The 576,716-nt window shown below is 46.3% G+C and overlaps 1 protein-coding gene and 1 long non-coding RNA gene across 3 annotated transcripts; both read right to left on the bottom strand.

Annotated features, from left to right (window-relative positions):
* Nucleotides 1-36,667: 36,667 nt before the first annotated feature.
* LOC147659276 (uncharacterized) lies at nt 36,668-60,590 on the bottom strand. 2 transcript variants are annotated; one of them, XR_015307286.1, is made up of 4 exons: nt 60,529-60,590; nt 55,664-55,835; nt 38,185-38,304; nt 36,668-36,724 (listed from the first exon to the last, which is right to left on the bottom strand). It is a non-coding gene; the product is annotated as an uncharacterized LOC147659276 (long non-coding RNA). The 2 variants fall into 2 exon arrangements; XR_015307287.1 differs by lacking the exon at nt 60,529-60,590 and adding an exon at nt 59,856-59,932.
* Nucleotides 60,591-193,286: 132,696 nt separating this feature from the next.
* On the bottom strand, nt 193,287-468,111 carry LOC147659275 (membrane-spanning 4-domains subfamily A member 4A-like). The gene is made up of 7 exons (XM_086951841.1): nt 467,952-468,111; nt 389,554-389,713; nt 387,842-387,961; nt 366,928-366,984; nt 313,400-313,516; nt 230,790-230,915; nt 193,287-193,707 (listed from the first exon to the last, which is right to left on the bottom strand). The coding sequence occupies exons 2-7, from the start codon at nt 389,698-389,700 to the stop codon at nt 193,528-193,530; spliced, it is 747 nt and encodes a 248-aa protein (XP_086807967.1). The 5' UTR covers nt 389,701-389,713; nt 467,952-468,111; the 3' UTR covers nt 193,287-193,527.
* Nucleotides 468,112-576,716: the final 108,605 nt, after the last annotated feature.

Here is a 576,716-nt window from a genome sequence, read left to right as displayed (position 1 = left end):
CAAGGACCAGGAGTCTCTGCATCAGCCCAGGTGCGCACGGCCGCGCCTCCTGGGAGACACGCCCCCCGCCCACAACCACCTACTTCAACGACCTTCGTGACGCACAACGGGACGCGTGCGGGACGCCGAGCAAAGGGCGGGCAGTCTGTGGCAGTCAGGGGCTGTCAGAGGCTGGGCTGGGCCACCCCCCTAACATCTACTGCCGCTGGTCTAAGACCCCGAAGTTAATCTGCAGGTCCCGAAGTCAGCATGTCAACACGCTCTGGCAAAGCTTTGAGGGGCGGTGGAGAAAGCGCCTAAGGGGGCACTACGATGATTGGAACTATGGACAAATTCATAACCAGAGTGGCCGCCGTCATTGCAAAGGAGATTGCAATGACGGAACGCCGCCTCTCACTAGACCTCCTCCCTTCCAAACGCTCTTCCCTGGGAGCTGCAGCACATGTTTTGTCCCCAACTTCCTCCATCCCCACCGCACCTCCAGCTGGGAACCTCTCCGGGGAGCCACATATTGTAGCGCTAGAGGCTGGAATAGACAGGATAGAAAGTCTGATATTTGTCTCTCTCCCCAATAGTCCTTGTAATGTGGTAGCAGAGTCCAGCCTCGCTCATCCCATAGTCTGCTCTCCCGGCATCATGTTCCAACCCGGCTCTAACGTTCCTATAACCGATCTGAAACGACAGTCCCAGACTCGACCTACATAGGAAAAGGAAAAGGGCGACCAGCATTCGGAAGGGTTGCTTCTCCACGCTCTATAAGCGACCTAGGACCCAGCCCAAAAGGGGTCCTACACACTCAGACCCCGGAGGGCTTGACTTACCTGGGAACTCCATCCCCCCACAGCCTGCAGCCGACACGCTGCAACCTCCCCCCCTTGGCCCCAGCAACACTTGTTCCAGCAAACGAGGGCTCCTCGCTCGAACCCCTCGAGAAAATGGTAAAGTCTTTGCTGGTACCACTCATTGACCAAGTTAAGAGTCTGGGGGATAGGCTTGAAAGATTTGAACAGGCGACCAGGGACAATTTTTTCTCCCTGAAAACCTTGTTTAAACTACAGCCAAAGCTTAGTGAGGACAAAACTGATAGGAAAGCTGGGAAAGGGGTTTCAGTGAGTCAACCATTGGGAGATCAGTCGACACTGCCAGCTAAGCCACTAGCTATCGGGAATGCTCCTACTTCAGCTTCCCAGGCTGGCGCGAGGCAGGCAAGGCCGAGTGTTTCCACTCATGCTGCCCAAGTGCATGCTACTCCCTCCCCAGCAGTGACAATTCCCGTGCTTAATCCTGCCCATAATAAGCAACAGAAGGGAGGGACTGGCCCAAACTCTCAATCCCCGGCTGCTCCACTCGCTACAGCCAGCGGAGTAGCCATAACCTCGAAGGGTAAACCCACATCTTCTCCGTCTAAAAATCTCCCCTCAGTGGCCACTTCGCAGCAACCGACACGCAAGCGCCCCCCGGTTAACCTCACCCCTGAGTGCCACCCGTATGTTGTTGTCCTTATTAAAGTTCCCCCCTTAGAAGATACTCAGCAGGAAACTCAGCAGGCGCTAAAGAACAAGGTCATCCACTGGCTGAAAACCAATAGACCCCTTCCATTGGGTGTGGATGGCCTGATTCTTGGCGTACGCAGGGTGGGCTGGATCGGACACGGGAAAAAATCTTTTAAGGGTGACTGTGTGGTGGTCAATTTCCAAGACACAAGAACTGCCCATGCAATATGCTGCCAAGGGCGATCTGTGGCCAGCGCGGGTGTTGATACAGTTGATCTATCATTATTCTACCCGCAGACGGCCCCGATTATCCCTTCCATCCATCCTGGTCCCCTTTCCCAAAACAACGTCCATGGCCAATTTTTCCCAGGAACTACTGTAGCACAGTCACATACAGTTCCACCATTACCGAACTGGGGCTTCTGGGGCTGCTGACTTCGTGACGCTCCCGAGGAGACCTTGGTGACTTGGAGTCCCGGTGTCGAGTGCCCCCTTCCTACCAAGATTCATAGTCCTCCAACCACGTGGGTAGATCAGGTCATTATTGAGTCTCCAGAGATACCAGGGGAGGTGAGGGTGCCACTTGACTCTCCAGATGGTTCTCCAGCTGCGGGTGTTGTGTACTTATCTGCTCCTGTCGAGACCTGTAGCATTGCGGCTGTGGCGGACCCGCTTATTAGGGTTTTCAGCTGGAATGTAGCAGGCCTCGAGAGAAAGCTGGCACTGCCCGACTGGAACTCGCTTGTGGAGCAATACTCCATATGCCTGTTCCAGGAAACCTGGAGCAAGGAGCCCCCTTCATGCTTCATGCTTCCTTCATGGCGAGTGCGGCCATTTTGTCCCTTTGTTCTGCTGGACACGTATCTGCTGCGACGGTCCTGCCTGGAGAAGTTTCGTCGATCGGGCCAGGGTTGAGGGGGCATATCACCTCGTCTGCTTTGATCGGCTGGTGGTGACCCGGACTATTCATTGTTTTGAACTGCTGATAGTTTTGCCATTGTGGCCCCTCGCCCTTTTGATCTCGTGACTATCCTGCACTTTTATGTTCCTTGGTGGTGAGAGGGTGGTCCTGTGGGAGCCCGGCGGTTCTACATGGGATTGCACTATTATCAGTTACTGGATTTGCCATGTGCCTGCTATCATGTCGTGTTTGGGGTGTTTGCTGATATTATGCCCTCTAGGGTGGGCCTCGGGAACACCAGGACTGTTTTTGCAAATGTTGGGCGCACTCACTGTGGTATGGTTTTTTCATCTTCCCTACTGTTATTCTTTAATTCAGCTCAGTCGCATTTGGAGTAGGTGGGTTTCAGTGTGGGACGCAGTGGATGGCTGGGGTCCGGGAGCTCGGAAATTAGGTGGGCTCCTCCCCCCCCGTTTATATTATAGGGAGTGGTAGATTAGCTCGTTCTTCTCTCCCTCCCTGTACTTGAGGGTGAATTTTTCCTTTTTCTTTTCCTTTTCTTTCTCTTTTTTCTCTCTTTCCGCTCTTTCTTGCTGTTCCTCCTCATTCTTATGTCTCTTCTTCTTTCTAAATTTCGGGTTTATAGGGCGACAGACACGCTGCTAGGGGGGGGTAGGCCATAGCCTCTGCATGTGTGTAGGGTGGGGGGTTATATTTCATTTTTATTAGTTTCTATGGGACCTGTTTTGTTCTCCTTTATGATTTTAACTTTTTCATCCATGTTTGGGAATGCCGGGTGTAGGGTGGTAGTGGTGCTGTAACTGGGTCATGGGTGTAACTCTGTGGCTTTGCTGATGTATATCCGTCCTCCCCGGCGGGGACTTGTTTGCTGATCTACGAAGGGCTTGATATAGTTGCTTCCGTCATGTCCCGCCTGCATGGACCTTGTTCTTTGCTTATTTTTTTTTTTTTGGTGCGGAACACAACGGCCTGATGTTACTTGTTGCATAACAAAAAACTTTAAAATTGAACCTTTATTCATCCTGCTACACGGAGCTGTGATATCCTACATTCCTTCTTTCTTTTGATGACTGGGATTCTGCTATGGTAATGTGTAGACGTAATGCAAGCTGATGTGCTCATTGATCGTTCGTGGCCGGCCGGATGGTTGTAGGCCCGTATATGTTACTCTTCTTTATGCACAATAAAGGTTTTCAAAAATTAAAAAAAAAAAAAAAAGAAGGATGAGGAGGCAGGTGTCGTTTTGGTCTAGCATTTGAAGTGCGTCATCAATTATGTGAGTCATAGCAGTTTCTGTGCTGTGTCCGGCTCGGAAGCCTGACTGGTGAGGGTTGAGGAGATCGAATTGCTCAATGTGTTTAGTCAATTGTAGTTGTGCGCATTTTTCCAGCAGTTTGGCGAGAGTGGGGATATTGGTGATGGGACGGTAATTATTGAGATCAGAGGGGTCGGCTGTTGGTTTCTTTAGTAGAGGTGTGACCTGACCAATTTTGAGGGAGTCAGGTATGCTTCCTTGTTGGAGAGAGCTGTTGATGATTTTAGTCCAGAGAGGGAGAAGCAAAGGGGTAAAGTCTTTTACTGCGCAGGCAGGGAGGGGGTCCGTGAGGTGATTGGATGGTTTCAGGGTGCTGAGTAATTTGCCAATTTCTTCTTCCGAGTATGTGCCAAAGGTTGACCATGTAGCATTGTTTTTTGGTTCAGTGGGTGCTAGGCATTGGGGTTTGGAGTAGAGGCTTGCGTCAGTGAGGAGATCGCTTTTTATTTTGTCAGTTTTTTGGGTAAAGAAAGCAGCGAAGTCTTCACAGGAGGGTGCCTCACGCCCAGTGTTGAGTGGTTGTGGTTGCTCCTTGGATTGTAACTTGATTAGCTCAAACAGTTTTCTCGGGCGGTTTTTTGCTTGGTCGAGTTGGAGGCTGAAGAAGTCCAATTTTGAGCGTTTTATTTTCCTGAAGTAGGCGTTTCTCTTTTTCTTCAGATCTTTTAGGTGCATTGCGGAGGGAGCTGATCTCCAGGTCCGTTCTGCCATTCGCATGTCTCTTCTATCCTCGTTGAGACTCCCGTCGTACCATGGTTTGGAGGTTCTAGTAGAGACTCTTTTTAGCTGCATAGGTGCAGCCTCATTAATTATAGAGGTCATAGTGTTGAGATAGTGGTCAGTCAGAGTTTGGACGTCCGTGGCGCCTGTAGGTGGGAGTAGGAGATTGCAACTGTTAGGGGGCAAAGAGTCTGGGTTGAGCTTTTTCGCGTCTCTTTTCCAGACTTTGGGCTTGGGGAGTTGAGCCGGGTTGACTTTGACTTTTTCATTGATAAAGAACGTGATAATATGATGATCTGACCAGTCACAGGGTTGGATGAATTCGAGTTGGATAGAGTCCTCTTTGGAGATGATCAGGTCTAGGGTAGAACCTTTCTCGTGTGTCGGGCTGTTGCAAATTTGGGTGAGGTTAAGGGCATCGAGGACATTTTTAAGACTATTTACCACTGCGTCGTTGCGGTCATTCCAGTGGAGGTTGAAGTCACCAAGGTATATTTGGGTGAGCTGCCGTCCGGAATTGGTTGAGATCATATCCATGATTTGTTGGGAAAAGGGGAGGTTGTCCCTGGGTGGGTGGTAGATGCTGTGAAGAGAGCATATCGGTTTGCCCTCACTAATAATGTCAAGGCAGATGTATTCCCAGGATGTTAGGGATGGTAGGGATGTGGAATTGACTTTCTGAAGAGAGAGGTTGTCCCTGTATATGCATGCGATTCCACCACCTATTTGGCCTGTTCTGTCGAGCCTGATAATGTGGTAGTTGGGAGGAACCAGAATGTCCATTATGGGTGTCGAAGATTCAGTTAGCCACGTTTCAGTCAGGATGATTAGGTCAAGGTCCCGCGATAGGAGGAGTTCAGCAATGGCTGCGGAATGTTTCGTGGCCGATCTGCAGTTGAGAAGAATGCATTTGAGACGGGGTGTGTAGAGGGTGTTAGCTGGTTCTATCGAGAGAGGGACTTTTCTAAGATTATTGGGGATGGAGAATCTGCTGTTTAGTGTGGGTGGTCTAAGGGGATTTGGGTGTATCGTGGGAATGTTGCGGTGTGGGGTGCTTGTGTCAATTTGGGGGGCTGGGTCATAGGAGCGGAGAAGGGTGAGTGTGTCGAGGTCAGAAGAAGAGTTGTGGGTGCGGTGTGAGTGGTTGTTGCGATTAGGAGCTGGGATTGAGGTCAGATTGGGGGATAGCTGAGTGCGAGAGTTGGTCGGAGGGGTGGGGGACAAGTTTGGCGGGGGTGTAGGTGTGTGAGGGTTTGCAGGGGCGATACGGGGGGCGAGGGCAGTTGCGCCTATGAGCAGGGATTGACGCCAGGTGTGGGGCGTGATGAGGGTGGGAGTCCGCCGGCGGAGTAGGGGACAGGTTGGGAGGGGGGGTGGAGGTGGGTGGGGGGTGTGTGGGGTGTGTGGAGAGTAGTTCTTTGATGGCGTGAATGTCTTCTTTGATCTGAGTGAGGGTGGCCGTGTTGTATTCCATCGTAGGGTAGGTGGTGGGAGTGGCAGTCAGGGGTGAATGGTTGACCAGGGAATTTGTGTGCAGGTGGGAGGGAGGGCTGGTGTTCGAGCAGGTCTGCGTTGTGTTGGTGTGCAGGATGGAGTTAGGGAGGCGAGAAGTTTTGGGCGGGAGGGGTGTGGATGAGGTAGGGAGGAAGTTGGCATTATGGTTGATGGCATTGGTGGTGGGCGGGTGGGTAAAGGTGTAGGCTGGGAGACTGGTAGCCGTGGTGGGTGTGTAGGGAGGGTAATGGGGGCTGAGAGTAGGAGGGGAAGTGAGATTGGAGATGGTCCTGTTGAGGGGAGGTGGAGTTAAATTAAGAGAGGGGGTATGTTCTGCGACGTTCGTTAGAGGGTAATGAGGACTGAGGATGGGGGGGGATAAAGGGGGGGAATTGTTGGAGTGCGTGTTATTCTGGTGCTGGGCTAAGTTAGGTGTGTTATGGGTGGGAGCTGTGCTGTCAGCGGCGAGCGGGGTGTTACTGCCCGCTGTAGTTGTGATAGGAGTGTTGAAGGTATGTGTGGAGGTCCGCAAGTTGGTAGAAGTGGCGGGGGAAAGAGCGGTGTATGAGGGGGAGCGATCTGTGTCTGTGATCGAGTGCTGAATTGGGATAGTGGGGTTGTGGGTAGGGGATGGGAGGTCAGGGGTGGTAGGTGTGTCCCTGCTTGAAGAGTATGTACCTGTGAAGTCAAGGTTGGTGGGACTGGGGGAGATATGAGTGTTTGCCCGTGAATTGGAGAGGTGTTCTTTGAAGGTGGGGAACATGTTGTCTAGCAGTTCCAGGTTCCTGTCTGTGGATTGTGATAGGACAATCCCGTTATTATAAATAGTGATGGTGGCACTGCCTGGAAAGGCTTGGGATGGTGTGATGGAGAGAGTTAGGCTGTGAGCGGATTTTCTGGTGGAGGAGACGGTGAGTAGGGTGAACGCTTTTCTCCATTGAGCTCTGCGTGTGGTGTGGAAGATGATATCGGTGTTCAGGGATCCATTGACCGGTGAGAAGTAGGTGTCAGCAAAGGGCGTTTCCGAGTGTGACCTAAGGAAGTTGTGTTTAAAGCGTTTGGCGGCTTTTTTGGTGAGTGATGGTGGGTAGTTGATTTTGTATGTTTGTTTGCCGATGGGGTCCATGTTGCGTTGAAGGATTAGGTGGGTATGGGAGGATGCACTAGTGTACTATAGTGGTACAAATGTGCAGAAAAACAAGTGTGCAGAAAAACAGGTGCATACAGTAGGATACACAGTAATAAGTTATAAATTACCAAAGTGATATTAGTAATCAACCAGCATATCCAGGATATAAGAGTGAGCAGTAGGGCAAATACATACGGTAAGTTATAAGGTACAAGGTGTAAGAGTAGGCATAATACTGATAATATATAAGGGTAGGGTCCAATGGGAGAGTGCACTAATGCACTATAGTGGTACAATTGTGCATAAAACAAATGCGTGCAGTAGGTTACACAGTAAGGTACAAGGTGTAAGAGTAGGCATAATACTGATAGTATATGGGGTAGGGTACAATGGGAGAGTGCACTAATGCACTATAGTGGTACAAATGTGCATAAAAGAAATGAGTACAGTAGGTTACACAGTAATAAGTTATAAATTACCAAGGTGCAACGTACAAGGTGTAGGTGTAGGTGCAATACTGATATAGTATAAGGGCAGGAAACAAAAATCTACGTAGATACGTGATACGTAGAAAAGTAGGAGTGGGTGTAGGTTGAGGAAGTGAGCAGGCAAGTGCAGAATACGGGTGAAAGTATAATACTGATAGAGTGTAGGAGCAGGATACAAGTGCAGACACCAATTTACATAAATCAAAAATCAAGAATCAACATTGACCTTCGTTAATAACCAAGTTATATGAGGTAGCAATCTGTGCATTACACATGTTTAAAAATAACATGTAGAGGTGACACTAGTGAGCAGCAAGAGATATATGAGGTAGCATTACAGGAGAGAAGAGTGAGAATGGATGGAGTTTGCAGAACTGTGCAGAATAATGCTGATTAAAGAAGAAATATATGATATATGAGGTAACAGTAGGTGCCTATCAGGATAGAGAAGTGGAGATAAGTGCAAGCTGCGAGAATGTACAGAATACTGCAAGGTACCAGTTTAAGTAAATTACAGGAACAGAATGCAGATGTAGACAATAAGGTACGTAAATCCCACATTCCATCAAAAGTGAGACTAGTTATCAACCAACATATATGAGGTAGCAGTCTGTGCATTACAAATGTTCAAAATACCGGTATAAGTATAATACTGCAAAATTAGGCATTAGTTATCAACCAACGTATATGAGGTAGCAATCTGTGCATTTACAAATGATCAAAGTACAGGTATAAGTAAAATACTGCAATAAAAGGCAGACATTTTTTCATATATGAGGTAGCAATCTGTGCGATACAAAAAGTTCAAAATACAAGTAGAAGTATAGTACTGCAATAACCGGCAACCATTCTTACCCGAGAAGGTGTAGATACAAAATAGAGCAAAGTATTCGGTAAAAAGTTCAAACAATGAAGCCCACCCCGGAGAGAGACTAGTCAGAGATGGCCGCCATATAGGTGGCCATCTCTGACTAGGTAGGGTATATATTGCATCATGTGCTTTATTCTTAACACCTCTGAATGCTTTAGGCATCATGTGTTTCTCTTTATTACTCCTCTGAATGTAGGCTATTGCATCATGGGTAATGTGTTCTTTTCCTAGACCTCTAAACGCTGAGTGATACTTAGGTGGTTGTCTTTTCTACTCCTCTGAATGTAGGTTTATTGCATCATGAGTAATGTATTCTTTCTTAGACCCCTAAATGCTGTGTGATACTTAGGTGGTTCTTCCTTTTTAGTACAGGTGGTCCTAGTAAGGTCCTGGTTCCTGTTACCAGTGGTTACTGGTTGTGATCTTTGAGATTCATTTTATGTTACATTTATTCTTCATTCTAGAAGTGATTTTATATTCTACATTTTATCTAGAAGTGCTATATCTGATTCTGACAGGCGCCCATGTGGCCCCGTCTTGTGTACATAATCCCTGTGAATATTGCCCGTGCCAGTTGGCACCATGTATATGTGTGATTTTATCTGATGTGTTTTTACAATACAAAAGTTATTTTTATAATAACCTTGTGTGGAGTCTCTTTTGTGGTGTGGCTAGTATGTTGTTGCTGTTGTGCGCTGGCGCAAATGCTTTACACATTGCCTCCAAGTTTAGCCTTACTGCTTGAGCCAAGCTACCAAGGGGGTGGGCAGGGGTTATCTTGGCGTGTGACTTCTTTGCCCTGACTAGAATGGTGGTTTCTGCCTGGCTTTGGCGTCAGCCTTAGCCTACCAGAAATAGCCAGTTCTAACAAGAAGGCACTGTTCATGGGTGGGTTCTCGATCATTTCTCTTTTGAAAAAAGGATATTTTAGTAGCATATCTTTACATCTGGCTATATTAAATTGCTTGGTGGTGTAATACATCAACAGCAATTTTTAATGGCAACATGGCACCCCGGGGAACGAGTGCCAAGGTAATACCCCCTCCAACCACTGATACCTAGAAAACAAATCTGAGTGTCTCATCCTTCATGAAAGCCCAATGCCACTGTTCCATTGAATACTGACTGTAAAAACGCTCCCACAAGTAAGATCTCAAAAAGGGAGCCCTATCCTTCCGAGATGGGAATAAACTCAAACACTGTTCTCTTCTTCCAGAGATGAGATGTAATGAATAAAATATTCCTTCCAGTCTGGACATTTTAGCAAAGGATCACCAGGCCATGGAACCAGGGGTAACATGGGGTAAGACTACTATTTTGGTCACACATAGACAAAGTAGTGCAGAGAGCAAGCAAAAAAATATTTAATGCACTAGTTCTCCTAAATGTATGCCCTCTAACAACTAGAGTACACTGAGATACCACATCAGCCTATGGAACATGCAAGTTAACTTGTGAATAGCTCTCTGTCTGCAACTTCACAACCAGGCGCCTACTTACCTCACAGTTGTCCTGCAATGCAATGGAATATATCTCTACCCTAGAAGAGTGTGTACTGAGGGGGGATGTCAAGGATGAGTCTGGCAGCAGGATTCTGGGTAGTCTGGAGTCTTTGTAGGAGCTGGTTTTAAGAAACTGGTTTATAGTGAATTGGCATAGTCCAGTTTATTGGTGATGAGGGCCTGGGTGACTTTGCGTCTGCTGTTTGTGGGGAGTAGGCCTGGGTGTAAAACGCCATTCACAGAGTTTGTGGAATTCAGCAACTCCGAGTTCCGAATGGAACGGGGAGTTACTGATAAACTCCACAATCCACAAAAGAGCAGAGATTTTTTTCCATTGGCGCACTTGTAATGTAGGTTTTCTGCAAGTGGGGTGCGTGATGACACTTCCCGGGAGGTCGCGAGCGCCCACAAGATTTTCTAGCTGCCCATGAGCCCCCGCAAGATTTTGCGGCCACTAATTTGGCTTCAGTCCGCGCCAATAACTTCCAGCACTTCTTTTGTGTTGTAGGCAAGAGCGATTGAGCGCAATTGACTGCGGCTGGAACCTGGAGAAGATTCTCTCCTTGAGAAGCAGCTAAACCGTTCATGTTGGTTTTTTGAGTGAGGAGCACTTTTTTCATTTTACTTTTTTTTCAACAAGGAAGAAGTGCCCTGGAGACTCCAACTTCCTGTTCCTTTCTAGCAGGCTCTCAGTTGGATTATGAGCTGGAAGAATCCCTCTATTTGTCTGCTGCATTTACACTATTGGATTTGAGGACTTTGTTTAAGTGATATCACAAGTAAGTTAAAAAAAACTGTTGTATAAGGGTGTTTGTTTGATAGAGGGCATGCACCAGCATTTATTTGTACTTTTATTTCATTTTCAAAATGTACTGTGGTGCCTGTAGTTTTGGTAGGGGCCTAGTTATTGTTTTTATATAATTTTTCTTATTATAAGGAAAAATGTTGAACAGTTCACTACATTTTCTCCATGTTTCCAATATTAACTTAATTCACTATCAGTATCAGTAATGGGCGTATAATGCAAATGCTACTTACCAGTATGCATCTGTTCTTGGCATGTAGGGCTGCTGACATTCATATCTGTGCATAGATCGCCGCCTAGTGTTGGGTCCGGATGATTGCACATTGTTGTCCTGGAAGAGTCTTCGAAGTATCACGAGATAGGTGGCTCCTCCCCTGGACTACAGTGCGCATGGGCATCGCCTCCATCCCCAGATTGTTTTTAGCCATTGGCAGAGATGGAGTGAAGTATGTGAGTGATGACCATGCTATGAGCATATATATATATGAAGACTGCAGCTGCTACAGGCGCCGGGGAGGAGGGTGGGCGACATGAATGTCAGCAGCCCTACATGCCAAGAACAGATGCATACTGGTAAGTAGCATTTGCAGTTCGAGGCATGTGGGCTGCTGAATTCATATCTGTGCATAGAATACATAGCAGTCCCTCCATTAGCGGCGGTCGCCCGTGCCAGCTGCAGCAGTCTGAAAAAGTGTCTTGAGAACAGCCTGACCAACAGCTGCCTGCTGTTTGGAGTGCACGTCTACACAGTAATGTTTAGTGAAAGTATGTGTGGTAGACCATGGGGCTGCTCTACAAATATCTTCTAAGGGAATGTTACCTAGGAAAGCCATAGAGGCCCCCAACTTCCTGGTGGAGTGGGCTCTTGGTGGGATAGTGAGAGTGCGTTTAGCTTTAGCGTAACAGATTTGAATGCATTTAACAATCCACCTAGCGATCCCAGCTTTGGAGATAGCGTTTCCCTTGTGGTGTGAGGCAAAAGCAACGAAAAGCTGCTTGGTTTTGCGAAAATCTTTTGTCCTGTCCACATAGTACATCAAGGCTCTTTTAACGTCAAGGGTATGGAGCATCCGCTCCGCCAGCGTCTCTGGGTTTTGGAAAAACACCGGCAACTCAATTGTCTGGTTCATATGGAATTGAGACACAACCTTGGGTAAGAATTTAGGGTTAGTGCGGAGCACAACCCTGTTAGCATGTACTTGGAAGAAAGGTTCTTGGATGGTGAGCGCCTGCAACTCGCTAACCCTCCGTAGCGATGTAATTGCTACTAAGAAAGCAACCTTCCAAGTCAGAAATTGAAGCTCACAAGAGTGCAGTGGCTCGAAGGGAGGACCCATCAGTCTTGTAAGAACCACATTGAGGTTCCATTCTGGAGCTGGTGGGGTCCTTGGCGGAATGACTCTCTTGAGTCCTTCCAGAAAAGCCTTGATAGCAGGGACCTTAAAAAGTGACAGGTGTTGCCTGTTCTGGAGGTATGCTGCCATAGCAGACAGGTGAATGCGGATGGAAGAGTATGCCAAATTGCATTGATAAAGGTGGAACAGGTAACAAATGATGTTTTGAATTGAAGCATCTAGCGGGTCAATATTGTGGCTAACACAGTAAATGACAAACCTCTTCCATTTAGCCGCATAACAAGCTCTAGTAGTGGGCTTCCTTGCCTCCCGAATGATGTTCATGCAATCGGGAGGAAGATTGAGGTAGCCAAACTCTAGGACTTCAGGAGCCAGATCGCCAGGTTGAGCTGTTGCGGATCTGGGTGCTGAATGTCGCCATGGCTCTGCGTCAGAAGGCTGGGAGTGAGATGAAGCCTTTGATGCGGTACCACGGAGAGTTCCAGAAACGTGGTGTACCACGGCTGGCGAGCCCACGTTGGAGCAACTAGGATGAGAGTCATCGAGTGCTGCCTGAGCTTGCGTGCCACCAGCGGTATCAGAGGTGCTGGGGGAAAAGCGTACGCAAATCTGCCTGACCAGTTCATCCACATCGCATTGCCCTGTGATTGCGGGTGTGGGAACCTGGCGGCGAAGCTTTGGCATTTTGCGTTCTCCTTTGTGGCGAACAGGCCTATCTCTGGATGACCCCACCTTTGGAAGTACGGTTGGAGTACTGATGGATGTATCTCCCACTCGTGCATTTGATGGCTGTGCCTGCTGAGCAGGTCCGCCATCTGGTTGTCCTTGCCCGGGAGATGCTCCGCCATGAGGAAGATGTTCCTCTGAATGGCCCACTTCCACATGCTCTGAGCCAGATGAGACAGCTGCGGAGAGTGTGTGCCTCCCTGCTTCTGAATGTAGTACATGGCTGTCATGTTGTCCGTCCGGATCAACACGACCTTGTTGCACAGATGTACTTTGAACGCCTTTAAGGCCATGAAGATTGCCATCAGTTCCAACACATTGATGTGCATCTTCCTTTGCTGTAGTGTCCATAGTCCCTGCACTGTGTAGTGGAGTACATGCGCTCCCCATCCCTGGAGAGAAGCGTCCGTCGTCAGGATAATCTGTGGCACAGGCTCTTGGAATGGTCGGCCCTTGCAAAGGTTTTGTGGATTCCACCAATGCAGAGAGTTGTATGCCCGACCGCTCACCAACACTAGGTCTGTCAGTTGCCCATGAGCCTGAGTCCACTGACGTGCCAGGCACTCCTGAAGCGGACGCATATGTAGTCTCGCGTGCGGGACAATGGAGATGCAGGAGGCCATCATGCCTATCAACTGCATGAACACCTTCGCTGGAAGCGAGTGTTGAGGTCTGAATCGTTGGATCAGCGTTTGGATACTGGCGATTCTCACTGAATGTGGCTGCGCAGTGGCTGCCAGAGTGTTTATTGTGGTGCCCAGATACTGTCGTACATGGGCGGGCTGGAGATGGGATTTCGGGTAGTTCAGAGAGAATCCCAGATCGTGCAGGAGATGAATGGTACGGGACACGTGGTCGGCGCACTGTTGTTCTGTTTTTGCCTGAATGAGCCAGTCGTCCAGGTAAGGGTAGACGTGGACGTTCTGGCGTCGCAGATGCGCCGCCACAGTCGCCAGGCACTTCGTAAAAACCCTTGGCGCTGTGGTGACCCCGAACGGCAGAACCCTGAACTGGTAGTGCTGGTCTTGGATCGTGAATCTGAGATACTTCCTGTGGGAAGGATGCAGGGGGATATGAAAGTATGCGTCTTTTAGATCCAACGTAGCCAGGAAGTCCCCCTGTTGAAGCAGAGGGAGTACCTGCTGCAACGTGAGCATATGGAAATGCTCCAAGAGAATGTACCAGTTGAGGGGCCTGAGATCCAGGATGGGCCGCAGGGAACCGTCCTTTTTGGGGATTAGAAAGTACAGAGAGTAAACCCCTGTACCCCTTTCCTGCAGTGGGACGAGCTCTATTGCCCCTTTTTGCAGCATGACCTGAACTTCCTGCTGCAACAAGAGCAAGTGCTCGCCGGACATAGGACGGCTTCTTGGAGGTATGTTCGGTGGAGTGGAGGTAAGTTCCAGACAGTAACCGTACTGGATAAGAGACTTGACCCACCTGTCCGTGGTGATGGATTTCCACGCGGGTAGGAACTGCTGGAGTCTCCCCCCGACCGGTGTTGTGTGGTCGGGGGCAGTGACAAGGCGTCACTGCTTGTTGGCGGCGGTGGACCTGGAGCTGTTGTTTCCACGTCCCCTGCCTTTGATGTTGTTGCCTCTGTAGCCACCTCTACCCTTGTTGGTGTATGAGGTTTGGGTATTGCCCTTGTAGTACTGGGTGGATTGCGATGCCTGACCCCTTGAGGTGCCTCTGGTATTGGAGCGGCGAAAGGAACCACCCCGAAACTGCTGAGACTGAAGGGCCCCCATAGACTTAGCAGTGTCTGTATCTTTTTTCATTTTCTCAAGCGTTCCATCAACCTCAGGGCCAAACAAATGGTCAGGATTAACCGTCTGGTTCAGGATGGTCGTTTGTATATCAGGTTTAAACCCTGAAATCCTAAGCCATGCATGTCTTCTGAGCAACACACTAGTGTTGATTGCCCTTGAGGCTGTATCAGCCACATCTAGCGCACATTTGATGGAAGCGTTTGTGATGAGCTTTCCCTCTTGAATTAACATTTCCCCTGCCTCCTTGTACTGGTCAGGCAAGTGCTGTAGCAGTGCTTCTAGGGTGTCATAATGAGCCCTATCGTAGCGTGCAAGTAGGGCCTGCGTGTTCGAGATGCGCCAAATGTTAGCTGCCTGTGCAGCAATCCGTTTCCCTGAGGCCTCAAATATTTTTGACTCTTTGTCTGGGGGAAGAGCGTCACCAGTCGTCTGTGAGTTCGCCCTCTTGCGAGCGTTGGACACAACCAAAGAGTCCAGTGGCAAGTGTCCCTTGATATATGTTGGATCCGAGGGCGCTGCCTTATATTTTTTATCAATGCGTGGATTGATGACACGTGCCCGAGTGGGCTCCTTGAAGGCCTCCTGCGCGTGCTTGAGCACTCCCTTGAGCATTGGCAAAGTTTTGATTGACTTTTCGGCCACAGAGAAAGTGTCAAATAAAAAGTCCACATCCACAGGATCGGAGTGCAGCTCGACATCGTGGTTAGCCGCAGCTCTCTCGATCAACGCGTTGAAGGCAGCAGAGTCCTCCGTTGGCGAAGTCTTCGCCGCAAAGAGTTGCGGTTCCTGACCCGACTGCGGGTTCTCAGGGTCGCCTCCGGCAGACCAAGGTTCATGTTCCTCCTCCGGATCCGAGTACGCCGGATAGTTGTACTCGACCTCTTCCTCGTCGCCATCCCCCGCGTTGGAGTGAGTTGGGGAACGCGGCAGGTCACTTGGAGACGCCGGCGCCAAAGGTGCTGAAGTACCCGCAGAGTCCTTCTTGTTTTTAAGAGGAATGCGAAAGTGTTCCAACACCGGCTCCGTGGTGATTTTCCTTTTGAGGAGGGACAGTTTCCCGGTATTGGCGTCAATGATGACTTCACGACGTTCTTCCTCCGCGAGTGGCTGGAGCCGAGGTTTAGACACCACCAGAGACGCTTTGGGCGTCGACACCTCCTTCGAGGGCACCCCAGCCACCTGCTTCGAAGCGAAGGCCTTCGGCGGCGACTTCGCGGCAGGGTGAAGCGGATAGGCGCTTGTGCCTTCGACAGCTTCAGCGCGGGCTTCGACACCCCAGCCTCAGGGTCGGGAAGCTCCGCGACCTTCCGAATCCGCTGCAGGGACTCTTCGACTTTCTTTGAAAGGGCTGGAGAGGGAGTGACCGCCTCTCGTGATCTCCCTGACTTGGGAGTGGTGTCGGCGAGAGGCACCGTCTTCGGAGTCGAAGCGTTACCGTCCTTGGCTCCGACGGCCGGAGCCGGGGAAGCCAGAGCTTTGGGATCGCCTTGACGCTTCTTCGAAGCCTTCTTCGGGTCATCGACCGCGACCATCTTCGGCGCCGACGCAGCCGCGTCGGACGACTTCGCCTTCGGCACCGACCCTGAGGCCTTTGGGTCGGCCATCTTGGCGGGACTGTCCATGTCGGCCATCTTGAATTTCTTAGATATTGACGCCTCCAGAGCCTTCTGTACCGCTTTCACTTTCGGTTTCGAAACCGGAGGTGTTGAACCCGAAGGCTTCACTTTCGTTTTTGGAAATGTGAGTGGCACCTCCAAAATGTCCGTGGCCGGGCCCGTAGGCGGGGCTGCTGGACTAATAACATGGTCTTGGGTAAGGCCCGAAGGCGATCCCTCGACCTGGGCCGCAGGAAGGGGGTCGACCCCTGAGTCCGTCCGGGGATGCTCCTCCTCCGAGCTATCCCCCACGGTGGCAATGGCCGTATCGTCGTCCCCTACCTCGTCGCCGGCTTCGTCAAACTCCTCGTCTCCTGCGTCGTAGGCCCCCCCCTCGGACGCAGGGCTAGAGCCCGAAACCTGTTGGACATTGTCGCTTCCAACGTCTTCTTCGAAGATGTCGTCCGGCGGGGGCGCAGACAGTTTGGCCTGGAGTCTCGCAGCCCGACGAATCTTGAGGGTCTTCTTGCACCGGAACTTCGAGCAGGCCATACACCTGGCCTCGTCGTGGTCCGGCGACAGACAAGTGTTGCACACTGGGTGCACGTCGAGGTGCGAGTATTTCGCGTTGCACACCGGGCACCATTGAAACGGAGTCCGTTCCATGTCTGGAGCGTCGTGTAGGCCCGTCCGCGCCGACAGCACGCGGAAGGGCAGCGAGAGTTCGGAGCTGAAGAAACAGTAAACCCGAACGAAAACGATACCGGCGCCAAGCCTAAAGACCTTTTGGTCTCGAGTTAAGAGAGTTAACAACTATCGGTTCCGACAGAGGGAACCGACACACATCCAAACCCAATGGCGGAAAAAAACAATCTGGGGATGGAGGCGATGCCCATGGGCACTGTAGTCCAGGGGAGGAGCCACCTATCTCGTGATACTTCGAAGACTCTTCCAGGACAACAATGTGCAATCATCCGGACCCAACACTAGGCGGCGATCTATGCACAGATATGAATTCAGCAGCCCACATGCCTCGAACACGCAACTGTTTCTGTGGTGTCTGTTGAATTGAAACATCATTTAGGCCATGGATGGCATTGGAATAAATTACAAATAAATAAACTCATCTCCTCGATCCAAGTCATCACTGGAGTAGGCACCCGCCCCCGCAGAGTCACTAGACTTCCAATGTATCTATCCTCCATACCCAGAGCCTAGCCTGACAATTCCTATGGGAGGGAAGGCCACTCACCACACATACACAGAGAGCCCACGCACTTTACACTGTACCACAGGAAAAAAGTGCGCAGAGGCCTAAAATCACTAACACCAGGTTACAGAAACAGGCTAGACAAAAGCAAAAAAGTTTCGGGGTGAACCTGCCAAAAGGGCCAAGTCCTACAACCCCCCCACCTGAGATACCTACACTGGCTCCCAGTTGACAAGAGGATCACCTTCAAGCTCCTCACCCACGCACACAAAGCACTCCACAACGCCGGACCGGCCTACCTGAACAGCAGACTCAGCTTCTACGCCTCCACCCACCAGCTCCGCTCCGCCGGCCTCGCACTCGCCGCTGTCCCCGCATCCAACGAACGACCTCCGGCGGCAGATCCTTCTCCCACCTCGCTGTTAAGAACTGGAACACCCTCCCTACCCACCTACAGCAGACCCAAGACCTACTCAACTTCAGAAGAGCCCTCAAGGCCTGGCTCTTCGAGCAGTAGCGGCACCCCCTCCCCTCAGCACCTTGAGACCTTCAAGGGTGAGTAGCGTGCTTTACAAGTACTTTGATTGATTGATTGATTGATGGGTCTACCGTCGTCTAGGAGAGGGTGTTAGCATACCCGTGGAGGGTATATCGCAAGTCCCGCCTAAAACTCATTCAATATTACATACTTAACTGGGCATACTTATCCCTAAAACAATTTGCACACATTTTTCCATGGGACCTTTGACACCTGCGCCAGATGTAATACCCCGGGGGCAGGCCCGAAACACATTCTGGGGGATTGCCCACAGCTGCTATTATACTGGACCACTATTCTGGATGGGTCCTCCCGCCGTCCTGCTTTTTCCAAATTGAATGCCTGGCTGCATCGTCATCAGCCAGGAAAGCCAGCTTCCCTCCCTCCTGTCCGCCAATCCCAACGCTGCAATGGCAGCGTTGTGATTGGCGTTTGGGTGATTGGGTTTGAGTGGCTTGCCCACTGTTGTACATACTGACTGTTTGGGCGGCCTCAAGCTGCCCAAACAGTCAATATGCACACCAGTGGGCAAACCACTCTACCCTGCCCTCGAGCAGTACCGCCCACCCCCAATTAGGCACTTCTGCTTTCTCGCCGCGCGAGAAGGCAGAAACATAAAATAATAGTTATTACCATTTATGTTTCTGCCTTCTCGCACTACGAGAAAGCAGTGCGGCAACACCCTCATGCCCCTATGGGGGAGCGACCACTGAAAACAACTATATCTTTTGATATAAAAACAATTGGCCTAGAGTTCAGTCCTTGAGTGTGTGGAAACTTTTGCTGACTGAGTGTGTACAACAAATGCTTTACACTGTCCTCTGATACTGCCTTACTGCTCGACCAAGCTACCACTTTGGAGAGTAAGGTCATATCTGATTTTGACCTCTGTTATACCTCTGGGGATTGTGGACTCTATACATACTGTACCTTACTTTGGTCCAGTATATATAGAGCCACTTTCTCACATGCTTTCCTGGCCTTCTTTCTTCTTCTGCATCTGTGGGGCTGCAGGTTGCAATTTGGATGTAGATCTCATCCTGGAAGAAATCTTGAGGGCCAATGAGCAACTGCCTAGAGGGAAGGTGCCGAGCAGAGAAGTTTTATTAGACTTTTATCCTCATTTTTACTCAACGATTACTGGAGGTATACTTGGAGGCTAGGGACTCTGAGGTGCTCCCTCTGCCTATGCGGGACGTCTGCATCTCTATGATGCTGAAGCCCAGTTCAGAGGCACCGCCCCAATCCGCCTAATGGCCGCTTATAATGAATAATACACATACCAAGATACTGCGCAAAACATTTGCCCTTTGACTGTCTCAGGTGATTATACAATTAATGCACGGCGACCACTGCTATTTCATACCCGGTCATAGTCCCACCATGAACGTACAGTGGCTAATGCATGTACTACATGAGGTGAAGGGTAGAGAGGAGAAATTGGCTGTTGTCTCCATTGACATTGTCAAAGCTTTTGACATGGCTGATTGGCACTTCCGTATGCAGGTGTTGGAGACAATGGGGTTAGGTGTGCACTTTCGTGCGTGGGTGCATCTCTTGTATAAGGGTCGCATGACTAGGCTACAAGTGAGTAAGTTATGCTCTGATCCATAGGAAGTAGGTAGGGGCACACACCAGGACTGTCCCTTGTCCCCCCCTCCTTTTTGCTATAGCACTGGAGCCGCTGGTTATTCAGATGCAACAGGTCATGTCTGTGTGGGGGATTAACCACCTGGTGACCTGTATGCTGACTGCATGCTTTTCTATGTCTCTGGCACACTTTTGTATCTCTTGGACCCTTGGCAATCACTTCCTATTCTGTTTACCCATCTAGATGTGTTTGGGGAGCTATTGGGTCTTACTATTAATCACTAGTGTTTCCTCTGGGGACCCTGGTCGCTCGTCTCCCGGCCACTTTGTCGATCCTGTCCCTCCGTTGGGAGACTGATACATTCCGGTACCTAAGAGTAATGGAGGTCCATACGCTGCAGATGCACTTTCAATATAATTTTGGGAGGTTTACAGAGGGCCTTCATTCATCCGTGCAGTTTTTGAACACTCTCCCTCTTTCCATCATGGGTCAGGTGGCTGTATCGAAGATGGTGTTTTTACCATGATGTCTCTACTCTAAGCGCACATTCGTTTGATACTCTAACTCACGTGGTGTTTCAGAGGCAGCATTCCCTCCAAACCTAGCTGATATAGGAATGAGGACTTTTTTTCTAGCTTCTGAAGGAGGAGGGGGGTTGGCGATTCCCATTCTGTAACAATATTATCTGGCCTCCCCGATCCAGCAAGCTGCACACTGGCTTGTGGAGGAGGGTAACTGAGCGAAATCTCTATTTAAGGACACGTCGAGGGGCTCCTTCCGATCTACTCCTGATGGCGGGGTCAGAATGTGAAACCGGTGCCATACCTCATTAGGCCCACTGCCTCCCTGCAGGAACAAACTGTCTGGGTAGTCCTGGGGAGCGCCCCTCATGCCTCGGAGTTCATTTTGGGGATTTGATGCCTTTGCAAGAGATGATGGGGTCTGTGGATGACTCTGCCTTGCGGGAGGATGGTTGCGAGACCCTAGCAAACTTCTTCCCCAATTAAGAATTTATCACGTTTGAGGGGGAACAGGATAGTTTCCATCTATGCTAATATTATGACCATCATCAGAGAAATATGGCCCACATTCCCTGCGGCACCTAGCACGTCACTCAGTTTTTTTAGGGCCTGGTCTCTCCTGTACTAAGCTATGACTGCTGTTCGGTTACGAGTTGCGTTTCCTGCCCTGGCGGTCTGGGATAGTGACCTAGAGATACAACTCAGGGATGACCAATGGGCAAGAATGTGTGCATTAGTGATGTCTGTATACAGCAATCCCAGATTTAGGCTTATACATTTTCATTTCTTACACTGCACATATGTCATGCCTGTGCTTCTAAATAAAATGGACACCAGTAAGCCGGTTAGTTGTGCGAGGTGTCGGGCCCCCATGGCCTCATTTTTAGGGTTCAGGCCTAGCGTACACTGCGCAGCAGTGTTACGCAGCCCAGAGTCCTTTTCTCTGCGTTTTGAAATCGGACCTAGGAATTCAACGCAGTTCGTGCGTGTTATTTCCTAGGTCCATTTTCATTGGCCTTAGCGTGCATGTCTCCAAGATGAAATAAGAAATATTGTTGAATAAAGAATGAAAATGCGTGTGTGCAAAGCCGGGCGAAACCTTTTAACCAGTAAGGAAAAGTTGGGAACTGATTCCCCCCCTGCCTCCACCCGCAGACAGAAGCAGAAACAGAACATCTGTAACGCGCTGTACACCTCAGTTTATTGTCATGACGAGCCAGGCAAGCATTGCCAAGGATGCATGGAATACATCCACAAAATATAAATTACTTTTTATTTAATAGACTGACATGCCACATTCCAGGTTGTTTCCTGGCCTGTGTACTGGTAAAAAGGGCTGTGAAAGGCAGCCACGCCCCTAAAGGGGTACTTGCCTCAGGGGCGGAGGCTGTCAGCATGGGAGAGTCCTCTGCTGGCGGCACGGGAGTAACATTAGAGCCCCCTCCATTCACAGGATGGTGAATGCAGGGTCCAGCGTTTCCCTCCTCGTCTGTATTTGAAAGCATTGCCCTCAGTTCATATTGCAAACATGCTAACATTTCTTTCTAAGGCTAATAAGCCATTAGACCCCCCCCCAAAAAAAAAACGCAGGGAAATCACAAGAAAGGATCCTGTAAGAGGACCACTGAGAATAAGGCCAGGGATGCCTCTGCAAAGTGCCCTTCAAAGGGGTACGTTAGTACAACGCCGTCAGCGGAACAGCTCCCCGTGGGAAGCGCCTCCTAAGGGCACAGTGCTCTCTCTAGCGCCTTTTCCTGAAATAGCTTGCTGCAGCACTATTGTTGAGAACAGCCAACTCTAGTGTCTGACAGGACGGTATCCCACAGACTCAGCTCATACAGAAGGCCTGGGTTCTGCCTACATGTTTCGTGGGCGTCTCAGCATTTCATCCTTCAGTTATAGATAAAGTGAGTATGCCTATTATTAATGCATTTTCAGTTTGTGCTGTGCGCTACTTAACGAGTTAATATAATTGTATCCATGCTGTATTTTGCACGTTGCTAAACATAGCGCTTTGAAACATCCTTCGAGAATGTTTGCCGCGCTGGATAGCCGGTGAGCGCCTCTATACAGTGTTGCAAGTTTGAACCGCGAGGAATGGGACTCGGAGCTCCTTCCTTACTGCAGTGAGTAAAGTGCGCCCACATTTCTGCCTGCGTTAACACGTGAGCATCTTCTTCGTCTCTGTGTAGCGCTACAAAGTCCATAGCAGGTTTGCGATTGGCGCTATAATGTAAGAAATAGCCACATAAATGAAGTTATTAAAAGTGACCTACCTTGGAAGTCCAGAGGACGCGGAGGGAATCTGGGAGTGGTAGGTATCTGTCAGGGTTGCTCTCTGCTGTGTGTCTGCTCCAGAGCCCACTCGTAGAGGGTCTGCGTGCGCCCCTCTCTGCTTCCCCCGTGCACACTGCCGGGATATCGGTCAGTGCAGGACGCAGTTCCTGCCCTCCGGTACCCCATGGCTCCAGGTGCGAGCGTCTGTCAGTCCTGCCCGGGTGCTCGCATCTATGTCTGATGTCCTCTGGTGTCTGCCCGATCGGAGCGCGCGCTGCCAGGACATGGCTCCACTCACTCTGTGTAGGGTGAGCAGTGTGTGTGTGTAGGGTGAGCAGTGTGTGAGTGTGCAGGGTGAACAGTGTGAGAGTGTCTAGGGTGAGCAGTGTGTGAGTGTGCAGGGTGAACATTGTGTGAGTGTGTAGGGTGAGCAGTGTGAGAGTGTGCAGGGTGAGCAGTGTGAGAGTGTGCAGGGTGAACAGTGTGAGTGTGCAGGGTGAGCAGTGTGAGAGTGTGCAGGGTGAGCAGTGTGAGAGTGTGCAGGGTGAACAGTGGGTGAGTGTAGGGTGAGCAGTGTATGTGTGTAGGGTGAGCAGTGTGAGAGTGTGCAGGGTGAACAGTGTGTGAGTGTGCAGGGTGAACAGTGTGTGAGTGTGCAGGGTGAACATTGTGTGAGTGTGCAGGGTGAACAGTGTGTGAGTGTGCAGGGTGAACAGTGTGTGAGTGTGCAGGGTGAACAGTGTGTGAGTGTGCAGGGTGAACAGTGTGTGAGTGTGCAGGGTGAACAGTGTGTGAGTGTGCAGGGTGAACAGTGTGAGTGTGCAGGGTGAACAGTGTTGAGTGCGCAGGGTGAACAGTGTTGAGTGCGCAGGGTGAACAGTGTGTGAGTGCGCAGGGTGAACAGTGTGTGAGTGTGCAGGGTGAACAGTGTGTGAGTGTGTGAGTGTGCAGGGTGAACAGTGTGTGAGTGTGCAGGGTGAACAGTGTGTGAGTGTGCAGGGTGAACAGTGTGTGAGTGTGCAGGGTGAACAGTGTTGAGTGCGCAGGGTGAGCAGTGTGTGTCTGTGTGTTTGCAGGGTGAGCAGTGTGTGAGTGTGTAGGGGCAGTGTGTGAGTGTGTAGGGGCAGTGTGTGAGTGTGCAGGGTACGAAAACCCGAACTAAGTCCACCACACACACACACACACACACACACATAAGACCACACACATAAGACCACACACACACCACACACACACACTCTCACCACCACACACTCACCACCACACACTCACCACCACACACTCACCACCACACACTCACAACCACCACACACACACAACCACCACACACACACAACCACCACACACACACACACAACCACCACACACAACCACCACACACACACACCACCACACACACACACAACCACCACACACACAACCACCACACACACAACCACACACACACACACAACCACACACACACACACCCACACACAACCACACACACACCACCAGCCGTCAGTGCACGCTTTCACCGGGCACAAAAACCACCAGCCGTCCATGCACGCTTTCACCAAACACACACACACACCACCAGCCATCGGTGCACACTTTCACCAGGCACACACACCACCAGCCGTCCCGACCCTATCTGTGACATGGTGGAAAATGGCTGTTTCCATTACTGTCGTTTTTCTCTTCAGTGAAAACAATAAGATATTTAATTAAATAATAATGCGCGAATTGGTCGGTCGACAGATGCCATAGGTGGACAGAAGCTGGGCTTTGTATGTCCTTTTCTATTCAAGATGCTTACCCAACCATCTCCAGGAAGTTGGGGAGTCAATTATATGAATATCGATAAGAAAATTGTATGTTATTCCCAGGGCAGTTTACTAGCATGGAGATCATATTATTCATCTGTCTATCCACCACTAAAAGGAGCTCCCTGGTCTGCAAATTATTGGGGGGTTTCCATGTGCCTCAAAAGCAAGTCCAGCCCACTAGCACCCCATTATTTAATAACATACTGTTGCTACTCAGCTAGGTTCAAGATATTTAAAAACATTGCATACACAAACAGAGATAACGTTGATAGGTAGTTAAGATTGACAGTGAATTGTGTTCTAATTCTTAGTTTGAAAGTCGTCTTTCAAGATAACCTTCTGTAGGGATTTGTGATGATCTAATTTGTGAGGAAGACTAGAATGAGAAAATTAACAGTATTTCTATGGCTAGAAAGCACAGTTGATATATGATGTGTTGTAGTTCTTCTGTGTTCATGGGCGAACTTGTGATTTATTGGAGTGCTTTGTCTCATAGGGAAGCTAATATTTTGGGGAGAAAGTGTTGAAATATCAAGTAATACCATTTCTTTGAAATTGGACACAATGGACCTGATTACCTAAGATACTGGAACAAGCAGGTGTGACTTAGTTTTGTAGTACTCCAGGCTTCACTTTAACTTTAGTGTTGTATACTCGAGCAGGCATTCCGATGGTGCTTGTGCTCATCTGCACTCTGTTTATTATTATTTGAGGAAGATACGAGCATGAACCGCGTTTCACGCTTGTGTCCACTTTGAGATAATACGGTCAGGGATGGTATTGTGGGGGTGCACAAGCGCATAATTTGGATAGATGTGGGGGTTATATGGTTATATATTTATGGTGGTGTCAAGCGGAAACTGGACTTACCCCGCTTAACATGTCATGCTGATTATAAATTGACTTTTACTATCACTGGTGCCGTCCTTCACTGAAGTTCTAAAGCTTTTCTACACTAGCTAAGACTACTTTTATTATTTTCTTGTCATGACCGTGGCAATTGGCATATGAAACAGCGGTGACTACTTTGTCTTCTGAGTTTGTTTTTGGGTTTCTTTTTTTTTTCAAGTGTTATTAAACAGTTGCTAGGATCTAGTAACATAATGGCAGCTATTTTGCCACCACTGCCCTTTTTGACAGCATTGGAGGGCCACCAATGGATTGGAAAACTTGGGATGGGGCATTTGTAGCTTATTTGGAGGTTTTAGAAGAGGAAGACTGTAAACCAGAAAGAAAATATCCCTATTAAAGCATTGTTTTGGGGGGATGTGGTTAAAAGAATTCAGGAATCTGCCTACATTGGAAAATCCTGGGAATATTGATGTGTAGCAATATGCATCCAAACAGTTATCTTTAAGCTATAGTAAGAGAAGAAATGGGGTTATGGAAAGATTCATATTTTATTCTAGAAAGCAGCAGCCTGAGGAGTCAATTGACAGTTATGTGTCCACACTCAGGTATTTGGCTGCAACTTGTGATTCTGAACATATTACATATGAACAAGTCTTAAGAGACCAAATACTCATGAGAACTAATAACAAGAAAATCCAGGAAAGATTGTGGGCCACTGCAGATATGTCATTATACACTGCCTTTTAAATAGCTAAAGCCATCTAAAGTTCTGAAAAGATTGTACATGAGATAAAACGGAGTCAGAAGAGTGAAGTACACATTGTTGCAAGAGAGGGAGATAAAGTCAAGAAAACTTTTAGTTAGACGAATGAGGTAACAAAAAAGCCTATGTGGCAGACTAAGCAGAACTGAGGGGAAAGACATTTTGATTCATGTTTAAGATGTGGTAGTGGTTTCCGTTTGGGAAATTTGAAAATGTGTCCGGCTTTAGAACAAAATTGTAATGCAACAAAAGGGTCATTTTGCAAACGTGTGCAGATCAGTTCACTGTAGAGTGAAACTTATACAAAGCCAGGATGAATAGTAGTAGGTTTTGGAATACAGTGATCAGGAGGTAAACACTGTTTTGAACATTACTGGCGAGAGGGGTGTAACAAAATTTCCCTTTTGCATTGTTAGCATTGATGGTGCAAGTACGAGTGTGTTGGTGGATTCTTTCACCTGGTATAGTAGAATTGCACATAATATTGTCAAGGTGAAATGGCCCAATAGAATCTTGTTGCCACATGATGTTCCTCAAGGAGGATATTTAGGTCATAAGATTAAAAAAATTGGTTATTTTTGGGAAAATATAGAATTTGCTTGAAGCCAAATGTTTGGGGAGTTTTATGTTGGAAATGATCACCAGTCCTGAGTGGCGTAGCCACATCAGAAAGATCTTGACATAAACCTGGACCCAAGGGTGGATCCTCATATCCACGCTTTAGGGATTTCTTCGGAAGTTACATGTAATGGCAAACCTAGTTATGAGATGGAATTCATACAGAAATTGAAATACAAGTTTCATGAGCTTTTTGCCAATGAAGTGGGAATGTATAAGGGGTTTACACTTCATATCAGGCCACAGGACAGTTGTATCTGGTCGCCATAGAGTAAGAAATGCTCCATTGTCATACAGAAGTAAACTGTTACAGGATAAGTGTAAGAAGAAAATTATTGAGCCTGTTGAACCTTCTCCATGGGTTACTCCGGTTGTTATTTTGGTCAAATCCAATGGGGAACTCCGCCTTTGAATTGAACTGCACAGTCTCAATAATGATACTTGGTTTGATGCTCATCCTCTTCCCAATCTACATGAGATGGTATCTACGGGCCCGATTCACAGAACTAACTTGAGACAAAATCTTAAACTTACTACTTTTGGTATTCACAGAAGTTAGGATTTTGTCTTCGTTTGTCTTAAGGCAAACTTAAGACAGACTTAAGTTAGGATGTTGTCTTAAATCTGTCTTAAGTTTGTCTTAAGACCAACTTAAGACAAATTCCTAACTTCTGTTAATACCAAAAGTAGTAAGTTTAGGATTTTGTCTTAAGTTAGATCTGTGAATCGACCCCTACGTTGGCTAAGGTACAGGTGTTTTCATGTCTTGATTTAGCCAGTGCATATCAAGCGGTGTTGTTGCATAAAGAATCCAAAAACTTGACTGCGTTCATCACTCCTGAGGGTTTGTTTTGGTTCTGCAGAATGCATTTTGGTTTAGCCAGCGCTGCTTCGGTAATCGAAAGGTTAATGAAAGAAACGATGGATGATCCTTCCGGAGCAGTGGCTTTCCAGGATGATATATAGAAATATTGGTATTTGGGAAAGATGTAGAAGAACATGACTGTAACTTAGAGAATGATTTGGCTGCATTAACATCCAAGGGATTGGCTTTACGCTCAGATAAATGTAGAAAAAAAGAGGTAGAATACTTAGGACATTGCATCAGTGGAACTGGTATTAAACCAAAAAAAAGTAATGTAGAAAACATTAGCAAGGATCCAGAACCTACATATAAGAAACAGTTGGTGGCTTTTCTGGGATTGACAGAGTTCTATGCACAATTTATCCAAAATTATGCTGCTGGTGTGTATCCTTTAAGATGTTTACTAAAAGAAATCCTAAACTTGAATGGACCAAGGTTATGTCTACTGTTTTTGACACCTTGAAAAACCTTATTGTGAATGCATCTTGCTTAAAATCTTTTCAATTGGAAAGCATTGCAGTATAATGGTTGATGCTAGCAATTGTGGCTTAGGTTGAGTGCTGATGCAGCAGGAACATGGACATGAATGAATTGTGGCATATGCGTCTAGAGCATTGCGTGAAGCAGAGAAAAATTATTCGGTGATTGAAAGAGAGATATTAGCTTGTGTGTGGGGCGCTGAACATTTTACGACTTATTGTGGGGGTACTAGGTTCACTTTTATAACTGATCACAAACCTCTTGTGCACAAATTAGCACCTGGTGGCGGTCATACCATGTCTGCTAGGTTAGCCAGATTAGCTTCAAAGTTACAAAATTTCAAGTACAAGATAGAATACGTGCCTAGTAAAAGGAATATGCTACTTACCAGTATGCATCTGTTCTTGGCATGAAGGGCTGCTGACAATCATATCCGTGCATAGATCGCCGTCTAGTGTTGGGTCCGGATGATTGCACATTGTTGTCCTGGAAGAGTCTTCGAAGTATCTCGAGATAGGTGGCTCCTCCCCTGGACTACAGTGCGCATGGGCATCCTCTCCATCCCCAGATTGTTTTTCGCCATTGTGGCAGAGATGGAGTGTAATACTGAAAGTGATGACCATGCCTGAAAATGCTTCTGAGAGCTGCAGCTGCGACGAGCACCGGGGAGGAGGGCGGGCGATATGAATGTCAGCAGCCCTTCATGCCAAGAACAGAGGCATACTGGTAAGTAGCATATTCCGTTCGAGGCATGAGGGCTGCTGAATTCATATCTGTGCATAGAATAAATAGCAGTTTCCTCCTTACTTGAGGGTGCCCGTGCCAGCTGCAGCAGTCTGAAAGAGAGTCCTGAGAACAGCCTGACCTACAGCAGCTTGCTGTTTGGAGTGTAAATCTACGCAGTAGTGTTTGGTGAATGTATGTATAGTGGTCCATGTGGCTGCTCTACATATGTCCTCTAGAGGAATATTACCCAGGAAAGCCATGGAGGCCCCCAATTTGCGTGTGGAATGCGCTCTAGGGGGAACTGTTAGTGTGCGTTTAGCTTTCTGATAACATATCTGGATACATTTAACAATCCACCTGGCTATACCTGATTTGGAGATAGGGTTGTCTTTATGTTGTGGAGAGAATGCAACGAATAGCTGTTTAGTCTTTCGAAAGTCTTTTGTCCTGTCGATGTAATACAGGAGAGCTCTTTTGACATCTAAGGTGTGCAGTGCTCTGTCTGCCACCGAATCTGGGTTAGGAAAGAAAACGGGCAGTTCTATATTTTGATTGATATGGAACTGCGAAACCACTTTTGGCATGAATTTAGGGTTGGTGCGAAGCACCACTCTATTCGCATGGATATGCAGGTAGGGTTCCTGAATTGAGAGGGCTTGCAGCTCACTGACCCTCTGCAGGGATGTAATAGCTATCAGGAAGGCCACCTTCCAGGTGAGGAACTGTATGTCACAGGAATGGAGTGGCTCAAAGGGTGGCCCCATGAGTCTGGTGAGAACGATATTTAAGTTCCAGACTGGTGAAGGGGGCGGTCTGGGAGGGATCACTCTTTTAAGGCCTTGCCTGTTTTGAAGGTAAGCGGCTATGGCCGCCAGATGGATCCTGATAGAACTGTACTCCAGGTTACATTGGTACAGATGCAACAAGTAACATATGATGTTAACAAACCGCTTCCATTTGGCCGCATAGCAGGCCCTGGTAGTTGGTCGCTTTGCCTCCTTGATGATGTCCATACACTCAGGAGGCAAGTTCAGGTATCCAAACTCAATGACCTCAGGAGCCAAATCGCAAGGTTGAGCTGTTGTGGATCTGGGTGCTGAATGTCGCCATGGCTCTGCGTGAGGAGGCTGGGAGTGAGGTGCAGCCGCTGGTGAGGCACCACTGAAAGTTCCAGGAACGTGGTGTACCAAGCTTGCCGTGCCCACATTGGAGCAACCAGGATGAGTGTCATGGAGTGCTGTCGCAGTTTGCGCGCCACCAGAGGTATGAGGGGGGCTGGCGGAAAAGCGCACGCAAATCTGCCTGACCAGTTCATCCATATCGCATTGCCCTGAGACTGCGGGTGTGGGAACCTGGCGGCGAAGTTTGGGCATTTTGCGTTCGCTTGTGGCGAACAGGTCGATGTCTGGATGACCCCATTGCTGGACGTACGGATGGAGAACCGACGGGTGGATCTCCCACTCGTGCATCTGATGACTGCGCCTGCTGAGCAGGTCCGCCATCTGGTTGTTGACACCTGGGAGATGCTCCGCCATGAGGAAGATGGTCCTCTGAATGGCCCACTTCCATATGCTCTGGGCTAGGTGAGACAGCTGCGGGGAGTGCGTGCCTCCCTGCTTCTGGATGTAATACATGGCGGTCATGTTGTCCGTCCGGACTAACACGACCTTGTTGCACAGGTGCAACTTGAATGCTCTCAGTGCCATGAAGATCGCCATGAGTTCCAACACATTGATATGCATCCTCTGCTGTTGTGCAGTCCATAGCCCCTGCACCGTGTAGTGGAGGACATGCGCCCCCCAACCCTGGAGAGATGCGTCCGTCGTTAGCACTATTTGTGGGACAGGCTCCTGGAACGGTCGTCCCCTGCAAAGGTTTTGTGGGTTCCACCAATGCAGAGAGTTGTAAGCACGACCGGTCACCAACACTAGGTCTGGTTCCACTGACGGGCTAAGCATTCTTGGAGGGGTCGCATGTGCAGCCTCGCGTGCAGGACTATGAATATGCAGGATGCCATCATGCCGATCAGTTGCATGAAAACCTGTGCTGGGAGGGATTGCTGAGGTCGGAACCTCTGGGTGAGCGCCTGCATGCTGTTGACCCTGGCTGCGGCCGGCTGCGCCGTGGCCGACTGGGTGTTTATTGACGCCCCCAGGTACCGCTGCACCTGGGCTGGCTGCAGGTGAGACTTTGCGTAGTTGAGAGAGAACCCCAGACTGTGAAGGAGGTGAATGGTCCGCGACATGTCGTGGCCGCACTGTACGGCAGACCTTACCTGGACGAGCCAGTCGTCCAGGTAGGGATACACGTGAATACCTTCCCTGCGCAAGTGCGCTGCCACAGTTGCCAAGCACTTGGTGAAAACCCTGGGAGTGGTAGTGACCCCAAATGGCAGGACTTTGAATTGGTAATGCTGACCGTTGACTGTGAACCTGAGATACTTTTTGTGACTCGGGTGAATAGGAATGTGGAAATACGCATCCTTGAGGTCCAGGGTGGCTAGGAAGTCGCCCTGACGGAGCAGCGGCAGGACTTGTTGTAAAGTTAGCATGTGAAAGTGCTCCGAGAAGATGTATCGGTTGAGGGGTCTGAGGTCTAGAATGGGCCTTAGGGACCCGTCCTTTTTTGGAATCAAGAAGTACAGGGAGTACACCCCTGCACCCCTTTCTTCGGCAGGCACCAGTTCTATGGCTCCTTTTTGCAGCATGGAGAGAACTTCTTGCTGCAATAAGTGCGAGTGCTCTGCGGACATAGGACGGTTTCTTGGGGGTATGTTGGGGGGGCTGGAGGTCAGTTCTAGACAATAGCCGTAACGGATAAGTTGTCTCACCCACCTGTCTGTTGTGATGTTTTCCCAGAGTGGCAGGAACTGCTGAAGTCTCCCCCCAACAGGTGTTAGATGGTCGGGGGGCAGTGACAAGAAGTCACTGTTTGTTGGGAGTGGACGACCTGGCGTTGTTATTGCCGCGGCCTCTCCCCTTGGCGCTGTTCCCACGGTATCCACCTCTGGGGTTTTTAGTGTATGCAGACTGCGTGTTGCCTTTGGCGTACTGGGAGTGCTGTAGAGCTTGCCCTCTTGTTGCTCCCCTGTTACCGGAGCGACGAAAGGAACCGCTCCGAAACTGCTGTGACTGGAGAGCCCCCATGGACTTTGCCGTCTCAGTGTCTTTCTTCATTTTTTCGAGTGTTGTGTCAACATCGGGTCCAAACAGGAAGTCCGGATTAACCGGCTGATTGAGAAGAGTAGTCTGGATCTCGGGTTTAAACCCAGAGATGCGTAGCCATGCGTGGCGTCGCAGCATCACGCTAGTATTAATTGCCCTTGCTGCAGTGTCCGCTGCGTCCAGTGCGCACTTGATGGACGCATTGGAGATCAGTTTACCCTCTTGTATAACCATTTCCGCAGCCTCTCTATACATATCAGGCATGTGCTGCATTAATTGTTCTAGGGTGTCGTAGTGCGCCCTGTCGTACCTAGCCAACAGGGCCTGTGTATTGGCTACTCTCCAAGTGTTAGCGGCCTGCGCCGTCACCCGCTTACCCGACGCCTCAACGATTTTAGACTCTTTGTCCGGAGGGGGGGGGCGTCTCCCGTTGATTGAGAGTTAGCCCTTTTGCGCGCGTTAACCACAAGGGAGTCCAAGGGGAGCTGTCATTTGATGTAGGTGGGGTCCACTGGAGCAGGCCTGTATTTCCTGTCGATCCGTGGATTGATGACCCTGGCTTTTGTTGGCTCCTTGAAAATGGCTGTGGCATGTTTGAGGACCCCCTTAAGCATGGGCAGAGTTTTGGTGGAGCGTTCAGATGTGGAGAAGGTGTCGAATAAGAAGTCTTCATCCACTGGCTCAGTATGCATTCCGACGTCATGATTGAGGGCTGCGCGCTCTATCAATGCATTGAGCGCTGCAGTGTCCTCAGTTGGAGATTGTTTGACATTGTAGGACTGAGAGTCCGGGGCGGTATGGGGGTCATCAGGGTCATCGCCTTGATCCACAGCCCCTGACCATTGATTGGAGACATCCTGATCAGTGTCAGTATTGTAAGTGAAGCCCATTTGGCTGTAGTCCGCAGTTAAGTCTTCCTCACTTAGTGTTGGAGAATGAACAGTATGGTGCGAGTAGTCCGGAACCCTCCAAAGGATGTTCAGGCGCCATCTTCCGCTTGTGGACGGTAAGCCTGCCCGACTCCGAGTCAATAAACAGTTTTGTCTGGTTGTCGTAAGAAGGCTCATGATAGACGACCTGTGCATGTGAGGATACCTTCGTCACCTTGGAAGCCTCTTGAGTCTTTGGACGTGCAGTGGGTGGAAGGCCAAACTTAAGTGGCGTCGATTCAGCCTGCTTCGAGCCGGAAGCGCCGGCTTCGTGTTTCTTCGACGCCCAAGTAGGCCGCTCGCTTGAGCGCGTCGAATCGACCTCCTTGCGCGGTGCGCCTCCGACTTTGGGCGTCGACGACAATTTCGGGGCGTCCTTGGCCATGGCTTTCGACCCTCTTCGCCAGCCCAGGCTTGAGTCCCGAGAGGGGTGGCTGGAGACCTTTCCCGAGAGGAAGTCCCTTGCCCTTCTCGCTATGTTTGGTAGTGGACGCAGGCACCGGCGCCGAGGCCTTCGAGGCGACGGTCTTGGTGGCAGAGCCCTGCTTCCGAGTCCCAGTGTTGGCGCCGACGGGTATCTTCGGCGTCGAAGGATCGACGACAACCTTTGAGGCGGGCGTCGACGTCGAACCGACCACCATCTTGAGCAGTTTCGGTTTCGATTTCTTCTCCGTCTGTTTCGGTTTCGATTTCACGGAATTGACCGATGGCTCTTTCGAAAGGGTCTTAGCCTGGCTATGACGCGGGGCTGTAGACCAAAAAGATGGATCTTGGCTAAGGCCTTTCGGCGATGCCTCGACCGGAGCCGGAGCGGGCTGAATGTTAATGATAGGCCCTGGAGGTGCGGGCGGACTCGGTTCACCACCGGAGTCGTCATCAACGGCCACAAGGGCCTGATCGTCGTCCCCTACCTCGACGACATCTTGGTCGTGGCCGAACTCCTCGTCTGGATCGTCCACTTCAAAATTGGAGTCTTGTTCCGACGCAGGTTCCGACATTTCTTCGGGAACGTCATCTTCTGCCTCATCCTCATCTTGGAAGAGTTCCTCGTCCCCGGCATCGAAGATGTTCGCAGGTGCTGGAGCCGACTGTTGGGCCGACTGCCTCGCCGCGCGTCGAAGTTTAATAGTCTTCTTTGATCGGAACCTCGAGCAGGCGAAACATTTTGACTCGTCGTGGTCGGGGGACAAACAGGTGTTGCACACTGGGTGCACATCTAAGTTCGAATATTTTGAATTACACACAGGACACCGCTTACACGGGGTCCGTTCCATCGTCGATGTAGTCTGGGCCTGAGTCGTCGAGAGAATCTTTTTTCGACGCCGATCGAAGAACCGAAAGGGCCAGGCACCGAACGATACAATACCGACGCTAAGAAGGCCTTTTGGCCTTAGGAACAGAAGAGTACAAGTTAAGTAACTGGAGTAAGAGATTAGACATCCGAACCCAATGGCGGAAAAAAACAATCTGGGGATGGAGGAGATGCCCATGCGCACTGTAGTCCAGGGGAGGAGCCACCTATCTCGTGATACTTCGAAGAATCTTCCAGGACAACAATGTGCTATCATCCGGACCCAACACTAGGCGGCGATCTATGCACAGATATGAATTCAGCAGCCCTCATGCCTCGAACACAATGTACATGCTGATTGCATGTCCAGATTACCTTTGCCTATTGAAGACTATGATAAGTAGGAGGTAGATGATTGTGAAGTGTTGTTCACTCCTGAGGATAATCATTTACTTTGTTCTGGTTTTCCAGTTGAGGAGGAGAACAAGTGACATGAAGAAATGGGAACAGATAGTGAACTTATCAAGGTGGAACAATTTATTTTGGAGGATTGGACTAGGGAGAGGAAAATCGCCTGTGGATCAATGAATTGTTTTCAAGGCACGTGTGCAACTGGCATTATAAAGTAATATAATTGTACGGGTTGACAAGTTTGTTCCTCCTTTTAGCCTAGGGAGAGCTATTGTTAATTGCTCATGAGGAGAAATTTGGTATTTCAGCTACGAGAAGTCATATTTAAGTTAATTTTTGGTGGCCGAGCATTGACTCTTTTGTGGAGCATCACGTGAGATTATGTGATGAATGTGCTAATAGTGACAAATCAGCCAAAGCCTTAATTTCTGACCGTCAACCTGTAGAGTTGCCCTTAGCACCTTGGCACAAGATAGAATTAGATATCATTGGTCCATTTGCTGTCTTACCTAGACAAGAGTCTTATGGTATTGTTCTGATAGATTACTTCTCTAAATGGCCAGAGATCAAGATGGTGAGGGATGTTACTTCTGAAGCAGTCATAGTGTTTTTGGATGAGATAATTTGTAGAGAGGGCATTCCCCAGGAACTTGTATCTGACAATGGGCCCCAGCTTGTCAGCAAACAGATGGAGAACAGATGGAGAAGTACCTCCAAAAGTTTGGTGTGGTTCACAAGAGAATTGCTGTTTTCCACCCAAATGAAAATGACCAAGTAGAAAGGCTCAATCATGTGCCTAAAGAAGCCACCCAATTGGCTGTAAAAGGCGGTTTGAACTGGAAGAATGCTTTGCCGTCTATGTTGTTGAAAAACAGAACCTTGTTTTTTTCTGTTACTGTTTTGTTGGTGAGGCCTTTTGAATTGTTAAGGGGACGTAAACCTAGCACTAATTTGATCCCATGGTGGTTAAGAGACAAGAAATCATTGTGTTGTGATCTTGCTGAAGTAGATTTCAAAGATATTTGTGAGAAAATGGAAGTGTATAAAAGGAAAATGAAAGAGGATCTCAAGTAAAATTGGGTGTGCCTGGGAAACAAGTTGTGTATGTGACTGAGATGTGTGGTTAATGAAAGGTATAATGATGGGTAAGGGATGGGCTGAATGGTTGGATCCTGTGCGTGTCATTCAGGTCTTTAGGAATTCTGTAGGTTTTGAGGTACTGTGTGGAATCTCAGCAGTGTCTTGCTATTTAGGAATTAAATCACATGATCTGATGATTGTGCTACAAATGTATTTCTTGTTGTAAAAGGAAACTATGGTTTTGGTAATTCACACTGTGATCTGGTTTTACATGGTCATTTGGTAGTGACTAGGGGCAGTTTCAGGGGTTCAAGGTCAAGATGTCCTCCTGTAAAATTTTAAGACTTTGTACTTATGTAAAAAACAAAAAAGGAAAAAAAATGTAAAGGGAGAAGATGGGTTGTATGCAAGAGTGCTGCATTCCTAAGTCATGCTCGTGCTCAGCCGTGCACCGCGTGTTAATATTTGAGGTAAACAAGAGTGTAAACCGCGTTTTACTCTCGTGCCCACTTTCAGATGTTGTGGGGGGGTTGGTATTCTGCGGGTTTTTGGGGGCATCTTTTGGATACAAGCGGGGCTATATATTTATGATGGTCAATGACAGTTGTCATTTGGAAATTGGACATAGCCTGCTAACATAAAGATTGATTTTTACTATTACCGGAGACGTCCTCCACTGAAGTTCCTAAGCTATGCTACATTCTGACTTACTCCTGGCTTACTCTTGGAATTCAGTCGAAAGCCAAGAGTACTATAATCAACTTTGTTTCACAAAAGGCAGATTGACAGATACCCTGGAATGTGCAGTGATGGTGTTGGAATATGACGAATGGCCTATGTGTCATTTTGGCAGATGTCCCGTCCCTCTGTAGTGCAGTGCATCCTATGGCGCTTTCAATATGGCAGTGGGATATCCACCAGTTTTGACAGAGTATCCTGTCTGCTGAATTCTAAATGTGGTCCACTATGTCATCTGTGGGAAAGGAGTTTTTTTAGAAAAAGAATATTGAAGTGTTGCTTAGGGATCGCGGTTGCATTCTATTGCAAAATGGAACTCAGCTGTTAAATAAAAGCCTTCTATGTGCATTTGTAACAGTGAATCGTAGTCCATGTACACAAAGTGCCTGAGGCAGGCATTCTCCAGCCACAGATATTACTCATCCATTACTGAGCAAAGGAGGGAATAAACTTTGTTGGCTGCAGTGCTGCATCCAGTCTCTATCTGAATCTGAACACCGTACCTAAGATACTTGCAAATGACTAGAGAAATCCTTCACGTCTCTGCAAAATGTCCATGTGGAATCAGGACACCCACATTTGTACTAAGGGCAAGGTCTAGTACATAATTTAACTCACCAGGCTCCGGGTGCCATTTCTTTCTGTGGCGACAGATAATGCTCCAGAGATGATATACTATAAAGAAGAGACAATAATTTTCATTTAATATCAATAATTGTGTGTCATTGATTACATTGCAACAAAGCATTTATAAGAAATAGGAACCAATACCAACTGCTCTACAACTAGTTTTTACTTATTTGTACTCTGGTTAGGAGTTGCAGCATAAGAGCCCAGAATAAGAGCCTCTCAGAATGATGAACCAGGTCTTCAAAAAAGTGACATGTTTGTATGCTCTGACTGAATTCACTGAGATCACTAATAATACAGTATTATTATAGTAAAGTAAAATATGTATTTCTTCACCCCCCCTTCTATACAATAACTAACATGAACATGTGGTATTTCAGCTCCATGACACCAATCATACATGTTATTTTATATGTTATGTTATATATTAAAAAGCAGTATAATAAATTCATAATTTATCTAGCAGAAAACTAACTCATTGACTGTAATAAAATACCTTTAAAAATTAAATCCTTAGATGTGATTATTTCTCTGATACCATAGGCTTGTTAGGTTGTCATGTGGAGAAATACCAGCCCAGAGAATGAGAGCTGAGCATATGGCTTTAGTTTCCCAGTCATAAGAAAGTGGAAATCCTTAAGTTTCATAGTTCCAGTGTTTTCAATACAGAGTCTGGAATTCCATATGCTTAGTCCTTCCATATGGGATTTGGCCACTACCCAGAATTATGTACTAGCATGCCCACATTCATGAATGAGGGTCATCCCCACTCAGGTTCCTGTCTCACCGTACGCAAGAACATACCCAGTGTACAGTGAATGTGAGAAACTTTGTTACTGGTTGACTGGGGTGCGAGCACTGGTGAAGCAGCAACCACAATCCTTGTCAGGGTGAGGCACAAGCAACCCACTAATGAACCTGAGCTCAACTTCCTGGCAGATTTGCACAGATCAGACAGGCTTAACTTAGAGGTAAAAGTATGTGTGCATTTCAAACAATAGAACAGTGAAAACACCACACAAAACATTCCGCACCTGGTTAGGAAAATAGAGCAAAATGTAATAAATAAAACAAGACCAAAACTTCAAACATCCAATCAGTAAACTGGAGTCATGAATTTTTAAAGAATAAAGTGTAAAATAGCACCTAAAAGGACAAAGCACCAAATACAGTTATCTGGTCGTGCTGGACCGGGTCAAAGTCCGGCCAGGTCTAACAGTGAATGTCATTCTGGTCCTAAGAAATCAGGTCCTAAGGAATCAGCTTTGAAACAAACAACACAATCCTTTTCTAAGTAAATTTTGTCTGGTACGCAAGGTGCCTATATTTATCCCTAGGTGAGTTGACCAGTTACCAGTGTTATCAATCCTCAGTTTGGGGTAGACACTATCCATGTGACTCCCTCCCTCACCCATGACGCAAGGTATTTCCCCACAGACAATGCTGTAAATAAAGTTATAAAACTGCCCAAAGTTAAGTGCCTTTCTTAAAAAAATCATACTTACAAAGATAGATGTCCAGAATGACACTCCGGTAAAAGTGAAGATTGAATATGTTGTTTGGGGAAGTGCGCAGAGAAAGGCTCCCAGAAAAATCTGCAGAATACCAATCACCATCTGAATTGCCTACAGCGAAGATCCATGAATTGTATAAGTTATAAGCACGAGAAGGAAAGTAAAAAAGGAAGCAACGATTCAATTCAGCATCTATAGCATTTCTACCAACTCAATGACCTAATTAGCCCAGCCACTACATACTCTAAACTCCAAAACTATTTGCAATTAATAACTATCTTGACTGTCAATGCTGGTGATATCACATACTTTATTGCTTTATCACACAAAGTACCTTGCTTTTAATATATCTCTTCTTCACAAACACTCTTTCATCTTCTCTTACTGGCAAACATTTGTAAATTATTAACTTCCCTGTATCACTTGATTGGTGCTGCTTTTAAATATTTTCACTGTTTAATGGCTAATGATTTCCTATTTCTTTTCTATCTATTCTGTTTATTATTTTACTTTTACCTGTGTTGGACTTGGCCCTTTTGGCAGGTTCACCCCTAAACTTTTTGCCTTTTCTGTGACCTGATATTGGTCGTTTTTGGCCTCTGCGCACTTTAGCACTGTGGCCCAGTGTAAAGGGCGTGCGCGCTCTGAGTGTGTGTGGTGAGATTGGCCTGCCCTCCCATATAGGAATACATGGGGGATATGTGTGTCCATGGTAATTCCGATATGAGAGGAGTGCAGGGGCGAGTTTAGCATGTATGAACTCATGAGGATAAATACTGTGCAATGGTGTGCGCAGATTTGTGGTGACTGGTGGAGAAATGCCACATTTAGAAGTTGGCATTTCTGTGTACTGTGTGTCTGCCTGCCAGATGTGAATTGCATGTATGGCTTGTGATTGACAGGAGCTGAGAGGTGTGGGTGGCTCCAGGTGCCAGGGGGAGTCAGCCCAGTTGTGAATAGAGAGATCTGCATGCAAATGGGAGGGAGGAGTTGCACTTGGGACCTGAATGGGACTGTGCCTTCCCTCCACAATGCCGGCTCCGCCCCCTGTGGTGCGTCTGATCCCTGAGCCTACACCTGACAAAGGAGAATGGAGCTGGGCAAAACAAAGTGCTCCAAAGCCCCTCTAAACCAGTCCTAACTGGTATTCCCAAGCCCTGTGCTGTGACACAAAGGGACTTTCTAATATAAATATAGGGGCTGTGACCCCAGGAAAATGTTCTCTGTTGTGCTATTCCTGACTTGAGGCAGGCCTGCTGCTGCTGCTGGGCTCCAGGAGGAACCGTCACTAGGGTCTGCCTCCCTGCTGGAGGGCTCTGTGAGCTGGCTTGCCTGGGCCCAGCCTTTGCCCCCTTTCTCCTGAAGGGCTTTCCCTGGACTGTTGGACTTTATCTCTGGGCACGCTTTCCCTATATTGGGGAGAGGGCTGGAGACCTTGCCCTAGCGCTTAGAGAGCACTTTTATTTTTCATTTGCAGCTCCGGGCTGCTGCCTGGGGATTACCCCGCATTATGCATCTGGAAATAACGGGTACCCACCCCGCTTGTGTGCTTATTTGATGGAGCAGGAGCCTACCCCACATTTCTGCCACCGATTTTTGCTTTATTACCGAGCGGGTGCCCACCCCGCATTGCTGCTTCTTTTGCGGGTGCCCACCCCGCTCTGGTGTGCATATACAAGCGGGAACCCACCACGCATTGCCACCTCCTGGAGGAGCTGCCCAGATCTGAAGAAAGCGAGTGCCCACCCCACTCTTTGCCTTTATTTTGAGGCTGGTGCCCACCCTGCACTGTGGCGCCGAAGAGGAGTCACCCCCGCAGCCCAGCCCGAGAAGAGGCCGCCGCCGGCCCGACCAGGAAGCCAGGCAGCCTTGCCTGACTCTGGGCGGGGCCACGAGAGAAAGTGACCCTGGCTGCCAATCGCAGCGCGACTGGAACAGAAGAGGCAGCGCCTGTGGCAGAGTGAGGCGAGGCAGGTCTCCCGTGAGCTGGAGGGAGCCTGCATGCTGCCCAGGAGAAGAGCGCGGAGACGGCGGCCCGTGTTTCGCCAGACCAGAGGAGTCTGCCAAGGGTACCGGTGCGTGGAGCTCCTACCAGGCCTGGTGATGCCCGTGCTTGGAGGGAGTCCTGAGGAGACCGGAGGGCAGCCGGAAGAGCCTCATGTGTTGTGGAGTAGGCTGGAGCCCAGAGGAGACAGAGCCTGCACAGCCCCAGAAAAGCCCGGTAAGTGACGCTCAAGTGTACGGTGGTTGGGGAGGGGTGTTGGGGCACATTGCCGGTGCCCAACCCCTGTGACCCTGCCTAGGGAGCAATGGGGGCCCGCGCTTATTTTCCAGCTAACAGTGGGCAGCTGCCACATTTTGCCTACTTTTACTCAGAGTTCCAAAGGGCGCTCCAAAACTGCCAGGGTTTGCGGATTCTTACAGGGGCACCGCAGTTGTCTGGGCACAGTTTTCACAGCTGCCCAGCACTTAGTGGGCAGCTGCCACGTTTAGGCCAGCACTTTGCGTACTTTTGCTTTGGCTGCCTTGGCAGCTTAGGCCCTGATATTGTTGAACATAGGGCGTTGAAGCCCCTGAAAGAGGCCAGTTGGCCTGGGGCCAGTTCCAGGTGTGGTGCCCCAGCTTGGGGCTCCCTGTGTCTATACTGGTGATACCGATGCCTAATGTGATTTATTGTTTATGTTTATGAGGTTGGCGCATCACGTGTTTTACGCCTAATGTGATGATTATTGCATAGTGTGATTTACGTTGCACGTTCTAGGTTTTAGTTCAGTATTCCACCAGTGCTACAATTACTGATTGTGTTCTACGTTTATGATAAATATTACTTGTACTATTCCTACTAAGTGATGATTCTGACAGTGGTCCATGTGGCCCTGTCAAGTGCAAATAATCCAAAGTAAATACTGCCTAGTGCCAGTTGGCCCAGTGCACATTGTGCGATTACTATTCGGATGTGTTTCTTATAATACAAAGGATATTTTTATATATAATCTTGTGTGGAGTTCCTGTTGTGGTGCGCTTAGTGTGCTGCTGCTGTGTGTGTGTGTTGCGCAAACGCTTTACACATTGCCTCCGGGATCAGCCTGACTGCTCGTGCCAAGCTACCAAGGGAGTGAGCAGGGGTTATTCTTGGCGTTTAACTCCCTTGCCCTGACTAGAGTGGTGGTCTCTGTCTGGCTATGGCGCAAGCCTTAGCCACGCAGAGATCCCATTTCTAACAATCTGCTTTCATCAATGTCGCATTCATCTTAAAATACATTAAAAATCATGAGAGTTTTGGTGCTTGCTTCCCCAAAATCCAAACGTCTTGGGATCTACTTGGCATTTTCCCCCCCATTTAATATTGGCAGATTTGGCCTACTGATATTTATTGAGGAATGTGGTTTAAATGACAAAATATATTATATATGCAAAGTAACACTCCCAGGCATATACTACAACAAATATATGAAATAGAGCAGGGTGACTATTCCATAACGGAACAGTATGGAATACATGCCCTTTATCTATTAGTAGGGTATCTCTGTGTCTCTCCATAAGGCTGTAACTCGCTAAATAAATATGCATTCACACCTGAATACTCTCTATTATTGAGCCAAAGCGAAAGCTCTATTATAATACACTAAACGAATAAATGTTTATCCACACCTCTTATTTTGAAGTTATTTAAACTATACTAAGCATAAATAATCAATGAAATAAAGAACTGTTCGACTACCCTCGAAAAATAAGCGACATATAAATAAGGCTTTCCCCTTAAGAACCCAGGTGTGATGCAAACCAATAATATTAGTCCTTATAAAAGACCGTCTGAACCACGAATCGGGGTTAATCTTTTTGCAACTGGACCTGCCGGCAGTGTGTCCGTGATCAATTTCACCCTCGTGAACGCCTTCCGGTAAAAAACCGCGTATGCTATGCAGTTTAAAATCTAATTAAATCGAGACTTTGTTAAACAACCCTGGGGACATTAATGGTTTAAAACCCTCTTCCCCCCCCCCCTTTTTGTATTAGGAGTAGCGTGCGCACGGCGATAAAAAAGAATATATATCACAAAGCCACCGCCGCATACTCAGATACTTGGCCACGACGAGAGGGGATACGGCATTGTTAAAATACAGCGTTCTCCTAGATTTAGGTAAGCGGTGATCACGTATGAGCCACATTTAAAAATTAATTTTAATCGCATGTTTAATTTAGTTGTTTACATCCGCCCCCTTCGAAACGGCAAATTTTCATGGGAGCAGGGTATTTTAAAATAGCAATGGTAAAATAGCTATGGTACTATACAATGATTGCTGACGCTTAATACAGACTTCTTATTGCCTAAAAATAAACTTGCACAAACGCGTAAATTTAATAAAAGGGTGCTCCCTCTTCCTGCCTGTCTTTATTAGGAGCAATGTGCGAACGGCGGTAGAATATCATAGTAATTACGACGATGATGCCGTACATATTTTAATCCAACCATACTGAAGGACTGGCACCACTAATAAACAGCGTTCCACGATATCTAGGTAAGCAGTAATTAAATATGAGCCACATTTAGTGTGTAAAAAACAGGTAACTTAAGTTAGAACATCTGTTTATTTTTCCTGCATTTTATATTACCAGGACTCTTCCCTACATATCAGTGTATACTCGTGGTGCCACACCGATAAAAAGACCCCAGTTGACGAACTGATTCTAATTGTTTAGGGGTAAGATAATAACAAGTCTCTCTCTTCTCTAAAATAAGTAGGAATATAGTTGCCCAAAACTTAAACACTTGTTTTCCACCAATAGGGAAGTGTCATCCCTCTGGACCTAAATAAATTCATGTTATAAACGCTCCACTGGAAACTATATACAGAGATACCAACAATCATGCAAGGTGAGCGTTTTTGTGTAATTTCTTTAGTGGAAGCACAAGGCTTAAAATAGGAATTTAGACCACTTACCCGCGTGTCACCGTGTGTTTCTTTTTTAGAAAGTTGTAAATAAAATACCAAGTCTGGAATTCGACGATACATCCCGGATACAGTCGTACTACAACTTCCATACATGAGAATAGTATTATCTCTGTACAGGAGTATAATTTTAGGTAAGAGAATAGGATGTATGAAAATAGGTATCTTTAAGTTAATCAAAGTAAGGGTTAGTCTAAAAATCTTCATTTTGTTTTTTCGTGAAAGATTGAAGCATTAAATAAGCCTTTCTAAACTGTTGATAGAAATACGAAACGAGCTCCCTGGAACAAGGGTATTGAACGATTTCCTTTCTTCTTTTCTTCTCTATATTTTTTCTATCCCTTTGTCCTTCTTGTACTCAATAGATTAGGAGGTTTTATTTTAGAACAAATGTTACAGGCAAACAAGTGCAATTGAAAGGAGGAAGTGTATTATGTAAGAGGAAATGTATCATGTAAGATGAAAAATAACTATCAATTAAATCATTGAATCGGATAATATGAGAGTAGTCCTTGCTGATATCAAAATATTTAAATATGTCACGAAGTGATATGTGTTAATTTTGCATCTTGATAAAGATTGTTTTCTGCAATTTGTCCCCCTGTTTGCACACACAAAATACAATATGGTTTGTTCTTGATAACTTCGTAGATGCATAGGTTACTGATAGTTGTGTATAAAAAGCGGTATATCAAAAATGTGAAAACAATTTCTTGCCAATAGAATGTTGTAACAAACATAAAACTAGTTCAGTAAAATTATTTTTTATATATTAGGCTAAAACAGTAAAACATTGTTATGATCTTTCTTACAGAAATTTGATGGTTAAAGTCCTGATGAAGGCATATTCTTTATGTCGAAACGCGTCGACCGGATGCCATCTAACCTCTCTTTTTTAAAATATTTCCTATGAATACATATGTATCACTAAATTGCTATTTTATCAATTTCGATCATTGCACTGACTTTTATTATTCCTTTTTTCAATCAAATTAAAAATGTATATTTTCTAAACCGGACTAGTTTGTTTGTTTAATCTATTGTGTATTTGTTGTAGTATATGCCTGGGAGTGTTACTTTGCATATATTGTTTACCCTGTCCCAGGATATTGATCCGTATCAGGGGGTCCTTGTTGCTAACAGAGTTAAATGACAAAACTCATAATTTCATTATGTGCAGTAACATGAGTGACGCATACCTCAGAACATAATACACCAGTCGTAAATAGGATCTTAATCAGTTGTCTATAGAGATGGTTAGACTGGCTGAGAAATGTGACTATCAGATTAACTTTTTAGTGCCAGAAATTTCAGTAGGCTTGAACTGCTATTAAGTGTTGGATTGTCTACTAAGAGCAGGATGGGTGACTGTTAGACCTGTCTGGCTTTTTGCGTAGTCCCTCCAAATTATTATTTATTTTGTCCCCTTTTTGCCCCTCATACCCTTAATAATTTTTGTCCACTGACTTTTTCTAGGTGTTGGCCAAGGGGATAGGTGTTCTTTTTTTTCCCCCTCATAGTTTTTCACCTCAGGCCCAGAGGCCTGTTCTGACAGGAAAAGTTGGAACTACAAAATGGTGGCTACCAACTGCCCTAACTGTCAAACCTAGAACTTGCCCATAGACTAGTATAGGGCGTTCCAGAACCTTCTGGTCCCCTCTGGACCACTGAGGGTCAGCCTATATAAGGCGGAATGCGGGGCAGCCATTTTGTCTACCTGAGAGAGTCAGCTGGAGGACAGGCTGTAGCTTAAGGTGGGGGTAGGATATTCAGAGGTTTGGACCTATTGATTCACCACCCTTCCTCCCTTGGGTTACTTGACTTGTCCCTGCTGTGTTGGATTGCGGGAGACCCTGGGCGCCTGACCAACCCTTAGTTTGAAGAGTAAGGGGTGTAAGGAGGAGAAGGAGACTGCAGCGCTGCGGAGTGCAGTCCTCTGCCCAGTGGAGAAAGACTCTGTAAAGACTTTGCTGTGTGTGGCTAAGAAGAAGAAGGGTTCCCCCCCTAGCCTTTCCAAAGAAACCTCCACCTTCTCTCTCACGATTACTTCCCCCCCCCCCCCCTCCTCTGGTAAAATTCCACCAGTTGGTTCAAACTGTTTGAGGACCTTAGCGGGGGAAATTCTGCTCCAGGACGTCGTTGGAGATAGTGCCACCAAGCAGCCCGTCTCCCAACTCCCTCTCCTTACCCTCACCCAAGTTGGGAGCCAGCGTGTATTGAAGGAGACTTTCGCGCCCCTGCCAGGTGCCCCCTCTGCCTTCGCCTCTGTTGTTCCTGGATTGGCAGCGAAGGCGCTAAAGGAAGCCGCCGTGTGAAGTGGATTAATTCCGCTTTTGCGCGGAAGAGTGGGAGAGTAGCGTTCCACCCTGGCGCCAGCGCATTGAGCGCGGAACCGAGGGGAGTGTCCAGAGCCCTGAGGAGAGGCGGCGTCTGCGGGAGAACTCCGCGCAGGACCGGAAGAGGAGTGCGTCCTTCAATCGATACTGCGGTGAGCTGAGGGAAAGCGTCTCAGAAGACGGTGAGGCGAGCGCCTCCAGGAAGTTAGGCGGGAGGAGGGACTGATCGGCGACGGGGCGGAGAACTCCCTATCGCCGGTTACACTGACTGTGTGGCAGGAAGTTAGGCGGGAGGAGCGACTGATCGGCGACGGGGGCGGAGAACCCCCTATTGCCGGTTACACAGATTGTGTGGCAGAGACCTCTGAGGAAGCGGAAGCCCTCCCACCAGGTTGAAGCCGGTTGTCTAACACAGTAAGGAGGAGGAGGGAAAGCACATAAGTAGATCGACATTCCGGTTGGGCCCTGGTGAGAGTGGTGTTTCACTTCCCAGGCTTGGAGTGGGGAAGACTTGTGTCCAAAGGTAAAACTGTCCTTACCTAGACAGACTGGTGAGGAATTAGGAGCCTGTCATCAGTCGATGTCTGGGGGAGGTTGTGGGCATATCACCTGTTTTACTTTGGGGAACAGCTGTGGTTGATATTTCACTTTTGAATATTACTGCAAGTGGAACTGGAGTTGCCATATAGCAAGTGGCCATATAGGAAGGTGGGGAGTTGGAGTTGAACGTCTGAAAACGTTCGCCTGTACCTACATAGGGGCCAACTCTAGAAAGTTATCCTTTGTGCTTAGCTTTACTAAGGAAGTTAAGTCCAACTAAATACAGTCTTTGCTAATTAAGAACTAGGAAATGTGATGTGGTGCGAGTAAGCCAAAAAGTGAAGTAACTTGACAACTGTAAGGAAATTCATAATTCTACTGTAAGATGTAATGCAATGAAATGTCTTAAATCAGCTAAATAGTTGACAACAAGAGCAGAGATATTATTTTTATAAACCAGCTCATATTTTTCTAACAATTTGGTGTAGTGTCCTTTTTAAGTGTTATTGCGTGGATTTACTGCTGGGTGGTTTGCAACCTTCACACTTGTGCCTCTGAAATGCATGTCTTACCCTAGGCCAGGCTACCCTAGGTGACCTGACATCCCAGGTTCTAACAGATTGGTGCCTAGCGGTGGGATTCTGACTTGTAAATGTAAATGTAAATGTGTTTCGATTTATATAGCGCACTTTAACCCAGGGGCCTCAAGGCGCTTGCTTAGGGAACCCGTCCTGGTATTCCCCTGTGAGATACCCCGGCCAGGTATCCACAAGGTGAAAGCCAGGCATCCCGCCGCGGGGGCCGTAGTGGAGATTAAGCAAGCTATTGCCCAGAGTCGCAGAGTGTGACCCCGTGAGTCGAGTAGGCACCAGAGCGAGAATTGTCGACTCCGTGGAATTTTTGAGCCCGAGACCCGCCGAGGCGGGGAATCGAACCCTGGTTCACAGCCGATCTCAGCTTCTGGGTCTGCCCCTCTAACCACTGAGCCACGCTTCTCCACTTGGTTGCAGCTACTCAATAGTAATTCAACGCAATACACTGACCTACACCAGGAGTTTTCTCCTTGCGGCCCTCCTAATTTGAATTTTGTTTTTTACAAATTTGTTTCTGGTGGTGGGTGGAGGTTAACCTCAGGTCACTTCTTGGTTTTCTCCTGTGTGTTGATTTTATTCCATAGTGAAAAATGGAATTAAATTTGGAAGAGCTAGAATCCTATACCGTGACCCAACTCAAGGAATGGTGTCAGCAACAGGGGGTATTCTTTAAAAAAGGTGCCAGGAAAGGCGAGTTGCTGACAAGCATAAGGGCATGGGTGGAGGCTCATTCCGGGGAGGAACCGGGCCCAGAAGGGAGTGACAGGGACACTGTCCTTGAGACTGCAATGTTGTACCAAGCTGGAGGGGGGAATCTACTGACAGGTCCCAGGACACCTTCGAGGGTGGGCAGCAGCGTCTCAGAGAGGGGTTTAACTGACGCCGAGCTAGAGGATAGGAGGGAGGAGAAGAGAATGAGGTTGGAATTAGCTAGAATGGATATGGAAAGGGAGGACAAGAGGTTAGCCCATGAGCGAACCATTAAAGAGATGGACCTACAAGCTTTAACCCTAAGGACTTCCAATTCAGATAATGGTGGCAGCGAAACTAAGGTGAATACCAGGGAATCCAGACCCTATCTACCCAAAGATGTCGTTGCCAGTTACACCACAGGCGATGACATTGCCAAATGGTTGGCCGCCTACGAAGTTTCTTTAAGGGCTCACGGGATCCTAGAAACTCACTGGGGGGGTGGGCTGTATAAATACATGCCACCTGCTGGCAGAGACACCTTGTTGGCTCTGGAGCAGGAGGAGCAAACTCACTACCCTACAATGAAGGTGGCACTGGTAAAGAAGTTTGGACTTACCCCTGAAAGATACAGACAGAAATTCAGGGGAAGTCACAAACTGAGTACCCAGAATTGGGTGGACTTCTTGGATTACGCCAAGAAAGCTTTGGAGGGTTGGGTCCAGGGCAGCGAGGTGAAGGATTATGAGGGGCTGTACAATCTCTTTTTGAAAGAACACCTCCTCGAGAAATGTTTTCCCGAGCTGCGCCAACACCTGGTGGACAGCAAGCTGACCAATCCCCGGAAGCTTGCAGAGGAGGCGGATACCTGGGCAAGTACCCGGGTGTCCTCAAAGGGGACTGGAGGGGATTCTCAAAAAGCTGGACAGGGCGCCCCCCAGAAGAAGGAGGGGGAGATAAAAAGAAGGAGTTCTCCAAAGGTCCCCAAAATAATTTCCAAGGAAAGGGAGCAGGTTTCACCCCTAAGGCAAACCCGCCCAGAAACCCTAATCCTGGCCAAAGCCAGCAGCCAAGGGTTCTCCACTGTTTTGAATGTGGTGGTGTTGGACATTATAGGGGAGATGTCAGATGCCCAAAGAGACCACCCCCTCCCACCGGAGGAAAGTCACCGGGAGTAGCTAGTGTAGCGCTCGGGGAGGAGTTGCCCTTAGATAAGGGGGGTGAATGGGCGGGTGTCACCTTAGTGTCCCTGGGAGAGCGGGAGATGGTTCCAAAGATCCAGGTGCCCCCAAATACTACAAAGTATGGGCAATGGGTCACCATCAATAGCCAGAGAGGGGAGGCTCTGAGAGATACAGGAGCCAGTATGACTATGGTGAGAAGTCAACTGGTGTCTCCAGAGCAGGTGGTTCCTAATGTACTCCACCCCGCCGCGATGGCTGACGGCAGAATGGGCCACTATCCAGTGGCTGAGGTTCCCTTTGAGTGGGAGGGGGTTGCAGGTTCACTTCGAGTTGCCGTAAGCCCTGCCGTGCCAGTCAATTGTCTGTTGGGGAATAACATGGAACACAACACTTGGAGAGAGGTGGAATACCGGACGCATTCTGCGATGCTGGGTACACCTGACTGGGCCTGTGCAAGCACACGGTCTGTGGCTGCCCGGAGAGGGAGTTCGCCTGGGTTGGAGCCTGGAACAATGGCCCAACCCGCTGCTAAAAAGGGACAGACCCGGAGACAGGGAGAGCCTGCTCCGGCTTCCACACCCCATGTGACAGATCGGCCACCTGCAGTGGTGGACCAGGAGTCCGTGGAGGGGGAAGTAGACTCTCTGGAGAATGTACCCATCCCTGCTGAGTGGCATGTGGAGGGAGGTCCTACCAGAGCAGAATTCTGTAAGGGGCAGAGGGAGTGCCCCACCCTTGAGGGACTGAGGCGACAGGCTGAAGCCCAAGCAGCAGGTGATGTTACGGGACACTACCATATTTACTGGGAGGATGGACTCCTCTACAGTGAACCCAAGGTACCCTTACCTGGTTCTTCAAGGGCCTTGGTAGTCCCGCAACAATACCGAGCCTTTCTTTTGGAATTGGCTCATGCTATACCTCTGGCAGGACACTTAGGCCAGGACAAGACCTTTGCAAGGCATGTCCTCCACTTTTACTGGCCTCAGATGAAAGTGGCGTCCAACACTTACTGTCGGACATGTGTAACCTGCCAGGCCAGTGGGAAAACAGGGGTGAAGCTAAAGGCTCCCCTGGAACCACTTCCCGTCATTAGCACACCCTTTGAGAGGGTGGGCATCGACATTGTAGGGCCTTTAGATCCACCAACAACAGCTGGTCACAGGTTTATCCTGGTTCTGGTGGATCATGCCACACGGTACCCAGAGGCAATTCCTCTGAGGACAGTCACTGCACCTGTAGTGGCGAGAGCCCAAATGGGGATTTTTACCCGAGTGGGATTTCCCAAGGAAGTTGTGTCCGACAGGGGGACCAACTTCATGTCAGCTTACATGCGGGCAATGTGGAAGGAGTGTGAAGTGACCTACCGGTTTACCACTCCTTATCACCCCCAGTCGAATGGACTGGTTGAGAGGTTTAATAAGACCTTGAAGGGCATGATCAGAAGTCTGCCCGAAAGCCTGCGGAGGAAATGGGACGTCCTCCTACCCTGTTTGCTCTTTTCCTACAGGGAAGTGCCACAGAAGGGAGTGGGCTTCAGCCCCTTTGAACTTCTGTATGGGCACCCTGTACGCGGTCCTCTCAGCCTGGTGAAGGATGGTTGGGAGAAGTCTCCCAGGAAACACCCCCAGGATGTGGTGAGCTATATGCTGGCCTTTAGGAGCCAAATGGCGAAGTTGTGGAAGCAAGCTTCTGACAACTTGGAGGCCAGCCAGGCAGTCATGAAGGAGTGGTATGACCACAATGCTCACCAGGTGGAATTGGAGCCTGGCCAGAAAGTGTGGGTGATGGAGCCTGGAGAGCTTAGTGCCCTCCAGGATCGCTGGACAGGCCCCTTTGAAGTGTTGAAGAAGAAGGGGAAGGCCACATACCTGGTGGACCTTAAGACCCCTTGACAGCCCCTACGGGTGCTGCATGCCAACCGTCTCAAACCCCACCATGAGAGGCCCGAAGTCATGTTGATGATGGTGACTGACGGGGAAGAGGAAGCGGAAAGCGAACCTCTCCCAGATCTATTTTCGTCTCAAGAGAAGGATGGGTCAGTGGAGGGAGTGATTCTCTCTCCCACTCTAACTCCTGAGCAACGGGAGGACTGCCGCCAGATCCTGGAGCAGTACTCTACGTTGTTCTCCCTTGTCCCGGGAAGGACTCACCTGTGTACCCATGACGTGGACACAGGGGACAGCCCACCAGTGAAGTCGAAGACCTACCGGCTGTCCGACAAGGTGAAGGCTAGCATCCATGGAGAGGTTGCCAAGATGCTAGAGCTGGGAGTTATTGAACCTTCCAACAGCCCTTGGTCCAGTCCGGTGGTGCTCGTGCCAAAAGCCGCACCACCAGGCACCACACCCGAACTGAGGTTCTGTGTGGATTACCGAGGACTGAACTCAGTGACAAAGACTGATGCTCATCCGATCCCTAGGGCGGATGAATTAATTGACCGGCTAGGAGCTGCCCAATATCTGAGTACCTTTGACCTCACTTCAGGGTACTGGCAGATCTCCTTGACAGATGGAGCAAGGGAAAGGTCAGCCTTCTCCACGCCTGAGGGACACTTCCAGTTCTGTGTGATGCCCTTTGGGCTCAAGAACGCCCCTGCCACATTTCAGCGGCTGGTGAACCAGGTCCTCTCTGGAATTGAGAGTTTCTCTGCTGCTTACTTGGATGACATTGCTGTCTTCAGTAGCAGTTGGGAGGACCATTTGCAGCATTTGCAAGCAGTTCTCCAGGCCCTGAAACAAGCTGGATTGACAATCAAGGCCAGCAAATGTCAGATTGGGCAGGGGTCGGTTGTGTACCTTGGACACTTGGTGGGTAGGGGGACTGTGCAGCCCCTGCAGGCGAAGATTGAGGCAATCATGGCCTGGGAACCCCCCCAAGACACAGACTAAGGTCCGAGCTTTCCTGGGCCTCACAGGCTACTACCATCGCTTTGTGAAGGGGTATGGCACTATTGTAGCGCCCCTCACAGAGCTCACCTCAAAGAAACAACCTCGACGGGTAGTTTGGACGGGAGCTTGTCAGCAAGCTTTTGAGAAATTGAAGCAGGCAATGTGTGCGGCACCGGTCCTGAAGGCCCCAGACTTCTCCAAGGAGTTCATTGTCCAAACAGATGCATCAGAACATGGCATTGGGGCAGTGTTATCGCAACTAAAGGAAGAGGGCCTGGATCAGCCTGTAGTCTTCTTATCCAGGAGACTGCTTCCCCGGGAACAGAAGTGGAGTGCAATTGAGAGGGAAGCTTTTGCGCTGGTGCGGGCTCTGAAGAAGCTGCGGCCATACCTCTTTGGCTCGCACTTCCTGGTTCAGACTGACCACCGACCCCTTCGTTGGCTGATGCAAATGAAGGGGGAAAATCCCAAGCTGTTGAGGTGGTCCATCTCCCTACAGGGAATGGACTTCCGGGTGGAACATCGGCCTGGAGTGGACCACGCCAATGCAGACGGTCTCTCCAGGTATTTCCGCCTTAGTGATGAGGACTATCAAGGGGTTGGGTAGTTCTCCCCACTTTCAGCTGGGGGGGACGCGTGTTAGACCTGTCTGGCTTTTTGCGTAGTCCCTCCAAATTATTATTTATTTTGTCCCCTTTTTGCCCCTCATACCCTTAATAATTTTTGTCCACTGACTTTTTCTAGGTGTTGGCCAAGGGGATAGGTGTTCTTTTTTTTCCCCCTCATAGTTTTTCACCTCAGGCCCAGAGGCCTGTTCTGACAGGAAAAGTTGGAACCCCAAAATGGTGGCTACCAACTGCCCTAACTGTCAAACCTAGAACTTGCCCATAGACTAGTATAGGGCGTTCCAGAACCTTCTGGTCCCTTCTGGACCACTGAGGGTCAGCCTATATAAGGCGGAATGCGGGGCAGCCATTTTGTCTACCTGAGAGAGTCAGCTGGAGGACAGGCTGTAGCTTAAGGTGGGGGTAGGATAGTCAGAGGTTTGGACCTATTGATTCACCACCCTTCCTCCCTTGGGTTACTTGACTTGTCCCTGCTGTGTTGGATTGCGGGAGACCCTGGGCGCCTGACCAACCCTTAGTTTGAAGAGTAAGGGGTGTAAGGAGGAGAAGGAGACTGCAGCGCTGCGGAGTGCAGTCCTCTGCCCAGTGGAGAAAGACTCTGTAAAGACTTTGCTGTGTGTGGCTAAGAAGAAGAAGGGTTCCCCCCCTAGCCTTTCCAAACAAACCTCCACCTTCCTCTCTCTCACGATTACTCCCCCCCCCCCCCTCCTCTGGTAAAATTCCACCAGTTGGTTCAAACTGTTTGAGGACCTTAGCGGGGAAAATTCTGCTCCAGGACGTCGTTGGAGATAGTGCCACCAAGCAGCCCGTCTCCCAACTCCCTCTCCTTACCCTCACCCAAGTTGGGAGCCAGCGTGTATTGAAGGAGACTTTCGCGCCCCTGCCAGGTGCCCCCTCTACCTTCGCCTCTGTTGTTCCTGGATTGGCAGCGAAGGCGCTAAAGGAAGCCGCCGTGTGAAGTGGATTAATTCCGCTCACCCTGGCGCCAGCGCATTGAGCGCGGAACAGAGGGGAGTGTCCAGAGCCCTGAGGAGAGGCGGCGTCTGCGGGAGAACTCCGCGCAGGACCGGAAGAGGAGTGCGTCCTTCATTCGATACTGCGGTGAGCTGAGGGAAAGCGTCTCAGAAGACGGTGAGGCGAGCGCCTCCAGGAAGTTAGGCGGGAGGAGGGACTGATCGGCGACGGGGGCGGAGAACGCCCTATCGCCGGTTACACTGACTGTGTGGCAGAAAGTTAGGCGGGAGGAGCGACTGATCGGCGACGGGGGCGGAGAACCCTCTATTGCCGGTTACACAGATTGTGTGGCAGAGACCTCTGAGGAAGCGGAAGCCCTCCCACCAGTTGAAGCCGGTTGTCTAACACAGTAAGGAGGAGGAGGGAAAGCACATAAGTAGATCGACATTCCGGTTGGGCCCTGGTGAGAGTGGTGTTTCACTTCCCAGGCTTGGAGTGGGGAAGACTTGTGTCCAAAGGTAAAACTGTCCTTACCTAGACAGACTGGTGAGGAATTAGGAGCCTGTCATCAGTCGATGTCTGGGGGAGGTTGTGGGCATATCACCTGTTTTACTTTGGGGAACAGCTGTGGTTGATATTTCACTTTTGAATATTACTGCAAGTGGAACTGGAGTTGCCATATAGCCCTGTTTACAGGTGGAAGGTGGGGAGTTGGAGTTGAAGGTCTGAAAACGTTCGCCTGTACCTACATAGGGGCCAACTCTAGAAAGTTATCCTTTGTGCTTAGCTTTACTAAGGAAGTTAAGTCCAACTAAATACAGTCTTTGCTAATTAAGAACTAGGAAATGTGATGTGGTGCGAGTAAGCCAAAAAGTGAAGTAACTTGACAACTGTAAGGAAATTCATAATTCTACTGTAAGATGTAATGCAATGAAATGTCTTAACTCAGCTAAATAATTGATAACAAGAGCAGAGATATTATTTTTATAAACCAGCTCATATTTTTCTAACAATTTGGTGTAGTGTCCTTTTTAAGTGTTATTGCGTGGATTTACTGCTGGGTGGTTTGCAACCTTCACACTTGTGCCTCTGAAATGCATGTCTTACCCTAGGCCAGGCTACCCTAGGTGACCCGACATCCCAGGTTCTAACAGTGACTAATTGTAGAAAATAGCCCTTTGCGTTCACTTCCTTAGGACACCACATACTAGCTTAGTACAACTGTTTGGGACCTCTACAATGGTTACCTTTGTATGCGCCAACCCTTGTTGCTCCACTTTTTGAGTGACTTTGGCCTTTTCATTTCTACACATCAACTATATCATTTCCTTTAAGGAAAGTTTCCATGTAAGAATAACAAGACCATCTAGACAATAGATCCATCACTTCACTCATCTGCGGACTTATATTTTCTACTGATGTTTTCTGATGATAGGGCCTTCCTACCCTCATTCTTTCAATGCTCACCTTCTATCAGCATCCATGCTTGTTCCTTTAAGCTAGCAGTTTAACCTCAATGCAATACACTCAGGAGCATATTTATGAGAGAAGTTGCGGAGCATGGCTTTAGCCTCCTTGGCTTAACGCCGCGCTCCAGCACATCTGAAACAGATGGCTGCACAGTATTCATAGGACTAAGCTGCAGCCTTGAGTTTACCCCTGCGGTGGCACTAATTTAGCTGCCTAGCGCCAACGCAGCCACCCTGGCACCGTAGTGCAAGGGTGTCAGCGCTGCAGGGCAATGACTGTTTATGTGCAGGAAGGTGTCCCTTCCTGCACATAAACAATCAATGGCGTTTTGCTTTTTCCATGTGTGCTGCACCACACAACACACATGGAAACAGCAAAAACTAGGAGAAATAAAGCATTCCTCCTCCTTTTGCCTGTTTAAGACCAGGTTTTCTCTGGTCTTAATGTTGGCGCTGCCTCCGATTAAAGCCACCCTTGTAAATAGTGGGCAGCGTCAAAATCAACACCCACCGCAACACCCATTGCCCTCCCTTTCATGCTAAGTGTAGCGTGAAAGGGTGCCTTGTGTACAAGGCAGCGTATAGCCAAGTTAACTGGCTTATCGCTGCCTGGTAAATAAGACGCGTCCCATATCGCCACCACAACGTCTGAAAAAGTGGGATTGTGGTGGCGTTCGGGGCTTGGAAATATGCCCCTCAGTTTCATCTTTTTACTTAACTTACATTCAAACCTCCTTTGCTCCATTGTACAGCAACCTATAGGCTTTACATTCACCACCTTGTTCCACCAACATCCTTCCCTGAGTTATGGCTAAACATTTTTCCAGAAAGGGAGGAGAACATACAGGATTGGGCCAGAAATTCCCAGGTCCAGATGTTTTACACAATCTGAGATACAAAACTTGTAATTCTTCGATGTAGGTGCAAGGATAGGACCAAGAATCTGAGATTCCAGCCATGCAGTATCCCCGTACCTAAATGAGGGGATTTGTAATGAGGGTCTTACCGTGTAAATCACATCAACATTTGTCCCTGGTTTCTATTAATAAAATTCCCTTCTATCCTTCTCTATCCCCTCCCTGATGAGTTACGGATTTGAATGATATTTTGTGTGAAATGCTCGATGTCTGTCTGGGCCTCAATCATACAGAGCAATTTTCATATATGTGTCATTAAATAATATTAGAACTGGACATGGTAGATGAAGACAATAATATTTCAATATCCTCAGTACTTACTCCAAGTGTCTTTGGCTCTCCTTCAATGAACCTCTTTAGAAAGTAAGGCCCCTGAGTAGGACTCACCCCCTGCTGAGCAGGCTGCTGAGCAGGGTTGAAGTTAGCATAGGGGATATATTGGGTCACCACATGCATGCCATTCCCAGGTGGCGCCGCCATCACGAATAAGTAGCTGTCAAAAAAAGGTTAAGATATGGTGAAATGTTAATATACAAAATACACATAAACATGCCATTTTCCCAATCACAAGAGGTTCATATATTTCCTTAACCCTTTTAGGATCATACTACAGACAATTTGGAAAGAAGATGAACCTATATTGCATTTTTTTTTGTGTGTGTTGGCTAGGACCCCAGTAAGTAGGTCCTGCAAGGTTTAAAGTACTATTACACCCCTTCAAAGCACTGTACAGGGCCCCTGGAGTCTCCAGTTATTGAACTATCAAGAAAGAAGCTGTCTTAGAGAAGGACTGGAGAGAACCCATGGATTCTGGTGTCCGAACTGAAGGATGGTAGTCTTCAGACTCATGGATCATGTGATTGTGAGTGGGCCATTAGTTGTCAGGCACTATACGGTCTCTAGTTTGTCGATTCAGATGCTACCAGGGTGCTGAACCATACCACCACCTTCTAACCAGCAGATTGTTTAACCTGTATGCCACACACAGATGTTACCTGGGTTGCCTTCTAGGAACCGTGGGGCTCTGGGGCACAATAAAACCATAACTAACATCTTTAAGTGTTTCTTTGATTCTTTCTTGCATCTATTACTCACTGAAGTTTTGAAACGAATCATTGACTCATACTGGTAAATAAAGAGCACATTAGGATCTCACTCAGAGGCATTGTCATTTCTCATTGTTTAAGAGACCTCAGCGTTCCTACTCACGTCTCCTGTGGCCAACAGCCCAGTGGCGTAACAAAACTTCAGGGGGCCCCCCTGCAAAGCACAAAGAGGGGGCCCCCCATCGTCCTGGCCCACCACCTACCAGTACCACCGTCCATCAATTAGTAAACACTAATCTGCATTTCACATGGGAGTCACGGAGGACCATGAGAATGGGGGCTTTTTTATGGAGTCTCTATGGCCGTACAAATGGGCTATGCCCCCCACCCGACAGAATGTGCATGGCATGTAAAATGTCACCCTCTTACAAACAGATGTTAAAAAAATTAAAATAAATCTTGCTCCTTAAACACATGGAGTGGCTTGTGTGTGAGTGCACGTTAAAATAAGTGCACAAAGGTTTGTTTACACAATCCTCTCGGCAGACGTGATCATAATGAGTGATTATGGGTGTCTGGGCGAGCAGGTTATATGGCGAACATACAGGATCCTCATCAGCTAATTCGGACGTAATCATCGCTTCTCATGTTTAAATTGCTCTATCTGCGCTCCTAATCCTAGCGCGAACGTTACAGAGTAACTGTGTTATCTTGGGATTGTTTCACTTAGGGTGCCCCACACGTGTTGTTTTACAAGGTTATCCAGCTTGCACGCTCCCATGGTGCATCTGTAGGACCGCTGAAGGGTTATGTTTGGTGGGGGGGGGGGACTCTACACAGTGTAGGTGCAGGTGCCCACACGCCGTATGAGGCACCTGATGCAACAGGTGCCAGCCCTCTTTCTCCATTGGTCTGTTCAACCACCATTCACATTTTGTTTCCACCCACCAGCATGAGTGCCCACTTCAATCAATCAATCATTTGTAGAGCGCACTACTCACCCATGAGGGTTTCAAGGCGCTGAGGGGGTGGGGGGAGCTGCTACTGTTTGAACAACCAGGTCTTGAAAAGTCTCCTGTAGGTCATCAGGTCCTTGGTCTGTCGCAGGTGGATGGGGGGGTTGTTCCATGTCTTAGCGGCGAGGTGGGAGAAGTATCGGCCACTGGTGGTTGTTCGGTGGATGCGTGGAATGGTGGCGAGGACGAGGTCAGAGGGAGAAGCTGGCGGTTCGGGGTGTAGACTGAGTCGTTTGTTGAGGTATGTTAGTACGGCGTCATAGAGTGCTTTGTGAGCGTGGGTGAGGAGCTTTAAGGTGATTCTCTGTTGATGGGGAGCCAGTGCAGGTCCATCAGGTGAGCAGTGATGTGGCTGTGGATGTCGATGATGAGGCATGCGGAGGCGTTCTGTATGCATTGAAATCTCTTCATGAGTTTGGCCATGGTTCCCACTTAGAGGGAGTTGCCTGCTGGTGACGAGGGCCTGGGTGACTGTCCTTCTGGTTCCGATGGCGATCCATCTGTAGATCTTGCAAAGCATGCGGAGGGTGTCGAAGAAGGAGGAGGAGAGGCACCGGTTCTCTTGTATTGTGAGTGTTTTTTTTTTCCTGATCAGGTGCACATGGACTTCTGCACCCAGAGTCAGGGCAGATGGGCCAATATGTTACTTTGCAAATGCATTTTGTTTCTATTCTTTGTCTTTTAGAATTTTTAGCCACCATTATGTGCTTCCATGTTGCAGTAATTTAAAGTCAATAGTACATTTTTCTTTGTGCCAACAAAAATCATATTATCCTGTGATAGGTATTAAAATTAGGAGGGTTTCTATATCTGTTTAATTCCACCTGCCTGCTATGAAGCAGCAGGAATGTTCTATTAAAAATATACATCATATTTAGGCAGCATGTCTCTTTATATTTCTGGCATAGAATTCTTATAAAAAAAACATATAAAACTAGCTATGATAACATGTCATGCCAGGGTTATTATCTTTGCCAATGCTTGTTTCAGCATAGCTATGAATGAACTACTGCCACCAATCTCCAACATGCTGTGGCACATGTCACTCTTTAAAATGAGCTCCTACCCCGTCTCTACTGTATAAATGCCAAAACATGCATAAAATGTTCATAAATGGACCACAACTGAATGAATACAAAATTATAGGTGAGTAACGCATTCAGTCCAGATTTTTGTTTTGCATTCTGTGACTTGCAGTCTTGTAATGAAGCAGCATTTTAATGTTTGGATATTTCAGTTCCAGTAGGAGACAAAAAGTATATACTAAAAACTGGGCTACATTTGTTCTCATATACCATAATATTGAGTGAACAGAAATTGTTTAACAAATTCTGAAACGGTACCCACCACGCATTAAAAAATGTGTGGCACACGTTTCCGTTTTAAAAAGGTACCAACCTGGAATGAATGACAGCGCTGGTAAATGATTTTAACATATGTCATGCCGTGATTTACACCCAGGTTATCTTCAATAGCTCGCAGCTAAGTCTAATTGGACAAGATTTACTTCAGAGGTGCTCTTGCACAAAGGCCTAAAAGGGGGAGGTGCGAGGTGTACACACCTCTGTGCAAAGAGCCTCGGGCAGCTCCAGACATACAGAGTCATGGGCTTGGGACTAGATGTGCGCTGAGAGCGAGCAAGTGTTGAATAGAGAGTGCACCTCGGGTACTATCAGCTAAGAGGTGCAGAAGGCAGGGCGAAAGGAAGGGGCTGGACATACTGGGGAAACAGGAGCATAGCTGTAAGTACTGCTTCAGTCAACTACGAACCATCGCACTCCTACACTCGTGGTGCAATTCAACTACTGGGGCCCTTGTGCATAGATGAAATTTGCACTAACTGATCACAGAAATAACACTTTTCCACTCCTCTCTCAGTGTAAATGTTAACTGAAGGGCCAGTACTAGGTTGCATAACCAGTACATCTGTTTGATCCGATTCCGTACATATCGACGCACAGGTTCAGGGGGTTCTTTGAAAACGTCAAATGCAACTGTGGGTGTCTCACAGAGAGAGCGCCACGACTCCCCTCACTACTCGGGGTCACAGCATCCCCATGCACACCTGTTCTCCTCCTTTCACCCTCTCCCGCTCCTAGAATAAAAGACATCAAAAGAAGGTCAGAGGTCAGGGGCCCCTCTGTACAAGAAATCACTGTCGAAGCTTAGCTGGCCGCCCGCCGCCCCTCCAAGGTCCACCCACCTACTCCACTGAGGCTCAGCACTACTACCGGACAAGTACTCGTTCGCCCACCCCCCTCCCCTCCATCTCTCACCGACATCCAGGCTCCAGTCCCGCCCTGCCCGACAGTGCTGCTACGATATTTCTTTAACGGTTCCACGGTACCATGACCTTCCATCTCCCTTCTGCAATCTGCGCCGCCCTCGGCCCTCTCTATACCTCCAATGCCTGCCCTGCCCCGGTCCTGAGTGCAATGCGGGCTTCATTACCACGGCGGCCGCACCCTTCTTCAAGTTCTGGCTTCTAAAGTCACGCGCACTTGTACAATCAATGCGCACGACAAAATTTGCACGGCGCATTAGTCACGAGGCGAGCCCCGCCCCGCCCCGCCCCGCCCCCATGCTAAAACCGCGGCACCGCGGCGCGCAGATGCATAGACAACTGCGCGCCGCCACGCCCACGAGCACAGCGCGGACAACGATTTGAAATTATTTATGTTTATGTTGTGAAGATTGACGAAGTCCTGCCTGCTCAGTGCGGGCGCGCCAACTATTTAATTAATTTGAAGGCACGTGCAGGCCGAGGTGGAGGCACGTCACCGTTGCACAACATGGGAGTTAGCCAGGGTAAAACCCTACCTTACCTGATGCCACCCAGACCAACAAACTTCCACAACCATACACACACACCATAAGTGCACGCACGTGCACTATTCATTCTCTAAGATCTAGCTTCATATACTAACTCATGTACACGCACACACGCATGCAGACGTGTTCCTCACCCGAGGGTTGGTTGGTGTTTACACCACTCTTCGTGCTGGCAAAGCTCGGGCTGTTTTTAAGATGCACACTGCACCTAGAAGGATGGCTGAGGCGGGGGCTAGTTCAAAGGCAGATGTTAGCTAAGCTAGCGGACGCTACATTTAGGCTCTGAGCTTACCTAATGCCGTGTAATATCTGGTATCCCCGTCGTAGTGTTGTGTATCCCCGCTCTTCTGCCTCTCTGGGGTTTTCGAAACTGAGCCCGGGCAGGTTCAGACAGAAGCAGCAGATCACCACTCGGGTTCAGATAGAGGACACACGATGCAACAGGATGCCAAACTTAACTCTGGCGATAAATCGTATGGAACGAGGGTAGAGACACAGAAAGTGCAATAATAACAAAGAATGATACTTGATTTAAAGGACAAGTAAGTTAACATACATTGTGAATCCAAGAAAATTTTTTGCTGGAGCGAATGATTCATAAGAGAATAAACACGAGGGGATTGAATAAAAGAGAATAGAAAAGAAGGCAGGGGTAAAATAAGAGGAAAACCAAAATCAAAACGTCAAATCAATAAAGGGTGAAGGTAAAAAAAGGCAATGAAGAAAAGCAAAGTATCAAAACGGGAAATAAAGGGGCATATTTGCAAAGGCAATATCGTCGCTTTAGCGGGACTTTTTCCAGCTAAAGCGGCGATATTTTTATCCCCCTATCAGCAAGCTATTGCTAACAGCAGTTAACGACCGCTTTTAGTCGATAGCAACTGGTTTGGGGCTCGCTTTGCATATCAGCAATATTTATCACTAATGACATGCAGAGTGGGCGTACCCAACCTGTTAGCGACTGAAAGCAGTCGCTAACACAGCTATCGCCTATTAGCAATACCCGTGACGCGATAAAAAAACGCGAGCTAACCGCGATTAGGGCCAGGATTTTACACCTGGTAAAAACCTGACTTAACCATATTAGTCAATGGGAGGTGGATTCTAAGGCTAAGTCCTTAGCGATAGGATTTGTATCGCTGGAAATCTCGTGTTAAACATGGGTTTCGCCGCTATCGCTGGATTTGATATCGTATTGGAGATAAACATTGGTAATACTGCGTTATTTCCGCGATAAAATCCAGCGATAGGAGGCGATAAAAAAATTCACGCTAAGCGAGGCTTGCGTTAGTTATCGCAAGTTGTTGCTAATAGGCCCCAAAGTGTTTTTATTTTGGTCTAATGAATATGTTACAAGGTGTTAATGACAAACATATAACTTGCACAGTAGGTTGAATAACACTGCATATTTGCTAAGACTCATACATCATAGTTGTCATTTTACCAGTCTGCCCTATATTTTTGTGCCCATGCAAATTACACTGGCATTTGCAATGCAATCTGTCTTGCTTTTGTGAAAATTAGATCTCTTGGCGTTTTAAATGACAATATTTTTTTACTCAGTTCAGTTCAGTTAGTCTTTATTTCGAATAAAAAGATTCATAAAAGACAACAGATAAAAAAGCATTTCCAGTAAACAACATTATACAATAAAACCCCCATTACATTAAATATGACATGAAACATTAAAATTAGTAAAACAATTTACAGATTCTTTACACGGATAAGCCACATCCAACCCAGAAATTTTGCTACACAAATCACAATTTTAGCAGTGCGTAGATCTCTTAATTTAAGAAGGGCTGCGTGGCTACCCCCACAATTTAAAGTTTTACAAATAGGTCTCAACCATTTTAGTCTGGGCTGTCGATAGGCAGGACATGCAAAAAATACATGGCCCAGGCTTTCTACTTGTTCAGGGCAAAAGGGGCATTTGTCGCTAGAATTTGTTGCCCACTTTGCTGTAAAGGACTTGATCGGTAAGGTTCCCACTCGGAACTGATGGTACAGCTTACGATCAAGCGTCTTACAGATCAAGTCCCAGTATGGTTCCAAAAAAGGGGTTAACTTGTGCATAAGAAACTGTCCTGTTAGGTTGTTAACAGCTGAGAGGGAGACCAAAGCGGATTTTTTTGCAGCCCAGAAGAGCTCTTTGAATTCCGCTTTTGATGGGAAGTTTGAGCATTCAGGATGTAGCCATAGCTCTGGGAGGCCCATCAGATACAGTATCTGCTTTACCTCCCTAAGCCATGGAATTTTCGGAGCACCCCACAATGCTCTGACCTCACCAAGTTCTTTGGCAAATAAGCTAAGTTCTTCGTCGTCCAAAGGCGACACCAAAGAGCAACAAGACGGTACTGGGCCATCTCACCCAACGATTTGCAACCTAGGTCTAAAAGCAGAGGAGTAATGGGGGAAGATTGGGGGAGACCCACTAACTTCCTGAGGAACTTATTCTGAGCATTGGTAAGGGCAGACAAACCTATATACCCCCAGATATCCGCACCATACAGTGTAGCCGCGTTCACTTTGGCATCGTATATTTTTAAAGCAGGTGTAATGCGCTTCGTCAGGGATTTTTTCTGTTCCTTTAGCAGGCACCCTGAGAGGCGAATGAACTTAAGGGTTAGCACTTCCAGCTGGGGTTTCCAAGTGAGTTGGTGGTCCAAGGTTACGCCCAAATAGGACATGACTTTAACTTGTTCTATTGGAACACCCTCTAAAGAAAATGAGCTGGTAATGGGCTTGTTTTTGTTAAAAATCATAAATTTGGTTTTGTCTGCATTAATTTGGAGGTCATTTTGTGAACAAAACTCAGACAATCTGTTTAAAGCAGCCTGCAGGCCGCTACGGGTCCTTGAGAGGAGCAGGGTGTCATCTGCAAAAATTAGCAAAGGATATTTTGAGCCCCCCAGGGTAGGTGCATCTGTGTGGGTTTCATTGAAAAAAGCAACCACCCGGTTAATAAACAGAAGAAACAAAGTAGGGGCCAGCACGCAACCCTGCCGGACACCACGTTCTACAGGGAAGCTGGCAGTCACCTGTCCCTGGTTGCCCCATCTTACGCGCGCAAAGTTGTCCTCATGAAGGCGTCTGACCAGGTCTAATAGGTCTGGGGGAAATTCCATACTTTTTAGGGCGTCCCAAAGTTTGGCCCTGGGAACCATATCGAATGCCGACCGAAGGTCGACAAAGGCAGCATAGATGACCCCCCCGCCCAAAAAGACCACCTTCCAGTATAACATGGTGAGCCGAAACACCTGGTCTAAGGTGCTGGTGCCTGATCTAAACCCTGCCTGCAGGGGGGAGAGTATGTTGTTATGCTCAATCCACCCCTGTATTCTAGCTAGGGCCATACGTGCTACCACTTTTTGGATGGTGTCGATCAGGCTAATGGGGCGGTAGTTTTTTGGTAAAGATCGATCCCCTTTTTTAAAGACCGGTATTATTTCAGCCCCTTTCCAAGACTGCGGTATTCTTTCCCCGGCTGCTATCGAGTTGGCTAAGATAGTAATATAAGGGACCCACAGATCTAGGTTTAATTTGAAAAGGTCGGCTGGTACGGCGTCAATACCTGGGGCTTTCCCGGACTGGATGGATCCTAAAGCATGTTTGGTGTAAGAGCAACTAAAGATAAGTCTATTCTCATGTGAGGCTGATTGGGTCCCTGGTGAGGGCACTTCAGCCGACTGGGGAACATTCTGAGTGGTAAATTGAGCAGAAAAAAATTCCACCCAATCTCCCGCTGAAACATGATTTTCAGGGGATAATGTGTCCGAACCCCTTCCCCGCCTGACTATCTCCCAAAATCTAATTTGGTTGGAAGACTCACATGCTTGAAGAAGGTCAAGCCAATATGAGTCATCCCAGTCCCTTTTTGCATCCCAGATAGTACGTTTATAAATCTGTCTCGCTGTTCTAATGGCCGGGGGATTTCTAGATTTGACCGCAGCTATGAGTGTGCCGTGGGCTTCTCTGCAGTTTTTATTGTACCAGCCTTTACGTTGCTTAACCTTCAATTTCCGGCATGGTCTGGTAAGGAGATCTTTAATTGCCACAAAGCATGCCTCGTGAAGGTCAACGTTGTTAGTCGTGGGCAGGTCACTAGGAGAAGGTGCCAACATCTTTTCTTTAGTGGTAAGGGCTAATTCTTCTATCTGACTGACAAGCTCAGGGTCAGCTATCACCTTGGACCATTTGACCCGTCTCCTGTTATCACACAAGACAAGGTCAGATGTGATACAGTCTGATTCCTCCTGAGGTGGCACTAACCCTGGGACCTTGAGTACAAGAGAGAGGGGGTTGTGATCGCTCTCCGGCCTGCTATCTATAGTCATGTCAGACATAGATGCCCAGGATTCGATGTTAATGAGTATGTAGTCAATGCGGCTTGCGCAAGACCCATTATCAAATGTTGGCTTCCCCTCCCTATCAGATAAGCTACGGCCGTTTGCGGCTCGAAGCCCCCATTCCAAGCACAGCCCAAGCCAATGGAAAGCAGCCTCCGTTCCCCTAACAGCCTTAGTGATTGTTAACGGGGGGATGTTCCATGTAGAGTCCTCATCTAAGCCAACATCTTCGGCAAGGTTCAGAATGGGCTCGAATGAGCAGTTCAAGTCCCCAGCCACTATGGTGAGTTGGTCACTTTTGTGCTCATTCAAGAGGGCTTCCAGATCATTGAGGATCGGTTGCTTCTTGCCACCCTGGCAACCTCTAGCATAAATATTAATGAGCAGTATTTCTTTGCTGTTCGCCTTGCTTAGGGATATGCAGAGCAGGTCGGGATTTGTCCCCGCTATTTCTTTAGTGTTAAAACCCAAGCTGTTTTTTATCCAGATGGAGAGTCCACCCGAGGCCCTGCCCTTCATGCCCTGAGTTGCCGGTTTGTAGAAATTAAGATAACCTTGTCTAAAAAGTGGGGCAACTGACCAGGTTTCTTGGAACAGGATGACGTCATGGGAGGAAATGTAATCAGCCCAGTCATCATTGTCCAAGCGACCCCTAAGACCCGCTATATTCCAAGATATTATTTTGAGTTGGCTATCTGGACTGTTAGGACAAGGGGAAGCATGTTGAGCCGGGGTTCCTGCAACGGCCTGGAAGGAATAGTGGTCGGTGGGAAAAAATGTTTGTTCGGATGAAGGCGACATTTGGCAGCCTGTGCTATCAACTGTTATAGTGTTCGTACTAGGGACTGTCCGCTCCCCTTCTGTGTTCTCCCCCCCGAGTCAGTCAACCTCCTCCAGGCAGCCAAACATATTAGACGTCGGAGCTCCCTGCCACCTACTACTCTGGCTTGGCCCCTCATACCTATAACCCCTATTTCTAGACCTTTGAATTGTTGACCAAGTCCCACCTGTCATGTGGAGATTTCTAGGGGGATAGAAAAAGGTAAGGGGTCTAACGACAACTGACTGGTCGTTTGCACAAGGAGCCCATGAACAGAGGTGCTGTGCAGTGTTAGGATCAGCAAACGTCACCACTATACAGTCACCCATGATGGATTTATGGCTCGGTCCAATCCACGGTACTCTTCGCACCATTAGTACCCGGCTTCTTTGATGGCTAGGGAGCTGTCTATTAGTATTTAGCCAGTGTATGACCTTGTTTTTAAGGGACCAAAGGTCCTCTTTTGTTAGTGGGTCGAGGGTCGGTACACCGGCTAAAACGATGACGTATGGACTGGCTTCCGGTGGTAAATCTATGTAGCCCCCACGGAAGTTGGGTTTACTAGGTTCATGGGGTGGCTGAGCATTAAGGGCTGGCTGATTAGTTTGCCGATCGGCTGGTGGCATAGGTTTTGAGCGTGCAGTGTGTGATTCAGCCCCTGCTCTTGGGGCACTGGGCTTAGGTTTGGATGGCGCTGGGGGCACGTTAGAGGGGCATACTCTTGGATTTGGGATGGTGGGGATGCTATTTCCTATTATTGTACGAGGTTTGGGAACAGGTTTGGGTCGCTCGATAGGAGTAGCTGGTGCTTCTACTTCTATGCGTTGTGAGGATAAACTCCCCCCCTGTGAAAGTCTAGCTTCCATCTGCTTGAGACTAAGGCTGGCCAGTGTAACTATTGTCTTATCCATCTCAAGCAGGTGGTTTTCTATTCTACAAAGTTTGAGTTCCAAGGGGGTGAGTAGTTTCTTAAGAGTGACCCAAACAGTTTGTACAAATTCCTCATCGCCCCTCTTGTCCCTCTCCACCCCACATAAACTTCCCTCCCTTGACCCCTCTACACACGAGCCAGGAGATGCTACCACCTGGGTAACAATCGAAGCTCCCTCCGGAGCGTAGGTGGTAGCACAAGCAGTGCTGTCAGTGTGGGTTTTGTCGTTCAGTTCACCATGTGCACAGGCAATCAATGGGCGTCGGCAATTAAAAAACTGGGCTCTCGCAATTTTTGCCTTCTTGCGAGCAAAGGCAGATCTGGCCAAGCTCTTTTTTTGCTGAAGCGCCTTTTTATTTGCAATGGTGTTAGCCCTTGTTGCAACCCTAGGTGTTTTGCTCTTCGCCTTTGAGCTTGTACTGTCTACAGGTTTAGATGGCGCTACCTCCTCCGCCGGGTTTGGTGGAGGTTCCCTAACTAGGTCACTTAGGGGTAGAGAGGGGCAGTGATGTATATCAGCTAAAGTAAGCAGGGGGCGAGGACCTGTTGTCCGCTCGGGGGTAAGAGCTAGAGCAAGGTTACCAAGTGACGATTTTTTCGAGGAGGCAATATTAAGAGACAATTTACGGGCAGCATCAAGTTCAAGAGAGACTCTGTGTTGCATTTTGTTAATTTCGTGGTCAATCGCCAAGTTGGTCTTAAATAAAAAGTCATCCAAAGTCCCACTAGGTCCACCAAGTCCCCTTGCAGTTTTACTTCGTGTGGCTCGTGTGCACATGATGGACAGTGGGGAGCTTGCCACAAGAAAGTGGAAACAGACTCACGTGCAATGACTTGCCGTAGAACCAAATAACGTGGCCCAGCCCAGACCTCTTCGGCCTCGAACGGCCTCAAACGGTCCCGCCCTTGTCCCGGGCTTCTCCCGGCGCGCTCCCGCACGCTCCCGCGTAGCGGGGACACTGGGAAACCAAATACACAAGCCTGCTTGTTCGTTGGCTGTTAGGCAGGGGGGCGTGGCCAGCGGGGAGAGCAGCCCAGGTGTAGCAAGTTGGGCGCGCAGGGGCTCCTGGTCGCTGGAGTCCCTGGCCAACAGCTCGCAGCCCCGCTGGTCTCTACACCTCACCCGCGCTCCTCCTATCAGGTACCAGCAGGTACAAGCAAACAGCCTCCTCGGTCAGGGGATCGAAGCGGGACCCGCGGAGCGGGTCCGGCGAGTCGTGATGAAGAGCTGCTCCGTGCAGCAGGGCACACCAATCCTCAGTCCGCCTCGATGGGTCCAAACAATGAAAGGCTACAGGTCAGCAAAGGGTCCCAGCCACTCTGGGGTAAGTGCCGCTTTTCAGTCCGTCGGCAGGGGGGCGTGGCCAGCGGGGAGAGCAGCCCAGGTGTAGCAAGTTGGGCGCGCAGGGGCTCCTGGTCGCTGGAGTCCCTGGCCAACAGCTCGCAGCCCCGCTGGTCTCTACACCTCACCCGCGCTCCTCCTATCAGGTACCAGCAGGTACAAGCAAACAGCCTCCTCGGTCAGGGGATCGAAGCGGGACCCGCGGAGCGGGTCCGGCGAGTCGTGATGAAGAGCTGCTCCGTGCAGCAGGGCACACCAATCCTCAGTCCGCCTCGATGGGTCCAAACAATGAAAGGCTACAGGTCAGCAAATTTTTTTACTCATTTATTTTGTTTGTTTGTAGTGGCGTGATAATTTAGAAAATGAGCGTTGTAAATGAAAATATTTATGTGTTGTGGAGTGGGTTTATTTTATGTGCAGTGTAATTATGTGGTTACCATCCAGCTAATACAATTATTTAAGTAGCAGAGGTGCAGTTAGGATGGTTGAATGATAGCTGTCTGTATGAATGCTTGAATGGATGGATAGGTGTATGAGTACATGCATGGATGTCTGGGTGATCAGATGAATGAAAAGATGGTGGGTGATGCATGGGTAGGCTAGTTCCTGATGTTTGGTGTGGAAACAGCAAGAAGGATGCATAGGATACATATTCATAAAAAGGAAATTGTAGTACTTTATCAAATGTTTGGTCAAGATTGGATAATATATAAGGTTACATGGTGATCCAGATCGCAACAAACGTGAAATCTTAAATGCTGTGTCCCATGAAACCTTATAGGAGACAGTTATCAACCATGATTGATGAAGGAAAAGTGTTAGGACTGGTCCCATATACAGCACTTGCATGTGGTGTTCTGCAAGTTGCAAGGACACATTGACAACATCCTGTTGATAAACGCAATTATGTCACTCTGTGGCATCGAGATTGCCAAATCTAGGTCTTTTTGTGAACTCTCTGGTGCATGTGATATACACAAAAGGCTTGCTACACGTTTCTGGAGACTAGCAACTTGTAACCATGTGAGGGCAAGGAAAGGATGGCATGACTGGCACAGCAGGGACAGCATTACCGTCTTTTTGTTCGAAGGACCACAACATTTCCGAGTGAGCCCTCCCAGCAGCAGCTTCCCAGTATCTCTCTGGTGCTTACTTGATTGCAAGACCAAACAAATTATATCAGGTTCTGACTGTTTGATGTACTGCTTTAGTTGATGGGCTAGGTGAAACTCCTTATGCTGTCACCAAATGACCACCCCCTTTTGTACCGCTTTGTTCGCCATAAGTTGGCAGGGTATTCTCAGACGTGAGTCCCTTGCTCACTTTGCCACTGGATTCAAGCAAGCCTGGCTGAAGACGGCTGTAATGCCAGAAACCGGTCCTTGGAAGCTTTTTTCCAGTCCAGGGAAGGCATGGCTTGGTAGTTCGGGCTGGACTGTTCCCATGAGGCACAGGGTCAGACTGATTTGCATATGGCCATGTCTGAACTGGGGTGGCAGAGTGGGCTAAAGAACGGTGATGGATTAAACCCAGACCTGTTGACTGGGTGTGAGTGTTTGATTGGTTCAGATGCTCCGTCCATCACCACCCCCTATTGTACCGCTTTGTTCGCCATAAGTTGGCAGGGTATTCTCAGACGTGAGTCCCTTGCTCACTTTGCCACTGGATTCAAGCAAGCCTGGCTGAAGGCGGCTGTAATGCCAGAAACCGGTCCTAGGAAGCTTATTTCCGGTCCAGGGAAGGCATGGCTAGGCAGTTCTGGTTGGACTGTTCCCATAAGGCACAGGGTCAGACTGATTTGCAAGGGCCATGTCTGAACTGGGGTGGCAGAGTGGGATAAAGAACTGTGATGGATTAAACCCAGATCTGTTGACTGGGTGTGATTGTTTTGATTGGTTCAGATGCTCCGTCCATCACCACCCCCTTTTGTACCGTCACCAAATGACCGGCCCATACATTCACTGAAGCATAGGGTTTCACAGGGTTTCTACCATTGGGTTTGTTGGTTGTATAATTGACGGTTTCTTAAATTGGGATATTACCGATACTATATTCTTATCAAGGCAAATATGGGGTATGGAATGAATGTCTTTTCCATAGTTGTATTTGTTTCCATGAGTTTAGTTCCTTTCCTTTTATGATTAGCATTAGATCGACTTTATTAAGCATTTGGCATGTATCCGTTTGCCATACTTCTATTACGAAATGTACCATTTTATAAAGAGTCATGCAAACGCATTGGGTGTCACCATCAACTTTTTTGAATAAACTATTGAGTCACGCACTTTTCTAGCAGTCTTATGTACCTATATTCATTTTCGCTTACACTCAGTGTTTGCGTGCCGTGCAATGGAATATAAGATGCACCGTTCTTTCTTCACCCTATTAGAGTACTATCCAAGACTCATTGCCCTTACCGTGAACTTCTCTTTTTACCATCATTAGGACCTTTCGAGTGATTTTTGTTCACATATATAAAAGATCGTGAGGTGAGTCACTTTCTTTGGAGTTATCTTTTCTACATTCAATAGTTTCCCCTTTCTTCTTTCTCTTGAGTGTTGGTTGAGCATTTTTAAATGCGAGGGGGAATAGTATGTGATTCATTTTGTCGTTGGACTCTCGGCCACTATGGGTTGCTTCTTGCCTCTTAGTTTACATTTTTCCATATTTTCACCTTCCAGTATGTCAGCCCCCATTGTGAACACTCATATTAAAATGTTCATGACCAGCACATATTAAATACGAATCTGGGGTTGTCTGCAAACACATTGGGTTTGCTTTTTACTTTTAGATTTTAACCATACGTCGCTTTTGGAAACTTCATCTCCATCAAGACGCTATTACACCAGTCACCTCTCATTATTGCTGGGTGGCCGACTATATATGAGGTGAGACACATTATACTCTACATTTTGGTTTTAATTAAAAAAAAAACGACAGCATTAGTATGATGGTGTCTAGTGACATAACATGTAATTAGGTATGGCATATGTGATTGTAGAAAGGGGCTTAATTTTAGCTTTAGGCTACTATGTATTACTAGTTTCTTCTTTTATAGGAATACCCTCCTCATCATCAGGCCCCCTTTCAGAATGATCTTACAGGAGGTCGCTCATTTCACTACGCTATATTTTTCACGTTGAATGACTTAATTTTTCAAGAGGTGAAATATATGTATATACTTGTTGGAATAATGGGCCCGATTCACAGAACTAACTTAAGACAAAATCCTAAACTTACTACTTTTGGTATTCACAGAAGTTAGGATTTTGTCTTAAAACAGACTTAAGACAGACTTAAGACAAACTTAAGTTAGGATTCTGTCTTAAGTCTGTCTTAAGACAAAATCCTAACTTCTGTGAATACCAAAAGTAGTAAGTTCAGGATTTTGTCTTAAGTTAGTTCTGTGAATCAGCACTACAATGTCTGGCCTTGCCACAATTCAATTGAGGGTGATCTGCTTTCCAAACATGGTAGTGTATTTGATGTCCATGTGTTGGGTATATGGGCACTGTTGATTATTTAGATTACCTCTTTTAACATTTCACAGGGAAACTCCCCTCTTTTTCTTTTAGATTTTGATCACTAGTTGACCTCGCGCACTGTGCCCGTCGGGACCCCGCTCGTTGTTCTGACTCACTATATTTCAACGCCCACTGGCCAATTATCCAAGAGGTGTGACACACCTTCATATCTGGCTTTTCTATAAGGTGGGCATGGTGTTTTGAATTGATGAGACTAGCACTCTGATATGGCATATTACACAACTTTGTTGTATCTAGTGCTAGGTTGCGCATGTTATGAACCTGAACATATTTCAAATATGTATTAGATATATCTCATATACCAGGTTTTGTTTTTGGTGTTCATGCACTTGTTTTCTGTCTACATGAAACTACGATGTATATGTTCTGTGAATATCGAGTGCTATGTCATTAAATTCTACAATTGTATGTTCTTTCTTCCCTTGTCTTTTTGAGCATCTATAGACAACATTTTTTAATCTGTGTTCTGTGAAAATCAGTTAAGGTGATATGTTCTCATTCTATGTTAATAAGATGTGAACTGTTGTTTTCATGTTGTGTTCATGTGTTTTTATATATATTTACATATATATACATGTGTAAAGGCGATGTTATATGATTTTTGTATTTCATTTTGGGCCATTCTTTGTTTAATATTATTGTTATATATTGTATGTCCTTGTAAATGTGGGTATTGTATATATTTCTTTTAATGTTTGGTTTTGTCTGTGATTATTGCAGCCCTGTCGAAGTTCCCTTTTGGCACAATTGGGAACAAAGCGCATTGGCTATGTTCCGGTTTTTAAGATTGACTGAATTAAAAGAAGAACGATTTTGGACTTACTGTTTGCGCGTCTACTTTCTACGAGTGCACCTTCCATCTTTTCGTGAAAATTGACCCCCAGCTTATGGAGGGAAGCCTGGCAGACAGGGTGCTCAACACCTCCATCAAAACCAGTTGGGACCGGTTTCCCCAGAGGACCTTGTAGAAGCTTCTGTTCCTTTTTGGTAGGTGGGGTGAGGAGTGTATATATAGAGGAGCTGAGACTCCATTTGGAGAGGTGGTTGTGCATGGACTTTGATTGAGAGGGGACACTCTGCCAGGAGGTACCGCCGCAAGGCCTGTGTGCTGGCCCCTGTGCCCTTCTGTACCACTCTGCTGTCCACAGGGCCAGTGAGAGCCCTTTACTGGAGTGAAGACTGCTGTGCCAGGAGTGCCATGGTATATGGGTTGACTGTTCCTAGGAACTGCTATCCTGTACCGATGGGAGCCCACTGATCGCTGATCTTGCCCACCACTGCCTTCCTGCTCTCCTGCCCTAGCGCCTCGTGAGCACCACAATTCATTCGCATGCACTCCAAGGAGGTGAGGAGTGTGGGCGCTACTTGCTTGTGTGGGACCCTGACTGCATGCCTGGGACCTAGCGCCTCGTGAGCGCTATAATCAGAGTGCTAGTGAAGAGGAGATGATGCCTGCAGCGCTGTGCTCTCTAAAGTAATACGAGGGAACACCTACGTGTGGGATTCCCCCCAGCCTGCATCTCCAACCAGCAGGAGCCCCCCTGTTGTTGGGCGCCTCCGTCGCCGTGTCCCCAGGAGAAGAATCCACATTCCCTGTGGGGCTCCCGTGTGCCCTGCGTTTGAGCCGCATGATAGTGCTGCATGGGGGAACTGGATGTCTAGAAATACAGTGGGAGCCCACACCACGTTATTACAGCACAGTTGCCAATTTGGAGATACAGTGGGTGCCTACCCCGTATTCCCAAAATATATAAAAACGGAGCAGGAGGCCACCCCACGAGTTTGATGCCAATGTTGGTGGGAGCCTACCCCACACTTTGAAGAGAATCACAGCCGCAGCCCGGGCCAAAGAAGAAGGGAGCTGCCGCACTGCCAGTGGCGACCCGGAAGACAAAACCTGGTTGTGGGCGGGGCCTTGGAAAGCCGCCCGGAGCCTTGCGGGATCCCCACCCAAGTCCCGGGTCCCAGGAGGGGGGCCGGGTGAAGTCCGACTGAAGTGAGGAATTGGGGTCGAGGCCGGAACCTACCCCGTCACGCCCCAAGTCAGGAGGAGCCTCGCCGGCCCCCATTATGCCAACTGAAGGATGCCCTGAGGCCCGCGGGAAGTGGCAGCGCGATGCATGCAGGGTTCCATGTGGTGAGAGAGCCCTGCAGCCACCGAAGGAGCGGGAGCAGTGCATGCTCCAATCCAGCTGGCCGCCGCATTCCATCAGGGCGAGAAGGCCTCAAGAGGTGCCCAGTGAGTGGGGCTCAATCATCCCGTGGTTGGAGGTGTGTCGGGGCACATTTCTGGTGCCCGCCCCCGGTGCCTAGGTTTTTGGAAACTGCACAGCAGCACCACTATTGCGGGCCGCTGCACTGTGTTGGGGATAATTTGGCTTAAGAGCCCCAGATCAAGGCCCCAGAAAGGCCGATGTCAGTCTACTGACTCAGCGTCACCGCAGTACCGGGCCGCTGCAATGATTGTGGACATCGTTCATTTGAAAGCCCCTTGCGCACTGGTGCCACCAGCTAAACGGTGACATCGGGGACAGTTATAATGTGCTCTGCTTGTTCCTAACGGTTCCCCTGCTGGTGGGGACATATTGTATTTGATGATGCCGAATGCCTATATGCCCAATGTGACGTATGCTGATAAAATGTGTAATGTGTTTCAAAGCCTAGGAGTTTCCAGGCCTACTGTTCTCATGTCCCAGAGATGCCGCATGCTCATGCGTTTCCCCCTAATGCAGGAGGTGATTTAGGCTCATGGTTTATGCCTCTATGCTCACATGTTTAGGTAGACTGTGATTTATGCTAATGAGATTATGCCCACAGGTTTCTATGCCTAATGCTATTGTGGTGATGCCTTATGTTCACAGGTTTATGCTACTCTGTTTCATGTTGATGTACCTTATGCCGACTGATTCTCATTCTACCCAGATGCCACTGCCAAATGTGTCTATGCCCACTGAGACTTAGGCTGAGTTGGTGCCTAACGTGTTTATCCTAATGCTTTTACACCTAATGAGGTTTTCATGTCTACTGTTATGCCTAAGTGGGTTGTGATGCCTAGACAATACTGATATGGTTATGCATAATGTGCTCTTGTTATCCTAAGAATGCGGTCATTCTACACCTGGGCTCATGCAGTTATGCTAATGTGATATGCTTAAAGGGATTCATGCCAATGTCTTGAGCGGAGTTCAGTTATTCACTAGCAGGTACGGACTGATTACGTTTACTATTGCTTATTGACTTTCATTTATCCTTTGCAACCTGTGCTTGTAATGATTTAGGCAGCGGTCCGATTGGCCCTGCCTTGTAAATAGTCCCCCTGTGAATTGTTACCCGGTGCCGGCTGGCACCGGGTAACAACCAGAATGAAAACTGTGTCTGCATTCTGATGTGTTTTTATAATACACAAGTTATTTTCGCCTAACCTGGTGTGGAGTCTCCTTTTGTGGTGTGCCGGTGTGTCGCCTGTGAGTGTGCTGCACAGATGCTTTACACAATCCTCTGGAGTTTAGCCTACCCGCTCCGCACCACTCTACCCCATTTCTAACAAGGCCTCTTAGCAGTGACACCATAATATGGAGGGCAGACTTTGTGCATTTATATTCACAGCGTCCAGGCGAGCTCCTTATTCTCACCGCTGACTGATGAATGGGAGAGACTTGGAGTGATAAAGATGCAGGGGTCGGAAGCACTACATACAAGCTTACATTTGCAGCACACATGCACAGTGATAAAGTGCGGCGTGCCGTGCTGCAGCAATTAGAAAAAGGAGGTCTCCCCAACAACAGGTGAAGAGTGCAAGCAGAAAGAAACTGTAGTTAGACGGTGCTCCTCTTTGAAAAACTGCAGAGATGTATTGCTGCGTCAACCACGTAGGAGGCAACAAAGAAGAGCAACACTGGACTGAACCAATGGTAAGCAGCAGGCAGAAGAAACCTCCTTTTCCAATACAAAAGGTCTTCCAGAAAGCACATGCCCATTGTCTAGGCTCGACCTAGAAAGCAATACATTTAATTATTTTTTCTATTGACATATACTCCTAAAACAAGACGCACACAAATAAATATTTTCCATAGTTGCAAGAAATTGCATTAATATTTGGGGTGGACGAATACCCATCCCAAGAAATAATCACAACTTGAGACAGAGTGAACACTCAAAGTCCCTAATTAACCTAAGCTCCACCCCCTGATAGCAATGGTGTAGAGCAGACAGGCTTAACTTAAGGCACTGTGCGGCATATTTATCCCCTGCCAGAACACTAATAAAGTCAAAACACTGAGCAATAAAAAACCCACACCAAATTAGAAAAAAAGAGGAAAATGTAATAAGTAAAATGACACCAAAACAAGAATAATCCATTAGAGGGTACTGAAGATATTATTTTTTATAAATGTTAAAGTGATAAAAGCACTGAAAACTATTATGCACCAATGATAGTCAATGGCCACAGTAGAGTTTTACCATAGGACTTTGTGAAATTGAAGTCAAAATCATTGAGTGGGTCAAGCCATCAGGCTGTATCCGATAATGTGATCCATGAGGCAGCTACCTTATCGCACAGGGCCGACTGATTTGCTGCTGTGAGTGAATCCTCTTTCTTCAAGCAAGCAAGGCCCTGCGTTGGATAAAATGGGTTTGTGCGTTCCGGTTCTCCAGAGAACATGAAATGCAAAAGGTTTGTAAGTCTCAACTTTTCAGAGGTTGTATGACAAGTGCAGTTACACACATCCCGGGTTTCCAGGACCTGAGGAACAGCACTTGGGAGCCAAGAATCACTCCAAGAAAGGCCATCAGCAGGTTCCAAGTTAGGTCCAGTTGTTACTGGTCAGCTGGGCACTTCAAGGAAAAGTCATCTTGCAGCTTTTTGTGGCCATGTAGGCACACAGGTCAGTGAGCTGACACTTGGAGTCTAATTTTTTTTGCCCTGGTTACAAGGGGAAGCTGGTCGAATCCTTCAAGGGTCCCCTCCAGTTACAGAGAGAAGGTCCATTTCTCTTTTCTTCTTACAAAGGTCCATACATTTGATATAAAGGGTGTCTGAAGGTGACATATTTAACACTAGCATAAAACTAGTGTGGTGCTCCTGATTGCTCCCAAAGTGGATGGGTAAAGTTCCTAGAGGTAACCCTGTACGCTTATGAAATTGTTCCTGTTTGCCCTTCTGTAAACAATCCCACAGTGCCTCCTCACTCTCAAAATCCAAGATGGGGGAAATATTTTTCTCTTTGTGCAGAGGCTGTGTGCCCACACAGATGTGTGACCAGGGAAATTAACACTCTCCTTCTCTGAGGTCACCCTACACCAGTTCTGGATGTATCTTTCCCGCCACTACTTTTGCGCCCAGCCTGATTAGGAGGACAAAAGACGGGGCCTATCCAGGTGTCACCAAATATTTGCCTGCTACAGGGGACACCCCATCAAAGGAAATTAAGTTCCTGGGCCAACCCTACTGGTCTTCCTGCTAGTAGAAAGTATAATCTCCGCCCTACTCCCAAGCAATTGCACCAGCCCTAGTTTTCATACCATTCATCATGGCTGATTCCCGGCTGTGCCACTGCTTATGAGTGAATGCAGCCTTAAGCAGGGAAAATGTAACTTTCTAAAATATACATTTCCCTAATATTCATTAAAAATGCGACATCACACCATTGATTTGGGATTTTAATACCTAATAAAAATATAGTTGTTGCATCATTTTTGTAGCTAAACCCTAACCAGAGATACCAACATTTTTTAAAACTATTGCTTCCCAGTGATTCTCTTTGGGATAGCAAGACCCTTCGAACAGTAAAAATAGCTTTTGGGTGCTAGTCATTATAAGGGCATGTTAACTTTATATTTCTACTGTCCAACTTTTATATAGCATGCACACTGCCTTGTGGGCTACAAGACCTACATAGCATTGACTTTTAGAAATGTAAAGGAAATGTTTCTACCTATGAATAAAAGTTATGTTGAAAGAATGCACAATAGGTTTTACAGTCTAGCAATCAGGATACACAGGGTAGACCTGTAACCATGTTTACCATGCTGCTGTAGTTGATGGCACTATAGGCACTGCAGTCCTCTAGTGGCGTTACATTATCAGACCCTGTGTTCACCTTATACACCATATAGTAGGGACATCCAAGCAAGTTAAGTGTTCCAATGATGAATAAACCAAATTAACCATATCTAAAAGAGCGCACAGCCACTCTACGAGCAGGGGTATATTGCACAGAGTTGTAAAGCCAGCAAAGCAGATTTGGAAAAAATATGGTCATTTCCCACAATGGTTATTAAAAGGAAGCATGATTGTTACAAATGAATATAGGGCATTTTACACAAATACCTTTTCATGTGCCAATACTTGGCTGTTTCAGATTAGTAAACAAAACCAAATGATATGTGTTTCTGGTGCAGCAACCCCAGTTTCAAGTCTCTCTACATTATGATAAATGTCAATCTTCACTTTTTAGTCTACGTCGAGCATTCTTGGACTTGTTTTTTCCCTTTTAAAATTGACAGTATGGCTGAAAAATTGCAGCATGCAAAGTGCTCTTGTAGTTTAAAAGAGAAGACAGGCTGGCTTGGGAATACTAAAAGTGCTGTGTGTCAATAGATAGTGCAATGGTCAACAACCCACAGAGAATCCAGACATTCAAACACCTGCAGCACAAGCAAGCATCACTTTAACACATAAGATTTACTGTCAGGGTTTATAGTTATAAGCATAGGTGTACTAGGTGGTTGCTTCAGGAGCCAAGTGAAGGTCATGTCAAATTCAAGGGAAACCATTGCAATTTGAAAAAAAAAAACTGAAAGTGAAAAAATATCCTTAGCCTCAATATGTTATTTGGTTTTAGGTGGTGGATACTCCTTTACTTGGACTGGTTAGTGACCAGCAGCCAATCTAAGGTGCTACTGGTTACAGCACATTCTCCCTTTGCTCTATAGCATTTTCTATTTCACATTTTAAAAACATTTGAAATGAGTAAGTAACAAGACATGTTTTTTTTCTAACAATGTGCACCAATCGTTGTGTTTTCCAATATCTTTTTGTAAGGGGTTCGCAAACACAATAGCTCTTGCATTGCTATATCTTAGTCCCTCTTTTCAAAGGTTTCCTTTTAGCCACTGACCAGTTTAAATGGTAATTATTGGGTAGATGCTTACAGTCTTGTTTTGCATTTTTTATATAATTTCACAAGCTTTCACATCTGGTTCCTTTGGAGTATGCCAAATAGAATGGCCCCTGCAGCCTATAATATACCCCCAATTTTTCTAGAGATTGAACTTGCCATGATACAATTTGACATGTCCTTATGTTGGCTCTATGAACACCTTACTTTTTCTACCAGAATCCTTGCTTGAGTTTTCCAACATATTTTCCTAAAGGGATATCACGTATTACAGCTCATGCATTTCTGTAAGATCTGGTATCCCGTGCTTTTCAAGGGTTATTTTTTAGCCACTAACCACCTCAAGTTGCCTTTTATTTGTTAGCAGACTGCAATATTTTTTCACATTTTTTATTTAATTCCACAAGTTTTCACCTCAGGTTCCTTCCTTTTAAGGGCTATAACATGTGGTGTCACCTATGTTTCTCATGTTAGAACTTACCAGGATTCAATTTGATATGGCATTCTTTGGGCTGGAGGAACACAGTATACTCTTGCAACATTGCACCCTTCACTGTGTTTTCTAGCACCTTTTAATGTGGGATATCACATATTACTGCTCCTGCATTGCTGTAATATCTGGTAACACCTACTTTTCAAGGGTTACCTTTTAGACACTGAACAATTCAAGTTACCTTTTATATGATAGTAGCTTACACTAATTATTAGCATTTTTCATTTCTTTCCACAAGCTTTCACATCTGGTTCCTTTCGGGACTACCAAATATAATGCCTCGTATGGCCTATAATATTTGCTATCCCCGACATTTCTCAGGTTAGAGCTTACCAAAATTCAATTGGACATGACATTCTGTTGGCTGGGTGGACACAGTATTTTCCTGCCAAATAGCATCCTTCCATGTGTTTTCCATAATATTTTGCTGTGGGGATACCACATATTACAGCTTCTGCATTGCTGTATTATTTGGTAATCCCTACTTTTCAAGGGTTACCATTTAGCCACTGACCAACTCAAGGTGCCTTTTATTTGATAGCATACAACAGTATTTTTTTCAATTTTTTATTTCATACCACACGCTTTCACATCAAGTTCCTTTGAGGGATACCAAATATAATGCCTCATAAGTGCTATATTACCAGGAGTCTGTCTGACATGGCCTTCTGTTGGCTGGCTGAACATAGTATATCCCTGCTAAATAGCACCATTCCCTGTGGAGGCATGACATATTACAGCTCCTGAGTTGCTGTGATTTCTAGTATACCCTACTTTTGAAGGTTTACCTTTTAGCCACAGACTAATTCAAGTTGCCTTCTATTTGATATCAGACTACAGTTTCTTTTCACATATTTCATTTCATTCCTCAAGCTTTCACAATGGGTTTCTTTGGGGTATGCCAAATATAATGCCTCAAGAGTTCTTTAATATTTGGTATCCCTTGTGTTTCTCGAGTTAGAACTCACCAGGATTCAATGTGACATAGTCTTATGTTGGATGGGTGAGCACAGTATGTCTATGCCAAAAGCACCCTTCCTTTGCATATACCCTACATTTCATGGGTTACCCTTGAGTTATTGACCAGTTGAAGTTGCCTTTTATTTGAGAGCAGACTCCAGTATCTTTTCACATTTTTAATATCATTCCACAAGATTTTACATCCATTCATTTGTGGATACCAAACATATTGGCCTATACCATCTATAATATTTGGTATCCCATATTTTTCCCGACTTAGAGCTTGCCAGTATTCCATTTGACATAATCTGATGTCTGATGGGTAAGCACAGTATTTTTATATCATATAGCACCCTTCCTTTTGCTTTCTAACATTATTTACTATAGGGATACAAATTATTATGTCTCACGCATTGCTGTAATATCTTGTATCCCCTACGTTTCATGAGTAACCCTTTAACCATTGACCAGTTGAAGTAGTCTTTTATTTGATAACAGACTCCAGTATCTTTTCACATTTTTTATATCATTCCATAAGATTTTACATCCGGTTTCTTTAGTGGATACCAAATAAAATGCCCTATATAGCCTGTCATATTTGGTGTTCCCTATGTTTCTCAGGTAAGAACTACCAGGATTCAATTTGACATAATGTAATGTTGATTGGGTTAGCACAGTATTCCGATGCCAAACAGCACCCTCCTTTTTGCTTTCCAACATCATTTACTATGGGGATACCAACTATTATGGGTCTTGCATTGCTGTTATATGTCGTGTCCCCTAGGTTCCATGGGTTACCCTTTAGACATTGACCAGTTGAAGTTACCTTTTATTTGATAGCAGACTACAGTATATTTTCCCTTTTTTTATATAATTCCCCAAGATATTACATCCGTGTTACTTGGATTGGAATTTACCAGGGGTTAATTTGACATGGTCTTAATTTGGATGGGTGAGCACTGTGTTTCTATGTCAAATAGCACCCTTCCTTTTGCTTTCTAGCATTGTTTACAAAGGGGATTCCAAATATTATGGCTCACATATTTCTGTAAGCCTTGTGTCCATTATGTTTCATGGGTTACGCTTTAGCCATTGACCAGTTGAAGTTGCCTTTTATGTGATAACAGACTACAATACCTTTCCCCTAGGAAATACCAAATATAATGGCTTTTGCGGCTACAATATTTGGTATCCCCAGTGTTTCTCAGGTTACAAGTTACCAGGATTCAATTTGACATGGCCTTAAGTTGGTTGGGAGAGCACAGTATTTCTATACTAAATAGCACACCTTTGGTGCTCGAACAATCAAGCTTCCACAATAAACGTTTCACAATTTATTCTTGTGTCATCATGTTCTCACCTGTTGGAAGACCTAAAGGCTATAAATCTGTCCCTGATAAATTCTAGCCCGACTCACATAGCGGGCCACCTGTTGGACCCCATAATATCCAACATCAGGGAACTCAGTTGTATTGCCACCTTGCCCACTGGCTGGTCTGACCACCATCTTATTAATTTCAGCATTACTTTTCCATCCTCCCCCAGCTTGCAACAAAATACTGACGCTTCCTACAGGAAAAATTGGAAGTTAGTAGACATTGAAGCATTAAACTCGGCACTACAACAAAACCCTCCAAGCCAAAACTCCAACATGGATTGCTTAGCAACTGAAGCGTATAACTGGCTTAGCAATGCAGCTAACAAATGTCTGCCTTCTACTTGCACCAAAGGGAGTAGACATCGCCCTCCGGCTCCATGGTTTAATGATAGCCTAAAGATTGAAAAATCCAAATGCAAAGCACTAGTACGCAAATGGCGTAAACATTACGACCCCAATGCTAAAAGAAGCTACCAAGAAGCCAGGAATCTTTATCACACTGCCTGTACAAAGGCAAGAGCTGCTTTTGTCTCAAAAACTATTGTTGAAGCAACCAACATGCCTAAAACTCTCTTTTCTAAAGTCAAGGAACTGGCTGGCGCACACACTACAGCTGCTGCACCCCCATTAAACACGCAACAATGCCAGGCATTAGCATGCTTTTTTACTGAGAAAATCGATAAAATCATCTCAGACATTAAGGCAAGAAATTCTGTTTCAGAACCTTCCCCTCTTTCTGACTCAATACCCACCTTTCTGGGTGAAAATTTACTGGAATCCTGGCCTGCTCTTTCAATAGATAAATTGAAAGGAATCCTTAAAACTGTTAAATCCGGCTCCCCCAGGGACCCCATCCCTATCAAAATCATTAAAAAATTGGATGACCACTCATTGGAGATCATTGCTAATCTCCTAAACTCATCCCTCAACCTCGCTACTGTCCCAGCCTTATGGAAGCATGCCATGGTGACACCCCTTCTGAAAAAGCCAACTGCAAACCCAGAAATACTGGCAAATTATAGACCTATATCTCTGTTCCCAGCTTTTTCTAAATGTCTAGAGAGACACGTACACTCTGCTTTAGCCACTTTTGCAGAAGAAAATTCTCTACTCCATTCTTCGCAATCTGGCTTCAGGGCTGGCTTCTCTACAGAAACCGCCCTGCTTGGTGTCACTGAACACATCAGAAAGCTTCTCGAACAAGGTCAGACGGTCGCACTCGTGTTATTGGACCTAAGTGCGGCATTCGACACCATCTCCCATGAAACTCTTATTAAAGAGCTGTATACAAATGGTGTACGAGGAAAGGCTTTGGATTGGATCAGATCTTTCCTGGCTAAACGAACTTTCCAGATCACATCTTCACGAGCCGTCTCAGACACCCTGCCTGCATCGCATGGAGTGCCCCAGGGGTCCATCCTAAGCCCTTTATTCTTCAATATGTATCTCAAACCCCTGGCCGACCTTGTTGAACAATCAGGTCTAACGCTTATGAACTACGCTGACGACTCCCAAATCATCTTCTCCCTATCTGAATCTTGTCCTCACTCCCCCTCGTTACTTAAGGAAGGACTATCAAAAATCTTGAACTGGATGACAATAAATTAGTTAGAACTAAACGGCGACAAGACTGAAATACTGATTTTGGGAAAAGATCAAGATCTCTGGAATCCCGTACATTGTCCTGATCAGATGGGCGCTTTCCCTACCCCGGTGACCCACGCCCGTAATCTGGGCTTTATACTGGACAACTCCCTATCCATGAACAAACAGGTCAGTAAAGTAACCAGCCTATGTCTCACCATAGTTAAATGGTTGAGGAAGATCCTCTGGATGCTGCCTGTGTCAAAGCAAAAGACCGTAGTCAATGCCCATATTACATCAAGGCTTGACTACGGCAACATTCTGTACTTGGGCGCAAACAAATCTGTGATCGGACGACTACAGGTAGTGCAAAATGCAGCGGTCAGGCTACTCTGCAATATTCCGAAGAACTCCGGAGTTTCGATCCATCGTCGGAATCTTCACTGGCTCAGGATCGAAAGCAGAATCCGCTTTAAAGCCCTGAATTATATGTTCAGAATTAAAGCAGGAACAGCACCAAAATATCTCCAAACTCTTGCCTACCTCTATACCCCCAAGAGAAACCTCCGGTCGGAGACGGCAGCCTGTTTCTGCATACCAAGGTTCAAACGAGCAAGAACAGGTGGCAGATCCTTTGCCTATCTGGGACCCTCCCTTTGGAACACGCTCCCCCCCTGTATCCGAAAGGAAGAAAATTATTTTAGGTTCAGAAAGCTTGTTAAGACCTGGCTGTTTGAACAATAAACACTCAACAGCCACCTCCCTCTTTCTGCCCTCAAACTAGCTGTGCCTAGGCGCCGGGAAACCCTTTTTGGGTAGCTGTTGCGCCCTATAAATTGATTAAATAAATAATATATAATAATATTAATTCATAACGTGCAATTTCTTATCCTCGTTTTTACATATTATGCATTTTTAAACTTGGCTCCAATGCATTTCGGGTGGTGTACCCTTCATCGGGGAGCATCTGCAAATAACAATGAAGATATAGCTGAGGGGCAAAAATTGATGTTTCAGTGTTCTAATCGTAGCATGCAGGTGGGGTCAAGGAGGAGGGTTGGGTAGGTGAGGTGGTTGGCCGGTGCTGGTTGTGGTGTGATCGGGCTTCAAGGTTGTAGTGTTAGACCTATTTTCCGAGGCTGGTTCTTATTGTGTCTAATCGAGTGGCAATGATGCATAAAAAAACGCGGGCTCGCTAATGGCGGTAAGTGACAAGTTGTATCTAGCCGTGTGGCAGTGATGCGTTGGAAAACGCGTGCTCGCGAATGAACAGTAAGTGGAAAAGTGTACTGGAAACGTGGTAAACACTCACGTGTACCCAGTGAGATTGAGCATCTGTAAACAAACATAAAATGGACGTTCAGAAAAACATCCGGGAATATTATACGTAGCGCGTGAAGCGCCTGAGTTAAATGGGCATTCAGGCTTCTAGGGTGTTACTTACTGGTAATTGTGGTTTTCTATTTTCTGAGAATTAGATCCTCCAGCGCTTTTCGAACGCTTCTCCTCTCGGTGGACCCGGAAGTGTGTGAGTGTCGACTATGGGCGGTGTGATAGAAATAAAGATAAGACTCAAGTGGCAGCCATGTTGAGTGAGTCAATTGTGTGACGACGTTAGTGGGTGGTAACCAAGGTGTGTTGGGAGTAAGTGATGCGTGTACTTCGAGGTATGAAGTTCAAAATAACCATTAAATTCATAGTGAACATGAAATTCAAAAAAAGTAACACAAAAAGTTGAACATAGTAAATATGGTGGCACATCAACTACAAGCATCATATACGTGTTGGACGGACACGCCACCTGTATGTAGCACCCAACATTGATAAAACACCAGCAGAAATTAAATACAAACCGGCTGTCGCCCACCGACCCATTTCTATAGTCATTTCTATACTAAATAGCACCCTTTGTTTTGCTTTCCAACATCGTTTACTATGTGGATACCAAATATGATGGCTCACGCATTGATGTAATATTTCCTACCCCCTAGGTTTCATGTGTTTGCCTTTAGCCATGGTCCAGTTGAAGTTGCCTTTTATTTAATAGCAGACCACAGTATGTTTTCACATTTTTTACATCATTCCACGAGATTTCAAATCCGGTTCCCTTAGGAATGCCAAGCATAATGGCCTATACTGCCTATAATAATTGGTATCGCCTATGCTTCTCGAGTTAGAACTTGCCAGGATTCCATTTTACATGATCTTAAGTTGGATGGGTGAGCACAGTTTTTCTATGCCAAATAGCACCCTTCCTTTTGCTTTCCAACATCGTTTACTATGGGGATTCCAAATATTATGGCTCACGCATTGCTGTAATATCACATATCCAGTACATTTTATGGGTTAACCTTTAGCTACTGACCAGTTGAAGTTGTCTTTTATTTGATAGCATGTCTATGGTATTTTTTCACATTTATTACATCATTTCTAAAGACTTTACATCCAGTTCCCCTATGGATACCAATCATAATCACCTATACTGCCTATAAGATTTGGTATTCCCTGTATTACTCGGGTTAGAACTTACCAGGATAACATTTGACATGGTCTGATTGTAAATGGGTGAGTACAGTATTTTTATATCATATAGCACCCTTCCTTCTACTTTCCAACATCAAATACTATGAGGATATAACATTTTATGGCTCACGTATTGCTGTAATATCTCGTATCCCCTTTGTTTTATGGGCTACCCTGTGGTCATTGACCAGCTGGAGTTGCCTTTTATTTGATAGCAGACTACAGTATCTTTTCACATTTTTTAATTTTCACACAAGATTTTACATCCGGTTCCTTTGGTATCTCCTGTGTTTCTCGGGTTAGAACTCACCAGGATTCAATTTGCTATGATCTTATATTGGATGCAGGAGCACAGTATTTCTATGCAAAATAGCACTCTTCCTTTTGCTTTCCAACATCGTTTACTATGGGGATACCAAATATTATGGCTCATGCATTGCTGTAATATCTTGTATTCCCTACTTTTCATGTGTAACCTTTTAGCCATTGACCAGTTGAAGTTGCCTTTTATTTGAAAACAATCTACTATACCTTCTCATATTTTTTACATCATTCCACAAGATTTTACATCTGGTTCGCTTCGGGATATCAAACATAACAGCCTATACCACCTATAATATTTGGTATTCCCTGTTTCTTGGTTGGGGACTTACCTTCACTCCTGAGGCACAGCCGGGAGCGTCCTTTGTAACAATTGTATGCTACATTTGTAAAACTTATTTGTATTCACTTGCGAGTCACAATTTAGTTCTGTGTTGATTTTAAAACACTCGCTTTGTTGCTTGACTGTCGTTGGCACACCGCGCTGTGGATTTTAGCACAGCCGCGGCCCCTCAACAAACTCCCCTCAGCTGCCGCCATCACCGGCGTGCAACCGGTCACGCCCCCAGCGAGGCCACGCCCCCCGAACTATAAATAGCGCTGACATTCGAGCGCTCAGACAGAAACCTTCACTCCTGAGGCACAGCCGGGAGCGTCCTTTGTAACAATTGTATGCTACTTTTTAAAACTTATTTGTATTCACTTGCGAGTCACAATTTAGTTCTGTGTTGATTTTAAAACACTCACTTTGTTGCTTGACGGTCGTTGGCACACCGCGCTGTGGATTTTAGCACAGCCGCGGCCCCTCGACAAACTCCCCTCAGCTGCCGCCATCACCGGCGTGCAACCGGTCACACCCCTAGCGAGGCCACGCCCCCCGAACTATAAATAGCGCTGACATTCGAGCGCTCAGATAGAAACCTTCACTCCTGAGGCACAGCCGGGAGCGTCCTTTGTAACAATTGTATGCTACTTTTTAAAACTTATTTGTATTCACTTGCGAGTCACAATTTAGTTCTGTGTTGATTTTAAAACACTCACTTTGTTGCTTGACGGTCGTTGGCACACCGCGCTGTGGATTTTAGCACAGCCGCGGCCCCTCGACAAACTCCCCTCAGCTGCCGCCATCACCGGCGTGCAACCGGTCACGCCCCCAGCGAGGCCACGCCCCCCGAACTATAAATAGCGCTGACATTCGAGCGCTCAGACAGAAACCTTCACTCCTGAGGCACAGCCGGGAGCGTCCTTTGTAACAATTGTATGCTACTTTTTAAAACTTATTTGTATTCACTTGCGAGTCACAATTTAGTTCTGTGTTGATTTTAAAACACTCACTTTGTTGCTTGACGGTCGTTGGCACACCGCGCTGTGGATTTTAGCACAGCCGCGGCCCCTCGACAAACTCCCCTCAGCTGCCGCCATCACCGGCGTGCAACCGGTCACGACCCCAGCGAGGCCACGCCCCCCGAACTATAAATAGCGCTGACATTCAAGCGCTCAGACAGAAACCTTCACTCCTGAGGCACAGCCGGGAGCGTCCTTTGTAACAATTGTATGCTACTTTTTAAAACTTATTTGTATTCACTTGCGAGTCACAATTTAGTTCTGTGTTGATTTTAAAACACTCACTTTGTTGCTTGACGGTCGTTGGCACACCGCGCTGTGGATTTTAGCACAGCCGCGGCCCCTCGACAAACTCCCCTCAGCTGCCGCCATCACCGGCGAACAGCCAGTCACGCCCCCAGCGAGGCCACGCCCCCCGAACTATAAATAGCGCTGACATTCGAGCGCTCAGACAGAAACCTTCACTCCTGAGGCACAGCCGGGAGCGTCCTTTGTAACAATTGTATGCTACTTTTTAAAACTTATTTGTATTCACTTGCGAGTCACAATTTAGTTCTGTGTTGATTTTAAAACACTCACTTTGTTGCTTGACGGTCGTTGGCACACCGCGCTGTGGATTTTAGCACAGCCGCGGCCCCTCGACAAACTCCCCTCAGCTGCCGCCATCACCGGCGTGCAACCGGTCACGCCCCCAGCGAGGCCACGCCCCCGAACTATAAATAGCGCTGACATTCGAGCGCTCAGACAGAAACCTTCACTCCTGAGGCACAGCCGGGAGCGTCCTTTGTAACAATTGTATGCTACATTTGTAAAACTTATTTGTATTCACTTGCGAGTCACAATTTAGTTCTGTGTTGATTTTAAAACACTCACTTTGTTGCTTGACGGTCGTTGGCACACCGCGCTGTGGATTTTAGCACAGCCGCGGCCCCTCGACAAACTCCCCTCAGCTGCCGCCATCACCGGCGTGCAACCGGTCACGCCCCCAGCGAGGCCACGCCCCCCGAACTATAAATAGCGCTGACATTCGAGCGCTCAGACAGAAACCTTCACTCCTGAGGCACAGCCGGGAGCGTCCTTTGTAACAATTGTATGCTACTTTTTAAAACTTATTTGTATTCACTTGCGAGTCACAATTTAGTTCTGTGTTGATTTTAAAACACTCACTTTGTTGCTTGACGGTCATTGGCACGCCACGCTGTGGATTTTAGCACAGCCGCGGCCCCTCGACAAACTCCCCTCAGCTGCCGCCATCACCGGCGTGCAACCGGTCACGCCCCCAGCGAGGCCACGCCCCCCAAACTATAAATAGCGCTGACATTCGAGCGCTCACACAGAAACCTTCACTCCTGAGGCACAGCCGGGAGCGTCCTTTGTAACAATTGTATGCTACTTTTTAAAACTTATTTGTATTCACTTGCGAGTCACAATATAGTTCTGTGTTGATTTTAAAACACTCACTTTGTTGCTTGACGGTCGTTGGCACACCGCGCTGTGGATTTTAGCACAGCCGCGGCCCCTCGACAAACTCCCCTCAGCTGCCGCCATCACCGGCGTGCAACCGGTCACGCCCCCAGCGAGGCCACGCCCCCCGAACTATAAATAGCGCTGACATTCGAGCGCTCAGACAGAAACCTTCACTCCTGAGGCACAGCCGGGAGCGTCCTTTGTAACAATTGTATGCTACTTTTTAAAACTTATTTGTATTCACTTGCGAGTCACAATTTAGTTCTGTGTTGATTTTAAAACACTCACTTTGTTGCTTGACGGTCGTTGGCACACTGCGCTGTGGATTTTAGCACAGCCGCGGCCTCTCGACCAACTCCCCTCAGCTGCCGCCATCACCGGCGTGCAACCGGTCACGCCCCCAGCGAGGCCACGCCCCCCGAACTATAAATAGCGCTGACATTCGAGCGCTCAGACAGAAACCTTCACTCCTGAGGCACAGCCGGGAGCGTCCTTTGTAACAATTGTATGCTACTTTTTAAAACTTATTTGTATTCACTTGCGAGTCACAATTTAGTTCTGTGTTGATTTTAAAACACTCACTTTGTTGCTTGACGGTCGTTGGCACACCGCGCTGTGGATTTTAGCACAGCCACGGCCCCTCGACAAACTCCCCTCAGCTGCCGCCATCACCGGCGTGCAACCGGTCATGCCCCCAGCGAGGCCACGCCCCCCGAACTATAAATAGCGCTGACATTCGAGCGCTCAGACAGAAACCTTCACTCCTGAGGCACAGCCGGGAGCGTCCTTTGTAACAATTGTATGCTACTTTTTAAAACTTATTTGTATTCACTTGCGAGTCACAATTTAGTTCTGTGTTGATTTTAAAACACTCACTTTGTTGCTTGACGGTCGTTGGCACACTGCGCTGTGGATTTTAGCACAGCCGCGGCCCCTCGACCAACTCCCCTCAGCTGCCGCCATCACCGGCGTGCAACCGGTCACGCCCCCAGCGAGGCCACGCCCCCCGAACTATAAATAGCGCTGACATTCGAGCGCTCAGACAGAAACCTTCACTCCTGAGACACAGCCGGGAGCGTCCTTTGTAACAATTGTATGCTACTTTTTAAAACTTATTTGTATTCACTTGCGAGTCACAATTTAGTTCTGTGTTGATTTTAAAACACTCACTTTGTTGCTTGACGGTCGTTGGCACACCGCGCTGTGGATTTTAGCACAGCCGCGGCCCCTCGACAAACTCCCCTCAGCTGCCGCCATCACCGGCGTGCAACCGGTCACGCCCCCAGCGAGGCCACAGCCCCCCTCCTGGCCTCTCCCACCTATAAATTATGTGTATGTGGAGGAAGCGCAGCGGACGAGCGCAGCGGGCGTGACGATTGCGCGCCAAAGGCGCGCATAAGGCAAGCTCGTCTGCTCTCGTCCGCGCCGAGTCCGGGCCTAGGGCCACCCCCTTTACACCCCTAACTGCGAAACCCAGGCAGTATAGCTCCGAAAAACTCCTAGAACTAAGACTCCTACAAAAGAACTGTAGCCAGCATCCTTATCACGTTGAATGTCTTCCATATACATGCAACCTCTGTAAATCTACCCTCAAGCCCCAGCCACCCTCAGACCAATGCCACGAGTACCGCATGTTCTTGCTAAACTGTAGGTCTCTGCCCAAGCATAGGAACGAATTTGCACTCCTGATGGAGGAACATAAGCCCGACATTGTCCTCCTAACGGAAACTTGGCTCACCTCAGACTCTGACCCAGCCTTGGTCACAGCCATTCCCCCCGGCTTTCAAATCTCCGGCCAAGACCGGCCTAAAGGCAGAGGAGGAGGACTAGCAATTGTCCACAAAGAGCAGTTTCTTTGCCGAATCATCTCAGAATGCATTCCGGATTGCGAAAGCCTAGCTTTTAGTCTGGAGCTTTCCCCGAACAACTGTTTCTCAGGCACCCTCATATACAGACCCCAAGGCCCCCCAAAACAATTCCACAACCAACTAGCACGGATTGTGGCAGACCAAGTCAGCACCACTGCCAACTTTACTTTGTTGGGTGACCTTAACTTTCACTTCGATTCCAAAGCAGATCATACGGCAGCTCTTCTTACAGATGACCTCGCCGCGCTACAATTACACCAATCGGTCAGCTCCCATACACACGCTCAAGGGCACCTGCTGGATCCTGTTTTCAGTAATTGTCCTAACCTGACAACTGGTCTACCTCTCCCTCTCCCCTGGACTGACCATCTATTGGTCCCTTTCTCTTGGTCTACCCCCAGACCCTCAGCCGTCAAACCCACTATAAGAATAGCCAGGCCATGGTCCCGCCTCCCTACCGAGACGTGGACCAAAAAACTGTCCAGCAACCTACCACCGCATAATGAGGACCCATGCCTCGCAAACCTCTCTTACGAGGAATGGATCACCCAGTCACTCGATCTCTCTTTACCTAAACGGAAAACCACCACAAAACGCTCTCACAAATCTGCTCCGTGGTACTCAGAATCCCTCAGAACAATGAAAAGCCAGTGTAGGCAAGCGGAAAGGAAATGGCGCCTGGACTCTATGCCAGAAAACAAAACCCAATACCAAAAGCTACTTAAAGAGTACAAAGAACAAATCGAGGCCAGCAAAACAGCATATTTCGCTAACGAAATTATCCTAGCCAAATCTAAACCTAGAGAAATCTTCAGTATTGTGAAAAGCCTCACCAAACTACCACCCAGTCTGGGTGAGACCAAGACCGCAGAACACTGTAATAACATGGCAGATTTCTTCCTGCAAAAAATCACTACCATTTATGAATCTTTTCCTGTTTTACCCAGCACCTCCTCTACCCCGAGCAACTCTGGCCTGAACCCCTCTCCCATACTGGACCACTTTGCCCATCTCAACCTCACGACTCTTGAGTCCTTGGCAAAAAAAAATCAAATCTGGGTCTCCTGAGGACCCAGCCCCGCCAGACATCATTATGTCAGCTTCTGCTATCACCCTGCCCGTCATAATGGACCTCCTTAATTCCTCCATTACTACTGGCATAGTTCCGCTAGAATGGAAACAAGCCATGGTCCGAGCCCTATTAAAGAAGCCCAATATAGACCCCTCGAACCTCAGTAACTACCGGCCAATCTCTCTCCTCCCCTGGCTCAGTAAAATCCTAGAGAGACATATCAACAGCCAGCTGATCAAATATCTAGAAAACCACCAGCTTCTTGATCCTACTCAAACGGGCTTCAGACCAAGACATGGCACCGAAACCGCGCTCCTCATGGTCACCGAGGAATCCAGAACCATCCTGGATCAGGGAGGATCAGTGGCAGTGATCCTCCTTGACTTAAGCGCGGCCTTCGACACGGTCAGCCATAACATACTGCTGGACCGCATGGCAAACATCGGCATAAAAGACAAAGCTTTGTCTTGGTTTGAATCCTTTTTACAGGACAGATCCTTTCGGGTATTTGACGGAACATCTTCCTCTACCAGCAGACCATTAAGATGTGGAGTACCACAGGGCTCCTCATTAAGCCCGGCGCACTTCAACATCTATATGAGGCCACTAGCCGAAGTTGTTCGTCAGTATGGAGTTAAAATCATTTCCTATGCTGACGACACTCAGCTGGTGGTCTCACTGGCGCAGGAAGCTAATCAGACTACGAAAGGAGGGCTCAAGAAATGCCTAGAGGAAGTCAAAGACTGGATGTCCTCCTCCTCACTAAAAATGAACGGGGACAAGACTGAGCTTATGCTCCTGGGCCCTGCCGACCCCAACTCCCTCAGCACTCTATGGCCACCCTGCTTGGGCGTCCACCCGGCCCCCAAGGACAGTATTAAGAGCCTTGGGGTATGGCTAGACAGATCTCTGTCTTTTGGCACCCAATCCACCAAACTTGCAGCCACCTGCTTCGGCCTCCTCAAAGTGCTAAGGAAGGTCCTCCATCTCCTACCGATGGAGGCAAAACAAGTAGCCATCCAGGGCCTTATCCAGTCACGACTGGATTATAACAACGCCCTTTACCTCGCTGCCCCAGAATATACGGTGCGGAGACTACAAACGGTGCAGAACTGCGCCGCGCGCACTCTACTTCAGATCCCTCGGCGTCAATCAGTCAAAAACGGATTGAAAAAATTGCATTGGCTACCCATTCCCCAAAGAATACAATTCAAAGCCTTATGCATTGCGCACCAGGCGTTCTGGAAAACGGGCTCCCTTATCACCCTCAACCTAGTGTCACACTACCAACCCACTAGGAATCTTCGATCCAACCAGACCTATACGGCCGCAATTCCCAGAATAAAAAAATCCAGAACTGGCGGTAGGACTTTCACCTACAACGCCTCCAAGCTATGGAACACCCTACCCCTTTACCTAAGAAACAACCCCAATCTCTCTTCATTTAGGAAACAGTTAAAAACTTTCCTCTTCAATGCCCCCCAATAATTCCCTGGTTACATCCTCTCGTTCTGTTGGTTTTTTAGCGCTTGGACACCCCTGGGCAGCAATCGCGCTCTATAAATCTACATACAATACAATACAATACAATACTAGAATTAAATTTGTCATGGTCAAATGTTGGATAGTGAGCGCAGTATTCTTATGCCAAACAGTACCTTTACTTTTGCTTTCCAACATCATTTACTATGGGGATACTACATATTATGGCACATGCATTGCTGTAATATCTTGTATACCCTACGTTCCATGTGTTACCTTTTAGCCATTGACCAATTGAAGTTGTCTTTTTTTAAAAGCAGACTACAGTATCGTTGCACAATTTGTATCTCATTCCACAAGATTTTACATCCAGTTCCCTTAGGGATACCAGACATAATGGCCTATACCGCCTATATTATTTGATATCCCCTATTTTTCTCGAGTTAAAACTGGCCAGGATTCAATTTAACATTGTGTTAGAAATGGGGGTTTCTAGTTGGCAATGGTTTGCACCTTTGTTCAAGTAGGGACCCTTGCTTTTAGTCAGGGTAAGGGAGTTACACCCTTGAACAACCCCTGCTTACCTCCTTGGTAGCTTGGCACCAGCAGGCAGGCTTATCTCAGAGGCAGTGTGTAAAGTATCTGTGCACACATATAGTACCACCGTGAAAACACTACAAATGGACACCTCACCAGTTTAGAAAACATAGGTAATCTTTATCTAAACCAAGCAAGACCAAAACGGCAAAAATCCAACTGGCAATAATCAAAATATGCACTTTGCAAGAATAAACTGAAAAATGCAGTTCCTTAAAGTCGATTGTTCCGTCCGGTACTACTATAGTGCTGAAAACAACCAAATCCGACAGTTTCGGTCGATCGTTTCAGTGCGAACTGGTGTCAGTGTCAGAAGGCTTGTAAACAGTACCTTTGGTTCATGCCAACATTGTCGGTGCGGGCCGGTCACGGCAACTGTCACGGTTGTGGTGTTAAGTGGAGATGTGCGGCATGTGGTTCCCTCAGGTCGCGCGGCAGGCAGTGGCTCGGTGACGGTCATCCAGCAGCGTCAGTGAGACCAGGGCAGTGGTACAAAGTGGGCGGTACTTGTTGTGGTGCTGACAGGTCTCTGTGCAGGCAGCGATGCTGGTCGATGGGAGCTGGTGTTGGTGGGTCGCAACTGCGGTGTGGGATGGGGCACTGTTTTGTGTAGCTTACGAGTGGTGACCCTAGACCACGGTGGCAATGTCAGCTGGCAACGGCATAGTCGGTGAGACAAGGGCGGCGAGGGAGTGCGGAGTGTGGTGCCCTCAAGCCACTGTGCAACCAGATGCTCAGTTGCGGCAGTGGCCTTCGTTGTCGGTGAGACTAAGGTTGCAGTGCGAGTGTGGCAGAGCCCTCTGAAGTGTCTTCAGGTCATGGACCCACCTGAGGTCTCAGTGACAGTGTCCGGTTGCGGATTCCCTCTGTGGCAACTGAGACACGTGGTCCAAGAAGCGGTACCTAGAGGAAGGCGAAGTCTTTGTTGTTCCTGAGACTTCTTAAATAGGGGGATAGCTCTTGTAGAACCTCAAACAAAGGAGTTGCAGAACATTCAGTCCAGTCCTTACTGTGCCCAAGACAGAAGCAGCTACTGCAGACCAACACTGCAAAGTACACAGAAAAGTGATAGTCTCTATTCACAGCTTCCCTTGCTCTTCTTCTTGGCAGGATACTTGATCCAAGCGAGTTCTAAAATCCTGGGTTCTGACCCCAATATTTAAACCACTTTTCTGTTTCTTCTCTTGTGGCAGAGAGTGTCTGTGCTCAGTCGAAAACAGTTCTGTTCTCTCTGGCCCAGCTTCCTGGCAGGAGGTGGAGACAGCATTGTCCAAGGCAGACAAGGCCTATTCATGCTCAAGGAAATCTCCTCCCACAACTCTAAATACAGCTCAGGTTTATTCAGCCGAGCCCTGATGTATCCAGGAAAGGCAGGACACACCTCAAACTCCCCCTCCAGTGGCTGTATGTAGAGCATGTACATCTCCAGCCCCTGTCCTTCCATAGCCAGACAGTCAGTCCACAGACCAGCAGAGGCACATAAGATGACTAAGCAAGAAAATACAAAATGCAAAAAATGTTTTTAGGAGGACCCTTACTCATCCGATTCAGGACAAGGGGAATGGAGATGCAATAAAGAATGTCCCAATTTGATACAACCATCAAATGCCTACCACATGAACAACCAATTGTGAACAATCATGCAGAAGGAAACCTCTAGAGCCTAGTATCTTTTGTGCCTCAAATATCCTAAAAATACTTAAAATAACGACTGTAAGCTAAAATAGTGAAAAAAGTTCATACACATTTATTGCATAAATACATTATGTTATTTGTTTAGTGGCTCAGATATGTATAAACCCGAAATATAACATTACATTACAATAATCACAATATCATAAAAACAAATGTAATAAATTTGGCTGAAAACAAGTGTCTACGCAGCGTTTCGGTTGACTTGAAGATAAAACACCTTCTTCAGGACAGTGTCTAAGTATTAATAAAACACATAATTACAAACCCATACATTAGCAAGACAGTCTATTATATTAAAAGTTTCTATAAACAAATTGTAGATTTGATTCTCTTTTCTTAATGAAAAAAAAACACATTAAGGTACTTAGGGTTGAGGCTCCCTGGTTTCATACAGATACAGTACTCATTCGAAGTTATCAATTTTAACCAAAAGACTAAACATTTGATACATTTGTGGCTCTTCACTTTTATCAGTTTATAGGATTGGCGAAAAGTCACTAAATAGCACATATTAGACGAAATCTTCTCTCCCTGTTCTCTTTCTCATATCCCACATATATACATGGATAAAGAGACTCCATCCTACCATTAGCATTAATTCAAAACATCATATGATCTCCTAATGCAGATTTCAGGGATCACCTTGGGGCAATTAACATAATCCAGCTCCTATGTAGAATAGTCACTTTTTATTGACCTAAACGTAAGAGTTGGAGTCAAACCTAAACTCTATAAAATGCATATAATCTTCTACCTTCGATTCATTGTATACATATAAATTACCTTTGGATATATATTGGAGATTCATCAAAAAAAGGGGGGATTATCCACTTTTTAGTTCGTGATTTGTGTCCTCAAACCTGCAGGGAGTATTAAGTATAGCTCAAAATTAGACCACTCTTATTTGCAGAGAAATTCTGTCACGTGAAATGGTCATTTATAGCTGCCTACTCACCTATGAAGCAGACGGCAAGACACCCAGAAGGTTCTGTCCATAGCAGTCTTAGTCTTGCTATTTTCCTGAGCCAACGATATACGGGGGATGTCCTCCCGATGTTCGTCATATCTCTAGTTGTAATCTATAAACAAAAAGTTGTTTGGTAATGTATCGCAAATTGTTCTCATACTCTTGTTACCCTACGTACCGTAAGGCGCTTAAGGTGAAAATGCCTTGGTTTGCATAGCACGGTGAGCGTATCTCATTAAGAGGACCGGGCGTATATCTGTTTTTAACAGCTCTCGACCCAGCTGGGTCGGGGATACGTGCATCCCATAACGTTGGAAATCCAACGTAAAGAGAAGAAATTATTATCCCTTATTCATGTTAAGGTACGCCCTACAAATGCGAGGCGGGCGTTTTCGAGATATCTGAAAAACTACTTACAGCCACAGTATGCAGCTAAATAATTCTACTGTCCCAACCGGACTAGCCTGTTATATTACCGATGTGTAAGTTGGGGGGCTCCGACAAGTATAAAGAACCAGCTTCCCCCCGGCTCACCTTTCTCACAAATGAACAGCCTTCCTGCTTCGATCGATTGCACGTATGGTGGCGTCTCACGTCACACCTTCAAAATGGAATCAGACAGCTGAGTGGTCCAAATTTTCTCCATATATATGAGACTCAATCACCCATTGGTCAAGACATTCCAATTGCTTATCACTTGCACAATCTGTTGTTATTATTATTAAACGTATCTCTCCTTAAGACTCGATCTGTTTTGATATTAACGTGATGGTCCTAGATTGACACATCAAGCACTATAAAAAGATTGCGTTTAATTCACTTATTTATATTAACTATTCACCTATGTATGTCCGATACTCCGAGGCGTGTCTTGGAGATGTTATTTACACGTTATAGGTTGCACATGATCAACTGTCGATAAATTAACAGGGGATGTTCTTTTAGATAAAACATCTATATATGTATATGTGCACTCGTTAGCCGGTATAGGGTCAAAATAACTATTACCAGAAGGGATGGTCATATGTACCGCCTATATACCTCCCTTAACATGATATCACCAGGTACATTTTAACAATACAGAGTGCTTACATCAATTCTATATTATCTATTATTTCTATATTCAGCATATTCAAACCTTATATGCAACTTGTAAATCAGTTAGAGAATTTATTCATGAATAGTAACAGAACATATGGACCTGGATGTAACAAGGAATAAACCTCTTTTATCAATGCAAACGGAACAGGTATATTATTCGTTCCCAATCTTCCTTGCTATTCATACCTGCTCGTACAGAATTAAAGCGGGACATATAATACTGCTCACGTTTCTTTCTTTTGTTATTTATATTTCCGCCTCTCATATTCAGTTCAACTATTTCTAGGCCACACCATCTAAAGTCTTCAATGGTATGTCCAGCTTTCTGCCAATGCTCAAAAAGTGGAGCACCTTGTTTGAGTCTTCTTAAAGCAGATCTGTGTTCATTCATCCTGATCCTTACTTCTCTACTTGTTTCACCAAAATATACTTGATTACATGGACATTGTATCATGTATATCAAGTTCTTTGTCCTACAGTTTATGAAGTTTTTGATATTAATTGTTGTATCTCTGTGAGAGATACAATTTCCTCTAATAATGTTGTTACAATTTATGCATCCTTGGCATGGAAAAGTGCCAGTTGGTAAAGGTGCATAATCAATGCTAGATTGTATGTTTTTTTTACTTCTTTATAGGTGTGTACTAAGCTGTTTCTAATAGTACGATTTCTTCTATACGAGAACAAAGGTTTAGGTAGTTTTTCATTATCTTTGTTCGTTATAAGGTGCCAATTCCTATTGATTATGTTCTTCACTTTATTGCTAATAGCAGTGTAATTGGTCACGAAAACCAAGGGCTGTTGTTCAGTAATGTCTGTCGTCCTCTCTTTTTTCTCAAACAGGGAGTCCCTATTATAATAAGCCCGCTTGTAGGCATGTCTAACTAAAGGTTTTGGGTAACCTCTCTCTAAGAATTTTTGTTTAAGATTATCTGCATGTCTCAAAATCTTTCAACGTTGTGCAATTTCTTTTTAGTATTTCTTTTTTTTTAGCCAAATTTATTAAATTTGTTTTTATGATATTGTGCTTATTGTAATGTAATGTTATATTTTGGATTTATACATATCTGAGACACTGAACAAATAACATAATGTATTTATGCAATAAATGTGTATGAACTTTTTTTCACTATTTTAGCTTAGTCGTTGTTATTTTAAGTATTTTTAGGATATTTGAGGCACAAAAGGTCCGAGGCTCTAGAGGTTTCCTTCTGCATGATTGTTCACAATTGGTTGTTCATGTGGTAGGCATTTGATGATTGTATCAAATTGGGACATTCTTTATTGCATAAGCAAGAAAATACCCACTTTCTAAAAGTGGTATTTTCCAATACACAATATTGAAAAAATCTTTACTAAAAGATGCATTTTTACATTCTAAGTTTAGGCATCCATCATTCTACCTTGTCCCATTGTGAAGTTATATTTATAAAATGTTATAAATAAACTCCCATACTAGCCTATGAAACAGATAGCCTTTCCATAGTGAAAAACAAAATACACTGTATTTCACTATAAGGACTAGTCACACACACAAGTACATATCCTACCTTTCACATGCACTGCACCCTGCACACAGGGGTACCTTGGACCTACCTTAGTGGAGACTCACAGGTAATAAAGGGGGAGGTTAGGGCTTGGCAAGTGGAGGCACTTGCTGAGTCGACTTGGCAGTAAAAACTGCACACAGACACTGCACTGGCAGACCTGAGAACCCTTTGAAAGGATGTTTGTATGGGTGGCACAATCAGTGCTGCAGGCCCACTAGCTGCATTTGACTTACAGGCCCTGGGCACTGTACTATGGATTTAGTAGTAAGTCAAACAAGCCAGTCATGAAAACCTCAATCAATAAACACAATTTACAAGGAGAGCATATGCACTTTACCACAGATCAGCAGTGGTAAAGAGCCCAGAGTCATAAACCCAGCAAAAACAGGTCAGAAACAGGAGGCCAAAAAGCAAAATGTCTGGGGATAAACCTGCTGAAAAAGCCAGGTCTAACACATGGACTAATGTTGGAATGGTGAGCGCCCAGTATTTCTATGCCAAATAGCACCCTTCCTTTTGCTTTCCAACAGCATTTACACTGGGGATACCAAATATTATGGCTCACGTATTGCTGTAATATCTCGTATACCTTATGTTTCATGTTACCCTTTAGCCATTGACCAGTTGAAGTTGCCTTTTATTTGATAGCAGAATACAATATCTTTTCACATTTTGTACATCATTCAACAAGATGTTACATCTGGTACCCTTAGGTGATACCAAATATAATAGCCTATACGTCCTATAATATTTGGTATCCCATGCGTTACTCGGGTTGGAACGTACCAGGGATTAAGTTGACATGGTCTTCTGTTGGATGGGTGAGCACAGTATTTCTATGCCAAATAGCACCCTTCCTTGTGCTTTCCAACATTGTTTACTATGGGGATACCAAATATTATGGCTCACACATTCCGGTAATATTGTGTAACCTCTGTGTTTCATGGGTTACCCTTTAGCCACTGACCATTTGACGTTTCCTTTTATTTTATAGCAGACTACAGTACCTTTTCCATTTTGTACATCATTCCAAAAGACTTTACATCCCGTTCCTGTAGGGGATGCCATATATAATGACCTCTAGTGCCTATAATATTTGGTATCCCCTGGGTTTCTCAAGTTAGAAGTTACCAGGATGCAGTTTCACATCATCTGATGTTGAATGGGTGAGCATAGTATTGTTCTGCCAACTGGCACACTTCCCTGAGTTTTCCAACACCTTTTACTTTGGGAATACCAGGTATCACGGGTAATGCGTTTCTGTAATATCTTGTATCCCCTACTTTCCAAGGGTTAGCTTTTAGCCATTAAGCAACTGGAGTTGCCTTTTATTTGATACCATATTGCTGACTATTTATGCAATTTTTATTTCATTCCACAATCTTTCACATTAGTTTCCTTTGGGAGATACCAGATATACTGGCCCATACAGGCTATAATATTCAATACTCTCTATGATTCTTGGGTTCGAATTTACCAGGATTCAATTTGACATGGTCTTATGTTGGTTGGGTGAGTACAGTATTGTTCTGATAACTGGCACCCTTTCTTGGGTTTTCCAGCACCGTTTACTATTGGGATACCACATATTACGGCTTATGCATTGCTGTATTATCTTGTATCCCCTACTTTCCAAGGGTTACCTTTGAGCCATTGACCAACTGGAGTTGCCTTTAATTTGATACCAGATTGCAGTCACTTTTCTTAATTTTGTTTTTCATCCCACAATCTTTCACACTTGGTTTCTTTTGAGGGATACCAAATATAATCACCCATATGGACAATATTATTTGGTATCCCCTATGTTTCTCTGGTTAGAACTTATCAGGATTCAATTTGATATGGTCTTATGTTGGCTGGGTGAGCACAGTATTTTTTTGCCAACTTGCACCCTTCTTTGAGTTTTCTAACTGCCTGTCGCTATGGGATACCACATATTATGCCTCATACATTGCTGTAATATTGCGTATCCCCTACTATTCAAAGGGTACCTTTTAGCATTGGCCAAGTGGAGTTGCCTTTAGAGTGATATAGATTGCAATCTCTTTTACATTTTGGATTTCATTCCACAAACTTTCACATCCGGTGCCTTTGGGGATACATGATGCGCCTTGCATAGCAGGAATTCCAAACCCAACTAAATGACATGAGGGCAGAGGTGACCTTTCCACATTGGAGGATGCAGAGGGCTGCTGAAGGCATAATAATGTCCACCTTTTGGTATTTCTGGAGTGGTGGAGGGCTTGAGTATGGATTTTATCCTTGAACAGTGGTTTATGACCAAAGTGCTGACAGCCACTGTACCCACATCCTTCTCTGTATGAAAAACACCTTGTCTACCTGGAAGGCCGCCACTACCAGGGGCCCAGCCAAGTCTTGCTATTGCGAAACTACATAATTATAAGTACAGAGAGTTGATTCTGCATTTGTTTTGGGTGAATGGTCCCTGGAACTTCGAGGGCAGCAGCATTACTGCTTACACAGATTTTACTGTGGAGATGCAGCATCTTGGCAATTCGCTTACGGTGATCAAGCAACGCCTCTTGGAGCTAGACCTAGAGTATGCTCTTCTCTATCCTGCTAAACTTAAGGTGATGGATGAAGAGTAAACCCATTCTTTCTTGACTTCTAGAGATGCATAAACCTGGTTTCATGCCAAGGGAATTGCGAAGGTGGCTGGAAACCTGGTAAATGACCGACGTTGCAACTGAATTGTACTTACCACCATACCCAAAGGGCACACCTACACTCCACATTCCCCCACGCTCTAACTTGCTGACGTGGAACGTGAAGGGCCACAAAGAGGTACACATAGCTTTTTTGCAATAGATGCATTTACCACAGGCAGAGTTACAAAACCTACGACTGGTGTATGGTACTACGACATTGGCGTGTGCAAGAGGGTCATGATATCGATTGCCCTAGGGGTCCCATTTGTGAAAGACATACATAGAGTTGACACTGAGGATAGGTACGTAATGGTGAAAGGACATATGGACGGTGCCCCCCTCATGCTGGTGGTTGTTTTTGCACCCAACACTAATCACTCTGCTTTTTATAGTTCTCCTCAACCCAGCTCTTTTCCGGGGCCCACACAGTCCCAGCATATCGGGCAGCAACTTTAATTGTGTTTTAGATGTTGCCCGGGACTGCTCCACCCCTCTACTGAATGCCGCTATGTGTACAGAGTGTCACAATATTTTCGGGCCTGGATGGTTAACAAGAACGTATTCGATATGTGGTGCTTGCAACATCCAGACACCAGTGACTTCTTGTTTTATTGCCTGGTCCACACCAAGCTTGACCTTTTTCTCTGCAATTTATCATTGGGCACGCAGATAACTATGATGGAGTCCTTGGCGCGTACCCTCTCAGATCACTGCCCACTGCTAGTAACGTTAAGGACTTTGAGGTTCCACACCAAGGCACTTTCGAACCCCCTTCAGGGAGGCCCTGTTAACAACTATTACCAAATATTCTGAACTTAGCACTGCCACCACCCCCTCCAAAACACTGGACTGGGATGCCAACAAGGTGGTCATCAGATGGCAATGTATTGCCACTATGTGGTTGGGGTCCGTAAGGCCCTTCGTAGGGAGCTTCCGGATGTGGAGCAGGAGTTGAGATTACCTGAGACTGAGGTGTCATGGTAGGCTGATGGGACGGAAAGACAAAAGCAGTTGAGAGAGAGTCACAGGTTTCTAGAGGCACGGTTAGGGAAACATGACTATAGGCACTGCCTTGCCCTTCTCCATGTGGAGGGAGATCACTTGGGCATGCTATTGGCATGGCTGGTTAAAGAGGACCAGCCACGCCCATCGATAGGAGCAATCATGTTCGAGGGTGGCACAGTGGTTAATATGCAAGTGACCATTTGCAGAGTACTATCACTATCTGTATGTAGATGTAGACAGTCCCCTGGTTGACAGGATTAAGGGGTTTCTTCATCGGCTACTGTTTATCCTGATTGTTTCCTTTCCAATGAGCGGAACTGGATGAGCCCCTTTAAATTGATATTATATGGGTGGCTATCACCCAAATTGCCTGAAATAAAACTCTGGGTACGCATGGACTCACAATAGAATATTATGCCACCTTTAGTGCACACCTTTCCGAGAATCTCTTGGAAGTTTTTTTAATAAGCAATTGTCAGCTCCCAGACTAGCTCCGTGAGGCACTGATAGAGGTTCTGTAAAATCCGTCCCGGGACCCCTGCCCAAATTCCACTCATATTGGCCGCTCTCCCTCTCAAAAAAAGACTATAAAATTTTAGGGAAGACCCCGGCCAATAGGCAGCTCCCTATTGCTAACGCCCTAGTGCACATAAAGCAATTAATTAATAAACATAGATGCTAAAATATTAGCTAAAATTATCGCAACATGTATACAGCCTCTGCTACGCAATCTGATTTTGCTGGACCAAGCCGGTTTTATACCGTCACGATCCACAACGCAAAATATACGGACCATATTTGCAAATTTCACCACTTAAATCCTGAGTTGCCGGCTGCTGCGGCCTTGTTGGACACAGTAAGGGTGTAGCGATCGCTACCATCGACACAGCCAAATGCAAAGGATTCCGTACTGACCGTCCCTTACGGAAATACTACAAGTCCCAGAAGGCCATCCGACGCTGGGGGTTGAATCAATGGGAGGACCTTATATAATCTCCACCTCTGGAACACAACGGGGCTTGTCAATCTTGTTCCGTAATTCTCTCGTAGCAGTATTAGGGTGTTCTCTCTCGGAGTTGATGTACCGTGAACTACGCTGATGAAAAGCCTGCGTGGTCAGAAATCTTGTTCAAAACGACGCCGACGAAGAGCCAGCGTGGTCATAAATCTGAGCAGCACGACGCCGACGAAGAGCCAGCTTGGTCAGTCTTAGTTGGAGCAATCAACGCCGACGAAGAGCCAGCGTGGTCAGGACTCCAGTAGAATTCTTGTTGCAAGCCGTATCCTGTCGTGCAAGTATACCTGAGGAGTGCGGGCTCGCCTCCTGTTCTTTCGTTTATTGCTATTGTTTAGTTTGATTCTAGTGCATCGGCCATTATTGTTTATATACTGGGGATTCCCGTTTTCTCTGTCCGGGTTTTACTGACACTACCTGCTACTTGGGCTACACCGTTCCACAAGGTGTATTGTGGTTCTTACAAAGCGTGGCTTTTAACGCTTAGTACAATTAGCCCTCCTTATCTACCTTTGTTACCTATAAATTGTTGTAGGTCGAGAAGTGAAGCTAACTTTTCCGTACTTCTGGCAATCTTTTCACTAGTACGCAGTGCGTATTCTTGGATTCCTCCTCGGATACATGGGGTTGAGAAACTGGTGAGTGTTGAATCAAAGGGGGGAAACCAAAGTTCATACAGTTACCATTGTGGCATTAATCTCTTGCTCTCTGTCCCCTCCTCTACCTGCAGTGTCCCAGTACCAGTAACCTTGTGGTGTAATGACCAGACGATACCAGAAGTACCATTCCCCCGATGCCAATCCACCTCCCGGCCCCTTTCAGTACATGCTCAAATAGTGGGTATATTCCATTGTTGGGGTTTGTGCGGTGCGGAGTTGGGAGGACTATCGTCTATCGTCTCTGCTGGCATCAGAGTGAGGTTAGTGGCGCTTGCGTATTCTTGCGCTGCTTTCAATCCCGACAAAGGGCTTTTGATTCAGTGGAATGGTCCTTCATGTTTACGGTGCTGCGTAAGATGGGGTTACCCGAACCGTTTCTATGCTAGATAGCGCTATTATACACAGAGCCCAGCTCTACTAATCTATACTAGGGCTTCCTAAGCCGAGGAACGTTGAGGTGGTGTCTTCAAATGTTAAGATCTTCAGACTCCAATGTATACCAGTTGCAACTTATGGCGCTGAAGTCTGGGGGCATACTAACAGTGCTAGCATCCAGGGTGAAGAAAACATTCTGTCGTAAAATCCTGGGTGCACCAATCTCATCATCCAAATATGCTAGTCACTGTGAACTTAGTCTTCCATACATTGAAGACTATATTATGGCCCGCCCCACCCTATTTTGGCTGAGAATTTGGAATAATTCAGCGGCTCAATTAACAAGAGAGATAATTACCAATTGTTTGAAATGTGACAGGGGGATGGACATACCATGGTTTTCTGCGGTTCACAAAAGTTTAGTTAGTGTGAACCTAGAATCTGTATTTTTAAACCCCTCAGACATTAGCTCAGTTAGTAGTAAATCCCTCCAAAGGACTCTCTATGCATCGTACAAAAGTGCTAGATTGGTTATAGAACGTAAAAAAACTTCTGTGGCCAACTATATGCATAATGAGAATGTCACTCCCGCGGTCTCTAGTTACTGGTTTAAACCAATTGGTCGCTGGGAAAGGGGCTTACTCTTCCGGCTAAGGACTGATACTATGAAGTTTATGTTATCATTCCCCGTGGGTTTTAACACTAACCTTGACCTTCTACCCTGTTCATGGAATAATCAACATAGACAATCAATGCTGCCCTTTTTATTTTTCTGTTCCTATTATTTAATTCTCACCCAAAGGTTCCTGATTCCTTATTTTAAAGCTTTACCTATGATTGATTATAAGGCAACCTACGGGATGGTCATTGCTCTAAATGCTGATGAATTAACCTTTCGGGTTAATTTGGGAAGCATTTTAAGCCTATATGCGAGGGGTATGTATTTTCAAACATGCTGGTGTGTTGCGTGACTTGAGGCGTACCTTGATGATAATTGAGCAGCAGTTAGCGTCAGTGGATCAGGAACAATGGGAGTGCCAGTGTCCGCTGCAGAAGTCCTGTCGGTTGACGCTTCTGACTGAATTTCGTGAGGCTGCGGAACGCAAAGCACATTTTTTAAGTAAATACGCCATTGCATGCCGGTATGGTGAAGGTGAGAGGTCTGGCTGCACCTTGGCGAGGCTTTTAAAGCCGACTGCTGGTCGCACATATACTGCTGCGCTTCAAGCATCGCAGGGACAATTACTGACAGGTACTCCGAATATCCAGGATGAGTTCCTGGAGTATTATCCTTAGCTGTATTCCTCCCGTATAGCACATGGTGTGGGAGATCATGCTTCCTACCTTGTGGAGGTTGCACTGGTTTGGCATGAAACAGCAATGCTGCAATTTTGGTGGAGCCGTTTACTAAGGAGGAAATCATCAGTGCCATTGATGCCATGAATGGCTTGACTGCTGGAAACTTTTACAAAACCTATAAATCCATACAAGCGTCTTACCTCCTTGAGGTCTATAAGGAGGCCCTTGAGAATCGTGATCTACCCCCCACTTTGGGGGAAGCAGTGATTATCTTGCTCCCCAAGCCCTGAAAAGACCCACTCCTTTGTGGTCGTATAGGCCACTGTTGTTTAAATTTGGAATATAAGATCTTATCAAAAATTATAACACTGCTACTTGCTTTGCTGCTTGACCGTATTATTTCTCCTGTCTAGTCAGGGTGTGTTCTGCGTCGGTCTATGGCATTGAATCTCCGAACACTTTTTGCCACAGAATTGACCTTGATGTTCCGGCAGTCGCTGTGCTTCTGGATACCGAAAAAGCTTTTGATTCATTGGAATGGCCTTTCATTTTGGCTGTCATGAGGAAAATGGGTATGCCCAAGGGCTTCATAAAACTTACAGCCCTGCTTTACACATCACCCACGCCACAGCTCTGATTGAATGGTACACTTTCCCCTCAATTCCAGCAGGCCAAAGGCACCAGACAGGGTTGCCCGCTCTCACCGTTGCTATTTATTATTGCGTTAGACCTATTAGTGAGGCACTTACAAGAGTGGCATTTACACAGGGAACTACAATTCAAAACTGGTCCTTTTTTAATTTCCCTCGATGCGGACAAAGTCGTACTATATGTTCGACACCCACAAGAAAATTTGGCTCCGCTGGCCATGAGATCATCCGGGTTGGTGGGTACTCGGGATTGGGGATTAAGTGGAGTAAATTGGAGATTTTCCCGTTGACACCCGTCACCACTGGGTGGGTGTGTGAATTCCCACTAAAGTGGTGTGCCCATTCCGCTAGGTACTTAGGGATCACCATTCACATTGAAGCTGAACAGGTTGTGCGGCTCAATTATGTCCCAGCCATGCTGACGTTAGAGCAGCAAATTTAGAGGTGGATAAAACTTCCATTATCGCTGGCTGGAAGGGTTTCAATCATTAGGATTGTTGTCCAGCCTAAATTCCTTTACTTGTTTCAAAACATACTGATCCCATTACCCAATAGTTTCTTTCGTACGCTTCCCTCACATCTTAGAGGATTGATATGGGGCGGGAAAGAGCAAGAGTAGGTTCGGATACTCTGACCCTGCCATATGAGAAGGGGGGTTTTGGGGTCCCAAACTTTCAGATGTATTACTTAGTAGCTCAGTGTAGCTTTGCACACTCATGGTATCACCCTGACGCACGCATCCCATACTCCAGACTTGAGGCTGACCTTGTGCACCCCACTCATCAAAACAATTTTGCTTAAATGGTTTACCAGAGACCCCTGAGACATGCAGACTGTGTCCACCACTTGCTGGGCATGGAAGAAATTGGCTTGAGTCACTGTCAGCCACACACTGTACTCTCCCGTGCTACCAATAGCTAATAATGCACGGTTGCCCTCACTGAAGAAAAGACAGTAAGGCACACAGTTACAAAATATACCTTAGTCACATGTGGGGATCTATTTCCGGGGGGCCATGTATTTCATAGGTCTGAGAATGGGAGATTCAGCGAAGCATCCTTTATGAATCATTTTATCCTTAGTAGACTTTGCAAAGCACTGCAAGTATGGGTTGCTGAATTCCCTCTGGAGCTGGTTGCTTTCTCCCCTTTAACAATGTTGATCACTGACGCTAAGGGGGACTGGCTGATTTCAAGACTATACAAAGCAGGCATGGCAGTAGCCCCCACAAGGGATGCCAGGATCCGGGAGTTGTGGGAGCGAGATCTGGGGCATCCCTTTGAGGACTCCAACTTGGCCTTCTGCTGCACTCAGACCAAAGAAGTTTCCATGAATAGTCGACACAAGCTAATTATTTTCAAGTTTTTATGGAGAGCGTATATGTCCCCTGCTAAGCTTCACTCAATAGATCCCACCAGACCGCACACCTGCCCCAAATGCGGAGCGCACTCTGCAGACTTCACTCACATGACATGGAACTGTGTCAAGATAGGGAGGAGTGGAGATAAATATATCTTATTGGATATATGATGTTACAACGCGGACTGTAACAACGCATACCGTTACAACGCAGATTTTACAACGCGGATACTGTAACAACGCATGTATTTACAACGCATTTTTTTACAACGCAGGTACCTTTACAACGCAGACCATTACAACGTAAGTATTGGTAAGTATATATTAATATTAATATTATAATCGTACATTAATTTTTAAAAATATCATTTAATGTAATTTTATTTTATTTAATTTCAGTTAATTAATTTAACTTAAAATTAATATTACTTTATTTTTACCCTGTACCCCTGTACCCCAGAAACTCAAAACTGACCCTCAACCCCAAAAATAAATTTAAGTAATTTTATTTAATTTAATTTAAATTAATTATTGTAATTTAAAATAAATGTTACTTAATTTTTACCCTGTACCCCTGTACCCCAAAAACTAAAAACTGACCCTCAACCCCAAAAATTATGTAATGTAATTTAATTTAATTTATTTTCTATTAAATAATTTAATATAAAATTAATTTTAATTTATTTTTACCCTGTACCCCAAAAACTGAAAACTGACCCTGAACCCTAAAAATACCCATTTACCCAAAAACTAAAAACTGACCCTGAACCCTAAAAATACCCCTTTACCCAAAAACTGAAAACTGACCCTGAACCCTAAAAATACCCCTTTACCCAAAAACTAAAAACTGACCCTGAACCCTAAAAATACCCCTTTACCCAAAAACTGAAAACTGACCCTAAACCCAAAAAATACCCCTTTACCCAAAAACTGAAAACTGACCCTGAATCCTAAAAATACCCCTTTACCCAAAAACAGAAAACTGACCCTGAACCCTAAAAATACCCCTTTACCCAAAAACTGAAAACTGACCCTAAACCCTAAAAATACCCCTTTACCCAAAAACTGAAAACTGACCCTGAACCCTAAAAATACCCCTTTACCCAAAAACTGAAAACTGACCCTGAACCCTAAAAATACCCCTTTACCCAAAAACTGAAAACTGACCCTGAACCCTAAAAATACCCCTTTACCCAAAAACTGAAAACTGACCCTGAACCCTAAAAATACCCCTTTACCCAAAAACTGAAAACTGACCCTAAACCCTAAAAATACCCCTTTACCCAAAAACTAAAAACTGACCCTGAACCCTAAAAATAACCCTTTACCCTAAAACCCAAAAGTGACCCTAAACCCTAAAAATACCCCTTTACCCCAAACATATAACATTTAAAATATAACTATATACTTACCAATACTTACGTTGTAATGGTATGCGTTGTAAAGGTACCTGCGTTGTAAAAAAATGCGTTGTAAAAACATGAGTTGTAACAGTATCTGCGTTGTAATAGATGCGTTGTAACAGTAGTGCGTTGTAAAAAATGCGTTGTAACAGGTGCATACCATCTTATTTTAACACACATGACTCAAATTGACCTCCATCCCACTCCAGAAGTAGCCCTTCTAGGTTACATTAGCAATATCCCGAAGCAAGTGCGCCGCTTTACCTCCATTGCACTGTTGATCGCTAAGTGCGAAATTGCCCTTAACTGGGGCAATGAGATTCTTCCCAATACCAAGGCATGGCTAAACTATCAGGTTACGCTCCGCAGGATCCAGTCGCAGCAGAAAAGGGTCCACCTTCTGATATCACCAACACCCCAATATAGATATATACAAGGAGTTCGAGTGATCAGGTGAGGGATAGGAGAGGGAAGGGACAGCAGGGGAATAGAACCTGCAACAATAAGAACACAGCTGTAAACAAAGTCAAATAACATCTACTCTCAGTAATGTCTCACTAGATTAGTTTTATACCTGGTAATAAAGATAGCAGTGTATACAATCCTTATGTAACCTCCAAGTGTTGTTTAGAGCAAGCATCAGACCTGAAACAAAGAACTAACAAACGTTAGTACAGGTAGGATCATGTACGCTTTCCACCAATTACACGTCATCACAAACCTCATACATACCCAGAGGTCTAAACACAAACGCAGAAAAAAAACACTTAGTTACGGAAGCAAGGTCTTCACTCTTTGCTATATAAACTCATCATGTAATCCAATGTCAGCATGCGATTAAATAGTGTCCCAAGGAATACAAGCAACGGTTCATCTAGCACATACACGGTAATATGCACTTTCTTCACATCCGTATTCCGCTATTTGAACAATGTAAATTACTCAGGTTACAGCAGGTCATAGAGTTCCCCCCTACATGGCAATATGCGGTTTCTCACCGCGGTATTCCGCTAATTGATGGGTAATGTTCCGTCTTCCCTTACAAAAGCGTTGTTTTAAATACGTACCTTTCTTGACAAACAATAACCAGGAAATCATAATACGCGGCACGTCACCACCGTATTCCGCTATGGCCAGAGCAATTCGTCTCCCAACTGAAACAACAACGAACAGCCTACTCCAGCTCTCTAACCACTCCAGGGCGTACTCACGCTTTCACCAAATCTATACTGTCTTCGGAGTCTCCATAGATCCTAAATTTGGGAGTCCAATGTCGGTGCATTCCTCCAACCTTCTCTCTCTCCACCGAGAAAGAGAAATCACATTCAAAACAAAATTACTCACATCCGCCTGTGCACTCTCCACGATTATATCCCCTCCCATCAGCGAGCACCATGGGAATTGTAGTCCTGGGGATAATGTGGCAGGCGCGGATACGCTTGATTCCTGACATAAACAGCCTGATTTATTGTAACACAAATTGTGACCTATTTGCAACTGTTCTTTCTGTGGCTTTTAGGCCCAAGGATATATGATGCCCCTTGAAGGCATATTTGCTAGAGCATGAAGGCCCTGCTTCGCCACAACGGACTGTGGGGTTAGATCCCACTGGGGTAGGTTGAATCCCCCCACCCCTTGGGGCCCTGACACAGAGCCAGTAAGTGTCCACTGTCAATAAGACAAGGGAAATATTTCTGTGGGTTACTATCTGAGCACACGGCGCTCAGAATGTGTATGTTCCAATTGCTCAGTATTAATTATACAGTGTATTTGATTGTGTATTTCTTCAGGTTATGTATTATGTATGGTATTGCTTTTACTATACTGCGACATTGGTAAGATGTTGTTATGTTGTGATTTCATGAAAATGATAAATAAAGTTTAAAAAAAAGTCTGGTAGAAGTGCTTTTTAATGCAATACATGCTGAACACCTGAAACTATATGCTGCATCTATGTAAGGCATAAAAGGCTGTTTCGGAGCATGCTTTGGGTATAGTTATACTTTTGTTTTCTGAGGCTAGACTACTTTTTTCTCAGTACACAGTGCAGACTTATTTTGTCTCGGTAGTGCTTCAGTGAATGTATGGGTCGGTCGTTTGGTGAAAGAATAAGGTGTTTCACCTAGCCCATCAACTAAAGCAGTACATCAAACATTCAGAGCCTGATATAATGTGTTTGGTCTTGCAATCGAGTAAACACTAGAGAGATTCTGGGAAGCTGCTGCTGAGAAGACTCACTCGGAAATGTTATTAGGCCCGATTCACAGAATGAACTTAAGCCTCAATCCTAAACTTACCACTATTTTGGTATTCACAGAATGCACTTACTACTTTTGGTATTCACAGAATGAATTTACTACTTTTGGTATTCACAGAAGTTAAGATTTTTTCTTAAGTCTGTCTTAAGTCTGTCTTAAGACTAACTTAAGACAAAATCCTAACTTCTGTGAATACCAAAAGTAGTAAGTTCATTCTGTGAATGCCAAAAGTAGTAAGTGCATTCTGTGAATACCAAAATAGTAGTAAGTTTAGGATTGAGTCTTAAGTTCATTCTGTGAATCGGGCCCGCAGTCCTCAGATCAAAAAGATGGTAATGCTACCCCTGCTGTGCCAGTCATGCCATCCCTTGCTTGCCCTCACACGGTTACAAGTTGCAAGGCTCCAGGAACGTGTAGCAAGCCTTTTGTGTGCATCACATGCACCAGAGAGTTTACAAAAAGACAGAGATTTGGCAGTCTCAATGCTACAGAGTGACATAATTGTCAATGTGTCCTTGCAACTTGCAGAGCACCACATGCAAGTGCTATATATTGGACAAGTCATAACACTTTTCCTTCATCAGTCATAGTTGGTAACTGTCTCCTGTGGGGTTTCATGGGACACATCATTTAAGATTTGAATTGGTTTAGCCTGTATCCATGGGTAATTCTGTGTTAGAAGTCTACAGATTAGGCAGGCATCCAAGCAGCTGACAAGGCAGCATAGTTTTGGGGAAAGGGCAGAAATCCACCATCAACTCCTGAATTGTAAATGGTATTTCACGTTTGTTGCGATCAGGACCACCATGTAACCTGATATATAATCCAATTTTGACCAAACGATCGATAAAGTACTAAAATGTCCTTTTTATGAATATTTATCCTATGCATCCTTTTTGCTGTTTCCATACCAAACATCTGTAACTATCCTACCCATGCATCACCTACCATCTTTTCATTCATCTGATCACCCAGACATCCAAGCATGTACTCATCCAACCATCCATTCAAGCATTCATACAGACAGCTATCATTCCAACAACCCATCCATCTTAACTGCACCTCTGCTTCTTAACACCTTTATTGCAGCGTAGTATCCGCCGCAGTGTGGACGTTTCCATGCGTGGGCGGGGCCACGTCAGCCAACGGACCTGCGCAGCACTACGGAGGTAGTCCTCGAGACGGCCGTTGGCCTATGTACACACGCACGCAACGGGTTAAATGATCACATTAGCTGGATGGTAACCACATAATTCCACTGCACACCACATAAACCCACTCCTTAACACATATTTTATTTACAACGCCAATAGCTCTAACTCTCATTTTCTAAATTATCACGCCAGTGAAAACAAAAAAAATTGGTACAAAAATATTGTCATTTACAACGCCAAGAGCTCTAGCTTTCACAAAAGCAAGATCGATGACATTGCAAATGCTTGTTTAATTAGCAGGGGAACAAAAATAAAGGGCAGACTGGTAAACTAACAACTAGGGTGTATGAGTCTTACCAAACATGCACTGTTATTCAGCCTACTGTTCAAGTTATATGTTTGTCATTAACCCTTTGTAACATATACATTATACCAAAATCAAAATACTTCTTTATTTCCCCGTTTTTATACTTTTCTTTTTTCATTGGCATTTTTTACCTTCACCCTTTAATCTTTTGTACTTTTGATTTTGGTTTTCCCCTTATTTCCCCCCTGCCTATGTTTTTACTCTCTTTCATTCTCTCCCCTTGTGTTTATTTCTTAGGACTCATTCGCTCCAGCAAATTTTTTTATTGCTTTCAGAATGTTTTTTTAACTTAATTGTCCTTTTAAATCAAGTTTCATTCTATGTAATTATTGCGGTTTCTGTGTCTCCACCTACGCGTGCAGAAAGGTCCAGCTGCAATAATAGAGACGTTCCAGCTATGACCAGCTGCAATGTTAGACAAGTACCAGGCGATTTATCACCAGAGCTGAGTTTGGCATCCTGTTGCATCACGTATCCCTTAACACAGCCCCAGCGGTGATCTGCTGCTTCTGTCTGTCTGAACCTCCCCGCGCTGAGTTTCGATTCCCAGAAGAGCCGTGAACGGGGGATGCACACTACGACGGGGATACCAGATATCATATGACAGAACAAGGCATCGGAAGCTGCTGAGTTAAACTGCGGTGTGACTCCTCCTGTTATGTTCCTGGAGGTCCGCCCACGGCGTGGGGCGCGCTGGTCATGTGACTCCTGATAATAAAAAGAGGTCTAGCACGTGCGCAGGCGTTCAGAGAGAGAGACGCGCAGACCGAGCAACAAAACTTATTCCCAGTGTCCGTCTGAGTTTATTCTAGGGCCACGTGTTAGGCCTAGTCAGAAGTAGATGCCCCGGAGTGTAGGTCCCAGAGTGATCTCCCTAGGGCATTCACTTCCCCATCACAGGACACAACAATTGGCGACGAGGGTGGTTGTCGACCCCTCGCTCCGGGTGTGTGTGCCCCTTCTGGGGTGAGGCGGCTGCGGGTGCTCCCATTTGCCCGCGGTGCTCGTGCCTTGCTGCCACGCACACCCAGCCACGGCTCGCCTGGAGAAACAACTCTCACCCCTGGCTCTTTGCAGGTGAGCGGCGCTGCCTAGCACTTTCCTGCTGCGCATCGGAGCTCGATTGGTCGCGCGAGGCCATCCCTCCACTGATCCTCCACGCCCGGTGCCGCACCGTGCTCGGTGGCACGTGCGTGAATCGCACCTCGGCACGCCTGGCGAGGCGATCCGGACGGCGCCCGGTCCTGCCCAGCTGCTCGAGGGGACGTGGTGCAGACTCATCCCAGGGCGCCACCCTGCCACCCGACTTTGGTGCACAAGCCGCACGCCCTCCACTGCAGTTGCCGGGGGAACATCAGCGGCCCTCATCTGCCCGGCCGGTGGGCATCGTCACGTCTGAGCGCACCCACTGCTCTCTCCGCTCTGGTCGGAGTGCCTCTTCGGATCTCCCCTCGGCGCCTGCTCCAGAGCATCCTGGGCGATGGCTACCATTCCGCCCATTGAACCGTTTGTGGTGGAGGGTGCACCCTCCACTCTCGCACCGAAGTGGAAGGAGTGGGTGGACAGGCTCCTAATATTCTTCGAGGCCACCAAGGTCCATAAGGAACAGAAGCGCGCCATGGTCCTCCATCTTGGTGGCAAGGACATCCACTCCATAGCTCGGACCCTTACGGAGGCAACCCCCAAGACCCATCATACCCTGATCAATGCCCTCAATGCGCACTTTGAACCAATGGCGAACCAGGATTACGAACGATTCATTTTTCGACATGCACGGCAACTGCCGGATGAGTCACTGGATGCATATCACTCCAGACTCAAGAAACTAGCACTGACGTGTGGATTCCAGGACGTTACAGAGGAGATCAGGGGCCAGATAATCCAAGGATGCGCCTCTGCAAAGTTGCGCGAGAGAATACTGGAAGAGTCGGGGAAGCCTCTACCAGACATCCTCACACTTGGCCGCACAAAGGAGCTGTCCAAGGCCAGGGCAGCCCACATGGAAGCAGCACTACAAGCCAACATGAAAGTGGAACCAGTTAATAAGATACAGGTCCGGACACCGCCCAAATGGCCCAAAAGAACGACAACCCCTCAGGGGGGTGCATCAGCACAATCATGCGGTTACTGTGGAGGCCCGAGACACCCGGCGCCAGAGTGTCCGGCACGGGGCAAGAGATGCTCAGGATGCGGAAAAATGAATCACTTCGAAAAAGTATGCCGGTCCAAGAAGTTCAGTAGGCCCCGCCAGACGGTGCACACGGTTGCTGAGCACGAAGGTGCTGAAGGGGAGCCCAGCAACAGTGACATGGACGACGACGAGGAGGAGCGATCCGTACACAAGGTGCACATGATCGGCACCGCCACCAGACGCACCAGGACGCTGCCCCAGTGCCCCATCCAGGTGGCTGATCAGGACATCATGGCGACAGTCGACACCGGCGCATCGATAAACCTCATGAGTGCGTCCCTCTACAGTGACATGTCTACCCCTCCAAGTCTCCGTTCCACCCCGATCACAGTATATGCCTACGGTCAAGATGTTCCACTCCGCATCCGTGGCAAGTTCAAAGTGGCAGTCCGACACGGGGATAAGATCACGCGAGCTAACATTTTTTGTCGGAAGAGGGTCAAGGCATGCTCCTGAGCTGCCGGACGGCAGAAGACCTGGGGGTGGTCACATTCGCATTTGGTGTGCATGAAGAGTCGGTGCAACAGCTGATTATGGACTTTCCAGACCTATTTGAAGGAATTGGGTGTTTCAAGGGCCGTGAAATACATCTGCACGTGGACCCCACCGTACAACCTGTGGCCCTGCGACACCGTCGCATTGCGTTCCATTTGCGACCACTAGTGGAGGAAGAACTGCAGAAGTTGGAAGCAGCTGGAATAATCGAGAAGGTATCAGGCCCCACCCCCTGGGTGTCGCCCATCGTGGTCACGAGGAAACCGAAACAGCCTGGAGCAGTCCGGATCTGCGTGGACATGCGCCTACCCAATGCTGCCATCAAGAGGGAGCGCCATATCACCCCCACGATAGATGACCTAATTGGGGAAATGGCTGGAGCCTGCTGGTTCTCCAAATTGGACATCCGGGCGGGGTACCACCAACTCGTGCTAGACAAAGAGTCCCGGAACATCACAACGTTCTCTACCCACGTTGGACTTCGCAGATACACCAGACTGAGCTTTGGGATCTCCAGTGCTGCCGAAGTTTTCCAGAATGTCATCCAGGAGATGATTGCTGGCATACCGGGAGTAATAAATGTCAGCGATGACATCATGGTGCATGCCCGCACAATCCCAGAGCACAATCAACGTTTGGCGCAAGTCTTTCGCAGACTCCGCAGTGCGGGGCTCACACTGCACAGAGACAAGTGCAAATTCTTGTGAACCAAACTGGGGTTCTTCGGATATGTGTTCTCAGCTGACGGCGTCAACCCAGATCCTGACAAGGTTGAAGACATCAAGGATGCGCCACCGCCCACAACAGTCACGGAAGTCAGGAGTTTTCTCGGCATGGTAAATTACTGTGGCCGCTTCATCAAGGACTTGGCCAACCTGACTCTCCCCCTGCGTGAACTCACTAAGGACTCCACCCCGTGGAGCTGGGGACCTGAACAGGAAAAGGCATTCCAGGACATCAAGAGCTCACTCTCCAGCAACACCACGCTGGCGTTCTTTGACTCGCGACACTCCACTCTCATTGCGGTGGATGCCGGACCGGCGGGGTTGGGGGCCGTCCTGATGCAGAGGGCACGAGACGAGGTAGACTGGTCCCCCGTCGCTTTTGCCAGCCGGTCCCTCACGGACACGGAGCAGCGATACTTGCAAATTGAGAAAGAGGCCATCGCGATCCATTGGGGATGTCGCCACTTCCATTTGTATGTATATGGCAAGCCCTTCACGTTGGTGACAGACCACAAGCCGCTGCTGGCTCTGTTCTCAGGAACCTCATCCAAGCCACCACCAAGAATAGAAAAATGGATCTTGCAACTGCAAGAATACAATTGCAATGTCGAGTACCAACCAGGGGCGAAGAATCCAGCGGATTACCTATCACGACATCCTAGGCCCGCAACTCCTGAAGAGATGGATGAGGCAGAAGAGACGGAAGCGTATGTGCAGTGGGTAGTGGCCAGGTCATGCCCGCGTCCCATATCTCTAGAAGATGTCGTGAGCGCCACGGCTCAGGATGCCTGTATACAGCGGGCCAAGGACCTTCTCCGAACTACCAACTGGCAGAAAGCTAAGGAGGGCTGGAAGGTGCTCACCCCTGAGGCTCAGAAGATCATGGACAGTTTGTATCATGTGAGGGCTGAACTGAATGAAGATGCGGCGGGATGCCTCCTGCGGGGGCATCGCCTAGTGATCCCAACGGCTCTCACGGGACGAGTGATCCAACTGGCCCACATAGGGCACCAGGGGATGGTCAAGACGAAGGCCCGACTGCGAACTAAAGTATGGTTCCCGCTCATGGACGACATGGTGGAGAGCGTGGTGAGATCGTGCGCTGCCTGCCAAGTTATGGGAGACAACCCCCGTGAGGCCCCCATCATTGTGGAGCCCCGTCCACAAGGACCCTGGGAGCGGGTCAGCATGGACTTCGGCAGTCTCCCGGATGGAAGACACACGCTGGTGATGATAGATGACCACTCAAAATACCCCGAAGTCGAGATCGTCACAAGTACCAGTGCAGACTGCGTCATTCCCAAAGTGGAAAAGATTGTTGCCACTCACGGAGCCATGAAGGAACTGAGAACAGACAATGGACCGCCATTTCAGGGTCAGGACTTTGCTGCCTACCTGTCATCTCTGGGGACACGTCATAGGCACATAACACCTCGGTGGCCTCAAGCCAATGGGGAAGCCGAGAGGTTCATGAGGACATCGAACAAGGTTATCCGTATTGCCCACGACAAAGGACAGTCAGTGGAAATGGCCATCTTTACGTTTCTTCGAAGCTATCGCCAGACCCCGCACTCCACAACTGGGGTGGCCCCAGCACACCTTCTCCTAGGAAGAGTGATAACAGACTCCATCCCTCATCACCCCCAGTGGGCACCTGAGGTGGTAAATGAACAAGTAGTGGCGAGGAAAAGAAACTCCACATTTGAAAAAATCAGCCAGAGACGACGGGCCGTGGCCCCGCATTTCAAAAGGGGCGATGTGGTGCTCATCCGAAATCGTGTCACCAGTGGCAAGTTTAGACTTAATTATGAGAAGCGACCATGGCGAGTCATCAGAGTGAAAGGCACACGCCTCATGGCCATTCGAGGACGAGACAGGGTGACTCGCAACGTGTCTCATTTCAAACTGTATCATCCCGCAGCCCCGGAGTCAGAGCGTCAGCAGGGCGGTGAACAAACCGAAACTGCAACCAGCGTGCCAACCGTCGAATCAACAACTCGTCACGAGGTCAGACAAAGTAACGAGCATCAGGTCTCCAGTGAAGAAGTGGGAGGTGACGCGGAGGCCCTCGAGGAGGCCCCAGATCCGGAGGGGGCAGACAGAGAGGCGCCAAGTCACGAGTTGGAGGTTGGAGCGGAACTGCTGACTCACAGGGGGTCGCAACGTCGGCTACGTGACAATCCCACCCCCTCTGGCTGGTTGAGAGACTACTTCACGTAAGACTGTTCCCATTTACATAGGCATATAGTTGAGCTGAGTGGCCAGTAACGTGGCGCTGCATTTAGAGGACGCTGAAGGTATCGGTCCTAATGTTTCCAAAGATGTAAAAAGAAAAAAAAAGTAACGTTTAAATGTGTTCATGATTAGGTTTTGGTTTTTCCTTATTTTAGGAGGAATGTTATGTTCCTGGAGGTCCGCCCACGGCGCCCCGGGCGTGCGGCGCGCTGGTCATGTGACTCCTGATAATAAAAAGAGGTCTAGCACGTGCGCAGGCGTTCAGAGAGAGAGACGCGCAGACCGAGCAACAAAACTTATTCCCAGTGTCCGTCTGAGTTTATTCTAGGGCCACGTGTTAGGCCTAGTCAGAAGTAGATGCCCCGGAGTGTAGGTCCCAGAGTGATCTCCCTAGGGCATTCACTTCCCCATCACAGGACACAACACCTCCCATCACCCTCCGCCTCAATAAGATAACTATATTTAAAGAGGTGCAAACAAAGTCACGTTGAGAAAATGGATCCCGTATGCAAGCGCATTCAGGGGTGAGATATAGGCCACGGACGGCAAGGAGAGCGTCCACCAGTTGGCAATACTGAAGGCCCAGTCACCGCTGCTAGTGCCATTAGAGCCGAACAATCACTGCATATCCAGCAGTAAAGCAGGCAGCATCATTTTATTGCTATGACGACTCTGTTGTGAAATACCTTTGCAAATGTGTCTGTGCCATCAGAATGTCACGTTATCCAAACAAAAACAAAATACATGTTCCATTTAGAAACCGACACAGAATTATTTTTAGGTTATATTTGAAACTCATAATAGAACAAGCATTTGCAATGCAATAGGTCTCGCAGCATTAAAGTTTGAGTTATTGGCATTGTATATGACAATGGGTTGCATTACATTTTTAGCAAAGTCTGTATTGGTGTTACTAAAGTTTCTCGCCCACAAGGCCTAGTACCTCCAAACGACAAGCAGCCATCTTTTTTTCCAAGCCACACTTGCAGCTTAATGCACTGCCTTCAGTTTCCCAAAACATAATTGGTGCGTTATTTTGTGTGAATGCTGTATGTCTAAATGATAGGAGTGTATGCGTGTGTGTGTGGACTGTGAGTTTTTGTGTAAGTGATCGGAGTGTGTGTGTGCTGTATGTATAAGTGAAAGGAGTGTGTTATATGTGTGATAGGAGAGTAAGTGTGTGTGTGTGTGTGTGTGTGTGAGTGTGTGGGGGTGTGTGGGGGTGTGTGAGGAGAACAAATTAAGAATTGGTAGTAAAGTAAATGTATTCTAAACAAGCAATGCTAAAGAGCAAGTGAGATTAGGTTCAAGAGAACTCCCACCGCACAATGCAGGTCTCTTTGCACAAAAATACACAAATCACTGCCATGATGTAGAGGAAACAGGTGATTATGCAGGCAGTGAAGTATGCGGGCTGGGGACTGCTGACATAGTGTGGAAGATCAGCTACCTAGGTAGGAGCGGTACAAAAGGGGGTGGTGACAAAAGGGGGTGGTAGGAGCAGCAGTCCTGGACCCAAACCCTCCCAGGGCCTCTCACAGAAGGTGCGCCTCTTTTGGAAGGGCAGATCGGACGACACAGCTTCGGTTCTGAGCTCACTGGACTAGGCTCTACACACTCGTGCTGACGTCACTCCAAGTTCCCTTAAAATGAAGGAGAGTCACAACATCTTTCTTAAAGGGGAGTGCATGCATGCATACATCCTCAAAACAAGTCAGATTTACTCTCTGCACTCTGTCGTAATTAATCATTCTTGCTCAACACGGTTCGAGTGGCCTCTTCTCACCATTGAAAAATAAACAGTTTAAGGTCCAGAATTCACTGGCAATAGGTTACATTGGCCTTAAGGGGCATTTTATACCGGAAGAATTGTAAAGAAAGCAATGCAAACTAGGCGAACAGTCCATCTGAAAACCCAATCTATCCAAGGCGGACTGACATCTTGTGTACTAGGCTGCCCTGCCCATAACACAGATGCCGGCCCGAGTTTCCTGCGGCTGTGGTAAGCCCCCCTCATCCCCTCAACAACTTTATGTAAACTTACTGTTCCAAGAGACCGCCCATGCCCTCTGACAGCTGCCGCGGGGAGCTGATAAGAGCCCTGACACCACCCCACCTCCCACCACTCCGCAAGTCGCACGAAACAGGCCCAAAAACACAGATGTTCGTAAGTCCGAGAACTACATACAGGAGAGGAGTATCACATGCTCCGGATTCATGCTAGGCAGCACCTGGGAGGCCACAAACAATAAACATTCCCGGATGAACTCCTTCGGCTCCTAAGGGCTTTGGGCCTCAGCGCCTGTCGAACCGAGACACACACTGCATTTGTAGGGAATGAAGGCGGCAGCAAGAGAACAGGCAGTGCGGACGGGAAAGGGGGCGAATAGCCCACTGTTTCCCCCCCCTCCTGCTCGGCCACCATCTTGCTCAGGCACCGCTGATACCATGCACAGCATGTGGCCAATAAGCGTGCGCAAATAAGTTGTGCAAATACGTAGCTTTATCTTCCGATTTAAAATTTGATTCTGCACAGAAAACACGTTGCTTGAGTGTGAAAGCTTACCGAAAAGCACATTCAGTAATGTCGGCTTGCCGGAGTCACAGACGGAAGCACTTCACGGTAAAGCAGCAGGAGTGCACGCCGTATGGTTGCCTCCGTTCTCAAGTTGCCCAGATGTTAGAAGGTAGCGAAAGCAACCAGCCGCCCGGCTGGCCAGCCAATTGCATCGCGGCCCGGCCGGAAGTCCCGCCTCTTTGAGCACCCGAGAAAGGAGAGGAAAAGTCTTCCCGCGGCCCGGGGCTCCCGTGAGCTGCGGAGAGCCCCGGAGCCGCCTGCGCAGAGGAGTAGCTTTTGTCCCGCGGCCCCGGAGAAGAGCTGCAGAGCCGAGGAGTCACACCAGGAGCAAAGAGAAGTACTGCGGAAAGAGCCCCGAGGAGCGGGAGCTCTCGTGTAGCCCCCGCCAGCAGAGCCCGGTGAGTGTTGTCAGGTGGGGGAGAGAACTGCGGCGGGGGAGGGGGGGAGGAGGTGTCTCTGTATGTATGCGGCGGCCGGGGGCGCTTCTGTGTATGCGGCGGGGGGTGGGGGAATGTCTCTGTATGTGTGCGTGCGTGTGTGTAGGTGCGCTCCTGCGTGTGTGCGGCTGGGGGGGTGGAGGGGTGCGCGCGTGTGTCTGTGTGTGTGGCCCTTCCTGCCTGCGTGTGCATGTGTGTGTCTGTGGCAGGGGACGTGCACGGCGCCGGGCTGGGCGTGCGCGCTCACGAGGTAGAATCTCAGGCAGGAGACGCTCGTGACAGTCTGCTGTCCACATTCCCCTGAAAGTGATTACATAAGTTGTCGACCTAGACAGCAAAGCTTCGCTTTGCTTTCGTCTAGGCTCGACCTAAAAAAGGGAAGTAAGCAAAGACTGGAAGCAGTACTTAAGGAGATTTTCTGGTATAATGGGAGAATGGGAGAAAAACGTTAATGGAGTGTACTCTCTGACAGGTGAAAACCATGGTGCTACTAAGCACTGCATTGATGAGACATATAGTGGCACCATACATACCACTGTGGTACGTGTCACTGGGAACCGTAAAATCTGGGGGCATATTACCAAGGGGGTCGATAGGCAATCATCGCTAAACAGCGATAATTCTATTGCCCTATTAGCAAGCTGTCGCTAACTGATGTTAGCGACAGCTTTTAGGCGATAGCGAGTGGTTTGGGGCCCGCTTTGCATGTCAGCGATGTTTATCGCTAATGACATGCAAAGTGGGTGTACCCAACCAGTTAGCGACTGAAAGCAGTCGCTAACGTCGCTATCGCCTATTAACAAGGCAGGCGTAGCGTTGGAAATATTCGCGCTAAGCGCCAATATCTCCAAATACTAACACCTGCCCAGACCAGTTCTTAGCCATGTTATCCAATGGGAGGTGGATAACATGGCTAAGAGCATTTCGTCGCTAATGCGTGAATATTGCTGTATTCTCATCGATATTCACGCATTTCGCCGCTATCGCTGGATATTTTAGCACAATGGATAAAAACGTTGCTAATAGCATTATTTCTCCACTAACATATCCAGCGATAGGCAGCGATAAAAAAATCTTTGCTAAGCCTATTTAGCGATAAATATTGCTACTTGTTGGTAATATGCCCCTTGGAAAGTTCTACTAATGGTAGATGCGTGATACATAATTACCAGGTGAAGGCAAGAAGGAGCGCCGCGCCAACACAGGCACCCTTTCGTCATGGATTTTTTTATGCAGGAAGGAAAACCTTCCTGCACATAAACAATCCTCTGTGGCGTTTTCCTCTTTCTATGTGTGCTGCAGAATGCAGAACACGAAGAAAGAAGAAACATGAGGATAAAGAACATATTTCTCCTCATTGAGCCTCCCTTGGGAATGCGTAGCATTTTCACACATTCCCAGGTATGAAACTCATGGTGAATCTGGGAATGCGCCCGATACATGGGTGGATGCGTGGGAACACCGATGATCCACCCATAGAGCGCCTCCCTGGGCAGAGTAACACAAGGCAGCGACTTGCACTGCCTTGCATTACCCGAGATTTACCAAGCACCGCAGGGCACCACACAATATGGTCTTGCGTGACTTGGTAATGTTGCGATGTCCTCGTATTGTGCGTGACACAAGGACAATACAACACTTTGATAAAACCGGACTGAGCACTGTGCACTGTATACATACTACCCTCTCGTGGCACTCCTCAGATAACCCTGCATTTGCACAAAAGCACTCACACTGGACTGTTCATTCTGCAATCATAATGTCCAGTCGCGGACTCACACTACACTCACATTGCACTACTTACACTACAGAGCACACAATGGATTCACACTACTGAGCACACCATACTCACGCTCTCATCACTCAATCCCTTCACTGTCACTATGAGCCTTCATTTGCAGCACAGCACTGGCCGTTGTATCCCTCCTCTACTTTAACGCAGTACGCTGGTCTCTAACTCACACCCTTTAAAGCGCACAACGGACACTGAGTCAGGCAGGTTCTTTCAATACAAAAACTGCCAATCTGATTCTTCTTTTATTATGAGATTGGAAGTTATTTTTAATCATGATTTAATAATCAATTAACAAGTTCATTTATGGAGAAATAAGAACTACTTAAAATGTTATTCAGGGAAAGCTACAGACTCAGATGGGGGTCCTACTAATATCTGCATAGCAAATCCTGATCTTTGGACCTCTTCATTAACTAATGTCTTTAGACTCATGTTTCAGTTCAGTTATCTTACCTATTTTTAAAAAGACAACAAAATGGACCCACAGAGTTACTGGCCCATATCTTTACTTGATTCCGCACACAAATTATTTGGGAAAGTTATTTTGGGAAAATTGGAAGAATGGCAGAAGATAATTTAATTTTATCAGATCTACAGTAGGGGTGTAGGAAGGGTGTCTGTTACCTTGAACTTTTAATCAGCAGATTCACAGGGGCCAAGAGTGGCTTCATTTTTTTGGACTTTATGGGCCTTAGCAGCACATTCAATTGTGTCAATCACACTAAACTGTGGCAGATTATGAGAATTTTAGGGGCAGATGAAGCGATCTTTTCCCTGCTCAGTTGCATTCATCAAAATGCTGCCTCCAGGGTCCGCTTCGGCCCAAATGGGAATGCACCAAACCGATTAAGGTAGAGACGGGAGTCAGACGAGGTTGTGTGGTGGCTCCTTTTACATTTACTCTCTGTATAAATGGTGTGGAGATGACATTACTAAAAGAAGGGTTAGACTTGCCAATATGAAGACATTCCGGTTTCTCTGCCCCTCCCCGCCCAGTCACTTGTGGCGTTCCCCAAGGTTCCTCTCTTTCCCCCCTACTTTTCAATCTTTATATCCATCCCCTCATCACCTCTCTTCTTGAGCTGGGGGTCTCTGTGTACAATTACGCAGATGACCTCCAGCTCGTTTTTGATCTTTCTTCTACCCCTGATTCTCTCCCCAAGTTTTGTTCCACCTTAGTTTTTATTTCTGACTGGATGAGCGCTAACCACTTGAAGCTCAATCCAGACAAGACGGAACTTGTCCTCACTGGGGGCCCCTCGAACCCTTGGTCTCCTGCACATTGGCCCCTTTCTTTTGGTCCCCCCCACTTTGCCCGCTTCCTCTGTTCGCACCCTTGGTATTAAAGTCAGTCATGACTTATCCATGCATAGTCAGATCAGTCCCGTCGTGTCTTCCTGTTTTCTGTCCCTCCGTTTAATCCGGAAAATTTCACGGTTCTTTTCCACTGATGCACTCAAAACCATAGTCATGGCCCTTGTCACCTCCCGCCTTGACTATGGGAACGGCCTGTACGTGGGCATACCTGCCTACGAATCCCGCCGTCTACAGGCCAATACAAAACCAAGCTGCCCGCCTTATCCTTTCCCTTCCTAAATCTTCTCATATCACTTTCGGCTCTCAAGTCCCTTCATTGGCTTCCTGTCCGTTTCAGATCTTTCTTCAAATTGGCCTGTTTAGCCTTTCGGGCGCATTCCCGCTCTGCTCCCCTGTTCATCACTTCTCTCATCTCCTCCCATGCCCCTAGCCGCACTCTTCGTTCCTCCTCTCTTTCTCTTCTCCATATCCCTCGCTTCCGTAAATCCAGAATGGGGGGTACCCGGTTTTCAGTCCTGGCCCCCCAGTTCTGGAACAGTTTTCCTCTCTCCATCCGTTCCATCCCCATCTACACTCATTTCCGCAAAGCCCTCAAAACCTTCCTTTTCTCTCAGACATTCCCTTCCTAGTCTCCCTTGGTCTCCTCTGTGAGTTCTGATCAGGTCCCCAGCGCCAGGAAGCCGCTTGGCCACAGTGCGCTCTATTAAATATTTTATTCATTCATTATTCATACTCTTCCACGCTCTCTCTTCTAATTACCCCCAAGTCTTCTCTGGGATTTCTTCTTCCAGGTCTGCCTCCCACTTAAGCCTGATAGGGGGAGTAAAATGTCTCGTTTTATGCGTTTGTATAAGCATGTTACCGCCTTGAATGTGCCTGCTGCCATAACTGCGTTTTGGCAGCCCAGTGACGTTTGTGGTTCGGTGAGGCCCCCTCCCCAGTGTTTCCGCATGGCGTCAGTAAGGGATGTATACAGAAGAAAGTCCCCCCCAGGCAAATCATAACAGGTTTGCAGGTCATCAAACAGTATCATGACCCCTTCCTCATATAGATTCCCTACGCAAGTCAACCCCTGGTCTGACTAGGTCTTCAGTCTCTGACAATTATCTCTATGGGGCAAGGCTGGGCACATAAGTTACAGGATTTCAGGTGCATAAGGGCGTTTAATTTTAGCCCCCTTCGGATACCTGTTCCAGCCGGGCCATGCGTAGTTCCGTGGTGAGGGTTGCAGTACTAGCAGGAAGCTGCAACACGATGGGGGATATTTGCTTTAGGGTCACAAAGTCTTCCCTCTGCCCTTATTCTCCTCGGATAGTGCTCGCCACCCATTGCGTGAGCCATTGAAATTGCGCCGCTAGGTAGTAGGCCTCGAAGTCAGGCACCGCAAGTCCCCTTTCTGCTCTGGATCTCATTAGGCCAGCTAGCACCACTCTGCGTCTGCCAATGCTCCATATAAACCCCGTAATCATCGAGCAGAGTTGGACGAAGTACCTCATTGGGATCCAGAATGGCAGGGTTCCAAAGTAGTATAGTAGCCTCGGAAGAGTGCTCATTTTGCGCAGGGCCATGTGGCCAGCCATGGATATCAGCAGGTCCCGTTTGTGGTATATGTGCGTCCCCAGGTATGAGAGGCACCTATCTTCCAAGGTCAACCCCTCTGTTATCTGTGGTCCAATTCTGCCCCCTTTTGCAGGGAATAGGCAAGACGTTGCCCAATTCACTTTTAACTCTGCGACTCTGCTGAGGTCCTGCAGTAAATGTTTTGCTCCCGCAAGCACCTCGCCCGAGTCGACCAGAAACAATAGCAGGTCGTCAGCGTATAACGCAATGTGATGAGTCTGCCTGTGATCATTAAGTCCCTGGTAATCCCACCCAGCCTGGGCCCTCGCCTCTAGGGGCTCCACTGCCGGGGCAAATAGCAGAGGAGGGAGAGGACAACCCTGCTGCTTCCCTCATCTCACCTGGCGGTGGAGTCAGAGTACAGGAGCGCCGTAAAACTCCCAAAATTGTCTCCCCAGCCTGAACGTCTGCATCACATGAAACAGGTAAGGCCATTCCAGGCTATTAAATGTCTTCTCTATGTCGATGGCGAAGATCGTCATTGTCTCTATACTGTTGGTTTCTGCTTCTAAGACCCGCAGGAATAGCCTGATGTTAAGCACTGTGTTTCTGGTGGGAATAAAACCGGACTGGTCCTTATGTATCAAGGTGGTCATGTGGGGGAGCAAACATGTAGTTAAAATCCTGCTGAGGATCTTGTAGTCCAAGTTGAGCATGGAGAGTGGGCGGTAGTCCTTCTTTACCATGACGGCTTCCCTGGCTTCAGCATTGGTATAATGATCGCTTCTCTAGTGGACACGGGTAGTTAGCCAGCCCGTTTAGCGTCATTATATAACTGCACCAATTTGGGGGCCAACAAATCAAGATATGCTAAGTAGAATTCGATTGGCAGGCTGTTAGACCTGGCACCATTGGCGTGGGTCTCCCGTCCATTTTATTTACTGTTACCTCATGTGTTTTTGCTGGTGTTAGATGCTTTGGGGATTGTGCCACTGCTGTCCAGTGCCACAGTGTAAGTGATCCCTATTGTAAATTAATGTATGAATTCTCGATTCCATGTCTGGCTGGATTGGGTTACCTGTCAGACCCTAGTACAGTGCACCAGGAGTGACCAGGGCTGGTAAACCAAATACTGCTGGTGGACTTGCAGCACTGGTTGTGCTACCCACAGAAGCAGCCTGTAAAAGTGTGTCTAAGGTCTGCCATTGCAGAGCCAGTGTGCAGTCTGGTACTGCCATGATGACTGAGCATGTGCACCCACTTGCCAGTCCCTAAACCTTCCCTTTTCTTCATATCAGACACCCCTATGGTAGGCCCAAGGGCAGGGTGCATTATAAGTATAAGGTAGGCCATGCCCTGGTGTGTGTGGCATGCCCTAATAGTGAATTACAACCATTTTCGTTTTTCACTATTGCAAGGCTACCTGTTCTCCAAAGGCCAGAATGGGCAGTTAGATTATTATTTATTTACTTAACAATTTATAAAGCGCGCAAATACCCATGGCTGTCTCGGTGCTATGGACTGGACTGAAAGGATAGAGAAAAGGCTTCTATTGCTCAAAGAGCCAGGTTTTCACTTGTTTCCTAAATGATAACAGTGTTGGGCAGGTCTTAATCTGTAGAGGGAGCAGGTTCCAAAGTTTAGCCATTGCCACCACAAATCTTCTGTCGCTCCAGTTAACTTTGTTTGTTCTGAGAACGACTAGAAGATTTGCGGCTGCCGAGCGTAGAGCTCTACTGGGTACATGTGCTAGCAGGGTTTTTTTCAGATACTCAGGCCCTGTGCCATGGACTGCTTTATAGGCAATGCATAACGCCTTAAATTTAGTTCTGCTTTTTATGGGCAGCCAGTGGAGTTGATGCCTGACACTAGAAATGGGCTTGAACTTTGGGGTACCCGACAGTATCCTAGCGGCTGCGTTCCGTATCCGTTGCAACTTATTTAGCACATTTTCTTGTGCGTTAGGCAACAAGCCGTTACAATAATCAACTTTTGATATAACTTAAGCACTAATGAGAGTTTTTCCAGCACTCATCGGTAGATAGGGTAGCAGCTTTTTTATCTTCCTTAGAACGTAGAAAGGTGAGGAGGCCACTGCATTGACATGCTGTTTAAAAGTGAGGCTCTCATCAAACATAACACCTAGGTTTCTGGCCTTCGTGACCGGAGTGGGGAGTAATCCCAATTCCTCTGGCCACCATGTTGGAGACCATCCCTGAGTTAAGTTCCCAAAGACCATGACCTCAGTCTTATCAGAATTTAATTTAAGGCAATTGTTTGCCATCCACGGGCTAATGGCCAGCATGCCATCATGAAAGCCTGCCCCCACTGCCTCACCGTCTTTATGCACCACTAACACAAGGTGTGTGTCATCGGCGTAGGACATGAGACCCATTCCAAAAGTCTTAATTACTCGTGTTAAGTCCGTCACATAAACATTAAACAGGGTCGGGCTCAGCGACGATCCCTGCGGAACACCATAGGGGAGAGCAAAGACTGAGGAATTATAATCGCCCATGCTGACTGACTGGGTCAGTTCGGAAAGAAAGGAGGACAGAAGAGCCTTAGCCTTTCGTCTGACACCTAGGGCTGAGACACGGTTGAGCAAGGTGACATGATCAACCGTGTCAAAATCCGCTGACAAATCCAGAAGTACCAGGACTGCGACACCTCCTCTATCTATCACCATTCTGATTTCATCAGATGCTTTAATAAAAGCAGTCTCTCCGTACCACGTCCTTTCCTAAACCCAAATTGAGTGTCATCTAACAATTTATTCTCTTCTATAAACTGCGTTAACTGGGTATTCATAATCTTCTCAAAGATCTTCGCTGGAAAGGGTAAGCGTGCGATTGGTCTGTAGTTTTTGGTTTCTCCTGGATCCAGATTGTTTTTCTTTAGCAACGGCTGAATAATGGCCTTTTTCCATATAGAAGGATAGGTGCCTGAGAAAAACATTGCGTTACAGATGCTCGTTAAATTAGTACCTATCAGATCCGGAATCGTTTTTAAAACTGACGGGGGAAATGGGTCAGATGGGGATCCTGATTTGACTGTTTTAATCAGGTCAGTGACCAATTCCAAAGACACTGGTTTAAATTCCATAAAACTGAAGGACTCTCTAATCATATTATTGTCATCTAGCTGGTTCACGTTCTCTCTAAAAGTAGTAAAATTTGAGTAGATTTGGCTCACTTTGTCTTGGAAAAAAGTGGCTAGTGAATCACAAAGTGACTGAGAGGCTACATTAGTGGTATTGACCACTGGCCCTGATAAAGTGGAGACTACTTGAAACAGTTCTTTAATAGAATCTTGTGCTGTTTCTATTGTTCTCGTGTAATAATTACTTTTTTATGTAATTAAGAGATGTTTATATTTTAACAAGGCTGCTTTATAGCGTATTTTCTCCAAGTCGTTGTATTCTTGACGCCAGTGTCTTTCCTGGTTCCTGCAATGTTGTTTCTCTAATCTAAGTGCCTCGGTGAACCATGGAGCTGCGGGAGTTCTCCTATTTCTGGAAACTGCCTTGTAGGAAACCAATTTGCTAAATACATTTTGAAGCCATTCTGTGTAATTAGTTGCGGCTAGTTCCGATCTAACATAGCCTCTGGTTAAGAGTCAACTAGATTTTGTCTAAAGAGGGTTTGATTGATGCTACTCCAAGCTCTGAATTGTTTCGAAGAAATGGAATTAGTCTGCCTAGAGACAGGCTGAAGTATCTTAATGTCAAATAGTACAGCACAGTGGTCTGACCATGTTAGAGGAAGAATCATTTTTATTGCAATGTGATCACTATTTGTGAACATGCCATCCAATGTGTGCCCGGCTACGTGAGTGGGCATTTCCACTTTCTGAGAGAAACCTAATGCCTCTAAATTAGAGATGAGAGCTGTTGAGTCTCTATCCAGGAGAGCTTCCAAGTGGAAGTTGAAATCCTCCAAAATTGCGAAATTGGATTCGGTAGCAACAGAGTCCAATAGATTACCTATTACTGAAGGGAAATTTCCCCTACGGCCTGGTGGGCGATATAATAGGATTCCTTTGAAAGACTGATGTTTAGAAAGTGATATATTAAAACTAAGTGCCTCACAGGCCTCAATAGTAATCACCTCTGTCCTGCCTAAAAACTCATCTCGAAGGATGATTGCCAGAACCCCTCCTTTCTTCAGAGTTCTATCACATCTATGCGTGGAATAACCCTCAGGCGTGGCAACACAGAAATCGGGGTCAGATGAAGAATCAGCCCATGTTTCCGTGATGAACAGTACGTCAAGATAATAATGATCCAGCATATCTGCGATCTCATATCTCATATTTATGTTTGGGAAGAGATCGTGCATTGATCAGAGCAGAATGAATCTTGTCCTTTTCCTTAATGGTTTTTGAATTTATAATATTATTTCTCTGATGAGCAGGATGTCTAGGCAATTTGTCATAGGCCTCTAACCTAAACCTACAGATTGGGCATGAATCTGTCTCTTTACTAAAGGAGATCTCCAAATTAAAATAAGGACAGACCTGCTTGTTGTTACTAACATTATTTTGGAAGGTCTTTAGCTGTTTACTCGAATATGATCTGATCTTCCCCTGTACCTCTGCTTGCTCTGAATGTCCTAGACCAAGGGTCGGACGGACGCAGAGGGGCTCGCCTTTGGCGCGCCCGCTGTGCGCGTCCGCTGCGCGACGGCTCCATATTGGTAGTAAATGGAGTAAGAGGTGGGAAGCCTGGCGAAGGAAAGGCCAAACACTAGAACGCCTACCTCTCTACTCTCTACTGCCGGAGAAATCTCTAGGAGATGCCTCCACTCCTCTCCTCCACTCAAACAGCTACAAGGAAGCTATAGTGGACCAGGAGAAAGAGCCGGAGCAAAGTGCAAGTAGGTGACAGAGTACAATTTTAAAGTCGTAAGTTAAAAAACAATTAAAGCAAATTCCGAGGAATAGCAGCAATATGGGTATGATTTTATAGCAGCAATGTATAAATTCAGGATTCCTTACACAGGATTAAAATAAATAGCGTGATTACATTTTATAATCCTAACTGACTCAGGGAACATGGTAGAAATTCGATACCTGAACTCAGAATGATAAAATACATCTTGTAGTTGATTTTAACAATCTGTGTTTGAAAATACCACTTTTAGAAAGTAGGTATTTTCTTGCCTAACTATCCAAGCCTGCCTCTGCTAGGCAGTGTATTCCTTGTTTGGAGTTTGAGTGACAGGGCTGGGGGATTCTATCTAGATGGGAGGGAGGAGTTGCACCTGGGACCTGAATAGGGCTGTGCCTTCCCTCCACAATGCTGGCTCCACCTTCTGTGGTGTGTCTGATGTCTCTGCCCTACACTGTGAAAGGAGAGAAGGAGTCTTGTCAACAGAGTGCTCCAGGGCTGTGCTTTCCCTCCACAATGTTGGCTCCACCTCCAGTGGGGCATCTGATGTTTCTGCCCTGCACTGTGAAAGGAAAGAAGGAGTCATGTAAACAGAGTGCCCCCGGACAGACCAGAACTGGTTTGGACTAGGCAAAGGCCTCTCTTCCTTCAGAGAACAAAGGATTTTGGGGTTTAACTATTGGACCCTGATCCCAAGAATTTAGATCACTTTTGTACAAACAGGAAGAACGCTTTGTGGAGGAGAGGAACCTGAAGAAACTGAGGAGAGACTATCCGTAAGCTGAAGCTGCTTGGGGGATTGGCCTGCAGTGGTTGCCTGACTGCCAAAGAAAGGAGAGAGGAACTTTGTGTGAACTTTCATCAACTTGTGTAAGGATCTCCAAGGGCTTGGAACAGAGCATGCCTCCTGCTAAAGTCTCAGGGACAACAGACTTCACCCACCAGCTCCTCAAGAGTTCTCCTGAAGTTGCGTTGGAGTTTTTGGGGACTTGCGTGTCGCAGGGAGTTGGAAGCACGACTCAAGATCGAGAAGCATTTTGCAGAACTGCCGCTTCACACCACGAAGCGCCACGCATCGCGGGAGGGGAGCATCGACATCGCAGCAGACGCAGCTGCATCACCAGGAAGTATGTCGCAGGAGTAGAGGATCGATGTCACAACAGACGCCGCCGCATCTCCGAGAAGTGTGTCGTAGGGCCTGTTGCGGCTCATTGCCGGAGAAGAGGATCGATGTCGCAGCAGATGCCGCCGCATCACCGGAAGAGTGTTGCATGGCCTGTCGCAGCTTGCATCATTGTGGAAGCAACTCGCATCGCCAGGAGATATGATCGACGTCGCAGCAGACGCTGCCGCATCACTGGGTAGCGTGTCACAGGGCCTGTCGCGGCTCGCATCGTGTCAAGCATCTTGCATCGACGGGTGAGAGGATCGACGTCGCAGCAGACGCCGTTGCATCACTGGGAAGCATGTCGCATTAAGGAGAAAGTGGCATCTTTATTTCTTTGCACCAAATCTTCAACGCATCACCGTTCTTGAGTGACAGGGACTACCGCATCACCTTTCCTGTAACACTTTTGTTGCCTTGCGTGTTTCAACTAAAGGTACATTGACTCAAAGTGTTGCATCTTAAGATCTAAAGAGAACTAAGCTAATTCTACCATTTTAAATACAGTATTGTCGATTTTTTTCGTTTGGGGTCTTGTGATAAGCCTATATAAAGAATACTCATTTTTGATATAAAACCTGTGTGGTGTTCATCTGTAGTGTTGTCACTTGATTTACTGTATGTGTTCACAAATGCTTCACACACTGCCTCTGAGATAAGCCTGTCTGCTCATGCCAAGCTACCAATGGGGTGAGCAGGGGTTATTTTAACCTCTTCGCCGCTAATGACAAGGGTAACTCGTCATGGAGTTTCCATTGATTTCAATGGAAATTACATGGAAGATCCAGAGGAGCCATAGCAGCCAAGTGGTTAAGAGTGTACCCCCTTACCCTGACTAGAGGCAAGGGTCCCTATTTGTCACAAGTACCTACCTGTGCCAACTATAGACCCCCAAATCTAACACAGGCCATCTGTGCCCCGTGTTTTATTCCGAGCCATGGCCTTAGCAGCCAACATCACTTTCCCAAGCTCAAAAGTAGCCGGTAGTTCGACTTCCAGTGTGAACTTGAGCAATTCCTCCTCCGTTGGATTCAACTTGTTCTGATAGAGGTCTGCGTAATAGGCTAAAAAGAGATCATTGATGTCCTGCTGCCTATACCTCAGTGCCCCATCCTGATCCCTGAATTCCAAAGTCACTGAGCCCCTGCTGGCAGGGTTTGCTAACCAAGCCAGAGGAGCCCCCCTATTATCTCTTTCCAAGTGAGCTCTAGCAATGTATTTTTTATAGTCAAAGCAACTGAGGCGTTCGACTTGCACCGCCACTGCCTCCCGAGCCTCTAAGAGCTTCCTCTCTTTGTCCGGCTGCTCGGGTCTGTCTTTTTCGAGCTTGCGCAGTCGTTGGTCATCCATCTCTATGTCTCAGAGCAGTACCTTCCGGACCCCTGTCATTTCTGATATTCAGCATCCTCTAATGATTGCTTTGCAGGCATCCCATTCTACTAAGGAGGGCGTTGCAGTGTTTTCATTATCTTGAAAGTGGATAGTGATGGCAGTCTCTTTCGCCTAGTGGAACCTGGGATCTTCTAATGCCTCAGGAAGCAAGCGCCAGGTGGGGATCTTGGGGCACGCGTGGGACCAATTCAAGTCTATTAGTTCAGGGTTATGGTCAGACACCATCCTTCTGAGGTATATGCTACTACGAACCCCCTTGTGGACATCCGGGGAGCACAATATGGCATCTCTTCTAATATGCAGCTCATGCAAAGCTGAAAAAAAGGAGCAAACGCGAGCAACAGGGTGTTGTATCCTCCAGGAATCTACCAATCCCCATTTCTGTTGCCAGTTATAGCACGCTTCTGCAAGTTTGTGTGCGGGCGCTTTAAGGAGTGGTGGATGTGAACGATCAAGTATGATATCTAGTGTGCAATTAAAGTCGCCTCCCAGTAACACTGACCCCGTAAGGACAGCCGCCAGCTTCCAGGACAGATGGGCAAAAAAGGCTGGTTGGTCCACGTTAGGCACATATATACTGCCCCATATTAGGTCTCTGCCATCCAGTCTCCCCACTACTACCTGACTTCTGGATCAATGATTTGTTTTGTGCACTGAAAGGGCACCCCTGCACGCACCCATAGGAGGACCCCAGTACCAAAGCATAGTAAGTGGTGTAATATGCCTGCCCCCACCATGTACACTGCAGTGCTGCTCCTTCTTTCGCTCAGAGGTGGGTCGCTTGGAGCAGTGCGATCTGTACTCCTCTGCGTACAAGATAGGAATGCATTTTATGCTATTGTTCCATTGAGTGCATCCCCCTCACATTCCAAGAAATACATTTTAATCCTAGTGGGGATCCCATTGTCATGAGAATGGTCAGTGCACATTAAAAAGACCCCCGTGACACACCTGACCCCCCTGAACATTACCCAAACTATCAAAAATCCCCAACTCTCCCACCCCAGGACAGGTACCGGACAACAAGTTCCCATCCAAACACTGCTTAAGCAGACAAACATCCAAAGATGGTAAGTGGGGCAACGAACCGACAGTCGTGGACCCACATTCCCCGTCCCACCGGAATTAACCATTTCTCCTCGAACCAGCTAGGGTGGCCTATATGACATCGTGAAATGTAATCAGATCAATGAGTTGATGCCTGAGCCCCGGTATACTCCCTGCTTCAGAAAGCATTTTGTGCAACTTTTTGCAGCCTGTGCATCACTTGAGATCATCCACAGTCTGAGGCATGACCTTGGGGCATTCTGTTTCCAAATTGTCAGAGTCACTGTTCACCGGTGACGTTTCTGATCTTCCTGTGTGCAGTCCACTCCCGCTCGATGTGGGGCTGGTATTTTGTTGACTATGGGTCGGCACAGCTTGCAGCGCTCTACTGCGTTCAAGGCAGAGTTCCCTAGGCGACGGGGCTTTAGAACCAGATCTTTGGCTACAAGGGCTCTGTTGTGGAGAGTTCGGAGTAGAGCCACGATGAGGCAATGGTCCCCACGAGTCAAGCCATTCCCAGGCCGCCCACTGCGTTACAAAGAAGTGGGGCCCGCTGGGTCTGCTACGCGAGCCATGCAGGAAACATCACTGCGTAAGGAATTTGTAGCTGACGTAGTTTCTTTCTTACAGTCAGAAAGACTGCTCCTACACGTTGTTCTTCTCTTGTAAAGTCCGGGTAGATCATGATGGCACTGTTGTCAATTTGCAATCCTTGTTTTTGGCGGGCCCTTTTCAAAATGTGATCCCGGTCTCGAAAATGCAGCAGTCACGCTACTATTAGTTGGGGCCCCCGGCTTTGGCGGTTTTGCTGGGACTCTGTGCACTCGTTCCAGCCCATAGGAGGGGGAAAGCCCTTCTGGGGCCACTGCAGGTCAGAGCCAGCCTTCCAAAAAGCTCACCATATTTGACCCCTGTGCGTTTTCCGGCACGCAATGATGCAAATGTTATTCCTGTGGGACCTGCCTTTACTGTCCTCGCCCCGTATTTCCAGCATTTTTATATTTGCTTCTAGGTCCATGAGCGAGCGTTGCATCCCTTGCACTTTGTCTGGGATGCCCCCATTTCTTTCTCATTAGCTGACACTCTTTCTTTAAGGTTACAATGGTTTAAGTCCGTACCAATTGCATCGATCTTTCATTCAAGCACTTCTCTGGAGGCCGTAATTTCCTGCATGTCGGCCAAGGTGGGCTTCCTGGGGGTTATGTCTTTCCCCGCCTTCAGGACTTCTTCTTCATCATCTGTATAGGCACCCAGGCCTTCTGCACTGAGGCCGCTGAACCCTTTCTTCTTCTGTGTCTGGCCCATCATTGTGGGGTTGCAGTTTATGTCACCCTGTTAGCAGCCGAGGTCTTCTTCAGACCTAAGGTCCGCTTAGTCGATGCGCAGTCAGGTTCTGGTAGTTGGCGGCTAGGCCTCAGTGAGCCAGTGGTAAGGCATGGCTAGCAAGTTCTACTGGAGTGTGCCTTTAGTTTTGGAAGTCTATGCCTGTTGTCAGTAGTGGGGTGCAGGAGAGCCTGCCAGAAGAGCATGGACCCCACCTTGAGCGTCACCAGCTCCACCAGGGTCCTCCGGCACTCATCACTTCTCTGGATCATGCGGAAGGTGCAGCGCTCCTCTCCACCAGACCGCACCGCTGCTGACGCTGTAAATCTAGAGGCCTCACGGCAGCAATCACTGCCCAGTAGACAGTGGGCTATACTAGTGCCTCCAGGCTCTTCCTGCATCAGCTCGTCCCTGTCGCTCTCTCCAGTCCCTTCCGGTCTGCATATGCAAAGGGCAGGTAAATCTTCACACACAGCCCAGAACCCGCTCAAACACACCCAACTTCCCACCTGTAGCTGCAGTGCTCCAGGCCTCTCGATGGGAGTTTCTTCGCTATGCGCCCACGGTCAGATGCTCCGGCGGTGGCTGTCCAGGGAGTTATGGGGTGCCTGCTTCTGTCAGGGTTCCCCCGCAGGGCTGCAATGTTAAATAGGTGCGCAGCAAGGAACACGGCTGCCGCCGATAGGAACCAGCGGTTGGCTGATGGGCTGCCCTAATAGGATTGGGGCCGCTCTTATTCGGGCGCTCGTCTTCTTACCCAGCCAGGTTTCAGCTGGCCTCAGGTATATCGTAGTCACAGTGGCCCGTTTGATCCCCCCACTACTCCCAATACGCCAGACTCTGGCTGGTGGTTAGGTGTTCTCAGTTGCTGCAGGTTGTCTGGCAGCCGCTGCTTTCTTTGTAGGGCGGTCGGGACATGGGTTACACCCTGCCTCTGCTCCCACCAGCCCAGATGTTCCCACTCGCCTGCTTGTTCTTCCTGGCGACCTCGGTTGCGACCTTCTCTCTCAGTGCTCTAGACCCTGTCAGCGAAGGAGGTACACTGTGCCACCTTTGGCCTCTGCCTCCTCGCTAGTGCGATCAGGGTGCTGGTGCCATGTTATCCCTGCATCCCTGTTACAATGTTAAATGTACATTGTAAAATAAGTTAATCCAATAATAGTAGGTATTCTTAAGTTAGTTTATTAGACATCGTTGGTAGTAAGGAAGGCCCCACCGGGAGCAGCATCCAGCTGCTCAACCCCACTCACTCAAACTGACCCACACATTCAAACTATGCATACACGAACATTCTAATTACATCACACACACAGGCTGAGCAGCAGAGAAGGAGAAGAACAGAATATAACACATCTCCCTCTTTTAAAACAAAAGAAAGCAAGAGAAAATAAATACAGTATGCCCTGACGATGACAAGGTCAGGATTTCAAATAAGCAGTCAACACAAATAAATGAATGACTACAAATAAAAATCATGAAATAGCAATATAGCATAAAATAGGAATTCTTGCAAAAACATGAAAAGAGGCATAATATCACCAAGCATAAAACCAATGCCAAAGAGAACACATAACATTTCAATCTGACAAATAGACCTCACATAACCACCATCCCCCATCACAAACCAAAACCCTAAATATCACAAATCATGCCAGTTGGCCAGACTGTTATGAAAAGTAATAAACAGGGAACCAAACAAAATAAAATTGCGCCCCAAAGAATAACAAAGATAGGACGCTGCAGTTCTAAGCTAAGCAACACACCGCACAACACAGTCTACAATAGAACAATTCCAGGGTAGAACAAACGGGATGGCGTATATGACTCCCAAAAACACACAGGTAATGACTTTTCAAATACAAACTAAGGCAAAACATACTTCAAAAGTGTACATGACACCCAGCACACGGGGTGAATGACTCCCCAGTGGCTCTCTCTATAACTGAACACCTCTAACTGAATAGAGCACTTACGTGGTTCAAGAATATAAATCTTGTATGAAACTGAGAACTGTACAGAACTGAGAACTGTACAGCCCCATATAATTCAAGCTGAAACAAATGGAGCGTCTCAAACAATGAGCACCTATGTGGCTCCGCAAAAGATACATACTAAAAATCCAAACTGGAGAAACTAATCTTCAGAAAATTCACACTAGAATTGAACACCACAAAACATTTGAGCACCTAAAGTGGTTCAGTACAATAAAAGATAAATGTAGTCCCTGCACGACTCTTCACAGTTAAAATGTGAACTCCTCTATAGGAATAGAGCACTAAGAAAAAGTGGTTCATCAAAAACATACATCATAAATAAATCTCATCACCTACCAAAAGTAGTTCCAAAACATATAACGGTATCACACGCTCCTACTAGTAATCACTAGAAATAAATTAAATTGAGCATCCCAACACAAATTGCGCACTTATATAGCTCAACCAATTAAAGCAAATACAACTAGAAATGAACAACTCAAATAAATTGAGCACATATGTGGTTCACTACAAGCACATATGTGGTTCACAAAAATAAAATTAAAATCTTGCATTTCCACACTCATCACAGGGTACACGACTTCCATGACCACCCAAAACGCACACCAAAATTAAACCTGGTACAGATTATATGACATCCATGACAAAAATTAGCAGCATATAACTATAAGCAACAAGTCTGAAAGCAACAGAATACATTAAAAATAATAAAAGTAGACACCATTGTCACGATTATGCTGTAAGACCTGAGCTTGGCAAAATAATAAATTAAAATAATTAATGTAGTCACCGTTGACTCCGCAAAATTCACACTTGGCAATACAACTAATTAAAATAATTTAAAAAGTCACCATCAATTACGCGCAGCTCCAGCTCTTCAAAATCGTTGTTAAGAAATTGACTCAAAGAAATCACTGTCAATTCCGTTCATTTTAACCAGTTGTAGCAGCGTTGTTATGAATTGAGACGTCAGAATAGCTTCCGCACAAGTAAGGAAAACGTAATCAAGCTGCGTGCGAGCATTCATTGGTTACGTTCACTGGTTCTCCTGAAATGACTGCGTGATGAATCTCCATCTTAGATCAGCACTCACTGTTGCCGGAATGTGGAACCTCTGAAAAATGCAATAGAGCAGAAAATTCTTTGAACTGACAGGCTGGTGCTCGATGAATCAACTGCAGTACGTCACAGGTACGTTTTTCAAAAGTACACGCCTTCAGGAAAGTTCGTTACATGTCATATTACATAGCTGTAGCTGGGTAAAACGTGGGTACAAACAATCAAAAACCCACTTCACAACTTCAAACTTGATGTGTGGCTCAGTCAAACAGTTGCATCGATGACAGTCGCATGCAACATACTTAAAGTGGTCACAGCTTAATAACTTCACAACAGAGCTCCGATTGCTGTAAATCCTCAGTATGACATTTGACAGCACTTAACTCCGGGGCTCGATGTTAACCCCCGATTACCGCAATTTACATTTACAACCTCTCCAACTTGTTTAAAGTTGCCGCCTCACAGAAACTGCTGAAAGGTTAGTACTCCAATTTAACATCGGGGCCCGATCTTTGCCCCCGACAACATCACTAGTCACTTTAAACTGGGACCCGATCACAACATAGCACAAAAGGCAATAATAGTTTCCACTGCTTAACGCTGACGCTCAGTCTTAACTTTAAAATTCCGACGGCCTCGATAATAAATCTGCTATTTTAAAACTCAATAGGCCACACAAAGTCCAACGCTTGAAACATACCTTTATGGATGTCTTCAGTAGGCTGTCAGATGTAACATGACACCAGTGGGGCATCAAAAGCGTTGCTTGTCTTCTTTTTAAAGCTTTTCTTCTCATCTTTGTAGTTCCATGTTTCAAATATAGTTCCTGCACACGTAGTTCTTTCTCCATCGTCGCCATTGTTACAATGTTAAATGTCCATTGTAAAATAAGTAAATCCAATAATAGTAGGTATTCTTAAGTTGGTTTATTAGACATAGTTGGTAGTAAGGAAGGCCCCACCGGGAGCAGCATCCAGCTGCTCAGCCCCACTCACTCAAACTGACCCACACATTTAAACCATGCATACACGAACATTCTAATGACATCACACACACAGGCTGAGCAGCAGAGAAGGAGAAGAACAGAATATAACAATGCCCCACCCCAGATTCCGCTACTCGCGTGCCTGTTCGTCCAGGCGCCTCCGGGACGCAGTCTCCTCCGAGCCTCTGCTGCGCACCCCAGGGCCTTCTGATTATACTCACTGCTCCGTGTTCACTGAAGTGGATGGGGATGCTCCGCCGCAGGCGGCCGGCTTCTCGCTGGGGTAGCCGGTCCAGGTCTCTCGCACCATTGGATACCATTTTGTGGCTGGGCCCACTGGAGTCAGAGCAGGACACTGCTGCCATTTAAGCTGCGGCTTTCCCCAGTTGGTCTCAACTCCGATGGGGCATGGTAGGGCTCCCTGCCGCTCAAGGTGATGTTGCTGTTGGGTACTGTGTGTCCTTCAGCAGTTTATTATAGAAGCTGCAGTGTCAGTTACCGGGCAGGCGCCATCTTGCTGACAGCCTCGTCTGACCTACAAATTTCGATCTCGCCTCAGATCGTGGCATTGTGGGCAGCTCAGGAGTCTCTTCTATGCGCAGGCATTACCAGGCGTTCCCCAGTTTACATTTCAGCTCCCCCAGCCATGTCCGGGGGTCCGGATATTTGTTTACGGGGAAGTGGCGGTTGGAGCTCCTCAGCTCGCGTCCGTTTCCATTGGCTGCTGGCCACGCCCCCTCACTTAAGGCTAAATATCATCATTTACTTGAGGGCTTTTGCTAACCCGGGTGGATGGTTTCAGGATGGAAGAGTTTGCCCCTGTGATGGAAACTCACTTAAGAGAAATACACACTTTATTTTTTTGGTAATTTTTTTTTAATTTCTTGGTTATGTTTCTTGAAACCTTTTTTACAGACTTTTAATGAATTGAAACCTGCATCTTTATATTTGCAGTCTCTGGATAGTCTACCAATTTGTTTAGCTATTGTAAGCTTTCTTTATTAGTTCTGTAAGATATAGAAAATACACAATATTAATTGATATTTAGGATAGGAATACATTTTTTATGTATAGATATTATAAAATCTGTCATGCACCTTGTTGTATGTTGGTAGAAATTCATGTCTCTAGTTGGCAGAGGTAGGTACCTTTGACCAAGTAGGGGCCATTGCTTCTAGTTAGGGAAAGAGGGCTTCACTCCTAAAATAACTTCTGCTCACCCCCTTGGTAGCTTGGCCCAAGCAGGCAGGCTTATCTCAGAGGCAGTGTGTAAAGCATTGTGAACACATTCAGTAATACTGTGAAAACACTACAAATGGACACCACATCAGTTAAAAAAAAGTAAGTAATCTTTATCTAGACTTAACACAAGACCAAACAACAAAAATCCACAATACAGTAATAAAAATAGGACTTTCAGATGGTAGAAATAGCTTAGTTCAATGTAGATGGTAAATGCAACACTTTACTCTCAAAGTACCTTGGATGCGTCACGCAAAACAAACAAAAGGGTCGCAGGGAAGGTGATGCGTCGGTTCCTTGTTTCGGGGAGGTGATGCGTCGGTTCCTTACTGCAGCGCAGAAGAGATGATGCGTCTTTGATGCGATGCGACAACGTGGGTGTGTTGCTTGCACGCCCGACAGCCTTGCGGCGAAATCGATGGTTCTTGAGCCACGACAGACGATGCAATGGTGAACAGCTGCGGCAGCGACACGCTTCACAGGTGATGCAACGGCAACTTCTGCGGCAGCGACACGTTTCTTCCTCGTTGCGTCGCGCTTCCAGCTCCTAGCGACCCGCAGTCTCCAGAGGGCCCAAAACAACAGCAGGCACCTCTCTGCAGGTAGAATTCCCAACAAGGATATTCAGGGGAAGCTGGTGGTGAAGTCTTTGTGTCCTTGAGTATGTAGAAAAAGGAAGGGAGGCCTCCTTTGCAATGTAATTGGGGACAAGGAGCATAAGATGAAGGAACAAGGAAAGTCCCAAGACCACTCAACTAATAGGAACCCTTGGTGTATTACCCATATACCTCAAAATGCCAGATTTAACTCAAGATATGTACCATGATGATCAGTTAAAAAACAAATGATAAACAAAACAAGAACCCTAAGCAGTGTGTTTGTTATAAAAATATACAATTTACTAGCAGCCCGTCCCGACGTTGTCCGGGTATGAATTGCTGCCGGCCAGTAGTATATTGTTTCGTAGGATTTCATTTTGAAAGCATTTCTTATCTGTGACAGGCCTGTGAAACGCTCCGATTCACAGTGCACTGCTGATGCACTTAAGAGTGCGCGTTCAGTAGTGTGTGAACTCGAGTTTCCCTACTTTATTTTCCTTGCAATATTATATAGCGCAAACTCGACAACATGGCAGGAGCACAATTTACATTACAGAAGAACACATTCATTTGTGGTAGGCACGGGGAGACAAAGCTATTTGCCTGGAATCACAGGATGTTGAGCTGATGCCGAGATTCGAACGTAGCTCCCCATCTCTAAAGTTCGCAATTCTAGAACTTGTGGTGGGAGGTGTGTCTAAAAGTGTATGTCGGTGCTGGGCATCAATGAGAGAGACCTGTGCATTTTTCCAATTGGTGGTGAAAAAATATGAGTATGTCGCTGGAGATGTGGGCTGCCGTGCCACCAATGTACTTACGGGGGAGGGTAAACACCGATTATTCCGCAAATTTCTTTCCGCATACCATCACTCTGCATACTTTCATTACGAGAGTACCATGACTCCGCAATGCCATTATAACGCATGGCATTACATTTTATATGCTTTTACCACGCATACATTTACAACGAAATTCGTTGTAAATGCCTGAATGGTAAAAACATGTTTTTTTTAATGTTCGGATAAGGTAAGTATAGGTATAGGGGTATATGTTTTGGGGTACTGAGGTATATGTTTTGGGGTGTTTGGGTATTTTAAGGGTTCAGATATAGTTTTGGGTTATGGGGTACAAGGGTAGTTTTAGCGTTTAGGGATAGGTATGGGTTTTGGGGTACAGGTGTATTTTTAGGGTTCAGGGCTAGGTTTGGGTTTTGGGGTATAGGGGTATTTTTAGGGTTCAGGGGTAGTTTTGGGTTTTGGGGTACAGGGGTATTTTTAGGGTTCAGGGCTAGGTTTGGGTTTTGGGGTCCAGGGGTATTTTAGGGTTCAGGGGGAGGTTTGGGTTTTGGGGTACAGGGCTATTTTTATGGTTCAGGGCTAGGTTTGGGTTTTGGGGTGAAGGGGTATTTTTAGGGTTCAGGGGTAGGTTTAGGTTTGGGGTAGAGGGGTATTTTAAGGGTTTAGGGCTAGGTTTGGGTTTAGGGGTACAGGGGTATTTTAGGGTTCAGGGGTAGGTTTGGTTTTTGGGGTACAGGGGTATTTTTAGGATTTAGGTATAGGTTTGGGTTTTGGGGTACAGGGTATATTTATAGGGTTAAGATGGGTTAGTGTTTAAGGGTACTGGGGTATTTTAAGGAGTAAGGGTGGGTCTTGATTATGGGGTGCAGGGGTATTTAAAAGGAGCAAGGTGAACACCCGGAGATGGAATGTACAGAAGCTGGGAAGAAAAAACAATAAAATATTTGACACAATGCGCGCCCCGCACCTGTCCTCACCCCCAGCACACGATATGAGACATGGCATGAAGGGCAGAATGTATAAACAACAGTTGATGGACAGAATGCAGAACAATGTCATACATTCACCCCAATACAGAGATCTGGGCCTAAATCCATCATTTTTTTTTGCACTCCACACCACCTCAGCCGTGATCCTGTGCCTCATGAGAACATTCCAGGCCAAACTGCCAAGCCATGTCTTTCCTGGGCCTGACGCAAGCATCCTAGGACCAATTCCTGGCTATCAGCCGTATTCAGCCAGGATAACTTGACTCCCGTGGTGTGGAGAGCATGGGACTCACGTCTGAGCATACCCATCTCACTCGGGGTGACAAATGCAAAAACAACAGTTGATAGACAGAATGCAGAACAATGTCATACATTCACCCCAGTACAGAGATCGGGGCCTAAATCCATCGTTTTTTTGCACTTCACACCACCCCAGTTCAGACATGGCCATATGCAAATCAGCCTTGACCTTGTGCCTCATGGGAACAGTCCAGCCCAAAGGGCGGAACGTACCACACGCCCCCAGCATTTGTCACGCCCCCCCCCCCAGCACAAGCCCACAGCACAACGCAGACACGCCCACAAGGGACTACTTTGCTGGCACGGTTCTTTTACATTTTAAATGTATATGGTGGGCGTCTGCATAGCCTATGTCCTTCTGCTGCAACTGCCTTTTCCAACGCTGTATTGGGTGTTGTGATTGGTGCTGTGGTTCCCGAGTTTACCTGGTCAAAAGGTGCAAGTTCTCTCTTTATAATAGTAGTATAGATTACAAATCAATTAAAACAATTTGTTATACAACGTAATATTAGTAGTACCCAAAAGCACATATAATATAAAAACCAATAAAAAAATCACAATTTGATTAAAACAATTAGTCAAGGAATCACAGTTGTTGTAGTTGTCGACACAGCGTTTCGGTGAGTAAGCGATACCACCTTCTTCAGGACAAACAATTCTATAAAAGAACATCACAATTAGATGCATCCCAATGTTCTTGAAAATTAGCATTTTTTCACTATTCCTATCTAGACATAATTTGTTGCAGTTTGTTGGGCCCATTTGTAATACACACTTAATTTTTTTTTTCTAATCATCACAGAGGGGTTCTAGTAGGTACATTTGTTAAGGCATTTGAAATACATGTGGCTATACACGCGGCTCTTACAACATGGTGACCTAAAGTCACCATCTAGGTAGCTTCTAAGGAGAAAATCGTAAAGCATACCTGTGTGTTACTCTTTCGAAATCCTCACTCATTCAATTTGGAGGAGTTTTTGGATCGAACTCAATCAGATATGTAGATTCTAGAAACTCTACATATCTGAGTTCGATCCAAAAACTCCTCCAAATTGAATGAGTGAGGATTTCGAAAGAGTAGCACACAGGTATGCTTTACGATTTTCTCCTTAGAAGCTACCTAGATGGTGACTTTAGGTCACCATGTTGTAAGAGCCGCGTGTATAGCCACATGTATTTCAAATGCCTTAACAAATGTACCTACTAGAACCCCTCTGTGATGATTAGAAAAAGATTTTTTAAGTGTGTATTACAAATGGGCCCAACAAACTGCAACAAATTATGTCTAGATAGGAATAGTGAAAAAATGCTAATTTTCAAGAACATTGGGATGCATCTAATTGTGATGTTCTTTTATAGAATTGTTTGTCCTGAAGTAGGTGGTATCGCTTACTCACCGAAACGCTGCGTCGACAACTACAACAACTGTGATTTCTTGACTAATTGTTTTAATCAAATTGTGATTTTTTTATTGGTTTTTATATTATATGTGCTTTTGGGTACTACTATTATTACGTTGTATAACAAATTGTTTTAATTGATTTGTAATAAATTGTATATTTTTATAACAAACACACTGCTTAGGGTTCTTGTTTTGTTTATCATTTGTTTTTTAACTGATCATCATGGTACATATCTTGAGTTAAATCTGGCATTTTGAGGTATATGGGTAATACACCAAGGGTTCTTATTAGTTGAGTTGTCTTGGGACTTTCCTTGTTCCTTCAATTTGTGTCATTGAGACTTCAGAACAGGAGGCAAGCTCAGCTTCAAGCCCTTGGAGGTCTTCCTCGAAATAGTTAAAGTACACACAAAGTTCCTTTTCTCCTTTCTTTGGCAATAAGTAACCACTGCAGGCCAACCCCAAGCAGCAAACAGCACAGGGGCAGTCTCTTCCTTCAGCTTCCTTGGTTTCTCTCCTTGGCAAAGGTTTGTCTTGATTCTCCGAAGTGATCTAAAGTCCTGGGGTCTGGGCCCCCAATATTTATACCACTAAATCCTTTGTTCTCTGAAGGCAGAGAGTGTCTGTACCCAGTCAAAACCATTTCTGTCCTCACTGGTGCCATTTCCTGGCAGGAGGTGAAGACAGCATTGTTGAAATTATTACCCGTCTACCTCCCCTATTCCTTCCCTCACTCCCCTAATCGTCTCTCCCCTTGCCTATTTTTTTTATTTCCCTTTTTTATGCCATGCTTTTGTACTCATGTAATTCCTGTAACTACGCTCCAGTAACTGATGTAACTTTGTAACCATGTTCTGAAACAATTTTTCTTCCTCATGTAAAGCGCTCTGACCTCCGGGTCTAGCCAGCGCTATATGAAACTCAATAAACAAAGCAGACCATGTCAGGATGTAGTCCAGTGCGCCTACCTAATAATTAGGCAGAGACTACATTTCCCAGGAACCTTTGTGGGTGGGCCGGATATAACGCGGCTACGGCAGAGAGACGTTGTACGTGATTCTGATTCTGTTCTAGCGAGAGCGGCTGGCTCTCAAACCGGAGGGTTCCCGTTGCTGAACCTTTGTTGGTGATCGGCGTCTGAATTCAAGGCGTGCAGTCATGGTCCAGGTACAATGTTCATCGGAAGTGCATAGAGTGGTTACTCTCGAGTGCTGCGGATGTTATGATTTGAGTTGATCCACTCTACGAGTGATCTCTGTTTGGATTTTGTTCCGTTGGGAGGTCTGGGTCGTTTTCGGTTCAAGTGGCGGAATGGAAAGGGGGGTCCTCCTCCGCATTGCCGTCACGAAGAAGTGACTAATGGGCTTACCTTCTAGTGGATTATAAATATCAAAGCGGGCGGCTGTGGTGGCTATTACGCCCCGCCGTGTTTGATTTTGTACTTTTGGGTTTGGATTCAATCTTGGTGGCAACTGCGGTGGATGACGTAATCCTTTACGCATATTCAATAACCACGACGGTGATTGTGAATACGTTCAGTATTCTTGTTTTCTTTTCACGAGACATTTTACCAGAGGGTTACATGATACTGTCAAGAATGGATTGACACCAATGGAATGTTTGTGCTGAAGTTCTTTCGAGTCCTTGGGTTATGTAAACATAGGGGCATCACATACAGTGCCCATGATACTCTTGAATGCTTTGACTACAATTGTGGTTCTTGTGTGGTTTAGGGGAGAAAAGCGCATTGAGAAAATACTGCTTCAGGCATACAGAGGCATTGAGACAGCACAGGTGAATTACTGTCCTTATAGCAAGAATTGAATGAGAGTAGGTTTTCATGTATGTGTACTTAATCTACGGTGTGTTCTTTTTTACAGCTTCTTCTCCCAGCGGTCCCTTTCCTTCCTTTTCCGGGTTTTTCCCTTTGGGGTTTTTTCCCTCACCGTATCACTTGAACACCCTGTTTATATTGATCGGGGTGTTTGGGAGGTCCGGAGGTGGAGCATTATTGCTACAAGTGGATCCTGCAGAGTAAAAACCTGACAGAATCACGTACCTAAGAATCACACTCTGCCTGGTCCGGTTGTGGAGGTAATGGGTACCATGGAGGATGTGTTGCATGCGTTAGTACTAGTGCAGCAGGAGTTAGCCTCGTCAAAGGCTGAGACTGCTGCTCTTAAAGACAAGGTGGAACAGCTGTCTAGGAACCCTTTTAACGCCTCCGCTACTGCATCTCCCATACAGGTCACAGTGCCTCTACCCATCCCGTTGGCCAATCCCGAACGATTTTCAGGTGATCCTCGTAAAGTCCAGGTCTTCCTGACACACATATTGTTGCACTTTTCGTGCAAGCCAGCCTCGTTCCCGACCAATCACTCTAGGGTGGCTTTCGCCATATCCTATTTGGTGGGGGACGCCGCCAATTGGGCTGTACCTTTAGTAAAAAACAATGATGCCATACTGTCAGACTGGTCTTCTTTCAGGACAGAATTCGAAAAGGTCTTCGATCGCAGGGCAACAACCTTTAGTGCGGACAAGGAACTCTTAGAGTTGAGGCTAGGGAAAGGTGAACTGATTACTTATTTGACCACGTTTAACCGATTGGTGGCTGAGGCTGAATGGCCTGAAGAGAAAAGAATGTCCCTTTTCTATCAGGGGTTGAAGGAGGATCTCAAGGATGTGGTGGCTCAAATTGATCCTCAGCCAACGACGTGTGTAGACATGATCAATCTAGCATTAAGACTAGACAGTCGTATGACAGATAGAGGGGGAAATAGGAGAAAATGGGAAAAAGGTACATTTGGTTTCGATCGTTCATCTCGTAAGGTTCCAGGAGGGCAGGAAAGTAGCCCCGAACCCATGGAGATCGGAGCACTCAGAGCTCCATTATCCAGAGAGGAGAGGGAAGTTAGAAGAACACAAGGTTTGTGTATGTACTGTGGGAAGAAGGGGCATTACGTCAGAGAATGCCCCTCAAAACCCAAAACATCCAGTACGGGAAATAGATACAAAAGAGTGACGGTGTCCTCCACGGTGCCGGATACCGGACCGCTGGAGACCCATATACAAGGGGTAGAAGGAGGACAGGAATGGAAACTTACTTCTCTATCCACTACAGGGATAGGAGAAACAGAGTCACATCTTGTAATAGGAATGACACTCGAATGTGAGCAGGAGTTCCATCAGGTCATGGTTATGGTAGACTCGGGGGCAACCGGCAATTCTATAGATGACGGTCTGGTGTCTCGCCTTGACCTACACCGTATTCCGAGAAAAAACCCTGAAGAAGTTCTAGCGGTAGACGGTCAGCCTTTGAAGTCAGGACACATCACAGAGAGGACTAGCGATGAAGGACTATCCGTTACTATGCAGGGGAAAACGCACTCCGAGGTTTTGTCCCTAAACATAATCGAAGCTCCTCAGTATTAGGTGATATTAGGCATGCCCTGGTTATGCCATCATAACCCTGTTGTGGACTGGAAATCCAAAACATTTCAGTTCTTGCCTGAAACATGTCAGGATCATATGGTGACATGTCCCTCTGCTCACGTGCTGTTCTCGCCACCCCTTATCTGGCTGCTACGGCAGTGGAAACGAATGTTCAACTCCTTGATGAATACGTTCTCTACAGAGATGTATTCTGTGAAATTAAAGATGAAACGTTACCTCCTCATAGCGAGTACGACTGCCGTATCGATTTGGTGGATGGTGCCACGATCCCTACGTGTAGGGTGTATGCTTTGTCTGTGTCAGAAACTACACATTTAAAAGAGTACATAGACCTTTACCTACGCCTGGGGTTCATCAGACCTTCCCGCTCTCCTGCTGCCTCTCCTTTATTTTTCATTGCTAAAGCCAACGGGGATCTCAGGGCTTGTGTGGACTATCGCATCTTGAATAAGAACACCATACGCAACCGGTACCCTCTCCCCCTCATTTCCGTTTTACTCGACCAGGTGAATGAAGCAAGAATATATACTCGTTTGGACTTACGGGGGGCTTATCACCTGGTCAGAGTGCGCGAGGGGGATGAATAGAAGACGGCGTTCAAGACGCGATATGGTCTCTATGAGTATTTTGTGATGCCCTTTGGGCTTTGTAATGCCCCGGCGGCTTTCCAATTTTTTATCAACGACGTGTTGAAGGACTATGTGGACCGCTTTGTGGTAGTATACATAGATGACATCCTGATATACTCGCAGGATGTAGCTGGTCAAACGGCACAAGTGTGCAAGGTTTTGGAGAAATTGCGGGAACATCGATTATACTTTAAATTGAGCAAGTGTGAGTTTGGTGTTCACAAGGTGGAGTTCCTGGGGGTGGTCCTCAGCCCGAAGGGATTGCAGATATCAGAAAGGAAGGTGCAGGTGGTACAGGACTGGCCAGCCCCAAACAACGTGCGGGAAGTGCAGAGCTTTTTGGGGTTCGCCAATTAATATCGTCGTTTCATCGCGCAATTCTCTCAAAAGGCGGTCCCCATTACTAGGTTGTTGAGAAAAGGGGTACCGTTTATATGGTCCAGAGAGGCAGATGAGCCATTCAACACACTAAAGAAGGCGTTCATCACGGCGCCAGTGTTGGCTCATCCCGTAGTGGAAAATCCTTTTGTGGTGGAAGCCGACGCTTCAGATGAAGCTATAGAGGCTGTGTTATCTCAAAGAAATCCACGCACAGGGCAGCTACATCCTGTAGTCTACCTCTCAGGAAAACTGAGCCCTGCTGAGGCAAACTATACAATAGCTGAGAAGGAACTCCTGGCACTAAAAAGAGCTTTTCAAGAGTGGAGGCAGTATCTATGGGGGGCTTGTCATGCAGTGACAGTATACACAGATCACCGTAACCTCCAGTATATGGATTCAGATAGACATTTAACGCAGAGACAGATGCGATGGATGCTCTTCTTCGCGGAGTACAATTTTGTGGTAACCTTCCGACCTGGTATCGACAACAGAAAGGCTGACTCCTTATCCAGACAGGTGATGCCAGCTGAGCTACGGAGGTGGTTCCTCAAGCCATTATTCCAGCAGCAAAGGTGTTGTGTGTGGTACGTGCTGAGAGATTCCTGGAAGAGGTGAAGGACTCTAGGTCATTGGTGGCTTGGAAGTAATGGGCTGCTTGTAAACCCGGACGGGTTGTACGACAAGTGCTGCCTTTCCAGGGAGAACGATTGTACTCGCCAATGATTGAGTTACAAAGAAAGGCTTTTGCATGGTGTCACGTAGCGCCTTTGGCGGGTCACCCAGGTATAACCAAGACAGTGAGTTTGCTCCGTAGGCATTTCTGGTGGGATTCCTTGGCAAAGGATGCTACTCAATGGGTGAAGGGGTGTGAGGAGTGTGCCAGAGCGAAGGGGGAGAACACGAAAACGAAAGGCCAATTGATGCCCATGCCCACATAAGTCTAGACTTCATAACAGGTCTACCCCTTGATCAGGGGTGTACGGCTATCCTGGTAGTAGTGGACAATCTTACTAAGATGGGTCACTTTATCCTGTGTAAAAACCTCCCCACTGCAAGCCAAACTGCCCAGTTAATGGCTTCCAATGTTATAAGGCTACACAGCATTCCTCAGGTAATCGTGTCTGATCGGGGACCTCAGTTTATTGCTAGTTTCTGGAGGATGTGGCTTTGGGTATTGAGTCAGCCCTTTCAACTAGTTTCCATCCGCAAACCGATGGTCAGACTGAAAGGGTAAATCAGACATTGAAAAAATATCTAAGATGCTGTTCCAAGGAAGCACATGAATCAGGGGTTGAGTTGTTATGGATGGCTGAACTGGCCTACAACAATGCATGGCATAGCTCTACGGGCATGTCACCTTTCAAAGCCAATTACGGGTACGATGCCAATACGTTGCCCGTCAATATCCTCATTGTTCTACGAAATCAGCCCACGGTGATGGAAAAGGTCCTTGAATTAAGGAAGGTGCATAAGGGATTGCAAAAGCATCTGTTGAGGGCTAAGGAAGTCTACAAACATTGGGAGGATAAACACAGAAATCCTTGTCCTCAATACAAGGTGGGGGACGAGGTATGGCTGTGCACTAAGTACATACGATTCAAGCGGAGGAGTGTTTTTCACCCGCGGTTTAATTGGTCTCTATCCAATTGTGAGACAGATCAACCCTGTTGCGTACAAACTCAAGTTGCCTGGTTCTTTAAGAATCTACCCTGTGTTCCACGTACATCTGCTGAAGCGGGCTCTCACGTCCAGAAGGAGTGCGCCAACGGGGGGGTTGAATATGAAGTGGAAACCATTTGTGACTCCAAAATGCGCAGGGGTGTGCTCTGGTATCTGGTTTCCTGGAGGGGTTATTCAGCGGAGGACGATTCTTGGGAGCCTTGGGATAACGTGCACGCTCAGAGGGCTGTCCGTTTGTTCCACCTGAGGTATCTTGCCAAACCAGGTCCTAGGAGGCGCTTGGGAGGAGGGCGTACTGTCAGGATGTAGTCCAGTGCGCCTACCTAGTAATTAGGCAGAGACTACATTTCCCAGGAACCTTTGTGGGTTGGCCGGTTATAACGCGGCTACGCCAGAGAGATGTTGTACGTGATTCAGATACTGTTCTAGCGAGAGCGGTTGGCTCTCAAACCAGAGGGTTCCGGTTGCTGAACCTTTGTTGGTGATCGCCGTCTGAATTCAAGGCATGCGGTCACGGTCCAGGTACAATGTTCATTGGCAGTGCTTAGACTGGTTACTCTCGAGTGCTGCGGATGTTATGATTGGAGTTGATCCACTCTACGAGTGATCTCTGTTTGGATTTTGTTCCGTTGGGAGATCTGGGTTCTTTTCGGTTCAAATGGCGGAATGGAAAGGGGGTCCTCCTCCGCATTGCCGTCATGAAGAAGTGACTAATGGGCTTACCTTCTAGTGGATTATAAATATCAAAGCGTGCGGCTGTGGTGGCCACTACGCCCCGCCGTGTTTGATTTTATACTTTTGGGTTTGGATTCAATCTTGGTGGCAACTGCGGTGGATGACGTAATCCTTTCCGCATATCCATTAACCACGACGGTGATTGTGATTACGGGCCCGATTCACAGAATGAACTTAAGACTCAATCCTAAACTTACCACTATTTTGGCATTCACAGAATGCACTTACTACTTTTGGCATTCACAGAATAAACTTACTACTTTTGATATTCACAGAAGTTAGGATTTTGTCTTAAGTTTGTCTTAAGACAGGCTTAAGACAGACTTAAGACAGACTTAAGACAAAATCCTAACTTCTGTGAATACCAAAAGTAGTAAGTTCATTCTGTGAATGCCAAAAGTAGCAAGTGCATTCTGTGAATACCAAAATAGTAGTAAGTTTTGGATTGAGTTTTAAGTTCATTCTGTGAATCGGGCCCTACGTTCAGTATTCTTGTTTTCTTTTCACAAGACATTTTACCAGAGGGTTACATGATACTGTCAAGAATAGATTGACACCAATGGAATGTTTGTGCTGAAGTTCTTTCGAGTCCTTGGGGTATGTAAAGATAGGGGCATCACATACAGTGCCCATGATACTCTTGAATGCTTTGACTACAATTGTGGTTCTTGTGTTGTTTAGGGGAGAAAGGCGCATTGAGAAAATACTGCTTCAGGCATACAGAGGAATTGAGACAGCACAGGTGAATTACTGTCCTTATAGCGAGAATTGAATGAGAATAGGTTTTCATGTATGTGTACTTAACCTACAGTGTGTTCTTTTTTACAGCTTCTTCTCCCAGTGGTCCCTTTCCTTCCTTTTCCAGGTTTTTCCCTTTGAGTTTTTTTTCCTCACCGTATCACTTGAACACCCTGTTTATATTGATCGGGGTGTTTGGGAGGTCTGGAGGTGGAGCATTATTGCTACAAGCGGATCCTACAGAGTACAAACCTAACAGACCAAGCCCAGGTAGCTGAAATGAAGTCTCCTCTCCCTACTCTCTATTCCATGAAGGCTGAGGCAAGTGAAAGGAAATCTCCTCCCCCTACTCTCTATTCAATGCAGGCCCTATTCAGCCCAGCCCTGACTCATCAGACTGCTGGAGCCAAGGCCCGTTCCAGCCCCCTGTCACTCACAAACCAGACATGGAATACACAAACCTAGCAGAGGCATACTGGATGGTTAGGCAAGAAAATACCTACTTTCTAAAAGTGGTATTTTCAAACACAGAATGTAAAAATCACCCACACTAAAAGATGTGTTTTAACATTTTGAGTTCAGGCTTACTAAACTTTATGTTCCGATCTTGTTCCTAGGGTCAGTTAGGATTATAAGATGTTATAATCAAACTGCCCATTCTGGCCTATGGGAATAGATAGCCTTGCAATAATGAAAAACAGAATTGGCTGTAATTCACTATCAGGACATGCCACACACATAAGGGCATTTCCTACCTTTCACATACAATGCACCCTGCCCACAGGAGTACCTGGGGCCTACCTTAGGAGTGACTAGCATGTAGAAAAGGGAAGGTTTGGGGACTGGAAAGTGTGTGCACTTGTCAAGTCGACATGGCAGTCTCAGACTGCAAACAGGCTCTGCAATGGCAGGCCTGAGTCACATTATACAAGCTGCTTCTGTGGGTGGGACAACCAGTGCTGCAAGCCCACCAGCAGCATTTGATTTATAGGCACTGGGCACACATGGTGCACTGTACTAGGGTCTGACAAGTAAATGAAATAGCCAATCATGGAGTCATTATTCCATTACAACAAAAGAGAGCATATGAACTTTAGCACTGATCAGCAGTGGTAAAGTGCCCAGAGTCATAAAACCACCAACAACAGGTCAGAAAAAATACAAGAGGAAGGCAAAGCATTTAGGGATGGCCCTGAAAAAAGGGCCAAGTCCAACATATGTTTTCATGTTTTTATGTTGAATCTTGTATGGTTTGTTATAAACTGAATAAAGATTAAAATGAATGAAAAGATGGAAACCAGCAGTGGTGACTGCCCTCAGGAGTTATTTAGACTTAGGTCAAGCTGGATCACCACCACAAATCAATGATGGTTCTGCCCCACCAAGATAGAGGGTTTCCTGCTACATTAAGATGTGGCGGGACTGCTGGGTTTTTGTATGCAAAGTCTTAGCTATTTCTGTGGGTGGAAACCATGGATCTGGTAGCCGTTCATTGCCGGACCACTTTTCATAATGACAGCTACCCACCCTAGTTACCCAGACATGCCAGTCCCAGCTAGGAATATTGCTCAGAAACAAAACAAAAATCTTTGCAGAGCAGAAGCGCCAAACATGGTACTCACTCAAAGTTCACAGCCTGTACTACAACCACTTCACTAATGGTTGCAGTAAAAGGCTTTAGTGATCCCTGCCAGGCAGGTCGGGATCTCTAAACAGTGTATTTGTCTTCAGCAGCTCAAGTGGACGCCATAGACTTCATTATTAACCGTGGGCCCGATTCACAGAATGAACTTAAGACTCAATCCTAAACTTACTACTATTTTGGTATTCACAGAATGCACTTACTACTTTTGGCATTCACAGAATGAACTTACTACTTTTGGTATTCACAGAAGTTAGGATTTTGTCTTAAGTCTGTCTCAAGTCTGTTAAGACAAAATCCTAAATTCTGTGAATACCAAAAGTAGTAAGTTCATTCTGTGAATGCCAAAAGTAGTAAGTGCATTCTGTGAATACCAAAATGGTATTAAGTTTAGGATTGAGTCTTAAGTTCATTCTGTGAATCGGACCCCTTGTGGGTGGATGGCCCTCCCCGCCAAGCTCTGAATGAGCCAGTTACTATGTCAGATTGACAATGCCAGGCTTAGATCACCTGTAATTGAGTCTTAATTAGGAATATCACCTGTACCGCCAGCTGAAATGTTGGACTTTTAATAACTTCATTATTCTATCCTTGTTCAGTTCTTTTGAGCGCATTCTATTATTTTTTATGTTTCCTTTTGTGAAGATTCTACCTCAGATGGAGAGGGGAATTGCTGAGGAGCAAATGGTGGTTGAGTTGTGCAATTGGCTTTCAATTGAATAAAGCCTGTGAAATCTCTCTGACATCAACTCTTTCATTATGACACTGTTGATAATTATAGTGACTGCACCAACACCTAATGTCGATGCCAATCCTGTGCTGCTACAGTAAGCTTGAGTAGTCAGCCTGGTAGGATTCAATCTGTTTTAAGGTACACCGGTAATTATTTTCAGTGCCAGACTTGTGGATGAACTCATTATGGATATTTTTGTCTCTTTTCTCTCTTGTTCTTCCCCTGCAATCAGGGAAGAGGATAGATAGCTTAAAAAGGAATGCTTAGCAAAAGCTCTGTAATTTAACTTGAGTGGTGGAGTGCTTCCCGTTGAAATAACTTTATTGAGTTGAAAATCCATAACTGTTCGTAATCGTATATATCCCTTGGAACTTAATGTGTTTTATTTCTCCTTAACTGTTGCATATTGTGTAGGCTTTATATGTGCTGCTGGTGGTGTGCCTCAACACCCTCCCTTTCTCAATGAGGCAGGGTGGTCCAATTTAAGGTTAAGCTACTTAAATCATAGTTCATTCCAATTCTTGAAGAAAAAAACCTCCTCTAAAAAACAAAACATGTTATTATATACATTATTACATAATTTTGGGAGGGGAGAGAAGGTATTGGAAAGTTTGCTTGAGCCACTCCAGGAGGAGGCTGGTGGAGAATACGGGGATGATTTTCAAACCACTTTCAAAAACGTCACAGAACATTGTGAGGCTAGAATAAATGTTGTTCCAAAAAGACCAGATTTTTTTTGAGGATGCAAGCCAAACCTTGGAAAGTCTTAAGTACCATTGCTGTTCTCAGAGGGCTATCCAACATGTGTACACTGACAACCCTTGTATTCAGGAAAGCATTTACAGCCTGATTCATGAAGCAAAATTGCGCTCGCAATAGCTGCGAAAATGCTATCGCGGGCGCAATTTCCCTAATCGGCATTCACCACGAAAATAGTGAAATCGCAAACACATAATAGCGAATTCGCAAATAGATTCGCAGAATCCCGGCAGGAGAGCATTAGCGATTCGGAAAATGCGACAAACCACGGATACTGCGAAAAAAATTCCGAAATCGCTATACAATCGCAATCGGTAATCATGAAAAATCGCAAATAGCTAAAAAAAACAAAATCGCTGTTTGCGAGGCACAAATTAAGGACAACTCAAAGCAGGTGTGTGGCGCCTCGGGGTTAACTTGTTCACTAGTAGGGTCCGTGGCGGTTGATACCGCACCGTCTAACAGACTTACAGACACAGGTACTTTGGGTAACGCTGGTTTTATTACTTTCAGTAAACGTTTGCGTCGTATTGCTTTCCGGTAATACGGTAACGTTGAGTCAATCTCGTTGGTGAGTCTTTGATAGCGTTTCTCTACAGCCGTTCGTCGGGTGTCCCGAGGGCTTCTGGGACTGGTGGTCCAGGCGTTCTCCTCCACGATGTCGGGTTACCACCGCCGGCCAGGAAAGAAATAAACAGCGTTTTAGTCTAACTGGTTTTGGACCAGCGCACAGGGTAGGGAGTGAGGACTCACACGTGCACGCTTCTCCGACTAGTGTGGGATAGTGAGGGGAGGGTAGTGCATAGGGTGAGTGACAGTTTTACTTTCGTGGTTTAACCCACTTAAAACCCGCCCAGCCTGAAAGCCGTGATCGTACCTCTGGTAGCCACACTTCCCTCGATGAAGTGTGGCTGGGCGAAGGGCCTTCCTGTTGGCCTCCTGGCTTGTCGTCTTCTTCTTTCCTCAGCTCCTCTCCTTGGTTGTTCTTGTCTGGCTTTGTATACTTTTGTTGCTCCGGGGTCTTTTCTCCTGGACTCCTTTCGTCTGCTTCTCGTCCTTGTCCGAAGGGTAGTCCTCGGTTACCGTCTTCTTCTCGTCCTTGTCCGAAGGGCAGTCCTCGGTTACCGTCTTCTTCTCGTCCTCGTCCGAAGGGCAGTCCTCGGTTACCGTCTTCTTCTCGTCCTCGTCCGAAGGGTAGTCCTCGGTTACCGTCTTCTTCTCGTCCTCGTCCGATGTGTAGTCCGGCATGCAATCCTCCTTCACCTCCGGGTGTAACACACACCTGTGAGTCGTCTCGGGCGGCTTTTACCGGACTTGAGTGGGCGTAACCAACATCGTGTTCAGTGTCCAACTCCGCCCAGTTAAAGTAACAGGACTCAGCATCGTCCTCTGGTTCCGAGTCGTACGGTTCTTCGCTGCGCCGCCATGTCCCAGAATGCTGTTCAAAGAGAGGTGAAACAGGTAAGTCTGAAGAGCCACAATCCCCGACCCCGTCACAAGGTGGTAACCATAAAAGCCATTGAATTTTTTTTTTTGAAAAACCGTTGGCCAATCAGTAACAGGTGCAGGCCTGACCAAACACACATAAGGAGAATCAGCAGCAGCATTAGGAGTCTCACAATGCCAGGAATGTACATGGTGGTCAGGCGGCGAAGGCTACAGCGAGCAGCACGGAGGAGACGCAGAATCCAGGACAGGATATTCCACCAGCGGGTCACCCTGCTGGGCCAAACCAGAGAGCAAATATATGCAAAGTACCGCCTGAATGGGGAAATGATAATCCAGCTAATACAGGACCTTGACCCCCTGATGCAGCACCCAACAAGGCAGACCAATGCCATGCCTACACATGTCCAGGTATTGTGTAGCCTGCACCTCCTGGCCTCCGGGAGCTTCCAGGGGATAGTAGCGGCTTCTGGGGGGATATCCCAGCCAACCATGTCCCGCTGCCTACGGAGTTTCCTTGACCCAATGCTGACCCAGCTACACCAACACATCAAATTCCCCACCAGCCAACAGGATTTGGATTTGACCAAGCTACAATTCTACAATATAGCCCATTTCCCACATGTGATAGGATGCATTGACTGTACCCACATCTACATCTGCCCACCAGCTGCAACGGAGTACATGTATCGCAATCGCAAGTCCTACCACTCCCTCAACATCCAGATGGTCTGCAATACTAAGACATACATCACGGACATAGTGGCACAGTACCCAGGGAGTACCCATGACTCATTCATATTCCGGCACAGCGGCCTCCACACACGACTGGCCAGGGGAGACTTTGGGGAAGGACACCTACTTGGTAAGTACACTTTGTCAACAATGTCACATTGCAATGAAGTAGCTGCGCAGCACAGGCACTCACCCTCTGCTCCTCTCATTCAGGTGACTGTGGCTACGCCCTCCGTGAATACCTCCTCACCCCATACCTCAACCCTGCTACACCACAGCAACGGCATTACAATGTTGCACACATACGGACAAGGAATTGCATTGAAAGGACTTTTGGGCTACTGAAGAGCAGATTCCGCATACTGCACAAGACAGGTGGGGCCATGTACTACAGTCCTGAAGTGTGCTACCGCATTGTGGCTGTCTGTGCAATACTACACAACATTGCTACCAAGCGCAGGATACCTGTAGACATCTCTGGCAGTGAGTTGGAAGGGGACGACCGGCCACCTGCACATGGGCGTCATGCACGCGGGGAGAACCCAGCTGAAGGCCACAGACACCGCAACCACATCACAATGAACAGTTTCTAGTGCACCCACTCCCCTCACCCAACAAATCACAATTGCATGCAAATGGAAATAATGGCATAACGCCAATGTATGTTGCAAGAATAAATATTATTGTTTGATTCACAATAATAGTGCAAGTTGCCATCCTTCCTTTGCAATCAGTATTGCCCCATACTGCTGCATCCAAAACACAGGGCAGGCTTATAGTGTCAGCCTGTGCCTGTATAAGTACATGTTAGTCAGGTGCGCCTCTGGCGCGAAGCACCCAAGCGCCTCTCCGGCTCCTCCTCTGCCACCGCACGTGACCCTGCAGTGGGCCTGGTGCTACGTCTCAACACCCCTACCTGTGAGGCAGAGTGGCTGCTCACACTTGAGGTGCCCTCGCTGGCATCGTCTCCCCCAACATTGCCAGGTAGAGCGGGATGAAGTGCCATAACGGCAGTGGTGAGGTGCTCTAATACTCTGGCCACATCCTCGCAGCATTGAATTAGCTGCTGCTGCTGCGCCAGGGACCGTCGCGATAGCTGCGACGTGGCATTCCCGATCACTTAGTTTGATCGAGTGTAAGCGGACAGCCGCGTCAGTAGCTGCCGGTGGCGGCCGCGGGCGGTATTGCGCTGGGATATCACAGCAGCTGTGTTGGCCTCCATGGCTGCCGTCAAGCGGTCCATCCTCTCCCCCACACCTGCCATGGCTGCCGTCATGCGGTCCATCCTCTCCCCCACACCTGCCACATTGCGGCCAATATTATACAGCTGCATCTGTATGGCCTCTTGCCGGAGTGCCTGCAGCTGGTGAATGCGTAGCATTCTACGCTCTATACTCATGCTCGGCAGGTGCACTTCCATCCCCCTCCTGGTGCTGGGTGCATTGTTCTGCAGGCGAGCCCTGCCACGCCTGCTCTGCTGGCTGGCCACAGTGAGTGGCCGCTGTGTCACCGCTGTCGCAGGACCAGATGTGGATGCTCCAGCTGCTGGTGGAGTTGAGCTAGGCGTAGATGGTGCGCCAGACGGTGGAGGCACAGATGTTGTGGGCCTGGCTGCAGGGGTAGATGGTGCGCCAGACGGTGGAGGCACAGATGTTGTGGGCCTGGCTGCAGGGGTAGATGGTGCGCCAGACGGTGGAGGCACAGATGTTTTGGGCCTGGCTGCAGAGGTAGATGGTGCGCCAGACGGTGGAGGCAAGGATGTTTTGGGCCTGGCTGCAGGGGAAGATGGTGCGCCAGACGGTGGAGGCAAGGATGTTTTGGGCCTGGCTGCAGAGGTAGATGGTGCGCCTGTAGGTGCAGGCTGTGTTCGTAACGGCACCTCCTCGTCATCCTGTGATTGCTCATCGATGAGCAGCCTCTCACTGTCGCTGCTGTCTGCGCCACCTGTGAGGGGAAGTGGACGTTCATTAGTTGCATGTATCTGTCACACGTGCAGTTGCTACATGCATGCTGGATGACATTCCCTGACTGGCTGTGGCATTGCGTACTTTGGAACCTGTCTGGCTGCATTGGGGTACTTGTACATTGTGCCCACACTACATGTCCCACAATGCTTTAGGGCATTACCTAATGTGCACTGATGGCATGACTTTGGAACATTATGGGAGGCTATAGGGTCATGGCCATTCATAGGGGACAGGGTCGCAGTCGCATGCCACTTACCTTGGCTCTCTTGGGTGGGGCGGGATGAGTCCAATCTGGTGACTCCAATGCACGCCTCGGGCTCCAACGTGTCCTAGACGCGGTCCTCCATGGTGGTGTTTGGAGGGACTGTAGGTCCTCCCCCTCCAGTGGCCAGGGACTCTCCCAGCCTCTCGGCAACCTTCTCCTTGGCACGACCTCGGAGGTCGTACCACCTCTTCTTTAGTTCATCAAGTGACCTGTCTGCCACGCCCATGGAGTTCACTGTGGCCGCTATCCCGACCCAGATCCTGCGCTTCTCCTGCTCGGGCACCCTCCTTGACTCCTTCCCAAACAGTTTGGACTGGTTCTCCACCACCCCTTCGATGAGGTGCTCCAACTCCTGTTCGGAGAACTTCAGTTTTCTCTTGCGCCCGGTGTTGCTGGGCCCAGGTACTGCCTCCTCAGCCATTGCTGCAGTGGAATAGGAAGTGGGATTCCAAGTTTGCAGGTGTCCTTGCAGGAGCTGACTCTGTTGCTGCCTCGAGGTCTGCCTCACTGTGGTGAATGGGGGTGGGAACTGGCTGCTTCCTGGTTGTGATGTCATCACTGTGCTCGAAATGCGACTTCCCGTTTTCCCGATCTCGCAATTTTGCGATCTCGCATTTTGCGATCTCGCAATTAGCGATATCGCTATTTGCGATATCGCAAATCCTACACGGATGTTGCCGAAAATAGCGATTATTCTGCGATTTTCGATAATCACAAACGCTTCTTGCGGACGCGTGCGAATCAAATTTTTTTCTCGCAAAAATTCATGAATACCGATCTGCGATTTCTAAATTGCGATTCGCAGTTAATCGCAATTTGAGAATCGCAGATTCCGGTTTTCATGAATCAGGCTGTTAGTGAACAATCAGGATTTAAAGGAGGCTATAGTAATACCTGAGGGAACTGAACATACAGCAGACTCTGTCAAAGAAAGAAGGTGCTCAGTGAACAGCCTCTCTTATTACTCAGCCATAGCATGACGCATGCTCCAGGGACATGCACACAGGAAGGATCCTCAGCTGCACCTAGAATGACTAATGCTGTTTTTAAGCTGAAATTATATCACTGGAGCAACAAAGGGCCTCTTGCATACAGATCTGATGGTGTTAAAAGAACCTCTTCATGTCGTTATACCACAATAATGGTGACCTGATTAGACACTCACTCTAAGAAAGGAGATAATCATCTTGAAAACAGGGGAGTAGTGTAAGAACCCCACTCTTTGAGGATGGGGAGGAACACCCTCCCCATCCTCATACGGCAGACCAAAGACCTACAAACCTTCAGGAGGCTACTCAAGACCTAGTTCAAGTTCAAGTTCAGGAATTTGTATAGCGCACTACTCACCCAGAGGGTCTCAAGGCGCTTGGGGAGGGGGTGCATTATTTATCGAGCCAGGTTTTAAGTTCCTTCCTGAGGGAAATGTGGTTCTGGGTAAGGCGGAGGTGAGTGGGGAGAGAATTCCAGGTCTTGGCCCCCAAGTAGGAGATCCCATGGTGGATCTGTGGATGCGCGGAACTGCGGCGAGGGCTTGATTGGAGGATCTTAGTTGGCGGGTCGGTGTGTAGAAGGACAGTCGTGTGTTGAGGCATTCGGGTCCTAGTTTGTAGAGGGCCTTGTGTGCGTGGGTGAGGAGACGGAACGTTATTCTCTTGTTGACGGGAAGCCAGTGGAGGTCTTTCAGGTGACCGGTAATGTGAGTCCAATATGAGTCTGGCTGATGCGTTTTGGATGCGTTACAGTTTTTTCTGTAAGTTGGATGTGGTTCCGGCGTAGAGGGTGTTTCATAGACCAGAGCGTGGGTGACAGTCTTTCTTGTTTCGGTGTGAGGTTCCGTGACGATTTGAACCCGTGTTTTTCAACATTGTCGGAAATACATAATTTTGGTATCAGCGAACCGCAAATGATCCATTTAACATATCCTGGTGTTTTCGCTATGCTACAAGCAAGAGCACTCCTGTTACAGACACATTTCTGATCTACCCATGGCATCCATCTTAGATCATGGCAGCCATTTTGTGTTTCTTGCCCTCACATAGACAATGGACACGCAATGACCTCTGATTACTTCATTACGATTAAGGACACGTAGGCTTAGCCGGCGATTCACCTCTCTAGTGACACGTGCACCTTAGAACAGAACATGCCGTGGCTGCATGACTCGACAAAGGCTACCTCCTCTGCCTGAGGCCAGTCCTGCTATACTGGTTCTCGTGTTCGTTGGCCTGATCATGATTAGGCGGCCGAAGCTGGTAGCCTTGCCCATTTACGACCCACAAACATCTCTTATCCTGCTTTTCTATCTTCTGCACCTGGCTCTGCTCCTTTTCTTCTGGGCCTTTATTAGGGGGAGGTAACGAAATTTACGATGAGGCGGTCCGGCTCTTGAATGAAATGTAGACATGGGATTGTGATGGAATAGTGGGAACCCCTCTTCGTAATGTTTGACATCAAATATTATCGACGATTCCTGTGTAACGCCAAATATTTATTGTTTAGGACACAAAGGTTTGGGAATGTACTAACATTGTGAAGAACTCGCCTGAAGGCTAATATTTCGTATATAAGGAGCAACCCTTCTTGTACAAATCGAACAGGCTCCTAGATACTGCCCGTGTGTAGTTTCTGTGACTTCTGTGTCCCTGCAGTAATAAACCTTTGGTCTTTGACGCCACCATCGAGAAGCCCGTGTTTCTGTTTATTTGTGCACCGAGACAGGTAGAACTCCGGGGTCTTCGGGTGTTATCCCTGACACCTCTGGACGGAACCAAAAAAGTCCAGAACTCCAATTGGCGCCCAATGTGGGGCGACGTCATTCGGTACCGGTCCAAAAGCCTGAAGAGTTCGAGAAGCTTCGTGTGAAGATTCCTGAGGGAGGCGCCCCACTTCATCGATCCCGGCATATCGCAAATGTGGCCCGACGTTCTCTTCCACGAGGGTTCCCGTTCAGGACGGCTGCAGTGGTCCGTTGCCTTGACCGTCGCCCTGTCTTGGACCCGAGCTGCAGTCCTTAGTATGGCGAGACGTGGCGGGTTTCTCCTTGGTGACGTCTTCAGTGCCTCAGTTAAGTATTTAGTGGTTGCTAGTTGGTTACTTCGTAAGGGTTGTTAAAATCCTTTTAGTTCTTGGTTTGGTTTTGTTTCGTAAGATTATCACTGGTTGTTCTGGTTACGATAATCTATTGGTTTAGTTTGGGTATCGATACATTGGTTCGCTTTTGGTAGGCCTAAATTCTTGGTTCGAGTGCACATTTTTGTTTGTGTTTGTTCGTTCTGTGTTCCGGATTACAAAATGGTAAGTCGGAAAAATTGTATGTTGTCGTGTTTTGGTTGCAAAAGTGATTCCCGGTTGGAGGACTCATGTCTGGTTCCTCCGATTGGAACTCCTCTATACGATCTTTATTGTAAACACGGTGTGAGTCCTATATCTTATAATGAGGTGTGGGTCCGATATACGGAAAAAGACGGTGTCCTTAGTTGGCCACTGCATGGTAGTTTTGAACCTGAAGTCCTTGACAATTTAGAAGTGAAATTGTTTAAGAAGAAAGCCCGGCCGGCAATGTTTGATTCTTTCCGTTACTGGCGAAAAGAATCTAAACAGCGAGAAATTAAAAGGTTGAAGAAAGAACAGAGAGAGCAAGAGTTGACTTTAGAACAGGCTGCTAAGCAGCTGCAAGTCAACGAGTCTGAGAAGGCAATAGAGGTAGCTACTAGAGAGCGTAATTTAGCGATAGACAAGTGCTATCCTGCCTTGCCATCGAGTACAAATAAGATAGTAGAGGACCCCGAAAACGATCCTCTGTTGTCTTACTTGTTACGGTCACCCCCACCGTATGCACAGGGTGCTACGGCTCCGCCTGTACCGAATGTTCAATTGCCGGTTGCTGGACAACCTTGTATTCCTGCTCCTGCCCCTCAGAATCAAGCTCCTGTACCTCCTGTGGTTAATGTGAATGTTCCTTCGGCACCTCCTCTTCCTGGGTTGCCGACTTCTTTGCCTATACCTGTATCGCTTACACCTACTGTTTCACAAGCTACCTTACCTGATACTCCTACTGTTCCTGTCCTACCTGTTCCAACTGCTACTGTGTTCTCTACATCTGCTAGTATTATGACTCCGCTTTCTGTTCGTCGAAGAATCACTGATTCTGTCTCTAACATTCTGTCTCCCTTCTATAAAACTTTAATTAAGACTCCTACTTCTGACTCTGTACAGAGACGTAGTCAGCTCCCAAGTACAGAAGAACGGGGAATCTTAGATTCCACGGCTCTCAGATGGATTTCGAAGAGTAGGAGATATAGTACTAGAGATGTATTAGATACATTTATGCCGTGGAATTAACCAACACAACGATATGTGTTCGACGAGATGTGCTCTCTTTTACGTGAGGAATTAGAAGAAGATGACTCTGACTCGAATTTAGAAGAATTAATTAATATTCAGAAAGAGTTTGCTGCTGGTACGATAGTAGGTCAAAATATAAAAGAAGCGATGGAACTAATTTTAAGTTATAGGAATGATCCATCACTCCGTTCACCAAGGGAGTTAGAGAAGAATAGTACGAAGCAGAATCGCCAATATCCAATGAGGGAGGTTCCTCCAATTTGGCGCGACGCTGTACAAGCTGATGCTGTCAATGGTATTGCTGCTGCTCCGGCGCAATTCCAAAGAGTGTGGATACACATTCCGTGGAAGCGAGCCGAAGTATTAGCAGTGAAACAGGCCTTGCCAGATCCACGTAAAAATTCTGCCGGATACTATAAGGAGTTAGCACAGACATTTGAGGCTTGTGTAATGAATCTAGCGGACATTGACATGTTATTTGGGAATGTAGTTCCGCAACCAATTTGGGCTAAAATTCGTAAAAAGAATCATCCCGTTGCTCTAGGTGGTGATTGGGCAGCTATCATTGCAGCAGATGGTCAGCAAATAGGTGGTTCCAAACCCGAACCTCTAATTGCTAATCTTCCAGGTAGGATTATCGACTTAATGAAGACTCTGATGCCAGCATTGCGCGTTAACTGGGACAAGTTGTCCGCATGCAGGCAGAAGAAGGACGAAAGTGTCTCCGACTTTTTCACGAGGTTCGAAGAGACTTTTGTAGATCACAGTGGTCAGGATATGAGCACAGAAGGAGGACAGAGATTGTTTGTCGATAAATTTGTACACAATCTGCTACCAGAGCTCTGCAATAAATTGAAAGATTCTGAGAGTGCGTGGGCTGTCTCTACAACTGCGCAAATACTTGCAACCGCACAGTATTACGAAAATAGGGATAAAGAGGAGAAAGAGAAATCAGATAAGAAAACCAAAGATTTAAAGACTAAAGTTCTTCTGCAACAGGCATATCCGCCTCGCATGAATCAGACCAATACACAGCAAGGGTCGTATCAAAGGACAGATTATAGTTCTCAGAGACCGCAATACCAGTGGAATCAATGTGCGTATTGTAAGAAAGAGGGTCATTATAAGAATGAGTGTCCAGTCTTAGCGCAGAATAACGCTGCAGAAGCTCAGAGAGGTCGTGGTGGTTTTGTGTAAAATTCTAGAGGTCGAGGACGAGGTGCTATGCCTCCACAAACGAACGATCGCCCTTCCAATCACTTTGATCAGCGGAATGGACAGTCTGCTCAACAGAATAGGTCGCAACAGTATCATGTTGAAGACTATTGTGAAAATGATGAGGGATTTCAACAAAATGAGTACTAGGACAGCCATGGACAGAGAGAGGGAGTAGTATCAGTTCCAGTGGATCAGAGTGGGCCTTATGTCGCAGTAGCAACATCAGGTGTAGTCGAACCGTTTCTGTTGGATACTGGTGCCGCAAAAAGTTCTATCATTCATGCGAAACTCCCTGGCGCACCTTTGTCCGGCTCAACAAATGTTTCTGTAGGTTTTTCAGGCGCCCCTGTTTACAACCCTGTATCTGGTCCTTTGTCTATTTCTGTTGGACCGTGTCAATTGAAGGCACCCCTGATTTTGACGACAGGTTGTAATGAAAATCTGCTTGGTTTAGACTTGTTAAAACGCCTATATGCGACATTGTACTGTTCTCCGGAAGGAGTACAGCTTACGTTGGGTAAACAAATCACCTCTCCAATGTACTTGTCAATGGATGCACTCCCGCCAGAGCTGCGTTCACTCCCTGATACTCTTTGGGCAACTGGTCCTAACGATGTAGGCCTTTTGGAAATACCACCATATGTAGTCACTTTGAAAGCAAATGTCAAATTTCCACGAATTCCTCAATACAGAATCTCTAGTGAAGGTGAACGTGCACTATTATTGATTGTGCAAGATTTGATTAAGAAAGGGGTGGTTGAAGAAACTAGAGGAAATGTCTGTAACAGTCCTGTATTACCAATTTTGAAACGTACCGATCCTTCAAAGCCTCCAGTGTATAGGTTTGTTATCGATCTCATGGAGGTTAATAAAATTGTGGTTCCGCAGTTTCCTGTGGTTCCAGACATTACTGCATTGTTAACGTTAATTCCTGCCACAGCTACATGGTTTTCAGTCATCGACTTGAAGAATGCCTTTTTCAGCATTCCGATAGCCGAGGAAAGCAGAGATATTTTCGGCTTCTCTCTAGGAGGTCGAAGCTTCAGGTTTAAACGCGCTCCACAAGGCTATTGTGAGAGCCCATCCATTTACAGTCAAGCATTAAAAAGTCAGTTAGATTCCTTTGTACTTCCTCCTGGTTCTGCTCTAGTGCAGTATGTAGATGACCTTCTGGTGGCTGCCGATGACAAGGAAACTTGCAAAGCAGCTACAATTTCGTTATTGCATCATTTGTCTAATTTGAATCACAAGGTGTCACCTTCGAAAATGCAATACTGCTGCCAAGAAGTGACCTACCTAGGTCATCTCTTGTCAAAGGAGGGAAGGAAGTTGACCCCAAAGAGAATAAAAGCAATTACGCAGATGAGTGTTCCTCGCACACAGAGAGAAGTACGTGCCTTTTTAGGTATTACCTCGTACTGTAGGCAGTGGATCCCAAATTTTTCTCTTTTGGCAAAACCACTGGTAGCTTTGACTGGGAAAAATGTTCCGAGTCCGGTGCCATGGTCTGCTGAATGTCAGGAGAGTTTTTCTGAGTTACGAAATGCACTATGTTCAGCTCCTGTATTGGGTACACCCGATTACAGCAAGCCATTCACGCTCTATGTTCATGAGAGAGAAGGTTGCGCGTTGAGTGTTCTGACACAGAGATTTGGTGATAAACAACGCCCTTGTGCGTATTTTTCATCAACATTAGATCCGGTAGCTAGAGCGTTGCCTAGTTGTTTGAGAGCTACAGCGGCAGCTGCGGCTTCCATTCGACAATCTGCTGGTTTGGTGAGGAATAACATGCTAGTGGTCATGGTTCCTCATGCGGTGGACACACTCATGAATCGAACCAAGACGCAACACCTTACCAGTGCTAGATTATCTGGCTACGAGTTGACATTGTTAGCAAGTCATATACAGATCAAAAGATGCAATGTATTGAATCCAGCAACATTGATGCCGGCTAATCAAGAGTCGAGTGATTCCGAACCCCATGATTGCTGTTTCAGAACCGAGGAGGAGACAAAAGGACAAATTGATTTAAAAGACACCCCGTTGTCAGATCCAGATGGCACGTTGTATGTTGATGGGTCATGCTTTAAATTGGAGAATGGTGATGTGACTGCTGCTTATGCAATAACGACTTTGAGTACGATTGTGGAGACTGCAAGAGTGAGTCAGAATTCTGCCCAAGCTGCAGAATTAATCGCTCTAACGAGAGCGTGTGTTTTAGCAGAGGGAAAGAGAGTGAATGTGTTCACAGATAGTCAGTACGCATTTGGCGTGGCCCATAGTTTTGGCCGTTTGTGGAAAGAAAGAGGTTTCATTACGTCCCATGGGACTAAGATTCAACATGGTCAGCTAGTTAACGACTTGTTGGAATCTCTAACCTTGCCGACTGAAGTTGCAATTGTGAAATGCAGTGCTCATAAAGCAATCACGGATGATGTTGGTCGTGGGAATGCTTTTGCTGACGAGACCGCTAAACAGACAGCTAGAAATATGATGAGTAGAATGTATGTTGCTACGTCTGCGAGATGGATTTCCGAGTCTGGAATGTGTGAGGACACAGTGGAAAGTGTGAAAGAAATTCAGAAAGAGGCGACTGAGGAGGAAAAGCGTGCATGGAAAGAGAGTACGGGTAAATTGGACTCAAGCGGATGTTGGATTGATTTGTCAGAACAACAGCGTTGGATGTTGCCTGATGCGTATGTGCTTGCAGTAGTGACAATGGCGCATGGAGTAGCGCATATTAGTTCTAAAGGAATCTGTAAGATGTTGGCTCCAGTCTGGAAGAACGATGGGATTAGTAAATGTGCAGAGAGAGTGGTGAAAAATGGTATGGTATGTTTGATGCATAATCCTGGCAAGGGAGTCCCCACGCCTGCTGGTCACTTCGCTCCTCCCTCTTGCCCCTTTGAAGTGATTCAGTTAGACTTCATTCACATGGATCGTTGCAACAACCTAAAATACGTCCTGGTGGTAGAGCGTGCATTCTCCAGATGGATCGAAGCATATCCACTGAAGGACAACACTGCCTTATCAACTGCCAAAATCCTTCTCAAGGAATACTTCCCTAGGTTTGGAATGCCACGGATTGTATGGTCAGATAACGGAAGTGAGTTTGTAGGGAAAGTTATGCAGAGTGTGTGTGCCGGTTTAGGGATCAAGCAAAAATTTCACAGTGCAAACCATCCCCAGTCTGCTGGTTTAGTTGAGGGTTACAATGGCACCCTCAAGCTGAAACTTGCTAAAATACAGGCATCCACGGGTTTGTCCTGGCCAGACGCAATACCCTTGGCTTTGTTATCCACGAGAGCGACTGTACATTCTAGAGTAGGGCTTAGTCCTTATGAAATAGTCTTTGGTCGTCCCGCTAATATTTGGGGAGTGCCAAGGCCAAAAGAATTCTGTTCTCTGGAATATCCAATGTTGATTGATTACCTTTACGACTTGACTGCTAAATTGAGTCTTATTCACCAACAGGTTTTCGATGCATTGCCAAAGCCACCGGAGAGTCCAGGTCATCAGCTGAAACCAGGGGACCACGTTGTGGTGCGCAACTTTGCGAGGACGAAGAATCTTCAACCCAGATTTGTCGGCCCCTATCAAGTGCTGCTGGCGACGAGAACTGCTATTCGTGTGGCCGGCCGCAAACACTGGATACATACGACGCACGTCAAACGTGTGCCCCTGCCGCTTCCTTATGACAACTGGGTGAAGAAAGGAATCGGTGCCACTGAAACTGAACGAGTCCCCAGGTTCATCCCTTTCAGCGATGCAGAACTGATCACTGATTCACCGAACTCTGATTCCCCTTCTGAAACTGCTCCTTTGAACTCCGAACATTTGTCCTCTGCATCAAAAGAACATTTGCCATCTGCGAACTTGAACATTGCAACCCCTGCTGAAAATACACTGTTTCCAGATCAAACAGCTCCTGCAAAACTGAGATACAATTTACGGTCTCGCAATATGGACAAATAAAGCAGGAAACTGCCTATTTTACACATTTGAAATTTTGACACTTTGCCTCCAGCCAGGAAGTTTGCTATTGTTTTATTGTTTTAAAATTGCCTTGCCGTCTGGGTAGCCGTAGGGTCGTGGCTGTGTGCCTAGTTGAATCTGCGGGGGTCAGACACAAGGTCGATCTTTCTGTTAGTTCTGGGAACTCCCAGGGCTGATAGAGGCATTTTCATCTACGTACACATCATCAGTGGTCGCGAGCGGATTGTAGAAGATGGAGCTTCCTGCGCTGCAACGAGAAAATGTGATTTATGTTCGCAGAAACAGACTTTACCAAATTCTTCATAGCAAATGTTTTCTGATGCAATGTGCTATTACATTTTTAATTGTTTTGATAACGTTGGTGGGTGGAATCGTCTTTGGTGTGAATTTAATTTTTATGCCAGCAACTACAGTACCTCCCCTTGATCCTGCTATTTCTACTGTTTCCTCTATGCACTCTTTTTACTCATTTCCTGAACATGAGCAAGCTCGACGCTCAGAATTTATCAATAACACTTTCGTACAGCTCTTGCACCAACACCAACTGGTAGTTAACACTACAGACTGTTGGGTGTGTGGCCTGATACCCCACACTATGGATAAAGGCATTCCCTACCTGGTTTTGCCTTTTAGCTATAATGGATCATTTCAGGCCCTTCAGACCATTTTTGCCTATGCCCTTGAAACCTATCCTCCGCGTCCACCACGTTCCACTAAATATAACTCTGCCAACAAAGCTTTAGTCCAGGGAATTATTGACATGATCAAGGACGTCAATAATACTCCATCTTACCCTAGAGACGAATTACGAGTATATTTGAGTTGGAACTCTACAGAGTATCGCCTTAGTTTGGGAGAAAGCAAGCGTAAAAGCTCCACTCCAATCTGGGTCGTGCCTCACCGAGGTCAGGTCTGTTTGCAAGGAAATGGGAGAAATCCGAGAGCTCAGCTAGGGAGGAGTGAGTGCGTTGAGACTTACGTGTTTCCGTCTAACTCTTCCCCTGCCTTCCTTACTGCTAGGGGTACCTACTTCATCTGTCAAGACAGAGTGTATACATGGTTGCCTGCTGACTTTTCAGGTTCATGTTATATTGCTCGACTGTTGCCTCCAACGTACACTGCCTCTTCGGACTATCACAAGACCAGAGTAGCAAGAGGTGTTTTCAGCAAAGAAGATACCGCTGGTCAGGAAGCTGGAGACTTCTTCAAAGGTTTCCTTCCGTTCTGGGGGCCTATGGCCAATAGTAGAAACATACGTCAGCTAACACGGGTAGTTGAATCTACTATTACCGAAACTGCTGGTGCCCTTAGCAACTTGACAGCTGAGCTTCAGGCGGATCGACTCATGACATTACAGAACCGTATGGTTCTAGACGTGATACTTGCAGATCGAGGTGGGGTATGCAGAATGATCCAATCGAGCTGCTGTGTTTTTATTCCCAATAACGCTCCAACTGTCTATGATGCGATCTCTAAGCTACACAAGATTTCCGACTCTATACACGTAGACAAGGGAAACTGGTCCTTCATGGAGTGGTTTTGGACTCTGATATCAGCGTGGGGATGGAAGGTTCTGATGGTCATTGGTGTCATTTTAGTATTCCTATTCTCATGCTGCCTGATTATCCAGTGTGGTCCCGCTTTGTGTAGTCTCTGTACTGCAACCTGTTTCAGAAAACCACCTGCGTTTGGAGAAAAGGCGCGAGAAAGGATGATGATACAACAGCATGTCACTGACCTGATGAGCATAGAGTTAGACTCTGACATAGACTGAGTAATTGCCTATGTAAGGGCAAAAGGAGGGTCTGAGGTTCTGTGACGATTTGAACCTGTGTTTTTCAACATTGTCGTAAATACATAATTTTGGTATCAGCGAACCGCAAATGATCCATTTAACATATCCTGGTGTTTTCGCTATGCTACAAGCAAGAGCACTCCTGTTACAGACACATTTCTGATCTACCCATGGCCTCCATCTTAGATCATGGCAGCCATTTTGTGTTTCTTGCCCTCACATAGACAATGGACACGCAATGACCTCTGATTACTTCATTACGATTAAGGACACGTAGGCTTAGCCGGCGATTCACCTCTCTAGTGACACGTGCACCTTAGAACAGAACATGCCGTGGCTGCATGACTCGACAAAGGCTACCTCCTCTGCCTGAGGCCAGTCCTGCTATACTGGTTCTCGTGTTCGTTGGCCTGATCATGATTAGGCGGCCGAAGCTGGTAGCCTTGCCCATTACGACCCACAAACATCTCTTATCCTGCTTTTCTATCTTCTGCACCTGGCTCTGCTCCTTTTCTTCTGGGCCTTTATTAGGAGGAGGTAACGAAATTTACGATGAGGCGGTCCAGCTCTTGAATGAAATGTTGACATGAGATTGTGATGGAATAGTGGGAACCCCTCTTCGTAATGTTTGACATCAAATATTATCGACGATTCCTGTGCAACGCCAAATATTTATTGTTTAGGACACAAAGGTTTGGGAATGTACTAACATTGTGAAGAACTCGCCTGAAGGCTAATATTTCGTATATAAGGAGCAACCCTTCTTGTACAAATCGAACAGGCTCCTAGATACTGCCCGTGTGTAGTTTCTGTGACTTCTGTGTCCCTGCAGTAATAAACCTTTGGTCTTTGATGCCACCATCGAGAAGCCCGTGTTTCTGTTTATTTGTGCACCGAGACAGGTAGAACTCCGGGGTCTTCGGGTGTTATCCCTGACACCTCTGGACGGAACCAAAAAAGTCCAGAACTACAGGTGGGGATCCAACGAAAGATTTTCTTGAGCATACGAAGTACGTTAAAGCAAGAGGACGAGACGGCGTTGACTTATCTGGTCATCGAGAGGGAGGAGTCTAGGATGAAGCCTAGGTTACGTGCGTGGTTTGTGGGTATGGGTGCCGTGCCCAGGGCCGATGGCCACCATGAGTCATCCCAGGCAGAGGGGGATGATCCTGGGATGAGGACTTCTGTTTTGTCTGAGTTAAGTTTTAGGCGGCTGTTTTTCATCCATTCGGCTACTTCTTTCATGCCTTCATGAAGATTGGTTTTGGCGTTGTTAGGGTCTTTGGTAAGGGAAAGGATCAGCTGGGTGTCGTCAGCGTAAGAGATGATGTTGAGGTTGTGTTGTCGCGCGATGGATGCGAGGGGGCTCATGTAGACGTTGAAAAGGGTGGGGCTGAGTGATGATCCCTGTGGTACTACGCAGAGGACTTCGGTGGCCTCTGATTTGAATGGGGGGAGTCGGACTCTCTGGGTTCTTCCGGCGAGGAACGAGATAATCCAGTCCAAGGCTTTTCCTTGTATGCCGATGTTGCTGAGGCGTTGTATGAGGGTGCTATGACAGACTGTGTCGAAGGCGGCGGAGAGGTCGAGGAGGATGAGGGCAGCTGTTTCTCTGTTGTCCAGTAGTGTTCGGATGTCGTCTGTCGCTGCAATAAGGGCGGTTTCGGTGCTGTGTTTGGCCCGCTAGCCGGACTGTGAGGGGTCGAGGGAGTTGTTGGATTCAAGGAAGGCGGCGAGCTGTCTGTTGACGGCTTTCTCAATGACTTTGGCAGGGAATGGGAGGAGGGAGATGGGGCGGTAGTTCTTAAGTTCGGAGGGGTCCGCTGTGGGTTTCTTCAAGAGGGCGTTGAGTTCGGCGTGTTTCAAGCTTTCTGGGAAGGTAGCGGAGTTGAAGGAGAAGGAGTGTGGAGAAGTGTGGCTCAACGGTTAGAGGCGGCAGACCCAGAGGCAGAGGTCGGCCCGGGACCAGGGTTCAATTCCCGACGCGGCCGGGTGCAGAATCAATGTCAGCGGGCCCGATAAATCTCGCCTCGGTGCCACTCTAACCATGGGGTCCCACGCTGCAACTCTGGGCAATAGCTTGCTTAATCTCCACTCCGGCCCCATCACCGCCGGGGATGCCTGGCTGCACCTTGGGGATGCCCAGTAAAGGGACCATCCCACAGGGAAAGCCAGGACGGGTTCCCCAGTGGTAAGCGCTGGGACGCTCCAGGGTAACCATGCGCTCTATAAATCCAACATTCATTCATTCATTCATTCAAGGAGCAGTTGATGACATCACGGAGGTGGGGTGCGATGATGGAGTCTGCTTTGTTGAAGATGTGGTGGGGACAGGGGTCGGTTGGTGAGCCTGAATGGATGGAGTTCATTAGGCGGATGGTGTCTTCAGTAGTGATTGGGTTCCAGGTGTTAAGGATGTTAGAGGGCGGTTTAGGTTCGGAGGAGGGTGGAGTGGACTGTTCTTTGGAAATGATCTCAAAGCTGTTATGTATGTCGGCGATTTTGTTGTAGAAGAAAGAGGATAACGAGTCGCAGAGTTCTTGGGAGGGAGTAATGCCATTTGAGGCTGTGGTGGGATTGGTAAATTCTTTGACGATGTTGAATAGTTCCTTGCTGTTTTAGGCGTTGTTGTCGAGTTGATCCTTGAATGCTGACTTCTTGGTAGATCGGATCAGTTGGTAGTGTTTGCGGGTGGCTGTCTTGAAGGTGGTCAGGTTGTCAGTGGTTGGGTTTTTTCTCCATTTTTTCTCGAGAGTACGGCATAGTTTCTTGGATTTCTTAAGGTCCTCGTTGAACCAGGGGGCCTTTTTGCTGCCCTGTTTGGTTTGGTGGTTTTTCAAGGGTGCTAGTTCGTCAGCGCTGTGAGTGATCCATTGTTTGAGTTTGGTAGCCGCTTGGTTTGGGTCCGATGAGAGGGCAGGAGGGTTTTGTTTGAGCGATGTGAGGAGTTGGTCGGTGGTGATTTTGTTCCAGTTTCTTCGTGGAATAGGTTGTGGGGGGTTGTGGGTCGAGGTAGTTTTGTAGCTGAAGTGAACACAGCTGTGGTCCGTCCAATGGAGAGCTGTGGTGTGATCGAAGGAGATGTGCTTGCTGGAGGTGAAGATTGGGTCAAGCGTATGTCCGGCTATATGGGTGGGGGTGTCAACAAGTTGTTTGAGACTAAGGTTGGCCAGGTTGTCCAGAAGGGTGGTGGTGTTGCTGTTGTTTTTCTTTTCCAGGTGGAAGTTGAGGTCTCCCAGTAGAATGTAGTTCTCGGAGGCGAGGGCATGTGGGCTGATGAAGTCAGTGATGTCTTCGCTGAATTGTTTCCGGGTTCCTGGTGGTCTGTAGATGAGGGTGCCTCTAAGTGTGGTCCTGGGGTCGGTGTGGATCTGGAAGTGAAGGTGTTCGGCAGTTGCAAGGTTATCGTCGAGGCTGGTTGTGATTCTGATGGTGTTCTTATGGACGATGGCGATGCCTCCTCCTGTTTGGTTGGTGCGGTCTTTTCGGATGATCTTGAAAGCGTCCGGGATTGCTATGGCGATGTCGGGCGTTGAAGAGGCGTTCATCCAGGTTTCTGTAAGGAAGGCGATGTCCGGTGAAGCAGTGTCGAGTAGGTCCCAAAGTTCAGTTGCGTGTCTGTGGATCGAGCGGGTGTTTAGCAGGATGCACTTCAGGTGGGTAGGGTCGGAGCTGTGTTTGGAGTCAGTGGGTTTGGTGGAGGTCTTGATGCAGGCGAACTTGCAGGAGTGAGCCATAGCAGCAACTCCCCCTCCCCCCCCAGCGCCTTGAGACTCTTGCGGGTGAGTAGCATGCTTTACAAATGTCTTGATTGATTGATTGTGTGGTCTGTTTCTGAAGAAGGGATACATTTGGCCCAGTGAATTTCACAAGGAAGGGCTGCAATTATCTTGGATGGAGGCACTGAAAGACGTTGGGTTTAAAACTTTCTGAATGTTCTTCCGGTCAAGATATTGTACTACCTATGATGTTTGTCTTGATTACCCTGATGCATTCGCTGAAACACTGAGGGCCATATGTATCATCAACCTGATTTGCGATTCTCAAATAGCGATTTTTAAGAAATCGCTATTTGAGAATCGCAAATAGGCATGTATGTACAAAATCGCATTTTTTTTGCGATTTCTTAAAATTCCTTAATTGCGATTAGCAAATTGCGAATCGCAATTAAGGAATAATTTCCCATTCATTACTATGGGCCAGGAGGCCCATAGGAATGAATATGAAGGTATTCTCAATTTGTGATTCACAATTTGAGAATCGCAAATTGAGAATAATTTCAAGGGTGCAGGGGTGTCCAAAGGACACCCTATTGCACCCCTGAAATATGCATGGGTGCACATGTGGCGCACATACATGCCTTAAGGGCATGTATGTGCGTCACATGGCACTTAAAAAATGCAAAACTTTGCATTTTTCAAGGAATTCGCAACGTACCACCAACTAGAAGTCGGTGGTAATTTGTGATTCCTTAGGGACAATTTGCAAAAATGTTTGGCTTTATACATTGCATTTAAGGAATCGCAAAATTTGCGATTCCTTAAATGCAATTGCACAATAAGGAATCGCAAATTTTGTGATTCCTTATTTTGCACCAGATTTTGCTTCATACATACCATTTCACAAATTCGCATTCGCAACGCTGAAATTCTGCGAATTTTGGCGTTTGCGAATGCGGATTTGCTTGATACATATGGCCCTGAGATATTTCAACGATTTTGAGCACTATGCTGAGTTGCAAAGTAGAGTTCTGCATAAACTCAATGAAACTCTTGAAGGCTAAGTAAAAAAATGTTGAGCATGGTTTTAGAACATAAATTTGAGAGCAGAGTAAGTCTGACTCCATTTGCCTTCAAAATGAAAGTTGGTGGGGAAGGTTTTCGTATATGTATGAATGTGAGAAATATGAACCTTTGCATTTGCGTTGAATTGCCACCCACTACCAACAAGAAGGAAATGTTAATTATGATTGGTAATATATGGAGTTTCAGTGTGATTGGATTATACTTCGCCTCCACACAGTAGGGTTACATCCAGAATTAAAACACCTTGTTTCCTTTATCACTCTTTTGGGAGCATTTAATGTTCTGCAGAATTTTCTGTGAGTTGGTGGTAAAGGCAGCTGTCTTCCAGTCCAATACGCAGAAGGCCTCCAAAACTGGCTATGCTACCAGCACAGCATCTTCATTTTTTGGGTTGATACGGCACAATTTTCTATACCTTTGAGCCCTGATGTAGTTGTCAAACAGATTGTGCCGCATGTCGTATGGCCCTTTAGATATCAGATGAACGTGAATTCTGAGAGCTAACTTCAGTTTTTCAAAGTCAAATTAAGGTGAAACCTATTTGGTTCCAAAAGAACAATAGAGCGGATGGTTTCCAAATCATGAAGGTTTAATAGCAGATTAGTCAAAGTTACAGTTTTAGTCATTTAGTTAATCATTTGTCATTTTAAGCATATGTTTTGTAAGTTATTCAATCCAACAGAATAACATTAAGACAATGGTAATATACATCGTTTAAAGAGTACAACATTCAAAGCAAAGAAAGTATCAGTTACATGAAGTAACTTCCCTTAATAAGGCATTTAAGGATGGCAAAGGGGAAATCCTAAGTAGAAGGTGTCAGTCTGAAGTGAACCAAATAAAGGTTCAGGTCCAACTAAAGGTTCAGGGCATTCAAGAGTTTAACTCAAGCACCAAAGAATATGCAATCTCGTCAGAGTTAAGCAAAAGTCTTACCCTATCGAAATCAGGACAGCGTCTCTTAAAACTATTCTAAGACACTGTTAAGTGAATAGCTTTTTTTCCCAGAACTTCTTTCCACCAACTCCTCTGAGCTGGGACTAATCTGGTTTCACCATCTTTTTAAAGCAAGTAAACTCCCCTCATATCTATCGTCGAAAGCTCAGAGCTGCACGACTTTGGATGTATCAGTGGTCAGGATTGCTTGTACAAGAGGCTCCTTGTTATCCACCTGCACGGTGTAAATGACAAATAACTGTCAATTCAAACTATCCACTCTAACATTGGTAATCTCCTCTATTAGCTTAGCCTGCTCCTGTAAAGAGAAGGAAATTGTGAAAGCACATTTCGAATTCAACATTATGTTAAATAGTAAAAGACTTTTGAACTGATATCCCTCGGGATGAGTGTTACGCTTTATAAGTAAATTTTATAAATGAATAAACTGTAGGCGCGTACTTGCAGTTAAGCCAACATTAAAAATGTGCATTTGGTTAACAATAAATACTATAAGCTAATGATTATACTTCGATTACACAAAGTGTGGCTTCTTTATACGCATTTATCTACACATTAATACATGGATTAACATATGATTATTAAAGATTACAATACTTTTTATTTTCCCTACTCTAGGGGTCATGATGAGCAACAATACGACACACTAACCTCTTCCGTGCTCCCGTCGACCGTTGGCCGTCGCAAGCACTACCTGGCTGGTGCTGCGAACGGCCAACGGCTGGTGTGGCCCCGCCCACTCCTTAGAACGCCCGCACTGTGCCGAAATAATGGCCGCGGTAAACGGGTTAATAGTAGGTTGAGAGAGGAAGGTCTTAAGTGGAAGAGAAACCTTGGAGGTTATATCTATTCACTGTTTTTATGTCTTGCTCTTTTATAATAATTTGTACTGTTGCTGGTATTTTTTAATGTGTACTTTTATGGATATTTTATATTCAAATAAAGTTATTGTTATTGTTATTGGAAGAGAAACAGAATGGTGTGGGGTCAGTAACTACTAGGCCATAAGTTATCTAAGGAGTTGCCAATGTGCTCAGTGCAGTGAGTTTCTCCACTAAGATCTCATCTTGGTCTACCTCTCTTATTGTCCCAATATTCAAGAAGGTCATTGGGGACATGCTCCAGATTGATAATCGTCCAATACCAGCCCTATTGTACGCCGACGCTGCGATCATCATGGGATGTACAATAGTAGCTCTGCAGCATCTTCTGAATGCTTTTGTTTCCTTTATGAAGGGGCTAGTTATGACGATTAATACTACCAAATCTTTCATAATGTCTTGCTGCTATAGGTCAGGCCCTTGGCCTGTTTTCAAGCTTCAGGTAATCCCTGTTATCATGTGACTAACTTCCACTTCAACTATCTGGGGGCAACCTTCAACGTCAATGGGTCCTGGTCCCCCAGATAGAGAATAGAAACAATCAGCTTGGAAGGAGTATTAATGGCGTGTTTTCCTTTGCTGCCAAATTGGGCTGAAGATCGCTCACTCAATTGTTGACCATTTATTGTGCTAAATGTGTTGGACTGACTACCTACGCCACAGGGGTGTAGGGCTCTCAGGGCCCAATTCACAGAACTAACTTAAGACAAAATCCTAAACTTACTACTTTTGGTATTCACAGAAGTTAGGATTTTGTCTTAAGACAGACTTAAGACAGACTTAAGTTAGGATTCTGTCTTAAGTCTGTTTTAAGACAAAATCCTAACTTCTGTGAATACCAAAAGTAGTAAGTTTAGGATTTTTTCTTAAGTTAGTTCTGTGAATCAGCCCCTCAGGCACTGCAGACCACTGAATATAAATGTACACGCCTCCTCTTGGGTTTACCACTGTCTACTTCCTCTTTCATCACACACAGGGAGTTAGGGCTTACACATGATGAAGATGTTTTAAGGACTCGTCCATTGTTATTGTGGTGCAGGATCTGGGTGAATGAGCCTCTCTCCCAAAACAGACTGCTAATTATGGACTGCCTGGATCTTTTATGGGCCCTGGATATTCCCTGGCTGAGGGGGGTCAGGGACTTGAAAGAGGCCCTGGGCAGGTGGGGCTTATTTGAAGAGGCCTTGCGATCCTTGCGCGAAAGGAGCACTTTGGGGAGTGTTTACGGGCCGTGGAGCCGACGGCGGAGGGGAGAGGAAAAGTGAAAGTAACTGCAGGAGGCTTGCAAGGGAGACAGGAGATGGCACAGCGCGTAACTGTACGTGGTGAATGCGCGTGTCCACAGATCCGATCCGGCCTGCAGGCAGCGCGTGCCCATCTCCTGTCTCCCTTGCAAGCCCTTGAAAGCATAGTCGACGACTATAGGTCTCACTGGCGACAGCGCTTCGCGCTGTTTCGCCAGGTGCGAAACCTAAAAATTGCACTGAGGCCATAGACTTTAATCCTGTTTCCCTTATTCATTGAATCATTTTTACTGTTGAGCTGCATTTTTATCTATGTATCTTTAACATTCTTATGACAGATGTTTTATTCTTGTAGCATTACATCAGGAACTGAAACCTTTGAGACTGTATTTTGTGTGTACTATGATATTATCCTGGGAAGTGCTGCCTCAAACTGCTACGTTTTTTTTTTACGATGTACTGTTTTTATATAGTTTTATGGTCTATCTAATATGACAGAATAAAGTTTATTTGACTTGACTTGACTTGATGAAACCCAAGCTTGACTTGGTTGAAACTGTTACAAAAGCTCCTTCTCCAGCAGGTCAGGACAAGCCCTTTCTTGACTTAGTCAAGTATTGCTTAAAATGTGTTAAAGGCTTTGCCAGCTTTATAACATTCTTGATATCCTTTCTAAAATAAGGGGTTAATTTCAAATGTTTAGATAGCTGACAGTAAACATTCACTCTTATCAAACTAGATATTTACAGGACCCTTTCACAACCTATGGCTTTTTTCCAAATTTACATGAACATTGTTATTTAAAATACAATATTTGACCCTGGCTTAGGAATGGGTATATCTTTAGGAATACCATATTGATCATAGATACAAGGAACAGAGGTTTAGGAGCAGTTGTGAGGGCTAAGAAACAATAACTGTGTTGGCTTCCACAGCACTTAAGGGAGCAGAAGGGAGGCGTTCCATGAGTGGCGTGTTGGTATTCTCACGCAATATCTATGGATTTTGGCACGTTACCAGAGTTACAATAAGTGGTAGACCTGGGAATGCGTCAAAAAGGAGAAATATCTTTATTTCTCCTGGGTTTTTCAGCTTTCTATGTGTGTTGCATTCTGTAGCACACATAGAAAGAGGAAAATGCCTCTGTTTTTGTGCAGGGAGTTGTCCCTTCCTGCACAAAAACAATCCTGTTTACAACACAGGTACTCTTGCTCCAAGGTGAAAGGGTACTTGCATTGGTGCTAAGCAGCACATTGTGCGCCTGCAATAGGAAAAGAAAGGAATGTGCCATATTATGATAAGTACGTGCTTTCCTGCCCTTTCCCAGTCACACAGAGCTGTACAGCAAGGACCTGAGATAGTGAAGAGAATACAAGATGCAAACGTTTGAGAAAGATGTTAGGCTAGGGGCTATTTTAGTGTTGCTGCTACTGACTTTTTAGGTCTCGCACCTGCCACGCAGCGAGAAGCGCTGTCGCATTGCGAGACCTATAGTCGTCAACTCTGCTTTCAAGGGCTTGCAAGGGCGACAGGAGATGAGCACGCGCAGGCTGCAACTCGGATCGGTGAACGCGCGCGTCACATGCTGTGCCCATCTCCTGTCTCCCTTGCAGGCCTCTGCACTTACTATCACTTTCCCTCCCACCTCCGATTCGAGAATGGCTCACCCACCCCACCGCCCATAGCACCCAGATCTGTCCCATCCAGAGGGGTCGCAGCTCTCCTTACCTGTGTAAGTCTCGCGTACGTCCGCGTCCTCCTGAGGATCCGGCTCCCTCTTGGTCCGCCAATAACTCTTTGCCTGCGTGCCCGTCTCTCACTCTAGCAGCCTCCAAGCGCAGGCAGCCGTGCCGCTGATGTCAGCCGCGAGCTCCGCGCGCGAGCTCATCTCGCACAGTGGGCCACTAGAGGGTGCGTGCCAGCAACAACAGCTGAAGGCAGAGCGAGCTCCCGCTGGTTTTTTAATCCAGACGACTGTGTTGACGTATGTTTATTTACAGTTCTTTACCACCTTGGAGTTGATTACTTATCTTGGACGCCCCTCGTCGCTCCCCCACACCCCTCGGTAGGAGCAGGGAGGAGTCAGAGAAGGTGTACAACCAGCATTGTTTGGCACTAACGAGGGGCAGGAGTGCCAGGATGGTTACACCGACCCCACGGCCGCGGCACACAGCTTTGCGTTCCCCCACCGCATAAATGAGACATCCCTGCTGCATAACTTGGCCGACCACTACCCTATTTCCAGTGGGCCTAATAAGGAACTACCATGAGGGTCTGAGCCGTATTGGGGCAGCAAGACATCAAGAAGGCGGGGGGACTCCTGCGAACACGGGGGCAAGGTTTAAAGTAGAAGCAATTCAAATGCAATAGAAACTCATTGTGCCGGTCCATACAGATGGTTTACAAAGGAAAACTCAAGGCAGGCATTAGAAAAGCATCCGACCCCGTCACATTCCAGCGCTTTCAAATCCAAAGCGTGCACTTCGGCGCTATAGCCTACAGCTGTTCCATCGTCGCCAAGTATGCTAGTGCATATCACGCTAATCATATATTCCGGCACTGCTTGCGACCTTTTTTCAGGGTTTGTGTCAAACCAGCAATGCAGTACGAAAAATGTACAAACGTTTTTGTTCCATGAACACAGTCCGATACTTAACAGTGTTTACCCCTCCTTTCAACATTACTACGCATTTCAGCACCAAACTTGAATTCATGTTTAGTTCTTTATAACAGCAATACTTTAATATTGTATGGGTGGGGGGTTCCATTCTGATCTATGCCGCGGAGGGGACACCAGGTATCCAGTTCTGGGCTTTTGTTTTTATCTCTGGCTACTTTTTAAAAGTATATATACCCTGTGAGTTGGCTCCTTCACCATAACCTTTAAATATAAACGTTTGTATTGGTTTAGTGGGCTTCGGCATTGGGGAAAAAGAGAGTCGCTTCCATAGTGTCAGACTAGATGTAACCGAGTGGCAGCTAAGCTCAAAGACGCATTTCGTAAGGGAAGGCTGAGCCCTTTTGATTTGCTAAGTCAAGCAAACTGAAGCGGGTGGTGTTTCTTTGTAACTGTCTTTGGGCGTGTGATTAAGTCGGCTTTCCTGACATGTTTTTGCGCAGTTAAGTGCCTTGAATGTTTTTCTCCGCGCTGTGGTGCTGGGGGCACAGGGCAGTGAGGACCTAGGCCACAGAGTGGGCCTAACTATTAGTGGTTAATAACCGACACAGACACTGACTGCTTGCTAGGGCCGAACACCACGAGCGGTCTCGCACCCGTATATTTATACCCAGGGGCTAACCCACCTCTGAGGTGCATGCGTGCGTGCGTGCGTGCGTGTAAGGACGAGCCAGGTGGCTCCTTTACTACATTCCTCCAAACTCACAGATCAATAGTCCAAGGCATTCAGTTCGCAGGCATTGTCTCTCAGTCTTTGGCTGGGAGTCGGGTTTGGCCTGAGATGGTACCTCTGGCTCCGTTGATTCTCCGTCACTCCATCACCTTGAGACTGCTCTGCTAGGCCCTGGGCCTCTCTCGGGCTGCCCTCCGTGATGTTATTCCTCCCGGGTTCAGGTCTCGGTGGGGACGTCCCCCTTCCCGCTGGCTTGTCGGCACATTGGTGTCCATCTGATCGTTACTCGCATGTTCCTCATCCTCAGATGTTTGGCTGGCTTCTTCGCGTTCTCGGGGACGGGTTGCGGATACCATGGTGCCTTGATCGTTTACGATCTCCCACACCTCGGGTTCCTAAGCGGTGTCATACTTCCAGTTGGGATGTCTGTTTTTGAGGACAACCTTGTCACCGACCACCAGGGACCTGGGTTGGGCTCTCCGAGCCCGACTGCCTTTTTCATTGTTTCGTCTTCTCCTATCTTGCGTAGCATTTTGGTCCAGTTCTGGCGAGCACCATGCCGGTACAGTCGGCACACAGTCCCTTGGCACTTTCTTAAACAGCAGATGTGCCGGGGCACACTGAGTGGTGGAGTGAGGTGTTTGCCGGTATGCGCTCAGGAACTGGGACATACATTCTTCTGCGTCTTCTCCCTTCTCAACTCCAATTTGGAGGGCACTGTTCAAGGTCCTCATGAACCTCTTGACCTCGCCGTTCGCTTGACGCCATTGCGGGGTGACTTTCCTGTGATGTATTCCTCTCGCAGTCAGATATGTTTGGAAGTCTTTTCCTTGAAAAGGTGGACCGTTTTCTGACTTAATTTCCTCGGGCAGGCCCATCATGGCGAAGATCTTTTCCATCGCTTTTCTCACGTGCACGAACGCGGTGGAGGGTACGACCACCACTACTGGAAATCGTGAGTAGGAGTCTATCACCACAAGCGTGTGGCGGCCGTCTGGGAAGGATACAAAGTCTACACTGAGTTTCGACCATGGCACTTGACAGAGGTCCTCAGTGATCACCGGATGAGGGACTGGGTCCTGACCCGCGATGGTACATGAGTGGCAGTTACTTATTTCTTCCTCTACTGCCGAGTCCATGCCGGGAAACCATACCTTGCTGCGCAGCCGTGCTTTTGTCTTTGACACCCCTTGGTGGCCTTGGTGAGCCAGGCGTACTACGTCTTTCTGGAAACTGTATGGGATCACAATTGCTGTGCCACGGAGGACTATCCCATGTGGCCCCACGCTGAGTTCACTCTGGGCCCTCCACATCTGTTGCCTTGACTGTTGTTCTGTGGCTGTGAGGGCACTGACCCCGTCTAGGAAGTGTTTCCAGTTGCGTTTTGTTAACGTTGGTAACTTATCTTCATCTGTGACCTTTCCAATGGTTTCCAGCGTGAGGGCCGCGGGGCACACCTCCTGCGACAGCATCTTCACGAACTCTTTGGCTTCTTCCATGTCCTCTATCCCTTGGTTGGTGGCAGATGAGCATGGGTGCCTCGAAAGGAAGTCCACCGGGTTGTCCTCCCCAGGGCGGTAGATGACCTCAAACCGGTAGGTCTGTAGCTGCACGGCCCACCTCTCGATGCGGGTAGGAGCGAGTCCGGCCGTCCCAGCAAACAGTGGCACCAAGGGCTTGTGATCCGTGACAACTTTGAACTCATGACTATATAAAAGTATCGGTGGAAGTGTTGGCACGCCCAATTGATCGCCAAGGCCTCATGTTTGATCTGTGCATACCTCATCTCGGTTGCAGTCAACACCCGACTGGCATATGCTGTGGGCACCCATTCATGCGCTTCCGTCTCCTGCATGAGGACAGCCCCAAGCCCAACCGGGCCTGCGTCCACAACCACCTCCGTGCATCGGTGTGGCCTGAAGTGAGCCATGACCTTCTCGTCGATCAGTGCGTCCTTGACAGCTGTGAATGCTTCATCTTCCCTCGCAGACCACGTCCACGGTTGTCCCGTCTTGGGTAGGGGTTCCGAGAGGGATGCCAAGCCGGGGATGAAACGGCCACAGTACATGGCCATCCCTAAAAAGCTTCTGACCTCCGTTGCCGACGTTGGTTTCGGCGCCGACCTGATTGCCTCTGCCTTTTCCAGGTCCACCTGGAGTCCATCCCTCGAGAATATGTACCCAAAGAATTCCACCGACTCTTTGTAAAAGGAGCACTTGGTCTGGTGTACGGTAAGGCCGTGGTCCGCCAGGCGTTGTAGGGTGTTGCTGAGGTGTACATGATGTTGTTCGAGCGTCTTAGAGAAGACTAGGATGTCGTCGCTCAGATTTATTACTCCTGACAATCCTGACAGAGTCTCTCTAATCGCGTTCTGAAAACCTCCGCAGCCGATGACACGACGAAGCTTAACCGCTTGTACCTTCGTAGGCCAACGTGCGTAGAGAACGTGGTTGTGTTGCGGCTATCCGGGTGTAGCTCGAGCTAGTGGTACCCGGCATTCAGATCCAGTTTTGAAAACCACTGAGCTCCGGTCAGGTCTGCTACGATGTCGTCCATCGTGGGCGTTAGGTGCCTCTCCCTTCTCACCGCTTTATTGGGTAGCCGCATGTCCACACATAAGCGTATGGCACCAAGCTGTTAGGGTTTCGGTGCGACCACAAGGGGCGAAACCCATGGTGTCGGGCCTGACACCTTTTCTATGACTCTTAATTCCTCGAGCTTCCTCAGCTCCTCCTCCACTTGTGCTCTCAGATGAAATGGCACTCGCCTGTGCCTCAACGCAGTTGGTCTCACTGTGTGGTCCACATGGAGTTTGAATGTCTTTTCTTTCAGGCGGCCGAGACCTTGAAATAGGGCGGGGAAGTCTTTCAGCATCGCGTCCGCGTGCAGCTCGTGTACTTGTCGTGCAAAGAATACCAGTTGGAGGTCTTCTGCTGTGTGGCAGCTGAGCAGCGTGCCCCGTCTTCCTACGGTCACATGGAATCTTGTCTTCACCTCCTGGTCATTGCAGGCGGCAACCACTTCTATCACTCCTCTCAGGGGAAGCGGGTCGTGGCTATTGTAGGTGTAGATTTTGGCCTTTGATGGCGATAGCGTCGGACATGGAGACAACTTTTCATACTGGATGCTGCCCATTACATTCACCGATGCCCCCGGGTCAATCAGAGCTTGTACCGGGGAGCCGGCTATGGTGATTTCACACATGGGGGGCGGTCTCCTCCTTGACCCTTCCCATCCGACGAATGAAACAAAAAAAATGTCGCCGTCCCCATCTTCTGGGTAAAATGCTGATTGTGCAGTGTCGCTGCAGGGTCCCGGATCTTCCAGCGACAACTGCCGCACAGCATGTGCGGGGCCCCTCATGCTCCCCGCACCTGGGGAGCATGAGGGGCTCCCCATGTGCGGGGAGCATGAGGGGCCCCTCATGCTCCCCGCACCTGGGCGTCGACCGCCGCTGCTACGGCATACTTTCGCGAAATGGTTTGGCTTCCCACAATTCGAGCATATCTTGCCTTTCGCGAAACATCTCCCTCCTGCTGGGTGGTCCATGCCACAATTTCCACACACTGCGCGTGGCGTTGTCGGGGTATTTTCTCTCTGGGCCGGTGGTCGTTGGCGGATCACGTCCACCTGTTCCTCCTTAATGACTGGGGCCTTTGCCGCCGTTCCTGGACGGTTTAGTGCAGCCTGCATCTCGTCGGCCCTGGCGTTGGAGAGCTCATGCGACCTTGCCAGATCGAGGATCTCATCTAAAGATATCCGAGCTTGCCTAATGATGAGGCGTCTGAGTTGCACTGACCTGCAGCCCTGGATGAGTTGCGCCCGTATCTCTAGTCTTTGGTCTGGCCGTTCACAGGCTGTCGCAAGTTTCCTCAGCCTAGCGTAGAAAGTGTCGATGGATTCCGATTCACCCTGGCGGGCTTGGCGTAGCTTAAACCATTCGTAGTCAGGATTTACTCTCGGGTCAAAATATCGATTTAACGCATCGACTGCCGCGTTGTAGTCATGGGCTTCCCCTCTGTCCGGCAGCGTTTCAAATAGCTCGTAGAGTTCGTCACCTCCATAGCACATCAGCAGTGAGCGTTTCACTCTCCCATCCGTCTCTCTGACTCCTGTAAAGTAGTGGCCGAGTCTTCCTATCCATAAGCGCCATCTTGCCGCCGCCGTGAACGGGTCCGAGAGTTCGCTGAACGGTGGGAGGGGCGCCGCGAGACCATGGCCGGGAGGGGCCGGTGTGGCGGCTGCCGCTGGGTCTGCCGCGTTTGCGCCGACTAGAGGCTGTACAGCACCCTGAGGTCCAGCTTGTTGTGGGGCCTGCTGTACAACTGGCACGGCTGCGGTGCCTGCGTTGCCCGCTGGTTGCAGGCTCATGCTGTGTGGGCACGTGGCAGAAGTCTGCTGCGTCGAGATGCGCCTTACTGTGGTGAGGGTAGGTGGGGCTTCTCTGCGGCGTATCCGCGCTGTGGTTGGCGCAGTGTGGCGCGGTTCCTGGGGCCTTCCAGCAACGTGCAGCGCCAGTCGTGAGGATGGCGTGTGTAGGCAGCCAGGGCTGGTGGTGCCAGTGATTGCCCACTGTGTGCGCCGCTGAGCACATGCTAGGCCAGTGTGGTGTGTCCTGCAGTGTAACAGGCTCTGGGCCTTGATGTGTATCGGGCTCTGAGGCTTCACTACGAGGTGGGGCACTAGGCAGTGAGCGCTGCTGGCACGTTGCCACCACTTTTCCTGGCGGGGCCTGAATAGAGTGTACCCCCGTGTGGGGGCCGGCAGCTGGTGGGCACTTGCTCCTCCACCTTTTCCCCAGTGTTCGAGCTGTAAATCGTGGGAGCCGATCTCTCCCCCCTCCCCCCCCTGATGCGCACAGGGCCCAGTTTGTGCCTGCCTGACACGGGGGAGGCGCGGAGGCGGTATTAGTCCCCCCGATGCACCCGGGTCACCCTCCGGTCACGGGCCCGCGCTGCGCAAGCAGCACGCTCGCTCAGGGGTGCAGCTGCGCGATGTTGCGCTCCCGGGGCTACGGGGCTGGTGGGGCCGCTTCCGCATGGGCCACGATCTTCGTCGACAGAGGCGCGAGGGCTCACCTTGGGGCCATGGCCTGGCGCACGTCTTCTGCCGGGTCACTCGGCTGTCACTCTGCTGCCCGCAGGACGAGTGAGCGACAGGGCAGCGGGGTACACACCCGCACTTGCCGGCCTCAGGCCAAGGGCTCAAGCGCGACAGGCGCGAGCCCTCCAGGCAGAAGGCGGATGAGGCGATGTGTTTGCGCAGAGGCGAGGCGTGGGATAGGACCCGCCTCATTGCCAGTGTGGTGCCGGGGGGCACAGGGGCAGTGAGGACCTAGGCCGCAGAGTGGGGCCTAACTATTAGTGGTTAATAACCGACACAGACACTGACTGCTTGCTAGGGCCGAAGACCACGAGCGGTCTTGCGCCCGTTTATTTATACCCAGGGGCTAACCCGCCCCTGAGGTGCATGCGTGCGTGCGTGCGTGTAAGGACGGGCGGCTCCGTTACTACATCTACTGTGAAAAAATTATTACTCGTTTTCGGGAGAATGATTGCTCCTCAAAAGCCTGGGGGATTGGGCATTGTTGCTGTGGCGTTCATCAAAATCCACCCATGCTTAGCGCCAGAACACTGATGAAAAAAACTATCGACTTGACTAATGCCCTTTCTAAGCAAAAATGACCCTCAGCCAATACCAAGCTGAATGTCTAACAGTCTGTTTAATCGGCAGCCGCCTCTGATCATCCCTTCATGCAGTATGCTAACTGTACTTGTCAAAGTATTGCAGCTCTGACACTGAGATTTCTTCGTCTCCCTAAGGGCCTTGGCCGCTTCCCTCCCTTGTGTTTTGGGCCAGCTGGTTTGAACATGCCAGTCTGAAATGGATTGATGAGAATGATGTGTCCGTGAACCTCACACATGCAGGCTAGAGTGGGCGACTTGGAGCTGGGGAACCAGGTTGAGTCTGGCAAGAGGCTCACTCATCCTGTGATCCTGGGCAAACCTCTTAATATTCCCGGGCCTAAAAATGAATGTGTCTGTCTGTAATGCAACTGGTGCGCATATAAAACGTTTTGATGCCTTCGGGTCAGGTTTGCGCTATTTAAAACTGCAAAGAAAAGAGGAGGAGGTAGTTTTGTGGATTTGATTTCAAACCCTCCTCGTTCCACAGCCCCACTGTCGTGGGTATTGTGATATGGAGAGACTGGTACGGAATCAGTCTGCCACGAAAGAGGAGACCGATAAGCAGAACGGCAGACGAGGCCAGAGAGTACTGACCCAAGCCTATGCCCTGCTTCTGCAGAATGATCGCAGAAGGCAGCTGAGAGGGTTCGGGCAGCAGCAGCACAGATCTGAGTAGATTCTGTTCAGCTACCTCAAGAGGAGCTGCCTCAAATATCAGAAGCAAATGCGCCAGTCCCTGACCTGAAAGAGACTGTTACCTCAAGAGGAAATGCAGCATATTTCGGGAGTTTGTCCTTAAGACTGCAGGCTGAAGAATCAATGCCCCATATCTCCCTTGAGCATACAAAAAAAGAAACTCCTACGACAAGACGAAAATGTCTCAGGAGAAAATGGTCCTCATGGGCGAGCCGAGCCATCTTCAGTCCGTGGCCAAGCTGACTTCAAGAAACCGAGGCAGGCATGCTGCCGTGTTGTCCTCACTTGCGAACCTTACATCCTCATGAGAGGCGGTAGTGCCGGGAAATACGTCATTGGAAGGAGAGCAGAGAACACTGCAATCTCTCAGCCAGCGAACTCTTTGATTGGGTGGCGCTGGCGCACCCCCGCTGTGAGCTCAGCACAAACGGCTAGCCGTGTCAGATGCATAATATAAGGACATTCACCGTTTGATACAAACCACGATACACTGAATTATCCCTTGGCGTTTGAATAACGTGTGCTATTCATTCCCGGACAGATCGCTTTTGGACTAGCCTGTTCCTGATGGGGCAAGGGCCCAGGCTCATCTGCATATGTCTGGTTCTGATCTCTGTGGCGTTTTTTGAAAAAAGCCATGGCCTACCATGCCTGCCAAGACTAGTTTAAAGTTGCCCTGTTCTTCTTTTCCAGGAACGCCTTCATAGTCACAAAGAGCCGTGGAGGCCATTACATATAATGGTAAAAGTGAAGTGACTTAGTTGAAAATCCAGAACCGATTGAAATTCACCCTCATGAAATGGGGCCGGTTAACTGTGCCCACTTCACATAGAACGTAACCTGTTAGCATGACTCTTCCTCGGGTATCCAATGAGATAGCTCAGTGAGTCAAATACTTCTTGATATTGCTCGTCATTCTCACCTCTCAGAAGTTTACAGCTCTCAGCAATAACCGGCCTACAGCCCCATGCAGGCTGATGACACCTGCAAAAGAGGGAAACCGCCCCTTTATATTAGCCACGAACACCAGGCTGTTCATGGTATTTAATGGCTTTAACTGGCGTCCTAAATAACCTACAACGGCTTCTAGGCCACGTGGCTTTTCACTTGCGCTTCAACTTTCGAGCCCACGCATCCTTCCGTTGTGATGGAACTGTGCACTAATTGGAATCAGATGTTTCCTCTGACCTTTCCTCTGACCCCCTTCAGCACCTTAAATGACCTGCAATCATCAGGAGGTGAAAGCGAATGGAGGCAGCCCTGTGGGCACTGAGGGGTCCTTTCTTGTCAGCCAGTGTACCGTGGCCCTACGAGGACACCCTTACGTCAACAGATAGCGATGTGCAATAAATCTCGCCCCTTACCCTCCCACCACACTGCTGGGTCCCACCAGAGAGAGTGCTTGCAAGAAAGGGAACCGGGGGCTTACAAGATCACCCGTAAAGACCGCACCAATCATACAGGTGGAGGCATCGCCATCATCCATAAGAACACCATCAAAATCACGACCAGCTCCGATGATAATCTTGCAACCCCCGAACATCTCCACTTTCAGATCCACACCGACCCTAGGACCACACCTAGAGGCACCCTCATATACAGGCCTCCTGGTACCCGCAGTCAATTCAGCGACGACATAACAGACTTCGTCAGCCCACATGCCCTCGCTTCCGAGAACTACATTCTTTTAGGAGACTTCAACTACCACCTTGAAAACAAACACGACATCAACACCACCACTCTTCTGGACAACCTGACCAATCTCGGACTCAATCAACTTGTTGACATCCCCACCCATGTAGCCGGACACACGCTCGACCCTATCTTCACTTCCAGCAAGCACATCTCCTTCGATCGCACCACAGCTCTCCACTGGACGGACCACAGCTGTGTTCACTTCAGCTACAAAACCACCCTGACCCACAAGCCCCCAAAACCTATTCCTCGGAGAAACTGGAACAAAATCACCTCCGAACAACTCCTCACATCACTCAACCAAAAGCCTCCCACCCTCTCATTGGACCCAAACCAAGCGGCCACCAATCTCAAGCAATGGATCACCCACAGTGCTAATGAATTGGCACCCCTGAAAAAACACCAGATCAAATCAGCCAGCAAAAAGGCTCCCTGGTTCAATGATGACCTTAAAAAATCCAAGAAGCTTTGCCGCACCCTGGAGAAAACATGGAGAAAAAACCCAACCACCGACAACATGTCCACCCTCAAGGCAGCCACCCGCAAACACCACCAACTGATTCGATCCGCCAAGAAATCAGCATTCAAGGATCGTCTCGACAACAACACTCACAACAGCAAGGAACTTTTCAACATCGTCAAAGAATTCACCAACCCCACCGCTGCATCCAACGACATCACTCCCTCCCAAGACCTCTACAATGCGTTATCCTCCTTCTTCTACAACAAAATTGCCGACATCCACAACAGCTTTGAGAATACTCCCAGCGTTCAACCCTCCCCACCCCTCTCAGATCCTACTCCGCCAACTAACAACCTTACCGCCTGGAACCCAATCACCACTGAAGACACCATCCGCCTAATGAACTCCATCCACTCTGACTCGCCAACCGACCCCTGTCCCCACCACATCTTCAACAAAGCAGACTCCATCATTGCACACCATCTCCGTGATGTCATCAACTGCTCGTTCAACTCTGTCACCTTTCCAGAAAGCTGGAAACATGCAGAATTCAGCGCCCTCCTGAAGAAACCCACTGCAGACCCCTCTGAACTTAAAAACTACCGACCCATATCCCCCTCCCATTCCCGGCCAAAGTCATTGAGAAAGCCGTCAACAAACAACTTGCCGCCTTCCTTGAATCCAACAAATCCCTCGATCCATCTCAATCCGGGTTTCAAGCCAAACACAGCACCAAAACCGCCCTCATTGCAGCGACTGACGACATCCGAACACTACTGGACAACGGTGAAACAGTGGCCCTCATTCTACTCGACCTCTCCGCCGCCTTCGACACAGTCTGCCACAGCACCCTTATACAACGCCTCAGCAACATCGGAATACAAGGAAAAGCCTTGGACTGGATCACCTCATTCCTCGCTGGGAGAACTCAAAGAGTCCGACTCCCCCCATTCAACTCTGAAGCCACTGAAGTCATCTGTGGCGTACCACAAGGATCTTCACTCAGTCCCACCCTCTTCAACGTTTATATGAGCCCTCTATCCTATTTGAAAAAAGAAAACAAAAATAAAAGGCATTGTCATTTGCAATGCCAATAGCTCAAACTTGCGTCAATGAGAGACCTATTGCATTATAAATGTTTGTTCATTATCCTTATCAATCAGACTGCATAGAGGAGTCCCTCAGAATTATTGTCTATGGCCAGGGAGTGTTTTGTAGGAGAGATCTTGCATTGGTGGCTATTTGGGGCTGCATTTTGGGGGGTAGCCATAGGGTGTTCTACCAATAATTTAATCATAAATTCGGCCGGTCTGAGCGGGGTGACACTTTCCTTTTAATACAAAGATGAGGTCTGGATATGTTGCTTTTGAAATGTATCATTTGATTGATATATAATTGTCCTTCTAAGGTGTCTTGGAAGTAGAATTGTGCTATGGGGAAGTTGGTGTGATGCTTGTTCTTAGGGAGGACATCTGAGAATGTTATAGATTGGATTTCATTCTGATATATATCAACTCTTATGCACACTAGGTTTATTTGTCTTTGTAGGTAACAAATTGCAACCCTGTATAGGATATCATTATTTGTAGCTTTGAGATTGTTTACAAGGACAAGGTTTGGAAAATAACTCTTTCTAGAGCATTTCCATCTAAAAGTATTTTCATATTCCTCCATGCTGCCTCTTGCAGCATACATATCTTCTTCCTTCCTCTTTATGTCTCTGCTCAGCTTTAAATAGCATCCCCAGGGCAGTTCATTAGTAGTTTGGTGGTGAAGGCATTTTAGGTGCTGTTGGTAGTCTTTGCACATGTAGCTCTTCATAGTATGGCAGACCTTCTGGTGTAGATAATGCTGTGTATGGCGATGTCATTCCTGCAGGCTGTCCCACGGTGTTCCCAAAAGGCGCTGGGTAGTTGTGCTGCACCACAAGTCCTGGCTGCCAAAACAAGACATTGTAATCAATGTATATTCATATTGTTAGTGCCATCATTAGCAGCATTACACAGTCATCAACTCGTTAGGGTCGTGGCCCCAACACCAAAATGCTTTGCATAGCCACCATGTACTGCAATGAATTCTCAAAAATTGATCTTGAATTCTTAAATCCATGTCCAGTTGTACAGTGTACAATTTAGGAATGTTGAAAGGACTCTGCATGGTTGTAATTTGGAATTCACAACCATATTCAAGGAATAATTCAGGAGTCTGCTGCTACTATTGCACATTTGCAGGAGTACTGTGGAATTATTTGGGAATTGCTGATATTTGTATTTATTTACACACTTTCAAAGGGTTTACATATGCAGATGTAGATTACAAATATCTTTAAGATTCAGCTTTAAGTATTCCTTCACCCCTGCCCAGTCTCTCACAAAATCCAACACAATTCCCACTTCCTCTGCTGGCAGAGAGGAGAAGAATGCTTGGAGGTAGTCAGTGGAACCAGGCAGAGAGGAGAGCTCGACCCAAACACCCTTAACTTGAATTTGCCATTGGGCGAATCATCAGTGGCGGAGCATAGGGAGGATTGAGTACTCACCCATTCTCTTGAAGACCTGGACAGCTTACAGTTTTGCTAGGCTGGTGGAGGCAGGAGAGTAACTCAGCTGAAAGTATTTTCCGCAAACATTTAGGTCTAGCACTAGCCGAGAGCTTTTGATTTTAGTGAAATTTAATATAACAAACACATAGACAAGATGCTGAACAGCGCTAAACATAGCACAACACACTAAAGCAACAACATCAAAATCTCAACCTACTGCTTCAGCAACACAACAAACAACAAAAAGAGCACAACACAAAAAACATAATACAAAATTCATCAAAATAATTCTTCAACACAGGAAATCAACATGTAAACACAATACAACATTCAAACAGAAGTCACCAACACCAAACAGCAACACAAGAACACAACACATCAACACAACGATATGGAGACCAACAAATAAATAAACAGAAACACCTAACAGTGCACAAAATCTAAACAACACACTAAAATTCCAACAAAATACAACAACACAACCAAACTGCTGTGTTAAGGTATTGTGTTACACTCCATTAATGTATTGCTCTTTTTGTTGAATCATGTTTTGTTGTTTTTTGTGCATTTTGAGTCGTGTTTTCACACCAGGAAATGCAAGCAATCATTGGCTGTCATGACTCACACTATTTAATTCTGAGCCTGCAAGGGCTTTCTAGGAGAGGCATCAGTGGTGTGGTATGCAACTTCAGAGAAATTTTAAAGCATAGGCAAAGAGGGTAATTGCCCATTGCCCTCAACTACTAAGGAGGACCTGTGAAGGTAAACTATGTCACTTATTTCTCCATGACAACCTCTTTCACTCTCTCCACCTTGGTTTACCTCTGACGCTGATCTCTCTCTACACAGTGCCATCTTAAGGATTTTGGGGCACTGGCAAGACAGGTTTCAACTGTTTTTGTGTGATCCTGTTTCTCAAGTTGGAACATATATTCAGCATCGTTTGTCATCATGCAAACTTAAAATAGTGGGAAATGTGCAATAAAATTCAGTCGTATTGCGCAGGACCCCCAAAATAATTAAGATGTTCAGATTTACAAACATATGATGGATCCTTAAAGTGATTGCACAAGTGGGAGGATGCTCTGTGGTGTTTGGACAAAATATTGAGTTTTAAATATTAGGAGAGAGATAAACCAGAAAAAAATGTATTGTGATACAAAAATATCATGATGCAAAAATATTGTTGGCAAGAATATCATTATATTAGGTAAGTAATATCGTTGTTATGAATTTCGTTTTATTAAATAGTGTTTTCAACAATGTAGTTGTAAAAAAATCGTTTTCAAATGATTTTGATATGTTTTAGTTCATATATTAATTTTATGTGTTGTATTGTTTGCATAATTGTTATTACGTTTTTAAAATATAGTTTGCAATTTTAAGGGATTTCGATTTTTCAATTCAATTGCAAATAGTATTTACAGCTTTGTAGAGGATTTTGTAGGGGATAGGGTGAGAAGTTAATTAAGTAATAATTAAATATTTATTAATTAATACTTGTTAAGTATGTTTGTGATTGATATTAATTATGTACATTATGCAATACTGATTTATATTAGTTTTATTTTAGGTGCAGGGTGCTAGGTTTGTAAGGATATTGGGTGGGACATTAATTAAGAAATACATTAATTATAAACAGTTATTCATTTATATGAATATATTAATATTGTATTCATTATATGCATTGTGTAATTTATTTATTTATTTATTTATATAGCGCCTGAATCGACCCCTGAAGGGGTATCTCTGCGCTTCGGACGGGAGCATGAGTGTAGTGCTACTACAGCTGAATCAGAGACAAAAAAGAATGGTCTTGAGCAACTTCCCAAATTTTAGGTGGTCAGGACATTGGGTGAAGTGCAGGGGGAGCTCGTTCCAGTAGCAGGGGCTAAGATGGGAAATGACCTTTCCCCTAGTCATGCCCTCCTAACTCGGGGAACCTCAAGGAGATGGTTGGTGCTCGAGCGGAGAGACCTGGAAGGAAGGTAGGGTGTAAATTTGCCCGAGAGATGGGTGGGACCAAGATTGAATGGCGCCTTATGGATGGTACAGCAACATTTTAATTTTACCCGTTGGCGTATTGGAAGCCAGTGAAGCTGCATGAGAAAAGGGCGGGAAGCAGTCCTAGGGGGTGCGTTAAGGACTAGTCACGCCTACGTATTCTGGACTACCTGCAGTCTGCTGAGCAAAGTCTCATTAGCAGAGATCAGCAGACCGTTGCAGTAGTCCAGACGGCTTAATATAAGTGCCTGAGTCAGAGTCTTCCGAGTTAAATGTTTATATATTTTAGTTATAGTTTAGGTACAGACTGCTGGAGTTGTAGGGATATAGGTTGGAAAGCTAATTAATAGTGAACAATTAATGTATTATTAATTATTTCATTGATTATTAATTATGTACATTACCTAACACTGATTTATTTTAGTTATATTATAGTTGCCAGTTGCTAGGTTTGTAGGTGTATAGGATGGGAACTAAATTAAGTAATATTTATTTAACTATTACTTTTTCATGTAAAGTTAATTATTTAATTGAGTAATCATTATGTATATTGTATAATAATTATATATTTTAGCGATAATTTAGATGTGGCCTGCTGGGTTTGTAGAGGTATAGGGTGATAAATGTAAAAAGTATAAATAATTCACACTGGATTGTTAATTATTTAATTGATTAATAATTATGTAAATTGTGTGTGATACATATTTATTTTAGTTCTATTTTAGGTGTGGGCTGCTAGGTTTGTAGAGGTATAGAGTGGAAAGATTGGAAGTAATAATACTATTACAATTATTTTTAAGTTTTTAATTGATAATAATTAACAAAATGTTTATTAATTAGGTAAATTGCTTACTTTGTTTTAATATATATATTTATATATTACCTACTGGCGATAGCCAGTAGGTATATATAGTTAGGATTTTTTCTCTATGGAACTTTTGAAAATTCTATGCCTAATAACTTTGGCGTTTGTGGACGGAATTGGCTGAAATTTTCAGGAAAATGGCACATTTTGTTTCTGAGCAGCTCCTGGAAATTTGGGGGGGGTTCGTCAAGGGGGGGCTGAGAAAAAAGGGGGGTCCCAAAACACGTTTTTCCCATGTTAATTTCCATAGGGCGGTTGGCCTCACTTTTAGCCCGAACGGCTGAATGGATTTCCACGAAACTTGGCAAAATTGTAGGGACTGTTAGCCCGATGTGCCTTTGCTAGGTCTCAATATATGTGCTTCAGTGGATTTTGAGAAATTAACGTTTAAAACAAGATATATATCTGTAACAGCGCTCCGGGCAGCGCTCCGGTTCGCGAACTTTTCGCGTATCGGAACTTTGCGAAGCGAAGCTGATTGGCTCTCCGGTGTCTGTCAACATTCTAAACAGTCCGGAGCGGCCGCCATCTTGTCTCTCGGTAGGATCGAGAGACAAGAGGAGGCCAAAACAAAGGGGGAAATGAAGGAAAGGGGGCAAGGTAGACCCCTTCTGACCCCCTAGGATTGATGAGGGGGATATTATAGAGCCACGCCGGGCCCCAAAAAAAAAAAAAAAAAATTCCGATTTTTTTCGCCGTAGAGACGCGTCTTGGTTCGCGAACCGGGCAGCTAACCGGGCAGCTAACCAGGAAGCTAACCGGCAGTGTAACCCAAAAAAAAAAAAAAAATCCGATTTTTTTCGCCGTAGAGACGCGTCTTGGTACGCGAACCGGGCAGCTAACCGGGCAGCTAACCGGGAAGCTAACCGGCAGTGTAACCCAAAAAAAAAAAAAAAAAAATCCGATTTTTTCGCCGTAGAGACGCGTCTTGGTACGCGAACCGGGCAGCTAACCGGGCAGCTAACCGGGAAGCTAACCGGCAGTGTAACGGGAGTCGGAGGAGTAGCTGATTGGCTGTCAATATTGTAAACAGTCCGGAGCGGCCGCCATCTTGTCTCTCGGTAGGATCGAGAGACAAGAGGAGGCCAAAACAAAGGGGGAAATGAAGGAAAGAGGGCAAGGTAGACCCCTTCTGACCCCCTAGGATTGATGAGGGGGATATTATAGAGCCACGCCGGGCCCAAAAAAAAAAAAAAAAAATTCCGATTTTTTCGCCGTAGAGACGCGTCTTGGTACGCGAACCAGGCAGCTAACCGGGCAGCTAACCGGGAAGCTAACCGGCAGTGTAACCCAAAAAAAAAAAAAAATCCGATTTTTTCGCCGTAGAGACGCGTCTTTGTACGCGAACCGGGCAGCTAACCGGGCAGCTAACCGGGAAGCTAACCGGCAGTGTAACGGGAGTCTGAGGAGTAGCTGATTGGCTGTCAATATTGTAAACAGTCCGGAGCGGCCGCCATCTTGTCTCTCGGTAGGATCGAGAGACAAGAGGAGGCCAAAACAAAGGGGGAAATGAAGGAAAGAGGGCAAGGTAGACTCCTTCAGACCCCCTAGGATTGATGAGGGGGATATTATAAAGCCACGCGGGGCCAAAAAAAAAACAAAAAAAAAAATCCGATTTTTTCGCCGTAGAGACGCGTCTTGGTACGCGAACTGGGCAGCTAACCGGGCAGCTAACCGGGAAGCTAACCGGCAGTGTAACGGGAGTCTGAGGAGAAGCTGATTGGCTGTTATCATTGTAAACAGTCTGGAGCGGCCGCCATCTTGTCTCTCTGTGGGATCGAGAGACAAGAGGTGGAAAAAAAAAAGGTGTAAATGAATGAAAGGGGTAAGGCAGACCCCTCCTGAACCCCTAGGATTGATGAGGGGGCTATTAAAGTTCCCTGGGGGGTGAAAAAAAAAAAATTGCGATTTTTCGCGGTAAAGGTGCTTCCTGGTACGTTAACCGGGCAGCTAACCGGCAGCGTAACGGGAGTCCGACATATTGTGTTTTTTGAACGTTTGTGATATGTGCACGAGTGGATTTTGTCTAATTAAGGTTAAAAATATATATATATATCTTTAAGCGTGTTCTGGCGCGCTTACGTTTTGGGTTTGGTTTGCGCTGCAGAGACGATACGTCACGGTTATGCGATGCATCATGAGGCGTCTCACGGGCTACGTGATACGTCACTTAATAAAGAATATATTTTACAGCTATAGATATTAGCTTTTAAAAAACCAATGAAATTCACAGAAAAAACCATAGGTTATAGACCATATATAGTTAGGAATTTGCATTTACAAAACCTTGAAAATTCACTGAAAAAACCATAGGTTATAGACTATATATAGTTAGGGATTAGCATTTAAAAAACCTTATTTTATTTGCACAAAACCATTGAAATTCCATATATAGTTAGTTGCACTAACTATATATCGCGGACCCGCAATCCACTGCTAATGATGTCACATATTACATCATTCATGACATGGTCAGTGACATCACTGATGACATCACTGATGACATCTCAAATGACATCACTGATGACATCACTGATGACAACACCCAGTGACTGTATGTTTCTGTAAAGTTAAAATATGTCTTACATATTGAAGAATGAGTGGATGTATAAGTGTCTGGATGAAGGATTTAGTAGGTGCATGACTGACTGTATGAGAGAATGATTAAATGTGTCTCACTGAGTGCATGGGTTAGTGATTAAAGTGTCTTAATTTGGCAATCATTATTTATGTTCTTCTGTAAACTGCTGCATGTTTAAATCAGTAGCTATATCAGTAACTATATGGGTTATTCAATGGTTGCCCAAGTATTTGTATGGGAGACTGAGTATGTGTGTGGGTGGCTGGGAGGTGTATAACTCTGTGCATAGATGTGTGAGCAGTTGATTCCCTAGGTGTATGGGTTCAAAAGTGCATGTAGAAACAGCTGTATGGACAGTTGACTGTGTGCATGAGTATATTGGTGAGTGAATGGATATCTCAGTTCTACATGTCAAAGTAAGTACATATGTAAAACACACTCCATGTGAGAGTTGACATATATAAATAACTGAACATAAGAGCCAGTGAATGTGAGAGTGGCTGTATGAATCATTGTGAACTTGTATCAAGGATTGTATAAGAGAGTAAATATGTGTTAGTATATGTTTGAATAAGTAAGGTGTGTATAACTGTATAGTTAAGGAAATGGAGATGTGATTGATTCTTTGCATGACTGACTAGGTGTGTGAGTAACTCCATGGATGTGTGACAGTCTGTGAATGCCTGTTTACACTGAGTGTATCTAAGGTTATATTAGAGTCTGAAGATGTATTATCACATAAATGATATCATCAGTGATGTAATCAGTAATGTCAAATGAGATGTCAGTGATGTCATCAGTGATGTCATTTGAGATGTCATCAGTGATGTCATCAGTGATGTCATTTGAGATGTCATCAGTGATGTCATCAGTGATGTCACTGACCATGTCATGAATGATGTAATATGTGGCATCATTAGCAGTGGATTGCGGGTCCGCGATATATAGTTAGTGCAACTAACTATATATGGAATTTCAATGGTTTTGTGCAAATAAAATAAGGTTTTTTAAATGCTAATCCCTAACTATATATGGTCTATAACCTATGGTTTTTTCAGTGAATATATATATATATATATTTTAAAAAAGTGAATTAATATTGTTTATTGTTAGATGTTTATATTTTTTCTAAATTAACAGGATTATTCAGATATGTAACGTGTTAGAGGTGAAGTACTTTCCCTACTGTTGCACAGACTGGAGTGTCAATAGTAAATGTAATCCCTTCGAAGTCCAACACTTTCCCAACTCTTGTATAGCTTGGAGTGAGAATAGTAACTCTACCCCCTCTGGCGTCCAATGCTGTCCGTACTGTGGCATAGACTGGAGTGGGAATAGTAAATTTAATCCCTCCAAAGACCAACAGTTTGCCTTCTCCTGCACAGACTGGAGTGGGAATTGTAAATCTTACTCCTCTAAAGTCCAAAGCTTTCCCTACTGTTAAACAGACTGGAATGGGAATAGTAAATGTAACCCTTCCCTACTGTTAAACAGACTGGAATGGGAATAGTAAATTTAACCCCTCCGAAGTCAACACTTTCCCTACTGTAGCACTGACTGGAGTGGGAATAGTAAATATTACCCCTCCAAAGTATAACGCTTACTTACTATTAGACAGACTGAAATGAGAACAGTAAATCTTCACCCCTCCGAAGTCTAAAGCCTACGGAAACACCCTCTACGCCGGTACCACCGCAAAACTCCAGAAAAAACTCCAACGCATCCAGAACGCTTCAGCCAGGCTCATATTAGACATCCCGCGTAAAGAACACATCTCTGGTCACCTGAAAAACCTCCACTGGCTCCCCGTCAATAAGAGGATTACTTTCCGGCTCCTAACCCACGCACACAAAGCACTCTACGAAATCGGACCCGAATGCCTCAACACACGACTGTCCTTCTACACCCCCTCCCGCCAATTACGATCCTCCAACCAAGCCCTTGCCACTGTACCGCGCATCATCAAAACAACCATGGGAGGTAGATCCTTCTCCTACCTGGCAGCTAAAACCTGGAACTCACTTCCCACTCACCTTCGCCTTACTCAGAACCACCTAGCATTCAGAAAGCAACTTAAAACGTGGATATTTGACAAGTAATTCCCCACCCTTCTTCAAGCGCCTTGAGACCCTCTGGGTATGTAACGCGCTATATAAATTTATTGACTTGACTTGACTCCCAAATTGTTGCACAGACTGGAATGGGAATAGTAAATCTCACCCCTCCAAAGTACAACACTTTACCTACTAGTACGTTGTTTGGAGTGGCAATAGTAAATCTAACCTCTCCGAAGTGCAACACTTTCCCTAGTGTTGTGCTGTTTGGCATGGAACTAGTAAATTAAACCCTTTCCAAGTCCAATACTTTCCCTACTCTTGCACTAATTGAATGGCAATAGTAAATCCTACCCCTCTGATGTCCAATGCCTTTCCTACCGTTGACAGAATATGGGAATAATAAATCTTATCCCTCCGAAGTCGAACCCTTTCCCTACTGTTGCTTGAACTGGAGTGAGAATAGTAAATTTAACCCCTCCAGAATCAAACTGTTTCCCTTCTATTGCGTAGAATGGAGTGGGAAGAGTGGGAAGAGTACATCTTATAAGGAGAATAGCGTGCGCACACCTTCCCTTTCTTTTTTGTTCATAATCAACTATTTTAGAATCGGTGTTTGCGTGCAGAACAGAGCTGTGTTTGTCCCAGCACAGTCATCTTCAAGTGGTTAGAGGAGGGTTCGCGGGTTGCGTTCCTGTCTGTTGCACTGCGTCAATGAGGAGACATTCCTCGCTAGAAGAGTCCACTAATCATATTTCATCCTATTAACCCTTTCGATGCTGATGACGAGCTCAGCTCGTCATGATGCACAGTTGAGCTGTGCTGATGACGAGCTGAGCTCGTCATGAGTGCAGCCTAAGTGCAGTTTCCAGCACAGGGGGGGAAAACACCTAGCAGCCAAGGTGTTAATCCATTTTTATCCATAAGCTTTACGTCGTTTTCATACTTCATGTATTTAAAAAGTAAATCACTCCAGAGGCAGCCAGGTGAAACTTGGATGTGTTTATTTTGCATATTCAAATGTCTTATGCTGCCGAAGCTTTTCCACAGACATGTGCTTTCTACATCCTGTTGAACAACCAGTATTAAAAACCCAATGCATTTCGAACTTTTTAGTTCTTCCTCAGGGGTACTGGAAAAAATAGATAAAGGACCATTTAAACAGATATTCGAAAAATGAAAATTACATAATAATAAACATGCTGTGAATTTCTCAATACTCCATTGTATCCTACTGTCCATACAACTAAGTTTATCAACAATCCTTTGATCCCCCACAATAGCACTATTCACCATGTGCACATAAATCACACGCTTTCTATTCCTTCCCCCTTTTTTGAAAAAAACCTGAACTGACCATCTAGACATACCAAAAACTCGATCCGAATGATTTACTCTCCCCACACCCCTAGCTGGTCCTCTGTTAAATGCCACTTTTTGAAGTTATGAATTTTACCTGGTTTCAGTAAAAGCCTGTGGCTTGTAGCGAGTTTGCTCTCTGATGAATCACGAGCGTATGCCAAAGCTCCCATCAGCCTGAATTTTCCCATCAACCTTATCCCAACTAGCCTCCAAGCCCATGTTTAACAAATAAATCCCTTAATTAGCAGAACAAACACCGATTCTAAAAAACTTCATAAGCAAGTTATTATTCAAAAGCAGGCACCTTGTTTTAGAGAACACAGAAACCGGGAATAATCACGTGCTGCTAATTAAGGGATTTATTTGTTAAACATGGGCTTGGAGGCTATGAAGGGATTATCAGCAGCAGTGGCGACTCATTCACCAGGGGGGCATTTTGAAAAAGGAAAGCAAACCCCCGAAACGCGTCAATGCCCATGGTGAAAATTGAAAATAAAGAATTGAACGGACCTCAAGTGCTGCCTCAAGTCTTCTTCTTGTGGGGCAGACTTTCGTGGAAAAATATGGCGTGGTTAGCTGTGCAATCTTTCGTGTGGCTGCGCGCTGGGCTGGCACCCCCCACAAGTGTTAAGGGGATCGCTACATGGAAGATCCTCTGACTGCCCCGCACGAAATCTGGAGTGGACATAGCTGCGGATGCGCAGTCCATACTTTATGGGACTACACCTTTACTTCAGCGGTGTTCTCTGTACCACGACGGATGGAAGTGCATGGGAGGGGGAGAGGACCGTGATTGACTTTTAAAATGCCCCGAAAACTAGCTACACTCCCTGCCTACCCACACAACCCATCGGCCACTTCCCAGACAAACGCACCGATGGATGGGGTCGCCGCCAGCATGGGAATGATGTTGCATGCTGGGAAATGTGGTTCACCTGCGAGCACAGAGGCGATTCCAGACCGTGTTTTGGAGGCAACCCACGCTACTTCAAGTGGTGGGAAGGACATACTTACTTTTTTATGAAGGGATTATCAGCAGCAGTGGCGACTCATTCACCAGGGGGGCATTTTGAAAAAGGAAAGCAAACCCCCGAAACGCGTCAATGCCCATGGTGAAAATTGAAAATAAAGAATTGAACGGACCTCAAGTGCTGCCTCAAGTCTTCTTCTTGTGGGGCAGACTTTCGTGGAAAAATATGGCGTGGTTAGCTGTGCAATCTTTCGTGTGGCTGCGCGCTGGGCTGGCACCCCCCACAAGTGTTAAGGGGATCGCTACATGGAAGATCCTCTGACTGCCCCGCACGAAATCTGGAGTGGACATAGCTGCGGATGCGCAGTCCATACTTTATGGGACTACACCTTTACTTCAGCGGTGTTCTCTGTACTACGACGGATGGAAGTGCATGGGAGGGGGAGAGGACCGTGATTGACTTTTAAAATGCCCCGAAAACTAGCTACACTCCCTGCCTTCCCACACAACCCATCGGCCACTTACCAGACAAACGCACCGATGGATGGGGTCGCCGCCAGCATGGGAATGATGTTGCATGCTGGGAAATGTGGTTCACCTGCGAGCACAGAGGCGATTCCAGACCGTGTTTTGGAGGCAACCCACGCTACTTCAAGTGGTGGGAAGGACATACTTACTTTTTTATGAAGGGATTATCAGCAGCAGTGGCGACTCATTCACCAGGGGGGCATTTTGAAAAAGGAAAGCAAACCCCCGAAACGCGTCAATGCCCATGGTGAAAATTGAAAATAAAGAATTGAACGGACCTCAAGTGCTGCCTCAAGTCTTCTTCTTGTGGGGCAGACTTTCGTGGAAAAATATGGCGTGGTTAGCTGTGCAATCTTTCGTGTGGCTGCGCGCTGGGCTGGCACCCCCCACAAGTGTTAAGGGGATCGCTACATGGAAGATCCTCTGACTGCCCCGCACGAAATCTGGAGTGGACATAGCTGCGGATGCGCAGTCCATACTTTATGGGACTACACCTTTACTTCAGCGGTGTTCTCTGTACCACGACGGATGGAAGTGCATGGGAGGGGGAGAGGACCGTGATTGACTTTTAAAATGCCCCGAAAACTAGCTACACTCCCTGCCTACCCACACAACCCATCGGCCACTTACCAGACAAACGCACCGATGGATGGGGTCGCCGCCAGCATGGGAATGATGTTGCATGCTGGGAAATGTGGTTCACCTGCGAGCACAGAGGCGATTCCAGACCGTGTTTTGGAGGCAACCCACGCTACTTCAAGTGGTGGGAAGGACATACTTACTTTTTTATGAAGGGATTATCAGCAGCAGTGGCGACTCATTCACCAGGGGGGCATTTTGAAAAAGGAAAGCAAACCCCCGAAACGCGTCAATGCCCATGGTGAAAATTGAAAATAAAGAATTGAACGGACCTCAACTGCTGCCTCAAGTCTTCTTCTTGTGGGGCAGACTTTCGTGGAAATATATATATATATATATATATATATATATATATATATATATATATATATATATATATATAGCAGTAAACTCCTCCCAAAGAAAGAAGTAGCGACCCATGTGGAGAATCCAAAGAAGCACTTTATTGAGGAAAAGTCTCTCAGCGAATGCATTTCGGCGTGTCGGCCTTCGTCAGCGCTCCTCTCCAAATGCTTCATGTGCTGTGGCGTAGGCAACCCTGCCTTGGTGGAGATTTAAACACCTTGCTCCGCCCCCTGATCTGATAGGGCTCTCCTGTGTAGTCCTGTGGATACGGACTACATGTCCCATAATGCCGCCATGTGGTGCATCCCGGGGAAGGAGAAGCTGCGTGGGGTGACACTGACGGAGTGGTCGTCAAAGCAGGCACAGCGTCAAAGTAAGTTGGGAGGTGAGGCAATTCAACAGTCCAGTGCCCCCTCGAATCCCCCGCATATACCGCTGCACCCTTTCGCCTGGAGCCTTTCACGGGGGTAGGCGCAGGAAACCCGGTCACCCAAAGTGGAAGTAAAATTACCTCCTCACCGCTGTGTCCCCCAGGCGTCGTGGTGGGTTCAGGACGAGATTGCTATCACAATCCAAATGTAAGAAATGCTCAGCCGAGCCTGCCAAGACGTCCTGACCTCTTGTGCTGCGTGGGTTCACTTGAATGCGACTTGGCTGTTCGCATGAGTATATGGCAGTAAACTCCTCCCAAAGAAAGAAGTAGCGACCCATGTGGAGAATCCAAAGAAGCACTTTATTGAGGAAAAGTCTCTCAGCGAATGCATTTCGGCGTGTCGGCCTTCGTCAGCGCTCCTCTCCAAATGCTTCATGTGCTGTGGCGTAGGCAACCCTGCCTTGGTGGAGATTTAAACACCTTGCTCCGCCCCCTGATCTGATAGGGCTCTCCTGTGTAGTCCTGTGGATACGGACTACATGTCCCATAATGCCGCCATGTGGTGCATCCCGGGGAAGGAGAAGCTGCGTGGGGTGACACTGACGGAGTGGTCGTCAAAGCAGGCACAGCGTCAAAGTAAGTTGGGAGGTGAGGCAATTCAACAGTCCAGTGCCCCCTCGAATCCCCCGCATATACCGCTGCACCCTTTCGCCTGGAGCCTTTCACGGGGGTAGGCGCAGGAAACCCGGTCACCCAAAGTGGAAGTAAAATTACCTCCTCACCGCTGTGTCCCCCAGGCGTCGTGGTGGGTTCAGGACGAGATTGCTATCACAATCCAAATGTAAGAAATGCTCAGCCGAGCCTGCCAAGACGTCCTGACCTCTTGTGCTGCGTGGGTTCACTTGAATGCGACTTGGCTGTTCGCATGAGTATATGGCAGTAAACTCCTCCCAAAGAAAGAAGTAGCGACCCATGTGGAGAATCCAAAGAAGCACTTTATTGAGGAAAAGTCTCTCAGCGAATGCATTTCGGCGTGTCGGCCTTCGTCAGCGCTCCTCTCCAAATGCTTCATGTGCTGTGGCGTAGGCAACCCTGCCTTGGTGGAGATTTAAACACCTTGCTCCGCCCCCTGATCTGATAGGGCTCTCCTGTGTAGTCCTGTGGATACGGACTACATGTCCCATAATGCCGCCATGTGGTTCATCCCGGGGAAGGAGAAGCTGCGTGGGGTGACACTGACGGAGTGGTCGTCAAAGCAGGCACAGCGTCAAAGTAAGTTGGGAGGTGAGGCAATTCAACAGTCCAGTGCCCCCTCGAATCCCCCGCATATACCGCTGCACCCTTTCGCCTGGAGCCTTTCACGGGGGTAGGCGCAGGAAACCCGGTCACCCAAAGTGGAAGTAAAATTACCTCCTCACCGCTGTGTCCCCCAGGCGTCGTGGTGGGTTCAGGACGAGATTGCTATCACAATCCAAATGTAAGAAATGCTCAGCCGAGCCTGCCAAGACGTCCTGACCTCTTGTGCTGCGTGGGTTCACTTGAATGCGACTTGGCTGTTCGCATGAGTATATGGCAGTAAACTCCTCCCAAAGAAAGAAGTAGCGACCCATGTGGAGAATCCAAAGAAGCACTTTATTGAGGAAAAGTCTCTCAGCGAATGCATTTCGGCGTGTCGGCCTTCGTCAGCGCTCCTCTCCAAATGCTTCATGTGCTGTGGCGTAGGCAACCCTGCCTTGGTGGAGATTTAAACACCTTGCTCCGCCCCCTGATCTGATAGGGCTCTCCTGTGTAGTCCTGTGGATACGGACTACATGTCCCATAATGCCGCCATGTGGTGCATCCCGGGGAAGGAGAAGCTGCGTGGGGTGACACTGACGGAGTGGTCGTCAAAGCAGGCACAGCGTCAAAGTAAGTTGGGAGGTGAGGCAATTCAACAGTCCAGTGCCCCCTCGAATCCCCCGCATATACCGCTGCACCCTTTCGCCTGGAGCCTTTCACGGGGGTAGGCGCAGGAAACCCGGTCACCCAAAGTGGAAGTAAAATTACCTCCTCACCGCTGTGTCCCCCAGGCGTCGTGGTGGGTTCAGGACGAGATTGCTATCACAATCCAAATGTAAGAAATGCTCAGCCGAGCCTGCCAAGACGTCCTGACCTCTTGTGCTGCGTGGGTTCACTTGAATGCGACTTGGCTGTTCGCATGAGTATATGGCAGTAAACTCCTCCCAAAGAAAGAAGTAGCGACCCATGTGGAGAATCCAAAGAAGCACTTTATTGAGGAAAAGTCTCTCAGCGAATGCATTTCGGCGTGTCGGCCTTCGTCAGCGCTCCTCTCCAAATGCTTCATGTGCTGTGGCGTAGGCAACCCTGCCTTGGTGGAGATTTAAACACCTTGCTCCGCCCCCTGATCTGATAGGGCTCTCCTGTGTAGTCCTGTGGATACGGACTACATGTCCCATAATGCCGCCATGTGGTGCATCCCGGGGAAGGAGAAGCTGCGTGGGGTGACACTGACGGAGTGGTCGTCAAAGCAGGCACAGCGTCAAAGTAAGTTGGGAGGTGAGGCAATTCAACAGTCCAGTGCCCCCTCGAATCCCCCGCATATACCGCTGCACCCTTTCGCCTGGAGCCTTTCACGGGGGTAGGCGCAGGAAACCCGGTCACCCAAAGTGGAAGTAAAATTACCTCCTCACCGCTGTGTCCCCCAGGCGTCGTGGTGGGTTCAGGACGAGATTGCTATCACAATCCAAATGTAAGAAATGCTCAGCCGAGCCTGCCAAGACGTCCTGACCTCTTGTGCTGCGTGGGTTCACTTGAATGCGACTTGGCTGTTCGCATGAGTATATGGCAGTAAACTCCTCCCAAAGAAAGAAGTAGCGACCCATGTGGAGAATCCAAAGAAGCACTTTATTGAGGAAAAGTCTCTCAGCGAATGCATTTCGGCGTGTCGGCCTTCGTCAGCGCTCCTCTCCAAATGCTTCATGTGCTGTGGCGTAGGCAACCCTGCCTTGGTGGAGATTTAAACACCTTGCTCCGCCCCCTGATCTGATAGGGCTCTCCTGTGTAGTCCTGTGGATACGGACTACATGTCCCATAATGCCGCCATGTGGTGCATCCCGGGGAAGGAGAAGCTGCGTGGGGTGACACTGACGGAGTGGTCGTCAAAGCAGGCACAGCGTCAAAGTAAGTTGGGAGGTGAGGCAATTCAACAGTCCAGTGCCCCCTCGAATCCCCCGCATATACCGCTGCACCCTTTCGCCTGGAGCCTTTCACGGGGGTAGGCGCAGGAAACCCGGTCACCCAAAGTGGAAGTAAAATTACCTCCTCACCGCTGTGTCCCCCAGGCGTCGTGGTGGGTTCAGGACGAGATTGCTATCACAATCCAAATGTAAGAAATGCTCAGCCGAGCCTGCCAAGACGTCCTGACCTCTTGTGCTGCGTGGGTTCACTTGAATGCGACTTGGCTGTTCGCATGAGTATATGGCAGTAAACTCCTCCCAAAGAAAGAAGTAGCGACCCATGTGGAGAATCCAAAGAAGCACTTTATTGAGGAAAAGTCTCTCAGCGAATGCATTTCGGCGTGTCGGCCTTCGTCAGCGCTCCTCTCCAAATGCTTCATGTGCTGTGGCGTAGGCAACCCTGTCTTGGTGGAGATTTAAACACCTTGCTCCGCCCCCTGATCTGATAGGGCTCTCCTGTGTAGTCCTGTGGATACGGACTACATGTCCCATAATGCCGCCATGTGGTGCATCCCGGGGAAGGAGAAGCTGCTTTAATTCTATATTTAAAAAATCGCATATTTTGTACTTTTTTAGGACGATATTAGTGAAAACAATATTTTTTTCTGATATTTTTGTACTTACCATTTAAAGTATAGGGATAGGATATTTTGGTAAACGATATTTTTGACACACTCTTTTTGCCAACGATATTGTTTGCTGCAATATTTTGTCAGTGATGCTGCTCTGTGAGGTATAGCTGTTGGGCGGCAACACACACAAAACTCTAAAGCTAAACAGTATCATTATACTGGTCAAACAATTTGGTCACAATTTGTGACCAGTATTTTTTAATCCAGAATTTGGCAAACCAACCTATGTACTAATAGGTTGGTGAGTAAAATTTCCTTCAAATTAGATCATAATCCGACCTACCTAATTACTATTCATTAGGTAGTTCGCAAATTATCACTCACTCCAATTGGATACAATCACAGGGATCGTGACCTACAAGGGTCAGTAGGCCATCGTGTCTGTGATTGTATTTAAATGAAGAAACTTTTTTTAAACATCCCAAATTCCTTAAGGTAAACGGAATAGCATTTTTCTTTCTAAGTTTTCTTGTTTAAAGTTTCACTGAGAGTTGGACCACTGCCTACTCTCCCAGAAACTTTTTCCACAATTCACAAAGGAAAAGTGGTATAAAGTGGACCCCGTTCCGTTTCAAATGAGTACCACCTCAACTTTAGGGTCAGTAACTTGTCATAGATTCTGAGTGTAATTTCTTCTCGCCAAACATAGATACATTAGGGTAACGATTTGGCGCCAAAAACACATCCTTCCAAAATATTTAATTAGCATCTAGTCGCAATTCAATTTTATGAATATGTAAATGTATAACAGCTCTTAAAATTATAATAATAGCTAGGAAACCATATTCAGAGCATTTCAGACATTACATTTTTTAATACAACTATCCTTAAATGATAAATGACTCGACTAACATAATATACTTTCCTCACATGGAATTTTCAGGGACTGGGCAACCCAACTACTTGCTGTAAGATAGATTCATATGTATGCAGACATAAGCTAGAAATGGTTATGCTCCAGGGCATGCATCTTTCTAACTACAAAAGCATTGAAAGGAACAATTAATATGTACTACTTACTCATCATCGCAAGAGGGATAACGATAAGGATAAAACCAGGGATCCCATATTTGATAAACAGAAAATATATAGACCCAGATGGTTAAGTTGCGCTGCTTCAAGGACATCTTCATGGTATGTCTATGCCCCAAATGCTATGAAACTACACTTCCAAAAATGCTTAGAGTGAGGCCTGTCGTATAATAAAAATCTTATGGATGTCAGGAGAGTACTGTGCTCATTAGAAAGGAGTTATTCATTCTCTTGCTCACTGCTCTCCAGGGTAAATGTATTCTTGTGTACCTTTTAGGCCACAATATAAATGCATATTGGGTGGTTTAAGCACAGGACATGCATTCCAAAATATGGTGCTTACAGACAGAGGGGAATATGTACAAGGAAATGGCGTGGTGGTACCCCTGTGTTTCCCATGTCCTGGCACTCAAAATAGCTGCCTGGCTCCAACACAGACACCCTAGTGCCATAGTATGAAGGTACCTGCATTGCAGGGATAATTGTTTATGTGCAGGAGGTTGTCTTTTTCTGCACATAAACTATTAATAATGGTGATTTGCTATGTCTATGCGTGCTGCATTTAAACAATCAATAATGGTGATGTGCTACTTCTAGGTGCAGAATGCACCACACATAGAAGCAGCTAATCGGCATTATTTAATTATTAGTTTTTGTGCATTAAGGTATATCTTCCTGCACAAAAACAATAACTAATGAGCTTTTGCTCTTTCTATATGTGCTTCAGAATGCAGCACACATAGAAAGAGCAAAAACAAGAAGAAATAAAAGTATTTCTCCTCGTGCCGATCTAACACCTGCTTTTACATGGCAGTAATTTTTGGCACTGCCACAGATTTACACATCCTTCTAAATTTGGGGCAGCGTCAAACAGCAATGGGTGTTACAGTGGAACGCCCACAACCACACCCATTGCATGCTCCTTTCACGCAGATACTTGCGAGAAAGGGTACAATAAGTTTACAAAGTGGCATGTCCGGGTTGTGGCTGGCATCCGACACGGGTTCTGTCTTCAGCCCCGCCTATTGACATAGCTGGTGCAGAGTTTGCCTGCATGCTGTTAAACACCAGATCAGCCCGCAGCCATGCGCAACACATCTTTGAGCTCCTCGAGACAGAGAAGCCACTCTGTCTAATGTTGACGGAGACTTGGTGGGGTGAAGCTTCTAATCCCGATGTGGCTATGGCCATTCCGTCGGACTTTGACATCTTCAGGAAGGACAGAGCAAAGGGCAGGGGTGGCGGGGTCGCATTGGTGGTAAAGAAGGGCACGCCCTGTACCATCTTGCCTACTGAGGACATCCGCGGCTCGGAATCGCTGGCTTTTTCTATCGTCCTAGCGCCGCATCAATCAGTAAAGGGACTGTTAGTCTACCGCCCCCCTGGTCCGCTTGGGACGTTTTTTGCTGACCTTGATTCGGTGCTGGTGGGTCTAGCCCTGAGAGCAGAACACTGCTTAGTGGCGGGGGACTTTAACATCCGGATGGATGATCCGTCGGACCCCGCTGCTATTAAGCTTTTGGAGGCTATGACTCCGCTCGGTCTCATCCCGCTCTTGCAGGGCCCGACCCACGACAAGGGGCATACTTTAGACCAGGTCTTCTCGACCTCTCCTTTGGTGGTGAAAGAGATTCTCCCGGTCTTGTGGTCGGATCACTGGCTTGCCAAATTTGTAATCAGCGGCAATGTCAGGGCGCCTAACCCTGTCTCACAGCAGCGGGGACGAGCCTTTAGAGCATTTAGCAGGGTGACCCCTGAGATGCTGGCTCAGGCTGCTGCGACTCACCCTTGCCCTCTGTCTGGCGAGCTAGAGAGAGACTTGGAGTCCCTGCAAGAATGGCTGACGGAGAGGCTGAATGACCTGGCCCCAGTCCTGCCCCCCCGCCCGACATCTAAGCGGGTCTCGGCCCCTTGGTTTACCCCTGCTCTGTGGGCTACGCGGCAGCAGTGCAAGGTAGCCGAAAGGGCCTGGCGGGCACATTATGACAGTAAGGACAGGTCTGCCTATAAGGCTGTGGTTAAAGCTTACCACCGAGACATCCGCCTCGAAAAGAAAGCTTATCTTGCGGGGAGAATCGAAGCAGCTTCGAACTCCAGTAAGGAGATCTTTACCATTGTTCGAGAATTCACCTCACCTCGGACTACCGCTTCGGAAGAGGGGCCCGCAGAATCCTGGGCGGCGGATCTTGCGTGTTTTTTTACAGGCAAGATCAAACTCATCCAGGACTCCTTTCTATCGAGTGGACCGGTCACATTGCCGATGCCCGAGGCGGGCACGCCTCCCCCAGTTATGCAGGGCGCCATATTGGCTGAGTTTCCATCTCTGCCAGCCTCCGCTTCCCTAGCGCTTATGGGCAATTTAAAATCTGGGTCTCCGCTCGACCCCTGCCCTGCTAAGCTCCTGGGTAAATTGGCGGAGGTGGTTAATCCGCTGGCGCACCCTCTTCTCAACCTCTCGTTGAGTCTGGGAGAGGTGCCGCCAGTGTGGAAGCAGGCAATGGTCATCCCGTTGCTTAAAAAGCCGGGACTTGACCCGAAAGCCCCAGCCAATTACAGGCCAATTTCGTTGCTGCCGGCTCTTGTAAAAATTCTGGAGAAGCACGTTCAGTCGGTGCTCTCCAATTTTCTGGAGTCCCATGAGATCTTACATGACTCCCAGTCGGGCTTCCGTTCAAATCGCAGCACCGAGACCGCGCTCCTTGAGGTTTCTGAAAACATTAAAGGGGTGTTGGATACCGGGGGCAAAGTCATGCTGGTGTTGTTGGACTTGTCGGCGGCTTTTGACACCGTCCCCCATGAGGGCCTGCTCGCAAGACTCTTTGAGATTGGTCTGCGGGGGACGGTGCTCAAATGGCTTTCTTCCTTTTTGGCCGGCCGCCGGCAAACGATCTGGACATCATCTGACACCGCTGTAATGCCGCCTTTGGGAGTCGGGGTCCCTCAGGGCTCTATATTGAGCCCGACCCTTTTTAACATCTTTATGACCCCTTTGGCGACGGTGGTGGAGTCATTTGGTGCCCGGATCGTGTCGTATGCCGACGACACCCAGCTCCTCTTCTCTTGCGAGAGAGGGGCTGACTTTGACGGGGAGAGTATCCAGAATTGCCTTGGGGCTGTGTTCGCATGGTTCCAACTGAACAGCCTCAAGTGCAATTCCGACAAATCGGAGGTACTCTTCTTCGGGTGCGATACGGAGCCTAGCTGGCAGGCCTGGTGGTCCACCGACATGTTCCCTCCGTCCGGCTCTTCTCCCATGGCTAAAAACTTGGGGGTTAAGATGGACAAGGGGCTGACGATGAAAGCCCAGATCTTGGGGGTAACCGGCACCTGCTTCGGCCTGCTAAAAATGCTGCGGAGGTTTCTGCCTCTCTTGTCCGAGGAGCACAGGAGGCTGACGGTGCAGGCTCTGATAGGCTCCAGGTTGGATTATGCCAACATTCTTTACCTGGGCCTGCCAGAGTATCTGCTGCAGAGGCTTCAAGTTGCACAGAACGCGGCGGCCAGGGCCATCTTTGGCCTAAGTAGACGCACCAGCGCCTCGGGGTTGTTGGTGACGTTACACTGGCTACCCATCCGCAAACGGATCGTCTTTAAGGCTCTGACCTTGGCCTACAAAGCGCTTCATGCTGTGGGAGCTAAACATCTCCAAAAGAGACGGACCTTTTACCACCCGACTCGCTCGTTGAGGTCAGAATCTCTACGTTTGGCGGCCGTTCCGCGTGTGAAGAGGGCTCGCCTCGGGGGCCGCTCTTTCAGCCTGTTGGCCCCACAGATGTGGAATTCATTACCGCTCCCTTTGCGGGGGGCGTCTACTCTCCTTGATTTTAGAAGAGGTCTCAAAACCTGGCTGTTTTCCCAATAGGTCTGCCAGTAGTTCCGCTTTTTTTTTTCTGTTTGCTTTCTAACCTCTTTTAGCTGTGTTGTGTTATTCTGAAATCTGTTCTCCTTACCTAAAGCGCCGGGACACTCTTTTTGAGTAACCGTTGCGCTATACAAAAGAATAAATAACATAACATAACATAACATAACATTAAGCCATGCAAAGTGGCTCAACACAGCTTTGAAAATATGGTGCAGGGTATTGCGCCACCGCAATGTCGCAAAAAGTGACGTTCTGGTGGCACAATACCTTTGTTTATATATGCCCAGACTGACTCAACAGTAGAGCATTTCAGGGTACACTAATGGGGAGGATTGATAATTGTTTTCTTTAAAATGCAGAGTCCACAGGGAAAGCAATACTTGAATAGAAGACACTTTGACTCCATTAATAGCAAAAGTAAAGATCTAAATTAGGAATTGACTTAATCGGAGAAGACTACTGCCATACTAGAAAAAAATAAAATGTAACATGGGGAGAGTGGAATAGACTTGCTATAAACACAAGTAAAGTATGTGGGAATAGTAGAACAACTTAGGGTATTTCACTCAAATAAGTTCATAGTTAGACTATCTAATAAGGGTGTCATCTTTTCCCATGTTGATACAGGCAGAAATTACCCACTCTCCAATTAAATAATTTTGGGCCAATGGTGTTCTTGCACTAAAAGATAAATGACACACTAGTATGTTACTAAAGACACCTATGCACATGTGATCTCAGACCCTAAATGGTTACACTGAGAGAACCTGTACTAAATAATCAGTGCACAGGCAGAGGAACTGGATGCCCCACTTACAGTACTGAAATAGAGAAATGCAATTGATCTCTGACCCTGTCTGGTAGTGATGTGAGAAGTGAGATGCTCCCAGAGGGTCATGGCAGGGAGAGGGATGCAGCGGTGCATTGAGCATAGCGGCACCGAAGGTTTATCCGGCGGAGTACATTGGAAACCTAGTCGAGTGTGACTTGCACTCTCCCGATGCTAACTGTCTGACTACCTACCAGCTCTACCTTTTTCCACTCTGACTCTCAGTGGCTACAGTCAACACTGAGGGAAGTCCACATTGTGGACTGCATGTTCCAGAATGCAAAGGCATGATGTAGTGTCCGGCCACACCCTTTTCCCTCCCAAACTGATTTTCAGGACCTCCTCTACCATTCATCACACGTTCCTGATGTTTCTTTTTGTAAAAACTGCACAAATAAAGAGCAGCCCGACTTTTGTCTCTTCCAGGAGACATGGTTATTAGAGCCACTATACAAACAACGGTTTAAAACCTTTTTTTAAAATGCAAATCCCTCAAAGCATGGGCGATCATCGGGAGGACTGGTTATATGGGCAAAAATCACCTCAGATACAAACATACATTTTTATAATATCGACTCTCATGACATACTCAGAAATAAAACGTTTATAAACTATCAAAAACCATTACATCTTTTTAATATTCAAATTAAGCTGAAGAAAGTAGATACTGAATCCGAGATTGTTAGGTCCCTGAACAGCATTTTAAAAACTATTGATCCTGGTGTTACAATTATCGAAGGAGGGAAGCTTCAATTGTACCTATGAACCTCTAAAAGGGCTGGATGAAATTACTGAGGGAGAGGATCTGACAAGAGGAATTACTCAATTGGAAGCAGGTAACTATGTACCATGCACAACTGCAACCATGCAATTAGCATATTCTAAAATAGAGCATGGGCTAAGGGCTTATAGGTATAGGTATAGGTAGGTATAAGGATGGAAATACAAGTATACCTCCTCTATAAACATTTAGAAGGGGAACAGTCCGCTCAAGAATGCATTATATTTGGCACAGTATTAGGACATGGAAAAGATCAACAGTTTTAAAATAGACAGGGAAAGAGAAGATAGTACTCACTATTCCTCGTGCCTAAAATGGACAGGAATTAAGAGAGGAGAAAAAATGGTTGGCTCATATTCCCTGATTAATCAACCAATGATAGAGAATAAACCAAAGATCACTAAAATGGCCCCATGCCATGAACAAAACAGATACTATGACTAACATGAGGGCACTTCTATGCAACATTAAGGGACTGACCTTAATCTTTCCTGGACAAACTTGCCACCTCGGACCTCGAGTGTTTTCCCCTCGCCGCCGCCGCACATGCCATCTGTGCGCGGCTGCCGAGTAGGGGAGAACCACATTTCCCAGCATTCTCGCCAGCTGGAAGCTGAACGGGGCCACGCCCACAACGCGACTGGTGGCGCTAAAAGCGTGAGTGCTTAGCGGTGGAGCGGGGCACTTCTATGTAATATTAAGGGACTGACCTTAATCTTTCCTGGACAAACTTGCCACCTGGGACCCCGACGGTTTTCCCCTTGCCGCCGCCGCACTTGCCATCTGTGCGCGGCCGCCGAGTAGGGGAGAACCACATTTCCCAGCATTCTCGCCAGCTGGAAGCTGAACGGGCCACGCCCACAACGCGACTGGTGGCGCTAAAAGCGCGAGTGCTTACCCGCGTCGCGGGAGCGCCGGGCTAAGCCGGGCAAAGGGCGGGCCGTCTGTGGCCGTCCGAGGACGAAGAGGTCGGGTTGGGTGTACCCCCCTAACATCCCTGCCTGCTGAACAAGTAGGGCACTGTTGACTTGATTCATTGTATTATTGTGTTCCAAGGGTGTAGCTATACACATCCGCAGTGGGTTATTCACATTAAGAGCTCATATAATCTAATTGATATAACACCCATATTTGCAAAATGTCTACGAGAGGTAGTAGAAGCAAGACTGCCGCGGGAGCAGCTTCAGTTCTAGGGCCAATAGATAGCTTTATTACAAGAACAAACGATGCTATCGATCTCAGTATCTCATTACTGCAACGAAGAGTATTGCGTGATTTGAACATTGCCAAACACTCTTCCCTAGGAAGCATTAAGCTAGCCACAACCCCAGGTAATTCTAGTAATACACACCCTGCTGCCACTCATGATACCCAAGATGACCTCCATATTCTAACAAATGAGGTCGATCTATCAGTGTCAGACTCCAGCACTAATTGTGACCTGAGTAGTGATCTAGAAAGATCTCCAGCTCTTAATGTGGGATTAACACCTGAGACTGTGGATGACACCCATGAGAAAGACGTCGCTAATACACGAGGGGGTGCAATTCCAAAACAAACTAAGCAACCGACTCCATCAGCGTCTCGCGTTTCTAAGAAGCGTAAACTTGCGAGAGGGCAAAAAAGTAAAGAGATAGCCAGCGAAATACATCAATCTTTGGGAGCTTCGGAGACAAACATGGGGGAGGAACACAGGGATAAGTATGAGACTATTATAGACAGCGATCACCTGATTGAACGAATTGGGGATCTTCTAAGCATCTATCTGTCACCAGTCGAAACCAGGCTTGCTCGACTAGAGAAACAAATTGAAGAATTAGTATCCCTAAACAGAAAAAAACCACCCACTGTTCCCCAAAATACTGCTGTAGCCCCCAATCCAAAAGCAAATACTAGTAAAACAACTATCCCTCAACCAAAAGTTATCCCCGGTTCAGTTCCCGATGGAGAAACAATAATCCACCTGTTGCGAATAAACCTGCACCAACTACTAGTTCCACTCCCACTACCAACACGAACACTCAATTTGCTAATAACCAGTCAGGGAAGACCCATACAGCACCTCAACATGGATCAGAAATACTTAGCCAACCTAACCATTTGGCTGCCACGACGCAGCAGCCTAAGATTCCGTACGAACATCCATACAGGTCAAGACAGATCCCTTCGCGCATTACTCTCCCCCCTGAATGTGGAGCTTACGTACTTGTACTAGTAAATGTACCGACACTTAAATAAGAGCAGAGTGAAACCACTTCCTCTTTAAAAAATAAGATCCTACACTGGTTGACCCTGAACTGCAATTTTCCAATGGAATGCGCTGGGGAAATTATTCATACTCAAAGAGTAGGCTGGATAGGCCCGCTACGGAAAAGGTTTGAGGGGGACTGCGTAACAATTAATTTTAGGAACCCTCAATGGGCCGAAAAGACACGAGCTAAGGCCCCTCCACCCTCTGCATGGGAATTCAACACAACCCTTCTTCCATTGGGTTAATTCTATAGGCATTTGTTAACTACAAATTCAAATATGCCACCCAATCTCACGAACGTATTTCAAGAAAGGCACTTTCCTTCTGAAACGCATACTCCTCTTTTCCATCAAAATCCCAAGTTTGTCTATCCAACAGGCTCGGTGCAATGGCATCAGAGCCAAACACACATACCTCCATCTATTCATCCCTATCTCTCTGTAACTCCATATCAAGAGAATAGGGATAATCGATGGAGACAAGCTGCTCTGGTACCAGCTAGCTCCTACAGTGTTCCTACCTATAACAGATTTAAGGTTTTTTCTGGGCTGGATTTTAATGACTGACTTGCCAGTCCTCAAACTAACTGGGAAACCCCACAATCTTTTAAAATAGGGGAGACTCCAACAATTACAACTTCTGATAATTTGGTAAATCAGCTTATAGCTACCCCTGGTAAATGTAACCATTCCACAATAAAACACCATGAGACAGATGATTTGATGACTGTACCACCGGCTCCAATTAATCCGGGAGCAGTAGATCATATAGTCGAAACAGCTATTGCTGTTGACCCTACTTCGACTACCCTACAAGTACACTTTACATTTTGGAATATTGCAGGTTTGTCTGCTAAAAAGACAAATCCCAGCTTCCTGAGTCAGATTAACATGAGCGGTATTATCTGCCTTCAGGAGACCTGGGCTAACAGGCCAACACATATAGCGGGTTTTAAGACATTCTGGTCACCTGCAAAGAAATCAATCTCTGGTAGAAATAGTGGTGGCCTAGTCACCTATATTATAAACACTTTACTTGTCGATGGCATACTTCCTTTAAGACTAGAAAAGAACTTTCAGATCATTGTCTTAAAGAGTACTAAACAAAAATTATATATAGTAGTAAACTTTTATAATAATCTGTGTCAGGCTGACTTGATCACTCTTCTCTCAGAGATTTCTGTAGTACTACAAGAACAACGTCTAAAATATATTAAAAAGTCATGTACAATAATTTGGGGGGGGAGATTTCAATCTCCACCTATGTAGGAATAATAATAATGATAAGTATGGTATCAGTGATGAGGATGATAATAATGTAGCACACTTCACACATTCTAATGAAGGCGAGAAAATTAGCGAGGTCATGACAGAATTAGAGCTAAGCTTCGCTAATGAAATAAAGATCCCATCAGTGCCTTTCCTGCCCACATTCAATGGCAGAGGTCTAACAAGTCTGATAGACTACATATTAATTTCAGTCTCTATGGGATCTACCATAGAATCATTTTAGGTTGCTAAAAATCCTTTGAGTGACCACTTTCCAAACACTATGGTCCTATCTGAAACAAAAATACACAAACCACATGATATCATGACTAACTTACACCAACGTGAGTTAGTACTTGGCTCTCTGAACGGTTACACATTGAAATGGGGTAGTATTGATAAGGAAGCAACAACTAGAAAAATAGTTAAATATAATCAAGCTGACATCATAAATTGTCTTGACCCTAAGTTACAACCTAAGGAAGTTTTGAGAAGTGGTAAGTGTGATCTCCACATAAAATTACATCAGTTTTCCAAGATTAATATCCATTCTTTCCAGATCGTGATATGGAGGACAGAGACATTTTTGTTTGCAGTGAAGTTTCTTTATTTTTATTCATAGAACAAGGACAGCCGACACGTGTTTCGCCCCCTCTTGGCGATTTGCGCCGGGGCTTTCTCAAGGCTAAGTAGGTTAAATCACGTAGACAGTTGTCGTTTCCAAATATTTACAGTGTCCCAAATACGGAAATGTAATTCTTCAAAGGTAAAACATTTTTTGTTAGGCTAATGCCCCTGATCCTAGAGTCCTTCCGACATGGTGGTTCTTGGGTTGAATCCTCGCGCTTCTCACAGGCACGGGACCAAAGACCAACTCGCTCTTGAAGTTATCACTTCCGGGTCGTTCTCTTTAACTACCGGGTTCCGTATTTGGGACACTGTAAATATTTGGAAACGACAACTGTCTACGTGATTTAACCTACTTAGCCTTGAGAAAGCCCCGGCGCAAATCGCCAAGAGGGGGCGAAACACGTGTCGGCTGTCCTTGTTCTATGAATAAAAATAAAGAAACTTCACTGCAAACAAAAATGTCTCTGTCCTCCATATCATGATCTGGAAAGAATGGATATTAATCTTGGAAAACTGATGTAATTTTATGTGGAGATCACACTTACCACTTCTCAAAACTGTCTCCTTATTTTGAAGCCCAAGAGGTCCAGAGCTTCGAGTGTGTCTCCACCCACCTATCAATACTACTTATTCAAGTGTTGTTCAAAGCCTTAAAATCCCTGGACCTTTGCTACCCCATCCACAAACTAAGGAAGTCATAATGAGTTTTCTGGCTGTTATAAAAAAATATTCAAAAAGAATTAACCAGGACGCACAAACAAAAGTCCCAAATGAAAAAAGGCTGGTTCAACTCAGCATGCACAAAGGCACACTCAAATTTAAAGGAAGCCCTAAACAGAGATCATAGGGACAGAGCTGAAGTTAGCAGATTCAGAAAGGAGTATGCGGTTGCCCTAAACAATAGGAAAAAAGAATTGAAAGCTGAACTGTGGGAACGCCTTAATCAAAGCTCAGAATTAAAAGATAGTGCTATGTTCTGGCAGGTAGTTCGCTCCCCTTTCCTAATAGATAAAGATGACTGTCCCTCTATTGATGTCGCCATAAGCGAACTGGAGTGGGTGAGACATTTTACAAAAGTTTTTAGTAAAGACGCCTCAGTAGATATGGATCAACCAGACCCCTTGATACAGGTCACTTATCCAATAAACCTCCAGTTTTCCCATGAAGAGGTCCAAAAAGCCTTAAAATTCTCAAAAACAGCCAAAGCTTCCGGTCCGGATGGCGTCCCTGTTGACATCTTCAAATACCATCCAGACCTTTGGTCTCCCTTGCTGACCAATGTCTTGAATGCCACTACTGAAGTGGGTTTACTAGATTCCTGGCGAACATCGACGTTGGTCCCCATATTTAAAAAAGGGGACCGAAATAGCCCGTCTTGCTATAGGCCTATCTCCCTCCTGGATTCGCTCGGGAAGATGGCAGGGCGGATACTTCTCGATCGACTCCAGTAGTGGGCCACTGACCATAGCATCATCTCAGATATACAATATGGTTTTCGTGAGGGGCTAGGAATAGTAGACCAGGCTTTAAATCTGTCCCTATTGACGGGTAAATACGTGGAGGCTAAGGGGTCCACGCTCCACATGATGTACGTTGACCTCTCTGCAGCGTTTGATTGCGTGGCACACTCAACGCTGTGGAGCATTATTCTGAAAATGGGGGTTGCTCCCCCAATTGTGGACTTCCTCCGAGAACTGTATACAGGCACTACAGGCAGGGGTGAAGGTGAGCTCACGGATACTTTCAGGGTGGAAAAGGGGGTCAGACAGGGATGTGTATGGCTCCCTTTTTATTCACCCTGTATACTAACGGCTTAGAGACCGCCATGCTTCAAGGCAATAAAGACCTTCGTCTAATTGCTCGTCGGCAGATACCAGCGCTTTTATATGCCGACGATGCTGTCATTTTAGCAAGAACACCGATTGAACTCCAGCTGGCATTAGATAGATACTGTGCCTTTATGGCAAGTTTAAATCTGAAATTAAATGCAAAGAAAACATATACTATGCATGCGGGGAAAAAAATGTAAAAAATCGAAGATTGTTTGTACAAGGTGAACCATTGGACAGGACTACAACCTACCCCTATCTAGGGATTGTTATAGATGAAAAATGTAAATGGAACCCAGCTATTAATGCAAGGAAACTTTCTTTCTTGCGAGAGACAGTTTCGTTAAAAATGTTTTCACAAAGACTGGGGCAGCGACCACCAAAAGAATTGTTAAAAATATATAATGCGAAATGTGTAAGCACGACCACATATGGGGCGGGGATATGGGGCTTTGCGAATGTGGACTCAATACAAAAAGTTGAGAATTCCTTTTTGAGATACCTGCTTGCGGTACCTAAAAGCTGTTCCACGTATGCCTATCACACAGAGCTGGGTATTGATTACATAGCAGATATTATAAAATTACAACCAGTAATGTTGTGGCGATGAACATGGGTCACCGAACAATGTCAACTAACTAGAGTGATCATTCAAGATATTTTGACACTTGATCGGTGTAGGAAAATCAAATGGCTATGTTATGTCAAAGTGCTACTAACAGATTTGGGCTATAGGAAGTTTTTTGACCATCCATCAACGATAAATGAAATCTCCAAGAAGGACCTAAAAAAGAGTGTCTTGTACACTTGCGCCAGCTACGATTACTATCTGAGATTCATAAACCATCTGTTCAACACTCTTTATTAGCGCAGACTGTGTTTTCCGTTGAACCCTATTTGATGTTTAGCTTAACGCAATATGAAAAAATGCTGGTTACCCGTTTTAGATTTGACATATTTCATCTACTGGTCGCATTCCCAATTGAAAATGTTTGGTCATCTACACTTTCCATGTGTCCGTGTGACTCGGTGTCCCCACAAACAACTATACATATAATGCTATTTTGTAAATTTTTTATTGAACCGCGCAAACGCTGGATACTGCCCATTTTGAAAATCTGGGGGCTCCGACAGTGTCGTCCTGCATACCTGGCACTTCAGTATCTTGAAAATGAAAATTATGCCAAAGCAATTGTATGTTTTCTTAAATTTTGTATCCGTCATCGTGCGAACCTTTGATTATGTACTATATATAAGCCCTGCTTAAACGAAAGATTGCTAGATAAATGGAAAACTGTACGTTATGGTATGACTGAAAAATATATAAACGGAGACGTCTTCTTTTAACCGCTTTTTAACAACTGTATTTTTAACTGGTTTTAATCCTTGTAAACTTTGTAATTTGCTTATTGTGAACTTTTATGGTGTTTTTTTAAACTACAGAATAAAGTTATTATTGAATTGAATTGACTAACATCTACAAAAAAAATTCTGAGGAACTTGAGGAATTGTACAAAAGCAGCTCTACACCAGCCTTGGTTACTACCATCCATTAAAATCTTATTTCAGAGCTAAGACCAAGAAGCGAGGAGAATAGACCCATTTAACCCATGGTATTCAGACAAATGCAAAGAAGAAAAAACATTTCTCCTTAATAGTTTTAAGAGGTGGAACACACTTTTGGTAAGAGAAGTAAGAGCCAGTTACAAAAAAGAATGACTGAATGCACAAAACCCATTTGAGGATACACATTAGTGCAATCTACTACAAGCAGCTAAATCGAAGGATTCCGTTTTATTGTGGAAAATAGTAGCCCATGAAAATAAGGATCTAGTCTCCCACATGTAGCACTATGTTGACCCAGGCACTTTACTAATCTTTATGCAGCCTCCGCCCACCTACAGCATGATGAACAAATATCTCTGGATATCAGAAATGACAGAAATGATGAACAGGTATTCTACTTTAGCTTGCCAGATACAGAGCGGGCTATTCGGGAAACAAAACTAGGAAAAGCGCCTGGGTTGACCAAGGAAGTATGGATCCCCTATGTGAATATAGTAAGCAATGCAGTTGCATCTGGGGCATGGGTCCCTCCAATGTGGAATAGGTCTGAAATAGTACCAATCCACAAAAAAGGAAATAAGTGTGAGCTTGGGAATTATAGGCCAATGAGCCTTATAGAACTGATGCAAAAAATGAATGCCCGCCAAATTCTGGATAGATTGAATGACTGGATCCGTGAATATAATATACTTTCACCCTTTCAAGGATTCAGGTCTCGTACCGGTACCACTGAACATGCTTTTAGACTCATGTACATGCTATTAAAATATACAAAGCTTAAGGGGAGGCATATTTACATAGCATTCATAGATCTACAGGCGGCATTCGATTACGTCCCAAGAGAACTACTGTGGACAACCCAGGGTGTCCCAGGAGAGATTCAAACCCAGATAATTAGGCTACACTAGCATAATTTTGCCAGGGTACGTTGAGGTCAACAAGGTAAACTTACAGAACATATCCCTATTAGGAGGGTAGTGAGACAGGGCTGTGTGATGGCACCAACCCTGTTCTCGCTCTACATTAATGTTGTCTGGGACAAATTAAAACAATGCGGCCATCGGTCCCCTAAGATCTGCGGTATCCCAGCCCCTACCTTTCATTTTACAGACACTATCATCTTGTTTTCCCAAACACCTAAAGGACTCCAACTTGACAGTTTCCATACCTACTGCACAAAGAAGGGATTCAAAAGCAATATAAGTTAGACAAAATATATGACTGTGAATAGGTCATTCAAGAAAAATGTGAGAATGAGGGGGGTGGAATTGGAGCATGTGAACAACTTTAAATATTTGGAAATAATAATAAATTTCAGATTATTATGGGAACCCCAGAACTTGGCCTACCCCTATACTGAAGTGAGCCACAATCATTACAAGCCAGCTCAAAGAAACATCTTAAATCAGTGTACTGGGAATATGTGGCAAATTCTCATTACCGCAATCCAAATTCAGGTCTATTAACAACTGGATTTCTTACTATGAAGCCAGTTTCCACTTTTGAAGATTTCCTAGATGAAATTCAACCTTATTTGGTGAAGATATTGTATATAAAATGTCACTATAGATATCTTCAAATTAGATCCTATACTTTCAAATGCCTATTCATGAGATTGAGAGCTGCACCTTATGCACTTTAGATCAGGTAGAAAACAATATGCATATTTTATTCTTTTGTACTGCCTATAATACATAAACGAGAAAATGGATACATCCATTATGTAAGAGCTTAGGCTACAGAAAATTTGAAGAAGCCCTGAGGGTACTTAAAAGTGATACAGCACCCCATATAATCTTCTCTCTCAGTAGGTATTTACTCGCAGTCAGTTTTTTGCGCAAGAAGATAGGGCTGAAATTATAACCTCTGCTATAGAGTGGTTTATAAGGCAGATTGTGGCCTAGGATGTGCATTTTATATAACTTCTGATGCAAGCTCGCTGCTCTGCCTACAAAACAATGTAGTGTATTTTTACTCGTTTATGCGCTACTTTAATGGCCTATGGCAAGAATAACGTATTTTTGTTCTACTGAACCAATTGAGAAGTCAACAGACTCTGACTCCTGCCAACTGCAGAGAGGAACTCATCAGAGATGCCCCCCTTTCCTTTCTTCTTTGGCATAGTGATGAAGCTGTTGAATATGATAATGCACAGGGAGGGAGCAGCAGAATGATAAGACTTGATGATTATCATCCCTCTTCACCCGATTTGGCGCCGACAGTGGCACAAAGTAACAGCAGAAGAGCTACAGAGGGTGTGGAAGAAACCCACCTTTTTAGCAACAGATAATGTGAAGCTCGCTTTATCTAAGTTTAACAACTCCCTCGTAGAGGCAATTAATGTGTTGGCCCCTCTGAAGTTACATAAGCAATACCCCACCTCCAAGCAAGAGGTGTGGTACACAGAGTCACTTAGAACAGAGAAACAGGGGTGCAGGAAATTAGAGAAAATCTGGAGGAAACACGTACTGAGGAAAGTAAGAAAGCACACTTAGATGCTCAGTCCAGCTATTATAAAAACATTAGACTGGCAAGGAAGAACTGTCTTGCCCAGCAGCCTGCTGAGGCTGGCAATTCTTCCAAAGAACTGTATAAAATCTTACATGCCTTTGTAAAACCGATCGCTTGTGAGAGTCCTGATGACTTTTCTCAGTCTCTCTGTGATGATATCTCTCTATTTTTTTAGAACAAAATAGAGATGATCTATGACAAAATCACGAAGGCCTCCAGTCAAAGGAATAATACCTCCATCCCCACTCAAATATCCATACATGATGGCAACTCACTAATGATGTTCCCGCAGTCAATGACTCTGATTTTGCCTCTCTGATCAGTTATATTAAAACGGGGTCCCCTGATGACTTTCTGCCCGCTAAAATGGTTGCCTCCTTGAGCATTCTGCTTGGACCTGAGATTCAATCTGTAATAAATCTCTCCCTCAAGGAGGGACAGGTGCCTCTGGAGTAGAAGAAAGCGGTGGTGAATCCCATTCGGAAGAACACAGCGCTGCCATGGACAGACCTCTCTAACCTCCGACCCATCTCCCTCCTGCCATACCTTAGCAAGATGACAGAGAAACATGTGAACACCCATTTGTTTAAATACATCAAGGCAGCGGAAGGTCTGGACTTTTCACAATCTGGGTTTAGACCTAATCACAGCACCGAATCCGCCCTCCTCTCCGTGACCGATAACATCAGGACGGAACTAGATGGAGGGGGCTCTATGATTCTGGTGCTGTTAGATTTATCCGCTGCCTTTGACACAGTGTCACATGAGATTCTTCTCGGCCATCAAAGGGAGGTGGGTATAGGAGGCGCTGCCTTGTCCTGGTTGGAGAGTTTTCTCTCAGGCTGGTCACAAGGTGTCAGATTGGGCTCCCTTCATTCCATCTCTAGGGAGCTCACCAAGGGAGTGCCACAAGGCTCATGTCTAAGCCCTACACTTTTTAATGTGTATGTGGCCCCCTTGGCTGACAATGTGAGAGTATATGGGTTCACCCCGGTGTCGTATGCCGACGACACCCAGCTTCTGTTCCCCTTTCAGTCCCTCACACCTGCAATAAAAAAATCTTTTGCTGATGGTATGAGGGCGGTATCTGATTGGATGGCCTTAAACTGCCTCCAATGGAACGTAGTCAAAACTGAGGTTATGTTGTTCGGGGAGGCCCCTCTCCTGTGGTCTCCAGAATGGTGGCCCCTGGACCTAGGACCAGTACCAAGTCCTAAGCAGATAGTAAAGAACCTTGGTGTGCGGTTAGATCAGGCATTATTGCTTAAAGAACATGTTAATCAGGTAACTGGATCCTGCTTCCGTGTTATCGGACTCTTAAGGCGTGTATTCCCATTCCTGCCCGACAGCCACAGAAAGACACTTGTCCAGACTCTTGTAGTCAGTAGGTTGGACTACTGTAATGGCCTTCTCATCTCGGCCAATGAGGAACAACTTAATAGACTACAAGTGACCCAGAACACCGCGGCAAGATTGGTCCTTAACGCTCTGCCCAGGTCCACCTCACGTCACCTGCTGGCTAAACTGCACTGGTTGCCTGTTCGGCAACGGGTTAAGTTTAAAGTTTGCTGTATAATACACAAATGCCTCTTTGGTTCAGGCCCTAAATACCTGGTTGAAAAAATCAACCTCTATACTCTGATCGTTCCCTGCGTTCGAGCAACCAATTGCTGCTCCAGGTCCCCAGGATTAAGAGGGCTAGGCAGGGAGGTTGAGCCCTGTCCTATAAGGGCCCAACACTCTGGAACTCACTCCCTCTCTCACTGAGACAAAATATCAATTTCCAGACCTTTAGGAAATCCCTAAAACATACTTAATCTCAATTTCCTAAGCACATCACAGTCTATAATCCTGATTGGGCATCCCTAAGCAGTAGCACAAGCGCGGGGATACCCCTTCAGGGGTCGAGTCCTGCGCTATATAAGAATATAAAATAAAATAAAAAATAAAAATGGTTATACATATTCAATATATTTGTATGCTTATTAGGCACCTATTTAAGTTACAGATGCACTCACATATATTAGGGATGGATTCAAATACTTAAATGTGGTGACCTGTCAGGCCTACAAGTCCACCAGAGTACACCTTGCCTGCTTCAAATTTGAACATCCAATAAATTACAATCTGATTGTTCTCCTGATGCTCCACTTCAGTGAGAGGTGACAATGTTCAGGTATTTGGGCATTAAACTATATCATGATGTATCCAGTTCCATAAAGGTAGATCGGGCTTTGCATCAAAACCATGTGCGTTTAAGCTGATCTGCCCACGTACCAGCCCAGTAATGCTCTCTTGATGCAAAGCAATACAATGGCATGCAAAGTGATGCTGAGAAATGGGAACGTTTCCAGAATTAAACACTTTTTGCACTGGAAAGTATATACGGTAAACAACTTTGTATCACTTCACTCTGATGCAGGAGTTTAGTTAATCTGGGTCATAGCTGTCAAGCAACAGAACGCTAACATGCGCCAATGTCAACCTCAGTAAAAACATATTGACCAATAAAAACAACTTGCATTTGTGAATCTGTGATACCAGCTGTAAATGATTTTGACTGAATAATCCAACAAAGAAATGTTGAATGAAACAATACTGTGACCCCCGATTACAAGGTTGTTGGGGATACCGCTCAGCCTGATCACAAGATATATGCTGTTAATAGATACACAATTACCAGGTTCAGTGACACCTGACCTGGCTTTTCCTAGTGAGTGTCAGCACCCAGTAAACCTGGTTAAGGCAAAGGTCTGCTGGACAAACAGCTTGAGGCAACAGCACTGCCCAACCCCAACTGCTAGTAAATGCGTGCAGACAGCAGCACTTAACACCTGTCATTTCCAAACCTCTCCGGCTCACAGTTTACCAGAAAGATTTTAAAGTACTCGTGTGTGAGCCATAGGACTATCTTTTCTTGCTCCACACTTGAAGCCCCAAGGACCAGATGTACGACCGTTTTTAGCAGTAGCAAACAGGAAATCTGACTGTTTTTACGATTTCTAAAAAGGTTTATAGCATGTAGCAAACCTATAGGCTTAGCAAATCGCTACTAGGGAGAGCCTTGAAAAGAGCATCCCTTCCTAATAGCCAGTCGCAGGGGGATGTAAGACTGTTTTGCAACTGGAAATTCGGTCGCAAAACAATTGCATATACCACCAATTTCAAATTAGTGATAAGCCAGTCGCAAACAGGAAGTGGTCCCCAGGGGACCCCTTCCACTTTGTGATTGGCAGTGAAAATGTTTTAAGAGTAAGCAGTGGTCTCACTTTTAAATGCATCCCAATTTCCTTTGATGAAAACAGGCTGCATTCCAACCCAAAAAAAAAACCTACTTTATTAAAAAAGCAGTCTCAGACATGGTGGTCTGCTGACCCCAGCAGGTCAACATACTTGTGAGTTCTGGCCATTCCCAATGAATGAATGAATGATGATACTTGTAAAGCGCACTGTTACCCCATCTCGGGGTGTCCTGGCGCTGAAGACCGCTGGGGAACCCGTCCTGGCTTTCCCTGTGAGAGGGTCCCTTCTGGGTATCTCCAAGGTGAAACCAGGCATCCCCGGCGTCTGTGGGGGCCATTGTAGAGATGAGGCAAGCTTAATGCCCAGAGTTGCCGAGTGTGTTCCCTGGTTAGAGTAGGCACCGAGGCGAGAATTATTGAGTCCGTTGACCCAGGTCCACGACCCTGCTGCGTCGGGAATTGAACCCTGGTCCCGGACCGTTCTCTGCTTCCGGGTCTGCCGCCTCTAACCAGTGAGCCACACCACTCCACAGGGATCCCAAAATGCGACTTGCCTCATAAATATTAATGAGGCAGTTCCTTTGCGACCCATTTGGGAATCACAAACGGTGTCACAGACACTGTTGGACATCAGTGTTTGAGACTCGCAATTTGCAAGTCGCAAAAAAGTGCTGATATCTAGTCGCAAATACTGAGAGCCATACATCTGGCCCTGAATTCCTTATATCAATAATATCAGAACTACAAAATTGTGCTATTTTAGAATGAGTGGCCGAGGAATCTTAGACCATAAACCTAATCTCTCTAATGCTGTCCAAAACCACAGGATTGTCTTCGACTACCAATCCTACAACCAAAACTGAAGGCCTGGCTCTTTCACTCTCTGCCCCACATATATCCTGCTCTCACTCAACAACGAAAAGACCGGACGTATAGTAATAATGATCTTTTTAACATTTAAAAGAAGTACCTTTGGAGTCAATAGAAAAGACATGCTTTTCTTTGGACATTTTTATATGGGAAACTGACAAAACATTTATGAATATTTAGAAAGTTGAGATTGTATCATCAGAGGATACTTGTTACCTGAATTTCTGCTGTGTTGCCAGAGCAACAGACTGACTTGCATCCAAAGACTGAGGTGGAAAATGCCAGGCAGATTTCCAGTGCTGTGAGAATGAGCATCACGGAAACAATGCCTTGTCGGATACCCTGAAATGTAATAGAAAAATAGACTTAAGCCAGAAAAAACACAAATGTACTCACATCACCTTTGGGTATCATACCCCATGTTAGTGGGATTTTTTTTTCAACACATGAAATGCATCTGGTATGTAATTATGAAGCCTTTGGGTTGTCTTTGCGTCACTCAGGTCCGCTCAAGGACAATGCAAAGGCTTCAGCAATATTTTCAAAGCCCCTCGAAGCCTGATTTGTGTAGCATTGCATAACTTTGTAAACAAATGTAACTCAAAGCATTGGCTTGCGCTCCGTTGAGTTACATTTCAGCTTGGGTGAAGGATGGGCATTCCCATGCAGCCACCCATGGATGTATTCTCAGATTTAGAAAGACCTGTAAACCCTGGGAATGCATCAAAATGCTACTCCTTCAGAAGTTAGGTGTAATGAGGAGAAATAGCCCTTGAGTTATTGTTTAGGCAGGAAGGTGATCCTTCTTGAACAAAAGCAATCCTGCCTGTAATGCAGGCACCCATGCAACATGGCACAAAGGTGCCTGCATTAGTCCTTTGTTGCACACAGTCCTCCAGCGCTAGGAGGCAACAAAAATGATCCATATCTTACTAGATGGCACAAACCCCTGATTAATTGATATATAGTACATTTTTATCTTACTGAATAACTGGGCAAATACATATAAATAGGGTATCACATATATAGTGAAATTTCCTGTCACACTGATGAGTTTATATACTTGTGGTCTTAAGTTACAATTTATGTAACGTGGTCACCGGAACAGATATTATACCTATACAAAGCTGTATCCTGCGCTAAAGCGGCATATGGAGCAGAAGTGTGGGGCTGCAAAATTAACCATATACAGCAGATACAAGCTGAGGAAAATAAATTCTTGAAAAGATTACTCAAGGTCCCTCAGAGCACACCCGCACACAAAACCCACTTGGAACTAGGAGAACCCGATATCGAGGACAAAATTAAGATTCAACCACTTATGGCCTGGATCAGGATATGGACAAACCCAGGGGCCTGCTTTAGCAGACAGATTATTACGGATTGTCTGAGCCGGGACAAATGGGAACAAATCACATGGCTAAAATACGTAAAGGATACCTTGGATTGTATTGGCTGTAAAGATCTGTTCACTGACCCAGAGCAGATGACCGCACAGAATAAAACACTACTTAAAAACTCATTCAATGCATGGTCAACAGCAAGGAGGGTGATCACTGAAAATAAAAAACCCTCGGTGGTGGCACATGGGTCAGTGGTATCTACAAACTTCAAAATAGAACCATACCTAGCGGTACTGTATAATGCGCAGGAAAGATTTTATATGACCAGGTTCCGCTTGAATTTACTACACCATCTATTGGCAGTTCCTGCAGGTTTTACATCTACTGTAGAGGCGAAGGGTTCCTGCGGCTGCGACTCTAGGTCTCCGCAGGACACCCTTCACTTTGTTTTATTATGCTCTCTCTACTCAGAGCCAAGAAAGAAGTTTTTAGTTAGGATTCTGAAAAACCAAAACCTGAAGCACGCTAAAGCAGCCCTTCTATTTCTGCAAAAAGCATCAGATCCACATACTCTGCTAAGCGTTATAAGCTTCATTAAAGTTGCTATGAGATTGAGGAACACCAGGGAAACAACCGTATACCCCACTTGAACGCAGTTTGAAACCCCCACTGACTGATGATGGCGTACTGTTTTTTATATATGAATCTTTTTTTTAACTAAAAATGTTCTTAAAATCTTTTTTAAATGTTTTTTAACTGTGCTTTTTAAAACTGTATGTATGTATTCTCTATGCACTTTAATGGTATCTTTGTAAGTACCGAATAAAGAATTTTGACTTGACTACTACCATGGAACTGAAGAGTCAAAAGAAGTTTACTAAAAGGGAATTACAGCACCTAAGTAGGGACTTTTCATATTTTACCTACAATTACACCAAACAGAACACCATCATCCCACATGTACTGCACAGCGCCTTGTTGCTTAACATATGGTACCAGCACATGACCACAGTTGCAGCCAGTTCATGTTATATCTGTTTATTATCCCCACATGTGGTAGGGGCAGACAAGCCTTATTTGTCCCAAGAAGTACCCCAGGAGAAAGCAAAATGCCTAATGCACCTCTACCAATGTAGAATAACCCCTTCAGTGCTGATGACAAAGCCAGCTCGTCATGGGCGTTACCTGCGCTACGTAACACGCGATTTTCGAATTTTCAGCGCGCAGCGGGAAAACCGCTAGCGCGCATGCGGTTAAGGGACAAGATCCAACCTAACAAGTTAGAACCACACAGGACACCAACCCAACAGCTCTATTTATCCTAACTGAACCCACTGATATTCAAATGGAGCTGGGCAGCATGCGTAGGAAGGGCCACATAGAGAAAGATATCACATGGCCCTGAGATTTCCCAGAGAAAAGATTTTTGGAGGTGGCAAAATCCCCAACTCAGTTCAGTTCAGTTCAGAAAAGCTTTATTCGATTTTTAAGAACAAAATCATAAAAGCATACATTATAAAGTGCCATAAACATTGCATGGATTATACAAATTTCAAGATTCACCAAGATAAAAACAATTATTGTTATGCTGGTCTAATTTTCTGCTCAGATACATTAAAGAAAAACATTGTATTTCAGTTAAAAACAATCTTAAAAGGAATTAATTCATCAGGGTTATTTCATTGAAGTCCGAAACCTAATGACAAGTTTTAAAAAGCTAGATACTGCATGAATTACAGAATCACTTTCTAGCTGTTGCAATCTGATAAATGCTAATTTACAAGTGCGAATACCCCACTCCTTTAAAATAGGTTTCAGGAAAGCCCTCCTTGGTGTCTGATGGAATTTACAAAAGAACACGCAATGAATGTTTGATTGAAGGGAGGTGTCGTCACATGGGCATATTAAATCTTCCATTGACCAATTATTACAGTGTGGGAAAGTAATCAGACGGAAAAAGGTGCCAAACCTAAAACGGGAAAGTAACATTCGAGCATAGCAACTTGGATTAGACTTAAGGTACAGTTGGAGCCCTTCACAGTGGTGATTTATGATATCTGATAACTGTGGACTTGGTTTTTCCAGGTCCCACCTCTTATTGCTTAGGTGGTCCAAGACCATCTTTCTTATTAATTTTCTAGACACCAATTCCATACTCAGTGGACTTGTATAAAATTCCAAGTGCCCGATCTCAACCATCATATTTTTCACGTAGGTCATCCATTTAATGTTACCTACCCCGTCAAGTTTAAGGCAATCGGTGATTAAGTCTCTGTTTACTGAAGGCTCAGGGGTAACCCAAACTTTGTGCAATAATGGTATGGGCGCAGTTTTTATGATATCAGAGATATAAGGCAAACCCAATTTAATGTGTGCAGCATAAGTAGGTGTTGATTTGGGTATGGCCAGTAGGTGACGAATGTACTGATTCTCACAATATGGAATCGATTTTACGTTTTCCGTCCCCCAGAGACCTGAGCCATATGCAGCTGTTGAAACGCATTTTGCATTGTAAATATGGATCAGCTCTCTCACTGGTCTACCCCCTAGTTTTGCCTCAAAATTGTTCAAAGAGCCTATGGTCCTAGAAAAGGCTAACTAACTAGCGGACACAGCTGGCAGCCAACTTCCTTTCCTGTCAAAATTTATGCCTAGGTAAGAGAATCTTTCTGTGGACTCGATTCTCCTACCATCAAGAAAGATGGGGCAAGGTGTCCTTTTAGACCCAGGGCCACATGACATGGTATATGTTTTTGAGGTGTTGACTTTTAGTCCTCTATCTCTCATATAATTAGCAAATTTCAGGACAGCCTTCTGTAGGCCAACCCTGGTACGAGACATGATAGCGGCGTCATCAGCGTATAAGAGTATTGGCACGGATGTTTCCATTATAGTCGGATAATCGTGCTGTGACTACCTGAGATGTTGACCGATGGAATTAATGTATAGGGTGAAGAGAAGGGGTGCTAATATGCACCACTGTCTCACACCCCTCTTCATAGGGAATTTTTCTGAGCACTCACCCTGTCTACCATAGCGTACCCTGGCGCCTACGTCCCTGTAGAGTTGTTTTATAAACTGGAGAATTCGGCTGTTCAAACCCAATCCCTAACTCAGTGCACAAACATGTCTGCTCCAGAATCCATCTGTGGACTGAGGGTGACTCTTAGTGTAACCGGGGTGGTCTTCTTAAACAACAAATAGTCCATGGACATGGAATTCCTCTGTAGGGCCATCAATCTTGGAAATAAAAAGGGGAATAGGTTGCATGGGTAAGTGTTGAAGGAAAGTATGACCATTCCGGGTCTGGAAATAGGGTACACCGGGGTGGGTGGTTACACTTGGTCAGAAGGGAAAGGACTATCCATTATTGCACAGGAACTAACACTGTATTCTTTGTTTCAGAGGAAAAGGAACGCTTCCAGTGGGCACGAATTTCTAACTGCTGAGTGATATTATACATTCCAGACATGCAATGTGGACCACCATGCTGATGGACTATTATTGTCAGTGCGGCGAGTACGCCTACACTCAGCTTGTTCCCGGATGGAGGTGGTTGTGTTTCCTGGTCACCATTAAGCATGGGCGGATTTTGCGAATCTGGCGTTCGCGAATTTGTGTATTTGCGAACTCGCAATCCGCAAAATCCGCGAATTCTCGCAAATTTGCGGATTTTTTATTTGTGTTCGCAAGGGTTTCTGCCAGTTTGCGAGGGTTTTGTACCAGTTCGCAATTGCGAACTTACTTGTCGGCTCGCAACGGTCGCGACTATGTTGTTTCTATGTCTGGTTCATCATCACAGGTTCCCAGCACCCTCTGTTTCACCACTGCCACCCTCTGTTTTGCCCATGCCACTCTCTGGTACATCAATGCCACCCTCTGGTTCATCATCACTGTAGATTATGAGGGGGAAAAGCAAGCACACCTGCCCTGCTTCAACTGACATGAATTAATTTGGGGTTGATTTATTAATGTGTCACTGTTTTAAAATTCCAGTCTGGCACCTGCTTCCTTATCTGTAATTTGCTTTCTTTTGCAGTGCAATTTTTTTCCCAGGACCTTTGTGGCCTACTTGTAGCTGTTCTATGAGTCTGCTGGGAGGGTTAGAGCAGGGTCATAGAATTATTATAACTAGCAACTGAACTCTGGAGGGGCCCCAGTCAGGAAGCACTACAGGGAATGGTTACTATTACTAATGATGAGTTTGAACTTTTGCACCTGCTGAGTGCTTTCAGTTTTGCAAAACTCGTTTTTCTGCAGAACAGCAACTGTAATGCCCCAAACAAACGTAGGCAACTGAACTCTGGAGGGGCCCCTCAGGAAGTACTACAGGGAATGGTTACTAATGATGAGTGAACTTTTGCACCTGCTGAGTGCTTTCAGGTTTGCAAAACTCGTTTTTCTGCAGAACAGCAACTGTAATGCCCCAAACAAACTTACTTGTGAAAGTTGATTTCTAATCCAAAAGTGCTCCAAAGAAAGTCAAAAGGCCTCAAATCCAAAAAAGTGCAGGCAAATGTCAACCTGAGGATTTATTCTGATAAAAATCATCATTTTCAGAAGGTCTATGCTGCTTGCTAGTGGATTTCTTGTGCAGAATTGCAAATTTTGTAATTTCGCGAGTGCGAGATTGTTGCTGCCCGCCGCACCTACATGTTCGCAATTGCGAACTCTCGCGATGCGTCGCCAAACTCCTGAGGGATCCCGCAGCAAGATCCAAAATGGTGCAGCACTCGCAAAATATCGAGAAAAACAACTCTGCAAACGCTGAATGACGGTAAGTGAACGCCACACGCCGCAAAATTGTATCACCAAGAAAAAAAAATCAGCTGCGTGCAAATTTGCGGATTTTCAGTAAATTCGCGAGCGTTCGCGGATTGCGAATTTACCGAAAATCCGCAAAATCCACGAGCGGAACGGATTTTCCGCCATGCTTAGTCACCATGAACCCCCCAACATGGTCATTCCTGGAGAAGAGTGTTGTGAATAAAAGATGGGTAGTCAGGTAGTTTCTTGAAGCTCCTTTATTCAAGTAAGATAAACAGGAGGAAACCCCACCAGGAGCAGGATGGTAGCTGCTCAGCCCTCTCTCTTCAACTGTCATTCCCTACACACACCAGACACACTAACATTCTACTCATTCTGTCATCCAGCATTCAACATTCCACGCAGATGTCACATTCATACTGGCTGAGCAGCTAACAAGGAGATAACCCAAGGTACAACATATCTCCTTTCCTTCAATGGGAATAAAACACAATAATATACTACATAGCAATTTAAAAATAGCAAAAGATAAAACTTGCAATATATTTTGAAAATAAGACCAGAATACCAAAGATAAGAGAAAGGAAGACTAAGTAAAAGATAGGCAGCAAGGAAAGAGTGCAAAAGAGAAAATGAGAAAATATAGCAAGACACATCCCCTTCCCTTGGGAACGTTATAAAAATACAGAGATGGTAAAATGCAATAATACCAACATGTGTATATAATAATCAAGTGCAGAGTAGGCATAGCACAAGTGAGTACAGATAGATAAAAAGGCAAACCTGATACTAAGCACAAAGATTACGTAGGGTGAAAACAGTGAAAAGAGTGTGCGCACACCCCGCACTGAAAACGTATAGAGACCAGCTCAACTACCCTACAGAAGAAAATAACATCTAGACTTAAAGTACCAGCAATTACAAGATCCACCCAATCAGGAGCTAATCTTGCTAAAACTGTACCACTTAATTCGTACCATGTAAGTAACAATAATTAATCACTTAAATCACATACTTGAATTGCTGTATAAAGCATTGAAAGTAATACAGACTTACTTGAACAGCTGTAAAAAATCACTAAAAGTAATACAGTCTTACTTGAATAACTGTATAAACCATTAAAACTAATACAGATTTACTTGAATTGCTGTAAAAATCATTAAAAGTAATACAGACTTACTAGGATTGCTGTATAAATCATTAAAAGTAAAACAGACTTACTAGGATGGCTGTATAAATCATTAAAACTAATACAGTCTTACTTAAATATCTGTATAAATAATTATAAATGTAGTACAGTAGACTTACTAAATAGCTGTATGAATTACTTTCAGTATAACAGACTTATATAAATTGCTGTATAAATTACTTTAAGTATAACAGACTTATATAAATTGCTGTATAAATTATTTACACATCACAGTCTTACTTACATAAATTGCTGCATGAATTACTTTACATATAACTGACTTATATAAATTGCTGTATAACACTATAAATGAATCAGCAGTTGTTTAAATTGTTGCAAGAATTAATACTAATATATTAAAACAGGCTTACTAGAAATTGCTGCTTATATCTCCATAAATAAATGAGTCAAATATATCAAAACAGACTTACTAGAAATTGCTCCTTATATCTCTATAAGTAAATGAGACAAACCTAAACTGCTATATAAATTATTTAGACAGCTAAATAAACTACCACAATATTGGTTAAATTAATGTATAAATACTTGCAATACAAATCATAGTGCACTCGAGTTCTCCTCAGAAGAGGGAATAACTGCCCTAATCAGCGCTTAATCCCCAAGTAACATGCACCACACTACAATAAACAATTTACATTGGCTGCTAAGCCTTTCACAAAATCGACCTGTATGTCAAAAGTTGGAGCCAAAGTACACCTCACTCTCTTGCGATGTAGTTGCATCAGTCTTGTAAGCAATCCAGATTACACACTGCGTCTGGCCATGTACATTACTCTTCCGACGACACTCCGGTTGTCCCACTGCGACCTCTCTTTCAAAAAGGCACGTCGCACCGGGTGGCTCAAGGCCAGTGCGTGCTCCCACTGCCTCACAAAACATCATAGTAGTGCTGGAGCTCTCAAGCGTACGATGTGGCACAATGAAAGATCGCGCGACAGAGGCTCAAGGTAAGAATGTGCCTTCAATTCAAATGTCGCATGTATAACTGTTGTAACTCCAACGTACTGTCTGTGCTGTCTAACCTGCAGCAAACTGAAGAGATTTCAATCTGCTCGTTTGTGATCTTGCCGTCAGTGGCTCCGCACGAACAGGGAAGCCCCACCAGATGGCGCTTGTTCCCTACACTGTCAGACACCACAATACACGGAGCTAGTTGGAAGTGAAGCTTCAGAAAAAACAGCACAAGTGTATCGGTTTCAAATAAGAGGCAAACGTGCACTGTAAATCTCCTTTCCACTTGGCTCATTTCTTTCAATCATAGTTGCTTGGTAGTTTAATTTACACACATACAGTTTCAAAACGATGTCACAATCCAGACCTGAGTGGTTTTTACTCACAGTTTCCATTTTTAAAACGACATCTGATTTCCTTTTCCTCGAGAACACACAGTTTAAAAACGATGTTCCAAGCCAATAAGCCATTTCTTTAACAGTCTTTCGCTCTCCACTAAATGTGATTTATTCATAAATCTTCCCAGTAGCTGTATTCATTCACAAGCTTCTAAACGCTCTTGCAGCTCCTTGTCAACCTGAGATCGGCAGGTCATATTTCATTTGTAAAATCAGAGGGTTGCTCTCAGTATCAGCTTGGAGCTTCACTCCTCATCACAGCACCAGTTCAAATACGAGCAGCAACAAAACATGGCACACTCCACTGCTCATAACACCATTTAAAGATGACTTCACCATGGACAAGTAAACTTAATCTGGCACTTATTTAAGAGTTTAGGGCGACCGATTTCGGGGTCACTGGTGGGGTTTTGTAGTGCCAGGTAGCTTAAACAAAGTTTAACATTAAAAGTCTTTTACCTTAATTCAGTTCATTTCCTTCTATTTTCATTGCTTATAGGTACTTTAGTTCACTTGAAATTAGTATCTTGCACGCTTCTTCAAACGTCGCCAAAATGTTGTGAATAAAAGATGGGTAGTCAGGTAGTTTCTTGAAGCTCCTTTATTCAAGTAAGATAAACAGGAGGAAACCCCACCAGGAGCAGGATGGTAGCTGCTCAGCCCTCTCTCTTCAACTGTCATTCCCCACACACACCAGACACACTAACATTCCAGACACACTAACATTCTACTCACTCTGTCATCCAGCATTCAACATTCCACGCAGACATCACATTCATACTGGCTGAGCAGCTAACAAGGAGATAACCCAAGGTACAACAAAGAGCTATAAGACTTGTATCAGCATCCGTTAAGGAAAAAGACAACTTGCTGCACCAGGCTCGTGAAAGGAGAGCGGCTGACTATTTTGGCTGAGCACAATTCAAAGACATGACAGAAGAATTTAGACTGTTCACAGAAGCATAGCTGGGGGCAGAGGAGTTGATATCCTTCTTCACCCTGCAAATGAAAGCTAACGCCCTCAGGTTACAAATAACACAATGAGAGATGCTCAAAATGATGAACAGCACTGAGTACAGCTTCAATTCTATCAAAGAAGAAATGGAAGCAATCCACCTCATAGTAATACAGCACTGTTATGTACTTGATTAATTGACTGCAATGGAGGGAGGAGTCTGTGCTAAGATTGGAGCAGCTTGCTGTTCGTTCATAACAGGGAATGCCTTGAACAATTAGACGTTGATGCCTGCCCTTCAAGCACTGCATAATCTACAAAGAAATATGCTAGAAGAGGGAGGTGCCCCTGAGCAGGAGTGGTAGTTCTCCTAGCTCCCACAATGAATATCCGGTATATGTAAATCACTTTTGCCAGTTATCATTATGTTGCTAATGGTATGTGGGGTTATACAATTGGGGATCACCTGCTATAAAAACACAGTCTTCAACCTGGGAAGAATGCAGGTAAATAGGAAAATAGTTGTTGTCAAACGTGAGCATAAAGAACAACAGGTACTAAATAAAGTAACTGTCAAAATACATGAGTTAGTTTGTGAGTTAGGTAATGTACTTGAAGAACCAACTAAAGGTGGAAATGTTAATATGGAAATTGATGCATTCATCAATGAAAATTAAATCTCGTCCTTATTAACAGAATGGCCTATTGTGAACTCTACATCAACCTCGACTCACAAATTTGTAGTCAAGCAGGCCCTGACACCAAGGCCATGGATTGCTGATAGATAGATCTCAGGTGGGAGGGAGCATAGTTGTCAGGCTAACTCTTGGGCAGGAAACTCCTGATCAATGCAACCGATAAGTACACAGACATTAAAAGGGTCAAGGGAGATTGCCCCAATAAAGCACATATGGCCAAAGTGGGTACGTGACCACCCCCACCCACTACGCCGGCCACACGCTTGAACCTGTCTTCTCCTCCAGCAAGGACATCTCCTTCAGCCACGCCACCGGACTACACTAGACGGACCACAGCTGTGTCCACTTCAGCTTCAGAAGGACCACGATCCACCACCACCAGCAACAGGTTGTACGCAGAAGCTGGAACAAGATCACAGCGGACCAGCTTGCCACTTCCCTGAGCATGAACCCTCCCACCAGCGCAACGAACCCAAGCCACGCGGCCACCAACCTCGCGAAGTGGATCAGCAACTGCGCAGACGACCTCGCCCCTCTGAAGACCCCGCCTAGCAGACCCGGCAGCAAGAAAGCCCCATGGTTCACGGACGAACTCAAGAGCTCCAAGAAGAACTGCCGAGCCCTCGAGAAAGCCTGGCGCAGAGACCCAACACCGAACAACATGACTGCCCTCAAACTCGCCACCCGAAAACACCACCAACTGATCCACGCCACCAAGAAAACTGCATTCAAGGAACGACTGGACAACAACGCCCACAACAGCAAGGAACTCTTCAACATCGTTAAAGAGCTCTCCAACCCCAACGCCGGAAACAACGACATCACCCCTTCACAAGACCTCTGCAACTCCCTCGCCTCCTACTTCCACAACAAGATCGCGGACATACACAACAGCTTCCGCACTCAACCACCGCCCCCCACAAACCCTCCGCGCCTGAACCCCGATCAGCACCAAAGACACCGTCCGCACGATGAACTCCATCCACTCCGGATCTCCGACCGACCTCTGCCCCCACCACGCCTTCAACGAGGCCGACGCTGTCATCGCACCCCACCTGCGGGACATCATCAACACCTCCTTCGACACCGCTACCTTCCCGGAGAGCTGGAAGCACGCCGAACTCAGCGCTCTTCTAAAGAAGCCATCAGCCGACCCCACCGACCTCAAGAACTACCGCCCCATCTCGCTGCTCCCGTTTTCTGCAAAAGTCATCGAGAAGACCGTCAACAAGCAGCTGGCCGCCTTCCTCGAGACAAACGGATCCCTCGACCTCTCGCAGTCTGGCTTCCGGGCCAACCACAGCACCGAGACCGCCCTGATCGCAGCCACCGACGACATCCGAGCCCTGCTCGACAACAGAGAAACAGCGGCCCTCATCCTCCTAGACCTCTCCGCGGCCTTCGACACTGTCTGCCACCGTACCCTAGTGCAGCGCCTCAGCAACGTCGTAATCCAGGAGAAGGCACTGGAATGGATCATCTCGTTCCTCACCGGAAGGACACAGAGAGTCCGCCTCCCCCCGTTCAGATCAGAAGCCACCGAAGTCATCTGCGGCGTTCCTCAAGGCTCCTCGCTCAGCCCAACCCTCTTCAACGCCTACATGAGCCCCCTCGCAGCCATCACACGCCAACACAACCTCAACATCATCTCCTACGCCGACGACACCCAGCTGATCCTCTCCCTCACCAATGACCCCGCCACCGCCAGAGCCAACCTACACGAAGGGATGACAGACGTAGCCAAGTGGATGATGAACAGCCGCCTGAAACTGAACTTGGACAAGATGGAAGTCCTCATCCTGGGAACTTCACCCTCCGCCTGGGACGACTCCTGGTGGCCCCCCGCCCTGGGCAGCGCACCCAAACCAACAGACCAGGTACGCAACCTGGGCTTCATCCTGGACTCCTCCCTCTCCATGACCAGACAAGTCAACGCCGTCTCCTCGTCGTGCTTCAACACCCTGCGCATGCTACGTAAGATCTTCCAGTGGATCCCCACAGAGACCAGGAAGACGGTCTCCCAGGCCCTCGTCACCAGCCGTCTGGACTACGGCAACTCCCTCTACGAGCGGATTCAGAACGCCTCAGCACGACTCATCCTGGACATCCCCCGTCGCAGCCACATCTCCGGACGCCTGAGAGATCTGCACTGGCTCCCGGTCAACAAGAGAATCACCTTCCGTCTCCTCACCCACGCACACAAAGCCCTTCACAACCAAGGCCCAGGATACCTCAACAGCCGCCTCAACTTCTATGCTCCCACACGCCAGCTTCGATCGACCGGCCACGCCCTCGCCGCCGTCCCCCGCATCAGAAGAGCCACCACAGGAGGAAGGTCCTTCTCCTACCTGGCCGCCAAGACTTGGAACTCCCTCCTGACCCATTTCCGCCTGACCCAGGACCACCTTGCCTTCAGGAAGCAGCTCAAGACCTGGCTGTTCGAGCAGTAGCGGACCCCCCCCTAGCGCCTTGAGACCCTCCGGGTGAGTAGTGCGCTATATAAATGCTTTGATTGATTGATTGATTATGTGTGCTCCTAAAACACCACAAAAAGTCAGATGCCACCTTAGATAGGAACACACAGCCAATCAGACCTAGTACACACAGTGATCCCCATGCTGGATTCTTAACATGTTATCCACTGGCCACATTGTGTCCACACGAGGTTGAAACCCACCTGTAGTAACCATTAGATAATTAATTTATGACTCTAAAGGCAGCCACCAACATTCCTCACCATATATGGTACATAAGAATGTTTTATAACCCATCATATTTTGTTTAAAAGAAGGTCACATACTGATGTATATTGAGACAGTCCTAAGACCTTGTGCCTGTAACTTTTCTCACAGCCGTAATGTTTAATTAAACAAACTGTTCCTGTTTTCCCAAACACCACTTTCTTGTTAAGTGATTTCAGACTCAAGTAACACCAGTACTAGATGTATTATGACATTCACCCACTAGTCCTCTATTGTGCTGGATTACTTGTATCTTCCAGCCTGCCACCTCATATAAGTTTCTGATCCCCTGCAGGTGAGAGCCTGCGCTCTCAGAGGTCAGGGACAGTGCCTGCTCCAGAGGAAGGTGATCACACCTCCTCCGCAAAATTTCTGGCGAAAGTTGCGGAGGTGATTAACCCGTTGGCTAATCCGCTCTTAAATCTTTCGCTGAGGCTTGGTGTGGTCCCGCAGGCCTGGAAGCAGGCAATGGTGATTCCATTGCTTAAAAAGCCTGGTTTGGATCCGAAGGCCCCGGTTAATTATAGGCCAATCTCCCTGCTGCCGGCCCTCACGAAGATTCTGGAAAAACACGTCCAGGGCGTGCTTTCCAACTTTCTTGAATCTAATGAGATCCTGCACGCCACCCAATCGGGCTTTCGTCCCCATCTTAGTACTGAGACTGCGCTCCTGGAGGTTTCGGAAACCATTAAAGGGGTTCTGGACTCTGGGGGCAAAGTCATGCTGGTGATGTTAGATCTGTCGGCGGCGTTCGACACCGTTCCCCATCATGGTCTTCTCGACAGACTTTTCGAGATAGGCATACGGGGGACGGTGTTCGACTGGTTTTCTTCTTTTCTTGCCGGCCGCCGGCAGTCGATCTGGGCCCCACCGGATTCCGCCGTGATGCCGCCTCTGGGAGTCGGTCCCTCAGGGCTCTATCTTGAGCCCGACCCTCTTTAACATCATTATGACCCCCTTGGCGGCACTGGTGGAGTCGCATGGTGCCCAGATCGTATCCTATGCGGATGACACCCAGCTCCTCTTCTCTTGTAAGAGAGGAGGCGACTTTGAAGGGGAGAGCATTCGGGATTGCCTTGGGGCTGTTTTCCACTGGTTCCATCTAAACATCCTTAAGTGCAACTCCGACAAGTCCGAAGTTCTGTTCTTTGGGTGCGACACAGAACCGGACTGGCAGACCTGGTGGCCATGGGATATGTTCCCTCCGTCCTGCTCCTCTCAGGTTGCTAAGAATCTGGGGGTGAAGATGGATAACAGGCTCACCTTGAAATCCCAGATCTTGGGGGTGTCGGGCGTTTGCTTTGGCATCCTCAGGATGCTGCGGAGGTTTCTTCCTCTGTTATCCGTGGAACACAGGACGCTTACTGTCCAGGCTCTGATTGGGTCCAGGTTGGATTATTCCAACGCTCTCTACCTGGGCCTTCCAGAGTACTTGTTGCAGCGGCTTCAAGTGGTACAGAATGCCGCTGCAAGGGCAATCTTTGGCCTCAGTAGGCGCTCCAGGACCTCTGGCTTGCTGGCAACTCTACACTGGCTTCCTATCCGCAAGAGGATTGCCTTCAAGGCGCTGACCTTGACCTACAAAGCTCTCCATAAGGAGGGAGCCAAGTACCTCCAAAAGAGACTGGTCTTTTACCACCCGACCAGGTCTCTGAGGTCGGAAGCCCTGCACCTTGCTGTTGTCCCCCGGGTCAAGAAAGCGCGCCTCGGGGGCCGCTCTTTTGGACTGCTGGCTTCTCAGCTGTGGAACTCTTTACCTCTGACCCTGCGGGGAGCCACCAGCCTACTGGCTTTTAGGAAAGGCCTTAAAACTTGGCTGTTTACTCAGTAGCCTGTCCTCCTTGAATATTTGCTCCACTCCTCCGTTAGTTTTTTCTGATGTTATGTTTTTTATGTTGCAGCATTGTCTCTTTCTCCGCTAAAGCGCCGGGACACTCTTTTTGAGTAGCCGCGCGCTATAGAAATAATTAAATAACATAACATAACATAACATAACATGTCTAGTGAATTAGAGTGTCAAAGCTCGAGGCTTAAAAGCCTCATTCACCTTTGACATGTGAGAGCAGCTCCCCCCAGACCTGGGGAATGCCAACCCCGGCCCTCGAGTCTATTTGACACCAGATCAGATGGGAAATTAGATAGTCAGAATGTATGTCACACTTACAGGCCAGGCACACACCTAAGGCAGTCCACCTGAAGAGGACATCTGAGAAAGGGTTTCGCCATCATTAATTTATTGAAATTAGGAACTCTGGGTTAGGATTATGCCCACTCTCCACAGGAACCGGTTATATAGGGGATGTAGTCACTTAGAAGTAAGTAGCACATTGGCCACTACCCTATACTCCACTTAATGCTCCTGAATTCAGTATTTTGGGGTCTCTCTGTCACCAGACTGACACATTTCTCAACCTGGGTACAGAAGAAGGACACAGAAGATCCGACACTACAAGAACCAAGGACCTGTTCTGAAATTGCTGCCAAACCCTACCTGGCTGCTGGTACCTTGACAATTGCTAAGACCTGACTCGCTCAAAAGCTCCTAAAGCCTGACTGTCCAGCAATTCAACATCCAAGCAGCATCTCCCTTTGGGTGGAGGAGCCCCTCCCCTGCAGCTGCTGGCACCAACAGCACTTGTCCAGTAGACCATGTTGCTGGCCATTGGGTCCACTGAGGGTGCTTCTGACCAGGAAGAGGTTAAAGTGGTTTTAGGAGGTCAGCCCCATCCCTTCAGAAAGTTGTGAGATGCTAGATCCTTCAGGAGCCCCACAGCACTGATACCCTTGGTACCGGAGAACTTGCAGCTACCAAGCATGTTGCATGTCCAGTCCAAACACCACCGATACCAACCAATGACCTGCTGACAAGGAACTTCAGGTCTGATGTGAGGCCCACCAAGAGTCTTGTTTTCTTCCCCTTTTAGGCTGAGTTTGAGAAGTGAGAGCCTCTAACTTGAGGCCCACCTACAAATCCGCCTCAGCACACAAGCCCCATAGACCGATTTCAGGTAAACCAACAGTGTCCCCTTCTCCAGAGACCCTCCAGAGCTGAGCCCACCATTGAGTTTTGCCAGACTTGTCCCTTAGTGCAGCCTTTCTTTTACAGGTACTTACCCATAGACTTATCTTTAATGCATAGCACTCAAGGCTACCAACGCGACCAGCACCTCTGCACCCAAACTCACCAGGGGAGGTAAATCCGAACTCCTGGTGGTTTTTTGGAACTTGGCCCCTAAGCACCTTAAGTCCCAAAAAGTACCCTAAAGGACTGCTTGCAAGTAACTGTATGCAGTGTATGTTTCTACTATAGGATAACATTACTGAGTTTGAGGCTCAGAATTCAAAAATCGTCATGAGTATTTTATTGTATTATTCCAAAAACCTATAACTCAAAAGGTACTTACCAGACTCTGAGGATTTTGATGCCTAAAGTTATATGTAAATCTTAATTGGTCTTGCATTTCTTGGGAGTGTGTCTCATTTATTGACTCTGTGTCACAACAAATGCTCAACACTCCCCTCTGATAAGCCTAAGCTCCTCGACCACTCTACCACAAAAAAGCACTTGGGATTATTAAATTAAGCGTTGTAAACCAAATATGGGTCGTCTGAACTATTTGCATGGTGTACCTCACATCGGTACGCTACATAAATAGACAGCTTACTACAGTTGGAAGACAGGACAGAGGCTGAAAGCCCCCTTTAATCCCTTGCCTGTCGTTGGCACAAACTTTAAGACGATGGGCATCGACATTGTTGGGCTTGCGGACAGCCTCTGGGAACAGGTTTATCCTGTTACTGGTGGACCATGCTAAATGATACCCACAGGTCATACCTCTGAGGACTGCAACTGCACCTGCAGTGGATAAGGACCTAAGTGGATTTTCACCTGAGTGGGTTTCCCCAAGGAAGTGGTGTCTAACAGAGGCACCTATGTCACATCTGCTTATAAGCAGTGAATGTGAAAGGAATGTGGAGTGACTTGCAGGTTCAATTCCCACTACCATTCACAATACAGTGGCTTGTTGAAAGGGTGAACAAGACCATGAAAGGCATGATCAAATGCCTCTCTGAGGCCTTGAGGCAAAAATGGGATGTCCTCTTGCCATGCCTTCCCTTTGCTTATAGAGCGGTGCCACAGAAAGAGTTTGGCTTTAGCCCCTTTGAGCTTCTGTATGGACACCCTATAAGGGAACCTCTCAGTTTGGTGAAGGAGGGATGGGTGCAAGCTCACATGAAAACTCCCCAGGATGAAGCAAGCTACATGCTAGCCTTCACAAGCCAAATGGTCAAGTTGTGTAAGAAAGCTTCTGACAACTTAGAGACCCGCCAGGAAGTAATAAAGCAGCGGAATGACCAAATGACTTCCCCTATGGTATTACAACTTGGGCAGAAAGTGTGGGTGATAGAACCTGTGGAGCCCAGCCCCCCCAACTCCACTGGACTGTGCCATATGAGATAGTTAAGAGGAAGGGGCAGTTCCTCTATGTGGTTGACCTCAAGACCCCAAGGCACCGCAAAGGAGAAGGATGGGTCAGTGGAAGATGTAAACATGTCACTTACTCTGACTTCTAAACAGCAGAGGGACTGCCACCAGATTTTGGGGCAGTACTCTTCTCTGTTTTCAAGCATTCCCTGGGACAACCCGTCCGTGTGCCCATGATGCGGACACAGGAAACAGCCTCACTGTCAAGAACACAATTTACAGGATGTCTGATAAGGTGAGGGCCAGCATCAAAGATGAGGGACCCAAATTACAAAGGTAAACTTTGACCAAATGTCTATGTTTACAACATTGGAAATTCATAAATCTTTATGTCTGCACTTGTGAAGGAGATCCGTCCCGAGTGCAGAGATAAAAATGGTACTCATAAATGCCTTTTGTGAATTCCCAAAGTTGCAAACTTTGACGTTTGGTCTAAGTTTAGATCAAACATCTAAATTTACCTTTGTGAATCGGCCCACAGGTTTCTAAGATGCTGTAATTAGACGCAATTGAACACTCCAGTAGACCCTGGACAAGCCCTGTTATGCTGGTAACAAAATCGGCCCCACTAGAAATCACAGCAGAACTCAGCTTCTGTGTGAATTACAGGGGGCTCTATTCAGTCATCAAAACTTGCTTATCCCATCCCCGGGCTGAAGAGCTGATTGATATGTTAGGGGCTGCCGAGTTCTTGAGTAACTTTGATCTTACATCAGGGTACTGGCGGATTGCTCTAAATGAAGGAGCCAAGGAGAGGTCAGCCTTCTCCACTCCAGAGGGCCACTATCAGTTAAGAGTGGTGACCTTTGGACTCAAGAATGGTCCTGCCACCTTCCAGAGGTTGGTCAATCACATTTTGGCTGGAAAGGCGGCCTTTTGTCCTGCTTACTTGGATGCCATTACGGTTTTCAATACCAGCTGGAAGGACCACCTTTTTCCCTTGTAGGAATAACTTCAGGCCCTGCAATAGGTCGGCCTGACTATCAAGGCCTGTAAGTTCCAGATAGGCAGTGGCCTGTGTTGTACTTAGGACACCTGGTGAGCAGGGAAAAGGTGCATCTCCACCAAATCAAAATAGAGACTATCAGGGTCTGGGAGCCCCCATGAGGAGAGAGCCTTCCTAGGCCTCACAGGGTATTACAAGAGGTTTATCAAGGGATATGACACAGTTGTTGCCCCCTTGACAGAGCTGACTTCAAAGAAGCAGCCCAGGAATGTGATTTGTACAGGGGCATGTTGAAAAGCATTTGACTCCCTAAAGGATGCCATGTGCACTGCCCCTGTGCTCAAGGCCCCTGACATTTCTATGTAATTTATGGTTCAGAAAGATACCTCACAATAATGAAGAGGGCCTAGACCAGCCTTTAGCCTTCATCCAGCAGAGGTTACTTCCTAGGGAACAGAGGTGGAGTGCTATTGAAAGGGGCGACTTTGGTGTGGTAGGGGCACTGAAGAAGTTGAGACCATACCAGTTTGGACTCACTTCCTGATTCAAACAGACCATAGGCTCCTCAGGTGGCTAAGGCAAATGAGGGGTGAGAATGCAAAACTGTTTAGGTCGTCCATCTCCCTAAAGAGTATGGACTTTATATGGTGGAAAACAGACCAGGGACAGACCACACCAATCCTGATGGTCTTTCCAGGTTCATTCTCCTTAGTGATGAGAACTCTCTTGAGGTTGGGCCTGCAGCACTAATTGTGCCACCCACACACGTAGCCCTTTAAACATGTCTCAGGCCTGCCACTGCAGGGACTGAATGGGCAGTTTAAATTGCCATGTCGATAAGGCAATAAAAATCCCTTTCCAAGTCTTAAACTCCACATTTTCTTACATATAAGCGACCCCTAAGGTAGGCTCTAGGTAGCCCATAGTGCAGGGTGCTGTTTAAGTAAAAAGTACGACATGTACTTCTAGGTTTTGCATGTCCTGATAGTGCACTTGGATTGATGTGCCCAGTGCCTATATAGGCGTCACTCCAGAGCACTGATCAGATTTTCTTTTCATGACTGTGGACACCAGGAACATGGAGCCATGAAGAAAACTGACCACTAGTGTGATAAGCTAGGGCTTCACCCTATAAATCTGTTCACAGAGCAGGGAGGATGGGTGGATCGGTAAGGAGCCTCTACCAGATAAGGCTAGGTATGTAACTTGTTCATCTGATAGAGACTTCTTAGCACAGATTTGTTTACCTTAGAATGGATACCCAAGCAATACTTCCCTGGAGGTGGGTCTGTGGAGCAAATTCACACTAGAAAGTCTTCTGGGACCGAATGGACAAAGTGCCCATCCAGAAGGACATGCCTGTCCAGACAGTAGTGCTTGGTGAACGTGTGACATTCATGCTTGGCAGATATCCTGGACCGTAACTCTGTATGCTAACACAATGGTTGCAGCCTTAGCTCTGGTGGAATGTGCATGCAAATCCTCAAGAGGTCGCCTCTTTGTTAGTGCGCAGCAGATTTAAATGCAGAAGATGATCGATTGTTCAGGAGCGAAGTGGCATGGGCGGAAAAGGTGTACGGGAGGCCTGAGCTCCACTCAAGATGAAAAGCTTCCCCGAGCGAGAGCCTCCTTTTGAACTCAAGGCACAGAAATGCTGACATTGGCATTCTCAGCGGTTGTGATCAAATGCAACTATGGCTCTCCTTACTCCTGAAAGAGACTTTGAACCACCTCCATACCATTCATGATCCACTAGGTATCTTCACTGAGTTTGTCTCCTGGGCGTTCAGAACGCCGACTAGGTGTTGAACCACCAGGGATATGCACTGACGTTCCAGCCAAGTCTAAGGATGCAGGGCATCTTGACAAAGGGTCCTTGCCCTGTTTGTTGCAGTACCACATGGCGGTGAAGTTGTCCAAGAACACCAGTCCTAGCTTTCCCTTGATGGAGAGTAGAAAGGCTTTCAAAGCCAGCAGGATCACTGGGCGCTCCAGTAGGTTGATGTGGAGTCTGTATTCTGCCAGAGGCCTCTTTGCTCCACCTCTTCCAGATGGCTGTCCCCATTCAAGTAGTGACACATCTGTCACCACTGTCAGATCTGATCCAATCGCAGTTCATTAACCACTACTGCAGATCCTTTGCAGGTTCCTCTTGGATCTGGACCATGTTGGAAAGATTTCCTTGATACTGTGCCCACTGCAATGTCAGGTCCCACTACAGAGCCCATATATGCCAGAAGGCATATGTCACAAGCAGATGAAGGACGTCATAAGGCCCAGCAGCCTCAGAGTCAGTCTCACTGAAACCAGGAATAGAAGCTGAAACATCAGTATCATAGCCTCAATATCCTGGACTCGCCGTTGTGAGGATAATCCTGAAACTGCACCGTGTCAGAACAACTCAGATGAAAGGGAGCATCTGAGAGACAGTGTTGGACTTGGCCCTTTTTGCAGGGTCATCCCTGAACTTTTTGCCTTACTCCTGGTGTTTTTTCTGACCTGGTGTTGGTGTTGGACTCTGGGCACTTTATCACTGCTGTCCAGTCCTAAAGTGAATATGCTCTCTATGGTAAACTTGGTAAGATTGGTCTACACCTGTTTGGTGTATTTAATGTACCTATCAGTCCCTTGTAAAGTGGTATCTCAGATACCCAGGGCCAGTAAATTAAATGCTACAGGTGGGCTTGCAGCACTGCTTGCGCCACCCACCAAGGTAGCCTTTCAAACCTGTCTCAGGTCTCTGCTTTTGCAGGGCCTGCACGCGCAGTTTACTGCCGCTATAACATGGCAAAAAAAAGTGGGTGCCACATCTGTGACTCCCCTATTACCCTATATCAGTCACCCCTAAGGTAGGCCCTAGCTAACCCTATGGGCAGGGTGCGCTGTAGGTAAAAGGTAGGATATGTGCCTTAACTGTGTGGCATGTCCTGGTAGTGACAAACAGCTATTTCGGGTTCTCACTTCTGTTAGGCTGCCCTCTCATAGGAATGTGTTAGAACTGGGGGTCTGTAGTTGGCTGAGGCAGTTGCCTTAGTCCAAATAGGGACCCTTGCTTCTAGTCAGGGAAAGGAGGGACACTGATTTGATAACCACTGCTCACCCCCTGGTAGCTTGGCACGCTCAGCCAGGCTTATCTTCAAGGTAATGTGTAAAGTATTTGCAATTACACTCCCAGTGGCACAGTGATAACACCACAAATGGACACCACACTGATGTATGAAAATAGCGATATCATTATCAAGAAGAAAAATACGGTAAGACCAAACGATAAAAATCCAATATATGCGTATTCGTAATATTTCACTTTGCCGGTTATTAGAACAACAAACACTTGTAGCCTCTTGCGGTATTAATGAGAAGTTCACGATGTTCATATGCAGTCCTAGTGCAATGCAATGCAGTTTGTATCGTCAGACTAATGTAGTTCGTAATGCAAGAATAATGCAATCCTGAATGCACATAATCAGGCAGTTCGTAATGCAAGAATAATGCAATCCTCAATGCAAGTAATAAGGCAGTTCGTAATGCAGGAATAATACCAGGGCAACGCGATTAGTACGGGCACCACTAGGGCCCCAAACACAGACAACGGTCCTTAACTTCCGAGGGCGGCCCAGTCCTGCCGGGCAGGTCGGGGCTGCTCGAGGACTCAGCGCATCTAATGCGATGCAGTGGGAGAGAGACAGGAGATATCATGTACTCCTCCTGCGTGCCTTCCCAGGCCACACACGCTTGCTGCTCCCGACCGGAGTCCAAGCCTTACCTGGGGGATGTGCTGCCTCGCTCTCTCACTCGCCCCACTCGTCGGACATCCTGCTGGGCGCTCCCGATGACGACGCAGCTCCGATGCAAGGCGGCGCTGTAACCGGAAAGGTCACGCCGCTGCCTTCTCCATTGCTTATGATCTTGGGCAGATTCCTCTTGCGAACAACGATCACGATTACCTCACAACTTCCTTAGCTGTACAAAATCCTTCAGCACATTGCAGCTCGGCCCGGCTGCGGTGATCTTGATCCGCAGCCTCCGTTACGATGACGGTTTGGGCCACAACAACTTCACAGCAGCATGGACGATGATTCACGCTGTGGGGGCACTTTATAACCAGCACCATGGATCCCACGCAGTCTCAGGCTACACATGCACAAAGCGGCGCTAAGACTCATTTGGGTATCGGGCCACACAGTCCCGGGGCAATGCTTACTACGGTCTCAGGCTGCAAAAATGACACACACACAGCGCCGCTGAGACACACTTGGAAACCTTGATGTTCCTGAGTTTCCACAACAGGGAGCCAGCTCTCCTCGGGCCCTTGGGGACAAGTTACTTCAGAACACAGCTCACAGCAAAGTCCTTTTTAAGCACGGGGACAGAGCACACATCAAAGTCCCTTAGCCTCTCCTTGGTTAAATCAGCAAACTGCAGGCCAGCCCCAAAACACACAGCAAGGGTCATTCCTTCTCTTCAGTCTCTTCAGCTGTTCTTCCTTGGCAGAGGTTCCTCTTGACCACAAAGTAGTTTCAATCCTTTTCAGTCTTGATCAATTCAACATTCAGGGGTTTCAACTCTCATAGTTATACCCCTAAATGTCTTTGAAGTGTTTGTGTTCAGGGGGGCACTGACCCCTGTCTAAACCAGTTCTGGGTGTCCTTCTTCCTTTGATTAGTGGGAGTCTGGTTCCTCAATCACTAAGCAGGCAGTGGAGCCATTCTTTTATGGCAGCAGCCTAGGCCTCTTCACCTCTAGGGGCTACTCCTCCTCCCTACACTCCAGATGTAGGTCAGCCTGTTGCTTTCTCCTACTCCTCCCCTGGATCAAGACATTTCCCAGACCCTATCATATTCAGTTACAGACAGTCAATCCACAACCAGGCAGAGACTAACAGAATTGTTAGAACAAGAAGCCCAGCCAATTCTAAAAGCGCAGTTTCTAACACACAAGGCAAAAACCACCTTCACAAAAAGATGTGTTATTAAATTGTGAGTTCAGGCACACTAAACTTGACCTCCACATCTTAACCCTATGGGAAGATAGACTGGAAGCATATTACACAGCCTTCCGCATTCTGTCCTATGGGCAAGATGGTCTTACAACAGTGAAAAACGAAATGGACAGTATTTCACTGGTAGGACATGGTATACACCTTAGTACATGTCCTACCTTTCACAGACACTGCACCCTGCCCAGGGGGTACCTTGGACCTACCATAGGGGTGTCTGATGTGCATAGAAAGGGAAGGGTAAGGACTGGCAAGCGGGTGCACTTGTCAGGAACACATGGCAGTTAGCAAACTGCGCACAGGCACTGCAGTGGCAGGCCTGAGTTCTTGTTTTAGAGATACTTGTGTGGGTGGCACAATTAGTGCTGCAGGCCCACTAGAAGCATTTGCATTACCAGCCCTGGCACACATAGTGCACTTTACTAGAGACTTTACTTGTAAGGCAAAGATACAAATTATGGACAACCAATTACCATAACCCTTTAAACAGGGAGAACTTGCACTTTGACACTGATCAGCAGTGGTAAACTGCCCAAAGCATCTAAGTCGGCAACATAATGTCGGAAAAAGGTCTAAGAGGAAAGCAAAAAGCTTAAGGAACTTTAGCCACAAAAGGCCATGTCCAACACAATGCATTGGGGATTCCCTGATATGTGTGTCAGCGGTAATTCCTGGTATGAGAGGAGTAGCGTGATCTAGTTTGGTATGTTTGGAATAGTGGTAATAAATGCTGCGTAATGGTGTATGCAGATTTATTATCACTATTTTAGAAATGCCAAATTTAGAAGTTGTCATTTCTGTGTGCTATGTTTCTTTGTGCCTGCCTGTTGTGTGTTACATGTCTGGCTCTGGAGTGACAGGGGATGAGGAGGTGCAGTGGCTCCAGAAGGGCTGGGTGAGTCAGTGCCAGGCTGAATAGGCCGATCTGCATTTGGTGTAGTGGGAGGACCCTGAATAGGTCTGTGCCTCCCTTGCACAATGCAGGCTCTGCCCCCCTGTGGTGGGTCTGGGGCCAGGACCTACATTGTCAATAGGGATTGTTGTGCACTTAAGTGTCCCCCACACCTGGTTTGAACTGGGTCCCAAGCCCTGTGCCAGGGCAGAACAAAGAGGACATGTAGTATAAGTATGGGGGCTGTGATCCCATGAAAGGTTGTAACTGCTTGGTGCTTATTTGAGACTGGCAGGCTGCCGGACTGCCAGGAGGAACCGCCACTGGCGGGGGGCTGACTTGCTGCCCTGCTTTGCAGCTGGAGGATCGTCTGTCTGCCCAGGAGTGCCGGCCTGCCTCTGCACTTCTGGAGACGAATTGCTGCCTGTTCCCTGCAGGTGTCAGCAGGTGTGAGCACTGCAGGATTCCTGTGTACCTGAGTCCCCGGTGTTGGCTCGTCCCGCAGAAGCAACCCAGGGTGAGCACTGTGCTTGATGCACCACCTGGGAGTGTGAGGTGCACCTTGTCCTGACTGTGTCCCTCAGTGCCGTGCCCACACACCAGGAGTGCATTGTGGGCACTTGGCGATTATATTCCTAAAGCCCGGAAAGGGGGCTCCAACTTGGCTCATAAACAAGTGTTTTGGCCAAACCGGAAGTCAGGCAAGTCTGCGCCTGTCTGTGGGCGGGGCTCCCGTGAGTAAAGAGAAGCCCAGTGTATTGCCAGGAGGCTGGCCGGAGGAAACAGAGCCGAGGCAGGAAGCCAGGCAAAGGACACCTGGTTGTGGGTGGAGCTCTTGTGGTATAAAGGAGAGCCCGCATATCGTCTCTGCCTGAGTGAGAGAAGACCTGCGTGGTGACTGAGGTGGCCGGAAGCAGAAGGAGAGCCTCACGGGCCCAAGGAGACTTTGATCTAGATTTCTCCCTGCCAACGAGGAGCCCCGGTGAGTGGGGCTGAGTGTGCACGCGGTTGGTGCCCGCCAGTAGCACTGGAGAACCCCGGTGAGTGGGGCTCAGCTCTCTTGTAATTTTCCCCCGGCGACTGCATCTAGCCTGCTGGGTCATTTGGCCAACACAAGAAGCCCGGGTGAGGGGGCTCCCAAAGCACACTAATTGGTGCCTGCGGGTGCCTCCTGATTTCTCCCTGCCAGCGAGAGAAGCCCCGGTGAGTGGGACTGAGGGGGCACACATTGGTGCCTGCTAGTTGCCCCAGGGGGAGCCCGATGAAGGGGGCTCCCATGGCACTGTTGGTGCTGGTAGTTATTTTCACAGCTGCACCGCCGGATTGCGGCAGCTGCAATGTGGAGGGGCATTTTGGTGTCATCAGGAGACACAGGTGAGCTGCACCCTCGCCCCCATTATTGGTACCGGCCTGGTGTGGCCCGTACCCTGCTGCATTGGCAGCCTGGTGGCAGACAAAAGCCACTTGCTCAGAGAGCCCTGACTTTTTGGAAAATGGGCATTTGGGACAGCCCAAGACGGGCCCCCTTGAAGAAGGCCTGTTGGCCTAGAGATCACCTTGTGTATTCTCGTGGGGTTCAAGGCTCTAAGGTGATGTGTTCACCTTACCAGTGTTACTGTGGTAAACTGCTGATTTAGGATATATGCCTAATGTGATTTATGCATAATGTGTTATGCTAAGTGCCTTTACCAGTAGTTACTGGTTGTTTCTTTACTTTCACTAATTGTTTGTTCTAATGGTGATGACAGTGGCCCGATTGGCTATGTAATGTATATAATCCCCTGTAAAGTAATACCTAGTGCCAGGTCGCACAGTGTATATATGGGATGATGCTCCGATGTGTTTTAAGGATAATACAAAGGCTATTTTTATATAACAGAACATAACATAAACATGTGCATTTGTAAAGAGCACACTTACCTATAGGTGTCTTGGTGCTAAATAACAGATGTTTATTGTATTGTATTGTATTGTTACTCAACTTAAAAACCTGTCTCTTCCCGAAAGCTTAATCTCCGCCTCCTATACACTATGGCCCGACCTTCTCTTCCACTCTGGTCACCCTCTACAGTCGGAACCGCCATGATACCCGTAGGGTGACAGTATGCGCTATATAAGTGCTAAATCATAATCATCATCAACTCAATGGTACTCATTTTATCAACCCCCGATGGATGAAAGACTGGGTGGACCTGCCGGATTTGAACCTGTGACCATAAGGTCAAACACAGGCCACTGCAGTGGATGCATTAGTCCACTGAGCCACCAGACCGGCATTATATAACCTTACGTGGAGTTTTTTTTGTGGTATGCCTAGTGTGTTGCTGCTGTGTATGTGTGTCGCAGAAACGCTTTTCACATTGCCTATGGGATAAGTCTGACTGCTTATGCCAAGATACCAAGGGGTGAGCAGGGGTTATCTTCAGCGTGTAACTCCCTTGCCCTGACTAGAGTGGTGGTTTCTGCCTGGATTAGGTGCATGCCCTAGCCAACCAGAAATCCCATTTCTAACAGAGAGTCAGGTGTGACTTTGAAACATTGATAGTGAACCCCAGCGAGTGGAAGCGATCCACCGTAGCCTGGAGATAGGAGACAACTGCCTGGTGTGAGCCCACCTTCAACAGTCAGTCATCGAGATAGTGAAAGACGGGTACCTGATCTCCACAAATGATCTGAAGTAACCACTGTCACCTTGGTGAACACCCAAGAAGCTCTACTTAGGTTATGTGATATTTACTTTTGAAGCACATGAATACCTGGAGGTGTCTTGGCACTATCACTGTTAGAGACATCGAGAGAATCCTTTACTGATTACCACATAGCCAGGTTGCTAGTGCTTTTCTGAAGAATAACAGGTTGGTCATGGATTTGATATGTAGAGGTAGAGTATTCCACACTTTAGCTGTGCAGATGACAAAGCTTCTTACTCCCCAGGAGGAGCATTTGAACTTCAGCACTATAACATTTTTAGCCCCAGCGTAGCTGCTTTTCAGATAGTTTGGGCCCATATTGTAAAGCTCTTTATGGGTGATACATAGGGCCTTAGAAATGACCTGTTGCTTGATTGGTAGCCAATGTAATTTTCGTATAGCTTGAGATGCAGATTGACATTTGGGGAGTCCTAAAAGCATGCATACTGCAGCATTTTGCAGTGCTTGGAGCTTATTCATGAACTGCTGTTGCACATTGAGGAACAGTCCAATGAATGAGTCTACTGTAGATAATACCGAAGCTGTCACTATAGTTTTTTGTGAATCAGGTGGTATTGTCATGGGCTTCATGCATGGCCCATTGTCATTTTCCCTATGTTAATCTAGTTTTGCACATTGTAGGCCATGTTTCTTTTGCACACGTTACTACAATAAACATGTTTGCTTTTGTGCCACATTGTATTTTCACACAGAACCTGTATATGTTTTCATGTTCTTTTCTTTTCCTGAGATTTAGTCTGAACACCATAGATAAACATCAAACAGCAATGCTCCTGGTTATTCTCTTGAGTTAGGCACTAGCACCTAGAAATAACACGTGAACGCAACTGCTGTTTGTGAGCAAACATGTCTTGTCATATAACTGAGGACAGGAGTATTAGCCAATGATCCTTGTCCGCCGGCTGTACTTACACCAGTCGCTGAACAGGTGGCATCTGTTTTAGCTAAGATTTGTAACACAATGTTTTCTTCAGGCATATACCCACTACCTGGAAGAAAACTATCTTAAAACCTTTATTAAAAAAATCAAACCTGGACCCGGCTGACACTAAAAACTACAGGCCCATAGCCATCCTGCCTTTTCCGGCCAAAATAGTTGAAAAAGTTATGAATAGTCATCTCTCCAAGTACATAGAAGACCATCATCTGTTAGATGATACTCAATTAGGTTTTCGCAGAGGCCATGGAACGAGACCACACTAATTAAGGCGTCGGAAGACATTAGAATTATTCTGGATCAGGGTGCAACAGCAGTTCTTATTTTGCTGGACCTCTCACCAGCTTTTGACACAGTCGATCCCACCATTCTGATCGACCGTGTCACCAGAATGGGTATTCAACATAGGGCAAGAGATCTGCTATTATCCTTTCTCACCAACTGCACTCAGTCAGTAAACTTAGGCACTTTCCATTCTGCCCAACTGGCCCTCCCTTGTGGTGTCCCGCAAGGTTCATCCCTAAGTCCAACTCTTTTTAATATCTACATGTCGGACTTAGCCAGAGTCATCAAGGCACACAGGATGGGCCTTACATCATATGCCGACGATACCCAATTGGTGCTTGCAATAAACAACAACAGAGAAAAGGTAGCAGCTAACTTCCAAAAGGGCATGCTGGCCATCAGTAGCTGGATGGCCAGCACTTGCCTCAAGCTGAACTCTGACAAAACGGAGGTTATGACCTTTGGCAAGTTATCTCCCATCTGGTCCAACTCTTGGTGGCCCTCCTCTCTGGGCCCCCCCTTCCCCCGGTTCCAGTCACCAAGGTTAGGAATCTGGGTGTCATATTTGATGACAGACTGACCTTTGCATCTCATGCCAACTCGGTGGTCTCGGCCTCATTTCATAAACTACATATGATTAAAAAGATTTTGCCTTTTCTCCCATCGAATGCAGGAAAAACTTTGGTCGGTACATTGGTCATGTCTTCCATAGATTATTGCACTGGGCTTTTTGCGAATGCACATATCAAGGTCATTTAAAAACGTCAAACAGTCCAGAACGCGGCAGCCAGAATGTTGTCTGGAACCCCCAAGTTCAAGTCCATCTCGCATGTCATCAAGAACTATCACTGGCTTTCTGTGAAAATTTGCATAAAGTTTAAGGCGTTATTTATTGCTTTTAAAGCCTCCCGTAAAACTGGATCCCAATTTTTAATAAATCAGCTAATTACCCATATTATGAACAGGGCACTTCGCTCCTCCATTGCATTTCAGCTAAAGGTACCGCGTTCGAAAACTGCCTCCTGGGGCGATAGGAGCTTTGTTGTCACTACTGCAAAGCTTTGGAATGCTCTCCCATTGGAGATCAGATCCTGTCAGTCCTTGCTAATCTTTAGAAAGATTATAAAAACGTGGCTGTTTAACCAATAACATACTTACCATGGTATCTGCTTGCTCTACGTAGCGCCGAGACACCCTCGGGTATTTGAGCGCTAAATAAACTCCCAGAATTCTCACCTTCCTAACAGGAGTCTTCTTATGCCAGGTACCTTTCACAGTTAAAAAGGAGTTGTTTGTAAAAACACCATCAAAAGTATGGCCCACAAGGTGTATTGAGCCGTCTTCCTCTTGAGTAAGGCCTTGGCTTGATATAGTGTCAACTAGTACCTTTGTGTTTTTGTCTGTGAGGGCTTCTAAATTATAATTAAAATCTCTTAAGACTGTATAATCAGTAGAGAACAGACAGGATTCCATTAGAGAAACAATAGCCTGTGTGAAAGTGTTCCGGGGACCAGGTAGATAGTACACTCATAATCCATTAAACGATTGGGTCTTAGACAATTAAATGTTAAAAGATAGTGCTTCACACTCTGTGGAGGATACTGGTAGAACATTTGCCAACATATTATTGCAATGGATAATAGCTGACCCTGCTCCTCTCTTTTGAGGCCTATCTAATCTATAAATGGAATAACCAGGGGGACTTGGCAAAACCAGGTCTAGGCCAGAAGTAGTATTGACCCAAGTCTCAGTCGCATAGACAATGTCCAGTCTGTGTTTATCTAGGAAATCTACAAATTCAATTTTGTGTTTCCCTGATAACCTGGCATATACAGGTAACTTTTCCTTCTCTGATGGTATTTTTAAGATGTATGTTGGTGCCAGCATTAATATCTGGCAATTTGCTACCCTGTGTCTCAAGATTCACACTCAAACAACTACATTCCTGGCATGTCACTTTAAAGACTTTGATTATTGAGCATGGATCTGATCTGGCATAATTGACATTCTTACCTGTATCATTATGAGCTAATAGCACTTTCTCATGTAGCAACATCTCTGGAGGTGATGCGGGTTAAAACCCGCCAGGGGGTGCGGCACAGGTCGTGTGCCTATTGCGCACTTCCACTGCACATCCGCGCTTGTAAATTAATTTATAGGTCGAACGATGGCCCGCCCCCTTTGACAGCTAGAGCAGGCAGAATGGAAAAACGGAACTCTGACAGACTCTGCTAGTCAACCATGCTAAGTCTGCTCTTAAAACAAAATAGCACAGCCCCCACGAAAGCAATGCAATTAGTGCACAGTAATTAGGGCATAGTAAAAATACAGAGGGGAATATTTCCAAGGAGTTAACACCAAAAGAACGTCACTTTTTCTGACGTTCTGGTGATGTTAAGTCCTTTGCTTATTTACAAGACCGCGTTAAGCCTAACGCCGCCTTGTAAATAATGCCCCTATTCATGCAGCACTTAGAGTGAAAGGGGCATGCAATGGGTGTTGCAGTGGGTGTTCCACCGCAACACCCATTGCTTTTTGATGCTGCCCCATATTTACAAGGTATGGGGCAGTGCCCAAAATATCACCAGGAAATACATGGCGCAAGGGTGCCTGTGCTGGCGCTAGGCAGCTTCTTTAGTGCTTGCACTAATGGAAAAGTAGGGGTGCACCACATTGTTATCTAATGGCGCATTCCTGGGTTTTCAAACTGACGGAGCATGGTGTTACCAATTTTGTCATAACACCGTACTGTGCCAGTTTCTGGTAAATATGCCACAAAGTGCAATAGACGGGCGTTAATATGAGCAGTTCAGCACGTAAATCCCCCAACATTAAAAGTGAGCACACAGGGGGGCGTGGCTAAGATGGCGACCTAGTCGATTGCAGTTCCTGTAGGCTCCCCGAGACAAACCCTCCCCAGGGGCTACATTTCGCTTTTTTCCCCCCACAGTAGAGCGAGGTGGGAAGGGGAAGTGTTGGTGAGCCACCTGGTGCCCCCGTGGTGAATATGCGGTGCAGCGGGTGGCTTTGACCGTGATTTTGCGCCCCGCCACCTAGAGCTCCACAATGGCAGATGGAAGATAACCTGCAGGAGGCCGAGAGGTGCGGTGGGTGCCCAGAAGATCGCGAATCCCCTGGCTGCACATTGCGGGTCCCTGTGTCCGCAGGGGCACGAAACAGAGCAAACTTTGCAGATCGGCGGCTCGTGACAGCCAGGTGCCCGTCGGAGGTGAGAGTTGTCGGCGGGCGGCCGCGGTGCTGCGTGAGTACCAGCGGTGCGAAAATCGAGCCTGGGGGTTCTGGGCCCAGCAGGAGGCGGAAGACCCTGGACCCACCCAGTGGCAGGTGGGAGGGTCTGGGGCCTCCCCCCGGGGCTCCCACGGTGCCCATAAGACCCGACTCAGGCATGACATCCTAACGCAAGCAGAGGGGAGGAAGACAGGAGCAGCGGCGTGGAGTGCCCAGACCATGAACAGAGCACTGGCGCGATTTTGAGTGAGCCTGCGGGCGGAATAGTGACTGCAGAACAACGGGGGCCTGTTAACCCCGACGTGCTGGTGAGGGCCTCGATTTTAAGGGAGTGCTAAGGGGGAAACCTGGGGGCCCACCAACCTTTACAGCCAAAGCAGAAGGTGCCGCTAGATGGCGGCGAGAGGGGGGTGCCATCACATCGGAGAGCCGTAAGGAAACAGCACCCACCGAAGCTAGGCAGTGATCTTCGTAGCAGGCCCAGAGGGGGGTACTCTCGCCGTCCAGGACACATGATCGGCAATGTGGACGAGCTCCACGACAGGTTAGGCGGCGAATGCGACACCCCCCCACCCACAAAGTGTATCACAAGCCGCACCTCTGCTGCCAGATAGGGGCCCTCCCCAGGGGCTGGAGACTGCAGCACGTGCACTTGGGGGGCCCCAACCTTGATGGCAAGAAGAGTACTGGACAGGTGGCCTCCCGGATCCATCACCAGCCCTAAGGGCGATCTTGTATGGGCAGTGGTGGCAGCGGGCGAATAACTCGAGGGAGGAACAGCGTGCTAGGGCCCTGTTGGCCCCACCGGCCCAGCGCTTGCACTGGGTAGGGACAGTTCATCACAGACCAGTCAACAGGCCTACACTGACAGCCACGGTGGTTGAGACACCCCAGGGAGCCTCACAGTAGAGGGTGCGGAAGTGCGCCTAGGTGTGGCAGAAGGAGGTGACTTGGGTGGTGTGACCGGGGGAGGCCAAACAAGAGAAGCACGGTCACTCCTGAAGACGTATGAGTCCCAGCTCACAGCACAGACATGGGGGAAGAGTTGCTGTTGCACGGAGCACCATCTGCGGGGTTTAAGTGGAATTATCATGGAGGGAGCTGTGCAGGAGCAATAGGAGCAGAGGCAGGCACAGCATCATGGCCGGCCAGCGGAAGAAAGGGGAACGTACGCTCACAGAGATGCTGGGCAAGGGCTAATCTAGGGGGGGCAAGGGTCCTTCCTCACTACCGAGACAACACACGGATCCCAGCGATGGTGAGGTGCCAATTACAAAATACTTTCTTGAAGCTCTATTCAACTCCTTACGTGAAGACTTCCAAACTCTCAAGCAGGTGATAGCGGTGGAGGTCCGGGAACTGCCCTGGGATGTTGACGGCCTGGGAGAGAGTGTAGTGGCCATCGAAGAAGTGGACCAAGCAAAAAGTGAAGAGGTGGAGCAGCTCCAGCAAGAACTCCTTAGATTGAAAGATCAGCAGGTCGATTTGCAAGCCCACGCGGAAGACTTGGAAAATAGATCTCGGCGAAACAACATATGAGTCCGAGGTTTTCCTATCAAGGAAGAAGGGACAGACGTCACCGGATATTTGCAGGGCCTGTTTCGAGCCATTCTGGGTGAATCGGCAGACTTTGACGTTCGGATCGACAGAGTGCACAGAGTGGGGTTGCAGCGTCGTGCACCAGCTCCCCCCGGATATATTGGCATTTCTTCCAGATTTTCCACTAAAAGAATGGATTCTTAGAGAAGCTCGGCGGAAACAACCCATACAATACCAGGGAAAACCAGTGGCCCTGTACCAAGACCTCTCTGACATTATGCTCCAGAAGCGGAAGACATTCAAAGTAGCCACAGACTTCTTACGAGACAAAGGAATCCCTTTCTCCTGGGGCCATCCATTTTTACTTATCTGTAAATGGAATGGCACCTTGCATCAAATACAATCTCTCCAAGACACCTGTACCGTGTTGGGGATTGAGCAGTCGAAGGGTCCCGCCACTCCGGGGCCATCCCAGCTACGATCCAGAAGAGGTTGGCAGACGGTCAATCACAGGCGTTCTCCGACCACGGTTCTGAAACCGGACCAGCAAATTATATCGACCAAGAGCGAGATGTTTGCGCTAGGGGGGACTTGATTGCACTTTAACATTGCAGGGCCCGGGGGTGGGTGGGGGGGCCCGCAAGGGTCGCCAAAATTGCTCGTTCCAACAGGTAACTTCTCCACAGGCCTATGCTACGGACTATTGGGCCTGGGACTATGTTCAAGTGTTGGCGGTTTGGTGTTGGGGTTAGGGAGGTGGGGAGGACCGGGGGCTGGGAGTTCAGGACTGGGTAGGGGGGGAGGGGGATGCTGGGGTCTGGGGTCTGTTGGGGAAGGGGGCTCGGGAGGGTGGAAGGGGGGCTAGAGAGGGGAGGGCTCTGGTGTGTCGCATTACAGCGGGGAATGGGCAGAGCAGTGGGGGTTTACGGCCTCTTTATACATCGGTGTGGTCAGACATGGTTCCAACCATGGGTAAGGATGTCCTGAAAATTCTCACACTGAACTTGAAAGGGCTGAACAACTCCATAAAATGGAGGGCCGTCATATCTTTCCTAGAAAACTCGTGCTTCGATTTGCCTGGTGCAAGAAAGACACCTGCTCGCCAGGGACTGGCACCGCATGCGCTCCAGGGCTTTCCCCCTGCAATACTACTCTTCCACCGTGGAGAAAAAGGCGGGGGTAGCTCTTTTTTTGCCAGAGACTTCAAGTGACAGGTGGGGGACAAGGATGCTGAAATCAAAGGTAAGCTCCTGGCGTACAATGTTCGGGTGGGTGACATGTCATTGGTTATTGGGTCGATATTGATCCCCAACACCAAGCAAGAACGTTTCCTAACAGGGTCCCTAGCAGATGTCCTAGCAGTTCAGTCGAGGTTTGCATTGGTGGGAGGAGATATTAACCTGGTGATGGACCAGGCCAGGGATAGGTTGGGCCATCGCTTTGGTGCCAAGGGGCAATCTCTGCCGAAGGCAAGCAGTGGTTGACTAGCAGAGGCTTTCTGGACCTTTGGCAGGACGGACATCCCAACTCCACAGGCTATTCTTTCTACTCTCACGTGCACCACACTTATGCTAGGTTGGATTACTTCCTAGGGACCACTGACTTAGCAACCTCAGTCACGGACACAGACATTATCCCGGTCGCACTGTAGTGTAGTTCCTAGTTTCCCACTAGGCCCTGCGCATTGGAATAACATAAACAGTAGTATCGACGTGGAACTGCTTATATTCCAGGCCTCTACTGACTATGCTAAACTTAATTGGGTTGTGTTACCAACTAGCTCAGAGGTCACTGGAAACTTTCTTCTCTGCATAGGAAGTGATCAGCTTCCTTGGCACAGACAAGAAGGGATTCAGTTTTCCAACAACCGTGCAACATGACAACTTTGCTCCTCAGATCAAGAGTCGATCTCTAGGGTCGTGTGAAACAATAGACATAGATTTCACTCAGTCAGTCTAGTGCAGTTTACTTTCACGGTATGTAGAGAATAGAGAGACGGGCGTGTATCAATAAAGGGTTAACATTTATTGAGCAGTCTTTCTTCTCGTACAAGAGAAATGTATTGCCACAATTGCAATAACTGTTATTATAAAAAGTACGTACAGTAAGATAAGTATTGCGAAATAGAACTGTAAAAGCATTGATATGGTTTCTTAGCCATACAATGGTTAAAAGTAATAAAACATATATACAGTCATATATACATTAGGCTAACATACTCAACTGGTGCTTCTAACTAAGCCTACCCCAGTGTGCCTGACCTAAGCCTAACACGTGAAAAGGGGAGTAAGTAAGTAGCTTAAGTTAAGTTGGTTTTGCCAAGGTTTGTTTCAAGAATTCTCGTCTAAGGGTTTAGTCAACACCATACCTCTGAATAGAATGATGGAGGATTGGTATCTCCTTCAGGGGTCTCTCTCGATATCCCAGTCACCTGCGAGGGTAAACCGGAAGCGCCGGGACTGGATTTCTCTGCACGAGAAAGGCAGCGGCTTCTCTCAGCGCGTCGAGGAAGGAGGGGTGACAGCGTCCGCGGGCAGCTGGGCTGGATGTCTTCGCAGAGGACGGCTGCACGGCTCCTCAAGCGTACTGCACCATAGGTCGCGCTGTAGCGGCGATAATGGTAATCAGTAGCTTCACCACCACAGGATAGCAGGCTGCAGCGACAGAGTGCTAGTTTTTACCAACACGGGGTCATGCAGGCAGCTGGCATCAGCAACAGGCAACGAACTCACAGCTCGTATTTCTCTCATTGCTTAAGGCAACGTTGGTAATATTTATACCTGACAGGTGCCGGGTTTGACGCAAGTTTGCTGGACATAAGACGTCAATTAAAGATGTCACTAGGAAGTGATAGTTATCAGTTGCTCATTAGAGTTCCATTACTAATCAAAACATAGCAAGCGGGGATTTCCAAGTTTGCTAAGTTTTTATCTTGTTGAAGAACTCGGAGTGTTATCTAGGAATATCAGATAGTGACTGCTGCTCTGTCATTGCACTAATTGGTCGCAAAGGAAGTAGCAGAGAGTCATGCTGGAATGTGGCTCTGTTCGTGTGAGGCCAGAGATGACTTTTCAGAAAATCGCACTTGAACGGTTATGCCAATATAGGGAATAAATGGATTTATAGCCGAATAGGGGCATAAGGTCACAGTATCGATCAGGAACCTAGATAAGCACGCAACACCCACTCCACGGGTAATGTCCATCAAAATTACTAAAACTAAGCAATTAGATGCATGTGTAACATTGCCCACCCCAAAATACATAAATGCATTCGAAATAGGCGTACTTGTAATACATGGAATTTAGGTACTGTACGTTTTTTTTTTTTAAAGCATAGTAATCATTCAAAAAATTATTGCATATGAAATCAATGAACAATTATGCAAAAGGAATTACACATGAAGTATCTCTGACAGAAGAAATGCGAGATAAATCATCACATAAAAATGCATTGTAATAACGTGTGCTAGAGGCTGGTGTTATGTTGTTATGTCTCTAGATGTGTTTAGAAATAGAAGTGTGAAGCTTCTGTTCTCTAAGAATAGTATTTACGTTAAGCAAAGAATTATTCGTGCCAAAAAGGGTCAATATTAAAAAAAATTGTCCAATTCAAAGAAAATAGATTTCCAAAGCTCTTGGCAGTTTTTGTTGATCAAAACTGAAGGCCGAATTCAGAGTTCATGGGAACGCTGTGTGTCGGAAAGCTTCTCAAAAAGTTATTGTTTCTCTGTGGGTGAGAACATCGTATCAGACAGGCTCGCAAAGAATTGGTCTACAAAATCAGGTGATAGTTCAACCAAATTAGATAGCGCTGTAACTTGGCAGGTGTGAGAATGATTGCTGTCATCGAAGGCAGGACCAGCAATGCTCACAGAACGTTGTACCTGGGTGATGTTGCTTTTGTCACTCGCTCCACTGTTACCACTTGGCTGTAGTACAGGAGTCTCCACAAATGCCGTCATCAGGATTGGTAGCCGCTGGGGACAACACAATGCGTGAGCCGTTATTGGACTGAGCAAAGTATCGACGTCCATTGGTACTGCTGATGGAAGTGAAAGACAGATGTCCAACACGCATTCATCTCCGCAAAGCATACACCGTAGCACAGGTAAAATGCAATTTTGCCATATCGGTCTGAATGAAAGGAACCAGGTCATGTTTAGATCTCTCAGCCTGGCCAATCCGAGGACGTTAGTTATCCTGTCCCTGTAGCGCATTGCTAGGATTGTCTCTTCCATTCCCATGGGAGCTATGTCTGAGCCGAGGTTTGCCATAACGTAGCAGGATGATCAAAAATAGAATCCCTGCGATGAGTCCCAAAAATAGTGGAATACCACCAAAGATGGAGTGCACAAAATTAGGAAAGATTCCCAAAATTGCCTGGAAGGGTGTTAGCAGTCCCGTAAAGACTGTCTTAAATATGCCTGGGATGCTTGTTGCACTAGACATGTTAAGGAGTTGACTGCACATTTCTACGAAATGCACGGGGCAATTTGTTGATAAAAGGTCATGGACCTCAGTAGCCGTCCTTGCGACTAGAAGATCATACGTCTCTTTAGATGACGTTATAGGCACTGTTGTCTGTAAAAGCACAGATTTCATTTTGCTTAATGTATCAATTCGTATAGAATAGAGATTCAGACGAGGCCAGAGGGGAGTCACTATGTCTGGAGGCCCGCTCGGAAACAATGCTTGCATACAGCATTTGACCGTGGATGTTACTTGTACTATTGGATTTTACATATCCTTTACCCAATTGTTCATATTGGCCAGCAGGTATGTATTCAAGGCACTTTTTAAATCGGAAAGTTGTTATCGGAATTGTGATAATCCCGTGTATTATCCATTCAATGACAGGACTCTCTGACATTGTCAATGGTAATCTCTCGAGTTTTTCGATGCTCAGGATTGTATAGTCTGCTCCTTTCTGTGCCAAACTGATCTGTATATCAGTAAGGTTAAAACTGGAAAATAATGACGTTGTGTTGATTAAACGCCAAGGCACATAGCCTGAACGAAGATTTTGCAGCGTCCAGCCTAATTCTATAATAGAGCGTAATTGAGACTGGCCATGTTGTAACATAAGCAAATCTCTGTCTATCACATCAAAGGCAGAGGATACAATATTGTCCAACGAATATATTCTGGAAGACAGAGTCATTAACCCATTGTCTACCACAGAAAGTGATTTCTCCAAATTAATACGATCAATTTCTCGTATTTTTTCAGCAGTTTCAATTTGCTTTACTTTCCAAGCCTCGTTGTAAGCAGCATAGATACTGGTCGCTATGAAACGCTTTTGACGCTGTTTGCGTGGTCCAAGAATGAAATCGCGCAAATCAGCACCATCTTTTAATAAAGACAAGTGTTGCTTAATTTCAGCCAGTGTGGATGTAGCTAGCCATTCTAGGCAGAGTTTCCCTACACTGTATGTTGTTATTATTCCTGGATGTTGTCTCTGGGAATATCTTGAGTCTAATCTGGTCATTTTTAACCCCTGTGTTTTATTCAGGAACCTATCTTGACAGCTATTTGTGTCTGTAGGCCAGATTAACCATTTCTTCCAATCAGGATGTGTTCTGTTGAAATGTAAAATTTTTGTCACGTCTAATTCAATATCTGTGGTTGTATTCTCAGCTATTGGCTTTGGTATAGACGGTGTTTTAAGGTCTTTGTTCTTAGCTAGGCCAAGACAAGATGTTTGGTGTATTGTGTCATTTAAAAACAACATTTGTTCTGGTATCATGCAGGTCCTAAATAGTGCTTCAATGCCTTGCACCTGCCAATCTTTTGTACCCCAAATTGTTTTCGTTTCAATATTATTTTTCCAATAATCAAAACCAAATGTCATCATTTTGTCATAAAATGCTTCTGAATATATCAATTTAGAATTTGTCAGCATTGTTTTCATTCCTGTTTTCTCTAACAGTTTATAATAAAACGTTTCGGCATCACTGGTGTTAAACCCTGAGAAGTATTTGAATTTCTCAAAAAATGCTTTAGAACTGCTTTTAGGTGGTGTAGAACAATGTTCCCATTGATTATACATAAAAACATTTCTAGGCTGTGCAGATTTATGCAAGTAATGATCCCCATAGTGGGTGTAACAGAACAACTGCTCATAACTAGATGAACCTTGTAAATAATCATGATCTGTGAATCTAGCTGACATTACTAAATCAGACATCATGTCATTAATACTGTTAAAGTCCCAATCATCAGAGAATGTACTAGGAGTCACAAAGTCATTTAAGGAAACCTTTAGTTGATGAGGATACTTCAGGATTTCGACCGGACCATAGATCTCATAGTCTGTTTTCTCCCATACTACCCCACCAGGTATTGGAATTGCTGTGACATTTACTGCTGACAGTTCTCTTTTCTTCACGTGGGATGATCTGTGTGGTTTCAGGACTAGGTTGATGTTCTGACTTGCTGTGTCCATTCAATTGTAATGAACTTTCCTAAAATTAAAACTAAAATTAGGCATAGTAGGAGTATGAATACCCCTGAGATAATCCAATGCTCAATCAACGGTGAATCCAGATATAATTCTTTGATTTGTTGAAGGAGTCCTGTTGTATTTTCTTTAGAATACTTTTTTGTTTCTGGCATCACTTCGGGGTCGTTTAAATCTTCAGAGAAGTTGTCGAAGTTGATGAAATAACCAGAGGCAGTTCTGTCAATTGATGGGATTGTTTTTTCAATCTGTCTCTCGGTAGCACTTTCTGATGCCACATCATTGTAGACTGGTGATGTTTCTTGACGAACTGTTTCAATCTGTGTTTCAAGAGGCACGAGTTCCATGGCATTATTGCATAGTCCTTCATTGTGCACTGCAGGCTGATCGAATGTGATTAGTCTTTCAGTTTGAACCTCTTGGATTGTTGCAAGTTTGGGTATTCTGTTGTTTCTTGGGAGTCCACTGGGCCTACTGTTGATTATAGGCCACATGCTTGTGGTTTTACCAGATCGATGGACACGATTCTGTTCTCCTTTTTACCAGCAAGGGGCGGTAGCACAACTGATCTTGTTCCGGTGACTGCCAAGACAGGTACTGCTTTTCTGTAAGAAGGCCCAAATTCCTTCTTAACCGCGATCTTTTCTCTGACTAGATCCCCAATCTTTGGAATCCAGACAGGCCTTGCTGGGGCTGTTGCGGGTGGTGCCTCGTCAGTGGTACTTGGCTGTTGCTTTAACTTTATGTTGCTTAATGATTTTCTTGTTTCATTCAGTTCCTGTAAAACAGCCAAACGATCCTTTACATCAAAGTGCTTTGTTTCTTCTTGTACCACTGACATTTGACTATCGAGGTCCTGAACGTTCATTCTAATTCCGAACAATAGTTCGTATGGGCTGAAACCTTTTAGAGAATTTCTTGGCATGTTGTTAAGACTAGTCTGGACACTTATTAAATGTTTGACCCACCCAGCGCCTGAACCTAATACCTTCGCTGTTATAGATTGCTTTATGTCCCGGTTTTTTCCTTTCTACCACACTTGTGCGACGGACAAGAATACCGCAACCCAATTCCCATGCTAGCCATTGCCTCCTTATAGGCTCGAGAGCTGAAAGCAGGACCCTGGTCAGAATGGAACGTGGTAATTGCGTATGTGCCGATAAAGACTCGCAAATCTTTTATAACCGTTCTAGGCGTCAGCCGAGTGCTGGAGGACTCATTTTTTAAAAAGTGCTTTTCGTCTTAACTATTTAATAGGACGCAGGTTGGGGTGCAGGCAGCGTTACGCTCTTTCTGACTGGTAGCCGGTAGCAAGGTTCACTACTGCGATCCCTATTACAGTTTTCACAGTTATTTGCATATATTTGGTGTTCTACACTCATTCCTGGCCACCAGTATACTGATTGTAATTCAGTCAGAGAAACCTTAATTGTTTGGTGTCTCAGACCCAAACCCATATGTGCATCTGCTATTAAAAATATTCTCCTGTTCGTGTTTGGAATTACTCTATCCCCCACTCCAGGGATTCGAGCAAAAGGAACGGAGTTTGCATCGATTATGTATGCATAATTGAGTGGATAGTTTACGGGTAGTGCTGCACAGTCGCCTTTTACGGTCGTTTTTACTGCCAGCATGGTTTCCCCGTCTATGTATTTATCTGTACGCTTTTTTGTGGCTACGGAAGCCGGTTTAGTTGCTTCCGCTTTGGCTGTATTAGCCAATGAATTCCCTGCAACGTGAACGCCATCACGTCGAAGACTCTGTGCGTGAATCACGTGAGTCTTTTGTAGTTCTTTGCTTAAAAGAGCTACCTCGTTCCAGAGCTTTTTATGCTTTATTGTGGCACCTGTGTCATCTTTGTAGTTGTTTTCGATCCAACTCTGCAGTTTATTGTTGTAAGAATTGACGCAAAAATGAGAATCGCACACGATCAGTGTGGGGAATTCGCGTTCTGCATTTTCGAGCGCCATCTTTAAACATCTGATTTCAGTTCTCTGAACCGAACAGTTTCTTACAGATTCAGTTTTTGTTACTTTCGGTCTGAATTTACCGCACAGCCAACGACCTTTAATGATCGCACATGCTGCATTGTAGGATTTACTCTCTACATTAAAATGCTGTACAAAGCTATCTGTATAGATTATACAGGCGTATTGTGGGAGAGGCAGGATTTCGATTGGCAGAGGATATTCTTCTTCATACTCTAAATCATTTAGTTCTTCGTAATGCGGGGCGAAATAGTATTTTACGTCTTCCGCTCCTAGAGAATCTATGCACTGTATCCATTTTGGATCCAGTGCCACTGTAGGCAGGTTTACTGGGCTGAATAGCGCCTCGAAGGCGGATTCCGCTGTGAGGATATTAATCCTTTTGCCGTGTGCTAGTTCTCTTTTATTTGCTAATGCGATTTGCACTGCGTTCACAGTTCTTTCTGTGTGACTGAATGTTTTTTCTGCTTGTGTGTACAAGTGAGATTTAATTGAAATTGGTACCTTTTCTACCTCATTAGAGGTTAGGTACGTGAATCCGCATCTTCCTGGGATGACTCGGATTACAAGATCGATCGTGTTGTCACGTGTATCTAATTTTGTTTTCGCTAACATGTCTGTTTGCAGTGATCTCAAAATTTCTGTGTGTTTTTGAGTCCAATTGATTTGTTTTAAATCAGGTTTTATTAGTTCGTAGAGAGGTTTAACCCTCTCTGCGTAATTTAGGATGTAAGTTCTTCCGAAATTCAGAAAACCTAGTAATGATTGTAAATTCTTCAGCGTTTTTGGAGCTTGGAGTACAGCGCACTTCTCTAAGAAGTTGTCCGCTAGGCTTTTCCCTTCACTTGATAATTCGTACCCTAAAAACAGTACTGTCAGATGGGCAATTCGGGACTTTTTAAAGTTGAATTTGTAACCCTCTGCTGCGAACCCAAGTATGATGGTGTTCACTCTTTTCAAGTGAGTATCCAAGTCGTCGTCTGTGAGATAAATATCATCTACGTAAGATAATGCCTCATCATCATAGATTTGTAGTAACTCTGTTACCCTAGCTGAGAATAGTCCTGGGCTGTTCTTGAACCCCTGTGGGAGTCGACAGAATTTTTTCTGCGACCCAAATGCGGAGAAAGCGGTCAAATATCTGCTTTCTGGTGCAATGTTTTGACAAAAGAAACCGTTAGATATGTCTAATGTCGTTTTGTATTTTTTCCTAACTATGTTATTCATTAGGGCTGCACTATGCAAGTTTTGTACTGCAAAAGTTTTGCAACATGTATTAAGATGTCTGTAGTCCAAAACTAGACGATATGAATTGTCTGGCTTGGAGACAGGAAACAAAGGATTGTTCATCTGAGAGGTGCATGTTTCAATCACCCCCTGGTATTCAAGTTGATCTAAGATCTCCCTGACTTGTTTTTTAGCTTCTTGCTTTATGGGATACTGCCGTTGGGCAGTTGGTTCACTTTTTAGCTGGATTTTGTGAGGCGTAGAATCCTCATCCCATCCTACATGATTTTTATATAATGCAGGTGCCTGGGCCACTGCCCATTTCCTTGCATATGTGTATCTTTTGTGAATCGGTATGTGATTCGAGAAGGCAGGCATAATTACTTCTTCGCCACGAGGGCACTCCCTGACAAACTCCGGGGGCTAATCTTTTTCAGCTAACAGAATATCATAGCCTTTTGAGAGCTTATCCCAAAATAGACCCTTAATTTTCCTAGTCTTATCACCCCCATACGCAATGTTATTTCATATATTTTATGGGGCTCGCTAAGTCTGGTGTCGGCAGTTTCAACCTGAATGTATTCATTCGTGTCCACTGTCTCCAGATGACTCATCAAGTTCTTGCGCGCTATACTGATTTCTGCTGCACTGTCCAACATTGTCAATGCCCACTCCCCGTTTTTCAACTGTGTCCTCAGTATTCTCGGCATGGTTGATTACTCTAATACTGGCTACCTTCTTTTTCTGAAATTGAGATTTCTTATTTTGAGCAGGTTCCTTGTCTTTGGACTTGGTGTGCTCTCCTGGGTCTGACCGTCCTCTTCTTTCCGAATTCTGTGGAAGAGATTGAGAGGGACGTGTATCAATACTTTGATATCTATCAGGTTTTTTTATATTATCCCTATTTCTAAGGTTATATCTTTTCTCAGAGTGCTCCCTCTGGGGAGACTGGTGTTCTCGAGTCGGAGTTCTTTCCCTCCGTCGAGGAGACCTTCCTCTGGACTGGAAAACTTTTTCCTTGGGAGTGGATTGTTTATTTCCATCCCAGTTCCTTTTAGGAGTGTTTAAATTATTTTTAATAAATAATTTTTCAGGATTTTCGAGCAGTTGGGGCTTAACTGGTTTTCCACCCAAGCTGTCTCTACCTAATTCTTCATAGCATTTTTCTATGATTTTTGCAAGCTCAACAGGATCTTTTATATCTGTTTCCCTCAACTTCTGGCGGATCGCCACAGATGCTGCTTCTCCCTTTACATTGGCTAATAATATAGCCGTGACCTGCTTGAAGTCTTTCAGTAATTTCATACCTAGATTTAAAGCGGGTTCTGGACCGAATTCATTTTGAATCTGTTTTAGCACTTCTGGTATTACCGCCATAGACGGAACACCGTGTGTTTTTGTGTAAATGGAAGCAAAGACTGTACCCCAAGTGTCACAGTCCTCCATGTGTGGTGCGATTCCCATAGGAAGGCAGATGGTCAAGATTCTGTGTTTCTCAATAGGGGTAGTATCAGGAAATACTGCCTCTATTTGAGTGATTTTCTGGGCTAACCAGAAAGGAATTTGTTCCCGTTTTACGGGTGTTTTACCAAGACATGACTGTATGTTCTGTGGTGTAATTTTATTTGTGTTCCCCTGATGAGGGGTCAGCTGTGGTGAATTAACAGCTGGCTGGACTGTTGCAGTCCGTATTACATATTGGACTAATTGCCTATGTATTTTTATTAATGTGTTTAGCTGTTCTAACAGCTCTTCTCTAGACATTCTTGCAATGTCAGGATGTGGTGTGTAGCTGGCTAGAACCGGCCACGTGGCTCCTGGTCTACCTAGTGGACCGAGCCTGGTTATGTGATCATTGTGTTTTAGGGCGCCATTAAACCAGAGCAGGTGCTCTTGAAATTTAAGTGGGATTTCAATCTCCTCGAAAGGAGCGTACTCTCCCGGAGGTTCCTCTATTTTGTAATAGTGAAACTCTTGTGTTATAGCGTTTACCGCTGGAAAGTTTATCCATGAATAGAATACCTCTGTCTGCCGATACTCGTGAGCCTCTATCACGAAAATTACTGTACCACCTTGAGGTGTCAGTCCGTGTTCTATAAGTTTTAACGTTATAGATCTTCTTAACTGGACCGGGATGATAATAGCATCCGGGTCAGCCTGTTCGGGACCTTGCTGAGTCGCATCTACTGCGGCCCCAGAGGTTCCGTTTTCCACTGACATTTTAAAAAATGCAGGTTTGCAGAGTAGGTCTCCAAGGAGACAAAGATTAGGTGCACAATATTTTGGAACACTGTATCCTTATTTATTTATTTATTATTACATTTCTTAAGCGCACAGCTACCCGTAGGTTTCCCGGCGCTGAGTGTAATCGCAGTATGCAAAAGTGTGGGAGGGTCCAGTCAACAGTTTTACAGATCGAAAAGCCAGGTCTTAATTCCCTTGCGGAAGGCAAGGAAGCACTTTTCGGAGCGCAGAGGTGGAGGTAGAGAGTTCCAAAGAGAGGGGGCCAGAAAGGAAAAGGAGCGCCCTCCCATTTTTGCTCTCTTGATGCGCGGAATCCGGAACTTGTTCTGGGTGGAGGACCTGAGCGTACGTGGTGGGAGATAGTGCTGAACCAGGGCAGATAAGTAGCGAGGAGCTTTTCCGGACATTATTTTATGCATAAAGCATAGTGCCTTAAATTTGACCCTACTCTCGATCCTCAGCCAATGTAATTTACGCATATGGGACGAGGCTGAGGATCTAGCGGGTAGATTACAAATAAGGCGAACAGCCATGTTTTGAACTACCTGGTACTTCTTCGTTACCTCCTTACAGGCACCCAAAAGAAGGATGTTGCCATAGTCCAGGCGAGAGATGACAAGAGCCTGGACTACAGTTCTCAGGGTGTCGAAAGGCAGCATCCACGAGATTTTCCTAAGCCACCTGATGATGGTGGTGCAGGTGGCGGAAACTTTCACGACGTGCTGCCTGAAGGACAATTGGTTGTCCAGGAGGATACCAAGATTGCGAGCAGAAGAGGTTGGGGTAGGGAGAGGGCCCATCTCTGGAGGCCAGTGTTGTGGGCCCCAGAGTGGAGTGTCATGGCCAAACAGGAGAAGTTCAGTTTTTTCCCCGTTTAATTTTAATTTGTGCTCCAACATCCATGCCGAGATCTGTGTAAGACCAGCTTGAAGAGAGGAGAAGGGGAGGTGCTTATTAGTAGAAAGGGAGTAGATGACCTGAGTGTCATCAGCGTAGGAGTAAATAGAGAGACCTGCCTGTTCCGCCAAAAAAGCAAGAGGTCTCACATATAAATTAAAAAACAGGGGGCTGAGAATAGAACCTTGGGGAACACCGTGATAGGAAGGAAAAATAGAGGAGTCAGAAGTAGAGGAGAAAACTTGAAACGTGCGATTAGACAGAAAATCAGAGATCCAGGCCAGGGCGGTGCCATCGATACCCACTTCTCTCAGGGTGGACAATAGGATGGAATGGGAGACGGTGTCAAATGCGGCACTCAGATCCAATAAAATGAGTGCCACGGTCTCCCCGTTGTCCACCCTTTGCCTGATGGATTCTGACACGCCAAGGAGAGTGGTTTCGGTCGAGAAACCAGCCCTGAACCCGGATTGGGAGCCATGGAGAAGGTTAGAGGTTTCTACATAGGAACTAAGCAAAGAGTTAACATGTTTCTCCAAGATTTTAGAGAAGCATGAAAGTAAAGAAATGGGCCGGAAGTTGGATGGATTGTTAGGATCTAAGTTTGCCTTTTTTAATAACGGAACCACCATAGCGTGTTTCCAGTCATTGGGAATGCTAGCTTCAATGAGGGAAGCATTCAAAACCTTGAGAATAGTCAGAAGTATGGCAGGATCCAAAGAGCTCAGGATTTGAGGAGGCAAAGGATCGAGGGGGGACCCAGATTGTATGTCCTGTAGATACTTTTTTAAAAGCAGAGGAGAAATGGGCTCCCAGGCGAGGAGTTGCGGAGGCAGGGAAGAGGAGCAAAGGGGGGTCTCAGCTGATGGAGAACCTAAGGTAGGAGCGGGGTGAGGGGATAGCGGAAGAGAGTTGAAGGTGTCGTAAATTTTCTCGATCTTTTCAACAAAGAATTTGGCTAGAGCATCACACTGGGAGGTGTCGAGACAGGGGGCTTTAGGGACGGAAGAAGCACCTGACAACTCTTTCACCATTTTGAACAAGGCTTTGGGTCTGTTCTGTGCCGTGAGAAGTGAGGTATTCGCAAAAGAGGCTCTGGCACAATCACACGAAGTGTGGTAAGTTTTGAGGGCGGCCTTATACTCTGCTTTGTGGCCCGCATCGTAGTGTGAGCGCCATAAGCGTTCAAGTTTTTTACATTTGGATTTTTCCAATCGGAGGGCATCCGTGAACCAAGGAGCAGGTGGATGGTGGATCTGAGATTTGTTTTTTTGCAGTGGAAGACAAACGTCTAGGGCACTGGTCAGCCATCGGTTGATCGAGGGTAATTCCCTGGTAGACAAACTATCAGGCAAAGGGGGCAGTGAATTAATGAGACACAGATTAAATTTAGCGATGTCCAGACGTTTCCAGTTTCTACTGGCTTTATGGGGAAGGGTAGGAGCAGGTGGGCAGGACGAAGTCACTTCAATGGAAAAATTTACGAGAAAGTGGTCAGACCAAGGGACCTGCAATGAAGATTGGTACGAGATAGTAGGTAAGTTAGAAATAATAGGGTCCAGAAGGTTGCCAGCTTTATGAGTGGGATCAAAGTTGTGAAGGTGGAGATCTAAAGCTCCAAGATCCTGTAAAAGACGGGTGGCAGTGACACATGAAGCAGCGTTAAAATGAATATTTAGATCGCCGATGACCAGAAAGTTATTTGATTGAGAGAGGAGAGGGGCAATGAGGTCAGGAAGGGAGGCAGCCCAGCTACTCGCCGATCCAGGCGGACGATAGATCAGCGTGCCGGTAAGAGAGAAATGGGGGGTGAGTAGTAACTTAAACAGACCAGCTTCGCAGTTAGGGAACTCGAGATCTTCCCATTGACAGGAGAATTCTCTCCGGAAAATGATAGCGATTCCCCCGCCATCTTTAAGAGGGCGGTTTCGCCCAACATAGGTGTAGTCTGTGGGGAGAGCCATGGCGATGTCAGGGCCAGAGCTCTCATTTAACCATGTTTCTGTTAGAAACATGGCGGCAGGGCTGACTGCCTGTAAGAGGTCAAAAATGTCTCTCTTGTGTTTGGCTAGGGAGCGGCAATTAATACTGATAAATTTCAGCGGGGGACAAAGGTTGGGTGGTTTGGGTGGAAGGGAGCTACACCGGGAGGGAGAGTTCCAAAAGTGAGAAGATTTGAGGTCTATCCGAGATGTAACAGAATCCAATGAGAGGTTGCAGGAAGGACAGGAAGTAGGGGCATTGTGGCAGTTGATATCAGTGTTCGAAGAACAGGGGGGGCCACGCAACCGCAGGAGAGCAGTACGGGTATAAGTGATCATGGTTGGGGCAGCGGGACAGGGCCCAGGGCACGTACTGGCGCGGACGGGCGCAGACGGGCTTGACTTGTGCGCGACTTCGGCGCGAAGTCGGCGCTCCCGCTGCGCTCGTCCGCTGCGCTTCCTCCATGTCCCCATTAAGTACTGAGGGTGAGGGACCACTAGACCGCTCACCTGCCAGGACTAGCGCAGGGCGGAAGTGGTGTCAGCCTCCAGGAAGTGCGCACCTCGGACTGGTCCTCCGCAACAAACGGCACAAGCCGGGGCGGAACGGGACCACGAGGGCACTGAAGAGCAAGTAATGCGTTGATCACAAGGACAGGTAGGAATAAGTAATTAAAAATGATATGTCCGGCGCGCTTTTAAAATCAGCCGCGGACCGATCGTGCAACGTTGAATAAACCAGAGCTTTACATAGGAATCTCTTCCTACTAAGGTCGGGCGGATTTTAACCTTTCACCCACTCCAGACGTCTATTGGAGTATTTACGGGAGAAAGGGGTGTGAAATATGCACGACTGAGTTACTCTACAAGTCTTGCGTTAGTTTATCGCCTTACCAAACGTTAGGGCGCCATGTAGTGTAGTTCCTAGTTTCCCACTAGGCCCTGCGCATTGGAATAACATAAACAGTAGTATCGACGTGGAACTGCTTATATTCCAGGCCTCTACTGACTATGCTAAACTTAATTGGGTTGTGTTACCAACTAGCTCAGAGGTCACTGGAAACTTTCTTCTCTGCATAGGAAGTGATCAGCTTCCTTGGCACAGACAAGAAGGGATTCAGTTTTCCAACAACCGTGCAACATGACAACTTTGCTCCTCAGATCAAGAGTCGATCTCTAGGGTCGTGTGAAACAATAGACATAGATTTCACTCAGTCAGTCTAGTGCAGTTTACTTTCACGGTATGTAGAGAATAGAGAGACGGGCGTGTATCAATAAAGGGTTAACATTTATTGAGCAGTCTTTCTTCTCGTACAAGAGAAATGTATTGCCACAATTGCAATAACTGTTATTATAAAAAGTACGTACAGTAAGATAAGTATTGCGAAATAGAACTGTAAAAGCATTGATATGGTTTCTTAGCCATACAATGGTTAAAAGTAATAAAACATATATACAGTCATATATACATTAGGCTAACATACTCAACTGGTGCTTCTAACTAAGCCTACCCCAGTGTGCCTGACCTAAGCCTAACACGTGAAAAGGGGAGTAAGTAAGTAGCTTAAGTTAAGTTGGTTTTGCCAAGGTTTGTTTCAAGAATTCTCGTCTAAGGGTTTAGTCAACACCATACCTCTGAATAGAATGATGGAGGATTGGTATCTCCTTCAGGGGTCTCTCTCGATATCCCAGTCACCCGCGAGGGTAAACCGGAAGCGCCGGGACTGGATTTCTCTGCACGAGAAAGGCAGCGGCTTCTCTCAGCGCGTCGAGGAAGGAGGGGTGACAGCGTCCGCGGGCAGCTGGGCTGGATGTCTTCGCAGAGGACGGCTGCACGGCTCCTCAAGCGTACTGCACCATAGGTCGCGCTGTAGCGGCGATAATGGTAATCAGTAGCTTCAGCACCACAGGATAGCAGGCTGCAGCGACAGAGTGCTAGTTTTTACCAACACGGGGTCATGCAGGCAGCTGGCATCAGCAACAGGCAACGAACTCACAGCTCGTATTTCTCTCATTGCTTAAGGCAACGTTGGTAATATTTATACCCGACAGGTGCTGGGTTTGACGCAAGTTTGCTGGACATAAGACGTCAATTAAAGATGTCACTAGGAAGTGATAGTTATCAGTTGCTCATTAGAGTTCCATTACTAATCAAAACATAGCAAGCGGGGATTTCCAAGTTTGCTAAGTTTTTATCTTGTTGAAGAACTCGGAGTGTTATCTAGGAATATCAGATAGTGACTGCTGCTCTGTCATTGCACTAATAGGTCGCAAAGGAAGTAGCAGAGAGTCATGCTGGAATGTGGCTCTGTTCGTGTGAGGCCAGAGATGACTTTTCAGAAAATCGCACTTGAACGGTTATGCCAATATAGGGAATAAATGGATTTATAGCCGAATAGGGGCATAAGGTCACAGTATCGATCAGGAACCTAGATAAGCACGCAACAGCACTCTCTGACCATGATGCAGTCACACTTCAGCTATCAGTCCCTCCCACGAAATCACATAGCGGCAGGTGGTGCCTCCATGAGACCCTGTTGCACTGCAAGGGGGGTCACACAGCAATGACATAAGAGCATTTCGGATTATTTACGCCTCAATGATAATGAAGAGGTTTCAGTGACATTGGTTTCGGGGCGCCTAAAGCGGTGGTACGCAATTGCGGCAGCGGAAGCTCAGGTACGCAAGGATAGAAGACAGGCTCTCTCAACGCAGGTGATGGAATTAGAATGGGTACACAGTCGGACTGGGGCCCCTAGAATCTGGAGACAGCCAAAGGCATCCAGGGCACAGATAGCGAGCCTCGATCTCGATCGCGCAGAATACGCAGCCTTAGGCTTCAGACATACGTACTATGTGGGAGGTGATAAGACGGGCCGCCGGTTGCCCAGTAAACTGAGGGCAAGGGTCCAACGATCTAAAACTGCCAATATACGGGGTCAGGGGGGGCAAAATCTTTATGAAGATGAGCAGATAGCAGACACGTTCCGGGCATTTTATACTACGCTCTACGCCGAGGACACGTGTTCGGATGCTGAGGGGGTGGATGCTTACCTCGGCGAGGTTGCGATTACTGCACTTAAAGAAGCTAGCGTGCTTTCCCTGGATACGGACGGAGGAAGTGGTATCTGTTTTAGCATGCCTAAAGCCTCCAAAAGCACCAGGGCCGGACAGCTTCTCTGCCGGCTTTTATAAAGCCTTCTGCCCATTATTGGCGCCAGTTCATACCAAACTGTTTAACTCCTTCCGGGGACCGGGGTCCATTCAATCTGATATGCTGGCTGCGGATATTATTGTCCTGCCCAAACCGGGCAAAGAAACTTCACAGTGTGCCGTGTATCGGCCCATCTCCTTGCTCAACCTGGATCTTAAAATCTTCACAGGAATTTTGGCGGCGAGGCTCGGACTATGCCTTCCGGGCATTATTGAGCCCGATCAATCGGGTTTCATTCCTAATCGGCAGTGTAGCGATAACACCAAGTGTCTACTTCATGTTATAGATAAAGCCCACTTTAACGGTTCGGACGCGGCTCTCTTATCTGTTGACGCCGAGAAAGGGTTCGACAGGATAGACTGGGGATACCTGGATATAACCCTGGTGCGATTTGGCATTGGGGAACGATTCCGCGCTTGGGTTGCCATCTGCTATGACAACCCTCAGGCGAAGATCTGGGTTAATGGCATTGGTTTGCAGCCCTTTGCTATCCAGCAGGGCACCAGGCAAGGGTGCCCGCTATCACCCCTATTATTTGAGCTCTACATAGAACCGTTTGCGCAAAAAATTCAGGACAACCCGGATTTCACTGGTATCACGTTTGGTGGTGAGCCACACACCATCAGCTTATATGCCGACGATATACTTGCGCCGGTGGACAACCCCTCATGTTCCATGCCTGCCTTTCTTACTGAAATGGAGACCTTTGGGAAAGTCTTGGGGCTCAAAATGAATATAGGGAAATCCCTGATTCTTCCGTTCTGCCTTAACGCCCAAGGTTTGGCAAGGGGCCAGCGACAGTTTGGGGGCCTCACCTCCCATACGTCATTGCCATACCTGGGGATCACCTTAACGTCCAGCACAGCACAAACGGTCGATCACAACTACGCGACGCTTCTTGCTCAAATCCAGGGGGATCTGAAGAGGTGGCGGCAACAGGCATTGTCCTGGCTGGGGTGAGTTGCAGTGATTAAAATTTCCCTGTTACCCAAGATCCTTTACGTATTTCAAACCATTCCAGTGACTATACCGATAGGGATGCCCCAGGAAATGCAGGACGCCATAAGAAAGTTCGTTTGGGCGGGAAAGCGCCCATGGCTTTGCAGGGACTTGGCTAGATGGGCTCCTGTGGAGGGAGGTTTGGGCATCCCTGCCCTATTATGGTACTTCCAGGCGACGCAGCTTCGCTATCTTTTTTACTGGAATCGCCCAGAGTCGGGAAAGAGGTGGCTTTTCCAAGACCGCGCAATGGCTTAAATGTCGCTCTCGAAAGCCCCTTCCTGAATTGTTTGGACAGACTGGCTTATCTCAAAAAGTCACCAATCAATCGCTCGCTTCTCAAGGTGTGGGACCTGGTAGCGTTCAACAGGGCCCTCACTACTTTTCCCTCACCTATTACTCCATTGTTTGACAACCCAGCATTTCCCCCAGGGGTGGATCTTCAGGCGTTTGGCCCATGGCGAGCCTCGGAATGCAGGTCGGCTGGCCACCTGTTTGACTTGGACGGCTTTATCCAGTTTGACACCTTGAAAGAGATGTAAACTCTGATAATGCTGCGCCGGTTCCAATACTTCCAGATCCGACATTGCCTAACGCAAAGGGCCATGACGCCCCAAGTGAGCCGCCATATCACAACATATGAGAAATGGCTCATCACGAAAAAAACAGACAGACAAGTGATCACTGACTTATATAAAATGTTAAGCCCGCCCCCTTCTCTCTCACTCTCTGCGGGCCAGAAACGTTGGTAATCGAAGCTAGGCAGGACTTTTACAGATAAAGAGTGGCAAGACATTTATCATAGAGCCCATCACGCCGCAAGGAACGTGGCAAGTAGGGATCTCTTACTATTGGCACCTGACGCGATCTAGGCTGCATCAAGGTAATCCGAAATGCAGCTCCACATGCTGGAGGAGTTGCGGCAAGGTGGGGACATTGACTCACTTATTGTGGGAGTGTGAGGGGGTGATGGATTATTGGAAGGAAGTACTTGACGACATAGACAAACATTTTGAGACAGAGATACCCCAGTTCCCAGCTTATACACTATTGGGCCTCCCGAATGCCTTGACGTTTCCACTTAAATCGACTAGGGGGCGACAGATGGGTTGACGGTAGGGGCGGAAGCACATCACATTCTCTCGTTATGGGGCACCACAAGGAGACCTACACACACGGTCTGGCTTCACAGGCTCTGGTATATACTAGGTATGGAGCGGATTCAGGCAACCCTAACCCAGACTTCAGACTCCTTTAACACTATATGGCAGCCATTCCTTGCATTGGAGGGTGGGGACAGATCTAACCCACTCAATTACCGGCTAATAGCATTGCAGGATGTTGAAGCTAAATATTTTTCGCCGCTACTTTTAAAAGACCTGGTTAATTGGTCAGGAGAAAGAGAAATGATCCCAATTAACCAAACTGGTTTTAGAGAAGGAATTGGAACAACTTCAAATATTTTATCCATCACAATGATTGCCAAAAAATGCCAGCGCACTAAACAGGACTTGAACTTGTGTTTTATAGATTTGCAAGCCGCCTTTGACAGTGTGGGCCGGAACCTACTTTGGGCAAAGCTGAGAGCATGGGCTATACCAGAGAGCATATTAAGGGGCCTGTTGTTATTCTATTCTGACACCTGGACGCAAGTAAAACTAGGAGACGGTTCCCGCTTATCAAGAAAAGTACTTACAACAACTGGTTTAAAACAGGGTTGTGTTCTGGCGCCACATTTATTCAACCTATTTATTTCAGATCTTTCAGGCAAATTAAACAACTGCAATGCTTACTCTCCGAAACTAGGCAACTTACAACTCACACATATGGCATATGCCGACAACATCATGCTTATGAGTTTAACAAAAGTTGGCCTGTCCAGATTGCTAACAGAACTTTTTGAATTCCTGTCTGCATACAAGCTTGCCCTTAACTTATCCAAAACCCAAACAATGTTAATTACCAACCGACGATCAGCACACCTTAATATCTGGTTGGAAGGAAAACAGTTGGATAGGGTATCAAACTATAAATATCTGGGATATTACATCGATGATAAGCTTGCCCTAAAAGACCAGAAAAATTATCTGACACAAAGAGCACAAGCCTTAATATTTGAACTTAGTACTCTGTCAAAAAAATTGGAAGGTCCATCGTTAAAACCACTCCTAACTGTGATTGCTAGCAAAGCACTTCCCACCTTAGCTTATGCAAGTGTAGCAATGCACGGTAAGGATTCAGTTATCTTAAACAACTTAATTACAAAAATCGACAAAAAAGGTCTTTCAACTTCCTAGTTCCGCTTCACTAGCGCAGATGCGTCTAGAATTCGGTCTAATGAATGAATCATTGGGAAGACTCTACACATGTATCAAGGTGTGGTACCGAATTAAGAAGAACACCATTGATAATAATCTTAATAAATTCCTATGGCAGGAGTTGGAAATGCAAAGAAAGTCAGAGGCAAATAAATTCCTGTCCTGTGCACTGGAGCTAACATGTTCTGCAAATCTTTGGGATAAAAATTTGCCAGTTACCTCATTTAAACAGGCATTAAATAAAGCTGCCAAATTTCATTCGCTGATCACTGACAAAGAAATCTTTTTACATCGATCCCATTCATGGACTCAACAGTTACAAAATACTTACCCCGGCGGCCTACTTAGATACAACTTACTCTGTTTTTATCAAAAAAAGGCTGATGGCTTTGAGATTCGACAAATATCCAACCTTGGCCGATGAGCCTACCTGGAAACATACTGAATCTGTTGTTTGTCGCCTCTGTGGCAATACAAAGGAAGATTTAATTCACATTGTATGCCACTGCATAAAGCTGGAACGGGAGCGAATGCTCTTCTTAAAGAACATCTTTCTGGTCAAGAGACTACGCACCTGCAGGACGGCAGTCATTGGTGGCTTGGACTCAACATCTCCCCAAATCAACTGCAAGATGATAAAGTTCTTGATGGCCTTTGATAAACGTTTGAAAGCAGTTTCGCACATTCAGACCTATTAAGACTTTTTCATTTGTTTTATTCTTTCTTCTTATTTCAATTTTTGCTCTTAGGAGAATTATTACAAGGACCTTATTATGAAGAAATGTATTTCTTTTTTATGTGATCTTATTTTTAGTTCTGATTGTGTATTGTAAAGGAAATTTGTTCTGGTTTTAATTAACTAAACAATAAAGTCACAGGTTTCCCTTCCTGCACAAAAACAATACTGCTTACAATTCAGTCAACCATGCACCATGGTGCAAGGGTGTCTGCGTTGGCGCTAGGCAGCGCATTGTGCACCAGCACTGGAAAATGACATGGATACACCATATATTGTTAAGTATGGCACAATCTTGTCCTTTCCCTATTACACAGCACAGGGCAGCGCAGAAAGGTGACTTGCTGCTCTGCATGATTATTTATTAAATATGCCCAATAATATTTTGCACTAGAAGTATATCCTTCCAGTACAAAGCCTACACTTGACATCACACTCACCCTTGCACTTTAGTGCACAAGGCAGCTAAGGTGCACTAGCTAAGGGAGAGAGCAATAGTGCCATATCATAGTAGATGTAGAGCTATTATGCTTTCCCCCTTTCACTCAATGCAGCACCAATGCAGGAAATGTGGTTACTGCACTGAGTTGATTACGAGATTGGTGAACGAGTTACTCCATTACAAACATAACTCATGGCACATCCATCTTATTAGAAATGTATTGTATCTGTTGTGGGAATGATTGTTTATGTGCGGGAAGGTGTCCCTTCCTACAAATAAACAATTTTAGATGGAGATTTGTATCTTCTACGTGCGATGCTTTGTGCATCACACATAGCTGAGCTCGTCATGAACAATGGGAATAAATCAGGGTCAGCACCAGGAGGGGAATACCATCAGCATTGATGGTGTTAAGACCAGGTTTTTTGGTCTTAATTCTGGTGTTACTCCATATTTACGCCTTCCTTGTAAATATAAGGCAGCATCAAAATCAATGGGTGTTGCGGCAGAACGCCCACCGCAACACCCATTGCCCTCCCCTTTCACGCCAAATATAGCATGAAAGGGTGCCTTATTTACAAGGCAGTGTTAAGCCACGTTAAGTGGCTTAGCACTGCCTTGTAGATAAGGCGAAGCCTATCTCACCACAGGAATGTCGAAAAAAATGACATTCCTGTGGCAATAGGGGCTTTTAAATATGTCACTTTTTCTCTGTAAAATAATCAGCGGAATTTGTGGATTGCCATGACCCGGGGCAAGGCAAGTATCCTTCTACTTTTCTTTTAAAATTTTGCGCATCTATTTAAAGTTTGCACCCCTAAGAAATGCACGTGCTGCACAATCTGGTACTACAGCCCTAAGGACTTAACCTGGCTTCACAAGGATTAAGGAGTGGACTCCCAGCAAGCTACAGGCTAACAGAGCCATCCTGCATCATCTACCCCAAGAAATGCCCATCCTGGAGTGTGTCCAGAGGCTTTTTAAGGATTTGGACAGGTGCGTGTGGGAAGTGTAGTCCCAACATTGAAAGGACCATTTCAGAAATTCTAGACCCCCTGGGTTGGTGGTGTGGACACTTTGAACCCTCAAGGAGACGTTCTGGAAAAAGGTGTAGATGTTTGGAGAAATTTGGAGCAACTTTTCTAAAAAGCGACATAAGCTGACCAGTTGCATTGTGGGAGTTGAAATTCGAGACCCCAAGAGGCAAACCAGAGCATCTGAACCCTTAGCTGGTTCTGTGAACTATTTTCTTCCATCAGTAACCACTTCTGGAAGTAAGTATAAAGAACTCTTGACTTTGTACCGGTCTAGCACTACCTTTTTAGGTCGAGCATTCAAGACCTCTTGTATATACTTTAGTATATACTTTAGTATGTATACTTCAGCATATACTTATATATGTATGTACTTTGTGGGCTCTGGAGATCAGCCCTAGGACTTGTCTGCTTCCGCTTAGGGACTTTTTTCTGTTAAACTGCCTCTATTTAACCGTCTTGATAGAAAATGACCAGCAGAGGGCAGTAAAAGACTAGAATTGCTATCTGCTGAGGAATTTTCTTTTTTATTAATTTTTCCGGCAACTGCCTCAATTTAACTTTCTTTATGGAAAACGTCCAGCAGAAGTTAGTAAAATGCCATAATCACTTTAGCATTCTCTAGATTCCAGTCCATAGAGATTGTCTTCCATGAGTACCCTTAAACAATATTATTTTTTTCAAATCTTGTATTTTCAGTATTATGACTACCGAAGGCCCTACTTTTATATTACAAACAGAGCTTTGGACTATACAATGTCCCGCTGAAAGGCACTATTTCTCTCTGTGTGTTCCCATGCAGTTTGGTGCTTACTTTCCCTCCATGTTAAAGAACAGTAGATGTTTCAGCACCCAGGCTAATGTGCTGCATAGCTAAATACATAATAGGTCCCAATTTAGCCTCTTGAGCGATATTTGCTTCTAAGTGCTAGTTTGACTTTTAATCTTTAAATAGTCTCCAATCATTGGTTCCCTACATTGAGTTTTTGTTGTTTTAGTGTCTATTTGTTCCTAAAAATATCATCTATTTTCATGAATTGGAGCTGGATATTTGTAGTGTGTTGTGTCTTACTTATTTAATGTAATGGTGTTTTTAAATGCTTTACACATCAGTCTCCTAAGTTGAGCCTTCCTGCTAGCAGCCAGCCACCAAGGACTGAACAAGTGAATAATTTATTGAGACTGCTGCTGACCCTTTTGTTTATGTTTGTGGCTTTATTACTCGTGGTAGGTCACTACTTACCACTACTAATAAACCACTTTCCAACACCTTCTACCTCACCCAGCCATGAGACCACTAACCCCTAAAAGGAACTACACTAAAACCTTCCTGGTTCTAGGTTGGATGCAGTTGAGTCAATAACCACCTTTATGGACTGAGCAGAACTAAGCCTACCCTTGCCCTGGGTCACACAACCCTTCAATCACTACGCTCTTGGACAAGGGTTCAGTGTTTCAGATTGATACCTCCACACTGGATAGGTCTAGAAACTATCCCCTGGGTCATGGGCTGGTCCCACTCTGGACATTACTCCACCCAGTACCCTCTCTCGTCCAGGTCCCTACATACAGAAGATGCAGACTCCTTTGACCTTTGCCCACAGCATGAACACTGGGGTCTGTAGCTCCCATCCCCGTTGCGGCATGACTGTCCTAAAGGAGAAGAGCCCACTCAAATCACTTGCTATCCCTCCCCCTCGTGGAGAAGCACCCTTGGCTGGCTGTCTGATGGGAGACCAGTCAAGCACAGGACTCACCACCACACTGACACTGTCTGGGAGGTCTGAGACCACCTTGTCAGATAACCCTGCAGCACATTCCGCCTAGGTAGATCAGAACAGAAACCACCCTGAGAACTTAGAAATCTATCTTTGTTCTCTGCTGCGAAAATAGGTCCTAGCTCCTCCCCTCCTCTAGGGATGAGCTTTTTCCCTTGGAGTGCCTTAGGAGAGCCCATGTGTGTTAGTCAGCGTCACCCAGGCCCATTTCCTTGGGCCTTCCTCGGTCTCCTAGCAGCGGGTTGGAAGTTGGAAGACCGTCTAGAGACCCTAAAAATCCCTTCATTGGAAGTTGAGAGGTGACCCTCTGCCTAAAGGTCCATTCTGTCACATTCCACCTTAGGACACCTGTCCTATGCTGGGTACACCCACAGTGTACCATTCAGAAGTCTGCCAGGCAAAGTCCTCCGCAGTCTGCTTCACTGCAGCACAGAGCGACAGCCAGAACAGAAATTGCTGCACCAACCCAATCTGAAACACAGGATCCCTTCACTTAAGATGGCCACCACATTGCTTCCTGGTTGTACCACTGCGGGTGGACACACTTTATGTGCCTTTCTGGTGGGACTCATCCCCCAACTACCACATTAGGAGGCCCCAAGGAGGCAGCCCAAGACTGGTACGCCTGAAGTGCACAAGGCAGGAGTTCGCTGAGGCAGAGCCTCTGCAGCCTGTCCCTCTTTGACAGCTGGTCAAAGAGGCACGACATCGCTGCTTAGCGCTTCGCGCTCATTTTGCTGAATAGCGATTTTTAAATTAACCTGTTTACTATTTGCTTTTCTTTTTTGGTTATTAGCCCTGGTTTTTAAAATTGCCCTCTCACCTGCACCATAATCGGAATCCACCGCTGCTTGAGCGGGTCCGGTTCCCGGGGTGGGCTCACTTTGTAGCCGCCATCTTGGAGTGGGGTAGTTGGTTGGGCGCCATCTTTAGCGAGCGCTCTAGTTCGCAGAAGCCACTCTGGGACACCTACTTAAGGCAAGTTGCTTCAGGGTTCGCCCTGACAAGGCACGACATCGCTGCTTAGCGCTTCGCGCTCATTTTGCTGAATAGCGATTTTTAAATTAACCTGTTTACTATTTGCTTTTCTTTTTTGGTTATTAGCCCTGGTTTTTAAAATTGCCCTCTCACCTGCACCATAATCGGAATCCACCGCTGCTTGAGCGGTCCGGTTCCCGGTATGGGCTCACTTTGTAGCCGCCATCTTGGAGTGGGGTAGTTGGTTGGGCGCCATCTTTAGCGAGCGCTCTAGTGCGCAGAAGCCACTGTGGGACGCCTACATAAGGCGAGTTGCTTCAGGGTTCGCCCTGACAAGGCACGACATCGCTGCTTAGCGCTTCGCGCTCATTTTGCTGAATAGCGATTTTTAAATTAACCTGTTTACTATTTGCTTTTCTTTTTTGGTTATTAGCCCTGGTTTTTAAAATTGCCCTCTCACCTGCACCATAATCGGAATCCACCGCTGCTTGAGCGGGTCCGGTTCCCGGGGTGGGCTCACTTTGTAGCCGCCATCTTGGAGTGGGGTAGTTGGTTGGGCGCCATCTTTAGCGAGCGCTCTAGTGCGTAGAAGCCACTGTGGGACACCTCCTTAAGGCAAGTTGCTTCAGGGTTCGCCCTGACAAGGCACGACATCGCTGCTTAGCGCTTCGCGCTAAGCTTGCTGAATAGCGATTTTTAAATTAACCTGTTTACTATTTGCTTTTCTTTTGTGGTTATTAGCCCTGGTTTTTAAAATTGCCCTCTCACCTGCACCATAATTGGAATCCAGCGCTGCTTGAGCGGTCCGGTTCCCGGTGTGGGCTCACTTTGTAGCCGCCATCTTGGAGTGGGGTAGTTGGTCGGGCGCCATCTTTAGCGAGCGCTCTAGTGCCCAGAAGCCACCTTGGGACGCCTACATAAGGCGAGTTGCTTCAGGGTTCGCCCTGACAAGGCACGACATCGCTGCTTAGCGCTTCGCGCTCATTTTGCTGAATAGCGATTTTTAAATTAACCTGTTTACTATTTGCTTTTCTTTTTTGGTTATTAGCCATGGTTTTTAAAATTGCCCTCTCACCTGCACCATAATCGGAATCCACCGCTGCTTGAGGGAGTCCGGTTCCCGGGGTGGGCTCACTTTGTAGCCGCCATCTTGGAGTGGGGTAGTTGGTTGGGCGCCATCTTTAGCGAGCGCTCTAGTGCGCAGAAGCCACTGTGGGACGCCTACTTAAGGCGAAGTGCTTCAGGGTTCACCCTGACAAGGCACGACATCGCTGCTTAGCGCTTCGCGCTCATTTTGCTGAATAGCGATTTTTAAATTAAACCTGTTTACTATTTGCTTTTCTTTTGTGGTTATTAGCCCTGGTTTTTAAAATTGCCCTCTCACCTGTACCATAATCGGAATCCACCGCTGCTTGAGCGGGTCCGGTTCCCGGGGTGGGCTCACTTTGTAGCCGCCATCTTGGAGTGGGGTAGTTGGTTGGGCGCCATCTTTAGTGAGCGCTCTAGTGTGCAGAAGCCACTGTGGGATGCCTACTTAATGCTCTCCACCTAGCGCAGCGGTATCGCGCAGCGGTAGCGCCTTTGCTTAGCCTGAGTCGTGCCAGAGTCCTGCCCGTCTGCGCCCTTCCGCGATCGGTCGCGTTGGGCAGGGCAGGATCTCGGCGGTGAAGACGATGCTTCGCTATACCAGGGATGCTCTACTGGCCATTGGACATCACTTCTCGAGATGTGATGCGCCTCAGGTAAGTCCGTTATGTGGCCCTCACCTGTGTACCTGTGGCAGGTGGTCGCTGGACTCCCCCGCCCTTATTGCATGTACCGGTGAGGATTCCGTCTCTGGTCCGAAATTTCCCCGATACAATCTTAGCATATGGAATTTGAATGTTAGGTCGCTGGTTAAACACTATCAAGTCATCTTTGACCTGATCGAAAAGGAGCCACCAGATGTTTTTTGTTTGACCGAGACCTGGCTACAGGATACGGACACGGCCATCCTTAACATGGCCTTTCCCTCTGAGTACTCGGTTTATACACTCAACCGGTCCTCTCGAGGTGGGGGAATTGCGCTTGCGGTTAAATCCTGTTACCCTTGTGACTGGAGAGGGCAAAAAATCGCAGGTTGCGAAAGTGCCTTGTTTAAAATCTCCATCACTCCCCACTTTGCTCTGTCGGGCATTTTGATCTATCGCCCTCCCGGCAGTGACGTGGCATTTAGGGAGGCCCTTCCAGACGCTATTAGCGCGCTGGCAGTAGGGTGTGCCAACTTCTCTATTCTTGGGGACCTAAACCTTCACTATGACAATCTGACCATCCCTGCTGTGAGCAGCTCCGTGGCTGATCTTGAGGCCTTCCAACTTGCGCAACTGGTCACTTCTCCCACCCATGTAGGTGGACATATCTTGGACCCCTTTTTTACGAACTTGGATGAGGCAAGCGTCTTTACTCCATCCCCCATGACTTGGACGGATCATTTTTTGGTATGGATCCAATGTCCATTGTATGAGCCCTCCTTTAAAGCTACAGTCCGAGCTGTTCCGAGACGGCGTTGGAATAAACTCAAACTTGAGGACTTCCACCGTCTTCTATCGTCGGATCCTTTGGGCCCTTCAGATACCGTAGAAATGGGCTATGAGGGGTTCTGTGAATGGGTCACCAGGGCTCTTGACTCCCTCATCCCGATAGCATTGTGCAAACGGGGACCTAGAGACTCCAGTCCTTGGTATGATGAATCTCTGCGGACGCTTAAATGCACGTGCAGACGCACAGAGCGAGAATGGCGGAAAACGTATGATAGTAATAAAAAAGTCCTGTACTTGGCTACTGTTAAACTCTATCATCGAGCCATCTGCAGAGCTCGCGCTGCATTTTATGCCCTTGAATTTCGCAACAGTACCAATCCATCCAAAACCATTTTTAAGGCTCTCAAAGATCTGGTGGCAAAAAAGGCTTCAGCGAATGAATACTGTTCCATCTCACATTGCGAAACCTTGGCGGCCTTTTTTCTTGAAAAGGTCCAATCCATCTACAGAGTCTTTCCTACGGTTCTGCCTTCTGTTGCAAGACCCTGTAACGTCCCAGTGCAGAATGTCCTATATTCTCTTCCTAGTCTAACACCTGAAAGTTTTAAGAAACTGGCTCAGCAGGTCAAGTCTGGGTCCCCAGCGGATCCATTAAGGCCGGCTTTGTTTAGAGACCTGGCATCCTACGACCTCTTGCCGGTCTGTTCTCTGATTAATACCTCGCTGACATCTGGTTCAGTTCCTGCGAAGTGGAAACAGGCAGTGGTCATGCCCATCCTAAAGAAGCCGTCACTGGATGCCAGTAAACCCGAGAACTATCGTCCGATCTCGCTCCTTCCTTGGCCGGCCAAGGTGATGGAGGCACATGTAAATTCTGCCCTCTCAGACCATCTCTCATGAGTCAACATCTTAGACATCACGCAGAATGGATTTCGAGCTGGGCACAGCACGGAGACTGCCCTCCTTTTTATGGTGGAACATCTGCGCTCCGTGCTGGATGCGGGTCAAACGGCGGCGCTTGTGTTATTAGATCTTAGCGCCGCCTTTGACACCGTCTCGCACAGGATCCTTCTGCAGCGCCTAGAGGAAGCAGGTGTTGTCGGCCCGGAGCTCCAGTGGTTCCATTCCTTTCTTGCTGACCGTTCTTTTTGCGTGGCCGTTCCGCCCCATCAGTCCAAACTCTATCCTCTGGATCTTGGGGTCCCACAGGGTTCCTCGCTGAGCCCCACATTATTCAATCTTTACGTGAGACCGCTGGCTGAGGTCGTCAAGCGTTGTGGTATGACCATGGTGTCATACGCTGACGATACTCAGCTACCGGTCATGCTCAGTGGGGACCCGGATGTGGACGCCCCCAGATTCCAGAATGGACTACGGGCGGTCGCCAGCTGGATGACTTCCAACTGTCTCCAGTTGAACGCAAAAAAGACGGAAATTATGATCTTTGGCAAGCAAACGGAACTCTGGGGCGATATGTGGTGGCCATCGGAACTGGGTCCTACGCCGGCACCGGTGTTGGAGATAAAAAATCTTGGGGTGAGGCTAGACCCTTCCCTCAGCTTTGTCTGCCACACAAAGCGCATTGCAGCCTGTTGTTTTGGGATTCTGCGCGGCCTAAAACCTGTGCTAAAACTTTTTGACGCAGCAACCAGGCAACTTGTAGTGCAAGCGACGGTGATCTCTCGGCTTGATTATGCCAGTTCCCTTTTGGTGGGGCTAAATCAGGCCGAAATCACCCGCCTTCAACGCGTACAGAATGCGGCCGCCAGAGCAGTCGTGAGTCTTCCCAGGTTCTGTTCTGTTGTCAACACCTTGCGTTCTCCCCATTGGCTGCCGATTAAGCAGAGGATCCAATTTAAAGCACTTTGTGTGTCTTACAAAATCCTCAAGGGCTCTCCTGCCCTGATTCTTCTGAATCTTCTGTCTCCTTACACTCCGGTCCGCTTTTAAGATCTTCTGACCTTGAACTTGCTGTAGTCCCCCGTTTTAAGCGCAGCCGTGCTGGCGGCCGCTCATTCCGTGTACGCGCTGCGGTCTTGTGGAACTCTCTTCCCCCAGAGATATGTGCCCTCGGTGATTTGCTCTCTTTTCGTAGGGCTGTTAAGACCTTTTTATTTTCTTAAATCTGCTCCTTTTGCATTCTTTCTTTAAGGTGTGTTGTGTTGGTACCTTGTCGGGCGCCAGGACGCTCCTTTGCTGGAGCATCTGCGCGCATAATAAATGACCATAATATAACATAACATAACAGCTCAGATCACAATCTGTAACAGATGGGACTTCTTGCTCCTTGTCCTTAGGTCTGACCCCACATGGCCTACTTGATTGGTCACTAAGCCAGACACAGCCTCAGCCACCACCTTAGGTTCAAAACAGCAACACTCTAAAATGACATCCTTTACTCTCCTTGGGCAGTCACCTACCCTATCCTGACACCTCAGAGTCCGTCCGCAACCCTTATCCTGGAATCTAGGGAGTCCACCACACACATAGATCCCTCAGGTCCAGTGGCTTAGCCCAGTTAGGGAACATTGGGTCTACCACTACACCTCCTATCTAGGGAACAACCCTTCTCTTGGGCTACGCACCACTATGGGTCAGCCCTGGGAAGCTCACCCTTTCCACCAGATTACCTATGGGGATTGTGTGAACTACAACTGTCTTGTAGCCCCCATCGTGGAAAGTATTTCTAATGGTTCACCCTACCCTTCTGGTATGAACCCCTAGGTGTGTCATTCCCTCTGAGAAAAAGCCCCACCCCTTCCAGTGACTTTGGTAGGTGCCAATGGCGAGAAAATCTCTGTGGAGACAATGAGTAGCTTTGGGCTCCCTCTCTGGAAAAGCCTCCAGACCTTGACAAGTGCAACACTATACCATAGTCCCCTAATCAAGGTCCATTATCCTAATTCATAGTTTTTGTTTTAGAAATTTAGGGGCATATTTACGAGACCCTTGCACTACCATAGCATCACTTTTTATGATGCTCCAGTGGTGCAAACCAGCAAGTCAAATTTATGAGGCCAGGCAAAGTCACTTTGTGTGCGTTTGAATGACCTCATAGATATAGAGTAAGGCAAAATTGATGTGTTGCCTTACTCAGCGCTAGGGAGGCGTTCCATTGGTGGTGTTGTGGGTGTTCCCACATAACACTCATGAATTTTGATGTTTCCCCAACTATATAGGATCATGTTAACCTGAGGATGTGCCAAAAACGTAAGCTTCTCTAGGGAAGGCACAACAAGGAGTAATACCTTTATTTCTCCTTGTTTTTTCCTCTCTGTGCTGCATCCTGCAGCAGACATTGAAAGAGGAAAATTACTCTATGTATTCTTTTTGTGCAGGAAGGTGCCCCTTTCTGCTCAAAACAATCCTGCAGAGAACACAGGCACCCTTTCACAATGGTGCCAGGGTGCTTGTGTTAGCTCTTGGCTACCAAATGACGCCAGCACAGGGGCAAAGGACATATTCACTAAAGACAGTGCATTCTTGCCGTTTCCTGGTGGTATAGGGCAGCGCAGCAAGATAGCTTGCTGTACTTCCCTGCGCCACCATTCCTATAAATATGCCCCTTAATTATATGTCTGTCTATTGCTCTGGTGACTTCCTGGGATATAGTCTGAGGGCTTTAGCTGTTGATGGAAAATTGCTGACTAGATATTTACCTCGTTGGTTGCCCTTCTGCAAGTGCATGTCTGTAATAGCACTCCTAGTCTTTCCCATCATGCCCTTCTGTAAATTGGGAATACCAAGCTGCGAGTTTGAGCTTCATTGAAGTAGCCGAGCCTTTGGGTTTTTGCATCAAAGACTCTTTAATTTGCATAGTTTGCTCATCTTTTTATTGCTGCATACAGTTGGGTAAACTTCCTAACATTCAATTGTACTCTGTATCTTACATACATTATGAATCTGCAAGCAGTTCATTGTCATCAGACACAGCCTAGACATGTTGTATAGCCAAGAATCAATTATATTCTATGCTGTAAGTTTTACAAATAAATAGTGTAGGAAAGTGCCCGTTTTTGCATGGTTACCCACCATTTTTTGCCTAACATCTGATACAACCTGACTTGATGTGCTCCAGGTCCTGCGAATCAGGTTTCCAGGCCCAATGGTCTTTCCCAAGACTGTAATTTTGTATCCACAACTGACAAATCCCTTGCCACAGGTTAGCCTCCTGTAAAAGGTACAGTGGGTACCAAGGGCACTGTGACCAGGGAAGGCCTGTAAGGGCTGCAGCACCTATTGTGCCACCCTTAGAGGCCCTGCACCTTAATCCACACAACCTGCCACTCCAAGCTGCGTGTTTAGATGCAGAAGAAAGAGAAGAGTAGATATGGCACACATCCCTGTGTGCCATGCCTCCAATCCACTGCCTGAGGCCTAGGTAAGTCACACCTCTAGCAGGGTGCACTAACCCTAAGGTGTGGGTACAGAGGCATGCGCCCCGTGCCACTACAATGTCTAAGTCCATTCTTAGACACTGTTAAGTGTAGTAAAGCCATAATGAGTATATGATCTGGGAGTTGGTCACTACAAACTCCACAGCTCCATAATGGTTTTCCTGAAAACTGGCAAGTTTGGAAGCAAACTTCTCAGCACATTAAACCCACACTGATGCCTGTGTGGGATTAGAGATGCCTCCTGGAAATCGACCAGCCCTGTTGTGGTTCCTGAATGGCTGCCTGTCATTTGCCACCACCAGACAAGTTTCTGGACCCCTGGGTAGACAGCCCCCGCTCTCTGGGTCCAGAAACAAAGCCCATCCTGGGCAGAGGTGTCATGTCTCCTCCCCGAAGATGGGCTGGGCCCACAAATGGGGAAGCTTCAAAGACCTTTGGATGCTGTCCCTGCCTTTTGCTGCCCCCAGCAAATGGCTCCAACCGGTTCTCGCCCCCACTTTTGGGCGGGAGATATCCAAGCTAGGAAGAGAGGACTGCCCACCTTTGCCAACCCCATCCCTCAGGTGGGGGAGGCAAGGTAAAGCACACATCTCAGTCCCCTCCATCTTGAAGATGAGGGCCCTCGTCCAGTCAGGAAGAGGCTTATACTCACCTCCCACTTGAGAGTAGCTTAATAGGGGGTGTACCCTCCCCAAGGAAGGGACCCATTATTCCCGACCTGCACACCTCTTTAAAACGCCTAAATACAGTATTTAGGGGTGACCCTGAACCTTGCCTCCTCATGTATGAGGAAGAAAAAAGAAGGACTGAAGAGCCGTGCTGATCAAGGAAGGAGAAGAGGATACCAACTGCCTTGGCCCCAGCTCTACTGGCTTGTCCCATTTACGACCTGCCTACATACAGCAAGAACCCCTTCAACGTCCAGCAGCAGCAACCCCCAGAGCCCGGAGGACCTGCCCTGCGAACTTCCCACAGACTTTGTCTCCTGTGAGACCGGATTTGCTCAACCAAAGACTCACCTCCAGAATGAAGATTCTGCAGCACTATGCATCCGACGCCCACGGCCCGAGTTCGAGTGACCTAACACCCCAAGGCGGTCTCCCCAGCGATCCTGAATTGAGATCTGGTGATCCCCGACCTCCCTCAAGCTTTAGGACGACGCCTACAGCCTCAACCTAAAGGGTCTCCCCGACCTTGACCGGAGCTGGTAAGAAAACTTGACGCCAGAAAACACCCCAGCACCCGAAGCCCCACAGCCTTGGATTAACAAACCAATGCACCCAGCCACCCCAGTGCCGCTGGTGGTACAACTTGAGCGCCCATCTAAATCATGGGAAACCTTGGTCAAAACCCCCAAAACTCACCCTCATAAATCGAGTACTTACCTTCAAAACCGATAACCATTTCTCTCCATAGGAACCAATGTTATAAGGTTTTGGGCCTAAAAATGAGTGTAACTGTTAATGTATTGAGAAAAGTGAACTCAATCACAAAGTTTAAAAAGTTGTACTTAACTTGTATTGCACAAACTTAGGGTGTGATATCTAGGCATACAACCCCAGTACTTAAAGTAATCAAAAGTAATCCAAAATTAATCGGAAAGTAGTCATTGTGTAATTCAAACTGCACTTCAAAGTAGTACAAACCTGTAACAAATGCAAATCCAACCACAACTGAATTTCCTTGAACAGTCTTACATTTGAGAAGTGTATGTTATCTGTGCCAAGTTCCGCTTGGTTCAAAATAAAACATAAGTATATTTTTGTTTCTACTTACCTAATTGGTCTGGATTTTGTCTCTAAGTGTGTGTATCAGTCCTTGATTGAGTGAAAACAATAAATGCTTAACACACCATATATGGAAAAGCCTAACTGCTCGCCCAAACTACCACAAAGACAGCTGTTAGTACTTGTCTAATGTAGTCTCTGTTATACATCTGGGGACTCTCCTGACTCTGCGCACTGAGGGCCCGATTCACAGAATGAACTTAAGACTCAATCCTAAACTAACTACTATTTTGGTATTCACAGAATGCACTTACTACTTTTGGTATTCACAGAAGTTAGGATTTTGTCTTAAGTTTCTTTTAAGACAAACTTAAGACAGACTTAAGACAAAATCCTAACTTCTGTGAATACCAAAAGTAGTAAGTGCATTCTGTGATAACCAAAATAGTAGTAAGTTTAGGATTGAGTCTTAAGTTCATTCTGTGAATCGGGCCCACTATACCTTACTCTGGTATAGCATATACAGAGCCAGCCTCCTACAAATAGGCAATAACATAACACCTGTACCTGAAAAAGATTTAGAGCAATATTAAATAGTTACAGGAGAGGTAATCAATGACAGATGGTGAGGATATTGTCATAAGATAAAATTACTTAATATTAAATTGGAAATAATGTGCATAGTCCATGGAAATTGTTGCCTGAACCCGGAACTTCTTTGGACAATCCTGGTTTAGAGAATTCCACATGTTTATAAAATGTATAGTTACCATTAAGTTTTCCTCATAAATCTGAAATATAAGGGTGCTGTATGGTCATCGCCCGGACAGTACCATTTCTTTGATATATAAAAAACTGGTCAACAACATCTCGGATCCTCTCCTGGCTCTTCGAGATCCGTCTCTATGACGAGGAAAGGCAGGAGGCAATCTCTTCTCCCAGAGTTGTGGCGATACTCGCTCGTCTCCGCCTCGTCCAGCTAAAACTCCTCCACCATATCTATGTAACCAGGCCCCAATTGGTACGAATAAGAAGGGTAGAAGAGGGTGCCTGCCGGCGGGGCTGTGGCCAGCTGGGAACCTTTTTTCATATACTTTGGGAATATCCCCAAATTTAACCCTACTAGCGTAATATCCATGACATCATCAATACTGTTCTGTCTGCGCAGCTCCAGGTGGAGGCCCGTAGTTGTCTTCTTAACATCTAGGAACCAACTGACTTGAACGTATGCTTGATGCAGTGGGTGACTTTGGGGCTAATGCTGGCCAAGAGGAATATATCCCAGTGATGGGGGACGTTGGTTTCACCCACAGCACAGGAATGGGGAGGGGATATGGATTGGGCAATGTTTAGAGAGAAGACTGTATAAGTGTCACGTGGATGTCCCAAAAAATGGTTGCGCGTGTGGGGCCTGTGGAACTCTTATCATGGAGATATTTGTCAACCCATGCTAACACCTGCAAGCGATGATCCCCCGTTGCCCTAGACCTTCCACGGTGTATGATTGTATCTTGTGATATTGCCTGCTGAACTACTGATGCCTACCGAACTGTTCCTTCTATGTTATCAGGCTATTGCTGACGTGTGTTTTTTCTTTCTTAATAAAACATGTTTTACAAAAAAAAAATCTGAAATATAGACCTATAAATACAGATATAACTCCTAAACATCTGTAATTCTTGTCTTTTTTATATGTATGTTGGCTAGTGCTTGACTTGGCATCCTTGGCGTGTTTATCCTCCTAACAGTTGGCCCTTCAGCCCTCCTCTTTGCGGATTTTGTTTATGCTGGCGTCAGTACTCTGCACACTTTACCCCTGCTAACCAGTGCTAAAGTACTTGTGCTCTCTCCTTAAAATATAGTAATATTGGCTGATACCCAATTGGTATATTTAATTTACTTCTAAGTCCCTAGTAAAGTGAGTCTACCTCTGCCAAGGGCCTGTAAAATAAATGCTGCTAGTGGACCTGACGTGCGGTTCACTGTGAGACGCCTCAGCATCGCGAGACGCTTCCACGTTGCTCCACGGAGATCGAGCACGCGGCACAAGAGTGAAGAGAGTCGACCTTCACCGTCAGACACGGCGCAACAAACATTTGAGCCCATGTGTATCAGTCCAGTCACTTGGTCAGGTGCATCCGTAACCACCAAACTTGTGCCACTAGGGAGCACATGCTGTATTGACTTCACGTAGAGTGAAGGTTTGGTCCTGATGAGAACCCCCAGAAACAGAGGGGTTTGAAACCTGTAGACCTGAGAATAAACCAAACCAATTTTTTGTTCATTAAGGGCTAGCTTTATCTAACAGAAGGATTAGTACAAACTTGATGAAGTTCATTTGAATGCTATAAATGTATTTAAATGTATATATTTGTATCTTGTAGGAAAAGGTTCCTTTGGACGTGTAATCTTCTGTTTGGTTTACATTATATATGATGTGTTATATGGTATGGCTATGAATGAAGTATGTTTGGGGAAGAATGGTGGATGTGATTGTGTTGTACTATGTGGTAATGTGTACAGTTAATTTGTGGGTTTTTGTGAAATGTATTATGTATATATAAAAAATTGACAAAGTGGTTTCTAAAAAATGAAATAAGTTGACAAAATAAAAAGCAATTCATGAGCTTGAGGATATAGTGATGAGCAGTTCTTATATCTTCTTGGATTACGTTTAATAAATAGTAGCAGTATTGGCAATTGTTTTTGGTTGTTGTGCTAGTGGACCTCCAGCACTGACTATGCCATCCACTGAAGTAGCACTTTAAACATCTCAGGTCTGCCATTGCAGCCTGTGTTTGCAGTGCTAAACTGCTGTTGTGACCTGGCAAAATATAAACCTTTTGCCCAGCCCATACCTTCCTTTTAATACCTGTAGGTCCCGGCCGGTTGCTAACTACCTTTAACCTGTCTGCTTTGCCAACGGTCCAGGGAGACCGCAACGATCCTTCTGCCTGCCCCCGTTGTTGTGGCACCCTCGATCTCTTATCCCGCACCGAGGGGAACTAAAAACACCCACAATCACTTCTGTGGTGCACGGCCACCCACGCAAGTAGGAAGCGGCAGGAGGCGCTTCAAAAGGCAGCTGCGGGCGGGACGCGCTCAGGCGTACCTTGGCCAAGCCCAGTCCAAGGGCAGGTCTGTCTGCGCCCGTAAGAGCCCAGAGGAGGCCGGGCTGGGCCACACTATTGACAATTGACCTGTAAGATTTTGCTTTATACATAATAATCTGTTTGAGTATAGTTAATAAGCTATAATTGTGTACTCTGGCAGGCCACGGTTTTGCAAACATGAGTAAACGGAAGTTGGGATGCTTTATTAGGCAGGGCAGAATCCGCTTTGATGCACGAAATTCAACTGACGGAACGTAGGCTTTCAGTTGACCCTGTGATTCCATTTGGCAGCTACAGTTCCACAGTACAGCCCTCCCAACATTCAATAGGAAGTACCACCGGCCCTGAAACACACAGTATTCAGCCTCTTACGACAAATACTGATCCAGTGCCAGCAATCCCAGCCACACTACAGGGACAGGAAAGCCCACTAAGTACATCCATGGTCACCACCAGGGAAAAGAAGCTCAATGGGGGCACAGGTGGTGAACTGCCAAAAAAAAAAGGAAAGGCAGCGGACCAGTAAAGCCTAATCTGCCAGCCCCTAGAACAGCCAACCGTAGGGTAGCTACCACTGGTAAAATAGGTGTTCTCCAACCTGCAGCAACCTCTATCAATAGCAGTGCAGACTGTCACCAGCTCAGCCCATCTAGTTCATATATCCCGCAGCTCAATTTAGATGAGTTATGCTCACTGATAGGAGTGAAAATTTCAGCTATGATCAACCCTTTACTTAGAAATTTTATCTCGGTCAATGATAGACTAAAGAAGATAGAACAGGGTATCTTCGGCACAAACCAAATAAACCCTATCCACTCTAATGTACAGGAGAATGGTGGGATAGATAATCAACAGGTGGGGGTACGAGACAACGCAAATGAGAATCCCGGTCAATGTTTGAAATAAGTCAGCTCCCATTGCGACAGCCACATGTTCTGAGCCCAACCTTTCTGTTAATTTACAATGGTATATCTACGGAAAAGAAGCCACAGCAAGGGGAGAGTGGAACTAGGAGAAGGCCCATAGAGATAACTGAAGCAAGTGACATGAATCATCACACTTCCTTGCACCTTCCACCTGAGGCCACTCCGTGCACAGTAGTACTTGCCTTTAAAGCGCCTCCTGGCGCTCGGCAAGATTGGTCGACGCTAAAAAATAAGGCTCTATGGGCCTGATTCACAGAATAAACTTAAGACTCAATCCTAAACTTACTACTATTTTGGTATTCACAGAATGCACTTACTACTTTTGGCATTCACAGAATGAACTTACTACTTTTGGTATTCACAGAAGTTAGGATTTTGTGTCAAGACAAACTTAAGACAGACTTAAGACAAAATCCTAACTTCTGTGAATACCAAAAGTAGTAAGAATAGGACTGTGAAGGCAGGCTCATGGTGCAACAGCTCCTGTAGAAATGCTTACAAAATGTTATTAAGGGCTATTAGATCCAAAGATTTGGGTAACGTTAGAAAGAACAGAGCAAACTATAAGAAAGCGCAGTTGCTAGTGAAGAAGGAATGGGGCGAAGACTGATGGCATGAATTGCTGTTGGCATGCAGAGGGCGGAATATGACACAATTTTGGCAGTTAGTCAAATGGGGTAGTGGTGAACTGAAGCAGATACTGAATAACCACACTTCCCCAGTACAGAGGGTTGCACATTATGCGGCGTAGGTTCAGTCCTCTAATTGTAATGAAGAGATCCCTCAATGGCCACTGCCTACTGAACCTCTGTGCTTCACTAGCTCAGAAGTTGAGTCTGTGTTAAAACTAATTCCGGGAGGCAGGGCCCCTGGTCCTAACTGCATACCCGCAGATTTGTTTATTAAGGAAAAAGAGTTCTGGGTACCTTATATAAAGTTACTGGCAAATGCCATAGCCAGTGGTGCCCCGATTCCTGATACCTGGTCAGGTGCTGAAATCCTACAGATATACAAGAAGGGTGATCGCTCACAACCAGGAAATTACAGGCCAATTAGCCTGATAGATTCTGTTCAGAAAACCGTAGCCTGATTAGTGCTTGGCAGAATCCAGGCCTGGATAGTTGAAAGAGACATCCTATCACCATTACAAGCGGGGTTTCGGCCACACACAAGTAACCTTGACCAGGTCTTTAGGTTTGTGCTAATATACTGGCATGTGGTTATCATAGGAGGGGGCACAATCTATGCGGCTTTCGTGGATCTAAAATCTGCATTTGACCTTGTCCCCGTGTGAAAATGTGGAGTGCTTTGGTGGAAATGGGTACACTTCTGGAATTGGTGGCCATTCTAGTAAAACTACACGACCCCATCCTCTTAGGACCACCCAAGCACAGTTATTGGCAAACAAAAACAATCCCAACTAAAGGCCCTGCAAAGCATTATGGGATGAGATTAGCAGTGGGCAGTGAATATTATAGTATCCAATATCAAAATAATTCTACAAAGTCAACTCAACCCTGATAAGACTGAGCTTGTCCTGACTGGAGGTAAACTTAATCCTTGGTCTTCGGCTTTTTGGCCTTCCTCGCTTGATTCCCCTCCTCTTCCTTCTTCTTCTGTCAAAACTTTGGGGATCACTCTTAATCAACACCTCACTCTTCACTCGCACGTCAGCACGGTGGTTTCTTCTTGTTTTTTTGCGTTGCGTACTATTCGCAAGATTTCACGTTTTTTTTCTTCCTCAGCCCTTAAACTTATCGTCATGCCGATCGTTCTCTCTCGCCTTGACTATGGTAACGCACTGTACAATGGCATTCCTAGTTATGCCCTCCGCCGGCTCCAGCTAGTGCAGAACCAAGCTGCCCGGTAGGTTCTTAGTTTACCTAGATCCCAGCACATCACTCCGTCCCTCTGCTCCCTACATTGGCTCCCTATAAAAGAAAGAGCCCTGTTCAAGCTCGGATGGCTGACTTTTCAGGCTCTTGCCGGGACAGCTCCAGCCTTCATCAAAGCTAACATTCACCATTACATTCCTAGTAGGCAACTACGCTCTTCTTCTCTTTCTCTCTTAGTGGTACCTCGATTTAAGAAAAGTAGGATAGGAGGCTGCAAGTTTTTTGTCCTTGCTCCGTCATTTTGGAACTCCTTACCCGTTCCCATCCGAACATCAGCATCTTATATGGAGTTTTGAGGGAGACTGAAAACCTTTCTGTACGCACAGGCCTTTTCATCTTAATCCAACTCTGTCCCTGCTCTTGAAGTTGAACTGACCCTGCAGCGCCATGAAACCGCTAGGTAAACGTGCGCTATACAATTATTTTTAAATTCAAATTCAAAGAGCTGCAGTTCACCTAGTCGTTACTAGATGTCCCTCATGAGTCAAATGCAAAGCATTGAAATTATTCTTACATCAAGCTGCAGTTCCACTAGTCGTTACAAGATGTCCCTCACAAGTCAAATGCCAAACCATTGAAACTCCTTCATCAAGCATTTGCATTTGACTCGTGAGGGACATCTAGTAACCACCAGTTGAACTGGAGCTCTTTGTAGAATTATTTTGATATTGGATACTATATAAAATTCACTCCCCACTGCTAATCTCATCCCATAATTCTTTGCAGGGCCTTTGGTTGGGAATGTTTGTTTTGCCAATAACTGTTCTTGGGGTGGTCCTAAGAGGATGGGACCACCACCAAATCGTTCAATAAGATGTGCTTTTTTGTTTTCAAGGCATCTGTTTGGTACTCCCCCTGGGTAGGGAGGATCCCAAAATCATCACCTCTCTCACTGTTTGCTAATTTTTCAGTTTCACTTTTGTGAAAGTACTATATGCACTTTAGCATATAAAGATAGATATCTGGCACTGTGCAGGATGGCATTTGCAATTCTTTCATAGTGCAGACAAGTACACAGTGTCATCAGCTACGCTACGTGTAGTGCTGCTACACAAACTACGCCCAGGCCTAATCCCATGGCTGACCAATATTAAAATCACGCTGTCCGACAGGGGGATGAGCATCCTGTGGAAGGACCAAGATGGTATGGTATTTCTCCTTAAGAAGATCTACAAGGCAGCTTACGGGGATATGGTTAAAATTAAGAAAATCTCATCCATTACAAGGCTGACATTGTCTAGGGAATTCCTAGAAGTAAAAGCTGAGGTGAAATTGGAAGCCTATTGGGACCTCATTTCTAGGCCACTTGATCCAAAACTTTACCATCAGTTCAGAGTAGGTTCTCTACCCGTAAGAGCATTTACAAGTAGATGGCTCTCATCAGTATGTGATACATGTATCTTTTGCCATGTCCATATTGAGACCAAAGCCCACATTTTATTGGTCTGTCCAGCTTTCCATCTTCCTATGACAAAATGGCTAAAACCTGTTTTTATGGTCTTGGGTATAAGGACCGCAAAGGAAGCTTTTAGGATTCTTAGGTCAGATACCACAAACCTTATTATAATTGGTATGGCAACATTTTGAGTTGGGCGTGGGCCATTCGAGCCAAGAAAATGGGGTGGAGTAACCTTTACTGCAAAGGGGGACCATATACTAATCTTTTGATTTTCTGCTGAAATAAGATCTTTGTATAAATGGTGGAATCTTGGTTCTAGCCTACGTGATATGATAGTTGTTGAATGTCATGTTACTAACTATTTTTAGTATTGACTACGTATAATCATGTGTTTTAATAATGGACATATATTTATTGACTATTTTATGAAGAACTATGATCATTGTTGGTTTTATTGTTTAATGTTTATTGTAAAAATGCTAAGAGATGAATATATTTTTATATATTTTTAATACTGAATTAACCTGTCTTTTATGATTGAGTAATCGAAATAAAGAATATTTTGAATTGAATTGAATTGACATGTAAGTCATGTAAGGACTGCAGAGCCCTGGAGAAAGCCTGGCGCAGAGACCCAACACCGGACAACATGACTGCCCTCAAGATCGCCACCCGAAAACACCACCAACTGATCCACACCACCAAGAAAACTGCATTCAAGGAACGACTGGACAACAACGCACACAACAGCAAGGAACTCTTCAACATCGTTAAAGAGCTCTCCAACCCCAATGCCAGAAACAACGACATCACCCCTTCGCAAGACCTCTGCAACTCCCTCGCCTCCTACTTCCACAACAAGATCGCAGACATACACAACAGCTTCAGCACTCAACCAACGCACGCCACGAGCGAACCACCGCCCCCCACCACCACCCTCCACGCCTGGACCCCGATCAGCACCGAAGACACCATCCGCACGATGAACTCCATCCACTCTGGATCTCCGACCGACCCTGGCCCCACCTCGTCTTCAACAAGGCAGACGCTGTCATCGCACCCCACCTGCGGGACATCATCAACACCTCCTTCAACACTGCTACCTTTCCGGAGAGCTGGAAGCATGCCGAACTCAGCGCCCTACTAAAGAAGCCATCAGCCGACCCCACCGACCTCAAGAACTACCGACCCATCTTGCTGCTCCCGTTTCCCGCAAAAGTCATCGAGAAGACCGTCAACAAGCAGCTGGCCGCCTTCCTCGAGATGAATGGATCCCTCGACCTCTCGCAGTCTGGCTTCAGGGCCAACTACAGCACCGAGACCGCCCTGATCGCAGCAACGGATGACATCCGAGCTCTGCTCGACAACGGAGAAACTGCGGCCCTCATCCTCCTAGACCTCTCCGCGGCCTTCGACATTGTCTGCCACCGTACCCTAGTACAGCGCCTCAGCAACGTCGGAATCCAGGAGACGGCACTGAAGTGGATCACCTCCTTCCTCGCCGGAAGGACACAGAGAGTCCGCCTTCCCCCGTTCAGGTCAGAAGCCACCGAAGTCATCTGCGACGTTCCTCAAGGCTCCTCGCTCAGCCCAACCCTCTTCAACGTCTACATGAGTCCCCTCGCAGCCATCACACGCCAGCACAACCTCAACATCATCTCCTACGCCGACGACACCCAGCTGATGCTCTCCCTCACCAACGACCCCGCCACCGCCAGAGCCAACCTACACGAAGGGATGAAAGAGGTAGCCAAATGGATGAAGAACAGCCACCTGAAACTGAACTCGGACAAGACGGAAGTCCTCATCCTGGGATCCTCACCCTCCGCCTGGGATGACTCCTGGTGGCCCCCTGCCCTAGGCAGCGCACCCAAACCAACAGACCACGCACGCAACCTGGGCTTCATCCTGGACTCCTCCCTCTCCATGACCAGACAAGTCAACGCCGTCTCCTCGTCGTGCTTCAACATCCTACGCATGCTACGCAAGATCTTCCGGTGGATCCCCACCGAGATCAGGAAGACGGTCACCCAGGCACTCGTCACCAGCCGACTGGACTACGGCAACTCCCTCTACGCCGGAACCACCACCAAACTCCAGAAGAGACTCCAGCGGATCCAGAACGCCTCTGCACGACTCATCCTGGACATCCCGCGTCGCAACCACATCTCCGAACACCTGAGAGACCTGCACTGGCTACCGGTCAACAAGAGAATAACCTTCCATCTCCTCACCCACGCACACAAAGCCCTGCACAACGAAGGCCCAGGATACCTCAACAGCCGCCTCAACTTCTACGCTCCCAAACGCCAGCTACGATCGACCGGCAATGCCCTCGCCGCCGTCCCCCGCATCCGATAAGCCACCACAGGGGGAAGGTCCTTCTCCTACCTCGCCGCCAAGACATGGAACTCCCTACCGACCCACCTCCGCCTGACCCAGGACCACCTGGCCTTCAGGAAGCAGCTCAAGACATGGCTGTTCGAGCAGTAGCGGACCCCCCCCTCCGATAGCGCCTTGAGACCCTCCGGGTGAGTAGTGCGCGATACAAATGCTTTGATTGATTGATTGACCTCTTGGGTAAATCCTGGACTGCCAAGAGGGCAAGTTAAGGTGTATTTAAACAATGGGATATGTATTGTTTAGTTTTTCATGTCTTGGTTTTAAAAAACTCTTACATTTGTATTTCCCTACTGCACGGTCTGCCTCTGCCATTGGATAACCTTGTAGTTACCTTATTGCATTTAATAGGTGATCATTTCCAAATGAGAACAGGTAACCAGTTCTTATTTGGTGTCTTTGGAATTGTAATGCAAACCTCTCTATCATGGTGAAGTCAGATTTTAAATTACAATTCTGAAATGCCACTTTTAGAAAGTTCCGCCAAAGCTTAAGGAGTTAGGTCCCGGGACGTGGGGGGGGCTGGACGCTTTGAAAATCATATAAATACAAATTGCTCCCCTCACACTTGTTTTCTGCTTAATAATTTAAAGCACATAGATCAGGACTACTTCTGAATATGTGGGTTTATTTTAGTTTCACCCTTTGCTTTTCAATTTCAAATACAAAAGTTCATTTTATAGCATGTTTGAAAAGGACACGCAACATGGAACACTAAATGACAAATATGCAAAACAAGGATTTCCAACACATTAAATCCAACACAACAAATTTAAACAAACATGAAACATATATGCACATTATTTTCATATGACGGCAATTTGACTCATCAATTTTGGAATGCCGATATCAAAAAGATACTTATTTCTGTATTCTGTAAAGTCATTGAAGGACAGAAAAATCTGAAAAGAGTCCAAGTCGCAATTAATCCTAATTCTTTCGTGGCCTTCTTAATGCCGACGCGTTTCGAACCCGTTAATTGAATAAACGGGATCTCGTCAGGGCCTTGTCACTTCAGTATCTTTATATTCTGTGCAAAAAAGAGAGAACAACACCTTAGTTCTGTTGTTCCCACCCATTTTAAAATCACTACACCTCTGCCTATGAAGAAATCTGTACCTGTAGCGTTGTGTGTAGCCGGGGTCATACAGGTTCAACAGCCTTCTTGTATTTGTTACTGTCTTTTGGAACCCTGTGGGGATATTTATGACTATTAGAAAGTTCGGGGTTGGTTAGTGATCACCCTGGTTGATGAACCTGTATGACCCCGGCTACACACAACGCTACAGGTACAGATTTCTTCATAGGCAGAGGTGTAGTGATTTTAAAATGGGTGGGAACAACAGAACTAAGGTGTTGTTCTCTCTTTTTTGCACAGAATATAAAGATACTGAAGTGACAAGGCCCTGACGAGATCCCGTTCATTCAATTAACGGGTTCGAAACGCGTCGGCATTAAGAAGGCCACGAAAGAATTAGGATTAATTGCGGCTTGGACTCATTTATTTGTATCCATTTGGCCCTCTTTTCAGATTTTTCTGTCCTTCAATGACTTTACAGAAAACAGAAATAAGTATCTTTTTGATATCGGCATTCCAAAATTGATGAGTCAAATTGCCGTCATATGAAAATAATGTGCATATATGTTTTATGTTTGTTTAAATTTGTTGTGTTGGATTTAATGTGTTGGAAATCCTTGTTTTGCATATTTGTCATTTAGTGTTCCATGTTGTGTGTCCTTTTCAAACATGCTATAAAATGAACTTTTGTATTTGAAATTGAAAAGCAAAGGGTGAAACTAAAATAAACCCACATATTCAGAAGTAGTCCTGATCTATGTGCTTTAAATTATTAAGCAGAAAACAAGTGTGAGGGGAGCAATTTGTATTTGTATGTCTTTTAGAAAGTTGGCATTTTCCTTATTTAGCCATTTAGTGCATTCAGCTTTTCTCTGGGTCACATGACTGAGTATCGTTAGCAGTTGGGCATTGGGTATTCCTCCTAGGTACCCACACACAATATGAAGCTTAGGTATGCCTGGATGGGCCATCAATGACAGGACGCAGGACCACATGACAGCTTGGAAGGAATTCTCCTCTAATTTGCAAAGTGGGGGTGAGGGTTTTATATGCTAGAGTTGTGACTCCAGGCTTTCTTCTAGAATCGATATGCTTTGAAAACAAACATAAATGATTTGGAAACACATATGAATGTTTTTCCAAACACATGCGATCATGCAGAGCTGGCTGTTGGCTAAGGATGAAAAAAGGCAGTGACCCTTACACAGAGTAAATATGCTGTGCCTAAGGTTATGTTTATGTACGTCAGGTACAGGGATTAGGATAGAATACTAAGAGCTGGTGTCAAAGAGACAGGAGTAAACTACTAGGGAAAAGGTCACCTGTTCAAAACCGTTAATGTCATGCGGATAGGACAATGTATGTAAAAAGGGGTATACATGACAGGACTAGCCTAAAGGACATGACACAGGAAGCCTGTGGACATCAAAGGAAAACCTCTAAAAGCTTCTCCCATGGGTTGTAGGCAATAGAGCATTGTCTTGTTCCTTTTTGCTATGTGTTTGCTAATGAAAATCGATTTAATTCTAAAAGCTTCTCCCACTTCAAAGGAAGGCCCAGGTATAAATAGGGAACCCCAGGTACCAACTCTTCAGTATACTTCTGGACCTGTAAATGCTGCTCTGAAGATACTGCTCCCCTTATGTGCTGACCTGCAGCCTACTGTCCTCTTGCCTGGGTCCGAAGGACTGGAACTGCATCTGTTGAAACCAAGGACCCTAGAGTGAATTGAAGGGCTAGTTGGCTGGACTCTTAACTAGAGCCTAAGAGACAGAAGGCTGTAACAAACCTGAACCCATCACCTGCCATCTATGTGTCTAAGTGGTGCCACTTGAGTCCTGAACACTTGGAAGTTGACATCAAGGTGATATACCAGCCCAGCTGAGTACCTAGCAGAACCGAAGCATGCCCTCTGCTGAGGAGTGCAATCCAGAGCAGGACTAACACATTGCCTCTGCTGTGAGGGTTCTCTTGACACAAGATCTCCACATCGATAGAAACTGCTGCCTGTTCAGAGCTTTCCTGACGCATGCCCTAACATCACAAATCCCATGTTGATGATGCAGGTCTCACATCGCACCCTCACAGCTCTTCAGAACTGGTGCATCGCTTCGGCTGCACGATGCATCTTCGATGCTGGGTTTCACATTGCAAAAACTTGTGCACAGAATCCTCGACAAAATGCAGGACCTCGTATCGATGCATCGCCTCGGCTGTTGCAACGCAAACTCGGTGCTGGACGTCGGAACACGCCGCAAGCATAATTTAAGGTACTCTTATTCAATAGTCTATCTTGGTCCTTGTAGCCAGCCCGTGCCCCAATTGCAGTCGGCCAGACCTTTTGACTTTGTACTGGTCCGACTTTTTGGCGCAATTGTCACTGAAAACTTTAAAGTGCATATCTCTGATTCTACTGATTGGATTTTTGTAGTTTTGGTTTTTTTTATTTATTAATTGCTTTTCTTGTGTTGTGTTTTCACTCTATTACTGTTTGCAGTGCTGCATAAATACTTAACATATTGCATCCAAGTTAAGCCTGACTGCTCTGTGGCAAGATACCAGAGGGTTGAGCACAGGTTAATTTTGAGCTTTCTTGTGCCTCATCCTGACAAGGATTGTGATTGCTGCTTGACTAGGGTTTCACCCCCCTCAACCAGCAACCCAATTTCTTACAGCTAGTATTTGAGTCGCCCTTACAGTTGTGTAATTTTGACCACCTATTAATTATGAATGCTCCAAATTAGGGGTTTCATTGTATATCTAACCCCATAAATCTTTAAAATATATCTGGCTCTTTTGTTTTTTAATTAAGGATCACAGCATTGTGGTTTTCTCGGGCACTTGTTCGAATAGCTACGATGTACCAATTTTGTGGAATACGGCTCTAAAGCCATTCAATTACTTCACCATCTTTTACCACTGTCTTATTCATGATCTACATAATTCTGTATCCCCATTCAGGATACATGCTTGGCAATACTGCTAGTGCAAACTATTCAATATTCAACATTATTTTGTACTTAATCATCATTGAGATATACAAGGATTATAAGAAAAGATGTTAATACTACCAAGATTAATGGAATTTATTTGTTAATCTCATCTGAAAGACCAAGCATACCATTTACCTTGTGTTTTACTGTTAACACACATTTTTTTTGATTTATAGCATTACTAACTAGAGATATGTTACCAGCTATTTGTGATGTTAAATTTGATTCATGTATCAATTTAGTGATCTATAATGTTGAAGCTTTGTATAATGTATCCTAAACCAAAAAACATTACTACAAGTGAAAGCCTGTCATGGGTGGAACACTTTTGTACTCATTTGAGTTGTTCAGAGATTCAACTAGCCCTCTAGCTCAGTGGACTTTGAAGCTCACAATGGAATCAACAGTGAAGTATCTAAATGAGAAGGAATTTCCAAGCGGGCAACCTTGTTTTTTTTATACTGATCAGCATTTCTGTCTGGGAGTTTTTTCTTTAAAAACAAGCAATCTTTGACACAATGTGGATAGAGCCTTCTCACTACATGTTCAAGCCACTGGTTTATTTCCTTAGCCCGGGACCACCTTGCATGGCCGTCCCGGGCACAGAACTCTTGTGATGGTCTTCCCACCCTTAATAGGTCCGGATGCCTGACCCTATGCCTTGGCAGCCCATGGGCAGACAGGCCAACAAGGTCAAGGATTTGCACCAGCAGCCTCAGCTGAACCTGTTGGTGCAAACTCTGCTCTTCCCTCATCCCCAAATGGGGTGAAAGAACTGCAAGATTGACAGGCAGTACATATGCCATTTTTCTGCTGATACTCCACATTCGCCCAGCTCGAAATTAACCAGCTTATCATTAATTTACTATGAAGAATTTGGAAGCAATGAATAATGCAACAAGATTATGTAAGAACAAACAAGCATAAGAAAGCCCAGTCACTTTAGTAATATTTGACTTCGATATGGTTTACTTACACACAATTGATATGAACTGCAAAAGGTTGAATCAATTCCTAGATTGATTGAAACAATAATTATTTCGATGCCAGCACAGATGATGCTGACAATGTTCATCCCCAAACTGCCTTTTACCTGTAAAGAAAGGGTGATGATTAGAATGTGAAGAATTGAGGTACCCCTAATAGAGAAGCTTGTTGCACAGAGAAACCTAACATTCAACTTGTGAAAGCCTTCACACACGCCTGCAGCTCTAGCTCACCATAGACTTTGAAACAGATGACTGCATTATATTTATTTCAATACTACCTTAAAATGTGGGCTTCGAGGTAGAATCTTAGATTGGGTTGCCTCCTTTCTGTCTGGTTGCACATTAGAATATCATGTCCAGAACTGTAGTTTAAGATAAATATCAGCTCTTAAGTATTGCTTACTAAAATATTTTTCAATTTGGTGGTTTTTATTAACATGATGCCGAGTAGAGAGCAACAGCTCACAGGGACAAATTGGCTCAGTGGTGTATGCAAGCAGAGGCTGCCCCACACGTTTATGAAAATCTGGTGGTACTGGAAAGAATTTTATGGACTGGGCATCAACAACAACGTCAACACCTTCATGCTATGATTCGTAGGTCGCATGATGATGGGCCCGATTCACAGAATGAACTTAAGACTCAATCCTAAACTTACTACTATTTTGGTATTCACAGAATGCACTTACGACTTTTGGCATTCACAGAATGAACTTACTACTGTTGGTATTCACAGAAGTTAGGATTTTGTCTTAAATCTGTCTTAAGTTTGTCTTAAGACAAACTTAAGACAAAACCCTAACTTCTGTGAATACCAAAATTAGTAAATTCATTCTGTGAATGCCAAAAGTAGTAAGTGCATTCTGTGAATACCAAAATAGTAGTAAGTTTAGGATTAAGTCTTAAGTTCATTCTGTGAATTGGGCCCATAGTGTCTGCATCACTGCACCCACAATGATACTGGTACAAATGCTGTTGCATTGCACTCATGCTCCGACTATGTCTCATGGGTGTTAAGATCCTGAGTGATATCATTTACTAGACACCTGACTTAGGCGATATGTCCTGCTTGCATCTTCTAACTGTCCTTTTATACTTGACCTTTCCAGTAATGTGCTCCCTGTTTGATACAAAATCAAATACATTCAGCAAAAAAAGAGAAATAGAGCATAATATGTTTGCCAGACAATATTCTCGCAAAGATATTCTAGTGACAGATCTTTATATCCAGCAATATTAATTTCCTTGGTGGTCTATTATGTCAACAACAGAGCTAAATGGTAATATAGCACCCCCGGGGCAGAATTGCATCCCCAGGGCAGCACGGCACCCGAAGGGGCAACATGGCACCCTGGGGCATGCAGTCCAAAGTAATACCCTGTGGTGCCATTTGGTTTACTTTGCTATCATGATAACATCTTGTTGATTTACAGCTTTTTCACAAAATAAACACATACACATGAACGAGCTGCTCTGAAAATGCGAAGAAAATAATGGCCCATTCTGCTGTATGAAGTATCTGCTGTCCAACATTTTGCTGCACATACCATTTTAAGTACACTCATTTTTTTGCACTCTTCTTTGAAGGTAGAGCTTAATTCGTATGGCGTCTTTTCAGCAAGGGAGCTGTACTTGCAGGTTCTATATTGTTGTAGTTGAAGATGTCACTTCTTATGATATTTTATTAATAGTGAAACTGGATGTAACTTGATGTAAGCACTGAAGACTGGATAATGTACTTTGAAATGTAATATATCACCAACACCACCACAGGAGTTTCCTCACCTGCTCTCTGTTAACAATCATTGAGACCCTTGGAATCCTGTGACCTCATAGAGATCTCTGGTTCCCATGATGTCATGACAGTTGATCATAGAGGAAAATTCCCACAAATTAGTACAATATAACATCACTCCTTTCTTCACAATAATAACAACTGAAAGAATGTTTTTCAAAAATGAATAACATATGTTTTTTATGTAAGGGGGTTAAAGTAAAAGAATATCACTCTGCTTTCCTCCAAACAGAATCACACGGTTAATGTGGCTTAAGTGGCAGGGGCAGCTGCTCCACTAGGGCGTAGGAGCATCGCCCCCTCGTTTCCTCACAGTGTGAAAAGCATAAACATAAAATGGAAATCACTACCATTTTATATTTCCGCTTCTTGCACTGCGAAAAAGCAGAAAGGTTTGCTTGTACTTACTGCTCTGTGAGTAGGGGAAGAGTGGGGTACCCACTGCTGAGGGCCCAATAACTGTTTGGTCGGTCCCCTGGGGCCACCCAAATCAGTCATGCCCACTCTGCCCTTTCTCCATGTGGGCTGTAATGCAGCTTACGTGGAGAAAATGATCTCCCCGTAAGCCCCTAGCTGGGCTGAGTGCCCATCAATTACAATGTTGCCATTGCAGCCTTGGGATTTGCTTAGGAGAGGGAGGCTGCCTGCTTCCTGTTCCTGCAGAAGGCGGGAGAGCAGGAGAATACTGAGAAAACGCGGGACCCAGCTGGGACAGGTACGATTTTTAACCCCCCTCGCAACCTTCCCCATGCTACCCCCCTAACCCCCATCCGCAATTAATGCCAGCCACGACTGTGAAGTGGAAATATGTTGTGGTGAAAAAATATATAAATAAATCCAATGAAATGTCTAAACGTCACCATATGGCACATTCCATCTTTTTAGCAATATAAAGTAACCATAAAAAATGTATGTATGACCAAAATCCTGAAAGACATTGCAGACACAAGACATTGGTTGGACTAATTCAAGTTATGTTAAGTGGATTTGTATAGCGCACTTATCACCCAAAGGGGTATCCAGGCACTAGAGTAGATGTGTAGTCTGATCAGGGCATCAAGTCGAACAGCAAAGTCTTCATTTTTTTGTGGAACTCGAGTAGAAATGGGGTGGTCCTGATGTGAAGAGGAAGGTTTTGGCTCTGATGTAGGAAGAAGAGCGTCCACCTATTTTGCTTCTGGTGATTTGTGGTATCTGTGCAAGGCAGAGTGTGTCCGAGTCAGTTGCCTAGCTGGATGGTGGAATTAAGGCAGTGGTTGAGGTATGCTGGTCCTCCAATGTGGCAGCCGCTCTGGATGGGTAGCCAATATAGCTATCAGAGGTGGGGCATGGTGTGTGCACTGCAGGGGATGTTGCTGACGAGGCTGAGAGTGGCATTCCGGGTAGTTTGGACTCTTTGTATGAGTTGGTTCGGGATACTGGTGTAAAGTGCGGTACCGTAGTACAGCCTACTGATGAGGAGGGGCTGGGTGACTGTATCTGGTGTTTGTAAGAAGCCATTAGAATAGCTAGTGGAGAATATGCAGAAGCAGGAAGGGGTTATTACGTTCACCTGTTTGGTCATCGTGAGTTTGTCATCTAAGATAATTCTGAGTTTTTTACATGCTCTATGGGGGTGGGGGTGGGTCCCGATTCGGTTGACTATCAGGAGAAATCCCACAGAGAGCTCTAGTTCCCAAAGATTAGGGCTACAGTTTTGTTTCTGTTGAGTTTTAGGCAGTTCTGTTTCATCCAGTTTTCCACGCTTGATATGCAGGTTGTGAAGCTGGTCCCGGTGGTGTGGTTGTTTTCTGTGAGGGAGAGGATGAGCAGAGATGAGTGTTGTCTGCATAGGATACAATGTTGATTCATTGGGATTTTATGACATGGGCAAGTAGGGCCATGTAGATGTTAAGAGGGCACAGCTCAGCAAGGACTCTTGAGGGACTCTGCAGATGAGGTTCTTGGGTAGAGAGGTGTATGGCAGGAGTCTGTCGGCAAGAAAGGAGGCAAGCCATCTCAGGGAGGTTCCTTTATTTTGTTGTGGAGTCTTGAGACGAGGGTGCTGTGAGAGACAGTGTTGAAGGCTGAGTATAGATCAAGCAGGATGTCTATGATGGTCCGGATGTGGTCAGTTGCTGCGATGAGAATGGTTTCTGTGCTGTGGTTGCTGCAGAAACCTAACTAAGTGGTGTCTAGGAGATGGTGCTGTTTTAGATGGTTGGGGAGTTGCATGTTGATTGATTTCTCCATGACGTTTGATGGGAAGGTTAGGAGCAAGATAGGTCTGTAGTTGCAGCGCTCTTCCGTGTCTGCAGAAGGTTTCTTCAGGACAGCTGTTATTTCTGTGTTTTTAAAGTTCCCCGGGAAGATTCCGCTGAGGGTGGAGACATTGATGGTGGTGGGGTTGGAGCTGATTAGGGTTCCTTATAGGTTGAAGATGCGGCGGGGGAAGACGTTGGTGGGGGGCACTAAGTAGAATGTTTTCATGATTTCTGTAGTGTCTTTTGGGTTGACGGAGCTCCAGTTTGTTAGTAGGTGGTCAAACCTAATGGTAGTGGGCAGCAGTTTGTTGAGGTCTTGGGTCATGAGTTGGGGGTAAAAGTTACTGTAGATTGTGAGAATTTTCTTGTGAAAGAAGTTAGTGAGGTTGTTGCAGAGGGCCTGTGGTGGGGTGATGGTTGGTGTCTGCTGATGGGCTGAAGATGTTGAGGTGCTCTTTGCATTTGTTGGGACTTGTTTCCATTTCCATTCTCTGTATATAATGAAGCCCTAATAATAAAGTCCTAAAACATTTTCTGCAGTCTTCACCACATGAATTAGCAGCCATCCTTGCTACTCTTTTCAAAGTTTTAACTTTCTCCTACTGCCATCCTGTTCACTTTTTGTGCTATTGCTTGACCACCTCATCCAATGCTTTCTGGGTCAGCCATCTGCGCATCACTCATAAAGATGTAACCACTACAGGAGTTCCTGTCATTCCCTTTTTCACAATTTCTGCACTTTTCTTTCTCCCTTTTTTTCTTGCTCTTCAAGGTAACTCTTTCTTATTCCACCATTGACCTTACTTTAAAACAAAATGGCAATTATGTACAATGTACACTTTCATGAGATTTGAAACTTTTTTAGCACATTGCCCCTTCTTCCCAACTTGATTTTGTTGTAGTCGCCTTCCGCAATTCTTTTTCCTTTCATGCCGTCATATGCATCACTTTGGGTTTCATAATCCTTCATTCAGTGCATGGTCAGTTTTGATTTTGGTTTTTCATTCTCGCAAACGGTAACACATCCATGAGCTAATTCACAGTCATGTTTTATGCCCACGCCATTTTGTCCACAGCCTCTCTCACTCCTTTCATGGCATTCACTGTAATTTGTAGGGTCCCTGCGACAAGTCAGTTGAGCCTATTACCTTGGAGAGTACATGTTTAACCCAATGACGTTTTAAAAGTGTGTGCATCAGCGTGGATGTAAGTTGAGTACCATTATTTGTGATAATTATTCTTGGGCATCTCTCTTTCATGAATACTTTCTTGAATATTTTGATAACATTCTTACGTGTAATGTTCCTCACAAATTCAACTGCTACCCATCTTGAGAATGCAGCAATCATTACTAAGGCAAAGTGATCAGACTTTAGCATAATTCAGGGAATCCATTTCCTAACCACCAACTTTCAAATGTTTTTCACTCTCTCTACACACCTCACATCTTTTTATCCACTCTTTTTACATAACTATTCACGCCTAGCATCCACACTTGTCGTTAAAGTGTTGTATGGTAAGTAAAAGCCTGATTCATCAAGCGAAATTGCGCTCGCAAAGGGCCATATTCTGGCCCTTTGCGAGTGCAATTATTGCATTTGGGATTCATCATCCCAAATGCAAAATTAGCTATTTAAGAACTCGCAAATTTGTGAGGAATAGCATTTAAGGAATCTCTATTAGAGATTCCTTAAATGCTATTCATGAAACATTTAGAAATTGCGAATTCGCAATTTTGGGCCGCTATTTACCGCGAGGTCAAACCTCGTGGTAAATAGCGAAAACTTAGAAAAATGCATTTAAATGCATTTTTCTAAGTTGCAATTTACACACACACACATGTCCTTTGGACATGTGTGTGTGTAACATCTGTGTGCATTTACATTTCAGGGGTGTTACAGGGTGTCCTTTGGACACCCCTGCACCCTTAAAATCGCAATCTCATTTGCGATTAGCTAATTGCTAATCGCAAATAAAGAATGACTCCCCATTCATTCCTATGGGCCCTAAAAGCCCATAGGAATGAATGGGGAGTTATTCCTTATTTGCGATTAGCAATTAGCTAATCGCAAATAAGGAACCTGTAGGAATCGCAAAAAAAATTGCGATTCCTACATGAATCCCGTTTTGCGAGTCTGGAATAGCGATTCCTTATTAATCGCTATTTCAGACTCGCAAAACTTCACAATGATGAATCAGGCTGTGCCCTACGTGTCCATCATGGTCAAATTTAATCAATTTTCTTATTTTTTCACTCCCTCTTGGTAGATATTTTTCACCTCTCAAAATTAAGGTATTCTTTCACCCATGCTTAATTCACATTGTAGTTTCACGTAGCTGCACAATGGGGCAAACACATCTGCTTCACTTTTACATCTTTTGAAAATACTTCTTGCTAAATTCTGAAAAATTGCATCCAACTTATTTAATTATTTATTAAGCTTGTAGAGCGCGGCAGATACCCAAAAAGGGGTGTCCCGGCGCTGGGCGGATAAGTGCAGGTAATAGCTTATTTATACCGATAGACAGAGCTACTGGTTAAATAGCCAGGTCTTAAGGGATCTGCGGAAGCGTGTGTAGATGGTTTCTTTGCGGATGTCAGGGGAGAGAGAGTTCCATAGCGATGGACCGAGGTAGGAAAAAGATCTCCCACCCATCCTGGAGAGTTTGACTCTGGGTACAGTTGTAGACCGTAGATGGCGAGTGGGAGTATAGGGACGGACAAGGGACTGTAAGTACTGTGCACCCGTGCCCATTTTGATGTTAAACATATAGCTCAGTCTTTTGAATTTGATACGACTCTCAACCCTGAGCCGATGTAGGTCAAGGAAGTAGCCGGAGATGGGAGTGGCTTTGGGAACTCTACACAGTAGTCTTGCGGCAGAGTTCTGTGCCAGCTGCAGTTGTCTGATCACTGCCTTGTTAGAGCCAAGATAGAGGACATTACCATAATCCAGCCGCGATGTTATAAGGGCATGGACCACTGATCTGTGGGTGTCGCCTGGCAGCATCCAGAATATTTAAGATGGTGAAACAGACAGCTGAGACCTTGACTGCCTGTTGGTGCATGGTTAGGGAATCATCAATAGTAACTCCCAGTTTGCGGACGTATCTGGTGGGCAGTGGGAGTGCGCCCATCTCTGCAGGCCACTGTGACAGGCCCCACAGGTCTTTCTTTTTACCAAGAATCAGGACTTCAGTCTTTTCGCGATTCAATTTAAGAAGGTGGCAGTTCATCCATTTAGCAATTTTCCCTAAGCCTGACTGAAGGAGAGATGTCGAGCCAGGGTCAGTGCTCAAATCGGAAAAGGTGATCTGGGAGTCATCGGCGTAAGTATATAGGGTCAGGCCGGCTTGTTCTGCAATGTATGCTAGAGGCCTAACCTATAAATTGAAAAGCAGAGGACTAAGAATAGATCCTTGGGGTACCCCATAAGGTGAAGAGTGAAAATTAGAATTGGCCGTGGCAGAAAAGATTTGAAAGGTGCGGTTGACTAGAAAAGAGGAGATCCAGTTCAATGCTGGGCCACAAATGACTAGCGAGCTTAGTGTGTTGATGTGTATGGCATGGGGGATCATGTCGAACGCCACGCTGAGGTCGAGCAGTATAAGCCCAGCTGTGTCTCCTCTTTCAAGTTGGTGTCGCAGGTTCTCGGTGACCCCCAGCAGTGTGGTGTCAGTGAAAAATCCGGTTCTAAAACCGGATTGAGAGGGGTGAAGGATTTTATTAGATTTGATGAATTGGGAGAGATGGGAATGAATGTGTCTTTCAAGAATTTTGGAGAGAACACTCAGGTCGGCTGTGGGCATTTTTTCAGGAGAGGGGTCACCATGGCGTGCTTACAATGTGCAGGAACTGTGGATTCGAACAGGGAGGAGTTTAGAGCTTTTAGAATAATGGACAGATGATGGTTGTCAAGCTGTTTTAATATTGAGATTGGAAGAGGGTCCAATATAGAACCGGATTTTACTTTCCCTTAAATAGATTTCAGGGAATCCAGGTTGAGAAGCGGCCAAGCATACAAGTATGAGCTAGTGTGGGGTGAATCAGTTTGGAAGGGACCAGGCGTGGTTAGAGATATGATGATTAAATGTGACTGCAGGGTCCTGTCGGAATGTGATTTCGCGACTTTCGTGTAGATTTTTTTCAATTTTGTGCGTGAAGAATTGTGCAAGCTCTTCGCACTGGCTTTTGTTGAGGGGTGGCGGTTTCGCAGTGGTCTCAGAGCCAACAAGCTCTTTGACCAGCCCAAAGAGAGTTCTAGAACAATTAGCAGCCTCAGAGATTGTTTTGGAGACAAAGCTGGCCCTAGCAGAGTTGCAGTGATTGTGGTAGAGCTTTTCAGCCTTCTTATAGACATCTTTGGAGTCAGGTGTATAGTCTTTCCTCCTTCTACATTCCAAGCGTTTACATTTAGATTTGTCAGCTTTTAAGAATTCGTTAAAGCAAGGAGCCGGACGGCGATGGATCATAAGTGTTTTATGAGTAAGGGAGTTTATAGCATCTGAAAACCAGTTATCTACATTTCCTGGCAGCACTTCAACGCTAGAATCAGATGAGGGTAGATTGGAGCATAGGATCTTATTTAAAGCGTTCACATCCAATTTTTTCCAATCTCTTTTGGGAATTTTAAGAGACGAGAGGGAAAGGGTAAGGGTGGTAGGGGGGGCAAGACTGAATTTAGATAAAAACTGTGCAGCTTTCTCTCACTCCTCATGTGTAATAACATTAGTTTCTTCTTCCAATGTGTACAAAATGGGGTTGCTGGTTGACTGGGGTGTGAGCCTTGGTCCAGCAGCAGCCACGATCCTTCTCAGGGTGAAGTCACAAGTAAACCCTAAATTAACATGTGCTAGGCACAGAGCAGTCGTGTTTAACTCAGAAGCAATGTGTAAAGTATTTGTGTAACACTTCAAACAGATCACAGTGAAAACACAGCACAAAAGCATCCCACAACAGATTTAGAAAAATAGAGAAAGGTTTAATAAATGAAACAATGCCTAAACAACAAACATCCAATTAGATGTTTTGTTAAATTAGTGCCAAGAAGCACAAAGCACAACTGTGGATAGCTGATCATACCAGACTAGGACAAAGTCACAAGTTCAGTCCGACTGCGATGGAGCACAGGTCAGCTACAGGGACCCAATTAGGCCCACTGAACAAAGTACCTTAAATCCTGGTTTGCTGAGGGTTGCAAGGAACAACGCCAAAGAGTCTTTGCTCGGCCAAAGCGATGATTCAGTTCCAAGATGCAGCGAGGCTGCGATGTGAGATCCCGCATCATCATCAAGGATCTCTTCGACTAGGGCTTGTGATGCAAAGTCTTGCGTCTGGAATGCACTGCACAATCGGGGCGATGTGTCGGATCCGAAGAGGTGTGAGGCTGCGAAGCCAAATAAGGTGTCTTCACTGAGACTGCCGCGTACGGGGATGAAAGGACTTGTGCTAAGGATGAGTCCCGCAGCAACGGTTCTGAAGGTGCTGCGGGGTGTTATGCAACACAGGTCTCTGCGTCGGCTCAGATACAAACAGCAGCGCGGATGCATCAGTTCTTGGGATAGGGCCGTGCAGCAGAGGTGATGCCTCAGTTATGCTGGCTCTACAGAGTCTGCCCAGCACCTTAGGCCCCCTTCCCAGGGTCCACAACTTGAGTGGCACAACTTGGCAGGGTAGACTCACAGATTCAGAGTCCAGGGGCAGGTGCAAGGTTGTTGGAAGCCTGTTGGGTCCCTGAGGCTTCAGATCAGGACAGCAAGCTAGAACCTTTGAGTCACTCTGGGGTCCTTCTCACCCAAGCTGGAAGGCAGCAGGCAGCAGGGCAGCATTTCATTCTCAGCATCAGTCCAGCAGATTGGCAGTCCTTTCAAAAACACAGCAGTCCTTCTTCCTGGCAGAGTATCCAAAGATCCGGAAGTGTACTGAAGGTTTGATGTCTGAGGTCCCTTTTGCGTCTTTGAAGTGGGGGAGAAGCTTCTAGAGGTTTTCCGTTGAAGTCCCCGGGCATACTGCCTTCCCTGTCCTGGCTCAAGACTAACTACAGGGGGTATGAAGTCTTTAGTGTGTAAGCAAGCCACAGCCTATTCAGGTGTGAGAGTGGCTGGACCTAGCTCCTCCCTCCCATCCTGCCAGTGATGGCACATCCAGGCACACCTAATCTCTGTGTGGCTGTGTAGGAGGAATACATAGTGCCCACCTGTCAACTACGCCCATTCATGTGACCCAGGAGCAGCCTAGAGGCACTAAATGGCTTGGGCAGGAAAATGCCAACTTTCAAAAAGTGTAATTTTCAGAATTATAACTTAAAGTACGACTTCAACATAAAATAGGATTTCTCATTACAATTTCAGACACCAGACATGAAGGGTCATCTGGTCCCACTTCATATAAGTTGAATAAGGTAACTTCAATATTATCCTATGGGAAAGGTAGGCCTTGCAGTAGTGAAAAAAGATTTTATAAATTTTTCACTCCCAGGAAATGCAAAACTTAAAAGTACATGCCCAACTTTTTAAATACACTTCATCCTGCCCTTTGGGCTGTCCAGCACCTCCCCAAGGTGTGTCTTATTTATATTCGAAAGGTAGGTTTGAGCCTTGAAAAGGGTTACTTTGCCAGGTCAAAATTAATATATCTTATTTTATTGTGAACATTTTATATAGCGCGAACAAGATCCCCGAGGGTATCGGAGTGCTTTACAGATTATGCATCACAAGGTAATAAGCATACAAAACAGAATAACCAGATCAACAAATTCAAAGTCAAAATTGTCTAGTATTCTCGTGAAGGCACAGCAAAACACATCCTGAACAATAGAGGGAGAAAAAAGTCACAGTCTAGAATTGTCCGACCGACTCATGAAAAAGGTGGCTGGGCAAGAGTCAACAGGTATGGACCCAGAATCAGAGGAAGGTGTCAGGGTAAGACAGAAATTTCTTTATCAGGAGCCCTTTGACTTCTTTTTTTAAAAAGACAGTAGACGGGTCCTCCTGACTTCAGGGGGAAGGGAGTTTCAGATCCTCAGAGCCATCCCTGAGAAGGCTCGGTTATAGGTCTTTTTGTTCTAGTTTTTTAATTTTTGAGGTTTAAGCAAAAGGAAGCTGGCGCTTCCGGAGGCTCTAGAACATCAACGCCTCCCTCTTCCAAGGTCCCATCCCTGACTGCCTTAAGTCCAGTCAAGTTATCCCCAAAACAAAAGTGGACGAAACTGACTTCAACAACTACTGACCTATTTCCAATATCACTACCCAGATCAAAACATTGATCTGTTCCACCTATTAGACCAATGTCAATCTGGCTTCCGTGCTGGGCACAGACCGAATCTGCTATGACACACATTGTAGATGATGCCCTAAAAAGCTGGACCGGAATCAAGCTGGTCTTTTTGTCTTCCTCGACCTACCATCGGCATTCAATACAGTGAAGTACGCACATCTCCTAGACCCTCTGGAACACTGTATGGGCCTTACAGGTCTAGTCCTTAAATGGTTCTCCTCCTACTTCCTTAACAGATCTCAAAGAGTCTGGCTTATCTCACCCCCAGCTCAGTTCGATCTCTCATGGGGTACCACAGGTATCATCGCTTTCGCCCACCCTCTTCAACTTATTCATGGAACCATTAACTGAATTTCGGAGTTCAACTAACATCCAATACCACATGTATGCGGATGATACCCAGCTATACCTAAATGTCTCCTCCCCAGATGACATCACCCCACTCAACACAACACTAATGGAAACTCAAAATTGGCTAACTACTAATCACCTCAAACTAAATACTCAAAAAACTGAACTCCTTCTAATCGCCCCACCCAACCAGGCATTGATCATCGATCATACTGAAGGCGGTTTTAAACCTGAATTGTTCACCTTTTCAGTAGGTTCTTTGTTTACAAAATATTTCTTTAACCTAATCTTTCTAAATAAACTTTTAAAATCTTTCTGGATCTCATAGGGATTAGGTTTGGATATGGGTGCAAATCCTAAGCCTAAATTTAAAACTTTCTCTTCCTCTCTATTTAATATTCTTTAAACAAATTTATTATTGGAGCCTTCTAATGAGTATTTAGCCCGGATCACTGAAAAAATATCGAGGGTCAAAATATCGACTCGCAAAAATATCGTGGACAAAATATCGACAGTCAAAATATCGAGTTTGTATCTACAAACAGGTAAGTTCAAAAATATTGAGTACAAAATATCGTTTACAATAATATAGTTATAAAAAATATCGACTGTTAAAAACAGTGTTTAATTAAATTAATATTAAAATTTAATTACTAAAATATACTTAAAAATACTTAAATTAAATTATAATAATTAAATAATAAATGAACTTAATAAAAATAATTTTTTACAATCATAATTGTAAAAACATATATATATATAATAACATACTATAATTAAATAGGATACTATTATATTAGCGTACAATACCAGAAGTGTAAAAAATACTATTCCCACTCCAAAGTGTAACGACGGTCACATTATCGACTTGCAAAAATATCGTTTAAAAACTGAAAACTGACCCTGAACCCTAAAAAATACCCCTTTACCCAAAAACCAAAAACTGACCCTGAACCCTAAAAATACCCCTTTACCCAAAAACTGAAAACTGACCCTGAACCCTAAAAATGCCCCTTAACCCAAAAACTGAAAACTGACCCTGAACCCTAAAAATACCCCTTTTACCCAAGAACTGAAAACTGACCCTGAACCCTAAAAATACCCCTTTACCCATGAACTGAAAACTGACCCTGAACCCTAAAAATACCCCTTTACCCTAAAACTGAAAACTGACCCTGAACCCTAAAAATGCCCCTTTACCCAAAAACTGAAAACTGACCCTGAACCCTAAAAATGCCCCTTTACCCTAAAACAGAAAACTGACCCTGAACCCTAAAAATGCTCCTTTACCCAAAATCTATCAATATTATTTAATTACCAATTAATTATTAATTAACAATACCAATAAAGTAAATATATTAACACATTAGCTGTAATTATTTTAATAATTAATATTATTTTTTCCCAATTAATTACTTAAAAATAACACAAAATTATATATATTAAAAATTTACTCTAATTAATGTAATTAACTAATTACAATTAATTAATTACCAATTAATTACTAATACAAAATATGTTCAAAATTATATTAATTAATTAACTAATTAATATTAATTAATTATCAATTAATTATTAATTAAAAATATTAACAAACATATATTAATTAATTAATTATTATTAAATTACTTCCCACCCTATTCCCCTATAAACCCACAACCCGCTACAGAATTACATTACGCAATTATTATAAAAACAAAATTCATTTAATAAAATATTTTATAACATTAATACACACTTTTCACACATATTATTACATAAAAATACACTATAAAATATTATATATTATTAAAAATTCGATATTTTTGCTATCTATATTTTATAGTCGATATTACTTCACTTACCTGAAAAACAATATTTTTGTAGTCGATATTATGTCCAGTCGATATTTTGTCCAGTCTATATTTAAAACTCGATATTATGTCCAGTCGATATTTTGGAGTCGATATTTTGTCTGTTCACCATTTAGCCCCAAGTCTTTTGACTTCTCGAATTCATATGGGACGCTCTCGGGCAGCCATGCGCTCTATAAATCTCCAAAATAAAAATAAAATATATCGGGGTTGGTATTGTGGAGCTGGTCGTTGGTAATTCCCTCGACCCCTTCCCCTCGTCCCTTGGTTTTGCCTCTGTTGCTGTCCTAAAAAAGGTCTCTGATCTCTATATTGTCCATTAGCGTCCTTCCTGGTCCTATTCTCTGTTTGATTTTCCTCCTCAGACTCAGTACTTGCACATGATGTATCAGAAAAACTGTCATTTTTTCTCTGCCCTCTCGGACAATATGGATACCAGTTTTTCTTTTGATATGTATCTTGAGCTGGAGTATCGTAGTAATCTTTTTGGGTATATGGGTATACTGTCTCAACACTATACCTATTAATATCTTTTCTTAGTTTGTTCATTTTTTTATTCATTAAATATTCCCTATATCCTTCAACGTCCTCTTTAATTTCACTTAGTTTACGTTTTACATCTTCTAAAGAATTACTACTCTTCAGCTCAGCTTCCAATTGATCTAATTCCCTTTTCTCTATTAAAATATATTCCTGGGCTGTTTCAATAATTAAAAGCATCCAGTCCCTGCTGCATCGATTTACTAACAGGGTCAAATATTCAATAAATTTTTCATTCTTCACGAAAAGGCCAGGTTCATTTTTCACCTGGAGTCCTATTGGGATAATACCTTTTTTACAATATTCAATCAGGAATTCTGCATGTAATTCTGGAAAGGGGCGACCACTCGGTCCCCCCGAACGTATGGATGAGTGCCTCGATCCCCCCGGGAAGCCATTTTTGGGCGGGAGGCGCGTCTCGGCTGGTATGCCCGAAGCGGCGTAGCCGGGGCGCGCCTTTTCCCGCCCTAGAGTGGGCTGGCCTAGACACCGACGCAGCCAGCCACGCCCCCGGGGCGGGCAGGGGCGGGTTTTCGCCCGCCCTGAAGACGGATAAAAGAAGGCGCAAGACCAGAAGACGTCCTCTTGTTCTTGTGCTCCGAAGCTGCACCTCCTCGCTACACGTGAGCTCGGGACGGAACGAAGAGCCAATTTTGAGCGTTTTGATCTTTTTCTTTGTCTTTTAGAGACTTCGTCGGAGAGATGCCCAAGAAAGGCCCAAAGAGAATGACGACCGAGCAGATGGTTCAGGCCCTTTTTAAGGATATGTCCGACATAAAGAAGCGGCTGGCGGAGCGAGATGGGGAGGAGGGATCGGGCCAACCACCGGCTGGAGGGAGACCTAAGAGATCGAAAAGGGTTCCAGCTGGGGGGGACGCCCCGGCTCCCTCTGCCCCGCTCGAGGCGCCGACCCCAGTGCCGATCGAGGGGAATCCAATCCCCGTTGTCGTCACCCCGACACCTAAGGAAGACATGCCCCCCGAGCTGGCAGCACAGCTAGCGGCATGGTTGGGGGATAGCAGTGATGGCGCCACAGCTGCTGAGGCACAGGCGCTGATCAAAAAACTTCGCGAGAAGAAGGAGGCAGCTAGAGTGGCCGCACCGTTGGCAGGGATAGACAAGCCGCAAGCGGCAGAAGCTGCGTCCGGTTCAGGTAAGCGGCCATTGCCGATTGCACGGGACGAGTCAGCACCCTCTCGTAGAGAGAGATTGGGACAGCATGTGCCTTTAGCCATAAAGGAAAAGATCTGGGCAGGGGAATACGTGAATATTTTTTCCTTGCTTGTTGATCATTACGATGTGGAGCATGTAAAAAGTCAGAAGGACCTAATGCATCCGAGTGTTTGGCGCGCAAAAATGGCCGCCTTTAAGGTAAATGAGAACATTGGGAACTGGGGCAATGCCTGGAGTATTTTTACGTCGATTTTGGGGGAACGTAGGCCTGAGTTGCTTCCTGAGTTTCCCGTTTACCAATCACGAATTATGGGTTACTCGACGGCGTATCAAGGTAACCATTGGTTTTGTTATGATAATCTGTTCAGGAAGGAAAAAGAACATAACAAGGGTTTGACCTGGGATTGTTACGATTCTTTAACGTGGGATAAAATGAAAGAATCAGGAATATTACGAATGCCATTGGTCGGGAGCAATGTTGTTGACTACTCCCGCCAAAATGTGGGGTCGCCCTTTCGACCAAGTACGAGCACCGACGACCAGTCGAGGCCCGCAGGTAATAACGGGAGAAAGGGTTTCTGTTATAACTTCAACAAAGGGAAATGTACCAGGCCTCCGGGGTCCTGTAAATTTAAACACGAATGTAGTACGTGTGGGTCATCCCATCCTGAGTCAGCGTGCAGAGCCAGAACGGGTGAGAATGGGGGCAAGGGAGGCGCCAAACAGGTCTAATTTAGTCCGAGGGGCGCCTCTACCGACCCCGATTGATACCTTGGCAATGATCCCCTGGCTCAGTGATTACCCGGATCGTGCGTCTGCCGGGGTGCTGCGGAACGGTTTTACACATGGTTTCCGCATCCCGGTAGGGGACTTTCAGGGTGTAGGGATTTGCAAGAATCAGCTTTCTGTTTTACAACATTCATCCGTGGTGCAGGAAAAAATTCAGAAAGAGGTTAGCCGGGGACGGGTCGCTGGCCCGTTTAGTGTACCCCCGGTACCGGATTTTGTTTGTTCTCCGTTAGGGGTGGTCCCCAAGAAGGACCCAGGTGAGTTTCGTCTGATCCATAATCTGTCTGCGCCACACGGCCTTTCGGTGAACGATGCAATTGATCCTGAAGTTTGTTCGGTGCGATACGCATCGTTTGATGAGGCAGTAGCCATCTTGAATCGCCTGGGGCCCGGGACGTTGATGGCGAAATCCGATATCGAGTCAGCGTTCCGGTTGCTCCCGGTACACCCAGACGACCAGCGTCTTTTGGGATTCGGGTTCCAGGGATCATTTTACATGGATAAGTGTATGCCAATGGGATGCTCTATATCATGTGCCTATTTTGAGCAATTCAGTACTTTCCTGCAATGGGTGTTTACTAAAAAGACGGGTTTTCGAAATGTGATGCACTACCTTGACGATTTTTTGTTCCTTGGCCCCGCCGGAAATCCCGAATGTGCCCAGGCCTTAAACGAATTCTGTGGGTTGATGGGTCATTTTTGTGTGCCGTTGGCACCGGGTAAAACTATGGGTCCCACGACTTGCCTCGAGTTTTTGGGGATCGAGTTGGACTCAAGGGAGGGGTGTTTCCGTTTACCGGCTAGCAAAGTGTTACAATTCGGGTCAGCCCTCCGAGTATGTTTGAACACACCCAAGGTTACACTGCATCAGTTGCAACAATTAGTGGGGAAGTTGAATTTTGCCTTAAGAGTAATCCCAATGGCTCGCCCTTTTTCCCGCTCCATTGCCCAAGCGATGATCGGCCTGAAGGAGGGTCATCATCGCACGAGGTTATCGGCTGAGGTCCGCCAGGACATGCGGATATGGTTAGCATTCCTGGCGGACTTCAATGGCCGAGTCGTCTGGAACAAGCCAGCCGTGTCCTCGGAAGAGCTTGGGCTATGGACGGATTCAGCAGGAAGCATAGGGTTTGGCGCCATCTTAGGCACGAGCTGGTCTGCTCAAAGATGGCCCCTATGGTGGCACGAGAAGGGGCTAACGAGTAATATCGCTTTCCTTGAATTATTTCCCATTCTCGTTGCCCTGAGAACCTGGCCAGAAGGTTTCAGGGATCATTCTGTAGTCTTTTGGTCCGACAATATGACCGTGGTAGAGTGCATCAACAGTCAGTCAGCCCATTGTAAATTGATTTTGAGGCTGCTCAAAGAAATTGTCTTACTATGTATGCAACTGAACGTGGTTTTCAGAGCAAAACATGTCCCAGGGGTGATGAATCAGGCTGCTGACGCACTGTCTCGTTTTCACATGCAGGCTTTCTCGGGTTTCCTTCCTTCAGCGGACCCGGAGCCGGCACCCTTCCCCGAAGCTCTCTGGTCTCTCGGTGCCCCGAACTTCGTCACCTCGTGGGAGAGAGTCTAGCACCCAGGACAAGGAAGGCATATGAAGGGGCGTTCCAGGCCTATTTAGCCTTTTTGGGGGCAGAGAGAGGGGGTCTTTGGGGTCAGGAAGAGTGGGTAGTACTCTTTCTTATGTCTTTACACAGGGCTGGGAAATCGGTGGCTACGGCCCAAAGGCATCGTGCCGCCATTTCCTTTGTTGCCAGGGCCCATGGCATCCTGGACCCAACAGCGTCTTTCACAGTACAGAAAGCGCTGCGTGGGTGGCAACGCCTAGAGGGTCGCAGAGTAGACGTGAGACGACCGATAGGTATAGACAGGTTGTCCCTGTTACTGGCCACACTCCCGAATACGTGCTCGTCCGCTTTTGAGACCTGTTTGTTCCGGACTGCATTTACGCTGGCGTTTCACGGGGCTATGAGAGTTAGTGAGCTGGTTGCAAGGAACAAACAGGATGTGACGGGGGGCTTGTGCAGGGAGCATGTTCAGATCAGGGGGGACGCGATGATTGTCTCCTTTCCCCGGTCTAAGACTGACCAAGATGGGAGAGGGGACTGTACGATCATTCGCAGGAACCCCGAGTCATCCATGTGTCCGGTACAGTGCTTAGAAGATTACCTAGCACAGAGAGTGGCATCATGGGGGGGGACGTTGTTGAGGCATGCAGACGCCACCCCGCTGACGAGGTTTCAGTTTCAACGGGTGCTTGCAATGGCCATTGCCGCAGCGGGCTTGGACCCGGGCGAATTTGGGACCCACTCCTTTCGTATAGGGGCTGCCACTGAAGCTACAGCCAGGGGTCTTAATGTAGAACAAGTGAAACGTGTGGGGCGTTGGTCCTCCAATTGTTATAAGAGGTACGTGCGATTGCACATGTTGTGAAGCTGTATTCATGTACTCACGCCTCTTGTCTTTTGTTTATTTTCAGTTGTGCAAGCTTACGCGGCAGGGCAAACTGAGCAGTCGACCCAACACCAGGCCAGCGGTCGCACGTCACCGGCTGTGAAGAAGGAGGTGTGGGTCGTGGGCCACTCATACGTGAGACGGGCCGCAGACGTATTCAAAGCAGGTGACATGATTCACATGGCTGGGGAATACGGGTACAGAGTGTCCTTCTACGGAAGGGGCGGTCTCTGTATTGACCAGTTTCAGGAATTTTTTGAGGGCCTGTTAGGGCGGATGAGGTCACCGCCGTCCATAGTCATAGTACATTTGGGGGGCAATGATTTGGTCACCACCGGTAGACGACTGCTCCTGGAGGCTATGCTTTCCACGGTAAGTTGGTTAGCGAGGAGAGTTCCGGGGTGCCTAATTGCGTGGTCTCATATGATTCCACGAAAAGTGTGGCGGGGGGCTATCTCGATCCCTGCTTTGAATCATTCGGTTAAAAAGTTGAATAACAAAGTAAGTAGGTTGTTCCGGTCCAAGACATTGCATTCAATCTCGCATAACTGTATTAATGATGATAGTATGTATATGGGGGATGGTGTGCATCTGTCGAGGGCGGGGAACGAGTTACTCATAGGGGACTTCCTAGCCTGGTTAAAATCTTTAAAGCATGACCTATAGGTAGGAGTTTTGTGGGGGGTCCGGATAGCCGGTCAACTATCCGGACCTGTGGCGGTAAGGTCATGATCGGTGAGCACTAATTGGTAGATCCCTATGAGTGGGCGTCACCCAACACGGATGGGAGCGCTCGGGAGAGGTGGCCATTGGCCCCTCAGTGGGGAGGCGGTCCCGTCTAAGGGCGGGTCGCCGGAAGTAAAGGAAAGGCGGTCAAGGCCCCTTCCTTTGTAGGAGGGGTTACAGCCCCCTCCTGGGGAATTTCCCGGGGCTAGTGTCATCTGCGACGGCAGATGCGGTAAGTTGTGTGGGGTGGGGAGAGGTCAACGATACCTTCTAGATACCACACACAAGTGTTCGAACGACCTTTAAATGGCGTCGAGTCTTAAGTGCCCCCGTCAAGTCAAGGGAAATTGTTAGTAGTTGCACTTGTGGTAAGCCCCTGTGCCATCGCCCCTCCTAAGTGGGAGGGGTAAGTCTGGTTAGGGATCTTGACACCGGTTATGACCTTGCCGTTGGCCCTTAAACGTTAGGATGTACAATTTCAGTGTTCTTAGATAATGTTTTGTAGGATGCTAGTTCGGCTAGGAGAACCTCTGTATTAGAGATTATGTTAAGGTTAGCCAAACATCGTAATGTGATAATGAAATTGTACATAACATGAAAACGTTTAATGTTTTAATTTTTTGTTTAATAAATACGGCCGGGATGGTCACTCCATCCCACATCCAAAAAACTTCAAGAACAGTTTCCGGTTTCCCTTCCTTTTGGGGATTGTGTTGAGAGGGGGTGGCGGGTATCTCAGCCATATGGAAAGGGGCGACCACTCGGTCCCCCCGAACGTATGGATGAGTGCCTCGATCCCCCCGGGAAGCCATTTTTGGGCGGGAGGCGCGTCTCGGCTGGTATGCCCGAAGCGGCGTAGCCGGGGCGCGCCTTTTCCCGCCCTAGAGTGGGCTGGCCTAGACACCGACGCAGCCAGCCACGCCCCCGGGGCGGGCAGGGGCGGGTTTTCGCCCGCCCTGAAGACGGATAAAAGAAGGCGCAAGACCAGAAGACGTCCTCTTGTTCTTGTGCTCCGAAGCTGCACCTCCTCGCTACACGTGAGCTCGGGACGGAACGAAGAGCCAATTTTGACCCACCCACCAGCCCCTGAGGACAGCAAAGTTGTTGTGCAATAAAGTGAATTGATAAGTTTGTTTTTCCGTTTCGTTTACAGGCTATAACAGTATCAGTTTGTGGTTAATAAAGATGGTGAATATCGTTTAGGTTGTTACGATTAAAATGATTTGATGAGATGTTGCATTTTTAGCATGTTCCTTCGGTCGTAGCGACCAATGTTTTCATAGGTTGAAGAACTGTCGTATTTATTTTTGGTAGGCGGTAAGGTCATGATCGGTGAGCACTAATTGGTAGATCCCTATGAGTGGGCGTCACCCAACACGGATGGGAGCGCTCGGGAGAGGTGGCCATTGGCCCCTCAGTGGGGAGGCGGTCCCGTCTAAGGGCGGGTCGCCGGAAGTAAAGGAAAGGCGGTCAAGGCCCCTTCCTTTGTAGGAGGGGTTACAGCCCCCTCCTGGGGAATTTCCCGGGGCTAGTGTCATCTGCGACGGCAGATGCGGTAAGTTGTGTGGGGTGGGGAGAGGTCAACGATACCTTCTAGATACCACACACAAGTGTTCGAACGACCTTTAAATGGCGTCGAGTCTTAAGTGCCCCCGTCAAGTCAAGGGAAATTGTTAGTAGTTGCACTTGTGGTAAGCCCCTGTGCCATCGCCCCTCCTAAGTGGGAGGGGTAAGTCTGGTTAGGGATCTTGACACCGGTTATGACCTTGCCGTTGGCCCTTAAACGTTAGGATGTACAATTTCAGTGTTCTTAGATAATGTTTTGTAGGATGCTAGTTCGGCTAGGAGAACCTCTGTATTAGAGATTATGTTAAGGTTAGCCAAACATCGTAATGTGATAATGAAATTGTACATAACATGAAAACGTTTAATGTTTTAATTTTTTGTTTAATAAATACGGCCGGGATGGTCACTCCATCCCACATCCAAAAAACTTCAAGAACAGTTTCCGGTTTCCCTTCCTTTTGGGGATTGTGTTGAGAGGGGGTGGCGGGTATCTCAGCCATATGTGCATATAACTTTCTTTTTTAAATTCCAAAAGGTATTCCACTTTTCTGAGTTACTGTCAGTAATGATGGATGCATTAATACTTTTTGAACTCCCACCGATAATTTGGGAAAATTGATCCTCGGTAAAACCAAATGTCTTTATTGTATCCATATTTAAGATTAGTCTAAAACTCTCTGGTTTACAAGCCGTACAGTAAAAGGATAAAAGAAAGAGAGTGACCCTGTGACCCATGGGGGAACTGGGTAAATCAACAGTTAAACAAAGGTTGTTCCCGGGGTGTAATCCTTATGATGCTTAAACTATCAAAGAGCTATCTACCTCTCATACACTATTGCTCAATGTTATTTGGGCAACTCATTCATGCTCAGAAGACCTTATTCCTACTCCTAGCCTAATTGAAAGTAGCACCAAACATTGTTTTTACAAGATTTAACCTGACAATGTTAATTGTGTTTACAATCTTCTTTATTAAAAAACAATGTACATTTTGTTCTTAATAAAAAAGACAACCTGGAGTTCATCTGTCTTACACAATACCACAATCAAAATTCAAATACAAACACAATTTCCAATATACACATTAAAAACACAATTTCTTTAAAAACACATTCTTGTATATATGTCCATATAAAACCCCCAAGGGATTTTTCATATGTCGCCACGTTTCGGTGATCCTGCTATTTATGCACCACCTTCCTCAGGAAAATTTTAAAAACCAATATTATTCTGTGAATAAAAACTAAAAATACATAATCAGTACTACATCACAAAGTGTGTTACATCCATATTTCACTGAAAAAAAGAAAGGGAGGTCTCCTCATAAATCCAATGTCGGGACGAGGAGTAAGGGGAAACAAGAAATCAAAACAGTCCCTATCATTAACTTGAAAAGGGGATAATACTTGAACTTTATATAGCTCAAGAGATCTAGCTGCCACTGTCCAATGTGCCCCAGTACTGCATGTAATTTTTAAAAATGTGTTTCAGTGATCACTATGCCTTAGTACAATGTATCCATGAGAAGTGTGTCTCTCTGCTCCACTATAAAATGTATTTGATAAAACTATACAAATGTAGAAAAGAGCAATGGGCAAAATGCAAAAAAGTGACGATATGGTTGTGCTCTAAAGAAAATGTTGTGTTAATACTGTGTTTCTTTATTGTATAGAACCCTGTCCTGATGAAGGTGTCATCATAAAAACCGAAACGCTGCGTCGACAACTTGTTTTTAATAGCTAACTGCTTTTTTAATTCTGATTTTGTGTGTTAATCATGTGTGCACCATTGAATCGTTGGTAGGGTGCTGACACCAACCCTTTTTTTAAATATTTTATATTGTGGCACTGTAATTGAAACTTGAAATTGTATATTTTATAATAAATTGTGTATAATTTTTACCCTTATTGTTTGCTTATTGTGTATATAATTTACTAGAGTGGATTTAAGTGTAAGGATCTCTTGAGCTATGGTGGCCTACTAGGGATAGTATTATCCCCTTTTTCAAGTTAATGATAGGGACTGTTTTGATTTCTTGTTTCCCCTTACTCCTCGTCCCGACATTGGATTTATGAGGAGACCTCCCTTTCTTTTTTTCAGTGTATTTACGGTTTGTCAACCGGGAAGGTAGTGTGCGTAACCTCTGGGTAATTATACCCACAAGCCATTATGGAAGGCATTAAAACACACAGCTATAATGAAGAGCAATTCAACAAGATTATAAATGGGACGGTCAAAAATATCTCTACCGTCAGAATTGATAACACCAACGAAGATGAATGGCGAAATTTATGGAACGCCAAAAAGAAAACTATAAGGACTGAGTTACACTCAGATTTCCTTATTGACTACTGCAAACGTGGGATAATTCCAAAAGGGCTTCAAGTAAATAATGAACCCGGTATATTTATCAACAACCAGAAATTCATAGAAAATTGGACCCTTGTTGCCAACAGGTGCAGCCGTATTTCACCAATTAATACTCCCTCATGCTTTATTAACATTGTCAAGGCCAAATACCTCTACTTCCTATTATAAATCCTATCTTTCAGTATTCTTTGGCCCATTCATACAACACAATTTTAACATGCCTCGGTGCTCAGTCAGCAAATCTCATATGTGATCATATTCCATTAGAAAATGTCAATCCCTATTTAACTGACATTCTCACATTCAAGTTACTGGACTCAGGTCATTAGACTCAGATAACTCTGTTAATCCTACACTCATACCTTAGGTGAAGCTTTATTCTTCCCTGAGTATTTTTTATCCTATTAGATGGAAATATTCGCTCCCATGCTCACATTCTCATACTTGGGTCTTATAACTCAAATGTCTGTATTATTATATCACTCATACCTTCAATTTAGCTGTTATGTCTCCCCTGTGTTCAATCTATGGAAGCACTGGTCTGCTTGTCCCCATACTTTGTATCTATAGGAAAAAAGAATATATTATACTTATAGTCCCTCATGGAGTTCTATTCTTTAATTATTTCTTTCAGGGGACAGAGTACACTAACCTTTCTATATTTTGATTAAGTCTAAGGGTTTTTCTGCCCCTCTTGATAAAAACTTCTAGCGTAGTTCCTTTGTATGCTCGATGTAACATATTTGCCTAATATTGACAAAGTACACACTATTAGATAACCCCTCTTCAACCTCTGGCATTTTAATTGCAATTAATAGGGAAAGAAAAAGGGTGGTACCGATCAAGACATATTTTCCTGCTCTCTTAATAATAGATGCGTAGTTTCTTGGTAACAGGAGAGTACATCGCCCTTCTTATTCTATCAGGATTAGTCAATTATCCCCGGGTGTTTCTCTAGGGATGAAACCAAAATGCATATAATGACTTAAAATTATGGCGTCCGAGTCAAAAAATACCTCTATTTGTCGTGTACCTGGCCCCCACTGCTAATCTAGCTAATTAACAGTATATCAGCAAATGTTACTTAATACATCATTTTAGGATTCCGATTGTAGCAAAAATAATTCTGAGTTCAGACTTTTAATTTTCCAAACTCACAAGTTTACATATTCATAAATTCTGGTCAGTCACTTTCATTATTCCGGTTTTTAATCCGTTCTCTTCACACATTTAGCAAATGCATTTGAAACGCCTGGCTTAATGTCTCTTAGTTCCAAAGTAATGCTATCTTCATGATCGATATTATTATTAATAGGCGCTCTCATTCTTACAACTACAACCCTGCCACTTGTTACCTTAAGGGTGGTCAGGGAATCCTGTTTGAAGTTGTTTCCCACAGCAGCGTTAGTACTCCGTATGCTGACTTCATATACGAACAAAGGCTTCTTCTTACATACACTCCTCTCCTTCTATCTTGCTCTAGGTAGCAAATCTAGGTAGCAAATCTATATTTCGAGAAACCTCACTTATTCTATGATGTATCTGCCATCGCTTTACCTCTTGTTTGTCTTGACACGTCTACATGAAGTTTTAGTGATAGTGCGAAAGGGATTATGTTCCTCAATGCCCGCATTTTCAGTATTCACCCATATCACGTGAGCCTATTACCAAATTACGTGTTTCCGGTCAGGCCGTTTCCAAACGTCGGCCGATTTTGTGCAACAAATCACCTGCCATCTTATCTGAGTATGAAAGCAATAGTGTTAAATATGAGCCCATCCTTAGTACCTACTCATTAATCCTTTCTTTATATTTTCACATATACTGAGCTACATAGGAACATTTTACGGGTGTATTTATTCAATCCGGTTGTTTTACATCAGATGATTATAAATAATTTAAAGCCTTCAAATTCGGGCCGATATTTTATATATACATCCGTTTTGTTTTTGCACTCTATGACCCTCATACACTTCTCGTGTCATTTCACAGTATTTTTACAGTTGTGCTTCAGGTGGGGTGTAACCTATAACTCTAATAAAGCGGTAGCCTTCTTAGAATGTTAGAATGTCCAACCGGGTTTGAGACTTTATATAAATATAATGGACCTCCACATGCTAATGATAGCTAAATTATGTCATTAACTTTTCATTTTATATGGCCTATACTTCATTGCTCTCACATTTTCGTCAGGTACACCTAGCGCCCTCTCAATAAACTTACCAATATTACTCTGGATAGTATGTTGGACTTTTTAAAGTTTTTACCTTTATGAAATGACGTACTATCTCAACATTTATTATTGGATATTTTCTATTATTCTCAATAAACTGGCTCACTTCATTTTGGCTAGTATTCTTCAATGCTAGCATGTATTACATGTGGAGACTCTCTTCTTTCTTACTATCAATGGAACTTGACCTCTATATTGCTGTCTGCATCAATCTGTATAGCCTTTCCCATTCTTCACGGCTATTCAAACCATATGTAAATGTTTTAAATTTACACATGAAGAACTGTTCCCTCATTTTTAGTTTTTTATTCAGGTTCCCTCCCCTTTTAGATATTCCAGTCCTTTCTAGTATGCACCATCTCAGATCCTCTATCTTATGATTATGCGAGCTCCAATGTTCTGTTAGTGGTGCATTTTTCTTATTAGTTCGTATAGCCGATCTGTGCTCATTAAGACGTACCCTAACCTCTCTTGCAGTCTCGCCCACGTATCCCTTTTCACGGGGACATGTTATTAAATAAATCACGTTTTTGGATCTACAATTATACATATCATGGATATTATGTTCCACTAGCTTACCCGTCGCGCGTTGCTGCGATCTCAGAAGAAAGGAAATTTAAGGAAACTTGTTATGATAACATTCAATTTACATTGTGTCATTTTTATTGAAACTTATTCATTTTAATATGGAAAACATTTTAAAGTGTTGTTTTAATTCTGTTTATTTATTTGAGTGCTTGTGGATACACGGTATTTTTTGTTTTTCCGTCTGGTGCGTACAGGAATAAATCAGAAGGTTTTCCGACACGTGAGCTGGCCACATACAGTTGTCCATGTGAGAAGCACGGACTCTCCAAATGGAGTCCACACACTTGCAGCGATTGTCCTTGTGCTTTGTTGATGGTCATTGCAAAAGCGAGTCGCACCATAAACTGTAAACGTTCAGTATTGGAAAGACTATGAGGGCCTTGGGGGGCCGGGGGGCCGGGGGGCCGATATTTAACACATTTTATTTTTTAATTTGTTGGGTTTTCTTTGCCGGAAAACTTTGCGGGAGTGTACTCAACAACTTCCCAATGTTTCATGGTGATCGGATGAATGGTGCAGTAATGCATAAAGGACAAACAAACATACTTTCGTTTTTATATATATATATAAGATGTCATTTAATGTGATTTTTTTGTCCCTTTATCACTGATTTACAGTTAGAACATGAACTGCAGGGAAAAGTGCCAATTACTCTACTGTTAGTGTCTAAGCTCATCTGTTGGACTAGATTTGGTTCTCTAATACAAAGAAAGGATTAATGAGTAGGTACTAAGGATGGTCTCATATTTAACACTATTGCTTTCATACTCAGATAGGATGCCAGGTGATTTGTTGCACAAAAGCGGCGAACGTTTGGAAACGGCCTGACCGGAAACACGTAATTCGGTAATAGGCTCACGTGATACGGGTGAACACTGAAAATGCCGGCATTATGGAACATAATCCCTTTCGCTGTATCACTGAAACTTTATGTAGCCTTGTCAAAACAAACAAGAGGTAAGGCGATGGCAGCTACATCATAGAATCGGGGAGGTTTCTCAAAATATAGATTTAGTACGTAGAGCAAGATTGGAGGAGAGGAGTGTATGTAAGATGAAACCTTTGTTCGTATATGAGGTCAGCATACGGAGTACTAACGTTGCTGGGTAAAACAACTTCAAACAGGATTCGATTAAAAGTAATATTGTGTCCCTGACCACCCTTAAGACAACGAGTGGCAGGGTTGTAGTTGTAAGAATGAGAGAACCTATTAATAATAATATCGATCATGAAGATAGCATTACTTTGGAACTAAGAGACATGAAGCCATGCGTTTCAAGCGCATTATGCGATATGTGTGGAGAGAACGGATTAAAAACCGGAATAATGAAAGTGACCGACCATAATTTATAAATATGTAAACCTGTGAGTTTGGAAAATTAAAAGTCTGAACTCAGAAGTATTTTTGCTACAATTGGAATCCTAAAACGATGTATTAAGTAACATTGGCTGATATACTGTTGATTAGCTAGAATAGCAGTGAGGGCCAGGTACACGACAAATAGAGGTATTTTGGACTCAGATGCATAGTATTAAGTCATTATTTGCATATTGGTTTCATCCCTAGAGAAACACCCAGGGATAATTGACTAATTCTGATAGAATAAGAAGGGTGATGAACACTCCTGTTACCAAGAAACTACGCATCTATTATCAAGAGAGCAGGACAATATGTGTTGATCGGTAAGCCCCTTTTTCTTTCCCTATTAATTGCAATGAAAATGCCAGAGGTTGAAGAGGGGTTATCTAATAGTGTGTCAGTTTGTCAATATTAGGCAAATATATTACATCGAGCATACAAAGGAACTACGCTAGACATTTTTATCAAGAGGGGAAGAAAAACCCTGTAGACTTAATCTGTCCCCTTAAAGAAATTATTAAAGAATAGAACTCCATGAGGAACTATAGGTATAATATATTCTTTCCCCCTATAGATACAAAGTAGGCAGACAAGCAGACCAGTGCTTCCCTAGATTGAACACAGGGGAGACATAACAGCTAAAATGAAGGTATGAGTAATACAATAATACAGACATTTGAGTTATAAGACTCGAGTGTGAGAATGTGAGCATGGGAACGATTATTTCCATCTAATAGGATAAAAAATACACAGGGAAGAATAAAACTTCACCTAAGGTATGAGTGTAGGATTAACAGAAGTATCTGAGTGTAATGACCTGAGTCCAGTAACTTGAATGTGAGAATGTCAGTTAAATAGGGATTGACATTTTCTAATGGAATATGATCACACATGAGATTTGCTGACTGAGCACAGAGGCATGTAAAAACGGTGTTGTATGAATGAGGACCAAAGAATACGGAAAGATAGGATTTGTAATAGGAAGTAGAGGTATTTGGCCTTGACATTGTCAATAAAGCGTGAGGGAGTATTAATTGGTGAAACATGAATGTAACACATATTATGATATATTAGTGATTATGTATTTTAAAATTTTATTCACAGAATATTATTGGTTTTTAATAATTGTCCTGAGGAAGGTGGTGCATAAATAGCAGGATCACCGAAACGCGTCGACATATGAAAAATCCCTTGGGGGTTTTATATCGGACATACATACACAAATGTGTTTTTAAAGAAATTGTGTTTTTAATGTGTATATTGGAAATGGTGTTTGTATTTGAATTTTCATTGTGGTATTGTGTAAGACAGATGAACTCCATGTTGACTGTTTTTTAAGAACAAAATGTAAATTGTTTTTTAATAAAGAAGATTGTAAACGCAATTAACATTGTCAGGTTAAATCTTGTAAAAACAATTGTTGGTGCTACTTTCAATTAGGCTGGGAGTAGGAAAAAGGTCCTCTGAGCGTGAATATCTTGCCCGACTACCATTGAGCAATTGTGTATGAGAGGTAGATAGCTCCTTGATAGTTTAAGCATCATAAGGATTACACCGGGGGAACAACCTTTGGTTGGCACAGCTAACAGCCCTTAACTGCACTCCACAAATCATTGACTCTGCAATGTCATTGGGCGTTACATATGCACAGAATCTCAACATGTAGAAACACATCAGTGTCTCCACAAAAGCAGCAAATCACCAAATGAGTATTTTAAGGAAATTAAAACCTTTCCTAGCCCCCCCAATGATTTCAAACTGTTCAAGCTTTAGTGATACCCGGATTGGATTATGGTAGTACAACCCTATCTGGATTGCCCAGATGCAAATTTGCTCCTCTAAAGGCTTTGTTCAACTTTGCCGATAGACTTATCACGGGCTAAAACGGATATAGAAATGTCACCTCGGATCTCACAACCCTCAACTGCTGCCTTAAGAAGCAAGAATCCAACTAAATATTGCCTGCATGAAACAGAAAGCCCTCCACCTCAATACCCTTAACAATCCCACCCAGAAACTCGGACAAAGCATCCAGAACCTACACCACCTTTTTTCTGAAATCTCAGAAATTCCACAAGAAGAAAACCTACAACTGATCCTTCTTTGGGATTGCCCCAAGATTCTGGAACTCATTAGCTCCTAAAATCAGATCAAATCCCTCGATCATACAATTCAAGAAAGAAGTCAAAGAATTCCTTATGGGCAAATTTCTTCCCTAGATCACGTCTCCTATCTCCCCAGTCACTCACACGATCAATTATTCCAGCTACCTAATGCGCTCTTCCATGCAGTACAGACTTCACCACCCTGCTTTTCATCTTTGCCTGGTAGTTTTACTGGCATGAACTATGACAATATGCTGTTATTAATAAAGACTATTTGATTAGTTTGTTAGTGAATTTGCATTGAATGTGATATTACTGTTTCTACTGCTCATGCTGTCATTCTGTAAAGCGCTCTAATACCCGCAAGGGTCATGTGTGCTCTATAAGAAACCATGACATAAATAAAGTATGTGATTCACTCTACTTTTCCATGTAGAGAAATGCTTTTAATGCTTTTTATACTTTAATGTAGCAGATTTTGCAAAAGCTGATGTGAAAATATCATACAGTTTCGCTAGATGGTGCTCGGTGACAATTAATCAGAAGAAGCATATTGTTGCTTCTGTGGGTCAAATAAGGTAAAAATGTATGCTGACGAACAGGTTCAACTTGGGCATAATAAACTGATTTAAACCCTGGGGGTATTAAAACCGGTTGGACTAAAAATGCTGCCAAACGAGGATTAGCTGGTCTTGAAGGATTTTCTGTTAGGCGAGCAGAAACATACCTCACAGGGCTGTGTGAGTCAATACATCTTCATTGATCAGTTAAACTGCCATGCTGCTAGTTTTCTGGATCAGGTGAATGCCGCCAAATTGGAGTAAGCACTGAAGCCTGGATAATGCTCCGGCTACTTACATGTAATCTTCATTACTCCGAGTCCAAGTCTTCCTCGCCACAGAATAAGTTTCCCATCCCTCCCAGCCCTTGTGGGCAGCTTCATGATTGGAGGGTTTGGGAAAAACAGGATACGTATTGGGTCAACTTCCTTTTTATACTAATTAGAGGAAGAGAAAGTCAGCCATATTAGGGGATGGGAAACTAGTACTGTAGTGAAGAAGACTTGGAATCGGAGTTCTTTTGCTTTGGAGTTTTCTGCCTTGGAGCCAAATACTAGTAGTGGGTAAATACTGGGGCGAGGAAGGCGAACCAGGAGGTAATACTGTATATTTGAAGGTTATTATATCACCAACAGTGTGACAGGAGTTCCTTCGCCTGCTCTCTGTCAACTGTCACCGATCCGCATGGAGATCTCTGGCTACATTGAGGACAGGACTACAATGTAGAACTATTACCAAACACCCCTCCAAACTAAAAAACGAGTTCTCGAATGTGTTTCTGTCAACTTTTCCTTTCTTCTGGTTGTAAATTTATATTGCAAAATGTTTGTTTAGCCTGCGTTGTTTTTTGTCCTCTCTGACCCACGCACTCATCAATGACTACACCACTCACGGAGGGTAGTTTTACAAGTTTTTAATCATCAGCGTGTGAATGCGAACTCAACATTCTAAACCTGCGTTCACTTCACACTTAAGTCACAGGTCTTTGTAGTCTGTCAGAGCCAAAAGGGTTATGTCATTTCTAACTCACTCTACACTACTTCTCCCCCTTTGTTAAATTACAAAAAAATATGTTTTCAAATATATACACAATTAAAGCTCTTCAATGAATCTTCATGGTGCTCTAATCACACGTTCTGATCAAGTCTTCGGAAACAGGGAAGAGGCAGTTGAAGTGTCCGCAATTTGCATTGGTGATGTAGAAGCAACAGCAGTAAATGGACTCTCAACTGTTCTTTTAGTCCCAGTCTCTGCATTGACATCAATGCTCGACGAGCGTTGGGCTACATGTTGGACATGCAAGAAATCTTGTGTAATAAGCTTCCCAGGATGCTGGTCAGTCACCATGTGTCCTTTGTTGGTCACGTCATAAAAGGGCTCAACATCGAAGGGAGCATCAGATTTCCTCTTCAAGGCTACAAGCACTCTTTCATTTTCTCCTTACAACCCACGTCATTGATATGGGTGTCTTACTCAGTACTCAATCTCTGATTGGTCCATTGAGGTAACTTGATCGTTATGACTCTCCCGAACATAAGGGTTGCAGGACTTTCACCTGTGGCCGAATGATAGCTCAAAAGATAAGCTTGAATAGTGAAAATCAAAATAGTCCTAAGATTGAGTTTCTCCAACACAGCATGTTGAACAGATTTCTTCAGAGTGCTCATGAAATGTTTGACGAGGCCATTGACCTGCGTCCAAAGAGTGGTGCTCTTCTGATGCTTCACATTAAGATGACTAAGAAAGTCTCTGAATTCCAGACTGTTGGTTGGCAGTTGTCGGATTTTTAAATCTGATAATCCATGTTGCAAAGATGCCATCTAATCTTCAATTACTTTTTCTTGAGTATTAAATGAAAGATTCTTTACTAATGGAAAAAAGAGCATTCATCAATAATCACCAATAAATGATGTCCATTGTCAAGAGGACTGAAATAGTCAACAGCAATACTTTCACGTGCACGCTTGGGCATCTCTGACATGTTTAAAGGGTGCTGAGTGGTTTTTGAGGAAAGGCAATTGCATAGATGCAGGCCTTCAACTCTCTTTTAACTCTCTTGTTGAGATGAGGAAACGAGACGCGATCTCAGAGAGCTCGTTTTGAGGTAACATTTCCACAATGACCTTCATGGAGTTCTGTTGCCAGGACAATGTCTGGGGTCCTGTTGATTTGGCAGAGGGAATAATTGATAAAAATGCCTAGAGATATACTCAAAACCTACTTTAATAACAAGTACCCCTGGTGTAGTTAAAACACAGACATTAGGTCATAACGTGAAAAAAAAATGAAACACTTGACCCCAACCTATTTATCTGTTACCAACATGTTTTGACCCCTATGCTAGCCTAATCAGGTATTGGGTCTTCTCTTCATTGTGAAACTACTTATAATTAGTGATATAAACACCTTGTGCGTGCAGGGTCAATACTAAAACCCTACCAGTCCCCTTGTGCTACTTGCACTACCTGAGGTATACAATACTACAGGCTCCATGGTGCATTGTGGGGGGGAGCCACCTTCCTAGTCACACATTCATCAGAAGGACGCACTTTCTATCCACCTACCGGTATGCAGATTTGAAGGGGGCACCTGTAGGTGGATAGGAAGCGTGGTCCTTCTGATGAATGTGTGACTACGAAGAACCCGTAGTATACTACTGGATTGAATTTGAGATTCAAAGCTGCTTTGACTTGATAGTATGCAATTTCATCAGTGCATGGCATTTTCTTTGTGACTTCTTTTACACCTTCACCAGCAAGATTCTTGAGATACTTGTTAATCTTTTTATTAGTTTCTTCTATTCCATCAATGAAATCTTCAAATATCTCTATCCAAGCAGTTCAGCTGTCACCAATATTTAGCTTTTTGGCAGTATCGAATGATTTTTATTGATTTATTTTGGATTTGTAATGAGCATGGCTGCCTCAGCAACGAGGCATCCCAGCGCAACCAGAAACCAAGAGACACGAGACCATGGAAAGCGGGGCAAAGAATTAGACGACCAATGTAGGGAAAAGCCAGGTCTTTAAGGCTTTGCGAAAGCCAAGATGATTCGCAGTGCTTCTCATAGACACAGGAAGCGAGTTCCAAAGCTTTGCCGCCAGGTAGCAGAAGGAGCGACCTCCGGCCCTCGCTTTCCAGACTCGCGGAACGCGGGCCAGCGCGAGCTCTGAAAACTCGGCTGTTTACACCCGAGCAGACTTAGCGTAGTCTCAGCTCTTCTCATACACACATCAGCGCCAAGACGCCTGAGCATTCGAGTGCTTAATAAGCTCTATATCATCATCATCATTCATGTCCCATGGGGAGAGGTGAGGGATGGGGTGACGAGGAAGGCGGGGGCATAGGACAGTGGGCTAGGAGGTGGGGTAGTGGGGGAAGGGGAAGGAGCATCACCAGAGGGGGTGGAGAGTGGCAAAATGGGGGTGTCTGGTGGGTGGTGGAGGGGGAAGGAAAGAAGAGAAAGAGGGAGTGGAAAAGGAAGAATTAGCTGTGGGGGATGGGAGGGTGGGGTAAGAAGGAGAAAAAAGGGGAATGGAGAACAGAGGGGCTAGTGAGGGCTGGGGTGTCTGTTTGGGGGGTTGGGACATCCCGTGGATGGCGTAATCAGGACAGTTGGGTCTATGACCATGAAGGGGGGAGGCTAGGGACCAACAACCCGGCTCACCGATGGGCTGAGCGTGACATATCATATGGGCAATGGAAAGGGGAGAAGCGTTGACACAAAGGGGGGAACGATGACATGACCCTCTTTAGGGAGCATCATGCAGAAAGGATGCCCACGTCTGCACAAACACCTCTGCTTGATCCTGCATGCTGCAGATAACGTGCTCATGTGACACTGTTTGGATCATCACCACAGTGCAGTTCTCCTGTGAAGGGGTGTGGATGACCTCCACCCGTGGAGGATGCAGAACTTGGCCATCAACAGAGTTTTGTGGAGAAGGCAGCGTTGCGGGTGAGAGAGGTCCAGGGTATCTCTAGTTTCGTGCAGGAGGATAATGTGGGGAGCAAGGGGCAGGCAAAGAGGCATGGACACTCCCAAAGTGTCTCCAACATATGACCAGAAGGGTTGAATTGAGGGCATCTCCTACATTTCGAGTGGGGTAGGAGGCCGGTACTCTGTAGCTTTGTTGGGGCCCAGTACCACTTGTGGAATGTCTTAAAGAGGCAGAATTTTAAGCAGGCTCCTCAGTCCAAGGCCTCCAGCATGTCAGCCCATTCCTCCTCCTCAATAGTGATTTGTAGACGGTCCTACCACTTGGTACGGAGGCTGTGCAAGAGGAGTTGAGAGAAGCGGTGGCTTGTGATTGTGCCGTAGAGCCCCAACATCACTCCCCTATGCCGGCCCCACATGGACAGATATTCCACTACTGGTGAAGGTTGCAGAAACCAAGGTCGGGGACCGAGACAGCAGCTCGGTCAGTGCTGCAACTGTAGGTACTGCCAGGCCTGTCATGGGTGCAGGCCAAATTCCTCCCTTAGACGGTCGAAGGGTTTCATGTAACCGTCCATATATACCTGTTCCAGAGTTTGTATGCCCCTTCCATTCACTTTAGCCATCGGAGGGTCTGGCTGTCGATGTGGATACTATCATTGCCCCACAGAGGTAGCTTGGTATGTAATCGGTGGTCCACACCACGTAGGCAGTCGGCACGAAGGCAAGCTTTAAGCATTGCCTGCAGTCCAGGGTGTGGGAGAAGCAATTAAGGGGGTGTGGTCTTTAAAGAGAGGCCGCCGCATGAAAGGAGCAGACGTTCCATGATGACCCACTGTGGGAGTTTGGGGTGCCCAGGAGTAAATAGGCAAGCTGGAAGAGATGGAGGGCCATAGCGAAATGTTCCACAGATGGGAGACCCAGGCCAGTGTAGGAGAGGTGTGCCATAGGTTTTGATACAGACAAGCGGGGTCGAGTGGAACCCCACAAAAGGCCCGAATCTGGAAATCAATGAAGCGTAAGGTGGCTGGGGGCACCACAAAAGGTAGCATTCCTAATGTGTAGGTAAAGCGAGGCAGTGTCACCATCCTTACCGCCTATACCCTGCCCCACATGGAAAATCCCTACCATTTGGCAAAGTCTGTCGACATCTGCACGATCAGCGGTGCCAGGTTGTACATGACCATCCTGGCTAGACCTCTTTTGACCAAGATCCCCAGGAAATTTGAGCTGTGAGGGTTTCCAGCAGATGGGATAACCATGAATTGCCCCCTTTGTGGTGCCTCACTATTGTCACAGTTCACCTTATATCCTGACAGGTATGCAAAGTCATTAATGACTTCCAGTAATGCTGGTAGGGAGAGGTGGAAATAAATAAGTGTGAGCAGGATGTCATTGGCATCTAGGTGTACTTTTGACAGTGGACAGTGGTTCCATGGCCTGAAGGGTGCCCCTCTGAATCTGAAAGGTATCCAAGAGGAAAATTCCGCAGTTGACATGGAACAGTCGTAAAGTAGACGCACCATGGAGATGAATTGATCTCCTACGTCAAACAGTTTCATAGTGGTGAAGAGGTACCCGCACTCAATGTGGTTGAATGCCTTTTGGGCATCTAGGGAAAGGGCCACCGCATCCTCTGGTAGGTCCTCAGCATTCCAGAGGGTGTGAGCCAGAGTGCGTAGATGATTCCTTGAGGAGCGGTCGGGACAAAGCCAACCTGTGTCTGATGGATGAGGGAGGGAATGGCCTTGCTTAGGTGTGCTGCCAATATGCTGGCAAGGATTTAATATCACCATTATAAAGGGATGTAGGGTGGTAACTGCCGCACAGCAACGGATCCCTCCCTGGTTTAGGTAGGACCATGATAACTAGCCTGTTCGAAAATGGTCCCAGAGAAGCTATCCGCTCTGCCTCCTGGAAAGCTGAAAGTAGGTTATCGACTACTTTCTCCACAGGCCACTTGTAGAATTTCGCGGGGAAGCCATCCTCCCCTGGGGCCTTGTGTTAGGGTAGCTTGGAGATGGCTGCTGCTTTTGCCTCCCTGCTGATAACCCCGCTAAAAGCTCCCTGCCCTTGCCAGTCAGGTGTAGGAAGTTGACTCCCTCAAGAAACGCGGTCACCCATTCCATGCTGGCCGGCGTTTCCAGGCGTACAGCATTTTGTAGAATTATGCAAACTCATTAACAATGGCCTGACGGCGAGTGAGGATCTCCCCATCCACTGACTGAATAGCAGGAATGGCCATTGCAGCCACCGGTTGTCGCAGCTGGGCCACAAGTTCAACATTCTTAACCTGCATTTACTTCACTATGTGCTAACACTTATGTCACAGGTCTACGGATTCCATCAGGAGCCAAAAGTGTTCCGTAATTTTTAAGTCACACAACACTACACTTTGGTTTTAGTGTCAATGTCAATGTCAAATGCTTTTACATAGCGCACTTATCACCAAAAGAGGTCTCAAGGCGAATTGCAAGAGAAAGGCATCAACCTACCATAGCAGAGGCACGTACACAATGGACCGACATCCATTCCTAGATGTCCGGACTCTAGGCTGGGACAGCAAGAACTTTGAACTAAAGCGGAGGGCTCTGGACAGAGTACACCAAATTCGTTTTTTTGCTAAATAAGAGGGGTCGATGCCATGAAGGAGTTTATGGGTTAAACTCAAGATTTTGAGATGGCATCTTTGGCGCACAGGTAGCCAATGCAGCTTTTAAAGGATGGGTTTGGAAGCAGACCTAGGAGGCAAACCCAACACTAATCTCGCAGCCGTATTCTGGATGGTTTGTAACTTGGTCATCAGTCTCTCATTTATGGAAGCAAACATCGCATTTCCATAATCAAGCCTGCTGATTATCAATCCCTGGACCAGAGGCTTTCTAGTTTTGGGTGGAAGCCATTTAAAGATTTTTCGCAATTGCCGAAGTATTCCGAAAAACGTTCCGGCTACTTGATTGACGTGAGCTTTCATAGAGAGAGCACCGTCGAGCATGATGCCTAAATATCGAACAGCTTCTTTAAGTTCTGGGCAAGGCCCTAGATCATGAGGCCACTAATCCTGAGACCAGATAGTCTTGGCCTTGCCGAATAGCAACATTTCGGTCTTACTGCAGTTGAGTTGAAGTCTGTTTTCACTCATCCAATTATTGATGTGAACCATGCATTGTTTAAACCTGGTGCAGGTTTCCAGGAGATTGGATCTGCAGGTGATAAGCACCTGAGTATCGTCTACGTAAGACACCATGGTGAAGCCGTAGGAGTTTATGATCTGGGCCAAAGGGGAAAGATAAAGATTAAATAATAAGGGACTGAGGATCGATCCCTGTGGAACCCCGACAGAAAGAGGGGTGTTAACAGATGCATGGGAATTCATCTTGACGTAGGAATGACGGTCCTTGAGATAATCCACAAACCAGGCCAGGGCATTGCCTCTGACACCAATATCCCACAGCCGATGTTTCAAAATGCTGTGGGAGATGGTATCAAAGGCAGCGGAAAGATCCAGTAGGACCAAAATAGCTGATTTGCCTCTGTCCAAGGAGAGTCGGATGTTATCCACTGTGAATGATGCATCTCAACATTAAAGATTTAACAACTGATTTCTTCATGCTGACCATTTGTATGAGTTTGTATCCTCCATTGTTATAGTTATCATAATCTGTATTGACTGTATTCTGTCTTAATCACTGATTTATTTTTTCTTTTTCATATGTAAATTTGTGTTTTTTAATTTTTACTTTGCATTCCCTGCTTTTATTCTGAATGTTTCTGCCTTTTGGGTTCTGGGAACTGGTAGTGCTTTCTAAAGTATAAAATCTACAAATATATACAAATTGGCTAAATATTTATTGTTTGGCAGTATCGGTCAATAAAAAAAAAACTTTCATTGAATAGCCAGAACAAACAGGGAAGTACCTCTCAGGAGGAAAGGAACTGGACTACGGCAACGCCCTCTACGCCGGTACCACCGCCAAGCTCCAGAAGAGACTCCAGCGGATCCAGAACGCCTCAGCCAGACTCATCCTCGACATCCCACGAACCAGCCACATCTCCCGAAATCTGAGAGACCTTCACTGGCTCCCCGTCAACAAAAGAATCACCTTCCGCCTCCTCACCCACGCACACAAAGCCCTACACGACCAAGGCCCGAGCTACCTCAACAGCCGAGTCAACTTCTACGCTCCCAAACGCCACCTCCGATCAGCCAACCACGCCCTCGCCGCCGTCCCCCGCATCCGAAGAGCGACTACAGGAGGAAGGTCCTTCTCCTACCTGGCCGCCAAGACCTGGAACTCCCTCCCTCCCGACCTGCGCCTGACCCAAGACCACCTCTCCTTCAGGAAGAAGCTGAAGACCTGGCTGTTCGAGCAGTAGCGGCCCCCCCCCCCCCCAGCGCCTTGAGACCCTACGGGTATGTAGCGCGCTTTATAAGTGTCCCTGATTGATTGATTGATTAAAATAAAATTAGAAGACAATGTTTATGCTAGTCTGAAGACAGAGTTAAAATGCAAATTAATAAAGGGGATGGGTGGTGTAGCAGCTAAGCTACTAGCTTTGGAAATGAAGACATGGGGAGATATTTATGAGCCTCTTGCACCACTGTTGGGTCACTCTGTGTGACGTACCAGCGTGGCAAACCACCAAATCCTATTTATGAGGCTACAAAAAGCCACTTTACGTGGCTTTGAATGGCCTCATAGATATGGAGTATGGCAAGGCAGTGCTAAACGCTATGTTGACTTACTCTGCGCTATGGAGGCATTCCATGGACATTGCTGTGGGTGTTCCCATTGAACAACTATGGATTTTGACGCTTCCCTGGGGATGCACCAAAACCTTACACCTCCAAAGGTGAGGCGTAACAAGGATAAATAACATTTATTTCTCCTTGTTTTTTCCTCTTTCTATGTGTGCTGCTGGCTACAGCACACATAGAGAAAGTACATCATGTCTATGGATTGTTTCTGTGCAGGAAGGTATCCCTTCATTCACTTAAACAATACTGCAGACAACACAGGCAACCTTGCACCATAGTGGAAGGGTGCCTATGTTCGCACTAGATTGCCGAAACAGCACCAGCGCAAGGTGGAAAGACAGGAATGCACCATATTGGATAAACACAGTGCATTCCTGCCCTTTCACTTTGATGTAGGGCAGTGCGGTAAGGTGACTTACCGCATAAAGGTCATGAATGTTCAAACCTCTCGGCCCCATTATGACTCCATGGTGAGGCATCCTTCTCGGCCAGGCTGCCGAGTATAAATCCACACAAAGTTTGCCCTGAAGCAAGGATGCAACTTCCCAGTTGGTTGCTTTTCAAAAGCCTTTATTTTCGAAAACCGGCATTTTCAGCTCCAAACATTTACAAATCCTGACGCGTTTCAGAGCCCCCAGGCTCTTTCATCAGAGGATGACACTGCCAAACTGAAATGCAAGGTAGGCGCCATTAACTGCATGCATTATATATACAGCCCACATGGGCTTCTCATGTGAGTCACAATTGCAGCATGCTGGTACCTGTAGTTTTCACTCCAAGCAAAATCTTCCCCATGTGGGTTCAGTTAAGTAGCAAAGTCCTTTCTTTTAAACAAATAAAATGCCATAGGGGGTTTCGGAATGAAATCCCCAGTTTTCTTTTTCCATAACACAGCTGCGCCTAAAGGTCATGAATGTTCAAACCTCTCGGGCCCCATTATGACTCCATGGTGAGGCATCCTTCTCGGCCAGGCTGCCGAGTATAAATCCACACAATGTTTGCCCTGAAGCAAGGATGCAACTTCCAAGTGACACTGCTGTTTGCTAGCAAACTGCTTTCCTATTTGAAATAGAGATAGATTTACCGTGTGCGTACCATGCTCGAACGTACGACGTACGGTGCAAAGTCTGTAAGTCGTCCCGTAAGCGTACCTAAGCAAGAAAAAAATCTATTAAAACGATATATTTTACAGATATCTATCAAGTTTATGTGTTTATGTGTTGGTTGGTTCTAATGAGACCATTTTATCTTTATTGGTACTTATAAGTAAGTACTTATAGATACTTTAAACTTGTTGAGGAGCAGTGTTTTATAGAGTGCTGAACTTTTGACCTCTGTTGACAGTTCACTTTTGCATGATCTGTTGGGGGTAGGGTGCAAAGTTATGTCAGTTGGAAAGGTTGAACCAATAGAAATGTGTGTTTGGTTTTGAAATATTATGTGAAGGAATTTGATTTGTTATTAACATGTATATATGTGTAAATTGAGAGGGAAAATGTGCCATTTCTTGGTTCTGTTGCAAGCACTGAAGCAGAGAGATTCTGTATAAGACTATCTGCTGTGTGAGTGGCTTTCTTCTCAATCTACTAATCAGTTTGAGAGGTGAGTTGATAATTTGTAAGGGCATGTATGTGGTGCATTTTATTTTTAGTAAGAGTAATGTGTTTATCCTTGTAAAGTTTATAGAACCATATTCTGAGTTTGGATAACTATTGTGATAAAATCATTTGGTAAGTTAATGTGTTTAGTGAGTCACCTTTGTGCAATAAAGTGCAGTACTAAAAAATGTAGAATATGTGCAGTCACTTTTTTAGTTGTAGAGTAGTTAATCGTGTTGTTTGTTTAGAATTAGGCTTGTGTTCTAAATCTACATTTTTGTAGTCAGTATGCATACAATGCTGCATACACTCTTGGGCAGATTTACAAGCCCCTTGGGCCTCTTTCTTGTTCTATTGTGTCACATTTTCGGATGTAATGTTGGCAAAAAATAATGCAACAAATTGGAAATGTATTTGCAAAATGAGTCAGGGTTGTCCCCTGAAATGTAGTAGTTATATACATGGAATGTGTTCAGTCACTTAAACGTTTTAGTGTAGTAAATTTGTTTTGGTAAAATGTATGGTTTTAAATGTTTTGTCTAGAATCACACTGAGCGTCTGTGTACATTAATGAATTATACTTGCCCCTTTTACAATTATCTCTCCTGTCTCTCCTCACAGTCTACCTCTCTCTGCTAATACTGTCCCCTCTCTTCTGATATGTCCTCTCTTTCCTTATTCTTCTTGACTTGTGTTTTTGTTGCTAAAAAAAATGGAGTGTTTTTTTCTTAGGGGAGAAGAGAAAAGGAGCGTTCATATTTTGTGGGTACACCCCTGAGACCACAGCAGCTATCTGGGAGTTCTCCGGAAAAGTTGATTGGAGCTATATATATATATATATATATATATATCTCTTACTCAAAGTGATCCTTCAGCCTCTGGGACGCGCTCAGCAGTGTGTGCTCTGCCTGGGGGTCGGATCCTGACCCAGGAAATTTCAAAGGACAAAAGAGGCGGCACAATCAGGATGTTAAGTTTAAGCCTTTATTTCAAGACTTTTCACCCCACCAACGCGTTTCAGCCTTACACGGCCTTGCTCACGGTCGGTTAGTCCCTCTACAGTGTTGCTATATATACTGGCCCATAAACAGCCAATTATGAGGCATTATGGGATATGTAGTTTTTTGTTACATTTCAGTGAAGAAAAATTAAAAAATTTGAAAAGAAAGACTTGGCATGCTTGTAATTTCAACATGTTATAAGTAACTAAATCAATGTTAAATAATACAGGGTCTAGTACCCTAGTCTTTTCATGATGTCGCCAGTTCTATTTATAGAGAATATAGGGTGTAGTACCCTAATTTCTACTGGGGCTTTCAGTCCAGGTGAATATGCAGGTCTTCCCCAAAGTTCATCCCTCTCGGGTGTTTGGTGCGGAGTCTGATGATCATCCGCGACTCCATTTGTCGTAGTCTGCGGACTACATCACCTCCTCTTTCCATTTTATCTAGAACTTTCGCTCCGAAAAAATGCATCTGTCTCCAGTCTCCGTTTTGGCAAACGCTCATATGTTTGGCAGTTGCATATTGCATGTTGGAGTTTTTCACTGCTCTTATATGTTCTAGAATTCTTTTTTTCAACATGCACGTCGTGCTCCCTACATATTTCATTCCGCATTTGCATTGTATGATGTAAACAACATTTTTGGAGCTGCAAGAGATTTGTTGATCTATTTTCATGGACTTGCCATCCGGTTCCTCTATCATTCTCATGTGTTTGCCAATTTTGCAGGCCTTACAAGAGTTGCAGGGTTGAAATCCATTCCGTTGTGTATTGAGCCAATTCTGTTTAGGTCTTTCTTGGAAGTGGCTTTTGACTAGTAAATTTTTCAATGCGGTGTTCTTTTTGTATGTTATTAGGGGAGCATTTCCAATGGTGGTTCCAATGTCCGGATCTTTTGTGAGCATGTGCCAGTATTTCTTCATTATACGAGCGATGTTTGAGCTTTCTTTACTGTAAGTCAATATTAATCTTGGAGGAGCATTGGTTTCAGTTTTTTTCGGTTGTTCCATCAGTGTCTGAGTTCGTGTTTTTTGATCAATTTTGCGTTTGCATCTTTTTAACACTCTTTCATCATAGCCTCTCGCTCTGAATCGGCATTTACTTTCTTCAATGACCTTCTCAGCTTCTTCAGGTAAAGAGCAATTTCTCTTCAGTCTGGTAAATTCACCATATGGTATGCTTCGTAAGAGGGGTGCAGGATGAAAGCTTGTACCATGCAGTACACTGTTAGTGGCTGTCTTTTTCCGGAAAAGGGTGGATTCCAATTTGCCATTGTGTACGTATATCTTGGTATCCAAGAAATCAATTTCCTTCACACTAGTGTTACATGTGAATTGCAAACCGACATTGTTCTCGTTTAATTTGTCGAAGTACATTTTGAATTGATCATCCGTCCCGTGCCAAATAATGAATAGGTCGTCAATGTAACGGACCCATAACATTATTCGTTCTAGATCTTCTTGGTTGTCTTCATTCCAGGCGATTGTCTTCTCCCACCACCCCATTGTGATGTTGGCATAGTTCGGTGACAGAGAAATGCCCATGGCAGTTCCACAGATTTGTTTATAGAGCTGTTTATTGAATAAAAAAACATTGTTTTTTAAGCAGAGATCAATCATTTGCAGCAACATGTTTGAATGGTCTAGATATGTGATGTTGCGTTGTTTCAAGTAATATTCGCAGGCCTGCATTCCGATTTCATGGCGGATCGACGTGTAGAGTGAAACTACATCAATTGTTACTAAGAGGTAGTCAGGGTTCCAGGTTACATCCATTAGGGTTCTCAAGAAATCTCCAGTGTCTTTTATATAAGATGGTAGGGTCTGGGCAATTGGAGCTAGAAATTTATCTGCGTAGTTTGAGATGTTTTCATACAGTGCCCCACATGATGAGACTATTGGCCTCCCTGGTGGTTGGTTTAGAGTTTTGTGGATCTTCGGGAGAAAATATATACACGGTGTTATTGGGTGGTCAATAGTGAGATATTTTCTCTCTTCATCATCTATTAGACCCTTTTTGTGCCAAGTCTCCAAGTGTTCGTGTAGTTCCTTTTTCATGTTGTTCAAAGGATTCACTGTTAACTTTTCATAGTTATTCAATTGGTTTAGTTGTCTCATAGCTTCTCCTGTGTAGTCAATTGTGTTGAGTAGGACAATGTTGCCCCCCTTGTCCGCTGGTTTTATAATGATTTTATCATTGTCCATTAGCGTTTTGATGGCCACACGTTCTTCTTTTGTTAGGTTTTCGCGTGTCTTGTTTCTGACTTTAACTAGATTGTCCAGTTCTTTTATTATTGCTTCTGAGAACATATCAATTTTGTTTCCTGGTGATAGGATGGGATAATATCTCGATTTTCTTTTTAAGCCAGTAACTGGTCTGGCATCTGTTGGAATGTTTAGTTCCTCGAGAAATTCCGTTTCTGTGATAGAAGCTCCTTCCAGGTCAAACAATGTCTCAAAGCTATTTCTCATATCAGGAATATCTGCGATGGTTTCAAAATGAATAGTATCAGTATGTTCATTGGCATTGATTTCTGGTACCGTCTGGTTGTTGGCATGTACCTTTGCAAGTTTCAACTTTCTGATGTACTTATAGAAATCTATGCGAGTCTCCGTGTAATCGAAATGAGCCTCCGGACAAAACGATAAGCCTTTGTTCAAGACACGCTGTTCTGTTTCTGATAATTGATGGTCTGAGAGGTTCACTATTAAGTTGGCTTCGGGTTGCGATTGCGCAGTGGGTACTGGCGTTTTTCTTCGTTTTGCCCGGCGGGTTTTTCTGGCACTGACGTGGGGGTTGTTTGATTTTGCTGCCCCCTGCCTCTTCCTCTGTTTCTTTGGTTGGGGTATGGTCGTCTCCCCCTGCCTCTTCCTCTTCCTCCGCCTCTCGTGATGTTCTTCTCTAAATTGAACAATTCGACCTCCTCTAAAACTGACCAATTTTTTGACTGGTAGGTGCCTCGTGTAGAGCCATCGTCACTTATGCTGGATTCACTTGCACTTGATGTCATTTTTTGCAAGGGATAATTCTTTTTGAGATTTTCATATTTTCGAGCAAAGGTTAGAATTCTACCTTGGATGTAATCCTGCTCATCCCGTTGAAATTTTCGTTCTTTGCGTTCTTCGATGTCACCTTCATAGGAATCGAGTCTGCTTTCCATTTCCTTTCTCAATTTGACTACTTCATCCTGATTCGTGTCATTGGATAATTTATCTTCCAGCTCTTTGATTTTTATTGTGATTTCATCTACTTCGATGCGCGCATGTTTTATCAGAATGCGCATCATATTTAATGAACATTGGGTGTTATTGTCCATCCATTCCTCTATTAATTCTTTTTTCACTTCTGTGTGGGTTGGCATTGTGAAAATTCTAAGCCCACGGGGAATGCGTTTCACCTCCAAATATTTCTCCAGGGCTATTGCTTCCCAACTTTTATTTATCTCTTTCTTATAAAGCTTTTCTAAAGCGTTTAGCTGTTGCTTCAGAGTGTTATTTGGTGCTGGGGATGTTATCGAGGTTGCTGCTGCATCAGCTGGCTTGCCTCCCGATTGGAACATCGTCGTTACTTTGGTGGCTCTTTTAGCTGCACGAGCCTCCATTGTTTGTTGTTCTATGTTGCACGCCTTTAAACCTCAAGGGTGAATCACTGCTGTTACGTGTTACAATGTATCAAGGCGTTATCCTGATCTGAAGCATTTCCGTGTGGCTGCCCGTTACAATCACGGTGACAGTGTCAATGTTGCGGAAATGCATACAGCCACTTCAGCCCCCTGCTCAGTTTTAACGGAGATGGCACTCCGCTTACCTTGCGCTGGACTCTTCAGGTCGGAGGTTGTCTTTCACAGCTTCTCCGCCGGTCCGGCAGGGTAATCACTCGCACGCTACCATTTGGTGCAGGAGGTTGGGCGCGTCGCTCGGCTTCGTCTTTCTCTTACTCAAAGTGATCCTTCAGCCTCTGGGACGCGCTCAGCAGTGTGTGCTCTGCCTGGGGGTCGGATCCTGACCCAGGAAATTTCAAAGGACAAAAGAGGCGGCACAATCAGGATGTTAAGTTTAAGCCTTTATTTCAAGACTTTTCACCCCACCAACGCGTTTCAGCCTTACACGGCCTTGCTCACGGTCGGTTAGTCCCTCTACAGTGTTGCTATATATACTGGCCCATAAACAGCCAATTATGAGGCATTATGGGATATGTAGTTTTTTGTTACATTTCAGTGAAGAAAAATTAAAAAATTTGAAAAGAAAGACTTGGCATGCTTGTAATTTCAACATGTTATAAGTAACTAAATCAATGTGTCTGTGTACATTAATGAATTATACTTGCCCCTTTTACAATTATCTCTCCTGTCTCTCCTCACAGTCTACCTCTCTCTGCTAATACTGTCCCCTCTCTTCTGATATGTCCTCTCTTTCCTTATTCTTCTTGACTTGTGTTTTTGTTGCTAAAAAAAATGGAGTGTTTTTTTCTTAGGGGAGAAGAGAAAAGGAGCGTTCATATTTTGTGGGTACACCCCTGAGACCACAGCAGCTATCTGGGAGTTCTCCGGAAAAGTTGATTGGAGCTATATATATATATATATATATATATATATATATATATATATATATATATATATATATATATATATATATATATATATATATATATATATATATACATATATATATATATTCACTGAAAAAACCATGGGTTTCAGACACGTTATAGTTAGGAATTAGCATTTAAAAAACCTTGCAAATTCACTGAAAAAACCACAGGTTGCACACATGTTATAGTTAGCTGGACATTTCACTCATACAAAACCATTGAAATTCCCCCGTTATAGTTAGTTCTGCTAACTATAACTCGCACGCCTGCAATGCACTGCTGATGACGTCACATATTCCATCACTCATGACATGGTCAGTGACATCACTCATGACATCACTGATGATATCTCAAATGACATCACTGATGACATCACTGATGGCATCATCCAGTGAATGTGTGTCTTTCTGAAAAAGAAATATTTTATATATATATATGTATATCTAAAGGTTGATGGAAGAATAAATGGGTAAATACGTGTCTAAGTGTTTTTTTGTAAAATTGATTGTATAACTGACTTATTAAGTATATCTTAGTAAATACATGTATTAACGAGTAATGTTTAACTATGTAAACATCTGTATCAGTGTCTCACTTTGTGTATAAGTGGCTGCATGGGTTAGTGAGTAGCTACATGAGTGTATTTATGGGTTATTAGTTGTTTTTTTGAGTATCAGAATGAGTGTCTGCTTGGTTTGGTGGGGGGTATTACTTAGCACACAGATTCATGAATGACTGACTCACTGTTTGTATGTGTTTGAAGACTGCATGTGTGCAGGACTGTATGGGTGGATGAGTGTGTGTATGGGTGTGTTAGTGAGTGAATGACTACCTCAATAGTGTCTTTATGAGTAAGTGCATATGTTTTAAACTAGTATATGTGAGTATTGATGTATATAAGTAAGGATATATGAGATTGACAGATTGGAAGAGTTCCTGTATAAATAAGTATGTGTTTCTATAACTGATTGTTTAAGAGAGTAAGTATGTGTACGTTTCTGTAGAAATAAGTGTAGTGGTGTGTGTAGAGCTGTATATGCAAGCAAATGGAAGTTTATTTGCATGTGTGAGTATATGTTTGAATAACTCTATGTATAAGTGTAGGTGTGTAACAGGATGTATAGGTGTATGCGTACATATGATGAGTGAGTGCATGTATGAGTGACTATATAGAACTATTGGTGAATGCGTGGATGTGTATGTAGATTTTGGAATTATTGAATAGGTTGTTCTAACTGGTATTGACATCTCCATTTTTTGGGAAAATTTTAGGTTCTATTTTTGGATGTGTGTATCAAAGGTTATATTAGGGTGAGAGGAGGTCTGCCACTCTTTCACAGAGAGGATGTCATCAGTGATGTCACTGACCATGTCATGAGTGATGTAATATGTGACATCATCAGCAGTGCATTGCGGGCGCGCAAGTTATAGTTAGCTGAACTAACTATAACGGGGGAATTTCAATGATTTTGTATGAGTGAAATGTCCAGCTAACTATAACATGTGTGAAACCTATGGTTTTTTCAGTGAATATATATATATATATATTCGCTGAAACGTGTCAGGACCAATCAAGTGTGTTTAAAAGCTGCAGTGTTTTTGACGAAATAAAAGTCAGCTTTCTGCATCAGACAGAGTTGGGCTCTATTGTTGTTTGTGAGGTATTGCTAAGTGGCAGGATTTCCATTCCTGTCTTAGGAGCCCGTCCTGCAGGTTCGGAGCCCCCGGTAAAATGGAACTAATGTGATAATTTAAATGAGGGGGATGAGCCGCTTACACACGCTGCCAGCCACAAAAGGAATTCCAAAGGCTTTGTGGCAGTTCGCACTAAGTTGGCAAGCCTTTAATTCAGGGTACTAGCAGGTTCAGTTTGTAGTTTCAATCAAACAGCCAGATCGCGATCCGCCTGACACGTTTCGAAAGTCTATCTTTCTTCTTCAGAGGCAATCGCTGTAATGAATGTGTGCTCCGGTCTACATTCTTTAATGCCAAAATCACTCCCCCAAATGGGCCGAGCCAAATGACCCTCGGCATTGTGGATAATGAAGTCACGGTAATTACAACCTTAGATGGTGCATTAATTTCTGTTTAACATTTCACGCCCATAGATGGGCCACCGCAAACAGCGCCTGCTTTCAATCCTAAGTGTGTGTTCCCATTTCACAGCTCGACATCTGCTCCGCCGCATGGCCCCCTCACTTCACGGGGTGGTGCATGCTCGACGGCTGGGTCGCCACCCAACATCAACGTTCCATTGCCAATCCCACCAGGTGAGCAGCACTCGAACATGCACTAAGGTAGCAAGCCTTTAATTCAGGGTACAAGCAGGTTCAGCAAACAACCAGAACACGATCCGCCTGACACGTTTCGAAACTCTATCTTTCTTCTTCAGAGACAATTGCTGTTATGAATGCATGCTCCGTTCTCCATTCTTTAATGCCAAAATCAAAGTGGCACAGGATATTATTCTTATAGGGTCAGGTCTTGCAACATGCTAGAGTTATAGCCATAATCAGGGAAATATGGCCTACGTTCCCTGCGGCCCCTAACACGTCACTCACTTTTCAGGCCTTGATGGAACGGGGCGGGTGTCAACACCTGGTCTCTCTCCTATATAAAACCAGGACAGCTGATTGGTTGCAAGTTCTGTTTCTTTTCCGGGCAGCCTTAGTGACATAGGAATACAACTTGGAGATGCCCAATAGGCAAGAATGTGTGCATTAGTAAAGTGTGTTTCGAGCAATGCCAGATTGAAGCATATATATTTTCATTTTTTACACTGCATATATGTCACGTTAGTGCTTCTACATAAAATGGACACCAGTAAGCTGGTTCTTTGTCCTAGATGTCAGGCCCCATGGCTCTTTTTCGCATTTAGCGTGGGCCTGCCCAGAGGTTGTGCATTTTGTTTGATATTACTGGCTCAGCTAAGGATAGTGGTGCGGATACCAGTTGCTACAGACCCTGCTGTTTGCCTGTTGGGTGACATCTGTCAGCAGAAGGGCCAGAAACTGGCCTTTAAATGTTTGCACTCGTTGCTGCTCCTGGTTAAGCAGTCAGTATCAATCACATGTCAGGTCCTAGTGAGGAGCAATGGGTGGCCGATGTGACTGAATGGGCAGTGGCTGAGGAAGTACATCTGAAGTAGTGCAAACATGATGATAAGGCTGGGGAAGACCTGGGAGTGTGGGAGGAACTCTTGGCCTGCTTCATGGGCCAGAAGGGGCTCTCTACTGCACTCCTCAATGGAAGATGGGGGGGTCTACTGCAATGGATGAGGACTGATTTTGTTTCTATGGAGTCTCTGGGACCATTCAGGCATTCTATGCTCTGTACAGGAAAGTGTGTGATTTGGGCATGATACTGCTATGGTTTTGGTTTATATATGCTGACCCTATCTGTGCCATGGTGGAAGATGGCTGTTGTTTCTATAACTGTTGTTTTTCTCTTCAGTGAAAACAATAGAAAATGCCATTCAAAAAATAAAACTATGTCGATTGGTAGGTCAACAGATGCCCTAGGTGGACAGAAGCTGGGCTGTGTCTATCCTTGTCTATTCAAGACGTCTACCCAACCATCTCCAGGAATTCGGAATGGCAATTATATGTTTCTATATGGAAATTATCTGTTTATCCTCAGGACAGTGTACCCGGATGGAGATCTTATGATCCATCTGTGTATCCACCACTAAAAGGAGCCCCCTGTTCTGAAGATTATTGGGGGGTTTCTATATGTCCCAAAAGACAGGTTGAGCCTACCATTATTGAATAGCATGCTGTTGCTCCTCAGCTAGGTACCTGATATATTAAAACATTGCATACATACACAGACATATTGTTAGGTTCAGAGAATAAGAATAGCAGAATGGGTTTAGAGTCTTGCTTAAAGGTCGTTACGGTTGGCAGTGTGTTGTGTTCTAATTCTGAGTTTGATAGCCGGCTTTTAAGATAACATCATGTTGGGGGTTGTGATGATCTAATTTATGAGGAAGACAAGCATGGGAAAATTAACAGTATTTCTATGGCTAGGAGGAACAGTTGAAATGTGGTGTGTTGTATCTTTTCTATCTTCATGAGCAGATGTGTGATTTATAGGAGTGCTTTGTCTCACAAGGAATCTATATTTGTGGGGAGAACATTTTGGACTATCAAGCCATACAGTTTCTTTGAATTTGGGCCCACTGGACCTGATTTCCCAAAGACTTTTTAATGAGTAGGTATGACTTACCTTTGTGTTACTCTAGGATTTCACATGAACCTCTGAATTACTCCTAGCTTACTCTTGAAATTCAGTAGAAAGCAAAGAGTAATGCAATCAGTTTTGTTTCCCAAAAGGCAGATTGACAGATAGACCCCGGGATATGCAGTGATGGAATCCGAATATTACAAATGGCCTTAGTTTCAATTTGGCAGACTGGATGCTCCATCACAATTGTGGCAGATATACCCCCTGTTAGACCTGGTACCATGGGTGTGAGTCTCCCTTCCTTTTTTCGTTGTTGTCTCCTCTTTTGTTAATATGTTTTGCTGGTTTAGATGCTTTGGGCACTGTGACACTGCTATGCAGTGCCATAGTGCAAGTGCTCCCTATTGCAAATTGATGTAATGTATTAGTGACTCCATAATTGGCTTACTTGATTTACTTGTCAGACCCTAGTACAGTGCACCATGTGTGACCAGGGCATGTAGATCAAATGCTGCTAGTGGGCTTGCAGCACTGATTGTGCCACCTACAGAAGCAGCTTGCAAAATGTGTCTCAGGCCCGTAATTGCAGAGCCTGTGCGTAGTCTAGTACTGCCATGTCGACTTGGTAAGTGCCCCCACTTACCAGTCCCTAAACCTTCCCTTTTCTACATGTTAGACACCCTTAAGGTAGGCCCGGGGGCAGTGTGCATTATATGTGAAAGGTAGGATATGCCCTGATGTGTGTGGCATGTCCTGATAATGAATTACAGCCAATTTTGTTTCTCACTATTGCAAGGCTACCTGTCCCCATAGGCCAAAATGGGCAGTTTGATTATAACATCTTATAATCCTAACTGACCCAGGGAACATGGTAGAAAAATGAATTTAGTATGCCTGAACTCAGAATGATAAAATACATCTTTTATTAAAGTTAGTTTTAACATTCTGTATTTGAAAATACCACTTTTAGAAAGTAGGTATTTTCTGACCTAAGCATCCAGCCAACCTCTGCTAGGTTGTGTATTGCATGTATGCTTTGCTGAGTGACAGGAGGGCTTGGGCTCCAGCAGTCTTATGTGTCAGGGATGGGCTGAATAGGACCTTGGCTGCACAGAGAGTGGGGGTGGGGGCGGAGAGTTCCTGTCATTCCTCTGAGGAGTCATAGAATAGAGAGTAGGAGGAGGAGATTTCCTTTCAGCTACCTGGGCCAGGTCTGCTTTCAACAATGCTGTCTCCAGCTCCTACCAGGAAGCTGCACAGAACTGGTTCTGGGTAGGTACAGGCACCCTCTGCCCTCAGAGGACAAATGATTTACTAATATAAATATTGGGCCCCAGACTCATAGCTTTTAGATCACTCCTGGACATCAAGACGGACCTCTTGCCAAGGAGAAGAACCAGAGAATCTGCAGGAGTTTGGACTGCCCCTGTGCCAATGTGTTGCTTTCTGGGGTTGGCCTGCAGTGGTTTTCTTTATTGCCAAGGAGAGTAGAAAGACTTTTATTGCAACTTTCATAATCTTGAAGAAGAATCTCCAAGGGCTTAAACTGTGCTTGCCTCCTGCTGAAGTCTCGGGGATACAAAACTTCAGCAGCAGCTCCCCCATGAATTTCCTTGCTGGGAATTCTGTCAGCAGAAGCCTGCGTGTTGTTGGGAGCTGGAAGCGCGACTCAACGAGAAGAAGCGTGTTGCATCCGCAGCTGTTGCCGTCGCATCATTGGAGAAGCGTGTCGCCACCGCAAGGGTCGCCGCTGCATCACCGGAGAATCGTGTCTCTGTCGCAGTTGTTTGGCGTCACATCCCCGGAGAGGTGTGTCGCCACCACAAGGGTCGCCGTTGCATCACGGAGAACCGTGTCGCATGGCCTGATGTGGCTTAGAAGTTACAGAGTATGCCGCACGGCCGCCGGGCGTGCACGCATCGCCTTCACGTCATCGCATCAAAGACGCCATCTTGTCCCATCGCACCGGATCATTGCATCGCATTGAGGGGCCAGCTTGTCACATCGCAACTGGGACGCACCACGAGATCGACGCATCACCTTCTCTTCGGTAAGGAACAGACGCATCACCTACTTTTGCAAGCACTGAGGAACAGACGCAAGGAAACAATGCATCGTTCTCCCTACAAACCTTTTGTATAATTTGCGTGAAGCATCCAAAGGTACTTTGTGAGAAACATGTCCCATTTACCATCATCTTTGAGCTACGGTATTTCTAGAATCTTAAAGTCATTTTCTTAATACTGTATTGTGGATTTTTGTCGTTTGGGTCTTGTGTTAAGTCTATATAAAGAATACTTATTTTTTATAAAACCTGTGTTTTGACCATCTGTAAAGTTTTCACTATTACTGTATGTGTTCACAAATGCTTTACACACTGCCTCTGAGAGGATGTATGACGTTACAACGCATACTTTTACAACGCATACCTTTACAATACTTTTTTTACAATGCATTTTTTACAACGCAACATCCATTACAACGCATTCCATTACAACGCATGCCATTACAACAAATTTTTAAAAACTATCTTTACAACGCATTCCATTACAACGCATACTACCTTTACAATGCATACCATTACAACGCATACCACTACATTGCATGTATGGTAAGTATTGGATAGTGTAGGGGTAAAAATTACTATTCTAACTCAAGGGTGTGCAACAGTAGGGTAAGTGTTGGATAGTGTAGGGGTAACAATTACTATTCTAACTCCAGGAGGTGCAACAGTAGGGTAAATGTTGGATAGTGTAATGGTATGCGTTGTAATGACATGCGGTGTAGTGGTATGCGTTGTAATGGTTGCATTGTAATGTCATGCGATGTAATGGATCTAGCGCTGTAAAAGTTTTGTTGTATTGGTAGTGTGTTGTAAAAGTTGCATTGTAAAGGTTGTTTCCCCTCTGAGATAAGCCTTCCTTCTTGTGCCAAGCTACCACAGGGTTGAGCAGGTGTAATTTGGGAATGTACCCCCCTTACCCTGACTGGAAGCAATGGTCCCTATTTGGACAAAGGTGCAAGCCATTGCCAACTAGAGACCCCCAGTTCTAACATTGGTGGAAGCGGTGGGATTCGAACCCACGCCTCCGAAGAGGCTAATAATTATTCTTTATACCCCCCCATATATATCAAGTGCAGTGTATCATGCAGCACTTGAAATATGGTGGACGATATATCCACCAGTTATGATGGAGTATAATATCAGCTAAACTCTAAATAGGGTCCAAAATGTCTTCAATGGGAAAGTAAATTTTTTCAAATGAAAATACTGAAGTGCTGCATAGAGATGGCGGTTACATTCTTTTGCGAATGCAAATGCAACAGCAAACCTTTGCCTCTAAGAGACTTGCAAATGGCTAGAGAATTCTTTCCCATGTTTGCAAAATGCCCATGTGGAACCAGGGAATTCCTCATCTTTGCTAAGGGCAAGTTCTAGTATGTATTTTAACTCACCAGGCTCCGGGTGCCATGTCTCTCTGCAGCAACAGACAATGCTCCAGAAATGATAAACTAGGAAGAAGAGAACAAAATTAGAATTATCCACAATCATGTGTCATCGAGTACATTGCAACAAAGCATATATAAGAAATGGAAACTAATGCCAACTTCTCTACAACTAGTTTCTACTTATTTGTTCTCTGGTGAGGAGTTGCAGCATAAGGGCCCAGAATAAGAGCCTCTTAGATTGATTAATTAGGTCTTCAGAAAATCTACAACATTTGTATGATCTTCATGAATCCAGTGTGATCAATAATAATATAATATTAAAGTAAAATATGAAAAAGAATTATTTAGTCACCCTCCCTCTATATAATGATTAACATAAACATCTGTTATTCAACTCCAGGACACCATCTAGGGTAAACATGCTCTATAAAAACGACATGTTATGTTATGTTATGCAATGCTATTGTATGTTATTATATCTTATCTTATCTTAAGTATTAAAAAGCAATTTCATAAATTCATAATTTATCTTGCAGCAAAGTGTTTTTTCAAAGTAGATCACACTAACTTTTTGACTGCAATAAAATACATAAAAATGTATATCCATGGCAGTGATTATTTTGCTGGCAGCATTACATTGTTAGTTTGTAATTTGTAGGATTGATAGTCCAGAGTATTGGAGCCAAGCATGTGGCTTTAGTTTACCAGTCATACATTACCAGAGATCCTTGTGTTTCATAGTTCCAGTGTTTTTAAACAAGTAGTCTGGAATGCCATATGGTTAGTCTTTCCATATTGGATGTGGGCCACTATGCAAAATGAAATTCAATACAGAATTATGTACCAGCATGTCCCCATTCATGAATGACGTTCATCCCCACTCGCATTGCTGCCACCTCATGTGCGCAACAACATACCCAGAGAGACGGTGCTACCATTGAGGTTGCCTTGCCTCCTTAGTAAATGTGAGAAATCAGGTTACTGGTTGACTAGGGTGTGAGTTCTGGTCAAGGAGCAACCACAAATCTTGTCAGGTAAGGCACAAGCAAACCCCAAATTAACTTGAGCTCTACTCTCTGGTAGCTCAGCACAGAGCAATCAGTCTTAACTTAGAGGCAATGTGTAAAGTATTTGTGCAACACTTCAAACAGTGGAATGGAGGAACCACCACACCAAAAGATCCCACACTAGTTTAGGAAAATAGAGCAAAATATAATACATAAAACAAGACCAAAATGTGCAAAATCCAATCAATAGAACAGAAGTTATGAATTTGTAAAGATCTAAGTGTAAAATAGAGCATGAGGGCACAAAGAGCCAAATGTGGTCATCTAGTCATGCTGGGCCAGGTCAAAGTCAAAGGTTTACCACGATAGAGCATGTGTCGGATACAGTCCCAGATTAGTGCCACTGAAGGTGTATCTTCTCAGGTTGTGTACCAAGAACCCCATTAGCTTTGGAGAGGGCTGTGAGGAGCAAGGAGAGCAATGCAGGAGGGTGATGGCGAGACTCAAAGAGAAGGATGGGTGTTGCGGATGGGTAGGCTCATGCTTTGAGTTGGCAATCCCCTGCGGGTGTTTGATGCTGCTGTGTGAAGACAGGCTGGCAGCGGCTCACACTTGTGTTTAGTGTAAGCAGCACAGTCTAGGTACGAACAAGCCTGTTTGTGGTTGTAAAAAACCTAAAAGTTTGATTTGAGCTCGCTGAGCCACACCCAGGGTCCAGGGCCTGAGGCGCACCACTTGGGGGGTCAGGGACTCGCTGCAGCTGTTTGAGGAGCTTTTATGTCCCTGAGGCTCAGATCAGGAGGCCAGCAGTCTAGCCCTAGGAGTTACTCTGAGGTCTTGGCTTCAAGATGAATTTGCAGGTCCAGTTCTTCTTCACCAGGCAAGAGGGCATCAGTCAGCAGGTTAGCACACCTGGGCAGCAGTTCCTTTTAGAGAAGCAGTCCAGCAAAGTGGCAGTCCTTGTAGCAGCACAGATGTGTACTGAAAGGTTCGTGTCAGAGGTCCTACTTTTATACTATGGTGCCCTGGTTCTGGTAGGTGGGATAAGCTTCGAAACAGTGGTTTTGAAGATCATGGACTTCCCTACCTCCCCTGTCCTGGCTCCACGTTGGCAGTAGTGACAATGTGGGTTTGTTATGCTCCTTGTGCAAAAGCATAGCACAGCCTATTCATGGGGTAATTGGTGCTGTGCTCAACCCTGTACCCATCCTGCCAGTAGATGGCCCACTTAGATTCTTTAGGTATGCTACGGAAGCTGACGGAAGCCCGATCCTCCACTTGTGATGAGGACAAACATGTGACGACAGAGAGCAGTGAGCGGTCAGCGGTTGTGAGCGGCTGTCATCTGCCAAGAGCCAATCCACACTGAGCCGGGTGACAGGTTTGGGGTGATGGAGCAGGGGAGAAGACAAAACCAGCGCCATGAAACTGATTCAGTGTACGTGCGCTTTATAAGTGTTTTTAAATTCAAATTCAAAACTTTTTGTGTACCCCTTGCAAAGTCGAAACCTCATAACAATAATATGTATTAACCATGTGAAGCATGATAATTAATCAACCAAAAGCATACACATAATAAAGTTACATGTGGGAAAAACTAACTTGCTAATTTGTAAAAACTAATGTACTAATAATTTGAAGAAGTCATACTAATATAGTACAATAATATTTTTTAATAAATAAAGGTGTGTATTTGTGCTTTTATGTGTATTTGTGTGGCAAAATAAATAAATTTGGTAAGTAAATGACACATATGTGTTGCTTTGGCTAGGTAACCTCTAACAGGGAAAAATTAGAATGGCGGGAGGTAAACAGAAGGGCTAAACTTCTAAATCTAACGTCTGTTGTCTTTGTTTTCATATTAGTTCCCATTGAGGCCCGTGCGGCCTAGTTAGAAAATGGCTGATTATGCGAAATTCCGAGAAGTATGGCTCTGCGCGTGCGTGACTGTGCCAGAGATGCTTGAACGGCCTGTGCTCGGGGTAGAGATGTCAAGGTCAGCCAAAGGATGCTTGAATTTGGACGCCTGGGAAACATGAGTGATTTAACTAACTGATGTATAAAAGATACAAGGACAGGATGACATATTTCAAAATGGACAATTTTGATCATGTGGGAATATAAAAATCCACCAGGCATGCATGTCAAAAAGCACCCCAAACCCTCGGTGCAACACTAATATAACCAATACATTTATTTTTTGGGTCAATGAATCCTAGTAGGAAATTCACCTTCTTGAAGGATCCTGCTGCAGCCATCCACGCACCATCAGATAAAATGTCAAACCTCCCAAAACCTATAATGCCACAAAAGCTTGGTACCTCACTGGATGAGGACGCAATTTTCAGGGTCGAGCGGAGTCCAACAGCAACTGAAAGGAACCCAAATCACACCACAGATCCAAACTTAACGGCAATTGACATCCACCAGGAGGATGCAAAAATGAACCACATTGGCAACAAAAGGATAGTCAACTACGCCCATCCACTCCAAGGACAGAAAAAGTGAAAGACAACTCTCAGGAAGTCATCCATAATGTGGAAAACTTAGGGGAATATTATCAAGCAGGGCGTTAAAGATTTTTGCAGTTGTAGCGGCAGAAATCTGTCGCTAAAGCGGCGAAAATGGGATTGATAATATGGCCTCGTGAATTCCAATAGAAACCCATGTTCTGGTGTGAACATGGGCTTCTATTAGAATTCTCCAGGGCAAGCCCATTATCGCCGCTTTAGCTGCAGTTTTCTGCACTAAAACAGGGATAATTTTAACTCCCTGCTTGATAATATGCCCCCAAATGATCCCTGGCTTGAATCGATCTCAATGACAAACAACGTGGATTTAATGCAGGCAATGGAAATCATCACTAAGAACCCAGTTAATACGCAAACCAATATTTTGTTGACAAACCAATCGGAAACCAGGCAACAAACAATAATAAAAATATCAAGTTCTCTTGAATGGACAAACAGTTATGACATAGATCCAACATACAAAAATAAAATAAACAACAAACAGCAAAGTAAACTGGTCCAAACACACTGCAATGATGGTATGTTGAACAGAACCTAGCTCACAAAGGAGATAAGCGACAGTTGAAGGAAAAGAATGACAAACCAGACATAAATGGAAGACCTTTTTATACCTGCATACTACTCTAATAAACACTTTGCAAACCTCAATCAGTGTTCTTAATATGCACACAGACAAACTCGACATCCAGATCAATTTGATGAACATCACTATAGCACATATCTCTGGCATAAACTCAAAACTCGACACACTGACTCGATTAATAACTTTAAAAAACAACACACCCACTTCTATGCCAGCAACTTACTGTGCATGTGGTCCAATAGTTGATAAACTAAGTGAAGAACCAACTATCTTAATGAACATATTGAAAGAGGGCAAACAGACCAACCAGACACCAGTGCCACATAGTACAGTGAAGAATGAGTCATTAAATGGGAAAAAAACAACAAAACCCTTAGATTCAGCAAAAACTCAAAATAACAACACCCCGGTGACTGGTACACTAATGCAAGCACTAGAAAATAATGATAAAGTATCCACTACAGAACCTTTATCGCCTCCGTCTAACATCCCAGTTGACACAAACTGAGTCTTAACTGAGCAATCAACAAATTGCCAAAACTATCAAACCAATACGTTAGTCCTCTTTCAAACAAAAAGACAGCGGAAATGTGCCAGGAAGGCCAGAAAGCACCAACAGTGCAATAAAAGGACAGATCAACAGGCGAACAGAATCTATCCGATGTTTGACCACAAGGCCAAAAAAAAAAAAATCCCATCACTCAAGATAACATAGAAGAAAAAATAAAATACGCCGTGTATCCCACGATGTTGGACTCACCAGACTCCTCATCCATAGAACCTATGGGAACAAATGGCCCAAACAAAACAATTGAGATGTGCTTGAGGGCTCTGGACAAAGACCACTCAAATGAAAACAACAAATGCAGAACTCCTCAGCACTCGTCACTAACCCTCTTGTCCTGGAACATAGCAGGTGCAAACTATGAACTGCAGGACAGCTCACCACTGGATCACTGGAAAAAACGATGAAATAGTAGCCGTTCAAGAAACATGGTTGATTACCCCAGTCCAGGTTGCAGGATACATTCTCCACCACGTGAAAGCAACAAGACCCCGACGATACAGTAAACCAAAGGGCGGCCTTGCAGTTTATATCTCTACTGCACTAAACATTACATCCACCCAATGCCCACCACAACAACAGACATGCAAATAATAAAAATGGACTTGGGACCGAACAAAGTGGCAAGCACTATCATATCCGAAACAAGCGAATGAAAAAGATCTATTTAATAAACTGATAACTGCTATAGCCGAAATAAGGTTTGAACATCCAGCATGGGAAATAATAGTAACAGGTAACTTCAGTTCAAATCTAATACACACACTGGAGGAAGATGACAACATAACAGCAGCAAATGCAGTATGGGCGGTACAAACTCCAGACCATCTAATGCTCAACCGATATGACCCAAGTGGACAGAAATTAGTGACAGACCTAGAACCTCTAGGGATGAGAGTACTAAATGGGAGATCTCAACAGGACACACCCCCAATCTGCGCATTTCACTCCTCCAATGCCAGCTCCATAATGGATTACACAATCCTCACCCTGGCGCTGCTTGCCCAAACAACGGAATTTTCAATCAAATACCCCACCGAAGGCGACCATTCGTGCCAATATCTCGAATTGACAACTTCCTTTCCAAGGCACACGATAGTACCACCTCAGGCAGGGTCAATAACAACTATTAACCTCAAACGCTTAAGATAGACAAGCAATTCACTCCCTAAAATAGCCTTGAGGGAAAAAGAACTGATAACAATTCATGACCCACAGGAGGGCTCGCTGGTAGAAGCTAGGGCTACCTTCCTAGCAAACCTATTAAAGGAAGCCCCTACAACAAAACTGCATAGAAGCGGGAAGGGCAGCCAATACAAACACATGGGTAGAACAGCCAGGAGCTTAATAAAAGATCTAAGAGGTACTTTTGGTCCAAGCTTCTATTCAACGCTAAACGATCAAATGCAAGAGCCTTCTGGGAGCTAGTAAATGGCCTCACGAGATCTCCAAAAGTAATAAATGTCACCTGCACAACTGAGTTGGCCTGTACACATCACTTAATCTCCACATTTTCCATAGCAATCGAGAAAAGAGCTGAAGTTCTGGAAACACCTAATTACTCCCATGTCAAGGACCAAGGTACAACAACACATTCAATGCCAACAAACCTAACTGCACATACATTATCCACAATATCAGTTGGCCTAACAAATCAGACCAATCTAGTACACACAACAGTTATGACACCCAAAGAATTAGGAAGTATTCCGAAGAGCACAATGGTAACATAGCAATCACCGACTCAATACTCAGAAGAACAATTATCCCAGGTCATAAGCATGGGCCGACCAGATGGGGCACCAGGCCCAAACGGTATACCTCAAGCAATCAAGAAACTGGATCCTATTTTGGGGCTGTCCCATTGTCCTGCCTGTTTCGTGAGGTGGGTAGTGCAAATCGTCTTCCGGAGAGTTGGAGAGGCTCAATAATTAACCCAGTGCACAAAGGAGGGGATTGATCAGACCTAGCCAATTATCGAATGATCGCCCTAATAGACTCAGAAGCAAAATACCACGCTTCACTGATTCTCACCTGGTCAATTATCAACCAGTCTGTATTCCGCAGGGGCGCTGACACTACCACAAATATTGTCGCTCTAGGCCTAATAGAGTCTACAGCAGTGAAAAAATCTGTATCTCTGTTTCATAGATTTTAAAGCAACATTTGACCGAGTTTACATAGGCCTTTTATGGCACAAACTGAAGCAGTGTGGTCTCCTAGAACCAATACGCCATAATGCAACTCTACACAGACACGTGGATGCAAGTTAATATAGCAGACAGAAAGAGGCTTGCCAGGAAAATTTGCACAAATGCGGGATTAAAAAAAGACTGCGTTTTAGCGCCAGACCTGTTCAACCTTTTTGTGGCTGATCTCCCGCCAAAGCTAGATGAGGTAAATTCACACCCGCCACGCCTGGGCACACTGCCTATCACACACCTATCTTATGCTGACGATATAATGCTACTAAGTCACACAAGAATAGGCATGTAAAGAGCAATCAACGAACTGGGGCATTCCGCTAAGGCAAACATGCTAGAAATAAATACAACAAAAACAAAGGATATGATTATACGTCACCATGCACAGAAACAACTACCATTCAAAATCAGTAATACAAAACTGGAAGTGGTCAGCCGCTACAAATACCTAGGTGTACACATGGATAATCGACTAACCTTTTTAAACACACAACGAGACCTAATGAAAAAAGGAAATTGACTTATATTTGCTTTCTTTTCAATTGCAAAGAGCTTAAAAAGTCCATCGTTTGCTTCACTACTAGCAGTTATTAACCACATGGCTGCTAGGCGTTTTCCCGTCCTGCGCTGGGAATTGCTGTTTTACTTTATTTCATGACGAGCTGGCCTTGTCATCCGAGCACGGCAGGTAAGCGCCATGACGAGCCCAGCTCGTCATTAGCCTCGAAGGGGTTAAAGTGAAACTTCTGCCAACTGTGGCCTAAGCTAGTGAAATCCAGCATGGTAAAGACGTGGTGATCCGGGATAGCCTTCAAACCCGGACATACAAAACAGTATTTTCCCTACCTCCCAACTCCTCACTGGCACAGGTCCAAATGGAATTTAGGATGCAGCAGCAGTACCTACATAGAAGATATTTAACAATAAAAACCTGGTACAAAATTTGGACCAACTAACAAAATCCAATCAGTAATGTGCTCTGGTGGGCACTAGACGATGACCCCTAGTCTGCTTACACCAAGTATATACAATCATCCTTGAAGCTCGCAAACACAACAGGTCTTTGGCAACTGAATTTAAGACTCTCTTCCTTTCAACATGTACTGAAGAAAGCAGCAATAAAGCACTCGCTAATGGAAGATAAAATCAGATTAAGCAAGCGAGCCTTTGCAAGGATGGTCCTGCAACCGTACACAAAACTGCAACCAGCAACATACTTGGGTCTGACTTACTCCCCCTATTTAAAAACAAAGCTTCTAGCAATACGTTTTGGATCATTACCATCTAACGCAGATTAACCAAGCTGGCAATAAAAGGGCCCAAAGTCATGTAGACTTTGTGGAGCACCAAATCATGACTTCATCCACCTACTATGCATCTATCCATTTTTAAATCCAAACTGTCACTTACTACTGAATAAACTATTCAACACAAGGGGCAATCGTACCTGTAGACCTGCAATATTAAAATGTCTAGACCTGAATGACCAACAGTTTAACTGTAATTTAGTAAAGTTTTTAATCCTGTACAAGAAATTACTAAAACACTGATGAAGGGGAAAAGCACAATAGCACCTTCGAGATTATGTCTCACAAAACCGACTACCTACCTCTTCCCTCCATTTTATTGTATTATTGCAGATCACAATTTTTAAAAAGTATACTTTAATTGTGGAAGTATTGCATTGATGCAAATCAAAACTTTTAACATGTATATTTTAATAGTATAATTCCCTCAGTTTTACTGGTATATTGTTATGGTTTTAACTAAATTAGCGGGGTGCCGCTTCGCAGCCAGGAACACTCGAAGGGGTATTGCTGCTGAACCTTGTCTGTGGGACTTTGGGGTGATCTCTGTTGGGGGCCCAGCTGTGGGAGATTGCCAGCTTGCTCCCTGTCCCCCCGACTGCCGTGAGGTCTCCCAGGACTATGAGTCCCATCAGCCCAGCGCCGGTAAACACCTGAGGCTCATTGGAACTGCCCCTTGATAACAACTCGCAGCCAGGAACACTCGAAGGGGTATTGCTGCTGAACCTTGTCTGTGGGATTTCGGGGTGATCTCTGTTGGGTGCCCAGCTGTAGGAGATTGCCAGCTTGCTCCCCGCCCCCCCCGCCTGCCGTGAGGTCTCCCAGGACTACGAGTCCCATCAGCCCAGCGCCGGTAAACACCTAAGGCTTAATAGGCTCCTCCCTCTGTCTGTATATAACAGCCTCTATTGCCCGCTATGTGGGACGCGTGCAGGCGCGCGCGCGCCGGGCAAAGCCCGGGCCAAGGGTGGGCCTGTCTGAGCCCGTCCGAGACTGTCCAAGGCTGGGCTGGGCTATTTCTCTTGGTTTTAACTTTGAAGTGTGATATAGGATAAGCTGAAACAATAGTGAGTAGTTGGCCTGCCTAATATATTTAAGCGTCTCCTTTGTGGGTAAGGTCTTTCTACAGCTTTGTAAATGTAAATGTACATGAATTTATATAGCGCAAATCACCACCGGTTTCTAAGCGCTTGCTTAGGGAACCCGTCCTGGTATTCCCCTGTGAGATAACCCCGGCAGGGTATCCGCAAGGTGAAAGCCAGGCATCCCGCCGCGAGGGGCCGTTGTGGAGATTAAGCAAGCTATTGCCCAGAGTCGCAGAGTGTGAACCCGTGAATCGAGTAGGCACCGGAGCGAGAATGATCTAGTCCATGGACATTTTAGGACTCAAGACCCCGCCGAGCCGGGAATTGAACCCTGGTACCGGGCTAACCTCTGCTTCCAGGTCTGCCTCCTCTAACCAGTGAGCCACACTTCTCCTGGATTTTGATTGATTATTTGTGTAACATATATTTTACATAGGCTTTGTGTTTGCGGTTCATGTGATTTTACAGTTTAATTAGTTTTTAGAAAATGTCTAAGTGCAAGGGAAATAAAACCCCTGTCGAGCATGCGGGTGCAACTATTGATACTTACCTAGTAAAAGCAGTGAGTGCTATCAATGTTAAGATTGATAGGGCCGAACGTCGACTTTCGCTGGGTTTAAGCAGCTTGTCGGCTACGCCTCTTGTGTCCTTGACTGTACCCCCTGCCGAGTGCGGTGATCCCTGCAGCCTAGGCTAAGGCTAGTGTTGAGGTAGCCACAACATTGATATTTGAAGAGCATACTGATGTCCTCAGTTTGTCTCCTAGTAGGGCAACCGCCCCTAGAGTAAAAAGGGGCTGTAGGAAGCCCCAACCTAAAGGGGGGACAACTAGTGTTAGTAAGGGATCTAAATCTATCCCTGCCCCCAATATAGATGAGCAATCAGCTAACATTAATTCTGGGGCCTTAAATGGTATACAGGTAGATCAGATTATTAATGTATTGGCTGCTAAAATTGACATTTACCTTAAGCCACTGTCTGATAAATTAGACTTACTGAATAGAGAAGTTACCAAGCTAAGAGGGGAGTTAACCCTCCAAAATAAGTTACTTAGGGCGTTAAAAGATACACCGGTAGAATGCCCTAAAAATACCAGTAATGCAACCGTAGAAATATTATCGACAGAGGTAACAGGTAATGATGGGCGGGAGAAGGCCGTCAGAGGGGGGATAGTAATCAAGTTATTTGTAGTAGGGAGAATATTCAGGATACAGAAACCCAGGCAGAGAGGATCTTTATGGAGGGAACACGTAGTAATACAAAAAACCTACCACCAGATTGTGCCCCGTATGTGGCAGTTTTGATGAATGTTAAGGCCCTAAATCGAACCAAAGTGGAAACTCATGAATCACTTAAGAATAAAACGGTGCACTGGCTTAATCACCATTGTGGGTTTCCAGTGAATCGTTCTGACCAGATCCTTACAACCAGAAGGGTCAATTGGATAGGACAATCCAAAAATAGTATACGGGGTGACTGTGTTATTATCAATTTTAAAACCCCCCACTATGCTAGCACCTCCTTGATTAGAGTAGCAACGTTACCATTTAATGTACAGGGTATTACGCTACGCCCACTTGGCTTTTTTTATAGCCCACTAATGCATGAAATCCGTGGTGGGACAACTCCGGACCATCATCTAAATAGAAGGGCTTTACCATCACAATCCCTGTTTGCGGTACCTGTGTCCAACCGATTCCAAGCACTCGATGTGAACGATTGACAGGTTATGGACCGCCCTATAACTGATATGGCGGCTAATCATAGGTATATTGTCACAGAAGGGGAATATATAGATGAACAGGGAGCCGTGACTGGGGATATCCCACGGCATGGTACATATCCAGGAGGTGAAAGCAACATTAATACAGGTGAGGGGGTCCCCCATGAAGGAAATACCATCCCACTGATAGAGTCGGAAGCTATAAGTAATACTAAAGGGATATCTATAGCACGTTGGAATATATCTGGGCTGGCTTCAAAAAGGGAAAAGTTGGGTTGGATGGACTTCCTTAGTTCTCATGATATTATTTGTCTTCACGAGACTTGGTGTACTGAACTGGTCAGTTATGATGGGTTTGTCTCATATAATCTACCAGCACAGGGTTCGGCGGCTGGTAGAGCAAAGGGGGGCCTCCTAATTCTTGTTTTAACAGGTCTGCCATTAGAAGTGAAAAGGTATTTGAATATCAGGGCATATCTGCAGATCCTCTGGCTTTATCAAAAACATGCCCGGGATGTCCTCTTAATTAATTTTTATAATAATATTTTTGATAATACACAGTCTAAAGTCATTAAGGATCTAGATATCGTGATTAAGAAGCTGAGTACAGAGGAAAATGTTATTTTTTATTTCATTTGGGTTGGAGATTTTAACATTTCTATATGTCCTATGTCCACATCAAGGGTCTGTGGGGTGCAGAGAGATACGGGAGAAGACGATTTCCACTTCCCCCACAATATATATGGCGAGTGATTAAATACAATTATGGTAGATCATGGCCTGGAATTGTTGCAACCTGCAAGAGACGGATGTGGTAATGTGATCCCTAATTTTGCTGGTAAAAATTCAAATTCAGCGATTGATCACATTCTGGTATCCTCTAATATCACCCCTTAATGTTTGACCCCCAGGATAGAGGAATCCTTACTTAGTGACCACAATTGTATTATTTTAACAACTGTAATCTGGGAACCCAGGTCTGTTAATATTACAAGAAATGTGGGTAACATTGAACCGCATAGACCTAATGGCACGAGGATAAAATGGAAAGGGGGGAATGCGGACAAAGTATTGTAACGGATTGTTCTGTGGAGATAAATGACAACTTGAATATTAATAGTGAACCTGCATTGATTTTAAGGAATTTTATTAAAATCAATTACTCTATAGATACCATTTTTACACGGTTTGGCAACGGGGAAATTATCCATAACAAGGGATGATTTGACCATGCCTGCACCACTTTGCTCTCAAAGCTAAAGCAGGCGTTAATGAATAGACCTAGGGACCCGACGCTTGTAGTTAAATTAAGAATAGATTATAAATTGGCCCTCAAGCGGAGGAAAAAAGAGCTGCAACAAGAGGCATGGGATAAACTCACACAGGCGGCAGAGACATCAAATTGCCAATTGTTTTGGGTGACAGTTAACTCCCCATTCTTAAAAGATGAATTGGTCCCAGAGTTATTGTCCCATGTAGGTAGTGAGGCCTGGGTAACGCATTTCTGTGGTATATTTAAAGCCAGTTGTGTTCCTAGTGCCAGTACTAGTCACTGGCCAATAGTACCGTTAAACTTTACTCTAGATGTAGTGGAACAGGGCATTAAAGCAAGTAAGGGAGATAAGGCACAGGGACCGGATGGGGTTCCCATTGATGTCTATAAAGCTGTCCCAGCCTTATGGAACCCCTTATTAACAATTGTTTTTAATGCAGCTGTAAGTAACAGAGTCCCTCCTACATGGGGAGAATCCATCATTATTCCTATTTTTAAGAAGGGGGATAAATCGGATGCCAAAAATTATCGTCCAATTTCCCTTTTAGACTCCTCCGTTAAGAGTAGGATTCTGTTAGTGAGGCTAGAAGAGTGGGCGGAGACCAATAGGATTTTAGCCAATATTCAATATGGTTTTAGGAAAGGGCGAAGAACGCTTCAACAGTACATAAACTTAGATTTAATAATTGGGAAATATACTTATGCCAAACAAGGTTCTCTCTACCTTTGTTTTGCGGATTTAAGCAGTGCGTTTGATTTAGTGCATCATTCAATTTTATGGTGAACGCTATTAGAACTCGGGCCCCAGAGGGAATAATATATTTTTTAGCAAGGCTGTATGAAAGATTACAAACCTCTGTTCGGTACGGGGTTAGAGGGGAATGTACGCCTAAATTTAATCTTAGATGTGGCATCAGACAAGGTTGCGTCCTCGCCCCTCTGCTTTTTACCCTTTTTAATAATGAGGTAGACGCAGCATTAAAATCAGTAAAAACAGATGCCCCCCAGGCAAGCGGGATAGATGTACCCGTACTGCTTTACGCACATGATGTTGTGTTATTGTCAAGGACCCCAATTGGCCTTCAGCGGTTGATAGATAGGTTTGCCGATTTTATAACTAAAAGGAAGTTGCAGATCAACAAGAAAAAAACCTATACTATGGTTTGTGGTAGCGGTCGTAATAAACTGTATTCCTTTTTTATAGATGGACAGAAAGGTGATAAATGTTGCTATTTAGGAATTATTTTTGCCAATGATAGAATGTGGTTGCATGAAATAATAAATGTCCGGGCAAAAATGGCTAAAAGTGTCCATGGAGTCTTCAGATTTGCAGCTAAATTAGGCGATAGACGCATTAGGGACATGACGTAGATTTATCAGTCTAGATGCGTCTCGATCGCACTTTATGGGGCTGGGTTATGGGGACATTATTCTGATAGCAGTTTACAAAAGGAGGAAAATAATTTCCTCAAAAAACTGCTATGCCTACCAACTTCCGCCCCAACAGAACTAATCCACAGAGAAGTCGGGATTAGCTATATGTCAGATCTGATAGCTTTAAGGCCTCTAATGATCTGGCGATCCATTTGGTGAAAAGAGAAGACTGCTTTCAACAGACTAATAATTAAAGATTGTCTTGAATTGGATAACTATCTTATGATACCCTGGCTAAAGTATATTGTCCATAGTTTTAAAGAAATGTATGATTTAAATATTCTGGATGATCCTCATGCGGTAGCAGAGATGCCCAAAACAGTACTGAAAAACACGTTTCTGTCACATAGAGCAAAGAGGCGGTCGTACAACATCAGCCAATTAATGACATGTATGTTTTATAACAGATATCTAGTTTTTGAAGGCTTCCAGACATATTTGAGCCAGGTGACAAGAACCTCACCTAGATATGTTCTTACCAGATTAAGGTTCGGGCTGGCCCATCACCTGGTAGCTTTTCCACATCTTAAAAAGCACCCAGTAGGTCCATGCCCTTGCGATGGCCAAACCAAACAATGCACACTGCACTTTCTCCTTATCTGTAATCTTTATATGAATTATCGCATTGCTTACTTAAAACCTATGTTTTTAAAATATGGTATTTTTAACGTGGATGCAGCGATGAGGCTGCTTTTTATGATGCAAGAACCCGATATTTGCTTTTTTAATGCTACTTTTCTACTTAAATCTATTAATGCCAGAAAAGGTATGATATTTTTATCGTGGTTTTCATTGATTGATTATCTCTGTACTATGCTGTCCAAATTTGTATAATGATGTATTATTATTCATGTGCTTTTATGGTTGTTTTTATACGAACCAAATAAAGCTTTACGAAATGAAAACAAAACTAACTAAACAATAAAATGCATTCTGATTCTGATTCTAATCCCTTTATTGTCTAGATAAAATGAACTATTCCCAATCCAGTCTGTGCAAGAGTAGGGAAAATGTTGGATTGCAAAGGGATAACATTTGCTATTCCCACTCAAATTGGTGCAAAGGTAGGGAAACGGTTGGACTCAGGAGGGGTAACAATTTACTATTCCCTCTCCAGTCAGTGCAACAGTAGGGGAAGTGATGGATTTCTGAGGGGTAAAATGTACTATTCCCACTCTAGTCTGTGCAACAGTAGAGAAACCTTGACCCTTGACCCCACCAGGTAGGTGCTCCCCCTCCGCACAGCACCACCTGTGTGTCCCTGTCCCAGCTGCCGCTGCTGAGGGAGTTTGAGGTCCTCCACCACCCGCAGGCTACCACCTGCGCCTCATCCCTGGTGGCCAGTGGTAGGCTGTAGGTATGTTTGTTCATCCTCTGCTTTATTGCTTTTATTGTATTGCCTGTATTTTCATTGCTGTGTCTGTGACTGCTGTTGTCTGTCTTCCCAGCTGCCTGTACGTGGTCCGTGCCCCTTTTTCTTCCCTCTGTTCCCCTCGCTGTCCCCGTGCTCTCTCTGCCCGGTCATTCCTTCTGTACCCCTCTCTGCCCCTGTGTCTCTGCCCGGTTTTCCCTTCTGTTCCCCTCGCTGCCCCCGTGCCTCTCTGCCCGTTCTGCCTTCTGTTCTTAGCTGCTCCTGTATTTCTGTATTCTGTATTTTGCCTTCTGTGCCACTCGTTTTTCCCTTGTTTTTGCGCCCCTCTCGCCTTCTGTTCCACTCATTTTTTGTGCCCGTCTGCCTTCTGTGCCACTCATTTTTGTGCCCCTTTTTGCCTTCTGTTCCACTCGTTTTTTGTGCCCTTCAGCCCTCTGTTCCACTCGTTTTTCTGTGCCCTTCTGCCCTCTGTGCCACTCGTTTTTCCCTCCTTTTTGTTTCCCATTTGCCTTCTGTTCCACTCGTTTTTGTGCCCCTCTGCCTTCTGTGCCACTCGTTTTTCCCTTGTTTTTGTGCCCTTCTACCCTCTGTTCCACTCGTTTTTTTGTGCCCTTCTGCCCTCTGTGGCACTTGTTTTCCCCTTGTTTTTATGCCCATATGCCTTCTCTTCCACTCATTTTTGTGCCCTTCTGCCCTCTGTGCCCCTCGTTTTCCCCTCGATTTTGTGCCCCTTTTTCCTTCTGTTACCTTCGTTGTCCCTCACTGCCCTCGCCGCTGCGTAGCCTGAGGCCCGCCTCCCTGACTGCCCACTGCCCATTCGCTGACCCCGCCTCCCAGCTGCTCCTCCCTCCCACCTCACCATATATGCTGGCCGGTGTGCGGCCGCTCCTAAGACAAGCCTGTCGGCGCCCGTCCGTGCCTGAACCACGCCCGGCGCCAGAACCCCTGGCCCCCGCAACGACCGCCGCCACTATGACGCCAGCACTCTGCACGCTCTCAACTTCGGATGGAGCCACACCTGCTTCAAGGCCACCCAGAAATGCACACACGGCCCCTTCACCTGCCGGAACTTCAGCTACACCAGCCTCAGAGCCGACGAACCACCCGCCAAGAAAGACCCCAACCACGCAAGCATGCCGTCACGCTCTGGGACCTGCTCGACACAACATCCCCAGATGTCGCCTTCCTGACAGAGACCTGGTTTAACAACTCCACCGCATCCAACATCGCCATGGCCATCCCAGATGGCTACAAGATCACCCGCAGAGACAGCACCAATGAAGTCGGAGAAGGAATCGCCATCGTCCACAACAACAGCATCAGGGTCTCAACTAGCACCAACGACGCGTTCAGCACCACCGGAAACATGCATTTCCAGATCCACACAGACCCTAACTCCACCCTCAGAGGCACCCTTGTCTACTGATCCCCTGTTTCCCTCCCCCAGTTCAGCGACTCCATCGCCGACTTGATCAGCACGCACGCCCTGACCTCCACTGACTACATCCTCCTCGGAGACCTGAACTTTCACCTTGAGAACAACAATGACAACAACTCCATAACCCTGATTGGTAACCTCGCCAACCTCGGACTGAAGCAACTCGTCACAACGTCCACCCACTCCGCCGGCCACACACTCAACCCCGTCTTCTCCTCAAGCCCGCACGTCTCCATCAGCCACACCAATGCACTCCTCTGGACCGACCACCGCTGCAACCACTTCACCTTCCAGAAACGCACCACACACCACCACACACAACAGATCCCCCGCCGCTGCTGGAGCAAAATCACCGAAGATCAACTACATGCAAACCTCGCTCTCAGCCCACCCACCGAACTCTCCAACACCAACAATGCTGCCCACAGCCTCAGACGTTGGATCGAGGACTGCCCAAAACACCCTCATCCCGCTGAAGAAACCCCCGACAGAGACACCAGCAAGAGGGCCAGCTGGTTCACCCCAGAACTCTTAGCCTCCAAGCAAGCCTGCTGGAAACTAGAGAAGAAATGGCACAGTGAACAAACTCCGGACAGCCACGCAACACACAAGGACGCTACCTGCAACCACCACCAACTCATCAGTGTGGCCAAGAGGACCTCCTTCATAGAGCGTCTTGACAACAAAGCACACAATAGCAAGGAGCTCTTCAACATTGTGAAAGAATTCTCCAACCCCAGCTCCAACACCAATGACATCCCGCCGTCGCAAGTCCTGTGCGACTCACTTCCCACCTTCTTCCAACGCAAGATAGCAGACATCCATGACAGCTTTAACACCCAGACAGCCCCAACAGACAGCAACACAACAGACCCTCCGCACACCACCGACCACCACCCCATGCTAGCCTGGGCCAGCGTGAGCATCGATGACACTATCAAGACCATGCGCACAATGCACTCCGGCTCTCTGTCAGACCCATTCCCGCACCACGTCTTCAACAGAGCAAGCAGCTCCATCACACCGCCCCTGCACAATGTCATCAATCTCTCCCTCGAGTCCGCAACCTTCCCAGAGATCTGGAAACATGCTGAGATCAACGCCCCTCTCAAAAAACCTAAGGCAAAGGTCATTGAGAAAACCGTCAACAGACAGCTAACCCAATACCTCTAAGAAAACATAATCCTGGACCCTTCCCAGTCAGGGTTCTGCAGCAATCACAGCACTGAGACTGCCCTCATCGCCTCCACCGACGACATCAGGACCCTGCTGGACAATGGCGAGACAGCAGCACTCATCCTCCTAGACCTCTCTGCCGCTTACGACACCATCTGCCACAGCACACTATGCGCACGCCTCCATGCCGCAGGGATCCAAGACAAGGCTCTGGATTGGACCACCTCCTTCCTCTCCTGCAGAACCCAGAGCGTCCGCCTCCACCCATTCCGTTCCAAAGCCTCAGAGATCATCTGCGGCATACCCCAGGGGCCTCCCTCAGCCCAACGCTGTTCAACATTTACATGGCCCCACCTGCACACATAGCCGGACAGCACAACCTCAACATAATCTCCTACGCCGACGACACTCAGCTGATCCTCTCCCTCACCAAGGACCCCATCACTGCCAAAGCCAACCTCCACGAAGGAATGAAGGCCGTTGCAGACTGGATGAGGACCAGCCATCTGAAGCTGAACATGGACAAGACGGAGGTCCTCATTCGCGGCTTCAACCCTTCAGCCTCGGACGACTCCTGGTGGCCGACGGCACTGGAGGTAGCCCCGACACCCACCGACCACGCACGCAACCTGGGAATCATCCTCGACTCAACGCTTTCAATGACCAAGCAAGTCAACGCCGTCTCCTCCTCCTGCTTCAACACCCTCCGCATGCTCCGCAAGATCTACAGATGGATCCCGACAGATACAAGAAAGACAGTCACCCAGGCCCTCGTCAGCAGCAGACTCGACTACGGAAATGCCCTCTATGCGGGAGCCCTAACTAAGCTCATCAAATGACTACAATGCATCCAAAACGCCTCGGCATGACTGATCCTGGATGTACCACGCGACGGCCACATCACCCCCCACCTGAGAAACCTGCACTGGCTGCCCGTCAACAAGAGGATATCCTTCAAGCTCCTCACCCACGCACACAAGGCTCTTCACAGGACCGGACCAGCCTACCTCAACAGATGGCTCTCCTTCTACATCCCCAACCGCCAGCTACGCTCCTTCGACCTCTCACTGGCCACCGTCCCGCGCATCAGAAGAATAACCTCCGGTGGGAGATCCTTCTCCCAGCTCGCCCCTAAGACATGGAACACCCTCCCACTGAGCCTACGACAGACCCAAGACCTGCTGACCTTCAGAAGGATACTTAAGACTTGGCTGTTCGATCAGTAGCAGCCCCTCCCCCGCCCCCCCAGCGCCTTGATACCCTCGCGGGTATGTAGTGCACTTTACAAATAATTGATTGATTGAGAAAGCGTTGGAATGCAAAGGGGTAAAAATGACTATTCCCACTCCAGTTTGTGCAACAGGAGAAAGAGGGTAGTTTACTTCAAACAAATAAAATATTTTAACAACTTCATTGAATAACAAGTAATATAAATATTTAAATATATATATATATATATATAGATAAAAATAAAATTACATATTTACTACGTTTAATAAATATTTTTTATTAAAACAAATATTAATATAATTTAAAGAGTACACTATATTCTCACAATCATAACCAACAACTATATTATTTTCAATTAATAAGCATAACACAATTAACCCATAATATAATAAATAACACACTTAAAAAAAACCAAATAACAATTTTTACATTCATTATAATTTAAATACCGTCATACCCTATAACTCTACAAACAAAAAAACACCTAAAATATATCCTAATAATTGTAATAAATAACAATTGTACATAATTAGTAGTCCACAAAACAAATAATTCATAATAACATATATTTGGTTAACTTCCTACTCTTTATACCTTCAAAGGCAACAGTGCGCCCCTAATATATACATGAACAATATCTTATTTACATGATTTACATAATTAATGACCAATTAAACAATTAATAACAATTAACTCATAATAAATTAATTATAATTAATTAACTTCCAACCCTTTACACGTACAAACACAACAACCTGCAACTAATACATAACTTTAAAAATATCCTAATTACACAATTTACATAATTATCAATTAAATAATTATTAATAAACACTAATTATTATAAATAATTTCCTTCACATCATTTACCCCTACAAAAACCACAATCCACATCAAAAATATAAATACAAAATAAAATTAATTACGCAATGCACATAAGTATCAAATAAATAAGTAATAAGAATTAAAAATGAATTATTAATTAAGTATAATTAAAATACTTCCCACCGTATTCCCCTACAAACCCCAAACCCCACACGTAAATTGAAGTAAAAAAAATAATTATTGCACAATTATTATGATTAAATAATTAATATTAAATAAAAAAGTATTATTAATTTTTTATTATTAATTTACTTCCCACCCTGTAACACTATAAAAACCCACAACCGTCTAGGGCACTAAAAATAACAATAAACTATTAAATAAAATTTAAAAACAACTAAAAATGTACAGATTATATTTAAAAACATTAACAATATGTATACTAAACTAACTAATTTATAACATATAGAATTCAAATATATACTAGAATACATCAAAATAATTTAATAACTATATTATTAACAATGATATTTGTGTAAACAATATTAACGACACAGCTATTTTTATCATCGATATCAACATAGTTCTTTTTAACATCGATATTACTTACCTTAAAATCGATATTCTTGTCAACTTTATTTTTGCTCATGATTTGTGATATTTACAACTCGATATTTGTGCATCTCAATTTTTTTTTTCATATCTTGTCCGAATCCTAGGCCTCACAGTAATGAAAAATAAATTTAGGGAGAGAGCACTAGCACTTTAGCACTGGTTAGCAGTCATAAGGCCAACAAAAACGAGATAAGCAAAAAGTTAAGGCTAAAAGGCCAAATTTGTGGGGGGGGGGGGGTCGGCAGGGAGGGCCAGATCCAGCAGTGAATTTCATTCTGGTCCCTTAGGACAAGCATACGATGAAACAAGCAACACAATCCTTATCTAAGTGAATTTGGTCTTGTGCCCAAGCTGCCCATATTTATCCCTAGATGAGTTTAGTGAAGTTACCAATATTATCCATACTGAGTTCGGGGTGCACACTATCCTCGTGGCTCACGCCCCTCACCCATGACGCAAGGTATTTCCCACAGACAATGCTGCAAAATAAGTTATGAAACGTTTTTTATTGCACCCAGAATGTGTGTCTTTATTTAGAAAATGCATACTTACAAAGATAGATGCCCAGAATGGTACTCCACTAAAAAGAATGATTGAACCGCTTGTTAAGGGAATGACACAGAGGAAGGCTCCTAGGCAGATCTGCAGGATACCAATCACAATCTGAATTGCCTACAGCAAAAAATGAATGAAATGAATTAGTTATAAGCAGGAGAAGTGAGAAACAAGGATTCAATACAGCATATACTGATCTATAGCATCTTTTACCAAATAAATTACCTTCTAATTAGTCCAGGCACTGCTGAATCTAAACTTCAACACTATTTGCAATTAATAACTATCTTGGCTGTCAATGCTGGTGACGTCAGATACTTTACTGCTTCACCACACAAAGTACCTTGCTTTTAATATATCTCTTCTTCACAAACATTCTTTCATCAACTTTTACTTGCAAAACTTTACATGAATGTGTACATTATTATGTACATTATTATCCCCCATGTAGACTCTCTTGATTTGCATTGCTGCTCATTATTTTCAACATTTAATGACTTCACAGATTTCCTTTTTCTTTCCTATTTGTTCTGTTTATTTATTGTGATACTTTTGTTTGCTTTCATTCCTCTCACATTCATATTAACATACATTAGAAATCATGAAGATTGTGGTGCTTGCTGCACTAAAATCCACATATCCTTGGATCTACCTGACGTTTTCTCGCAATAAATATTGGCAGATTTGACCTACTGATTTTTTTCCGGCAATGTGGTTTAGATGGCAACCCTCATTATTTCAGTATGTGCAGTAAGAGGAGTTACGCCTATATCGGAAAGTATTGTAACAGTCGTAATTAGGGCCTTAGTCAATTGGAATGATAGTCTATGGAGACAGTATGGATGGGCTGAGAAATTTGTACGATCAAATTCACCCTGTAGGTGGGAAGACCACCAGTAGACTTGATCTGCTTTAAAAGGTTGCAGTGACTACTGAAAAGCGGGATTGATGACCTATTTTAGATAAAGCCCTTTGCGTTCACTTGCCTAGTACAACTGTTTGATGCCTCTACAATTGTAACCTTGGTATGCGCCAACCCTTGTTGCTTAAATGTTTCAAGGACTTCAGGCCTTGCATTTTCACACATCACCTATAACATTTCCTTTTAGCAAAATGTACCTATGCGACAATAACAACACCATCTAGAACATAGAATCATCACTTCACTCAATAACCGATTTATACTTTTTTCTGATGTTTTCTTTTGAAAGGCCCTTCCTACCCCTTTCTTTCAAGGCTCACCTTCTGTCCTTCAATCAGGATCAATGCTTGGTCCTGTATGCTAGCATTGTAACCTCAATGCCACAAACTTCACTTCATCCTTTGGTTAACAGACATTCTTAACTCCTTTGCTCTATTGTGCAACAACCCATTGGCTGGCCTTACATTTGCCACCTTGGTCCACCATTATCCTTGCCCGATTATGGCAGAGAGGGGAAAAAAACATAAGGAATTTGGCCTGCTATTCCCAGGGATTGGTTATGAGGATCTTACTGTGAAAATCACATCAAAATTAATACCTGGATTTCTATTATAACATTTAAGCCTGCGCTAGCTATCCCCTTCATAAAGAGTTATTGAAAATCCTAAACAGCAATTTCCATAACTGTGTTAGATGTGCTATTAAATAATTTTAGAACTGTCCATGGTAGAGGAAGACATACATATTCCAAGAGTCCCATAAATATTTCAAGAGCCCCAGTACTTACTCCAAGTGTCTTTGGCTCTCCTTCAATGAACCTCTTTAGAAAATAAGGCCTCTGACAAGGACTCACCCCCTGTTGAGCAGGGTTGAAGTTAGGATTGGGGATATATTGGGTCACCACAAACATGCCATTCCCAGGTGGCGCCGCCATTGCGAATAAGAAGCTGTGAACAAAAGGCTAAGATATTGTGAAATGTTATTACATTAAATACACATAAAACATACTATTTCTCCAATCACAAGATATTCCGTGCATTACCCACTGAAGAAGTTACCTCCACTACAAGCAATTTGTCACCAAGATTACCCCATGTTGAATTTTGTTTTCTTGTTTAGTGTTAACATCAAGAGGGGCCTGGGCCAATATGTTCTAGATGCTGCAAAATCGCTGTCTGTGAGTCTCAGTCCACTTCCATGTTGCTCAGCTCTGGTCCAAAACAGACAACTCCTTCAGAGCTCAAAGTTCTTGCCTTGTGTGTTTAAGGTGTCCCCATGCATCCACCCATGGATTTCGATCCTATACTAAGGTAGGCAAACCTGGGATTGCGCTAAAACTGTTCGCCTTCCCAACTGAAGTGTAACGAGGAGAAATATCTTTAGTTCTCCTTGCTATTTCCTCTTTCTACTTGTGCTGCAATCTGCAGCACATATAGAAAAAGGACACTGCCTCTAAGGATTCTTTTTATCTTGCTGAAAAGAGTACAAATGTCTTTTTTTAACTTAATTTAACAAACAGGAAGTGGGTAAAGACTTGTGGCTACTTGGCCATAGAGGATTTCAAAATGCTTTGTCATACTTGTGGAAAACAACTGAGCATGTGGTTTCCTCTTCTGCACACAGTTTTTCTTGAGTCCATTGGGAAATGCTGCTTGGTCCTATCACTTACCGCAAGTAATTTCCCCTGAAGCTAAAGGGAATAACAAGAACTGCAGCTACTGTCAACCTCTTTAATCTGCACCTGCGTGAAACTGCATGTGGACTTGAAGGTCTCCGGATGCTTTTGATGGTCTGTACTATGTAGCTGATTAGAAGGGGGTCACAAACACCCCTGTTGAACGTGAATGCTGCATCAGTATATTTAACTCTTCCATGAAAGGAGCTCTGTGGTCTCAGTTAATCACCTTCATGTCCAATAAACAGATATTTTTAGTAGAACCTTTCTTTTTTTAATTGGGTGTGTTGATAGAACATGCCACTCTATTGTGCATGCTTTTTCCCTGCATGCAATTACAACGTGGTCGTTACAACGACCTCGTTGTAACAACGCATAGCATTACCCCGCAAGTCGTAACAACGACTTGCTCTAGTGGGGGCGCTGGATGTTGGAATAGTATGATTTACTATTCTAACTCCAGTATCTGCAACAGTAGGGAAGGTGTTGGAATTTAAATCCAACACCTTCTACCCCCTCCGCAAGTCATTGTTCTGACTTGCTGACTAATAGTATGCGTCTTTACAACACGGTCGTTGTAACGACGTCATTGTAATTGCCTGCGTGGAAAAGGATTTGTGGTGATAATCATAGTAAGAACATGAAAAAGATAACTACAAATATGTGTTACAAATCCTCTATTATCATTTAGATTCTCCTGGTTGACCCTTCATAATATTAGTCCTTAAAACAAAAAGGTGGCTTATGTTATAGAGTTCACACATCAGACATGTGGTTGAAGTAAGAGGAAATAAAGTAAAGCAGTAGAGGGCTCTCCCAATGGTGGTCCTCCCTTGGTATCTGCACCCTACCACTGCGGAGGGAAAATCCATCCTGGAGCAAGTCCCAGGAAAAGAAAAGTATGGCACCAGAGCACACAAAAAAGTCCCAACACGTTACTCTATGTCAATAGTGCTGGGTCGGTAAAGTTTTACTTTTTATATCCTTGACTTTATTCTTCTCTAATTCTTCGTATCGCATGTAACACATCTCCAAAGGGAAACCAACACATGTTTCGTCTTCAAGACTTTTTCAAGGCTGTGAAGTATACACAGAAAGGCTACCATTATTGTGAATTGTGATGACAACTCAAAAAACACACATCACCCGGTAGGGTTAAACTGCACTATTAAGGGCTAAGGGATGGCAAAACACCCGTGGAGGAGGAAGAAAAAATTATAAGAATGTGAAGAAGAGTTTCACCCACTACCATTGAGGAGGATAATAAGTAGTGATTAAGAATTCATACCGTGGCTGCAGTGTAAAGAGTATAGATAGTTTGATAGGATGTCCCTGTTTATATAGTGAACACGGAGCCAGGAGTCACACCCATAGTAGATACTAGAAACCTGAGACACCACCATTGGCATGGGATGTACGTTGTTACAACGCATGCTTTTACCACGCATGCTGTAACAACGCAAGTTTTAAAACGCATTCCATTACAACGCATTACACTGGGGGGTGCTGGATAGTGAATATTTTAATTTACTATTCCAACACCAGTCCCCGTGGACACTAGGGAAGGTGTTGGATAGTAAATTAAAACTATTCCCTATCCTAGAGCGCCCCCCAGTGTAATGCGTTGTAATGGTTTTTGTTTTAAAGTCTGCGTTGTAATAGCATTGCGGGCTAAAAGTTGCGTTATAAAGGTTGTTCCCCTCGGCATGGTATGTACCTAATGAATACTGAGAATTTCGTAGTCCGAGTAGCAGTCAGTTCATAAGCAAATGAATAAAAAGCATCTGCTGTAAGAGTTATGCACAATTAAGTTGTAAATAAGGTAAGGAGGGATAGGCAACTTATGCTACACCTCATTATAAGATATTAGCGGTGGTATGAAAGACCCATACAACACACCTGAGAGCATATTTACAAGGAGTTAACACCACAAGAATGTCACTTTTTCCAACTTTCTGTTGGCTTTAAGTCCTTCCCCTCATTTACAAGGCAGTGTTAAGCCACTTAATGTGGCTTCACACCACTCTGTGAATGCTGCCAATATTCGTGCAGCACTTAGCATGAAAGGGGTGTGAAATGGATGTTGCAGTTGGCGTTTCACTGCAACACCCATTGCTTTTTGATGCTGCCCCATATTTACAAGATATGGGACAGCGCCAAAAATATCACCAGGGAATACATGGTTTTAAGCAGGCGATACGAGGAGAAATGTTTCATTTCTCCTCATAATTTGTTCTTTCCATGTGTGCTGCATTCTGCAGCACAAACAGAAACAGCAAATCACCTGTAAGAATTCTTTTGTGCAGGAAGATGCCCCTTCCTACACATAAACAATCACCCCTGCAGAGCAGGCACCCTTGCAACATGGAGCAAGGGTGCCTGTGCTGGCGCTAGGTCACTTTTTAGCTCCAGCGCAAGGGGAATCATAGGGGTGTGGCACATTCTTGTATTTACAGCGCATCCCAACGTTTTGAACGTGACGGAGCATGGCATTACCAATTTTGGCATAACACCGCGCTCCGCTAGTTTCTAGTAAATATGCCGCCTGGTGTCCTAAGTCATATAATTTCAACAAATATTTCCTCACCTGCATCATTTAAAAGTGGTGTATGTTACACTTCCTTAAAGGCATGCTGGTAGCCTGGATCTGCTCACCCTAGGGTCTGATTGTCAAGCACCTCAAACAACTGGGCACTCCTAATTACTAGGTGCACCTAGACACACAATGTATCTGTAAACAGAAAGAGCAAAGAGAAACTAAGACTGTGTTGCAGCACACGTAGGGAGGTGTCATGTAGGCAAATAAAGTGCCAGTATACCTTGAACCAAAGTAGTCAAACACCGCTTCTCAAAATTGCATTGAAGGGCACCGTATGCCTACGGGGTAATCACAAGTTACTGTAAAAACTGAAAATATACCAAGGAGCACCCTGCATGAAATACTGATAGACTGTTTGCACCATGCAAGTCAGAGTCAATTCCACTTCATAAAATTTAAATGCGAACAAATACATGCATATCACTCTTTAAGTGATGAAGGCAGACGAGGTATGCCTACAAGCAAGGACATGTGTGTTTAAGAAATGTTAGCGTACCCCCTAGGTAACGCTAAAAAAGTAACCGTAAATTCAGGAAGAAGACGGAATCAGAAATATTATTGGATAAATTGAATATGCTAAGTTCTGATATGCAAAATTATGACTTTTCTGTTGTCAACCTGTCTAACGATGTCATCAGTATTGAACAAATACAAATATTAAGCAAGGAACTAGGATTTTGTCCTACTTCTTTACCAGACTTTACAGACTTACATATACATTGCTTTAAGTTTATCTGCAAACTGAAATTGAACACATTTTTTCAAGGTAAAGGGCACACCAACCATGTCCAAACACAGATATAATGGAGTGTAACATGACTATCCAAAAAAACATATCCATTTGTTACTGTTCCTAGAAAACACACAGGCTGCCACACCATCAGTCGCACAAATCATGGGGAACCTCAATTTTGGCTCAAATCTTGATGATAGTGGTCTTAAAAACAAGTTTAGATTCACCCGGTGCCTACCTATGGATAGCTCGATTGATATTTTGTATTAAGAAGTCACACGTGAGCTACCCAAACTGGAGGATGCATATATACTAGGTCAGAAGAACATTAGACACAACATCACAAGAAAGAAAGACAGGCCATACACCCTCAGTCATTAGAATCTAGCATTATCATCAAGAAGGCAGATGAGGGTGGTAATGTTGTCATCATGAATGAGGTTGACTACAAAGAAGAAATAGACCAACAACTGTGTGATGTGTCTGGATATTAGAGGCCGGGACACAACACGCTTATAGACACTAACACCATCATTGAACGCAGACTCAAACTTTAGAGGAAGACATTTCTGATCTCGGATACGGAATATCATTTCAGGTACAATCCTACTCTGAGGGCTCCCAGCACATACATCCGAGATACACTAGCAGAGAGGTTATCCACCTTGAAGGCCTATTCATACAAAGTTGAGCAACTTAGGAAATTCTGCCTTGAGTTTGAGTGCCCCATAAAGAGCGCCTACAGAAAAGAGGAGCTGCAGAGAATCTTGAAGGCCCATTGGGAGGCACAAGAGGGAAATGATGATGTGGATGCAGAGAATGGTTTTCAAGTCACAGATCTGCCAGTGGGCAGAGTAGGCTCAGGAGCTGACAGCAACCATTCCGGCAGGGGCCTCACTCCAGAAGAGTTACAAGAAAATCAGAGAGTAGGAGAATATGACTTGGAAGTCATGAAATGAAAATGAAGCAATTGGAAATGGATAAAGAGAGAGAAAAGGTGGCAGAGGAGAGCAAAAAGGCCCGCACCTTGGAGGAAAAGAAATTGCTTTTGGCTCATGAGTTGAGCATGAGAGAACTGGATCTTAAAGCCAAGGAGGTGGATGCCAGTTCAAATGGTGGCAGCGCACAGCCAGTGCATGGGGGTAAAGTATATATTCCCAAGGATCTGGTACAGAATTATAATAGGAGTGAGGATATTTATGCATGGTTTACGTCCTATGAGATTGCTTTGAGAATGAATGGTGTGCCTGAAGAGCATAGGGGGGCCGGCCTGTGGAAACATTTGAGGCTTCTGGGAGGAGTGCTCTAGAGCCCTTAGAGATGGCAGGTGCCATGCCCTACCCCAATATGAAGGAGGCCTTATGTCTCAGGTATGGCCTTACTCCAGAGCAGTATAGACTGCAGTTTAGAAACTCTAAGAAGAGAGAGTCTGAGACTTGGATGGAGTGTGTGAATTTGTACTCGCGTGCACTGAAAGGTTGGATGAAGGGCAGTAAAGTAACTGATTTTAAGGGGTTGTTGCATTTAATCAGTTGGGAGCACTTGAGTATCTTTGTGTTCCAGAGCTGCGCCAGCATTTTGTAGACAGCAAGCTAACAGACCCCATTGAACTTTTTAAGAAGGCGGACCACTGGACCAGTACCAGGGTCCACAGAGGAATTGTGGGTACCACAGCCAAAGGTGGGCAGGGTCCCCAGCAGAAGAGTGGGGGGGACAAGGGTAACCAAAAGGAGATCTCACAAGGGCCCCAAAATAGTTCCCAGGGAAAGGAATCCCAACCCCCCAGACCTAGACAGCCATGGCCCCCGAAGGGCAAGCGGGACAATAGAGATAACAGAATCAAAAGGGGTCCACCTACCTGCTATCACTGCAACGAGCTGGGCCACATTGCCACCAACTGTCCCAAAAAGAACACAGCACCCACTGGTGCTCAAGCCCCAGGGTTAGCGAGTATAGCTTTGGGCAGGGATTTGATTTCCAGTGGGGAAGAGCGCTTAGCAGTTATGTCCCTTGTCTCTCTAGGAGACCAAGAGATGGTCCAGGAAACCTTACTGCCCCTGAACACTAAGAAATATGGGCAGAAGGTGACCATCAATGGGAGGGAGGTAGAGGCTCTGAGAGACACCGGCGCCAGTGTGACATCCGTGAGGTGTCAGTGGGTGTCTGAAGAGCAAATCATCCCTGATGTACTCCGCCCTGTAGTGGCAGCTGACAGCTCAGTGCGCCTTTGCAAGTTGGCGTGTGTTTCCTTTGAATGGGAGTCTCTGGTCTTTTGGAAGTTGTTGTCAGTGATGCCTTGCCTGTAGACTGTCTGCTAGGTATTGACCTGGAGAGTTCCCCATGGAAGGATGTAGAACACAGGACTCACTTGGAGATGTTGGGGTTGCCTGCTTGGATCTGTATGACCACGCGTGCTATGGCAGCCAGTAAGGGTGACTCAGCAGAACTGGAGCCTGAAACAGTGGCACAGAGACCTGCCAGGAGAGGAAGAGGCAGGGGGCGCGGGAAACCCGCCCCAGCAGTTCCCACGGTCCAGAAAGGAGCAGAACCTGAGGGGGATGCCCTGGAACCTACAGGGGAACAGGTGGCCGAACTGGGGGACCTCCCTGAGCTGACCCATTGGCAGCAGGAAGGTGGTCCCTCCAGGCAGGAATTTTGCCAGGCGCAGAAAGAATGCCCTTCCCTCATTGGTCTGCGGCAACAGGCTGCAGATCAGGCAGCAGGTGGAGCAGCCAGAGATCACTTTATCTACTGGGAAGATGACTTATTGTATAGTGAGCCTAAGTTTTCTGAGCCCGGTGCAGCCCGTGTGCTGGTGGTACCCGAGCACTTCAGAAACTTCCTAATGGGTCTGGCTCATGACGTGCCTCTCGCAGAACATCTGGGGCAAGACAAGACCCTAAACAGGCTTGCCACCCACTTCCACTGGCCCCAGATGAAGAAGCACGTTGGTTCCTTTTGAAGGTCTTGCCAAACCTGTCAAGCCAGTGGCAAGACTGGAATGAAGTTGAAGGCACCCCTCCAACCCTTCCCAGTGGTAAGCACCCCTTTCGAGCGGGTTGGCATAGACATTGTAGGGCCCCTGGACCCCAAGACAGCCTTAGGCAACAGATTCATCCTGGTCTTGGTGGACCATGCCACCCGGTACCTGGAAGCTGTCCCTCTCAGGACAATCACAGCCCCCGTGGTGGGCCGTGCATTGATTGGGATCTTTTCCCGTGTGGGGTTCCCCAGAGAGGTGGTCTCTGACCAGGGTACCAACTTCATCTCTAGGTACATGAAGTCTCTGTGGGAGGAGTGTGGGGTAACTTATAAGTTCACCACTCCTTACCACCCTCAAGGAAATGGGTTGGTTGAAAGGTTCAACCGGACCCTAAAAGGTATGATTATGGGCCTAGCAGAGCCCATGAGACGGAAGTGGGACATCTTGTTACCATGCCTGTTGTTTGCCTACAGGGAGGTGCCTCAGAAGTCCTTAGGGTTCAGTCCCTTTGAGCTCCTGTATGGCCACCCTGTTAGAGGACCTCTCACAGTGGTGAAGGAGGGGTGGGAGAAATCCCATGGGAAAACCCCCCAGGATGTGTTCAGCTATGTGCTGGCCATTCGCAACCAGACACAACGCTTCAGGAAGCTCGCCCAGGAGAACCTGGAAGCTAGCCAGGAAGAAATGAAAAGATGGTACGACCAGAATACCACTCTGGTCGAATTTCAACCTGGGCAGAAAGTGTGGGTGATGGCGCCAGTGGAGCCTTGTGCGCTCCAAGAGAAGTGGACTGGGCATATGAGGTGGTGGAAAGGAAAAGTGAGGTAACCTACTTGGTTAACCTGAGGACCCCCAGGCAACCCCTGAGAGTCTTTCATGTGAACCGCCTCAAACCACACTTTGAGAGGTCTGAAGTGACAATGCTCCTGGCTACAGATGCAGGAGGGGAGGAGGATAGTGATCCTCTCCCTGACCTCCTGGCAGCTAAGGAGCAAGACGGGTCAGTGGATGGTGTGGTCCTCTCGCCCACCCTGACCCCAGAACAGCAAATAGACTGTCGCCAAGTGTTGGGTCAGTTCTCCTCACTGTTCTCCCTGACCCCAGGTATCACCAATTGGTGCGTCCATGATGTGGACACTGGAGATAGTCTGCCTATGAAACAGAAATTTTACAGGGTAGCTGACAAGGTCCGGGCCAGCATCAAGGAAGAAGTTTCAAGATGTTGGTGCTAGGGGTGATTGAGCCCTCCAGCAGCCCCTGGGCTAGCTCAGTGGTCTTGGTACCCAAAGCTGCTGCGCCCGGTGCCACTCCAGAACTCCGTTTTTGTGTGGACTATCTTGGGCTCAATACGGTCACGAAGACTGACGCACACCCCATCCCCAGAGCTGATGAGCTCGTGGATCGGTTGGGAGCTGCCCAGTACCTCAGTACCTTTGATTTGACCTCTGGGTACTGGCAGATTGCCTTAACTGATGGGGCCAAGGAGAGGTCTGCATTCTCAACGCCAGAGGGGCACTTCCAGTTCTGAGTCATGACCTTTGGGTTGAAGAATGCCCCTGCCACCTTCCAGAGACTGGTTAACCAGGTACTGACCGGGCTGGAGGAATTCAGCGCCGCATACCTGGATGACATTGCAGTGTTCAGCTCCACGTGGGAGGAACACTTGCAACACCTCTGTGAAGTGTTGAAGGCTCTTCAAAGGGCAGGCATCACTATCAAGGCCAGCAAGTGCCAGATAGGGCAGTGATCTGTGGTGTATTTGGGACACCAAGTGTGGAGCGGCCAGGTGGCGCCCCTATAGGCAAAGATTGATACCATTCTGGCTTGGGAGCTCCCCAAAACCCAGACAGAGGTGAGAGCCTTTTTAGGACTCCCCGGGTATTACAGACGATTTGTCAAGGGATATGGCACCATTGTCGCCCCCTTGACAGAACTCACTTCTAGGAAGACTGGACTGAAGCCTGCCAGACTGCTTTTGAAACCCTGAAAACTGCCATGTGCACAGCACCAGTGCTCAAGGCACCTGATTTTTCCAGTGAGTTCAAAGTGCAGACAGACGCTTCAGAGCATGGTGTGGGAGCAGTACTCTCACAAGTCACTGAGGAGAATGGAGACCAGCCCGTAGCTTTCATTAGTAGGAAGCTACTCCCCAGGGAACGGAGGTGGAGTGCGATTGAAAGGGAAGCTTTTGCTGTGGTCTGGGCTCTGAAGAAGTTGAGGCCCTACCTGTTTGGGATTCACTTCCGTGTTCAGACTGACCACAGGCCCCTCATGTGGTTAATGCAAATGAGGGGTGAGAACCCAAAATTGTTGAGGTGGTCCATCTCCCTACAGGGAATGGACTTTACGGGGGGAAAAACCCCGCCCTCGTACAGAGAACGCCAACGCTGATGGTCTGTCCTGGTTTTTCTGCCTTAGTGAAGAGAACCCTCAAGAGGGTGGGTAGTTCTCCCCACTTTCAGCTGGAGGGGACACGTGTTATACCTGGCATCTTTGGCGTGGTTTCCTCCTACCTTTTTACCTCTACCTCCTGTATTTTTGCTGCTGTGCTGGATTTCGTTTTGCTGGTTTAGATGCTTTGGACACTCTGCCACTGCTGATCGGTGCCAGAGTGTAAGTGCTCCCTATGTAAATTGTTATCATGATTGGATATACATGATTGGCATATTTGTATCACCACGAAGTCCCTAGTAAAGTGCACTGGGTGTGCCAGGGCTGGTGATGACAAATGCTACTAGTGGGCCTGCAGCACTGATTGTGCCACCCACATGAGTAGCTCTAAAATGGTGTCTTGGGCCTGCCACTGCAGTGCCTGTGTGCAGTCTAGGAACTGCTGTGTCCTCCTGGTCAGTGTCCCCACTGATCAGGCCTAACCCTTCCCTTTTTGTGCACATTAATCACCCCTATGGAAGGCCCAAGGTACCCCCCTGGGCAGGGTGCAGTGTATGTGAAAGAGCATGTTCTGGTGCAGGTGACATGCTCTGGTAGTGAAAGGCAGCCATTTTCGTTTTTCACTATTGTAAGGCTATCTTGCTCCATAGGTTAACATGGGGGATGCTGGCTACAGTGGCTACCAGCATTTCTTCCCATAGGAACAAGATAGGACATAAGAGTCTAGTATCCCTGAACTCAGAATTTAATAACACATCTTTTAGGAAAGGTTGTTTTTAAATCCTGTGTTTGAGAACAGCACTTTTAGAAAGTTGCTGTTCTCTTGTCTGACCCTTCTGTGTGCCTTGGCACAACTGTACGATGTAATTAAACAACTGGAGGATCGCTCCCTGGAAATCATCGCAAATACTCATTTGATCTTTCCACAGTTCCCGCCCTATGGAAACACGCCATGATAACCCCATTACTAAAAAAGCCCACAGCAAACCCGGAAATTCCGGCCAACTATAGACCCATATCCCTGCTCCCTGCCTCTCCAAATGCTTGGAGAGACACGTCCACTCAGTCTTATCCACGTTTGCTGAAGAAAACTCACTACTGCACCCCTCCCAATCGGGCTTCCGGGCTAGTTTCTCAACAGAAACCACCCTTCTAGGAGTTACGAACACATCCGGAATCTCCTTGATAATGGTCAGACGGTCGCGCTCGTGCTTTTAGATCTGAGCGCGGCCTTTGACACTATATCGCACGAAATTCTCATCAAGGAGTTATATAGAAATGGTGTCCGTGGAAAAGCCCTTGAGTGGATTCGTTCCTTCCTGGCGGAACGAACTTTCCAAATAACATCCTCATTGGCCTGTTCTGATACCTTCTATGCCCCCCACGGAGTGCCACAGGGATCTATATTGAGTCCCCTGTTTTTCAATCTACATCTCAGACCCCTGGCTGACCTAGCCGAAAAATCCGGACTCACACTCATGACCTACGCCGACGATTCCCAAATTACTTTTTCTCTATCTGAATCCTGTCCGACATCCCCATCTCTCCTCAAATCAGGGCTTTAAAACATCCTTAATTGGATGACAAGAAACCAATTAAAGCTCAATGGAGACAATACAGAGATTCTTCTCTTGGGAAAACGTCGAGACCTGTGGAATCCCTCACACTGGCCTAATCAGATGGGCATTTTTCCTACCCCAGTGACCCAAGTCTGGGAGTCATCATGGACAGCTCCCTTTCCATGAGTCAACAGGCCAGCAAAGCCACCGGCCTATGCCTCACCATCATTAAATGGCTGAGGAAAATCCTTTGGATGCTGCCCCCTTCCACTCAAAAGACCGTAGTCAATGCCCTCATAACATCACGGCTTGACTACGGCAACATTCTGTACCTTGGCTCTAACAAAGCGGTAGTCGGTCGACTACAACTGGTCTAGAACGCAGCAGTCTGACTACTGTGCAAAATCCCTAAAAACTGCAGAGTCTCGAGCTACCGTCTGGAACTCAACTGTCTCAGGATTGAAAGCAGAATCCGTTTTAAAGCCCTGAACTACATGTTCAGAATTAAAGCAGGTACTGCACCCAAATACCTTCTAGCTCTGGCCCACCCCTATACTCCCAAGCGTAATCTTCGTTCACAATCAGCTGCCAATTTCTGTGTACCAAGATTTAAATTGGCAAGAATGGGAGGCAGATCGTTTTCCCATCTTGGACCATCCCTCTGGAACGCACTCCCTCCCTTCATTCGAAAGGAGGAAAACCATGTCAGGTTTAGAAGGCACGTCAAGACCTGGCTTTTCGAACAATAACATGAATAGCCAGAACCTTGTCCTGACTTCTTACTAGCAGTGTCTCGGAGCCGGGAAACCATTTTTTGGGTAGCTGTTGCGCCTTACATATTGAAAAAATAAAATAAAATAAATTGGCCTGTTTGTGCATTGACTGTCTGGTTTGAGAGTGACAGGGGCTGGGGGTTCCCAGGGAGGCTGGCAGAGTCAGCCCTAGGCCGAATGACTGCATTTGCAACCTGAGTGGTGGGAGGGGTTAGCACCTGGGCCTAAATAGGGCTGTGCCTGCATGCCACAATGCTGGCTCCACCTCCTGCCGGGCGTCTGACGATCCTGCCCCTCACTCTGAAAGGAAAGGAGAAGCCAGGAAAACAAAGTACTCAAGAAACACCCAGAACTGGTTCAGACCGGGCTCAGGGCCCACATGCACAAAGAGAACAAAGACTTTAAGGGGTATAAGTACAGGACGCCTGACAACAGAAAATGAGATCATCCTGGAATCAAGAAGGAACCTCTGCCAAGGAGAAAGCTGAATCTGAAGAAGGAACTCTGTCCTGCTGTTGCTGTGCTGGACTGACCTGTTGCTTTGCTACCAAGGAGAGGGGAAGGACTTTGCTGTTGTGCTGTGTCCCCTATCTTGAAGGAATCTCCAAGGGTCTGAGGAGAGCTGGCTCCCTGTTCTGAAGTCCCAGGAACAAAAGGACTTCACCCCCAACTTCCCTAAACTCTGCTGAGAGAGTTCTGTCCTTCCTAGAGTGCTTGATCCAGTTGCAGGGCCTCTGGAAGTTGTACCTGTGCTGGGAAGATTGAAACTAAGCTTGAGAATCTTTTTGCAATTGAAAAGTTATCGCATTGCTCGCTGCGTAGCGCGTCCCCGGCAGTGCAAGAAGTTTCCTGCCACTACGAAGGTCGAGATCATCGCAGCGCCTGTTGCCGCTGTCAGAGCCGTCGCATCCTTCGTTTGCGGGACGCACCTGATCGGTGCGGGAAGCCTAACATCGCTGCGAGTGTCGTCGCAGAGCCTGTCGTCGCGGGGTGAGATCGCCGCACTGCTTGCTTGCCGACCGCATCATGTTGCTGCGAGTGTCATCGCAGAAGCCATCGCATCGAAGAGCTGCGAGAGAGAAGATCACCGCTGGTTCAGGCATCGTCGCCCCGGAGATCGTCGCAACTCCAGAGATCGCAGCATCGTGACTTTGCAAGAACAAACTTCCTACAGAACATACGCACCAGAATCCATACAAGTGGCCTTCCTCCCCAAACAGACTGGATTCGTCGCAACACGCCCGCTGCTGCAGCGGGACTGTCGCATAACCTCCCTAGGGTCTCAGGAGCAACACATCGCTTGTTTTCCACCGCACCAGCTTCTGCTTATGGAACTTTGTCGCAACTAAAGGTACTGTGTCTGAAACGTGACGCAACTGTGAACTTTTCACGCAACTGTGGAACTCTTTATTACAGCCTTAAGAACTGTTTTGTAACCATATTCTTGTACTGTGTATGTTGGATTTTTGTCGTTTTGGTCTTGTGTAGTTTAGATTAAATACCTTTATTTTTCTAAACTGTTGTGGAGTCAGTTTGTGGTGTTTTCACTGTGTTACTGTGAGTGTTAGTACAAATACTTTACACATTGCTTCCTGAATAGCCTTGACTGCTCGTGCCAAGCTACCTAGAGGGTGAGCAGGGGTTATCTCAGAGGGTTTCCTCCTTACCTGGACTAGAATCAAGGGTCCCTATTTGGACAGTGGTACCTACCTCTGCCAACTAGAGACCCCCAGTTCTAACACTAATTAATTTCTTTTTAGAACAATTGAGTATGCAAAAGTAACAAACATAGCGTTAGATCTATTTCCAGAAATTCCCTTGGAATTTTAGTCAGGTTTGAGGTTACCAAAAAACATCTATAAACCTGACATACGTTTTGTGAGCATTGGAATAGTAGGAATATTCCCTAAGCTGGGGATGGAGACACCGCCACATGTCAACCAGGCCTAGGTTCTTCAGTGTGGCTAACCTTGCAGTGGAGAGTGCGCCTGTCTGGCTGAAGCACTGCACGACCTATCAAGGTAATTGTCCAGGACAAGATTAATGTCACGCCCCAGTAATATCTTGCGCTCAAATGTTATGGTAGCCTCCGACAGAGCCTCAAGGATAAATCGCTCCTAGCCCTCATTGGGTGCAAACAGGGACCCAATAACCAGGATATACCCCTCGATGTGAAACTTATAAGTCAGTAGCCGTTCCCAGGTCTCCGCCACCTTGTAAATGTATGTATACTTGTAAAGCGCACCATCACCTGACAGGCATATTGGCGCTGTGTACCGCTGTGGAACCCGTCCTGGTTTTCCCTGTGAGATGCTCCCTACTGGGCACACCCAAAGTGAAAGCAGGCATCCCAGCGCTTTTTAGGGCCTGTGTAGAGATTAAGCAAGCTATTGCCCAGAGTTGCAGAGTGGGGACCCATGATTAGAGTATGCACCGAGGCGAGAATTATCGAGTCCGTGGACATTGAGCCCAAGACCCTGCCGCGTCGGGAATTGAACCCTGGTCCCGGCCAGATCTCTACATCAGGGTCTGCCGCTCTAACCATTGAGCCACACTTATCCACTTCTGCCCCACCCTCCCATGGAAAGCTCTAGGAACTAAGATCGCCACTCCCTCTGACTTAGAAGCATCAGACGAGAAGCGTTGTGTGTGAAACATACAAGATTTGAGTCGGTGACACTCCCGGGTAAGCAGGTGTGCCTCCTGTAACAGGCATATGTCAGCCCTAGTACTCTCCAGGTATGAGAGTATCACCTTGCGCTTAATAGGATTGTTGAGACCCCTCACATTAAACATGAGGATCTTGAGGTTAGGGGGAGGCATCTAGAGGTCCAGTATCGAGGAGAGAGTACAAGGATCCAACGCTGGATCCGTGCATTGTGACCATTGTGTGGGTGTGAAGTGAGCCGTGTGTCCCATAGCAAGGTCCATGTGAGCCTAGGAGCAGTGAACAGGGGACCCCAAAAACAAAAAAAGGAAAAAGGAACAGAGAGAACCCTAAAAAAGGTAGCAGAATAACAGAACGAGGAACGAAGAAGGATTCAGCATATAGTCCGTTGTCAAGGGACAGCTGGTGAGCGGTCCGTATGGGGTCCATAAAGTGTCCAGGAATGGCCCTCCGTCCTGGCTGCTGCCTGCCCAAATGCAATGGAAGGGAGCTAAATACAAACCTTATATAACATGCTCACAGGCTTGAGTCTTTGCCTACGCCCCCGGGAGACCCTCGATGAACGCCTCCTGCCCCTTTGTGATCTCCGCCGGGTCTGGTCATTTTGGGCACCATCTGCGGCCCTGCTGCCGCCATCACGGTTGCGAATCTCCGGCCCCATGGGTTGGGCTGCTATTCCCATCATCCACCTTTGGTGGTACGTGGTGCAGGGGGTCTGGGGGAGATGGGTGAGAAAGGGAGTTTGTTTGTTCCCACTATCACTGGAATGTTGGCATATGGGAGTGGGTGATCAGTAATCAAAGGTTTAGGTAGGTAGGAGTTGCAAAGGTCCATGAGGTCAGTATTGGATAGGAGGGAATCATTGTGATTAAGGAAGGGAAAGGATTTAAGGTCGCTGTAATCTTCTCTGAGTCGTGCAGTTCAGTCATTAGTGTTGAGAGATTAAGTTCTATCTTAGTGAGTGTCTGAGTTAAAAGATGGAGGGGGCTCAGTTGCAAAGGAGGGGTGGAAGAAGTGGGTTCCTTATTGGTTAGGGAGGATAGTCTGATGAGCGGAGGGGAGGAGTGGTGGAGGTGGAGTAAGAAGAGTGTTCCGGTTGATTGGCGAAGTGTGAAGGATGAAAAGAGGCGGGTCAGTCGTCATGTCAGTCAAGGTGGAAGGAGAAGGTAAGTGGGTGTGAGGGTTGTAGTGATAAGTCCCTTTAGGTTGAGGGGGAATGTAGTTTGGAGAGGGAGAGATTGGCAAAGGGGGGATGGAGTAGGACAATACGGGTTATGGAGACCAGGAAGAAGGAGTGGGGTTGGAGGTAAGGAGGGTGGTTGAGAGGGTTGGTTGTTGGAGGGAGTGAGAGTTGACATAACGGCGTGAGCGATTGAGACGTGAAGGGGAGGGTGGGTCAGACCCAGAGGGGTTGCAGACAACATGAGGGCAGCAGGCAGTTGGGAATAGGAAGGGTTTGGAACAGGTTTGGAGAGTTGATAGGTCAAGGTACTGAAGTGGCACTCAAAGAGGTTAAGGAGGTGATAAGAGGCTTGGATAAGGATATTGCCAGTTTTGAATATAGAAATGTCAATTTCACCGGGAAAGGCTGGGGATGGGGTAGTTGACAGTTTGCAACCATAAGGAATATTACTTGATTTAGTAACTGTAAGGTGGTGGAGGAAGATGTTTTTCCATTTGGAGGGGCATTTGGAGTAGAAAATGTAGTTTGATTTTAAGGGCGAGGAGAGACTGTGGTAGGCATCAACAATTAATGTTTCAGGGTGGTGAGTCAATAATTTACGTTTAAATCGCTGAAGGGGAGCTGGAGTCTGCCGTTCTCTCACAGTGTGCTCCAAGGGATTGTTGGTTTGCCTCCTGATTCTTGAGACTCAGGGATATCAAAGTCTCTCCCCCTGCACCTGTGCCTGGTTCACTGAAAGTGGGTCAGATATTTGCAACATGGATTTCAATGCATATCCTGTCTGCGTGTAGCTGAACTGACCCATTGACACAGTGGCATGAGTAAAATCGGTGCATCACATCAGAACCATCGCTTTGCCTCCCGAGATTGACGCATTGGACAGTATATTGCTGCCGCTGGAGCTTGGAGATCAATGCATCCCTTCGACTGCATGGAGAAACTCAGCGCATCACTCGACGCCTCTCAACTCGAGCACCCATCTACGGAAACGACACATCGCCATCAGCGCGTGGAACAGATCGACACATCCTCAACTTGCGGAACTTGCATCAACGCATTTGGCAATGCATCCCTCTGTTTTCGACCAGGAAAGGTACTTTGTTCACCAGAGTTTGTGTGGGTCCTATAGGCGGCCTGTGCTTCATCGCAGTCAGCCTGAACATTATCTTTTCCCCGGTCCAGCATGACTTTAAGTAACCCCTAAAATGCTATTTGCTTTTAAAACTATGTTGCCCTTATTCTTCAAACATTCATATCTCAACTTGTACCTATTGGATGTTTGTCATTTTGGACTTCTTTTGTTCAGAATACAATAATCAATTTTTCTAAACCAGTGTGTAGTCTTGTTCTGCTGTATTGATTGTGCTACTGTGTGTGTGTGTGTGTGTGTGTGCTGCCAACCAGAAACCCAATTTCGAACATTGGTTATCAGCTGTGAGAATAGGACTTGTGTTTGTTCAATACCATATATTAACTCATAGTTTGCTACAATTGGATGTATGACGTTAGCACGCATACTTTTACCACGCATACCTTTACAACGCGGTATTTACAACGAATACCGTTACAACGCATAGCGCTTAGAGGTGCTGGATAGTGGTAAGTATAATTTTCTATTCCAACTCCAGTCCCTGTGGACACTAGGGAAGGTGTTGGATAGAAAATTAAACTTATTCCCTATCCTAGAGCGCCCCCCAGCGCAATGCGTTGTAATGGTATGCGTGGTAATGCCGGCGTTGTAATGGTAGTGCGTTGTAAAAAATGCGTGCTAAAGGTTGTATACCCTACAATTCTATACTAATACCAATTCAAGCTTTTTTCAATTCTCCCAAAATTGACAGGGGCACAAACTTCGGGGCATATTATTAAGAACGGACTTAAGATTATCGCCGCTTTAGCGAGAGGAAACTGCTGCTAAAGCGGCGATAATGGGCTTGATAATATGCCGTAGAGAATTCCAATAAAAGCCCATGTTCACACCAGAACATGGACTTCTATGGGAATTCACATGGGCATATTATCAAGCCAATTATTGCAGCTTTAGCAGCAGTTTCCTGCCGCTAAAGTGGCGATAATTTTAAAGCCATTTCTTGATAATATGCCCCATCATGTCTACATACATGCCGCTAATGTGAAAGAAGTGTGGGGTAACCTACAGTTTTTCCACTTCTTACCGCCCGCAAATCAATAGCCTTGTTGAGAGGTTCAACAAGATCCTGAAACGCATGATGAGAGGCCTGCTTGAGGCCCTAAGGAAAAAGTGGGAAATCCTTGGACCATGCCTGGGTTTGCTCCACAAAAAGGAAAGGGCTTTAACCCCTTCTTGCTTTTTTATGGCCACCCAGTCAGAGTACCTCTAAGTTTGGTCAAAGAAGGTTGGGAGCAACCTCCAAAGAGGGTATCCCAGGATGCAGTGAGCTACATGCTCACCTTCGTAAGCCAAATGGCTAAGCTACAGAAGCAAGCTTCCAGCAAGTTAGAAGCCAGCAGGATGTCATAAAAGAATGGTTTGACAAACATTCTATCATTGTGGATTTACAACCTTGTCAGAAAGTGTGGGTGATGGGGCCAGTGGAGCAGGACCGTCCAGAACCGCTGGACTGTGCCCTATGAATTGATTGAGGGAAAGGATGAGGCCACATGCCATGTGGACTTCAAGACCCCAGTGCAACCCCACTGGGTGCTACATGTCAATCACCTCAAACCCCACTTTGAGAATTCCGAGCTCACCATGCTGTTGGTGACAAATAGAGAAGAGGAAGAGAAGAGTGAACCTCTCCCTGACCTCTTAGACTTCAATGATAAGGATGGGTCTGTAGAAGGAGTAGTCGTTTCCCCCAGTCTGCCTCCTGAGCAGGAGAGGGTCTGCCACCATGTCATGGGGCAGTACTCTTCTATGTTCTCCCTTATCCCTGAGGCTGCCCACACGTGGACCCATGATGTGGACACATGGGACAACCTTCCTGTTAAGGATAAATCTTAAAAGTTGTCAGATAAGGTGAGGTCTAACATTAAGGCTGAAGTGTCTTAAATGCTAGAGTTGGGGTTGATCCTGTGGTGCTGGTACCAAAAGCTGGCCCACCGGGCACCACACCTGAACTGAGGTTCTGTGTGGATTGCAGAGGGCTAAACTCAGTTACCAAAACAGATGTTCACTGTAACAGAGATAGACCGCACAGGTAGTTGATTGTGAATAGTCTTTATTATAAGTAAGGCTCCCAGTTTTCCGTTTTTACGGATTTTTACAGATAAATACAGACAGAAAGCAATGTGTTTTCTGTCTGCATTTATTTTTAAAAGTGAATAAATACAGAAAACTAGGCTTCTTTAAGTGTCTCTCCGTGCTGTCTTTCATGAATTATAGCCCAACAGCTGAGCAGAAGGACAGCATGGGAAGTTGAAAAACATGATGACATTTCTGTAAATAACGCCATATGTCAACATAAATTTGTGATATAATGCTAATATTTACCTGTGGATGTATTGTTATGAATATTTGGCAGTTTAAATAGTGAAAACACGACAGACATCAAAGTATGACTGCATGTCTATCAGTTAAATAAATATGGAAATGTACAGCTCTACAACTTGATTTATCCGCAAAACACTTAATAAATATGGATAAATACAGATAAAATGGCCAAAAAATAAATATGGATAAATACAGACGGAAATGTTAGAAAAATAAATACCATAAAACTGGGAACCCTAATTATAAGCCACATCTATTCACCTCAGCCTCCATCTTCGAGCTCCTCTGTCTCTCTCTCCAACTCCCACTTTCAAACATCAAAATTCTACCATAGCATCAAGTGGTAGGAACACTGGATGAATTAAGGTTCCATCACATAGGCCTAACTAGGCTCTTGTTGTAAATGCAAGATACTACACATCTCCCATCTAATACTAATACCGCTCATGGGTTATAAAAACCTGCACATTATTGCATTTAGCTTTGTACATAGAAACACCTAAAACAAAGTGTAAGGACTGATGAATAACATGAGAAAATACAAGATATATACAGCCTATTCATTGGAATATTCTAAACATATCAAGGTTTGGTGCAACGCCTTTCACTTCTGTTGTTTACATCTTTCTCATTGGAACCATGCCGATTGAAACCAACCACTTCCCCACTTTTAAATTCTCTACATGTTGATACTCTTACCACCCTATCGAGATTCTACACCCGATGATCTTTATGTGAGATAAATGCTAGGACTTTAGAGCAGAAGATCCTTTACACAGTATTTAACTTTCACCAGTGTCCTAACCTGTATTCTTGGCTTTTTAATAGCTTTGCATACATCACATATCTCTTTGTTGACAAGCATCTTCCTTAATTCTATTTCATCTTTCTATTTCTTATTTTCTTCGACATGTACACTACCTGTGGTTCTAATTTTCATTTAAGATGGACAAACTGATGTACATGCTTTCCTTTTCTAAAACAATTCAAATGGGGTTTTTCCTGTCATTGTGTGTGGGGTAAGTCTATAGTCCATAACTTTTTTTAAAATATCTTTCTTCCAACACATCTGATTAGACAATGCTCTCTGGGTGGTTTCTTTCAACACATGGTTGAACCTTTCAACCATTCTAGAAGCTTCTGGGTGGTACAGTGCTGTCCTCTTAAAAATTATGCCTCAATCATCTGGAAACTTCTCCATGTCTTTGAACACAAATTGTACCCTACTGTCAGACAACAATGTGGAAGGAAAACCTTCTTGTCTGAAAATGTGTTTTAGAAACTCTGTGATATCCTTAGTTTCTACGGAGTTAGTGATCTCCACCTCCGGCCACCTTGAATACATATCAATTATCACAATGACGTATTTGTCACTAGTGGACACCATAATGGGGCCTAAAATATCTATGGCAACTTCTTTTTGGAGCTTTATCAGAAATCATTGGCTGTACTCTTGACTTTAATCCCTTATCACAATCACATACTCCTTTCACTCCCTCACAGTTCTTTCAGTTAGAATGTCCGTCCCAGGCCACCAGTTCACCTGTCTCATTCTTTCTTTTGTTTTTGAGATACCCAGATGCCTATCATGAGCAAATTCTACAAGATGCCCCCTTGGCTTGCTAGGGGGAATTAGCCTGGTAGCTATTAACAATAAACATTCTGATATGAAAGTACTGACCTCACAGACCAATATGGTTTTAAAACTTCATTTGTCTTTGAGTAACCCTTCCAGTTTCCCACAAATTCCTGTTCACAGGCTGCAATTCAGTGTCTCTACCAACCTGTACAATTCATTCTTCTTCTTTACTCACACTATCCCTACTCAGGCAAACTACAAAATCATTATCCTCATCCATTGCATCTTCTGAACCCTCTGTTGCATCACTTTCCACTAGACGCGAGCATCAGTATGCAAGATTATTCTTCATACCTGGTACAGAGCCCACTTCAAAATGAAACTTCTCAAACAATACCACCCACTTCCCTATCCTGGATGAGATATTTTCAATGGCCTTCTTCTTAAAGATCTCTTTGAATGGTTTGTGATCCATTTTGAATTGAAAATCACAACCCCATACATACTTCCTCAGTTTGCGCACTTCCCAGAATATTGCAAGGCACTCTTTATCAATCACAGAATAATTGAGTTCCGCCCCCCTTAAGCTCCTTGAGATAAATGCGGTTGTACACTCTATGGCGTCCTGTTCTTGAAGCAGTACCGTTCCCAGAACACATGAACTCGCATCTGTCATGATTAAAATTGATTGACTGAGCTCAAAACTTTTCAGAGACGCTGCCCCTGATAAACATGCTGTCACCAATTTAAACTCTTTCTAACAATCAGGGTCCCATGTACACACCATGCCCTTTTCTAATAACCTCCTCATGTTCTGAGTCTTATAGGCAAATCTCAGAATGAATTTACCACAATATTTCAACATGCCTAAAAATTTAACGACAAGTCTGAGAGGCCAAGATAGTTTTGGTATCCCCAACTCTTGTTTTGGCTTAATCCCTGCAGATGTACTTTTATGACCTAGATAATCAATTTCAGAAACATTGAATTTACATTTCTCTACCTTTAATGTTAAACCTTTCTCTCTCAACACACTTAAAACTTTTCTAACTCGTTGATTGTGCTTCTCAACACTACTCCCAAAAACTAAGATGTCATCCTGATAGACTTTTACGTCATCCGTTCCTCTCAAAATTCTTTCCATCATTCTCTCAAAGACTGCTACCACAGAGAATAGCCCAAATGACATTCTGAGAAATGTATATGTTCCAAAAGGGGTAATAAACATTGTAAACTCCTGCAAATCTTAATGTAACATTCTCTGGTGGTTAGCAAACGGGAGGTCAATTGACAAAAAACACTTTTCACATTCAAGTAAAGACAATATTTCAGAGACATTGGGCAAGGGTTTGTGATCTACTATAACACTGTTGTTGAGCTCCTTTTAGTCAATGCACAGTCTAGCCTCTCCATTTGCTTTCTGCTCCACGACCAAGGAGCAAGCCATTCAGTGGCTTCAACTTCTTCTATGAGCCCATTCACCTTCAATTTTTCAAACTCTTCTTTAATTTTTTCTTTTACTTTAATGGGAACACCTCTCACTTGGCACACCACGGGTGAAGCTCCCCTTTTCAGGTCGAGCATTCGAGACCTATTGTAACTTATCTTGTGTACTTAAAGCCATCTCCCTGCTAACCATTTGTTTGTTTTCATGTCTTTTAATATACTTTGCCTGCTAGTGGTCAGTCCTGCCTCTTTGTCCCTCCTTATTCTCTTTCATTCCTCCCAGGCAGCAAGAACTAAGTACTGAATCATTAAGATTTGACTGTATTTATGCTCTTTGGGGGACTATTTATTTCTTGGGTTCCTGCTCAGTGCCATAGCTGCTTGCATTTTATGATCTTGTCAGTGCTCTGACTTTCTGTAAACAGGCATGTGAAGGCTCTCTGGTCACACAGCTGCTCCCCCTGCCTTTCGATTTTGAGCACAATTAAAAACAGGCCTTTGATTTACTCAGTAAGGATATGTGAAGCATTTTAAAAGCACAATTCGACATCCTCCTTCCATGTCAGCAGCATGCCCTCCCCCTCTACCCCTGCGGATACTGTTTGTTTTAACATTTTGTTTGCAATGATGTTGAAAAGACGGTGTTAAAATCAACAACAGCTGTTCTGTTTTCCATGGAGCGCATTGATTTATTACTATTTGCAAAATCGTTGGGTGGCCATGCCTCTATCGGGGAAGGGCAGCTGTTGGGCGAGTGTCGTTCTTTGTCAAACGTATTCATTTGTTTGAAGTTGCTGGTTTGCGTTCATATTAAGTAGGACTTTGACTTGGAGTTGTGATGCTTGGGTTGAACATGTATGAAGCGCTTACCCACCGCTGGTAACATCTGCGTTAGACTCATAATAGTTGTATAACCTGTGGCCACTGCTCCTTGCCACTTTCCATGGAGCCACCCTCCGCCAGATCCCCAGCCGCTGTGTCAAACTCTGCCTCCAGTCCCAACCATGCTAGGCCAGCCCTGGCTCCTCACCGAGCAGGTAGGCGTGCTGCTGAATAAACACACGACCAGGCATTAGCCCTGGTAAATAAATCTCATTTTCATATCAGACGCTGCCCATGTCTGTTAGAGCAGCCGGAAAGGAAACAAGTTTGATTTCCAGGCAAATCTGTTGAAATTGACGGCAGCTGAGGAAACTGAAAGGAATGGATGCTAATTGCAATTCTGGTCTATTTGCATTTGATTAATCAAGCGCCCTTATTTCAAAACTCTCATGATTCAATGAATATCTCTCTCTAGGCCGTCTCAGGCCTGCAAACACTGCTCCAGCAGAGGTGATGTTTTGTGTTTACTGCAAGGATCCTCTAGTGCAGATGTCTTGGTGACCACGAGCCTTTGTTTATGTTGGTATTGGACCACAAGGGTACAAAAACACCCTTGCCTTATCTTCTTAAGATTGTGCATGTATGTCAAAATTGGGATGAAAATCGTTTCACTTTGGTATAGTATTGGTGGTTGGGGCATTCTTTGTCAGATTTCTTGTGCAGGCTGTCCAAAAGGTCACACTGTTTTTTGTCAGGAACAAGATCCACGGCAACAAGGAGCTGTGCTACAAAGTACATAGGGCTGAGCTGGTGGAACACCTGTTTCTGTGCACTACAACTGTTTGCAGACAGTGAAATAAAGAGATGTGTTTAGGATCACACAGACTAATGGAGTGTGCAAGCTAAGATTCAAATGTATGTCTCATAAACAACTTGCCATTGACTTCCCCACTGGATCACATATCTTGCCTCTTCCGAATGAAGATGCTGTTTAATTTTATGTATTATTTCCCATATGATGAAGAACAACATATAACTTGCTAAGGAACAGCAGTTGGAAGTTAATGTGAGAAGCTTAAACCTCTATCTTCAACAAGGGCCAGGCCCATCTGATTCCACGAAGTGCATCTCTTGGGCTTCTAAGAGGATTGTGCGAGTGTCACAGTGCTCCAAAGAAAAGACCTGGCAAAGGGCTGTAGGGCATTGGGCCACTTCACCAGGCTCTGACTTTGGGTGGGGGTGCATTTTTTTCAAGGATATTATGGTTTTAAAAGCACCTGCTGCCTTGTTCCTGGCCTCCCAACAATCTTCAAGGATCAATAAAAATGTCAAAATGACTCAGTTGATTAATGTTCATCTTGGCGAGATCGGAGATTCCTCTAGTGGAAGTAAGGTAGCTCAAAGGGTTAATATGCCTGCTGCAAAGAAGGCGTATCATGCTGATCATAAAGAGCATATCATCTAAATGGGTCAGTGAGTTACTGCTTTTGTCAGAGAGATCCTTTTGTTACTTGCAGTTTATAAGTTAAAATCCTAATAAAGAACAGTGAGTGTTGGACTTGGCCCTTCCGGCAGGTTCACCCCTAAACCTTTTACTCTCCATTGTGACTTGGTGCTAGTTATTTTTGACTTCTGCGCACTCTCAGTGTGTCCCAGTGTAAAATGCGTGCGTACTCTGAGTGCGTGTAGTGGGATTGGCCTGCCCTCCCATTGTAATGCATGGGGAATGTATGTGCCCATGTTAGTTCCTGATGCGTGTAGAGTGCACGGTCGAGTTTGGTATGTGCGGACTCGTGTGATTAAATGCTGCGCGATGATATGTGCTGCATAATTGTGTCTAGTATGGAAGTGCCACTTCTAGAAGTTGGCATGTCTGTGTAATTTATGTGAATTGGCTGTCTGGCTTGTGATTGGCTGGAGCTAGCTGGTGAGCCTGGCTCCAGGAGTCAAGATGGGTCTGCCCCGGTGGTGAGTGGAGAGATCTGCATGACTGATGTGAGGGAGGAGTGCACTTGGGACCTGAATAGGGCTGGGCTTTCCACACACAATGCTGGCTCCGCCCCCTGTGGTGCGACTGATGACCCTTGCCTGGCCAGTGAATGAGAAGAGGGGCTGAGCACATCAGAGTGCTCCAAATCCAGACACAGACAAAGGATGTATGTGTATAAAAAGGGGCTGTGACCCCATGTAAAAATTCTTCTCCTGATCCTAATTTAAGGGGGGGCCTTCTGCTGCTGCTGGGCACCAGGAGGACCGCCACTGGGACTGCCTCCCTGCCTGGAGGGCCCTTTGAGCTGGTCCCTTGGCCCAGCCTTTGCCCTTCCTGAGGACCTTGCTGGACTTTGGACTCTTAATTCCTGTGGCGCTGGGGCAGCGCCTGGTTTTTCCCTCAGCTCGGGCTGCAGGCTGGGGTTCTAGCCTGCAGCCCGAGCTGCAATTCCCCGTCTCCAGGGATTCCCCGGCGTAGGGAGCCTTTTTGCTAATTTGCAAAGCGGGTGCCCACCCCGCACTGCCTGCCGCTTCGTTTGCCCATATTTTCATTAATTACTCACGGGTGCCTACCCCGTTTTACTACTTGTTATCAAGGGTGCCTACCCCGTACTTTTGCCGAGAAACGAAATCACCGGCGGCCCGGGACACCCCTATGACGTCATTTCCAGGGCCGCGCTGTGATTGGCTGCCACGCTCCGGTGAGTAGAAGAGAAGTGCGCGAGACGTAGAGCCCAGGCGGGAGCCTACCCCGCACTGGACTCAGGCCGATGGCGTCAGAGGAACCCCAGGTCCCGCAGCGGCGGAGGAGACAGGGAAGCAGGTCTCCCGCATCGGCGGTGTGAGCCCTGCGTGTGTCTCCCGCCAGAACGTCGACCCCCGAGACCGAAGTGAAGAGAGAAGATCCCCCCCCCCCTCCCGAGGGAAGCCGGTGAGTAGGGGATGGCCGGGGGGAGGAAAAGGGAGGTCGCGCCCCCGCCGGTGCCTCTCCCCCGAGCGGCCCCACTTGGCAGCGGGCCGCTCCAACGTTATGTTGGGGGCTTTCTTTGGAGCCCTCGAGGCTCCAACGACGGGGGCATATTTGTTTTAGAGCCTGCGAGGCTCAGGGGGTATTTTTGGCTATTTCGAGTCCCAGAAGGGGACCATTTCTTCCGAACCCGTAAGAGGCTCCAATCTCCCGGGGGCAGTATTAATCGCGAACCACGAGGCTCCTGAGGCCCAAATATTTATTCAAAGCCCACGAGGCTTACGGGCACATTTATGGATTTTGAGTCCCCGAGAGGGACTCCATCCTTTAAGGGGCATTTAGGGTGGTAGAGCGGCCCCGGCTGGCTGCGGGCTGCTCCTCCTTGTGTAGGTAGCATCTATTCTTGAGCCCACGAGGCTCCCACGTGTCCTTGGGCCCCATTGTTTGTTCAGGCCCCACAGGAGAGCCAGGAGGCACGCTGGTGCCAGGCTCAGTCCTCCAGCTGCCCAGCTCTTAGTGGGCAGCTGCTACGTTTAGGCCCTTGCACCTTCTTCCTTGGCTGCCCGCGCAGCCTGCCCTAACATTGTGGATACAGGGCGTTTCAGCCCCTGATAGGCCAGTTGGCCTGGGGGACAGTTCTGGTGTTGTGCCCTTGTGTGGGGTACATGTTTCTGGCCCTATGTGATCTTTGCGCAATTTGTGATTACCTGCCTAATGTGTAATGCCTTCTTACCTACACCGCTGAATGTGTCTTCATGCATCATGCGTTTTACCTACACCGCTGAATGTGTCTTAATGCATCATGTGTCTTACCTACACCGCTGAATGTGTCTTCATGCATCATGTGTAAAGCTTCTGGCCTATACCCCTAAATGTATTTTTATGCTTAGGAGTTTTTTTTCCTAGTATAGTTATACTAGTGAGTTCATGGTTCCCTGCGTGATATTTTCCTAAGGTGGTTAGGGTTGCGTAAGTGGTACTTACCTTTTACCAGTGGGTACTGATTGTGTGCTACATTTTGCTATTTGGTGCTACAGTTATTATATGTGCTAAGTGTTATTCCTACAAAGTGCTAATTCTACAAAGTGCTAGTTCTAAAAGTGCTTATTCGTGACAGTGGTCCATGTGGCCCTGTCCCATGTACATAATCCCCTGTAAATTCTGCCCGTGCCTCTGGCACATTGTAAAGTGTGTGTTTATTATCTAATGTGTTTGATATAATACAAAGGCTATTTTTATATATAACCTTGTGTGGAGTTTCCTTTGTGGTGTGCCTTGGGTGTTGTTGTTGGGTGCGTGCACAAAAGCTTAACTAATAAAGCCTCGTGGATTAGCCTTACTGCTTGTGTCACGTTACCAAGGGGGTGACCAGGGGTTATCTTGGCATGTAACTCACTTGCCCTGACGTAGAGTGGTGGTCTCTGCCTGGTTTTGGCGCAAACCTTAGCCAACCGGAAATCGCCATTTCTAACAGTGAGGTATTAGCTATCATCAGAGAGCTGCATGAAAACTACAAGGTATAGATTAGAGCATTATGAGTTTTTCCCCCAGTATTTCACTATTATTATGTTGCCTAAAAGATTCATTTGGGTTGAAATCAATTATTAATAAAGACAACCCCTAACCATGGTGTTACTTTTTAAATTCTACGTTTGTGCTTCTTCAGACCAAGCACTCTTAAACTTTACTGCCTAGCAGTATGGGTGGCATCTGACTCCTACACCTGGTAATCCTCTGTCTGATGTAACATTTCCTATACATTGATTTACTGATGTATGAGTGATTGTCTCTGTGTAATGTGTGTGTGATGTAAAATGCTCTTACACCCTAGACTGGTATGAGTGGCTCTATAAAGCAAAATAAGTGCATTGGAGGGAGAGTAGTTATGGAGACTTGAGGGGCACTGTTAAAGGGTGATAGTGAGAGAATTCGTGGCGGAGGCGGTCATTGGGGGCGCCAACAAACATTGTCGCACCGGGCGCCACCAGCGCAAAATCTGGCCCTGAAATGGCATATCTATATATGGAGGCTGTAAAAATCTACAGAGAAAATACAGTCAGAGTGCAGAAAACGCATACCTGTGCGCGCATAGCAAGTCCTGTTCATCAAGCCCAGTAGCATCATGCAAAGTTCCCACTGTTGCAATGTATAGGATATTCCTGTGCTAAGGATAGCCTATGCCACATATAGCATTTAATCAGTATTTCAAGTTTCCCTCCCAGCGGCGTTATGTGACTCACTAAGTAAAAAGCATGCTGTACAAAGCAAAAAGAAAAAGACACACAATGAAGTTCTTTATTTTATTAAGGTGGGGAGGGCATATCCTTTTCAAGTGCATTAATGTTTGGCTGTTTACATCATGTAATTTTAAATGTATTATTTATAGGCGCTTTTGTGCAGCCCTCAACAACACACAACATCATTAAACTCCACTGTACATCACTCCACAACACAAAATTCAATTCCGCATAATTACACTACAAAACTCACAAACCCACTCCACATAATTCAAGTACACTCAATACCACAGCATTCCATAGCACACCATGCCACATAATTTAAATCTACCACACCACACAAATCCAGGACACACAATTACACAACTAACTAATGCAGTCAACCCACATAATTCCACAGCACATCACATACATACACTCCATAACACATAAGCAAAAAACAATTACAATGCCAATAGCTCCAAGTCCAAAAAATGCGAGGCCTATTGCATTCCCAAAGCTCGTTGGAACTGATTCACAGAACTAAATTAAGACAAAATCCTAAACTTACTACTTTTGGTATTCACAGAAGTTAGGATTTTGTCTTAAGTTTGTCCCAAAGACAGACTTAAGACAGACTTAAGGCAGACTTAAGTTAGGATTTTGTTCTGTTTTTCACACCCATCTCTATCTCTTTTAATTTCCTTGAGTCTCACCAAAGGACTTTCATTAGGATTTAAGTATGTCTTCTGGGGAAACCATCTGATTAATGAATCACCTCTTACAGAAACATATGTCTTCCAGGCTGTATATTTGTCCTTAAAGTTAATACAACCTATGAAGTACCACAGTAACTGAAAGGGTTCCCCTCCATATCCTTTTGGACAGATGTCTGGTTCATGAAGGTTCACCTTGCCATTCAAATCGTTAAGATGAACCTCCTGGGGAATAAGTGTGATTTTGGTTCCTAAATCAAATAGGATGAGAACAGGTACGTTCCCTACAGTTTATTTTCCAATGGACCAGCATCACCCACTTCCATAATTTGTATAAATATTTCTTCTTCCTCACTAGGTTCGTGGCACGTTATCTCCTGCATTTTATTTGTTTAATTTCCACTCCTACAACACTTAAACACATGACCTTTTCACCCACATTTCTTGTCATTGCCCTTCCACCCAATACAGTCCTTGTCGCTAGCTACATGCCCATATTCCCCACATCCGTAAGGTGTTCCATGAAATTTCCTATTGCTTTCTCAATAATACCATGTCCCTTTCCTAACTTCTGTTGTACCCCTTCTTCTTCAACTGTTTCTCACAATTTCCACCAAAATTACATGTTCAGGATAACTGTGGTAGAATACAGTGATGTATTCTTCCACTGTTTAACACCTTCCTTTGTACACATTTGCCAAAATTATATCTTTTCAACACAGTCGATACTATAGGCAAAAAATGTAAATCAAGTTTCTTGAGACAAATTTTGTATTCATTTAAGTCACATGCCTCTTCTGCTGTTAAATCAGGCAAATGTTCACATATTTCCTGACCTCCAGGATCCAAATATTGAAGTAGGAGAGAGGTTTTTCGTTCTGAACTCAAGCGAAGTACCATAAACATATGCATAGTGTGCAAAAACATTCTTCCATTTTCCCCACCATCATTCACTGAAAGTGAAATATTTGTCACCAATGTAACAAAGATAGACCTCATGGGTAGTTGATTGGGATTAGTCTTTATTGTAGGCCACATCTATCATGTCAGCCTCCTTCTTCCAGCTCCTCCGTCGCTCTTTCCAACTCTCGTTTTCAAAGATCAACATTTTACCATAGCAACAAGTGGTTGGAACACTGGCGGAGTGAAGGTTCCGTCAACTAAGCCTAACTAGGCTCTTTTTGTAAATGCAAGATACTACACTGACCCCACCCTCCCAGGCAGAGGAGCTGATTGACTGGTTAGGGACTGCACTGTACTTAAGTACCTTTAATCTTACATCAGGGTACTGGCAGATTGACCTAATGGAGAGCGTCAACAAGATGCCAGCCTTCTCCACCCCAGAACACAATTACGAGTTTAGGAGTATGCCCTTTGGTCTCAAAAATGTCCCTGCCACCTTTCAGAGCTTGGTGAACCAGGTCCTTGCTGGTATGAACGTCTTCTCAGCTGCCTATCAGGATAACATAGCTGTCTATAGTAGCAACTGGAAGGTCCACCTTTTCCACCTTCAGGAAGTGCTTCTGAGTCTGCAAGAGGCAGGCCTAACCATCAAGGCATGTATGTGCCATGTAGGGCAGCTGTCTGTAGTGTACTGGACCCACTGGTAGCACTTAACGTACAGGCCCTATACTATACCACTTTACAAGGGACATACTAGTATATTAAATATACTTAATCAAGTACACACCAATGACACTATGTTTAGGGGAGAAGCATGTGCACTTTAGCACTGGTTAGCAGTGAAAAGTGCTTTGAGTCCGAAGACCAACAAAAAGAATCAGAAACAGCTGGAGGTAAATATAAAAAAGTCTAGGGAAAGACCACCTTGAGGATGCCAGATCTAACATGCGTCCACACCAACTGCAAGTGGGGAGATCTACCCAACCTCTATGGAGTTCTGATCACTGAGGCTTAAAAACCTAGATAAACCATCAGCATTGGTGTGTTATAACCCAGGTCTCTGTTTCAATGTGAAGTCCATACCCTGTAGAGAAATGGACCACCTCTACTGTTTGGATTCTCACCCCTCATTTAAAGGACCCACCTGTGGTCATTCTGAATGAGGAAGTAAGTACCATTTCCTATTTAGATACGCCTGACTGCTCTGTGCCAAGTTACCATAGGGTGAGCACAGGTTATCTTTTTGTGTGTATCTTGCTTACCGTGACTAGAGTGGTTGTTACAGTTTGGACAGGGTGCATATGTTTGCCAACCAGAAACCCGATTTGCAACAGAAATGCAGAGCACAATACCTTCAAACAGTTTCACCTCAAACAAACTGAGCTAGCCAGTCAGCGTGTTTGTAACACACACCAATAATTTGGGACTAAATAGAACATGTTGCACATAGGTGTGATGGAAGTCAAGAATCGTCCCTGAAATTAATTAATGCTGGCATGTTCGGGCTGGACTGTTCCCATGTGGCACAGAGAAAAGACTGATTTGCATATAGCTTGGTCTGAACTGAGGTGGTGTAGTGAGTTAAAGAATGACGTTAGATTCAACCCAGATCTGTGACTCGGGGTGAGTAGCCGTCCATCAACTCCTTGTGTTTGCTATGTTCGGGTATACCCAATACTATGAGGATCCTTTTTAGTTCCATTTAAGAACGTATGCCTTACTGCCACATACATAACTAGCAGTACCATGGTGGACGGTAATTACTGAGAATGGTATTATCGCTGCTTTATCTTTCTTTACCTCTCTAAATGGTAGCTTGTGATATAACCATTTCCAAAACATATTTTACAATATCCTTGACCACAAAATATTTTAGACTCATTTTAACAATACATGTCATGGCAGAGATAAGCCTAATGTTGGAAGTACTAATTCTTTTAATTGGACATCACATTCTCATAAGTTAGATTCACTAATAACTAGTAAAGGAAACGTTTGCTAGAGTTTGTAAAATGAAAATGACTGGTGGTTTCTAAGATGCTGGCTTCTAAAGATTAAGGGCCTGAATACGTGTTTGGTAGTTAATACAGGGGGCGGTGCAACCTGCTGTCCGCTGTGGGACTGCAAAACCCATGGTGCAACGGCTCGCCAGATCAGGCGTTTATTCCTGGTCTGTTGGGCAGTCCGGCAGCGGCGGTCAGGTAGGCTCATAGAAGAGCCTCCTAGGCAGACCACCGCTCTTAGAGCACTGTCTGCACCTTCCTGCACTGTTTGGCGTACATGCCACACTGTGTAGGAACTGGGGGTGCAAATCGAGGGGGGCACTACATGCGCCGCCAACATGCACCCCATGGGCCATGAGGCAGTTGGTGGCCCTATTAGCCCCTTCGATGCTCATGACGGAACGGGTCCGTCATGAGCGTCGGTTGGCCTGTGCTCATGACGGAACCGTTCCGTCATGAGCCCGTTGGCTCATTAGAAGATGTTAGGACCCTCTTAGTTGCCTCACCACCACATTTTTCATGGCGGGCTCACCACCATGAAAATGGTGCTGGTGAGGCAACTCGAAAAAAGCTTGGAGATGCCGACGCGGCACTGCCATCATATTTGTTCTTCTGACCATTGCGTGAACAGTGTGGGATCCTGTATCCCTGGCAGTCGCAGCAGTCCTGTGGCAGTCCGACCACCACAGTCGTAATACTTCTGGAGGTCGCGCAGTCCGGAAGTGGCTGGACTGTCACCACAAGTTCGGCAGTCCAGAACTCATAATCAAGTCCAAAGACCCCCAAGGTTATCGTAGTGAGTACTGGCCTACAAGTACATTGGATCCTAGCCAAACCCAAGACTGCCAGTTGACCCTTAACTGTTATTTGGTCTACAGTGATTAACAACTTTGGACTGTGTTCCTTAATTGGAACACTGGGACCACCTGGGGCTTGTTGAGTGAGACCTTGTTGCTTGGCTTTCTTGCTTCCGGGAAACATCTATTTTTATGTAGCACAATCTGGTTGACAGCTTTCGCTCTACTCTGGTTCTTGATACCCCAAAGACCAGAGTTGGGTCCAGAGGTCCGACAGCATCAGCTTTTTCCCACCATCTGCAGTATAGGGGTGACTTACCTATAGCTTATGCAGTGCATGGGGAGGCATGGCACACAGGGCTGTGTGCCATGCCGACTCTTGAGATTTTCCTGCACCAAGACACACAGCCTGCAATGGTAGAGTGCATAGCCTTGGTGAGGGGGCCATGGAGTGGCACAGCCAGAGCCGCATCCCAGAAGACCTTTTTCAGTAGCCATGCCCTTGTTACCAGGGGTCCCACGTATTAGGGACTTACAGGGGTAGCTGAAGTTATGCCAATCGTGATACAGTGTTTAGGGAAAGAGATCTAGCATTGGAAACCTGGTTAGCAGGGGCCCAGTGCACTTGAAGTTCGAAATTACATCAGACATCAAGCAAAAGTGGGGGCTAACCATGAAAAAAGAGGCCCTTTCCTATACAACCCCCTCCCCCCCAAACAAAAGAGATGAGACTAAACTGTCCCTAGAGAGTCTTTATCTTCTAAGTGGAAGAACCGGAAAGACCATCTGCATTGTCATGGTCAGTCCCAAGTCTGTGTTCCACTATAAAGTCCATTACCTATAGGGATACAGACCGCCTTAACAATTTGGGTGTTCTCCTTTCATCTGAATGAGGCATCTGAAAGATTTGTGGTCAGTTTGGACAATGAAGCGAGCACCAAATAGGTATGGTCTCAGATTCTTCACGGACCAGACCACAGCAAAGGCTGCCCTCTCTATGGTACTCCAAAGCTGCTCTCTGGAGAGAAGCCTCCTGCTTATGAAAGAAACAGGTTGGCCATGGCCATCACCAGTGGTCTGGGATATGACTGCTCCTATCCCATGTTTAGAGGTATCTGTCTGCACTGTGAACTGCTTGGAATAATCTGGAGCTGTTAGTATGGGTGCGTACACATTGCTTCTTTCAAAGTGTGAAAAGCCTTTTGACAGCACACTGTCCAGTTGACCTTTTTGTGCATTTTCTTAGATGTCCATTTTTTGAGGGGGCCACAAGGGACCCTTTACCATGCTCAAACCTCCTGTAGTACCCAGTTAATCCAAGGAATGCCCTGACTTGGGTCTGGGTGGTTGGAGCATCTCAATCCAGAATAGTCTGGATTTTGGGCTGTAAGGGCTAAACTTGGCCTCCACCTACAAGGTGGCCCAAGTATACAACCTTGCACTGCTCTATCTGGCACTTGCTTCATTCCGTGTATCAATTGTGTGTCTTTTGCTTTCTCGCCCTAAGTGCGCCGGGTCTGCCCAGACGTGAGTCCTGGGCTCACTATGCCACTGGATTCACGCTATTCTGGCTAATGAGGGGGGAAACCCCGAAACCGGTCCTAGGATGCTTGTTTCTGGTCCAGGGAGGACCTGGCTTGGCAGTTCGGGCTAGACTGTTCCCATGAGGCACAGGATCAAGACTGATTTGCATATGGCCAGGTTTAAACTGGGGTGGCATGGTGAGTAACAGAATGATGGGTTTAACCCAGGTCTCTTGACTGGCGGTGAATGTTTTGCTTTCTTCTGCATTCCGCCAATCAATTGTGTGTCTTTTGCTTTCTCTCCATTAGTGTGCCTAGTATGCCCAGACGTGGGTTCCAGACTCACTGTACCACTGGATTCAAGCTATCCTGGCTGATGAGGGGTGAAACCCCAAAATCGGTCCAAGGATGCTTGTTTCCGGTCCAGGGAGGACCTTGCTTGGCAGTTTGGGCTGGACTGTTCCCATGATTTGTTCTGCATTCCGTCCTTCAATTGTGTGTCTTCGACTTCATAGTGAGGCCTGTTTTCTGTGGATCCTCCAGGACCTTCTGGAGGTGTATTAGGTGATCCTGCTAGGTGGATCTAAAGACAGCAATATCATCAGGGTAGGCAGCACTGTAGGGTTCCAAACCAGTGAGGACTTTGTTCACCAACCTCTGAAAGGTGACAGGTGCATTCTGCAAACCCAAGAGCATCACAGTGAACTGAAAGGGCTCATCTGGAGTGGAAAATGCAATTTTCCCTTTGGCTCCAGGGGTCATACCTATCTGCTAGTACACTGATGTGAGGTCAAAGGTACTCAGTTATGTGGCTGGCGCTAACTTGTCAATTAGCTCAACAGCTTTTGGAATTGAATGGGCATCTGTCTTGATAACTGCATCGAGGACCCTGTAGTCCACACAAAAAATAACTTCTTTCTTTCCACTCTGGGAATGAGGCTTGGGGACTAACACAAATAAGCTGGCTTAGAGGCTGTCTGAGGGTTCATGACAACCAACTCCATCATCTTGCTGACGTCAGCTCTGATGCATTGCTCGAATGATCAGACTGCCTGTATATTTTGTTTTTGACAGGTAGGCTGTCACCAGTGTCCACATCAAGTGTACACCAGTTAGTCTAACCAGGGGTCAAGGAAAAGTGCTCAGCAAATTGAATCAGGACTTGTCTGCCATCAGTCTGATGTTGGGTAGTGAGGGTGTCTGAAAAGACAACTCCATCAACTCTATCATCTTTAGGGTTGTGAGAGAGGAGGTCAGGGAGTGGCTCACTCTCTACCTCCTGTTCCTCATCTGTAACCATAAGCAAGGTCACATCACCCTTGTCATAGGGTTTTAGGCAATTTATATGTATTACTTTTTGGGGTTTTTACATGTGCCATGGTCCACTGAGTAAATTACCGCCCTTTTCTCTTAAGGTTAGGGTAGGGCCCCGTCCATTTGTACTGGAAAGGCCTTAGGTACTCCAGGCTGCAAACCCACAACTGCTGCCCTAGTTGGAACTCCAACATTGCAGCCTTTTGATCATTTTTAGAAGAGTTAGAGATGCACTACCTTCTGTTGAGCTTGATGCTGATTTGCTTATAATGATTTAATTTGGTTTTTCTATCTTTTTAGTTGGCGTGCTGCAAGGGTAACACGTTTGTCTAAACCGTGTCAAAACTGTAAACTCCCTACCTCGAGACCATAGGTCCCGACCCCTACGCACATTTTGCAATGGGATCTACCCAAATTTGTGATAACAATTTTTCTCAATGATACAAAAAATGCCACTTATTTGAACATTTATTTTGACACCATAAATATTCACATAATCTTAAATCATAAACCTTCGTTTAAATGAAGTGCGAAACATGCTATGATTTCTTCAATTAACACAAAAATTTAACAGTCTTCTTCTGTATTTCTTTTTAAGATGCTCTATGCATTTCGAGTCTCACAGGACCCTTCATCAGGAGAAAGTGCCATCTACACAAATAATGCACATTGTTGTTGCCATCTAATGCACAACAATGTGCATTAGATGGCACATTGTTACAGGGTGTCCAAACATAAGTTCAAAGGGGGAACCTCTCTATATGCAAAAAGCAGGCAAGGTAGTAAAACATTAAGTATTTGGAAGCAGACTAGGCAAGAGCAAATAATAATATAACTGTGCAGGCATACAACAGTACAATTAACATATAATAAACATTTTGTCATCAGTTTATCTAATAACTAAAAAGACTTCTGAGGTTTTTCTATCATGCAATGTTTTTAATGTGTTACTTCTTTTAAATGCAATATTAGAAGTATAGAAAAATATTCATCATAATACATTATTTACATGAACGGTGTCCCGAACAGTGGTAATTTCTTATGCCAGGTACTAGAAGCTATGAATCAACTACTTCTTTCTGTTCAGTCTACAAATCATAAATACATTTCAATGAAAAACAAAAACCATCAATTTCTTACAACTTGATTCATTGTTCATTTGGCTCATGGTGTGAATGGCTGATGTATTGGTTAGCTGATGGTATAGAGACACTACGCACGTTTCAGCGGGTATGCCTTCATCAGGGAGCCGTTACATCATTCACTAAACTCACAAGACTAGAGCCATAGGCTTAAACGCCACTAAGGATGAGGGCTTCAAATTGTAGTCCGATTTGTTAAGGAGCACCAACATGAAATAGGATCGCAATGTCCCTTCTCTATGTATGTTGAACAGGTAAAGGTGGTCTGGCCTGGGGTTATTTGGCTGGTGGTGCCAAACGGCGTGCTTGCGTAGAGACTGTTCACCATCGGCTGAATGGCGGTCATACATATGCTCCTCTCCCAGTACGTCCATGTGGTGCCATTTGGCACCACCAGGATTGAATTTCTTCATTTCAGTCAGTATCCGTATCGTGTTGCAGTAACAGAGTACCAGACTACCGTGGCTCTTACTACTCATAAGAAATAGGCCAAGTGACGGTGGAAAATACCCCTGACCACCTCTACCTATTCTTTCACTAAAGTCCCCAGCACAGATCTTCGCTAGAGGGTCTCCCTGTTCCTAGGAGCTCTGCCATATGAGGCCCAGGCTCCTGAGGCTCAGTTCCTTCTCAGGCTGACAAGACTTCTCCCTGAGGAGAGGAGTCGTGGTCTAGTGTCTATTTTGAAACTGACTCACCAGTCTTCCTGCCTTTTCTCTTGGAAGGTTTGTCCATCATTTCAGGCTCCAACACTTCTTTTCCCCTTAGATGTTGCTTTGTTCAATTGTTTTTACACACATACATTCAGGTATCCCCAGAATTGCTGTATGGCTTTCTTTTCTACTTCAGCCTATGCTCAGTACTCCAAATTATTTCCAAGCAGACACTGTACAGCACTAACAGAAGATACCACTACCCTTTAGAGGCAACTAACTCCTCCCCAATCTAAAGTCACCAAGGCCATTGAATGTTGATGAGCCTGATTGTCAGCACTGAGGACTGTATAGGTCTGTCCTAGCAGATATTGATCAGGGGATACCAGTGGCTCAGCCACCATGGTGATCCTGCCACCCGGGTTCCTGAGGGCTTCCACCCTAATGCCATTAATATCTGGCTCTTGTCTATATCTCTCCAGGTTTTTGTGCCACACAGCCAGAGTAGCTACATCCACCTCTCCCTCTGCGACTAGACTTGCTTCAGTGAGCACCTTGACATGATCAGGGCTCACCTGTGATCCCACATGGAGACTCACAAGTGCAGTTACTACAGGTGTGCTAGAAGGCATTCTTTTTGTTTTTACAGTTTGGGTCTCCAGTTTGCTGTCCAGATGTTTTGCAATCAAAACACTAAGCCTTCTTTGGATTCGAGTTTTTACTCTGGTACCCACCCTTGGACTGTGATGAGTTTCTGGCCCATCCTCCTAAGCAGGTTTTTGGGAGCTTGAAGTAGTCTCATTTTTGTTTTTATCTATTTGGTTACCATCTTTCCCTTGGGTGGTATTTTTGGCCTCTCTCTTTTGGTCATCCCCACCAACGGTAGTTTTAGACACCCTTGCTTTGACCCAGTGGTCTGTCTTCTTCCTTATCTCTAGAGGATAAAGAGGACCTAAGTCTACCAGATGTTGATGTAACTTCTCATTGTAAAAAGTACTCAAAAGACGCTCCTTCATAATTAAATTGTGGAGCCCTCCAAAGTCATTCATGTTGTTACCTGTCAACCAAAGTGTTTTTACTGAAAAGTCAACCAATTCCACCCAGGACTGAATTTTATCCTATTCTCTTCAGTGGTGAGTCCAAAGTCATTTTCAGGGTACCCTTCATGAGGTCATAAGACTCAGCGTCTTTTTCAGGCAATGTCAGCAGTCTATCCCTGCATTTCCCTGAGAATAGACCCCACCATAGAGGAGCCCATTTTTTTCTGGCTACTTTTCTACTTATACAGGCCCTCACAAATGCAGTGAACCATTTGGTGATGTCATCACCATCTGAATATTTAGAGACAATCCCTTTCGGGAGTTCAGAGTCATAAAAACCTTCTCTTTCCCTTTTTATTTGTATGCTGCCACCAGAGATAGGTCCTAGGCTCATCTCTTTCCTTTGTCTTTCTTCTTTCTTTTTCCAGGGGCTGAGTTTCTAAGTTTAGTCTCCTGGTCAATCGTTCTAGCATTATGTCCTTATCTGAGGGAGGCTCATCGGCTTCTGAGGGCGGGACTCAACCACCTCCTCATTTGGATCTGTAGTAGCATTCTCATCCTCATAGAATGTAGCCGCTATTTCTGGGTTATCTCTCTCAAACGCAGTCAAAAGCCTTTTAAGCTTTTCTATGGTATCATGAGATCCAGTTATTATACCATATGCTTTACAGGGAGCCTTTAAGTGGCCATAGTACATGTCCTCATAAGGGGTCAAGTTGAGCTCCTGAACCAGGTTCTCTGTATCTAAAATTATATTTACTAAAGCTGGGAACTTTTTTGAGAACTTAAAAAAAGAACTATCACTAAATGCTTTGTCTTAACCAAAGTACAGATTTTTTTAATTTCCAGTTTGTTTCATTGACTTAACCAAGGCCCTATCAGTTAATTTGAGAAATTTAGAAAAAATAGACCAATCAAAAATTTGACTACCCAAAAACCATTTTTGGATTTGCTCACAGTCAAATATTGATAAAGTGGTTCCAGCATATGCAAAGTTCTCTATCCCACCGCTGAATCACAAGATGTAGGAAGCTGGCTCTCTATATATTGAACTAAAAAGAAGTACACTGTGCAGAGAGTCCATAGAATCCAGAATTAGTACAGAGAGGTAAAAGCAGATAATTCTAATGCTCTTTTAGTGGTGGTGTGGGCGAGCAGTTAGGCTTATCAGAGGGTATTGCTAAGCGCTTGTTGTCACTTTTAAAGGGTTTGAGAAATATATCACATTTGTGCGCAAAAATACACCATAGGATCAATGGGGGGAAAATTGGAAATTGAATATAGAATCAGGAAATTCTTTCCTGAAGTTCACCTTCTCGTTTTTGGTTGCTGTCAGGACCAGGTCCAAAGTTCCAGCAGGAGATGTTCAGAAGCACCCAGATTGGGTGGTAGCAGAGTGCTGAAGTTCTTGGAAACAGGTGCACAAAGACAAAAGGGGCCACTTGAAAATGCACTGCACAGGTGGACTTACATGTAATTCAGGTGGATCTTTTTGATTGGAGGAGGTCGCAATGGCCTGGGGACCACGGGGAGCACAGCTAATTGGGTGGTGCTGTGGCCAGTTGGGCTCGGTGCAGAGCGAACGGGTTAGCCGGGCATTGTGCATCTTTACTGTCCTTGCGGTCAGGAGCAGGCATCTTAGAGAGGTGATCTCAGGACAGCTGGGCAACTCAGGAAGTAGATAGCAGGTGTTTTACCATCCCTTCACAGGTGCTTGCTTCTGGTGCTTTGGGAGTACAGTGTGGATTCTTCTTGGTTTTTACTGTTGGGGGTCCGGTGTATCGGGTATTGGTAGGCTGTGGCTCAAGAGGTCCTAATGCCATCAAACTTGGTAGAGAGGCAGACCTGACCCTCCGGAGAAGTTGTACCTCTTCTTGGCTTGATGCTACGTTGAGGTCATCGAGGAGCAGCAAGTCGATAAACCAGACTTCATGGGATCGGTGTCTGCCGTGTACAGGGAAGTGATACCTTCACTCTAAAAGATTCTCTGTGATTTCATGAAGGCAGAAGGTGCTCCAGGTATCTTGGAGTCCTGGCAGGTCTCAGGATGACACAGCAGCCATGATTGTTGAGTCCATCTTGCAGCTGGCAGAGTTTGATGTCCTTTCTTTCTGCTGCTGGGCTTCTGTTCTCACATAGCAAGTCTTCTTTTGTCCTGGTCTTTTTTGGTCTGATGATTCCGAGGTTTAAGCCTCAGGGAGCCATCTAAATATTGAATTTAGGCGTTACAAGGGGAGGCAGGTAATAGTAGCCAATGGGATATCTATTTTTATGGTGTCTACACCCTTTAGTGACCACTTCCTCAGGCACTATCCTAGCCCTTATTGGAGGTTTTCCCACCAGCTAAAGGTGGTGGAATTTCAGGTGAGTGGTTCTCCTTGCCTGCCCCAACCTAGTGGTGGTGCAAATTCAGGGGGTACTTTCCTCCTCATCTAAATCATTTCCCCGCCTCACCTCCCTCCAAAAGTGGAGCAGGAAAGAGGCCTTGGCCTCCCCACCATCTGGGGGTTCCTGGGTTGGATTTAAAAGGTGGCATTGCCTTTGGAGCTTCCCGCTCCGAACTGCCATCCTGTCCGGGAAGGAGGTGTGAAACACCCCCGCCCAGTGCAGGTATTGTTTCTGGCCTCTGAGAGCAAAGGCTCTCGCATCATGAGTTCAGAAACATGTCTGGTGGTGCCAGACTGGTGGAAACTGGCCACAGACCCTACTAGAGTTCGGGGGACCCTCTAAAAATATCTCCTGTGTAAATGTATTAATAAATCCAACACTGGAACGAGTGAGGGTTTATTAAGACAAGATGTTTGGTACCAAACATCTTAGAAATCAGTGCAGGGAGCTAGGAAACTTATGTTGACATGCATCAAGTCCATGACCTCTTTATGGCTTCCCTGTTAACTTACATCACAGAATGGACTGGAGATTGTAGGGGCATATCTGCTCATGCTGATATGGCCACACACAGTATATATGCATGCTGCCTTAGGGCTAAAGGCCAGCAGTAGGAGTGAATTACCCATATTGTATGCAGTGCATGGGGAGGCATGGCACACTGCGCTGTCTGCCATGTGGACTCTTCTGATTTAGCTACACTAAGACATGCAGCCTGCAATGTCAGAGTGCCTAGCCTTAGTGAGTGGGCCTTGGGGTGGCACAACCAATGCTGTAGCCCAGAATACCCTCTTCAGTACCCATGCCCTAGGTACTAGGGGTGTCACTTACTAGAGACTTACAGGGGTAGCTAAAGTTGTGCCAATCATCGAACAGTGTTTTTAGAAAGAGATCTGGCACTGGGAACCCGGTTAGTAGGGACCCAGTGCACTTGCAGTTCAAAATTACATTAGGCATCAAGTAAAAAGTGGGGGCTAACCATGCAAAAAGAGGAACTTTCCTACACACACACAAGAACCCCTTTTGTCTATCAACATCGCATAACAAAAATGTCCACCCTGTGACAAGAACTTCCACTATGTTAACACTAAGGATAGTTAAAATTCCATCAAGAATAAATGCAGCAAGCCCAGGGGTGCATAATTGTGCCAAAATCTCCATAATGCAAAATAACTACACGCATGTCAAGAACAACGAAAATACGTCAATTAAGGGGACTTTTATGCAAAGACCTTTGTGCAAGGGATAGCCACAAAATGTATCAAGAATGTTCACAAAATGCCAATGATTGGCCAATATTATGCAAGGCATAACCAAATGTTTGACAAGCAAGGCCGCAATATAGTATGAATATTCCAAGGACAGTCCACTAACATGGCGAGAATAAACAGATGGCCTATAATACATCGGCGATGGGCCACTTTTGCCAGAAATACACATAATGCTAACTAACATGGCCATAGTATGTCAAGAATAACCTGTCATCATACCAGAGATGGCCAGAATATTGTTGAGAATGTCCACAATATGTCAAAGATGGGCACAGATAGCCAGGGTAATAAATACCCACCCACCTTACCTGATGCCACCCAGACCAACAAACTTCCACAACCATACACACACATCATAAGAGCATGTTCGCTATTCATTCGCTAGATACACTTTCATGTACTGACACATGTACATACACAAACATATGCAGACGTATACATGCTCTTCATCACCCGTGGGTTGGTTGGTGTTTACACCGCCCTTCATGCTGGCTGTTTTTAAGATGCACACTGCACCTAGAAGGATGACCGTGGCTGCAGAGGGGACTATTTAAGAGGCAGGCATGAGAAGCTGCTGAAAAGTTGGTGGGACTCCTCCAATTACCTCACAGACAGCCACAGCCTCATGGATCTTGTATCACATTTTGCGTGAGAAGTGAAGTTATGCTGGATTACAACACTGGGTGTGCTGTAGCAGGCAGGTGGGAAGGGTCTGTTCCAGCGAACAGTGACTGGCCCTGCCCCAACAGTACCAGCTTTTCATTGGAAGGAGACTTCTAGAAATCTACTGGTTTCGCTGTATCCCAGTCACCCTCTGCTATTACCCTACCGTAATCTGCTGAGAAATTGAATGTGAAGCCATTGCTCGCTTCTCTGTTCTAAACTTGCAATTCAAAGCAGGAAGCATACTTGGATTGCTCAGAACTATGTGTTGTGAAATACATTTCAAAATGTGTTTGTGTCAACAGAATGCCATTTACCAAACAGGAACAACATTAATTCTATGTCAGGACAGGAGGCTCCGATTATGCTTTCTCATTTCTTTAATGAAATGCTCAGCAGCCAATAAAAACAACCAAAAAACTACATTTCCCATGAACACCAGGGAGTAACCATAGATGGTAGCGTATAAAAGGTCCCAACATTAGTCTGTCTTCCTCTTTCTTTTGTGGTAAATTCTAATTACCCATGCTTAATTTATACGGTAAAGTCAATAAGAATAACTCAGATAAATAAGAGGCAAAATCCGTGATATTTGAGGTTTCTCAAAAAGGGTTTTATTCCTTAAAAAGGAATTGGGTATTTGGCTCGAGCCAAGGTGGCATACCATTCCGTCACCACATAGGTTCGGGAAGGGACTGACAGACAACACTTTATTGACAGTTATTCATATATATAGTCAATGCATTACAGTAAAGGCATATGCAGAAGGCGTAACAGCTGAGAAGAGAGATAAAATGCTCATACGTAACAGAAAAGGCGTTGCAATAGGCGTGCATGAAGGCGTGTACTAGAAACGTCATTTATCATGAGGTCACAAGTAGGTGGATCCATAAGAGAATCCTGCAGTGTCAGCAGAAATACATGGCAGAGATGCGCGCGCAGCAGCATGACGTGTGATTGACGTGTAACTGGAGGGTGAAGGGGACTTGACATTTAGCCCTACAAGTGTAGACATAAGTCTGGGATGTCAGATCAACCTAATCCCAAATCGTATCTGATATCTTATGTTTAAGGAACTGTATTATCTGGAAGGGAAAGGTCTCTCGGACGGAGGCTATTCTATACTGGTTGTGAGTGCGTGTATAAGCGTCTACGTGTCTGCATGAGAGGCGAGGGGGGGCATGGGCCTACCATGGCAACAGAAGCTATGAATTACTTGCACGGAGACAGTAAGGCCGGGCCCGTTGCTCTGCAGCTGGGAGGATGTTTACCTGAACTACGAGACAGGAATGTATTTTCGAGGAGTGGAGCAGATAATTCGAAGGTTGGATACAGTCTTGGCAGGCAGTAGGCTGAGCTAAGCGCCGTGAGCCGCGCAAGGAGTAAGGCAGGGGTCAGTGGTACAGAGGCAGCCTGGGCTGAGGCTTTCAGAGTCAGAAGGCAGAAAAAAAAGCTCGATGGCAGAATTCAGGGCCTACTTCGCCAGAGCTGAAAAAAGTGTAAAGTATACCACAAAAAGACGTTGGCATAGCATATTTAGAAACTGAATATTCAACCCGTTCATGGCGGATCTGAAAGAGGACTGGTTAACGTTGGACGCAAATGTATTTGCGTCTTCATAACTGGCACAGGAGGGAAGTTACATGCACTTCAAGCTAGTACATGGAGACGGTGGGGTACGCGTTAGGGAACATTACTTGACCATAAAATTTATATTTCCTCACTTTGCTGCTCCGCAGCCAGTTAAGTGCATATTTTCTCTCCTAAGCATATTGTTACTCTGTTGACTTTGTTGCTTTTCTTACCTGTTGTGCTTTGCGCATTTGAGGTTCACGTGTTTGGGGCTTTGTCTCCGTGTTACTTACGTGGTTTTTTCTTCAGCTGCTAGTCGGCTTTTCTCTTCCGTTGGAGCGTGTGGTCACCTCCGTTGTTCCGTGCGCTATCTCGCGCTCGTGTCCTCTTGTGGAGTGGGAGCAGGGGTTTCCGTTTCCTTGGTGGAGCGCGAGCGCTCTCGAGACGGTGTTTGGTGACAGGTGACAGTCGCGCGTGCGCACTGTCCTATTTCCGGTTTCAGGGTTTCTCCTCAGAACTGGTTGAGTGACGACGTCTTTGGCGTACTGCCCACGACCTGTCTACAAACTTTAACCCCGTCAGACGCCGTGGTTTCTTGAGGACTGCGGTTGCAACATTGTGGCATAGGCTTTGCCTAGAGTGTGGTGTTGTGCAGGCTTTGGCTCCCTCCACGCTTGAATTGTTTTCTTGAAGTCCGGACCCGGTTCCTGCTTCTTTCAAAGCCTGCTTTGGGGTTTACGCACTCCCCCTTGACTGGTGTTTTGACACTCTGAACTTTAGTCGTCTTGTGGGCATTACTTTTCTACTTGGTAGAATGGCTGAATATTATGACGCTGACGACGACTACTACTACGATGGCGAGGAGGAAGACTCCTTGGAGCAGAATTTGGTGGAGCAGTTGGACAAGGGGGTCCAACAGTCTGTTAACAAGGCACTGGTGCGTGCCATTAACCCCCTGAAGCGTCACCTAAATCTGTACGCCCAGCAGCAGGGTTGGTTGCCTGCTGCCAAGAAATCGGCTAAGTCGCCGGTGAATCCTCATAAGTCGGACTTTCAGCGCCTTGCGAAGAGTTTGGCGGCCACTCCTTCCGCTTCTTCAGCTCCTCATGAGTCGGAGTCGGATAATGCCCACTCTTCCGCTTCTTCTGACCATGCTTCACCGCCCCCTCGGAAGAGGGTCTGTAAAGAACACTTTGTGGACGCCCCTGAGCATCCTTCAGTCCTGAATTTCGAGCTGGCGGACATTGTCCACCCGAACTCTTCATCGTGGAAGCCTTCACCTGCTGTGGCGGCTTACATTGAATCCCACATTCGCCAGCCTTTTGAGGCCTCGGTTCAGGCACGGTTGCGCTCCGAGTGCCCGAGACCGGACTTGGCTGACCATCTGGCCGACACCCCAGAGGTTGACCCCATGATGGTCACGTACTTGAAAAAGAAGGGTTTGGACAGATCTTGGAAGTCCTGTCAGGACAAGATGCTCGACTTGTTGGCTCCCCTCACCAAACTCTTGGACCTTGGTTATAAGGCTGACGAGGCTTCGGCTCTGGTGAATCCCAAGGAATTGATTGAATGGGCCGAGCGGGCGATTTGCTATCTAGGCAATGCAAATTACGCGATGTCGACTGAACGTCGCAGGTCCATACTCTTAAAGTTGGATCCAAAGCTTTCGGAATTGGCAACGTCTGAATCAGGCCCTGAAGCTCAAGGACTGTTGTTCGGCCAACCGTTCCTGAAGGAACTCACTCGTTTTGTGTCAACGTTTAGCGGCATTGACAAGGCGCAGGCCTCTTTGAGACGGGCCATGCGCCCGGTTTTTGCTAAGGCCGGACGTGGAAGGGGACGCTCGTTCGGCCGAGGCTCTGCGAACCAGTCCCAGAGGGCAAATTCCTCTCAGCAGAGAGGCTCCTATGACTCCGGCTACTCCACCCGAGCCAACTTTTATCCTTCCAGAAAAGGAAAAGGCCAGTATGGGAAAGGCCGATCTGGTGGTCAGCAAGGACAGTACCATGATGCCTCCTCTACAGGTGAGCCTAATAAATGCATGCAATGTGATGTTGGGGGGTCGCATTCAATTTTTCCTGCACAATTGGCGCATGATCTCAAGCGATGCATGGGTTCTGCAAACTGTTCAAGGGTTCAGAATAGAGTTTTATCATCCAGTGCATCAAACTCGTCCTCCCCCTTGTTTGCATTTTCCTCTGAAGGACCAAGAGTGTCTCTCCAAGGAAATAGCCACCCTCCTCAAGAAAGGGGCGATTGTTCCCACGACTCGTCATCCCTTGGGGTTTGCCAGTTCTGTCTTTCTGGTCGAGAAGAAAGGAGGCGGCTCTCGCCTTGTTCTCAATCTGAAAGATTTCAACGGGGTGGTAGTCATTTCAAGATGGAGGGCATCCATCTTTTGAGGGATCTCTTACGAGAGGGGGACTGGATGGTCCGTCTGGATCTCAAGGATGCATACCTCTCGATTCCAATTTTTCAACCCCATCGCCGTTTTCTTCAGTTTCTGTGGCAAGGGGTTTGGTACGAGTATCAGGTTCTCCCCTTCGGTCTGTCATCGGCATCGTGGTGTTTCACGAAACTGTTGAGACCAGTAGTAGAACATCTTCGTTCTCGGGGTGTGCGGTTGATAATTTATCTGGACGATATTCTCCTGATGGCGGATTGTCCTCTTCGGCTTATGCGTCATCTGGAATGGTCTGTCGATCTGTTACAATCTCTGGGCTTTCTGATCAATGTTCAGAAGTCGGTTTTGGTTCCTTCCCAGTCTATAGACTTCCTGGGCTTCCAGATAGATTCGGTGGCTTGTCAACTTCTCTTACCCAAGCAAAAGATGCGTTACATCAAGAGAGAGTTGACATCTGTTATTTCCAGACCGACTGTGTCGTTGAGGTCGTTGGCGAGAGTAGTGGGTCTTCTAGCGTCCTCCATTCAAGCGATCTTTCCGGGCCCTCTACATTACAGGGCAATGCAACGCCTGAAAATTCTGCATCTCCGGAAGGGTCTCGGATATTCAGACCAGATCCCTCTTACGGAGGAGGTCCGTTGGGAGATGCAGTGGTGGTTGGACCACATGGAGGCCTGGAATGGTCGAGCCCTCTTCGGGTCATCCCCGGATCTAGTGATAGAGTCCGATGCCAGCCGGTGGGGTTGGGGAGCCCGCTGCGGGTCTGTCTCGACCGGGGGTCGTTGGTCACCTCAGGAATTGACTCTGCATATCAATTGTCTGGAACTCCTGGCGGGTTCCTTTGCGATCAAGTGTTTCTCTCCCCTATGACCGAGTTGTTGTGTCCTTCTCCGGATGGACAATGTGTCGGCAGTCCGCTACGTGAACAAACTGGGCGGGACCAGGTCCAAAATCTTGGCGGAGATCGCCAAACATTTCTGGCATTTTTGTCTGCAGAAGAAGATCACTGTTATTGCGGAGTATCTTCCGGGATGCCACAATCAAATAGCGGACTGGCACTCCCGACATCTCCGGGATTACAGCGATTGGAGGCTTCACCCTCGAGTCTTCCGTGCTCTCCAAAGCCGTTGGGGTCCTTGTCAACTGGATCTGTTTGCCTCTCGTCTAAATGCGCAACTCCCGCGCTTTTACAGTTGGAGACCGGACCCTCAAGCTCTGGCCACGGATGCTTTTCTCCAACAGTGGCCATCGACCCTTTGCTATGCCTTTCCACCGTTTCTGATGATTCCCAGGGTCTTGGCTTATTCCAAACGTTTCCAGACGGATCTGATTCTGATTGCCCCTCTCTGGAGGGCTCAAGCTTGGTTTCCGGTGCTTCTGGAAATGTGCTCCGCTCCGCCGTTTCTCCTTCCCCCGTTGTGGAATCTCTTGTTGGATCCTCTCGGAGATCCTCATCCCCTGATCACCTCGGGCTCCCTACAATTGCTCGCGTGGAAGATCTCGGGGATCGTTGGGCGATCCCAGGCATTTCAAGCGACGCTTCCAAGTACCTTCGTGAGGCATGGGCCCCCAATACTCACAAACGATACAAGGGGTCTTGGAAGCGATGGTGCGATTGGTGTGATCAACAACAAGTTACTCCCGTTTCAGCAGATGTCAGTATGATTGTTAACTTTTTGGCTTCTTTAGCCACCTCGGGGCTTGCTTACTCCACTATCAATGGCTTCCGCTCTGCTATTTTGGCAGGCCATGCTCACATTGATGGGAAACCTGCAGGTGAACATCCTTTTGTTTCCAGGGTCCTTAAGGGAATTCGTTTTGCGAAACCTCCCACTCCGAAGTATGTTACATTGTGGGACGTTTCGGTTGTTCTCCGTTTTTTGGAGGCCTGGCCTTCGAACTCTTTGCTTTCCCGCAAACAGTTGTCGGTGAAATTAACTATGTTACTGTGTTTGGTTTCCTGTAAGCGTGTTTCTGATGTCCACGCTTTAGATCTTGCTGGTCGTAGTTTTACTCCTGAAGGGGTTTCTTTTCGTCTTTCTAGGCGTACAAAATCTAATACGCCTTCTATTTTTTATCCTTCTTTTCCCTCGCATCCCAACCTTTGCGTTGTGCAATGCCTAAAAGATTACGAGGTGAGTACCGCTTCTTTGCGATCTGACATGCAGGGTCAATTGCTGATTGCTTTGCAAAAGCCTTTTTGCCCTGTCACTCCAGCTACTTTGGCGCGCTGGGTACGGGGGCTTCTGTCTGAAGCAGGTATTGATGTTTCTGTGTTTGGCGCACATTCTGCACGTGGGGCTATGGCGTCCAAAGCCTTCTCCATGGGTGTTACTTTGTTTGACATAATGAAAGCTGCAGATTGGTCATCTGATTCTGTATTTAAAACGTTTTATTACAAACCGATTGATTGTGTTGCTTCTGTGGTGGTGGACCAGCTTTAAAAAAGCATAATCGGAGCCTCCTGTCCTGACATAGAATTCAAAATTTGCAAACATTCGTGACAAGAATTTTCAATTCTATTAAGGACAAGGAGGCGAGGATTATCCCACCCAGGTTTTTCCATATTTGTATGCTCATGTATTATGACTGTATACATGCATTTGCAAATATTTCTCTCCCTGTTCCCTTCCCTGGATGACTCTTGACAGTCTTGTTGGGTTTGGATATTATGGCTCTGTCTCTTGTTTCAGGCTCAGATCAGAAGTGATGTCGCTCCTGCCTTGCCGGGATCTGTTTCTCCTCCTGTCGTCTGGACCCATGGTTCTTCAGCTGCCTACTTCCGGATTCTGTGGATGACGGCGGCTTGTTTGGAATTGTTGTTCCTGTTGTATTTGGGATTTTACTTTAATTTGGACATATTTCCACAAAGAAAGAGGAAGACAGACTAATGTTGGGACCTTTTATACGCTACCATCTATGGTTACTCCCTGGTGTTCATGGGAAATGTAGTTTTTTGGTTGTTTTTATTGGCTGCTGAGCATTTCATTAAAGAAATGAGAAAGCATAATCCTCGCCTCCTTGTCCTTAATAGAATTGAAAATTCTTGTCACGAATGTTTGCAAATTTTGAATTGTGCTGGAAGAAACGAAAACATTGTATTATTTTGGTGCAGTGTCTGAAAAGCAAAATACGAAAAGAAAAAGAAAAGGAAAGAAAGATTAGGAGCAGGATGTAAAGAGATGTATCTAGTATAATGGGAGAAATGGAAGCAATATGTTAATGGAGTGCACTCTCTGAAAGGGTGAAACCCATGATACCATAAAACCCTTCACTGACCAGACACAGTAGAACCACGCCAGCATGGCAAGTGTCACATGGAAACCCTAAAACCTCTAAAGCAGAGGTCTTCAAACTTTTTGATGCCGAGACCCCCTTGTAAAACCTTTTTAGGGGTAAGGACCCCCTTCTGACAAAAGTTTCTAGAAACTGGTACTCCTCATCATCATCTTTTGACAACCAGAAATGCGCTTGTTAGACCTCATCACATCCATCCATCATTCATCCACCCACACTTTCACACATCCATCCATCCTTTCATCCTTCCATCCATCCATCCATCCATCCTTCATCCATCCACCCTTTCATCTTTCCATCCATACATCCATCCTTTACCCATCCACCCTTCCATCCATCTACCCATCATTCATTCACCCACCTTTTCACACATCCATCCATCATTCATCCATGCAACCTTTTATCCATCCATACATCCATCCACCCTTTCATCCTCCCATCCATACATGAATCCTTAATTCATCCACCCTTTCATCCATACATCCATCCACCCACCCTTTCATCCATCCACCCACCCATTATTCGTCCTCCCACCTTTTCACACATCCATCCATGCATCATTCATCCATGCAACCTTTTATCCATCCATACATCCATCGGTCCACCCTTTCATCCTTACATCCATACATCTATCCTTCATCCATCTATTCTTCACCCATCCACCCTTTCATCCTTACATCCATACATCCATCCTTCATACATCCACCCTTTCATCCTTCCATTCATACATCCATCCTTTACCCATCCACCCTTCCACCCATCATTCTCCACCCACATTTTTACACATCCATCCATCATTCATCCATGCAACCTTTTATCCATCCACCCTTTCATCCTCCCATTCATACATCTATCCATCATTCATCCACCCTTTCATCCATCCACCCACCCACCCTTTCATCCATCCATCCACCCATCATTTATCCCCCCACCTTTTCACACATCCATCCATGTATCATTCATCAATGCAATCTTTTATCCATCCATACATCCATTCTTCATCCACCCACCCTTTCATCCATCCATCCACCCATCATTTATCCCCCCACCTTTTCACACATCCATCCATGTATCATTCATCCATGCAATCTTGTATCCATCCATACATCCATTCTTCATCCACCCACCCTTTCATCCATCCATCCACCCATCATTCATCCCCCCACCTTTTCACACATCCATCCATGCATCATTCATTCATGCAACCTTTTATCCATCCATACATCCACCCATCCTTCATCCGTCCACCCTTTCATCCTTCCTTCCATCCATCCACCCTTTCATCCATCCATCCTTCATCCGTCCACCCTTTCATCCTTACATCCAGACATCTATCCTTCATCCATCCAACCTTTCATCCTTACATCCATACATCCGTCCTTTACCCATCCACCCTTCCATCCATCCACCCATCATTCATCCACCCACCTTTTCACACATCCATCCATCATTCATCCATGCAACCTTTTATCCATACATACATCCATCCACCCATTCATCCTCCCATCCATACATCGATACATCATCCATCCACCCTTTCATCTATCCACCCACCCACCCTTTCATCCATCCACCCATCATTCATCCCCCCACCTTTTCACACATTCATCCATGCATCATTCATCCATGCAATCTTTTATCCATCCATACATCCATTGTTCATCCATCCACCCTTTAATCCATCCATTCACCCATCATTCATCCACCCATCTTTTCACACATCCATCCATCCATCCATCATTCATCCATGCAACCTTTTATCCATCCATACATCCTTCATCCAGCTACCCTTTCATCCTTCCTTCCATCCACCCTTTCATCCATCCATCCTTTCATCCATCCACCCTTTCATCCATCCACCCTTTCATGCACCCATTCATCATTCATCCACCCACCTTGTCACACATCCATCCATCCTTCATCCTTACATCCATCCATCCACCCATCATTCATTCACCCACCTTTTCTGTGTCTTTCTCACGGGGGAGGGGGGGTTAGTATCTCTCTGCATGTTTTTCCTTCTTTCCCAATCATGGGAGGGCATCTCTGTGCCTCCCTGCTGGGGGCGGGGGATGTGTCACGGGACCCATAGCTCCAGGCACCTAATATCCATTGACCTCAAAGGGCAGGCTACACTACAGCCTGCTCCCCCAGCCCCCCTCCCCCACTTCCCCCAGCTCGAAACGGCTTCAGGGACACACACAGCCACACCCGAGTACTTTACAAGTCTTTTACTTGTTAACGAGGCTTCGATGTTTTTCACACCTCGGTGTGAATTAGGCCTCGCCTTGAGCACCCTCATCAGCCCAAGCCAGGGACAGAATCTGCGACCCCCTTCAAAGGACTCCACGACCCCCCTGGGGGTCGCGCCCCACAGATTGAAGACCTCTGCTCTAAAGAGCGACTACTGGTAGATGTGTGATATATAATTACCAGCCAAAGGCAAGAAGGAGGCCCAGGGTGAAGGAAGAATAAAGGAAGCAAGGCGGGGAAGAGTTAGGAAAAGAAGAGCAGAGAGTGGTACAGTAATGAGGTGAGAGAGATAAGGTGCAGCATGACAACAGGCCTCAGAAACCTCAGCTAACAGGTTTCTCCCCTCTTTGCTGACATCTTGAAGACATAAAGTGCGTAAATGCCTGCTCGCCCTTGCTGCTCCTGGGAAGGTTTTCTGCATCACATCACTGGGTGATCCGCAGATGGCGGAGGCTCATCTCCCCAGGACACAGGTGGCTTCTTTGGAAGCAGTGTGGACGCTAACATGGATGTCAGCGTCCATACTGGACATGTTTGTTTTAGTAGTGGTGCTACAACTGGGAAGGTGTTTACTATTGCAAGTGAAGTACATGAGAACGAAGTATTGGATACAACTGCATCCTTAAATCATCAGTTAATGCTAAAAAGAAAACATCGTGATGCAAACATCTTAGAGAATAAAACTAGGTAAATGGACTTCGCCTCAAACTCAAGGAAGTTTGAGACACTCTAAAGCTTCTTGGGAGCGCTCTCCGGCCAGGTGATAACAACATATGTGTTACCAGGGTCACTCCCTGGTGTATACTCAACAGAGACTGGTCAGCCTTGGAGAGATATAGTCCAAACAGACACTAGATGTTCTCTGTTCAACTTCATCTCCATCTCAATGGCAAAAGATGGTCTGAGCAGTGAGGTATCTACCACATAGTCCCTGGAATTCTTTATAGGCCAAGCTATGGCACATTACTCTCATTCAGCTCTGACACTCACCGCGCTTTATCTCAACACACGATCTGTACCCAAACACGCACATGAGCTATGGAGCCTGATTGATGCTGAGAAACCCGACACCTGTCTCTTTACCGAAACGTGGCTCCACTGTCAGGCCTCCCCTGACATAGCAATTGCATTCCCTGAGGGGTATCATCTCACCAGGATGGACAGGGTAGGGAGTCGAGGTGGAGGCATTGCAATTGCAGCTAAAGCTCCCTCAGAAATCAGCTGCTAGAATTTGTTTCCAACACCTCCGCCGAAATCATGATCGTTAACATCAAAGTCTCTTGCGTGGATACATGGCGTCTCGCCCTAGTCTATAGGTCCCACGGCTCCAAATCTAATTTTGTTAACTCCCTCCTAGAATTAATTGCCTCCCATGTTCTAGCAACGGAAAACTTTATCCTGCTAGGAGCCTTCAACTATCACGCTGAACTTTTGTCTGACCCTGGAGCTATCCATTTAATTAGCACAATGGAAACTTTCGGACTTACCTAACCGGTCAACGGCTCCACCCACGGAGCGGGACATACACTCGATTTAATCTTCACCAATTCACCTCAACTCAGAAATGAGGCCCCGCTTCCCATGCTATGGACAGATCACTACAAAGTTCAGTATCCCTGCACCTTCTGAGCACATGTCCAACAATAAAATAAGAGTCCCTATCCGCCCTTAGCGTAAAATGACCCCGGAAATCTTCAAGTCCCATTTCAAAATGCAACAACTGCACCCGGAAACCCCTGTGGCACAAATGGCTACCAATTTAGACTCTGACATTTTAAAAGCCTTAGACGAGACCATCCCAAGGACAACTGTGAACACGAAATTTAATGCATCTCCATGGTTCACCGTCGCTTTAAAAGTGGATAAACAATCCTGCTGTGCGGCTGACCGGCAATGCCGTAAATCCAAAACCGAGGAGGATAGAAAGACCTATAAACTACAGCATTTGCTTTATTTAAAAAACATCAAAATGGCCAAAAAGACCTTCCTTACACTACGGGTAAATAAGGCAGCCCACTCCAGCAAAGAACTTTATAAAATAGTAAAAGATTTTACCTCGCCTCGGGCTGAAAAATCTCATTTAACGCCCAACCAAGAATGGGTTGACTCCATGTCCGTTTTTGTTCGAAAATAAAATTAAAACAATGTATTCCTCTTTCCCGAGCAAGGATTCTGGTCATTTCCATCCCACCATTAAAATCTGGGATAATCCTCCTGCGGATGCACCCACAGCCACTCCCTACCTAACCCAATTTGATCCAATTACATTTGTAGTGGTACTGGAGGCCCTACACAAAGTAAAATCTGGCTCTCCAATGGACCGTTCCTGCGCCAACATCTTTCCTCAACTGGCAGATCCACTCTGTACATTTGTAACTCCTCATTAGACCAAGCTAGGGTACCGGAAACGTGGAAACAGGCACTAGTTAGGCGCATTTTAAAAAAACCTTCCAATGATCCTACCTAACTGGTCAACTACCGGCCCATTTCCCTGTTACCTTACTTTGGGAAAGTTTTGCAATACTTAGTGAATAAACAGCTCACTACATTCGTGGAGGCACACGGAATGTAGTGAAGTGTAGTGTAGTGAAGCACAATCGGGCTTCCGTGCCGCCCATCGTACATTGACCGCAGTCCTAGAGATTGTGGATAATATCAGGCTAACGTTGGACAAAGGGGAGTCAGCAATTCTGGTCCTATTGGACCTATCGTCAGCTTTTGAAACCATATCCCACGACATCTTGAAACATCGGTTGTGGGAGATGGGTATCAGAGGAAAAGCCCTGGATTGGCTGGGTAACTATACCACCTTACAACAGTTCAAGCTGACTCTCTGACTTCCAGCACCCACCCAGTTACCGTGGGGGTACCCCAGGGATCTATCCTAAGCCCCATGTTATTCAATCTATATCTGACCCCTCTGGCCAATGTCATCAAATCACACAGCTTTGAACCTTTATCGTATGCTGACGACACCCAGCTACTTATCACATGCGGCCCAGACTATTTTGATACTCGCTACCGCTTTAAAAACTGTATGATCGATATAAGCAACTGGATGTGCAGCAACAAACTTCAACTGAACAGTAGTAAAACGGACATTATTCTGTTTGGCAAAGCCGAGGAATTCTGGTCACACGAGTGGTGGCCGCCGGAACTTGGCCCCTGTCCTCCCCCTAAACCTGCAATCCGCAACCTAGGGATAATGATTGATCACTCCTTGTCCATGAAGAATCTTGTCAGCCAGGTTATCGGCACCTACTATGGGATTCTGCGTAATCTCAAAAATATTTTCAAATGGCTTCCTATTGAAACCAGGAAGCCTCTGGTGCAGGGCTTGGTCATCAGCCGGCTCGATTACAGGAACGCCCTGTTTTTCGGACTCAACGAAAATCTGCTCTCCAAACTGCAGTCCCTGCAGAATGAAGCGGTGAGACTGATCCTTGACCTTCCACCCAGAACCCCGTCCTCCTCCACGTTGAAAAAACTTCACTGGCTTCCCATTCGCCAAAGAAGCTACTTTAAGATCCTGAGTCTGACGCATGCTATCCTGTATAAATCTGGTCCTAACTACCTCCGAAAGAAGCTCAATTGGTATGCACCAGTAAGACCTCTCAGATCCAGTCATAAATCACTCCTGATCCAGCCGCGTGTTCGTACCTCTCGAAATGGCCATCGCTCTTTTTCCTATCTCGTCCCTCAGCTGTGGAACAAATTGCCCTCCCACCTTTTATCCATCTCTGAACATAAACTCTTCCGGGCCAGTCTCAAAACCTGGCTGTTCCCGAAATGAGGTCCCCCTCGTCCGAATCATACCTCTGGCACTGTTTCCACTTGCTCTTCTCTGCCTAAAGCGCCTTGAGATCTTGCGGTGATAAGTTTTGCGCTCTACAAAAGCCTCTGACTTGACTTGACTTGACACACTAGTATTTCTAGGTAATAATCACATGATAGGAAAGAACAGAGGCCTTTACGATTATAAATAAGCTATGTGAACATCCATTTGAGCAGAGAAGCATCGCCCCACAAGCCCCAGAACTGAAATATAAAATGGTAATGAGGTTTATTTATTACCATTTTATTTTTCAGCAACCCGTTCCGAACATAGGGCATCATTAGGATGGCGGGTGGACTTGGTCCGCCCACCAACCTGACGGAAAACGGGATCTGCCGCCATATGTGGGTGGTCCCGTGGGGGAAATTAGGATGCGCCCGCCACACTGGTGGGCGCATCACGCATTTCTAATATTGCGGCGGGCGGTGCATTCAGCAGCATCCGCCGCAATGGTAGAAATGCATGTTGTGCATTCGCATGCACAAAGTGGCAGGCACCGCGCGGTGCCGCTGCATTGTGCATGGAAATGCAGCAGGGGTACCATAGGTACCCCCCATGTGCACCCCAAACCCTCCCAACTACCTGGGAGCCCACAACGGGCCCCCAATTGTGATCTCCGCATGCCTTTCCATGGCACAACGCCGCCATGTAAAGGCTGATCTTCACCAGCATACTAATATGGATGGCGGTGTCTAGCAGACACCGCCACCATATAAAATCCGTTTCCGCCCGGTCGACTCGTCGACCAGGCGGAAAAGTGGCGGACGGTCTTTCCATCCGCCGGGGTCCCCCGCCATAATATTATGGCGGGGAGAAATGGGTGGCGGGCGGGGTAGGATGTAGGGCGGCTCGCCACCGCCATACGGGCGGTGCCGATCCGCCCTGCATCCTAATGGACCCCTTAGTGTCAGGATGGGGCGGGCCAGTGCTGCCGAGTGACGGCAGCGGGGAGCTTTGAGCTTTAAAATACACACGCCTCTATGGCCGTACGTCTTGGGACTGCCAGCCAGACGTGCATTTTTAAGTTCTCTAACATAGCTATCTTAGGCAGCTGGGTTAGAGAAAGCGCAGGCCTCCAGTGCTCTTTGGAGCGCTGAAAGAGCCTGCTCTATCGAATCCTAGTGCTGCTCCCATGCTGTGAGAGCAGCGCCATGATTGGTAGTGGATTTTTCTTGTTCGCAGCTTCCAGGAGGAGAAAAGACACACAAGGGAGGACAACGTCGCAAAGCAGGTTTCAAAGGTAAGTGATTTTTTTCTTTTGCCTCACCACCCTCTGTACAAGCAAGCCGCCACTGCATTACTCCAGTCCAATGCCAAGGTGAGTTTGTCTCTGCAGTGATGTTTATACTTTCATTAAGTGCCTCGAAAAGATGGGCCTCTTTGAAGTTGGCAGACAATTTTTGAGAGTTGGCCAGTTGTCCAATCTAAGTTGCAGAGAAATGTCAAAGAAGAACAATTACTGTGCACTTGTGTGCACATGTCATGGCTGCCTCTGCATTACACCTATGATTGAGCGGCTTTATTGGGACCTCGCCTGATCTGAGCCCCTCCTTCACTGCTCACTTTGCTCTCCTAATAACTGCCCATATCACACCCACACTACACTGCTCACACTTCACAGAGCCAGTCCTAAACCTGTCTGGTGGGATATATAAATGATGCCGAGTTGGAGCTCTCAGCAGCCTAGGAAGATGTTTGCAGTTGTATAACACTATATTGAGGTCAGTAATATCGACTAGAAAGAAATATTGCTTCCACTACATCTTCTACCACATCATAATCAACATAAGAATTTATTTACTATTCATAACTGCACAGTTAGTCACCTAGACTTGCCATGTGGTGTATGGTTAGGTCAAAGTAATGGATGCAATATTTTTGTGATTAGATATAACACATGCATTACAGCTAAGGTATATCTCAGAAATATTGATATAAGTATGCATGTATGAATGACCATAACTGCAATGGGGCCCTGCTCAGGTGTGCATGGTAAAATAGAAGGGAATTAGAGGTGGGGAAGATGGTCTCTTTTCTCCCCATCATGCTTTTGAGGAGTTTTGCTTACTCAATACTTCACTGCCCACATTGCATCATACTGCACTACCACTGCTCATTCTGACACAACTCTGGCCTCATAGCTCAAACAGCCCTTCAACTGCACTGCCTATGCTTCTCTTCCCATATTACATTGCTCACACTGCACTGATACTACATGGCTCACACATATCGAGCCGACTGGAGTCACCTGGATTCACCCTGCACTTCAAAAACAAAGACAAAAAGAACAATTGCTGGAAGGAACCTTGGACAATGTTAAACAGTCATCCCAGTACATAAATTAATGAATGAATGAATATAAAACTTGTAAAGCGCTAACTTTGCCCAAGGGCGTCAAGGCGCTAACAGCGGTAGAGAAAAGTAGACAGCCAAGCTAAACCAGCATCTGTGGAAACAGCCAGGTTTTTAGCATTTTACGAAACACAATGTGTGAGCATTGTCCAACAATTTCGTCAGGAAGGGAATTCCACACTTTAGCAGCAGTTGCTGAGAAGGATCTCCCCCCATCTCAGCCGCTTAAATCTAGGCACCGTAAGAAGATGTTTACTGGCCAACCTGAGATTCCTAATAGGGACGTAAAGATGAAATAATACTTTAACACCGTCTGGGCCCCGACCATAGTAGGCATTATGAGTGAGGCAAAGAGCCTTAAACATAACCCTACGGTCAATTGGGAGCCAGTGCAGAGCCCGAAGGGAGGATGAGACTGAAAGATGTTTAGGCACATCCATCACCAGCCTAACTGCAGCGTTTTGCACCAACCAAATCTAAGGCTAAATCCATTGTTTGTTAGCTTACCAGGCCATTCAAGTTTGGACCCAGCCATTTCTGAATCAGTTTTGACCCTGCTCCCCATGGGAACAGTCCAGCCCGAACTACCAGGCCGTGTCCTCCCTGAACCAGAAACAAGCGTCCAGGGACCAGCTTTAGGGCATCAACCCTCATCGGACAGACTAGCTTGACTCCAGTGATATGGTAAGCATGGGACCATGTCTGGGCATACCCCTCCCACTCGGGGTGACGAAAGCAAAAAGAATTGATGGACGGAACACTGAACAATGTCAAACATTCACCCCAGTACAGAGATCTAGGCCTAAATCCATAGTTGTTTTGCTCACAAGGCCATTCAAGTTTGGACCCAGCCATATGCAAATCAGTCTGGACCCTGCTGTCCATGGGAACTGTTGAGCCCCAACTGCCAAGCTAGGATCTCCCTGGACCGGAAACAAGCCTTCTGGGACTGGTTTCAGAGTATGACCTCACTCCAGTGGCCTGGTGGGCACGGAAAACACGATGCTTGTTTCTGGTCCAGGCAGTTCGGGCTGGACTATTCCCATGGGGAGCAGGATCAAGATTGATTTGCATGTGGCTGGGTCCAAACTGGGGAGGCATGGTGAGGAAATAAACAATGGATTAAACCCAGATCTGTGACAGGGGGTGAGTTTTAGATATGTTGAGCATGCCGTCCATCCTTTGTTCTTTTTCTTTTTGTCCCCTTAAATGGGAGGGTTATGCAGTTCACTGTGCCACTGGATTCAAGTTAGCCTGGCTGATACCTCAAAACTGGTCCCAGCATGCTTGTTCCTAGTCCAGGGAGGACTTGGCCTGGCAGCTTGGGCTGGACTTTTCCCACAGGGAGCAGGGTCAAAACTGATTTGTATATGGCTGGATCCAAACTGGGGAGGCAAGGTGAGCAAAAAGGCAATGGATCAAAACCAGATCTGTGACTGGGGGTGAATGTTTGATTTGTTCAGCGTTCCTTTCAACATTTCTTCTATTTGCTTTTGTCACCCTAATTGGGAAGATTATGCCCAGACATGGCTTCCATGTTCACTATGCCACTGTATTGAAGCTGCTAGCCTAGCTGATGAGGAGTAATTCCCCAAAATTGGTACCAGGATGTTTGATTCTGGTCCACAGATGACCTGGCCTGTCAGTTCGATCTGGACTGTTCCCCTGAGGAGCATGGTTAAGACTGATTTGCACAGGTTGGGTCCAAATTGGGGTGGCGTGTTGAGCAAAAAAAAGATGTATTGAATCCAGATATGCAACTTGGGTGAATGTTTTATTTGTTCAGCATTCTGTCCATCATTTGTTCTTTTTTCTTTTGACGTCCTAAGTGGGGAGGGTGTGCCAAGACGTGGGTCCTGTGTTCACAGTGCCACTGGATTCAAGCTAGCCTGGCTGATGAGAGGTGATACTCCGAAACAGGTCTTAGGATGCTTGTTTCCAGTCCAGGAAGGACCTGGCCTGGGCAGTTCAGGCTGGACTGTTCCCATTGGGTGCAGGGTCAAGTGTGATTTGCATATGGCTGGGATCGAACTGAATGGCCTGGTGAGCAAAAAAACTATGGATTTATGCCTACATCTCTGTACTGGGGTGAATGTTTGACATTGTTCAGTGTTCCGTCCATCAATTGTTCTTTTTGCATTCCTTTGCAGCACAGCACATTTTAGCCCTCTTCTGCTTTAACGCAGTACACTGGGCTCTAACTCACACACCCTCTAAAGCGCACAACTGACACTGAGCCAGACAGTTTCTTTCAATGCAAACCAAACACAACAACAGTGATTTCACTGAGTGTGCCAGTTTCAGAAAACCTTGTAACAAAAAATACAAAGGGGTTGGGCCCTTAGCCTCAAACTAGATTGAGCCTCCTTAAAATTATATACCAACAATTACCTAGTTGCCAATGCCAAGTGTTTATTATGCTTGCTCAAAATAAAAGGACCAATAATCTTATTTCCATTACGACATGTGATTTATTTCACTTTTCTTCTGCGTTAACCGCAAGATTTCTATACATCTTCTCACTTCTATTGTGAAGGGTAAACTCTTTTTTTTTTAACTCTGTTTTTATTATACTTTACATCACACACATACATTCAGCAGTTTGTTTACTCCACAAACAAGGTTCATTATAATATTACAGTACAAACATTTTCAGAAAAAAAAGAGAAAATTATAACCACAACGTTGTACTTTGATTATTCTGACATCCCCCTATATTAAAACAAAAATGAAAATGTGAACAGAATCCTAATCATATTACCCTATCCCATCCCTCCATCTAGCTAAAGGATCCCATATTCTTACACCCCGAGCTCTCCCTACCCTTCCCTTCCTAGCATATATAGGTTTCTCCAAATTATATGCAGCTATTAAATTCACCAACCAAATTTGCATATGCGGGGGCGTCTTGTCAAGCCCAGCCCTTGCTAAGGTTAATCTATAGACTGCCATTACCAAAAACATAAAATCAGTCTGTACAATATTACTTCCATCTGATCCAATTCCCAACAGAATCCAAATGGGGGTTAAGATTATCTGTATCCCTAATGACCTATCCAACGAAGCCCTCTATGTCTTTAGTTAAAGTGTGTAGTTGTGGACAGGTGGCGAACATGTGGACAATATCTGCTTCAGGGGATTTACATCTCGGGCAAATTGTCCCCTCAGAGCCTCCCCATTTGGCGATCCTAGCTGGCGTGTGGTAGAGTGAGTACAAGGTCTTATAGTGCTGAGATTTAAGGGGAGCTGAACACAGGATAGTGCGGCCCAGATCCAATGACTCCTGGAAGGCTTCAGGTTCAACCCCTAATTTCTCTACCCACTTACTCCTATATTTATCCATATCATCCGGTTTGCCACTTAGTAAGAATGCATAAGCTGATCTAATCGTAGACTCTCCACCGGTAATTATACTCTCCATGAAATCATTGCAATTGTACCCTGCTGGGCCCCCCTGTTTGCTACTCAGGAAGCTCCTGACCTGTAGATACTTAAAAAAATCTCTTCTGTCTACATTATATCTACTTACAAGGTCCCCAAACTGTACTACTCCCTCAGGATTCCTTAAGTCACCAATCTGTGTGATTCCTTTATCCTCCCAAGCAGCCATTGCTGAGTCAGAGAACATTTCTGGAGGAAAGGATTTATTGTTATATAGTTTAACATATCTGTTGTATCTACCCAGGCTCGGCTTTTTCAGAAAGGCATTCCATATTTTAAGGGCTGCACTAATGAACTTAGACTGTTTCCTTCTGAAGTATCCTAGCTCCGCATAATACAATAAACAATTTTCTGCCTCTTGCCCTAACTCTACTGCATATACTTCTGTGGACATAGTTGTTATTTTCTGTAGGATACCACCCCCTCCAATCAATCCCTGCATATATTTTAGAGCAGCTGCCAAATAGTACAGCCTCTGGCGCGACCCAGCCCCCTCGTTCTCTTGGTAGAGACATAAATCTATACGCCCTCCGAGTTCTTCCATGAGCCCATATGAACCTGTTTAAAATGCCTTCCAGCGTGTTAAACCATTTGGATTTTTTAAAAAAGGGGAATCGATCTAAATAAATAAAGAAATTTAGGTAAGATCACAATTTTCAGAACATTAGTGCACCCCACCAAAGAAAGATGCAAATTATTCATCCTCTCTAAGTCTTTTTTAACCTTAGCCAGTAACGGAGCCATGTTGATCTCGACCACAGTATCCAAGTTCGCGGAGATTGAAATACCCAGATATGTAGCTGAGCTAACCACCCTGGTGTCAATACACCTAGTGAACTGGTTCCTAACTATTTGCGTTTTGGACTTATTTAAACTGTAGCCCGACACTTGGCCAAACAATTGAACCTCTGTTTCCACCCGCCTGATAGCTGTGTCTGGGTCCGGGGTTAAAATAGCCACATCGTCGGCGTAAGCTAAAGATTTAACTGTGCAGCCATTCAATTTAATTGGTGGAATCCCTTCGTTTCTTTCTAGTCTACGTAGTAATGGCTCCAGATATAATGCAAAAAGAAGTGGGGATGACAGGCACCCTTGCCTCGTCCCCCTTAGAATTTTAACTGCCTCTGAGTGCCCCCTATTCACTCTGATCTTCGCGGATGGATCATTATACAAGGCTTGTATGGCTGTTATAAAACCTTTACCTATGCCACTCCACCTCAGGACTACCCATAGGAATTCCCAGACGACCCTATCAAAGGCCTTTTCGGCGACTAAAAAAAGGGCCGCGATAGGATCGCCCAGGACCCCTGCAGCATCAAACATAGTTACTACCATTCTAACATGCTGTGTCGTGCTCTTGCCAGGTATGAAGCCGTGTTGTGATGGGCTTACCAGGTTCTCAATACTCCCTGCGAGCCTTTTTGCCAGCATTTTTGAATATATTTTAACGTCTGAGTTCATCAGGGTAATAGGTCTATATGAGCCAGGGAGTGTTGGAGGCTTCCCTTTTTTTGCGATAACAATAATATCCGCTCCGCCCCAGGACTCAGGAGGTAAACCACCACGTTGTGTGTGTAGCATAATATCAAACATGTCAACCAACAATACATTTTGGAACACTTTATAAAATTCAACCGGAATTTGGTCTGGCCAAGCTGCTTTCCCTGAGGGGAGGCTACCCAAAGCCCCAATAAGCTCCTCCAAACCCAGTGGGGCATCTAATATTTCCTTCTCCTCAAGAGACAAAGAAGGGGAAGGAATATCGCTAAGATATCTATCTATCTCGTCCTGGCTCCTTACATCACCCAAGGACTATAATTTATCATAGAAATTCCTGAAAACTTCTCTTATCTGATCTGGATCTGTAACTGAAGCTCCCTGTGAATCCAGAATCTCCTTGATATCGGTTGCAGCTGTGCGCTGCCTGGTTCGGACTGCCAGGATATGACCAACTCTCTCACTCAGTTTGTGCGCATCCTGCTTTTTAACCAGATAGTTCTCAGCTGCGTTCCTACTAAGACCTGCTATAGCATCCCCTTTGAGGGCTATGATTTTAAGCAAAAAGGGCTCCAGTGAGCTATTCTGTCTTATAGCTGTAGCTAGATTTTCTTCTTCTACAATTAGTCTTTGCCATATTTCTTCTATTTTAATTCTTTCCCTTTCTCGTCTTGCCAACACATAGCTCATCGTCTCCCCTCTTACGCCAGCCTTAAAGCAGTCCCATACTGTCCCTGGAGATGCCGAGCCTCTATTGGTATCCCAGAAGAATTTTATCCAAGCTTCCATATGCTTCTGATAAGCCCCATCCTTTAATAGAATATGTTCAAAAGTCCACTGCGTGTTCCTGCTCTGAGCCATAGGTATATTAAATGTTAACACCAGGAGGCTGTGGTCTGAGATGATCCTAGGTTGTTTTTCCACTTGGACACCAGGGATTAAAGATTTAGAAATTAAAAAGTAATCCAGTCTGACCAGAATTTTGTGAGGGGCGGAGAAAAAGGTACTATCATCCAAAAAAGGATGTCGCTTCACCCACGGGTCAACTAAAGAGTTGTGCTGAACCATATTGGCTAGTGCACTGTATGTCTTTTTCTTTCTCCCTACAAATCTCCCCCTGGTTCTGTGAATGAACTTTCTGGGTCATGGATGTTGAAATCCCCACAACATACAATGGGCTCTGGCCACTGGGCAAGTTCCGTATCCATGAACTGCCAAACATCAGGATCATCATCGGTGGAGCCATATATTGTAACCAAAGTGAAGATTACCCCTTTAAAGCATATTTCCACTATAGCCCACCTACCCCATTGATCCTCCTTTTTCCTACGAACCACCACATCCCTATTCCTCCCCAAAATTGCCACCCCTCTAGTCCTGGTTCCTTGTTTACTGGCTGCTAATACTGCAAACCCCAACTGACCCAAAAGGTATACCTGTTTTGCTTCAATATGGGTCTCCTGGAGACATAGCAGGTCTAGATGGAGAGCTCTCAGTAGTCCTGCTACTTTCAATCTCTTATTAGAATCATTGAGGCCACATACGTTAATTGAAGCAATCTTACAAGACATTAAAAGAAATCAAACAAATCTCTGCTCATAAACCGTCCTACAACAGTAAAAAAAATTAAAAAATATGAAAACAACATCCTACAATCTTTATGCGCTGCCTGTACTGCCTGTACTGTACCCGGCACCCAGTGAAAATGTGTGTTATTACACCAGAAAAACCAACAATTTTAACTGTGTTTAAACCCCCCAACCCCCTCCCTTGCCTTTCCCTCCCCTGCTGTCCCCGCCACCCCCCCACTACAGGCAAATAGGTCAGGTATGACCTATACATGACCGTTTTTGGGTTGCGTCAGTCGCACCCCTCCACCAACACCACTCTCCAGCTGATAACCCCTCAGAAAACCCTCCTAACCCGATGATCCTTTTAAGACCCGCATGTCTCTAGGTGTTACTACTTCACTACCCAACCAGCAATTCAATTCAATGTGATTTATTCCTTGTACAACCTATTTTTTCAGCTCTTCAATGTACTGCTGAGCTTTAATCTCTGAAAAAAACATTCGGCTCTCTCTTTCGTGACTACTTTCAGCTTGGCAGGAAACAATAGATAGGTCTCTGATCCCAGAGCCTGAAATTGTGAAAGCCTCAACCTCCACCTTCTCTCGACCGTCACATGACAAAAATCCAGCCTGGCAAAAAAAGTGGTACCCTCAAAAGATCTCTTACTGTCAGGTCTCGCCTTGTCAATAATTTCTTGCCGTAGCAAAAAGTTCCCTACGTAGACTAGAATAGCTCTGGGAAAGGACGCCTGGCCTCCTCCTTCTGCGCCGTGCACCTTCTTCTGAGTGAAAGGAAACCTATGGGCCCTCTGGATCTCCCTGTCCCACTGCCACTGGGACTCCGGGAACGCACCCTCAAGTAAGTTGATCACATAGCGCCTAATATCCTGCCCTTCCAGCCCCTCAGCCACACCCAAGAGTCTAACATTGTTACGTCTTTGTCGATTTTCAAAATCCTCCATTTTCCACTGGAGGTCTTCTGACAACCTTTCGTGTGTCGTTTTAAAAGATTGCCAGTTTCTAAGATCATCTTCAAGCTTGCCCGTTCGCTCTTCCACCTCTGTGACTCTACCAACAAGATCATCGTAGAGTTTATTTGTTTTCTTCAAAGTCAATTGTATTTTTTTAGAATCCTGCCTTGCTTTCCGGCTCACTGATCTGGCCTCAGCTTGCATTTGCTTTAACATATTAAACAAACAATCAAATGGGGCGCTGTGCTTTGAAGGCGCAGCCGACTCCTCTTCCTAATAAGTTTGGGAAGTTGCTGAATAGACCCAAAGGAGTCGCTTCTCCGCACCCCCCGGGGAGCCTGCCAACCGTCTACTCAGGTTTGACTGTCTTTTCTTCTGAGTAGTATTATTACCCATATCAGTACCTGAAGAGCTAGAGCCTGACAATAAATCCTCATCTGCGTCGCCCTCTTCCTCTGAAGTCTCCTCACTAAGCTGCACTGAGTCAGAGTCTTCATTTAAAGAGTAAAAGTGCTCCCCTTCCACTGAGCCCACATCTCCTTTTTTTTTAAAGGTTTCCTGAGCTCCAGAGCTCCCAGCAGCACACATTTCTTTGTTAGCAAGGCTGACTGAGCTCCCCCAAGTGGCCTTGGTATTTTTTGAGGCACGCAGCTCTTCCTCTAACAACATAAAAGCACTCATCATGTCCGCGCTCCCAGTCTCACCTTTGAATGCGCTCCCCACCAACTCCGGCATCGCGTCTCCCAATAGTGAGTCAGAGGCTACATCCTTCTGCTGCTGAGGCTGTTCTGCATAATGGGACCCAAAAACAACGCTTCCTCGACTCACAGCACTCTGCCTAGGCTGTTGCCTAGCAACGGTTGGGGAAGCGTTCAGTGCGTCTACAGCGTCCTCGAGGACGCCTCCACCATCGGCAAGACCTCCAGGACTGCCTCCGCCGAGTTTGCTTGAGATTCCGTCGTGTTGCCCTGCTGATCGCGCGGTAAAAACCTCCGATAAGGTAGGCTGCCTGAGGGTTGTTTCCCTTGATTTACTTTTCTCCGATCTGTCAGCGAGTTTTCCCGGCATCGCAGAGTGTGTCTCGGTAGGGCTGCTCAGATCAGTGCTGGAGACTGCGCTGGGCTTACCCCGTGGCTCTGTCTTCTTCTTCTGCTGTGGGGCCACCGTTTTCATTATTGCCCCTGGATTCTTGGCAGGAAGCGTAACCTCTCCAGAAGAAGCATTTTTTCCCCCCGTGTCCACTTGCTCTTCTAGCTTTTCTTTCCCTTTGTCGATTTTAGCAGAACGCGGGGGCATTTTAGCCGGCTGCTGGTGTTGCATTCTTTTAGAGCCGAGGGAGCTCATAAGGTCACAGAGCCTTCCCTTTAGCCAGAGAAATTCCGCTAAGAGTCGTTTTTAAATACCACACCGACAGAAGATGTAAAACGTGCATGCAACCACCATTCAGAGGCCATCGGGGGTCATTTAACCGATCATAAAGCTGTCAGCATCTTGGTGATGACGGGAGAGAGGTCTTGATGCAACCTTTCAGCACAACCCGCTTGCGGCCATCTTGCCTGAGATGCCACCGAAGGGTAAACTCTTTTTAGAAGAAGAATTCAAATGTACACATCAAAGCACATTTAACATGCAACAATACAACAAGCATTGGCATAGCCAATAGGTCTCGCTTTTGGAACTTATAAGCGTTTAGTTATCCAGCACAATATCCTTGGTGCAACAACATCCACTGTTCCATGGCTAAACACTTATAAGGTCCCAAAAGCGAGACCTATTGGCTATGCCCATGCTTGCTTTCTCCTGCTGTTGACTTTATGTCCCTTTCAAAGGAAAGGCAAGGACACCATCTACTTTCCCTGGCTATAACTATTTCACAACTGTGGTTTTAGACAACTTTGTACTGGGGTGTGCTGGAATAGCCAATTTCACATCAATGCCCAAGAGTGTGACCAGTATAGGTTGTTGGCTCAGGGTAGTTTTGTTAGGTCCACGAGAGGAGTAGCAGAAGGGGTATGTGGTTTAGGCTCAGTAGACCAACGTGACTTAAGGGTGAAGGAAGGTTTTGGAGTATGTGCTATATTCATTGTGCATGTTATTCTAGGTAGTGAATAAAGAATGTGATGCTAGGTTTACCAATTCATTCATGCATGTACATAAAAGTGGTTTCGTTTCAACAAAAGATTAATTCATTTCACTGCCATCCAGCCATCCACCAGACTCCTCGGCTGTTGCCATACAGTGATCTATGGCAATTTGAAAATTAATATGGACCCTAAGATTACGCCCGATTTGCAAATACCAACTACTACAATTGGCGAAGAGTGGGTACAATTTTACTGCATGGGTCATTAGCACATCACACAGGGGTGTAACCGGGAGAACACTGGCACTTCTGAGGAGGAAGCATGCGTGACAGATGATGGGCCCCTCCTACACTGCGACGTCAGCTGTGTGTGAGAAAGAACTCGGGATCAGAAAACGTCTCGCTGAAAAGAGTCTTCGTCTAGGCGGGGCATCCCGGCAATATTGGCCAAAAGGAGTACAACTCATTTGCTGTGAATGGCACCTGGCAGGTTTGCCTCTAGTTAATCTGTAGTCGGGGATGAAAATGCTCAGAATTGTTTTTTATGTATCGCTGAACATTTGGTAAGGTTAACCGGCTGTCTACGAGTAACCTTGATAGTAGATGCCGTGGGGAGAATGATAACTCACCAAATTTAAATAAAGCGGCATATTTCAACTGAACATAGGGCCAGGGCCCCGAAACCGGGAATTATGTTTTTATAACCGGGCTGCGGGATTTGAAAAGGCAAATTACTATTGCTGCAGTGCAAGCTTGTTCTCTGCCTGCGGAAGGCTATACAGAGAACTCAACGTTGAAAATATGCTGTTGCTATAGCTGGCTGCTGCCACAACAATTTTACCCTTGGAAATTTACATGTACCTCCTGGTTTCTGAGAACACCCTGCGGACCTGAGGTCATTTATCTTGCTGCATTCCCACCCACTGGATCAGCATGAGGGCGAATGTATCAATCAGGGTAATGGAAAGGCCCACTAAGAGATGGCATGGAGTGGCTCTCTAGAAAATTAAAGTTCGAGACCTGAGAACAGCAACCTACAAAGTAGCATCTCCTTAACCTACACCTTTCTCTCTCCTCGGTGTAACGTGCTGGTGTAAAATAGAGAAAGAACATGAATGTGTCATATTTCTGAAAATTGATTCACAATCGATGTGATCAACATTCAAGAAACAATACAAATTTTGTTCATGTGCTATTTTTCAAAAGAAAAGTCCTGCGTGGGCTGCTTGAATCTAAACTGTCATATGACAAACTGACATGCGGGTGCACGGACCTCTGCGGAGAGCAGAAAAGCAATATACACACAGTATGTGACCTCACAGGCAGGCTGTACTAACTGAGGGGCATATTATTAGCAAGTTCGATATCCTCGCTTTAGCAGAACTTTTTCCCGCGAAGCGGCGATATTTTTATCGCCCTTTTAGCAAGCTGTCGCTAACAGCAGTAAGCGACAGCTTGTAGGCGATAGCTACAGGTTTGAAGCCCAATTTGCATGTCAGCACGTTATCTCTGCAATAATATCCGGCGATGGGCGGCGATAAAAAAAATGCGCTAAGCGCATTTAGCGATAATTATCGCTACTCCTTGCTAATATGCCCCTGAGGTCTCTTCTAGGAGGATGCGGGCTGTTGGGTGCTAGGAAGCCTCAAAGGATTGGGCCTGAGACAGTCACTTAGGACGGGAACTTCCGATGTTTTAAGTGTGTCTCAGGCATTGCAGGATTATTGCCTCATTCTGAGTGAAAATGTGGATATGATATCGAGAGCAATCGGCATTTGCAGTAAAATTCAGAGTCCGCGAAGTGTGCAAACTGTGCTGCTTGGCTGGATTTTGCTGAAACCACAGTTGATGGACAGAATGCAGAACAATGTCATACATTCACCCCAGTCCCGAGATCTGGGCCTAAATCCATCGTTTTTTTTGCACTCCACAACACCCCAGTTCAGACATGGCCAGATGCAAGTCAGTCTGACCCTGTGCCTCATGGGAACAGTCCAGCCCGGACTGCCAAGCCATGCCTTCCCTGGACCGGAAACAGGCTTCCGAGGACCGGTTTCTGGCATTCCAGCCGTCTTCAGCCCGGCTTGCTTGAATCCAGTGGTGTGGAGTGCATGGGACTCACATCTGTTCATACCCATCCCACTCGGGGTAACAAATGCAAAAACCACAGTTGATGGACAGAATGCAGAACAATGTCATACATTCATCCCAGTACAGAGATCTGGGCCTAAATCCATCGTTTTTTTGAACTCCACACCACCCCAGTTCAGACAGGGCCATATGCAAATCAGTCTGACCCTGTGCCTCATGGGAACAGTCCAGCCCGAACTGCCAAGCCATGCCCTCCCTGGACCGGAAACAAGCTTCCTTGGACCGGTTTCTGGCATTCCAGCCGTCTTCAGCCCGGCTTGCTTGAATCCAGTGGTGTGGAGTGCATGGGACTCACGTCTGAGCCTACCCATCCCACTCGGGGTGACAAATGCAAAAACCACATTTGATGGACAGACTGCAGAACAATGTCATACACTCACCCCAGTACAGAGATCTGGGCCTAAATCCATCGTTTTTTTGCACTCCACACCACCCCAGTTCAGACATGCCATATGCAAATCAGTCTGACCCTGTGCCTCATGGAAACAGTCCAGCCCGAACTGCCAATCTAGGTCCTCCCTGGACTGGAAACAAGCTTCCATTTGTCACCCCGAGTAGGACGGGTATGCTCAGACGTGAGTCCCGTGCTCTCCATGCCACTGGAATCAAGCTATCCAGGCTGGTGAGGGCTGAAAGCCCGAAACCGCTCCTTGGATGCTTGTTTCAAGTCCAGGGAGGACCTGGCTTGGCAGTTCGGGCTGGACTGTTCCCATGGGGCACAGGGTCAAGACTGATTTGCATATGGCTGGGTTCAAACTGGAAAGGCATGGTGAGCAAAAAAACGATGGATTTAGGCCCAGATCTCTGTACTGGGGTGAATGTATAACATTGTTCTGCATTCTGTCCATCACCTGTTATTTTTACATGTGTCACCCCGAGTAGGACGGGTATGCTCAGACGTGAGTCCTGTGCTCTTCATGCCACTGGAATCAAGCTATCCTGGCTGATGAGGGCTGAAAGCCCAAAACAGGTCTTTGGATGCTTGTTTTCAGTCCAGGGCGGACCTGGCTTGGCAGTTCGGGATGGACTGTTCCCATGGGGCACAGGGTCAAGACTGATTTGCATATGGCTGAGTTCAAACTGGAAAGGCATGGTGAGCAAAAAAACGATGGATTTAGGCCCAGATCTCTGTACTGGGGTGAATGTATGACATTGTTCTGCATTCTGTCCATCACCTGTTATTTTTGCATTTGTCACTTCGAGTAGGACGGGTATGCTCAGACGTGAGTGCCCTGCTCTCCATGCCACTGGAATCAAGCTATCCAGGCTGATGAGGGCGGAAAGCCCGAAACCGGTCCTTCGATGCTTCCAGGGAGGACCTGGCTTGGCAGTTCGGGCTGGACTGTTCCCATGGGGCACAGGGTCAAGACTGATTTGCATATGGCTGGGTTCAAACAGGAAAGGCATGGTGAGCAAAAAAACAATGGATTTAGGCCCAGATCTCTGTACTGGGGTGAATGTATGACATTGTTCTGCATTCTGTCCATCACCTGTTATTTTTGCATTTGTCACCCCGAGTAGGACGGGTATGCTCAGACTTGAGTCCCGTGCTCTCCATGCCACTGGAATCAAGCTATCCAGGCTGATGAGGGCTGAAAGCCCGAAACTGGTCCTTGGATGCTTGTTTCCAGTCCAGAGAGGACCTGGCTTGGCAGTTCGGGCTGGACTGTTCCCATGGGGCACAGGGTCAAGACTGATTTGCATATGGCTGGGTTCAAACTGGAAAGGCAAGGTGAGCAAAAAAACAATGGATTTAGGCCCAGATCTCTGTACTGGGGTGAATGTATGACATTTTTCTGCATTCTGTCCATCACCTGTTATTTTTGCATTTGTCACCCCGAGTAGGAAGGGTATGCTCAGACGTGAGTCTCGTGCTCTCCATGCCACTGGAATCAAGCTTGGCAGTTCGGGCTGGACTGTTCCCATGGGGCACAGGGTCAAGACTGATTTGCATATGGCTGGGTTCAAACAGGAAAGGCATGGTGAGCAAAAAAACAATGGATTTAGGCCCAGATCTCTGTACTGGGGTGAATGTATGACATTGTTCTGCATTCTGTCCATCACCTGTTATTTTTGCATTTGTCACCCCGAGTAGGACGGGTATGCTCAGACTTGAGTCCCGTGCTCTCCATGCCACTGGAATCAAGCTATCCAGGCTGATGAGGGCTGAAAGCCCGAAACTGGTCCTTGGATGCTTGTTTCCAGTCCAGAGAGGACCTGGCTTGGCAGTTCGGGCTGGACTGTTCCCATGGGGCACAGGGTCAAGACTGATTTGCATATGGCTGGGTTCAAACTGGAAAGGCATGGTGAGCAAAAAAACAATGGATTTAGGCCCAGATCTCTGTACTGGGGTGAATGTATAACATTGTTCTGCATTCTGTCCATCACCTGTTATTTTTACATTTGTCACCCCGAGTAGGAAGGGTATGCTCAGACGTGAGTCTCGTGCTCTCCATGCCACTGGAATCAAGCTTGGCAGTTCGGGCTGGACTGTTCCCATGGGGCACAGGGTCAAGACTGATTTGCATATGGCTGGGTTCAAACAGGAAAGGCATGGTGAGCAAAAAAACAATGGATTTAGGCCCAGATCTCAGTACTGGGGTGAATGTATGACATTGTTCTGCATTCTGTCCATCACCTGTTATTTTTGCATTTGTCACCCCGAGTAGGACGGGTATGCTCAGACTTGAGTCCCGTGCTCTCCATGCCACTGGAATCAAGCTATCCAGGCTGATGAGGGCTGAAAGCCCGAAACTGGTCCTTAGATGCTTGTTTCCAGTCCAGAGAGGACCTGGCTTGGCAGTTCGGGCTGGACTGTTCCCATGGGGCACAGGGTCAAGACTAATTTGCATATGGCTTGGTTCAAACTGGAAAGGCATGGTGAGCAAAAAAACAATGGATTTAGGCCCAGATCTCTGTACTGGGGTGAATGTATAACATTGTTCTGCATTCTGTCCATCACCTGTTATTTTTGCATTTGTCATCCCGAGTAGGACGGGTATGCTCAGACGTGAGTCCCGTGCTCTTCATGCCACTGGAATCAAGCTATCCAGGCTGATGAGGGCTGAAAGCCCAAAACAGGTCCTTGGATGCTTGTTTCCAGTCCAGGGCGGACCTGGCTTGGCAGTTCGGGCTGGACTGTTCCCATGGGGCACATGGTCAAGACTGATTTGCATATGGCTGAGTTCAAACTGGAAAGGCATGGTGAGCAAAAAAACGATGGATTTAGGCCCAGATCTCTGTACTGGGGTGAATGTATGACATTGTTCTGCATTCTGTCCATCACCTGTTATTTTTGCATTTGTCACTTCGAGTAGGACGGGTATGCTCAGACGTGAGTCCCCTGCTCTCCATGCCACTGGAATCAAGCTATCCAGGCTGATGAGGGCGGAAAGCCCGAAACCGGTCCTTTGATGCTTGTTTCCAGTCCAGGGAGGACCTGGCTTGGCAGTTCGGGCTGGACTGTTCCCATGGGGCACAGGGTCAAGACTGATTTGCATATGGCTGAGATCAAACTGGAAAGGCATGGTGAGCAAAAAAACGATGGATTTAGGCCCAGATCTCTGTACTGGGGTGAATGTATGACATTGTTCTGCATTCTGTCCATCACCTGTTATTTTTGCATTTGTCACTTCGAGTAGGACGGGTATGCTCAGACTTGAGTCCCCTGCTCTCCATGCCACTGGAATCAAGCTATCCAGGCTGATGAGGGCGGAAAGCCCAAAACCGGTCCTTTGATGCTTGTTTCCAGTCCAGGGAGGACCTGGCTTGGCAGTTCGGGCTGGACTGTTCCCATGGGGCACAGGGTCAAGACTGATTTGCATATGGCTGGGTTCAAACAGGAAAGGCATGGTGAGCAAAAAATCAATGGATTTAGGCCCAGATCTCTGTACTGGGGTGAATGTATGACATTGTTCTGCATTCTGTCCATCGCCTGTTATTTTTGCATTTGTCATCCCGAGTAGGACGGGTATGCTCAGACTTGAGTCCCGTGCTCTCCATGCCACTGGAATCAAGCTATCCAGGCTGATGAGGGCTGAAAGCCCGAAACTGGTCCTTGGATGCTTGTTTCCAGTCCAGAGAGGACCTGGCTTGGCAGTTCGGGCTGGACTGTTCCCATGGGGCACAGGGTCAAGACTGATTTGCATATGGCTGGGTTCAAACTGGAAAGGCATGGTGAGCAAAAAAACTATGGATTTAGGCCCAGATCTCTGTACTGGGGTGAATGTATAACATTGTTCTGCATTCTGTCCATCACCTGTTATTTTTACATTTGTCACCCCGAGTAGGACGGGTATGCTCAGACGTGAGTCCTGTGCTCTTCATGCCACTGGAATCAAGCTATCCTGGCTGATGAGGGCTGAAAGCCCAAAACAGGTCTTTGGATGCTTGTTTCCAGTCCAGGGCGGACCTGGCTTGGCAGTTTGGGCTGGACTGTTCCCATGGGGCACAGGGTCAAGACTGATTTGCATATGGCTGAGTTCAAACTCGAAAGGCATGGTGAGCAAAAAAACGAGGGATTTAGGCCCAGATCTCTGTACTGGGGTGAATGTATGACATTGTTCTGCATTCTGTCCATCACCTGTTATTTTTGCATTTGTCACTTCGAGTAGGACGGGTATGCTCAGACGTGAGTGCCCTGCTCTCCATGCCACTGGAATCAAGCTATCCAGGCTGATGAGGGCGGAAAGCCCGAAACCGGTCCTTCGATGCTTCCAGGGAGGACCTGGCTTGGCAGTTCGGGCTGGACTGTTCCCATGGGGCACAGGGTCAAGACTGATTTGCATATGGCTGGGTTCAAACAGGAAAGGCATGGTGAGCAAAAAGACAATGGATTTAGGCCCAGATCTCTGTACTGGGGTGAATGTATGACATTGTTCTGCATTCTGTCCATCACCTGTTATTTTTGCATTTGTCACCCCGAGTAGGACGGGTATGCTCAGACTTGAGTCCCGTGCTCTCCATGCCACTGGAATCAAGCTATCCAGGCTGATGAGGGCTGAAAGCCCGAAACTGGTCCTTGGATGCTTGTTTCCAGTCCAGAGAGGACCTGGCTTGGCAGTTCGGGCTGGACTGTTCCCATGGGGCACAGGGTCAAGACTGATTTGCATATGGCTGGGTTCAAACTGGAAAGGCATGGTGAGCAAAAAAACAATGGATTTAGGCCCAGATCTCTGTACTGGGGTGAATGTATGACATTTTTCTGCATTCTGTCCATCACCTGTTATTTTTGCATTTGTCACCCCGAGTAGGAAGGGTATGCTCAGACGTGAGTCTCGTGCTCTCCATGCCACTGGAATCAAGCTATCCAGGCTGATGAGGGCTGAAAGCCCGAAACCAGTCCTTGGATGCTTGTTTTCAGTCCAGGGAGGACCTGGCTTGGCAGTTCGGGCTGGACTGTTCCCATGGGGCACAGGGTCAAGACTGATTTGCATATGGCTGGGTTCAAACTGGAAAGGCATGGTGAGCAAAAAAAGATGGATTTATGCCCAGATCTCTGTACTGGGATGAATGTATGACATTGTTCTGCATTCTGTCCATCACCTGTTATTTTTGCATTTGTCACCCCGAGTAAGACGGGTATGCTCAGACGTGAGTCTCGTGCTCTCCATGCCACTGGAATCAAGCTATCCAGGCTGATGAGGGCTGAAAGCCCGAAACCGTTCCTTGGATGCTTGTTTCCAGTCCAGGGAGGACCTGGCTTGGCAGTTCGGGCTGGACTGTTCCCATGGGGCACAGGGTCAAGACTGATTTGCATATGGCTGGGTTCAAACTGGAAAGGCATGGTGAGCAAAACAACGATGGATTTATGCCCAGATCTCTGTACTGGGGTGAATGTATGACATTGTTCTGCATTCTGTCCATCACCTGTTATTTTTGCATTTGTCACCCTGAGTAGGAAGGGTATGCTCAGACGTGAGTCTCGTGCTCTCCATGCCACTGGAATCAAGCTACCCAGGCTGATTAGGGCTGAAAGTCCGAAACCAGTCCTTGGATGCTTGTTTCCAGTCCAGGGAGGACCTGGCTTGGCAGTTCGGGCTGGACTGTTCCCATGGGGCACAGGGTCAAGACTGATTTGCATATGGCTGGGGTCAAACTGGAAAGGCATGGTGAGCAAAAAAACGATGGATTTATGCCCAGATCTCTGTTCTGGGATGAATGTATGACATTGTTCTGCATTCTGTCCATCACCTGTTATTTTTGCATTTGTCACCCCGAGTAGGACGGGTATGCTCAGACGTGAGTCCCCTGCTCTCCATGCCACTGGAATCAAGCTATCCAGGCTGATGAGGGCTGAAAGCCCGAAACCGGTCCTTGGATGCTTGTTTCCAATCCAGGGAGGACCTGGCTTGGCAGTTCGGGCTGGACTGTTCCCATGGGGCACAGGGTCAAGACTGATTTGCATATGGCTGGGGTCAAACTGGAAAGGCATGGTGAGCAAAAAAACGATGGATTTATGCCCAGATCTCTTTTCTGGGATGAATGTATGACATTGTTCTGCATTCTGTCCATCACCTGTTATTTTTGCATTTGTCACCCCGAGTAGGACGGATATGCTCAGACGTGAGTCCCGTGCTCTCCATGCCACTGGAATCAAGCTATCCAGGCTGATGAGTGCTGAAAGCCCGAAACCGGTCCTTGGATGCTTGTTTCCAATCCAGGGAGGACCTGGCTTGGCAGTTCGGGCTGGACTGTTCCCATGGGGCACAGGGTCAAGACTGATTTGCATATGGCTGGGTTCAAACTGGAAAGGCATGGTGAGCAAAAACACGATGGATTTAGGCCCAGATCTCTGTACTGGGGTGAATGTATGTCATTGTTCTGCATTCTGTCCATCACCTGTTAATATGGATTTTGCTTGCACAAATTCCTCAGTGTATTAACTGGAGAAATGTGTTCCTCTAAAACTCAGTGGGTCTGATTACACCTGGCCGGATATGGATGCAGCATCAAATAAAAACAAGCACGCGAGTGGTGCACTCACGCCTCACACAGACAGACATCTGTTTTGCATTATGCGTCTGTGCATTATAATGGCAAACAGATGTGGCCCGTGCAGGTAACTGCAAGCAATAGGCTGTGGGCGGAGCAAAGGTGGGACATGCACCCGCCTTTGTCCAATTGCGTGCTGTCTTTCTTAGAAAGATGCAGGCAAAACCCAATAGCCTATGAAAATCAAAAACACACGCATGACCGTGTGGTGAGCTTTCTTAACCCCTTTACAAGAAGTCTCGCCGGAGCAGCACATGCGTGCTGCTACAGGCTCAACCTAAAAACCATATAATGACAAAAACAATAAAGTTATCCCATTGAATTAAAAAACACAGAATGTGAATGACCTTTCTTAGAACAGTCCGTCATTTAACGTATTAGCCCCTCGCGGAATATTTAGTTTCTGTTTCTTAACAAACATACTATATCCTGCTGGTGTAAGCTACTGGGCCACTAACCCAAAATTTTATTAGTAGGAGAGTGGATATTTTGTCAATTTCTACCAAGTACTGGTACTGTTAGTTTGATTGCGGGTATTCTTCCAGCAGAGGCATAGGTTTCATTTTATTGTTGCAGTGTTGAATGTGTTTTGATGTGTACATTTGAATTCTTGTTCTGAAAAAAGTTTGCCCTTCACAAAAGACATGTGAGAAGATGTAAAAGAAATCTAGCAGTTAACACAAAAGAAAAGTGGAATAAATCACAATAGCTAATGGAAATAAGATTATTGATCCTTTTATTTTGAGCAAGCATAATAAATACTTGGCAACTAGTTTCAGAAAATCAACATTAATGCTCTTCAATTGGGAAAAATCCTTTGTTCAATAAAGTTCAGTGAATGACACTAAAGAAAATGTCAGAGAGTTAAATTTCACTAGGCAGGATTTTAAAGAATAGTGCCATGTACTGGAAGAAAAAGTGCATTTCATGGGATGTGCCCCTAATGGGAGAATAAAAAATGGAACCTGACTGTATTGGACCTTTAAAGAAAGGTGCAAAAAATGAAACTTCATTGGGCTGGCTGTGCAAAGCGGAAGAACGAGCTAAACCTTACCAGACTGACCCATTGAAGCAAAGGGCCACTCTGAGACTTTCCATGAGGTGGCCCTTCAACCCTTATCACACTCAAGCACTTCTACTCTTCACCAAAGAAACAGCCTTCCTGCACACACACAGTTTTACAAAAATCTGCACAAAACCCGAATACCCGTCTGTATCAAGTGCAGCATGTTTTATTTATTTATTTTACAAAAAAAGAGACCTATTGACTTGGTCATTGCTCAATCTCTTGTACTCACGTTTCCTGTGGCCACCGGCTCTGACTTGACACCTTCTTGTTTCACCACCTGTCTGCTCCAGTGAGCCTGGTTCACTAGAGTCTGCAGTGGGTGACGTCAGGATGTTTCGACAGAGATGTAGGCGAGAGCGTGTCGAAGCTGATTTTCTTCCAATGAAAGGGCGCAGTCAAGATCAAGGAAGTAACAGCAATGCCGACCGAGTACAGCTCCAGATGTTGTGGCAATCAAAGGATGGGGAAGTGCAGTTAAAATGAATTCTGGATCTCACACTTCACAGTCATCACTACTGGTAACAGTTACGAAATGCAGGCACACACGAGCGCGCACAAGGGGCCCGATTCACAGAATGAACTTAAGACTCAATCCTAAACTTACTCCTATTTTGGTATTCACAGAATGCACTTACTACTTTTGGCATTCACAGAATGAACTTACTACTTTTGGTATTCACAGAAGTCAGGATTTTGTCTTAAGTTTGTCTTAAGACAGACTTAAGACAGAGTTAAAACAGACTTAAGACAAAATCCTAACTTCTGTGAATACCAAAAGTAGTAAGTTCATTCTGTGAATGCCTGTCTGCGCCCGTCCGCGACCAGGAAGCGGCCGCAGACGTAAGTACTGTTACATATTGCATTTCCCCAACCCTTATCTCCTATGATAAGGCTATGCTTATGACCCTCAAGCCCAACCAATGTACCTTGACGTTAATTTCACCTCGAGATCGCACCCCTCATCTGCCTTTTACATCCTGCAGTTTAGGACAGACTAATGATGATATAAGGAATGAATGTTCCATTCTACGAACTCTAGCCCCTACCCCTCCCACCACAAACACTCTATTCATAAAATCTGGTCTGATTAATTGCTGTTCTTTAACAAAACACTCTCTTGACATTGCCCAAACTCTGGAAGATCTTTACCGAGACCTGGTTAGGGGACGAAACCAATAACGCTATACACCTAGCCATACCTTCTGGCTACAGCATACTGTGCGCTAACAGACAGGGTTCTCGCTCAGGTGGAGGAGTTGCCATAATATATAGATCTCAGTGGACTATCTCCTCCTTCCCTTACACACAATTAGAACACATTGAAGCACTTCCAGTTTGTATTAAGATGGCGGCTAATTTTACCTTTTCTGGCCTCCTGGTCTACCGCCCCCCTAACTCTAAAACATCACATTTACCGGCCTTCTTAGACTACGTTCTACAGGCAACATTGCGCTACGCAAACTTTACCCTCCTCGGGACTTCAACCTTCATGTTGATAATCCCTCGGATTCCATCACTCTTAACTTTTTATCCACCTTGTCAGATGGAGGACTAAACCAACTAATTAACAGTCCAACACATAAAGCTGAACACACTCTTGACCTAATCTGTACCAACCTGGATGGACTATCCATAAACGATCCCCTTCCGGTGATCTGGTCCGATCACTTTCTTATACCATTCTCCTTCTTTCGGCACCAACAAGACCGACCTAGACTCCCGGCCAAATTACAAGGTAGAAACTGGAGTAAGATCTCCCTTGACAGTTTAGCTGCCCATCTTTCCCCCATCCATCCCTCTGATACAGCTTTTGACTTAGACGCCAGACTGACCAACTTCAATGGCTGGATTTCTTCCGCCATTGACCATCTTGCCCCAATCAGGCCTATTAAATCCTATCGTGCCGCCCCATCTGCCCCATGGTACTCCGATGCACTTTGTAAATGCAAATCGGCATGTAAACTCCTTGAGAGACGCTGGAGATCTACTTATTCTCCCGACTGTAAGCTCCTATACAAATCTGCCCTTAAAGAGTATAGGAAAAAAATAATCGAGCACAAAAGAATTTTTCTGGAATAAAAAATTAACCGCGCACAGGGATCATCCAGGGAAATATTTAATACAGTCAGAACCTTCACCGAACCCCTAGCTCTCAAACGACCTCCTCTGGTGTCTCAGACACTATGCAATAGTCTCTCTGATTTTTTTTAAAACAAAATTGCAATCATATATGACTCCTTCCCTAGTAATATCAACCCAGACAATCATGTAACCAGTACTGTCGCTATTGAATCAGACTGTACTTTCTCCAATTTTAAAGAGATTGCCTTAGATCAATCCTTAAAAGAACTCCTAAAATGCAAATCTGGTTCACCTTTGGATCCCTGGCCAGCTAAGCAATACAAATCTCTGGCACCTCTTCTTAACCCCATTTTGAATGGGATATGGAATGTTTCTCTGCATACTGGTGTCTTCCCAGATTCTTGGAAGCATGCTCGGTTAGTCCCCATATTGAAGAAAGCTAGTGCCGACCCCAATTAACCTGCCAATTACAGGCCTATCTCTCTCTTACCAGCTCCTGCCAAAGTGCTCGAAAAACTTGTTCAGCAACAACTATCAGGTTTTTTAGAAACACATGGTGCTTTCCACGACTCACAGCATGGTTTTAGACCAGGGTATAGCACTGAGCCAGCACTAATCGAGATGGCCAATGCCGCACGCTGGAGGATGGACGAGGGATCAAGAGCGGTGTTGGTGCTGCTTGACTTGTCGGCAGCATTGGACACCGTCAATCAAAAGGCATTCAGGGTACGGCCTTAAAATGGATTGCATCCTTCCTGTCCAACCGGACGCAAGCAGTGTTCACCCCTCCCGACACCTCAGACAGTCGACCGCTTCGGTGGGGAGTCCCTCAGGGCTCCTCACTGAGCCCTTTTCTATTCAATGTTTATTTCTCACCTCTTGCTGAAATCATCGCCCAAACTGGAATAAAAGCCACCTCCTATGCAGATGATATTCAACTCTTATTTACTTTCAACAGTATCACTCAATCTACTTTTGACCCACTAAAAAACTGCCTGCGTACCATTGCCCAATGGATGGATAACAATTTCCTCCAGCTTAATGCCAGGAAAATGGAGGTATTATTCTTTCACCAGCCGTCCCCACTGGACCCCAACATCTGGTGGCCCCTTGATCTGAGCGCCCCTCCCCAGCCTAAAGAATCGGTGAAAAATCTAGGGGTTAGATGGGACTCTAACCTCTCATTCCAACACAAAGTTCATACGGTCTCTGCAGCATGCTTTTCCAAAATCAGGATGGTGAAAAAGTTCATCAACTTCTTACCTAACAACACTCGGAAGATCATAGTCCAGGCATTGATCACCTCCCATCTGGACTACGCCAATGGCCTATACATTGGACTGACTGCTGGTCTTTGCCATCGACTCCAGACAGTCCAGAATGCTGCAGTACGGTTTGTGGGTGGCATTCCCTTACGTGAGCACATCGCGCCCCACCGCCGTAGACTACATTGGCTGCCCATACAAAAAAGGGCAGAATTCAAAGCACTAGTACTGGCCCATCGTGCAGTGAGGGGAAAGGGCTCTGCCTATCTTTCCATATGTCTCTCCCCCTACAGCAATACTAGGCTTCTCCGCTCTTCCTCAAAAAACTTTCTCACTACTCCCAGATTTAAAAAAACCCGCTCTGGCGGAAAAACCTTTCAAGTATATGCCTCTGCCCTTTGGAATAAGCTACCAACTTCTATCTGGATGATCCAGGAAGAGCTCCCCTTTTGGAAAGCCTTAAAAACTTTCCTCTTCTGTTAATCCCCACTCTAAAAAATCTAGTTCAGCATAAGAATGCACAGGAGCGCCGGGACAACCCTTTGGGGTAGCTGGGCACTATAGAAAACACACTAAATAAATAAATAAATAAATAAATGCCAAAAGTAGTAAGTGCATTCTGTGAATACCAAAACAGTAGTAAGTTTAGGATTGAGTCTTAAGTTCATTCTGTGAATCGGGCCCAAACACACATACACAACATCGATAGAGGCCCTCTCACAATATTCACCATGGGGAAGGAGAATCGCTAAGTTACTAACTTAATGTCTGATTCACAAGCGACATAGTAAAAACGCACTCATATATTTAAACCTACCTCCTATTGTAGCTTTACTACTTTGTGGAATTCACGACATTTGTTTGTAGTCTGCATGGAAACTCAGCATGGTGCGGAATTCCATGGTACATCAGACCTGCCAACTTACAAAATAACTTCACCATGTGAGGAGGGGACTGGGCCTTGGAGGGGAGGGGACATGTTGCTGGGAGCTATCTAAGAGACACTCTGTCCCTCACCAAGTCCCTCCAAATAAACAAGCATTTGCAATGCACCAGGTCTCACATTTATGAGAGTTTGAGCAATGGGCATTGCAAATGACAAAGCCTTTTATTTAGGTGTTGTTTTTAAAACCGATAAATGAAAGGCATTGTCATTTACAATGCCAATAGCTTAAACTCTCGCAATTGTGAGACCTATTGCGTTACAAATACGTGCTATAAAGATTTTAAAAAGCGTTAGGAGAAAGCGTGGCAGGCAGGATAAAGCTATTTTAGAAAATAGTGCTCGAAGGCTGTAATTAAAGCCTACAAAGCCACAACACACGTAACAGGGTGTGTCTCTCCATTGGAGTTTACAAAATGAGACAAGGCAATACTAAGGAGGAACTACTAATCCTTTTGACCAATGAGCATCTACAGTTTACAGTGCACAATGACACAAGCTGTAGGAAGGTGGATACCTGACTACGGTTGCCCCCAACTTTTTGCCTGGTGTTTTGCTGGTTTTCCGAATGAGTTGGCCTGGGACCCTGCTAATCAGGACCCCAGGCCTACTGCTCTCTCTGTAAAATGGATTCCATGTACCTTAGGTACATATCCAATTGGTACTGGGCCACCTTATCAGACCCTGTAACTCAGGGCATAGGTGTACCCAGGGCCTACCAGGGGCTGCAGCATGTATTATGCCACCCCTGGCTTGCCATCTAAATCTGACACAACTGGCTGCACGACAGCTGGGGCAAGGTGGTGTAATCACCCTTTGCTTTAGATATAGTATACCTATATCTAACCCTAAAATGGACACACAGATTCCTATCAGTCACTCCTATGGCAGGCCTTGACAATCCTGAAGGCAGAGTGCTTGGAATCGTGTGAGATGGTGCTCTGGCATGAGCTGAGCCCGTTTGCAGCTTGCGGAACCAAGTCCTAATAGCTGTTCCATGATAACGCATGCAATATACTCTTAAGTGCATTATAATCCTCGCGGTTATATGCCAACTCTGGTATCGCTTTATCAAAACATGTCGAGTAAGGTGTCATACGAATTGGAATACTAACCCCTCGCCAATTCTGGCGACGGGGTTAGCATTCCACCCTTCTAGCGGGACACGACATGTATGTAAATGTGAACCCCAGTTAACTCAAGCCTCAGCATCACAAAATGGATGCTGCCACCACAGACACAAGTCTGACCTCCTGCTGCTGGGAGTCCTTCCAGCGAGGGAGGCTTGGACAAAGGGTTTCCTGTCAGGGGCGGTGCTAGCACCATCCCAGACAGGGTTTTGTGTATCCTTACTAGGCAAGGCTTTAGAGGAAGGTGACTGCAAGTGGCACCCCGGTGCTCCCTATGCATCTGCCGGCTAGAACCAGTTCCAGGGGCACACCAGCCCCTGAGCTGGGGAAAGTCTGGCATGGGAGAGGGGTGTAACCACCCCCCTTCCTGGTCCCACCCATGGGCAGGACCTAGTCGCGTGCCAGCCCCTTGTCCTAGTATAAAGATAGGAGTGGGTCCCCTTCCAAATTAGATCATCTTTGAATCCTGAAACTACTTTCTTCGAAAGGAACTCTCGACTTCTTCTCAAGATTTCTCCCTTGTGACTAAGGAGTAGTCACCCTGCATCAGCAGGCACCATCCAAGCATCGCGGTCTGCTGTAAGTCTCTCCTCCGGATCAAGACTGCCCAGCTCAACGAGAACCGGCTTCCCTGGCACCTCTGACCTCTACCCACATTGTCAGCTCAGCTGAGACCCGTGGGTGCGACGAGACCTCGAGGGACCGGCCATCTTCAAGACTGCACGACGCTTGCCCAGCACGACCGCCGAGGGATCTTCGAGTGAGTGCTTTGGGGTGTGAGAAGCCCCAACCCTGAGCAGCTCCAGCACCGAAGTTCAGCCTCCCAGCCTCCACGAGATCTGCGTGGGGCCCTTCTGCTTTTTGCTGCTCACCGCGTTGTCTGGCTACTAGCCCACTGGCTTGTGGCCTTCCCAACAACGAACGACGACATCAACACCGCTGGTCTGGTTGCTCCGGACTGGCTTTTGCTCCCCTCCAAAAGAGGAGCACCCCGGACCCTCCTGGTCCACTCCAGACGCCATTTTAAGTCCACCGCGTGGGCTTGCATTTGCCAAGACTTGTTGCCCCAATCCTGGGTCCAGCGACGTCGACAGCAGATACCATCGTGGGACAGCTCGCACCTCCATCCTGGTCGCCGACAACGCCTCCTGGTCCGTGAGACTGCAGAGCCCAGCGTCGCCCACTCACCTGGTCGAGGTAACTCCATCCGGTGCCATCCTGGTGCCCATCTAATCACTGTGATTCAGAACTTGGTCCCCTCTGCTTACAGGTGTCTTCCATCTCCGATCCAGGCTTGGATCCATCTGAATCTCTTCCCTGGCCGCCTGCCAGCAACTTCTTCTTTCAGGCTCCATAGACTGCAACGAGGATTCCCGACGTCTTTCCAGACCTATGCATCCGCAGCCCCTGGGCTAGGTAAACTCAGCATTTTGGTGCTACAGCATAGCCTCACTATCCAAGGGTCCAGATCCTTTTTAGTTTCAGCTCTACCTAGTCGGATTCGTCCGATAACACTAACTTTGTAATTCCTAGCAACCATAGACTTTGTTCCGCATCCCGCGTGAGAGTGCACACTCTGCACCCGATCTCCCAAGGCCTCCTGCTAGTAATCTGAAGGTTCAGTAGTCAAGTCCTAGCGATCCCAAAGCCTATTAGCGTAGTACTTACCTGCTAGTAATTTCGCATTCCACTTTTAGAGTATATGGTTTTTCGTGCCCCTCGGGCATTTGTGTAAATTGTGCAACTTTGCGTATTTTCCTAAGAGCTTTGTATTGTGCTTAGCACCCTGTCCTCATAAAGAGTCCAGGGTTGTTGTGTTCTAAATAAATATACTTTATTTTCATAACCACTTGTGTGGTGTCCTTTCACTTGGTGTTCAAGGGGTATATGTGATGGTATAACAGCTGGCTTAACACGCCCTCTAGAGTTTAGCCTAAAGACTGCTCTTGTCCATGCTACTAGGATAGCTGGTCTACGGTTGACTTACAACCAATCATCAATAAGGGTTATTTGGACTGATACATAGTGATCACTAGAATAGTGAGCACTGCATATCAGGCCAACTTCTCACACAAGCCAATGAAAAATATGGGTGGACAATGGGTGGAACTTCAAGTCCATACCTCAATACAACATGCCATGCAGAGCAGCGCATGCAGTGCCCAGGGTCGACCTAAAAGTGTAATCAAGGCTGTTGCAGATGTCCTGGAGGTCAGATGTTTGCAGTCTCCGAAAACGAGCTGGAATTCTACTGTTTACAGTGGTTTTCAGCTGGTTTACCCTGCCACCTTGTGATTTTGTCTCCTCACCAGGTGACCATGTGAAGGGAGCAGAAATCATGTGGCGTTGCACTGTGTGAGTTGGCAGGTATAGGTAAAGCATATGTTTTTCCACTCGGGATGAACCCACACAGGGAGATGGAATGGAAACTGCTGTTTAGCGTTGAGTTCCTTGTGAGCGGTAAACCTCAGTAGCCCACCTCCAGCAACACCAACTCTGATTACTCATACAGAAGTTCTTAGTGGCTAGACAAGGGTAAAGGTTGTACAAATGCTCTGGAATGAGACAAGATGGCAGCGAGTTTGGAATTCTTGGGGCTTATTTACAAGCCCCTTGCACAGCCAGTACCTTACTTTTCCCCACAAAAAAAGTAATGCACCGGACACGCAAGGGGCTTGTAAATAAGCACCTTAAGTTTAATCTCTGTGGCACAATTTCAGTCACTGCATCATTACCTCCTCATTGGTCACCTTGGTCCCAGTCATCACAACGTGAGGCGGCCCTGTCCACCACATGTCCTTTACCACGCTTTTAGGACAAAGTCCTACCATTATGTCCATGACCTACATGGACTTAAGGCTGGTCCTCCAATGTCTAGGTATATGTTTTTTCCTATGTCTTACAGTTAAGTGCTACACTAAAACTGATTGCTGTTTGTTTGGAATATAAGCTCCTCACTGGTACACACTCATTGCTCGGCAGGGTTTCTGCGCTGCTCTCCCCATTCATGTGCTTGGCTGGGGTGGGGAGTATCTTTCAGCACACTGCAGCAAGACGCCTCTGGACCACATAGGAGTATCCTGTCCTCTGCAGTGTGCGCAGAGCCAGGGAAGGTTGCAGGCTGGTTTTTCAGCTGCTGGATCTCGTGCTTGGTGAGATCTGGTTGCTTGGAAACTGGTATAAAGGGGAAGTGAAGCTGGTCTCACTTTTTCTTCCTGGGCAACGGAGTCATCCGATTCTGGGAAGAGGGCTGAGAACCTCCACAATATCCTTGCTATGGAGGAGGAGGAAGACATCCTCCAAATTTCTAAAGCAGCCATACAGAGACTAATGAAGGCAGTGTATATTCAAGGGGTTCTGAACTTTCAGGCGGACTGCCTAAGTCGCAGTCTTCCTTCTTCAGTCCTGTTTCATCTAGCCGCTCCTCTGTTCCTCCAGATATGCAACCTCTTTGGCATTCTCTGGATAGACCTATTTGCGTCTGAATGGAAATCCATGCTCCAGGTGTTTTGCACAGAGATGGTTTGCCCACAGGCCTGGGCGGTGGATGGCTTTTCAGATCCCTGGCCACCGGGTCTTCTATATTCCTTCCCCCAATTCCATTGCTTCCAAGGGTTATTCAGAAGATTCAGAGTGTACCAGTGATCCTGATGGCACCTTTTTGGCCCATACAGCCTTGGTTTGCTCTTCTGATGTCTCTCTCTAAGGGTCGGGTTTTCAAGATCCGGCCAGATGTCTCAGACTCAGTTGTTTCTCCTCAGTGTAACTGCTTGGAACTTGAGAAGTTTTGTTTGGTGTCCTTTGGCTCTTCTTCCCTGGAGGTGGAACAGATTCAGCAGCCTAGGAAGGATTCTACCAGGGCTTCCTATAGTAAGTATTGGTGTTATTTGTCTTGTTGGTGTTCCTCTTAATCTTTTGGCCCAGTTTCTGTTGACCCGTTCCAGATTTTGCATTTCCGAATGGATGGTTTTCTGAAGAAGCTGTCTTCTTCAACCCTCTCTGCTTAGTGGGCTGACTTTAAATCACGTAGGGGTGTCAAGAGTGATTTGTCTGCTGTTACTCCTTTGGTCTACAATTTGTTGAAAAGTTTTCTACTGCAGAGCCGTTACCAAAAGTGAAGCGACACGTGTTACACCATGGTGGAAGGCCCTTTGTAAAGGGGGAATGGTCACCTGTTACTTATTGCTAAATGTTTGTGTCAAATTGTTACTAATGGTGCGCAAACCTCTCTTGCTTCTGTCTGCGCCTCTCTTGCATCATTCTGCACTTCTCCTGCTTCTTTCTGCACCTTTCTTCCTCTTTCTGTACCTTTCTTCCTCTTTCTACACTTCTATTGTCTCTTTCTGGAAATCTGTTGCTCCTTTCTGCACTTCTCTTGCCTCTTTCTATACCTCCCTTGCCTCTTTTTGTACATTTCTTCCTCTTTCTGTACCTTTCTACCTCTTTCTGTACCTCTCTTGCCACTTTCTGTACCTCCCTTGCCCTTTTCTGAACCCCTCTTGCCTCTTACTCCAACTCTCTTGCCTTTTTCTGCACCTCACTTGCCTCTTTCTGTACTTCTTTTGCTTCTTTCTGTACTTCTCTTGCTTCTTTCTGTGCCTGTGTTCCTCTTTCTGCACCTTTCTTCCCCTTTCTGCACCTCACTTGTCTCTTTCTGCACCTCTCTCTGAAACAGACTTAGAACTGTGTTCAGGACGTGATAGTGGAACAAAGCATCCTTTGCAAAAATTAGCACATCGTCTTGGAAGACCAACACACCATCAACACCCTTAAGTATGTTGTTCATCACCCTTTGGAATACAGATGCCGCAGATGCTAATCCGAAAGGCATTCGTCGGTACTGAAAGGTACCAGGGGGGAAGCAAAGGCAGTAAGGTGAGAGCAAAAAAAATAAGCTTAACCGGAGGCGCGCTGAGTGTGAGAGGGCAGGCAAAGAAAGAGTAAATGCCTTACTGTCCTTGTTGACAAAGTGCCTTACTTGACTGTTGAAATCCGCTCCGGGAAGATCAATTACAATAGTTCCATGCTTGAAGTGCTGGAATTGACTGGATGTGCTCAGGAGTCACAGAGTGCCACACACAGCTCGAGTGAAGAGCAAAGGATGGCCTTAGCATAGGTGAAGGTTGATTGTAGGCAGACGTCAGTAAAGATGTGCTTTGCATTCTGGGTCAATCCGTGTAGCAGGATCGTCGCCAATAAAATGTAGTAAGTATGCTGGAAACACAATATATGTCTTGAGAAGTTTATTGATAAAGCTACACGAAAATAGAGCCATCCAAGAGGCAGCGAACTCCAACAGCTGCAGTGTCCACAGCACCAGTGCATTACAACGTTACCAAGTAACCATAAACATTCCAAACATTACAGGGAGCATACAATCACAAGATATAACATGTAATATACAATGTATACTGACACAGAATACTACACTCTGTAGTGAGATGGCCAACAGGTGAGAAGGGGTGTAAGGAGTGTTGCATCCTTGTTTTGAGTGACAAGGTCTCATGGTAACTGTAGTAGCTATTAAATTTCACTTTAGCAACAGTTGAGAAATGGAAACCAGCATGACTAGTGTAGATCAGGAGGAAAAGGATGAATGAAATGAAATGAAATTAGATTTCTTAAGCGCATGGCTGCCCAAGAGCGTCCCAGCGCTGATACACACCGCTAGCTTCCAAGATCCTCAGACAACGGACTCATACTCCTCGTGGGAAAAGGAATGTCTCTAAAGATTTCCGAAACTTCTGGAGACAGGGTTCCAGGCGGAGAGCGGCAGGAAGATCATTCCAGGTCTTGGCTACATTCACAGAGAACCTCCTGCCTCCTGAGCGAGCTCTCTTTACTCTGGGGATGGTCAGTAAATTGCTCCCGTCAGAGCGGAGGGAACGCAAGGACTTGTAGGGGCATATAAGGTCCCTGAGGACAGGGGGGCCCATTCCCTGGAGAGACTTAAAGGCGATGGAAAGGGCCTTAAATTTAACTCTCTCCCGGATGGGGAGCCAATGGAGTGCTCTGAGAGCGGGCTTGGCCGAAGTTCTTTTCGCTGTGCCGGTCAGTACTCTGGCCGCCGCATTTTGTACTCGCTGAAGGGTGTTAATGGCTGATTCAGGGGCACCGAGCAGCAAGGCGTTGCTGTAGTCCAACCTTGACAGTATTAGCCCCTGGATCAGAAGTTTCCTAGAGCTGAAGGGAAGAAGAGGCAACACCTTCCGGACAGAGCGTAACAAACCATAGCAGATCTCTGCCACTTTCTTAGTTTGTACTCTGAAAGTCAGGTCGGGCTCCAGCCATACTCCCAAGCTCTTAATCTCATTCTTGGGTTGGGGCGCCTCACTCAGACAGGGGAGCCACATGGTTTTGGGAAGGGAGGTGGAAAGGTTACCCAACATCATAAGTTCCGTTTTGGACCCGTTGAGTTTCAGCCGTGATTCTGTCATCCAAGCCATGATACCTGTCAAACAGCACCCGAATCTTTCTGCCACATTTTCATGGTGGGATAGCGAGACGACAAGCTGGGTGTCGTCCGCATAGGTCACTATTTTCACCCCGAAAGGAGAAACCACATCCTCCAGTGGGGCCATATAGATATTAAAAAGCGTCGGGCACAACGAGGAGCCCTGCGGGACTCCACACTGGAGGGGGATCGACTCGGAAAGGTTCGTGCCATCACAAACCTGGTAGGACCGACCATTCAGAAAGGAAGTCATCCAGCTTAAAGCCTGGCCAGATATTCCCACCCTAGTAAGGCGCTGAATAAGGATACCATGGTTGACAGTATCAAAAGCCGCGCTGAGGTCAAGGAGGACCACAGCTGCGGAGCCTCCTGCGTCAAGAATGCGTCTGGCTTCCTCCACTACTGCAATCAGGGCAGAGTCAGTACCCTGCCCAGAGCGAAAGCCTGTTTGCGAGTTCTTGAGCAGGTTATGACCTTCTAGGAATGTCGACAGCTGGCGGTTGACAACCTTTTCTGCAATTTTGCTCAGGCCAGGCAGCAAAGAAATTGGGCGGAAGTTCGCCAGATCGTCAGGGTCAAGTCCCGACTTTTTAGGAAGAGCCTTAACCATCACCTTCTTCCAGCTAGGGGGAACTTCCCCACCGCCGAAGGAGGCGTTCAAAAGGTCCGTGGCCGGCGAGGAGATGGTCTGTGCAATCCGCTTAAGGATATGGATGGGCATAGGGTCAGAGGGGGAACCACTTTTGAGATTAGCTAGTTCTTTGCGGAAGTCTTCCTCAGTTATGGGAGTGATAACTTCCCACAAAGGGCTCACACCACTCACGACCTGCGTTGAGGACTCAGAGGGAGGAGCACTAAGAGGAATACTTTGTAGGATTTTTCTGACCTTATTGTCAAAAAAATTTGCAAGTTCATTGCACCGAGCTCTGCTCGTAGCTTGCGGCAATGAAGGAGAGGGGGTATTCAGGAGTTCCTTGACTATAGTAAATGTTTCTCTTGAGGAGTTGGAAGCAGTCCTGATTCTCTCTTCATAAAAGGTCGCTTTCGTGTGGTTACAGGTTAGCTTGTATGCCCTCATGGCTTCCTGATAAGGGACTTTACTATTAGTAGATCAGTCTTTCCGCCAGACGCGTTCCAGACGTTTGCAGACTTTTCTAAGGTCGCGCAGTTCAGCTGTGTACCAGGGTTTTTTAAACCCGTATCAACAAGTGAGTGGGGATACAAGCAATCTAGCATCTTTTTTGAAGTTGGAGTGACAAAGCCTCATGGAAGTTAGGGTACCTTTTCTATCTCAACTTAGCAACACTTGAGAATTGGTAAGCACATGACTAGTGTAGATCAGTAGTAAGGAGGCCAATAAGTGAGATGGGGCAAAAGTAGTCTACTATCTTGTTTGGAGTTGGAGTGACAAGGCCTCATGGTAGTTGGGGTACCTTTTCTATCACTACTTAACAACACTTGAGAAATAGTAATCAGCAGACTAGAGTAGGATGGTTGAGCGCAATACGAGATTTAAATATACACAATTTAATTATTTAATATGACATATATGACACCTCTCAGGTTTTACACAGTCTATGGTGGGGAGACCTGTGGCTGCCCCAGATGCAAATGCAAGGATGCAGAATTCATACATATAACATGGGCTTGTCCCACCTTGGGACTGTTTTGGGAGGAGGAGGTTGTAGCAGTGGGCAAGGTGCTGGGGTGTGAGCTTAAACCTAGGTTGGGGTTTACTTACTGGGGCTCATTTCCCATCCACCCAAATGAAAGACCGGGAATAGATTTATAGATCTGATTTGGTCCTTGCCAGATAACGAATAGCCATGGCTTGGAAATCAAATGCTGGCCTAGCGGTGAGCGCATTGAGACAAGATGTTACCTACTGGGCTGGTGCTGAAAGTAGGGCTCTGATTAGGGAAGAGGTGAGGGGGCTACGCAGGGGCCCTATCGCTACTCAATGGAGAAAAATCCTTAAAAACTGGGAACACCCAGAAAGGGTACAAGATTCGGAGGGCAGTAACACTACTAGAACAGAGGGGAGACTCGGCAGGTAGAGGGGGCGGTCGGGGGGAGTGCCCCAAGATGACTCATGTGGGAATCAAATACATTCCGGAAGCTACTCATGGGTAAACATATTTGGTAGGACTGTAACACTGGCTGACTGACAGGTTTTTTACCCCACACCCTTATCATCACCGACCCGCTTGCCCATTCCAATAAGCCCCTTAAATGAGATATTGCTAACTCCTGGGAAAATATACACCACTCTGCATATGTTTGTTTTTAGTTTGGGTGAAAGGCACTGTTCGGGAGACCCCTTTATAGAAACCCCTAATTCAGACAGACAAGCCCATAAACAGATTATTGATGCTTACAACATGAAATAATCGAAACGATAACCATGGGAAATAACCCCTACATAATATAATGTTTAAGAATTTTATACATAACTATAAGGCCGTAGGGGTCACTTCTCCGAGTTGCATGTGGATACAGAAGTGACCGTGTATGATATATGACACTGATGATGATGACTGAATACTGTATTGCGGCATGCAAAATGTAATTTTGATAATAGTTACTGCAGGCTTAATGTAAAACTGATAAATGCCAATAAAAAATATGTTACAAAAAAAAAGGAGTAAGATGGCTGACAAGTGAGTGGGGACACAAGCAGTCTAGCATTGTGTTTGAAGTTGGAGTGACAAGGATTCATGGTAGCTTTAGTCAGTTCAATTTCATTTTTGCAGCACTTGACAAATGTTAAGTGTACCATAGCTGCTGACGGCACGCATTTGTGTTGGACCATACATTTCCACATTGCCACATGTAATGTGTCCTAGGTTGTGATTTTGATGATGCTGCACTTACAGATAGCATTGCAACATGTGGCAGTTCAAAGATGTGTAGGCATGTGGTGTCATATGCACCAATACTCATTGCCACACACAAGCATACATTTCAGATACCTTCTATGCTGCATGTTATGAGAGTAGATGTAGGAGACGATAGCTAAGGCAGAGTTGTTAGCAAACAGGACATTGTGATATGGTGTCAGTTCCTGGAGTGTAACATATTAGAGTCCAGTCCACCAGGTATTTCGGAGAAGCCCTCAGTATGCATGATGGCCAAGACCTTCCCCTCCCAGGGCATGAGTTGTAATGGTGCACTGGGAGGTCACCGCCAGGAGACTCCAGGTGCTGGCTGGTGTGCTTGCCACGCACCTTGTGTCTGAGGCCATTCCACCTCTTCCTGATGTCTCCCTGTGTGCGGAGGGGGGTACCAACAGCATTCACTGTTGACTATCATGTCACATTTCTGCTTTCCATATGTGTGGAGTCTTCTGGACTTGGCCTCCAAAAATTTGGGGCTCTGCTCTAACGATTTCATCCACCATAACTGTCAACTCGGTGCAAAAAATCTTTGAAAATGAAAGGTGGTGGAGAGTGCCGAATGGGACAATGAAAAAGGAGTACCTTATCTAAAAAGTACTGTAAATGGCAGTCTGTCTTGCTGTGCTGCAGTTTAGAAGCTAGTCAACTATAAGGTGCGTTTTATAGTGTGATTTTCAGGTCTGTCCACCTGCCAAAGCACAGCGGTTGTGTGTAGTTTTTAAATTCATCCATTGATTGGTCAGTGTATGTGTTTTTTTAAACTTTTTTGCATGAACCACTGTGATCGGGCACTGTCATTGCAACAGTGTAGTCGTAATCCATTCGACTGGCAACATTTTGGATTGCTGCAGGACCACTGGATGAAACGCTGTGCCAGTGGTCTGGGGTTCAGACTACACAGCTCGTAATATAGCGGTCGCTCGTGTGCCGGCACAATGGGGGCATGGATGTGGCAGCTTCAGTTCTCTAGGAGTCGTACGACCAAACTCATAATCATGCCCTGAGTTCCTGTGTGAGGGACGAGATGGGCTACAGGAGCAAAATTCGCTTCTTTACCTGATGCCATTACGATAACTACTGTGCAAATGCAAATAAAAAGAAATTCTGGGAGGAAAATATTTTGTTATGTTATGTTATGTTATGTTAAATTGGTCTTCTATAGCGCACGGCTACTCCGATAGAGTGTCCCGGCGCTTTTATTGGCAACCAAAAATAGACAAACACAACACAGTGAAAATAAAAACAAAGCAATAAGAATAAAAACAGATCCAGCAGTAGAAAAAGAGCGCACTAACGGGCAAAGAGCCATGTTTGAAGGCCTTTCCTAAAAGTCAGTAAATTAGATGTACTGCGTAATGCCAAGGGCATTTTTCCCAATCGAGAAACCCCTTTCCCTGTGTCCCCACCAAATCTGGGGGTGATATCTACCACATACCATCGTAGATGGATATGCACCAGCCTTGGGTTGGATGTAAAATTTGAGACATTGCATGTTGGAAAAGGAAGGGTGAGAGATTACTAAATGCTCACAAAGAAGTACTTGTACATTTTCACAAACATTTAAGTTGAACCTCGCTCCACCCTTTTAGTGCGTCCGGAGATCACCAGACTTGTAAAAGGGGCTACATCTGCCAGGAACCCCTTTGTGAATTTCTGTAAAACTTAAGCCGGGTAAATGTGGCTGCAAATTATGTTTTTTACCAAATTTACTTTTGTGACTAGGCCCATAAGCCATTAGTTCTGGTCACATCTTTACCACTTTCTTTAGTCATTGGCAAATCACCTTTCTCTCTTTGCCTCAATTCCAAAGCCTGTTAGAATTGGTAGTAACTTGCAAAGACTAATGCCTGTATGAAGCATTAGATAGAAAATGGACAGACACAATTGAGAATTCAGGTTCATATGAATGTGGTTTGAAAAAGAACTGGCCTGTAAGCGTTGGCATGAACAGTGTGGAAGCAAATGTTGTGCTTGTTTTTCAGGTAATAGACATCTTCAGCTACACAAACCTGGGTAGGAATCGTTTAATACAGATAAAACTTGTAAGAACATGGAATATTCAAGAAAGTGTGCAAATTCACTAGATGATACCAAAGACATCGCAGACTCAGGAAGAACGATTGACAACACATGTTTCTGTCAAATGACAATACATCCAACATAGTCACTAGAGACAGTATGTAAGCTTTGGTTTCTTTCTTCTAGGTATGAGTGTTGTAGTAAATGGGCTCGGCAGAAGAGAAACTGATCCCTCTGGGCAGGAACAAAACAACAGGTGTGTCTGTTCCTGCACGCTGCACTGGAGTTGTGAGTGCACACTGGCATGCAAGGGCTGTGGGGGCTTTGGGTCCCCCATGCAACCCCAATGACCAGAACCATCCAGTTGCCTGAGTGGACATGGACACCCGGCACAGAAAAAGAAGAAAAAGGCTATGCGTCACGAGGACACTTGAAACAACAGAGAGATTTTTACTGCTCATTAGATATTCACCACTCCGGCAACAGAAGCACTCCTTGGACCCAGTGAGGGGGCAAACATTTGTATAGGTTTCTGCTGAGGTACCACAACAAGGAGCAGGGGCATCACCAACACTTCAGTGTAGTAATAAAGATGCTTGGTCACCTGTTTTGAAACATTATGCTTTATTGAAAATGCTGATGTTGACAACACAAGCTTTTAGACAGTAATTAATGTTTTTGAATATTGAGACAACCCCAATTAACCTCAATGTAAGGTGATAACATGTGATGTACATTGTTTCGCCCCCATCGATTTCAATGGTGTTACATTGGCGAATTATAACAGATGGCTGCTTTTACTGATGTGGCGGCACACTGACAAAGCCAGTAGGCCTGCCTTATTGATTGTGATGCTGCATCTTCAGTAGGTGGGATTTGTAGGGTTATAAAGTTCAGGGTCCACTAATAGTGTGAATTGTAATGAGGGGGTCACCAAGGTATTTTCATCTATCTGATATACAAGTTTGCGATTTAATGTGCAGTATTTAGTAGTGTGTGTGTGTGTGTGTGTGTGTGTGTGTGTGTGTGTGTAATACCGACATGGGTCTGTTTGTGTTTATAAAACTACAAATAAATGTACTTTAAAAAAATAAAAAAGCACTGATTAAACAAAGAGTTAGTGAGGGTTATCGTTGCACACCAGCAAGACAGGGTTATTGCTGCACTTCACTGGCATGAGAGAGTCAAGCGATCCAATGTGGTACTTGTTTACCAGTGAAAAGACATTTGCGGACAGATTACCTGTGAAATACTCAAATCCTTCACAACGAATAAACCACTTTCTCACAGGTTTGTTTAACTCTGCCTGCCTCTAACAGCCGTACACCTTCCTTAGTGACTGGAGCATAGCAAGGGGGGGGCAGCCTGCCCCGGGCAGCACAAGTTTTGGGGCAATTTGGCATCGCGGGCGCAACAATCCGAGGAATCCGCCAGCACCCCCCTCCTCCCCACCTCTCTTCAATGTGGCCGCAGTCGCTGGGATCTGAGGTCTAGCTATGCCACTGCTCGGTGAGTGGATCTGGGTTTTTTCTGATAAATCATTAGTTGCTGGTCCCAGTACTCTGATGTCTTCAAGCAGTCCTTAATTGATCATGGGACTTTCTGTCTAGCTTAGGTTCTTTGTTCATTACAGTTTTATGTCTTTAGCAGTGCCAGTTACGTTAATTTCCCCAACCCATTGAAGGGGTTGCCCAATCTGCCTAGAGGAAATCTTTTTTTTCTTTGCAGTTTTATATAGCGCAAACTCAACCCAAAGGAATCGGAGCACTTTACATGCATTCCAGTTGCATTACAGATGTACACATTCATTTCTAGGCACAGGGAGGTTAAGTGATTTTCCCAGAATCACAGGATGTTTGAGCCTCCCGCCAGACTCGAACCTGTTTCCCCAGCTTCAAAGTTGTTTAAGAACACATGACCAAGCAGGAACCCTTTTGGAATGATGATCTCTCCCCTTTCTATGATGCATCGCCCATAACTATTCAGACCTGGGGTGCCACAATCTTGGCCTTATTCTTTGGAACATTAATGTGGCAAAAATCATTGTGGGGGGGAGGTGTAAGGGAGGGAGGATGGTTGGTTTGTGACTCAAACAAAAAGTTAAACTATTGGCATCCCAAGAGCAGAGACAGTCAATATTGTGACTGTTGAAAATTAGGACTCTGTCCTTTTAAATGTCGCACATCCCAAAAGGATGTGTGATTTGGAATTGTAGAAGCACTGTTGTCCATGTCCATCTTACAACATATAACATATAACATATAACATATAATCGTCAACGCTTTGTCGATACAGGGTAGCAGCCCAGACTGGCTATATTACTGCTAGTAAAGTTTACACAAAATATATGCTTGGCTGTCCCCCTATCCACTGTCCCAGTGAGAGGAAAAAGGGGGTTGTGAAAGGAGGAAAGAATAGTAAATTAAGATGGAGAGAAAAAGGGGATAGCATACCAGAAGATTACTATCTTCTTGTTAGTGTCTTGATCTAGTGGGGGTGGCTATGAGCCAATTGTTTACGTTTTGTTAGTACTGTTCATGGCGGTTCGTATGGGTCTAGGATCTTGTCCAAAGACGCCCACATGCCCCTGAGGGGTTGTCTCCATGGTGTGTTACGCAAAGCAGTGTTGTCAGCTCCTCTAAGGTATGTCACCCAGTTGAGCCACCCAACACTTACCACCGAATTTATAACAACAGAACTAGACTCACAACAGGACAGAGACCTACTGGATCTCCTGCTAAAAGCAGCAGTCAAAATTGCATCTGTTTTTTGATGCAGCCCCAACGTAAAATGTATTTCAGGATTTATTAAACCCCCAATTTCTATGGCAGCGTATCCCTTATAAAAGACAGTAATACATGGCTGCACTATTGTTACTTTGTGTCATAGATAATGATTCAAGGGGTGCAGTATGGGCATTCCCATGCATTCACCTATGGATTTTTCCACAAAACCATATTTACTAAAGGCAAGAAAATTGGGTTTGCACCAAACATATGTGCCTATCTGAGAGAGGTGCAATGAGGAGATACATCTTTATTTCTCCTCATTACTTGCTCTTTCCATGTTTGCTGAATTCTGCAGGTATCCCTTCCAGCTCGAAAAGAATCCTGACCACAACACAGGCCCCAATGCATTATGAAGCAAGGAAGCCTGAGGTGGTGATTGGCAGCTACAAGTAGGCCCGGGAAGAATCCTTTGTTCAGGAAGCAACAAAAATCTCAGGTTATAAGTAATTCACACTGCTTCATGGCGTGGCAGAGGTTTTTTACATTCAGCATGCAAGCTTTGGAACCTGCTCCCCTGGCACCTAAGAAACCAGGTGAACCTGCCGATATTTCAGAACCGCTCAAAACTTGGCTGTTTCCACTCTCCATGTAAATGCAATTTGTTAAAACTTAGGCCGCAAACGTCAACATTATCGGCGCCATCTTGCCCCTTTTCGAGCCCATTCGTGCCCGTAAGCGGCAGCCATTTTGAGTACCATGGCCTCTCTGCCCCTCGCTGATAGCCAGCGCGTCTCTCTCTCTCTCTCCTAACCTCGCAAGCATCCCCCGCACGCTGACAACCCCCGCTCTCAAATGCCTTGGGTCATAAACCCCTCTTCAGCGCAGCTCTGCCTCGGAACCCCAACCTGTTCCCAGCGCGACACCTCCCTTCATTACTTTCATGGTCCCGGGTCCTTTGATACAACCCCCTTTTCCTGTGTGCCCGTTTGTCCTCCTCGTTCCCAGGCCGCCACCTGGCCCTGCGGATACTGTTTGTTGCCCCCCCCCCTGTACAGTAGGAAGCTTCCCCCATCAAAGGACCCTCGAGTTGATCAAAGCCCCCGCCCTATGAGATCCGATCAACCCCACACATTCCGTGAATCGGTCGGAATATCCAGCTGCGCGATAATCATCACCTGTTGTGACCGGGGTGGGGATTCCAACTGTAAATGTGTGTGGGAACGGGCCTGAAGGGGGGATTCCGAGGATGTCTTTCCGTACATCAAAGGGTTGACAGAGATGTGTTTCATATAATAAAGCAATAAACTCGTGTATAAGAGGCCAGGCCTCAGAGATGCGGTTAGAGCACCTCGAGAAGATACCCTGTTGTCTGATGTGATGTGTTCTGCTCCGTCGGAATAAAACTTCTGTTTCCTGCCTTCCAGTCTCCAGTGCCTGCCTCTTTGTTTGGGTAACTTGAGTGGGTATAGAGGCGGTTAACGCCGGGCAACTCTGAAAAAGGTCATCGGCCCTACCTTTTTCCACAATTGGCGTCCCAAACGTGGGGCCCATCAGCGACTCGTGGATCCAGTGGGAGAGGTCCTGACGACAGAGTGAACGACTGCAACGATCGGGAGTGCACCTGTCCGATAGACCCTCGTCTGACAGCCGATCATCCGAACTTCACTGGTTCTGAACAGACCTCTCTCGAGTGATCTACGGTCCTGACTGGGAACCATCAGGAGTGCCGCGAGGATCACGAAGAATAGAGGATGATCAGGCGCTGGATTCGGAAGACAAGAAACTGTCCATGCGGTCCGGGTAAGGTCGTGTAAACATGACGAATTGCGAAATGATTGTTTGATTGTTTGGAAAATACTAGTATTACTCTTTTGTTGATTTGTTTGGAGATTCGCTGTCTGCAAACGGAGAAACAACAGGCTCTCTCTTTGCAAGCAGTGAAGGATAGGTAACGCAGACTTTTTGTCCCCATTGTAATCCGTCGTGCCTATCTTTCTCCCCCACTGATTGATTGTTTTGCCCGAACTACTGTTCGTGGATTGTTCTCTGGAGATTCTCTGTCTGCAAACAGGGAAGAACAGGTTCTCTCTTTGCAGGTAGTGAAAGGGTAGGTAACGCAGACTTTTGTCCCCGTTGTAACCCGTCGTGCCTACTTATTCTCCCGATTGATTGTTTGATTGACCGAACATTGACTGTTCGATATTGGTTCTTTTTGAGGTATTCACCGCCTGCAAACAACGTAGAATAGAAATATTCTGTCTAGTCTTTGCACGCAGTGATAAGATAGGTAGTGCTGACTTTTGTCCCCGTTGTAATCCGTCATGCCTGTCTTCTCCCCACTGATTGGTAGCCTGTTTAGCCCGGACCGCTTATTAGAGATGAACCATCCGGCTCCACTGGAAGGCACCCGTAATAAGGACATGTTCATGAAGCATGGACTGATCGCTATAGCTTATAGCAAGCTGTGGCATAAATATACGAAAAAGGATCGAGAAAGTCAGTGGCCACTGATAGGATCCTTCGATGAGGACAAAATAAGCGCGCTAGAAACAGCCCTTGGTAAACACAAGACAACGCCCACTATGCTTGATAGTCTCGGCATGTGGCGCAAAGAAACCGAACAACGTAAAAAGAGAACTGAGAGTAGGTTGGGAAAAGAGCAGCGAAAAGCAGCCCACCTAGCTGCTCAGAAACTAGAAGAAGAGATTAAGGAAAGAGAGGAAGCCAAACAGAAACTAGAGATGGAAACATCAAGCCAGTGTCCGGTTAGAACACCCTCCACGCTCTATCCTGAATTACCCTTGAAACAGCGAGCCAACGATGATCTGCTGTTAGGTCCTCCGATCATCTACATGCCCCCTCCATATGCCCCTTCCCAACCCTTAGCACAGCACCCACCGACCTATGTGGCCCCAGCAAATCACCATAGACAAAAGCGAGCAAAGGATATTGAACAAGCCGACTCAACAGGAGCACAGTTCCTCGATGCTATGAAGGGACTTGTTCCACTCTGGGGCCCGATGGCAAACAGCCGTGCCATCCGACATCTGACTCAGGCAGTCGAGACAACAATGAACATCACAGCTGGTATTCTTGCTAATAACACAGCCGAACTTCAAGCGGTCCGCCTGGTGGCTCTCCAGAACCGCCTGGTTCTAGATGTGGTCTTGCGGACCGTGGTGGAGCATGCCGCATCATTGGGTCCAGCTGTTGTACATATATACCGGACAATTCACCCTCAGTATACAAGGCCATCGAACACCTCCACAGACTCTCTTCAGAAGTCCACCAGGAACAGGAAGAATGGTCGCTTGGTGGTTGGTTCTGGAACACCGTTAAGAACTGGGGCTGGAGACTGTTTACGATTATCCTGATTCCTGTAGTTGTTATATGTGGGTTGTGCTTAGGAATCCAATGCCTGCCGCCTCTGTGTTCCTTATGTATGAATTGTATTTGCCCTAAGACTGTGGACTTTGGAAATGAACGCATGGGAGCATTATATGATGCCGAGGTTAGGAATTTGATGAAGATTGACATTGAGTAGGCAAGTTGGCTAGATACGTTGAAAAGAGAGGACTGTTAAAACTTAGGCCGCAAACGTCAACATTATCGGCGCCATCTTGCCCCTTTTCGAGCCCATTTGTGTGCGTAAGCGGTAGCCATTTTGAGTACCATGGCCTCTCTGCCCCTCGCTGATAGCCAGCGCGTCTCTCTCTCTCTCTCCTAACCTCGCAAGCATCCCCCGCACGCTGACAACCCCCGCTCTCACATGCCTTGGGTCATAAACCCCTCTTCAGCGCAGCTCTGCCTCGGAACCCCAACCTGTTCCCAGCACGACACCTCCCTTCATTCCTTTCATGGTCCCGGGTCCTTTGATACAACCCCCTTTTCCTGTGTGCCCGTTTGTCCTCCTCGTTCCCAGGCCGCCACCTGGCCCTGCGGATACTGTTTGTTGCCCCCCCCCTGTACAGTAGGAAGCTTCCCCCATCAAAGGACCCTCGAGTTGATCAAAGCCCCCGCCATGTGAGATCCGATCAACCCCACACATTCCGTGAATCGGCGGAATATCCAGCTGCGCGATAATCATCACCTGTTGTGACCGGGGTGGGGATTCCAACTGTAAATGTGTGTGGGAACGGGCCTGAAGGGGGGATTCCGAGGATGTCTTTCCGTACATCAAAGGGTTGACAGAGATGTGTTTCATACAATAAAGCAATAAACTCGTGTATAAGAGGCCAGGCCTCAGAGATGCGGTTAGAGCACCTCGAGAAGATACCCTGTTGTCTGATTTGATGTGTTCTGCTCCGTCGGAATAAAACTTCTGTTTCCTGCCTTCCTGTCTCCAGCGCCTGCCTCTTTGCTTGGGTAACTTGAGTGGGTATAGAGGCGGTTAACGCCGGGCAACTCTGAAAAAGGTCATCGGCCCTACCTTTTTCCACAAATTCACCAAATGCTGTTGATCTGCCTTGGTTGAAGTCACTTGTAACAAGATGCCTTCGGACGTACGTTGCACTTTATAAATAAAAAGTATCAAAATATTAAATATATTCAAGAGTGGGCACAACTGAGCGGCCAGATTGTAACCCTATACTTGCCAATTGGGTGACTGAGTCCTTTCCACAGTAAAAATGACAGTGCTATCTTTTTACTCTCAGTAAAAGGCATGTTCTGTTCTAGAAATATGCTGCACCCCGCCTAAGGGCTCCTCAAGTCAAGCCTGCCATGGGGGTGACTTACACATACTACAGAGGCGGGTCTTTCTTTGCCATGCTTTTTAATGGCAGTCAGACTAGCAGTTTAAAACGTCCCTTCCAGTCTGCAGTGGCGGACAGGAAGACATGTTGTATGGTTGTCACATCCATGATGGCACAGCCAGTGCCTTCTAAATTACAGGCCCAGGGTACCCTAGGTACCCTATACGAGTGACATACAAGTAATCTAGCTTATGCCAATTGGCTGTAATCAAACATACACATTATAAGGTCAGGGCCCAGGCACTGAGGTCTGGTTAGTAGTCCTCGTGCAGAGTTAAAAAACCAGCAGCATCAATCAAAAAGCTTGGGGGTGACCAGACAACAAGAGCATCTCATTTCAACAATATAAAGCGGGCAGCCAGGGTTTAAATAATTTCAAAAATGCAGCTTAATCAGAGGTCAGGCACAGTGTAGGCAAGAACGCATTCCAATGGGAGGCCGGCTAGTTAAGGAGCGTCATCCCATATGAACCCGAGTGATGCATCTCAAACGTATGAAAGCCTTGTCTGGTGATCTCGAGAGCTCATAGAAACAGATTCTGTTTCTCGGAGCCACAGGACTGATCAAATAGACTGCACGTTGCACATGGCAGATCAATTTAAAAACAGCTTTCTTGCACACAGGCAGCCAATAAAAGGGGGAAGTTTGCAGATCAAATGAGCAGCCATGTTTCGAATGCTTTGGAAGTCGTTAAAAAGATACTAGTCCATCTATCCATATAAAGCATTGCAATAGTCTAGTATAGTGATGAGCGCCTGTACTATAGTTTTGCACCAATGAGTCGCAATCAATTAAAAATCCTGAAGTAAACGCAAAATATCAAACCAATTTCCACACACCACATTATCCTGGACTTCCATGGAAAGGGACTCATCAGTCCGGAAGCCCAAATTCCTCACTGCTTTTTGGGGCTTATCCCAAATGATGTTGACCTTCCCAAATAGTAAAATCCACTTTTTTTTGCCATAGAGTTTTGGACAATTAGACTGCATCCAGCCTGCTGTTTAGTGTGAGGCAACCCACAAGTTTCACTCTAATAATTTAGCAGTTCTCTTTAATGGAAACAATTAACAGAGTATCATTCAAATATTAAATGATGCCCATTTCATATGCTCTCACACTGCCTTTCCAATGGGTTGTATAGATATTGAAGAGCGTGTGACTCAGAGTCGAACCCTGGAGAATGGCTCAGTTGACCGGCACAGGCTTCAAAAGGCAGCAGCATAGCTGCATGAAAGCGATTACTCAAAAAAAAAAGCCACTGAATGGTAGTAAAATACAGCTCAATCTCAAATAGTATGACTCAGTACTGTTGTGTTCTCTAAATCCCGTTTGGGAGGAGTCTAACAAGTTATTGTCCTCCAAATAACGAGAAAACTGGAAATGCATCAGTTTTTCCAGAATCTTAGCAGGGTAGGGGAGAAGATTTTGCCATGTTTGGCAGAATGGCACCAGTTTTTTCCATAAAGGTACTACCAAGACATGTTTCCTATCAGCGAGATATTCAGCGTCTCTAAGAGATCTGTTAGAAACCTGAGTTAGATATGGGCTACCAATAAAAGTAAGACGCGGCAAAATAAAATGCAGACGATAAGCCACATACCTCATGTTTAGGCTGGGTAAACTCCCATCAAAAGTCTACAGAGTTATAGGACAAGTTAATTACCTTCGGTAACACCATCTCTGGTAGAGACTCTATCCAGCCACAGATTCCTTACTTTAGAATAATCCCCACTGTAAGCCTGGACAATATATTTTCAAGCAGTACCCCTGTGTGCCGATAGGTGGTGTCGGTTGGCTCTGCATCTGTGTTGTCCATGCCGGAAGTATCATGCGCAGGAGAGGGCAGGAATGTGCCATAATTACTAACATATGGAGCATTCTAGCTCTCTCCGTGAGCTGGTGCACTTGTGGCTGCCAGATAAAGCATTACCAAAGGTAAGTGACATGTTCATCAGATAGAGACTTAAAGCCACAGATTCCTTACCTTAAAAAAGATATACAAGCAATACCCTCCTTGAAGTGGGTCCGTGAAAAGATTAAGACCAGGAAGTCCTGGAGGACCATATGCACAAAGTGCCTGTCATGACAGACCTAACTGTCCAGGCAGTAGTGTTGGGTGAATGTGTGCAGAGAAGTCCAAGTTGCTGCCTGACAGATGTCCAGAACTGGAAGTCCGTGAGCTAACGCTGTTGACACAGCTTTGGCTCTGGTAGAATGAGCCCGCAAGCCCTCAGGTGAGTAGCACATTTTAATGCAGAACACAATCCATTGTAAGATGGTCCGTCTCTGCAAGCCCTTTCCTTTTTTCACTTTGACAAACCCAATGTAGTGTTGATCGTCCATGCAGAACTCTTTTGTATGACCAATGTAGAATGACAATGCTCTTTTGGGTCCAGATGATGGAATCTCTCCGCCTGTTTTGAAGGATGTGGTGAAGCAACAAAGTTGGGCAGTGTAATTTTCTTGCCTACTTTGCAAGAAAGAAGGCATTTGTTCTCAGAACCAGCTTGTCATCGAAAAAAGATGTGTAAGGAGGGTGCACTAACCTTCCTGGCGGATGTTATGGCCACCATGAAGACTGTTGTGATGGTAAACAGATGGAGTGGAAAGTTGTTCAGGGGCTAGAATGCCGAGCACATTAGGAAAATCAGGACTAGATTTATGTCCCATTGGGGCATAATGAAGGGTTTTGGTGAAAAGAGTTGGTGGGGTCCTTTCAAGAAAAGAGTCCCAACAAGGGAGTTATACAGAGAACGCTGATCTGAAAACCTCAAGAAAGCCGAGATGGCCAAAAGATAACCATTAACTGTGCCCAAGGTAAAGCCTTGCTGGGCTAAAGAAAATATGAACAACAACGCTTCGGATAAAGGTGCAGAGAGGGGATCAATATGTTTAGAGTTGCCACCATGTCACAAACTTGTCCCATTGGCAGGCGGCTATGATCTTAGGAAGATCAAAGACTGTTAGTTGCTGCTGTTCATTCTTCATACATGAAGATGGAGCGAGTGCTGGCTCGGATGCAGGACCCTTACCTGCTGCTTACAGAAGCTCCTCCCGAGAGAGGAAACTGTTCGCAGAGCCTTTGCTCAGACTCAGGAGTTCTGGATACCACACTCGATGCCCATTCCAGCACCATAAAAATGACTTGGGCCTGGTCATTCTTGATCTTCTTGAGAATTATGAGTAGGAGTAGTATCGGCGGAAAGACACACAGGAGGTCTGAACTCCACTTGAGTGGAAAAGAGTAAGAGTTGCCTTGAAAACTCCAACATGCAGAAGGGCTGACATTGCACGTTCTTGGTGGTGGCAAAGAGCTCTACCCATTCTCAGATGATACCTTGAATCACTTCTGTATGGAGATGCCATTCACGATTCACTGGGTTTTGATGGCTCAGTACTATCACTCCGGCGTTTAAGGAGCCCGGCAGATTTTGGACCACCAGGAAATTGACCTGGCATTCCAGCCATGTCCATGTCTGTTGCAATATGACATGGCAGTGAGGCTGTCCACAAACCCCTGAATTAGCCTTCTCTTGATGGAAGGAAGAAAGGCTTTCACTGCCGGTCGGAACCCTCTCAGATACAACAGGTTTATATGAAGCTGAGACTCCTCAAGAGACCAGAGAACTCTGCGCTAAACCTCTCACAGATAGCTGCCCCATTGAAGAAGTGGTGCATCTGGTGCATTTGGCACTACAGTCAACTCTGGGTGGAGAAGGGGGGGCGGGTATGCGGCTGTCCCAGTCTTGTTTCGCCAGCCACTACTGCAGGTCTTTAGCAGGTCCTTTCGATATCTGGACTAGGTCGGAGTAACTTCCCTGACCCTATGCCCATAGGGACTTCAGGTCCCACTGCAGAGCCTGCATATGCCAACTGGCATGTGTTACTGACAGGATGCCGGAGGCTATGAGGCTGAACAGCTTCAGAGTCAGTCTCAATGAAATCCAGGATTCAGGCTAAATCATTGGTATCATAGTGTGAATATTCAGGATTCGCCGTTCCAGAGGATAGGTCCAAAACTGCAATTAATCCAGTGCCTTCAATTGACAACTTTCTTAAAGTTAAATTTGTAGCCCATGTCAGCAAATCTCAAAACAATGCGATCCACTCCAGCCAAGTGTGCTGACAACTCATCGTCTGTTAGGTAGAGGTCGTCAACAAAGGACAATGCATTATCATCAAAATGTTGTGGTAATTCTGTAACTCAAACCAAATATAGCCCAAGCCTAATCATATAACCCTGGGGCAAACGGCAACATTTCTTCTGAGACCCAAGAGCACTGTAGGTGGACAGATTGCTAATTTCAGTTGTCATATCTTGGCAGAAAAATCAATTTGAGATATCTACAGCAGTTTTGTATTTTTGTGTACAATATTGTTCATCGGTGCAAAGCTATGCGCATTTTGCACTGCGGATGTGTGAGTGGCCAAGTACAGACATCTGTAATCCAACACTAAGCGATATGAATGATCTGATTTTATTATGGGAAACAAAGGATTATTCATTGGAGAGGTGCAACTTTCAATTACACCCTGGTATTCAAGTTGTTGGAGAATTTCTCTAACTTGTTTTTTTTTGCCTCATCTTTAATAGGGTATTGTCTCTGAGGTTGTGGGGTAGAAATCAATGGAATTTAATGATAGGGAGATCTGTCTTACCACTTCATGGTTGCGATATAATACAGGAGCTAGCACTAGCGTCCGCTCTTTGGCATATGATTGTTTCACTGAATCTGGAACGAGGTCAGAGAATGCAGGCAAATTACCATTTACCCTCTTGGCCAATCTACTACAAACTCTAGTGGCGAATCCTTCTCAGCCTAGAGAATGTCTTATCCTTGTGACAAGCAGGGCCGGACTGGGAACTGAAAGCAGCCCTGGCAAATTTTGCCAGACCAGCCCCTGTCCGGCGCGTAGCGAGCGAGCGCAGCGACCGAGCCCGACTGCTAGTAGGGGAGTTTGGGGGGGTGGGTGGGGGCGGGGGTTCTGGATTGGAGTAAGACTGAACAAAATGGTCAATTTTACAGCACATTTTTCTTTACGTATTCAATTGTATCAACTTTCAAAGCGCAGTATATAGAAGATGATGACCTTAAAGAGCACCAGGCTACCCACCCAGTCATATATATCCATAGACATTCTTTCAGAGAGCACCAAAAATAGACACACGTGGTGAATCAGGGAGAACAAAGTAAAAGTGAGAACAGCCCCCACATGGTGTGTAGCGAGCAAGCGCAGTGAGCAACCACTATTAGGGGGTGTTTGAGGGGTTGTCCTCCCAAGAAACATTTGGAGACCATTTGTTCATTATAATACTGTTGTCACTTACAGCAGCCTGGTGGCTCTTACAGCATCAGAGGCTCGCGTCTCATTGGGGACAGTGAGGCAAACACCGAAGGACATAGGGTCAGCTTTCTCTCTCAAGCGCCTGACAGAGAAAGACACCACGCTTGTGCACGAGGTATTGTTCAATGCAGCACTCCTTCCAGAGGTTCAGGGACAGAACCATGGGCTCTAAAGCCAAGTGAAATGAGCTCGCCTCAGGCCTGATTGCTGCTAGTGATGGTGGAGTGCAGTGCAGGGTCACCATTCACACCCTGGCAGGGTGTGAATGGCGTTGCATAAGGTAATCATTTACTATGCTTTAAAAGTTAATACAATCTAATATGTAATAAAAACTGTGTTGAAAAATGCTTTGTTTTGGCCTCGTGCACAGGATTAATTGAATGTGTGAGGGGATGGTTGCAGGAAACTGTTTATTTTCAGCGCCTATTCAAATAACCTTTGGTGCGGACATAACGTCGCACGTATGGTGATTCACCACTTAAGGGTGAGTGCAATTCCATGCCCCCCAGGCTATGAATCCAATTATTGTTATGGTTCAAAGATTCTTAGCCCTATCTCCATTTGTTGTTACAGGTGCCCATTGACATTGGTTTTTAACCTGCGTGCACATTGAAATATTCGTTGTCCCTTCCTCATCCCGTCCTGATGAAGACCCTGATCTGAGGAATTAAACCACCCGGTTTACGTGTGGCTCGAAACGTCGACACTTTCCTTTTGGAGCCTGCATCTATTAGTTTTTGCCCCCCTTCCCCCCCTCCCTCCTAATCCCCTTGCCAATAGTGCAAATCAAGGATAACGGAGGCTGTGTTTGAAAACTACAGGCTAGTAAAAAAGAACAATTTATTTACAAGCATTGGTTAGGGCAGGCTCATTCTTGTATATAAACAATTCTACACTTTGTTTCTCTGATCTCTTTGATCAATCACTTGAGCACAAACTTTTACCTTTCTCTGTGCACGTTCATCTTTTTATACTAGAAAAGATTTTGTTGATTATAAATGTAAATATTTGTATTTGATTTGCAAAAAAGTTTTCAAACTATATATTAAATCAGAGAATCCCGCTGGATTCAATTGAATTCTCAAATGTTTTGGTACCTTTTATGTATGAACTTGACAATTTGGACTAATGTATCTATTTAACTAACTATACAGATGTAATCTAGAGCTGACTAAAAAATTATTGAACTAAGGCTGTAATTGTGTTACATGGTGAATTTTCGTCAAGGACCATTTGTTCATTATAATACTTGATACCCAGGTCCTTTGACTAAATTGGGTCACCCCCTGTTCTATAATAAGTAAGTGACAACAGGGCATTGTTCACAATTATTTTTATAATGCTTGAGTTGAAGGGCCATTTGCTGTAAGTGTCCCGACCTGTAATAGCATTCGCCACTCTTTCATTCTCCCAGCAGTGGCTTCCATTTGCACCGCTTACCTAGGCACAGATGCTGGTGCTATAGTTTACAGCAGATTTCACATTATTAACTAAATCACTGTCTTTCCATCATTGTCTTTTATGGTGGACACGTCAAATGTATTTGGAAATAAATGGCAGAGAGGATTGTGGTAACTCTCCAGTTTCTCCTTGCTACATATGTCCCTAAGAAGTGTCCAAAGCCTCAGATCTAATAGATTATAGTCAATGTGACTACAGTGAACCACATTGTTACAGGATTTGGCCCCTGTCCTGTCAGATATGGACCTACCATTGGGTTTTCTAAGCCCCAGCTCCAATGAGAAAGCCTTACGCTGTAAGGCAGCCTCTGTCCATTTGTTTATAGGTGGTAGTTCTAGACTTGGAATACCTCACATCTTGTCCTCCTCTCTTTGATATCCTCTGTATCTAGGGGCTCAAAGGTTGTATTAAAGTCCCTGCTGTTATCTGATAGGAATGAAAATAGATTTTTCCAGATGGTCTTCAATGCATATGAGGGTTTTAATCGCTAAAAACCCGACCCCTCTAGCATAGACATTATAAATATCAATAATAGTGATATTCTCAAACTCTAGATAAATGGCCATGATGTTGGGACTGTTGATGCGAAAATCATAGAATTTACAAACTGTGCCGGGCCTAATCCACATTGAAAAATCCCTCCTGAAGGTCGGCCAGCAAGGCTGCGTGATGTAGGAGTTAAAAAGTTTAAATAGCCATGTTTGAAAAGTGATATCAGGTACCAAGCTTCCTGAAACAAACAAATATCATACACATCAATAAAACTGATCCAGTACGGGAGTGCGACCTTTGATCCAAGACCAGCCCCATTCTGAGAAATTATAGACATTGTGGGTTTAGTCTAAATGCTGCTGAAGGAAGAAGAGAGGCTTAAAGAAGCCCAACAGTCTGCAATGTCAGATAGACCCAGAAAGTCACCTGAAAACAGGTTGTCATGTGAGACGCTCAAAACATTTTAAGAAGGAGAGTCACCATGCTTCACACAAACAGGGGAATAAGAGGGCCCGTCGAGAGGAAAAACCGGTGGTTGTCAGTTTATTTCCTCTATAGGATATCCATCTCATTCATGAGACGGGGCACATAAATCAACTTGATGTCTGTGTTCAGGGCGCCTATATTTAAAATGAATTTTGGGGTCACATAAGTGAGAGGTTCGAACATCAAAAGCCACTAGATTGCCAACTAAGTCCCTCTTCCCAAGAGTTAGATCAATGCTAGTGTACATAGTACCACTGTGTGACTGCCTTTTACCCCCCAAAATATCCTCCTGTATACCTGAGAGACAACACCTCACTTTGCGGATCCAGTGAATGATTTTATTAATTAATGTATCCACACCTTCTTTATACATGAGATGCACGAGCTTGGGGACATTCGTAGAAAATATGGAGAAACTGGCATTAGGGGCTGAAAGTCCTGCACTGGCAAATGCGATTTTGTATTGGAGCTGGGGGGGTAGGGGGGGTGCTTACCAGTTCGGGCTCCCCATAAGGCTGCTTGTTCTGAATGCTGGAAGGCTGCGACGAGCTAGAGAGTCGAACAAAACCACTCTCATTTATGTGTTCTAGCCCCCGTCCCTCTAAATATTTCCCAAAGGGTGGAAATGTGAGAAACAGCAAAGTTCCTAATCTCGTTGGGTTTAGTATACCGCAGTGTTTAGTGCATGTGTTTTTATCAGTGAGAGAGATTCTCAAATTGTCGACTAAGTGTGATGTGATAGAAAGATGTGATACCACTGGTTCAGCTATCTGCTAGTTACTGTGGGCAGCCTATCAATGGAATCTTCGCAGGTCGCTGTGACCTGCAAATTAAAAAAAGGTCTGAAGGCAACGCCCCAACTAATGAAAAGAACAGGAAAGCTGTGGTTAGAGCTCGCTTCTCATGTTGGTTGAGAAATTCTGGTAAAGCTCCTCAGCAGCCAAACTCAGTCCTCAACAACAAAGTAATTTTGTCATAAGGCACTTCAAAATAATCGGATGTGGTGTTTCCACTCTCCAAGTTATAGGTCAGCACAGACAGTGTCAGCACAAGTCGGGGGACGAGGTGCTGGAACAGTCATTGGGAGAAGAGGCCAGGAAGACAAACAATTTTTTTACAAGTTGTAAGTCTGTGAAGGCAACCATTCATAATAAATCCCCAACATTCTGCAGAAGCATGAAAATACACCACCTAGCTACAAAAATTGTATATATTTCAACAAGTAATTTCAAGAGGCACCTCTTAGAATTGGCATGGACATGTCATGGGTTTTCTACTGGCACGCCGGGGACACTTGCTCAGCTTTGCATACAAGATCGCCATCGTTTACATGCTTGTCTTCCACAGGCATGGTGCTACCACTGTAAATTGCGATAGAGCAGTCAGCCGAAGCATGGTTACCTGTACCTGCCGGAAGACCCCATGAAGAGTCCGCCACTCCATTCATCTGCTTCCTGTCTCTGCGCTAATCGAGGCCGGAAAAGAGAAGGAGGCAGATGAGAAGGCTTCTGCTATAGGGCAGATTGGGAAACTCCTGAAGTTTTTGCCAGAAGTCGATTATTACTTTACTCGGTCAATAAAGACCATAAAACTACATACGAAGCATATAAAGTACAAATAAAGCAAGACCATAAAATAGGAAGGACATCAAATCAGATCAATCATGATGCAAAATGCATAGCAGCATATTCGAAGCATAACTCAAAGTGGTGATGTCTATATGCACCAGGTAAAAGGGTCTACTATGTTAACAGGAATATTTGGGGCCACCTTAGCATCCATAAATGTATTCAAATTGTAGACGTAATCCTCCAACCTGTGATCATAAAGATACAGAAGTGACATTACTACTAGGTTTTGTTGATATTTTTTATCAAGCAACTGCACTCTGGTAGCAGAATTCCTGATTAATGAGTGCCATTTACTTTGCCTTTTTCTTAAACACCTGCTTAGAATTTTTTCCATAATTTTAACAGCAGCACTTGGTGTTCATGCAAACGTTCCCCGTGTTACTTTACAAACTGCGAGGAAAACGAATGGATCAGATATTGGACATGACTTGTGTAGACAAGGGGCATAGCTAGGGTCCAGTATTCATGTGAATCTTCACCCAGGCCTATATTGAATATAGGATTATTTTGTGTGAAAATCATGATTATTTTGTATGCTTGAGGTTGCTTATTGAGTAATGGGTAGCAGAGTCCCGGCATTTTATGAGTGTAATACTGTGCCTAACCTTTAAAAAGCTCTGAGACCTAATGCAAGGCATGTGTCATCTGAAGTCTGTATTATTTGACAAAATAAACAAATACAATCACATATATCTCCCATATATTCAATTTCTTTCTGGAACTTTGGACCCCTGCACTTATTTTATTACAAATTAAGCACTGGAAACATGCAATCAACATTATTCTTTGTGCATCTTTTCTTGTGTATGACTTTTTATCCTAATTCTATGTGCATTGTCTCCAAATATCTGGGAATTCAGTAGGGGTGGGAATTTATTACATTGTACTTAAAACTGTGGCAGGTAGTTTCACACTAACATTAATACATTTATGTCCAAAAAAGGTACGTCATATGGCCATTTCTCAAAAGTCATGAAAAATTGAAAGATCTGTATTCAACACATACCTTTGGAGTACATTTTTGCATTTTTGGCATTCTCGAAGAATATCAGAAGAGATCAGGGAAATCTACAACATCTGAAGCTTTCTTGGAAAACTAAAATTACTCACTCCTTACCCATGTAGAATTGTAAGAGGCAGGTGTGCAAAGTGAGGAGAAATTAGCATTTTCACATTTTATCACATTTCGAATTTTTTAGGTTATTTCCCCAAAGTCAAAATAGGTTTTCTCATGAAGAAGAAACCTTTTTTTGCGCACCACAACTTTGGGGATGTTTCATCCCCATTTTCATTTTGGAAACGCACTAATGCCTGACCATTTTGTGAACACATCCAAAGATGGCAAACCCCAGGTGATTTAATCTGTCAATTTAGGCATACAACAATCTTCAAAAATTGGGCCATATGTGTGCTTAAGAAAGACACTATAGCTACTCCGATAATTGTTGCTATTTCTCTAAAGGGTAAGTGTATAGCACTAAGGGAAAAAATAGAAATTCAAATTAAAGCGCTAGTCTTAAATTTATACAAACAGAAAGTCGTGGATTTTCTGTGATGACGTACATCTGGAAGTCTGATGTGGGTCACAGGCCCTACAGAAGTTGTGCCCTCTTTCGTGTGGACTTTTGAGGGTGAAACTAGGGCTTTGAGCGCTCAATATTCTTTTCGAAATTTAAGGACACGACGTACACTCATCTGATAACTGCCCCCCTGGGTGCGTTTTCTCATTACTTATATAACTGCAGGCACCGGATGCCCGTAATTATTATTTTAGACACTAAAGGCCTATAAATTAAGTTCTCAGCAGAACGACTTTATCCACCCTAAAAGAACACGCCACGGGCCTTGCACAGTCCACGGGGAATCTAAAAAATGCTGCCTGGTGCGTGCTCATTGCGCAACTTTCTAAAATGTTGTTAGGAAATATAAAGGTACACGACGAACCAGTGTGTTTTTTTCTTTAATACTTTTGTAAAGCATTAAAAATGACACTTACTTAAACGTCTGGAGGCCAGGCCTCAGGCCTACACAGACTAATGCTGTGCTGTCTGCCGCTTGTTTTTCCGGTGCGTATGACTCTCTCACCTACGTTCTATGCTGCAGGTGGGTGAACCACGAAAGGGGGCGCAGATGATTGGTCCTACTCGCGCATCATGCCCTAAACTCTCTCTGTCATTGGCAATGACAGTGAGAGTTTAGGGTGCGATGCGCGAATCGGACAAATCATTGGCGCTTCCGGATGGCGTTTATTGTTGAATGCTCTGCCACAATAAGGCGGATGGCGATTACGCGCACCGCACACAATAAATACAGAGGTCAGTGAACTACAGGGACTGTCACTGTGGCCTTCTGATTTTGTTACTGGGGGCCGATTTTGCTAAGAATAAAATCGGCCCCCAGTAACAAAACCGGCCCCCTGTGACAAAACCGGCCCCCATTCCTTCCAGCCTACCGGGGGATTGCCCGGTGCCCGCCATCACCAGTCCGGCCCTGGCCTTCAGTGCCAAGTGAACAGCTCTGAGTTCCAGGAAATTGATGTGATACGTGGCCTCCATCGGGGACCACGTTCCTTAAATCTGTAGGTTTCCGGAGTGCGCTCCCCACCCCAGGAGAGAAGCATCCGTCACGACAGTCTGCGTGGGAATGTCCTTGTGGAAGGGAACCCCTCTGAGGAGATTCTCCGCCGAACACCACCACTTCAGAGACTGAAGAGCATGCAGGGACAGTCGTATCTTGTCATCCCAAGATCCTTTCCTCTGATCCCACTGGTCTTCCAAGCACTCCTGCAGCGGTCTCATGTGCAGCCGTGCGTGTGGCGTCAGGAAGATACAAGAGGCCATCGATCCCAGTAGAGAAGACACCATCCTCACTGTTGTAGATGGAGTTGTCATAAGAGCCTGAGGCTTCCGAAGGAGAGATAATCGTCGCTCTTCCGAAGGAGACACGCTTGCTGACAGCGTATTGATGGAGGCTCCCAAGTACTGTATGCATTGGACCGGAGTCGGGACAGACTTGGACATGTTGATGTGCAACCCTAGCTTGTTCAAGAGAACGCACGTCTTCTGGAAGTGTGCTCGCGCTTCCAAGAAGGAGGATGCCTTGATCAACCAATCGTCCAGGTACGGGTAGACAAACACCTTGTTCTTCCGTAGGTGTGCTGCTACCACCGCCATGCACTTCGAGAATGTTCTCGGCGCAGACTTTAGTCTGAATGGGAGTACTGTGTATTGATAATGATTGGCGCCGACTTGGAACCGCAGGAACTTCCTGTGTTTGTGTGCAATGGGCACATGGAAGTACGCATCCTGTAGGTCTATAGCACATAGCCAGTCTCCCTGTTGCAACGGAGGATAAATCTGATGCAACGACAGCATGCAAAACTTTTCCCTGCGAATCCATCTGTTTGCCTGTCGCAAGTCCACAATGGGCCTGAACTCGTTCTTGTTCTTCTTGCGAACCAGGAAGAACCGGAAGTACAGACCTCTTCCTCTCTGAGACAGAGGTGCGTCTTCTATCGCCCTTTTCCTTAACAGGATATCTGCCTCCGCCTGAAGCTCGCGCAGTGAAACCGCGAGCTGACCGGTGGAATTGCTGGAGGCGGGCTGGTGAACCGAAGACTGTATCCATTGCAAACAATATTCAGCACCCACTTGTCCTGAGTATTTTTTCTCCACTCTGCCAGAAAAAATGTAATGCTTCCCCCTACCGGAGAGGGTAACAGATCTGGGGGAAGTAAGTGCTGATGGCCTAGACCCGGCCGGGCCTTTGGTCGCTGGAGCCGATTGTTGGCCTCCTCTGCCCTTCTGGCATTTCTGGAACGGCTTACGGAACTGTTGATGTTGCTGTGGCTGTCCCGAAGGTTGGCCACGTCCTCTGCCCTGCCCACCGAACCGCCGTTGGAATGGGCGGTACGATTTCTTCGCTTCTTTTGGCTTTTCCAGGCCCACAGCCGTGAGCGTTTAGGCCTCCGCCTTCATGCGGGCCATTTCGTCATCCGCATGTTTCCCAAAAAGGGTCTCGCCAGAGAATGGAAGGTTGGCTACCCTTTGCCGTGCGTCCGGTTTCAGTGACGTAAGGCGGAGCCAGGCGTGACATCGCTGGTTAACTCCATGGCAAAAACCATGTGCCGCTAATAGGGATGAGTCTGCTGCAGCGCTGATAATCTGATTCGCTACCAGCATCCCTTCATTCAGCACTTCCTGGAAGTCCTCCCGCTTCTCGCGAGGCAAGTGTTCCGCAAACTGCTGGAGGGAGTCCCAGAGGGCGCGGTCGTAGCGTCCCACAAAGCCGTGGCACTCGCAGCCTTCATAGAGGTCGCCGATGTTCCACCATGTTCTTCCAGCTGAACCCATCCATCTAGACTCTTTATCCGGTGGAATCGTGGATGACGGGGTGGTGGCATGTTGTTTGCGGGCCGCCATCACAATTACAGAATCCGGAGGAGGTTCCGCCCTTAGAAAGGCCGGGTCTGAATGGGGAGCCCGGTATTTCTTCAGCAATCTCGATGGAGCTGCCTTCGTCACCGCAGGGGTGAGGAAAAGGTCCATGGCCGTTCCTTCAGGCCCGGCACCAGAGGTAGCAGTGGACGAGACAGGTGTTTCTGGTGCAGTGTCTCGAAGATGTCTTAGGCGTGGGCACCATCAAAGATATGCCCAATTTTGCAGCGCCTCTCAAAAGAACATCATGGAACGCCACCAGGTCATCAATCGGAGACACCCTTGTGTCCGGTGATCCCGACAAGGTCGGAGAGTAGTCCCTGGTCCCTGAGGAGCTCGTGCGAGAGCGAGATCTGTGCCTCCTATGGCGGTGTCTCGACCGCGTGGACGATCTGTGGCGCGATCGCTCCTTCCTCCTAGAGCGAGAGCTTGATCTGCTAGCCCGTGGCCGCTCCACAGGTTTCCGTGGGGGAGTCTTCCTCGGTTCCTCCTGGGGTCTAGGTTTCGGTGTCCCCTTAGGAGGTGTTGGCAGAGGAGGTAATGACGTGGACCTCGGCGGAGGGACCGGAGGTATCACCGACCGAGGGGCAAGCCTATGCGGTGGAAGCGGTGGTAGTGGTCGGCCTGGCGGAAGTGGAGGGTTGGTGGGAGGGTCCTCCTTAGGTACAAGCGGAGGTGGCGACCTAGGCCGAGATGGTGTGTATACCACCGAGTACACCGAGCTTGGTGACCCCTTCGGCGAAGGGGGCTGAGATCCAGCCCCTTCAGCAGGCGGCCGCTTCCTCTTGCGTCCTCCACTAGATCCAGCCTGACTTTTGGCACCAGAACTCCTCTTGCGCCACTTAGGAGAGGTGGAGCGACTCCTAGACGCCGATCTCTTCCTTCTCGACGCTGAGCGTCGCTTTTCCGGCATCGAACGTCGCCTCCGCGAGTCCGGCGTCGAACGCCGCCTCCGCGACATCGATCTCTTCCTCCACGATGTCAAACGCCGCCTCCGCGACGTCGACCTCTTCTTTCTTGACGCCGTACGCCGCCTCCGCGACGTCGACCGTTCCATTCTCGACGGCAAGCGTCGATTCCTCCTTCTCGAGGTCCTCGACGTCGAGGAGCCCCTCGATGTCGACAGTTGTCTCGACGGCGAGCGCCGATGCTTGTCGCTCCGTCTTCGACGTCGATAGGTCGACTCCGACGTCGACGATGACGATGAAGATGCCGTCGACGGTGGTTTCGACGGCGGCCTATCCAGGCCGTTCGACGTTGAATCGTCACGCCGTCTCGACCCGGAGCCCCGGGGAGATGGGGAACACACCGTCGTCATCCCTCTCGACGTCGTCGTCGATGCAATCGACGCCGACGGACACCGGGACCGTTTGCTGGTCTTCCTACCTCTGGGGAGCCCCCCAGAGGCCTCGGCAGAGGCAGAGGGAACCTTCCCAGCCTGCCCAGACCCACCTGCAGACTCTAGTCATCTCTCTTCAAGGCCTTGAAGCCTAATCTTCAGCCTGTCCCTCAGGGTCCTTGCTGAAAATTGCAGGCAGATGTCACAGTCTTCAGGGACATGTGTGTCAGGGAGACAGACGATGCAGACGTCGTGTGGATCACTCTTGGCCTTCTTCCTTCCACATGCTGGGCACTTGTCGAAAAGACCAGGCATTTTAGAGCCCTAAAAAGCCTGAACCAACACACAGAGGAGAAGAGAAGCACCAAGAAAGATATACTCAAACACTTTTGTACAAAAAAATCCAATAAACCCTTGAAACAAGGGAGAGCTCAATGCCAGGGTCCTGTTAGCAGGAGCCGGAAAAAAAAACTGAAAGTAAGAGGAACCTGCTATGCATTTTGGGATACTGGGAGAAAGTTCTGGAAAGTTCTCTTAAAGGCACAGTATCCTATTTAAGCCACATAATGGCAGCCTATGGGGCTTGTCTGTGGTAGAAACTGGGTTGTGTGTGGTGTTGTTTGGTGGAATTTCTAGTTGAAGTACTGGACAGTGTAGCCTGTGGATATAGGCTGCATTATTTGTCTTTAAATTCTCTCTTAAGTGTCTTTGCAGTTTCTGCATGATTTGACAACTTAAGAGATTATTTTTGATTGCCGGGGTCCACGCACATGGGCGGGACTATTCACTAGATTATGACTATACACAGAGATCCCCTACTACAGAAGTAAGTTTTGATTGTGCAATTAATTAAAATCATTGCAATATACACACACCAAAATGACCGTTATGTGTTGAGGGTGAAAAAATACACTGAACAATTAAAAACAGAAAATTTATTAACTAATGAAAAAAACGTGCAATAATGTCAATGGGAGATGAAAAAACTCAAGCTGGGTCAGAAAACTAATTAAGGGAATTAATTTCTAGAATAAACTTAACAAAACGAGCCGCCAACTGCGGAAAGTCTCCCCTCATGCAAGCGTCTAGTGCTTCCTGGCAGGTTCTGATGTTAAGAAGAAGCCAAATCAGATGCAACCAGAAGTTTCTTTGGGCTCAGAGTTTTTGGCAAATGCACAATATGTGGATAAGATTTTCCTCCTCCTGCTTGCAAAAGCGGCATTGAGACGATGCCTCTTTCCTATACCCCTGGCCAAATTTGTATGCCATCAACGGGATTAAACCAAAGCGGAATCGCATTAATTGAAGTTTTATGTGTACTTTCATAGGAGCTGCCAGATATAACGGAAGAATTTTCTGGGTGTATAATTTAGAGACCCAGGAGCCATGAAAGAGCTTGTCGTGGTCCCTTGATAGAATTTTTGCTTGTTTGGTCAGAAGTTTTGTTTTTGCCGCAATGGGCAACGGGGATGACCATATGTCCTTTGCTTTGAGGGATTCTAAACATGATGTCAGATATTTGTTCCACGGTGTTTTGTGGTTGCTGAAGACTAACCATAGACAGCTCTGTAAGGAGTGGGGGCTAGCGTGCTTTGTTTTTAAACGATTGTCAATGTAGCGTGCACTTATTATAGACCTCTGGGAGGACAACGAAAATTCTTTCCGAATTTGGGCGTGGGCAGTTGAATTTGGCAGCCGAAACACCCTACGGTAACAAGACGATTGTGCTCTGTCCAACCAATTATTCATTTTGTCCTTGAATATTATTGCACCAAAGGAGATAGTGGGGAGTAATTTTGCGGCAATCCGTTTTATTAGTGGTACTAGGTTTTGAGAGTGCAGAGCACTTCGTTCTTATAAAGGCCCCTTCCAGACTACGGGCAACTGCCTGCATTTTGGTTGTATGCACAGAGGGTCTCCATTTGTGGTCGATCCACACCCCCAAATACTTATAGGCAGTGACAGTTTCCAATCTTTGCCCTTCGATGAACCACGTGGTCTTTTGGTTTTTCCAGGTGATATTATCATTGCTTTGGTTTTTGTCACGTTTATCTCAAGCATGTTCGTATTGCAGTACTAGGCGAGGGAGTCGAACAGTCTCTGGAAACCTACCTGAATGTGATCTAGCAGAATGGTGTCGTCTGCATATTGAAGAGTTTGGATCTTTCTTGACTCAATTCCTGGAGGGAAAGCACGAGTGAGTGACAACCATTCAGGAAGGTCCGCGAGGTACAGATTAAAAAGCATTGGTGCAAGGGTACACCCTTGCTTTAAACCTCTGGTAGTATAGATTTTATTGGAGGTTGACCAACTCGATGTAACTCGCACTTTGACCCAGGTGTCAGTATATAAAGCGATTAATGCTTTAAGTAATGACTGTGGAATGCCCCATTCTTGCAAGTTTTTCCCATAATTTTGGCCGAAAATCGATAAAACCAAGGTGTAAGGTTTTACCTTTTACGGCTAAGGTGGATTCCATCAGATGAGCAATGCATATCAAGTTGTCTTCAATGTGGCAGCCTCTTTGGAAACCGGTTTGAGAGACGGGAACTAGGTTGTTGGTTTCCGCCCACGTAGTAAGTGCAGTTAGTAATTATCGGGCTTAGAGCGCAATCCTTTCTTATGAAAGGGGACAAGAAGCGATCCTCGCCAAGACGCCGGAATGGGGCCGCCCAGTATTCCGACCTCGAAGAGGGGTGTCAGTATCCAGGGCATTTTCCAGCAGAAGCTTTAAAACTTGGGTCGGAATTCCGTTGGGTCCAGGGGCGCCACCCGAGCGCATTTTCTTTATTATTCCGGTTATGTCGTCCGTTAGTGTATTGACAAGGGTGGTGGTTTCGTCCTGGTTGACTGGCTGATCAAGAAAGGCCGGGCTATTAGTAATCTGGCCATGTGTAGCTGTGTAGAGCATTTTAACGTAAGTTTCCTAATCCGCGGGGGAGTTGTTGGTTGCTGTAGGTGGTTTGGTGGTTTTGCTGGCCTTATTGACCCAATTCCAGAATTTCCTTTGGTCTTTAGATTTTATAATCTCAAAGGCTGTTACCCAATGCTGGTCTTCCTCCAATTTCTTTAGAGTAAAGCGTTCCTTCTTATAGGCTTTCCGCGCAGCCGTGATGTCCTCCTTCAAATGTTTATGATCATTTTCGTTGTGGGCAGTTGTTCTTTGTAGCTTGTTTAGTTTATTCTTGGCAGTTCGTGTATGCTGTTGTTGCACTGACAGAGTTGTCAGAGTCGGAGTGTCCCTAGGGAGGTAGTTTGGAGGTTTTGAGGCGAAAAGGTCTCTAAAGCCGGTCAAGCAGCTGGGGGGGCCTCTGGTCATAAGTTTATCCACCTCCTTTTCGATTGCATCCTGGTTACTTTCTGACCATCTGAGTTTCCTCACACTCTGCAGGCCTGAAGCAGTCCCTATTGGGTTTATATTTGGATGATGTAGTGGCCCGAGGGCAATGCTGCATGTTAGAATGGCATGATCGCTATCTGAAGACGGTGTCACCAGAAATTGGGACACCAGATGGAAGGCCATTCGCGATATCCATATGTAATCTAGGGTGGCCATTCGAGAGGAGGATATGTGTGAATAGGCGGCCGGTTGATCTGTAGCCATCCTTCCATTGAGATTGCGCAGGCCGAGATGGTTCAGTTTTGTTGCCAGCTTTATTCCATTCATATCCCTTCGCTGATACTGGGATTTTATCTCCGGAATTGCCCACATTGCATTAAAAGATGTTATTTGGGAGGATTGGGTAGAATCGATTTCCATTAAATTTGCATTAAAATCACCCATTATCAGCCACAGGTCAGTTGGATAGAGAACTTCCAGGTTGTTCATTATTGGTAGTAACCTGCTCAAGGTGGACTCGCGCCTCGTTTTTGTTGGATGTAAATAGACGCAGCCAAGGATCATTTTTTGCTTTGGACTCCCGTTTGCCTGGCTCTCGATCTACATGCTGATAAAGACATGGTCGCCGTCCCCACTATGGAGTATTTCAATCTTCGAAGTCAGGGAGTTCTTCACGGCGATCAGCACTACCCCAGATGCGTGGCCGCCCACCTTGGAAGGAGTGGCAATGGAATCTATTACAGTAAAGTCTTCCCAGATGGTGTTTTCCAGGGCCCAGGTTTCTTGTAGGGCAAAGACTTCATGGGTCTTCAGCAGACCTGAAGTTAATCGCTCTGTTTTCTCCTGTGTGAGGCCCCGAATATTCCAAGAGCATATGTTTAAATGATGGACCGTCTCATAGTTAGGTTTGTGGCCATACATAAGTATCGGTGCATTACCCTAGCACTTGAGAGAGCCAAGACCAGTCTTCCAATTTGTGAGGTTTTAATATGCATTTTCGTGGGCCGCCAGCTGTGGAGGCAATTACTTGCAGTGGATTCTCAGTCCATCAGACTGTTTTCGGCTCTTGCCGGAAGCCCCTCAGCATTGAAGATGACTGGGATGAATGTTTTACTTGTTTTTGGTCCGGTCTGGTATTGGCAGACAGAGCTATGTCAGAGAGGTTTTTTAGGAAGGACGGGTAGCTGGTGTTGATATAAGGGCTAGCTTGGATGCCCCATTTGTTCAGTTGTTTTTTGTTCTTCATTAGCGTGGCCCCGCGTTCTGGATTAAAGAAAGTTACCAGTGTGGACTCATTTCTATGTCCTAAGACAGAGTCTATGAAGGACACAGTCTCAATATCCGTTGAGGTCACGCTTTCTAGACCCGGCAAGTGCAGGCATAGCCTGAGGATATTGCCTCTATTTAAGACATCCCATTGTCCGTGGGATTCATACTCCGGATAGAGCAATATTTTTCTATGCTGTTGTTGTCCCAGGCAAGGATCTTGAAACAGTGAGGCCGGGTTGATGCTAGGAGCATCAAAGTCAATGCCCGGGGGCTCTGTGTTGGCTTGTGTGCTTGATTTAATCATTAAAGGGCGAGGCATTCTTGGTGGCTCGCCACTCGATGGGGGTTCTTGGGGGCCGGGCGTTTTACTGTCAGAACTGTCTGCATTTGCATAAACCTTGGGCTGGATTTTTATCTCTCCCAGACAAGTCACTGGGGAGGCACCCGCCACTATTCCTTCTTTTGGACTTTGGTCCTTGATAGCGGGTTTGTGTACTGTGTCAATTGTAAGCAAGGATCTGTTATCAAAAGGTTTTGTGGGGCCGTCATTTTTCTTTAGGCAATTACTGTGAGACTTGTGATCTACTAGTGGCTGTGCGCAATTCGATGAAGTTTCCAAATTTTAGTTTTTTTCTTTTTGAGAGGCTGCCAAATTTTATGCCTTATTGATCATCTCAATTGGGGACTTGCCCACTTTTGTTCCAAGCCATTGTGTTAGAGCGTTGCCCTTTTTTTGCTTTATTTAGTTTCTTCAATTTCTTCTTATTTTTTCTGGATAGGTAGGTGCTTACTTTTTGGTCGTTATCGACCTTGGTAGCGGGCGTAAGGTGATTTGCTAGGGTAGAGGGATGTGCTTCAGTATTGAGTTGCGTGGTTATTTTTGTGACATTCGGTGTTTGTGAACATAGATTGCCAGCAGAGACCGGAGGCGCGAAGGAGAGCTGTTCAGAAGGAGTATTTAATGTCAATTTAAGCGGAGAGTGTTCCAGTTTTGACCTGGAATAGTTGTTAGTAGGGCAGGATAGGCTGTTAGAGCATGGTTCTGATCGCCTTAGAGTTTCCAAGGTTCGAAGGTGAGTGGGGGGAATACTAAGACTCTGTGGTCTAGCTTGGGTCTTCAGCCTCAGGTCTTCTATTAGCGTGGACATTATTTCTGGTAGAGTTTCAAGTTTGTTCAATAAAGGCTCGCAAATGCAGTTTTTATGGCCTTGATTTGGGTGTACAGTTACGTTTACAATTGGTTCCATGCTCGATTCGCTTTGGGCGCATGATTTTGGTTCATGCTTGTTTGGGCTCTTCGAATAGGCGAATTTATTTGATCCAGTTTTAAATCGATTCCAATTATGGAGTCGGCCACCAATTGTAGAATAGATATCTGGGTATCAAGTTTATCGGCGTGCATGTGGGCCGCACAGGTCATAGAGCTCAAAGCTCTGTTGGTGACTGACAGAAGTGCCTCAATATTTAGCATTCCAGAATTGGGTTGGGATTGGGTGGCTCCGAGCCCAAGGTCTTTTGAGAGTGGGTTGTTTGCAATGGCAGAGTTGTGAGCCGAGGATACATTGGTGGACGTATTCATTTGTTCATTTAGAAAGTTTTTATTTTGACTTAAGATAAAACTGTAATCTTTAATGTCAGCATTATAACTACTGCCGGTTGCTGGTAGCCCTTTTAGTGGAATTACTTTGATTGTCGCCAAGAGCAGATCGCTGTTTCTGGCGCGGGCGAAGTCTGGTACCCCAATTAGAAACGTAGTGGATGTCTGTGACGGAAGATCGAAACTGTGGATTTGAGAGAGGTCATTCAATGGACTCTTCAACAAATTTATCGTGTGTTCGCGTGTTCGCGTGCTAGGCCAGATTTCAATGGCGAGAGCCTTAATGCTTTAGTTGGGGAATGAACCGTAGAGACCCAGATTATAGAGTCATCTTTGCCACATGTTGAGTTCTCGGCATTAAAATTGCAGTTTCCATTCTCCCACTTGGGAGTTGGAGGCTCGTTCTTGGGTACTGGGAGGGAGATTAAGCTCTGAGTAGGCGGCAAAGCAAATGGAATTGGTGCAACCAAGGGGCATTGAGTTCCAAACAATTTATTTGTGCTTAGACGAGTTAGTTGGGGCTCTGGTGGTGGCAATTGAGGTAGTACATCATGGATAGGGTGCCTTGAGAAAGATTTTTCCGGTGCACTAGCAGAAACTGAGGTCTTGCGTTGAATGATTATTGCAGGGTAAAGGGATATCGAGTCGGGGTGAGCTGGCGATGCTGGTGGTTGTTGGGGAGGCTTTCCATGGATACCCTGATGAAAATATGGGGCGGTTTGGTTTATTTTGCTGATCCGAAGTAAGTGCTCTTTGATGTCAGCAGTACTGTTGTTTTTAGTTTTTGGTGAGTACTGCAAGCGAGCTGGTTGCGGCTGGTTAAGTAACATTTTATCGCCCTTTAAACGTCGCAGTGAGGTCTTTGAAGGTCTCGCGACCACCTCTTTCGCTTGCTCCGAGTGCAGTTGGCGAGGGGGTGATTGGGGGCCCCTACCAGTCTCTTGTGGATATAGCAGTTTAGACTTTGGCGCATGGTGGACTTATGAGGACGGTTAGTATTTAGTGGTCGAGAGCTACTCCTAGTGCGCATTGTGGTGAAATAACGGGTAAGCGAGGTGGCGGGAAACCAATGTCACTTCAGAAAAAATGGTTGCGAAGTGATTAAAGAATAAGGTGATAGTTGAGGTGTAATAGTCAAGTCAAGTCAAGTCATAAAATTTGTATAGCGCACTACATACCCAGAGGGTTTCAAGGCGCTTTAGGAAGGGGAGGAGGATTATTTGTCAAATATCCACGTTTTAAGCTGCTTTCTGAACGCTAGGTGATTCTGGGTGAGGCGAAGGTAAGCGGGGAGTGAGTTCCATGTTTTGGCAGCCAGGTATGAAAAGGATCTGCCTCCCATGGTGGTCTTGTTGATGCGAGGAACAGTGGCGAAGGCTTGGTTGGAAGAGCGAAGTTGGCGGGAGGGGGTGTAGAAGGACAGTCGAGAGTTGAGGCAATCTGGTCCGATGTCGTAGAGTGATTTGTGTGCGTGGGTAAGCAGTCGGAAGGTGATCCTCTTATTGACGGGTAGCCAGTGGAGGTCTTTAAGGTGACCAGAGATGTGTTCGTTGCGTGGGATGTCTAATATGAGCCTGGCTGAGGCGTTTTGGATTCGTTGTAGTTTCTTCTGGAGTTTGGCGGTGGTACCTGCGTAGAGGGTGTTTCCGTAGTCCAGTCGGCTCGTGACTAGAGCGTGGGTGACTGTTTTCCTAGTTTCGGAAGGGATCCAGCGAAATGTTTTCCTGAGCATGCGAAGAATGTTAAAGCAGGAAGAGGATACGGCGCTGACTTGTCTGTTCATTGAGAGTGAAGAATCCAGGATGACGCCAAGGTTCCGTGCGTGGTCAGTCGGGATGGGTGCTTTTCCGAGGGCTTCTGGCCACCAGGAGTCGTCCCATGCAGAGGGGGATGTACCTAAGATGAGCACTTCTGTTTTGTCTGAGTTCAGTTTCAGACGGCTTTGTTTCATCCATTCGGCGACTTCTTTCATTCCTTCGTGTAAGTTAGTTTTGGCGGTGCTGGGGTCCTTGGTGAGAGAAAGGATCAGTTGAGTGTCATCTGCGTAAGAGATGATGTTGAGGTTGTGTTGGCGGGCGATGGCCGCAAGGGGGCTCATGTATACGTTGAAGAGGGTGGGACTGAGTGAGGATCCTTGAGGTACGCCGCGGATGATTTCAGAGGCCTCGGACTTGAATGGTGGGAGGCGGACTCTCTGGGTTCTTCCGGTGAGGAACGAGGTGATCCATTCAAGTGCTTTTCCTTGTATTCCGATGTTTCTGAGGCGTTGTAAAAGGGTGCTGTGGCAGACTGTGTCGAAGGCTGCAGAGAGGTCGAGGAGGATGAGGGCGACTGTGTCTCCATTGTCCAGTAGAGTTCGAATGTCGTCTGTTGCTGCGATGAGGGCGGTCTCAGTGCTGTGTTTGGCTCGGAAGCCAGATTGTGAGGGGTCGAGTGATTTGTTGGCTTCGAGGAAGGCGGCGAGCTGGTTGTTGACGGCTTTCTCGATGACTTTGGCCGGGAATGGGAGAAGCGAGATGGGGCGGTAGTTTTTGAGTTCTGTGGGGTCTGCTGTTGGTTTCTTCAGAAGGGCGGTGAGTTCAGCGTGTTTCCAGTCTTCTGGGAAGGTAGCGGAGTTGAAGGAGCAGTTGATGACGTCTCGGAGGTGCGGAGCAATGACGGAGTCTGCTTTGTTGAAGATGTGGTGAGGGCATGGGTCTGTGGGGGATCCAGAGTGGATGGAATTCATCAGGCGGATGGTGTCCTCAGTGGAGATTGGGTTCCAGGCGTTAAGGGTGTTTATGGGGGGAAGATGGTCAGCAGATGGTAGGGTGGGTTGGCTTCCGGGTTGGTTGTCAAAGCTGTTGTGGATGTCAGCAATCTTGTTGTGGAAAAAAGAGGCTAGGGAGTCGCAGAGGGTTTGAGAGGGGGTGATGTCGTTGGAGTTGGCCGATGGATTGGAAAATTCTTTGACGATGTTGAAAAGTTCCTTGCTGTTGTGGGCGTTGTGGTCAAGTCGATCCTTGAATGCTGTTTTCTTGGCTTTTCGGATCAGTTGGTGGTGAGTACGGGTGGCGCTTTTGAAGGCGTCCTTGTTGCTGGAGGATGGGTCTTTTTTCCAGGCTTTTTCAAGGGAGCTGCACAGTTTCTTGGACTTCTTGAGATCGTCGTTGAACCATGAGGCCTTCTTGTTGCCAAGTTTGTGTTGACGTATTTTCAGTGGTGCTAAGGTGTCGGCGGTGTTGGATAACCAAAGGGTGAGGTTGGAGGCGGCTTCGTTGGCGTTAGAAGAGAGGGCTGGGGAGGTTCGAAGGAGCGATGTGGAGATCTGATCCGTGGTGATTTTGTTCCAGTTTCTTTGTAGAGTTGGTTGGAGGTGGATGATGGGTTTCGGCTTGTTGTAGGTGAAGTGAACGCAGCTGTGGTCAGTCCAGAGGAGATCCGTAGTGTGGCTGAAGGAGACATGGTTGCTGGAGGTGAAGATGGGGTCGAGTGTGTGACCTGCGATGTGGGTGGGGGAAGTGACCAGTTGATTAAGTCCGAGGTTGGCGAGGTTGTCTAGGAGGGTGGCGGTGTTGCGGTCGTTGATCTTTTCAAGGTGGAAGTTGAGGTCTCCCAGAAGGATGTAGTCTTTGGAGGGGAGCGCGTGTGGGGTGATGAAGTCCGTGATGTCTTCACTGAATTTTGCGCGGGGTCCTGGTGGTCTGTAGAGGAGGGTGCCTCTGAGAGTGGTCTTGGGGTCGATGTGGATCTGGAAGTGAAGGTGTTCGGAGTTAGCGAGGTTGGCGTCGGAGCTGGTAGAGATGCGGATGGATTTCTTATGGACGATAGCGATTCCTCCTCCTGTGTGGTCGGTGCGGTCCTTGCGTGTGATCTTATAGTCATCAGGGATAGCGATGGCGATGTCAGGGGCGGAGGAAGCGTTCATCCATGTTTCCGTTAGGAAGGCGACGTCTGGAGAGATGGTGTCTAGTAGATTCCATAGGTCAATGGCGTGTCTGTGGATCGAGCGGGTGTTGAGGAGGATGCATTGTAGGAGATTGGGGTCGGGAATCTGTGGTGTGGTCGTAGTGGAGATGTTGTCGGTGCCGCTAAATTTGCAGGAGAGGCAGGAGAACGGGCCATGGGTGCGTCCAGGAGCGGCTTGGACGCAGTTGGGGGCGCGACCGGGGTTAAGGGCTAGGAGGGAGGCGGCATCGTAGGTAAAGCGGGGGGGCTGGGCAGCGCGAGGGGCAGGGGGTCTGGCGCTGGGCGCGGTCCAGGCGCGGACGGGCGTAGACGGGCTTACCTTTGGCGCACCTTCGGCGCGGATTGGGCGCGGTCGCTGCGCGTAAACGCTGCGCGCGGGGACTCCTGTCATATATGGATGGTGGAGGGGGAGGGGCGAGGGCGGCTCAGCTGGGAGGCGGGGCGCGTGTACAAATAACAAACAAACAAAATGGCAGCGGAGCGCTGGGGGCTAACGCGCTACCTCTGACAAAGTAAAGCAGGGCTTAACACGCGCTGACTAAACAGAGCAAAAGCGTCTATTTTACTATTGGCAAAAAGATAGGCGGCAGGCGAGGCACAATGCAGGCTGATTAAGCAGATCACAGAGCGTCGCTTAAATAATGAGCAAAAATGAAAGGCGGCAGGCGAGGCACAATGCAGGCTAATTAGACAAGGCAGAGAGCGACAATTTCACAAAAGCAATAATGAAAAGCGGCAGGCGAGGGCACAACGATACCAGTAGCAGGGGAGCGACCACTCGGCTCGAGAGCTGGGAGCGAGTCACAGCGCTAGTTGGGTTTGGAGCGCTGGAAGTAGTCTGTGGGAGGGCGGCTCAGCTGGGAGGCGGGGCGCGTGTACAAATAACAAACAACAAACAAAATGGCAGCGGAGCGCTGGGGGCTAACGCGCTACCTCTGACAAAGTAAAGCAGGGCTTTAGTCAACTGCAGCTTTTGCAGAATCTTGAAGACTCTGGTGCACTGCTTTTAAAAAGGCGCTTTTTGGCACTTTAGTCAATTCAAAAGAGGCTTTTGTCAACCGCAGTTTTTCAGAATCTTGAAAGTCTCTGATGCGCTGCGTTTAAAACGGTGCTTTTTTGGCACTTTAGTCACTTCAGAGGAGACTTTTGGCAAGGATACCCTGGCAAACTTCCTCAAGAGTAAAGACCACATTAGCTCTCCCCAGCGTGAGGCATGTCTGACCCATCCCACCACGCGGAAGCCTAACATTATAAAAACCCTTAAAATGTTCCACCCACTGCTGCTCCAAAATATGATGACAAGGCAGGCCTGAAGACTCAGTAAAACAGGGCTTGTAAATCTCCCGCCAGAAGAGAGCACTGGCTTTCAATTCACCAGCCTGCGCTAGATCCTCCCAAGCCACAGTACGTAATGTGGGGCATATTTACAAGCCACTTGCGCCGCCGGTACGTCACCTTTCCCATTTTAAAAGTGACGCACATGTGGTGCAAGGCACTTGTAAATAAGCCCCTGTGTGTTTGCAATTCTTGAGAGCCGTCTTGTAATCTTTCTGGCATTTAGCAACAAACTCCTTATTTTTAGTGGCTTCCAAAAGTCGGAGACACTTAGAGCAAACTTGGTCAACCCGTCCAGGGAGATCAGATTTACACTTAAACGCTGGAACCGTGAGCAAGGGCGAGACCTCCTGTGTGATCCTTGGCAATGCATTTAAAATCTCCACATATCCGAGACAACCACATCAGTAAAAATCTCCTGCCGACACTCAGTAAAGAGTGACATGTTCAATGCCTTGGGGTCCATAAGTGGCATCTCCGCCGCCTGCCTTGATCAGAAAGGGGAGGCCCACCCAGTATCGCTAGTGCTGGCTTAATCCGGTCCCTACATCCCCAATAAATAATGACAAGGGGTTGAGATCACTGAAAGGGCTATGCGTTATGTTACAACTTGAGTTGAACACAGCACTGCCTTGGGTGTATGTGCAGCATGGAGTCCCTCCGCAATCATGCATCTTGAGCTCACATCGCCAGGATCTAGAGGGCTAACACACAGATGAAAGTTAAAGTCACAGGGCCCGATTCACAGAATGAACTTAAGACTCAATCCCAAACTTACTACTATTTTGGTATACACAGAATGCACTTACTACTTGTGGCATTCACAGAAGTTAGGATTTTGTCATAAGTTAGTCTTAAGACTGACTTAACACAGACTTAAGACAAAATCATTACTCAAGTCTGTCTTAAGACTGTCTTAAGTTTGTCTTAAGTTTGTCTTAAGTTTGTCTTTTTGTCTTAAGACAAAATCCTAACTTCTGTGAATACCAAAAGTAGTAAGTTTATTCTATGAATGCCAAAAGTAGTAAGTTCATTCTGTGAATACCAAAAGTAGTAAGTGCATTCTGTGAATGGCAAAAGTGTAAGTGCATTCTGTGAATACCAAAATAGTAGTAAGTTTAGGATTGAGTCTTAAGTTAATTCTGTGAATCGGGCCCATCGACTAGCACACGCCTTTCCCGCCCCATGCCCGCTCCTCTTAAGAGTTAATGGCTGAACAGAAGCTACGAAGATTTGATATCTCACATGACGATGACTTTGCGTTATAATAGTTCATCAGGACAATGGGTGTAGAGCCCGGATCATGCAGATGGAGGTCCTGAAACAGGTGTGAATCAAGCTTTAAGAATTAGATATAACCTCAGAGGTCCAAAGTCACAAAAATGACCAAACCTCCCTTTGGCCTCCCAAATGCAGACGCCACTCACTGCTGGAACAAAATACGTTTTATATCCTTCGAGGAAGAAAGAATGACCTACTTCCCAAGTTTCCAGTAGACATGGTATGTCTTAACAAACTGCACGCAGTGGTTATCATTGAACGTTGCTGACAAACCCACAATGTTCAAAGACAACAACCCCAAGTCATCAATATTACAGGAATGCATATGCTGATCAGGGGCCAAGGGCGCAACCAATGCGAGGGATTTCTTCACTTTAGGGAGTCTGTCACAGGACTAGAGATGGCTCAAGGGCACACATCTGTTTTTCAAAAGCAGAGGGACAGGGACCACTAAGCACGGTATAGAACGACCAAGACGCATTAGACCACCTTTTGTTGAAATCCACGAGGTATTACATGCAATATCCAGCTTATAAAAATACCCAAGAGGGAGTGCCTTGATGGCCGTCGGTTTGGGTGACTTATGAAGACCAACCGTGCTTAAGATGCGCACTCCTATATGGGGATTGTTAAAATTAGCTGCTATGCAGTGCCCTGCCCATCTCTTGACATCTGCTACTAGCCATCCCAGCCTCCAAACCATAATGATAGAATTATTAATGTCATACATTTCCATGCCTAGGTTGGCATGAGCCCTGAACCAATGTTCTCCAAATAATTCTGGCATTGGGCTATTCAGAACAAGGACATTCCTTAGTGCTATCACATATGGGGCACATCTGGGGGTACTAACATCACCACCCCAGGTCGGGGGCAGAAGTTTGAGTGACATCAGAGGGGCATGAACCTGTCTGGTAGGGACCGCTGGTTCCCTTTATATGAGTCACAGCTGACAATGGCCTGAATGATTGCAACAGTACCGCGGCAACCTGCTCCTGGCTCACTTCCGGGCACTGAAGCCTTACTGCATCACTAGATGCGGGCCCTCTCCAACCGGATGTCTCGAATATTATATAAGAAAGCTACAGCTTTTAACTGAACCCCCAACTGTGCAATGCTCGACTCCATTAATTCCAATTTTGAGGAAATAGAATCTAACTGCAATATCTCTGTGCGACCGATGATCCCAGGCTCAACCTCCTGCCCCAAGCAGCCTGACCCGCAGGTTGGGGGCACGTGAAAGGCTCAGTCTGAACCCGAACAGTAGCAAAAAATAACTTTTGATTTGGAAAGAACACTCCGCCTTCTGCGCTTACACCTCAGACTAATGATGGAGCTAGCAACAGTGTGAGACCCCCCGGGCCCTCACTGATACCACACAAGGGTATTCCAAAGCACTCCCAGATTTTGCCACTTTATGTGAACAGCCGACAAGGTACATGGGTCGAGAGATGTAGTTGGGGTCTCCCCATGGCTACATGCGGCAGGGGAAGTCAGAGGAAAATCCTCCCTTGTCATAGAATACTTTCTCTCTACTAATTCTGTCTCTTTTGATACCACATTCAAAGTCAGTGAAAGAGTAAAAGAAACACGTCAATGGTCGTTTCCCAAGGAGTTGACCTGGAAGACTTAAGAGCAGAGGCACCCAACTTTCTGTTCCCCATCTTCGAACAATTTGGAGGAATTTGAAGCAATAACATCAAATCCTCCACCCATTTAAGGTTAAAAAAAGCAGCTGTCCCTCCAACAATAAATAGGATGTCATATAAGTCCAGCAAATGAGCACAAACTGTCCAAAAAGCTGCTTCGTCTTACTGGCCAGGTACACAGCCAAGCATACGGGAGGCACAGCAGGAAAACTCACAATCCCTGATAGAGAGGACCAGATCAAGTCACACCGATATTTCCCACAGTATCAGGCCCCCTCAGGAAAGCATTGTTGGAAAACGAGGCAGCATCTGTGAGGCCTGCACACAACATGACTAAATTTGTCCTTCACTGGGAACCAAACACCCAACTGTAGCGCCTGACTCTCAGAGGGTAGCGTTGCAGAGCAGTCTGAGGCTTAATCAAGGGAGGTGGTGTGGGCTTGTAATAGCCATTTGCAGGTGCGCAAAATTAACACTCAATAATTGATTGTCCAGTCCGTACTTTTTTTTTATAAAAGTAAGAGTACATTTATTAAACACACACACTACTCAATACTATGCACCAAATTACAAATATACATAAGCTGGTGGAATTACTTTGTGACATTGCATAACATCTCCACTACTCCCATGAGGGGGGTGGTCTAGTACCACCACTCCCCTGTATGCACATCATCTTGCCCCCAATGCAATTAGTTGAACATAACCTGGGGCGTGGGCCCTGTGCACTGGCACCATCCCAGTGGCGACTCACCCCATTACCTCAACAAGCAGTAAAAATGGGTACACCTGCCTTGGTGACACATGACCCTGACTGAGCATCTCCTTCTGACCATAAAGTAAGCACCTCTATATCTTAAGGGCTAACAGTCTGGAGTCATAACCTAAGTGCAGCAGCAAGAATACATGTTTAAGCACACTTTAGAATGACAGTACTCAGCACATTTGTGGATCATTAGAATGCATTGCAATTACAGCCCCTAAAGGCATCACAGATGAAATCACAGGATTATGCCTATACAGCCAGACACCCTAGCAGAAATGCCTGGCTCTCAACTCAGCACTTCAATCCATTATGCAATTCTTAATGCACCCCCAGCTGTAGAGCGAATATGCTACTTACCAGTATGCATCTGTTCTTCGCATGTGGGGCTGCTGACATTCATATCTGTGCATAGATCGCCAGCTAGTGTTGGGTCCGGATGATCGCACATTGTTGTCCTGGAATAGTCTTCGAAGTATCACGAGATAGGTGGCTCCTCCCCTAGACTACAGTGAGCATGGGCATCGACTCCATCCTCAGATTGTTTTTAGCCTTTGTGGCCAAGATGGAGTGAAACTACGTGAATGATGACCATGCTAAAAGTATGTGTGAATGCTGCAGCCGCTACAGTCGCCGGGGAGGAGGGCGGGCGATATGAATGTCAGGAGCCCTACATGCCAAGAACAGATGCATACTGGTAAGTAGCATATATTCGGTTCGAGGCATGTGGGCTGCTGAATTCATATCTGTGCATAGAATACATAGCAGTCCCTCCATTAACGGCGGCCGCCCGTGCCAGCTGCAGCAGTTTGGAAAAGTGTTTTTAGAACAGCCTGCCCTGCAGCTGCCTGCTGTTTGGAGTGCACATCAACACAGTAATGTTTTGTAAATGTGTGTGTGGTAGACCATGTGGCTGCTCTATATATGTCTTCCAAAGGAATATTTCCAAAGAAAGCCATGGAGGCCCCCAACTTTCGGGTGGAGTGGGCCCGCGGTGGAATGGTGAGAGTGCGCTTGGCTTTCTGATAGCAGATCTGAATACATTTAACGATCCACCTGGCTATACCAGCCTTGGAAATGGGGTTACCTTTGTGTTGTGGCGCAAAGGCAACAAATAGTTGTTTAGTCTTCCGAAAATCTTTGGTCCTATCAATGTAGTACATTAGGGTCCTTTTGACGTCAAGTGTGTGGAGCATTCTCTCCGCAAGTGACTCTGGATTTTGGAAGAACACAGGTAGTTCTATAGTCTGGTTGATATGGAACTGAGAAACTACCTTAGGAAGGAATTTAGGGTTAGTGTGAAGCACCACCCTGTTGGAATGAATCTGAATAAATGGCTCTTGGATAGTTAGTGCCTGGAGTTCACTAACTCGTCGTAGCGACGTAATCGCTATAAGGAGAGCCACTTTCCAACTTTCCATGTCAAGAACTGAATCTCGCAGGAATGCAGTGGTTTAAAAGGGGGACCCATCAGCCTGGTGAGGACCACATTGAGGTTCCACTCGGGAGCTGGTGGCGTCCGCAGAGGAATGACTCGTTTGAGTCCTTCCAGAAAGGCTTTAATGGCAGGCACCCTGAAAAGTGAGAGGTGCTGTCTGTTTTGGAGATAAGCAGCCATTGCGGATAGATGTATACGAATGGAAGCATAGGCCAGATTACATTTGTACAGATGTAAGAGATAACAAATGATGTTTTGAATAGATGCATCCAGCGGGTTAATGTTGTGGTCTGCACAATAAATGACAAACCGCTTCCACTTCGCTGCATAGCATGCTCTGGTGGTGGGCTTCCTTGGCTCCCGGATGATGTCCATACAGTCAGGAGGTAAGTTGAGGTAGCCAAACTCTAAGACCTCAGGAGCCAGATCGCCAGGTTGAGCTGTTGCGGATTTGGATGCTGAATGTCGCCATGGCTCTGCGTCAAACGTCTGGGTGTGAGGCGCAGCCTTTGATGCGGTACCACGGACAGTTCCAGAAACGTGGTGTACCATGGTTGGCGAGCCCACGTCGGAGCAACCAGGATGAGAGTCATCGAGTGCTGCTTCAGCTTGCGTGCCACCAGCGGTATTAGAGGTGCTGGGGGAAAAGCGTACGCAAATTTGCCTGACCAGTTCATCCATATCGCATTGCCTTGCGACTGTGGGTGTGGAAACCTGGCGGCAAAGCTTCGGCATTTTGCGTTCTCCTTTGTGGCGAACAGGTCTATCTCTGGATGACCCCACCTTTGGAAGTACGGGTGGAGTACTGATGGATGTATCTCCCACTCGTGCATTTGGTGGCTGTACCTGCTGAGCAGGTCTGCCATCTGATTGTCCTTGCCTGGGAGGTGTTCTGCCATGAGGAAGATGTTTTTCTGAATGGCCCACTTCCACATGCTCTGATTCAGAAAAGGGGGTGGTGATGAACAGAGTGTCTGAATTAAGCAGACCACTCTTACCCAGTCCAAAGATCAGGGCTTGATCCATCACCAGTTTTAGCTCACTGCACCATCCCAGCTCAGAACTTGGCTATACGCAAATCAGTCTGACCCTGGCCCAGTGCATCATGGGAACAGGGAAGACCAAACTACCAAGCCAATTCTTATACTGGGAAGGAAACAAGCTACCGGGGACCGGTTTCTGGCATTTCAGCCGTCTTCGGCCCGGCTTGCTTGAATCCTGATGGTGCAATGAGCAAGGGACTCACATCTGAGTATACCCTTCCACGCTTATGGTGGACAAAAATGATTCAGAAAAGTGGGTGGTGATGAACAGAGTGTCTGAATTAAGCAGACCACTCTTACCCATTCCAAAGATCAGGGCTTGATCCATCACCGTTTTTTAGCTCACTGCACCATCCCAGCTCAGAACTTGGCTATATGCAAATCAGTCTGACCCTGGCCCAGTGCATCATGGGAACAGGGCAGACCAAACTACCAAGCCAATTCTTATACTGGGAAGGAAACAAGCTACCGGGGACCGGTTTCTGGCATTTCAGTAGTCTTCGGCCCGGCTTGCTTGAATTCTGATGGTGCAATGAGCAAGGGACTCACATCTGAGTATACCCTTCCACGCTTATGGTGGACAAAAATGATTCAGAAAAGGGGGTGGTGATGACACAACTGTGGAGAGTGTGTTCCTCCCTGTTTTTGAATGTAGTACATGGCCGTCATGTTGTCCGTCCGGATCAACACGACCTTGTTGCACAGATGTACTTTGAAGGCTTTCATTGCCATGAAGATCGCCATCAGTTCTAGAACATTGATGTGCATCTTCCTTTGCTGTGGTGTCCATAGTCCCTGCACAGTGTAGTGGAGTACATGAGCTTCCCATCCCTGGAGAGAAGCGTCCGTCGTCAGAATGATCTGTGGCACAGGCTCTTGGAACGGTCGTCCCTTGCAAAAGGTTTTGTGGATTCCACCAATGCAGAGAGTTGTATGCACGACCGGTCACCAACACTAGGTCTTTCAACTGTCCGTGAGCCTGAGTCCACTGACGTGCAAAGCACTCCTGAAGCGGACGCATATGTAGTCTCGCGTGCGGGACTATGGAGATGCAGGAGGCCATCATGCCTATCAACTGCATGAACACTCGCGCTGGAAGTGAGTGTTGAGGTCTGAATTTTTGTATCAGCGACTGAATGCTGCTGACCCTCACTGAATTTGGCTGTGCTATGGATGCCAGAGTGTTTATCGTCGCACCCAGATACTGCCGTATGTGGGCGGGTTGCAGGTGGGACTTTGGGTAATTCAGTGAGAATCCCAGATCGTGAAGAAGGTGAATGGTGTGGGACATGTGGGCGGCACACTGCTGGGCTGACTTTGCCTGGATGAGCCAGTCGCCCAGATAAGGGTAGACGTTAATGTTTTGTCTCCTTAGGTGTGCCGCCACCGTCGCCAGGAATTTTGTAACCACCCTGGGTGCCGTGGTGACCCCGAAAGGTAGAACCTTGAACTGGTAATGTTGGTTTTGGATGGTGAATCGGAAGTATTTTTTGTGTGACGGGTGTAGCGGAATATGAAAATACGCATCCTTCAGATCTAAAGTTGCGAGAAAATCCCCCTGACTGAGCAACGGTAGGACTTGCTGCAGGGTCAGCATGTGAAAGTGCTCCGATAGGATGTACTGATTGAGGGGTCCAGTATGGGTCTGAGGGACCCGTCCTTTTTTGGTATTAAGAAGTACAGTGAGTAAACTCCTGTTCCTCTTTCTTTCACAGGCACGAGCTCGATTGCCCCTTTTTGCAGCATGACGAGGACCTCCTGCTGCAATAAGTGCAAATGCTTGGCGGACATAGGATGGTGTCTCGGGGGTATGTTGGGTGGAATGGATGTTAACTTCAGACAATAACCGTACTGTATAAGCTGTGTGACCCACCTGTCTGTGGTGATGGACTTCCAGATCGGCAGGAACTGTTGAAGTCTCCCCCCGACAGGTGTTGCGTGGTCGGGGGGCAGTGATAAGGCGTCACTGTTTGTTAGTGGCAGAGGATCTGAAGTTGTTGTTTCCACGACCTCTGCCTTTGGCGCGGTTTCTACGATATCCACCTCGACTCTGTTTGGTGTATGTGGTCTGCGTGCCGCCTTTATAGTACTGTGTGGTTTGGTAGAGCAGGCCTCTGGAAACACCTCTAGTGCTTGAGCGACGAAAAGAACCACCCCGGAACTGCTGGGACTGCAGAGCCCCCATGGACTTAGCAGTTTCAGTGTCCTTTTTGATTTTCTCCAAGGTGGTGTCCACCTCTGGGCCAAATAGATGATCAGGGTTTACTGTCTGATTGAGAATGGTGGTCTGTATCTCTGGCTTGAACCCTGAGATTCTGAGCCAGGCAGGTCGTCTCAGCATGACACTAGTGTTAATAGCTCTGGCCGCGGTGTCTGCCGTGTCTAGTGCACATTTAATAGAAGCATTTGATATGAGCTTCCCCTTTTGGATGAGCATCTCAGCTGCCTCTTTGTATTCATCTGGCAGGTGCTGTAACAGGGTCTCCAGTGTGTCGTAATGTGCCCTGTCATACCTGGCTAGAAGTGCTTGTGTGTTTGAAATGCGCCAGATATTGCCCGCTTGAGCTGCCACCCTTTTCCCCGATGCCTCAAACACCTTAGATTCCTTATCTGGAGGAGGAGCATCACCCGTTGTTTGTGAATTAGCCCTCTTCCGAGCATTAGAAACAACAAGAGAGTCCAACAGCACCTGTCCCTTGATGTAAGTAGGGTCACGGTTTATACTTCTTTTCAATTCTAGAGTTTATCACTCTGGCTCTCGTAGGCTCCTTAAAGATCTCCCCAGCATGCTTCAAGACACCCTTCAACATAGGCAGAGTCTTGACAGTCCTCTCTGAGACAGAAAAGGTGTCAAAAAGAAAGTCCACTCCAATGGGGTCAGCATGGAGCTGGACGTCATGATTCTTTGCTGCCCTTTCAATGAGGGCATTAAACGCAGCTGAATCCTCTGTAGGCGACGTTTTTGCAGCATACATCTGAGTGTCTGGAGTAGAGTGAGGATCACCTGGGTCAGCAGCAGCTGCCCAGGGTTCATTGGTATCATCTGGCTCAGTGTAGACAGGATAGCTGTATTCATCATCATCACCTTCCCCAGTGTCCACATCTGAATAAGTGGGTGAGACATCATGGACATGTGGAGAAACCGGTTCCACAATGGAATTTTATAGGACTCCATTGGCTGTTCCGGGGCAATTTTCCGCTTCTGAAGTGAAAGTCTGCCTGTTTCAGCATCGATAAATTGTTCTTGTTGTTCTTCCAATGAGGATTGTCGATGCTTTAAGGCCGGGACCACTGTCATCGACTTCGGCACCGAGGACACCTTCTCAGGCACGTTGGTGGCCATTCTAGGGGAGAAAGCCTTCAGCGCCACTTTCGGCGGAACGTGAAGTGAATGGGCGTCGACGCCTTCTGAGGTTTATCGACAGGCTTCGAAGGTGGAGGATCTTTTGGCCTGACACTCGAGGCCTTGTCCATGATGCGCTTTAGGGAGTCCGCAACTTGCTTGGAGAAAGGGGCGGACGGCTGCGTCGACTCGACGGAATTCTTCGAGGCACCACTAGATGTGGACTCGTGGGTCGGTCCGCTCTTGGCCTTGTCTTGTCGACGCGGAGTCTCGAGAACCTTCGGATCACTGAGCCCTTTGTCGGTGTCGACTGTCTTCGGCGCCGATTTGTTCGGCTCGACTGCCTTGACCTTTGTCTTCGGCGTGCCAGACTTCGTCTCAACGCCCTTTAGCTGTTTCTTCGGGTCGATAATGCCCTTTTGCTTCGTTGGTGCCGACAGGTCCGAGGGCTTTGAGCCGACCAAAGCAATACGCACTTTTGGTTTCGATGGGGGCACCAGGGCTTTCACTTGCGTCGAGACCGGTGTCTTCACTTTCGGTTTCGATTTCGCAGGGTGCGGCTCCTTAGCAATGTCCGTAGCCGAGCCCGAAGGTGGGGCCGAAGAACTTACTGGAAGATGTTGGGTAAGGCCTAATGGCGATCCCTCGACCTGAGCCTTCTGAAGCGTTTCGGCCCCAATGTCAGTTTGAGTTAGCTCCTCGCTCGAGCTATCTTCCATGGCCCCAAAGGCCCGGTCGTCATCTCCTACCTCGTCGACTACTTCTTCCGTGTCGAGCATTTCAACATCCACGTCGTAGTTGGAGTCGACCTCAGACGCGGGATTCGACAGGTTCTCACGAACTTCCCGGTCAGCACCTTCATCATCCCCGGCATCGAATATGTCCACAGGCGCCGGTGCAGTCTGCTGGGCCTCCAGGCGCGCAGCGCGCCGATGCAGAAGAGTCTTCTTGGATCGAAAACGGGAACAAGACATGCAGCTGGCTTCATCATGATCCGGCGACAGACACTTGTTGCACACCAGGTGGAGGTCGATGTGGGGATACTTTGAGTTGCACACGGGACATCTCTTGAACGGACTCCGTTCCATGATGCTCCGTCGATAAGGTCTCTGGCGTTGACTGAGCCTTCAGCGTCGAAAGCACGCGGCTCTCTGGAATCCGGCTCGGAACTGAGCTGGAAGAATCGGGCACCGAACGCAGACTATACCGACGAAAAGCTAAAGGTCTTTTGGCCGCAAGAAAGTTTTATATCGATTCCGACTAGAGTGAACCAATATACATCCGAACCCAATGGTGGAAAAAAACAATCTGAGGATGGAGTCGATGCCCATGCACACTGTAGTCCAGGGGAGGAGCCACCTATCTCGTGATACTTCGAAGACTCTTCCAGGACAACAATGTGCGATCATCTGGACCCAACACTAGGCGAAATCTATGCACAGATATGAATTCAGCAGCCCACATGCCTCAAACCAAAAGTTCCAGCCTAGGAGGTGATGCAATCTTGGCTGAGCCCTTGAGGGGTTGTTTCTTTTAGGACCCCTAGGGTTGAAGGACTGGGTTATTTAGAACCCAGCGGTGCCAGGGCACAACACCTGAAACCTTCGTGGGTAACCTGCTCCGGCGTACGAATCACAGAGACACGGGACACTTCCTTCGGCGTCAAAGATTCAAGGTTTATTTGCTGCAGGGAAGCACAGAAATCACAGGAAGTACAACGAATGTAGTTCGGGGAGACTGCTTCAAATTGGTTCTGTGGATCGCTCCTTTTATACACGATTTTCCCATAGGGTTGCATAGCACACAAAAGTTTATGACCCGGTTCCCACAATTATCCCCCAGAGGGGTCGCTTTGGTCACTTTGATACACACAAGGTCCGGAACATAAGTGCGGAAACATTTGGCGCTCCCCAACTGCAAAAACCCATCTTCCCACCATTAGTGCATTCCAATCAGCAGTAAAACAGATCGAAATAAGAACAAGGACAGGTGCAGAGGAAGACGGAGACAGTGGGGAGATTGGAAAGGGTGTAAAAGGGGAGGTATCGGGAAACACGAGCTACAGGCATCAAAGGGACGTGCCTAATGAGATGCACGGCTGAGACAATAAACCGGCACGGCGAGATGGGCCTCGAGCGGGGCCATCTGCCTTACAGTATCATAAAGACACTCACAAAGGACATGTGTCTTCCGCAAATATCTTGGGAGTCCCAGGGTCGTGAAGCGGACAACGTCCGTTCGCTGGCTACTTGAGGGCAAGAGACAAAATGGATGCCGTATCTAAGATGGAACCCGTGGGTACAGATAGAAATACCCACGTAACAGACGAACGGTTTAGGTTAGCACAGCGAAACTGCGTACACCCACTAAACTCGTCATTTGCGGTTCATAGATACCAGACTCGACCATATTCGTGCGAGTCGAAAACACCACTTACAATTGTCACGGAACCTCAGACGCTCCTTTTGCCCTCATGTAGGCAAGCACTAGTCGGAATCATACTCGATATTCATCAGACCATCTAGATGTTGCTGTAGCATAGCTCTGTCCAACCGAGTTCCATTGGTAACAGGCGGCTGTCTCATACACGTTGTAGCACAGAGGCCACATAAGGCAGGACCGCACTGCACACAAAGGCAACACGTGAACAGGAACGCCACGACAACTCCGACAATCATCAGAATCTTCCAACCCCAAGTCGACATCAGGCCCCAAAACCACCCAAGTAGCGTCCAATCCCCTACATCCACGTGTATGGATTCGGAGATCTTATGCAACTTTGAGATGGCTTGATAGACAGTCGGAGCATTATCAGGAATGAAAATACAGCAGCTCGAATGGATCACCTTACATACCCCACCTCGATCTGCTAAGATCACGTCTAAAACCATACGGTTTTGTAACGTCATAAGTCTATCCGCCTGAAGTTCTGTGGTGATATTACCAAGGGCACTGGCAGTAATATTAGCTGTCGATTCTACCACTCGAGTCAACTGTCTCAGGTTCCTACTATTAACCATAGGTCCCCAAAACGGGAGGAAACCCTTGAAAAAGTCTCCTGCCTCTTGACCGGCAGTATCCTCTTCGCTAATTACGCCTCTCACAACTCTAGTCTTGTGATAATCTGCATCTACAGTGAACGTCGGAGGCAACAAGTTTGCAATAAAACATGAGCCCATGAAGTCAGAGGGCAACCATGCATACGCACGATCATGACAGACAAAGTAGGTACCCTTGGCAGCTAGAAACACAGGGGACGAGATCATCGGCAGCATGTAATTTTCAGTGCAAGCACTCTCTCCAAGTCGGGCCTTCGGTCTTCGGCCACGACCCATCAGACAAAAATTACCAATGTGGGGTACGACCCATATCGGAGGCGAGCTCTTAAGCTGTTTATCACTCGTGAGCACACTATACTCAACCTTACTCAGGATCCTATAGGCTTGTACCTCTTCCACTGGAATGAGCGATGGCTCGTAGATATCTCTATCTAAGTCTTCTATCGCTATAGACAAAGGCTTGTGATACGAGCCAGGGCCAAAGTAGGGAGAACGTGGCTCTCGATTGGGGGAGGAATCTAGTGCGCTTCGAAACATTGTTTGAAATGCTCGAGCGGACCCTTAGGAACTATACGGTAACACCAGATATGGAATTCCCTTATCCGTAGTATGTGGCATCAACCCACACACCCAACAATTAGTAGTGTTAACCACTAACTGGTGCTGATGAAGGAGCTGAATAAAGGAATTGTTGCGGAATTCTGCACGTCTAGCCTGCTCGTGTTCGGGTAAGATGTGAAAAGAATGGGGAGATGCAACAGTGGTAAGTTTAGGATCAGGGGTAGGAGTAGGTATGACAGGAGATAGAAAACAAGACATCATATAATACACCCCACCCGCCAATAATGCAGAAACAGTCAAGAGCAATACGAATATTTGGAACATAAAACATTTGGTACGACTGAGTTGTTGTAACTTGAACCTTTGCGCCTGAGCTTCTTCCAAGTCCATCAGCTTTGAAAACGCCATCCCCTACGACCGTCCGCAACGTTTCTTGACGCACTTCGTTCTGTGTAGCAGTAGTCAATCCCTAGGAGTTCCCAGGAACCGACGGTCTTTAACCTAGCGTCAAGACCTACTAACCAGAAGGAAGTACACGCGCGGCCCTACGGCCTTTATTTCACAATTATATATATGTGAAAATGTCTCTTCAGCTGTGGAAGCAAAAAGTATAAGGAACGAAACTCAATGTATATATACAAAAATAATCACAATAATACGAATGTTCAAACTGATCACGGAAAACGGGATAATGCAGTTGTCAAGGGATCAGAGCAGGATCTTTTATTAGTCTTTAGTGCTGGATCGCAAAAAGTATCGAGTTTTCCCAGGACGTGTCTGTTCGTCAAACAAAGGATCCGTTGAAGAGACAGCGTCCTGCTGATCAGTTGAGTGTTCTGGTCTTGAGTCTTTTGATGACAAATGTTCAACAGTGTCTTTCTGCTGCACTGAGGATTCTCCGACAGGTTGTGCGTCGCTGAAAGGTACAAACGCCGGCAATCCTTCGGTTTCAGTTGATGCAATGCCTCTCCTCACCCACGAGTCTGCCGGCAACGGAATAGGGACTTTCTTCGTATGGGTGGCATGCACCCAGTTTTTCCGACCCTCTAGACGAACAGCAGTTCTCGTGGCAAGGAGGACCTGGAAGGGTCCAGTGAACCTGGGCTCCAAATTCGTCTTGCGCGAAAAATTCCGCGTCACCACCCAGTCTCCGGGCTGGAGCTGGTGGCCTGGACCCTCCGTCTGCGTCGGCAATGGTTCGTAAACCTGTTGGTGAATTAACCTCAGTTTAGCAGTCAAGTCATGAAGATAATCAATCAACATTGGGTACTCAAGATCACAGAACACACCTGGCCTAGGGAGCCCCCAAACATTCGCAGGACGACCGAACACTATTTCATAGGGACTAAGCCCTACTCGGGAGTGTACAGTTGCCCTTGTTGACAGTAATGCTAAGGGTAAAGCGTCAGGCCACGAGAGACCAGTCGTAGCCTGAATCTTCGCTAGCTTCAGTTTAAGGGTGCCGTTATACCCTTCAACCAAACCAGCTGACTGGGGATGATTGGCGCTATGGAATTTCTGATTAATTCCAAGGCCCTTACACACACTCTTCATCACACTCCCCACAAACTCACTTCCGTTATCTGACCACACAACTCTAGGCATTCCGTACCGAGGAAAGTACTCCTTCAGTAGGATTTTCGCAGTGGACAAAGCAGTATTGTCTTTGAGAGGATAGGCCTCGATCCATCGGGAGAATGCGCAAACCACAACTAAAACGTATTTCAGGTTATTGCATCGCTCCATATGGATGAAGTCCAATTGGATCACCTCAAAGGGACATGAAGGGGGAGCAAAACTACCAGGAGGAGTTGGGGTTCCCTTACCAGGATTGTACAACATACACACCATACAGTTCTTAACCAAGCGTTCAGCACATTTCGTGATACCATCATTCTTCCACACAGGAGACAGCAGCTTACAAATACCTTTCGCGCTAATATGTGCTAACCCATGTGCCATTGTCACAACAGCCAGCACATACGCATCAGGCAACATCCATCTTTTCTGGTCCGACAAATCAATCCAACAACCATTCGCATCCAACTTTCCCGTACTTTCTTTCCACTTCGTCTTTTCAGTCTCGGTGGCCTCGTTCTGAATTTCTTTCACACTCTCAATAGTGTCTTCACACATACTCGACTCTGCAGGCCACCTAACCGAACTCGTCACATACATTCGAGTGCTAAGGTTCCGGGCAGTCTCCTTAGCAGTCTCATCCGCGAACGCATTACCACGACCAACATCATCCGTCACCTTACGATGTGCACTACATTTAACAATCGCTACCTGCTTAGGCAACGTAAGTGCATCCAAAAGATCATTCACAAGCTGGCCATGCTGAATCTTCGTGCCATGCGATGTCAGAAAACCTCTCTCTCTCCACAATCGTCCAAAGCTATGGGCGACGCCAAAAGCATATTGGCTGTCGGTAAACACATTCACACGTTTCCCTTTCGCTAACACACACGCTCTAGTGAGAGCGATCAATTCTGCAGCTTGGGCAGAATTCTGATTTAATCTTGCAGTCTCAACAACAGTATTCAACGTTACAACGGCATACGCAGTAGTCACATCGCCGTTCGGCAACTTAAAACATGAACCATCCACATACAGCGTTCCATCTGGGTCTTCCAAAGGAGTGTTTTTAAGGTCCACTCGACCTTTTGTTTCCTCTTCTGTTCTCAAATAACAGTCATGTTCTGTTATTTCATCTGACTCTGAGCTAATTGGTAACAAAGTCGTCGGATTCAGAACATTGCAACGTTTTATCTGAATATGACTTGCCAGCAACGTCAACTCGTACCCAGACAATCTCGCACTCGTCAAGTGCTGTGTTTTCGTACGATTCAAAAGAGTATCGACTGCATGCGGAACCATCACCGTAAGCATTATTATCCATGACCAATCCTGCTGATTGTCGGATGGACACCGCAGCTGCCGCTGTTGCTCTCAAACAACTCGGCAATGCTCTAGCTACCGGGTCCAAGGTCGAGGAAAAATATGCACATGGACGTTGCTTATCACCAAAAGGTTGCGTTAAAACGCTCAACGCACACCCTTCCCTCTCGTGAACATATAATGTGAATGGCTTACTGTAATCAGGAGTACCTAACAAAGGAGCCGAACACAATGAATCACGCAATTCAGAAAAACTTTTCTGACATTCTTCCGTCCATGGTAAAGGAGTTGAAACATCCTTGCACGTAAGAGCCACCAATGGTTTCGCTAGCAATGAAAAATTAGGAATCCATTGCCTGCAGTACGACGTGATACCTAGAAAGGCACGCACATCTCTTTGGGTTGTTGGCACAGCCATTCGCGCAATCGCTGCAATTCTCTCTGGGGTCAACCGCCTTCCCTCCTTTGACAATAAGTGACCTAGATAGGTTACTTCTTGACAACAATATTGGAGTTTAGAAGGTGACACCTTGTGATTTAACTTGCAGAGATGTTGCAGCAGCGACACCGTAGCAATTTTGCAAATGTCCTGAGTATCTGCAGCCACCAATAGGTCATCGACGTATTGGATTAAGGCCGCACCAGCCGGCAACCTAAACGCATCCAGTTGACCCTTCAAGGCTTGACTGTAAATCGATGGACTTTCACAGTAGCCCTGAGGAGCGCGTTTAAACCGGAAGCTGCGTCCACCAAGAGAGAAACCGAAGAGGTCTCTGCTCTCTTCTGCTATCGGGATGCTGAAGAACGCATTCTTCAAGTCAATCACCGAAAACCATGATGCAGAAGCTGGAATCAGAGTCAGTAGCGCCGTGATGTCGGGCACAACGGGGAACTGAGGAATCACAATTTTATTCACCTCCTGTAAATCGATAACCAAACGATAAACAGGCGGTTTTGAAGGATCAGTACGTTTAAGGATTGGCAGCACAGGGCTGTTGCACACGTTTCCCCGCGTCTCCTCAATAACATCTTTCTCGATCAGATCATAGATGATCGCTAACAGTGCTCGTTCACCATCAAGGGAGATACGATACTGGGGAATACGTGGCAATCGCACATTAGATTTCAGCTGAACAACGTAAGGTGAGATGTCAAGCAGGCCCACATCGTTGGGACCTGTTGCCCACAAAGACGCAGGAAGAGAACTCAATTCCGGTGGAAGCTTATCGAGAGACAAGTACATAGGAGAGACAACCCTCTCTCCCAACGTAAGCTTTACACCCGCAGGAGAACAATACAGAGTTGCATACAAACGTTTAAGCAAATCCAGGCCCAATAGATTTTCACCACAACCAGTAGTCAAAATCAACGGAGCTTGGAGCGCACGAGGCCCAATTGTAAGGGGCAAAGGGCGCGAAACTGGATTGCTAACGGGGGCGCCAGAGAATCCAACGGAAACATTTGTTAAGCCAGACAAAGGTGCGCCAGGGAGTTTCGAATGCATAATAGAACTTTTCGCTGCACCAGTGTCCAACAGAAAAGGCTCAACGACGCCCGATGTAGCAACTGCGACGTAAGGCCCTCTCTGATCAACCGGAACTGATACCACTCCCTCTCCTTGTCTTTGGCTGTCCTAGTAAGTACTGTCGTCAGTTCCCTGATCGACGTAGTAATCGTCTACATTGTACTGCGCAGATCGTCCCTGCGATGATCCACGTTGATCAAAACAGTTATTAGAATTTGATGAGTTATCTGAACGATCATTCTGAGCACCACGACCCCTACCACTTGATGCCTGCTGTGAACCACCACGACCTCCTTTAGATGAATTACCGCTATTACGATCATTTAAAACAGGACAAGTGAATTTAATATGTCCCTCCTGTCTACAATAAGCACATTGATTGTACCCTAAAGATGATCTTTGGGAAGAGGAGTCATTTCGGGGTTGTGATCGGTTCGATTGCGACTGCGATCTATTCTGTTGGGGAGCATTCTGATTCGAACGTGGAGGATACGCTTGCTGTAACAACACTTTAGTTTTGAGCTCTTTCGTCTTTTTATCAGCACGGTCGTTCTCTTCTTTCTCTCTATTCTCATAGTATTGTGCTGTGGCCAATATCTGAGCTGAGGTAGAAACGGCCCACGCACTTTCTGAATTCTTTAATTTATTGCTCAAATCGGGCAATAAGTTCGAAACAAATTTGTCCACGAACAACCGCTGACCACCCTCAGTACCCATATCCTGACCACTATGGTCGATGAATGCCTCCTCGAACCTCGTAAAGAAGTCGGAGACACTCTCGTCCTTCTTCTGTTTACAAGCCGACAATTTGTCCCAATTCACCCTCATAGCTGGCATAAGAGTTTTCATTAGCGTTATTATTCTTTGTGGGAGAGCAGCAATCAACTGCTCGGGTTTAGCACCACCAGTTTGTCGACCATCTGCCGCTATAATGGCAGCCCAAGCACCACCTAATTCATTCGGATGATTTTCCTGACGAATCTTAGCCCACACCGGTTGCGGTACAACATTACCGAACAGCATGTCAATATCGGCAAGATTCATTACCGTAGCATCTACAAGCTGCGATAATTCTTTGTAATACCCTGTAGGATTTTTGCGAGGGTCAGGCAATGATTGCTTCACCTGCAACACTTCTGAGCGTTTCCATGGGAGATGTATCCACACTCTCTGGAAGAACGGCAAGATCGGAGGTTGAGCTGCAGGATTACCTGGCATCCACACTGGTGGAACTTCGCGCATAGGAAATTGACCAGACTCATCTGGCTGTCTTTCAACATCCTCAACAAACAAGGCTTGGGGTATAGGAGTGGGACGGAAAGATAGCAACCGCTCAACAGCACGTCGAACGTTGGTATCCACTATCAGTCCAGTCGAGAACTGAAGCTGTAGATCAGACAAAGCGGTCAGCACCTCGTCAGGTGCATCGGCCGATATCTGATCACGAAGGACCTTACACATTTCCTCGAACACAAATCTTTGGGTTGGTATATTGAATTGACAAAACGTGTCGAGTACTACACGGGGTGGATTTCTAAGGGGATGTGTCATCCAACCCATCGCCATATTATATAGCGAAGCGCGTTCTCTGTTACCAGGAAGGTGACTACGTCTCTGAGGACCATCGGAACCAGCGGACCCAAGAACAGGTCCGAGCGAATGAAAGAAACTAGCCGCAAGAGGAGTAGTACGACTACGAGTAGAGGGAGAAGTATAGGACACAGGACTAACAAGTGAAGGAGTAGAAACAGTAGCAACAGCAGGAGTTAACAGAGCAGGAGCAGTAGCGGGAGCAGGAGTATGTGGAAGTGGAGGAGCAGTAGGGATAGCAACAGGCAAAGGAGCAGGAACAGTCGGAAGAACGGGTGCAGGTTGAGGGACAGGCAAAGGAAGAATAGGTGGGAGGATAGGTACAGGAGGAACCACAGGAGCTGCGGCACCCTGTACGTACGGAGGTGGCGACTTCATAAGATAGGACATTAAAGGATCCTCAACTGCTTCTTCCTTCTTTTCCGACTCCGTAGGCAAAGCAGGATAGCATTTATCTATAGTCATACGCTGTAGTCTATCGAACACTTCCTTTTCCTTAACCTCCTTATCACGCTGAAATTGCTCTGCTTTCTTTACGATGGTAGCAACACCATCTCTCTGATTTCGTTTAGTCTGTCTGATTTCTTTCTGTCGGGCTTCTTTACGCCACAGCCGAAAGGCATCAAACATGGCCGGCCTTGACTTTTTCTCAAACAATTTAGCCTCTAGATTATCTAAGATCGGGGTCTCAAAGCTACCATGAGGTGGCCAACTAAGGACACCATCCTTCTTAGTATAACGAATCCAATAATCATTAAAAGTAATCGGGCCTAGCCCATGTTTGCTGTACAGTTCATAAGTCGGAGTTCCAACCGGAGGTATCGGACACGAGTCCTCCAGTCGGGAATCCGCACCACAAGGTCTGAAACAACTAAACAAAGTACTGCGACCAGGCATCTTGCACACTAGCCGAGTTTCACAAACGTCAAGGGTTACGGGATTTACCAAGTCCCTGCAAAGAGCAAAAACCCTCGGTTTTTGGCGGCTGCAGTCGTCAAACAACACAACAAAGTACCAAGAACTACAAATGCAATGGAACCATGCAACCACTAAGCAACCACAACCAAGAACTCTGGGAGCGACCCACAAATACTTAACTCAAAGATCGATGGCGTCACCAGGAAGGCCCGTCAATCGTCTCGCTCTACCAAGGTCTACGCCAGGCGCCAAAACAGGTCTACAGTCAGGGCAGCAGTCCGTCGCAGCCGTCAGGAGGCGGGAATCTTCGCGGGAAAAGTCTTCGGGCCACTTATTTCGACAACAGGATCGATGAAGCGGAGTGCACCTTCCCTCGGAGATTTCACACGAAGTTCCTCACGATCGTCGGGCTTGGACCGGTACCACTGATGCAGCCCTACGTTGGGCGCCAACTGAAGGACTGGGTTATTTAGAACCCAGCTGTGCCAGGGCACAACACCTGAAACCTTCGTGGGTAACCTGCTCCGGCGTACGAATCACAGAGACACGGGACACTTCCTTCGGCGTCAAAGATTCAAGGTTTATTTGCTGCAGGGAAGCACAGAAATCACAGGAAGTACAACGAATGTAGTTCGGGGAGACTGCTTCAAATTGGTTCTGTGGATCGCTCCTTTTATACACGATTTTCCCATAGGGTTGCATAGCACACAAAAGTTTATGACCCGGTTCCCACAATTATCCCCCAGAGGGGTCGCTTTGGTCACTTTTATACACACAAGGTCCGGAACATAAGTGTGGAAACATTTGGCGGTTCCCAACTGCAAAAACCCATCTTCCCACCATTAGTGCATTCCAATCAGCAGTAAAACAGATCGAAATAAGAACAAGGACAGGTGCAGAGGAAGACGGAGACAGTGGGGAGATTGGAAAGGGTGTAAAAGGGGAGGTATCGGGAAACACGAGCTACAGGCATCAAAGGGACGTGCCTAATGAGATGCACGGCTGAGACAATAAACCGGCACGGCGAGATGGGCCTCGAGCGGGGCCATCTGCCTTACAGTATCATAAAGACACTCACAAAGGACATGTGTCTTCCGCAAATATCTTGGGAGTCGCAGGGTCGCGAAGCGGACAATGTCCGTTCGCTGGCTACTTGAGGGCAAGAGACAAAATGGATGCCGTATCTAAGATGGAACCCGTGGGTACAGATAGAAATACCCACGTAACAGACGAACGGTTTAGGTTAGCACAGCGAAACTGCGTACACCCACTAAACTCGTCATTTGCGGTTCATAGATACCAGACTCGACCATATTCGTGCGAGTCGAAAACACCACTTACAATTGTCACGGAACCTCAGGGTGGGACTCTTCTCTTCTGCTAGGGGGGAAACTGCACTTCTCCTGCAGCTGCCCCCAAGCCCTTTTCTCCTCTGGGGGGCCACCAGACACCAAACAATAACTTCCCCCTGCCTTGCAAGGCATTATGGGGTGCTTCAGGCTCCTTCGTATGAATATTTTATTAGCGGCTCTCCCGCTGTGCGGGGAGATCTGTGATGTGGGCCTCCGCCTGTTTCTTGAGCCTCGGTGGGGGGCCCAGTCCCACTCGGATCCCCAGGTGAGAGTAGGCAGCTTGGGGAGCCCACCCCCGGCCACTCCTTCTCTTTTCCGGAGCCAGGTCCCATCCGGGCCATTCGCACCCCTTGTGGTCTTCCTCAAGGGCCCCGGTCCTACATCGGACCCCCGCATGGCCATTGGTTAGAGGGCAGCCCAGGGAGCTCACCCCGGCTGCCCCCGCCGGCTCCCTGCCCGGCCATCACTCTTCTGTGCTGCTGCGGGAGCCGGCTCCTGTCTTTGGGTCTGCCCGCTCTGGCGCAGTGGCCTGGACAAGCCAGGGGGACACCAGTAAAATCCCCATGCAGTCTTACATCCTGAGTTCACTGTGGATGAGCCCCAACTTATGAGGCTCCCACACAGTAAAAGCACAACAATTAGGTGCTCAAAAACCAAAAAGTCCGGGAGGCCCATAGTGTCAGAACCACCTTCTAACAAGCACAGGCAGCAACTGCGCCTCCTGGTGCATTGCGGGGTGGATGCTGAAGTCCACAAGGGTCCTTCGAGGCTCCCCCACACAGGATACCACAACAATGTCTTGTGCTGCGGGGAGTCAAAATCTCTTATGTGCACAATGATGTTGGAGGCCCTGCCCCCTCAAGAAAGCACAAACAGCAACCACGCCCCGTGGAGCGTTGTGAGCTGGATGCTAAAGTCCACAAGTGTCCTTGGAGGCTCCGAGAGTCAGACCCCTCACAAGATACCATAACAATGTCCACATGGTCACTTTATTAATGCACCTCAAGTGGGTCAAGCACAGGACATGCATGCATTCCAAAATATGGTGGCTACAGACAGAATGATTCAGCTGGGATCATTTCGGAGGATACTGAGGGAGAGGGTTGGAAATTGTTTTCTTAAAAAAGCAGGATCCACAGGGAAAGCAGTACTTGCATAGGGGACTCTAAAGTTTTGGTGTTCAGAATGTAGTTTGAATCCATTTACAGCATGAGGAAGGTTCTAAATTAGGAATTTACTTACCCAGAGAAGACTACTGCCACTTTAAAAAAAAAGATGTAAAATGGGGACGATGGACTAGTTCTGGCACAAACAAAAGTGAAGTATGTGAAGATAGTAGAACAACTTAGGCTATTTCACTACTGCAAGTTCATAGATAAGCTGGTGAGAGGGTTTGTTATCTGTTCCTATGTTAATACAGGCAAAGGCAAATATAGACCAGTAGTTAACTTGCAATAAATAGATAAATGACACACTAGTGAATTACTACATACACCTGTACACGTGTGATCTCAGACCCTAACCAGTTACACAGGGAGGTTATGTCCAATCAGAGAACCCGGCCAAATTAACAAGGCCACAGGTAGAAGGACTGGATGCCCCACTTTCAGTAGTGAAATTAAGAAATGCAATTAGAGATTTCCAAGCCCCATACTAGGAGTGAGATGCTCCTTGCAGGATCAGTGGATGCTGAAATTGCTGGTGGTGTAACAGGCGGAGGGCATATATAGAAGTTTACCTCTTACCACTAAGTAAGCAATAGTAGTAGCCTTCTGCCAAATAATGGGGACATTCTCAATGTAAAGGTTTTATCAACTTTTGTCTATGTTTAGTCCATGTTCAAAATAAAAAGATATTGGGCAAGGTCCTGGTTTACAGCATCTCAAAAGTAATGCCTCGTCTGGTATACCTGGGTCATACTATGTTTGCCCTAAATAGAAGTTACCCCCCAAACTTTAATAGACTATTCCATGTGCTGCTCAGCTCATAAGGCCTAGCACCAAATCTGGCTGCGAAATGGAACAGGCTTTTGATATATTGAGCTTGGACTACTTCTTTACAGTTTTGGAGGAAATGGATTTTGGTACGAAAGTAGTTGATTGTTTGGGGTTGGCAGTAATAATAACAGTAACTTGTCAGGCTGAGACCAAAAAGTCACTAATTTATCCTACGTTTAACCTCTTGGTAGCTATGGCACGGAAGAGATTTTTATTTTTTTATTTTATTTATTTTGTGTTCTATAGAGCGCAAACATGACCCGTGGGGGTATCAGAGCGCTTTACACGGTATACATTGTTGAACTAGCTAAAGGTTTAAAGTGCAGAGACAAACAAGATCAACATGTATGGTTGCGATCACCGTCAGAGTCAGAAACAAAAACAAAGATTCCATATGTTCTCGTCGTGGGCAGTTGGTGATATGGGAAAGCAGTAGTCAGAGTAGTCCCGCACAATGAGGTGGTTGTGGTCAGGCCTTAGGCGTGGAATTTACCCATGAGGAAGGTTTTGGTCTCATTTTTGAAGCGTGCTAGAGGAGGGATTTTCCTGATGGAAGGTGGGAGAGAGTTCCAAATTCTTGGTGCTACTCCGGTGAACGCCCTGTTGTAGGTTCTTTTTTTTTTTTAAAGAAGGCAGGTTGGAGCAGGAGGTTTCTAGGAGGTCCTGCTTTCTCCTGATATCACTAATTTCTGTGCCAGATAAGCAGGGGAGTTTGTGTATAGAGCCTTGTGTAAAGTGCATGCCAGTTTCAGCTGAATTTTGGCCTCTAGGGGGAGCCAGTTCAGTGCTTTCATGTGTGGAGAGATGTGGTCAAACATCCTGGTACCTGTAAGTGGTCTGGCGGCCGCATTGAGGCAGGCTTTTAGAGGCGCTAAGGAGATCTTAGGTAGTAATCCTGTGAGGGTGGAACAGCCGTATTCCAGTCTGGAGATGACAAGTGCTTGAACTGACATTTTTAAGTCTGGTGTGTCGATGAAAGGTTTCATCTTCCAAAGGTAGCTCACGTGGAATCTGGCTGCTTTGGCCATCGAGTTAATGTGGTCTCTCATATTGAGGTTACTGTCGAGGATTATGCCCAGAGATTCACAATGGTCGGTGGGTAATTCAGGGGTGTGATGGCCTTAATCCACATCTGAATCTCCGGGTTGGCTTTTGATGCGGAGATTTGGAGAAATTCAGTTTTTGTTGCATTCAGTTTGAGTTGGTTATTGGCTAGCCATTGGACAGTTAGTTTCAGGGTCTCGTTCATGGAGAGGATCTCGTTGAGTGAAGAGATGTTGATGTATATTTGAGTGTCGTAGTAGATGTTGGCGGAACGGAGAACTGCGGTGTGTGGCTATAGGTAAAGGTTAAAAAGGGTAGGGGACCGGGTTGAACCCTGGGGGACTCCGACTGTGACCAGGGTGGGAACTGATAGTTTGCCGTTGATGAGGAATCTATGAGAGCGGTTGTGGAGGAAGGACCTGAACCATTCTAGTACCACGCCATCCAGACCCATCCTGAGTTTGAGGTGTTCAAGTAGTTTTTCATGGTTGACCGTATCGAAGGCGGAGGATAGATTAAGGAGGATTAGAAGGCAGGTTTTGCCTTGGTCTAGGGCTTGGAGGGCATCGTCCACGATGTGGAGCATAGCAGTTTCAGTGCTGTGCCCTGGTCTGAATCCAGATTGGAAGTCATCGAGTAGGTGGAAGTTTTCGATGTGCTGGCTTAGTTGCTGTTGAACACACTTCTCCAATACTTTGGCTAGTAGCGGGATATTGGAGAATGAATGAATGAATGAATTAGGTTTTTGTATAGCGCAACTGCCACCCTACGGGTATCCTGGCGCTCAAAGTTAAATAGACCAACCTAGACACAGACCGGGTCAACAGTGGGGGCAGACTTAAGGATCAATCCTAGGAAAGAGCCAGGTTTTCAGGCTCTTTCTAAACTTGGCCAAAAAATTGGCTTGTCTGATATTCTGGGGCAGCTCATTCCATAAATGGGTGGCTGCCACACTAAAGGCCCCCTCCCCATCCTATAGCGCCTGAATCTGGTGGTCGTCAGCAGATTTGTGCTAGAGCGGAGCTGCCTTTTGGGATTATACCAGGTAAACTTCTCTTCCAGTGGGACAGGACCCAAGTTGTGTACCGCTCTGTAGACAATGCAGTGATTTAAAGTGTACCCTTTCTTTAATAGGCAACCAATGAAGGTCTCTCAAAGCCAGCTTTGTCGAAGACCTGCGTTGCCTGTTTAACACCATCCTTGCCGCCATAGACTGGAATCTCTGCAACCCCTGGAAGATGTATTGTGGTGCTCCCAAATACAGGGAATTGCAGGTAGGTCCGAAATTGTCAGGGGAGTCTGGGTCCAGTGAAGGCTTTTTCAAGATGGGGAGGACTTGGCCGGCTTTCAAAGGGTCTGGGATCAAGCCCTGTTGGAGAGAGGCATTGATAATTGTAGTCCAGCAAGGAACGATGGATTGGGAAGCAGCGGCAAGGCAGTTGGAAGGTAGAGAGTCATTGAAGTGGTTGTTTGGTTTTAAGGTAGAGAGGATTTTTGAGATGGAGTCTTCATTATAGTATTCGAAGTCAGTCCAGCGGGCTTGGTTTTTAGGAGAGGCCAGGATGGTAGGAGCGGAAGAGTGTGGCAGGACAGGAGGGGGTTGGAGGCAGGTGGTGTTACGGAGTTCAATTCCTAATGCTGTGATTTTATCAGCGAAGAAGGAGGAGAATTCATCTGATGATATTAGCGATTTGGGGGATTCGTTCAGTGTTTTAGCCAGTTTATTAGATTGGAATTTGACCAGTTCAAAGAGCTTTTGGGGTCTATACTTGGCGTTCCCCAATTCCGATCTGAAGTATTCATTTTTGCAATTGATGATGTGCTTGTTGTAGGCATTTCTCGCCTGGCGCAGAAGTTTTTAATTGCGCTGCGGAGGGGTGTTGTCTCCAGTTTCTTTCAGAATGACGTAGGAATCTCCTCTCCATGTTGAGGGAGCCAGTGAACCAAGGGTTTCTGTCTTTGATTTGTGTTCTTTCTAGTTTGAGGGGCAAGGTCGTCCAGAATGTTTGAAATGGACGATGAGTAGTGCTCATGGAGATCGCTAACCTTGGTTATGTGCAAGGGGGGTAGGTCAGATTTGCAGCGAGCCTCAAGTTTCATAAAGTCTAGGTTCTTAGTGTATCTGGTCCAGCGTTTGAGAATCACCGGTTGAGACGACTTTGTCTTGCGGGTCCCGGGTAAAATGAAGGATATAGAGTGATGGTCCGACCAGTCACAGGGGTCTATGGAGATAAGCTTGACAGCGGAAACCTTAGAAATGATCCACTCAAGGATGGCTCCTTTTGAGTGGGTTGGCATAGAGCAAGCTTGGGTCAGGGCTTATTCAGTTAGAAGATCTTTGATGGCATTGACGTAGGGATCTTTAACGTCATTCCAGTACAGGTTGAAATCACCCAGGAAGACATCTGTGGCATTAGAGGAACATTTTTGTTGTCATGATTTCCAGGAGGTGATCAGTGAAAGTGTTGTTTGCACCTGGTGGGTGGTAAAAGATGTGCAAGTTACAAAGTTGTTACGAGTTCTGTGACAAGCAGGGAGGATCGGTAGATGCAGGCTAAGCCTCCTCCTTTCTTATTGGAGTGTCTATCCAGTCTGACTATGTTGTAGTTGGGTGGTACAAACTTAAGACAGACTTAAGTTAGGATTTTGTCTTAGGTCTGTCTTAAGTTTGTCTTAAGTCTGTCTTAAGTCTGTCTTAAGACTACCTTAAGACAAAATCCTAACTTCTGTGAATACCAAAAGTAGTACGTTCATTCTGTGAATGCCAAAAGTAGTAAGTTAATTATGTGAATGCCAAAAGTAGTAAGTGCATTCTGTGAATACCAAAATAGTAGTAAGTTTAGGATTGAGTTTTAAGTTCATTCAGTGAATCGGGCCCATTGAGCAGAGACACAAGATAAAGTGCGATCCAAGATATTAACCCCTTCCATGCTCATGACGAGCTGAGCTCGTCATGAGGCACAGTGGAGCTGTGCTGATGACGAGCTGAGCTCGTCATGAACAATGGAGTTCACCATGGGTCAGCACAGGAGGGGAAAATGCACAGCAGCGATGTGGTTAAGAATAAAGAGGGTGAGCTACAGAAGGCATCCATGGAGGACCCACACAGAGTGGGTGTTTTAGTAAGAGGTTAAAGGCGCTACAAGCCACATTCAGGGCAAAAATATATAAAAAAATCTCTAGATAGGTGGAAGGCGAGCAAACTTCAACATTTTGCATATGGTGAGAAGTGTGGATCGATATTAGCCTGGAAAGTAAAAGCAGATAGGGCAAGAAACACAATACGGGAGCCGATTAGTGGCGAATCAGGTGACCTTCTGAATATTAATTCAGATATTTGTAAGGAGGCTTGTAGATATATGAACGTTTTGTATAAAGAAGATATAACACCCAGTCAAGCAGATATAAAGGAGTGGCTTGGGTTAACAACCCTCTTTCGGCTATCTTCGGAGCAATCGAAAACCCTAGAAGGTGAGATCAAGGAGGGTGAGATAAGGGCCCAGTGCAATAAAATGGTTAAGGGAAAGGCAGCTGGGCCGGATGGTCTCCCTGTGGAAGTTTTTCTCTGTATTATAAATATTGTAACTCCTGTTCTACAAATCTTCTTCAATAAGACATACATAGGTGGAAAAAAGGCCCCTAAATCCTGGCTAGGAGCTAAACTCACCATGATACAGAAACCTAATAAGGATCGAGATAGACTCTTATAGGCCGATCTCGTTATTGAATACAGATTACAAGATTTTTCTGGTATTATTGCTTCTCGGGTGGCCAAAGCAATACATGAGGTCATCCACCCTAGCCAAAGAGGTTTTATTACCAGGAGGCAATTAAATGAGTTGACTTTCCAGTTATTAGGAGCTATTTTCTTGGCAGAGGCTCTGTAATTACCCCCGACAATAGAGGCAGTGGATGCAGCTAAAGCCTTTGACCAGGTAAACTGACCCTATTTATGGGAGGCATTGCAAAGCTTTGGTTTTCCACCGAAAATGGTAACGGCGATCCAGGCTCTATATCATAGCCCTAAAGCCAGAGTTTTAATAAATGGGAGGTTGTCAGACTGGTTTGAAATCTTTAGAGGGACAAGACAGGGCTGCCCCCTTCCCTCCTCCTCATTCATGTATATATATTGAGCCTCTAGCTAATTTGACCAAGGCGGACATGCTATTTTTCGCTTTAAATCCCATACTTTTGAAGTTAGGTTAGGGCTCTATGCAGACGACCTGCTGTTATATACAAGCACTCAGCAAAAAAATCCCAAATCTGATGAGGAAGGTGGAGGCTTTTGGCCACATTTCCGGGTATAAAGTGAACCCAGGTAAAATTCTGAACCCTTCTTAACTAATGGGATAAAAGTTCCAATGGATAACCCTGCCCACTTTTTCAACAGTTCATGTATACCCTACTGTAATCAACCTGACTGTCCACCTTACTCCGTAAGTCAAAGATGGAGAGACCCTTCCTCTCTTGTGTGGAGCCCATGTGTCCATTCCAAGGTGTAGCCAAGGTTATCAGCAGTGCCCTCCCCAGTGCCCTCCAAATTGGTTCTGGTGGGAGATTACTTTCCGTTAGTTTCAGAGTCAGCATGGCTAGTGTAGGCCTGGGGAACAAAACTTTTCCCTTCCTCTCGTCTCACTTTACACGGAACTATGAATGGGCAACTTCACCTCAGTTTCTATCAACTTAATTAACTTCCTGGGCGCCCTGCAACTGTCCTTTCTGAACTGATAAGTCTCATATGCCCCATCCATCCATCCTGTCCTGGCCTAAGCCACTGTCCTGTTCTGGAAGCAGTTTTCACACCGCATTTTGGTCAAGAACTGGTTGGGCTGTTGCTGTCAGGCTAATGGAAATTAGACTCCAGGAGCTCAGTGTTGGAAAAGGTGACTTTTTAAAGCGTACTTTTCCTAAATATTTAATAAAAATCAAACTTCAACAATGATTTGGATATTTTTTATTAAATATGAAAAAATAGACTATGAATGATTTCTCTGGCCATATCAAAAGTTTATAATCAAATGTTGACATTTTGTAGGATCCAGGTACTGCCCTGCCATTGAAAATAGCTTTTATAGCTATCACTGGGGGAACATGGCAGCTTCAATTTCGCACATATTCAACATTTAAATAGCAGCCAACCTACCACCTTGTTCCTTGGTCAATTTATGGGTGACTTATTACTGTTTAAAAGCATGGTTTACCACCTGGTAAACCCTGATGCTGCAGTCAGGCCATACATTGTAGGCCTGAAGCAATATTTTACTAGCTAACCCTGTACATGGTTCAATAGGTAGTGCAATTCACAGGAGGCATTTCACTTAAAGAAACAAGTGCATTTTCTACATCATATATTAGGGACTTATAGGCAAGCTAAATATGCAATCACAGGTGAGACAATTTAACTAAATTTTAAAAAGGAGTACTCTTTTTTATAATGGGTAAAGAACACAGAGTTTTATTTCCAGCAAAAATGGGGTCCAGAAAATACTAAAAATTCTGGGTCGACCATAAGGAAAAGGAAGATTTACTTCAGTCCAGAGATAGTCAAATGAATTATGCTATTATACGTGGAAAAGACAGTCCAATCGATAAGTGAACAGACCCCGACTCCTGCCCAGTGAAGAGAGGAACTGATCTGGGATGCCCCCTTTTCCCTCTCCCCTTTGGTTTAGGGAATGTGATAATGCACAAAAATGGGACCGGCAGAGAGATAAGGCATCCTGGTTATACACTTTCAATATATTTGTATGCTTGTTGTTCACTTTTTTATGTTACAGGTGCATTCAAAGATATAAGGGATGTACTCAAATACTTAGATTTGGTGAACAGTCAGGCCTACAGGTCAAAGAAAATACATCTTTGTTAGAAATGGCGCTTTTTGCAGAGTCAACTCAAAACCTTTTGCCTTCCTCCTCCTACTTTAGCTGAATTTGTTTTTGTTGGCTTCAGGAATCTGTTCACTTTATCACTGCATGTGCTCTATCCTCTAAGCATGATAATATTGACTTAGTCCTAATTGGCTTACTTAATTTACGTATACGTCCCTAGTAAAGTGCACTCCCTGTGCCCAGGACCTGTACATTCAATGCCACCAGTGGGCCTGTAGCACTGATTGTGCCATCCACTTAAGTAGCCCTTCAAACATGTCTCTGGCCTGCCATTGCAGAGACTGTGTTCTTAATTTAGCTGTCTTTTCAACCTAACATAATAATCCTTTTGCCAGGTTCAAACAGCCCTTTTGACACATTTAAGTGATCCGTAAGGTAGGCCCTGGATAACCCATGGGGGAGGGTGCGATGTGTTTAAAAAGCAGAATATGAACATTTAAGCTTTACATGTCCCGGAAGTGAAAATCACTTAAATTCGTTTTTTATGTTTTGGTTGAAGTTTGGTGTCTCAGGAATACTCATGTTACAGAGCACTCAGAGCTTCCCCATGTACTGTGTACTCAGTAGTGAAGTTGACTCTCACTCATATTATCCACAAAGCTGCAAACACACTGTTATCAGGAAGAGGCAGGGATGTCAATTAAAATCACCGACCGTTATCACATAATAGTCTATCACTTTGCAGAAAATATTTTCCTAAATTATGGTGCATGCCATCTACTACTTCAAGTTGCTGAGCACCAGCACAATTAATGTTGCAAATGGCCCTTTCTGCAGGTTCATCCCCAAACGTTTTGCCGTCCTCCTCCCCTTTTTGCTGAACTCGTGTTTGTTGGCTTTAGGACTGCTGACCAGTACTAAAGTGCTTCAGCTCCCTCCACTAAACATGGTTTGAATGCCACATACCTAACTGGCATGTTTCATTTACTTGTAAGTACCTTATAGAGTGGACTACTGTTGGACTTGAGAGCCTTAGGGTGGTCTTCCCCAACATTTTGCCTGCCTCCCATTTTCTGACGTTATTTTTGCTGGCTTTAGTGCTCTCCCCACTTTACCCCTGCTAAACAATGATTATGCCCTCTCCCTCAAACACGGTAATATTGGTTCATACCCAATAGGCATATTTAATGTACTTATAAGTCCCTCGTAAAGTCCACTACATGTGTTTGGGGCCTGAAAATTAAATGCTACTAGCGGGCTTGTAGCACTGATTGTACACTTACATAAGTAGCCCCTTAACCTTTGTCTCAGGCCTGCCAACATGGGGCCTGTGTTTGCAGGTTACATCGACTTAGTATTTATTGCAAATGCTACTTACCAGTATGCATCTGTTCTTGGCATGTAGGGCTGCTGACATTCATATCTGTGCATAGATCGCCGCCTAGTGTTGGGTCCGGATGATTGCACATTGTTGTCCTGGAAGAGTCTTCGAAGTATCACGAGATAGGTGGCTCCTCCCCTGGACTACAGTGCGCATGGGCATCGCCTCCATCCCCAGATTGTTTTTAGCCATTGGCAGAGATGGAGTGAAGTATATGAGTGATGACCATGCTATGAGCATATATATATACATATGAATGAATACTGCAGCTGCTACAGGCGCCGGGGAGGAGGGTGGGCGATATGAATGTCAGCAGCCCTACATGCCAAGAACAGATGCATACTGGTAAGTAGCATTTGCAGTTCGAGGCATGTGGGCTGCTGAATTCATATCTGTGCATAGAATACATAGCAGTCCCTCCATTAGCGGCGGCCGCCCGTGCCAGCTGCAGCAGTCTGAAAAAGTGTTTTGAGAACAGCCTGACCAACAGCTGCCTGCTGTTTGGAATGCACGTCTACACAGTAGTGTTTAGTGAAAGTATGTGTGGTAGACCATGTGGCTGCTCTACAGATATCTTCTAAGGGAATGTTACCTAGGAAAGCCATAGAGGCCCCCAACTTCCTGGTGGAATGGGCCCTCGGTGGGATAGTGAGAGTGCGCTTAGCTTTAGCGTAACAGATCTGAATGCATTTCACGATCCACCTAGCGATCCCAGCTTTGGAGATAGCGTTTCCCTTGTGGTGTGTGGCAAAAGCAACAAAAAGCTGCTTGGTTTTGCGAAAATCTTTTGTCCTGTCTACATAGTACATCAAGGCTCTCTTAACGTCAAGGGTGTGGAGCATCCGCTCCGCCAGCGTCTCTGGGTTTTGGAAAAACACCGGCAACTCAATTGTCTGGTTTATATGGAATTGAGACACAACCTTGGGTAAGAATTTAGGGTTAGTGCGGAGCACAACCCTGTTAGCATGCACCTGGAAGAAAGGTTCTTGAATGGTGAGCGCCTGCAGCTCGCTAACCCTCCGTAGCGATGTAATTGCTACTAAGAACGCAACTTTCCAAGTTAGAAACTGAAGCTCACAAGAGTGCAGTGGCTCAAAGGGAGGACCCATCAGCCTTGTAAGAACCACATTGAGGTTCCATTCCGGAGCTGGTGGTGTCCGTGGTGGAATGACCCTTTTGAGTCCTTCCAGAAAGGCCTTGATAGCAGGGACCTTAAAGAGTGACAGGTGTTGCCTATTCTGGAGGTATGCCGCCATAGCAGACAGGTGAATGCGGATGGAAGAGTACGCTAAATTGCATTAATACAGGTGAAACAGGTAACAAATGATGTTTTGAATGGAAGCATCTAGCGGGTCAATATTGTGGTTAACACAGTAGATGACAAACCTCTTCCATTTGGCCGCATAGCAGGCTCTAGTAGTGGGCTTTCTTGCCTCCCGAATGATGTCCATGCAATCGGGAGGAAGAGTGAGGTAGCCAAACTCTAGGACTTCAGGAGCCAGATCGCCAGGTTGAGCTGTTGCGGATCTGGGTGCTGAATGTCACCATGGCTCTGCGTCAGAAGGCTGGGAGTGAGATGAAGCCTTTGATGCGGTACCACGGAGAGTTCCAGAAACGTGGTGTACCATGGTTGGCGAGCCCACGTTGGAGCAACCAGGATGAGCGTCATCGAGTGCTGCCTGAGCTTGCGTGCCACCAGCGGTATCAGAGGTGCTGGGGGAAAAGCGTACGCAAATCTGCCTGACCAGTTCATCCACATCGCATTGCCCTGTGATTGCGGGTGTGGGAACCTGGCGGCGAAGCTTTGGCATTTTGCATTCTCCTTTGTGGCGAACAGGTCTATCTCTGGATGACCCCACTTTTGGAAGTACGGTTGGAGTACTGATGGATGTATCTCCCACTCGTGCATTTGATGGCTGTGCCTGCTGAGCAGATCCGCCATCTGATTGTCCTTGCCCGGGAGATGCTCTGCCATGAGGAAGATGTTCCTCTGAATGGCCCACTTCCACATGCTCTGAGCCAGATAAGACAGCTGCGGAGAGTGTGTGCCTCCCTGCTTCTGAATGTAGTACATGGCCGTCATGTTGTCCGTCCGGATCAACACGACTTTGTTGCTCAGATGTACTTTGAACGCCTTTAAGGCCATGAAGATTGCCATCAGTTCCAACACATTGATGTGCATCTTCCTTTGCTGTAGTGTCCAGAGTCCCTGCACTGTGTACTGGAGTACATGCGCTCCCCATCCCTGGAGAGAGGCGTCCGTTGTCAGGATAATCTGTGGCACAGGCTCTTGGAATGGTTGGCCCTTGCAAAGGTTTTGTGGATTCCACCAATGCAGAGAGTTGTATGCCCGACCGCTCACCAACACTAGGTCTGTCAGTTGCCCATGAGCCTGAGTCCACTGACGTGCAAGGCACTCCTGAAGCGGACGCATATGTAGTCTCGCGTGCGGGACAATGGAGATGCAGGAGGCCATCATGCCTATCAACTGCATGAACACCTTCGCTGGAAGCTAGTGCTGAGGTCTGAATCGTTGGATCAGCGCCTGGATACTGGCGATTCTCACTGAATTTGGCTGCGCAGTGGCTGCCAGAGTGTTGATTGTCGCGCCCAGATACTGTCGCACGTGGGTGGGCTGGAGATGGGACTTTGGGTACTTCAGAGAGAATCCCAGATCGTGCAGGAGATGAATGGTGCGTGACACGTGGTCGACGCACTGCTGTTCTGTCTTTGCTTGAATGAGCCAGTCGTCCAAGTAGGGGTAGACGTGGACGTTCTGGCGACGGAGATGCGCCGCCACAGTCGCTAGGCACTTTGTAAACACCCTTGGCACCGTGGTGACCCTGAACGGCAGAACCCTGAACTGGTAATGCTGGTCTTGAATCGTGAATCTGAGATACTTCCTGTGGGAAGGATGCAGGGGGATATGAAAATATGCATCTTTCAGATCCAGCATAGCCAGGAAGTCCCCCTGCTGAAGCAGGGGGAGCACTTGCTGTAACGTGAGCATATGGAAGTGCTCCGAGAGAATGTACCAGTTGAGGGGCCTGAGGTCCAGGATGGGCCTGAGGGATCCGTCCTTTTTGGGGATTAGAAAATACAGGCAGTAAACCCCTGTTCCCCTTTCTTGCAATGGAACGAGCTCTATTGCCCCTTTTTGCAGCATGACTAGAACTTCCTGCTGCAACAAGGTCAAGTGCTCGCCGGACATAGGACGGCTCCTTGGGGGTATGTTTGGTGGAATGGAAGTAAGTTCCAGACAGTAACCGTACTGGATAAGAGACTTGACCCACCTGTTCGTGGTGATGGATTTCCACGCTGGCAGGAACTGCTGGAGTCTCCCCCCGACCGGTGTTGTATGGTCGGGGGGCAGTGACAAGACGTCACTGCTTGTTGGCGGTGGTGGGCCTGGAGCTGTTGTTTCCACGTCCCCTGCCCTTGACGTTATTGCCTCTGTAGCCACCTCTACCCTTGTTGTTGTACGAGGTTTGGGTGTTACTTTTGTAATACTGTGTGGACTGCGATGCCTGACCCCTTGAGGTGCCTCTGGAATTGGAGCGGCGAAAGGAACCACTCCGAAACTGCTGATTTTGGAGGGCCCCCATAGACTTGGCAGTTTCCGTATCTTTTTTCATCTTTTCCAGTGTCGCATCCACCTCAGGGCCAAACAGGTGGTCAGGATTAACTGTTTGATTCAGTATTGTAGTTTGAATGTCGGGTTTGAACCCTGAAATTCTAAGCCAAGCATGCCGTCTAAGCAACACACTGGTGTTGATCGCCCTGGAGGCTGTATCTGCCACATCCAGTGCACATTTTATGGATGCATTCGTAATGAGCTTTCCTTCCTGAATCAGCATTTCTCCTGCCTCCTTGTACTGGTCAGGCAAGTGTTGCAGTAGTGATTCTAAGGTGTCATAATGAGCCCTATCATAGCGTGCAAGTAGGGCCTGTGTGTTAGAGATTCTCCAAATATTAGCTGCCTGTGCAGCAATTCGTTTGCCTGAGGCCTCAAAGATCTTGGACTCTTTGTCTGGGGGAGGAGCGTCACCAGTGGTCTGCGAGTTCGCCCTCTTCCGAGCGTTGGAAACAACCAACGAGTCCAGTATCAAGTGTCCCTTGATGTATGTTGGATCCGAGGGCGCTGCCTTATATTTCTTGTCAATGCGAGGGTTGACGACACGCGCCCGGGTGGGCTCCTTGAAGACCTCCGTTGCGTGTTTGAGCACCCCCTTAAGCATTGGCAGTGTTTTGACTGACTTTTCAGCCACTGAGAAAGTGTCAAATAAAAAGTCCACATCCACAGGGTCCGAGTGCAACTCGACATCGTGGTTAGCTGCAGCTCTTTCGATCAGAGCGTTGAAGGCCGCTGAGTCTTCTGTCGGTGACGTCTTGGCCGCAAAAAGGTGAGTGTCCTGGCCCGACTGCGTGTCCTCCGGGTCGCCTCCGGCCGACCAAGGTTCGTGCACCTCCTCCGGATTCGAGTACGCCGGATAGACGTACCCGGCGTCTTCCTCGTCCGCATCGCCTGCGGCGGAATGCGTTGGCGAGTGTCCTAGGGCTTGTGGAGACATAGGTTCTACCAGAGCCGAAGATTCCGCAGAGTCCCTCTTATTTTTGAGAGGGATCCGAAAATGTTCCAACACCGGCTCCGTGGTGATTTTCCTCTTGAGGAGAGACAGTTTCCCAGTGTTGGCGTCGATGATGACCTCTCAACGTTCCTCTTCAGCAAGCGGCTGGAGCCGAAGCTTTGACACCATCAAGGCAGCTTTCGGTGTCAATACCTCCTTTGAGGGCCCGCCATGTTTCGGCGCGAAAGCCTTCGGCGTCGACTTGGGCGGCAGGGTAAAACGGATAGGCGTCTGCGCCTTCGCAGGCTTTGGCGTGAGCTTAGGCGCCACAGTGTCCTGATTGGGAACCACACTGTCCTTCCGTATGCGCTGCAGGGATTCCGCTACCTTCTTTGTTAAGGCAGGAGAGGGCTTGACCGGCTCGAGCGATCTTCCCGCGTCGAGAGTCGGATCGATGGCAGGCACCTTCTTCGGGGCCGACACCTCATGCGCCTTGTCCCCAAGGGCCGGCGCCGGCCGAGCCCTGTGCGCGTCGTCGCCCTGACGCTTCTTTGGAGCCGTCTTCGGGTCCCCGACCCCTTTCGGCGCCGACGCAGCCGCGTCGGTCGACTTCGCCTTCGGCGCCGACCCCGAGGGCTTCGGGTCGGCCATCTTGGCGTGGCTCTTCAAGTCGGCCATCTTGAATTTTTTGGAAGTTGACGCCTCCAGAACCTTCTGCCCCAGCGCAACTTTCACTTTCGGTTTCGCATCCGAGGGTGCGTGACCAGATGGCTTCACTTTCGTTTTCTTCAACGGGAGTGGCGCCTCAGAAATGTCCGTGACCGGGCCCGGAGGCGGGGACGTAGGACTTATAAGTAGATCTTGGGTAAGGCCCGAAGGCGATCCCTCGACCTGGGCCGTAGGAAGGGGATTGACCCCTGAGTCTGGTTGGGGATGCTCCTCCTCCGAGCTATCCCCTACGGTGGCAATAGCCCGATCGTCGTCCCCTACCTCGTCGGCGACTTCGTCAAAGTCCTCATCACCCGCGTCGAAGGCATCTCCTTCGGACGCAGGACTAGATTCCGAACCTTGTACGTCGTCTTCATCTCCAACAGATTCCTGGAATATGTCGTCTGGTGGGGGCGCCGCGGTAGCCGAGAACTTGGCTTGGAGCCTATTGGCCCGACGAATCTTGAGAGTTTTCTTGCACCGGAATTTCGAACACGCCATGCAGCTGTCTTCGTTATGGTCCGGTGACAAGCATGTATTGCACACGGGGTGCACGTCGAGGTGTGAATATTGCAAATGCTACTTACCAGTATGCATCTGTTCTTGGCATGTAGGGCTGCTGACATTCATATCTGTGCATAGACCGCCACCTAGTGTTGGGTCCGGATGATTGCACATTGTTGTCCTGGAAGAGTCTTCGAAGTATCACGAGATAGGTGGCTCCTCCCCTGGACTACAGTGCGCATGGGCATCGCCTCCATCCCCAGATTGTTTTTAGCCATTGGCAGAGATGGAGTGAAGAATGTGAGTGATGACCATGCTATGAGCATATGTGTTTGTATGAATAAATACTGCAGCTGCTACAGGCGCCGGGGAGGAGGGTGGGCGATATGAATGTCAGCAGCCCTACATGCCAAGAACAGATGCATACTGGTAAGTAGCATTTGCAGTTCGAGGCATGTGGGCTGCTGAATTCATATCTGTGCATAGAATACATAGCAGTCCCTCCATTAACGGCGGCCGCCCGTGCCAGCTGCAGCAGTCTGAAAAAGCGTTTTTAGAACAGCCTGACCAACAGCTGCCTGCTGTTTGGAATGCACGTCTACACAGTAGTGCTTAGTGAAAGTATGTGTGGTAGACCATGTTGCTGCTCTACAGATATCTTCTAAGGGAATGTTACCTAGGAAAGCCATAGAGGCCCCTAACTTCCTAGTGGAGTGGGCCCTCGGTGGGATAGTGAGAGTGCGCTTAGCTTTAGCGTAGCAGATCTGAATGCACTTTACTATCCATCTAGCAATCCCCGCTTTGGAGATAGCGTTTCCCTTGTGTTGTGTGGCAAAAGCAACAAAAAGCTGTTTGGTTTTGCGGAAATCTTTAGTCCTGTCCACATAGTACATCAAGGCCCTTTTCACATCAAGGGTGTGGAGCATGCGCTCCGCCAGCGTCTCTGGGTTTTGGAAAAACACCGGCAATTCAATTGTTTAGTTTATGTGGAATTGTGAGACCACTTTGGGTAAGAATTTAGGGTTAGTGCGGAGCACCACCCTGTTAGCATGTACTTGGAAAAATGGTTCTTGGATGGTGAGTGCCTGCAACTCACTAACCCTCCGTAGCGATGTAATTGCTACTAAGAAAGCCACCTTCCAAGTCAGAAACTGAAGCTCACAAGAGTGCAGTGGCTCAAAAGGAGGACCCATCAGCCTTGTAAGAACCACGTTGAGGTTCCATTCCGGAGCTGGTGGAGTCCTTGGTGGAATGACCCTTTTGAGTCCTTCCAGAAAGGCCTTGATAGCAGGGACCTTAAAGAGTGACAGGTGCTGCCTATTCTGGAGGTATGCTGCCATAGCAGACAGGTGAATGCGGATGGAAGAGTACGCTAGATTACATCGATACAGGTGAAAAAGGTAACAGATGATGTTTTGAATGGAAGCATCTAGCGGGTCAATGTCGTGGTTCACACAGTAGATGACAAACCTCTTCCATTTAGCCGCATAACAAGCTCTAGTAGTGGGCTTCCTTGCCTCCCGAATGATGTCCATGCAATCGGGAGGAAGATTGAGGTAGCCAAACTCTAGGACTTCAGGAGCCAGATCGCCAGGTTGAGCTGTTGCGGATCTGGGTGCTGAATGTCGCCATGGCTCTGCGTCAGAAGGCTGGGAGTGAGATGAAGCCTTTGATGCGGTACCACGGAGAGTTCCAGAAACGTGGTGTACCATGGTTGGCGAGCCCACGTTGGAGCAACCAGGATGAGCGTCATCGAGTGTTGCCTGACCTTGCGTGCCACCAGCGGTATCAGAGGTGCTGGGGGAAAAGCGTACGCAAATCTGCCTGACCAGTTCATCCACATCGCATTGCCCTGTGATTGGGGGTGTGGGAACCTGGTGGCGAAGCTTTGGCATTTTGCGTTCTCCTTTGTGGCGAACAGGTCTATCTCTGGATGACCCCACATTTGGAAGTACGGTTGGAGTACCGATGGATGTATCTCCCACTCGTGCATCTGATGGCTGTGCCTGCTGAGGAGGTCTGCCATCTGATTGTCCTTGCCCGGGAGGTGCTCTGCCATGAGGAAGATGTTCCTCTGAATGGCCCACTTCCACATGCTCTGAGCCAGATGAGACAGCTGTGGAGAGTGTGTGCCTCCCTGTTTCTGGATGTAGTACATGGCCGTCATGTTGTCCGTCCGGATCAACACGACCTTGTTGCACAGATGTACTTTGAACGCCTTTAAGGCCATGAAGATTGCCATCAGTTCCAACACATTGATGTGCATCTTCCTCTGCTGTAGTGTCCATAGTCCCTGCACAGTGTAATGGAGTACATGCGCTCCCCATCCCTGGAGAGAGGCGTCCGTCGTCAGGATAATCTGTGGGACAGGCTCTTGGAATGGTCGGCCTTTGCAAAGGTTTTGTGGATTCCACCAATGCAGAGAGTTGTATGCCCGACCGCTCACCAACACTAGGTCTGTCAGTTGCCCATGAGCCTGAGTCCACTGACGTGCTAAGCACTCCTGAAGCGGACGCATATGTAGTCTCGCGTGCGGGACAATGGAGATGCAGGAGGCCATCATGCCTATCAACTGCATGAACACCTTCGCTGGAAGCGAGTGTTGGGGTCTGAACCGTTGGATCAGCGCCTGGATACTGGCGATTCTCACTGAATTTGGCTGCGCAGTGGCCGCCAGAGTGTTGATCGTCGCGCCCAGATACTGTCGCACGTGGGCGGGCTGGAGATGGGACTTGGGGTAGTTCAGTGAGAAGCCCAGATCGTGCAGGAGATGAATGGTGCGTGACACATGGTCTGCGCACTGTTGTTCCGTCCTTGCCTGAATGAGCCAGTCGTCCAGGTAAGGATAGACGTGGACGTTTTGGCGACGGAGATGCGCCGCCACAGTCGCTAGGCACTTCGTAAATACCCTTGGTGCCGTGGTGACCCCGAACGGCAGGACCTTGAACTGGTAATGCTGGTCTAAGAGCGTGAATCTGAGATACCTCCTGTGGGAAGGATGTAGGGGGATATGAAAATAGGCATCTTTCAGATCCAGTGTAGCCAGAAAATCCCCCTGCTGAAGCAGGGGAAGCACTTGCTGCAACGTGAGCATATGGAAGTGCTCCAAGAGTATGTACCAGTTTAGGGGCCTGAGGTCCAGGATAGGCCTGAGGGATCCATCCTTCTTGGGAATCAGGAAATAGAGGGAGTAAACCCCTGTTCCCCGCTCTCGCAATGGAACGAGCTCTATTGCCCCTTTTTGCAGCATAACTAGAACTTCCTGCTGCAATAAGGTCAAATGCTCGCCTGACATAGGACGGCTTCTTGGGGGTATGTCTGGTGGAATGGAAGTAAGCTCTAGACAGTACCCGTACTGGATAAGGGACCTCACCCACCTGTCCGTGGTGATGTTCTTCCACGCCGGCAGGAACTGCTGAAGTCTCCCCCCAACCGGTGTTGCATGGTTGGGGGGCAGTGACAAGACGTCACTGCTTGTTGGTGGTGGTGGACCTGGAGCCATTGTTTCCACGTCCCCTGCCTTTGGTATTATTGCCTCTGTAACCGCCTCTACCCTTGTTGTTATACGAGGGCTGGGTGTTACCCTTGTAGTATTGTGCGGACTGGGATGCCTGTCCCCGGGAGGTGCCTTTTGAATTTGAACAGCGAAAGGAACCACCCCGAAACTGCTGACTTTGTAAAGCCCCCATCGACTTTGCAGTTTCGGTATCCTTTTTCATTTTTTCTAGAGAGGCATCCACCTCAGGTCCAAACAGATGGTCAGGGTTAACTGTTTGCCCTAAAATAGTGGTTTGGATGTCGGGCTTGAACCCCGAAATACGAAGCCAGGCATGACGTCTAAGTAACACACTTGTATTGATGGCTCTAGAGGCTGTATCCGCCACGTCTAGAGCACATTTGATGGATGCATTTGTAATGAGTTTACCCTCCTGAATGAGCATCTCTCCTGCCTCCTTGTATTGGTCAGGCAAGTGTTGCAGAATGGCCTCTAATGTGTCATAGTGGGCCCTATCATAACGTGCAAGCAGGGCTTGGGTGTTAGATATTCTCCAGATGTTAGCTGCCTGTGCAGCAATACGTTTGCCCGAGGCCTCAAAGATCTTGGACTCTTTGTCTGGGGGAGGAGCGTCACCAGTAGTTTGAGAATTCGCCCTTTTCCGAGCGTTGGAAACAACCAGGGAGTCCAATGGAAAGTGTCCCTTGATATAGGTGGGATCCGTGGGTGCCGCCTTATATTTCCTGTCGATGCGAGGGTTGACCACCCGCGCCCGGGTGGGCTCTCTGAAAACCTCCGGTGCATGCTTAAGCACCCCCTTAAGCATCGGTAGCGTTTTGACTTGCTTTTCGGCTACCGAGAAGGTGTCGAATAAGAAGTCCGCATCCACGGGGTCTGAGTGCAGCTCGACGTCGTGGTTCGCCGCGGCTCTCTCAATTAAAGCATTGAAGGCCGCCGAGTCCTCTGTCGGGGACGTTTTGGCGGTGAAAAGTTGAGTGTCCTGACCCGACTGCGGGTCATCTGGGTCGCCTCCCCCGGCCCAGGGCACATGCTCCTCCTCCGGATCCGAGTACGCAGGATAGGTGTACTCGGCATCTTCCTCGTCCGCATCGGCCGCGGGGGAATGCGTCGGCGAGTGTTCCAAGGCCTGTGGGGACACAGGTTCCACCAGAGCCGAAGAGTCCGCAGAGTACCTTTTATTCTTGAGCGGGATTTTAAAAGGTTCCAACGCCGGCTCCGACGTGATCTTTCGTTTGAGGAGCGACAGTTTCCCGGTGTTGGGGTCGATAATGACCTCACGACGCTCTTCTACCGCAAGCGGCTGGACCCGAAGCTTCGATACCACCAAGGCAGCTTTCGGCGTTAACACCTCCCCTGAATGTCCGCCCTGTTTCGGCGCGAAGGCCTTCGGCGCCGACTTGGGTGGAAGGACGAAACGAATAGGCGTTTTCTCTTTAGTAGGCTTAGGCGTGAGCGTAGGCACTACAGTGTCCTGAGTGGGAACCACCGTGGTCTTTCGGATCCGCTGTAAGGATTCCTCCACTTTCTTTGTAAGGGTTGCCGAGGGTTTCACCTGCTCGAGCTACCCCTCGTCTTCGAGAGCCTGATCGCCGGTAGGCTTCTTCTTCGGGGCCGACGCCCCATGCCTAGGCGCGTCGTCGCCCTGACGCTTCTTCGAAACCGTCTTCGGGTCCCCGACCCCTTTCGGTGCCGACGCGGTCGCGTCGGAGACCTTAGCCTTTGGCGTCGACCCCGAGGGCTTCGGGTCGGCCATCTTGGCGTGGCTCTTGGAGTCGGCCATTTTGGATTTCTTGGAAGTTGACGCCTCCAGAACCTTCTTCACCAACGCAACTTTTAGTTTCGGTTTCGCATCCGAGGGTGCGTGACCAGTTGGTTTCACTTTTGTTTTCTTCAACAGAAGAGATGGCTTAGAAATGTCCGTGACCGGGCCCGGAGGCGGGGACGTAGGACTGATAGGCAGATCTTGGGTAAGGCCCGAAGGCGATCCCTCGACCTGGGCCGTATGAAGGGGAATAGCCCCTGAGTCCGACTGGGGATGCTCGTCCTCTGAGCTATCTCCCATCGTGGCACAAGCCTGATCGTCGTCCCCTACCTCGTCGGAGACTTCGTCAAGGTCCGCGTCACCAGCGTCGTAGTTTTCCTCGTCGGACGCGGGGCCAGAGTCCGACTCCCGCACGTCGTCTTCTCCCTCGACAGATTCCTGGAAAATGTCATCTGGTGGGGGCGCCTAAGCCGACAATTGAGCCTGGAGCCGATTGGCCCGGCGAATCTTTAAAGTCTTCTTGCTTCGGAACTTCGAACACGCCATGCAGGTGTCTTCGCGGTGATCCGGCGACAAGCAGGTATTGCACACAGGGTGCACGTCGAGGTGCGAATATTTGGAGTGACACAGCGGACACTTTTTGAATGGAGTCCGCTCCATAGCAAAAGTTGTAGTGTAGGCCCGTCCGCGCCGAAGGCACGTGGAAGGGCAGCAAGAGATAGGAGCTGAGAGTCAGAAAGAAACCCGTACGCAACTATACCGACGCCCAGCCTAAAGACCTTTTGGTCTCGAGTAGAAGTTGAACAACTATCGGTTCCGACAGAGGGAACCGAAACACATCCGAACCCAATGGCGGAAAAAAACAATCTGGGGATGGAGGCGATGCCCATGCGCACTGTAGTCCAGGGGAGGAGCCACCTATCTCGTGATACTTCGAAGACTCTTCCAGGACAACAATGTGCAATCATCCGGACCCAACACTAGGTGGCGGTCTATGCACAGATATGAATTCAGCAGCCCACATGCCTCGAACTTGGAGTTACACACCGGGCACTTCTTAAACGGTGTCCGCTCCATAGCAGAAGTGTAGTGTAGGCCCGTCCGCGCCGAAAGCACGCGGAAGGGTAGCAAGAGTTCGGAGCTGAGAGTCAGACAAGAAACCCGAACGCAACTATACCGACGCCCAGCCTAAAGACCTTTTGGTCTCGAGTAGAAAAGTTGAACAACTATCGGTTCCGACAGAGGGAACCGAAACACATCCGAACCCAATGGCGGAAAAAAAACAATCTGGGGATGGAGGCGATGCCCATGCGCACTGTAGTCCAGGGGAGGAGCCACCTATCTCGTGATACTTCGAAGACTCTTCCAGGACAACAATGTGCAATCATCCGGACCCAACACTAGGCGGCGATCTATGCACAGATATGAATTCAGCAGCCCACATGCCTCGAACCTTACATTTTTAATTACTGCCAATCCTCATACTCCCCTTTTCTTACACATAAGTCACTATTAAGGCAGGCCCTAAATAACCCTAAGGGCAGGGTGCAGTGTAAGTAAAAGGGAGGACATGTACTTTTATGGTTTGCATGTCCTAGCTCAAACAACTAAATTAGTTTTTCCCTACTGTGAGGCCTGCTCCTCTCATTGGCTAACATTAGGAATTTCTTAATACACTTTTATGTCATAATTACTGATCAGAAAGGAGTAGTTATTTCTTATTATTATTTTTTTGGAATGGTAATGATAAATCCTCTTTACTGGTAAAGCTAGATTCAGCATTACTCTTCCAGAAATGCCACTTTTAGAAAGTGGACATTTTTCTTCTCTAACAGCTCTGTGCCCTTCATCCCTTCGCCAACACACATCTGGGGTGGGTGACAGCTATACTTCGTGCATTCCCTTTAGACAGCCACAAACACCGGAAGGCTAGATGTCTCTGAGTACGCATCTACATATATCTGCATTTTGGTGGCTCTTCCTAGGCAGGATAGGAGAGAATGGCAGACACACTTCAATATGAAGTGGTCTGACCCACACAAAAGGCTAATTACCCCCTACTGATAGATTGAAGTGGAGAAGACTGTCTTTGGAGTCTTCCCCACTTTGAAGGCACATTTAAGTATAAGTACTGGGTCGCTGGCCCTACCACGACAGTGCCTGTGAGCACTCTACCAGGAAGAAGAGATGTGGTGCTGCTAAAAGGACTGCTGGACCACTGCTTTGCTGAACACTGTCTTGCTGTGCTCTTGCCATGCTGATCTGCCCTGCTGCTTGCTGTTTGATTGACTGGGTAAGATGGACTGTACCAGCATCACTGGAACCCAAAGTGAATCCAAAGGCTAGCTTGCTTGCCTCTTGTTTCATTCACATTGCCTCTTAAGGCTACCTGCTCTGTGCCAAGCTACCAGAGGGTGAGCACAGGATAACTAAGGTTGTGTAGTAACTTACCCTAACTAGGATTGTGGTTCCTGCTTGGACAGGGTGCATACTCTTGCAATCAGAAACTCGATTTCTGACATATACCATGTACCCAGGGCCCGTTAGTTAAATGCTAAAAGAAGGAACAGCAGCACTTATTGTTGCACCCCCCTAAGTAGCACTCTAAAACGTCACCAGCCTGAATTCAGTATTACACTGCCATGTGGACTTGGCATTCAAAACCCCTTGCCAAGCCTTAAACTTCCCTTTTATTAAACATAGGTCACCTCTTAGGTAGGTTCTAGGTAGGGCATAGGGTAGAGTGCTGTGTAGGTTGGACATATACTTTTAGGTTTTACATGACACAGAAGTGATAAACTCTAAAACTTGTTTTTCACTACTGTGAGGCCCACCCCTATCAGAGGATAACATTGGGGATTCCTAATTCAAATTAGTAAGCTGTAGTTCCTAATTGAGAGGAGGCCTATGTTTAGTACCTATGGAACTGCAATTACAAATGCTCTTTAATGGTAAAGTCAGATTTTTCGTTATAAGTTTCAAAATTCCACCTTTTATAAAGTTGCTACAAAAAAAACTTGATGGACAGAATGCTGAAGAACATCATACATTCACCCCAGTACAGAGATCTGGGTCTAAATCCATCATTTGTTTGCTCCCCATGCCATTTCAGTTTAGACCCAGCCATATGCAAATCAGTCTTGACCCTACTCCCCATGGGAACTATCTCGAACTGCCAAGACAGGTCCTCCCTGGACTGGAAACAAGCATCCTAGGACTGGTTTTGTGTTTTTTTTTTGCACTTTATCGGAAGCTGGCATTTTTTTAAATTATGTAGGCCCGCAGCCTGTCCCTGATACACATCTGGGGAGGGTGACAGCTGGACTTAGTGTATTCCCCCCTAGAGCCACACACAATGGGAGCTTAGGTGTGACTTGATCCTGGGAGGACGAGAGGGAAGAGCTGGATCCAGCCTCACTTACACCTGAATAGGCTATGCTCTGTCCCCACACAAAGGTCTGCAAACCCTCTGTAGTAAGTCAGCAGCTAGGTCTGGCAGGGCAGAGCATCTGTGCACCCGAAAGGCATACCTTTAGAACTTTCTCCCTCACTTCAAAGGCACCACTGGGTATAACAACTGGACCACAGCGACCACCACTTCAGTACAGCTCTGCACATATGGGTACTCTTCCAGGGAGATGGACTGCTGTGCACTGAAGCACTGCTACTCTGCTGGACTGCACTTGCTGCACTCCTGCTTTGTTGTCCTTATCTGCTGCCTGCTGTCCTCTTGCCTGGGTGAGAAGGACTGGACCTGTATCTCTTGACTCCAGAACCCAGAGTGACTTTAGGGTCTAGTTGGCTGGCCTCCAGATCCGAAGCCTCTGAGACATAACGGGCTTCCAACTTCTGCAGCTGGACTTTGTCAACTGTGGTGCTTATTTAGAAGCCCATTGGCGGCCGGTGTGTCCCTTTTATTGATGCACCTGCAGCGCGATTGGCTTCCCTAGGTTTACAAGGCCATGTAAATTCACCCTGTGTGACTTTTCATGGCCTTGTAAATATTTTTCCCCTTCACGCATAACTCTATGTGAAAGGGGTATTCCATGGGTGTTGCTGTGGGTGTTCCCATGCAACATCCATGGAACGTGATGCATTCCCAGATTTACAACATTTTGTAAACTTGGGAATGCGTCAGCATCCTACGCCTCCCAAGGGGAGGTGTAAGGAGGAACAAAGAGGAGAAATAGTTTTATTTCTCCTCATTTTTTCCTCTTTCTGTGTGTGCTGCCTTTTGCAGCATGCTTAGAAAGAGGTAAAAACCTTTGGTGAAGGGTGTCCCTTCCTTCACAAAAACAATCATCCCCACATCACAGAAACCCGAGCAAAATAACACAAGGATGTCTGTGCTGGGGCATGGCTGCTGTTTGTGCACAGGCGCAGGGTATAAGGACCGGAATGCACCATATATTGTAGATAGAGCACACTCCTGCCTTTTTATTTTGCGCAAAAATATTGTAAATGAGGCCTGTGGGTCTACCCTGCCAAATGGTGCAACCCCAGTCCTGGACCCTTGGAATTGGGTCTAAGACGCTTGCCAGCAGAACCCACACTTCTTTTCTGCTGAGAGTTGCATTCCCGAGCAGAACCAACACATCTTGGAACCAACGTATTCCCTTCAGAACAGCCAGTGTGCAATGCTTTCCCCAGGCAAGCTCCTTGCATTTCTCATCAGCAGCCAAGTGGCTTCACTGCTCAAGGGAATCGACGCATCGCCTCAGCTGAGCAATGTATCCCTGTCACCAGACTGCGCATCACAAGCCCCTTCGACAGGATCCTCGACATCAACACATCGGGGCCTCGGACCGCACCTGCACCACATCTTGGAACCAATGCATTGCCTCAGTGCATGCCGCATCTTCGACACAGATGCACCCAACGCTCTGCAACCAGGATTTCAGGTACTCTGTTCAGCTGGCCTAACTGAATTCTTGTAGCTGGCCTGCTCTTAGCCGTGGTCAACCTGTACTTGTGACTTTGTCCCGGTACGGCGTGACCATATATCCCCAATAGTGCTTTTAGCACTATTTTTCACTATAACCTTTACAAATCAATATCTCCGGGTCTATTAATTGGATTTTTGTCATTTTGGTCTTGATTTATTTATTAAAGTCAGATCTATTTCTCTAAACTGGTGTGGCATCTACTTGTGTGGTGTTCTCACTGTTTAAATATATTACACATTGCCTCTAGATTAAGCCTGACTGCTCTGTGCCAAGTTACCAAAGAGTGAGCACAGGCTAATTTAAGATTTACATGCACCTTACCCTGACTAGGATTGTGGTTGCTGCTTTACCAGGTCCTCCCAGGACTGGAAACAAGCATCCTAGGACTGGTTTTGTGATTTCTTTTTGCACTGTATAGGAAGCTGGCACCTCAGTCAACTAGTAAATCAATTCCTTACAATTTTGCTTGCTCCAAATCTAAACATCCAATGAATTACAACCCCAGTGTTCCCCTAATGCTATATTTCAGCGAGAGGTGGCAATGTTTAGGTATTTGGGCATTCAAATCGATCATGATATATTCAATTCCGTAAAAGTAGATTGGACTTTGCATCAAAAGCTATGGGTAGTTGAACTGTTCTTCCCAAGTAACTGCTCAGTAATGCCCTCCAGACACAAAGCAATACAACAATGAATGTGCACATTACCAGAATTAAACATATTTTGTGATGGAAAGTAAATATGGGGATCTGCTTTGCATCACTTTACTTTGGTGCAGGAGTGCAAATGCTACTTACCAGTATGCATCTGTTCTTGGCATGTAGGGCTGCTGACATTCATATCTGTGCATAGATCGCCGCCTAGTGTTGGGTCCGGATGATTGCACATTGTTGTCCTGGAAGAGTCTTCGAAGTATCACGAGATAGGTGGCTCCTCCCCTGGACTACAGTGCGCATGGGCATCGCCTCCATCCCCAGATTGTTTTTAGCCATTGGCAGAGATGGAGTGAAGTACGTGAGTGATGACCATGCTATGAACATATATATATACATATGAATGAATACTGCAGCTGCTACAGGCGCCGGGGAGGAGGGTGGGCGATATGAATGTCAGCAGCCCTACATGCCAAGAACAGATGCATACTGGTAAGTAGCATTTGCAGTTCGAGGCATGTGGGCTGCTGAATTCATATCTGTGCATAGAATACATAGTAGTCCCTCCATTAGCGGCGGCCGCCCGTGCCAGCTGCAGCAGTCTGAAAAAGTGTTTTGAGAACAGCCTGACCAACAGCTGCCTGCTGTTTGGAATGCACGTCTACACAGTAGTGTTTAGTGAAAGTATGTGTGGTAGACCATGTGGCTGCTCTACAGATATCTTCTAAGGGAATGTTACCTAGGAAAGCCATAGAGGCCCCCAACTTCCTGGTGGAATGGGCCCTTGGTGGGATAGTGAGAGTGCGCTTAGCTTTAGCGTAATAGATCTGAATGCATTTCACGATCCACCTAGCGATCCCAGCTTTGGAGATAGCGTTTCCCTTGTGGTGTGTGGCAAAAGCAACAAAAAGCTGCTTGGTTTTGCGAAAATCTTTTGTCCTGTCTACATAGTACATCAAGGCTCTCTTAACGTCAAGGGTGTGGAGCATCCGCTCCGCCAGCGTCTCTGGGTTTTGGAAAAACACCGGCAACTCAATTGTTTGGTTTATATGGAATTGAGATACAACCTTGGGTAAGAATTTAGGGTTAGTGCGGAGCACAACCCTGTTAGCATGCACCTGGAAGAAAGGTTCTTGAATGGTGAGCGCCTGCAGCTCGCTAACCCTCCGTAGCGATGTAATTGCTACTAAGAACGCAACCTTCCAAGTTAGAAACTGAAGCTCACAAGAGTGCAGTGGCTCGAAGGGAGGACCCATCAGCCTTGTAAGAACCACATTGAGGTTCCATTCCGGAGCTGGTAGTGTCCGTGGTGGAATGACCCTTTTGAGTCCTTCCAGAAAGGCCTTGATAGCAGGGACCTTAAAGAGTGACAGGTGTTGCCTATTCTGGAGGTATTCCGCCATAGCAGACAGGTGAATGCGGATGGAAGAGTACGCTAAATTGCATTGATACAGGTGAAACAGGTAACAAATGATGTTTTGAATCCATTTGGCCGCATAGCAGCCTCTAGTAGGGTGCTTTCTTGCCTCCCGAATGATGTCCACGCAATCGGGAGGAAGATTGAGGTAGCCAAATTCTAGGACTTCAGGAGCCAGATCGCCAGGTTGAGCTGCTGCGGGTCTGGGTGCTGAATGTCGCCATGGCTCTGCGTCAGAAGGCTGGGAGTGAGATGAAGCCTTTGATGCGGTACCACGGAGAGTTCCAGAAACGTGGTGTACCATGGTTGGCGAGCCCACGTTGGAGCAACCAGGATGAGAGTCATCGAGTGCTGCCTGAGCTTGCGTGCCACCAGCGGTATCAGAGGTGCTGGGGGAAAAGCGAACGCAAATCTGCCTGACCAGTTCATCCACATCGCATTGCCCTGTGATTGCGGGTGTGGGAATCTGGCGGCGAAGCTTTGGCATTTTGATTTGATTTGATTTGATTTGATTCTGGGATTTCTAAAGCGCGTAGCTACCCATAGGGCGTCCCAGCGCTAGCAAAGCTTGACATACCTCAAGTGAGTGGAATTATTTGGGGAACAGCCATGTTTTCAGCATTCTGCGAAAAGCGAGGAGATTGTTTTCTTTTCGTATATCGAGGGGGAGACTGTTCCAGAGTTTAGCGGCGTTATAAGAGAAGCTGCGACCGCCGGCGCGAGCTTTTCTTATTCTGGGAATTTCTGCTAAAGACAGGGTGTCTGATCTCAGCTGTCTGGAGGAATTGTGATGCTTAACTAGGGATCTCAGAATAGGTGGACCCCTACCTTGTAGGATTTTATGGAAAATGCACAAGGCCTTGAAGGAGATGCGTTCTTGGATGGGCAGCCAGTGAAGGGCTTTGAGGGAGGGTTTGGTTGATTCTCTTGACTTTGTTCCCGTCAGAAGTCTTGCTGCCGCATTTTGAGCGTGCTGTAGTTTTTTTATGGTCGTTATGGGGGCGCCCAGGTACAGGGCATTTCCGTAGTCCAGTCTTGATAAAATTAGACCTTGCAACAGAATCTTCCTGGACTGCGGGGGAATGAGCGGGAGGATCTTGCGAGTTGTTCGTAGGAGCCCAAAGCAAGTACCAGCTGTTTTTCTCGCTTGGGTCCTGAGGTTGAGCTCCTGGTCCAGCCAAAAGCCGAGACTCTTTATTTCTTGCTTTGGCGTTGGAGGGGTGCCCATGCTGGCTGGCCAGGCGAGGGTCGAAGGTAGTTTGTTAGGGTTTCCCAGGAGCATGACTTCGGACTTCTCTCCATTGAGTTTAAGTCTGGAGTCGCCCATCCAGATGGAGATGTTGTTCAGACAGGAAACTAGTTTGTCCATGGAGTGATCTGCTTGGTTGATGGAGACTAGTTGCGTGTCGTCCGCATACATGACAGCCTTGATGCCGAATGGAGTAACGACATCGTCCAAGGGGGCCATGTATACATTAAAAAGAGTGGGGCTCAGGGAGGAGCCCTGCGGAACTCCACAATTCAGGGGGAGAGGTTTGGATTGTCCATGGGTGTCGGCGACTTTGAAGGTCCTATTTTCCAGGTATGATTTTAACCATGCCAGAGCTAGGTCTGAGATGCCTGTTTTTCGGAGACGGTGTAAGAGAATGGTGTGATCCACCGTGTCGAAGGCAGCGCTCAGGTCGAGGAGGATCACTGCCACTGATCCTCCTGCGTCTAGAATAGACCTTGCCTCCTCTATCACTGCCAGAAGGGCGGTGTCGGTGCCTTGTCCAGGTCTGAATCCTGTCTGTGATCTACGGAGCAGACCGTTAGATTCCAGGAATGTTGAGAGTTGCTCATTGACAATTCTCTCTGCCACTTTGTTAATGGCCGGAAGGAGGGAAATGGGTCTAAAGTTTGAGGGGTCCAGGGGGTCCAGGTGCGGTTTTTTTAACAGTGCGCGGACTACCGTGTTTTTCCAGCTGATGGGAACTATGCCGCTGCTGAGTGAGGCATTTATTAGCGCCGAGAAGTGGGGCGCTATGATGGGTGCTACTAATTTGAGTTTGCTCATGGGGACTGGATCGTCTGGTGAGCCGCTCTTCACCCTGTTGAGAGTATCCAATAACTTCTCAGTTGAGACGGGGAGGAAAGCTTTAAGCGAAGGTGAGTCTGGGTTGACGGGTCCAGGTGGGAAGTCCACGGGGGGGTTATTGTTAGGGAAGGTCATTATTATTTTTGAGATTTTGGCTGAGAAGAACTCAGCGAGTTGGGTGCATCTGGTACCGGAAGGATCGGCTACTGGTTGCGGTTCGGGTACATTCAAGAGGCTTTTAACAATGCGATATGTCTCTCTAGAGGAATTGGATGCCGCCATGATCCTTTCTTCATAGTAAGTGGCTTGTGATTTTTTGATGAGATTTTTATATTGTCTCATAGTCGCTTTATAGGTTTCTTTATTGTCGGAGGTCCAGTCTTTTCTCCAGGCCCTTTCCAGCCTTTTACACTTTTTGCGTAGTTCCCGTAGTTCCGGTGAGTACCAGGGGGATTTGTAGGCGTTCCTTTTACTCGGTAGTTTTTTAACGGGGAGAACTACGTCTAAAGATGATGTTAACCATTCTCGGAGTTGGTTATCTGCTACCGAGGGATCGGGACTCAGGGTAGGGGAGGTCGCTAAAAGTTGGTCGGACCAGGCATCCGTGTTTAATTTATTCCACGGGCGAGATGGTGCTTGGATTTTGCGTTCTTCTTTGTGGCGAACAGGTCTATCTCTGGATGACCCCACTTTTGGAAGTACGGTTGGAGTACTGATGGATGTATCTCCCACTCGTGCATTTGAGGGCTGTGCCTGCTGAGCAGATCCGCCATCTGATTGTCCTTGCCCGGGAGATGCTCTGCCATGAGGAAGATGTTCCTCTGAATGGCCCACTTCCACATGCTCTGAGCCAGATGAGACAGCTGCGGAGAGTGTGTGCCTCCCTGCTTCTGAATGTAGTACATGGCCGTCATGTTGTCCGTCCGGATCAACACGACTTTGTTGCACAGATGTACTTTGAACGCCTTTAAGGCCATGAAGATTGCCATCAGTTCCAACACATTGATGTGCATCTTCCTTTGCTGTAGTGTCCAGAGTCCCTGCACTGTGTACTGGAGTACATGCACTCCCCATCCCTGGAGAGAGGCGTCCGTTGTCAGGATAATCTGTGGCACAGGCTCTTGGAATGGTCGGCCCTTGCAAAGGTTTTGTGGATTCCACCAATGCAGAGAGTTGTATGCCCGACCGCTCACCAACACTAGGTCTGTCAGTTGCCCATGAGCCTGAGTCCACTGACGTGCAAGGCACTCCTGAAGCGGACGCATATGTAGTCTCGCGTGCGGGACAATGGAGATGCAGGAGGCCATCATGCCTATCAACTGCATGAACACCTTCGCTGGAAGCGAGTGCTGAGGTCTGAATCGTTGGATCAGCGTCTGGATACTGGCGATTCTCACTGAATTTGGCTGCGCAGTGGCTGCCAGAGTGTTGATTGTCGCGCCCAGATACTGTCGCACGTGGGCGGGCTGGAGATGGGACTTTGGGTAGTTCAGAGAGAATCCCAGATCGTGCAGGAGATGAATGGTGCGTGACACGTGGTCGACGCACTGCTGTTCTGTCTTTGCTTGAATGAGCCAGTCGTCCAAGTAGGGGTAGACGTGGACGTTCTGGCGACGGAGATGCGCCGCCACAGTCGCTAGGCACTTTGTAAACACCCTTGGCGCCGTGGTGACCCCGAACGGCAGAACCCTGAACTGGTAATGCTGGTCTTGAATTGTGAATCTGAGATACTTCCTGTGGGAAGGATGCAGGGGGATATGAAAATATGCATCTTTCAGATCCAGCGTAGCCAGGAGGTCCCCCTGCTGAAGTAGAGGGAGTTCTTGCTGCAACGTGAGCATATGGAAGTGCTCCGAGAGAATGTACCAGTTGAGGGGCCTGAGGTCCAGGATGGGCCTGAGGGATCCGTCCTTTTTGGGGATTAGAAAATACAGGGAGTAAACCCCTGTTCCCCTTTCTTGCAATGGAACGAGCTCTATTGCCCCTTTTTGCAGCATGACCAGAACTTCCTGCTGCAACAAGGTCAAGTGCTCGCCGGACATAGGACGGCTCCTTGGGGGTATATTTGGTGGAATGGAAGTAAGTTCCAGACAGTAACCGTACTGGATAAGAGACTTGACCCACCTGTCCGTGGTGATGGATTTCCACGCGGGCAGGAACTGCTGGAGTCTCCCCCCGACCGGTGTTACATGGTCGGGGGGCAGTGACAAGACGTCACTGCTTGCTGGTGGTGGTGGACCTGGAGCTGTTGTTTCCACGTCCCCTGCCCTTGACGTTATTGCCTCTGTAGCCACCTCTACCTTTGTTGGTGTATGAGGTTTGGTTGTTATTTTTATAATACTGCGTGGACTGCGATGCCTGACCCCTTGAGGTGCCTCTGGAATTGGAGCGGCGAAAGGAACCACTCCGAAACTGCTGATTTTGGAGGGCCCCCATAGACTTGGCAGTTTCTGTATCTTTTTTCATCTTTTCCAGCGTCGCATCCACCTCAGGGCCAAACAGGTGGTCAGGATTAACTGTTTGATTCAGTATTGTTGTTTGAATCTCGGGTTTGAACCCTGAAATTCTAAGCCAAGCATGCCGTCTAAGCAACACACTGGTGTTGATCGCCCTGGAGGCTGTATCTGCCACATCCAGCGCACATTTTATGGATGCATTCGTGATGAGCTTTCCTTCCTGAATCAGCATTTCCCCTGCCTCCTTGTACTGGTCAGGCAAGTGTTGCAGTAGTGATTCTAAGGTGTCATAATGAGCCCTATCATAGCGTGCAAGTAGGGCCTGTGTGTTAGAGATTCTCCAAATATTAGCTACCTGTGCAGCAATTTGTTTCCCTGAGGCCTCGAAGATCTTGGACTCTTTGTCTGGGGGAGGAGCGTCACCAGTGGTCTGCGAGTTCGCCCTCTTCCGAGCGTTGGATACAACCAACGAATCCAGTGGCAAGTGTCCCTTGATGTATGTTGGATCCGAGGGCGCTGCCTTATATTTCTTGTCAAAGCGAGGGTTGACGACACGCGCCCGGGTGGGCTCCTTGAAGACCTCCGTTGCGTGTTTGAGCACCCCCTTAAGCATTGGCAGTGTTTTGACTGACTTTTCAGCCACTGAGAAAGTGTCAAATAAAAAGTCCACATCCACAGGGTCCGAGTGCAGCTCGACATCGTGGTTAGCCGCAGCTCTTTCGATCAGAGCGTTGAAGGCCGCTGAGTCCACTGTTGGTGACGTCTTGGCCGCAAAAAGTTGCGTGTCCTGGCCCGACTGCGGGTCCTCCGGGTCGCCTCCGGCCGACGAAGGTTCGTGCTCCTCCTCCGGATCCGAGTACGCCGGATAGACGTACTCGGCGTCTTCCTCGTCCGCATCGCCTGCGGCGGAATGCGTTGGCGAGTGTCCTAGGGCTTGTGGAGACATAGGTTCTATCGGGGCCGAAGATTCCGCAGAGTCCCTCTTATTCTTGAGAGGGATCCGAAAATGTTCCAACACCGCCTCAGTGGTGATTTTCCTCTTGAGGAGAGACAGTTTCCCAGTATTGGCGTCGATGATGACCTCTCGACGCTCCTCTTCAGCAAGCGGCTGGAGCCGAAGCTTTGACACCACTAAGGCAGCTTTCGGTGTCAATACCTCCTTCGAGGGCCCGCCATGTTTCGGCGCGAAAGCCTTCGGCGTCGACTTTGGCGGCAGGATAAAACGGATAGGCGTGTGCGCCTTCGCAGGCTTCGGCGTGTGCTTAGGCGCCACAGTGTCCTGATTGGGAACCACATTGTCCTTCCGTATCCGCTGCAGGGATTCCGCTACCTTCTTTGTTAAGGCAGGAGAGGGCTTGACCGGCTCGAGCGATCTTCCCGCGTCGAGAGTCGGATCGATGGCAGGCACCTTCTTCGGGGCCGACACCTCATGCGCCTTGTCCCCAAGGGCCGGCGCCGGCCGAGCCCTGTTCGCGTCGTCGCCCTGACGCTTCTTTGGAGCCGTCTTCGGGTCCCCGACCCCTTTCGGGCTGACGCAGCCGCGTCGGTCGACTTCGCCGCCGACCCCGAGGGCTTTGGGTCGGCCATCTTGGCGTGGCTCTTCAAGTCGGCCATCTTGAATTTTTGGGAAGTTGACGCCTTCAGAACCTTCTGCCCCAGCGCAACTTTCACTTTCGGTTTCGCAACCGAGGGTGCGTGACCAGATGGCTTCACTTTCGTTTTCTTCAACGGGAGTGGCGCCTCAGAAATGTCCGTGACTGGGCCCGGAGGCGGGGACGTAGGACTTATAACTAGATCTTGGGTAAGGCCCGAAGGCGATCCCTCGACCTGGGCCGTATGAAGGGGATTGACCCCTGAGTCTGGTTGGGGATGCTCCTCCTCCGAGCTATCCCCTATGGTGGCAATAGCCCGATCGTCGTCCCCTACCTCGTCGGCGACTTCGTCAAAGTCCTCATCACCCGCGTCGTAGGCATCCCCTTCGGACGCGGGACTAGATTCCGAACTTTGTACGTCGTCTTCGTCTCCAACAGATTCTTGGAATATGTCGTCTGGAGGGGGCGCCGCGGTAGCCGAGAACTTGGCCTGGAGCCTATTGGCCCGACGAATCTTGAGAGTTTTCTTGCACCGGAATTTTGAACACGCCATGCAGCTGTCTTCGTCATGGTCCGGTGACAAGCATGTATTGCACACGGGGTGCACGTCGAGGTGTGAATATTTGGAGTTACACACCGGGCACTTCTTAAATGGTGTCCGCTCCATAGCAGAAGTGTAGTGTAGGCCCGTCCGCGCCGAGAGCACGCGGAAGGGTAGCAAGAGTTCGGAGCTGAGAGTCAGACAAGAAACCCGAACGCAACTATGCCGACGCTCAGCCTAAAGACCTTCTGGTCTCGAGTAGAAAGTTGAACAACTATCGGTTCCGACAGAGGGAACCGAAACACATCCGAACCCAATGGCGGAAAAAAACAATCTGGGGATGGAGGCGATGCCCATGCGCACTGTAGTCCAGGGGAGGAGCCACCTATCTCGTGATACTTCGAAGACTCTTCCAGGACAACAATGTGCAATCATCCGGACCCAACACTAGGCGGCGATCTATGCACAGATATGAATTCAGCAGCCCACATACCTCGAAGCTTCGTACATCAGGGTCATAGATGCCAAGCAACATAACACCAATGTCACCTTTAGTAAATACGTATGGAGCACCCATTTGTTAATGTGTGACAACAGCTGCAATTGCTTTTGAGTGAAGAATCCAAGAAATAACTTTTGGATGAAACAATACTGTGACCCCAGATAACAAGGTTGTTGGGGATATCGCTCTGTGATGCTCAAAACAAGGTTACCCGGTTGAGTAACACCTGACATGGGTTTACTTGCTGAGATTCCACACCCCGTAAACTCGATTAATGCTTGGATCGGCTGGACACTATCTTGAGGCAACAGCACTGCCCAATCCCGTCCCAATCTCTTCCCAATCCCTGCCCAACCCCAGCCCTGCATGTGGGAGAATGCAATACTCCTCCATACATCTCAGGAATAAATCCAGCTCACCAAATCCACCAACACCCTCGCCTCCTAATTGCAACCTGTTGGGGCTCCATATACCCGGTAATTCTAGAGCAGCAGCAGTTTGATGAGAGTACGTAGCACTCCTTTGCAGAGTATTTCAAAACTCTGGTTAAATGGGTATGGCACTTGAAACTTTACTGCACTGGGTGTAGATTTAATAATTTTTTACTTAAATGCAGTGACATATTTGTAAATAATATTTAGGTGAAAATATTTTATCACTGTTCTGAAATACAACCAATCAAATGAACCACAGTTTGCTTGGCGTCTCTATAGAGGAGTCCTCTGATCTCTTGTCTTACATGATTCTCTCTGCTCTCATTCTTTTCTCTGGTCTTTCTGTATCACCTCCCCACCTGGGGGATAACTTCTGGGTGATAACAAATACTGACCACAAAGATACATAAAACTTGACTGGATGCCCTGCCATCAGCAGATCCAAGAGATGTCAAGGCTGCTCGTAAAAGCGTGCAGACAGAGGCACAGAAAAGCTATCTTTTCCAAACCTCAACTTCTCGCAGTTTATCAGACAATTTTAAAGTACTTGTGACCAATCCATAGGACCATACTTTCTTGCTTCACACTTAGGGGGTCATTAGGATCGCTGTGAATCCGCATCCTCCGGGCTGGCGGAAGCCACCGCCAGCCCGAAGGATGCGGATTCACCGCTGCGGTGATTCAAATG

Source organism: Lissotriton vulgaris, unplaced genomic scaffold, assembly GCF_964263255.1.
Source record: "Lissotriton vulgaris unplaced genomic scaffold, aLisVul1.2 SCAFFOLD_435, whole genome shotgun sequence".
NCBI classification, from domain to species: Eukaryota; Metazoa; Chordata; class Amphibia; order Caudata; family Salamandridae; genus Lissotriton; species Lissotriton vulgaris.
The sequence above is the reverse complement of the archived record's forward strand: the minus strand, read 5'-3'. Positions and strand labels throughout refer to the sequence as shown.

Bases quoted from the DNA above. Each gene is read 5' to 3' on its own strand.
- LOC147659275 (XM_086951841.1), bottom strand. From the start codon at position 389,700: ATGGCGGCGCCACCTGGGAATGGCATGTTTGTGGTGACCCAATATATC. The intron at 313,517-366,927 runs GTGAGTTAAAAT...CTTTCTTTACAG, and splicing joins GACATGGCACCCGGAGCCTG to GTAAAAGGCAGTTTGGGGAT. The intron at 230,916-313,399 runs GTAAGTAAACCA...ATTACATTTCAG, and splicing joins GCAGTTCATATCAATTGTGT to GGTATCCGACAAGGCATTGT.